The sequence below is a fragment of the Ctenopharyngodon idella genome, chromosome 14 (assembly GCF_019924925.1).
Source record: "Ctenopharyngodon idella isolate HZGC_01 chromosome 14, HZGC01, whole genome shotgun sequence".
Taxonomy (NCBI): domain Eukaryota; kingdom Metazoa; phylum Chordata; class Actinopteri; order Cypriniformes; family Xenocyprididae; genus Ctenopharyngodon; species Ctenopharyngodon idella.
In genome coordinates this window covers 1166957-1743672 of record NC_067233.1, presented here as the reverse complement: position 1 = coordinate 1743672, position 576716 = coordinate 1166957, and the positions used below count along the sequence as shown (strand labels likewise).

Sequence of the window (576716 nt, the reverse complement as noted above, 5' to 3'; positions counted from 1 at the left end):
ACAGTACACATTTTCAATGTCTCTCTAATCTGACAAACATTTCAGGTCTTGAAGCCTCTACTAAAAGTAGAGTTGAATCAGGTGTGTTTAATTAGAGAGACATTCAAAATGTGTACTGTTGGGGGTTCTCCAGGACCAGGATTAAAAACCACTAATTTAAGGGATAGAAGCACCCAAAACATATACGGTCAGCATTTAAGGCCCCGATATACAAACAGCGAAGTACGCTTTGGGGTAGAAAGAAGTTTAAAACACTTGAGCAGCAATATACTGTTAGCAAACATCCTGACGCCACCCAAGCTGCGAAGAACGGCGTTTCGATAACTAAATGCTCTTTCCTCTCAATAACAAAATAAACGCACAACAAAAATGACAGCGGTGAGAAAACAGCAGTTAAGAAAGCATCTGATCATAGTGATGTGGATGTTTGCACCAGCTCTGCAATTCAGCTCTCCAGTCATGTCATTTCACGTAACTTATATACCACTACAATAGATTGAATACAGCTTTACTTTATTAAACATGAAAAACAGTGAGACAAATATGCTAAATGAGCTATTAATGGCTAATCAGCCACAGGTCTCCAATATTTAAGGCAAAAATTGGACTAGGACTAGGACAACACCTGCACAAAGAGCCGTAAGGTGAAGGTCTTTCTGATAAGCGATACTTGTGTGACGGTATTGATTTTACATTGTATTTTTTTACACACTTGTTTTGTTGCTATGTTAAAGAGAAGCAGTGAATAAAGTGAACTTAGTAAGTATCACCTACAACACATTAGCAACTGTATTATATAGTAGTAACTCACAACGCCTTGACAATCACATAACGATGCCATTGCAACCTCCCATAACACCTTGGCATCAAGATGAGAATTTTCCACAGGAAAATACTGTTCACGTTTGCTACAGAAAATGAAAAAGATCTAAATTTGTTATGCTCTGATCATGCGGTGTCTGTGTCTTATGTTTGTGTTGAAGTTGGACAGACACTCAAAGATTTAAAGAAACAAAATGGGCCTAAATGGCTGATCTAGATTTGACTTTTCATGTATTGGGTGGGATACTAAACATTTCCCTTAACAGTTCAGGTGTAATTGCGAAGTCTAAGTCTTCTTCTACTGATGCTGCATTTATCTGACGGTGTGTGGATTTTTATCTAAGTGCTCTTAAAACAGTTGATCAATGAATCAATTCCGAACCTTTGCTCTTTTTATGAAAGCACTAAACCTGCTGGAGAATAGTGCCCTCTGGCAGATCTGCTCCTGCTATGTGAATATTCCACCAGCAGGCAGGATTCACTTTTGCACCGCACTCAATAATGCCGTTCTCACTAGCAGTCCACGGGGTTTTTACATGGGATATAGAAAAGTACTCATCCTACAACAGTAGCCTACTAAAGGAAAACTTTTTTTGCCTTTCTACTGCATAGGCAGCCGAGTTTTATTGAAAGCCAGCAGTGAAGTACCCCTTTAAGAATAGTCAATATATCTTTTGACAAGACAGAACTGAGTTTGAATCCGCCTTTTCCCAATCCCTGATCCAAACAGTATCTGACACAATTTATACTAAATACAACCCGAATTCCGGAAATGTTGGGATGTTTTTTGAATTTGAATAAAATGATAGCTAATAGACTTTCAAATCACATAAGCCAATATTTTATTCACAATAGAACATAGATAACATAACAAATGTTTAAACTGAGAAATTTTACAATTTTATGCTCAAAATGAGCTCATTTCAAATTTGATGCCTGCTACAGGTCTCAAAATAGTTGGGACGGGGGCATGTTTACCATGGTGTAGCATCTCCTCTTCTTTTCAAAACAGCGTGAAGACGTCTGGGCATCGAGGTTATGAGTTTCTGGAATTTTGGTGTTGGAATTTGGTCCCATTCTTCCCTGATATAGGTTTCCAGCTGCTGAAGAGTTTGTGGTCGTCTTTGATGTATTTTTCTCTATAGGTGAAAGATCTGGACTGCAGGCAGGCCAATTCAGCACCCGGACTCTTCTACGACGAAGCCATGCTGTTGTAATAGCTGCAGTATGTGGTTTTGCATTGTCCTGCTGAAATACACGAGGCCTTCCCTAAAATAGACGTCGTCTGGAGGGGAGCATATGTTGCTCTAAAACCTTTCAGCATTCATAGTGCCTTCCAAAACATGCAAGCTGCCCATACCGTATGCACTTATGCACCCCCATACCATCAGAGATGCTGGCTTTTGAACCGAACGCTGATAACGCTGGAAGGTCTCCCTCCTCTTTAGCCCGGAGGACACGGCGTCCGTGATTTCCAAAAAGAATGTCAAATTTGGACTCGTCTGACCATAGAACACTTTTCCACTTTGAAACAGTCCATTTAAATGAGCCTTGGCCCACAGGACCCGACGGCGCTTCTGGACCATGTTCACATATGGCTTCCTTTTTGCATGATAGAGCTTTAGTTGGCATCTGCAGATGGCACGGCGGATTGTGTTTACCGACAGTGATTTCTGGAAATATTCCTGGGCCCATTTAGTAATGCAGTGTCGTCTGAGGGCCCGAAGACCACGGGCATCCAATAAAGGTCTTCGGCCTTGTCCCTTACGCTTAGAAATTTCTCTGTTGATGATGTTATGCACTGTAGATGATGAGATCTGCAAAGCCTTTGCAATTTGACGTTGAGGAACATTGTTTTTAAAGTATTCCACAATCTTTTTACGCACTCTTTCACAGCTCTGTCCATCTTTACTTCTGAGAGTCTCTGCCTCTCTAAGACATCCCTTTTATAGCTAATCATTTTACAGACCTGATATCAATTAACTTAATTAGTTGCTAGATGTTCTCCCAGCTGAATCTTTTCAAAATGTCTTGCTTTTTCAGCCGTTTGTTGCCCCCATCCCAACTTTTTTGAGACCTGTAGCAGGCATCAAATTTGAAAAGAGCTCATTTAGTGGATAAAAGTGTAAAATTTCTCCATTTAAACATTTGTTATGTTATCTATGTTCTATTGTGAATAAAATATTGGCTCATGTGATTTGAAAGTGTTTTAGTTTTCATTTTATTCAAATTTAAAAAACGTTCCAACATTTCCGGAATTCAGGTTGTATAAATAACATCTAAGTAACACTATTTACACAGGAAATTTACATTAAATAGCATCTAATGTTATTTGCACAAAGTAGAAATTGCTTCTACCTAATTAATAATAAACTACATCTGCAATGTGGCTCACTGTCATGGCTTCATCTGCCATGACGAGTGCATGCGAACAGTGCTGTGGACAGTAGATTAATGGCAAACTTTCTTTACACTCTGGCTGAAGATCAGGAAGCGTCGAGCACTTACAGAAAGAGATAACATTAAAACCACACAGAGATATGGAACCTCAGCAGCTATGAGGGTCATGATTTCTGCTTCATAACTCCAGAATTATTTTGCTCAAAAGGACCAGGCTTCACAGATAATTAAAAAAAATTCACAGTGCAGATCCAATTTGAGATTATTCTACATGAAGAATATCAGTGCGAAGATGAAAAAATAGAAATTATCTATGTGTGTTTGTGCGTGTAAGAATGTGTATCTTTTTACACGCATACAACGTGAATTCATATGCGTGTATTAGCAAACTTACACTTGGTAATGATGGTACAGGCTGGTTGTTGTAGCTGATGAGAATCTAATGCACAGAGACTAAAGGTCTCTGCTAGTCACTTTCCTTCCATTGATTTCTATTCATACGTATGTGAACGTGGGAGACAGAAAATGCAAGTGAATTTCACTGCAGTTTTCGCCATTGCAGGAAAGTGGAGTATTTTGCAATGCATGCAAACATTTGCGTCTGCGTACTTGCCTAAAGCAAAACATGCTCTGATCATTGTACATCCCGTTTTGTTGATTTTTCCCCAGCCGGTGTCAGACACTGACAAAGCTTCAGCGCTCTCCTGTTGTGCTTATGGCTCAGTGCCACCTGCTCGTGGCACCTCCTCGATAATGCTGAGAAAAGCCTTGCCAAAGTAAGAGAAATGAGATTCCTTTTTTCCATTTATACAATGTTGATAGCGAGTAAAAAGAGAAAACATTCTCCACAGATAGAAGATACATGCGGAGGCCGATAAGGGAGCGCCGGGCCAGGACACGGTGGCGCTGTAACTATTTCATCTTCCATGGTAACTTAAACAGCAGACAAAAGCCTTCACACTCCAGGGCCCTCTGCCAGCATGCCAAGATTGACTGGGATTGTAATAATTCATAGACTTTGGGGCTTGACTCTCCAGAGGTGAGCGACTGCATTAAGTTCTGATGAAATGGCCACTTGGCCTCCATGTGTGCCGCATGTGGTCAGTTCAGCCACGCAGTGACCTGAGGCTGAACAGAAGATCTGGGTGATGTGAATGTCACCCGGCCGGCTCAATGGGAGAACTGAACGCATGAGCTCACATTGAGTTGTGTGACATCGGAAAAGCATGTAAAATTGCGCTAAAGATGCTCTCGTCCTTGACTTAAGCTGCTTGTGCCACAGAGAACACAAGCTGAAACAACTGCCACCTTTAAACCATTAACCGTTGGATATTTGTGGTTTAACAAATCATTAAAGAAAACATGTCTGCGTAACACTTCAACATAAATTAAAATAAAGCCTATTGACTTTTGTTTGCATTTTTTGGCATTATTTTAAATGACAATTAACCACATTTTAAATTCTCATTATTCTCAATAATGATTCTTATGAATGTTATACAAAGATGTATAGACCGCCTAAACCAAGAACAAGGCTGTGTTCGAAATCGCTCCCCATACCCTTATTCACTATTCCCTACATTAGTCCATTAATATAGTTCACCTGAAGGAATGAAGGAAAACGAGTAAGTGAATAGTTTGTGCTTTGCTGTTTAATAATCATTTGAAACTTAGCAAACTGACAGATCCAGTAGTAATGGAAAGATTTATCTTGAACTCTGTCAGGAAACTATGTATAAACCTTATTTAAACAATTTAAGAATCAATTAAAAAGGAATTTATACCTGTATGACATTATGCTGTACCCACATTGGACCAGCGGTTTGAAAAATTATTCAGCTGCATACACCATCTTTTCACAGTGCATTATGGGTAATCTCTAGCAGTAGAGCTTACATCAATTGTACACTCCTTATTGCGGTGCATACACTGTAAAAAATCAAAAGTTGAGAAAACTTAAAAGTTTATGGCAACCAGCTAGAGATTTTTGAGTTTTCTCAACTTGTTGTAAATTTACCTTGTTATACAACAACAAGTTGAGAAAACTCAAAAATCTCCCGAAGCTGGTTGCCGTAAACTTTCTCAACTTTTGATTTTTTACAGTGTTGTGGGATTGAATGAGTGCACTCAATAACATCCACCATGGTTTTGGACACCACTACAAATGTCCATCCACTCAAATAGTGGGTATATGGGGCGATTTAGGAGACAGCCTGAGTCAAGACCAAGACCAGTGTGTGTTGAGGCCAAGACCAGACCAGAATTCCTCAAATTCATCTAAAAGATCAGCATCTACTGCAGAAATGTCTTATATTTAATCAGAATAATCAAAGGCACCAAACAAATGAAATCACTAACAACAAAATTAATCTTCGCACAGAAGCTGCATCTGAATCAGTACAATTACAACTGCATAAATATTGATGAGATTAATGTTTTAAAAGTGAAATTTTGTTTATTGAACTTTTGTAAAAAATCAACATGACGTTCGTACTCATGCTCGTATTTGTGAAAACAGCTCTCTTGCTCTTGTGATATTGCTTAATTATTTCATATGTTCATATATCATATAAAAATCAAGATCTCATACAAGTACTATTTTGCAATCATATCTTGAATTTTGTGGGCATTTGCATTAATTTTGGTGACATTTTTTGACACAATCCCCCATTCATTTCTGACCTGGCACCACAGAAGTTGTGGTTTTTGACCGGTTTTGAGATAAAATCCCAAGTCTAAAACTGAGACCAAGACCTTCAAAAAATGGTCTCCAGACCGTTCTCGAGTACAAAGACGTATTAAAGACAGTAAAACAAATACTACCAAAACCAAATACTTTATTATTTTTTATTTAATGCATTGAAGTAATGAGAATTAGATATTTCCCCCCACAGTAATAAAAAATGGGAGTAAAATGTCAACACTATTCTTGAAACACTAAAATTGCAAATAAAGCAAGAAATGTTAATCGTCTGGAAAAAAAAAGGATTCATTTTCTTTAAGCACAATATAATTCCTTAAAGTCTTTTTAATTTTATAATAAAAAAATGAAAAGTTCCAAAAATAAAAGAAAGGTCAACAAAAACGACTTCAGACATAGTCATTATGTAAATTACAATATACCAGTGAAAAGTTTGGACAAGCTTGACTTAATTTACTTTTATTTAAAGGCTTGTGCTTAAATGTATAGTTTTGCAGATTATGTATGAATTTTCTTTGCTATCTAAACTAAAAATTTTATTATTTTTATTTTTATTATGGATGGGTTTGAGGTTTTACTAACGGCACACTTTTATTTCGGGACTTGCATCCGACACGCATCCATTGACCCTCCCTGTCCTTCAGCGTGCAAAAAGAGATTGAGTGTGCATAGTTATGCAAAAACACTACGGCAAATGTGCGTAATGAGGTAAAATGAGAAAACCTTTAACATGAAATTGTAAACCCAGGGACCATTGAAGACATAGCGTCTGCCTGCCCGCAAACCTTCCCACAATCCCCCACCTTATCATCATTAGCCACTGGATACAGATACAAAATAAGTAGCCCTTACAGTGGGCCATTAAAGTGTCATTTGGGCAACTGTGCATGAAGAGCCCCAGATAACACGCAGTGCTGATGCAGATCCAAGTTTTTGAATCATAGCCTCATATACAGCGCTTAAATCACACTGCACACTAAAGCAGTCAAGGGTTTCATTAAAGAGCGAGTCACTCAGCAAGACAAATACTTTCAGAACGGAAGGAGGAGACACGTCAACACAACCACAGACAAACTTACTGAGGGACGCACACGTGTCTGAGCTTTTGTTGTATTTGATAACAATCAACGTAAAACTGGTTTCTCTCAATTTTAAAAACACATGAAGGTGATGCAATTTGTATGTTAAATCATTTATTATTGTAACCCATCTCATTGTAATATGCAGAGACTTATAAATAGCCTATTTGTATTTTGACATCTTAAAAAGAGTGACACACATTCAAGAAGATGGATTGATTAGATGGAAACCAAAACTGGTCCAATCAGCTGTGAGCAAGGCATCTGATGCAATAAAGCCACACCCCCTTTATTTCTTGCTCCACATAAAAGCAGTTCACAGTAAATGCATTTTAGAAACAAAACTGTAATTATTTATTATATTTATTTTAGATTAATTATATCCTTAATGCATTACACATAAGCAATTATATTTTGACAATTAATCTTGACATTTACATTAAATATATTTAAATTCAATTTCATTTAAAGGGGATATATCATGAAAATCTGACTTTTTTCGTGTTTAAGTGCTATAATCGGTGCATCTTCACCCAGAAAACGTGAAAAAGGACAACAAAGTAACTTTGTTTTGGCAAGCCTTTCTCTGCAAGCATGTGAAAAAAATGAGCCGCTCAGATTTTGCATGTGTGATGTAAGAAGAAGATCTTATTATAATATTATAATCACTAAATCTCTCCATCAGTGTCGACTCCGGTTTGAACAATGTAAGGCTGAACACTTTCCTCATTTTGGCTGCGTGAGATTCTCCAGCTTTGTTGTTGTTGAGCGACCGAAGCGTGAGCTGTTAAAGCTCCGCCCTCTTCTGGAAAGGGGGCCGGGAGCAGCAGCTCATTTGCATTTAAAGGGACACACACAAAAACGGCGTGTTTTTGCTCACACCCAAATAGGGGCAAATTTGACAAGCTGTAATAAATGATCTGTGGAGTATTTTGAGCTGAAACTTCACAGACACATTCTGGAGACACCAGAGACTTATATTACACCTTGTGAAAAGGCACATTATAGGTCTCCTTTAAATTAAATATGTATCATTTAAATTGCATATAAAACTGCTAAACTTACATGAAACTATATAAATCAGTTGATATTTTCTTTCCGCTGCTTTCTCGAACCGTGTTTTTTTCCTGCCTTGTAAATGCATTTCAATTCAAGATATTTTTCATCTTTAGCTGAAAAGTGAATTATGTCACACTTTCAGGCTAACCCATAAACTCTGGATCAAACCCTGATTTAACAGAACATTTATAGCGAGTGTCATGAACCCACTGAATGTGATTTTTTTGGTTTCATCGACTCTAAACCTACTCTGAAACTCAGAGTTTGTTCAACTAGCTTCATGTAACAGGCCAAAGAGGAAGCGTTTGGAAAAACATGTTTGAAAACAATCATTATATTTAATCAGTTCCACCTGGAACCACTAGGGGCACAGAAATCATACACTGCAGCTTTAAGAGGTGTGATACATGAATGATTATAGTTTAGTTCTGACCCTTTACGGCATGAGAAATCACATCCTGATGCTTAAGTGCAGCCTATTTCACATGTAGGCCAGTGGCCGGACCACCACTTCCGATCGTTCTTTATCATTATCATTTTATAGGCCGAAAAATATGATATTCCTCCCCCAAAGCGTGTGAAGGAGAGATATAGATTATGAATAGTGTCGTCGGGCTTAATAAACAGCTTTGGCTGACACAATCTGCAGCATGTTGTGACCCGCTCTACATCTGTAAGAGCCATACATTCAGCGCAGGCTTGTCCACACGCCAATGCATTAAATACATCAGAGCGCACAGATAGCATCGCTTATAGTGCTCGTTCCTGATGTGTTGCCTGTCGGCATGGTAACATCTCCCTGAATAGCCTCCCACCGGCAAGTTTTTTAAACACACTAAATCAGTCCTTGAAAGAAGTATATATATTTGCTGATAACCCCTTCTCCAAAAAAGTATTCATTGAAATGATATAATAACTGACACGGACTGTGTAAAAAAGCCAATTTGATAAATAAAGTATTTGCAAGTTCCTTTTTTGACATGGGCTTTTATGACGGGAAGAATTTAAGCATCCCGAAAGGCCAAGTAAAATTGAATGCCAAAAAACTCTAAGCTCGTGTGTCTAAAAAGAAATTCAATTAAATGGGATTTTAGCGTTGTGAATGCATGAGAGTCTTTGCGCAGCTGATAAGGGCTTCACCGCGCTAAGACCACCTTTATGCCAGCAAACGATCTGTTCCCTCTAAACGTGTAATCCTTACTCGCAGCACAATATGGATAGCTGAAATATCAATGCGCCGGGGAACCAATTTAAACATATTGAATCAAGTGCGGGGACAGTTGAGGATGGACTTCCTGTGGCTTAGAGAACAGCCACACGAGCTTTAACGTCTCTCGCTGAATAGAGCTGAAGCCTTGATAATGGTCCGTGTCCCACTAGTGGCAAACAGCCTGTATTATTCGCCTCAATGGAGGGTTTTGTATTGTCCTTCATTCTCCAAGGCAAGTGCCAGTTAAGGAAAACTCGAAATTCCCTTTGAACGTCCCGGAGAATGTGTCTGAGGATCAATCGCTGTCAGCCAAACGCTCTTTCAGGGGTGAACACGAAATTTGGGTGGTTTTAAAATGATTTACAATAGTACGCATAACTTAAAGACACAAGAGGGTGTTGGTGTTTAATGTCATCAAGTCAGTGGGAAAATATATATCTTCCCCATTATTCTCTTAAACCTTTTTGTCCATAATAAAAGTCACTTGAACACACAACACATGACGGCAGAATATGTTACTTTTACCTCAAAGAATGGTTATAAAAACTTTTGTTACTTGAAATATATTTATTTTACGTTTAACTTGATGTACCAGAACTAAAATAAAAATCAATAATAGAAACTAATAAAATTACTAAAATTGTAACTATAAAAACTATTTCTAAATATTTATAAAACTATATCTCTTAATGATACTAAAAGGTAAAGTGTTGCATCTATTATGGTTTTGTTTCACGTTCATGTTTTCATGTCTTTTATTTTGTAGTTTCTCATTGTCATTGTCATTCCCTTGCCTCTCATGTGATCTTGTCATGTGCTTCCATTGTTTGATTTCTTGTTAGTGATTATGCTGCATTGCTGCCATGTGATAATTGATGTGACGTTCTACTCGGAGCTGCTCACGTCCTCCGACTGGGAATTATCAATATTTAAATGAATATTGATAAATGAATCTGCCTAAATTAATCTGCAGTGATCAGGTGGTACAAGTAGGATTTCCCAGCTTACAAGCTGTAATTTTACGAGGATGTAAACGCTTTTCACAAGTTGAAATCTCATAATTACGGTAATTACGACATGGCATGAATGCCCTTAAGTCCTTGTGTATTTACACCCTCATGTTTATTGCTTTTGTCAACCTGCTGTCAAAGTCAAGTCTTTGTTTATTTTTGTATGTTTATGGGATAATAATCTGCACTTGGGTTCAATCAACATTGTGTCATTTTTACACTACAAACATAACTGCAAAAATACAGACTTCTGAAACGGCTTTCTGAGGCAATCAAAAACTTAGAGTTTTGTAAGTATTTTAACACTGAAAAACAGTCATATGTCAGCTCTGAAGCAATATTTTGCATTCTTTACATATATACGGACAGCATTACATTGCCAGTTAACACCGGAAATAATTGTGGCATATTCTTTATACGTCTCAGTGAGTTTCTGCATTTTACTGATGGCAAAAAAGACATCATATTGTGAATTATATTAATCATATTACATATTATTCACAGCCATCTGGTATATTCTTCATGTATGCTTGTTTGAAGCTCCTTGAGAGCCTGAAAACTCAGTGAATCGAGATTAGTCTCATTCAGCAGACAGCAAAGCTTCTGCAATACAACCTAAGTAAGACCTCTGGGACTCAGAACTGACCAACAAATCTGACAAATTTTTAAATTTTTTTGCTTCATCGGAATGGGATGACATTTGGTGACTTTTGTCGCATTAGCTATGTGAACACACAAAAAAATCATAGACATGATTACGATATTAAAGGGTCGAAAAATGAAAACGATTCAAAAACGACCGACATACTGTAGGAAATGAATGGAACAATTTTTTTTTTTTTTTTTTTTGCTTCATCGGAATGGGATGACACTTGATGACTTTTGTCTCATTAGCTATGTGAACACACAAAAACATCATGGGCATGATTTGGATATGTTAAAGGCCTTCACTCTATTTTAATCTGAAATATTGCATTTATTGAAAAAACAAATATCTCATAAAAATTGACTAAATATTGCATAGTATCATAAAACCCCCTCAAAATTCTAAATAATGATCAAAAAATATTATTGAACAAAAATATATTACATTGATTTTCCTGGCTTTGGTCATTTTTGACCACAAAGGAACCAAGTGTGACCCAAAAATGAAGAGGCTCGGATGATTTTCGAAAAAACATTCTGTTTAAATAAACCCTGATGCTAGACTCATGGATTTGAATGACATCATATGACCAAATCACAAATTCAGGCCACTAAGACAATAAAAGAAGATCTAAAAGCCACGGTAATTGCTTCAGTAACAGTTTATGGACAGTGTCCACTCTTTAACTGTGTAATAAAACCTCAATTACCTTCAATGAACCTGTGTGACATCAGGAATCCTGAGCAGAGCAAACCCTAACATTCATGTCTAAAAGGCAAGAATTTCCAAAAGACATTGTCTAAAAATAGATTTAAACATTTATGTAAGGAGAAATCTCCAATTAAGAAGTACTTTGTACACCTCTAAATTCCCCATTGCACACGAGTAATTGAATGCCTAAGATTACGGTTAATTAATAAATTACAGGCGCACGCACAATGAGCAGTCATTAATGTTGCCAAGAGGCTCGATTCCATACATAAATGTTTTAACGGCTTACGCGATCATATTACGCCATCTCAAATTATTAATTAAAGAAAGCCGATTAAATTATTTGCTCCATTATGTATTTTCGGGATTCAGAGAGCATTGTGGAGCGTTTCTCCTCCACCTTTTTAGCAGGCAGGATTTAAGTGCCTATTTGAAATCAATTTCTCTAATAATGATCCTAATGAGCTCATCAATTAAGTCTGCCATAATGGGATGTTAGCTCTGCTTGTGGTTATCACTTTAAGTCTGCCACTAATTTCCATGCTTCATCTATCAAAGATGATTGGCTAATACGGTGTCGGCCTGTTAGGGGTGATATGGAGATCAGAGGAGGACGCCGAGTCCAAACCTTCGACACAATGACACCGATGATAGAGCCGTGCGTCTGTCCGGGACGTATATGTGCTCGGTTCTTCTCTTTAGGGTCGAGGGTGCGAGAAGGGGTCTGCGTTCGGGGGCGGGGACTGGTCCTGCACACCCCATTATGTAAATGAGCCTGATAATGGATTTCAACATCTCGGTCTTATTTACATAAGCAAGCTTTTCAATGGTCGTTCCACATCAGGGATCCCATTATTTGGCTCCTTTCAGGGCCGTTTATGAGCTCTGCCCTCTCCTCTGACCCTGCCGTTTCACACACTCCCCAAAGCACAGGCCTGTGATGACAGTGACAAGCGCACACATAATGTATGCTTTGCTTAACCGCCTGTTAGTTTTCTTAAAGCTCAGTGTACAGAGCAGTTGTTTAACCCCGGCCCTCCAGCAGCTCAAACAAACACTCAATCTAAGAGGTGCTGCTCTATACGGGCCAACATGGACGCCGGGTCATATTATAGCCTATTATCATCACATGAACTAAGAAATATGCGCAAATCGAGAGGAAAATCCAGTACGATGTTATTTGCAAAAGAGCATTTTCAAGCTATCAACTGTATATAACATAACATAATATTTGTTAATGATATTTGTGCCGTATGCACAATCTAAAAAATGCTGGGTTTAAAACAACCCAAGTTGGGTTGAAAATGGACAAACCCAGTGATTGGGTTGTTTTAACTCAGCGGTTGGGTTAAATGTTTGGGTTAGGTTTTATTTAACCCAACTATTGTTTAAAAATGACTATATGTCTGGCTTAAAATGAACCCAAGATAGGTTGGAAATGAAAAATCAGACACATAATTACTAGAGGCAACAATAATTTACTAAGCAGCAATTTAATAAATGTTTATTGTTTCATTATTATTTATTAAACATATTAATAAATGTTCATTTATTAAACATTTTGAGTTCATTTTAAGCGAGCAATACAGTAATTTTTAAACAATAGTTGAGTTAGATAAAACTACCCAGAAGGTTTGGCAAACATTTAACCCAATCGCTGGGTTTGTCCATTTTCAAACCCAGAATTTTTTTGTTTTTTTTAGGATTTGTACATACATATGAGTTTGTTTGAATGCCTCATACACATTTAGTGACTATACATTTTAAAAAGACTTTTTTTTTATAGGATGAATATAATGAAACTTGCTTTTTATATTAAAACATTGACTTCATTAGATTCATCAATTTTCACTTTAAGGTTTTAATTAATATTGTTTTCAGAGTTTAGAATCGAACAGCCGAAAATGTAGAAATATGCATATATGATTTATGCTGCAAAATTAACTGTGACACAACCAAATGATTAATTGATGCATGGCTTTGTTTGATTAATTGATTTATCACAAATTTTAAAGAACTCATTAATTATTTCATGGTAAACTAGGTAAGTAGTGCAAATACCAAGTGAGTAGATATTAAAACATACAGGCTTCAAACTGAGTTCTTTCTGATATTACAGAATTTTTGTGATCATAACAGTTAATCAACATATATTTAGCATTTTATTGTTCTGTCTAATCAAAAAATAAAACAGATCAGCAAACCGATACCAGATAACACCATATTCATCTTTGCATCACTGTCTGTTTTGATTCACAACCAACCCATCCAGTCCAAGTTAAAGAATAAATATATCTATCTGATCATAACAGTATTTTAAATATTCTGTCATGCACAATTTAATGATGCAGCTATCAAATTGTGTAAATGCCAAGGTAAGATTGAAGTAAAATACTGGGTAAACTGTATTTAGCGTGTGCGAGCAGGTTTGCACATAAGTGGGGCTGTACATAATGAAATGCAAAACCTGTGCAGCTAACAATTGGAGGCTTGTGTAGCAGCTTAGCCTGTTGGTCCAAGGCTATTCGTCATAATCAGCGGCACTTTTCTCATTAGTAAAAAGCCATTACTCGTGGACTTTATCAGCCACCCAGCGTTATCGGCGCGGCAGCAGCAATCCTTGCATGCAGTGCCGGGGATGAAAGGTGTCCCGCGCGCCTTAATAAGGCTAGTGTTTCAGAAGTCCTCGGTCAGGTGTCACCTCATGCTAAGAGTTAGCTGCGTTGAGTCAATTCTCTCCCGCTCTAGCAACAGGCTTACAAATTGAGGAGAAAGCGTTCACAGTAGGCCACTATCAAGCACAAAGCGATGCTGTGGATTCAGTATTTAGAGGCCCAAAGATGGAGTTGATTGTTCAGCTGTCAAGAAGACAAGTGAGGTCCCACCACGACACCACTGGGACGACGCCACTTAAACATTTTGGAATTTAATGCGTGACCGCGTCAGTTAAATCATCAACGCTGATAAAAATGATTCTGTGGTGAAGTAAATACTACAGAAAAAAAAAAAAAAAATGAATGTAATTTCTACCTGAACAAGTCAGTTCTATAGTAGTACTCAATTTAAGCTTGTAAATATCAATGTTATAAAATTAAGTAAACTTTCTGACACTGGTGTTCCCATCATGCACTGGGACATGAATAATTAATAAGGTTGCATGCTGTATTTACACTGTTTTATCATTGCTTTTGTTGTAAGGTTTAGTAACTTGTTGTTTTGTGACATCTGGAGTTCGTTTTCTACTCAAAATGACTCAGAAATGATCCAACGAATGTTACCGTTACACTGTAAAAAGTAATACGCTATATCTAGTCCATAAAATTTTGGCAACAGATTACAAGCAATATTATTAATTCAACAAACAGAATTGAGTTAGAATTTATCAAATGAATTCCTTAAATGTCAACCATTTAAAACGATTAAAATTTAAGTAAAATTTAAACAACAATATCTGAATAACAGACAGACGTCAAAGATGAATTAAGAACTCTTTATTTTTTATTGCCAACATCGAAGACACCTGATGATAACAAGCAGAATCACTGAAGGAAAGAGAAACACAAGAATTAACAGAGGTTTAGATGTTGATGTTGATTTTATTGAAAATGCTTGATCACCATTATGGAGATCAGTGTTTCATTTAGTTGCACAGTTTGACTCTTTGCTTTTTATGTCAGTTTGTGGTTTTTGTAATGGTGTTTGCTAATTTTACACAATACCTACACAGATATCACAATATCTACTGTATTATCTACTAAGATGTTCTAAGTAAAGAATACATTTTAAATGCATGGCTTAATACAGCATTATATTGTTTGAGTAAACGTACTTGAAACAAAGTATTGCAAAGTAAACTTCAACTAAGTAGAAATTACTTAATAAACTTTAAATGGGCCAAGTTAAAGTTACTTATTTTCTTTGTTAATTTTACTTAACTTAGTTAAGTAGATTTTACTTAATTCCATATGTGAAATTTACTTTAAAAATCTGTGCAAAAACTTGCAAAAGAAAAATTAAGTAAAAACATTTTTTTCAGTGCATTTGAATTTATACATATAGAATTAATAATCAAAAACAATACCAACTGATGTTCTGCATCAAAGTTTTTAGTCTTTATTTCTTCTCATTATTAATATTATTATATTTTTTCATGTTTATTATGTTTACTTTGCTAAATTTATGTTTAATTTCCTGTTTTCCTGTTCAAATAGGTGGTAATAAGTGAGTACTTTACTACAGGGGTCTTTAACAAAGAGGTACCACCAATTATTGTTTGATCCCAAATTATTTTTATAAAAACTAAAAATATATGTTAAATAAAAACAATATTACATTAAGCTAAATTGGCTGTTTATTAGTACTTCTAAACCACATATTAATGCCTTATTCTGCATGATCATATTCTACATCCCATAATCCCACCCAATACATAAACTTAACAACCTTACTAACTAGTAATAAGCACTAATTAGGAGTTTACTGAGGTAAAAGTCATAGTTAATAGCGAGATTTGGACCCTATCTAAAGTGTGACCAAACAAAGATTATTAGAGTATGTTTTACAAACTGCCAAATTTCACATTTAATTCAGTGTGTTACTTGCCATTTTATTGTAATTGTTTGTGAAATTTACTAGCAATTTCTGAGTGACTCTGTAAATCATTAATGGTTATTTTAATGTCTTTGCATCATAATAAAGTATGTAATGTACATGTTATTACAGGCCACATTCAAAATGCAACACTCAGTTCTATAAAATATGTATCGAAGGTCCCTAATCCATCTCTATAAAGGGCTGAAAACTGCTGTGTCTGTGTCCATGATCCTGACATGCAGTTTTGGCTCGTATAGTAAAATCCTTTGACGTTGGTGAATGTGGCTCAGCAGGTACATCTAACCGGCGCTCTGTGATTTCACACCTTGATTATAACACATGCACTCACGCGCTGACGTGCTCAGAGGTCATTACGGTGTGGCTGAGCAGTTTGTAGGCATGTAATTAATACTGTAGCGTTAACATTTCAGTGGCGGCGGCCATGGTGCTGAGTGAGTTAATCACCAGAGGAGCCAGTGCTATGAAATGACTCTCGCTGTTACGAATGGCTCCCCATCTCCCCTCTTAATCTGTATTTTACGAGTGAGAAACTTTGCATTATGCAAATCGGTGGATGGGAACAGGTGACATTTCAACGGAGAACACGAGCAACAGCCCAGTCTGGTCTGGGACGCTGATTTAGACATTAGTATCTGTCATCGCAGAGTGCCCAAGCCTTGATCTGCATAGCAGGGGGGAAAAAAATGTGTCTAATCTATCAGATTTAAGGTGGAAATGGCGTGAATGTGACTCTGGACAGATATTTGTATGATTGTGTGTGAGATTAAATAGTTGTCTGCTGTTAGTTTTCTTTTAAACCACTCCTGCTGTTCAAGGACCCGATAAAAAGCTTGACGAGCACATTTAATTTCCTGAACTGATGTATTTGTTATTGGAATTTGGCTAAATATGTAACAACCTTTAGTTCACGTCACAGCCGTGAATATTATATGAAACATGTTATTGCTAATACACATTAAAAACCCAATTAGTCTGTAGGACTAAGAAATCTGCAGAATAAATTCCACAGATTTTCTCCCAAAACCAAAACCCAAAATATTCTCCAACTGGGCCCGTCTAAAAGTCTTAAAATGAAAATTTGCTGTTAATTTACTCACCCTCAGGCCATCTAAGATGGGGGTGAGTTTTTTCTTCAGTAGAACAGTAAAGATTTTTTCAAGAAGATTGAAACTGTGGTCCTCTGTAGTTCATATAATGGAATGCCGTCACTTCGAGATTCAAAAAAACATGCAGACGAAACAAAATTAAAGGGGTCTGCATTGTTTTATTGTTTTATAATGTTTCCTGGGGTGCACTTATAATGTCAGTATGCTTTTTACATCAAAAATTGTCATAATTTAGAAATAAAAGGCATTTTTCCTACCCTGATTTTAGCTCTCTGATTCGAACGCTCTGCTTTAAGGGGCGTGTCTGCTGTGAGACTTCAGTGTAAATGCCCACTGCTGTGATTGGCTGACATCTTTGCATATGAAATAGCCAAGTTTTACTCTCTCGAAAACTTTTAGCACATTTTTACTATTACAGCTCTCAAGGTTAACTAATCGTGGCATGAAAGGTTGCAGTGATGAACATTGTAGTCGATCACAGACATGTTGTTGAGCTCATGAAAGCAGTGATCTCGTCATTGTAACTCAATTTCTGCACACTAACGAATGCTTTCATCATAACTAACAGAGTAAATGTGATGTAACTAAGAGATTCACTGAATAAAATGGGAGTTTTGTCGTGAGTCCAGAACTCAGTTACTGATAAAGTCGCGCTGTTTGATTGACAGCTCCAGTGATTGTAAAGGGAGCGTTCTTTATATAATTTAATCACCGTTTAAATAACAGATTATTTTCATCCTACTAAGAGAAACAACGTGAAGTTGAGCGTTTAGTCACTGGTTTGATTTACTGACACACAGACAAAGATCATCTGACTGTACATGAATCATTAATATCAGATCAGGCATTAGAATGAACACAGTTACTGACATGTTGTTGCATTACTGTCGAGTCCATATCGTAAAAGTCTGTTTGCACCGAAATGCGATTGATTTACCAAAGAATCCACAGTGAAATGAACCGAATACAAATAAATAAAGCTCAACTGAGACATTCACATTGTTGAAAATAAATAACCATATTCCTGCATTAGGATCCTTTGAAAGGTAATGTTATTTTAGTCCTGTATCGCTCTTCTCTCCTCCTCATCTCACTAACACACCAGTGGGTGGGGCTAACGTTGCAATGATGAAGTAGGCGTTGATTTCTTCTGCGGAGGCGTAAATAAAAGCTTTTATTGGACTAACAAGGAAGTTTTCAGTTCTGAAACTTACATGATATTCTTATAGTACAATGATCTCTTATATATCAAAAGCTCAAGGAAAAGTTGATTTCTGAATTCATGACCCTTTTAATACCCACAAGTAAGTATGAATTTGATGAACAATACAACACACACTGTTGTAAACAAACACAGCATCAGCTCACGCGTGAGTTTGCTCCCACATATCTGTCATCATGTGACAGGAAGCTTGCGCTGCAGACTGCTGTGAACACAGTCAGGACCGTTTCCCCAGGCCATTATATGAATCACAGAGGACCACAGTTTCAGCTTAAAATCTTCTTTACTGTTCTACTGAAAAAAAAAAACGTCACCTACATAGTTGGATGGCCTGAGGGTGAGCAAATTATAGCAAACTTTCATTTTTGGGTGAACTATCAATTTAAAGGAAGTTGATGGCTCACGCCAACTAAGTCAATTTATTCAAAAATCAGAGTAAAAGGTAATAAGCAAAAAATAAGAAAGAATTACATAAATCTCAACAAAACCAAATAAAATTCCCAAACAAAGGCGCTCAACCAAATGCTACTAAACGCTCCTGTTGGACAATATTTCCAACCACAAAGTTAAAAGTATGTGTTAAAATTCAGGGTCCCTCTTTACTATTTACTTACATAAAAACAATAATTATTACACTCTAAAAAATGCTGGGTTAAAAACAACCCAAGTTGGGTTGAAAATGGACAAACCCAGCAGTTGGGTTAAATTTTTGCCCAAACTGCTGGGTAGTTTTGTTTAACTCAACTATTGTTTAAAAATTACTGTATTTCTTGCTTAAAATGAACCCAAAATATGTTGGAAATTAACATTTATTAATATGTTTAATAAATTAACATTTATTAATTATTTTAATGAATAATAATGAAACAATACACATTTATTAAATTGTTAATTAATAAATGTTCACCTTTTGATTATTATTGTTGCCTCTAGTAATTATGTGTCTGATTTTTAATTTCTAACCTATTTTGGGTTCATTTTAAGCCAGACATATAGTCATTTTTAAACAATAGTTGAGTTAAATAAAATTGCCCAGCAGGTTAGGCAAACATTTAACCCAACCGCTGGGGTTTGTCCATTTTCAACCCAACTTGGGTTGTTTTTAACCCAGCATCTTTTAGAGTGTAGGTACAATGTACTTATTGTGTTGATGTTGTATTGCAAAACACTTGTGAGTATGACATATTATATTAATGATTATTACACATATTGCATATATTTCCAAATTCTCAATGTATTTTAAATCCAAGCAAACAAAAAGCATCTAAATTCAAATCAAACTGAGAAAATTCAGTCCTGAAACGAGGCGCTGTAATAAACCCGTTTTCAAGCTCAAAGTCAACGGTATGTGTCGGCAGAGATCTTTCTCCCTCATCACAGGCACGAAACACGTCGAGTCTCCGTTCCACCTTAAATGAGAGCATCAGCACAAGCTTGGCTGCCCCTGGCTAATGTTTGCATCCAATAAAGAACAAATCAGCACCCAACTTGGCTCATCTTATCACGCAGTCATAACTGATGATCAAAGAAGTCATAAAGATCCCATTTAATCTTTCGCCTATCTATCACACTGATGTCTTCATCGTCTTTGTGCAGCGGTAATATCAGCCCATTACCAAAGCAAAATAGATCTGGCGTGCATACAAGGCGAATGAAGTGCTCACTTTGACGTGACAGCGTGATCAGTGAGAGCGGTAATCTGCGGGAATAAAAAAGATCTCAATTATTCGCCCGGCGTAATGTGGGAGAGCAGCTTCACGCACGCACATCTGCTTTCATATATTGTGACACGCGCTGATAAAACATCCTTGCCAATTTACACTCTCTCTGCTTGACTAATCTCCAACAGCTCCCAGCACCTCTAATCACTCCATCAGCCGCCGGAGAGACGGCCCGAGTCCAGCCGAGGAAGAGAGAGCGCTCCATATAGAGGGCTGTTCAATTGCCACCCAAATGAGAGGGATATTGGAAGACTATCCTCAATTCAAATTACATTTGTAAATGAGGCAAGCTCTTTTAATACGGAGGCATTAGGGATTTTTATCTTGCGGCCCACAAATATAAAGGGACATTACGGGGCCGAGCGTGTTGGCTGTACTCAACGGCTCAGGTAAATCACAGCGGATCCGGCCGAGAGGAGCCGTTGCCTCGGACCGCTGGAGAACGCACCAGTGGAGACCATTAATGTAATAACTTATCTGCGCCGCGCGTCGAAATGCATGAAATAACTGATAGGAAAAACAACCAAAACACACATTTTTCATCTTAAAACACAGCCGTTTAGTCTGCAATACATTGAAAACCTTTCAAAATTTCAAACGGAGATACAGAATCACACTGGAAATGGTTCTATTTTGCATTTGTTTACACAAAAAATCATTATGAATTGCAGTAGTGAAAAGGAAAATTGACATCTTCACACTTTATTCAAATCTGTTAAAGACTTTGTAAGCGTCTTGCATAGTTGTGCTCGGAGTCAAAAGTTTAATCTTTGATAATAACGCAATGAAACGTGTGCCGACATGATTTTTGGCCAGGCTGTTGTACATAGAAATTATGAAAACATGCAAAATCAAGAGAGAACCAAACAAATATTATAGGCTTTTTACTGTAAAACCTATTGCTGTAGATGTAGTTTGCCTTTTATTGCCAAATAATTTTGTTAGATAATTACCTTAACCAAGTTTAGTGTTTTGTTTTGCACTCATTTTTAAAATATTTAAAAATATAAAATATTTTTCTCATATTTTGATGGTTTAATCAAACTTGTATCCCCTCTGGACATCACTATTACCACCATAACAATTATAATAAAAGGTTTTGTTAAAAAATCTACAAGATATATATATATATATATTTTTTTTTTAGAATTGACCATCTTTACAAAGGAGTTCAAATAATCAATGTCACTAAATTACTTTAATTAGCGACCTACACCTGTGCAAAATCTGGAATATTTTTTAATCATTTTATATCAAAACTTTGTTTTATTTTATTTTTTTTCAAAATCCTAAATCTTTCTGCTCATTTCCATGATAAAATGTAAAAAAAATAAAATAAAATAAAAATAAATAAAATTTCAGTGCGGTTTGGTAAGTAAGCTTGTTTCCGCCATTGAATAAAAAAAATAAAAAGAAGTTATTGCTTTTACTTTTTTTCTCACAATTCCGAGTTTATTTGTTGTAATTCTGGGTTTATTTCTAGAAAACAGTCAAAATTGTGAAATATAAACTTGGAATTTTGAAAATTAATATAAACTTGGAATTTATATCTCGCAATTCTGACTTTTTTTCCCTCAGAATTGCAAGATATAATTTCAATTTCAATTTGAATTTATTTATAAAGCACAATTAAACACAACTACAAGTTATAAAGTCTGAATTGTCTGATAAAAAGACACAATTTATTTTTTAATTGTCTTTTATTCCATGACAGAGACAAACCTCCACAGATTGGACCACACAGTGTGTCAAAAAGGGAAAACCCACAACAAAACAAGACGAAATCAAATATCATCAGAAGACTGAAGGAACTCAAGCGCTGTAATCCTCTGAGCAGTAATTAACGCCAGCGCACGAGACTCAGTCGTATTTTATAATTACTCCCGCAGGCTTGGGAACGGCCCCTCGCGCAACTATCATTACCCCAATTATCATAAATTTCCCTGTGCACCAATTAACAATATGGGAGGGCAGTGCTGCATGTATTTTAAGTGTTATAATTAAGCCAGGCTCTTTTGTTAATTAGCCTGTTCTGACTCTTTGCTTTTTATGCTGCTCGTCTACTCATTACCAGAGTCATTTAATTCAATTAGCACCTTAATTAGATGAACAGCCATGTTCTGATGTTGCAAGTCTTGTTGGAGGAGCACGGCATGATTAGCAAAGACAAACACGGCATGCAAATCGTGGATGCCGCTGCTGGAGGTGGACTGGAGCTGTGGAGACGAGCCAGATCACCCAAGCACACAGCCAGAGACAGTAATCAACACAAAATACAATAAAAATGGCTCACATCATCGACATCAAAATGGTTCAAATTTATATGAATGAAAATGGAATGCAACTGGTCAAAATTTCTTTTAAATTCCACCATTTTTATCAGTTTCTTGCAGTTCACTTAAATGAATAGTTCACCCCAAAATAGAAGCTCTGTCATTATTTATTCATTTAAAAAGGACCTATTTTGCCTAATAAGTCTTGATGTTGTTTTTGGGCTCTACTAGAACTTGGATGTTGATTATTTTCCTCATATTCTCCATTGTTCAGCTCCTCTCTTCCCAGTCTGTCAGTAACGCTCTGTTTAGTTCCTGTCTCTATGAAGCCCCTCCTTCTGAAAAGCACAATGTGCTCTGATTGATTCTGAATGATTCTCATCACAAGTGTACACTCTAAAAAATCTTGGGTTATTTTTTCTACCCAAATCCTGGCTTGAGTCTTTTGGGTCATTTTTTGGGTTATTTTTCCAGTGTTTGGGTAGTTTTTGTGTTACCCAGATCCTGGGTCAGATGTAACAACCCAGTGTTTGGGTAGTTTTTGTGTTACACAGATCCTGGGTCAGACGTAACAACCCAGTGTTTGGGTAGTTTTTGTGTTACACAGATCCTGGGTCAGACGTAACAACCCAGCGTTTGGGTAGTTTTTGTGTCACCCAGATCCTGGGTCAGACGTAACAACCCAGCGTTTGGGTAGTTTTTGTGTCAGTCAGATCCTGGGTCAGACGTAACAACCCAGTGTTTGGGTAGTTTTTGTGTCAGTCAGATCCTGGGTCGAACGTAACAACCCAGGGGTTGAGTTATTTATCGTAGGCTTTTTGCGCCCTCTTCAGGAGAGAGCAGTGCAGGTCCATCAAATTGGTGCATGTCTTCGGTAAAATACAGGTTTGTGTACGTTTTATTTTATCTAAATATTCGTTATTGTTCTGTATATCGTTTAATTTTATGCAAAGCAACATACAGGGGCGCGATGTGAGTCACCTAAACGAGTGTCGCGTCGGTCTTTTCGCGTGATGGAAACGCCTGATGCCTTGAATAACATTTTATGATTTCATTCAAAAAGATACAGAATATAAATATTTAGGATGTTAAGATATGTACCCAGAACTTTACACTGATTATTTATGGACAGGTTATAGAGTCAGTCACAGAATTTTTTGGCTACGAGTGAAACGCGGTCTGAAGTTATGAGTTCCCCCGCCGAACGCGAGTCATCTCCGGCACGAGATCCAACGTCGTTACGGTGGAAACAGGACAACAGAGACTGGTCGATTACACTTGAATTACTTCTAAATGTTTAATTTTTTACTTAAATGTAGGCAATATGTATTAAAAACGATAACATAGTGTGGCCCAGATCCGGCCCACATCTGGTACATGTGGATTACACACAGACCAGATGTGGGCCCAAAATTGGTTTGTTTTTAACCCAGTGTTTTTAAAGTGTAATGTTGTACCAGGTGAGCTACCGAGCAAGTTTACTATATCAGAAAAGCTGATTATGTGATGCAAACATGAAAATGTACAAGTTTACAACTCATACTCTGTGGTAAAAGTGTTTCGAGGACATAAAACAGTTATTATTAATTGACAATCTGCTCCTCCAATCACAATTTGTGTTAAAATGAATAAACATTGTTGCTTTGCTTATATTATCCAAAGTCACTTTGTACAAAAAGTTACTGATAAATTAATATATGTAAATAAAGGAATACAAAAATGCAGTTTCTATACACATATACAGCATGTCACACTGTAGGACATTTCATTCACCATTTGGCATGTCATGCCCAAAAACCCAGAGCCACGCATAAACAACGCATTATTACTTTTTCAGAATATTAAGTGGGAAGAGGGACGTTTATTGCAAAGCGCTGCGGTTGCGGCTCGCAGTAGTAGCCCAGCGCTGAGACTGACATGTGAGATTAAGAGTGTGGGATTGGAGCAGAGGTAGTCTACTCTCACATCCCTGTTGACTCCGATAAGAAAGCCCATTCGATGACATGGAGGGACAAACTCAATTAACTATAATGGAGAGAGGCCATTCCAGCCCTCTGTTGACGGATGGCTACAGAATTCAGTTTTCTTGCTCAGAGAGATCTTAAAACCCGCTGAAAGGACGGGAGACAACAGGGACAAGCTGAATCAAAGGCTATCAATGAGAAATATCCTAATCTGTGGATTAAATGCCTCGCGGCCACAGTTTAATTTGAAGTGGAATACAAACCATCTCGACGGAGTAACTCCAGCCGTATCGTTGAGCGAAAGGATAAAGAGAGCAGGTCGGATAAAGAAGGCAGGTCAAGCTGGAAGAACGCTGGGAAAACACTGATCAAGTGTGAAGCGGATCATCAGAGACAGACGTCATGTGATCAAAACCCGCTGATGTTTGAAAAACAATGTCTGTTGCGCTTCATTACAGTATGTTTTATTTAAAAGGTCAATGCTTCAAAGTGATTATTCTCAGGGAAATTGCTATATTATTGCATTTAACCTGTTGATAAACTGCCACGGTCCCCACTAATATCATACACGCAATATATATACGACATATGGTTTTCAACAATCTCTGTCGACTTGGAAATATTTTGTATTATTTGAGATACTACACATTTTTTAATGTGTGTAATGTCTCTTCTGCTCACCAAAGCTGTGTTTATTTGATCACAAATACAGTAAAAATACATTAAAAATTGTGAAATATTTTTATCATTTAAAATAACTGCTTTTTATGTGAACATATTGTAAACTGTAATTTATTCCTGTGATCAAAGCTGAATTTTCAGCATCATTACTCCAGTCTTCAGTGTCACACGATCCTTCAGAAATCATTCTAATATGATGATTTGATGCTCAAGAAACATTTATGATTATTATTATTACGTTGAAAACAGTTGTGCTGCTTCATATTTTTGTGGAAACAGTCATACATTTTTTTCAGGATTCTTTGATAAATAGAAATCTCTCTTTTTTTGTATTTTTGAGTGGCAGTGCATATTCGAGACTGCAGTACAGGCTATGTACTTCTGATATTTGATTTGAAAGACTATTTAAATATTTCCAAATATCAATTATGCAATAAAATCCCTACTTCAAACTACAGCAAATGGGTATTGTTTGTGGGTACACCAGTAAAATGTGACGAGATTACTATGATAATATCAAGATTTTACAATTTACGAAATTATAAATTTATCCCAGATGTATGACTTCTGCACGCAGTAATAAATGATCAGATAATCAAAGCTTTGAATTTTAGCAAAGCACACTTTTTACTATCAGACTACAGCATGGACACCTCATAATGCCAAACTGTGTGGAGTTTCAAGTTTGAAGTCCAAAAAAATGTGCTTAGAGAAGATGATTTCTCACTTCATGGGAAGTTACTCCCAATTGTCTTGCAGCCAACTACTTCACATAAAACTCTTGACACAATGAACCCTGCGAACCTCGTCAAATATGACAACAATCCTCAGAAGAGCTCAGTGTAACAGCCTCATAGCTTGTAAACACAAATTTGTTTCCTTGGACAGATAATAAAACAGGTGCAATCTGACTCCTCTCAAGCGTTGAGTCTTTATCAAAGCTTTGGCTGAAACCTGAAGCGACTCTAAATATTGCTCTTTTTTTCTTGTCACAAGGTCATTATTCTGCAGGTTCACTTTTTCCGTTAATGACTATGATTATTCATTCAATGAAATATTCAATCAGCTATTCATGACTCGACATTCAACTCCAGTTTTTCCAGCAGCTATAAAATGAATCACTGACTTGCTTTTAATAAATCTAGTGCTTTTAAAATCTTTTAAATCCCACAAATTCAGTCTCAAGTCAAAAGCTCTGTGCTTTTGTGACCTGCCTACATGACAACTCTGATTGTGAGATGAACATCAGGTCAATTTAGAGCATGGAATTGATTTATTACCCATAATCCCATTCACAAAGCAAAGCAGGTCAGATAGGTGGAGGAAAGCAGATTTATGTTCCAGTTTCTGTCAAAGCCGCTGGCACACAGCTTGATCATTTTAAATCCAGAAAGTGTCTTTAACCAGGTAACCAGGTGGAACAGACATGGACACTGGGCCTCCTTCATAAAATAAAGCAACAAAGAGGAATCCCAGCAACATTTGCGGTGAAGAGAACTAATTGCATGTCAAAAATATACCAACATGTTTCAGCTTGAGAGCCTTCCTCAGGGTATTCAACAAACACAATGCATGAACATTTAAAAACACCTCCATATTGAGTTAGGAGAAAAAGGAGATTAGCAACAGCTGACAAGCTCCACCCACAATGTCACATTCCATTATAGAGTACGTTTACATGACAACAATGTACTAAAACTGTTCTTTCATTTGCGTTTTTTGCGTACAGACGACAACGTTGTCAAAACGCTCCCTGTTCACACGGATCCGTGAAAACGACTAAAAACGATTCTGCTGTCAGGCCAGTAGACGGCGATGTCACTTTGTAAAGAAACACTACGCGCCTATAGACTGAACACGTAATACGCATGAGCATGATGTCACCGTATTCACAAATTCACATTTTTGTAGAGATGATAACGGTATCGCTTTCTAAGGGGTCGTTAATACGACACCGTTTTCAAATAAAAACAAAAAACTTCCGGCCGTTCATTTACAAGACAACACCGTATGGGGGCCTGAAAACGCAAACTTTTGAAATCGTGTTTTTGAAAAATATACAGTTATAGTCTCCATGTAAACTACAAAAATGTGAATTTGTGAAATGGTGACGTCATGTGCATGGGTCAATGATGTGACAGGTCATGTTTTTGTCCAAAGGTCTTAATAATAATAAAAAACAAAGATATGACATCCAAAGTATGTAAGGTAGTACAACTAGATCTCTTTTATTGAATCCAAAAGGTTTTAATTATAGTTTGCGACAGAAAGTTTTTTTAAAGATTTTGAAGTGTCAAAAGGTCATTCGGATTAACCGTCCAATACAGCCATGTATTTATATTTTTTATTCTGGCATGATTTTATAACATCATATATCAACATAGTGCAAAATGGTATTAAAATTATGTGTAGAAGTCGTTGCTTTGTTATAAGAAAGAATGTCCGGAAAAATGAATTTCATTGATGTCATTCGGAGTAACCAATATAAAGGGACCATTTTGGATCAAGTCATGCGGTCAGTATCATGTGACAGGATGTGACATCACATGGTCGTGAAGCAAAGTAACTAACTCTCTCTTAGCTATTTGACAAATTCATGTTTTCACTCGATCATACGCATGTCCCGAAACATCAGGTCATTCGGTACAACCGCTATAAAACATGGAAAATGTTGTAATATTTTAAAAACTTGTACTAAATATAAAATTTGTCCTTTTGCTAGCTAGCTAGATATCAGCCTGTTAGTACTGTTTGAAAATATCGTCATTTGGTATAACCAAAAGTGTAATTCGGTAAAACCGAAATTTTGGTTAAACCGAATGACTTTTTTGGTCCATCTTGTAAAAAATGACAAAAGCAGTGTTAATTGATTATAAAAACCACATAATCTCATTGATAACACTTAATAAAACTTTAAAATTAATTATATCTCCGTTATGATTTTTTACACTTTAAAACCTTATTCGTCAATGACCCACGTGTGTTTCTTTACAAAGTGACATCGCCATCTACTGGCCTGGCAGCAGAATACAGTGATTTTAGTTGTTTTCGCAGATCTGTGTGAACGGGGATCATTTTCACAATGTTGTCGTCTGTACACAAAAAACTCCAAGGAAAAAAACGTTGAAACCCATTTTCAAAAATTTGGCCCCCAAAATGTCGTTGTCATGTAAATGAACGGCCAAAACACAGAAAAAGTTTTCAGTTTATTGAAAACCGTGTCATGTAACGCCCCAAAAGTAATTAATTAGAAGTGTTAATAATCTAGATAAAACAATCAACCAATCAGAATACATCCTTATCAAATTAGCATGTCTTACACAATCCTACAACACACCAGAGCCATATAAGGACATATCAAACTCTATAAGCAAAAAGTCTTCATCATATCTTTTGAAAATAAACTATTCAACTATTCTTTTTCCTTATATAATCAGTGTTACCACCTCTTATATTTGGTTTTATCTGTTCAATACCAAGAAAGAAAAAAGATGACATTGTATGGTTAAATTCACAAAAATGTCTCAGAAGGACTCTTTCGATCCTTTCTATTTATTGCTCTTCTGTGTTCTGTTATCCTCTCTTTTAATGAGAGAGATGTTTCACACATAACTTACATTGCATGGACACTGAATCATACAAATCACATTTTTAGTCTTACATGTTGTCAAAAAAGGAAAATCTTCATTTGTAGGCTCTAGGAGTAATGTGTTTTGTTATTAGACGGCTGATGGTGGATTTGTTAATATTTGAAGACACTTAATCGAATACACTTAAATCTTGTCTAATTGTGATTAAGAGTCATGTCTGTCGAGCACCTGTGATGAGAAGCTACACATGTAAGAGTATTTTGTGTGTTTTAGGACAGGCTTTTACAGCTTTATTTTAATGTTTCTTGGCCATTCTGTAAATTGCATTCCTCTATAACTAACCCACAATACTTCAAGGACAAGTTGTTCCTCTATTCCAGCGTTGATTAGTTTTCTACCGCTACTTTAAAACGATTGTTCTCACTTAAGGTAAGCCATCTGACTGTTAACTGGTTGTGAAATTCCTCCCTCTAATTAATTAGTGTAATAATCAAGTTAATGGGGAGACATAAATGGTGGTCTGTGTGTCTAAGTGCTTAAATTACAGTGCTTTAGTGATCTTTAAACACAATTCAAGAAGTGATGTAGGAACAAATGAACCTTGAGATTGTTTGGCCTTAATTTGGAAGGGCTCCAGTAGTCATTTTAGGAAGTTCTTCTTAATTTTCTTTGTGGCGGACCAAAAGTCCATTGATATTTCTGCATGAATTGGAGTGAAATGAAAATATACATCTATTTTTGTGCCTTTTGTGCTTAGAAAACAAACAGGGCCAGAGATGTCCCATCCACTCCAGCCTTAAGAAACAAATCAGCCCCATTATTGACACCCCCAGTGGAATGATTACAAGAAAAAAGGGATCTTCACACCACCACCATCCCGACGAAAAAGGCTGACTGTCAAAACAGCTAAACAATAGAGTGGGCTTGTAAGTATCCTGCTTGTATCAACTGATAAATGGGCCGCTCTTTAAGGAACTTATCTCTTTAGGACTTGCAGCATGAGGAATGGCATCATTTGTACTGTTTGCCTGGCTGGACGAGTCAAGCTGGATCCATTTAAAAGATAGTGAGATACTGTCGACAGCAATAGACAGGGTAATTGCAGAGCCACTACTGTGGTATAAATTACATCACTCCAAATGGCAGAAGGGCCCGCAGAGAGCGGGAAAAAAATCTGACAATTCACTCCACCTGCCACCCTACCATCGCTTATCACTGCTTAACAGAGAAAAAAAGAGGCAGGTGAAAAAAATTAGGTATTGATCAAATTAACAGTTTTAGCAATCTGTTTAAGATGGGCGGGGGCAAAGGAGATGGAACAATTAAATTCCCCAGACGATATAAGGTCTCGGGATAACTCTCGACCTCCGGGCGAAATGACTCGAATATATAGCCCTGCAGAGCTGAAAAAGAACAACAGCCGATTTGAAGACGACACTAATAACGTGCGATACGAAAGCTACGACGAAAAGCATATTCAAAGTCACTGAAGAAAATGTGAGGGTGTTCTGGTTGCCCACGGTTAAGTCTTCATAATCATGTTCGAATATACAAAAAACTAGGGCTTTCGATGTAACACGTAAATTTAATTAATTCGTTACGGGAAAAAATTATGCGTAATAAAACACATTTAACCCACTTGCCCCACCCCAGACCTACAGAGGTCATCTGACATTTCATACAGTTGATGGTGACGAATATGAAGCAGAGCAGAGCGTGATGGAGCCTGTGCAGTTATATGCAGAGTTGCCAGGTTTTCACAACAAAACCTGCCCCCCGCATTTCGGGGGGTAAAATCTGGGTTTTTGGCAGGGTTCCCCTGGTAAAATTCACATTCAAGGGGCTAAATATCATGTTATTTGGGGTCGCTTCAACTCGTGGACATGAAAAACAACCCGCGGCAACAGTGTTAAAGTAGCCCAGTTTACCCTTCGCCGGGAGTTTGATTGACAAGCGATCTAACCAATCATAACGCCAAATCTGCCATTTTGTCCAACAAAGCAGTCAGGACTTAGAAGATTAACCTTGGTGGACTTGAACTTGAAAAATGGTGTGTACTGACATCTTTCCGCATTTGAAACAACATTCCTTCTCATGTTCATTCATGTTTATTTGATGCTATAAATTAACTAGTAGGAAAAGATGATCGGTTCACGAGCCGCTTGAGCTGAGGCGCTACAGCAATCTGTCACGACACATTAAAGAGCCATAAAATGGTTTTTATTGTTCGAATTTCTTAAAAAATTACACAATTTGAAAGCGGGGACTTTGTTTAATATCATAAGTAACCTGCTCTGTCTTGTCTGTCGACGTGTTGTCAGTGTCCTCTTTGCTCCGCAATGTATGTTTGACTCCGTGTGGCGTGACGGCGACATGGCTTGTCGGACAAAGCAACAGTAACTAAGGGGGGGGCGGTTCTTTGTGAAGGGTCAATTCCACGGGAATATCCCTTGGCAGACTTGGCAACACTGGTTATATGAGCCTAAAATTCAAGATATCAGGGCAAAAATGCCCCTGTATGAGTTTTGTCTCATATTTATATCATGATATATTTAAGCAATTTCACACAAGTAACGAGCGCAATATCAGACGAGTGCTGTTTTTGTCCCGAATAGCACGAGTGCAAATGTGATAATGATTTAATACAACAGTTCAATAAATAAGAAGTTAATATTGTGTTATATTTAAGACACAATATTGTCTGATTTTGTTACCTATAAAGACAAAGATTGTGCATCTCCGAGCAACACAGGGGTGTTTCTGAATGAATTTGTGTTTTGAATGAATCGGGTGAACCAGTGATTCAAGAGAGTCATTTACTTCATTCCTGAATGAATCAGCCGTTTGAACAAATCGAATCAATGACTAATGATTCGTCTGTTCACACCAAGAATGATAACTATAAAGATAACGATAAAGATGTAGTTCTAAAAATCTTTCTAAATATAAAAGAATAGCACTGTCCACACCACAGCTATACGATTGGGATCACTTTCAAAAAAATTTTTTTTCCAGCTGTTGAACAATAAAACACTGAGAGCCAATCAGAATCCATTAATTTAAGGGCTCGTGCATTAAAAATGGCGAACGACTTTGCGGAGAAGTTAATCGCCAAGCTTTAGAAAAAGCCACCACTGTTTGACAAGTCAAACCCCCTTTTCAAGGATGCTTTAAAGAAAATGGATATATGGAAAACAATCGGTCATACCCTCAGGATAAACGGTGAGAAGAATTAACGATATATACCAGGCTAGCAAACGGTGTAACATAAAATTACCTCAGGTATCCAGCGCTAGTTTCGACAACACTGTCTTTCTTTTTGAAGTTGCAGTAAAAAAAAGACTAGGTGTTGTTTTTATTCCACTTTATTGACTTTGTTCAGTTAGATTAGATCGATTACACTAGCTATTCACTCGAAACTTAGCATTCTGAGGACATCTGCTGGTTAAAGCGTGTAAATGCAACAAGAACAGCAAAAACATGTTGTACACACTTTGAAACCGCAGAATAAACAGACCGTTATCGTTCGTTGGTGTGGACGCAAATATATCATTATAGGTGTAAACGTGCCTTTACTCATTTAGACATTTACCGCCACCTACTGGCAGTTTTAGTTTCTTATTTAGAGTATTATTTATTTATTTATTTATTTATTTATTTTATAATTTCATATTCCATATTAATAAAAACCCATTAAAGGTATATTCAAAATGAAAATTCTGTCATCATTTACTCATCCTCATGGCCGTTGTACCCTAAAAGGTTATGTGTAATAAATTCTATGTTGAATCAAATTGCTACTTCTTGCAATGTATATTTGATGCTTTTCTCATTTAACACAATAATGACTTTAAATTATCTTTTTGAGGGAAATTTCTCAGCCAAACGTGATGTGCGATTAATTTGCGATTAATTAATCGCCACATCATGTAATTAATTAGATTAAAAATTTGAATCGCTGACAGCCCTACAAAAATAAACTTTGCACATCACCTCAGTCTTTTGGAGCAGGCCCACAATGCCGAGGCCAACTGTAGTCCTTTGACTGGTACACTTTCAGTGTTTACAAAAGTACTTTATGATATTCTGTTCTCTAAATATGGCTCAGGTCCCTCCTTCAAGTTAAACACGCAGAAGACAGAGTTTGTTTAGCTCCAACAGTAATAGAGACTTTATTTTTTGTTCTATCTTCATTCACAAAGCAGCTGCAACCAAGACTCACAACCCAGTTGTGTCTGACCTTAGTGGCAGACAGATAAAACGTATTAGGTTATTATTTTTCCGCCCCATAAAATAATAAGTAAAAGCCAGCAATTAGTGATGAGCCATAAATCTAAATATTCTGATGTGTGTTTTCAAACATGAATTGTTGCAGCCGTCTATATGCATCTCTGGACATCCTTCATTTGGATGAGCTATATAATACTTCCCATTTTAAAAATTTTCCTTGCCATTGTTCCGAAGAAAGGGCCGAGGGCTACGGGACGATTTGTGTTCTGCATGGTGGTTTTATGCATCACCTGCTTGATTTCAATTTACATGTATGTCCTGGGTTACGGCTATATTCATTTGGCTGAGGTAGTTAAATCAATGGAGTACAGTGTAACCTTCCCCGCCAAGACAAGCGACACATTATGACGCATTAAAATGGGCCTTTGTGGCACAGGGCAAAGGTAAATAAAAGGCTTGTTTTCCATTCGTGTCATTTGTTTTGACCTGAGCTCTTCAAAATCAGGGGACCAGCACAAGCTCCTGATGATAAATGATACGCTCGTTTTATCTGCTAAACCAAATTTTCCATTGCCAATCTTTTTTTATATTATAAGGGAGATTGTTTAGTTAGCATTTCACACATTGCTAAAAATAAAGGTCCTAAAAGGGGGTTTTCATGGCGATGCCATTGAAGAATCATTTCCGGTTCCCCAAAGAACCTTTCAGTGATTAGTTCTTAAAAGAATAATGTTTTAGAACCTTTTTCCAGAATAAAGAACCTTTTGTCAATGGAAAGATTCCATGGATGTTCTTCATGGAACCACTGATGCCATTAAAGAACCTATATTTGTAAGAGTGTAGGTCAAATTAAATAACTCACAAGAAATACATGCACATCTTTCAAAAAATAGCTTAAATCCATGGCAAATAAACAGAGATATATTTCAAATGATGATAGAAATCAAAAGTTTTCAAATCCCAGTCTGTTCTGTGGACATTCAGGCACATTTGTCACACTGGAAACAGCATTATCACATTGTTGTCTCTCCTAACCATTTCCGGGATGGCCATTTCTCAAAAAAAGATTTTTCTAAATGCAATAATATCTTTCCCGATAGGATGCCTTTCCTTCAATGCATAATGTCTTCAACAAAAAAATCCCAGATCTGTGTTGTAAAAGCTCTATCTCCCTGGCTGGCTGAACTGCTTTAATTCCCAGACACCTTATAGTGATGGCTTCAATTTCCAGGGCTTTTGATAAAATCGCGCAGTCTCTGGTGTATTGGGATTGAGTACCCCGCTATGGACGCCGTTTAATGAAGTGTCATAGTTTCAGCGCCTGATGTTTGACATAACCTCATTCAGTGCACTTGTGATAAATGTGAGCCTGGCAATCATAAAATATATAGCTATAATTGAGTTAATATGATTTAAAATACTAACCATTTGTACCATCGGATTGTGCTGTCATTTGCCTTCCACAGGTAAGCTGCAGACAATACGATATAAATGTTTCATTATTGCTCCCATCCTCAATCGACTCCTCATGTAACTGTCAACTAATTCATTAAAATAATTATTAAAGATAATATAGATAATAAAATGATTTTTATAAGATAATTTCATTGGGATCGCTAATGAATTTAAGCTAAAACCTTATATTTTTATATCTAATTTGCCTCTGTAGAGATGACATTATTTTAAACACTTGTTATCTTATGAGCGCCTTCCCTGATGAAATCTTACTTCAGAGTAACATTTTAATATTGATGTCATTTTCATTAAATAACTAGCACATTTTCTGAATTAAAACCCCATCGTTAAATGATCATTATTCCGGTTGTGAATCTTAACTTTCACCCCCCTTTTTGAGCATAGTCGTGAAAATACACTATCCAAATGTAAATGAATGCTTTGGAATACAGACCTAAGGAAGTGAAAGCTGTTCAAAAATAATTTTTACTCTAAAATTGCTATAAAATCAAGTTGTGTTTCTAAATTTGAAGTTGATATCACATTCCATTCATTTTTCTGATGCGTTCTCCTGTAACAAATAACAAAACAGTCGCCAAATATGGAACCTCGAGTCTCAGACCTTTCCGACGTTATGTTTTGTCAAGATTAGAAAAAATGTATTATAAAATAATCTAGAAATAGTTCAATTAAATAGTTAAAAGGAGCCTGCTTAAAGGTTTTAAGTACTGTTTCATGGTAAATCAATGTCCGATTTCAATACGGTTTTCACAGGATGAATTTTGAGTGTTTAAAGGGTTAGTTCACACAAAAAAATGAAATTTCTGTCATTAATTCCTCACCCTCATGTTGTTCCACACCCGTAAGACCTTCGTTCATCTTCAGAACACAAATTAAGATATTTTTGATGAAATCCGAGAGGTTTATGACTCCATAGACAGCAATATAATCAACACTTTCAAGGTCCAGAAAGGTACTAAAGACATCGTTAAAACAGTCATGTGACTGCAGTGGATCAACCTTAATGTTATGAAGAGACGAGAATACTTTTTGTGCGCAAAAACAAAACAAAAATAATGACTTTATTCAACAATCTCTTCTTCTGTGTCATTCTCATACGTTGTTTACGTCCAGCGCTTCCAGGTTCTACGTCAGAACGCCGACTCATTATTGGCCGGCTCCTGCGTCAGCATCACACGCATGAGTCACGTGATCAGCTTTGGCCAATACTGAGCCGGCATTCGGACGTGGAACCTGGAGATTTACCGGCTCCATGTCAGTCTTTCCATGTGAAACCATCCCGTCAGGTCTAAAATATAAACATAGTGAATAAGACAATCCCTTATTATTAAACTTTGTTCATTTTGAACAAACAAAAGTTACATAGTGTACGTTTAAAATAAGAAAAATAAGTTTTGTGGGGAATCCTGTATATGCAGAATAACCCTTTAAGAATATGTTAAAACATAAACCAACATAGCATAAAAATCGTGAATGCTGATTGGTCAATTCTACATTCCGGTCATGCAAAGACACAGAATTCAGTAAGAGCTGTGACAAAACACATCACCTACCTCTGATGTGTATCTCTGCTCATAGAGGCCTACTGTTGACCTCATGTCAGGAACTAGACTAAATCTTTTATCAAAAATTTGCGTAATAAAACCATGCTTTAATGTGTAATATTTAATGTTTTATAAAAGCATTACATCAACTGAGGCCATGCTATATTACTGCACTACACAACACCCATTTGTCATGACTCGTGACTATATTAACAATACAGCACTGCCTCTCTAATCTTATTGCTTCAATAATACATTATGCACAGCATTTCATATTACGCAGCTTTACCAGTATTTTCATGTTTACATAAATGGCACTGAAAGTACATTCGCTGAGTGTCTGGCCATCAGAGAAAAACACATGATTTCATCTGACAGTTCGAAAGAATCACTTTCCTGTCCTAAAACTCCCTTAACACGGGCTGATATCTGCTTGTTTATTTTGTAGCTGGTAGATGACCATTGTGCGAGCCCCTTTTGTGGTGGAGGTGCTAAAGGATATCTCGCAGGTCACATCATTCGAGGGAGGTTGATGACTCGGTTAGATCTCCATCACTCTCCACTCAAGCGGAGAATATGTCCCCAGCAGAAGTACACTGTTTAGATGGTGATGGGATAGGGAACAGGTGACAGGCCGCTGACAGCCGTTTCCTGGGGAGAAGCCTCTATTAGTCCCCCGTTACCTCTTAACTTGTGTTTGCATTGCTACAGTCAGCGGTAAGTAATGGTACTGTCAGCCTAACTATGCCAATGCATGTCATCAATGCAACATAACCAGAGCTGGTAAGATTCCCTTATACATGTGGTGTTTCAGAGACTCAATTTGGCCTTTATTTACACCGATCAGGCATAACATTATGAGCACTGACAGATAAAGTGAATAACACTGATCATCTCTTCATCACGGCTCCTGTTAGTGGGTGGATATATTAGGCAGCAAGTGAAAATTTTGTCCTCAAAGTTGTTGTGTTAGAAGCAGAAAAATGGGCAAGCGTAAGGATTTGAGCGAGTTGTGATGGCTTGACGACTGGGTCAGAGCATCTCCAAAACTGCAGCTCTTGTGGGGTGTTCCCGGTCTGCAGTGGTCAGTATCTATCAAAAGTGCTCCAAGGAAGGAACAGTGGTGAACCGGCGACAGGGTCATGGGCGGCCGAGGCTCAGCGAAGGCTGATCCGTGTGGTCTGATCCAACAGACGAGCTACTGTAGCTCAAATTGCTCAAGAAGTTAATGCTGGTTCTGATAGAAAGGTGTCAGAATACACACGTATGGGGCTGCATAGCTGCAGACCAGTCAGGGTGCCCATGCTGACCCCTGTCCACCGCCGAAAGCACCAACAGTGGACACGTGAGCATCAGAACTGGACCACGGAGCAATGGAAGAAGGTGGCCTGGTCTGATGAATCACGTTTTCTTACATCACGTGGATGGCCGGGTGCGTGTGCGTCTCTTACCTGGGGAACACATGGCACCAGGATGCACTATGGGAAGAAGGCAAGCCGGCGGAGGCAGTGTGATGCTTTGGGCAATGTTCTGCTGGGAAACCTTGGGTCCTGCATCCATGTGGATGTTACTTTGACACGTACCACCTACCTAAGCATTGTTGCAGACCATGTACACCCTTTCATGGACACGGTATTCCCTGGTGGATGTGGCCTCTTTCAGCAGGATAATGCGCCCTGCCACAAAGCAAAAATGGTTCAGGAATGGTTTGAGGAGCACAACAATGAGTTTGAGGTGTTGACTTGGCCTCCAAATTCCCCAGATCTCAATCCAGTGGAGAATCTGTGGGATGTGCTGAACAAACAAGTCCGATCCATGGAGGCCCCACCTCACAACTTACAGGACATCAAGGATCTGCTGCTAACATCTTGGTCCAGATACCACAGCACACCTTCAGGGGTCTAGAGGAGTCCATGCCTCGACGGGTCAGGACTGTTTTGGCAGCAAAAGTGGGACCAACACAATATTAGGAAGGTGGTCATAATGTTATGCCTGATGTTTGCATGCTACACACTTTGCCCACTACTTCTGTTTTGAAAGACGAGGCAGATGGAGATTCACATTTCAAGTCAACATGAAATGGCACTCACAAACCATAGTTCTGAAATGTCTTGCACATTATTCACTCATTATTTTTGTTAAATTCATGTGTCTCATAATGTTGAATTAGAATAACTTCCCCTCCCTCTCTCAGCGACATCTCTTCTCTGATGATGAGGGCGGGGCAACCTGTCACTCACATGAGATCCACCAATAGCAAACCACAAACATCCAATCAATTCCCCGCAGACAAAATCAAGCCCCGCCCTACATTTGTTCTTGTTCTAGAAGCCATTTCACTCGGATATGCAGCACAATGGAGAAAAAAAGACTAGCGCAACTTCCGTTTCATGCCGAGTTTAAGAGATGCCCGATGGCCACATTCATCTGAGCCGGGGCTGAATAATCCTGAGTTTATAAAGTGCTGAGGTGAAGAGGTTATTCACTTAGTGCACTGGTCGGCTGTAATTTAAAACAACTAGCCCCCAGATTTCTGCCCACTTTCCCCCCCAACCTTCATGGGTCTCCCTGAGCGAAAGTTTTCAGCAGGACATTACACACTAGAGCAGGCAGCAGATTGTGTGAGATTACGACAACATCCCGGAGCAGCGTCGGCTCTGTAATATCTCCATGTTTGCAGTCATGGCCTGTCACCCCAGCTGACCAGTGGGGACGCCCGGCAGGTCGCGCCCATGCCTCAATCAACTTCAAGTGTTATTAAATAGTGACCTCCATGAAGAAAAGTACAATGTAATGATGGCTTAAACAAACACAATTTATCATCCTCCTCACACTGACATTACTTTACCCTACCAAACCCAGCCAAGCAGGCACAGTGCAATTGCCAGACTCTGACCCCAAAAGAGGCTCCCACAATCCTCTGTCCACAGTTCAGCTACGCTCTGTCTATTCGCTCAAATGAAAACAAGCATTCAGACTTGAAATATAAGGATCAAATAATTTCCAGAACCTATCTATCTACTATATTGAAGGTTATCTAAAATGTGCAAATAACAGTAAATAGTGATAATGACAAGACAGAAGTGCTACTAAATTCTGCTTACTGTAGCAGTAAAATCCATTAAAAAAAAATTGTTCAAAGGTTTCTCTTTCACAGCTCCAGTTTTTCATTTAATTGTCAACATTGTCTCAGATGTGCATCCTAAAGTTGATGAGAAATGTTTGAGTCCATATTAACATTGAAACATTGCTGAGATGTCTTCTGAAACTTTTGAGGAGAAATGTGAGAATATTAAAGATATTTTAAAGGGATAATTTGTGATTGTTTTCCCTCTGAGGGATGTAACTATAGTTCATCGATATTCATTTTATAAATGTTTTCGTTTTATCAGTATGAGCTAAACCCATGACCAGTGAGGCTCAGTGTTGGGGGAACACATTACAAGTAACACAAGTTATGTAATCAGATTACTTTTTCAAGTAACTAGTAAAGTAACGCATAATTTTTAAATTCACAACATTTTTAAAAAAGTTTTCTTGATCCATTTCAACCATAATAATAAGCAAAAATGACTTTAGTTAAACATCACATTTGTTTTTAATTTTTTGTTTGTTTTTATTACTAAGTAAAGAGTGTTGAACTTTCTTCTTCTTCTGCGATCCAGAATGGCAGCAGAGCTGAATGTTTTGTTTGAGCTGCGCCCTCTGCTGTACAGAAGTGAATCTGCATTTCCTTCAGCCTGATGCTTATTTGTTTTTGTTTATTATTGTCATTAAAAACAAACAAGCAAGCACAGCCCGGATGAGAAAAAGTAATGTAACGCGTTACTTCCCATAAAAAGTAACTAAGTAACGCAACTAGTTACTTTTTAGGGAGTAACATAATATCGTTAAGGCCCGTTCAAACCAACAGCAATAACTATAAAGGTAACAATAAAGATACAGATATTATTTGACAGAGAAACAAGTGCACAGCCATCTTTACAATTTTGTGTTTGGGTCATTGATGAAAAAGTGTAAAAAGAACCATAATGGAGTTCATTTTGAAGTTTTATTAAGTGTTAACAATGAGATTATGTGGTTTTTATAATCAATTAACACTGCATTTGTCATTTTTTTACAAGATGGACAAAATTTGTCACCAAAAAAGTCATTCAGTTTAACCAAAATTTCGGTTTTACCGAATGACACTTTTGGTTATGCCGAATGACGATATTTTCAAACAATGCTAACAGGCTGATATCTAGCTAGCTAGCAAAAGAACAATCAAACATTTTATATTTAGTACAAGTTTTTAAAATATTACAACATTTTCCATGTTTTATAGCGGTTGTACCGAATGACCTGATGTTTCGGGACATGCGTATGATCAAGTGAAAACATGAATTTTTCAAATAGTTAAGAGAGAGTTAGTTACTTTGCTTCACGACCATGTGATCCTTTGCAGGTGTCTGAATGATGTCACATCCTGTCACATGATACTGACTTTATATTGGTTACTCCAAATGACATCAGTGAAATTCATTTTTCCGGACATTCTTTCTCATAACAAAGCAACGACTTCTACACATAATTTTAATACCATTTTGCACTATATTGATATATGATGTTATAAATCATGTTAGAATAAAAAAAAAGTAGACATTTATTACATTTTAAGATATTTTAATCACAAATGAAATGTCTGTATTGGCCTTTGGACGGTTAAACCGAATGACCTTTTGACACTTAAAAATCTTTAAAATACCTTTATATGTAGCAAAATATAATTAAAATATTTTAGATTCAATAAAAGAGATCATTACCTTACATACTTTGGATGTCATATCTTTGTTATTATTAAGGCCTTTGGACAATAAAAACGTCATTGACCCATTTGAACTTGCATTTTAGCGGTAACTCTGTATATTTCTATGGCATCGCTGTCGAAGAGTAATTAGCTGGTGAAGTGGATTCACTTATCGTAGAGTTAACGAAAGTAATCATGAGCATTGTAGTGTTTGAAGCACAACAAATATCATAACAAATATCAGATTTTAAAACGAACGGTTCATTCATAAATCCGTAAGATCTTACCTTCATGCTGTGGATAAACAAACAGGAAGACAGAACAGAGCTCAGCGCTGAAAATGGGTGGAGCTACAGAAGCTCTATAGTTTTAAAAATCTTTCTAAATATAAAAGAATAGTCCACAGCACAACTATAACGATAACAACACAGTAAAACGATATCGTTGGAATCATTTTCAAAATGATTTTCTCCAGCTTATCAACACTGACAGCCAATTAATTTGAATAATTCTGAATAATACAATTTTTTATAGTTTTAATAGTTTTAAGTAATCCTGCTGCACTCTTGGAGGTTTGCTGACGCTCCCTAAAGTGGGTCCCGGGCCCCAGATTAAGAACCGCTGACCTACATGCATACAGAAAACATTACTGCCCAAACATACCATCCTGCCTTCCCAATAAAAACCACAGGACTGCTCTTCTTATAACACATTATAACTTTTGCTACTTCCACTGAGTAGCCGAAGTTTTTATAACTTTACTACCATAATCATTACAGGTATAAAAAGTTTGCTTTATCAGTTAACCAATAAATGCAATGTATTGGTCAGACCCATCAAACAGGTCATTCGGGAAATGATGTGCCAAGTGGATTTTTATGAGTGTATTTTCCAATGTAGTATACGCTGCGGGTCAATGCTAAGCTGAAGTTGCTTGACACTTCATCTATGGTGCTATGATTTTTTATAAACACTATTGACTTGGCCTTTATTGATTGGCGTGAATGTATCACACAAATCATTTTGCACCAAATCAATAAAGAAATCTTGTGGAAAATTTATATTAAAAGACCTTTGTTTGCCTAAGTGAGTTTCAGACAGGCACACTGAATGCTTTGCTGATTAATTGAATTAGTTTAAATTTGGGCATGGCAAGCCCATTAAACAACGCATTCTTAAATCATGCACTGCCATGTATGATTGAAATGAGATTTTCAACACAATAAGAGAGCTGTTAAATAAATCACATATGCATTTTACACAGTCAAAGAAAAGGAGCATAACTCTTATGAACGTCTTTCAATCTTTAGGTTCAACACTTACTGATGGGTATTCGCCTGCGGTGGGGCCAAACGCTTCTCGCATAGAAGAACAATATCTGTATAGAGAGTACGGTTGGAGTGAAGTTGTTTTTAATTACTACAGGGAAAGTATTTAATTTTCAAGAAAATGCATGACAATTTGGGCATTCTGGTTTAATTTGCAGAGACTAAAAAGGACATATAATGCTGATTAACATCTTCATCTTTCTTTAGTTGCTGTTTGAGCATGAAAAAGCTCTAGAAAGTTCCAGTTGTTCTCTATATCAGTGTTTCTGAACTCCCTGAAACGCCTCCATCTTGAGTTTTCTTCACAATATTCCTCATTTAAATAATTAATGCGCAGAATAAAGGGGTGGGGCCTGGTTGAGTTAGTTAGTAGTGTGTTGAAACTGGCGGTTATGGTAAGGGGCGGGACATTTCCCAAACACCAATCACAACACACTGCTCCTGCTGACCAATCAGAGCACATTGTGCTTTTCAGAAGGAGGGGCTTCATAGAGACAGGAACTAAACAGAGCGTTACTGACAGACTGGGAAGAGAGGAGCTGAACAATGGAGAATATGAGGAAAATAATCAACATTCAATCTAGTAGAGCCCAAAAACAACATCAAGAGTATAATATGACCTCTTTAAACATAACCAACCCGACACAACAACACAGATTCAACCAATCGGGTGACTTTGAGGCCGGACTATATGTTTGACTAACCAATGGCAGACGAGGAGGGAGTGTTCAGGAAACCTGTTTGAAATTAGTCATTATTTTTTTGCAAAATCTGTTTAGTGCAGTGGTTCTCTAACATAATTGTAGGTTAGACATTTCCGCTACAATTATGACAAAAGTGATTGTTTTTAATTTTTTTTATAGTCAAAAACTGGAAAACTAACTAAAAAATAAATATAATTTCTTAGTTTTATGTACTTTTTAGCATTTTAATTACATTTTAAGTTTATTTTAAGCTCAAGTTATTTATTTTTTTTATCATTTTATCTTATGAATAACACTACACTTTAAAAAAGAATTGTTGGTTTAACTTAAAAAAGTAAGTTACCTGGTTGCCTTAAAATTTTGAGTTCATTGACATTAAAATTTTGAGTTTAATCAACAGAAACTCAAAAAAATTATGTTATATGAACCACATTAATTATCTAAGTTGATTTGACAAAATAAAAAATGTGATAAATCATGAAAATAGTTTTTTTTTTTTTTTACAGTGTATTAATATTAATTGTATTATTAATAATACATTAATTTGATGTCAACCTGCGAGGCTCCTGGTTGAGAAGCACTGGTGCTGCAGAACAGCAAATTGTGGCAAAAATTGAATTTTGGCAACAAAACGTTTCCTTTAACTCGCAGTGTTCCCACTATTTACACAATCTTAAAAGCACTTGGTCAAAAATCTAACTGAAAATGTGTAATTTTGTGTAAAATGTCTCAGTCGTGTCGAGGAGATGTCTCACTTTAGTGGCACTGAAGGACTGCTGAAGGAGGACGCTTTTATTTTTTTATAACTATCAGTTGATCATTGCTGTTTAATTATGTCGGGTGGATTCTGGAGTAGATAACATGCTGTTATCTCCCGGTGAGAAGGCTAGAAAGGATATCAAAAAGATAAGTCCCATTCCAGCACACGCTGTTCAAATATTGTAATGTTCTTTCGTCTTTCAACATATTTAATCTTCTGCCAAACTGATGCAGAAGAACAGTCAAAGAAAAATGTGTTGGAATGGTCTGTTTTTGCGTATCTATTAACCACAGGTTTAAACAGATAAAGCTGATGATGAAATGAGGGGTGGGGGAGAGGAGAGGCTCATGGCAATAATAATAGTCCAGAGGGATTAAAAGATCACATGAGTCAAGAGGTGTGTTAACCGCCATAAAATGCAGAAATGATTAGGCTAGATATGCCTCACGCAGCACTCGACGCGTAATTGAGGCCATGAGCTCCAGATACAATATGATATTCAGCACAGGGTCATTCCTGTTCTGCAGTGACTTTTGAACTCCATGAATTTAAACCGATATGCAATTTAAGGAAGTATTTGTATAAAAAAGGCACAAAAAAAGGTATTAAGGTAAATTAATTTTAGCCAATAGCTCACTCAGTAAATGATTGACAGCTTGCTGAAATTAATTTAGATTATTTTTTTTTTTTAATTAAACTTATCGTACTGATTTCTGTAATTTTCTCAAACAGGATGGAACGTTTTGACACAAACCATCACAGAATTCATCATACTGATGTTTGCATTGTTGTTTTCCCTCCAAAGTGATGTCACTTCCTGGAAGGTGATGTCATTTAGAAACGGGCTTGTGTTAGTTAAAGGGATTTTTCAAAAGTCAAACAGGAAGGACAGACATGTTAAGGACAAAAAAAAATATATATATATAAATTGCTTATCAAATAAAGTTTATTATTAGTCTATATGGCATTTTTGATATGCTTTAAGACAAACCATGTGCAAATTCATCAGTCAACACCATCGCTGAGTATTTTCTCTTTAAAATTGCAGTGACTTAAAACCCCGCCCCTGTTTCCTACATCACAAACATGTGACCAATCCCGTCACGTGTGGGCGGAGCTTTTCTCCACTGAGTTGTTCAAAGCATTTGTAAGGATGCTGATTTTTAGACGGCAGCTGTCTGACTCTGAGATGGTGAACGGGAATATGGTTTATGTAACATTATTAGCTGTTTGATAACATAGTCAAGCCAAAGGCTAATCATATCAATTACCGTTATGAGTCTGACGTTGTAGAGAGCGATATGGTACATGGACTTGTAGACGAGTCTGTATAATTCACTCTTCCTCTTCTGAATCAGTTTTTTGCTGAATTAAAGCAATATTTCCACTTGCCATTGTGCAGCGCTTATTACAGTTGAGCGAGTGGATCAGGTAATCCGAGCTGCTGCGAGTGAGTGGAGGCGGGGCTAATTTGCATATTCATGTTTCCATATATACTACATGAATCAAGGGTGTCGAGTTACATTCAAGCTATTTTAAGGCATGAAGATGTCTTTTTGATTATCAAAGATGAGTTTTAATAGAGCAGGGGGACTTTCAGACAATATTCACAAGAAAACATGTTTAAGTTAGAAAAAGAAAAAATATGGGGCCATATTCACAAAATGTATAAAACTGCTATTTTATTCTTATTTTCTATCTAAAGAATAAAGTTAAGAATATTTTTTGTTCCCAAAATGTTTCTAAAGATTGTTCTAATGTTAAAACATAAGAATTCCTGAACATATATATAATCATAGTAAATATCCTCTGAAAGTTATCCTCCATCTTGTCTTAAATCCTCAAAGGTAAGTTTAAATATTAAGCATTACATCATTATTATGATTATTATCAAAAACACTTTGAAATTGAGATGATCAGCAAGATAACACCAAAACCATTTCCTTCTTAAGAAAAAAAAAAGTTCTTAAGAAAATATTTTTACTTAGGAATTTCAGTTAATTATCTTAAGAAACATCCAAATGAAATTCATTTAACTGTGATTAAAGGGAACGAATGCAATGCTTATGATTTATGTTAATATATATTTAAAAAAAAATTATATTACACTTCATATTAGGGGTCCAATTCTCATTATTAACTAGTTGCTTATTAGCATGCACATTGGCTGTTTATTAGCACTTATAAAGCACATATTAATGCCTTATTCTGCATGATCATATTCTCCATCCCATAATCCTACCTTACTACCTTAATAACTATTAATAAGCAGTAATTATGAGTTTATTGAGGCAAAAGTCATAGTGAGAATTGAACCCTAATCTGTGACCAAAATACTATTTTTCTTAAAAAGTAAGTTTAATTTATTTTTATATGATTATATAGATATGATGACTAACTACAGATACACACGTTTATAGTGCAACTAAAATCACACCAATATTATTAAAACTGGAACAAATTTGTCTATAACTCACCTTCACCCTCACCTTTTACATTCACAGCCTGTCATTACGAATCTGTCGAAAATCTGCCCATTCTGAAAAGAAACAATGTTCGTTAGTGTCTCAAGTCTAATTGATCAAGAGCAAAGGCCTGAACAATGTAGATACAGTCAAAAATGAAAAACAAAAACATATCGAGACAAGATGTAAAGACTAAGTTTGCAGGTTTAAAGGAACATTTTCCCGACATCCTGCGAGAGCCAGAGAGAAGTACACATGAGCTATTGGAATGGGAAATCGGATGCTCCATTAGCAGCGGATTTATTCAATCAGCTGGCTCACCTCTTAATTAAAGGAACTAATTATGCTATCGAAGGACTTCTTGGCTGGTGGCTCCAAAAGTGGTTTGGCTGGCACGCCATCCCCCTCGTACCTCGCTGAAGGTGATGACCTTGTGATAACCCGTGTGTTCATCACTCAAATTACCGTCCCCAGTAATGGTAATGCCAAAGCACTGGAACACCGGGGCGGCTAATCTGTATTCAAATGACATGCCACCAAACAGTAAGGTGGGCCGCGCGGCCATAACTCAGCCGCCGTGCATGCTGGGGAGGGAGATCGACCACGGCCAATCAGACATTATCATACATTTCCCAGGTGTGAGACAGGCCTTCTGGGAGCCAATGATATTGGGAAAATTCATCATAAGTCTCCCTCGCAGTCGTAATGGTCAATTTAAATTAATTACTATAGTGAGGGGCAGCATGGGACTGAGGTACAGCCACCGTCCTTACAATATGAGCTCGATTGTGTTTAAGAGCTTGTGTTTGGGTTCAGAATAGCCTTTAATCATCAACATTTGAGAAGAATTGGCACTCATGAACATTCTTAAAAAATGTCATTATCTTATGAAACTAAAGTAGTGAAATGATTTACAATGTTCACCTAACTGTGAAAGTGTGAGTTCCATCTTCTTAAAAAAATTAAGTTAAAGTTTAATAAATATTAAATAAAAATGATAGAAATGATAAAAAGTTTAATGCATATTTGTTTATCCAGTGCTTAAATCATACGTTATTGAGCAGTTAACCTTAATATATTTACATGATGTTCATTATGACTTTTAATTAGTTACCATGCAAAACTATAATGAAGTGAGGTCACTTCTCATCGGTTTTATTTGCTATATTTATTCCCGGATCTGCATAAAGCTCAAGCAAACATCGGGAAAATAACATACTAGCCTAAATCAAATTAGCATCTGTGTTTGTATGTTGTGTGTTTGCTACAAACACTACATATAAATGTGTGAAATGAATGTGGTTTGTTCATTATTTGACATACTAACCCATTATATATTTAAAAAATATATACTTGAGTAAATTCGCAACTAGAAAATAATTAGCATAATAGTAAATTAGCATAATCCGTGTAAATTTACATCTGGTACAAATGTCGGTATTTCTGCTCCCATGTCTCGATAATTCATGTACTTTTTTCATAAATGAACACCAAATATAAACAAGCAAAAGTCAACACGAGGGAGTTTGTATTAAATTAAATACATTTAAGTTAAAAGATTATTTTAATGCTCAACACACGACGCTCTTAAAGCTGACGTGTTTCATGATGTTTTGTCGCCACCTTCCGGTCATACGAGATTTAACTGCCCTTCACTGAGCTCTAGGATAAAAGGCTGGCAGACTGAATCTGAAATTCATTAAAATTCTTTATATATGTTGTCAAACCACTGTGATATAGCAGACAATCACCAAACTCTGGTGTTTAACCTATTAACTGTCACAGATCTGATCTGAACTGAAAACCAAAGCCATATTTCTAAGTTCCAAATTGATGTCAAAAAATTGAGTCTGCTAAGAGGATTTAAAGTACCATTTCCATGGTAACACAATGTCCAATTTCAAAAGCTTTCACAGAATGAATTCTGAGTGTTCAAGCTATCTAATTAATGATAATTATTAAATTATGTGATAGGGAAAAGGCAATAAAAAAGCATGCCAAGTGACCGGCTCCAATTCCTCAAATAAATAATAAACAGCATTTTTACATTTCACAGCAAAATAACAGATCAAATGACCAAGTATTACAGCAAGGGCCTAAAATGAACACTGGCCAAGCGCCAAAGCCAATCGGTGTTGGCGTGTAGCTATATGAAACGCTGTTAATCGCAGTAACGTTTTTATTCTATAATAGTAATCTAATATAGTGAAAACATGGAGGTGAACGACGCTCGGGACAGTTGACGGGGCAGAGCTGCATCGTCTCGAAAGTTTAAGCCCTGCTAATTTAAATATTCAAGCTCAAAAAGATGCGAAAGGGAACTCAATTCGTTTCTCACTTGCTTTGTAGGAAGTTTTCTGTGTGTAAACATCCAAAACGCGCGCCCAGAAATCCATGTTAGCGTGCGAAGACTGAATTGAGCTCTCTTTCACGTCTTCTTACGCTTGAACAGACAATTTGGCAAGTATCTTGGGCACCCTGACCAGCATTAACTTCTGGAGCAGTTTGAGCTACAGTAGCTCGTCTGTTGGATCGGACCACACGGGTCAGCCTTCACTGAGTCTTGACCGCCCATGACCCTGTCGCCGGTTCACCACTGCTCCTTCCTTGGAGCACTTTTGATAGATACTGACCACTGCAGACCGGGAACACCCCACAAGAGCTGCAGTTTTGGAGATGCTCTGACCCAGTCGTCTAGCCGTCACAATTTGGCCCTCGTCAAACTCACTCAAATCCTTACGCTTGCCCATTTCTCCTGCTTCTAACACATCAACTTTGAGGACAAAATGTTCACTTGCTGCCTAATATATCCACCCACTAACAGGAGCCGTGATGAAGAGATCATCAGTGTTATTCACTTCATCTGTCAGTGCTCATAATGTTATGAATATATGTGAAATATGTTACTAATTTCAGAGTTTATTCAGAAAGGCATCAACAGTGACATTGTTTATGTGATGATGAACAGTTTTTCACAGAAAATACAAATGCTACACATGTGAATTCACTTTATTACTGTCTGGCAAGAAACCTGCACTGTTTGTTTGTTTGGCCATCCTCATCATATCTGAATGAAAGACAGAAGGTCTCTGGCTAAGGTTCAGATTTAGTGAAGCACTGCAGCACCGGGAGTTTCCAGCGTGAGCCGCTGTGTATCCGCAGGTCCAGCCACTCCTGCTGGGCCACGGCCAGGTAAGACTCGGGCGGGGTGGAGGAGAGCAGCTCCGGGGTCAGTGTGCTCTCGGCTCGCGTCAGGGCCTGCTGGCATGCCGCCTGAATGTCCATGCTCTCCAGATTATTGAGACTGCCTGCTGCCTGATCCATGACCTGAGCGCTGTTTGGACCTGAGGGAAAACGGCACACGGGGATTAACATGAAGCTGCTGCTGATCACATGACATAAAGCCTTGGAACCATCGACGGAAAAAAACATACAGGCCAATTTTTGTCGTAAATGAAAAAGATAATATGCGGGCTAATAACAGCAGAATAGGTGTGACTGATATTAATTTTGGCACTCTCTCATTCATGTTTTATTATGCATAGTGTATTTTTAAAGGATAGTCATCCTGCCATCATTTACTCACCCTCACATCGTTCCAACAACATCAAACTTTGGCTGCGTCTGAAATCACACACTCTCATGAGTAGGTACTTATTTTGTAATTATTTCACGATTGCTAAAAAAGAATGTTCTATATAGTATGAATGTAATCAGGACGTACTACAATCGCCATGTTGTCATTATCATGTGATCTGCATAGCTTCACTGTCATTCATAAACCCTCTCCAGTGGCCTCATGGGATAGTAAAGTGTCCATCATATGTGCGCTTCAGAATCTTGCCAGAAGAAGTAGGTCACCCGGGGACAGTATGCCTACTCTTTTATTAGTACTGTAAATTCGGACATACACATACTGTTTTTCGTCTACTATATAGTAGGGAAGTATGCGATTTCAGACACAGCCTTCGGTTCATCTTTGAAACACAAATTAAGACATTTTAATGAAACCTGAGAGGTGATAACGAATGAGGTTTGTTGTAGCACAAGCTTCTGCATTTACCATATGTGATGCACTTTATGTATGTGTGTTTAGATGTAAATAAAGCTTAAAGGGGGCACATCATGGAAATCGAACTTTTTCTGTGTTTAAGTGCTATAATCGTGTCCATCTACCAAGCAAGAAAACATGAAAAAGGATAACTTAGTAACTTTGTTTTGTAAGTGTTTCTCTGACAGCATGTGAAAAAACGACCCGCTCAGATTTCGCTCCCCTTGTGATGTAGGAAGGGGATCTTATTATAATATTACCGCCCCTTAATCTGCATGTTTCCACCCACTGCACCGCCATTTTGTTTTCACATACGACAACGGTGTACCAGTTCTAAAAAAGGAAAGTTTCTGTCCAAGCGATATTTTGGAAAAAATATTAGACCATTCGCAGCATTTGATAGCAATCATGTTAGCCTGGTGTGTATGTGTGTGGCTGCGTGAGATTCTCCAGCTTTGTTGTTGTTGAGCTGTTAAAGCTCCGCCCTCTTCTGGAAAGGGGGCCGGGAGCAGCAGTTCATTTGCATTTAAAGGGACACACACAAAAACGGCGTGTTTTTGCTCACACCCAAATAGGGGCAAATTTGACAAGCTATAATAAATGATCTGTGGAGTATTTTGAGCTGAAACTTCACAGACACATTCTGGGGACACCAGAGACTGATGTTACATCTTGTGAAAGGGGCATTTTAGGTCCCCTTTAAATTATAAATTTAGACTTGGATTAACTTGATTCCTATGGATTCATTTAACCTTCATTTCCTTTTGGTTACCTGGACTTTCAATGGAGAGACTGCTCAGGTTTCATTAAAAATATATTCATTTGGTTTGAAAGATAAGCCAAACTCACGTTTTGGAATGACACGAGGGTGAGTAAATGATGAATGTGAATTTTTGTGATTTGAGTGAACTCACAGCAGTGTCTGAAGGGCTCCCAGCCGCGAGAGGGCAGGTAAGGTTTGGCCATAGGTTGCTGAAGCAGGCACACGATGGCATTATCCACCTGATGAAAGACGCGCAGAGACAGCAGCTTCTGGTGCAGCTCCTCTGAGAGGCTGTATTCCTCTGAACGAATGAGGTCTCGAATCAAGTCGAAGTCCTGCTTCAGCTGCAGAGCTCCCTGAATGCTGGTGTGAATGAACTCAAGTAAATGAACACTGAAGCGCTACCGTAAATCCATTACTCCACCACATGTACACCAACCTAAACTTGATCTTCTGTTTGAGGATGTGCTCCATCCAGGCCTCCATGAAGGCCGTCATGGCCTCAGCGAGAGCAGGAACACGGGCGTCATCGGGCAGCGTCTGAACGCCCTCCAGCACCTGACCGATCACGCTCTGAGCCGCAGACGCTGCGTAATCACTCGGACTGCTGGGCAGCTCTGAAAATACGAACATCATGTTCAACGTACTGTTCAACACAAGCACACTGTACACTTGCATTCATTGTGTCCGTACCAGTTTTGTGACTGATCCTCCAGTGTTTTGCTGATGGCATGGTTTGCTCAAAGATCTCCACAGACATTTTCTTACAGTCCATAGAAAAGGTCCTCAGGACGAGATCAGAGAAAGCCTGCAATATGAGATGAACAGAGTAAGTCAAACCACACAGAAAACCTCTCATAAAGTGATTTTTGTAGATTTTTGCACCAGTATGGCTCAAAAGTTTGGGGTTGGGGCAATTTGAAAGAAGTCTCTTCTGCTCATCAAGGCTGCATTTATGTGATCAAAAATACAGTAAAAATTGTGAAATATTATTACAATGTGAAATAGCTGTTTTCTATGTGAATATCTTTTAAACTGTAATTTATTCCTGTGATCAAAGCTGAATTTTCAGCATCATTACTCCAGTCTTCAGTGTCACATGATCCTTCAGAAATCATTCTGATATGATGATTTGCTGCTCAAGAAACATTTATGATTATTATCAATGTTGAAAACAGTTTTTCAGAATTATTTAATAAATAGAAACAGCATTTACTTAGAATTAGTAATAGAATTTTTTACTTAGAATTAGAAATAGAATTTTTTTGTGACAATATAAATGCCTTTACTGTCGCTTTCGATCAAATTAATGCATCCTTGCTGAATAATAGTAAAATAATAATAATAATAATAATTTTACTGACCCCAATCTTTTGAATAGTAGTGTAATTTAAATGTTTCAGTTTCTCATCATACACAAAAATTTAATTTCTATCATCATGTACCCACCCTCACGTCTTTCCAAAACCGTATGACTTTCTTTCTTCCGTGAAACAGTTATTTTGAGAAATGTTGGTAACCAAACAATTTTGGTGATCTCACTGTATGGACAAGACATTTCTTTAAAATAGAGTTGTCAAAAGTACTAACTTTGATACCTAGTCGGTACTGAAATTTTAAAAATGTGACGCTTTGAGCGCTGTTGAGCGGATTCGTAAACACCTCTGATTGGCCATCGTGGCTACAATGATCAATGCTGTAAAAACGTTGTAAATAGCCATCAATGAAGCTCTTCACCAAGTGCTTACACACGGGAGCGTTTGAAAGCAGGCGTCTATCACGGACTGCTTTCAAAATCATTGTAGCCAATCACAGACATATCCGATGAGCACGTCAACAGAATCCGCTCAACAGCGCTTAAAGCGTCACACTGAAGTCAGTACTTTTGACAACTCTACTTCAAAATATCTTTTTTTATGTTTTAAAGAGCAATGATAGTTTGGAAAGACATTAGGGTGAGTACATGATGACAGAGCTGTCATTTTTGGGTATGCCATTAACAACGTTAGGCAGAAAATGTGTAATGATGCGATAATTCCTCACTTGTAGATGTGTGAGAGCCTGAGAGAGTGAGGCCGTCTGCTGAATGATCAGAGGCTGATCTGAATCTCTGCCGACGGCTCGAGTGAGGTGGACCAGGCTCTCCACTGACTCCTTGAGATCCTTACCACAAACATAAACAAATGTTAGAGATGTGAGACAATTTTAGATTGTGAACGATTAAAACGACTCCACAATCTGCCTTTAAAGAGAGATCGTAGTATTGTACCACAGCGCATTCAGCTGCAGTTCTGGCGCCGCCGTCCAAACATATTGTACAACGTCACATGTTTAGCAATGCAGCGGTAGGAGTTGCAGTTCTTTACCATCACAAATGTTTATTATTTACATGCGCTTTAAAGCCTTGCCAGTTGAACTTTTTATTCGCAAACTCTTCTGAAGCTTTCTGGGCGCGTACACCAGTCTAACAGCGTGTGAGTACTGAAATAAGTTCTCTTTCGCGTCTTCTTATTGTGCTTAAACTGACACAAGGTTTACATAAACACAGTCATTTTTTATCATAAGTGAATGTAAACAGTTCAGATGCGTGTCAGTATATTAGATCAGTGCATTCGGTCGTAAAGTGACAGCAGCCTAATAAAGCTACCTACTGTAGCTGAAAATATTAATGCATTATTTCATTTGTACCTTATATTGTATTTTTCCTATTAATTGTAATTTGCATCTTTGTTCTTATTTTTAATGACAAAGGTAAAAATAAACTGAAATAAGATTTCGGTCATATCGCCCACCTCTACTTATTATTTTATATTTTGTTACCTTGTGAGGAAACAGGTAAAACAGGGCAACTAGTTTGGCTGTATTGCTCAGTGAGTTGCAAAATAGTCTTAAAAACCAACATGAAAAACAATTGTGATAAGATTGTGGATCGTGATCCTGTCTGAAAAAAACTGTGATGTATTTTTGCCATATCAAGACGGATAAATGCATGAAGGTGAGTATTTAATTTACCTTGAGATCTCCTTGTGTGACCAGCAGGAACTTGCTAATGGACCAGGAGGCCAGAAACTGGTAGGCTTTACTCATAACCCAAACAGTCGAGGACTGGACCGTGACAACTGACCTACACAACAATCCCAGATGACTCTCCCTGAGGCTCTTGGATCCTCGGTCACCTAGTGAAAGACATCAGTGCCAACGGGATGAGCTCATGTGATCTTATGTACCTTGAACAGTGGCCAAACTAGGGATATAAAAAAGTACTGGTGCTATGTTGCTGAGGCAATGTTAAAATTATAATATATAAAAAAAAATTAAGAAGCAAATATTTTTCCGATACACAAATTTCGAACATTTTTTGCTGCTGATTTTATTTAATTTGTTTCTTTGGTAATTATTTTATTACAGATTGTTAAATAATTATCTGTAATGTTTAATAGAAAAATAATCAAAATATGTTTTAATGTAATTTGATAAAAATTTATATTGTTATTTACTTACTGTAAATAGCATTTTAGTTTTTGCTGTGTAAATATGTGAAATTATGATGTACACTACCGTTCAAAAGTTTGGCATCTGTAAGATTTTTTAAGAAATAATTTTTTTATTATGCAACAGTGCATTAAATTGATCAAAAGTGACAGTAAATACTTTTAAAATGTTACAAAAGGTTATATTTCAAATAAATGCTGTTCTTTTTCTATTCAAAGAATCCTGAAAAATAAAATATATCGCAGTTTCCACAAAAATATGAAGCAGCTCAATTGTTAATAATTATAAATGTTTCTTGAGCAGCAAATCATCATATTAGAATGATTTCTGAAGGATCATGTGACACTGAAGACTGGAGTAATGATGCTGAAAATTCAGCTTTGATCACAGGAATAAATTACACTTTACTATATATTCACATAGAAAACAGCTGATTTACATTGGAATAATATTTCACAATTTTTACTGTTTTTTCAATCAAATAAACAGCCTTGGTGAGCAGAAGAGACTTCTTTTAAAAACATTAAACATTTTTGAACGGTAGTGTAGCATCATGACAACCCTATTCTAGACACTGATCAGAAGTGTGAAGTTGAGTACCGGGCTCAATGTCTGGATGTTGCAGGAGCTGAAGAACAGTGTGGAGAGGCGGGAAGAGCTGCAGGATGAGGTCCATGGTGGCCGTCCTCACCGCACATCGCTCCTGTTTTACTGCAGGGACACACTTCTCTTTCAGCCCCGAGCCCAGCGACAAACACATCACTGCAAAACAACAAGACACAATCACACAACAATCATTTCACCTCTGAAGACACACATGAAGACTGACATCTGAATAGTCATATTATAATAAATACAACTCACTTTCATCCCACCGTGTGAAGGCAGCAGTAGATAAAACATAAGAGCAGAAATTGCTCAAACTTTCTTTACATTCTTCTGGAATGAGGTCTAGAAAGACAAAAAAGAATGGAAAATAATTGTAAAAAATCTTGAAAGTCAAAAAACTCAATGCAGTACAATATACAGTCACTATATTAGTATCAGTTAATACTTTCTGTGGCAGGTCTCAAAAATATTAAACAGTTGTGCATGTTTTCTACTGTACAGTCAAATGTTTTAATGTTCAATTTCAGTTGTGAAAACAGCTGTTATTTAAAATAACAGAGCCCATAAAAGTATAGACTTCATCATATCTGTTATTGGCCATAACAAAATAATCTGCCAAAATTGCTTTCAGTGGAAATATGACATGAAAACACATCGATGAAACATCAACCCTGTGCATCAAAACAAACAAACAAACAAAAAAAAAATACTATGAAATTTCAAATATATTTGAATATTATTTGAATTTTGAGTGAATCACATAAAAACTGTCAAATATCTCCATATTTCACACCAAAATGAATAAATATATTGCATAAAGAAAATTAAGTCAAGGAGAATGTAGATTTTTCATTAGACATAATTTTTATGAACATTACGCCTTTTGTCCCAAATGTCATTAATATAATGCAAACAAATTGACTATTTATATTCTAAGAATAAATTTTATACTATAAAATTAATTATATATATATATATATATATATATATATATATATATATATATATATATATATATATATATACACATACATACACATGTAGTCAAACCAAAAATTACTCAGACATTTTTGATATATTTTTACTAGTGGGTTCAGGACACTATAGCTCATTCATGTAAGTGAAGATAGCAAAATAAAGTAAACTGTGACATATTATACCCAAAAATCCTTCATACAGTGGACTACCAGTAAAATTGATAAAAATTTGGAAACAAAAATTATTCACACTTTGACCTGACCATGTTTTGCTTAAGTGTTATCTGACATAATTAAGATTTTTTTTTTTCTGACACAGTTTAACTGAGATCTTGTCATATTTTATTACCATTTTTTTAAACTATAATGAATAAACTGTATTAATGAATGAAATGTTCAAGGTGTCTGAATAAATTTTGGTTTGACTGTATATGTATGTATATATATACATATATATGCGTGTGTGTGTGTCTGTGTGTGTTTTTGTGACATATCAGGACACAAATTTGTATAATGACATGGGTATGACATAGGTATTACAAGGAGAGGGTGACTTATGAGGACATTAACCCATTACCTACATTTGTAAAGTTCAATTAAAAATATACACTACAATTCAAAAGTTTGGGGTCAGTATGATTTTTTTTAAAAAGAAATTAATACTTTTATTCACCAAAGATGCATTAAATTGATCAAAAGCGACAGTAAAGGGGTTTGAACGGTACATCATGACTGTATGTAGTTTATTTCTTTTCATTTTGAGGTGAAATATGACCCAGCCATTTCATTCTAAGATTCAACCATTAGCATCACTTATCTTCTCAAAACAAATAACACACATCTGACACTTCAACCCCATCCGTACATCAGTACCTTCAACATACGAGTGTCTGAGCCATGAGACCAAAACCAGCAGCATTTCATCGTTCCACTGGTTGATGCTTCCCAGAGTGCTGCTGTATGGCTGATAATAAAAGTGTCTCACGACCGCTTTCCCAAACTCTCTCCACAGCAGGACCTTATAATGACAGAAGAGCTTCACGCACGCATCCGACCGCCTGAGATCCATAGTGGCCACGTTGAGCGTCCTGCAGGTCATTCTGGGTCTGTTTAGATGCCTCTCCTCTCCTTCACTGGCCCGTCGACAAATCACCATGGAGTCCTCCAGATCGGCAGGTTTTTTGGGGATATGCGGAGCTAGGAGGTTTGTGGAGGTCACTAGGACTTGAAAGAGAGTATCGAGACACTCTCTGTCTCTCGAGATAAACGAAGAAAAGGGAAGATTGGAGGACCAGAGGCCGTGAAGGGGCGTTAGGGGAACATCAGCATCTTCAACAAGTTGTACTGTATGAATGTTTATTGTGGGTGATGATAAAAGTCTGAGGTTAGGGTGTGTAAAGTGACTCTTAGGTTTGTTCGCCATATGTAGGAGGTTACTCTGCTGGGAAGACCACGTGTAGAGATGCTCAGCTGCCTTCCGCGCTTGACTCTGAGCAAGAATCGTCATTAGCTGCTCAACGGGGAATGTTGTAGGACCAGCTCCGGTTTGAAGCACACTAGAAGCCAGCTGAGGCCCGAGGACGAGCTGTGAGCTCCTCTTGTCCTCTAAGATCTGGTTGTAAAGCTCGACGGCACACAGCAGGTCCACTAAGGCATCTCGCGGCACACGGTCCGGCTGGGCAGCGGCCAGAGCGGAAAGAGCGGTGTGGATGCAACGCTCCATCAACTGCAAGGCCTGGAAGCCCAGCAGTTGTAGAGTTCGGCGCATGGAAGCAAGAGTCTCCGCGCGGATGAAGAGCACACGGCGGAGAAGGCGGTCGGCTCGAGCTTTGCTCCAGAGGAGATCCCAGTGGCTGACGTGAACCTGCATTTCCCGGCATAAAGCTCCGAGGCTGAGGTTCCACGTGGAGTTGGGCTGCCCCCTGTCGGCTAAGAGGAGCCGAGTCCTCTCCAACACAGAGCCCAGCTGAGCCACAAAGCAGGTGGCCGCATGCGTGCGCCGGGCGTACTCGTGGAGGAAGAGCAGCTGGGCTCTCTGCTCCATCAGCTGCTGCAGCTGGCAGTAATGCTGGCTGAAGACTGCAGCCTGAGGGTGGTGGTAGAAATCCTCCTCCTCCTCAGAGGAAGAGAGGCCCTGTGACACAGCCAAACAGCCGACCTCCTAACGCGGGGTCACGGAGCGTGTGGCACTGAGAGCCGAGGCTCTGTAAAGCCTGTCCGAGACGTTGGACATTTCTGGAGGAACAGGAAGTAATGCTCTCGCTCTCAGAGTCCCAGCTGCCATCTTTGCTCTTCTGCCCCATGAGCCACTTCAGGCTGGGGTTAAAACGGTTACGAAACAGAGCCTCTGCCCTCTGGAGGGATTTGGTGAACGGTCCCTGGTACCAGGAAGCTGGGAGGAAACAGAAAAGCAAAATATTATGCATTATTGCAGCTTAAACAATAGAGCAATGCATGAATTGTATACCTTGAATGCAATATAAGTAGCTTTGGATAAAAGCATGTGAAAACGGATATAAAACAGGTTTTGTTTTTGTACTTTTTCAGAAACGCAGCTGTGTAACCATCAGATAATGCTGCTCATCCACCTTGAGAGGTCAAATTACATATTATATGTGACCCTGGACCACAAAACCAGTCATAAAGGTCAATTGTTTGTCCATTTAAATAAGCTTTCCATTGATGTATGGTTTGTTAAGACAATATTTGGCTGAGATACAACTATTTGAAAATCTGGAATTTGAAGGTGCAAAAAAAAATCTAAATATTGAGAAAATCACCTTTAAAGTTGTCCACATTCGCAATGCATATCCACTCTCAAAAATACATTTTTGATTTATTTATGGTAGGAAATTTACAAAATATCTTCATGGAACATGATCTTTACTTAATATCTTAATGATTTTTGGCATAAAAGAAAAATCGATAATTTTGACCCATACAATGTATTGTTGGCTATTGCTACAAATATACCCGTGCGACTGGTTTTGTGGTCCAGGGTCACATATGTGGCATTTTATTTTACATTTATTTTGTATGGGGTTCAAGGAAAACAATTCAAAATAAATGTTATTTACAAAGATAGATGTGTGATATAGTGCAAGAAAACGGATGTAATATAATAATGGATGTAAAATATGTAGCTTCCGCCAGACCGTCTCCCGAATTCAACTTACGAAGAAAGTGTAACTGTCATCGCTTGTTTTGTAAGTTGAATACGGAAGGCATAGGACGTAGCGTAAGCATTTTGAACTGTGGGAGGCATTACACTTTCTTCTTAAGTTGAATATGGCAGGCGGAAGCCAGATATTTTACTTTATAACTTGTTAAATATGGATATTTTTTTACACAAACGCATCGCTTCACTTCAGAAGGACTTTATTAACCCCCCAGAGCCGTGTGGAATACGTTTATGATGGATGGATGCAGTTTCTTCAGCTTCATACTCGCCATTATAAAGCTCGGATGCATCAGGATATTTATTAATATAACTCAGATTTTGTTCATTAGAAAGAAAAAAGTAAACTAGGATGGCTTGAGGGTGAGTAAAGCTTGGGATAATTTTCATTTTAAAAAATGAACTAATCCTCTAATTGAGCAATAATGAATCATGACCTCTGCGTTCAAATGATATCTAGTGTTCAATAAGGCCAAAAATTGTACCACCTTCTTACTTACCATCATATTTGTCATTTGATATATATTCCTCAGGAAGTATCTCTGACGGGTCACTTGGCCTTCTCTGTAAAAACACAAAAAACATGTCATAACATATGAGATGAGGAGGCCTTGGCATGTCACATGCTGTGACTTAAAGGGTTAGTTCACCCAAAAATGAGATTTCTGTCATTAATTCCTCACCCTCATGTTGTTCCACACCCGTAAGACCTTCGTTCATCTTCAGAACACAAATTAAGATATTTTTGATGAAATCCGAGAGGTTTTTGACTCGTCCATAGACAGCAATATAATCAACACTTTCAAGTTCCAGAAAGGCACTAAAGACATCGTTAAAACAGTCATGTGACTGCAGTGGTTCAACCTTAATGTTATGAAGAGACGAGAATACTTTTTGTGCACAAAAACAAAACAAAAATAACCACTTTATTCAACAATCTCTTCTCTTCCCTGTCATTATCCTTACGCAGGTGAGCACAGTGAAGGCTTCTGTGTTTACGTCCGAATGCCGGCTCAGTATTGGCCAAAGCTGATCACGTGACTCATGCGTGTGATAGAGCCGGCCAATAATGAGTCGGCATTCTGACGTAGAACCTGGAAGCGCTGGACGTAAACAACGTATGAGAATGACACAGAAGAGAAGAGATTGTTGAATAAAGTGGTTATCTTTGTTTTGTTTTTGCGCACAAAAAGTATTCTCGTCTCTTCATAACATTAAGGTTGAACCACTGCAGTCACATGACTGTTTTAACGATGTCTTTAGTACCTTTCTGGACCTTGAAAGTGTTGATTCCGAACACATCCGAAGATGAACGAAGGTCTTATGGGTGTGGAACGATGCGAGGGTGAGTAATTAATGACATTTTTGGGTGAACTAACTAACACTTTAAGTAATACAAAGGTGTGTTTGAAAGTATGAGGCGTTGTGTCTGACCTGTCCATTATCAGACCGCTGGTTTTCAGGACTGTCAGCAACAGAACTGTCCGTTTTGTCTGTTTGGGATCAGAAATGTCAGAATACAAGCAAATGTTGAAACTTCAATGGTACTGGCTTGATCATTTAATATAAACCGACATTAATGGTCAAAGGTTTCAACACAGAACTGGACTGAAGGATCTTCTGATCAGAATCTCCTAACATGAAAAGTGTCCTTCTCATTTTTTGGTCTCTACTTCCATTTGTGTTCTTTCATAATTTTTGTAGACTTATTCATAAATGTAGGCAATAGTAATAATGAAGAATAAGCATGTTGGGGTCAGTAAGATTTTTTTCTTGCTTACACAAAACTTCTAGGCCTCTAAATGATCAACATGATCCAAACTTTGCAGAAAAACAAAGTATAAATGTACAAATATTTATTTGTTCATTTCTCAGTCATCATTATATTGCATTGCATTATATGTTTTAAAATGACAGAGCTTTGATCATGAAACTAAGCATTTAAATATCATCTTACTAAGACATGTTATCGGCTGATATTGATATTTATATGTATTTTATGCAAGTATCTGCTATACTCATTGATTTGCATTAGAGGCATCAGAATTCCATCATTTTGTCCATATAAATATCAGCACCAAAATGCATGTTTTTGCTCAGTTTGGGTTTCAGTTTATGTATCAATCAAAAGTCAACATTTGCCAAAGACAATGTCCATTTTGGCAAGTAACAAGAAACCCTGAGAAGCCTGTTAACATAATATAAAGCTGGCATTAGTGTGCCAGTATCCTGTTTTAAAGACAATTAGACACATGACATAGAGATTAAAAGGTGAAGGTGGACCTGTTTGCGTGTTTGTGTCAGTCTGTCCCTCCTGAGAGCCTCCTGATGAGTGAGCCATCTCACCTGCACAAGTACAGCAACACAAACATCACAAACACCGCAGAAACAACATGTCTGCACAGTCACACAATCATAATGAGAGTTTACCTGTTCATCTCAAAGGAAAAACAGGCTGTAGAGCTTTCATCTCTAGTGTGAGTGAGTAAATAAAAGGACAAATTATTAATTTTTAGCAGAAGAATGTTTTAATACACAGCCTTGCCAAGTATAAATGACATTACACGTGACAACATAACACTCACCTGTCTCTGAAACCGTATGAAAGCTCCAGGTCGTGATTTATTCCAGTGTTTATCCTCCATCATATTACACTGATGCTAACAGGCTAACTGATGTTGACTCGCCAGTACATATCTTGTATCCCGCTAATAATAACATCTTCCTGACAGACACTAATCAGTGCACACGATGAACCTTCAGTTCAGTTCCTATTATTGGAAGACACCTATTTTGAGGGATATGCTGGTGGCAACAGGTTAGTAATCCTCAATTAAGCACATATACCGGACTTAGCGTAGCATGAGGAGAACAGCCAATGAGAGGAGAGAACGCTGACTCTGTCTCAATACCTAGTGAGCTGCCTACATAGACAGCAGCATTTATGATGCCCAAAATACACCAGTAACCTTGTTTTGTTCAGTTAAATCATAATCAGATGCTATGGTGGTGTGTAGCTTACCTAAAATATTACTTTTTTTCATTAAACTGGGATGACAATAGTATAAGTAAGAAAATAATCCTTAGGATTGAGACAGAATTGGATGTTGCTCACTTCATTAAAGGGATAGTTCACCCAAAAATGAAAATTCTGTCATCATTTACTCACCCTCAAGTTATTCCAAACTTGTATAAATGTATTTGTTCTGCTGAACACAAAAGAAGATATTTGGAAGAATGTCAGTAACCAAACAGATCTCGCCCCCCATTGACTACCATAGTATTTGAGGCTGTGGATGAAGAAGTGTCTGTGTTACCAGCAGAGGGCAACAGCATTACGCAAATGATGTCACGAACATTAAAGGGTTAGTTCACCCAAAAATGAAAATAATGTCATTTATTTCTCACCCTCAAGATCCATAAAGGTACTTAAACATATTTGAAACTATGCATGTGAGTTCGGTGGTTCTATCTTAATATTATAAAGCGACAAGAATACTTTTTGTGCGTCAAAAAAAAAAAAAAAAAAGACTTTTCAATAATATCAAACGACGTACTGCTGAAATCGTGTGACTTTGGCGCTCCGATCCACTGATTCGATTCGTAAAGCTCTGAAGCGGTGTTTTGAAATTGGCCATCACTAGATATTGTTGAAAAGTCTTTATTTTGTTGTTTTTTTGCAGCACAAAAAGTATTCTTGTCGCTTTATAATATTAAGATAGAACCACTGAACTCACTGTATTAAATATGTTTTTAGTACACTGTTAGCAATTTCTGTAAATTACACTGTATTTTACTGTAGAACAGTTATAGTTACTGTATTTTAAAGTTGCATTATGGGAAATATCCCATTGGCGCCAATAAAATACAGTATTTTTCATTTACTGTAAATCGAAATGCAGTAAAAACAAATGAGCGCGAAACCTGACCAATCACAGAGAGGCTCATATTTCCGCTTGGAGAAAGAAGAAAAGGAAGACACCGATGCAAGAACCTTGCAGCTGCAAAGGTGTGTACAAATATTCCTGCTTTTTCTTAACATAATTTGTATTTTTGGTTTAACTAAAAGAAAAAAGAAAAAATGCAGCCACTTAATGGCGCGAAGTCACGTCACACTTAACGGTGTAAAGAGAGAGCTTTGTGACACTCGTCTGGGAAACTCGTTTTAGTTTGAAGAAAACTTAACTTTCTGTGTAAAAATTTATATTTCTTTCTTTTCTTTCCTTTTTAAAGAACGTTTCACCAGCAAAGTATGAACATTAACTGGTTTCTGTCTTGGGTTTGACTACGTTGGGAGCAGGTGAGTGTTCATGTTAACTGTGACAAACTGAGCTTTTGTGGGTTTAATTTAAAGTCAGTCGTTTCGTTGTGATTTTTAATTGCTATATATTCGCTTGGCTTTAACTTATTGCCCCATATGAATGTACAGCATGCATTTATTGCTAGAGTAAAACCCGCAATGTTCGTATGTAAACACTGTGGCGTCTCGGTGGAGACATTACGACCAACGTTATATTCGCCAGTATTTGTGGACACCTAAAATGGCACATTCGTGAAATCACGTGACTTTGGCGCTCCGAACCGCTGATTCGACACGCTGATTCATAACGCTCCGAAGCTTCATGAAGCAGTGTTTTGAAATCATCCATCACTATATAAGTCATTATTTTGTTTTTTTGGCGCACCAAAAATATTCTCGACGCTTTATAATATTAATATTGAACCACTGTACTCACATGAACTGATTTAAATATGTTTTTAGTACATTAATGGATCTTGAGAAGGGAAATGTCATTGCTCCCTATGTAGGCCTCACTGAGCCATCGGATTTCAACAAAAATATCTTAATTTGTGTTCCGAAGATTAACGAAGGTCTTAAGGATGTGGAACGGCATGAGGGTGAGTAATAAATGACATTATTTTCATTTTTGGGTGAATTAACCCTTTAAACATTAAACTTCTGTTATTAACTCGCCCTCATGTTGTTCTAAACACATGACTTTTGTTCATCACAAATTAAGATATTTTTAATCTCTTATCGTTTTTGTCCAGCTACTTAAAGTCCACTCAACCAAAATATTCCAGTTCAAATAGTGCATAAAAACATATTAAAAGCAATTCATATGATATTAGACTTTTATTCACATACAAACATTGGTCATCCAAATACATAGCACATAAATACAGTGTACAGATTCTCAAATTTGAGAACCAATTATGTGTCTTAAACCTCTCAAATCATATGGATTACTTTTACAATGTCTTTATGCACTTGACACTAAAAACTTTGGTTGACTGGATAGACAAAAATGAAAAGAGAAGAATATTATTTAATTTGTGTTCTGTAAATGAATCAGAGTCTTGTGGGTTGAGGGTGAGTAGATGATGACAACATTTTCATTTTTGTTTTAATGTTTAAAATGTTTTTACACATCAACTGATTTAATGAATTCTTTCTTTTATGTAAAGGTTCATTGTGATGATTAACCCCGATAACAGCAAGTGCTCCTCAAAGTAAAAGAAGTGGGAAGATGGTGCAAAGGAAGAACTCTGGCCTGAACCCTCAGGTATCCTCCTTTATTAAAGGGTTAGTTCACCCAAAAATGAAAATGATCCCATAATTTACTCATCCTCAAGTCATCCTAGGTGCATATAACTTTCTTCTTTCAGCCAAACACAAACAGAGTTATATTAAAAAATATCTTGGCTCTTCAAAGCTTTATAATGGGTGTAAATGGTACCATGGTTTTTGAAGCCCAAAAAAGCACATCCATCCATCATAAAAGTAATCCACATGGCTCCAGTAGGTTAATAAGACCTTCTGAAGGGAAGTGATGGGTTTTTGTAAGAAAAATATCCATGTTTATAACTTTATAAACTTTAACAACTGGCTTCCAGTAATGTCCGTACGTGAGTAGTTTTGCTCTTTCCTCTGTGCTTCCGCGTTCACCAGTACGTCATGCATCGGGTCAGAGTTCACTCTTCCGCCGGAATCGACTTGTGTACGACTGTTACCCGAAGCCAATCCTAGTTTATAAAGTTATAAATATTTATATTGCTCTTACAAAAACGCATGGCTTTGCTTCAGAAGCAACCCCCTGGAGTCGTATGGATTTCTTTTATTATAGATGAATGCACTTTTTGGGCATCAAAAAACAAGGTACCAATTACTCCCATTATAAAGCTTATAGAGCCAGGATATTTTTTAATATAATTGGTTTGAAACAAAGTCATATACACCTAGGATGGCTTGATTATATTAAATTGAGTAAATTGTGGGATTATTTTCATTTTTGGGTGTACTAACCCTTTAAGTAGTTTCTGGTTTTCAGCTGGCAAAACAATTAAATGGTTAGTTCACCCAAAAATGAAATTTCTGTCATTAATTACTCACTCTCATGTCATTCCACACCCATAAGACCTTTGTTCATCTTCAGAACACAAATTAAGAAATTTAATGAAATCTACGAGGTTTCTCTCCCTCCAGTGACTGCTACTCAACTACCACATTCAAGGTCAAGAACAGCTAGAAAGACATCATTAAAGTAATTTATGTGACTCAGTGGTTTAACATCAGTTTTATGAAGCGACACAACTGCTTTGCACAAATAAACAAAAATTACCGCTTTATTTTCAAAATAAAATTATCCAAAGCACGTTCACGGAACTACATCAGCTCTCGAGTCAACACACATGCCACGTGGTGCTCTCCCTTCTGGTTTGCAGGTCAAAATTTTTGTAAATAAAGTGGTAAATTATGTTTGTTTTTGTTTTTTTGCAAATAAAGCACTCATGTCGCTTCTTAAAATTAAGCCTAAACCACTGGAGTCACATGGATTACTTTAATGATGTCTGTACTACCGTTCTGGACCTTGAATGTGCTAGTCACAATGTAGGAACAGAAAGCTCTCAGATTTAATCAAAATGATCTTAATTTGTGTTCTGAATGTGAACGAAGGTCACACGGGTTTGGAACAACATAAGGGGGAGTAACCCTTTAAGCTATAAGAGCAAACACATTCCACTGTGGAGAGTTATTTTAAATTTGTAAGCTTTTAAGATTGTTCTTAATATTAAACTTTTATGTATAAATGTTACTGCAGGCTTGGGAAAATTAGAGTTTGTGAAGAAAACTGAAAGTTTAATCTGCAAGAATATTAAAATGTTATTTCAAGTACTACAATTGAACAATTAAAAACAAAATTAAAAACGTTATACAGTTGTGATTGTCTTTTTATTGTTATTTACTGAGACCTGTTAAAATACAGTAATTTACAATTTGTACAGCTTTATAGTAAATAGAAACAGTGGACAACGAATTACAGGAAATTTTACAGTGTAAAGTTATATATTTTTGATTGTATTAAAATATATTACTGGAGAAAAGACCCTAAAATTATTGTATGTTTTACAGTAAAAAAAATACTATACTGTAAATAAGTTTACAGCAAGTTAAATGGTACTGTAAATATTAATACAGTATTTTTACTGTAAGTTCAATTTACAGTAAGTTACTGGCGAACTGCTGCCAGTAAGTTACTGTAATTTCTACAGGAAATTTTTTACAGTGTACCTTTATGGACCTTGAGAGTTTCAATGGCTTTGCTTTCAATGCAGGCCTCACTGAGTCATCGGATTTCATCAACAATATCTTAATTTGATCTAGTGCGCATCTGAAGTGTCTCAGCTGAAGGAAATAATCCATTATTTACTGGCTCAACAAAGTTACATATAAACAAAGTATTTTTGTTCTGAATTAAGATGCAGTCGTCCAGATCCACATCTGAAATGACTTCAGAGGGACAGATGTGTTTTAGTTCTGAGTTTACCTCTAGTTATAAATGCAACAAATCTCCAAACCCTTCAACTGTCATGATGGAAATCTTTCTTCACATGACGGCACATGCTAGTGGATGAGTTGAATCAACTCCACAGCAACTACATAAATTTATCCACTAACCATTCAGAAACGTCTAAAAGTTGTAACTTCTTCCTGAGTCTCTCCATCAGTGTCGACTCCGGTTTGAACAATGTAAGGCTGAACACCGTTACTGACAATCCTCATTTTGTCTGCGTGAGATTCTCCAGCTTTGTTGTTGTCGAGCGACCGAAGTGCGAGCTGTTAAAGCTCCGCCCTCTTCTGGAAAGGGGGCCGGGAGCAGCAGCTCATTTGCATTTAAAGGGACACACACAAAAATGGCATGTTTTTGCTCACACCCAAATAGGGGCAAATTTGACAAGCTGTAATAAATGATCTGTGGGGTATTTTGAGCTGAAACTTCACAGACACATTCTACAGTTTTAGAGATGCTCTGACCCAGTCATCTAGCCATCACAATTTGGCCCTTGTCAAACTCGCTCAAATCCTTACGCTTGCCCATTTTTCCTGCTTCTAACACAGTGGTGTCCAACCCTGCTCCTGGACAGCTACCGTCCTGCAGACTTCAGTTCCAGCCCTGCTCCAACACACCTGTCTGTAATTATCAAGCAAACTTGAACACCTTGATTAGCTGGTTCAGGTGTGTTTGATTGGGGTTGGAGCTGAAATCTGCAGGATGGCAGCTCTCCAGGAGCAGGGTTGGACACCACTATTCTAACACATCAACTTTGAGGACAAAATGTTCACTTGCTGCCTAGTATCTCCCACCCACTAACAGCTGCCGTGATGAAGAGATGATCAGTGGATCACTTCCCCTGTCAGTGCTCATAATGTTATGCCTGATTGGTGTATATTATCAAAAAGGGGCATTATAAGTCCCATTTAACAATTTTGTCAAGTCTTCAAATAAAAATATAATTATGAAAGTCAGACAAGATGCAAAAATCCTGTCCAAGTTCAAGGCTAACATTTATTTTCACATTTTCATGGCAATGTTATGAAGAAATCCCTCAGTAATGATTGTACAGGTATCAGTATTCTCATGTCCAACAGGACTACAAAAACGGTAAGCTTAAATGAACCCAAAATACAAACTGAGATTGATGATCAAATTTTAATTGTTTATACTTTCAGGCCCTATTTTGTATATTTTATTATTAGTGCACCATGCAAATGGTAGCAGATATTTATGCATCATATTTAAAAAAAAAAAAAAAAAAACATTAAATGAACAGCCTTGGATTAGACAAGACAGATAAATGTGTTTGATAATATGTGTAACGTATTTGTACTTTGTACAGAAGATTTTATTTGAAGAAGCGCTGAAGAAAACAGTTGAGCAGTTTTACGGGAACTGAATGATTTGGCAGAATCAGAGAGATTAAACTGAATATTTTACCCATGATGGACTTCATACAACTCAAGTGATTATTCATTTGTCATCACACACAACAATCAAAGCACTCTTCAAGTTAATTAGGTGCTGAGACCTATGTTTCAGTAGATAAAGATGTGAAAAAGGTCTGCAGTCTAAAAATAGTTTCATTAAGTTTAAACTGGAGATAAAAACAGTGCAAACATCAGTGTAACAATTCACTTGTTCTCAATGGTTATATACAAAATGCTATAAATCTTCAGGTGATCATAATCAAACAATCAATCAACATCACACACACCTAACAGCTAAATTAAAGAAATCTATCAAACTAAAAGTGCGTAGTAAACCTCCCTTTGTGTGTGTGTGTGTGTGTGTGTGTGATGAATCGGTGGGATGGACGGTCCACTCCCACATTAAGAGGTGGATACAGTACTGATATAAATAGGTGGATCATTTTATCACTGATCATATCGTCAGATTTAGCGAGTTCACTCTCAAGTCTGGAACAATGTTTGTACGTGGAGTCATCGTCCTTCTCTGTGTCCTAGGTGAGTAATATAATGATTTCATTCACAAAAACAACTGATATTAGAATATTGTTAATTTATCACATGAGAACCTGCAATATTCACTGATACTAACAGTCTTGCTTCATAATGAAGAGTTTATTGTTTCGATAAAGTCTGCACCTTCTTCAAAGTCTTAATTCACCTTTGCTAAAGTAGGACAAATGAAAATTGTAAGATTTAAGTCACGTTCAGACATTTTTAAGTGTGATTTAAGGGATGGTTCACTAAAAAAAAAAAAATGACTTAAGTATTGTTTTTGTCCAACAAAACATTAGACCCCATTGACTTTCATTGTATGGACAAAACAATTAGTTAACATGTATGTTATTTCCTCTTCCATATCATGATAAACTTTAATCCTTGTTTTTTCTTTTTGACACAAACAGTGACCGTATCTGATGGAGCGAGAGAGGTGAGTACATGTATACTGTAGAATTACTTCCCTCCATGTTCAAATAACTCAATGTTATTTTCTGTTTATGTCACCAGCCTAACTGCAAGCCTAACCCGTCTAACGTATGCCCAAGGATCTATAAACCTGTGTGTGGATCTGATGAAAAAACATACAGCAATGAATGCGAACTGTGTGTTGCCAACAAGTGAGTTTAAGTACTGTAGGTTTAAAAATGGATTACAGTCACTTTCAAACTTTAATCCTTAATCTCTCTCTTTTTTCTTTTTTTTTTTTTTCTTTAGGGCATCAAAGACTAAAATCTTAATCGAGAAGCAAGGCGAATGTGATCAACCTGTACAGGTGTGACACAGGAATGGCACCAAAATTCAGCTTGACAGACCTTTAGTCAGCATTATTGTACTCGTGTCTCATTCATTATAACCTGATTGTGTAACGGCTGTAGAATTACTTCCCTCCATGTTCAAATAACTCAATGTTATTTTCTGTTTATGTGACCAGCCTGAGCCTGACCCTATCATGTGCCCAATGTACTATTTACCCGTGTGTGGATCTGATGGAAAAACATACGGCAATGCATGCGAACTGTATGCTGCCAACCAGTGAGTTTAAACAAAGTACTGTAGGTTTAAAAACAGTTTAGAGTCACTTTCAAACTTTACTTTTCACTTTAATTTCTCTTTTTTTTTTTATTTTAAGGGCATCAAAGACCAAAGTCTTTATCGTGAAGCAAGGCGAATGTGATCAACCTGTACAGGTGTGACACAGGAATGGCACCAAAATTCAGCTTGACAGACCTTTAGTCAGCATTATTGTACTCGTGTCTCATTCATTATAACCTGAATGTGTAACGGCTGTAGAATTACTTCCCTCCATTTGCAAATAACTCAATGTTATTTTCTGTTTATGTGACCAGCCTGAGCCTGACCCTATCATGTGCCCAGCGGTCTATAAACCCGTGTGTGGATCTGATGGAAAAACATACGGCAATGAATGCGAACTGTATGCTGCCAACCAGTGAGTTTAAACAAAGTACTGTAGGTTTAAAAACAGTTTAGAGTCACTTTCAAACTTTACTTTTCACTTTAATTTCTCTTTTTTTTTATTTTTTATTTTTTTTTATTTTAAGGGCGTCAAAGACCAAAGTCTTTATCGTGAAGCAAGGCGAATGTGATCAACCTGTACAGGTGTGACACAGGAATGGCACCAAAATTTAGCTTGACAGAGCTTTAGTCAGCATTATTGTACTCGTGTCTCATTCATTATAACCTGAATGTGTAACGGCTGTAGAATTACTTCCCTCCATTTGCAAATAACTCAATGTTATTTTCTGTTTATGTGATCAGCCTAACTGCAAGCCTAACCCGTCTAACGTATGCCCAAAGATCTATAAACCTGTATGTGGATCTGATGGGAAAACATACAGCAATGAATGCATGCTGTGTGTTGCCAACAAGTGAGTTTAAAACAAAGTACTTTAAAAAACAGATTAGAGTCACTTCCAAACTTTAATCTTCACTTTAATCTCTCTCTTTTTTTAGGGCATCAAAGACTAAAATCTTAATCCAGAAGCAAGGTGAATGTGATCAACCTGTACAGGTGTGACACAGGAATGGCACCATAATTCAGCTTGACAGACCTTTAGTCAGCATTATTGTACTCGTGTCTCATTCATTATAATCTGAATGTGTAACGGCTGTAGAATTACTTCCCTCCATGTTCAAATAACTCAATGTTATTTTCTGTTTATGTGACCAGCCTGAGCCTGACCCTATCATGTGCCCAATGTACTATTTACCCGTGTGTGGATCTGATGGAAAAACATACGGCAATGCATGCATGCTGTATGCTGCCAACCAGTGAGTTTAAACAAAGTACTGTATGGTTAAAAACAGTTTAGAGTCACTTTCAAACTTTAATCTTCACTTTAATTTTTTTTTTTTTTTTAAGGGCGTCAAAGACCAAAGTCTTTATCGTGAAGCAAGGCGAATGTGATCCACCTGTACAGGTGTGACACAGGAATGGCACCAAAATTCAGCTTGACAGAGCTTTAGTCAGCATTATTGTACTCGTGTCTCATTCATTATAACCTGAATGTGTAACGGCTGTAGAATTACTTCCCTCCATTTGCAAATAACTCGGTGTTGTTGTTTTTTATGTGATCAGCCTAACTGCAAGCCTAACCCATCTAACATATGCCCACTGAACTATTCACCCGTGTGTGGATCTGATGGGAAAACATACAGCAATGAATGCATGCTGTGTGCTGCCATCAAGTGAGTTTAAACAAAGTACTTCACGTTTAAAAATGGATTACAGTCACTTTCAAACTTTAATCTTTAATCTCTCTCTTTATTTAGGGCATCAAAGACTAAAATCTTAATCCAGAAGCAAGGCGAATGTGATCAAACTCTAGGAGTGACACAGGAATGGCACCATAATTCAACTTGACAGACCTTTAGTCAGAATTATTGTACTCGTGTCTCATTCATTATAACCTGAATGTGTAACGGTTTAATCCTTAAATAAATGCAGCATATTGAAGCTGTTCTGTTTGGTTCTGTTTTCTCCCTCGAATCTTGGAAAGACGAGACAAAATTGAAGATTTACTTTGAAGGAGGCACACAAACCATAACTAGAGAGTAGAATATCACAAAGTGTGTGTAAGCTTTTGACACCCTGTTAAAATCATTTTCAGGTAGACTCAGTCATCAGTTGGAAACGGGCGCTGTGGGAGAATGATCGAGCAGATACAAAGACAGTGTAGTACCATAACATTCTCTAGTTTATTAAGGAAGAAGGGTCATATTTAAAGCAAACAATTAATCTCACACACACCTAACAGCCAAACTAAACAAGTCTGTCAAATGCAAGGTGCGTAGTAAACCTCCCTGTGTGTGTGTGTGTGTGTGTGTGATGAATCGGTGGGATGGACGGTCCACTCCCACATTAAGAGGTGGATACAGTATTGATATAAATAGGTGGATCATTTTATCACTGATCATATTGTCAGATTTAGCGAGTTCACTCTCAAGTCTGGAACAATGTTTGTACGTGGAGTCATCGTCCTTCTCTGTGTCCTAGGTGAGTAATATAATAATTATATTCACAAAAACAACTGATATTAGAATATTGCTAATTAAAGGTGCAATATGTAAGATTTTTGCAGTAAAATATTCAAAAACCACTAGGCCAGTGTTATATATTTTGTTCACTTGAGTACTTACAATATCCCAAATGTTTCCAACTATTTGTAAATCGTGAGAAAATGGCACCATAATTCAGCTTGACAGACCTTTAGTCAGCATTATTGTACTCGGGTCTCATTCATTATAATCTGAATGTGTAATGGCTGTAGAATTACTTCCCTCCATTTGCAAATAACTCAATGTTATTTAATCACACACACCTAACAGCCAAACTAAACAGGTCTGTCAAACGCAAGGTGCGTAATAAACCTCCCTTTGTGTGGGTGTGATGAATCGGTGGGATGGACGGTCCACTCCCACATTAAGAGGTGGATACAGTATTGATATAAATAGGCGAATCATTTTATCACTGATCATATTGTCAGTTTTAGCGAGTTCACTCTCAAGTCTGGAACAATGTTTGCACGTGGAGTCATCGTCCTTCTTTGTGTCCTAGGTGAGTAATATAATGATTTAATTCACAAAAACAACTGATATTAGAATATTGCTAATTAAAGGTGCAATATGTAAGATTTTTGCTCACTTGAGTACTTACAATATCCCAAATGTTTCCAACTATTTGTAAATCGTGAGAAAATTGCAATTTTAACCAAGGCTCCGGGACGTGTGAAGAGTCGCCTGTCAATTGTGTCATACCTGCGTTACCCTCGGTTTCCGGTTTATTTTGTAGAAACCTTGGAAACACCAAAGATGCTTTAATATATTACATGTTTTAATAGACAAGGGAACAACTGTTTTGATATATTTATAGACAGAAAACTAATTATTGTTATATAGCTCAACACGTTTAGTCTTATTGTTTAAATCTAATTTTCTTGATTTTTTGTGAGTACCATGCTTTACCACGCCTCGGAGAAAAACACTATTTTGTGAAGTAGCTAACATAGCATAATCAGATGCAGCTTTATTTTTAGTAACAGTAATACAGCATTTTCTCCATCATACAATACGTTTTAAAATGAATTGCATGCCATTTATCAACACAAGCCATCCAGTATTTAATATGATATTCTAAAATTGATCTATCTTACTGCAGTGTGTAACAGTGTCTCACAGCAGCCGCCGAGCGAACGCTCAGAGTAACGTTATAACGTCATTTTCAACACACTCAAATGTATCTAATATGATAAACAGAGCTGTGTTACCTCATACTCATGACCGGAAAAGCGGAAGCGGCGGCAGCGACTGTGGCATAATAAAAGTTCCGCTGCTCGTGAGGCGTGTGTTGCGCAATCGCTCCAGCGGCCTCGTTCAGCTCCCACAACACTCGGTCCTGCTCTGCTTCATACTACAATAACATTAATAATCGCATCTATGAATATGATTTTTTCCCGAGTCCTATCCCGATTCTTTTGCACCGTCCGTTCAGGTGAAGATTCCATGCTCAAACTTGGCATCATTAAGCTACGTTTTGAATAGGACTCTAGCGACCTCTAGCGGACAGAAATCCTACATATTGCACCTTTAAGGGATGGTTCACTTAAAAAATGACACAAAGTAGTTTTTGTCAAACAAAACAACATTAGACCCATTTGACTTTCATTGTATGGGCAAAACAAGAAGTTAGTGTGTATGTTAATTCTTCTTGCCATATCATGATAAACTTTAATCCTTGTTTTTTCCTTCTTAACACAAACAGTGGTCGTATCTGAGGGAGAGAGAGCGGTGAGTAAATAAAGACTGTAGAATTACTTCCCTCCATGTTCAAATAACTCAATGTTGTTTTCTTTATGTGACCAGCCTGAGCCTGATCCTGAGCCTGAGCCTGAGCCTAGCTTTTGCCCAATGATCTATTTCCCCGTGTGTGGATCTGATGGAATAACATACGGCAATGAATGCCTGCTGCGTGCTGCCAGCCAGTGAGTTTAAACAAAGTACTGTAAGTTTAAAACAGTTTAGAGTCACTTTCAAACTTTAATCTTCACTTTAATATCTCTGTTTTTAGGGGATCAAACACTAAAATCGTTATCCTGAAGCATGGCAGATGCGATGAAGATCTGCAGGAGTGACACAGGAATGGCACCACAATTCAGCTTGACAGACCTTTAGTCAGCATTATTGTACTCGTGTCTCATTCATTATAACCTCATTGTGTAACGGTTTAATCCCTAAATAAATGCTGTATATTGAAGCTGTTCTGTTTGGTTCTGTTTTCTCCCTCGAATCTTGGAAAGACGAGATAAAATAGGTGAAGATTTACTTTGAAGGAGGCACACAGACCATATCTAGAGAGTAGAATATCATAAAGGGTGTGTGAGCTTTTGACACCCTGTTAAAATCATTTTCAGGTAGACTCAGTCATCAGTTGGAAACGGGCGCTGCAGAGAATGATCGAGCAGATACAAAGACAGTGTAGTACCATAACATTCTCTAGTTTATTAAGAAAGAAGGGTCATATTTAAAGCAGAATCCTCCACGATGTCCAGACCGTCCAATCACAGTGCTCAAAGATCAACCCCTACCATATATGGCATATTAAGAAATATAATAAGCGAGGTCAGATGTTCAAATGTATGTGTGAGTGTATAAGTGTGTCCAAGGCCTAGTTCTTGTTTTGTCTAGGTGTGTCTAAAGAAGTTACACAAGGGAGTCTTACACAAGAATAGTCAAAAGTGGAGTCGAAGAAATAAGAAAATATTAACACAGAGAATGCACCACTAAAAACCTCAAGTGCGTTCCATTCGACCGGTTTAAAAATGTGCCCTGCAAAGTGGACAGCACAGGGAATAAGGGAACATGGATACATCACTTCACAGAAAGTGGAGAGGAAAACTTACCCACCAATCAGCAGTAGGGGGCGTGTCCACTCATGATGGGGGAGTACAGAGAGTAAGCCAATCAGCAGAAGTGGGCGTGTCCACTCATGATGGGGGAGGAGAGAGAGAGAGTGAAAGAGGGCGATTTGAAGAAAAACTGTAGAAAGAGAGATGTTCTTCCATTTTTTTGTTCTTTCTTGTTGTTCATTCATCATGAAGCATTAATTTGCTTCGATTCAGCTGTGATAACGAGACATCCACTCTTGCATTGCATGTTCATACGTTTTGGGGGTGGAGCAATAAAGGAAGGGGTGTGTTTGTTTGGGTTGATTTTTAAATATCAACAGTGTTTCTCAGAAATTGCTTACTGCACCTTTAAGGACTGGTCTGAGCTCTTCTAGTTCTGGTGTGACACGCTCACGTGAGGGGCTTGAGTTTCCCATTCATCACATTGACTGTCTTTTACATAGTCATTATATTAATATTACCACAAGAACTTTAGAACTGCATTACACATAATGCAAAATTGAAGGCACTTTTTGGTCTCTAACAAGAATGCCTGCATTTCTATTTTAAAGTTCAGATTATGATACCCTGTGCTATTCTTTCACTCGGTTTAGGATTATTACAAAAAACGTAAATTATGCAATTATAATTTATTATTTTTGGGCATGCTCAAACCACGACAGCTGCATAATAATACTCATCATTAGCATCAGCGCCACTTGCAGATTGAGCAGAAGTCGGCTGTTAGTCTGAGGGATCTGGCACAGGTGACGGCACAGAAGAGGAAGTGCTGCTTTATACCCGTCCAAGCTTTTTTAAGGCAATAACAGATCTTTTCCGTTCTTTAGGTTTTTCTAAAACAAAGAAGAGCAGATAACACAATTATTAGGAACATTTCTGACCTCAAATTAAATGATCTCCACAAGCTAGGCCTCCATACCTGAAGCCTCTGCTGGCTCAAAAAGCACTTCACCTGGCAGCACCGTGTCTGGGATGCTTTCCGAACCGGATAACATCCCATCGCTCAGCTCCTCAAGGTCTAGTGTTTGTGTAGAGTCGCCACACTGAGCTTCTGTAGAGTCTGTCGAGTCTGTTAGAGGCACCAAAGACTCCACCGCGTCCACGCCACTGCAGAGTAACGGCAGCTTCAGAGCCTCACGGGCTCTCCGGAAGAATGATCGGGTCTTCTTCCAACGTATGCGTTTGTCAGTCTTCTTTACATTGTCCTCAGTCCAGTGTAGTGACATTGGCTCCGGTCTTGTGTGGAATAGTCTCGACAGTCACTTCACCCGGCAACACAAAGTCCGAACATCTGCTCTGAACGCTAAGGCTCTCTGTTCGCTGCTCAGAGATGCACGTGACGTCCGAGCCAGGTGTAGTGTCTTCAGTCTGTGTTTCTGTGGACTCTAAACCTGCGTAATGTGGCTTAGAAGGTGGAGGCACAAAACACTCCTCTGAGTCCTGACAGCAGAAGCGGAGGAAGCCGTTCTCCACAGCCTTCTGTGCTCTGTGCAAGAATAAACGGATTCCTGCCTTGTGGGGACTTGTAAGTTTTTCTAAAATTAAAGAAAACACATATATTAGAAACATCTCTGACCACAGATTAAATTTAAATAACATTTTACCGTAATATTCATATGGTCACACTAGTCTTTGAGCGCCACTGACTTCCATTCATGCATGCAAGTGTGGAAAGAAATTTTGCATTCGCATACGAAAGTTCAAGTGTGGTGATACTCTAAAGATAACTATAATGATAGCTTTAACGTTCACAGCAATGCACAATAAGATTGTGGTTATGTCTGGCCCTGTCCCAAAAGGCCTGTTGGCTTGCGAGCGCAGCCAACAGTCAAAGTGGCGTTACGTCACAAAAGTGCGGACTCAGAGGAAGACCGTGAGGGTTTAGGGTGCCATTTGGGACCGGGCCATAGACTGTTGGGTAGAAGTCTGCTGTGGAGCTCACACCAGTGCTCGGCAAAAGTGTGCAATCGAAGGCGCATATTGACCGCAAAGGGGGCGCTCATGAGCACCCTTCTGAAACCTAAAATTGACAAATGGGACACCCTACGGTCTCGTGGACTTAACGGACAAGCGCACACAGCAGCCATTGTAAGTCCACAAGACTGAAAGTTCTATGAAGTGTGCCATTTGGGACGGGGCCTTCAAATGCACTTTCGGACTTGTGGACTTAAAATGGCACGTGTCCGTTAAGTCCGTTAATGTTCCTCGTAATCTTGAATTAAAATAACTTCCCCTCCCTCTCTCAGCGACGTCACTTCTCTTCTCTGATGACGAGGGCGGGGCAACCTGTCACTCACATGAGATCCACCAATAGCAAACCACAACCCACGGACAAAATCAAGCTCCGCCCTACATTTGTTCATGTTTGAGAAGCCGTTTCACTCGGATATACGGCACAATAGGGATGAAAAGACTATTGCGATTTCAATGCTGGAGCTCAAGAAAAAAAAAGCAAATGGAGAATAATTAGCATAGCTGCTGTTCATAACATTAAGCAAAGATAGTCATGTGCAATTGATCTGATATGAGATGCATTATGTGAATGCTTGGCTAAAGAGATGCGTCTTTAATCTAGATTTAAACTGGGTGAGCGAGTCTGAGCCCCGAACATTATCAGGAAGGCTATTCCAGAGTTTAGGAGCCAAATGTGAAAACGCTCTCCCTCCTTTATAGGACTTAGCTATCCTAGGTACAACCAGAAGTCCAGAGTTTTGTGATCTTAAAGAGCGCGAAGGATTGTAGGGCGATAAAAGATACCAACACTCGAAAAAATGCTGGGTTAAAAACAACCCAAGTTGGGTTGAAAATGGACAAACACAGCGATTGGGTTGTTTTATTTAACTCAACTATTGTTTAAAAATTACTGTATTGCTTGCCTAAAATGAGCCCAAAATATGTTGGAAATTAAAATGTATTAATATGTTTCAGAAATTTCCAATATATTTTGTGTTCATTTTAAGCCAGCCATATAGTAATTTTAAAACAATAGTTGGGTTAAATAAAACTACCCAATCGCTGTGTTTGTCCATTTTCAACCCAACTGGGGTTGTTTTTAACCCAGCATTTTTTTGAGTGTAGTAGCAGTGGAAACCATGTTTTAGTTTTCATTTATTGGCTATAGCCTATAATTAATGATATTATATGCATTCAGTCATTGCATAAAGTCGTTTAGTCAAAGTTCTTTAATCAAAATATCTTTACATATTTTATTAACCTCGGTATAAGTTTAGGAAAAGGCGACAGATGTTTAAGAGAAAATGAAGAGGCTGTGGATGAAGAAGTGTCTGTGTTACCAGCAGAGGGTGACAGCATTATGCAAATGATGTCACAAACATTAATTTCTATAATTCTATAACACTCTTAATTAAAGCTTCTTTATTGGCATCTATATGTTTCCATGAGGAACCTTCAACATTCCCACTGCACGTTTCTTTATAGTGGTTCTTTAGATTATTAAAATGTTCTTCGCATTAAGAAAAAAGTGGTTCTTTTAAGGACTGATCACTGAAATGTTCTTTGAGGAACTAAAAATGTTTTTTCAGTGGCACCACTGTGTAAACCCCCTTTTAGGATCTTTATTTTTAACAGTATGCTGTGCAAATCCAAATATAAAAAGCTATGAAGGCCATCAGAAATTTGACTTTTAATTAATTCAATCCTTGAATTAGAGATGCACCGATATATCGGCCAATAATCGGTATCGGCTGATAAAAGCAAATTTTCACACTATCAGCCGATAGTTTAAAAACAGCCGATAGTCAGGGGCGATATATCCTGTCAATCAAAAGAGGGCAGGAAAATGCACTGAATTTGTGCTTTGTGTAAAGAAAATGCTAAGAAACCAGTTTGATGTTCAATATTAATTACATGAATTAATAACATTCAGAAAGTTAATTTAATCTTCAGAGTTTAGTTGATGTGTGTTAATATTAATTTGAGTAATGTGTTTGTTTATAACTGATACCAGTTACTCTGAAACAAGTTGATGAAATGGAGAGAATAAAGTTTTGCCTGATTAATGATTAATTTGCCTTTCTTTCAAAATGTAATAATTAAAAATACGATTAATTACTAATTATAATGAAATTATCATTAATATAAAATAAGGTATAAAAGGCAGAACCCCCAAACTATCGTTATCGGTATCGGCAGATATCATCGGTATCGGTGGAGAAATTTAGAATCGGTGCATCTCTACCTTGATTCAGTCCTTGCTATTTTTAAGATTTATATGATTTTAACCGTGTCTATTAATAGGTAAAGCTACAGTAACATCTTCAGCTAGTCAGCTTGAGATCTTTCCATCTAAACTGGTTAAATCTCTTAAGCCTTGTAGTGAATGTTTTATGAGCAGTAGGATAATCTCTATTAGTTAGAAAGAACCATATTCATCCGCACAGAGCCGAAACACAACCACAACAATGTTATTCTGCAAATTGCAGTTTTGTTTTTTAACCGCTAGAGGGCCAAAAGTTACATAGCATACCTTTAGTAGGGATGCACTGATATGAAAATTTTGGCCGATACCGATAACCGATAATCGATAATTATTTATATTTGAAAGCCGATAACCAATATATTGGCCGATAATTCTAAATTCAAATTTTTATATAATTTTTGAGCCTGATTACAAAAACAAAAGTCTCTCCATTAAAGGTCTTGTCCCAAGCACACGATTATAATGTTCTCATTATAATTTTATGTATTTTATATGATGCACATGTTGTACATTAACTGTATTTTCCTTTTTGAAGTGATTTCAATCATATTTCAAGCAATTCAAAACCACCATGGTGAACAGTGCGCATCTGAAGTGTCTCAGCTGAAGGAAATAATCCATTATTTATTGGCTCAACAAAGTTACATATAAACAAAGTATTTCCTTTCTGAATTAAGATGCAGTCGTCCAGATCCACAACTGAAATGACTTCAGAGGGACAGATGTGTTTTAGTTCTGAGTTTACCTCTAGTTATAAATGTAACAAATCTCCAAACCTTTCAACTGTCATGATGCAAATCTTTCTTCACATGACGGCACATGCTAGTGGATGAGTTGAATCAACTCCACAGCATCTACATAAATTTATCCACTAACCATTCAGAAACGTCTAAACGTTGTAACTTCTTCCTGAGTCTCTCCATCAGTGTCGACTCCGATTTGAACAATGTAAGGCTGAACACCGTTACTGACAATCCTCATTTTGGCTGCGTGAGATTCTCCAGCTTTGTTGTTGTTGAGCGACCGAAATGCGGTCGCTCATTTCTGGAAAGGGGGCCGGGAGCAGCAGCTCATTTGCATTTAAAGGGACACACACAAAAACGGCGTGTTTTTGCTCACACCCAAAAAGGGCGGCAAATTTGACAAGCTATAATAAATGATCTGAGGGGGATTTTGAGCTGAAACTTCACAGACACATTCTGGGGACACCAGAGACTTATATTACATCTTGTGAAAAGAGGCATTAAAGGTCCCTTTAACAATTATGTCAAGTCTTTGAATAAAAATATAATTTATCAGTTCAGACAAGATGCAAAAATTCTGTCCAAGTTCAAGGCTAACATTTATTTTCACATTTTCATGACAATGTTATGAAGAAATCCCTCAGTAATGATTGTACGGGTATCAGTATTCTCACATCCAAAAACGGTAAGCTTAAATGAACCAAAAATACAGAATGAGGTTGATGATCAAAATTTTATTTTTTATACTTTCAGGCCCTATTTTGTATATTTTATTATTAGTGCCTCATGCAAATGGTAGCAGATATTTATGCATCATATTTTTTTTAAAAATCATTAAATGAACAGCCTTGGATTAAACAAGACAGATAAATGTGCAAAAAAATACTTGATAATATGTGTAATGTATTTGTACTTTGTACAAAACATTTTCTTTGAAGAAGCGCTGAAGAAAACAGTTGAGCAGTTTTACGGGAACTGAATGATTTGGCAGAATCAGAGAGATTAAACTGAATATTTTACCCATGATGGACTTCATACAACTCAAGTGATTATTCATTTGTCATCACACACAACAATCAAAGCACTCTTCAAGTTAATTAGGTGCTGAGACCTATGTTTCAGTAGATAAAGATGTGAAAAAGGTCTGCAGTCTAAAAATAGTTTAAACTGGAGATAAAAACAGTGCAAACATCAGTGTAACAATTCACTTGTTCTCAATGGTTATATACAAAATGCTATAAATCTTCAGGTGATCATAATCAAACAATCAATCAATCAACATCACACACACCTAACAGCTAAATTAAATAAATCTATCAAACTAAAAGTGCGTAGTAAACCTCCCTTTGTGTGTGTGTGATGAATTGGTGGGATGGACGGTCCACTCCCATTAAGAGGCGGATACAGTACTGATATAAATAGGCGGATCATTTTATCACTGATCATATTGTCAGATTTAGCGAGTTCACTCTCAAGTCTGGAACAATGTTTGTACGTGGAGTCATCGTCCTTCTCTGTGTCCTAGGTGAGTAATATAATAATTTCATTCACAAAAACAACTGATATTAGAATATTGTTAATTAAAGGATGGTTCAGTTAAACAAATGTCACAAGAAGTTAGTGTGTATGTTATTTCTTCTTGCCATATCATGATAAACTTTAATCCTTGTTTTTTCTTCTTGACACAAACAGTGGCCGTATCTGATGGATTGGTGAGTATATAAAGACTATAGAATTACTTCCCTCCATGTTCAAATAACTCAATGTTGTTTTCTTTATGTGACCAGCCTGAGCCTGGATATTGCCCAAAGATCTATTCACCCGTGTGTGGATCCAATGGAATAACATACGACAATGCATGCCTGCTGCATACTGCCAACTTGTGAGTTTAAACAAAGTACTGTAGGTTTAAAAACATTTTAGAGTCACTTTCAAACTTTAATCTTCACTTTAATCTCTCTCTGTTTTTAGTGGATCAGACACTAAAATCGTTGTCGTGAAGCAAGGCAGATGCGATGAAGATCTGCAGGAGTGACACAGGAACGGCACCACAATTCAGCTTGACAGACCTTTAGTCAGCATTATTGTACTCGTGTCTCATTCATTATAACCTGAATGTGTAACGGTTTAATCCTTAAATAAATGCAGCATATTGAAGTTGTTCTGTTTGGTTCTGTTTTTTCCCTCAAATCTTATCTAGAGAGTAGAATATCATAAAGGGTGTGTGAGCTTTTGACACCCTGTTAAAATCATTTTCAGGTAGACTCAGTCATCAGTTGGAAACGGGCGCTGTGGGAGAATGATCGAGCAGAACAAAGACAGTGTAGTACCATAACATTCTCTAGTTTATTAAGGAAGAAGGTTCATATTTAAAGCAGGTTAACATTTAGTTATTCATTAATGAAGAATCAGTATTCTACACAGGAACAAATAAGTAATGCATTATTAACACTCTAGTAACTACTATTAACTAACAAGAAACTCTGATTAATGAATTAGTAAGTAATAGTGATCAGTTGAAGGTAGTAGTTCACTATTAGCTAATCAGTAACTACTGTTTTTTCATTCCTCCCAGAGAACTACTGAGAACTACTATATACAGGTTCATAATTAACATGAATGATGCATAATGTATAATTAATTCTAAAGTAAAGATCATGGTAACACACTAGTAATGACTGAAGTATTATCAAATCCTTCAGAAAAAATGACTAATTACTTGGATCAGTATTATAAAGTGAAAAACATGATAACTCTCTCGTAACTACTGAAGTCATTGTAAACTTTTGAGGTTTTTGCACATTTTTGTACAGTAATTCCTTCTGATGTATTTGGTAACACTTAAGTAATTACTAGTGGGTTACCATGATCTTCACTTTAGAATACTGATCCAAATAATTAGTAGTTCCTTTAGAATTATGTTGTAACTCTTGAGTTATTACTATCCAATACTTTACAAAAACATCAAAAGTTTACAATGACTTCAGTAGTTACTAGAGAGTTATCATGTTTTTCACTTTATAATACTGATCCAAATAATTAGTAATTCCTTCTGAAGGATTTGGTAATACTTCAGTCATTACTAGTGTGTTACCATGATCTTCACTTTAGAATTAATTATACATTATGCATTATTTACATTAATTATGAACCTGTATATAGTAGTTCTCAGTAGTTCTCTGGGAGGAATGAAAGAAAAGGTAATTACTGATTAGCTAATAGTGAACTACTACCTTCAACTGATCACTATTACTTACTAATTCATTAATCAGAGTTTTTTGTTAGTTAATAGTAGTTACTAGAGTGTTAATAATGCATTACTTATTTGTTCCTGTGTAGTTATTCATTAATGAAGAATCAGTATTCTAAAGTGTTACCTAAAGCAGAATCATCCACGATGTCCAGACCGTCCAATCACAGTGCTCAAAGATCAACCCCTACCATATATGGCATATTAAGAAATATAATAAGCGAGGTCAGATGTTCAAATGTATGTGCGAATGTATAAGTGTGTCCAAGGTCTAGTTCTTGTTTTGTCTAGGTGTGTCTAAAGAAGTTACACAAGGGAGTCTTACACAAGAATAGTCAAAAGTGGAGTCGAAGAAATAAGAAAATATTACCACACAGAATGCACCACTAAAAACCTCAAGTGCGTTCCATTCGACCGTAAGTGCCCTGCGAAGTGGACAGCACAGGGAATAAGGGAACATGGATACATCACTTCACAGGAAGTGGAAAGGAAAGCTTACCCACCAATCATTGCACATCTCTCCAGTACTTTAATTAGTTTGAATCAAATAAAGGCGGTGAAAATGACTTGATGCTCCAGCGTTATTATTGATCTTTATTAATCCCACATGTGGTTTATATGTGGCTGTTTAAAGAGTAACACTTCATTTTACAGTGTGTTTGTTACATGTACAGTAGTTACTATAGTACTATAAATTTAGCATAATTGCATGCAACTGACACTAATCCTAAACTTAACCCTATTGTACGTATATGTATAGTTAAAGGGTTAGTTCACCCAAAAATGAAAATTCTCTCATTTATTACTCACCCTCATGTCGTTCCACACCTGTAAGACCTTCGTTCATCTTCAGAACACAAATTAAGATCTTTTTGATGAAATCCGATGGATCAGTGAGGCCTCCATTGCCAGCAAGATAATTTCCTTTTTCAATGCCCAGAAAGCTACTAAAGACATATTTAAAACAGTCATGTGACTACAGTGGTTCAACCTTAATGTCACGAAGCGACAAGAATACTTTTTGTGCCCCAAAAAACCCCCAAAATTACGACTTTATTCAACAATATCTAGTGATGGGCGATTTCAAAACACTGCTTCATGAAGCTTTACGAATCATGTGTTTCGAATCAGTGGTTCGGAGCGCCAAAATCACGTGATTTCAGTAAACGAGGCTTCGTTACGTCATAAGTGTTTTGAAATTTCAATAGCTCACGTGACTTTGGCAGTTTGATAGGCGATCCGAACCACTGATTCGAAACAAAAGATTCGTAAAGCTTCATGAAGCAGTGTTTTGAAATCGCCCATCACTAGATATTGTTGTTAGCCTAAACACTCCTAAATCTTGGAGGGAGGTGGAGCGGAGGCAGAACAGGGGGTGGGATGGAGGGCCAGGTCCATGGAAAGGAAGGCAGCCTGGAGTCTGAGGCAGGGCAGACAGCCAGGGCGAAGAAGTCTGGACAGACGGCCAGATCGACAGGCTTGAAGACCCCCATGGCGGAGCAGACGACCACCACTGCAGGTCAGATGGGCTTGAAGGCCCCCACGGTGGAGCAGACAGTCATGCGTTCATGTTGAGGCAGACAGGAAACTCAGAGACCACCTCCATGCTGGATGCCAGCCCTTGATGACTAATGGCGGGTTCCCCTGATAGAACAGCGGAGGGTTGCGGTACGCCAACTGCCCCAGGACGTGACGCAGGGATGGGAGACAAGACGTGGAGGGGTTCTAGAAGGTCTAATGAGACGAGATGAGGCGAGGCTCTGGAAGATCGGATGAGATGAAGCTCTGGAACATCTGATGAGACGAGACTCTAGAAGGTCTGATGAGACAAGATGAGACGAGGCTCTGGAAGATCTGATGAGACGAGACGAGGCTCTGGAAGATCTGATGAGACGAGGCTCTGGAAGATCTGATGAGGCGAGACGAGGCTCTGGAAGATCTGATGAGACGAGACGAGACTCTGGAAGATCTGATGAGACGAGATGAGGCGAGGCTCTGGAAGATCGGATGAGACGAGACGAAGCTCTGGAAGATCTGATGAGACGAGATGAGACGAGGCTCTGGAAGATCTGATGAGACGAGACGAGGCTCTGGAAGATCTGATGAGACGAGACGAGGCTCTGGAAGATCTGATGAGACGAGGCGAAGCTCTGGAAGATCTGATGAGACGAGACGAGGCTCTGGAAGATCTGACGAGACGAAGCTCTGGAAGATCTGATGAGACGAGACGAGGCTCTGGAAGATCTGACGAGACGAGGCTCTGGAAGATCTGACGAGACGAGGCTCTAGAAGGTCTGATGAGACGAGATGAGACTCTGGAAGTTCTGACGAGATGAGGCTCAGGAAGATCTGATGAGACGAGGCGAGGCTCTGGAAGATGTGATGAGGCGAGACTCTAGAAGATCTGACGAGGCAAGACGAGGGTCTGGAAGATCTGATGAGATGAGACGTGGTTCTGGAAGATCTGGCGAGACGAGACGTGGCTCTGGAAGATCTGCTGAGACAGGAGCTTATGAAAGCCCTCCAGGGCGCTGACTAGAACGTCCTTTTTGGTCATGTTAAGGCTGACAGGAAACTCTGGGATGCCCTCCGTGGTTGTGTCAAGACAGGCAGGAAACTCAGGGACGACCACGAGGCTGGATTCTAGGACTGAACCAAGCTTAGGAGTGGACTCATGGGCTGAAGCGGGCTCTGGAGCTGATTCATGTGCTGGAGCCGATGTGTGCGCAGCCCACACACACCAAATGGCTGTGGCCATAATGGTCAGCGCTGTAGTCTCTGAGGGCTTAGGCGTGGCTCTGGACGATTAGCGGAGATGTGACGTGACTCTGGACAATCAGCGGAGACGTGACATGACTCTAGACGACCAGCAGAGACGTGACGTGACTCTGGACGATCAACTGTGACTTGACTTGGCTCAGGAAGATCAACTGTGACTTGATTTGGTGTTGTGGTGGCCGCCATTTTGTGAGTGGGTTCTAGCGCAGCCACCATTAAAGGCACTGGAGTTATGTTGCATTCCTCCGTGACCCCCACAGTGAAAAGAGAGCCAGTTAGCATTAGAGCAAAATCCAAAAATTCAACAAGTGACCCTCGAGGACCATACATGATTAAATAATCTTGCAGTGGTGTATTTAATCCATGACAGAAGAAATCAATGAGAGCAAAGTCAGGCAAGTCAGATAAATGTGCAATGTCTAGAAGCTTTTGGATGCGGTCCTCGAGGGTACAATTACCTTGACGTAGGCGGACAAGACGTGTTGCTGGATCCATGTTGTGGCTGGAAACGCTCATAAAAGCCGCTGGATCTTGGGGGCTGAGTATTCTGTAACGGAAGGGAACGGGACAACGGAGTGGGAGATCCACGTGCAGGCTTTATTAAAATGAGCGTAGTCGTACAGGCAGAGGTCAAACACCAGCAAACAGATTCAAGAGGGCAAGGCAATAGAGTAATCCAAAACACAGGCTATGGTCAAGGCAGGCAGTAAACGATCATCAAACAAAGAAACAGTCCAGGGTCAAAAACACATGCAGAGGTCAAGGCAAGGCAAGGCAAGGCAAGGAACAAGGAACACGGAGGCAAGGTTGAACAAAGGCTAAACAATACTCAGCAATAAGTGTGTGTGTGAGTGCAGCTTATAAAGGGTCACTGATGGGAAACAGGTGTGAGTGCATGATTGGCTCCTAGGTGAGGGATTGTGAGAAATGTAGTCCAGAGTGAAGTGACTGTGTGTGTGCACTGAAAAAGTCTTAATGTAGAAACAGAGACCTCTGGTGGGGAGTGGAAGGAGACAGCAGTGGGCGGAAACGTGACACTCGCACCTTCTTAAGTTACTCATTCACGTGAGTTTGCTGTGCTGCGTGGTCACGAAAGCCTATCATTTGCATGCTTTTTTAAGCATTGCGGTTTAAAACAGGTGATTTTAAGCCTTAGATTTGCAGTCAGCAGCAAAAGACAACAAATTTGTCCGTATGCGCGAGAGACTGTCTGAGAGACACAGACACATCCGCTGCTCACAGAGCGCGTGAGTTTTGAACGGAGTTATATTTGCTGCTTTATTGGCCTTGAACGGTTAAATTATAAATACATACGTGTATGTGTCAAAATGCCCATCTTTGCAAGTATCCTCCTAAACACTCACTGCTCTTGACAGTTCCACTTCTGTAACTTTAATTAGAGTAAATATATATTTAATTTACACAATGAAGACTATGCAGTGTTTTTATACATTTGATTCATTTATACAATGCATAGCATTTATTATTCTGTAGTTTTTTGTCCTATTGCTTGTAATTAGCTTCTTATTCTTATTTCATCACTCACTGTTTACTTGTCTTCAGTTGGTTTGAGTTTTATTTATTTAGGCTAGTAGTTTTTTGTGATATTGACATTGGTGACAAAATTATGACATTTCTATGGTATCAAAAATGTTGATATAATGGCATCATTACATAGATGTTATGATAAACATTTAATATTTCAGTAATATGTCAAGCTTGGAACTGTTAATTAGCCTGACGTGACCGACTTTTTCATTTAAAATTGTTATTGTTATTTTCACCAAACTTAACACTTGCTAGCGTGATTATTATTCCAAACACAGCTTGTTTAACACTACTAATATACTATTTGGCCAACAAATGCAGCTTTACTATCATAACCACAAATTAATTAAAGGGATAGTTCATCCAAAAATGAAAATAATCCCATGATTTACTCACCCTCAAGCCATCCTAGGTGTATATCTTCTTTCAGACGAACACAATCTGGGATATATTTAAAAATATCCTTAGTCCTCCAAGGTTTATAACGGTTGTGAATGGTAGGCCAAATTCTGAAAACAGAAAAAAATGCATCCATTCATAAAAAAAATGAAACCATACGACTCCCGAGGGTTAATAAAGGCCTTTTGAAGTGAAGGGATGTGTTTTTGTAAGAAAAATATCCACAGTTAAAACTTTATATATTCAAACAACTAGCTTCCGGCTCTCAAGTCTGGAACAATGTTTGCACGAGGAGTGATCATCCTTCTCTGTGTCCTAGGTGAGTAATATAATGATTTCATTCACAAAAACAACTGATATTAGGATCATTTGTCACATGAGAACCTGCAATATACACTGATACTAACAGTCTTGCTTCATAATGAAGAGTTTCATTGTTTCGAAAAGTCTTAATTCACCTTTGCTAAAGTAGGACAAATAAAAAATGTGTAAGATTTAAATCATGTTCAGACATTTTTAAGTTCGATTTAAGGGATGGTTCACTAAAAAATGACTGAAATATTGTTTTTGTCCAACAAAACAATATTAGACTTTCATTGACTTTCATTGTATGGACAAAACAAGAAGTTAGTGTGTCTGTTAATTCTTCTTGCCATATCATGATAAACTTTAACGGTCCAACCAACGGTCTATAAACCCGTGTGTGGATCTGATGGAATAACATACGGCAATGAATGCGAACTGTATGCTGCCAACATGTGAGTTTAAACAAAGTACTGTAGGTTTAAAAACAGTTTAGAGTCACTTTCAAACTTCACTTTAATCTCTCTCTGTTTTTAGGGAATCAAACACTGAAATCTTTATGGTGAAGGAAGGCAGATGCGATGAAGATCTGCAGGAGTGACACAGGAATGGCACCATATTTCAGCTTGACAGACCTTTAGTCAGCATTATTGTACTCGTGTCTCATTCATTATAACCTGAATGTGTAACGGTTTAATAAATGCTGTATATTGAAGCTGTTCTGTTTGGTTCTGTTTTCTCCCTCGAATCTTGGAAAAACGAGATAAAATAGGTGAAGATTTACTTTGAAGGAGGCACACAGACCATATCTAGAGAGTAGAATATCATAAAGGGTGTGTGAGCTTTTGACACCCTGTTAAAATCATTTTCAGGTAGACTCAGTCATCAGTTGGAAACGGGCGCTGTGGGAGAATGATCGAGCAGAACAAAGACAGTGTAGTACCATAACATTCTCTAGTTTATTAAGGAAGAAGGGTCATATTTAAAGCAGGTTAACACTTTAGAATACTGATTCTTCATTAATGAATAACTACACAGGAACAAATGAGTAATGCATTATTAACACTCTAGTAACTACTATTAACTAACGAAACTCTGATTAATGAATTAGTAAGTAATAGTGATCAGTTGAAGGTAGTAGTTCACTATTAGCTAATCAGTAATTACCTTTTCTTTCATTCCTCCCAGAGAACTACTGAGAACTACTATATACAGGTTCATAATTAACATGAATGATGCATAATGTATAATTAATTCTAAAGTAAAGGTCATGGTAACACACTAGTAATGACTGAAGTATTATCAAATCCTTCAGAAAAAATGACTAATTACTTGGATCAGTATTATAAAGTGAAAAACATGATAACTCTCTCGTAACTACTGAAGTCATTGTAAACTTTTGAGGTTTTTGCACATTTTTGTACAGTAATTCCTTCTGATGTATTTGGTAACACTTAAGTAATTACTAGTGGGTTACCATGATCTTCACTTTAGAATACTGATCCAAATAATTAGTAATTCCTTCTGAAGGATTTGGTAATACTTCAGTCATTACTAGTGTGTTACCATGACCTTCACTTTAGAATTAATTATACATTATGCATTATTCACATTAATTATGAACCTGTATATAGTAGTTCTCAGTAGTTCTCTGGGAGGAATGAAAGAAAAGGTAATTACTGATTAGCTAATAGTGAACTACTACCTTCAACTGATCACTATTACTTACTAATTCATTAATCAGAGTTTCTTGTTAGTTAATAGTAGTTACTAGAGTGTTAATAATGCATTACTTATTTGTTCCTGTGTAGTTATTCATTAATGAAGAATCAGTATTCTAAAGTGTTTCCTAAAGCAGAATCATCCACGATGTCCAGACCGTCCAATCACAGTGCTCAAAGATCAACCCCTACCATATATGGCATATTAAGAAATATAATAAGCGAGGTCAGATGTTCAAATGTATGTGCGAATGTATAAGTGTGTCCAAGGTCTAGTTCTTGTTTTGTCTAGGTGTGTCTAAAGAAGTTACACAAGGGAGTCTTACACAAGAATAGTCAAAAGTGGAGTCGAAGAAATAAGAAAATATTAACACAGAGAATGCACCACTAAAAACCTCAAGTGCGTTCCAGTCGACCGGTTTAAAAATGTGCCCTGCAAAGTGGACAGCACAGGGAATAAGGGAACATGGATACATCACTTCACAGGAAGTGGAAAGGAAAGCTTACCCACCAATCATTGCACATCTCTCCAGTACTTTAATTAGTTTGAATCAAATAAAGGCGGTGAGAATGACTTGATGCTCCAGCGTTATTATTGATCTTTATTAATCCCACATGTGGTTTATATGTGGCTGTTTAAAGAGTAACACTTCATTTTACAGTGTGTTTGTTACATGTACAGTAGTTACTATAGTACTATAAATTTAGCATAATTGCATGCAACTGACACTAATCCTAAACCTAACCCTATTGTACGTACATGTATAGTTAAAGGGTTAGTTCACCCAAAAATGAAAATTCTCTCATTAATTACTCACCCTCATGTCGTTCCACACCCGTAAGACCTTCGTTCATCTTCAGAACACAAATTAAGATATTTTTGATGAAATCCGTTGGCTCAGTGAGGCCTCCATTGCCAAAAAAAAAAATCAATCCATACGACTCCCGAGGGTTAATAAAGGCTTTTTTAAGCGAAGGGATGAGTTTTTGTGAGAAAAATATCCATATTTAAAACTTTACATATTCAAACAACTAGCTTCCGGCTGACGACTGCATGCAGAATGCACAAGTCGACTTGCGTCAAATGAGTAATCCGCTTACACGATGTATGACGCAGGATGTTGGAGTATCGTAAGCTTAGACGCCTCTCGCATTTCAAACAAATACGGCTGGGCAACAAACTCAAGCTCCTCTTCTCTTATATCGAAATCCTCCAACAATTCTCTTTAAAATTTCTTATTTTAAACTTCTAATCCGTAACCGGTGATTTGTTTTGCTCTATCCTCTGCGCCTCCATTGTGTCTACGCGTCAGGTCAAAGGTTGCTCTTCTGCCTAAATCGACTTGCGCGTCCGCCAGAAGCTAGTTATTTGAAGTTTTAAATATGGATATTTTTCTTACAAAAACGCATCCCTTCTTTTCAAAAGGCCTTTATTAACCCTCAGGAGTCGTATGGATTCATTTTTTTTATGGATGGATGCATTTTTTTCTGTTTTCAGAATTTGGCCTACCATTCACAACCGTTATAAACCTTGGAGGACTAAGGATATTTTTAAATATATCTCCGATAGTGTTCGTCTGAAAGAAGATAGTCATATACACCTAGGATGGCTTGAGGGTGAGTAAATCATAGAATAATTTTCATTTTTGGGTGAACTATCCCTTTAAAACTTTTTTTTTCTCGTCGTGTCTTGTGTTTTTGTCACCTTTTTCATCCCTGATGAGTTTGCACCCGTTACTGGAGGTGCGGAATGTTTTGAATGATTCAGTCCGATTTGGTGAAAATGGTTCGACCGGTTCACTAAAAAAGAACCGGTGTTACGAGATTTTCAAGGCGGACCTTACATGAATATTCACGAGTTTCCCAGACATGCTCAATAGCACGTGCAACTGAGAATTTTAGTTCACAGTGTATCTCAGCACATTAGTGGATTATTCCATAAAGGTAGCCAAACTTTTTTTCTTAGATCACGACTGACTTATGCCTAAACTACAGTTGTTTACTTCTAGATAACAGTCTATAATGTTCTCATTAGTATGCATGTTTTGTGCAGTCATCTGTAACTGAATGACAGGCACTTCGTGTAACAGCAGAACAACCTTCAATGAGTTCAGCTCGTTGTTATTCTACTTTGTACCTTGCGATAAATGTGTATATATGTGTCTGTGGACATAATATTTTTGTAAGACTACTGGTGTGATGATACATGTTAGCTGACTAACATTCTCTGGTTTTCCGGTTGGTGACAAATGCTGAAAATATTGCTGAAACTATATGGTCTTTTCATGGGTTCTGTTTATATATATATTAATGAAAGATACACAGACAACACAAGGTTTAATTGTTCAGTTGCACAGTAAAACCAACCATCCCAGAACACCTGAATGAGTTGAAGATTATACTGATTTCCTATAACAGGATAAATAAATAAATAAAATATTGTTAAAAACATGCAGCTGCCATTTCAATGATATATTGGTATTTTCACCTTATGAAGATTTAAAACTGGGTCATCCCTCTGGAAATTAAATAAATAATGTCCAAAATCAGTGGCCTAATAAAGATTTTTGCAACCTTTTGCTATTCTCTGCCATCCGTTCTTCTGAACATGTGTCACTTGTATATCTGGATGATCACTGATATAAATGGACAATTTATTTTGATACACAACAAACGTTCATTATTTGGCGTGAATTTAGGTTGATTGGGAAACTTTCTGAACATATGATATTGTGTGAGACAGTAATGACATTTTGTTTTGGGGCAATAGCAGTCCCTTAATGTACACAAATATGACAAATACGAAAGCTATTCTCAGATCAAAAAATGACATTTTTAGTCCTAAAGATTTTGACAGTTTTACCACTTACCACTTTTTTTATTTATTTAAAACAATTTTTTTTTTTTACAACAACAAAACATTCGTTTTACATACAGTGGCCCCCAAATTATTTGCACAAATGGAATCACTGGAGTTATTTTTTTGAAAGAAATTAATTTCACAAGGATGAATTTTATTCAACAAGGATTAATTAAATTGTTTTTTGTTTTTGTTTTTTGTTTTTTTTTAAAGGCATCTGTAATGTTTCAAAAGATTTTACCGTTTTTTCAAACTTTCTGTTCTGTGATTTCTGAAAAAACACTATCATGTTTTCCACTTTCATTCATCAGCACTGATAGAAATGTTTCTTGAGCAGCAAATCAGCATATTAGAATGATTTCTGAAGGATCATGTGACTGAAGACTGGAGTAACAGGAATAAATAGCCATTTAAAATATATTAAAACAGAAAACAAAGCTGTTTTTGCCTATTTTTGATCAAATAAATGCAGGCTTGGTGGGCCTAAACAAAGAATTTTATTAATCCCATACTTTTGAATTAATTAACAAGAATTTAAGAACAATATCAGAATAGATATTAGTCCTCAGACACATTTATACAGGTTTATTTCAGTTGTTACAGGCAGTGATGTACTTAATGATCACAACTAATAAAAGACCGAGTTTTAAAACATCACAAGGTACAAATAAGGAAGATAACAACGAGCTGAACTCATTGAAGGTTGTTCTGCATTGCGCATGTCTGGGAAACTCATGAATATTCATGTAAGCTCCGCCTTCGGAAACCAAAAATCCCAGAAACCGGAAATCTCGTAACACCGGTCCGCTCCCACATTCCTCTCCACCCATTAAACAGGTTAAGCTACTTAACTACTTGCGTTCAGAGGTGGATACAGTATTGATATAAATAGGTGGATCATTTTATCACTGATCATATTGTCAGATTTAGCGAGTTCACTCTCAAGTCTGGAACAATGTTTGTACGAGGAGTGATCATCCTTCTCTGTGTCCTAGGTGAGTAATATAATAATTATATTCACAAAAACAACTGATATTAGGATCATTTGTCACATGAGAACCTGCAATATACACTGATACTAACAGTCTTGCTTCATAATGAAGAGTTTATTGTTTCGATAAAGTCTGCACCTTCTTCAAAGTCTTAATTCACCTTTGCTAAAGTAGGACAAATAAAAAATGTGTAAGATTTAAATCATGTTCAGACATTTTTAAGTTCGATTTAAGGGATGGTTCACTAAAAAATGACTGAAATATTGTTTTTGTCCAACAAAACAATATTAGACTTTCATTGACTTTCATTGTATGGACAAAACAAGAAGTTAGTGTGTATGTTAATTCTTCTTGCCATATCATGATAAACTTTAATCCTTGTTTTTTCCTTCTTAACACAAACAGTGGTCGTATCTAATGGAGTGAGAGAGGTGAGTAAATAAAGACTGTAGAATTACTTCCCTCCATGTTCAAATAACTCAATGTTATTTTCTGTTTATGTGACCAGCCTGAGCCTGACCCTATCATGTGCCCAACGGTCTATAAACCCGTGTGTGGATCTGATGGAATAACATACGGCAATGAATGCGAACTGTATGCTGCCAACATGTGAGTTTAAACAAAGTACTGTAGGTTTAAAAACAGTTTATAGTCACTTTCAAACTTCACTTTAATCTCTCTCTGTTTTTAGGGAATCAAACACTGAAATCTTTATGGTGAAGGAAGGCAGATGCGATGAAAATCTGCTGGAGTGACACAGGAATGGCACCATATTTCAGCTTGACAGACCTTTAGTCAGCATTATTGTACTCGTGTCTCATTCATTATAACCTGAATGTGTAACGGTTTAATAAATGCTGTATATTGAAGCTGTTCTGTTTGGTTCTGTTTTCTCCCTCGAATCTTGGAAAAACGAGATAAAATAGGTGAAGATTTACTTTGAAGGAGGCACACAGACCATATCTAGAGAGTAGAATATCATAAAGGGTGTGTGAGCTTTTAATAACTCAGTCATCAGTTGGAAACGGGCGCTGTGGGAGAATGATCGAGCAGAACAAAAACAGTGTAGTACCATAACATTCTCTAGTTTATTAAGGAAGAAGGGTCATATTTAAAGCAGGTTAACACTTTAGAATACTGATTCTTCATTAATGAATAACTACACAGGAACAAATAAGTAATGCATTATTAACACTCTAGTAACTACTATTAACTAACAAGAAACTCTGATTAATGAATTAGTAAGTAATAGTGATCAGTTGAAGGTGGTAGTTCACTATTAGCTAATCAGTAACTACTGTTTTTTCATTCCTCCCAGAGAACTACTGAGAACTACTATATACAGGTTCATAATTAACATGAATGATGCATAATGTATAATTAATTCTAAAGTGAAGATCATGGTAACCCACTAGTAATGACTGAAGTATTACCAAATCCTTCAGAAAAAATGACTAATTACTTGGATCAGTATTATAAAGTGAAAAACATGATAACTCTCTCGTAACTACTGAAGTCATTGTAAACTTTTGAGGTTTTTGCACATTTTTGTACAGTAATTCCTTCTGATGTATTTGGTAACACTTAAGTAATTACTAGTGGGTTACCATGATCTTCACTTTAGAATACTGATCCAAATAATTAGTAGTTCCTTTAGAATTATGTTGTAACTCTTGAGTTATTACTATCCAATACTTTACAAAAACCTCAAAAGTTTACAATGACTTCAGTAGTTACTAGAGAGTTATCATGTTTTTCACTTTATAATACTGATCCAAATAATTAGTAATTCCTTCTGAAGGATTTGGTAATACTTCAGTCATTACTAGTGTGTTACCATGATCTTCACTTTAGAATTAATTATACATTATGCATTATTCACATTAATTATGAACCTGTATATAGTAGTTCTCAGTAGTTCTCTGGGAGGAATGAAAGAAAAGGTAATTACTGATTAGCTAATAGTGAACTACTACCTTCAACTGATCACTATTACTTACTAATTCATTAATCAGAGTTTTTTGTTAGTTAATAGTAGTTACTAGAGTGTTAATAATGCATTACTTATTTGTTCCTGTGTAGTTATTCATTAATGAAGAATCAGTATTCTAAAGTGTTACCTAAAGCAGAATCATCCACGATGTCCAGACCGTCCAATCACAGTGCTCAAAGATCAACCCCTACCATATATGGCATATTAAGAAATATAATAAGCGAGGTCAGATGTTCAAATGTATGTGCGAATGTATAAGTGTGTCCAAGGTCTAGTTCTTGTTTTGTCTAGGTGTGTCTAAAGAAGTTACACAAGGGAGTCTTACACAAGAATAGTCAAAAGTGGAGTCGAAGAAATAAGAAAATATTACCACACAGAATGCACCACTAAAAACCTCAAGTGCGTTCCATTCGACCGTAAGTGCCCTGCGAAGTGGACAGCACAGGGAATAAGGGAACATGGATACATCACTTCACAGGAAGTGGAAAGGAAAGCTTACCCACCAATCATTGCACATCTCTCCAGTACTTTAATTAGTTTGAATCAAATAAAGGCGGTGAAAATGACTTGATGCTCCAGCGTTATTATTGATCTTTATTAATCCCACATGTGGTTTATATGTGGCTGTTTAAAGAGTAACACTTCATTTTACAGTGTGTTTGTTACATGTACAGTAGTTACTATAGTACTATAAATTTAGCATAATTGCATGCAACTGACACTAATCCTAAACCTAACCCTATTGTACGTACATGTATAGTTAAAGGGTTAGTTCACCCAAAAATGAAAATTCTCTCATTTATTACTCACCCTCATGTCGTTCCACACCTGTAAGACCTTCGTTCATCTTCAGAACACAAATTAAGATCTTTTTGATGAAATCCGATGGATCAGTGAGGCCTCCATTGCCAGCAAGATAATTTCCTTTTTCAATGCCCAGAAAGCTACTAAAGACATATTTAAAACAGTCATGTGACTACAGTGGTTCAACCTTAATGTCACGAAAAAGAAGCGACAAGAATACTTTTTGTGCCCCAAAAAACCCCCAAAATAACGACTTTATTCAACAATATCTAGTGATGGGCGATTTCAAAACACTGCTTTATGAAGCTTTACGAATCATGTTGTCGAATCAGTGGTTCGGAGCGCCAAAATCACATGATTTCAGTAAACGAGGCTTTGTTACGTCATAAGTGTTTCGAAATTTCAATAGCTCACGTGACTTTGGCAGTTTGATAGGCGATCCGAACCGCTGATTCGAAACAAAAGATTCGTAAAGCTTCATGAAGCAGTGTTTTGAAATCGCCCATCACTAGATATTGTTGTTAGCCTAAACACTCCTAAATCTTGGAGGGAGGTGGAGCGGAGGCAGAACAGGGGGTGGGATGGAGGGCCAGGTCCATGGAAAGGAAGGCAGCCTGGAGACTGAGGCAGGGCAGACAGCCAGGGCGAAGAAGGCTGGACAGACGGCCAGATCGACAGGCTTGAAGACCCCCATGGCGGAGCAGACGACCACCACTGCAGGTCAGATGGGCTTGAAGGCCCCCACGGTGGAGCAGACAGTCATGCGGTCATGTTGAGGCAGACAGGAAACTCAGAGACCACCTCCATGCTGGATGCCAGCCCTTGATGACTAATGGCGGGTTCCCCTGATAGAACAGAGGAGGGTTGCGGTACACCAACTGCCCCAGGACGTGACGCAGGGATGGGAGACAAGACGTGGAGGGGTTCTAGAAGGTCTAATGAGACGAGATGAGGCGAGGCTCTGGAAGATCGGATGAGACGAAGCTCTGGAACATCTGATGAGACGAGACTCTAGAAAGTCTGATGAGACAAGATGAGACGAGGCTCTGGAAGATCTGATGAGACGAGACGAGGCTCTGGAAGATCTGATGAGACGAGACGAGGCTCTGGAAGATCTGATGAGGCGAGACGAGGCTCTGGAAGATCTGATGAGACGAGACGAGACTCTGGAAGATCTGATGAGACGAGATGAGGCGAAGCTCTGGAAGATCGGATGAGACGAGACGAAGCTCTGGAAGATCTGATGAGACGAGACGAAGCTCTGGAAGATCTGATGAGACGAGACAAGGCTCTGGAAGATCTGACGAGACGAGGCTCTGGAAGATCTGATGAGACGAGACTCTAGAAGATCTGATGAGATGAGACGAGGCTCTGGAAGATCTGATGAGATGAGGCTCTAGAAGATCTGATGAGACAAGATGAGACTCTGGAAGGTCTGACGAGACGAGGCTCAGGAATATCTGATGAGACAAGGCGAGGCTCTGGAAGATCTGAAGAGGCGAGACGTGGTTCTGGAAGATCTGGCGAGACGAGACGTGGCTCTGGAAGATCTGACGAGGCGAGGCTCTGGAAGATCTAGTGAGAAGCCACCAAATGGCTGTGGCCATAATGGTCAGCGCTGTAGTCTCTGAGGGCTCAGGCGTGGCTCTGGACGATTAGCGGAGATGTGACATGACTCTGAACAATCAGCGGAGACGTGACGTGACTCTGGACGATCAACTGTGACTTGACTTGGCTCAGGAAGATCAACTGTGACTTGACTTGGCTCAGGAACATCAACTGTGACTTGACTTGGCTCAGGAAGATCCACTGTGACTTGACTTGGCTCAGGAAGATCAACTGTGACTTGACTTGGCTCAGGAACATCAACTGTGACTTGACTTGGCTCAGGAAGATCAACTGTGACTTGACTTGGCTCATGAAGATCAGCTGTGACTTGATTTGGTGTTGTGGTGGCCGCCATTTTGTGAGTGGGTTCTAGCGCAGCCACCATTAAAGGCACTGGAGTTATGTTGCATTCCTCCGTGACCCCCACAGTGAAAAGAGAGCCAGTTAGCATTAGAGCAAAATCCAAAAATTCAACAAGTGACCCTCAAGGACCATACATGATTAAATAATCTTGCAGTGGTGTATTTAATCCATGACAGAAGAAATCAATGAGAGCAAAGTCAGGCAAGTCAGATAAATGTGCAATGTCTAGAAGCTTTGGGTTGCGGTCCTCGAGGGTACAATTACCTTGACGTAGGCGGACAAGACGTGTTGCTGGATCCATGTTGTGGCTGGAAACGCTCATAAAAGCCGCTGGATCTTGGGGGCTGAGTATTCTGTAACGGAAGGGAACGGGACAACGGAGTGGGAGATCCACGTGCAGGCTTTATTAAAATGAGCGTAGTCGTACAGGCAGAGGTCAAACACCAGCAAACAGATTCAAGAGGGCAAGGCAATAGAGTAATCCAAAACACAGGCTATGGTCAAGGCAGGCAGCAAACGATCATCAAACAAAGAAATAGTCCAGGGTCAAAAACACATGCAGAGGTCAAGGCAAGGCAAGGCAAGGCAAGGCAAGGCAAGGCAAGGAACAAGGAACAAGGAACACGGAGACAAGGTCGAACAAAGGCTAAACAATACTCAGCAATGAGTGTGTGTGTGAGTGCAGCTTATAAAGGGTCACTGATGGGAAACAGGTGTGAGTGCATGATTGGTTCCTAGGTGGGGGATTGTGAGAAATGTAGTCCAGAGTGAAGTGACTGTGTGTGTGCACTGAAAAAGTCTTAATGTAGAAACAGAGACCTCTGGTGGGGAGTGGAAGGAGACAGCAGTGGGCGGAAACGTGACACTCGCACCTTCTTAAGTTACTCATTCACGTGAGTTTGCTGTGCTGCGTGGTCACGAAAGCCTATCATTTGCATGCTTTTTTAAGCATTGCAGTTTAAAACAGGTGATTTTCTGTGGGAGAATGATCGAGCAGATACAAAGACAGTGTAGTACCATAACATTCTCTAGTTTATTAAGGAAGAAGGGTCAAATTTAAAGCAGGTTAACACTTTAGAATACTGATTCTTCATTAATGAATAACTACACAGGAACAAATGAGTAATGCATTATTAACACTCTAGTAACTACTATTAACTAACAAGAAACTCTGATTAATGAATTAGTAAGTAATAGTGATCAGTTGAAGGTGGTAGTTCACTATTAGCTAATCAGTAACTACTGTTTTTTCATTCCTCCCAGAGAACTACTGAGAACTACTATATACAGGTTCATAATTAACATGAATGATGCATAATGTATAATTAATTCTAAAGTAAAGGTCACGGTAACCTACTAGTAATGACTGAAGTATTATCAAATCCTTCAGAAAAAAATACTAATTACTTGGATCAGTATTATAAAGTGAAAAACATGATAACTCTCTAGTAACTACTGAAGTCATTGTAAACTTTTGAGGTTTTTGCACATTTTTGTACAGTAATTCCTTCTGATGTATTTGGTAACACTTAAGTAATTACTAGTGGGTTACCATGATCTTCACTTTAGAATACTGATCCAAATAATTAGTAGTTCCTTTAGAATTATGTTGTAACTCTTGAGTTATTACTATCCAATACTTTACAAAAACCTCAAAAGTTTACAATGACTTCAGTAGTTACTAGAGAGTTATCATGTTTTTCACTTTATAATACTGATCCTGTTACATCCACCGTCTCGTCTTGCAGAAGTCCTGAAGTGGGGCGACACCTGCTTTCCATCCTGTTTCCCGGCACTTCCAGTTCCACGACCGCCAAGCTCCAATTGTCTCCCTGTTTGCACCACCTCCATTGAAAGTCCCATCGAGAAACGGTCTGTAGACATTCCCTCGTGTTACGCCATCTTCAGCGACGTATTCTGCCCCAAGAGAGCTTCCAAGCTGCCTCCACATCGGCCATGGGATTGCGCCATTCCGCGTGCGTCAGTGCCTAGGGGAAGGATATACCCCCTATCCATCCCGGAGGAGAAGGCCATGGTGGAGTACATCGAGGAGGCTCTGGCTCAAGGATACATCCGACCATCTACTTCCCCTACCGCTTCCAGCTTCTTCTTCATGGCCAAAAAGGACGGAGGCTTGCGGCCTTGTATTGACTACCGAGCTCTTAACTCCATTACTGTGAAGTTCCCATATCCCCTTCCTCTCGTCCCAGCGGGCCTGGAACATCTCCGCGGTGCCACTGTGTTCACCAAGTTGGACCTCCGCAGCGCGTATAACCTCATCCGGATACGTGAGGGGGACGAGTGGAAGACCGCCTTCGTCACGCCCACCGGCCACTATGAATACCTCGTGATGCCGTATGGCCTGGTCAACGCCCCCTCCGTATTCCAGGATTTCATCCACGAGGTGCTCCGGGAGTTCCTCCACAAGTTCGTTCTGGTATACATCGACGATATCCTGATATACTCCCGGAGCATGGCCAAACATCGCCACCACGTTGCGGAGGTCCTGAAACACCTGAGAGAATACCAGCTCTTCCTCAAAGCCGAGAAATGTTCCTTCCATCAGTCCTCAGTGCAGTTCCTTGGATATCACATTGACCACAGTGGCATCCGGATGGACGAGGGGAAGGTGGAAGCCATTAAGAACTGGCCCACTCCTACTACGGTAAAGGAACTCCAGCGATTTCTCGGATTCGCCAACTTTTACAGAAGATTCATTCAGATCTACAGCTCCATCACCAACCCTCTTACAAATCTCCTGCGTAACAAGCCCAAGTCTCTGTCCTGGACCCCAGCTGCCACGGAGGCCTTCGACGACTTCAAGGAAGCCTTCACCACCGCTCCTCTCCTGGTACACCCTGATCCCGACAGACCATTCGTGGTGGAGGTGGACGCCTCCATAACCGGAGTAGGAGCGGTCCTATCTCAGCAGCAGGGGAACCCGAGCCGCCTCCATCCATGCACCTTCTTCTCCCGCAAGCTCAACCCAGCGGAGAGGAACTATGACATCGGAAACCGTGAACTTCTTGCAGTCAAGATGGCCTTCGAGGAGTGGAGGCATTGGCTGGAGGGAGCTAAACATCCCTTCCTGGTCCTAACGGACCATAAGAACCTTGAGTATCTCAGATCCGCTAAAAGACTCAACCCCAGACAGGCCCGTTGGGCGCTGTTTTTCGCACGTTTTAACTTCACCATCTCATATAGACCTGGTTCCAGAAATGTCAAAGCGGACGCTTTATCAAGACTTCATGCTCCAGAAGAAAACACAGAGGAACCTGAACCCATTCTCCCAGAGCAGATTATTGTCAGCCCCATCACTTGGTCTGCAGAGACTCTGCCCTCCTCCAATGCCTCCACCAACACTCCACCGGGTTGTCCACCGGGCTTGCAGTATGTCATCCGCACACGGCGCACTCCACTGGTTCACTCAGCACATACTTCACTTGGCACTGGCCACCCGGGGGTCAATGAAACCCTCTCACTGCTAAAGGAGCGCTTCTGGTGGCCCAACATGGCTGCCGATGTCAGAAGGTACGTGCAGGGATGCAGGGACTGCGCCATCTCAAAAAGCCCACGCCATTTACCATCCGGCAAGCTTCTTCCTCTGCCTGTTCCAAACAGACCCTGGTCACACCTAGGAGTGGACTTTGTCACCAATCTCCCAGCATCGGATGGATATACCTGCATACTGGTCGTTGTTGACAGATTTTCAAAATCCTGTCGTCTCATCCCTCTGAAAGGTCTCCCTACTGCCATGGAAACGGCAGAGATCATGTTCAACAATGTGTTTCGATACTTTGGCATCCCTGAAGACATCGTGTCTGATAGAGGACCACAGTTCATCTCCTGGGTATGGAGAGCTTTCTTCTCGCTCCTAGGTGTGACCGTCAGCCTCTCACCTGGTTACCACCCTCAAACGAACGGGCAGACGGAACGGAAGATCCTGGAGATCGGCCGCTTCCTCCGTACCTTCTGTCATGGCCAGCAGGACTCTTGGAACCAGTACCTGGGTTGGGCCGAGTACGCACAGAACTCCCTACGCCAGCCATCCACCGGACTTACACCTTTCCAGTGCGTACTCGGCTACCAACCCCCACTGTTCCCCTGGACCGGGGAACCATCAGACGTACCATCTGTGGACTACTGGTTCCGAGAGAGTGAGAGGATCTGGGACTCAGCGCATCACCAACTTCAACGAGCTCTTCATAGGCGCAGAATATCAGCAGACCTTCACCGTTCCGAAGCTCCCTCCTACCAACCGGGACAGAAGGTCTGGCTGTCCACAAAGGACATCCGGCTGCGCCTACCTTGCCGTATGCTGAGTCCCAGATTCATTGGCCCATTCACCATCCTGGAGCAGATCAACCCTGTCACCTACAAACTCCAACTACTTCCTGAGTATCGCATTCACTCCACTTTCCATGTTTCTTTGCTCAAGCCTCACCACCCTTCTGTTCCTCTCTCCACAGAGCCTGGTGTGACCGAAGCCGAGCCCCCCCTTCCACTTCTACTAGACTGACGGAGCTGCATACGAGGTGCGTGAGATCTTGGACTCCCGGCGCCGTGGTGGTCAGCTCGAATACCTGGTGGACTAGGAAGGGTATGGCCCGGAGGAACGCTCATGGATTCCACGTAACGACATTCTTGACCCTAACCTGCTGGACACTTTCCACGCTGCTCATCCCAACAGACCTGCCCCTCGTGGAAGAGGTAGACCACCACGACGTCAGGGTCCTCGGCCCTCAGGAGCGGGCCGTGGAGGGGGGGGGTACTGTCACAGACATGCCAGGCTCCAACATCCACCAATCACAGCGCACAGCTTCCCCTGAGTACTGATCACTGCCACCTGCACCTCATCAGCCCACTCATCACCAGCACTATTTAAGACACTCACACACACAGTCACATTGTCCGGTCTCGTTCGCATCTAAGGACTTACCTGTATGCTTACCTCAAGGACTCTCCTCGCTACTTACCTGTTCCCTTGTCTCCGAGTTCCCTCCTTCGTCTCCAGTCTGTGTGTGAAGTGTTGTCTGCAGTCATCGTCTCCAGTCAGCAAGTATCATTCTCCATTGGCACTCTGCAACCACAAAGGACAGTATCATTCTCTATACCATTCACTGAACTTGCTTCTGCATACTCACCTGTTGTCACCATCTACTCTGCTTGTGTTCAATAAACAACCTGTTAACTAATCTCCTGTCTCCTGGCTGGTCCTACTGTAACATTATTATTGTTGCCTCTAGTAATTATTTGTCTGATTTTTAATTTCCAACATATTGGGGTTCATTTTAAGCCAGACATATAGTAATTTTTAAACAATAGTTGAGTTAAATAAAACTACCCAGCAGGTTAGACAAACATTTAACCCAATCGCTTGGTTTGTCCATTTTCAACCCAACTTGGGTTGTTTTTAACCCAGCATTTTTTTTTTTTTTTTTTTTGAGTAGTAGCAGTGGAAACCATTTTTTCACGTTTTAGTTTTCATTTATTGGCTATAGCCTATAATTAATGATAATATATGCATTCAGCTGTTGGATAAAGTCGTTTAGTCAAAGTTCTTTAATCAAAATATTTTTACATATTTTATCAACCTCAGTATAAGTTTAAGAAAAGGCGACAGATGTTTAAGGGAAAATGAAGTGTCTGTGTTACCAGCAGAGGGCGACAGCATTATGCAAATGATGTCACAAACATTTATTTCTATAATTCTATAACACTCTTAATTAAAGCTTCTTCACTGGCATCTATATGTTTCCATGAGGAACCTTCAACATTCCCACTGCACGTTTCTTTATAGTGGTTCTTTAGATTATTAAAATGTTCTTCGCATTAAGAAAAAAGTGGTTCTTTTAAGGACTGATCACTGAAACGTTCTTTGAGGAACTAAAAATGTTTTTTTCAGTGGCACCACTGTGTAAACCCCCTTTTAGGATCTTTATTTTTAACAGTATGCTGTGCAAATCCAAATACAAAAAGCTATGAAGGCCATCAGAAATTTGACTTTTAATTAATTCAATCCTTGAATTAGAGATGCACCGATATATCGGCCAATAATCGGTATCGGCTGATAAAAGCAAATTTTCACACTATCAGCCGATAGTTTAAAAACAGCCGATAGTCAGGGCCGATATATCCTGTCAATCAAAAGAGGGCAGGAAAATGCACTGAATTTGTGCTTTGTGTAAAGAAAATGCTAAGAAACCAGTTTGATGTTCAATATTAATAGTAATTACATGAATTAATAACATTCAGAAAGTTAATTTAATCTTCAGAGTTTAGTTGATGTGTGTTAATATTAATTTGAGTAATGTGTTTGTTTATAACTGATACCAGTTACTCTGAAACAAGTTGATGAAATGGAGAGAATAAAGTATTTATTTGCCTTTCTTTCAAAATGTAATAATTAAAAATACGATTAATTATTAATTATAATGAAATTATCATTAATTTAAAATAAGGTATAAAAGACAGAACCCCTAAATTATTGGTATCGGCAGATATCATCGGTATCGGTGGAGAAATTTAGAATCGGTGCATCTCTACCTTGATTCAGTCCTTGCTATTTTTAAGATTTATATGATTTTAACCGTGTCTATTAATAGGTAAAGCTACAGTAACATCTTCAGCTTGTCAGCTTGAGATCTTTCTGTAATGATGGGTCGACAGAATGTGGATCCATTTGCAGCTATTTTATTAAAAGGACTTACAGAATAGACAGGGCAAAGGCAGAGGCATAAACAGGGACAGGCAATGGTCGAGGCAGGCGGCAGACAAACAGAATCAGGGTACAGGCAAGGATCAGGGCAGGCAGCAAAACAATCACAGTCCAGGAAACAGGCAAAGATCAGGGTAGGCAGCAAAGGGTCGCAGGGAATAAACAGTCCAATCGATAACAGGTAAACAGTCCACAGAAAAACGCTCAGAAATGATCACCAAGGCAAATCAAGACTTCGCGATGTGTGAGTGTGTGTGTGTGTGTGTCTTAAATAGTGTGAGTGTGATGCGGTACAGGTGTGTGTGCAATCAGTCCCAGGAATGAGGGCCCATGGGAAACGTAGTCCGAATGAGAACTGATCAGTATTCCGGTGATGGCTCCCTCCGGTGGTCCGGAGGAAGGGCCGAGGGAGCCACATTCGTGACACTTTCCATCTAAACTGTTTAAATCTCTTAAGCCTTGTAGTGAATGTTTTATGAGCAGTAGGATAATCTCTATTAGTTAGAAAGAACCATATTCATCCGCACAGAGCCGAAGCTCAACCACAACAATGTTCTTCTGCAAACTGCAGTTTTGTTTTTTAACCGCTAGAGGGCCAAAAGTTACATAGTGTACCTTTAATAGGGATGCACTGATATGAAAATTTTGGCTGATACCGATAACCGATAATTCTTTATATTTGAAAGCTGATAACCGATATATTGGCCAATAAATCTAAATACAAATTTTTATATAATTTTTGAGAGCCTGATTACAAAAACAAAAGTCTCTCCATTAAAAGTCAAGTCCCAAGCACACAATTATAATGATCTCATTATAATTTTATGTTTCCCTTTCGAGGGAACTCGCGCTGCATCCGATAGGATCGCTTTGGGAAGGCCCTCAGCGTGATAGCGTCTGATGCACGTCTGTCAACTAGTCCAATGGCAAGAGTGAACGTCACGGGCGGGTGACGTCACGACTAGGAAAGGATAAATACACATCCGGCGAGACCGGCATCAGCTTTTGTGCCACAGCAAAGCACTCTATGTGAAACTGTCCTTGTCTATTTATTGTTGTCTGTCCCGTTATAGTACAGCTCAATATATATATAGTTATGGCGAACACACAGGCATTTAACCCGTGTACCCCTCCCTGCCCTCGTTTCCTTACGGGTGGGGAAACACACGATTTGTGCGTGATGTGTTTGGGAGCGAAGCATGCTCTTTCAGCCTTCGAGGGGGCTGAATGCGAGCATTGTGAAAAGCTTCCTTTAAGGACGCTCTGCTCCCGCCTCGCACTTTTCGAGGAAAGTGCGCAGGCAAGCGTACCCCACGGCTCTGGGCCCGCGTCTGCCGAGGCGGCGCGGAGAAAGATGTCGTGGGGCTCGCAGATGGATCTGTCAGCGGGGCTTGAGACGGGCATGAGTGCTCTTTCTCAGCCTTCACCTGGCAGATCCCTCGCCCCCTTGCTGGTGTCGGAAGCCCGCCCCGCGGCTTCTTCCGCCGAGGGAGAGGGCTCGTCGCATCAGCACTCTAGTTCTGAGGAATTGGATGTGCTGAGCGTCGATATGGGGGAAGATGACTCGCCATCACTTTCCCCTGAGTATGAGGAGCTGGTGGATGTGCTTTCTCGCGCTGTGTCTAAGTTAAGCATTGATTGGCCAGCCGAGAATCAGGGCGCTCGTCCGAAAAGCAAACTGGACGAGCGCTTTTTGTCATCAAATAAAGCACTTCCACCACGGGGTCTGCCATTCTTCCATGATCTTCATGATGAACTAGCGAGATCATGGAAGAAACCATATTCATCACGCTTGTTCACTATTCTTGCACACTATTCTAACATAAGAGGGCTGAGAGAATATGGTTATGGGACGATGCCCCGGGTTGAACAGACGCTTGCGAGCTATCTGTCCCCAGGTTCAGCGTCGTCCCTGAAGACCCCCACGCTTCCCACAAAACCACTTAAAGCTACATCAGGGTTAGTGGAAAAAGCGTATCCGTCAGCAGGTCAGGCTGGTGCATGCTTGCACACTATGGCTATTCTGCAAGCGTACCAAGCAGACCTGCTGAAGGATCTGGATGGCAGGGAGGGGATTGGCCCGGACGCAGTTCGAGAACTGCGTCGAGCCACAGATCTGTCTCTTAGGGCCACCAAGGAGACCGCCAGAGCTGTTGGGCAGTCTATGGCAGCCTTGGTGGCGACAGAGAGGCACCTGTGGCTCAATCTGTCTGAGTTAAAGGATAAAGACAGGGCCTTTCTCCTCGACGCCCCGCTTGTGCCTTCTGGCCTGTTCGGTGACGCAATTACATCAGTCATCGACAGGTTCCAGGAAGCTAAGAAGCAAGCGGAGGCGTTTAAGAAATATCTACCATGCCGCCATCCATCCTCTGGGGCTGCTGGGCGTGAGCAGCCCCAGCCGTATAGCTCCTCATACCGAGCGCAGCAGAAAGAGATTGTTGCCTCTCGTGCTCCACCTCAAAGACACGGTGGGCCGGGACGGCACTCTCAGCCCAAGCCTTCTAAGCCAAAGACAGACCTGAGGGTTTTGCTTCAGGCGAAGAAGGCTGGGCAGAAGAAGTCCTGACGGGGTGTCAGGCTTCTGAGGGCAGCCCCGCACGGGGTGGTGCGGTACACACCTCAGTATACGGTGCCCGTTCCACCTCGTGGCCCTCAGGAGGCCGTTCTGCCAACCCCGCCACCTCTGGTGATTCGGGGCGCAGCGGTTCCCACCGAATTAGTGACGCAGTGTTCAGAACAACACGACGCTGCGTCACATCCTCTCAGGAGGATAAATTTACATCAGAAATGTGCTGTGAACAAAACACCAGAGGCCAGCCTCGAGAGGCTGGTTCCCTTAGTAGATTTTCTGGTAGAGTGGAAATCTCTTCAAAATATCTCACGTTGGGTCCTGCAGATTATAGAGAAATGTTACAAAATCCAGTTTTGGTGCCGTCCACCTCTGTTCAAAGGAGTGCTGCAAACGTCAGTGCTTCCACAGCAGGCTCTGGTGTTGGAGCAAGAAATAAAAACGTTATTAGCAAAAGAGGCTATAGAGAGGGTTCCAGTTGCCGACAGGGAGTCGGGGTTTTACAGCCAGTATTTCTTGGTTCCAAAAAAGGATGGGGGGTTGCGCCCTATTTTGGATCTATGACATCTGAATCGAGCAGTACAAAAGCTAAAATTCAAGATGCTGACGATAAGTCAAATCGTGACTCAAATCAAATCCGAGGATTGGTTTGTCACAATAGATCTCAAGGACGCATACTTCCATATCTCCATCCTTCCACAACACAGGAAGTTCCTGAGGTTCGCTTTCGGGGGCGAAGCGTACCAATTTCGGGTTCTTCCGTTCGGCCTAGCTCTCTCATCCTGCACATTCACGAAATGCGTAGATGCAGCGCTGGCCCCGCTCAGGCTGCAGGGCATACGCATCCTGAATTATATCGACGACTGGTTGATTTTAGCACAGTCAGAGGAGATGGCGGCTCGGCATCGAGATGTCGTTCTCGCACATATTCAGAAATTGGGGTTGAGACTGAATGCCAAGAAAAGCGTGCTTACTCCACGACCGAGGACCACTTTTCTTGGTGTGGTTTGGGATTCAGTGACAATGCGAGCATGTCTCTTTCCAGTTTGCATCACTACCATTCTATCAGCCATGAAAGAATTGAAGCTAGGCCAGTCACGCACTGTAAAACAGTTTCAGAGACTGCTGGGTCTGATGGCAGCAGCGTCCAACGTGATACCTTTTGGCCTGCTGTACATGAGACCCTTACAGTGGTGGTTCAGGACCAAAGGGTTCTCCCCGAGGGGCAACCCACTTCGTATGATCAAGATCACGCGGCGCTGTCTCCACGCCTTGATCATATGGAAGAAAAATTGGTTCCTGTCCCAGGGCCCTGTGTTAAGAGCTCGATGTCGCCGTGTCACTCTGATGACGGACGCTTCTCTCACAGGCTGGGGAGCGGTAATGGAAGGCCACTCAGCTCAGGGTCTGTGGAAGAGTCATCAGCTCTCGTGGCACATAAATTGCCTGGAGATGATGGCGGTCTTCAATGCGTTGAAGTTCTTCCTTCCAGACCTGAGGGGCCATCATGTGCTAGTCAGGACGGACAACACATCGGTGGTCTCGTATATAAATCGACAGGGGGGTCTGCGGTCGCGCCCATTATACAAACTGGCGCAACAGATCCTCCTGTGGTCTCTGGGGAAGATGCTCTCCTTGAGAGCTTTCTACATTCCAGGGACTCAGAATATTGGAGCAGACATCCTGTCGAGGCAGGGGCTGAGGCCAGGGGAATGGAGACTTCACCCAGAGGTGGTGAAGCTCATATGGGAGATTTATGGCCAAGCGGAAGTGGATCTGTTCGCGTCTCAGGATACGACGCACTGTCCACTTTGGTTCACCCTCACACATTCAGCTCCTCTGGGACGGCAGTTGGATCCAGTGTACTGCCCGATAGGTTCAGTACTTGAGTTCCTACAGTGCCGCTTCTCATCTGGGTTAACCCCATCTACACTTAAAGTATATGTCTCAACTATATCTGCTTACCATGCCCATGTGGATGGTACTACTGTCGGGAAGAACCCGTTAGTTATTCGTTTCCTCCGTGGCACCCAGAGGCTGAGGCCTGCGATGCACACGAGGGTCCCTGCTTGGGATTTGGCCATTGTGTTAGAAGGCCTATCTACAGCTCCATTTGAGCCACTTGAGTCAGTCTCAGATAAGTTCCTGACACTTAAGACTGTCTTCCTTCTCGCTATATCGTCCCTTAAGAGAGTAGGAGACCTTCAGGCCCTTTCAGTGTCCCCAACCTGTCTTGAGTTTGCGCCGGGGATGGTCAAAGCCTTCCTCTACCCCAAACCTGGGTATATCCCTAAGGTTTTGACTAATGTTCCAAGGCCTATTGTGTTGCAAGCTTTTTGTCCTCCTCCATTTGTTACCCCAGACCAGGAGAAACTGAATCTACTGTGTCCAGTGCGAGCACTGGACACATATGTCCACAGAGCTGCCCTGTGGAGGAAAGCAGACCAGTTATTTGTGTGCTTTGGACCACATAACAGGGGTCGTCCTGCCTCTAAACACACTGTAAGCAAGTGGATAGTCGAGGCTATTTCGCTCGCCTACGAGGTCTCTGGCCAGCAGTGTCCTTTAGCTATCAGAGCACATTCAACTAGGAGTATGGCGACCTCCAAGGCCTTAATTTCGGGGGTTTCCCTCAAAGAGATCTGCGATGCGGCCGGTTGGTCCTCGCCTCTCACTTTTGTGAGATATTATGACCTTGACCTGGACGCAGCTCCAGGATCATTCGTGTTGCTGTTTTAAGTGTGCCACAGTTTCACACAGACAGGTATTTGTGATTATGGCGTTTTGGTATATCGTTCCCAAAGCGATCCTATCGGACGCAGCGCGAGTTCCCTCGAAAGGAAACGTCTCAGGTTACGTATGTAACCATAGTTCCCTGAGAAAGGGAACAAGACGCTGCGTCGCGTTGCCATACTCCCTGCATCCCTGTGATCGATTTGCTTCGCCAATTTGAGCTAAAACCGGTCTCGCCGGATGTGTATTTATCCTTTCCTGGTCATGACGTCACCCGCCCGTGACGTTCACTCTCGCCATTGGACTAGTTGACAGACGTGCATCAGACGCTATCACGCTGAGGGCGTTCCCAAAGCGATCCTATCGGACGCAGCATCTCGTTCCCTTTCTCAGGGAACTATGGTTACATACGTAACCTGAGACGATTTTATATGATGCACATGTTGTACATTAACTGTATTTTCCTTTTTGAAGTGATTTCAATCATATTTCAAGCAATTCAAAACCTGAGTCTCTCCATCAGTGTCAACTCCGGTTTGAACAATGTAAGGCTGAACACCGTTATTGACAATCCTCATTTTGGCTGCGTGAGATTCTCCAGCTTTGTTGTTGTTGAACGACCGAAGCGTGAGCTGTTAAAACTCCGCCCTCTTCTGGAAAGGGGGCCGGGAGCAGCAGCTCATTTGCATTTAAAGGGACACACACAAAAACGGCGTGTTTTTGCTCACACCCAAATAGGGGCAAATTTGACAAGCTATAATAAATGATCTGTGGGGTATTTTGAGCTGAAACTTCACAGATACATTCTGGGGACACCAGAGACTTATATTACATCTTGTGAAAAGAGGCATTAAAGGTCCCTTTAACAATTATGTCAAGTCTTCGAATAAAAATATAAATTATCAAGTCAGACAAGATGCAAAAATCCTGTCCAAGTTCAAGGCTAACATTTATTTTCACATTTTCATGACAATGTTATGAAGAAATCCCTCAGTAATGATTGTACGGGTATCAGTATTCTCACATACAAAAACGGTAAACTTAAATGAACCAAAAATACAAACTGAGGTTGATGATCAAAATTTAATTTTTTATACTTTCAGGCCCTATTTTGTATATTTTATTATTAGTGCCTCATGCAAATGGTAGCAGATATTTATGCATCATATTTTTTTAAAAAATCATTAAATGAACAGCCTTGGATTAAACAAGACAGATAAATGTGCAAAAAATACTTGATAATATGTGTAACGTATTTGTACTTTGTACAGAACATTTTCTTTGAAGAAGCGCTTAAGAAAACAGTTGAGCAGTTTTACGGGAACTGAATGATTTGGCAGAATCAGAGAGATTAAACTGAATATTTTACCCATGATGGACTTCATACAACTCAAGTGATTATTCATTTGTCATCACACACAACAATCAAAGCACTCTTCAAGTTAATTAGGTGCTGAGACCTATGTTTCAGTAGATAAAGATGTGAAAAAGGTCTGCAGTCTAAAAATATTTTTATTAAGTTTAAACTGGAGATAAAAACAGTGCAAACATCAGTGCAACAATTCACTTGTTCTCAATGGTTATATACAAAATGCTATAAATCTTCAGGTGATCATAATCAAACAATCAATCAACATCACACACACCTAACGGCTAAATTAAAGAAATCTATCAAACTAAAAGTGCGTAGTAAACCTCCCTTTGTGTGTGTGTGTGTGTGTGTGTGTGTGTGTGTGTGTGTGTGTGTGGTGAATCGGTGGGATGGACGGTCCACTCCCATTAAGAGGTGGATACAGTACTGATATAAATAGGCGGATCATTTTATCACTGATCATATTGTCAGATTTAGCGAGTTCACTCTCAAGTCTGGAACAATGTTTGTACGTGGAGTCATCGTCCTTCTCTGTGTCCTAGGTGAGTAATATAATAATTTAGTTCACAAAAACAACTGATATTAGAATATTGCTAATTAAGGGATGGTTCAGTTAAACAAATGTCACAAGAAGTTAGTGTGTATGTTATTTCTTCTTGCCATATCATGATGAACTTTAATTCTTGTTTTTTCTTCTTGACACAAACAGTGGCCGTTTCTGATGGATTGGTGAGTATATAAAGACTATAGAATTACTTCCCTCCATGTTCAAATAACTCAATGTTGTTTTCTTTATGTGACCAGCCTAACCCTAATCCTGGATATTGCCCAAGGGTCTTTTTGCCCGTGTGTGGATCTGATGGAATAACATACAGCAATGCATGCCTGCTGCATGCTGCCAACTTGTGAGTTTAAACAAAGTACTGTAGGTTTAAAAACAGTTTAGAGTCCCTTTCAAACTTTAATCTTCACTTTAATCTCTCTCTGTTTTTAGGAAATCAGATGCTAAAATCGTTATCGTGAAGCATGGCAGATGCATTCTGGGGGAGTGACACAGGAACGGCACCACAATTCAGCTTGACAGACCTTTAGTCAGCATTATTGTACTCGGGTCTCATTCATTATAACCTGAATGTGTAACGGTTTAATCCTTAAATAAATGCAGCATATTGAAGTTGTTCTGTTTGGTTCTGTTTTTTTCCTCAAATCTTGGAAAGACGAGATAAAATAGGTGAAGATTTACTTTAAAGGAGGCACATAGACCATATCTAGAGAGTAGAATATCATAAAGGGTGTGTGAGCTTTTGACACCCTGTTAAAATCATTTTCAGGTAGACTCAGTCATCAGTTGGAAACGGGCGCTGTGGGAGAATGATCGAGCAGAACAAAGACAGTGTAGTACCATAACATTCTCTAGTTTATTAAGGAAGAAGGGTCATATTTAAAGCAGGTTAACACTTTAGAATACTGATTCTTCATTAATGAATAACTACACAGGAACAAATGAGTAATGCAGTATTAACACTCTAGTAACTACTATTAACTAACAAGAAACTCTGATTAATGAATTAGTAAGTAATAGTGATCAGTTGAAGGTGGTAGTTCACTATTAGCTAATCAGTAACTACTGTTTTTTCATTCCTCCCAGAGAACTACTGAGAACTACTATATACAGGTTCATAATTAACATGAATGATGCATAATGTATAATTAATTCTAAAGTGAAGGTCACGGTAACCTACTAGTAATGACTGAAGTATTATCAAATCCTTCAGAAAAAATTACTAATTACTTGGATCAGTATTATAAAGTGAAAAACATGATAACTCTCTCGTAACTACTGAAGTCATTGTAAACTTTTGAGGTTTTTGCACATTTTTGTACAGTAATTCCTTCTGATGTATTTGGTAACACTTAAGTAATTACTAGTGGGTTACCATGATCTTCACTTTAGAATACTGATCCAAATAATTAGTAGTTCCTTTAGAATTATGTTGTAACTCTTGAGTTATTACTATCCAATACTTTACAAAAACCTCAAAAGTTTACAATGACTTCAGTAGTTACTAGAGAGTTATCATGTTTTTCACTTTATAATACTGATCCAAATAATTAGTAATTCCTTCTGAAGGATTTGATAATACTTCAGTCATTACTAGTGGGTTACCATGATCTTCACTTTAGAATTAATTATACATTATGCATCATTCATGTTAATTATGAACTTGTATATAGTAGTTTTCAGTAGTTCTCTGGGAGGAATGAAAGAAAAGATAATTACTGATTAGCTAATAGTGAACTACTACCTTCAACTGATCACTATTACTTACTAATTCATTAATCAGAGTTTCTTGTTAGTTAATAGTAGTTACTAGAGTGTTAATAATGCATTACTTATTTGTTCCTGTGTAGTTATTCATTAATGAAGAATCAGTATTCTAAAGTGTTACCTAAAGCAGAATCATCCACAATGTCCAGACCGTCCAATCACAGTGCTCAAAGATCAACCCCTACCATATATGGCATATTAAGAAATATAATAAGCGAGGTCAGATGTTCAAATGTATGTGTGAATGTATAAGTGTGTCCAAGGCCTAGTTCTTGTTTTGTCTAGGTGTGTCTAAAGAAGTTACACAAGGGAGTCTTACACAAGAATAGTCAAAAGTGGAGTCGAAGAAATAAGAAAATATTATCTCAGAGAATGCACCACTAAAAACCTCAAGTGCGTTCCAGTCGACCGTAAGTGCCCTGCGAAGTGGACAGCACAGGGAATAAGGGAACATGGATACATCACTTCACAGGAAGTGGAAAGGAAAGCTTACCCACCAATCATTGCACATCTCTCCAGTACTTTAATTAGTTTGAATCAAATAAAGGCGGTGAGAATGACTTGATGCTCCAGCGTTATTATTGATCTTTATTAATCCCACATGTGGTTTATATGTGGCTGTTTAAAGAGTAACACTTCATTTTACAGTGTGCTTGTTACATGTACAGTAGTTACTATAGTAATTACTATAAATTTTGCATAATTGCATGCAACTGACACTAATCCTAAACCTAACCCTATTGTAAGTACATGTATAGACCTTATGTAGCTCCGCCTCTTTTCAGCGCTGCGCTCGTTGTCTTTTGACTTTCGGTTTGTATTTCCACAGCGATCTTACGTATTTATGAATGAACTGCTCGTTTTAAAATCTTCTCAGGTCTACTGACATTTGTTAAGACATCTGCTTTAAACATTACAATGCTCATGATATTTTTCATTAACTCATACAACAGGTAAATCCACTTCACCAGCTAATTATTCTTTGACAGCGATGCCATAGAAATGTACAGAGCTACCGCAAAAACGGAAGTTCAAAGACAATTTTATAAAGATGGCGGCGCGCTTATTTCTCTGGTGCATAAGGTCTATAGTTAAAGGGTTAGTTCACCCAAAAATGAAAATTCTCTCATTAATTACTCACCCTCATGTCGTTCCACACCTGTAAGACCTTCGTTCATCTTCAGAACACAAATTAAGATATTTTTGATGAAATCTGATGGATCAGTGAGGCCTCCATTGCCAACAAGATAATTTCCTTTTTCAATGCCCAGAAAGCTACTAAAGACATACAAACCCGATTCCAAAAAAGTTGGGACACTGTACAAATTGTGAATAAAAAAGGAATGCAATAATTTACAAATCTCATAAACTTATATTTTATTCACAGTAGAATATAGATAACATATCAAATGTTGAAAGTGAGACATTTTGAAATGTCATGCCAAATATTGGCTCATTTTGGATTTCATGAGAGCTACACATTCCAGAAAAGTTGGGACAGGTAGCAATAAGAGGCCGGAAAAGTTAAATGAACATATAAGGAACAGCTGGAGGACCAATTTGCAACTTATTAGGTCAATTGGCAACATGATTGGGTATAAAAAGAGCCTCTCAGAGTGGCAGTGTCTCTCAGAAGTCAAGATGGGCAGAGGATCACCAATTCCCCCAATGCTGCGGTGAAAAATAGTGGAGCAATATCAGAAAGGAGTTTCTCAGAGAAAACTTGCAAAGAGTTTGAAGTTATCATCATCTACAGTGCATAATATCATCCAAAGATTCAGAAAATCTGGAACAATCTCTGTGCGTAAGGGTCAAGGCCGGAAAACCATACTGGATGCCCGTGATCTTCGGGCCCTTAGACGGCACTGCATCACATACAGGAATGCTACTGTAATGGAAATCACAACATGGGCTCAGGAATACTTCCAGAAAACATTGTCGGTGAGCACAATCCACCGTGCCATTCACCGTTGCCGGCTAAAACTCTATAGGTCAAAAAAGAAGCCATATCTAAACATGATCCAGAAGTGCAGGCGTTTTCTCTGGGCCAAGGCTCATTTAAAATGGACTGTGGCAAAGTGGAAAACTGCTCTGTGGTCAGACGAATCAAAATTTGAAGTTCTTTTTGGAAAACTGGGACGCCATGTCATCCGGACTAAAGAGGACAAGGACAACCCAAGTTGTTGTCAGCGCTCAGTTCAGAAGCCTGCATCTCTGATGGTATGGGGTTGCATGAGTGCGTGTGGCATGGGCAGCTTACACATCTGGAAAGGCACCATCAATGCTGAAAGGTATATCCAAGTTCTAGAACAACATATGCTCCCATCCAGACGTCGTCTCTTCCAGGGAAGACCTTGCATTTTCCAACATGACAATGCCAGACCACATACTGCATCAATCACAACATCATGGCTGCGTAGAAGAAGGATCCGGGTACTGAAATGGCCAGCCTGCAGTCCAGATCTTTCACCCGTAGAAAACATTTGGCGCATCATAAAGAGGAAGATGCGACAAAGAAGATCTAAGACAGTTGAGCAACTAGAAGCCTGTATTAGACAAGAATGGGACAACATTCCTATTCCTAAACTTGAGCAACTTGTCTCCAGAGTCCCCAGACGTTTGCAGACTGTTATAAAAAGAAGAGGGGATGCCACACAGTGGTAAACATGGCCTTGTCCCAACTTTTTTGAGATGTGTTGATGCCATGAAATTTAAAGTCAACTTATTTTTCCCTTAAAATTATACATTTTCTCAGTTTAAACATTTGATATGTCATCTATGTTGTATTCTGAATAAAATATTGAAATTTGAAACTTCCACATCATTGCATTCCTTTTTTATTCACAATTTGTACAGTGTCCCAACTTTTTTGGAATCGGGTTTGTATTTAAAACAGTCATGTGACTACAGTGGTTCAACCTTAATGTCACGAAGCGACAAGAATACTTTTTGTGCACCAAAAAAACCCCAAAATAACGACTTTATTCAACAATATCTAGTGATGGGCGATTTCAAAACACTGCTTCATGAAGCTTTACGAATCATGTGTTTCGAATCAGTGGTTCGGAGCGCCAAGATCATGTGATTTCAGTAAACGAGTCTTCGTTACGTCATAAGTGTTTCCAAATTTCAATAGCTCACGTGACTTTGGCAGTTTGATAGGCGATCCGAACCACTGATTCGAAACAAAAGATTCGTAAAGCTTCATGAAGCAGTGTTTTGAAATCGGCCCGTCACTAGATATTGTTGTTATTTTGATTTGTTTTTTTGGCACACAAAAATGATTCTCCTTATGATGTTAAGGTGCTATGAAGTGTGCCATTTGGGACAGGGCCTTCATATGCACTTTTGGTCTTGTGGACTTACAATCAGGGGTGTAAACTTGTCACCTTGTCGCCGTTTTCGATCCAAAATAGGTCATTATTGTGATACGTCTAGATCCGATGAGTTTTTGAAAGTGAATGACATCAGGCTTGTTCGAGATGCATCGGCGCTGCGCAGTCATATTGTCCTATGACATCAAAGTACCGCGAGAGTGTTTTGGAGAGCATACGACTCCTTATGCTTTTGAATCGCTCTCGCGGTACTTTGATGTCATACGCCGATCTCGAACAAGCCTATCAACAGACTCGTGCCTTCTTAAGTTACTCATTCACGTGAGTTTGCTGTGCTGCGTGGTCACGAAAGCCTATCATTTGCATGCTTTTTTAAGCATTGCAGTTTAAAATAGGTGATTTTAAGCCTTTGAATTGCAGTCAGCAGCAAAAGAAAAGTAATTTCTCAGAGATACTGTCTGAGAGACGCAGACACATCCGCTGCTCACAGAGCGTGTGAGTTTTGAACGGAGTTATATTTGCCGCTTTATTGGCCTTGAACGGTTAAATTATAAATACATACGTGTATGTGTCAAAATGCCCATCTTTGCAAGTATCCTCCTAAACAGTCATTTAAACGCACGTGTTACAGTAATGGACCCGGGCAGCTCTTTATGAAGGTATATTTGGTGCAAAACTGAGCACCTGTGTGGCTATTCTCTACAACTACAAACTCACTGTCACAGGTGCTCAGTTGTTTTGCACCAAATATACCTAGAGCGACAGCTGTCTAATTTTCCTGCTGTCTGTCATTCATATTAATCAAACAACAAAAGAGAAAAAAAGTCTCTCACTGCTCTTGACAATTCCACTTCTGTAACTTTAATTAGAGTAAATATATATTTAATTTACACAATGAAGACTATGCAGTGTTTTTATACATTTGATTCATTTATACAATGCATAGCATTTATTATTCTGTAGTTTTTTGTCCTATTGCTTGTAATTAGCTTCTTATTCTTATTTCATCACTCACTGTTTACTTGTCTTCAGTGAGTTTGAGTTTTATTTATTTAGGCTAGTAGTTTTTTGTGATATTGACATTGGTGACAAGAATTATGACATTTCTATGGTATCAAAAATGTTGATATAATGGCATCATTAAATAGATGTTATGATAAACATTTAATATTTCAGTAATATGTCAAGCTTGGAACTGTTAATTAGCCTGACGTGACCGACTTTTTCATTTAAAGTTGTTATTGTTATTTTCAGCAAACTTAACACTTGCTAGCGTGATTATTATTCCAAACACAGCTTGTTTAACACTACTAATATACTATTTGGCCAACGAATGCAGCTTTACTATCATAACCACAAATTAATTAAAGGGATAGTTCATCCAAAAATGAAAATAATCCCATGATTTACTCACCCTCAAGCCATCCTAGGTGTATATGACTATCTTCTTTCAGACGAACACAATCCGAGATATATTTAAAAATATCCTTAGTCCTCCAAGGTTTATAACGGTTGTGAATGGTAGGCCAAATTCTGAAAAATGCATCCATCCATAAAAAAAATGAAACCATACGACTCCCGAGGGTTAATAAAGGCCTTTTGAAGTGAAGGGATGCGTTTTTGTAAGAAAAATATCCATATTTAAAACTTTAAACAACTAGCTTCCGGCTCTCAAGTCTGGAACAATGTTTGCACGAGGAGTCATCGTCCTTCTCTGTGTCCTAGGTGAGTAATATAATGATTTCATTCACAAAAACAACTGATATTAGGATCATTTGTCACATGAGAACCTGCAATATACACTGATACTAACAGTCTTGCTTCATAATGAATAATGAAGAGTTTCATCGTTTCGAAAAGTCTTAATTCACCTTTGCTAAAGTAGGACAAATAAAAAATGTGTAAGATTTAAATCATGTTCAGACATTTTTAAGTGTGATTTAAGGGATGGTTCACTAAAAAATGACTGAAATATTGTTTTTGTCCAACAAAACAACATTAGACTTTCATTGACTTTCATTGTATGGACAAAACAAGAAGTTAGTGTGTCTGTTAATTCTTCTTGCCATATCATGATAAACTTTAATCCTTGTTTTTTCCTTCTTGACACAAACAGTGGTCGTATCTGATGGAGCGAGAGAGGTGAGTACATAAAGGCTGTAGAATTACTTCCCTCCATGTTCAAATAACTCAATGTTATTTTCTGTTTATGTGACCAGCCTAACTCGCCTATCATGTGCCCAGCGGTCTATAAACCCGTGTGTGGATCTGATGGAATAACATACGGCAATGAATGCGAACTGTATGCTGCCAACATGTGAGTTTAAACAAAGTACTGTAGGTTTAAAAACAGTTTATAGTCACTTTTAAACTTCACTTTAATCTCTCTCTATTTTTAGGGAATAAAACACTCAAATCTTTATGGTGAAGGAAGGCAGATGCGACGAAGATCTGCAGGAGTGACACAGGAATGGCACCACAATTCAGCTTGACAGACCTTTAGTCAGCATTATTGTACTCGTGTCTCATTCATTATAACCTGAATGTGTAACGGTTTAATAAATGCTGCATATTGAAGCTGTTTCGTTTTCTCCCTCGAATCTTGAAAAGACTAGATAAAATAGGTGAAGATTTACTTTGAAGGAGGCACAAGGATCATTTCTAGAGAGTAGAATATCATAAAGGGTGTGTGAGCTTTTGACACCCTGTTAAAATCATTTTCAGGTAGACTCAGTCATCAGTTGGAAACGGGCGCTGCGGGAGAATGATCGAGCAGAACAAATGTAGTACCATAACATTCTCTAGTTTATTAAGGAAGAAGGGTCATATTTAAAGCAGAATCATCCACGATGTCCAGACCGTCCAATCACAGTGCTCAAAGATCAACCCCTACCATATATGGCATATTAAGAAATATAATAAGCGAGGTCAGATGTTCAAATGTATGTGCAAATGTATAAGTGTGTCCAAGGTCTAGTTCTTGTTTTGTCTAGGTGTGTCTAAAGAAGTTACACAAGGGAGTCTTACACAAGAATAGTCAAAAGTGGAAATAAGAAAATATTAACACACAGAATGCACCACTAAAAACCAGTTCATTATAGATATTTTAGAACTGCATTACACATAATGGAAAATTGAAGGCACTTTTTGGTCTCTAACAAGAATGCCTGCAATTCTGTTTTAAAGTTCAGATTATGATACCCTGTGCTATTCTTTCACTCGGTTTAGGATTATTACAAAAAACGTAAATTATGCAATTATAATTTATTATTTTTGGGCATGCTCAAACCACGACAGCTGCATAATAATACTCATCATTAGCATCAGCGCCACTTGCAGATTGAGCAGAAGTCGGCTGTTAGTCTGAGGGATCTGGCACAGGTGACGGCACAGAAGAGGAAGTGCTGCTTTATACCCGTCCAAGCTTTTTTAAGGCAATAACAGATCTTTTCCTTCATAGTCCGTTCTTTAGGTTTTTCTAAAACAAAGAAGAGCAGATAACACAATTATTAGGAACATTTCTGACCTCAAATTAAATGATCTTCACAAGCTAGGCCTCCATACCTGAAGCCTCTGCCGGCTCAAAAAGCACTTCACCTGGCAGCACCGTGTCTGGGATGCTTTCCGAACCGGATAACATCCCATCGCTCAGCTCCTCAAGGTCTAGTGTTTGTGTAGAGTCGCCACACTGAGCTTCTGTAGAGTCTGTCGAGTCTGTTAGAGGCACCAAAGACTCCACCGCGTCCACGCCACTGCAGAGTAACGGCAGCTTCAGAGCCTCACGGGCTCTCCGGAAGAATGATCGGGTCTTCTTCCAACTTATGCGTTTGTCAATCTTCTTTACATTGTCCTCAGCGATGGACGTGATGTCCAGTGTAGTGACATTGGCTCCGGTCTCGTGTGGAATAGTCTCAACAGGCACTTCACCCGGCAACACAAAGTCCGAACATCTGCTCTGAACGCTAAGGCTCTCTGTTCGCTGCTCAGAGATGCACGTGACGTCCGAGCCAGGTGTAGTGTCTTCAGTCTGTGTTTCTGTGGACTCTAAACCTGCGTAATGTGGCTTAGAAGGTGGAGGCACAAAACACTCCTCTGAGTCCTGACAGCAGAAGCGGAGGAAGCCGTTCTCCACAGCCTTCTGTGCTCTGTGCAAGAATAAACGGATTCCTGCTTTGTGGGGACTTGTAAGTTTTTCTAAAATAAAGGAAAACACAAATATTAGAAACATCTCTGACCACAGATTAAATTTAAATAACATTTTACCGTAATATTCATATGATCACACTAGTCTTTGAGCGCCGCTGACATTTAAGTGCAGGAAGACATTTTGCATTCGCATACGAAAGTTCAAGTGTGGTGATACTATAAAGATAACTATAATGATAGCTTTAGCGTTCACAGCAACGCACAACAAGATTGTGGTTATGTCTGGCCCTGTCCCAAATAGCACACTTTGGCCCTGTCCCAAATGGCACCCTAAACACTTGTGGTCTTCCTACGAGTCCGCACTTTCATGACGTAACGGCACTTTCGCCGCATCCCAAATGGCACACTTCTATGCACTTTCGGTCTTGTGGACTTACAATGGCTGCCGCGTGCGCTTGTCCATTAAGTCCATGAGAACGCAGAGTGTCCCATTTGTCAATTTTATGGTTTCAAAAGGATGCTTGCGAGCGCAGCCGACAGTCAAAGTGGCGTTACGTCACAAAAGTGCAGACTCAGAGGAAGACCGTGAGGGTTTAGGGTGCCATTTGGGACGGGGCCTTCAAATGCACTTTTGGTCTTGAGGACTTAAAATGGCACGTGTCCGTTAAGTCCGTTAATGTTCCTCATAATCTTGAATTAAAATAACTTCCCCTCCCTCTCTCAGCGACGTCACTTCTCTTCTCTGATGACGAGGGCGGGGCAACCTGTCACTCACATGAGATCCACCAATAGCAAACCACAACCATCCAATCAATTCCCACGGACAAAATCAAGCCCCGCCCTACATTTGTTCTTGTTCGAGAAGCCGTTTCACTCGGATATACGGCACAATAGGGATGAAAAGACTATTGCGATCTCAATGCTGGAGCTCAAGAAACATGATCTGTATAGATATGTCTCAGTTTCAAAAGTAATTTCGATCTCACCTGTTGAGCTGTTCTCTACAGGATCCTCCTGGCTCATGTCTACACCGTCTTTACAGGTGGAACACAAAGTCACGGACATGATGTCCAATGTAGATTTGTCAAATCGGGACACGGTGCGTATAAACTCTCTATGGTCTGTAAACTGTGATTCTTTTTATGTGTGAAGACACAATCGTTTTTTCTCTTTAAACTGGCGCGAGTTTTCTCTGAAGACTCGAGACTCTCACAGGTGTTTCTACTCGCCTATAAACCCTCGTCTGAGATTCTGTATTCATGATCCTGCCTCCAGGTGCTGCTGCCGCTAATTAAGACGATCGCAAGTGGCATGTCGTCACTGATGCGTTCTAAAATGGAACAATAGGCAAGAGCATCGAAACGCATTTTTTAAAAGTCGAACTAAACATACGGAGCCCGGGAAAAAAACGCAACGCTCGCGTCACGAGGGGATTTGAAGGGCCAAATGTGACTGATCTATGAAAATACGAATATATTTATCTCTTAAGTGTCTCTTTGTGTAAGTAATAAAGAGAGAGAGTTGTTTTTCATTTACTAGGTATCATTTACTACCAACACTCGAAAAAATGCTGGGTTAAAAACAACCCAAGTTGGGTTGAAAATGGACAAACACAGCGATTGGGTTGTTTTATTTAACTCAACTATTGTTTAAAAATTACTGTATTGTTTGCCTAAAATGTGCCCAAAATATGTTGGAAATTAACATTTATTAATAAGATTAATGAATTTATTAAATTGCTTAATAAATGTTCACCTTTTGATTATTATTGTTGCTTCTAGTAATTATGTGTCTGATTTTTAATTTCCAACCTATTTTGTGTTCATTTTAAGCCAGACATATTGTAATTTTAAAATAATAGTTGGGTTAAATAAAACTATCCAGCAGGTTGGACAAACATTTAACCCAATCGCTGGGTTTGTCCATTTTCAACCCAACTGGGGTTGTTTTTAACCCAGCATTTTTTTTGTGTAGTAGCAGTGGAAACCATGTTTTAGTTTTCATTTATTGGCTATAGCCTATAATTAATGATATTATATGCATTCAGTCATTGCATAAAGTCATTTAGTCAAAGTTCCTTAATCAAAATATCTTTACATATTTTATCAACCTCAGTATAAGTTTAAGAAAAGGCGAAGAGAAAATGGATGAAGAAGTGTCTGTGTTACCAGCAGAGGGCGACAGCATTACACATATGATGTCACGAACATTAATTTCTGTAATTTCTCCCTCCCACCTCAGAACGCAGTTAATCAAGATACACTCTTAATTAAAGCTTCTTTATTTACATCTATATGTTCAACATTCCCACTGCACGTTTCTTTATAGTGGTTCTATAGATTATTAAGAAAAAAATGGTTCTTTTATCACTGAAAGGTTCTTTGAGGAACTAAAAATGGTTCTTCAATGGCACCACTGTGAAAATCCCTTTTTAGGACCTCAGTCCTTGCTATGTTTAAGATTTATTCTTTATTCTACATTCTATTTTTTCTACAGTAACGTCTTCAGCTAGTCAGCCTGAGATCTTTCCATCTAAACTGTTTAAATATCTTAAGACTAGTAGTGAATGTTTTATGAGCAGTAGGATAATCTCTATTAGTTATGAGAAAGAACCATATTCATCCGCACGGAGCCGAAACACAACCACAACAATGTTCTTCTGCAAAATGCAGTTTTTTTTTTAACCGCTAGAGGGCCAAAAGTTACATAGTGTACCTTTAATTAATCGGGTCATTGACGAATAAGGTTTTTAAAAGTGTAAAATAACATAATGGAGATATAATTAATTTTGAAGTTTTATTAAGTGTTAACAATGAGATTATGTGGTTTTTATAATCAATTAACACTGCTTTTGTCATTTTTTACTAGATGGACAAAATTTGTCACCAAAAAAGTCATTCGTTTTAACCAAAATTTTATTCATTGATCTTTAATATTTCTAATCAACTAAAGGGTTCTGTAGAAGATTTTTTTCCCTATATATTTTATTTTTGTGCATTAATTCAGTTTCTCATTGCAAGGAAAGCACAAGGAAATCTCCATTATTTGTATTAAAAAAAATAACCTTCAGAACTGTGGCCAGTTTTATTGACAATATGAAACTCAAATTCAACCATATATTTTATCACTGAACACTTGTGTCATCACTGGCAGATTTTCCTTGTTACATTTGGTAGAAAACGTACAGTGATGATTAATAGATGGTAGTATATGGTCCATTACATGAGTACTTGTATTTATGTAAATAGTTTTACATAATTTCTCCCATCATCACCACCATTTATTTCAATATTATTATTAAGCATAATGTCCCCTGATGAATGTGTGATATCCACTGGATTGATCAATAATAGCATTGATTGCAATTTCTACAATAATTTCGCAGCAGTATTTTAGCTTTTCTAGCCTGTTTTGTTTACAGTCCAGAAACAGACAAAAATGATTACTGTAAAGAATAAACCTGTTGTTTGTTATACTGCTCACTGGACAAAATGTCAAGGTAAGAAGAAAATGACAGATTTTGACAAAATCTGACATTAAATACAATACAATACCACATCACTCTATAATATAAACAAAGTATTTTTGTTCTGAATTAAGATGCAGTCGTCCAGATCCACATCTGAAATGACTTCAGAGGGGCCGATGTGTTTTAGTGCTGAGTTTACCTCTAGTTATAAGTGCAACAAATCTCCAAACCCTTCAACTGTCATGATGCAAATCTTTCTTCACTTTAACACAGCAATCAGAATATCAAACTTTAAAACAGCATATAAAATCATATTTGTAGCCCTGTGTATTAATCGCTTGCACATTAAAACATTCTTTCCTTTTTATCTTGAGGTCCCTCTGAATTACTTCTTAATTCATACTCAGATATGATTGTCTAATCCATTAGGTGCTGCTTTAGGAACAACGTTAAAGGCACTAGAAGTATCTGATCAGAATCGAGATTAACCTTTGTTAATCCTCATCAACCATAAATCAATTACATTTGGCTTCAGATGATCTGCGTTTAAAATATCAGGTGGGAGAAATACGGACAAGAGCTTAATGCTACACAAATCAAAGCTACATACACAGGCTCAAATACAAGTTTAGTCCAGATATTCAACCACAGCTACCGAGTTTTGAATCATTTGATAGAAAATGTTCTAGTCCTTCATGGTCTGTAGGTTTTTATGACGTCCTTTATGGGTCTCCGACAGATCGGACAGCACGCATTGATCTGTCTCTTGAGCCTCAGTCCGCAGTCGTTACACAAACACATGTGTCCACACGTGTAGATGACGGTGTCCACCTCCTGATCGAAGCACACGGTGCACTCGCTGCTCTTGCTGCCCAGAGGCGCGTCTGACGAGGAGAGAGTCGGTGAGACCGGAGGACTGAGAGGAGAACTGGGAGCTGTCACTGAAAAACAACACATTGAACAACACTGTAAACCCGCTGCGGTGGAAAAAAGCCTCTGGATGTTAAAACAACAAGTAATTTAAACAATATAGCTGCAAGCAGCAGTTAAGGGGCCAAACACCACAGAGGCAGAATGAGGAACCGTAACCCTAACCGCAAAAATGAGTACATTTGGAGACGATTTTAAGAAAAATGGTTGGAAGGCCATTAATACAATTGCTTGTTATGTGCCATAATTGCTTATTACTTTTGACCAAAAGGTGTCGCTAACACCAAATTGATCTGGTGTGGTCAGTGTTGGGTAACAATTACACACATAAAGTTTGGTGTCAATATGTCAGATCTTTCCTGAGATAAAGCCTCAGCTGCAGTTTGGCATTATGCCGTCAAATCTGTTGATATGGTATATAAAAACGGTTTCGTCTATCGACACGGAATCCATAACTTTTTGCTGGCATGGTCTGAAGATGATCTGACTCAAATTTGGTGAAAATCGGACAAACGGTCTAGGAGTATTTTGAAAAAGTAGGTTTTTAAAGAAAATCAAAATGGCAGACAGGACGTTTGGCTAACTGTAGCAAATTTAGTATCTATGTTCTTGGCATGACCCAAGGAATCTATTAAGACAAGTTTCATTACAATAGGCAAAATTAATCAAAAGCTATTAGCATTTATTTTTTAAATTTCATTATTTTTGACCACAAGGTGGTGCTGTCTCTAAACTTTTTGAGTACTTTCAAGGAATGGTGCCGCTGACACTTACCAAGTTTCGTAATCATAAAATATAGCATTTTACTGCAAAATTCAAAATGGCCGACATGGGGAAAACTGGATATCGATTGACTCGGTATGCTGCACCGAATCTAAAGAGACCAGTTTTGGCCAAACTTTTCAGAAGTTCTAAGCATAAACAGACATTTTTCATATATCTGACCACTAGGTGGCACTGTGCCAAAACCATGTAGGTATCCCTAGGTCAAACCAAGTTTGACCCAAATACGCTAAAGCATTGCGGAGATATAGCTTTACATTCGTTTTGGCATGTTTTTTGTCAAATTTGTTTGCGCGGTATTCAAGAACTGCGTGACTAATCAACTTGAATTCCTTAACTTTTTGTCAGCTTGGTCTGAAGATGATATGGTTAAATTTTTGTGCAAATTGGAGCAACAGTCTAGGAGGAATTTGAAAAAGTAAGTTTTTCTGAACATTTCGGAAGAGTTATTCGCGTAAATGCGAGTTCAAATTTGTACAGTTGGTGGCACTAGAGGGATTGAGTTAGAGACTCCATATTTGCTGTGATTTATGTTCTGTGTGCCAAATTTCACAACTTTTGACCATACGGTTCTATGGGCTGCCATAGACTTCAAGAGCAGAAAAAGAAGAACACTAACGATTATAATAGGTGCTTACGCACATTCAGTGCTTGGCCCCTAATTAAGTTCGAACTCTCTTTAATTCTCTGGAGTTCTAAGCCATGAACCAAAACCAACCAGCTCTGAGATTCAAGAATAATAACATTAAAAGTAAAAAAGGATTTAACTGTGAACTTAAGATCTTTTATGAGGCAATAAACAACAAATGAAGTCAACTAATTAAAAAAAACACAACGCAATATTAAAACATTGATTTATAGACAATTAGAAGCAGAAAAACAATTAAAAAAAGCATTATATTTAAATTTATTGCAAAAAAAGTGTTTTGCAAAACTTTTTATACAAGCAACTAATTTAAGACTGTAAGGTGACTGATTCAATCACATCATTCGCAATGCTTCATGGGAGTGGGAGTTGAGCTCCTCTGGCACAAGCATTGCAGTCTGATTGTTAGGGTGTTCTGCACGGTTGCTAGGGTATTGCTGTGGTTGCTAGGGTGTTTTCGGTTGTTCCCAGGTGATAGTTGTTTAAGTGACACCACCATAGCCCTGGATGAGCAATAGTAAAAGTGATGCTTGGCTCAGCAAACACTACTAGTAACTAATAACGATGTCTGAAGTTTTTAAAGCTTGTAAAACATTTTATAAAACCTAAAGTGTTAGCAAGGGATGTTGGTGGTTAAAAACAAACCTACAGCTCTGATAAAGTCACAATGAAACGGAATCCAGCTGTGACATTTTCAGTTAAACATTAAAAATGAAAAAATGCACGGATGAATTATTCACAAAAAGATCAGAAACATGCATTTAGAAGCAGGGTGAATTTTCATGTCATGCCGACTCTAATCAGTCATTTCATCATATTAGCATTCTGTCTCCTCCAGCAGTTCAGAGCTGAATGTGAGCTGATGAATGAGCTTGTTGAGACTCACCCAGAGACGACTCAGATGCTGATGAGGATCTGTTGACACTGAAAGCCAGATCAGAGTCACTGTCATCAGGCGTTGATCCTTGAGACACTGACGGGGAGGTGGGTGGGCTGGCCTGAACAGTTCCTTGTGGACAATAAGAGCACTGTTTACCACTTTGACCTTTATTACAACAACCACCAACAAACCTCCTTCAGATGACCTCAACAAAATATTAAAGAATGCATAGATAAACTATAGGCTGTATTTTATTACAGTTTGGGTCCTGCTGGCTATTATTCTACAAAGAAATCTAGATTCTAAATCTGGACATTTAGAATCTAGATCTAGAAATTCTAGAAAGAAAAACAGAATGATTAGATGTTTCAAACTTCTGACTGGTAGTGCAAAGAACATATCGGCCTGGTTTCACAGACAGGGCTTAGATTAAGCCAGGATTAGACCTTAGTTCAATTAGGACAGTTTATAAACATACATTACTGGTGGGCATCTTGAGACATATTTTAAGATATGCATGTGCAAGCTCAAACATACATTTTAGTCCTGACTATGCTTAAGACTTTCTGTGAAACCGGGGGATAATGTGATAACAATTTGTTCAGTTCACACAAGTTTTTTGATTAAATCCTACCTAATATCCTGAGTCGGTTCACGGCCCCATGGAGTGTGAAGAAGGCCCACAGAACCTGAGAAGAGTCGACACACAGGAGACGCCCACGCGCCCCTCCGTTGACCCCGTGATGGACCTCCCCATTAGGCAGAAAGGTAAAGCTGAGCACGTCGCCCGCCGCTGGCACAGGAAAACCCCTGTACACCACCCAGTACTCCTTACGGTCCAGAAGCACCTCTGGGTCCGCTGGCAGATCCCCAGCACTGAGGGTGCCAGGATCACAAGAGGTCATACCAAAGAGAAGAGCCCCAAAGTAAGGCAAGCCCAGATGGCCCACCTCCACGTACAGAGTTTCGCCCACCCGGACGGGCCTGTCGCTGAACATCAGAGTCCTGCTGCTGTCCAGAAAGTGGGTACACGCGACGGTGCGATCATTGGAGAGAACCACGTCAGGGCCTCGCACTGGGTGAAAGTGCAGGTCGGTGTCGAGGGGCGAGGAGAGGCCGCGGACGGCCCTGTGGATGGAGGAAGAGGGCGTGGAGGAGGTGGAGCAGCAGGGGATGAGCTGGTTGTAGCTGCCTAGCTGTAGCGTGGCAATCTTTGCCGCCGCGGCCTGGTTGGTCTCTAGCTGGTTGTTGCTGTAGTTGGCCGAGTCGTGGTTGCTCTGGGGCAGATAGGCGCTGAGTCGAGCAGCGCTCAGACAGCTGGCGCCCACGCTCTCAGCAAACGTGCTCTCTGAGAGAGGAGAGGGAGACCAGTGAGTCGTTACAAACCATAACAAGTGAAAGCACTTTAAATTCTTCTGCTCTAATAACAGCAGTGAAGCTGAAGCGCATTTTCACTGTCATCCACTTCTAGGTACGAATGTCGCAATTTGCCCTCTAGAAGTAGCTGTAGTCGTGATGTCAAAACCCAGGAGACTAATTCACCACTGGTTCCCTCAAGATTTTCCTATGGGGTTTTATAATGGGGGTTTTCAATAAGTAAAATAAGGTCTATGGTAAGCATAATTTGAGGATACTTGTTCTACAACGTGCCAGTTTTTATTTTTTTAAGATTTTGGTGATTTTTGCCTTTATTGTGATAGCGAGGAGGGGGACGGGATCGGGAAAGGTCTATATGTTGGTGCTGCCCAAGAGGCTATCGGCGCCAACAACAACAACGTGCAGTTTATGTTGTTGAACAAAATGCCCAAATATTGTCATTATGTTTACCACAGACCTTATTTTACTCTTAAATTGAAAAACCCTATTATAAAATCTCGAGGGAACCAGCGGCAAATTAGTCTTCCAGGATTTGACGTCACGACTGCAGAACTCTGTGAACTCTCAACTTATTTGTCAAGCTGCCATGTGTCTGTTGGCATCTCTAGTAACAGATCTCAAACTTTTTGACTTCAAAGCCACAAAAATATTTGAAGGCCCCCTCCCCCACAATTTCTACCCAATAAAATAATTTAGAGCTTTGAATAACTAGAAAGATGTATGTGTGTTATAAAAATAACCAAATCCTAAGAAATATCTTCATATTGCATCTTTTCACAAGATGTAATATAAGTCTCTGGTGTCTCCAGAATGTGTCTGTGAAGTTTCAGCTCAAAATACCCCACAGATCATTTATTATAGCTTGTCAAATTTGCCCCTATTTGGGTGTGAGCAAAAACACACAGTTTTTGTGTGTGTCCCTTTAAATGCAAATGAGCTGCTGCTCCCGCCACCTTTCCAGAAGAGGGCGGAGCTTTAACAGCTCGCGCTTCGGTTGCTCAACAACAACAAAGCTGGAGAATCTCACGCAGACAAAATGACGAAAGTGTTCAGCCTTACATTGTTCAAACCGGAGTCGACACTGATGGAGAGACTCAGGAAGAAGTTACAACTTTTAGAAGTTTCTGAATGGTTGGTGGATAAATTTATGTAGTTGCTGTGGAGTTGATTCAACTCGTCGACTAGCATGTGCCGTCATGTTAATCTTTTGTGCAAAACCCGTATGGACGCCCACTAAATATAGCATACCTGAAACTCAGAAACTCTCCTTTTTTATCAATCAAGCTTGCCAGGGTCAACTTAAGCTAACGAGACTCTACAACAAAATGGTGGCACCGTGGGTGGAAACATGCAGATTAAGGGGCGGAAATATTATAATAAGATCCCCTTCCTATGTCACAAGGGGAGCGAAATTTGAGCGGCTCGTTTTTTCACATGATTACAGAGAAAGGCTTGTCAAAACAAAGTTACTGGGTTGTTCTTTTTCATGTTTTCTGGGTTGGCAGATGCACCGAGGACCCGATTATAGCACTTAAACATGAAAAAAGACATGATATGTCCCCTTTAAAGCTTGGATAAACGATGGGCTGCGCAAGGCTAGTATTACACAATGTAACTAAATATATAACCAGTGTTTAGGATAACATTAGAAACAAGTTTGTAAAATAATACTGTTATTTCTTACTATATGGATGCCCCAATCCAATATCAATATCGGTCTGACACAGGTGTTTTTGTCAGATCGGGTATCGGTCAGACCAATCCAAATCTGACATTTTGCATTATATGGTTGATACAGGTAAAAAAAAAAAGGTCAAAAAAAGTATTATAAAAGCATGCATTTTTTACGTCAATGTAACCTGACATTCATCGTAATTGGGCACTCAATTTACCCATGGCCTGAATCATAGAATAATTTCATTGCATTGCATAAAAATATAAAAATTAACATTAAGGTTCATTAACTAAACATAGCACGTTAATCTTTAAAGAAATAATCAAAATTATGGACTGGGTGTTTTAAGATAGACAGCATAGACATATATCATTTATATTATTTATTATTTTATCATTTTTATATACTTATAAAAGATTTTAGATAAATAGATTTTGTTAAGGAGGTCCGTCACTTTTAAAAGATTGAGAACCTCTGGTTCAGATGGTGTAATATGGTTCATGGTCAAACTGCAATGTGTATTAAATAACTCATTCCCATCACAGATCAATAAATCTCTCGGTCTATAAATCTATCTTCATGAGCCAACAAAGCGACTGAAAACCCAGGCAAAACAAACATCTCTATAGGTCTGTGTTCGGCTGGGACCCTTTCTCCAGAAATACATGGCAGTCCTGACCAAACATGGTCAATAATCCCGTCAGACTGAAGGTAAACAACGTCCTTCAGCGCTGCAGAGAAGGAGCGAGAAAGAAAGAGCCTGTAACTATGAGGGAAGAAATCTACATTTAGCTTCATTTGAAGTACAGCTTTAAGTGTGACAGCCAGAGTGACACATCCCAGATGACCCTTCTCTGACCTACTTACAGCTGCACAAGTTTATGAAATCCAGCGGCATACGGCAAACCCGCGGGGCCTCCTGCCGAACATGAGCAGTGACGCTCGATGCATGAGCGTTTGTAGCGGGTGAAGAGTGCTGCTGGTGGACACAGTGTTATCTAGAGCAGTCTAACTCTCGTTTATAGTTTTATTTTGCATGCTAGATGTTTTCTCTGTCTATAATTCTGAAATCTTGTGATCTACAAAGTTTGCCAGGGTGAATTAGTTTGTCTTTTTTCAGATGGCACGAGAATCAACATTCAGCTTTCAAGCATGTGATATATTGATCTGTACAACTTGCATTTTTGTGGTATACATGGTACATGTATGTATGTATATGTATTAGAGATTTTATTAAATTTTTATGCTGATAGCTGATTATTCAGAATGATATCTGCCGATACCGACAGTTTGATTTTCTTAAGGGAAAAAAAAAATCTCTCCCAACTAAAGCTGTACACTATACCGGGATCCTCTCATTTGGTACATTACTATAATATTAGAGGTTAAAATTATTTTTTCCACCCAAAAATGAAATTTCTGTCATTAATTACTCACCCGTAAGACCTTCGTTCATCTTCAGAACACAAATTAAGATATTTTTGATGAAATACAAGAGGTATCTATAGACAGCAATATAATCAACACTTTCAAGGTCCAGAAAGGTACTAAAGCCATTGTTAAAACAGTCATGTGACTGCAGTGGTTCAACCTTAATGTTATGAAGAGACGAGAATACTTTTTGTGAATGAGTCGGCGTTCTGACATAGAACCTGGAAGCGCTGGACGTAAACAACATATGAGAATGACACAGAAGAGAAGAGATTGTTGAATAAAGTGGTTATTTTTGTTTTGTTTTTGCGCACAAAAAGTATTCTCGTCTCTTCATAACATTATTGGATGGGAGGCACTACAAATTATGTTGGGTGTAGGGAAAAAACGCAGACCTGGCAACCCTGATAGATATATATATATATATACACACACACACACACACACACACTTAAAGGCCAATAATCTTTTTTTTTTTTTTTTTTTGTACATTCTGAACAATTCAAACTGTATAAATTAAAATTAGATAATGTATTGTGAACAAAAGATCAATTAAAAACCAAACAGGTGAATCCAAAACCCTACGACGGTTTATTTCCAGTTATAACGAGCACTGGATGTGTTTGATAATAAGAAGATATTTTGTGTTTTTTTGTCCATTTGATGAAAGTCAAGAGGATTCAATGTTTGGACCCCAATATTGTTCAAAATATCCTCTTTTGTGTAGCCAAAAAAAAAGAAATGGTAAATGATGACATAATTTTAATTTTTGGGTGAACTATCTTAATTTTGCAGATTGATACATTTCAATATTTTATTTCATAAACATTTTTTGGTACTATCTTGGATCGTCACTCGATGCTGAATCTTTATCCTGAAGACAAACCTCTGCCGTGTTAACAGAGACAGCTATAATTCTCCCAGATCATTAATAAACATCATTAATATTCAGGAGTAAAGTGGATTATCTGAAGACTCACCCAGCAATGTAACTTCCTGTGTGATTCCATAGATGTCTATGATGGCCCAGAGCGGACAGGCAACACTCAGACCGCAGTGGAAGAGGATGGGCTCGCCGTCATTGATGCTGTAGAAGACCCGTCCGTGTCGGTCAGCCCAGAAGGCCAGAACATTGTCCCGCATGGCCAGCCGTTCAGGCAGAGCCTTGGCCCAGAATCCTGGCCGTGTCACCAGGTCTGGACAAGCATATTTGGGGATGTCAGCTAAGCCAAGCTCGCCAGGGTCTAAGCTTGTGAAACCGAAGCGGAGAGCCCCGCTCCAGCCTGTGTGGACTCCTGAGAGGTGCAAGCGCACCTTCTCATACAGACGCACAGGACGCTGGCTGAAGGTGATGCCGTTGCAGAAACTGTTCTTCCGGATGGCCCGGCGCAGCTGTGTGTCCAGCCGGATGTTTTTGCCCTTGGCGTGAGGGTGAAAACGGGGAGAGTCGATGCTGATTGGAGGGGCAGATGTGCGGCGCTCTGCTCCACTGTTGGAAACTGTGCAGTACTGCCGACTGGCCACCGGGCGATGCTGTAGGCTGGCATCTGTTTGAGTCAAAACATTAGAGTGCATTAGAAACCTCTGAGAAGCCACAGGATACTGATGTAATACACACAAATGCCAAATATGATTCATATATCAACTTATTTTATCATTATTAAAGACCTACAATGACATAAAAAGCTGTTTTATAATTAAAAATAATACTAATTTCTCCTACTATAGATACATCCCTATTAAATAAATACAGGAGGAATCCATTGTATAAGATTATACTGAAAATATCATTTTTTTTTCAGTTTAACAATAAAAGTTAAAAGTTCACACAGAAACTCTACAACTTTTCACTCAAATTTCTTATGTAACCATAAATAAAAGCATTTTTACTAGTGGTTTAAAACTTTTGGATTCCATTATATAACCTCAGAATGTAGTGAACAGCATAAGTGCACTTTTTCAGGGCACTAAAAAGGCATTATTCCAGGAAACAATGGTGTATAATCAGCAGCACTAAAGAGTGTGATGATGACGGTGTTGACAGAGCTCCCATAATTCACTGCGCTGTATCAAAGTAGAGCAAATCAACAGCAGTAAATCTTCCGTGGCGTGATTTCTCAGTTCCAGGAACGAGCACTGGATGTGTCTTAAATAGATCTTCACGAGTGCAAACATACTTTAACCTCATCTGTCACAGAAATATGACATTAGGTGAATCTCACGAAGAAATGTCTGGGCTATATTTCACATCAAAATCAAAAGAATAGGAAGTTATGTAAAGAAAATTATTTTACGACCATAAAGATATTTTTGCTCCGACAGCTGTGCACACTTTCCTCAGTTAAACTTTATTTTACAGTGTCCTTACTACATGTTACATGTATGTAATAAAGCAGTACATGTAAATTATTAAATTTCATTATGATAATGAGAAAAAATATCTCATTAAATAATTTCTCACAGTTTTTTATTTCTTTCAAATACACTCCCAACAATTGACCCTTTAGGTTTAAATATGCTTAACTGTCACAATGCATAACAATGTTAATGATCCTAAAATAAGCATAATTTTCTTCAAAATGGACCTATAATGCCCCTTTTCACAACGTCTCTGGTGTCCCCAGAATGTGTCTGTGAAGTTTCAGCTCAAAATCCCCCACAGATCATTTATTATAGCTTGTCAAATTTGCCCCTATTTAGGTGTGAGCAAAAACACGCCGTGTCCCTTTAAATGCAAATGAGCTGCTGCTCCCCGCCCCCTTTCCAGAAGAGGGCGGAGCTTTAACAGCTCGCGCTTCGGTCGCTCAACAACAACAAAGCTGGAGAATCTCACGCAGACAAAATGACGATGCTGTTCAGCCTTACATTGTTCAAACCGGAGTCGACACTGATTTTTTTTCTTGGGAGATTTATTAAATAAAAAGGGAAAATAACAGTATTATAAGACAAGTACTTCTTAGTTGCACAGTAGTGTTTAATTTTACATTTTACTCATGGTACTATCTTGCCTAAACTACTGTCTATGTACCGATTTGCTCTAATCTGTGTACAGACAATCAGTGATGCCACATTTCCCAAGTTAAGCATTATATCTAATTGCATTTAAGGCATAAAACTGCCATTAAACACAGCAGAGAAACATGCAGCATCTGTTGTTTTATTCTGTCAGGGTGTGTCACAGTTATTGGAATTCTTCATGAGGATGTACGCAGCACACTGTTATTATGATTAGCATTTTCATTGTCTCTAGGTGATATATAAGTGTTGCATTTAAAAAACACATTGCAAACAAGCAACGTGACGTGCTTCGTGTTCCTTGACAGAAAAGACATTGTAAGTGTAACAGAGGCATGGAATGCATTTGATAAGTACTTTCCATTCATTCATGCTCGAGTCTGTGGACGGGTCAGAACGGCAGGCCTGGAGTGTCTTTCATCAACAGATCGAAGGCAGAAGTCATAAAATACAGTCACCTCCTCACAGACTGTGATTAAAAGAGCTCTCCACTGATTTGTGTATAGGCTTAGGAGAGGTGAGAGCCATAAACGACACTTGTGAAGCAGAGCGTGTTTTTTCGTGGCTTCCAAATATAGGCTTATGCTATCCAATCGGAGCTGTGGATAATGACAATGCCACTGTCCAGTTCCTAGACTCTTATCACAAGAGTCTATACAGCTCTGTTGTTCACATACAAACAGTATATCACAGGCCTCATACAGCTGAACAGGGAAAGGGCAACACATGTAAAGACCAAAAAATTTAAAATAGTAAAAATACTTTTAAAAAAATAGTAAAAAAAAAAAGGCTTTCAGTGAGTTTTGAATGGATATTTATAAAAAGTATTTATACGCAAAAAATGCTGGGTTAAAAACAACCCCAGTTGGGTTGAAAATGGACAAACCCAGCGATTGGGTTAAATGTTTGTCCAACCTGCTGGGTAGTTTTATTTAACCCAACTATTGTTAAAAAAAATTACTGTATTGTTTGCTAAAAATGAACCCAAAATATGTTGGAAATTAGCATTTATTAATATGTTTAATAATTGAACATTTATTAATAAGTTTAATGAATAATAATTAAACAAAAACATTATTATTGTTGCCTCTAGTAATTATGTGTCTGATTTTTAATTTCCAACCTATTTTGGGTTCATTTTAATCCAGACATATAGTCATTTTTAAACAATAGTTGGGTTAAATAAAACTGCTCAGCAAGCTGGACAAATATTTAACCCAATCACTGGGTTTGTCCATTTTCAACCCAATTTGGGTTGTGTTTAACCCAGCAACTTTGACTTTAATGCACACCAGTGTGATTATCCCTCTTATACCATGATTACTTGCCAGCATAGACAAGTTGACGTTGGCAGCGCAAAATTAACAAAAAAATAACACTACTTTTTATCAGTTATTTTATCCACAGGTTGTTAGATTTAGAATTCTGAAGTTAAATAACGTAGCTGTAGCAAGAAGAGGAGAGGTGGATCCAAACTGCAGCTCTTAATTTCCTAACAATACTGAACAAAGACAACTGAAAAGAAAACACAGAACTAAATCAGACACAGGTGAAACAAATTAGTAACCATGGAAACTAACTAAGTGGAAACAGAAAGAACAAAGGAAATAAAACAGGGATCCAATCAATACAAACTAAAAGTCCATGACTGAAACAACTGTGTCACCTGGACCGAGAAATTCACGTTTATTTGTCAGCAAAACTCCACCGGATGACGCAAAATGCTCCAGGCCTTTCGTAAAAACTACAGATTGTTCAGCATTTTTGTATCCCTGCCGGATCGACAGTCGGTTATTAACAGAACTGTTATTGTAAGAATAGGTTTATCACTGATAATTGTCTACTCTTTAAACAGCATTATGGTATGGATCACTATGGTAACAACTTTATTACCTGTACACGATGACGTTTTGCTTCAGGCGGAGCTGATGGAACGGCAGTTTCTTTGTTTTTTCCCCTCCATTTGGCCTAAAACACTGTGTTCATTGTCATCCAGTTTGAAATATTGACTACAAACATGGAGGTTATTCAGATTTTCTGTCGCGGCATTCTCTCCGTATTTACGCTTCTTTGCAGTCTTTAGCCTTTGCCTACAACACTCTGGATCCTTCACTGAAACCAAAACTAACTAAAAGTTTACTCTTTGAATTCTTGAATTGTTCCACCATTTTACACCATTATGACTAAAAGTTTGCTAAGAAGTATTTCCTACTAAAGCAAGGCAGTATTTGACTCTGGTCAAGCATATCCATTGCAGACTGGTGGGAGTGGCCTTGGATGGCAACATGCCCAGGGCATTATGGGTGTTGAAGTTTTCCTATATATTTGGTAAAAGCAAAAACAACAGCATTTCAGTATGACAGAACTGCATATTGCCACAAAGCTTATTGACCATATCTGTGTCCTGATTCTTGATTCTCGCCTGTTGTCTAGATGCATATAGCTTTTAAGCCAAATTGCACCATTTTTCATTAACTCGATTACAACTACCCCAAAGTCATCACATATATATTATGCGAGATAAGAAAACTGAAATTATTTGGTCATGCAATAGTCATTTTAGTTGTTTTATGTGCTAACTCATATAGTCAGGCCTCAGATCTGAACCCTGCTTTGTAAAATGTCTGAAGAATAAATCTTGAATTTACGGCCTTTCTTTGACTAAGATGTTTACCAATATTCATGTGATCCAGTTGGGCAAAAACATCTAATTGATTGACTAAGATGTTTACCAACATTCATGTGATCCAGTGTACATCTATTAAATCGCCAAAATGAAAAGAGTGATGAAAACACCAAGATGAAAACATTCATGTGTTTCCAGACTGTTCCAAAAAACGTACAGTGACCTGATCCAGCACTGTGTCCCACACACCCAATCATGGTGGGTTTCTGAGTTGAGCTGATTTACAGCTTTGCACTGTATGCCAAGCCATGCATTCAAGCACATTAAACCAGACTGAAGACACAAGTTCACCATTGCCTAAAAATAAATCATTCATCATACCTTTCAATAGATGCAGCCATGTTAGTTATGTATGCATTCAGTACATTGTGCTGTTAAAGCAACCGCTCTAGGCAGAACTGATTACTAGGGTGGGGAATGAGCACACAATGAGAAATAATGGATACCAGATAGAGCTTTATTTGTGAATATGAAAACAAAGAATATTCTGTTGGGTTCAATGAGCAGCAGAACTCCAGCACCGCCACTCAATCACATCATGACTCGTTCCTAACCTTTCCATATGCATGCACATGGTGCTTGATCAACTTTATTTATAATGTAGAATCTACCAATTAAATATCTCATTAAACCTACTTTCTTCATAAAAGCTCAAAGCTGAGACCACTTATGAAAATTCTTTTGCATTCTTTTCTTATCGGATACACTGCTTTGTTTACAAATTATATTTTCCGCACAACAAGTTGAGTGAAAAATTAACATTAACTTCTAAATGTCTTAATATTTGGTTTGATGATCATCATCTTGTGCTTCAATGGAGCAAGAACATACAAACACTGAAAAATCTTGGGTTATGTCTTCTACCCAAGTCCTGGGTTGAGCCTTTTGGGTCATTTTTGGGGGTTATTTTTCCAGCGTTTGGTAGTTTTTGTATTACCCAGATCCTGGGTCAGACGTAACAACCCAGCGTTTGGGTAGTTTTTGTGTTACCAGATCCTGGGTCAGACGTAACAACCCAGCATTTGGGTAGTTTTTGTGTTACCCAGATCCTGGGTCAGACGTAACAACCCAGCATTTGGGTAGTTTTTGTGTTACCAGATCCTGGGTCAGACGTAACAACCCAGAGTTTGGGTAGTTTTTGTGTTACCAGATCCTGGGTCAGACGTAACAACCCAGTGTTTGGGTAGTTTTTGTGTTACCAGATCCTGGGTCAGACGTAACAACCCAGAGTTTGGGTAGTTTTTGTGTTACTCAGATCCTGGGTCAGACGTAACAACCCAGAGTTTGGGTAGTTTTTGTGTTACCAGATCCTGGGTCAGACGTAACAACCCAGTGTTTGGGTAGTTTTTGTGTTACCCAGATCCTGGGTCAAACATAACAACCCAGCGTTTGGGTAGTTTTTGTGTTACCCAGATCCTGGGTCAGACGTAACAACCCAGCGTTTGGGTAGTTTTTGTGTTACCCAGATCCTGGGTCAGACGTAACAACCCAGCGTTTGGGTAGTTTTTGTGTTACCAGATCCTGGGTCAGACGTAACAACCCAGAGTTTGGGTAGTTTTTGTGTTACCAGATCCTGGGTCAGACGTAACAACCCAGAGTTTGGGTAGTTTTTGTGTTACCAGATCCTGGGTCAGACGTAACAACCCAGCGTTTGGGTAGTTTTTGTGTTACTCAGATCCTGGGTCAGACGTAACAACCCAGTGTTTGGGTAGTTTTTGTGTTACCAGATCCTGGGTCAGACATAACAACCCAGAGTTTGGGTAGTTTTTGTGTTACCAGATCCTGGGTCAGACATAACAACCCAGTGTTTGGGTAGTTTTTGTGTTACCAGATCCTGGGTCAGACGTAACAACCCAGAGTTTGGGTAGTTTTTGTGTTACTCAGATCCTGGGTCAGACGTAACAACCCAGAGTTTGGGTAGTTTTTGTGTTACCAGATCCTGGGTCAGACGTAACAACCCAGAGTTTGGGTAGTTTTTGTGTTACCAGATCCTGGGTCAGACGTAACAACCCAGAGTTTGGGTAGTTTTTGTGTTACTCAGATCCTGGGTCAGACGTAACAACCCAGTGTTTGGGTAGTTTTTGTGTTACTCAGATCCTGGGTCAAACGTAACAACCCAGCGTTTGGGTAGTTTTTGTGTTACCCAGATCCTGGGTCAGACGTAACAACCCAGCGTTTGGGTAGTTTTTGTGTTACTCAGATCCTGGGTCAGACGTAACAACCCAGCGTTTGGGTAGTTTTTGTGTTACTCAGATCCTGGGTCAGACGTAACAACCCAGAGTTTGGGTAGTTTTTGTGTTACCCAGATCCTGGGTCAAACGTAACAACCCAGCGTTTGGGTAGTTTTTGTGTTACTCAGATCCTGGGTCAGACGTAACAACCCAGCGTTTGGGTAGTTTTTGTGTTACCCAGATCCTGGGTCAGACGTAACAACCCAGTGTTTGGGTAGTTTTTGTGTTACCCAGATCCTGGGTCAGATGTAACAACCCAGTGTTTGGGTAGTTTTTGTGTTACTCAGATCCTGGGTCAAACGTAACAACCCAGCGTTTGGGTAGTTTTTGTGTTACCCAGATCCTGGGTCAGACGTAACAACCCAGTGTTTGGGTAGTTTTTGTGTTACTCAGATCCTGGGTCAAACGTAACAACCCAGCGTTTGGGTAGTTTTTGTGTTACCCAGATCCTGGGTCAGACGTAACAACCCAGCGTTTGGGTAGTTTTTGTGTTACTCAGATCCTGGGTCAGACGTAACAACCCAGCGTTTGGGTAGTTTTTGTGTTACTCAGATCCTGGGTCAGACGTAACAACCCAGAGTTTGGGTAGTTTTTGTGTTACCCAGATCCTGGGTCAAACGTAACAACCCAGCGTTTGGGTAGTTTTTGTGTTACTCAGATCCTGGGTCAGACGTAACAACCCAGCGTTTGGGTAGTTTTTGTGTCAGTCAGATCCTGGGTCAGACGTAACAACCCAGCGTTTGGGTAGTTTTTGTGTTACTCAGATCCTGGGTCAGACGTAACAACCCAGCGTTTGGGTAGTTTTTGTGTCAGTCAGATCCTGGGTCAGACATAACAACCCAGCGTTTGGGTAGTTTTTGTGTTACCCAGATCCTGGGTCAGACGTAACAACCCAGTGTTTGGGTAGTTTTTGTGTTACCCAGATCCTGGGTCAGACGTAACAACCCAGCGTTTGGGTAGTTTTTGTGTTACCCAGATCCTGGGTCAGACGTAACAACCCAGCGTTTGGGTAGTTTTTGTGTTACTCAGATCCTGGGTCAGACGTAACAACCCAGCGTTTGGGTAGTTTTTGTGTTACCCAGATCCTGGGTCAAACGTAACAACCCAGAGTTTGGGTAGTTTTTGTGTTACTCAGATCCTGGGTCAAACGTAACAACCCAGCGTTTGGGTAGTTTTTGTGTTACTCAGATCCTGGGTCAGACGTAACAACCCAGCGTTTGGGTAGTTTTTGTGTCAGTCAGATCCTGGGTCAGACATAACAACCCAGCGTTTGGGTAGTTTTTGTGTTACCCAGATCCTGGGTCAGACGTAACAACCCAGGGGTTGAGTTATTTATTGCGGGCTTTTTGCGCCCTCTTCAGGAGAGAGCGGTGCAGCTCTGTCAAATTGGTGCATGTCTTCGGTAAAATACAGGTTTGTGTACATTTTATTTTATCTAAAATTTGTTATTGTTCTGTATATCGTTTAATTTTATGCAAAGCAACATACAGGGGAGCGATGTGAGTCACCTAAACGAGTGTCGCGTCGGTCTTTTCGCGTGATGGAAACGCCTGATGCCTTGAATAACATTTTATGATGTTTTAATTCAAAAAGATACAGAATATAAATATTTAGGATGTTAAAATATGTCCTCAGAATTGTACACTGATTATTTATGGACAGGTTATGGAGTCAGTCACAGCATTTTTCGGCTACGAGTGAAACGCAGGCGGCGGTCTGAAGTCATCAGTTCCCCCGCCGAACGCGAGTCATCTCCGGCACGAGATCCAGCGCCGTTACATTGGAAACAGGACAACAGAGACTGGTCAATTACACTTGAATTACTTCTAAATGTTTAATTTTTTGCTTCTAATATTTGTTAAATATTAGAAGCATTAAAAAATGAGTTTAAATGTAGGCGATATGTATTATAAATATGCTATACTATAAAATATGATCGAAAAATAAAGGAATTATCATGCAAACTAGTGGTTGTGTGGAGTATTTTAAAAAAGTGGAGAGGATTTAAGTTAATCCGTAAACATTAATTCATGTATGAAGTAAGAAAAAAAAAGCTAGAAATGAATCAACGCAATTCGCTGCGTAAAATGTTCTGTCCTATATTTATCCAGCCCAAATTGTGTTTTTTTTTGTGTGTGTTTTTCAACATCACAAATTTTCTTATGTGATTAGTAACCTACATTCTCGATTATTTCTTTATTCAATTTTCATTGGAAATTATCTTTGTTTTAACATATTTTCCGAAACGGTCAATGTGTCCTCAAGACTTTTGAACCCGTCTGTATACTAAGCATATATTTTAACTGCAGGAAGATGAAGTTCACTTCAGGTAACGAAATCCCATAGAATGGAATTATTTAAACTTACACTGACCTAGAAGAGTAAATCTATGCTTTAAATGGAAGCTGTGTGTCCATATGGTGTGCTTGAGGCACACTCTGTGAACATTCAATCTAGGAGATCGAGGAGTGTATAGAACAAACATAGAATTCAACCCAGAGAAATGGGGAAATTCTGCACAACTGCAGTTTATCATCAGCATGAGCTCTTCTACTCCCTTTAATGAGGGATAATAAGTAGCCCATCTGTCATTAGAGATATAATCATCTTCTCTATTGAACGCATATATAGTCAAATAAGCAAACAACAACAAAAAAAGAATATAAAAACATGAATGAATTAGATTGAATCACATTTGCAGGGTCTCTGGATAACTTGAACATCACCCGTCATCTTCTCACTCCTACGCAGCGCACACTGTCATCCCAATTTAGCTCAGAAGCTTGTATACATGAGTGATATTTGCACAAGAAATCAAGATATTAAACATATCTATCCACATTAAATCAGACAAACATGCTTCTGATTTCTGTTGCATGACATGTCAACCAATGGACAACCAAGCCATCTCTTACCTATCAGTGGTTTGGGTGTTGTATTCCCCATTATTTCCAATAATTGCTCTCCCTCGGTGACAAGTGGACCGCGAATGCTTCTGCTCCTGGTCCGTCCATTTATTATCAGATATACGGAATATTTTCGCAATCACAGCTGTGTGAAATCTCTACGCGTCTGAGAGTCTCAGCGTCTTCATACTATCATGCGCACAGAAGCGGCTTTTCAAGCCATTGGCGTCTATTGGCGCATTGGCCAGCCGAACCCTCCCCACGCCTCATCATCCTACAACCCATGTACACTGGACGCGACGCGACCATCTACAACGCTCCTGATATAATCAACAAAACGGGCGACATTGCTAGTGCGCGACGTCGATTCGTAAAGCGTGGGGGATCTCAAGAAGCATTTTTTAAAAGCTAAACTATTTTTAACTTGACGCGCGTCTTAAAACGCAACGCTATTGGCGCGAGACGCTGATAGAAACAGCGGGACGCAACGCAACGGCGCATGTGTGCATATCCTATGTATCTTGTACGACCCCCTACACGTGACGCGGTTTGGAGTTCAAAACAGCTGTGAATGCGGGTCTTTTGCAAGTTGAACTATTTATAACTTGATACGCGGCAACGCTCATGGCGCGAGACGCGACGCAAGGACCAAAGACGTCCTGACTGGCGCGTTTGTGCATAGATCAAAAATTACACCATTATGCAACAAACTAGAATTTTCAGCTTTAAATAATAATAATAATAATTTGACATTTCCTTACGTAGGGGAAATCACACAAAATATGTTATATATCTTGGTACTTATTCACATTGTACTCCAAGGAACATCAAAGAATAACATGGTATCACTATTATGCATGTCCAAAAATCATGGTAGGCTAGGCTATTGTCATGATATTTTTTGTAAACAGGGTTGCCAAGTCTGCTTTTTTCCCACAGAATTGAGCTACTTATAAACTGTCGCCACCATGGGTTGATTTTTCCCCCCAGCAGGTTAAAGTTTTGACCTACTGCATGACTATATTTGATTGAAATGCTTGTACTCAATGATAAAACTGTGCTAGTTGTTAAGTTTTGTGAAGTAGAGCCACTGGTAGAGAACCTTTGTGTTTGGGTCAATGACGTGACGGGTCATTTTTTTGTCCAAAGGCCTTAATAATAATAAAAAAAAAACAAAGATATGAAATCGAAAGTATGTAAAGTAGTACAGCTAGATCTCTTTTACTGAACTCAAAAGGTTATAATTATAATTTGCTACATATAAAGGTATTTTAAAGTGTCAAAAGGTCATTCGGTTTAACCGTCCAAATGCCAATTTCATTTGTGATTAAAATATCTTAAAATGTAATAAATGTATATATTTTTTATTCTGGCATGATTTTATAACATCATATATCAACATAGTATTAAAATTATGTGTAGAAGTCGTTGCTTTGTTATGAGAAATAATGTCCGGGAAAATGAACTTCATTGACGTCATTCGGAGTAACCAAAATAAAGGGACCGTTTTGGATCATGTGTCAGTATCATGTGACAGGATGTGACATCATTCAGACACCTGCAAAGGACCACATGGTCGTGAATCAAAGTAACTAACTCTCTCTTAAGCTATTTGAAAAATTCAAACTTGCTCATACGCATGAAACATCAGGTCATTCGGTACAACCGCTATAAAACATGGAAAATGTTGTAATATTTTAAAAACTTGTACTAAATATAAAATGTTTGATTGTCCTTTTGTTAGCTAGCTAGATATCAGCCTGTTAGCATTGTTTGAAAATATCGTCATTCAGCATTTAAATTTTGGTTAAACAGAATGACTTTTTTGGTGACAAATTTTGTCCATATTGTAAAATATGGTTAATTGATTATAAAAACCATAAAATCTCATTGTTAACACTTAATAAATCTTCAAAATTAATTATATCTCCATTATGGTTTTTTTTTTACACTTTTAAAAACCTTATTCGTCAATGACCCGATTATAATCACTATGACAGTGGTTTTCATTTTATATAACATTCACCATAATGCATTTTAGGGTATGGCATATTTTGATTTTTGATATTTGGGATGTAGTCATTGGGCTAATTTTGTAACGCAGACCTGGCAACCCTGATTGTAAGTGACTAAATAAATATCTATAGATGTGGGTCAAGCTTATTTGATTCAAATAATTAAATATACTATATACAAAAGCTCTGAGAAGGTTAACAGAAGATTACTTGTTTGATGTAAATCACCTGGTTCTTAAGAACTAAACTTTTTGTTTGCACGTCCTGCATTTACATCATTTCCCTTTTCTCCAGAAATTGTTATTCAAATGTAATGTAAACTTTGTATGTTTCATTCCAGCGATAGCAATCAGGCAGACCAGCGAATTTCAAAGCACTTCAAATACAAAATACAGGATGAAAAACAGATTACTAAATATTTCATGGCTACAGAATAATTGTGGGTATTTTTTGAAAATGACAAGCCCTTATGAGGAAATCCCCTCTCTACCCCAACCCCCATTCTATCTCCTCACAACCTTGACCGCTGGGATCCATGCAAGCTGCTTCCTGTCTTGTGAGCTGTAGCTGTCTCTGAGGAGTCTTGTCCAAACAGACCTAGCCCATGATTGCCGGCCACAAGCCAAACGCTATTAAATCTGCCCCAGATCTTCTCAGGAGAGGTTATGCTCACATTATGCACAGTACGTCACCTAGAGTGACTGTTCTGTTCAGACAGTAACAAGGCCCACGGTCATTCCATATTCATGCATGTGAAATAATTTCAAAACGGCAATGCCTACAAAGTTTTAGCTACGGTTGATGTGGTAAGACTCTTATGATCTAGCAAATTTAGGACAAAAAGTACAGTTGTAGATGTCAAAGAAATGCTGTGGGATTATTAAGGCATGTCTGGCTTTGGAATGTCAGCTATTTCTAAGAAAATCATGGTTTCACATAATGCAATCTACATCGAAATGTACTTCAATATTAAAGCTATTACATTGTAATATAAATGTTGCAGGTTTTGGTTGAAATGCAGTTTATTATATTTAAAGTTTAACATATTTCTTGTGAAATCAAATTTGCCTTGATCTTTTGACATATAAAAGGTCTTTGTACCATTAAAACATCCTGCAAGTTTCAGAGTTTAAAACATCCTCCTCATTATAAACAAAGCATTTAGCTCCAAAAACAGCTTGTTTGGATACTGTGGGATTTGTGATGTCACTTGGTCAAAAATATTTGCATAGGCCCACCTCCAGAGCAAGACACTGACAAATAGTTATACAACATTACACCACAGACCCCACCCACTGTTACCATAGGGCATTCAGACGCTTAACGGCTGACAATTGCCTACACCGGATGTGAGCGTCGTGTCAAAAGGAAATAGAAGCCATTATAATCACTGACGCTGTCTACGCTGATACAGTATACAGATGTGCGTTCAGTTTCTGAAGTCATTATAATCACTGACGCTGTCTACGCTGATACAGTATACAGATGTGCGTTCAGTTTCTGAAGTCATTATAATCACTGACGCTGTCTACGCTGATACAGTATACAGATGTGCGTTCAGTTTCTGAAGTCATTATAATCACTGACGCTGTCTACGCTGATACAGCGTACAGATGTGCGTTCGGTTTCTGAAGCCATTATAATCACTGACGCTGTCTACGCTGATACGGAGCATTTGACTGCAGATTTTGTAATCATGGCTCAGTGTAATGGAGAGAAAATTTGGTTGACACATGAGTGGGCGTTGATACTGTTTCCTATGCAAGGACGTTAGCCAATCATAACAGTGGCCGTTTACTGACAAGTTTTAAAGGGGCAGTGCCCTAAAGACAGAGGGTCAGAATGAAGGTGTGTGTGGAAATGTGTGTGTGTGCAAAAAACTTTAACATTATAAGTGAACCTGAAGGAATATATTAAATAAATCCACGTCATGACCCTTTAACAGTATATGAATATATTCCTCTGTAACAGATTGCTGACCCTCCACAGCATATGTAAACTAAGGCAGGGACAATGCACAATGAAATTCTCATGAAACATTTGTCATGGATCTAGAAGGAAATGCAGCAATAACTGTGATTACACAGGAAGAATGTTTGAGGCGGAGACTGTAAACAAAACATCACATGAATAAAAGCATAAAAGCTCTTTGTTTGGGATAGAATGATGTCTTGCAATGCATACATTCAGCTCCTGTTGCAAATACTAAAAATAAAAATACATAAAAATATGCTTCATTTACTTTGAGCAAAATATAATTTAATTCTTTTGATTTTGGGGATGAATGACTTTTATTGAGATTCGCCTTCAGTCATGTTCATGCCTTCATTTATTAATTAATTTCACTAAGTTTAAAATTGGCATGCAAAGAAAAACAACATGATCGCATCAGTCTTGACAGCACCTCAGTCTACAAACCTTTTTCTGGACATTATTGTCAGAGTCCCCTCTCCTCTAGGAACAGCTAACACAAATCTGTCAGTCTGATTTCATGTGTCGCTGGCAGCCGTCGGCATGGTCAGGGATGACAATCAGGCCAATGTGACTCGACAAAAAGAATATGCATGAAATAACATCTCGACCAGACAGTTCTGGAAAGGCAGGACGTTATTTGGCAGGAGAATATATTTGTACAAGAAAAAATGATATGATCAATAAGTCACTGCAACATACAGTATGTTTTTGCATTACTTTAACTCATCAAATGTATTTGCTCGTGTGACATCACAGATCCTGCAATATCAAAACAAGCTGTTTTTTGGAGCTTGATTAAATAAATGCTTTGTTTATAATGAGGAGGATGTTTTAAAGGATTAGTCCATTTTCAAATTCAAATTTCCTGATAATTTACTCACCCCCATGTCATCCAAGATGTCCATGTCCTTCTTTCTTCAGTCAAAAAGAAATTAGGATTATTCTCCTTTTAGTGGACTTCAATTGACCCCAAACGGTTGAAGGTCAAAATTACAGTTTCAGTGCAGCTTCAAAGGGCTTTAAATGATACCAGACGAGGAATGTATGTCCTATGCTTTATCTATTCTACTTACGGAAAAAACGGAACTGGCGCCGCGTTCGTTCCGTAAGTTGAATAGGGAAGGTGTAGGACATACAGCGTAAGCTTTTTGAAGAATACGGAAGTGTGGTCTGGCGGAAGCAATTGCGAGGCGATCATTTGTGTTTATAAACCTTTTTTTTTTTTTTTTTTTAATTCCAGTCCTGGAATGTTTTCATCAAAAACCTTAATTTCTTTTTGACTGAAGAAAGAAGGACATGGACATCTTGGATGACATGGGGGGTGAGTAAATTATCAGGAAATTTTAATTTGAAAGTGGACTGATCCTTTAAGTTCTGAAACTTGCAGGATGTTTTAATGGTACAAAGACCTCTTATATGTCAAAAGATCAAGGCATTTTGATTTTGCATATTCATGACCACTTTAAATGTGCAGGAAAATGGCGCATAATATCAAAGTTACCCCCAGAACAGAGCTCTTTTGCCAGAGTAGAAGCATTATGTTCTTGTCACACTGTGAGGTAAGACTTGGACAATGGCATCAGAATTGCTGCCATGCGGTGGAGTGACTAGTCCTTGGACTGCGAAGTGTTACATTAGCAGTACTCTAATTCCCGTCAAGTTTCAAAACACTGAAGAAATGCTAAGCAGATGGCCAACTGGGAGAACTGCATGTGGTTGTCTGAGCAGCATGGGAATCTTGTCCAAAGCCAAACTCACAGATCTAATGGCAAAATGAGTCATAACCACTGTCTAAGTGGGCCGAACGGTTTTATTAAACGCATGTGCAAAATACAACAGTCATGATTTATAATATAATAATATATAATAAAAATTTCCTCAGCTCTGCTATTATGCCCCACAGGATTAATAGAGTCGTGACGTCAGAACTCGGAAGACTAATTCGCCACTGGATCCATCAAGATTTTCTTATGGGTTTTTATAATAGAGTTTTTTTTGTTTGTTTTTCAATTTAAGAGTAAAATAAAGTTTGTAATACAACATAACTTGATGATACTTGGTCGCTTTGTTCTACAACGTAAATTGTACACACCCATATCGAAAATGGTAATTTTGAAACTCATGCTTATTTAAAAAATGTATGTAATAAGTAACTAGATGAGAGCGTTTGGGTTGTGAGTGTGTGTAGTTTACTTTGTAGAACAAAATGTTCAAGTATCATCAACTTATGTTTACCACAGACCTTATTTTACTAAAACTATTACTAAAAACAAACACATGATAAAAACCCATAGGAAAATTCTGAGGGACACGGTGGCGAATTAGTCGGATTTTGACGTCATGACTGCAGCACTCAATAATACTGTTTTAAACAGCTTGTTTTTAGTCTTTTATTTTATTGTTATTCCTTAAGTTTTATTATAGACCCAGTGAAAAGGCTTGGCAAGTCCAGTTTCTTTCCTATGTTTTAAATTTCAAATTTAAACTGAAAATTCGGACGGGAAATGGGCTCATCTGCTTCTTAAATAGCTAAAAGCCATTCGTTTCACAGCAATGAACTTTTTTACTTGCTATTTGCTACTGCTAGAGGCAGGTTGTATTAGAGAGATGGAACTTCTCAAAGTGCCTTTTATTGGATACGGCCTCGAGTGCAAGATGAGTCATCAATATTTTGGATTCATTCTCCAGAAAGGAAAAGATTTTACATTTTGAATAAGTATAATCATTATGGATGTACTATATTATACTTCATTTTGTCAATGAAAGCAGTCAGACCAACAACAGACCAACTGACATCAATGGTTATGCTGCTAAAGCTATGATGACATGACCTGGAAGCCATTTGTGGACTAGATATTAAAGTAACTATCTATTCTTATTTTGATCTACTGAAACTACAAGTCTATTCAAAAAGCAGATGTGCAGATATGCCATCATTTAACTATAATCTAAAACAGTATTGTGGTGGGGTTGGTTTAGTGGTAAACATCAAACAAGTTTTTCTTTTAAAGTTTATTTTAGCCACATCACATCATTAACATTTACAGCCTAATTTGGGGGAAATGCTGTTCTAGACTCTCAAAATATGCCCTTTAAATGAATCACAAGACGTCAATTCTCCAGATCCTGTTACGGTTGAGGTTAAGACAGGGCCACTATAGTTTCTAACCACACTATCATTTTTATTCCCCTCCATATAGATCACTTGTATCTTACCTCACCCTATTTTCACTATACTACAACTACCAGAGGGACTGAATAGCATTATCCTTATAGCAACTGTCATCATTCTTGTACTTGGGCATTCAAGGTCAACATAAGATATGGCGAATGGATGCCAATTACAAAATTTGTCCTACTGTAGAGAAGTACAGTTTTAATGCCTTGATTACAAAGAAATTAAAAGTTCAGATTAGCCACGAGTTTTAAAAACCAATGCAAGATTAGAAATACAATGTTGAATATTTGAGATGTAAACTGAAGTACAGGAAAGTAAGTGCTAGTACACAATCACACTGAGAAAGATGATGAAGCAACCGACCTTTTTAACTCAGAGTACCATGATGTAACAGATTGTACATCCAATGGATATCCGCTGGTAAACCGCTTTACATATCCAGACTGGCAAAACTGGCATTTACCCAAATATGCCCAAAATTCAGTCCTTGAGGTCTTAAATTTCAAGTTACGTGTTTGTAGAGTATCAGAGGTTCATTTGGCAAACGGTGGGAGGTTTCTGAGTGTCATGTTCTCTAAAGTGCCGCAACACATAAACAGACAGAAGATAGTGTGAACCTTGACAACAGAGGTCGACCTGCCTGACAAACCCCTGAGGTCAACAAGGGTCAAATACCAAAGGAATATTTAATGACCCTCCCAAAGTAGTCTTTTTCCAAGAGAGGTCTTTTTCCATGTAGAGGAACACATAACTGACCCGAATCTGGTAGAACAGTCTAAGTGTGGCAGACCACCTAGTGATGGTGAAGATATTACATAACCAATGAACACTGGTTACTATGGGACAATTTAAATTGAACACACTCTGAAATCTGATTGGATGGGCTGCATTTAAAGCTAGTGCTAAATAGCCAATATACACACAAATTAGAGATGAACGATTCTGGATAAATTGAGAATCACTATTTTTTGTTTAAAATAGGGATCAATTCTCTCACGATTCTGAATAGACAATTGAACAAAATCAGCGTTTTTGAATGAATCGCTTGAATAAATGATTCAATGACTCACTTATAAATACTTCACTTTTTTCATTCCTGGATGAATCAGCGCTTTTGAACAAATCTCTTGAATGATTCAATGACTCACTCATTAAGACTTCACTTGTTTTATTACTGGATGAATCAGCGCTTTTGAACAAATCTCCTGAATGAATGATTCAATGAGTCAATCATAAAGATGTCACTTGTTTCATTAATCGATAAATCAGCATTTTTGAACAAATCTCTTAAATGAATGATTCAATGACTCACTCATAAAGACTTCATTTGTTTCATTACTGGATGAATAAGCGTTTTTGAATGAATCTCTGGAATGAATGATTCAATGACTCACTCATAAATACTTCACTTGTTTCATAGGGTATATGTCGAATGTCACATGACCAAACCGGAAAACTTGTCTTATTGCATCCGCTTGTCAGAGAAAGTGCTAACAGCAGTATGAACTGATGGCATATCTATGGACTTTTAAGGTTAACAGCGAAACTACCTAGTTCACATTGTTATAAGTGTTTTATTCTATTAAATATCTAAACGTTAGGGTGACGAAGAAGAATGAAAAAAGCTTTTAAACATCAATCTGCATATGTGGGGGACTCTTCTTTGCTCACTACTTTTAAGTTATCTTGAATAAAACAGCTAATTTTTTCATGAAGCACATACAAAAGACCTAAACCGGAAGCGATCTGATCTGTTTTACAGAATACAGAAGTTAGATTGCGCATAACCCCTATTACTGGATAAATCAGCGCTTTTGAACAAATCTCTTGAATGAATGATTCAATAACTCACTCATAAAGACTTCACTTGTTTCATTAATAGATGAATCAGCATTTTTTGAACGAATCTCTTGAATGAATGATTCAATGACAAATACATTTTTTAACAGTCACTTGTCGCCACCTACTGGTGTAACAATGTAATTGATACAATCGTTATTTGAAGCATCATGTTACTTTCAAAAGGTAATTTACTCTATTTTGATCGCTACCATAGACATCAGTGTTTATATCCGAACTATAAACTTTTATCCAGTACTTCTGTGATAATCTGAATTATTGTAAGGCAGAAATAATGATACTGTGTGGTTGAAAAGCTGTTTCATATCTGAATCTTCGCTGTGATCGTACTTGTCAAAAGTTTAACAGACAGAGCCGAATCATTGACATTTAAGATCACGTGGGTGTCTGAATTGAGATTGCGATCTTTTAATTAACGATTAATCGTGCAGCTCTAATGCGTACACGTGTGATGACACATCAATTCAATTCTGTATTTGGTAATTCATTCATATCTGTATTACTTTAATGTGGTGCTACATGAGAGAGCTGTCAGTGATTTCTAAATGTAGTGAGTACAAGCGATCAGTTGGTATGCGCATATGGATCCCAGACACAAATGCTTCATTGCAGTGACTTTTTTTTTTTTTTTTTTTTTTTTTTTACAGATAATTAAAAAAAACTCAGTGGATCAAATTCCTACAAAGCAAAAACATTGGATTCATTGTTGATGTGGAGAAAGCATGCATGTCTATGTCCTTGGATGTTTTCATCTGAGTTGCTTTTTCAGTGAGACATAGACACCAACAACAACAAGCATAAACCACAGCATCTGATATCTTGAGGTCAAAGGGTGGTTAACGTGGGAACCAGCATAAATAACAAATGACATCCTTGGTGGAAAACAGATCACATGTCTTTAATTTACTAATTTCTCTAAGGAAAAGCTGTACTACATCAGTTTTGCATATGTAAAGAGGTACAAGCAAATCCCGTCCTTCTTGATGACAAAGGACTGATGGTAATTCCCCTCCTACTAATATAACACAATGCTGTATTCCAGAGAATACCGCTTTTGAAAGCCAATGGAATGTAGCCATGTGTTCTAAATAGGGCTTACACATCATAAGTTTTAATGGGAGCCATGTGAATTTGAGATTAATGAAAGGTGAGTCTGATATTTTAGTTATACTGCAGGTTTAAACGTCGGTCCTGGAGAGCCGCTGTCCTGCTATCCCTGGTTTAATCCCTTTGTTTCAACGTACGTGTCAATAGGCTGTTTTTTATTAACTTATAACAATAGAACAATTAGCTTATGAATGTTTAATGTTGTATAAACTAAAGCATCCACAGCACAGTGATGTCATTAGTTACAGATGTACAGTATTTATCTCGGAAGCCCTAGATAACACAGCTGTTCTGTCCTTTGAATGCTATTTTAATACCCTTTAAAGCAACTCCAAACTGGCCCGCGGGGCCTCATGTCACCTCTCCTGCACAAGGTTAACAACACCCCGAGAGCTGTCACCAGAGCACTGGGGCCCATTGGGGAGGTGGGCCATACCACTCTCCATGGGAAAGAGACATTGCAGGATATTTTTGGGCTAAAGCACCCATTTGAATGTTGTTTGTTGACCTTGGGTTTCAGGCATGAAGGATGTATAACTGCTGGTCTTGTTCCTAAGTGTGTGAGAGATCTCATTCTACTAATGGCTGAATCAGTTCATATAACATTCACTGATATTAGAGAGTTTTAACTGCCAGTAACTGGTGCCGTAACTGCCAGTAAATGGCACTGTGAGATACGGCCCCATTTACTGGCAGTTACGGCACCAGTTACTGGCAGTTAAAACAGTCTCGTGTCAGTTTTTATTGGCATTTAATTTTCTCTCAATTAAGGTGATATGTGTCATGACTTGTACTTTCTTGGTTTGTTGTACTAGGAGCCAGCCTTGCAGGCTTCATTTCCTGAAGAGTGTACATACTGGGACTCTAATGAACCTGTTTGTCCAAACAATAACAAGTAGGGGTTGGACAATGAAACTGAAACACTGGCCAAAATAGTGTTGGAGGTTTCACTCCTATACATGCGCAGCCTGGTGGCCAATCTTCACTGATTTTACATTCCATCAGTAAGAGCCGAGTGTGAAGATTGAATTCGCAGGGCAATAGCACAGCAGTACATAAAATATTGCTATCCACCAACATAATGGGAGGCATATCAGAGTTCAAAAGAGGACAAATTGTTTGTGTGTGTCTTGCTGGCTCATCTGTGACCAGGACAGCAAGTCTTTGTGGTGTATTGAGAGCTATGGTGTCCAGGGTAATGTCGGCACATAGGACGACAAACTACATCCAACAGGAGTAACTGTCGATGCAAGAGGAAGCTGTCTAAAAGGGATGTCCAGGTACTAACCCAGATTGCACCCAAAAAACCACAGCTGCCAAAACTCACAGATGAATTAAATGCACACATCGACTCTCCTGTTTCCACCAAAACTTTGTTGGGAATCAATATTCATGGTCGGGCTGCTATAGCCAAACCTATGGTCACTCGTGCCAATGCCAAGCATTCATTTCAATGGTACCAAAAGAGGAAATCTTGGGCTGTGGACAATGTGACACATGTATTGTTCTCTGGTGAGTCCACTTTCACTGTCTTTCCCACATCCGTGGGAGTTACAGTGTGGAGAAGCCCCAAAGAGGCTGAACAACCAGACTGTTGCTGCCCAGAGTGAAGCAGGGGGTGGATCAGTGATGGTTTGGCTTGCAATATCATGACGTTCCCTACTGTGCTTGCCAAGGACTAACGAACCATTCTGGAGGACCATGTGGTTCAAACATTATACCCTGAAGGAGGTGCCATGTATCAGCATAATAATGCACCAATACACACAGCAAGACTTGTGACAGAGTGGTTTGATGAACATGAAAGTAAAGTTGAACATCTCCCATGGCCCACAGTCTAAATGATCTAAATATTTTTGAGCCACTTTGGGGTGTTTTGTATGAGCAAGTCAGAAAACTTTTTCCTCCACCAGCATCACATAGTGACCTGGCCACTTTTCTGGAAGAGGAATGGCTCAAAAATCCCTTTGGCCACTGTGAAGGACTTTTATCTGTCATTCCCAAGATGAATTAATGCTGTATTTGGCTGCGAAAGGAAGTCCTAAACCATACTAATAAATTATTGTGGTCTAAAATTAGGCTTTTCAGTTTCATTGTCCAAACCCTGTAGAAAAACAATTCACATTGCTAACACCCTAACAAAGGCTCTACTTTGCAAAAGTATAGTGATTTTTGTGATTTTGCACTCGTTCATCTTAAATGAGGACAACAGTGAAATGCAACTCAGGCTCACTGTAAAAAGATGCCGCTACCTACATTTTGGCAAAACTTCAAAAACACCCCTATACATACAATTCACTGCAGTTTCCAGCTGAAATGAACACTAGAGGCAGTAAAACACCAACAACTTTTATTCCTTTTCAAACAAATTATGATTACAGGGGCAGATTATCAATTAATAAAGACTTATCGGTTCTTTACACAATATGTTATGACCTCAAAACCCTTTTACCATAGTACATGATTTGTAAACAAATACATTTTGACTTTGCATCCCGTAACCAGCTCCATATGTGGCCTATCTAATGTAGTAAACTTACTCAGCAGCTCACCTGGTACAGCATTGCATTGAGTCCTGTGAAACACAATTCACAATAAAAGAGCTCAAGGAAGCAGCTAAAATGGCATAGTTGCATCTCATGTTTGTTTTTGTTAACACTATCGGTTAGTTTTAAGGTCGGATTTAGTGTAGGTTGTATGCTTTTTTAAAACGCGATAGAGTTTAACCTTTTAGGAATACTCACTGGACGTACCATAAATCACATTCAACTGTTTTGGATAACACTGAACACGCTTTTAGTGCAACTCACTGACTATTTGTAAGTAAACATGCAAGAAGCAACGTAATTTAATTCTGCAGATATGTTGCCATATTCTGTTTTTTTCCAATGAGCCTGGGTTGATACAATGAGACAAAAACTGAAACTCATCTTTGGCATTGACTATACTTTTTTACCTTATCTTTCTTACACAGATTGATTTTTAGAGAGCATTTACAGTACTACTTGATTCAAAACAGACAACTAGCATATGGCTTTGTAACCAATACTTGTAAAACCTATTCGTAGAACGAGCCTCCTGGAGAGGGGAACACAATGGCTGTAGTGGCCAACAATAGGATCGTGCATGTCAGCGTTAATGTTTTGCCGGTTTCCAAGGCACATCACTGTCGCATGACTCGCTGAAACAGCTGCGGCATGTGCAGCAGTGGAAGTCTGAAGATAGCTTGCTTGTTTTCTTGCGATTAAATCTGCTTATTTTGGCACCATCTTGAAGTGTTCCTCCCTAACACAAAAGTATTGTGAAGGGGACTTTTTCAAACACAAAAAAGGCAGAGGAAGGATCTATTTAGATACAGCGCTCTGTTTTCCCCATTTCAGAACCTTGCTTCCAAGTCATGCTAGTCACGTAGATATTGGACTATTCAGAGGAACATTTCAACACCAACTTTTGTATTAGGATGGGTGAAATAACCAAAATCATATATATATTCATAACACAGTGACAGTATATACTGTATATATCGCAATATCCATCCATCCCATCCATTCTCCAAACCGCTTGTCCTTTGTAGAGTCACAGGTATGCTGGAGCCTATCCCAGTGTCTCAGGCAGGGAAAACAGCTCAGACAGATGGCCAGGCCATCACAGATACTGTTTTTTATATACCATTATACCATGGGTCAGAGCATTTCCAAAACTGCAGCTCTTGTGGGGAGTTCCCGGTCTGCAGTGGTCAGTATCTATCAAAAGGAAGGAAAAGTGGTGAACCAGCAACAGGGTCATGTGCGGCCAAGGCTCATTGATGCATGTGGGGAGCGAAGGCTGGCCCGTGTGGTCTAATCCAACAGACGAGCTACTGTAGATCAAATTGCTCAAGAAGTTAATGCTGGTTCTGATAGAAAGGTGTCAGAATACACAGTGCATCGTACATCACAGACCAGTCAGGGTGCCCATGCTGACCCCTGTCCACCGCTGAAAGCGCCAACAGTGGGCACATCAGAACTGGACCACAAAGCAATGGAAGAAGGTGGTCCTGCCATCCATGTGAATGTTACTTTGACACGTACCACCTACCTAAGCATTGTTGCAGACCATGTACACCCTTTCATGGAAACGGTATTCTCTGGTGGCTGTGGCCTCTTTCAGAAGGATAATGCTCCTGCCACAAAGCAAAAATGGTTTGAGGAGCACGAGTTTGAGGTGTTGACTTGGCCTCCAAATTCCCCAGGGAATCTGTGGGATGTGCTGAACAAACAAGTCCGATCCATGGAGGCTCCACCTCACAACTTATAGGACTTAAAGGATCTGCTGCTAACATCTACAGACACCACAGCACACCTTCAGGGGTCTAGTGGAGTCCATGCCTCGACGGGTCAGGGCTGTTTTGGCAGCAAAAGGGGACCAACACAATATTAGGAAGGTGGTCATAATGTTATGCCTGGTTGGTGTAAATCAGTCCTGCTGCGGTTAAATGGTACAGCAGCATTTCTATCAGATGACACATTTCTGCTATCATACTGCCAAGCCATAATATTACAGTACATGTATGTGAAATATGGAGAATTAAATAACACACAGAGTGTTTTGTTGAGGAAAGATCCACCATACAGGGAGACTACCATACAGGGAGACTACATCAACAGGTATAAATGTAGCGAGTCCACCCACTGAGAAAAAAAACACAATTTTCCCATCAAAACTGCAAAGATGAAAGGCTGACAGGGTGTTAATAGCAGGGTAATGGTTTCTTTTGCATTACGTAATGGTTTCCCCAGCAGACTGGTTAAATGATGAGGGGAAATGAGCCTTTGGTTTCTCAGAGTTTCTGGCCACCTTTTGCTCCTCTGCCCGGGCCCAACATCCGTGCATACATGCCCCTCTTCCCTTCAGTTTTTCGCTGCTCACCATGACATCAGTTTCAGCCATGTGTGGGAAAACTCTGGGCCCCTCGCTTCAGAGCGGGACACTGATACATGCCAAGTGCTGTGCGCAGGGGCTATTTTAAGAAGCTGTAAATATGGGAACTTCCTCTGTTTAAGGGTATCTCATATCTCAAAGGATCGTTTTACATTATTAACAACAAGCTTCAAGCACAGTAAGCCACGCTGCCATATGCTTGACTTTATACTCACTAACTGGGACAAACCAGCTGCCCTGAATGATATTCAACTGAACGTGTGCTATGACTGTGTCCTCACTCTGTTTTAGTTAAGGAACGCAAGGACAGCTGAAGAACAAATGCATTTTGACAAGAGTGAAGTCTAAGATACAGTGCATCCGGAAAGTATTCACAGCACTTCACTTTTTCCACATTTTGTTATGTTACAGCCTTATTCCAAAAGGGATTAAATTCATTACTTTCCTCAAAATTCTACAAACAATACCCCATAATGACAACGCGAGAGAAGTTTGTTTGAAATCTTTGCAAATTTATTAAAAATAAAAAACGAAAAAAAATCACATGTACATAAGTATTCACAGCCTTTGTCATGACACTTAAAATTGAGCTCAGGTGCATCCTGTTTCCACTGATCATCCTTGAGATGTTTCTACAAATTGATTGGAGTCCACCTGTGGTAAATTCAGTTGATTGGACATGATTTGGAAAGGCACACACCTGTCTATATAAGGTCCCACAGTTAACAGTGCATGTCAGAGCACAAACCAAGCCATGAAGTCCAAGGAATTGTCTGTAGACTTCTGAGACAGGATTACAGATCTGGGGAAGGGTACAGAAAAATTTCTGCAGCATTGAAGGTCCCAATGAGCACAGTGGCCTCCATCATCCGTAAATGGAAGAAGTTTGGAACTACAAGGACTCTTCCTAGAGCGGGCCTCCCGGCCAAACTGAGTGATCGGGGGAGAAGGGCCTTAGTCAGCAAGGTGACCAAGAACCCGATGGTCACTCTGACAGAGCTCCAGCGTTTCTCTGTGGAGAGAGGAGAACCTTCCAGAAGAACAACCATCTCTGCAGCACTCCACCAATCAGGCCTGTATGGTAGAGTGGCCAGACGGAAGCCACTCCTCACCCTGGAGTTTGCCAAAAGGCACCCGGAGGACTCTCAGACCATGAGAAACAAAATTCTCTGGTCTGATGAAACAAAGATTGAATTCTTTGGCCTGAATGACAAATGTCATGTCTGGAGGAAACCAAGCACCGCTCATCACCTGGCCAATGCCATCCCTACAGTGAAGCATGGTGGCGGCAGCATCATGCTGTGGGGATGTTCTTCAGCGGCAGGAACTGGGAGGCTAGTCAGGATCGAGGGAAAGATGAATGCAGCAATGTACAGAGACATCCTTGATGAAAACCTGCTCCAGAGCGCTCTGGACATCAGACTGGGGCGACGGTTCATCTTCCAACAGGACAAAGACCCTAAGCACACAGCCAAGATAACAAAGGAGTGGCTACGGGACAACTCTGTGAATGTCCTTGAGGTGTGCCAAACTTGTAGCATCATACTCAAAAAGACTTGAGGCTGTAATTGGTGCCAAAGGTGCTTCAACAAAGTACTGAGCAAAGGCTGTGAATACTTATGTACATGTGTTTTTATATATATATATAAAATTTGCAAATATTTCAAACAAGCTTCTTTCACATCATGTCATTATGAGGTATTATTTGTAGAATTTTGAGGAAAATAATGAATTTAATCCCTTTTGGAATAAGGCTGTAACATAACAAAATGAGGAAAAAATGAAGCGCTGCCAAGTCAAAGTCAACATGGCCTAATTAACAGAAAGTGACTGCAAACTGTTGTTGTTATTATTGAGGTTTGACCCATTTGTTGACCCACTATTATCTAAAGTAATGCAAGAGAATGGCTGGCATCATAGCGAAACAGATCTCGGCCCCCATTAACTACCATAGTAGGAAAAATAAATACTATGGGGGGCGAGATCTGTTTGGTCAGTGACATTCTTCCAAATATCATATTTGGTGTTCAGCAGAACAAAGAAATTGATACAGGTTTGGAACTACTTGAGGATGAGCAAATGTTGAGTAAGTGCTGAACATTTTTGGGTGAACTATCTCTTTATCAAAGGCTATGTATGCTGTTTTATGTTGACTTTTAAAAAAAGTCTTGTTTAGATGTGATTATCTACATTAAGATTTGATCCTTTTTGTACCACGACCATTGAAAAAAAGTGTTCTATAATATAAGTGCTTTCCTTATTATCAGCTATTATTTACTGAGGTTTCTAAATTAGAAGCCAGGTTTTTGAATGAAGCAATCTTTAAATTCTTAAAATGTATCTGCACTGCAAGGTTGCCAGGTTTTCACAACAAAACCTGCCCAATTGCTAATCAAAACTAGCCCAATCGTGTTTCAGGGGGTCCCCCGGTAAAAATCGCGTTCCGGTGGGTAAAATCCACATTTTTGGCGGGGTTCCCCTGGTAAAATTCTCATTCAGTATCATGTTATTTGGGGTCGCTTCAACCCGCGGACATGAAAAACAACCCGCGGCAACAGTGTTAAAGTAGCCCAATTCCACAGGAAAGTTGCATCCCTGTGCATTTGCATGAATTCGACAACACTTCTATTTGCTTTGCCCCTTGCAAATCTCTGTCATTGTGAATGTCGCTTTTCACAAAAGCTTTACTGTTTGGAACTGAAAAGAAAATTGCAGAGTCTTGAACATGATTTTTTTTTTTCTGAATGGGTGGAGTCAAATCTTTGTTAGGTCAGTAGTGCATGTGCATCGATGGATCCATGAAGAACTTATAACATCCAAAAAACCTTTCAGTTGCACAAAAGGTTCTTTAGATGTTTATAATGTTCTTCATACGAAGAAAAAATGGTTCTTCTATGGCATCACTGCAAAAAAACCCTTTTGGAACCTTTATTTTTAGGATCGTAGGGAGGCTCTTCCATGCATTGTTTGCACATTTGTGCTGTCTACAATGATGTCTGTTCTTTAACACTCACTGTATGACACTTTCATGACCCCTGATCTAGGATGTGTTAATCCTCACTAAACTATGTGACTGTTTGCTTGGCGATCATACAATAGCTGCTACAAACCAGACCACTACAAAACAGGACCGTTAAAGGATAGCTGGCCAAGGTCTTGGATGATTTATTTGTTTGAGGAATTCAAATATATATATATCCTCCCTTAAGCTACATAATCCGTTGGTTACTCTTAAAACAGTTTATTTTTCAACACACTTTTTTGGTTTTCTTTTTGTTTTGTTTTTTATCGCCGTTGGCTGGCAGCCCTGTGACTCATGGATGATGGAATGCAGACAAACTACTCATCTGACTTGGAGCCAAGCGCCTTAAACAATGTTCAAAGTCATTACTCAGTTTAAAAAAAAAATAAAAAATAGAAACGTACGTAAAGAATGCATGTTCGACCACTGCACCTGTGGCTGTCAACAGGAAATGTTTCACTTCAAATGATGTCTAGCTGGAGATAAAGTAAACAGGATAGGATTTTATAATGTGTGTAAGCAAAAGGCTACAATAATGCTGCATTAGTTGTCAACCATTCAAAGTGAAGGACGCTAAAAAGATTTCAAAAAAAAAAAGACCCAAAATACACCATTAGTCTAGTTTTGTTTTAAACAGTTTGTGGTAATTGTTGCTATTAGCTAAAGAAATACAATATTTTGTAATTACTGTTCTCATTACATAAAATAAACAGTTTATTATAGTCACTTAGCTGAGATCTCAGCTGCCATCTGCTGGTAAGATTGTGTCATCAAGTGCAAACTATAGTACGCTAAAAGATAAAGCAGGACTGCCAGGCACCATCAAGACATGACAGCACTACTGTTCGAAAGTTCTTAATACTAAATTTCTGATAATCTTTCATTTTTGAAAGACTATCACATTTTATGTAATCTTATATAATGTTAAATGAAAGCGATCAAATGTTTCTCAGATTACTCATTTCCCTCTCTTCTGTTCTCATCAAGGTCCTGGGAAAGCCACAACCTTGCCAACTCTGCATATCTCAGAAGCCAGTGGCCACCCCTCTCTCATCGTGGGAGTGACATTTCCTGTTCGACTCTGAAAACTTCTGGAACAGTGTCCTCTCTCATGGTGTTCCCAAAAATATAATAAATAAATACTAACCAAAACAAGCTTTTCTGGCAGTATTAAAAAGACACAACAGACACCATGTCGGGTTTTGTGGGATCAGTGTGTTTTCCCTGTTGCCGTTGGTCGACGCAATCTGCATTTGTCGGGTCGTGGAATATCTGAGAAGTGACGTACTGTAATCTGGTGATTGTCCGCGTTGGTTGACGTCTGTTGGTGCAGAGTGAATTAGCCTAAAACCGTATTCTTTCAATTAAAGGAGTTTGGATAAAATAGATTAATAGTAGTGTCACATAGCAATTCTGAGGGATAAAATTTTTTTTAACACCACTTTTGCAGTCCTTGATTTTGTAGATACTTTGCAACCATAAAAAAGTATGTTCTATAGGTCTATAGTATGAATGTGTGTAGTATGAATGTAATCCGGTGTAGTGACAAATTGGGTCCCCCGTCCAAAATCGGGTCTCCATTAGGACCCCAAGCGAACCCGTTGGTTCAAATTGCTTTTAATAGGTACTCTTTTTAGCGCCTGATTACAATTCCTACAAAATCATGTTATGATAAATGCTTTTTTACTTATTTATGTCTGTGTAAAATATGCTATGCATATTTTAAATAAATATAATTCGTATATACTTGGAGACCAGTTTTCGAGGGAGGACCAGGGCTGCGTTCAGCCCCAATAAAACGTTGCAAAACGTTTTTTAAACGGTGGGTGCGTTGAACACCCTGTTCTGATCACGCAAGAGTTGCAACTATGGCAGCTGAGAAGGCCATTCTTTGTGTTGTTTTTGAAGAATTGATATGCTATATTTTTACTATAAAACTCTTACGACAAACATGTCTTCTAATATCAATTGTTGCGTATGCTGAGCTGCAGCGGACACATTTGTAAACGACTTCACTCGGACCCATTGTGCGAGCTGTCTCTTTAATGCCGCGTGGTTTATATACATGTTGCTGCTGATTGGGCTGACGTTTTTGACACACCCACCAAACAAGAGAAAACGTATCTCAAACCCCGTCACACACCGTTTCAACCCGGCAAACCCGGAAACCGCAGCAAAATGTTGCGCACCGGTTTGAGCTTGATTTGTCACGACACCGGACATACTACATCCGCCATATTTTCACTGTCACGTGACCTACCAGTGTCAGTGGAGTCGCTTCACTGTCATTATTCACAAATTCTCTTCAGAAGTACGCATATTCGGATGCAGATTAATTAAATTAATTTGTGACATTTTGTGGTTGTGATCCATTAGTGGAACACGTTCAGTGGTTGTGTGATTAATTACACCTGTGTTTACTCTGCTAGGTCACCTGTGTAAACTTGAGGGGAACTGACGTCATACATCCACTAAAACTTACCTTAGCGTCTGCAAAAATAAATAAATAAATAAAAAAGTTATTTCTGAGAAAAGCTAAACATTTGCTGGAGATGAGATGCCACTTTAATTTGATATTTTTTATCTAATTTTATCTTTTTATCTTTATCTTCATTCAGACATTTGAACTGCTCAAATACATCATAATTATCTATATAGTCCATATACTAGTATAGTCACGGATAAGCGAGACACTCACCTTGCATACTGCTGCTTTGCCATTCAACTCTTGTCTTGACTGTCGCTTTAATTGAATACACGGAGTTAGATCCGTTATTCCCCATCAAAACAACTATTGAAATTCAAAAGTTTGTGAATCTAATGCAACTAACTCGTTCCAGAAAGTCGTCACAGTTCTGTCCCAAGACGGGCTGCGGTGGAGTCTGATACTGTCTGTGAAGGAAAAATGAAAAACCCGCCTAAATTCAGTTTGAAAGCTAAAAACACCTTACACGTGTTTGTGTGTATCTCTCGCGCGCTGTCCAATCGCTGTGCACGTGAACGCCCCAACGGTCCTCCTGGCTGGCAGCGCGTGCGCGCGTCATCGCTTCAGTCAGTGGGGGAATGTGATGTAGAGTCCGAATGTCAGGCAATTTCTATCCTAATCATGCGAAAATCAATATTAATGGTGCTTAAATCAGACATAAAGTCGGTTTAAATCTACCATAGACAACAATCGTGAAGGTATTTAAAAGATTTGTTGTTCTCCTCGTTTAAGTCTTGGAATAAAAGCGTATACTTTAAATGCAGGGATTCCTGGTTCTGTTAAGTTTTTATCTCAATTTTAACCAAATACATAAGCTGACCAAATTTAACAAATAAGAATTACAGCGGAATTTATTAAATAAATGTTTTAAGTCTCTGTACATCAAACACTTCAGAGACAATCAGGGTTGCCAGGTCTGCGTAACAAAACTGGCCAATCAAAAAAAAAAAAAAAAAAGGCCAAATGACCACATCCCAAAATCAAAATATGCCATTCCCATACCTAAAATACATACTGTAAATGTTAAAATGAAAACTACTAACGTAGTGATCATAAAAACAACTCAAAGGCTCTACCCTGCTTCACATAACTTATAACGTCTAGCACAGTTTTATCATTGGTAGAATATAAAATATTTAAATGCTTAAGCATTTCAGTCGAATATTAATAATAATACTAAATGTCAAACCTTTAATCCGCGGGGAATAACACGCGGAAACAGTTTACAAGTAGCTCAATTCTGCGTGGAAACGGCGGATTTGGCAACCAGTTCCTCAAACGTTATCGAGGGAATTTCTGCCTCATCGTTCAGTCTCCTGAATGACCTGGGCTGGTATGAAATAAAGGGGTTTGACATTTTCTTCTTTTGTTGACGCTCTTTTGATCATGGAGCAGATCGACCACAAATGTCTCTGAAATGGAAATAAGACCTTTTCATTCATCAACAGTCTCTCCTCTGAGAGCTCGTTTGATCTGGCCATGATTTCACCTTGATTTCGTTTTTTGTTGTTTGTATAGCTTAAGTCAATGCCCTATGTTGTAATGCTTTTAATTCCACTTTTAGGAATTTATTGCAATATTAAATCACTTTGTTGATTTCTGTTGAGTATTAGAATTAAATTTATAGGCCTATAATTAATATTTTGGAGTTATATATTAGATTTCCTTATAAGCACTGATGAAATAGGCTAAATAATTGTGATCGATATGCGTAGCATGTGAATAAAATCAAACATATCCGTAGCCTACCGATAGCTGAAAATTGTGAAGTAGGCTAGTTTATTGTGAAGCTACACTTTTCACATTGGTAAAATTCCATGTTACACATGACATCAGCAAAATCACACTCTAGTTAAATATTAATTTTGGTTTGAAACTTTGTCCATCTGTTGTCATTAAATCATACTGTGTTATTTAACGACAAGATATGGACGTCTAAACAAAATTATGTGACATTAAAATAAAAAAAGAGAAAGATAAAAATAAAAATAAAGAAAGATCAAGTTTACCGATTATCGCCAGAGGGCGCTCTTTAATCGTTTTTGAACATCTTTGGTTTGCCGTTATACACATTTGTTTTATTTTAATGTACCATCATTAACAAACATGCCCTGATAATAAAGATAATTGTCCATTTTTATATTTTACAGCAATATGTTTCTAAATGTATGAAACTATACAACTTAAGAGCCCTATTCTGTAGACGTAGAGAATATACACAATAAATATGAGAATATTTCATGGACTGTGTAAAATGGCGTCTGTGTCTTACAAACACAGAAGCAACATTTAATCCAACAAGCATTTCAAAGGTGTCTGACTTTTTGTTGGGTAATAAATGTTATTATTATTATGATATATGTCCATGTAAATATTGTTTTCAAGCTTTTAAAGTCTTTTAAGATTATGCTCATTCGTTTCAGACTGTCTTATACTTGTGTTATATGAAAATGAATCCCTGTGACATCAGAGCAGCACCTCAAGCTGCTTTATTATGACACACAGAGACAGATTAACAGCAGCATTAGACAGAGCTGGATAAAGATCACCTACAAACACAACCAAAACAACACGTCATTTACCATCTGTAATTTATACTCACCCTTTAAGGAACAGACGCAAAACATTTTGCGATAAGTGACCTTAGAGTGTTATGACACCCACTGTGAAGGCCTGTTCACACCAAGAACGATCACTATATATTACTGTAAACCCCAGATGACGATATCGTTCCGTTTATTATAAGCGCAGCAGTTTTGTCGTCTGTCCCTTTAAATGCTCGAGCTCGTTAAAGCGGGATGGATTCTGATTGGCTGTCAATGTTTTTATCGTTCATCAGCTGGGGGAAAAAAAATAATTCTAAAGGCTCGTACACACCAAGAACGATGACTATAAATTATATATAACAATAAAGATATTTCTAAAAATCGTTCTCAATATTAAAGAATAGCAGAGTTCACACCACATGCGCGTGACGTCAATGTCGGCCGTTATGACTGCGGTTTCGCCCACTGAGTGGCAAAAAGGTGGCAGCACTGTTTTCAGCGTAAATGACGCGAAAACCACACAAAACACATCCAAAACGGGAAAGAGCTTTCTAATTGACTGTACAAATAGATTTGACGCAACATCTGAGGTAATTTTTTTACAGACTGCTGAAAGCTACAGAAAAAAGAAGCAAATGGATAGTAAGATCGCTGCAATTCACAGAAACAACGACTCAGGCAAAGAAACATGGATTTGCAGTTATCATTTTGTGTCAAAATGTTGGATTTTGGGGTAAAATCATACATATTGTATTGTTATATATAATGTTGACAACTCAGCAATTAAATATTTACTATCTTATATTCTGCATAATTAAGTGTTTTTAAATAAACACTGACAAAAACTATACAAGTTTTAGGGATGAACGATATGACGATATATATAACATTGATATTAGTGATCACCCCGGATTTAGACCTACCTATATTGTAGTTAAAGTGTTCACAGGCAGATTTGCTTTACCCCTGCGTCGAAATCAGGCACATATAAATGTCAGGAATGATTTATTGATGATTAGGTTTCTTTGACACGTCGTAAGGAACACTTTCGAGCCCAACCTTTAGTGTAATCGTTTGTTTTACTCGCGTTTTTGCAGTTTTCCCTATTAAATCCAGTCACGCAGCAGCTCTTTTGCCACTCAGTCCAGCTGAGGGAGCGCGTTCCGGCGGGAAAGTGACGTCAATGCATAACCTCGAGAAACGATATAATTGGAATCACTTTCAGAACAATTTTTTTTTTTTCTAGCTGATGAACGTACAGCCAATCAGAATCCATCCTGCTGTAACGAGCTCGAGCATTTAAAGTGACAAAACTGCAGACTAATAAACAGAAAGATTTTGTCCACAGGTGTGGATGCTAATCGTTATCATTCTTGGTGTGATTGGACCTTAAAAGTGATTCCAACGATACTGATCTAATTTTTAAAATTTTATATTTATTGTTATGTTAAGGCCCGTTCACACCAGGAATGTAAACTATAAAGATAACAATAAAGATAACTATATTAGCATCCGGCGCGCTGCAGTTTTGTCTTCTGTTGCTTTAAATGTTCGAGCTCTTTAAAGTAGTATGGATTCTGATTGGCTGTCAATGTTTTTATCGTTCATCAGCTGAAAAAATAAAACACTCTGAAAGTGATTCCAATTATATTGTTTCTCTTATTATCGTTTTAGTTGTGGTGTAGACACATATTCTTTTATATTTAGAACTATTTTTAGAACTATATCTTTATTGTTATCGTTATCATGCGGAGGATTAGAGGATTGTTCATATCACTAAACATATGTGCAGCAGTAATTAGCAAACAAAGTGCTGTTTGTGTGTTTGTTTGTGCTGAAGAGGGGAGATTTATTTCGAGCTCTTGTCAAAGGTGGGAGGTTACAGGGGGCTTCTCCACCCCTTCCCCCAAACACTAATGGACAACAAGCAGGCCTCCCTTTCTTCACAGCCACAAAAGATCGGTCTGGGCAGTGAGGAGAGCATATGTCACTGAAATCAGCAGGATTTCTCTGGTAAACAACATTTCACAGCGGTCCCCTATATGACTATATCATAATAACTCAAATGGTTTTTCACCTTCTTTATGTTGGATATGCTTTTATGCCAACATTTCAAAAAATGACTTTTGGTCTCCTGAAAGATAAACGTATTATGTTTTGTTTAATATTATAGCATTTATATATTTAAGTCAGAACACATATGATGTAAAATATAGTTTTGTAGGGAAATTATAGTTTGTTTTGTTGTTTTTTAATAGGCCGTTTACAAGTCAAGTAAGCAGTGTACAGCAGCGCAGGCTTATTATCATTTACTAAAACAAAGCATAAAAACATTTTCATTGCAACTCAATAAACATGAAATAAATTAATATATATAAAAAATGTAAACTTATTTTATTTCAGCTACTTGCTAATGCAACATTAAGTTAAAGTACAAAATAAAAAAATGAAAGAAAAAAAAACTACAGGCATATTAAAATAATAATAATAAATTACTAAAACTTTAAAATTGAAAAGAAACGGACAGACAGACGGAGACAGATAGACAGATGGATGGATGGATGGATGGATGACAGATAGATAGACACAGATAGATAGATAGATAGACAAATAGAAGGATGAATGGATGGATGGACAACAGAGAGATAGATAGATAGTCAAATAGAAGGATGGATGGACGGGCGATAGATAGACAAATAGAGGATGGATGGATGGACGGACAACAGACAGATAGATAGATAGATAGATAGATAGATAGATAGATAGTCAAATAGAAGGATGGATGGACGAATGGACGGGCGATAGATAGATAGACAAATAGAAGGATGGATGGATGGACGGATGGATGGACGATAGATAGATAGATAGACAAATAGAAGGATGGATGGATGGACGGACGGATGGACAATAGATAGATAGATAGACAAATAGAAGGATGGATGGATGGACGGACGACAGACAGATAGATAGATGGATGGATGGATAGATAGAAGGATGGATAGACGGACGATAGATAGATAGACAAATAGAAGTATGGATGGATGGACGGACGACAGATAGGTAGATAGATAGATAGACAGACAGACAGAAGGATGGACGGACGGACGGACGGTCGGTCGGACGGATGGACGATAGATAGACAGACAGACAGATAGATAGATAGACAGATAGATGGACGGGCGATAGATAGACAAATAGAAGGATGGATGGATGGACGGACGGATGGACGATAGATAGATAGACAAATAGAAGGATGGATGGATGGACGGACGGATGGACAATAGATAGATAGATAGATAGATAGATAGATAGATAGACAAATAGAAGGATGGATGGATGGATGGACGGACGACAGACAGATAGATGGATGGATGGATAGATAGAAGGATGGATAGACGGACGATAGATAGACAAATAGAAGTATGGATGGATGGACGGACGACAGATAGATAGATAGATAGATAGATAGACAGACAGACAGAAGGATGGACGGACAGACGGACGGACGATAGATAGATAGATAGATAGATTTTAATTTTAAAAAGTTCATGTCCATGTTTTTTGTCAACTTCCCAGATTCACTGGATCATTATAATCTGAACTGCCTCTTATTCATATCTCAGCCAGTGTTGTGCTAATTACAGCCACCGTGATTGAGGCTTGTGAAAACACCATCTTACACGACACAAAGGCTGAGGCACAGAACTCCGTGTGCTTGGCCGAACGCTGAGTGCGTTATAGTCGTCACACTTTTCCCAAACGCCTTGCAGCTGCTCCTATTGTGGTCTCTGAAGGGCTTCGGCAGAGCCCATGCTCCTCTGACCACCCCGCCTGCTGTCTGACGGCCCTTAAATGAGCTCATTCAGACGCCTGTGCCGGAACAATTGACAACACTGATTCTGTGCGGCGAGATTCCCAGTGTAGGATTCCAATGCACACGCGAACACGGGTCAGGATGACCTGACGTGTCAGGGTCAGGGTGAAAAGGGGACTGTTCAGATATTTTCCCAGCGATATTTGAAACGTTCACACGGGCCTGAATTCCAGTTCAAACAATGAAGTCAGCTGCATTTGTTTGTCTAGTGACGCCTCTTTAAGCACAGAAGGCGCTCATCTGTCAAGCTACTGAAACATACAGCGACCCCGGAGAGTATTTGGACACTTTAGTGACTTTGTGGCAAGATGTTTGAATGTCATTGCATTGGATCACAAATTTTTGTAGTTTCTTCTTAATCAGATTTCAACGCTGGATTTGCACAAAAGATTAACATGACGGCACATGCTAGTGGATGAGTTGAATCAACTCCACAGAAACTACATAAATTTATCCACTAACCATTCAGAAACGTCTAAAAGTTGTAACTTCTTCCTGAGTCTCTCCATCAGTGTCGACTCCGGTTGACAATGTAAGGCTGAACACTTTCGTCATTTTGGCTGCGTGAGATTCTTCAGCTTTGTTGTTGTTGAGCGACCGAAGCGCGAGCTGTTAAAGCTCCGCCCTCTTCTGGAAAGGGGGCCGGGAGCAGCAGCTCATTTGCATTTAAAGGGACACACACAAAAACGGCGTGTTTTTGCTCACACCCAAATAGGGGCAAATTTGACAAGCTGTAATAAATGATCTGTGGGGTATTTTGAGCTGAAACTTCACAGACACATTCTGGAGACACCAGAGACTTATATTACATCTTGTGAAAGAGTCCCCTATTCTCTGCTATTGAGAATAGTGAAATTTCATTGATATTGCTATCAAATGCTGGAATGTTGTGACAGTCCTATTTGGATCCAGTGTTTAGAATAGGTTGCAAATGATAAACTAATCACTGTATACCATATCACGTGTGTTTATGAATGCATAGTTATCTGATGTTACATAATAAGTGTATAATTCATCATACTTAACCCAAAAATGAAATTTCTGTCGTTCCACACCTGTAATACCTTCATCTTCAGAACACAAATTAAGATATTTTTGATGAAATTCGAGAGGCATCTATAGACAGCAATATAATCAACACTTTCAAGGTCCAGAAAGGCACTAAAGACATCATTAAAACAGTCATGTGACTGCAGTGGTTCAACCTTAATGTTATGAAGAGACGAGAATACTTTTTGTGCGCAAAAACAAAACAAAGATAACCACTTTATTCAACAATCTCTTCTCTTCCCTGTCCCATGCACGTGATGCTGACGCAGGAGCCGGCCAATAACGAGTCGGCGTTCTGACGTAGAACCTGGAAGCGCTGGACGTAAACAACGTATGAGAATGACACAGAAGAGAAGAGATTGAATAAAGTTGTTATTTTTGTTTTGTTTTTGCGCACAAAAAGTATTCTCGTCTCTTCATAACATTAAGGTTGAACCACTGCAGTCACATGACTGTTTTAACGATGTCTTTAGTACCTTTCTGGACCTTGAAAGTGTTTTCATCAAAAACACAATTCTTGAGACATAAAGACCTTTTTGCTTCAGTTTTATATTCCTTAATCACTGTATTGTGAAGCATGCATGGCTTTTGAATAGTGTTGTATAAATAACTATTACTATAATAACTGTATTTAAAAGGTCACATTGCAACTCCACTATGTATTTTCTGTCCCAGAATTAATACACTGCACATAAGATTGTATGTATGAAAAAAGTTTATTTGTCAGCAACATTTATCACAAATATATGAAAAAATATAGCATAAGAAATATATTAATTTAGTCAATAAATAGTCACACATATCAAAACAGCCTGTAAGAGTCATTCCTATTAGTAGTGCTTATGGGAGGACTCTCACCGGACTGACAACAGTACAGACACATGAGGTATTTCTATTTGTTTACAGACAAACAAACGTCTTGATGAATCCGTTTGCGTTCTGAAAAGGCATGAGAGGCTCAAGAATAATCCACCGAGCCCACACAGACGCGTTAACTACATTCACTGTTCAAAAAGAAACAAGTACTTGTTAAGATTAGCACCTTCAAGTCTAGTGACTTCTTCCCATCTCAGACTACTCTCGAAATAAACAAAAAAATAATAACGACATAAACATGAAAACAATCCCTGAGCGAATCTGTAAGACATGGGGCTTCTTTCGATGCTAGCAAATAACCTGATTATCATGACCAAAGATGAAGATACGCCAGCAATTAAATTGGAGGACTTCAACTTGATTTGTGTCACATTAAAATTTAAAAGGTTTTAAGTCAAGTATGGACCACCGCGTTAAAATACTAAAACAATCTAGGCATTGTCTTTGACACACAATCGTGGAATATCGGTAGCAACACAGGAACTAAAAGTTCCCGAGCCTTAATACTGGAAAGATCACCTCAGGGATCATACAGTCTTCATATAAATAAAACTGAGAACACAAGTCCGTCCGTCCGTCTCAGCAGGAGGGCGAGGTAGTGATGGGACTCTGCAGGAAGGAAAGAGGGCTGGCCGCCGTGTGGACGGGGAAATTGAACACAGTGCTGCTCTTGCTGATGGCGGGGCTTCCTGCCGCCGAGGAACACGTCGAGGAGGCGAGAACTTGGGACTCGAACTGCAAGAGCTGCCCCATGAAGCTGAAGTTGGGCGAGATGATGCTGCGCCGCTGTTTGACGAACTCAAAGGCCTCTTCGAGTTTGACGCGGTTGGTGCGCATCAGATAAGCCAAACAGATGGTGGCAGAACGAGAGATCCCCGCTTGGCAGTGAACGAAGACGCGTCCACCTTTATTCCGTACAGAGTCTGTGGGAAAGGAAAAGAAGCAGGTTGTCGGTTAAAAGTTGCCCCTCAACACAGAAGTAGTCTTCCACTATTGACACATTCAATTGCAAATTATCCTCTGCTAATGGAGGAAGCCGTCCCATTAAGGAAACTGGAAAAGTTAAACCAGGCAGGGGTTCGAGTAAGAGGGGAAACACCCCCCTTGACAGGCCTGAATACACAATGGGGGGTTGCGGCACCCCTGCTAAGCGCAGTGATCTGATAGGAGGGACACTACCTTTTGTTCGGGCTAAACAAAGGATGCAAAGCTTTCAGACGGAGCCAGTTGCCCCATGAAAAGATCAGATCACGGCCTGGTGTTATTTGAAAAGGGGGCACCTCTTTAAACAGGATGAGAGGATGATGTAAGCTTTACAGCTGGTCAATTTGGAGGGAACTTTTGAAAAACTCAATTCAGAATGGGGGTTGTGTCCGCCTGCCTGCCAAAGCTTGTCATACGGTGACATCTGTTCCCTATTTCGAGGCAAAAAATGATACTCACCAATAAATTCAATGGCCTCGTTGAACCAGGAACTGATGTTGGCTTTGTGGTTGTCCTCAACAGGAATACTCTTGTACTGATAGTGGTCTTCAAAGTGGTTGGGGCAGTTGGAGGAGACGTTAATGAGGGCCGTGATTCCCAACATGTCCAGCATGTCTTTTCTGGAGGCGTGATAAGCGCTGCCTAAATATAGGAACGGCAAGATTTCTACGGGGCCACCCTGAAGAAATGAAACGGAGAAAATTAGCGGACAAGTTCACGCATGAGGAGTCTTATTTACAGCACAGGTGCTCATTTAAAAAGACTGTTTACCTGGTCGTATAAAGGGGTTGTACAGGAGGGATCGGCGGTGTTGGGACGGCAGCTGGAGCTCAGAGGTAAACTCAAGCCTTGAGGGGGAACAGGCTTCGTACACATTTCAGGAAACTCAGAGGAAAACGTGTCAAATCCACCTGAAAATGGTTAAACAGAAGTTGTTATTTTAGTACAACAGCTATCAAGTTGACAACAGCTGAAGAAAACATGTGGTCGCACTTTTAAATAAACATGTAGCTCAACTAATGGTTAAACACTCTTAAAAATAAAGGTTCACTTCTTCTATGATTCCATGAAGAACTTTTAACAATATTTTCAAATCCACAAAAGGCTCTTTAGATTATTAAAAAGTTATTCCTAAAAGGGATAGTTCGCCAAAAAGTTTTTCTTTGAACACAAATGAAGATATTTTGAAGAATATGGGTAACCAAACAGTTGACTTCCACAGTATGGAAAAGTCAACGGGGACCATCAACTGTTTGATGACAAACATTCTTCAAAATATCTTATTTTGCGTTAAGCAGAACAAAGACATTTATACAAGTTTGGAACAACTTGAGGGTGAGTAAAACTGAATTTTAATTTTTGGGTGAACTATCCCTTTAAGAACTGTTCACCGATGTGAACACCCCCTATTTTAAAAGAATATCTCGTACCTTTAAGAAGGAACACACTTGCTCCACATGGATTGCGACACAGAGCGTTCACAGCGAGCATTAAAGTCCCGTCTTTCTTCACTTCTCCCATCTCCAGACTGCGGTCATCCAGGAACACGACACTCTGGTATTCCCCGGACAGAAGCCTGTTCCTGGTGTCCTCGTTGGGCACGATGTGCTCGAGCCCCAGCCCCCCTCTGGCCCTCCGGCGCACGATAGTACTGAAGCGCACATTACTGGAGCCCGATATATGAGACGAGCTGAAGGAGAAGAACGAGCGGCAGTCCAGAACCAGACAGTCCGGATCATCTCCCTCCAACAGATCCCGAAGCGAGGTCGAGTCGATGGTGGACACTTCCATGATGACCATAGTAGAGAATGATAACTCGAAATACATACAGTGAGATAAACTTAAAAGTCCTTTGTTCGTGAGTTTGATCCAATAATAGTCCGTTGAGCGAGGCTGAAATTAAAATTATTTTTAAAATCTGAGTTCTCAAAAGAAAACTCGCTACTGTTCCTTCTTGTTCTGAACTGAAGGGCGCCGAGCGGCGGTTATATACCGACCTCGAGTCGCTCGCGAGGGTATGGCGTTAGATGCTCCGCCTCTTTTGGCGCGTTGCCCGCGTGAATTCGCACGTACGTCAGGACAACATTATCTGATACTGTCAAAGTCAGTCGATCTCTAACAAACCGAGAGAATGGTAATCTACCCTAGTTTCCGAGTTGTGTCACTGAGTATGAGTGTTAGTAATGATTGTTGTTTGTTGTTGTTTCGAAGTCGTTTTGAGCGTTAAAATAGTTTCGCTCAGAAGTTGATCTTCGACCCATTTATCAGCCATTTTGAGATTATCAGCATTGGCCAATAATGTTGCTGTCTCGGCAGATTTGGTAGTTCCAAAGTGGGACACTTTTTGATCTTTTATCAATGTTTTTGTATTAAATTGTGTTGTTGTTGGCTTTACCTTTCACACAATGCCATTTTAAATAGTTAAACTACACGTATACAGGTTGAAAAGGAAGGAGTTTTAAATATAAACAAAACAGGATAAATTTAAAGTGATAGTTCACTCAATTTTAATTTTGTCATTATTTACTCACCCTCAAGTTGTTCAAAACCTGTATAAAAAATGTTTTCCTGCTGTACACAAAGAAGGATATTTGGATAAATGTTTGTAACCAAGTAGTATTTTTTCTATTCTAGTCAATGGGGGGCGAGATTTGTATCTGGAAGAAATATCTTCATTTGTGTTCAGCAGAACAAAGAAATTTATACAGATTTGGAACAACTTGAGAGTGAGTAAATGCATTCTAAAAAAAAAAAAAAATGTTGGGTTAAAAACAACCAAAGTTGGGTTGAAAACGAACAAACCCAGTTGTTTTAACCCAGGGTTAAATGTTTACACAACGTGCTGGGTAGTTTTATTTAACTCAACTATTGTTTAAAAATTACTATATGTCTGGCTTAAAATGAACCCAAAATAGGTTGGAAATTAAAAATAAGACACATAATTGCTAGAGGCAACAATAATAATCAAAAGGTGAACATTTATAAGCAATTTAGCAAATGTTTGTTTAATTATTATTCTTGTGTGAATAAACGTTCATTTATGAAACATATTAATTATGTTAATTTCCAACATACTTTGGGCTCATTTTAAGCAAGGAATATAGTATTTTTAAACAATAGTTGGGTTAAATAAAACTACCCAGCAGGTTAGGCAAACATTTAACCCAACCGCTGGGTTTGTCTATTTTCAACCCAACTTGGGTTGTTTTTAACCCAGCTTTTTTTAGAGTGTAAATGTAGTTATGTAGTTCACTCTTAAAAATAAAGGTTCCAAAATGACGGATATAATAATCTTTTAGTAAACAATTCTGAAAAGAACCATTATTTTCTTGTGTGAAGAACATTTTAAACCCAACTTGGGTTGTTTTTAACCCAGCATTTTTTAGAGTGTGATGACAAAATTGTAATTTTTGAGTGAACTATGCCTTTAATGCTGTTTATTTTTTGAATATGCACACAATACAGAATATAAGCTATGCTGGTATTCACATAATACCGATATCAATGATGATATGAAAATGTTTGAGATCATATTGAGATCTCAGATTACATGTTTCTCTGGTGAAAACATGACAAAGAATTGTAATCTAACTCATTTTATCTCGTACTTTTTCTTTAGGCATATACTATATGCAGGCTAGTAACTCACCATGTACATTTATCCAACAACAGTTGCCAAAAATGAAGGAATGTTTAGCAATAATTTTTCCATGACATTATTGTTATAATTTAAAGTATTATTAAAACTTTCCTCTTCAAATAAATAACAAGATAATTAGTGAACCTGCCATTGTACTCATAAAAGTTTATACTTTGTTTTTATTGTACAGGAGTACATAGTGTGCAATGCCGCGAGAGCAAAGGGAAACCATAAAAGTTAATCACTGTATAGAAACTTGAGGTCTGGTAAATTTCCATTGAAAAACAAACCAGGCTTGGGTATATGGTGTGCATGAGAGATCTATATTATTCCACATGTTTTGACCTAAAAGTCAAAGTACTTGATAATGTTTTTTTCCAGTGCTTATATACTTCCATTGCCACAGACTCACAAATAAATGTTTTTCTGGTTTACCTGCGACTACATTCCTCACAACAGTGGAACAGAAAGTGAAAATGTGTTATATGGGATTGTAGTGCAGTGTTTGTTTACTGGAACCAATTTTGACTGTTTCCATGCAGATCAGATACTTGTATATCACTGTCCTTTAAATGCAGGTTTTATTAAAAAAATTACAAATTCATTATTCATTACAGCTATGTTATTTAATATGAAAACAAACATTATTCGCGTAGTTTACATACGTTTTTTCTTTTTTTCCAGCTGGGAGAAGTGCCCACAGATGTTTTGTGATCCTTCTAGAAATTTAATTTGATAATATTTTATTTTATTATGACAGTCTCGCTAATTTACAAGAAGCAAAATGACATATGTAGGTCATGACGTCAGAAATGCATTTCTGAAACTTGACTCAGGACTCATGGAGGATTGCTCTCCAAATCATTTCTGGGGTTGTCGCACAGAAAAAAATAGTAAGTAACAATTTTACTGTAAAAAAACACAGATGAGTCAGTCAACAGAAAAATGCAAGCCACATGTTGAGACAGAAGAACACTGTGTACTGCATGTACAGGAATCATCCTAACATGTTCTGTGCATTAAACAATTAAAATTACATGCAAGACTGAAAATTATAAAAGTACATTCCAAAAATCTTACTTTGACATTTAAGATTGGCCACAAAAAGACAAATAAACAAGAATGATACTGAATTGATCAAAAATAAACAAATCTTGTGCAACAAATCATTGAACACATGCAGTTCAGTGATTACTCACACTTGCATGTTCTGTTTGTTCAAAAGGGAAGTGAAAGAGTGTGATGAACGAGGTATTTCCTTGGTGTAGCAAATATATATAATGTCATCACATTTACGGACAGAGCTCTGTGTCTGGGCACCATGGGAAAATACTCTGCAAGTCCATTTGCCTCTTTTCCATGAATCGTTTATAGTCATTTTTGCAAAATCTGTATGGCTGGGAGCTGAAATTTTTTGAATGCGCCCAGATATGACATAGTGAAACACACTGCATGATGCACACATAACACTAGGTTATACTGTTTAAAAATATAAGAATGTTGTAATATCATTACTGGACAAAGATATTAAAAAAAACAAGCTCATTGATGGAGTGATGAATATGAATTTAAGGTTTAGAAAAAAATCATGGAAATATGGTCTAATATAGACACATATATTAGTTCTGTCAAATCGATTAATCACATCTAACATTAAAGTATGTAAATATATAATGTATGTACATATATGTTTATATACACACACAAAAACGTTTACGTTAAATGTGATTAATTGATTTGACAGCACTAATATATTTATATATACACAAAGTTTTATGTTAAATGTATACATTAGTTCTGTCAAATAGATTAATTGCATCTAACAAAAGTTTGTAAATATATGTATATATACATGTACATACACAAACTTATGTTAGATGCAATTAATCACAATCAGTCGATTTGACAGAACTATAAAATACAAACGTTTTATATTAAATGTGATTAATCACATCTAACAAAAGTTTTTTGTGTGTGTGTATATATATATATATATATATACACATACAAAAATTTTTATGTTAGATGTGATTAATCGTGATTAATTGATTTGACAGCACTAAATATATTTATATATACACAAACTTTTATGTTAAATGTATGTAGTAGTTCTGTCAAATTGATTAATCTCATCTAACTTAAAAGTTTGTAAATATATGTGTATATATATATATATATATATATATATATAAAAACACACAAACACTTTTGTTGGATGTGAATAATTGTGATTAATCGATTTGACAGCACTATATATATATACACACCCTCAAACTTTTATGTTAAATGTGATTAATTAATTTGACAGAATATATATATACATAAAAGTTTGTGTATATATAAATGTATTAGTGCTGTCAAATCAATTAATTGTGATAAATAACATCTAACAAAAGTTTGTGCGTGTATATGTATATATATATATATATATATATTTAGTACTGTCAAATCGATTAATCATAATCACAGCTAACAAAGGTTTTTGTATAATATATATATATATATATATATATACACACACACATATATACACATATATTTACAAACTTTTAAGTTAGATGCGATTAATCAATTTGACAGAACTAATACATACATTTAACATAAAAGTTTGTGTATATATGAATATATTTAGTGCTGTCAAATCGATTAATCACGATTAATCACATCTAACATAAAGTTTTTGTATGTATATATATATATATATATATATATATACATACACATATATTTACAAACTTTTAAGTTAGATGCGATTAATCAATTTGACAACTAAAATATACATTTAGCAAAAAAGTTTGTGTATATATAAATATATTAGTACTGTCAAATCAATTAATTGCGATTAATCACATTTAACGTAAAGGTTTGTATATATATATATATATATATATATATATATATACATATATTTACAAACTTTTGTTAGATGTTAATCACAATTAATTGATTTGACAGCACTAATATATTTATATATACACAAACTTTTATGTATATATTATATTAAATGTATATATTAGTTCTGTCAAATTGATTAATTGCATCTAACATAAAAGCTTGTAAATATATGTATATATATATATATATATATATACACATATATATATTCTATTTCTATATCTTGTGTTTTAAACATACATAGGTATATATATATATATGTGTGTGTGTGTATATATATATATATATATATATATATACACACACATATACATATGTATATTTCCAATATTTCCACTTTCATGTGTAATGTTGGGATAACCCTGACCCTACATTACTCAGTCGTCTGTTCCCATTCTGAAATATACGATTTCTTCTATTTGAGCCACTGCTGTTGATTCACTCGTCTACAATCAGACATATTGTGTCACAACTTACACACAGTCTGTTGTAAAAATCATGAAAATCCTGCGAATTCATATATTTTCTGACCTCATTTGTTAAATCACTTGTTTTGTATACACACGGCAATATAAAATTATGAGATGCAGAAAAGCTTTTAGTCAAGTTAAGCAGAATTCCAGAACATTCCAAAAGGTTCCAGCTTTATTGACAGATACAGGAAGAACCCAGAGACAGATCTACGTTTTTGTTTCTGTTGTTGTTGTAGAAACAGTTTTGACTGTTGGACCACATAAGCGGAAGCAAAAGCAGTAAAATGAATTCTGGTTCTGTGTATCCAGGGGTAACGCGTCAAAGTTTGCGCACCACAACTTATTTCTTAACCGGAAACAGAATCATGCCGCTCGCAGCATTCCGACCAATAGGATTGTGCAAAGCGTCCTAAGCGCATGTCACATCCGGTCTGAACAGCCGGCAGGATTGAAGGAAGAATCTGGAGTAGGCAGTAGTGTCGTTTATTTTAAAACACTTTAAGAGTGTGTAATACATCATTATAATATAACACACTTGATTTTGCAGTCACAATGACTTTCGATGTGCGGAGGTGAGTAGAGGTTTGCTGGCTTGTGTTTTTCCTCTAATGCATGAATCAAACACGTCCACCGTAGACACAATGGTAGTGTTTCAAAACCTAACGAGCTGCCTACTTAGTGTTCTTCTAAACGAGCGTTCGAAACGCGTCTGTGATGCACTGAGTGCTGTCTAGATAGGCAGCGCACTAGGTTTTTAAGACACAGCCAGTAGTTCCATAAACTACAGAAGACTGCTCTGTTTGTATAGTGAAAACACTTATGAAAAACTGTCTTTTTGTCATTTATCACTTGATTCAGGTGCAGTTGAAAAGTTGTAGAAGTATATGTCTCCTTAGTTATCACTATCCTAAACACATCAAAGTTTATTTCTAAGCTATAACATTTATAAACCATTGATGGTACATAGTCATCCATCCTGTTCATACTGGTCACACTGTATGATTATGCAAATATAAAACAGGACTCACAACATCTGAAAATGACTTTCATACCATCATGCCATGAGTTCTGCTGCCTTATCCAAACCACAGAACGGACTATGAAAGATTCACAGTGAATCAGTAATGTACACGCTGAATGGTTTTATACACACAGAATTAAGAGAAAGCATTTCTGTAGATCAGGGTGCGTGCAACTAACCTTTACTATGTCTTTTTTAGTAGTTTAAATGTAAATGTTGTTATCACGACGTGTTTTTGTGCTGGAGTTATAGAGGACAAATCAACACACACATACACAAAAATACGATTAATAGTTTTGATTTCCAGAAATATTATACCGTACAAAAGGTTTTTATTATTTTGGCTCGCCAAGGCTGCATTTATTTGACCAAAAACTATACTATAAAAATTTAATATAGCTGTTTTCTATGTGAATATATTTTAAACTGTAATTTATTCCTGTGATCAAAGCTGAATTTTCAGCATCATTACTCCAGTCTTCAGCGTCACATGATCATGATTTGCTACTTAATATTATGATTTTTTTTTTCCGGATTTACTGTAAATTTTGATCAATTTCATGCATCTTTGCGGAATAAAAGTATAAAAATAGTGCTGTCAAATCGATTAATTGCATCTAACATTAAAGTTTGTAAATATATATGTGTATGTTACATGCGATTAATCGATTTGACAGCGTTAAAAAAAAAATCTTACTAAGCTCAAATTTTATAAAAGTCGTCCAAGTTAAATTTATCTGTAATTGTTAGGGATGCACGATATATCGGCCACCATATCGGTATCGACCGATATATGTTCATTTTTAATGTTATCTTTATCGGCCCGATAAGAAAACTTGGCTGATATATTAAAGGCGATAAATAATGGATTATTTCCTTCAGCTGAGACACTTCAGATGTGCACTGTTCACCATGATGGTGTTGAATTGCTTGAAATATTTTTGAAATCACTTCAAAAAGGAAAATACAGTTCAGTACAACATGTGCATCATATAAAATACATAAAATTATAATGAGAACATTATAATCATGTGTTTGGGACATGGATTTAATGGTGAAACTTTTGTTTTTGTAATCAGGCTCTCAAAAATTATATAAAAATTTAGATTTATCGGCCAATATATCGGTTATCGGCTTTCAATTATAAAGAATTATCGGCCAAAATGTTCATATCGGTACATCCCTACTAATTGTTATACGTCACATATTTAAACTTTACTTAAAGTCAAGATATGAGGAAAAATCTGAATTAAATCGGTTTTATTCTACCACTAATTTAATACAGCCTTTTTGTCAGAAGCTGTAATATAATCCAAATGGTTTTCATTTTGCTTTATCAATCTTTCTTTCTTTCTTTATTTATAAAGCACTTTCACACAACTACTGGTTGATCCAAAATGCTGTACAATACAGGTAGAATAAAATAAATAAGAGACAACAAAACATCGAAACAAAACAATTTACATGGCTAGATAAAAGCTATTGACATAAAATGATTTTTAAGCCGGCATTTAAATATGGGCAAAGAAGGCGCAGCTGTAATAGAAGCTGGTAAATTGTTCCATAGACTAGGACCAGCAACAGCGAAGGCTCGATCACCTCTGAAATGAAACCGTGGAGCAGTGAGGAGACCAAGATTACTGGATCTTAGGGACCTATTTGGTTTATAAATAGAGATTGGTGGGGCTTGATTGTGCAAGGATTTGTAAACAAAAATTAAAATTTTAAAAATAATTCTAAATTTAACTGGTAACCAGTTTAGTGAAATAAGAATGGGCGAGATGTGGTCGAACTTTCGTCTGCCTGAAATCAATCTTGCAGCAGCATTTTGGACCATCTGTAAGCGCACTGTAGAAGACTGACTCATACCATAGTAAAGTGAATTACAGTAATCTAGACGAGATAGAACAAACAAGTGAATAACTGTTGATTTTTGATAAACGCCGTAAGTGGAAAAAACATGATTTGACCACTGCGCTAATTTGTTTCTCAAAACCCAGGTTGCAATCAAAAAGAACACCATGATTTTTGGCACGAGGTGTAAGGTAGGAAGACAGATGACCAAAATGAAGGGCACAGTCTTTGCACCAAACAGAATGATTTCGGTTTTGTTCTCGTTTAACACTAAGAGATTCTGCTTTAACCATTTTTGTAATTCGTTTAGACAATTCAACAGAGGTCCTAAAAAATCTTTACTTTTATGCTGCAAGGGAAAATACATCTGAGTATCGTCCGCATAAAGGTGGAATGACACTCCAAATTTCTCAAAGATAGCACCCATTGGCAGCATGAATATAGAAAATAAAATTGGAGCAAGAATTGAGCCCTGTGGCACCCCACAAGCAAGTGGGTGTGAGGATGAACTATGTTGGCCAATAGAAACATTAAAGCTTCTGTTAGTTAAAAAAAAGATTGAAACCAATTCAATACCTTTCCCTGTAGTCCAACACAGCTCTCCAACCTGGAAATCAAAATGTTGCGGTCAACTATATCAAATACAGAGCTTAAAACCCGACTGAAATTTTTCAGGAATATTATTTGACGTCAAATGGGACTGCAGCTGGGTCAAAACAATTTTCTCAAGAATCTTAGAGAGAAATGACAAGTTTGATATAGGCCTAAAGTTATTAAAGTTCGAAGAATCAAGATTGGGCCTCTTTAATAATGGAGTTACTGTAGCTGTTTTTAGGCAGTCAGGAACAACCCCAGACTAGTGTTAAAGATAGTGTTTAGTGTCTGTTTTAGAAATCTAGATGGAATGATATCTAGAGAAAATGAAGTTGATCTTAGACTTTCAACAATGGCTTTACAGGATTCAAAGGAAACAGGCTGAAAATCAGGCTGAAAATTAATGTGTAATAAAAAAAGTCTATCCTCATAATGATCTAGTTTCTCTTGAGACTGTAATCTGACTGTAGACAGATTCTGATTGAATGGAGTGTTTCCTGTCTTTGTTTGCTCTGGACGTTCTGAGGCTGGTAAAGTTTCAACCTATTTTTTCAGCTATTTAGGCAGTTGTAATTTGAAACTTGTAACATCCAGTGTTTTTGTCTTTGGCTGGCTTTCAACAGAGTCACACAGAGCATGTGCAGATGTAGGACTGCGGGTGTTGTAATATTGCATCATGTTTTTTAAAAGTGTAAAAAAAAAAAACATAATGGAGATATAATTAATTTTTAAGTTTTATTAAGTGTTAACAATGAGATTATGTGGTTTTTATAATCAGTTAACACTGCTTTTATCATTTTTTACAAGATTTGTCACCAAAGAAGTCATTCGGTTTAACCAAAATTTCGGTTTTACCGAATGACACTTTTGGTTATACCGAATGACGATATTTTCAAACAATGCTAACAGGCTGATATCTAGCTAGCTAACAAAAGGACAATCATACATTTTATATTTAGTACAAGTTTTAAAAATATTACAACATTTTCCATGTTTTATAGCGGTTGTACCGAATGACCTGATGTTTCGGGACATGCGTATGATCAAGTGAAAACATGAATTTGTCAAATAGTTAAGAGAGAGTTAGTTACTTTGCTTCACGACCATATGGTCCTTTGCAGGTGTCTGAATGATGTCACGTCCTGTCACATGATATTGACCGCATGACTTGATCCAAAATGGTCCCTTTATATTGGTTACTCCGAATGACATCAATGAAATTCATTTTTCCGGACATTCTTTCTCATAACAAAGCAACGACTTCTACACATAATTTTAATACTATGTTGATATATGATGTTATAAAATCATGCCAGATTAAATAATATATACATTTATTACAGTTTTAAGATATTTTAATCACAAATGAACAGTTGGACGGTTAAACCGAATGACCTTTTGACACTTTAAAATACCTTTTATATGTATCAAAATATAATTAAAACCTTTTAAAGTCAATAAAACAGGTCTAGTTGTACCACCTTACATATTTTGGATGTCATATCTTTGTTTTTAATTATTATTAAGGCCTTTGGACAAAAACATGACCCGTCACGTCATTGACCCAAATATTGGTTGCTCAGGCGACAACACAGCCTTGTTTCCTTGTTTACAATCACGCTTCCTTTTAGGTCATCTGTTGACTTATCTGATACACCAATGAAAGTGACAAACAAGCCTGAAATAAAACATCACTTCCTCTTCAGAAAGACGCAGAGAATGGTGGCGTTTGCCTGAGAATAGACTCGTAAACCTCCTGCGGTGTGACACACAATATACCACAGGCCATTACAGCCAGCTGACCTCACAGCTGGCTTTCCAAGCGAATCAATAAAATCTGTAAAATAATCGATAAGCGAATTTGATAATGGATTAATCGTAAAACAAATGTAGTCAACATCGAATCCAAACATTGCACACTGTACATTCAGACTCTTCTTAAGAAACACTTGTGCAGTGTTGTATGATAAACACATGGCTGTGTTGCTGTGGGACAGTCTTGTGCCTGTTTTGGACTCTGACGTATTGCCTCGCAGAGCAGCTGTGGGTGTTTGTTGCTGTTGTAACGCAGGAAATATGAAATATCTGGCAGATATATCCGAGCAGTGAACTCCTCCACAGCCTGAGGGAACGTGTAAATGTTACGGCTGTTATGCAATGCGCTGAAAAGCGTGCGTTTGGCCTAATCCACACTTGTGTGTGTGTGCTGAACGCCTTTGAACTGTACTGAGAACCAGAGGTAATCCAGCTGAGGAAATCCAAGACGCAAAACATGCTTTTGTGCATGTTTTCCTTGCACATATAAGTAGAGAGATAAATAATACGGTACTGTATGTAGACTGAAAGGGTTTTCAGATAAAGACATTCATATAACCTTTCAATCGTTCAAAAGTTCTTTGGGGAAGAAAAATGGTTCTTCTGAGGCATCGCCACAAAACCCCCCATTTGAAACCTTTAAGATTTTTGTTCTTGAAGTTATCTAAAAATTGAATTTAGACTCTGTTTACAGTTATGGTAATATGAGTTCTGAGACAATCCAACCTGATCTCATGAGAAAATGAGGTGGCGATTTCGTTTGATGTGTCATAAAATGTGATTCATACAGAAACGTGCAATTTTTAGAAAGAAAAAAAAGGATAAACATTTGTACTGGGCCTTAAGCAGTGTGAGTGTCCAAATACTTTGGGGCCACTCTGTACTCTTTAGTACTACTTCAGGTCTTACACAGTACTGTAAGTGAAGACGTCAGTGCGGTTTAAGAACAGCGTGTCCTTCTGGGTTTCACACAATAGCTTTACCTTCTACATCCTGTGAGCGCTTCTTTCAGAACATGGTGAACTGTATGGTTGGTGTGAAGCAGAGAAACAGCAGGGCGTCTGCTTCGACAGGAAGTCAGCCCCTCTCCCCCCTCCAGCATTGCGTCAACTCGGGTCATTTCACTGCTAGAAATGTTCACAGATGTGTTTTTGAGGGCAGAGGGTTGGACCTGAGCGGTGATGTAGCCGTGAAGGTTTCAGAGCCGAAAAAGGGCACAAGACTCTGGGCTGGATAGTTTGACTTTGTTTGGGAGCTCCTTAAAAAGTCAGGGATTGGACGCATTCCTGAAGGGGCTTATATTACACACGGACCTTCGCTTCTTTCTTGGTGTCGTCTCAAACAAACCGAGGATTGTTTCTTTTCTGTTAATAAAAAGCATGACTTTGACAGTTTACTGTGCATTAACTCTGTTGCTTTATTTAATAGAATTACAAATATCATGTATTGATTTATTGTTTTCTGTACTGTGTTTTATCGAAGTAACAACACAGCCATTGAACTGTAAGGAATTATAAGAGCACAGTCTGATGGCAAACACAGATGCAGTACAGAGAAATGCATGTCACCTAAATAGTTATTTTGCTCAACTCAAATAGCTAAACTGCTAAAAGTTTCTGGGCGAATCACAAGTCATATTTCATATTAGTCATATTTCACTAAAATTTTCAGTGTATTTATACTAAAACGGTATAGAATGGTGCATAAGTACATGAAATGGGATGCATAGAACATGCTAACACTGGAAAATCATGTTAGCAACATGCTAAAATATTAGCAATGTGCTAATTCATGTTAAATCACGCTAGAAACGTGCTAGCAATGTGTAATATGTTAGCATCATGTTAAAACATGTTAGCAAATTGTTAACTCATGTTAGAAACATGCTAGGTACACTTACAGTACTGTGATTTACCACATGAATGTGGTAAATCATGTTAACAACATGTTAGTAACATGTTAAAACATACAAGCAATGTGCTAATTCATGTTAAATCATGTTAGAAACATGCTAGCAACATGTTAAAACATGTTATCAAAGTGTTAACTCATGTTAGAAACATGCAAGCAATGTGGTAAATCATGTTAACAATGTTAAATCATCAATCATGTTAGCAATATGTTAAAACATGCTAAAACCAGGCGGCTAGAAATGTATTAAATCATGCTAACAACATGTTAAAACACAAGCACTGTTAATTCATGTTAAATCACGTTAGAAACATGTTAGAAATGTGTAATACAATGTTAGCAAACTGTTAATTGATGTTACAATATGCTAAAACATTTTAGCATTGTGTTAATGTTAGAATCATGCTAGCAACATGTTAAAACATGTTAACAATGTGGTAAATCATGTTAACGATGTTAAATTATCAATCATGTTAACAACATGTTAATGCTAAAAACAGGCAGCTAACGTTAAAACATACGAGCAATGTGTTATTTCATGCTAGCAATGTGTTAATTCATGTTAAATCACATTAGAAACATGTAAGCAATGTATAATCTCATGTTAGAAACATGGTAGCAATGTGGTAAATCATGTTAACAATGTTAAATTATCAATCATATTCGCAACATAAAAACGTGCTAAAAACAGGCAGCTAGCAATGTGTTAATTCATGCTAGCAATGTGCTAATTTACGTTAAATCATGTTAGAAACATGCTAGCAATGTGTAATATAACATGCTAGCAATCTGTGAACTGATGTTAAAATATGCCAAAACATGTTAGCATTGCGTTAACGTTAGAATCATGCTAGCAACATTTTAAAACATGTTAACATAGTGTTAACTGTTAGAAATGTTAGAAACATGTTATCAGTGTGGTAAATCAAGTTAGCAATATGTTAAAACATGCTAGCAATGTGCTAATTCATGCTAGAAACAGGCTAGCAACATGTTAAAACATGTTAGCAATTTGTTAATTCATCCCTTGTTTTTCTGATTGACTTTGCCGTAAAAATTAAGCTTTAAAACTATTTTAAACTTCAAATTACTTCACACTGACAAACCTTTTTTATAGTTATTATTGCTGTTATATTCATGAAGATAAAAATGTCATTCTCATTACTGCAATTTAAAAAAAAAAAAGGCCACTGTCGCCTTCGGCTTGCTCAGTTGGGTTTTAAAAGACAAATAATATTCGGAAATATTATCACTTTTACTGCACTGACTATCGTTAAATCAATGATGTTAGCAACATGTTAATGCTAAAAACAGGCAGCTAACAATGTGATAATTCATGTTAAATCACGTTAGAAACATGTTAGGAGTGTGTAATATAATGTTAGCAACATGATAGCAATCTGTTAATTGATTTTAAAATACAATAAAACGTTTTAGCATTGTGTTAATGTTAGAAACATGTTAAAATATGCTAGCAAAGTGTTCATCCATGTTGGAAACATGCTAGCAATGTGCTAATTCATGCTAGAAACAGGCTAGCAATGTGTTAAATCGTGCAGGCAACAGGTTAAAACATGTTAGCAATGAGTTCATTCATAGCATGCTAGCGTCATGTTAAAACATGTTAGCAATGAGTTCATTCATAGCATGCTAGCGTCATGTTAAAACATGTTAGCGATTTATTAATGCATCGCTTGTTTTTCTGATAGACTTTGCCTTAAATTTTAAGCTTTAAAACTACTTTAAACCTCAAACAGAAAACCTTTTAATACTTCTTCAGACTTTCTGGTCAGGCTTTCTCAAGCCAACATCAAGGTTTGTTGTTTATCTAGGCCAGTAGTCTGAAGGGTCCTTTTCAAGCTCATAGTTTTTAAGTGTGTGGTTGTGAAATGCTCATTGTTTGCTTTTTGGTCTCGGTGATTGATGTGTGTTCAGTCGATGTTGACAGCCTGCCGTATTGAGAGATGTGGGTCGTGATTGTAAGGTGTGACTCCAGAAGCGGGGGTCGCTCCAGACTGTTGCATCTGGGACCGCGGCCCATACTTCAAATTCCTGAACTGCTCCGTAATGCTCTGGGAACACAATGTGCTTTCACACACACAATGTTTACCTTTCTTTTCTTCCCCTATTCCTCTCTTTCTCTTCCTTCCAGGTTCGATATCTACAGGAAAGTGCCCAAGGATCTCACCCAGCCCACATATACCGGAGCTTTCAGTGAGTGCTGATGTTTATATAATGCCTATTTCCCATCATCCACTCCAATCAACCAATAATTCGCTTCATCTGGCACTGGCTTTTACAGCCTGTTGCTCATGTGCCGCTTCCACCAACATTCCTCCTTTTGATGATTGTGTTTTCCCAAACCATTTTGCTGACTCAGTTGTAGTTTCCTAATGTTGTCCTGCATAAATGGCTCATCATTCCCTCGTGATTCAAAAGGATGGATGTTTGTAATGCTAAGGTGTTGCCGTTTGACTCATCATGACATGATATGCTCATTATTGTGCTTCTGTCCTTTGTTGTTTTGGCCTCGAGTCAATTACTTAACGTTTAGTCATGTTTGCTGAGACCAGCCCTGAACACAACCTAAATATTTAGCTGCTAAACCGGTTCTGTGAATAAGGGTAAATATGAGAGATTTGAAAGATAAACGCTCATGGCTTTTTAGATAGATAATGACATCTGTTCAATTTGATGGACTTATAGTTAACAAAACAGAAACAGGAAAGAAAAAAAATCAATAGTGTCTCTTCGATTTAATCAACTGTGTATAATAAAACAGGAAGGGAAGCTAAAATCAATGAATAATCTGTGTGATTTAATCAACCTTGTTTTTAACGTCATCTGTTTGGTTTAATCCACTGTTTTTAAAGCTTTTTAGTTAACATAACTACAGTAAACTAAAAGGAAAAATCAATAATTTACATGTAATTGTAGTAACACCAAAGTGTTAATAAATCTTTCCCAGTATTATCTTCATTAAAGTGGAACAAGTGATATAACCCATGTTGAAGCTATGTGTCATAGCGACACGCCTTATTGTTTGTGTTATAGCTAAACATTAGCTTGTGTAAACTGGAACAAACCAGACTCAGAGTGACGTGTCAACCACAGAGTCACATGACCACAGAGTCACTGGAGACTGTCTCCATGTAAATATGTACTAGCTTCTGTGGCCAGCCTCTCGCTTTGACTCATCTGATCACACGTTGAACTTGGTAACGATTACGTTAACCAGAGCAATAAAGCCACGCACGTTTAATCGCCTTATGCAACGGCCCTCATATACACTTCACAAGATGAAATCATTTTGCATAGTCAGACATAATTTAAAGAAATGACATCACTGCTAATGGGTTGAGAATGTTAATTTGGGGTGAAAAAAGAGTGATGTTTCTCTGAAAACTAACAAATGTTTTCTTGACCTTTTCTTATCCCTTCAGTTTCAATATGCTGCTGCGTCTTCATGTTGTTCCTCTTTCTCTCAGAACTGACAGGATTCATCGCTACAGAAATGTATGTATGAAAGCTGTGGGGTTTATAATCAAAAATGCCTGTCCTAAGATTATAATGAAGGAAAAAAAGGTCTGGTTTAAAATCTGAAAATGGTATCATAAATTTTTCTACTTTTACACACACACACACACACACACACACACAAAGATGTGTCCCACTTTATATCAAGTGTCTTTAACTACTATGTACTAACATTTAAATTGTTGATACAGTGCACTTATTGTACACATACACCGATCAGGCATAACATTATGAGCACTGACAGATGAAGTGAATAACACTGATCATCTCTTCATCACGGCTCCTGTTAGTGGGTGGATATATTAGGCAGCAAGTGAACATTTTGTCCTCCAAGTTGATGTGTTAGAAGCAGGAAAAATGGGCAAGCGTAAGGATTTGAGCGAGTTTGACAAGGACCAAATTGCGATGGGTCAGAGCATCTCCAAAACTGCAGCTCTTGTGGGGTGTTCCCGGTCTGCAGTGGTCAGTATCTATCAAAAGTGCTCCAAGGAAGGAACAGTGGTGAACCGGCGACAGGGTCATGGGCGGCCGAGGCTCAGCGAAGGCTGGCCCGTGTGGTCTGATCCAACAGATGAGCTACTGTAGCTCAAATTGCTCAAGAAGTTAATGTTGGTTCTGATAGAAAGGTGTCAGAATACACACGTATGGGGCTGCATAGCTGCAGACCAGTCAGGGTGCCCATACTGACCCCTGTCCACCGCCAAAAGAGCCAACAGTGGACACGTGAGCATCAGAACTGAGCAAAAATGGTTCAGGAATGGTTTGAGGAGCACAATGACGAGTTTGAGGTGTTGACTTGGCCTCCAAATTCCCCAGATCTCAATCCAATCGAGCATCTGTGGGATGTGCTGAACAAACAAGTCCAATTCATGGAGGATCCACCTCACAACTTACAGGACTTTAAAGGGTTAGTTCACCCAAAAATGAAAATAATGTCATTTATTACTCACGCTCATGTCGTTCCACACCCGTAAGACCTTCGTTCATCTTCAGAACACAAATTAAGATATTTTAGTTGAAATCCGATGGCTCAGTGAGTCCTCCATAGCCAGCAATGACATTTCCTCTCTCAAGATCCATTAATGTACTAAAAACATATTTAAATCAGTTCATGTGAGTACAGTGGTTCAATATTAATATTATAAAGCGACGAGAATATTTTTGGTGAACAAAATAACGACTTACATAGTGATGGCCGATTTCAAAACACTGCTTCATGAAGCTTCGGAGCGTTATGAATCAGCGTGTCGAATCATGATTCGGATCGCGTGTCAAACTGCTGAAATCACGTGACTTTGGCGCTCCGAACCGCTGATTCGACACGCTGATTCATAACGCTCCGAAGCTTCATGAAGCAGTGTTTTGAAATCGGCCATCACTATAAGTCGTTATTTTGTTTTTTTGGCGCACCAAAAATATTCTCGTGGCTTTATAATATTAATATTGAACCACTGTACTCACATGAACTGATTTAAATATGTTTTTAGTACATTAATGGATCTTGAGAGAGGAAATGTCATTGCTCCCTATGCAGGCCTCACAGAGCCATCGGATTTAAACAAAAATATCTCAATTTGCGTCCCGAAGATTAGTGAAGGTCTTACAGGTGTGGAACGACATGAGGGTGAGTAATAAATGACATTATTTTCATTTTTGGGTGAACTAACCCTTTAAGGATCTGCTGCTAACATCTACAGATACCACAGCACATCTTCAGGGGTCTAGAGGAGTCCATGCCTCGATGGGTCAGGGCTGTTTTGACAGAAAAAGTGGGACCAACACAATATTAGGAAGGTGGTCATAATGTTATGCCTAATCGGTGTATGTTTTTACGCTGTACTTGTATATTAAAAACCCCTCCATCTATAATTACACTGTTGACCTTTACCCACCCTTAAACCTACCCATACCACCAAACCAGTGTCTAAACTTACCCGTATCCACCTCAATAACAGCACATGTGCAAGACTTTAGATTCATTGGCCGCTATAGGGGAATAATAAAGTGCAGTAAAATAATATGATAACAAATACCAGTGTGCAATATCAAGCAGCATGACGGACGGTTTTTGTTCAGCAAAAATAAATGGAAGCGAATGAGACTAAATGTTTTGTTATTATTGTTTAAAATAAGCAGTTCTGTTTAAAAATGTTAATATTTGAAAACGTTTCCCCATCCTAAATCAATGTCAGTGTGGTGCCACCAACGTGTAGCTATTTTGATGAAGTGATAAGAAAGTTATAAAATAGGGAAATGATGTCACAGAGATCACTCTTGAAAATATCCTATGTTTTGAGCTTTTTATGAAATGGAAAAAGTGGCTTGTTTCTTCAAATGGTTCAACCTCAAGAACAGGTTAGGATTTTTTTAGGGTTTTTTTTTTAACTAGAAAATATGTTTGTTAACTTACAGTAGTTTTTTTTTTATTGCTGGCTAGACCACTTGATATTTTTAGTTAGTAAAATGTTTAATTTTCAAATGTATCTTGAGATGTTTTTGACTGCAATCACACTATTGTAACCTCAGTTTGACACAGGACATAGACTTTGGTGTCAACTTCTTTCACGTCTTCACCGGGGGAAGTGAGGAAACGAAAATTGCAATTTTGGCATTTTACTGCCAAGCTTGAATATTTAATTTTAGCAGATGACCTTTACAGATGGCTAATGCTTGCCAGAACTAAATTTAATGCATGTGTTTATTTTCATGTGTGTTTTACAGAGTAAATGAACTGTATGTGGATGACCCCGATAAGGACAGTGGGGGGAAGATAGATGTGAGTTTAAACATCAGTTTGCCAAACTTACACTGTGATTGTGAGTATATACATAAAATACATAAATACTCTTCTGAATGATGTTTTTCCACCCACATGTTTGTCACATCATCATCTTTTATTGACATGTTATGAGTGTTGTTGTTTTTTTGAGCATTCGAGCAGTGAGTTTACTGTTGGTATGTGGTCTTAATTCGTTGACGTAGATTATGATGGGAAACGATGCACAATGGCCTCCCACACATGAAAGTCTCAGTTTGAGACATATATTGTGTGTGTGTTTTCTCACAGAGGGATTAGGATGGACCTTTCCCTCAATCAGACACGCTGTTTTGAAACTCAACGGGAAATCATACGTGAGCAAGCGTATGAGGAAATGTCGTTTTATATTTGGTAATACATCTGCATAAAGATTTGCCAAATAATGCCTGATATGTCATGTTTGCGTAAATGACTCAGTCACATGACTTTTTTTTCCTGTTGTGACTTAATAGATAGTCACTAGTTATTTGGGTTAGGGCTAGGCGATCAAATGACTGCTGGTGAAATAAAATGAATATCACAATGATTTTTTTTTAATTAGGTCGGCTACACGGTTATGCCGAGCATACTAAAATGGTTAAATATTCTTCCTTGTGTTCATTTAGTGAAAAGAGTGGTAATTTATTGTATTTAACCAGCTTTTAGATGCATTAAATTTGTAAATACTTAATAAATATTTTGAATGTGGCTGTTTTTTTGTTTTAAAACTAGCTTATCACACAAGATCTCAGCAATAACACAAATATTAAGAGATGACAAATGCCTGAAAAATATTGAGACTTTAAGCTGTATTACCAAGCCCTAATTAGGATCATAGAACAATGGATCCAATGATGAGTTTTACTAAGAATTTACATTTAATCGTTTAAATGTGGAGAACAATAGAAGCGGTTAAATGGAAACAGCAGTTAAACTGATAGAAGCAGTTAAGCCAACAAAGAAGCTTGGAAAGGAAGCATGATTTGCATAAACAAATAAAGTGGAGAAAGTAGGAGGATCTTAGAAGAAACAAACTTGGCTCTGCCTGGGAGAGTAATGCATGCTATAACTGGATCCAAGAGTAAAAGTAATGCCCCCATAAAACTGGTTGGTTATTAATCCGATATACAGTTGGCACAAGAATTGAATACTTTTTATACTAGATTTGATGTGGAGGATTTTACTAGTGAAATGATTGTGCTTAGGAATGAGACTGTGTGTAATATGGAGTGTACATTTTTCAATCGACAGGATGTTATAAACACTTTTAAAAAGTGCAAGGTGGGAAAATCCTCTGGACCAGATAAGATTGGGGGACGTTTATTAAAGACATGTGCGGATCAGTTTTTTATAATATATTCCAAAAGTCGCTTTAAGTTGTGGAAAGAAGACATCGTTGTCCCTGTAGGGAAGACAAGTTATCCTAAGACTAACTTAGATTTTAGACCTGTTGCTCTGACATCATTGGTGATGAAATGTTTTGAGAAATTTGTCAGGGATGAACTTTTACTGAAAACTCAAAGTCTTTTAGATCCATTGCAGTTTGATTAACAGGCCAGAAGGGGAGTTGAGGATGCCTCATCCACCCTGTTAAACATGATTATGAAACATCTGGAGGGAAGTAAAACCCATGTTAGATTGCTTTTTGTATATTTTTCATCAGCTTTTAATACTGTTCAGCCCCATGTTTTAATAAAGAGATTAATTTCAGAGTTTAAATTAGAATTTAAGATAGTGGGGTGGTTATTAGATTTTTTAAGTGATATGCAGAGAGTGAGAGTAAACAGCACCTTACTCTTTGACTTAACTTGATGTTTTCATATTGGAATAACATGTTTCAATCAAGTAAACCCAACCAGAATTTTCACTTCCCATCATGCTTTGCAAAGGGGCTGAACTAGGAGTGTAAATGTTGAAATAAAGTGTTATTTTAAGCAGTTTTTAGGAAGATGAGAAAATGGAAAGACTTTTTAATGTTTACTGTTCTATTATGTTGGTATTTAAAAGTTTCTGTTAATTAATAGTTTTAGGGTTACCATTGTGGTGAATTGTTGCACTTGTGCTTGGGTTGAAGACCTGATAACAAACAAATTACTTTAATAAGAAAGTAATCACTGTGGTAGTGCTCTGGGTTGCATTTCCCAAAAGCATTGTAAGCCTATGTTGATTGTAAAACCATTGCCACCAGTGGACTTATGATCAATTTAGGCTTTACAATGTTTTTGGTTAAGGCAATTTAGGATGCATCCAGTATCACAACTAGATTTCTAACACAGAACATCACAAAATTAAACAAGAAGAATTAATTGTAAAAATCAATGTATATGAAAACAATTTATTTTTATTGATTTATTTATTGCTTTTTATTTATTTTATTTTATTTTAAATGAACACAATTGATTCTAGTTAATTTAACATGGTTGAATCTATTGGATTTTACTTGTCTCAATCATGTGGAACCACTGTCCATGATTGAATTGAGTAAGTTGGACATAACTATAGATTCTTCCTTAGTCAGTTGTTTTGTCACAACTCAAGGATTTTGCATAGAGTAAAAATAAACCTTTAATGTTAATAAAAACTAAGTTGGTTGTGTTGACCCAACGTAAGTACATTAAATTTGAATAACAGAATTGCATAATGGTGAAATAAAGCAACTTTATCATGTGGAAATCCTTTCCATGATTTTTTTATGTTCGTTCGAAGAGTTATTTTTTTGAGTGTATGATGTCAGAATGTTGTGTTTGCTGTTTTGTTTGTGTGTTTTGTATGATATGTTTACAAATCTTATGCTGCACCAAAAATCGCCCTCTGGGCTTATAATAAACTTTGAACCTTGAACATAGAAGCAGTTAAACCAACATAGAAGCAGATAAACCAACGTGGAAGCAGCAGTTAAGCCAACGAAGAAGCAGTTAAACCAACGTAGAAGCAGATAAACCAACATAGAAGCATATAAACCAACATAGAAGCAGATAAACTAACGTAGAAGCAGATAAACCAACGTAGAAGCAGCAGTTAAGCCAACGAAGAAGCAGCAGTTAAGCCAACGAAGAAGCAGATAAACCAACATAGAAGCATATAAACCAACATAGAAGCAGATAAACTAACGTAGAAGCATATAAACCAACATAGAAGCAGATAAACTAACGTAGAAGCAGATAAACCAACGTAGAAGCAGTTAAACCAATGTAGAAGCAGCAGTTAAACCAACGTAGAAGCAGTTAAACCAATGTAGAAGCAGATAAACCAATGTAGAAGCAGCAGTTAAACCAATGTAGAAGCAGATAAACCAACGTAGAAGCAGTGTAGAAGCAGTTAAACCAACGTAGAAGCAGCAGTTAAGCCAACGTAGAAGCAGTTAAACCAATGTAGAAGCAGATAAACCAATGTAGAAGCAGCAGTTAAACCAACGTAGAAGCAGTTAAGCCAACGTAGAAGCAGTTAAACCAACGTAGAAGCAGATAAACCAACGTAGAAGCAGATAAACCAACGTAGAAGCAGATAAACCAATGTAGAAGCAGCAGTTAAACCAACGTAGAAGCAGATAAACCAATGTAGAAGCAGCAGATAAACCAATGTAGAAGCAGCAGTTAAGCCAACGTAGAAGCAGTTAAATCAACGTAGAAGCAGATAAACCAATGTAGAAGCAGCAGTTAAACCAACGTAGAAGCAGATAAACCAATGTAGAAGCAGCAGATAAACCAACGTAGAAGCAGTAAAACCAACGTAGAAGCAGCAGTTAAGCCAACGTAGAAGCAGTTAAACCAACGTAGAAGCAGTTAAACCAACGTAGAAGCAGTAAAACCAACGTAGAAGCAGCAGTTAAGCCAACGTAGAAGCAGTTAAACCAACGTAGAAGCAGTTAAACCAACGTAGAAGCAGCAGTTAAACCAACGTAGAAGCAGCAGTTAAGCCAACGTAGAAGCAGTTAAGCCAACGTAGAAGCAGTTAAGCCAACGTAGAAGCAGTTAAACCAACGTAGAAGCAGATAAACTAACGTAGAAGCAGCAGTTAAACCAACGTAGAAGCAGCAGTTAAACCAACGTAGAAGCAGATAAACTAACGTAGAAGCAGCAGTTAAACCAACGTAGAAGCAGTTAAACCAACGTAGAAGCAGATAAACTAACGTAGAAGCAGCAGTTAAACCAACGTAGAAGCAGATAAACTAACGTAGAAGCAGCAGTTAAACCAACGTAGAAGCAGATAAACTAACGTAGAAGCAGCAGTTAAACCAACGTAGAAGCAGCAGTTAAACCAACGTAGAAGCAGATAAACTAACGTAGAAGCAGCAGTTAAACCAACGTAGAAGCAGATAAACTAACGTAGAAGCAGCAGTTAAACCAACGTAGAAGCAGCAGTTAAACCAACGTAGAAGCAGTTAAACCAACATATGCCTTGCTGCTTTTTTGTCCAAAAAAATTTAAAATTTGTTTGGAATGAGACTTAAGGATTGTGTTTCTGAATGTCAGTGAATTGTGGTCACCTCTGATGTCACTTTTGGGCAGATCTTCAAATGTTTCGAAAGACATTTGCAACCGGCTGTTTCTCACACATTACACAAAGGCCAAACTATGTTCAGAACAACATCTTGAGCTGGTCTCATGGGTGAGAAATAGGGGTTTTGCCTATTATGGAAGACGTTTTTCTTTTAAATGGAGCATATGTGACTGAAACCCAAGTTTTTCTGCCCTTGTTATGAGTCATGAAGACAAGCCTCACTGTGATCTGAATAATGACCTCATTTGCTGTTTTCAAAAAGGCCTTCAGAAGCACAAGTAGATGTCGAGTTTTACCTTTTCTGAAGAACGTGTGAACGGGTATTTCCCATGAAAATGGTGTTTAGGGTGGTTGCTAGGGCATTGAAATGTACTTTTGAGCGGTTGCTAAGGTGGTGTGGTTGGTTGCCTGGTGGTTATTTACTGGCCTTTTTGCTCACTTTGTCTTCCAGATGAAAAGTCTGATTATAAGTGGAATAATAGCGCATTGTATGAATTAATCAGTAGTCATAATAAGACATTCAAATTTGTTCCGTAGTAACTGATAATTGATGATACATGTCATATGATATCATGTCATCCTCGGATGTTTTCCATAAAACTACGTGTGTTTTTTAAAATTGGTTTACACATTGTTCCCTCCTTTACAACGTCACTTTTCAACACTCGTGTGTTTTGTGGAAAATGTGGATGCTTTTTCCTTTCTGCGCTTGCTGAGAAAACCATGCAAGACCTTTAGTATTCTGGTCACGCAAAATTGGGGTTAAAAAGGCAATTAATTGTTTCCATTCGCACATTTACTCCTTAATGTGTGGTTGTAGTTTACTGGATTGAGTCTAAGCAGTAGATGTTCGGTTCGGTATGCATCGGTAATGAGTGACCCAAGCAACGTCAGTGGTTCAGTTCACTGGAAATTGTAAAACGTTCTGGAAAACTTTCAATGGAATCATTCTTCCCTTCAGTTTCTGGCTGACCTTTATTTTTTTGCACTTTTGAGATCATGAATCGTAATCATGCCTGTCGTCATAAAAGTAAAGAGCCAGTGTTGCTTTCTCACCCATTTAGGAAGTCAGTCTTAAAATAGCATTGGGCAACAGGACAAGATTCTCTTAGCATAAACTTAGAACCACAGCGTCAGAAGATCTGCTACTTCACACTGTCTGGGTTTTTAATTTCTCAGCTGTTAAAGGTCAAATAAACAGTTGTGCAAATGATTTTTATTACATCAAGAACTTGTTTTGGGATAGTTCACCTAAAAATAACTTGGCCAATTACTGTCAAGATCCAAAAAACACTACAGACCCTGTTTACACCTAAATGCGGTTTGGTCGATCGGATCACAAGTAGGCGAGAAAGAAATTCTGCTTTGAAAGCCTCAAGGCCGGCCGAACGCTGTGAGTGTGAGTCTGTGAGAACATTGTGCTTGGTACGTTTTTCATCTTCAAACCAGACTTGGTGCTTCAGCCGACAAAGTTTAAATCCCATCTGGCTAGACCGCTTCCCATATTGTTTACGCATTAGGTCAGTAGACGGAGAGTAGGTGGTTTTTCGACCACATGAGCGTCTACACTACGAAAGCAATCCGGTCAAATGTGTTTTCAACTACCTCTGGAAAAAGTGGACAAGCTCAAAACATTTTACACCCCGTTTACATCTGTATTTAGCATCGTCTACTTGTGATCCAATCAACCAAAACGCATCTAAACACCAGGTGAAAACAGGGTCGTAAAGATGTCATAGAAGTAAAGCCATACGGACTCAAATTCAATCACTGAAAATCTGCCATAACTCTCAAATGTCATTCAAACCTGCCTTAATCACCAGTCTATTTTCATCTTGTATGGTGTTGAGTTCACTGTTTTTCCAGCTTCATGCAGATGAAAAAGTTTTCACATCTACCAGGAATTGTTTTAGATGCACTTTTCCTTTTGATTAACATCCTGAAAGTATTTGGACACTTAAGTCAAACTTAAAAATGCCTGAATGTTATTACAAGAGATAGTAAAATCTAAAAAAAAATAAGTGTTATTTTCAGGTAATTTCAAGATAAATCTCAGTGCATCAAGTTAATACTGTAATTACGGTATGGTAATATTTGGTCAAATGCAATAAAATGTATGCTTTTTAATGTCTTAAGTGTCCCTGTACTTTTTAGGACCACTGTTCATCTTCATCACCGGTAATGTTGTTGAAAAAGTGTCCTATTGTACAATGTAAATGAAATCGTTCCTCGCCAATTATCTGTATCTCTTTTCTCTGTTCTGCCTCTATCTTTGCATGTATGCAGTGGTGGGTTTGGACATCCAGGATGAGATGGGGCGGCATGAAGTGGGCCACATAGAGAATTCAATGAAGGTGCCTCTTAACAACGGCCACGGATGCCGCTTCGAAGGGGAGTTCAGTATTAATAAAGTAAGAGATGCTTGACGTCACTTGAACTCTTTTCTTCTTGTTGGGTGTTGAATGTTTCCTGTGGAACAGCTCATTGTAAGACTAGAAGCCATATAAAGTGTCATTCATGTCCTTGAGGATTGCATCTGATGTGTTTGCCTGTTTGATAACTTGTTTCTGCAGGTTCCAGGAAACTTTCATGTGTCGACACACAGTGCGACCGCTCAGCCCACGAGCCCTGATATGACCCACGTCATCCACAAACTGGCGTTTGGGGAGAAACTTCAGGTTGGGCAGTCCGTCCATCATGCAATCAATAATAAATAGAGGACAATGTAAAATCAGTCATTGTCATATCGCTCAATTGCAGGTACAGCATGTCCACGGGGCGTTTAATGCGTTAGGTGGAGCCAACAGACTTCAGTCCAATGGTACGTCTTTTTGTGAGCTTTCTTTTCTGCTTTAGCCTTGGACTCTAAAGACATACTGTATAGATGTAAGCAAAAGAAACATTTAGCCTAATGTGAGTCAATGACATGACGCAATTATTTTTAGGGGTTCAAGCACGTAGTGCTAAAACACTATTGTAATTGCAAGGATTTTATTATTTTTCTTCTGCCGTAAAACTGATCATGCAGACCAAACCGTAAGGTCTACAGACTTGAAACTTGGCCAGATGATAAGTCTCAATTTGGGGAGAGACTCCAAGGTATGACCCCGATTGGCCAATAGGTGGTGCTACAGCAATCAAAAACATGAAACTGCTCATAACTCCTAGACCATTTGTCATAGTGTCATTGGAATCCTTTGCTCAAGACAAAGAAAAAGTATATCCCGTAAAATATCCGCCATTTCGAATTTTGTCCGAAACCTACTTTTGCAAACTAGTCCTAGGTTTTTCACCCGATTGGAACCAAACCAGTGCAGAAGGATTATCTGGAGTCTGAATATCAAAAGGTATCAAATAAAGTTGAAATTTCAATTCACGGTCGCTAAGGGGCGCCAAAACGTTCAAAGTGGGCGGAGCCAATTTAACTAAAATGGCTATAACTCTTGAACGGAATGAGATATTTTCACTAAACTTGGTACACATACGTATTGGCTCAGTCTTTGGTCACAGTAAAAGAATTGTGGCAGTTGGACACTTGGTGGTGCTATGACATGAAAAAAACTTGAAAACAGCTATAACTACGCAACCGTTAGTCCGATTGACTTGAAAATTGGCATGCAGTGTCTTGGTCCAAGGTGCCATGACTGTCTATGAGGACATTGTTGTATCTCAAAAAACAAGGCTGTCATCGGCCAATGAATTTTGAGCACCTATTAGACAAGGTTAACGGAGGCCGATCGGAACGAAACTTGATGTTTTACACCTCTGTAATCACGTGGTGTTTCACACATACACACAATATTCATATCATTTGATAGATCTTCTCATGCTGAACAACTTTGCCTCAAGAACCACTGCTGTCAATCAAATCGTTCATTAAATATTCACGATTATGTAAAAAAACTACTTTTGCGAACTAGTCCTAGGTTTTTTGCCCGATTGGAACCAAACCAGTGCATATAACAGGGTCATTTACAAAATGGGCATGGCAAAATACACTCAAAAGCCTATAAATCCTAAACAAAAACTTTATGAAAATAGGTGAGCACATGCGACATATGATGCTAAACAAGCATAGGTGGCGCTATAACTGTTAAAAAGCTTTGAAAAACATGTTTTTCCTATTTTAAATTGCCTGTATTGGCTGTAAATGGTCTTTTCCATCTATGATCTAAGTGGTTACATGCTTTCTGACTCATTTTGCCAGCATGGGTCACAATTATTAAAACATTATAGTAATAGTTCTGCTGTGAACGGGCATTAACACAGTTGTACCAAATATTTTACCAAACATTATGCCCTAAGACTCCTCATAGCCATACGATATGAGGCGTCATTCATGTCCAAATGTTGTAGGGCAAGTAACATGCCAAAATGCAATACTTTGAGTTTGGAATTTGTTCAAACCCTTAAGTATGAGCACAGATGATCGTTAATGCTAGATTACTGCTGCACGCACTTCATGCGCTCGTCCGTTTGTAGACTCTAAGAGCCGTCGAGGTGCAGTGCTTACAAGCGTCCCACCGAACACAAGTCACACTGATCGTATTACAAAACAGCACATAAATAGACTGTAGAAACAGGAGAGAAGAACTACGTCACTCGAATGAACTAGCACATTAAACTGACAGGTCTGCAAGAAAACACTGTATTAATGTAAGCCATGCATTTGTCTTTCTTCAGCTTTAGCGTCTCACGATTACATTCTGAAGATCGTCCCTACAGTTTACGAGGATCTGGGAGGGAAGCAGAGGTTTTCCTACCAGTACACCGTGGCAAACAAGGTAATCTGAGAAGCTTGTGTGAAGTCTAAATATATGAGCGCTGGTTACCCTAGATGCTGGATGAATTATGTCTGTCTTTTATTAAGCACCATCAAGAATTTATCACCTCTATAGACACGTAGGGCACGGATGACAGCTGGCGGTGTTGTGTGTGTGTGTGTGTGTGTGTGTGTGTTCATGACCGCCTGTTCATATGAAGTCAGGTTGTTCTTATTCAGAGGGTGTAAACCTACTGAGAAATTGTACTCCGAGTATGAGTGTAGTGTCAAAGGTTTGACCAGACTCTAAGAGACACCGCATGTGAAACCAAAAGCGCTCAGCAGCAGCTGTATGATTATAGATGTTTATAGAGTGATCTTCAGCCATTAAACTTATCGCTTTAGGTCAAAGGTGTTGTGGTGAGTAATGAGGCCATAATTGTGGCCAATTATATGAGTCCAAATACATCTGAAGATGAGAAGTCCTCTGTTTTGATGTTTTCTAGGAGTATGTGGCGTACAGCCATACGGGCCGCATCATCCCGGCCATCTGGTTTCGCTATGACCTGAGTCCAATCACAGTCAAATACACCGAGAGGAGACAGCCTTTCTACCGCTTCGTCACCACTGTGAGTCGCTGTCCATATGTACCTCTCTCTCTCTCTCTCTCTCTTGAATTATTTATATATCGACTCTGTCTGTCGTCAGATTTGCGCTATCATCGGCGGGACGTTCACAGTGGCCGGCATCATCGACTCCTGCATATTCACAGCCTCTGAAGCCTGGAAGAAAATCCAGATCGGGAAAATGTCATGAGCTGTGCTCACATCCATCAATCACGTCTTTTATTTAAGCCAGCCAAACTTCTGCTCACACTAGCCACAACTGGAAGACTCTTATCTTCATTTCTCATTCAGATTCAGACTGCTTTTCATCTCCAAACGATACAGTCAACGACAGTGATTTCATTTTGGGTTTGTAGGTGTTTTCCTTGTTTCACTGCCATATTGAATTCACTAACTCAGCCGTGTGTTGATGAAGCTGTGCGGAAAGAACCTGTGTTTCGCCAGGGTTTCCTCATTCGCAGACGTGAGTGTGTAGTGTTATATAAGAGGTATAGTGTCACTTTGATCTGTTCTAGTGATTAAACAGAACACTAAAAGAATTGAGCTGATCGTAGGGACTGCTTGACGTGATCAGGCCATTAAAATTTACATTTAAATATACATAAATGGCCAAAAACTTATAAAACATTGGTGCATTGTGTGATGTATTTTCATGACAATTAAAGCCATTTTCCCCGGTTCTTATTACATCATACAGTTAGTCATATGTTATTTATGTTTTGTTTACACTTCATGGTAGTGTTTATTGCCTTTAATATGTGCAGATTTAAATAATCGTACTGCATTACTCTAATAAGAATCATAATGAAGAATGATGGGAATAACTATCCAGATGAATTTGGGGTTATATATATTTTATTATCATGAAAATGCATTGAAAATGATTTTAATGTTCTTGAAATTGGATTGTTTATCTTTATTCGGGAGCTTGACGTATTTCATTAGATGAACCTGTACATGTTTAAAGCAGTTTTGATTTGGTGTGTGATCTCAGATCGTCTTTGGTGATCTTGAACTCTTGATTGTAGGCCTGTATTTGAGTTTCTTAAAGTGTTTGTTTGAAGGGAAATTATGAATGTTTTTACTAAAGACTCTTGAAGGAATGTTTTTTTAAGTTTATGTCGGTCTGTAAAGGACTCTGTGGCTTAATGATACTTTTATTTCCTCAGTATATAAGGTTTAATGTTTAACCTTTTATTGTTTTGGAGATTACGCTGGAAACGTGTTGTTTACGTCTTGTCAAGCGTTCCCTGCTTTAAAGAGCGTGAAAGGTTTCCTGTCACTGTTATTCTGGTTGAACCGGTTACACTGGCCGCTCAAAACAAAAGTAAGTGTGGTTTCAGATATGTGATGCGCTGTTGACAAGTCAACCAACAGAAGTGTATTTTCAGTTCCCTCAGTGAGAACAAAAACCACAAACAGCTTCTTTTTTAAAACCTGTTTTAATCAAACAAGCCCTGTTGAGTTGCCATGTTAGCAGATATTTAGCCCAACTTGATCATCTTCTGGGCCACTCCACTGTTTACCATGATGGTTAGATTAAACCACAGCAACAGCCAGTTTCTTTGTTGTTTGTGTTTGTATGTCTTTTCAAAATTTGGGTTAGTGTTTTTTTTTCTTCATGATTTTAATAAAGGTTTACCATAATGTTGAAAAAGAATCAAAATAAACATTATGGGGCCATGTAACAAGACTTTTGTTTTCTTAATTGGGTTATTAAAGGATTAGTTTACTTTGAAATGAAAATTACCCCATGATTTACTCACCCTCAAGCCATCCTAGGTGTATATGACTATCTTCTTTCTGATGAACACTATCAGAGTTATATTAATAATCACACTGATGCTCCTAAGCTTTATAATGGGAGTGAACCCAAACCACCTGTTTGAAATTCAAAAAAGTGCACGGGCCAATGACGTGACGGGTCATTTTTTTTTTTGTCCAAAGGCCTTAATAATAATAATAATAAAAAACAAAGATATGACATCCTAAGTATGTAAGGTAGTACAACTAGATCTCTTTTATCGAATCCAAAAGGTTTTAATTATATTTTGCTACATATAAAGGTATTTTAAAGATTTTGAAGTGTCAAAAGGTCATTCGGTTTAACCATCCAAAGGCCAATACAGCCATTTCATTTGTGATTAAAATATCTTAAAATGTAATAAATGTATATATTATTTAATCTGGCATGATTTTATAACATCATATATCAACATAGTATTAAAATTATGTGTAGAAGTCGTTGCTTTGTTATGAGAAAGAATGTCCGGAAAAATGATGTCATTCGGAGTAACCAATATAAAGGGACCATTTTGGATCAAGTCATGTGGTCAGTATCATGTGACAGGATGTGACATCATTCAGACACCTGCAAAGAATCACATGGTCGTGAAGCAAAGGAACTAACTCTCTCTTAACTATTTGAAAAATTCATGTTTTCACTTGATCATACGCATGTCCCGAAACATCAGGTCATTCGGTACAACCGCTATAAAACATGGAAAATGTTTTAATATTTTAAAAACTTGTACTAAATATAAAATATTTGATTGTTCTTTTGCTAGCTAGCTAGATATCGGCCTGTTAGCATTGTTTGAAAATATCGTCATTCGGTTAAACTGAAATTTTTGGTGACAAATTTTGTCCATCTTGTAATAAATGACAAAAGCAGTGTTAATTGATTTTAAAAACCACAATCTCATTGTTAACATTTAATAAAACTTCAAAATTAATTATATCTCCATTATGTTTTTTTACACTGTTAAAAACCTTATTCGTCAATGACCTGCATTCATCCATCATAAACATACTCCACACGGCTCCGGGGGGTTAATAAAGGCCTTCTGAAGCGAAGCGATGCATTCATGTAAGAAAAATATCCATATTTAACACGTTATAAAGTAAAATAACTAGCTTCCGCCAGACCGCTTTAGCGGGAAGTTCATTTTACAGACTCGGATCTTTGAATCTCGTTCAGCAAAATGAACAAATCTTTTTTTCCAAGTCATTTCGTTAATTTCAGTAGAATATAATTAAAATGTTACATGTTAAATTCCCTAACACATACTACTTACGCAAATAAAGAATAAAAAATAAACAATAGGCTAATGCAGCCATGAAGGCCAAATTATGAGTCAGATATGATTCATTAAAGGTGGGGTAAGTCATGTAAGGTAAGATAGTCATATACACGTAGGATGGCTTGAGGGTGAGTAGGCTAAATCATGGGATAACTTTCATTTTTTTGGGTGAACTATAATTGGTGCTTTTTTCCACACATGAAAAATGACATTACAGATAGTTAATGTTTAAAAACAGGCTCAGAATGAATAAACGATTGAAACATTTACAAAAAGGCCTAAAACTATTGAGTAGGGATGGAGAAATGAAGCTTTTCTCTAAACATTTTAAAGCATCAAGAGTGTTGAAAACAGTGCCATCTTGTGGCAGATAAGATTTACAGCAGCCAGGCTTATATATTTAAAATTAACTTCCATATACCCGTTCCGACACGCAACGCATTCACGTGACTGGAAAGAAAGTGAGGCTTAGTTTTTTCTTTAATCACGTTTCTCTGTAAACAATACGCACATTTCAGGACAAAGCCGCTCAGAGATAACATAAAATAAACAACAACAACAACAAAAAAATAGTCACGAAGCATCTATCTACACAAGCACATCAGAGTGCTCAGGTACGTGCATCAGATTTACAGGAAAGAGACAGTCGATCAGTCGATTTGTACAGCATTAGATCCCAACAGCACAGCAGCTCCAGACACAAACCCAGTGTTACTCACGTGTGAAGCGGAATCAAATCAGCCTCCGCATCTGTTTTCAGGCCTGTTCTCTTAGCTCTCTCCAGAGCTGGAAAGCTTTTCTAATATTAACGTGGGTCCTAAAGCGCTTGCCCAGTCATAAACCTTCATTCCAGTGATATTCTTTATTGTGTCTCATCTCTCTCTCTGCAGTCTTTCTTCAAATCTCCCTCTTGCTCTTTCTCTCTCTCACCGACCGTCATTCGCCCCCTAATGCTGATTGGCTGCACGTTTGTTGTTGGTGTCGCCAGACTAACTTCCAAACAGTGTTTTTGAAAAATAACTTACCCCACCTTTAATTGCTTTGCAGGGTCTTCAGGCTATGCATCTTTTAGTTCACCTCACCTCCCGATCCGAGTCGTTCACATTTATCACGTCTGTACCCAGAAAGATTAGATACCTCTCGTGTCTTCAAGTTCGAGTCGTTAGTCCCGTCGTCAGTGTCAGCCACATATGCGATGAAGTACCGGAAACAGTTCGTGGTCTGAGTCCTTCATTCTTTTGTCACGTGACCGCTTCCCGGCTTAATGTCTCGCAACAAATACAACATTAAATTCGTATTACTACTACTGACTGTATGTTGCATTATCATAATTATCAAAATATATGTGCAATAAACATTTATGTTATGCCATTATGGCCCTTCTGATCAATCTTTTTATACAAATATGTCCAGTCTTCATAGGAAAATCAATTATTATACTAGCTAAAAAACTAAACTAAACTTTAAAAAAAAACTAACTACGCACTTGCTTGTAAGGAACGTTGTGAATTAACTAATTTATGTATCCAATACGGCTGTCACGTGATAAATGAACGAAGGACTCGAGAGATAATTTCTGTTTCCTGTACAGAACCAATGGGATGCTGCGCATGCGCGGTCAACACAAAATGAACGAATCACTCTCTGAGACAACTCGTTGTTCCCGAGTCATATTAAAGATTCAAAAATCAACAAATCGTTCATGAACGGCACATCACATCAACTTAAGAAGAAAGTGTAACGCCTCTCGCAATTTCATAAACTTATGAAACAACGTAACTGACGCGACGTCAGCTTTCTTCTTAAAGGGATAGTTCACCCAAAAATGTCATTTACTCACCCTCATTTTTTTACAAACCTGTATAAATTTTCTTCTGCTGCACACAAAGGAAGATATTTGGAAGAATGTTTGTTACCAAGCCGATCTCTTAAGTTGAATACGGAAGGCGGTCTGGCAGAAGCTAGTTATTTTACTTTATAATGTGTTAAATATGGATATTTTTCTTACACAAACACATCGCTTCACTTCAGAAGGCCTTTATTAACCTCCCAGAGCTGTGTGGAGTACATTTATGATGGATGAATGCACTTTTTTGAATTTTAAACAGGTGGTTTCCGTTCACTGCCATTATAAAGCTTAGGAGCATCAGGGTGATTATTAATATATCTCCAATTGTGTTCATCAGAAAGAAGAAAGTCATATTCACCTAGGATGGCTTGAGGGTGAGTAAATCATGGGGTAATTTTTTTAAAGTGAACTAATCCTTTAAATGTGTTTCATTTTCCTTAATAATAACATTTTTTTCATAAATGAGAACTATAACAATATAATTAATTGAATATTATGCTAAAATTGAAATAATCTTAAAAATCATTCAACATCAAATATGAAGAAATCAGTCAACAGAAGATATATTCCTTTATTTTTTTTTCTCCATTCTGGCTCTTTTGTCTTTTTTTTTGTACAAATAAAAAGAAGTTTACTCTTTATATAAAGATATATGTAACTAAGGTGATAAAATACTTTTTTTGTTTTGAGTTTGATGTAATGGTGCCACCCAGTGGCTGCTGAGAGAACTTTACAAAGCTAGACATCAGTTCAGTTAGTGGTGAGGGGGCGGGGCCTGGATATGACTGGCCAATCAGTGCTGTTACAGGTTGGAGGTTGCCAGGCAGGCTTGATCCGAGGAGGAGAAGAAGTCGCTGACGCCCTCTTCAGACAGCTGGCCGTACTCGTTGTTGTAGAAGGTTTGGCCTGAGAGTTGGCTGAAGAAGGGTGGGCGTGATGTGCTGATGCTGCTGACGGACGGAGAACTGATGAGCCGCTCTGTGCTGCGGCCCGCTGACGCACTGAAGAGCACCATGAGAAAATGTCACTCCAGAGGATGAAAACTAACCAGTCACATATGATAAACGATTCACCTACTTTTTCAACATGGCCCCTCTGTGCTTGTGCTCAAACCTCTCCAGCTCATCTGACGCCAGAACCATCCCACTGTCTGTCTGGCTGTCCTGTAGACACACAAAAACCATACAGATGTTGACATCCTTCAGCCAATAAACTCTGTGTATATTTGAGGTCTTAGTCATACATGATGTGTCTTGTGTGATGTCATTTCCAGAGGAAGTTCCTCGAAGGTCTTCACTCTTGAGTGACATGTGCTGGAGGCTCCGACCATGATACACCCGGAGAAAGGCACGCAGTTGTAATATCTGGACACAGAGAAGCATGTACATTCATAATTATTTTTGTTCTTGAGATGTTCCCATGATATCTGCCAATGTAAATACGTCAGATGTTTTACTGGTTTCATTGTCAACCCGGTAAAAATCACAGGTCTCTAGCACACCTCTCTTCAATAAGACACATGATTTATCATTCAAAGATCTCCACCAAATTGCATATGTTTGCTCAGTTTGAGCCTCTAAATAAAAGTGAGCTGTTTTTCTTCCATATTCTCACATATGAGCCATAAACACCTGGTGTGTCAAATATGAAACTTGACAAAAAAAACACATAGCATGAGTTGAATGCGAGTGTACCGTGTGGACAGTGTGTTGCAGGCGAGTCTGATCTCCTCCTGTGATGCTGGTCTGGAGGAAGCTTGCGAGAAGCCGTCATCCTCTGAACTCTGAGACACATTGAATGGGATTTCCTAAAAAAAACAAACAAACAGACAATGCATTTCACTTAATCACTAAAATAAATATACACAGATGAGCCAAAACATTATGACCACCTGCCTAATATACTGTTGGCTTAATATGCTGTTTTGACAGCGCCGACCTGCCGAGGCCTAGACTACGAGATCCCTGAAGGTGTCCTGTGGTCTCTGACACCAAGACGTTAGCAGAAGATCCTGTAGGTTGTGAGGTGGAGCCGCTGTGAATCGATCTTGTTGGTTTAGAAGATGCTCAGTTGGGTTGAGATCCAGGGCAACACCTTGAACTCTTCATAATGTTCCTCGAACCATTCCTGATCAATGTGTGGAAGGTGCATTCTCCTGCTGAAAGAGACACTTCCACCGGGGAACACCACTGTCATGAAGGGGTGGACCTGGCCTGGCACGTGTCAAATTGAAGTCCACATGAATGGTTGGACACAGGGTTTCCCAGCAGAACATCGCCACGGTCCAGTTCTGATGCTCTCGTGCCCATTGTAGAGGCTTTCGATGGTGGACAGGGGTCAACATATAGGCAGGTGTGTCACATTCGTCCTATAACCATCACATTTTGTGTGACTTGTGTCACAGTAGACCTTCTGTTGGATCAGACCAGACGGGACAGCTGAGTCGCCATGTCGCCAGTTTGTGTTTGTCCCTCCTCAGGATCACTTGGTAAATTCTCACCATTGCTGACCGGGAGCGACACACAAGCAGAGATACTCTAACCCACTCGCCTTGCCATAACGATTTACCCCTTGTCAAATTCTCTCAGATCTTTATCCCTGCCCATTTCTCCTGCAACTGATTGTTTGCTGACCATCAACTCAGACCTTAATATGTGGCCTTGTTAGATGATTAACAACATTCGCTTCACATGCTCATAATGTTTTGGCTCAGCATTAGCTGCCTTGTAAATATGAAGAAGGTAAAGCGCAATACTCAGATATTATCACTGGATGTGCAGAATCTCACCGGTAGACTGTTTTCCTGGAGCAGATCTCCCAGAATCTCCACCAGAGCTGGAAACGTGGGTCTCTCCCTGGGCTCGCCCTGCCAGCAGGCCAACATGATGCCGTATCTGCCAAAACACGCATCACACGTCAGAGTCTAATCACTGTATGACATCATTAGTCTGATTAGCTACACACACAATCATCAGCCCAATGCTCACATTTCAGGGGACGCGTTGTCTGGTGCCCTCATCCTGGTACCGTCTTTAAGTCGCTTGCAGAAGTCTTCATCAATCTGGATGCCCGGGTATGGAGACGCTCCTGATGGGACATGGTACAATCAAGACTCCATAAAAGTTATATATATATATATATATATATACCACTGCTGAAGACTCTCACCCAGAGAGAAAATCTCCCAGAGCAGCACTCCAAACGACCAGACGTCACTCTGACTTGTGTAAACCTTATCGAAGATGCTCTCCGGAGCCATCCACTTCAGAGGCAGTCTGGCCTGCCGAGACAGATAACATTACACCAATAATAGAGCCTGTGAGAGAACACTCTCTTACCATGATCCTTGAGCTGATGTGATTTGCAGTAGGTCAAGCATTCATCAATGCCTCTCACTGACATAACCCCGCTGCTTCATTATGAGTATGTCATGCACTAATACTACTGCTATTTTCTGTATTCTGTATCTGAATTATTTTTATTTACTATGTACTGAATGTTGCTGTGGCCTTTACTGAATCCCATGTGGGCTCACATTTCACATGTAAGACCTTTCAGATTTTGTAGATGTTATCTTCATGACAATTAAACACTTTTCCCGCCTTAATGATCATTATAGACTGACCCTTGTGCACTGGAGATCTTTCTGGATCATGCTAATAGTTGAAGGGTTTCTCTTACGTTGCCTTTCCGCACGTAGTCAGGGTCTTTGTAGATGTCGCGCGCTAAACCAAAGTCACAGATCTTCACCACGTTGCTCTCGGACAGGAGGATGTTGCGGGCCGCCAGGTCTCGATGAATACACTGCCACAATCAGAGCCAAACAAGATCAGTGACCGCATCCATAACTTACTTCACAATAGGTCAGCAAATCTAAACTAGAGAGTAAAGTTTGTCGGGGACAAACTTTTATGTTGGCTTGACAAAGCCTTGTCTGAAAGTTTGAAAGTTTTATAAGCTTCCCAGTATGTTTTATCATGTTGCTTGCAAATTTTATAATGTGGTTAGCATGTCTTAGCATTTGTCTATCATGTTTTAACTCATTGTTAACATTCTATATTTTGTTGCTAGTATTATTACCATTTGGCTAGCATGTCTTAGCACATTGCTAGCTTGTTTTAGCACGTTGCTGGCATGAATTAGCATTATGCTAGCATGTTGCTAGCATGAATTAGCATTTTGTTAGCACGAATTAGCATGCTAACAGCATTCTAAATCATGTTAGCAATGTTTTACCATGTTGCTAACCTGTTTAATCACTTTAACACAAATTACCATGTTAACACATTGCTACCATGATTTAGAATTTTGCTAGCATGATTTAACATGTTGCTAACATAAATTAGCATGTTCTTAGCATGATTTAACATGCTATTAGCCTTGTTTTAGCATTTTGCTAACACGAATTAGCATGCTGCTAGCATGTTATCACTTTGCTAACATGATTTAGCATGTTGGCTAACATAATTAAGTATTTTGCTAGCATGATTTAACATGTTGTTAACATGAATAAGCATGTTGCTTGCATAACTTAGCATGCTGCTAGAATTTTTAGTATTTTGCTAACATGAATTAGCATGTTTGCTAGTATGTTTTAACCATAGACTGTAAAAAAAGATGGACAGCACGTCTCCGTTTCCTTCCACTGTAATGAAACCAAAATATCCCAGTAAGGATCGTTGTCGATTACAGCTTGGGCTTGAAATACTTGGGCTTCACTTTTCATTTGGTTTTAACACATTGCTAGCATGAATTAGCACGTTAATAGCATGTTTTAACACATTGCTAGCATGAATTAGCACGTTAATAGCATGTTTTAACAGATTGCTAGCATGTTTTAGCATGTTGCTAGCATGAATTAACACTCTGCTAACATTTTAACACATTGCTTGTATGAATTAACATGTTACTAGTATGTTTTAGCACATTGCTAACATGATTTAGCATGGAGCTAGAATGTTTTAACATGTTGCTAGCATGTCCTAAGCTAGTTGCTAGGCTTTGCTAGTGATAGATACCTGGTGGATGAAGTTTAATAGTACTTTATCAGAGATCTAAAGTTCACTGATCCATAATCTATAAACCGTTAAACACGAGTTTGAGTGGGAAGAAGTAATGCACAACATTAATGTACCTTACGAGATGCCAGAAATTCCATCCCTCGTGCGACCTGAAAGCTGTAGCATATCAGATCCTCTATCGTGAGCGGCGTCTTCCACAGATCATCCACTGCAACCGCAGAAAGAACACAAGAAAACATGATGATCCACTGATATATTTTTTTCTTCAGAAATATCATATTTTATCCATTAAGAGAATGCATACTATAATCTCACACAAATATTTTATGCACCGTTTTTCAGTTTGCTTGAAATCGCCTTTATGGCGATTAAATTATAGTTTTTGCAATGTCTTTTTGAAGCTAGTTCAAAATAATGAATAAAAAATGTTAAAGTCATTATATAAATTTATTTCTACAATCTAAATACCTTAGAAAAATAGAAATTTAATTTTCTTTCAAATAAGAAAATATTTACTCATGTCCGCAAAAATTCTATGTTACTAAACGAACACCCCCCTGAAAACTAAAAAATGGTTTATCCCAAAACCACATTATGGTAAATGTCTTTTTAATTTTTGTTCTGTATTTTATCTCCGATTACCTATTGTCAAGGAGTATATTAACTTTCTGTCAATTATGTACAGTATATATGTTTATATCTCTTTATATATTGTGCTGTGCTCACCACGAGACTGCACCGGAGGGTTGATGTTGGAGGAGGTGGACGGTTGATGTTCACGCTGACCCACCTGACCTGCTTCTATCATTCGTCGCACCTGACTCTGGGTTTTAGGGGAACGATCCTGCAAACACAAGCTCATGTTACACCAGATCACATTTGAGTTATTACTGATAGTAGTGCTGTTGTAAGAAGAACTATATATGTATTCATCATATTATATAACCCAGACAACAACATAGTGTGGCCCAGATCCGGTCCACATCTGATACATGTGGATTACATGCGGACCAGATGTGGGCCGACACTATATTGCTGTCAGGGAAGTGAGCATTTCCATCTCTCTCACCCTGTATGGTAAGAAAAACTCCCTCTTGGCGCGCAGAAAGTTGGAGAGATTTCCATATTTACAGTATTCCACTATAACCATGAGAGGACCTGATAATCAGATTAAGCACAGAGGGTTAGAAAGAAGTATGGAGGATTAAGCTAGCTAGTGATTTAATATTTCTATATCTGGATCACCAAATAATGGTGCATCCATACCGCTGGGTTTGGTACACGCTCCAAGAAGGTTGACCACATTGAGATGGTTTCCAATATGAATGAGGATCTTCAGTTCTGACATCAGCGCTTTGTGTTCGCTGGCCGTGGCTCCCTCTGTCATGTACAACACTTCAGTAAATGTGAAAGTCAATGGACAATTCTGTATTCACTACAGTTTATGGGAAAGACCGAACCTTTCAGCATCTTGACAGCCACTGTGTTTGAAGAGGATTTCTTATCGTGTCCAAAGATAGAAGCTTCGATCACCTTCCCGAAAGCTCCATGCCCGAGCACCTTCCCTGCAAACATGGAGTAAGTATTTTGAAACGTACAAAACTGAAACACAGAGCACAACAGACTATATGCTTCTTTAAATCGCTGCCTTTGATTTGATGAGATATATTGCTATTTCAGTTTCATTTAGAATAACTGTGCAGCCTGTTTTTTTAATGTTACATTCGATTAGCTTTTCATCAACTCACAAACGTCCTGCAGTTCCCTCAAAAATCCCCATTTGGGAAACACGTTATTAGGAAATTGAGAGTCACATTCCCATATGATTCCTAAACTCAGGTCAAGCCTAATGTTGAATTAAGGCTCCCCTGAAAATATCTAGAAATCACTTTACTTCTGGGATAGAAGCCATGAATGTTCTTTATTTGGACACGAGCTGAATCCTATTATCAGAGTTGTTGAAATGAAGGATCTGCGAGAGTACCAAGATGCAGTCGGTCTCTGGATATCTCCCACTGGCTCGAGTCGTAAGGCAGGTATTCACACTGCTCCTCAAGCGGCACTTCCCCAGGGTCCATGATGATGGACAGATATCCTGTCTTGATATCGGCTGGGTTCATCTGCGGGACAACATCATAACAATTACTGCCGGATGATACCGCAGCCTATAAGAGCACAGAAACGGTGAGCCCGAGGCTTGCAGAATTGCTGACTCCGCTACTCATATTTTGCAATGAAGGCAATGCATTGTTGATGTAATTGCACTTTGTTTCTGAAAAGCCTTGCAGACATCAAATATGCTATTTGAATTGCTACATTCCTGAATAAAGCAGTATGTATTGAGCTGTTGTGAAGTGAAATATGCTGAACCGACCCGCTTCACGTTGCAGAAGATGACGAGGAGAAGGACCCAGAAGAAGATGGCGATGACTCCCGTCCCGATCAGAATCACTATTTCTACATTGGTCTTGTCATCAGAGCCTGGCAAACAAAACAAGCTTATAACTAAATATGAAAGCTCATATCTTCTGAATAGATCTAAAAATGATTTTTCTAAGTACAAGCTAAAGTTTGTTTTGCAAAATCAAAATCTCATGATATAGTGTGACAAATATGATTTTCTTGCCAATTTGTTGCTTGTTTTTCCTCAAAGAAATGCTATAAAATTATGTTTCATTTACTAATATTACATAAAGGGGATTTAAATATTGTCTGTTAAAGTTATCTAAAACATACCCAATGTACTGCTTTTACAATATTATTGTGTATTTCATGATTTTAATATTAAAATATATTAATACACGAATATTTAAATGGTGAAGAAGAGATGCATGAAGGTTATAAAAGACTAAATGCGTTTTAATTGCAAATTAAAAATTCAAAAGTTGTAGTTTTAGAGTACGTTTAAACGAAAATGATGAACTAAAAATGAAAACGTTTTTCCTTTGCGTTTTTCGCGTACAGACGACAATGTTGTCAAAATGACCCTTATTCACATGGATCTATGAAAACAACTAAAAACACTATATTCTGCTGCCAGGCCAGTAGATGGCGATGTCACTTTGTAAATAAACAATACGTGCCTATAGACTGTTATTATTAACAATTAATAGCACGTAAAACACATGCACGTGATATCACCGTTTTCACAAATTCATGTTTGTGTAGTTTACACGGAGACCATAATTGTTTAATTTTCAAAAACTTGCAACGATGAACTAAAAACTTACAGACGACAAAATGATCCCCGTTCACATGGATCCGTGAAAATGACTAAAAACACTGTATTCTGCTGTCATACCAGTATATGGCGATGTCACTTTGTAAAGAAATGCATGACGTCACCGTTTTCACAAATTTTTGTGGTTTACACGTGGACGATAACGGCATCGTTTTCAAAAGTTTGAGTTTTTAGGCCTGTTGTCGTAAAAAAGTTTTCCACTTTTAGTTGAAAACGGTGTCATGTAAACAAACCATTAGTTAGGGTAGAGTTAGGGTGTAGTAGTTTAAAATTAGCTTAGGAATATTTAAGAATAGAAGTCAATGGGTGAAGCCCATAATATAAAACAAAAGTGTGTGTGTTAGTCTGTGTATGAGCTTGTACCTACTGTTTATGTTCTACTAAATAAATTCCACTGAAGGGCAAGGCAGAATTCTGAACTGTACACTACAGCGCCACCTAACGCCCAAGAGAGAGGTTCTCACCGATGACGGACACCACGGCGGAGGAGTTAACGCAGCCCCTCTGGTTGCAGGCGGTACAGGTGTACAGACCGGCGTCCTCCTCTCGCACTCGCTGAATGCTGAGAGTCCGATTGGAGTCCTGAAGGAGGATCCCTGGACACATCCACAAAACGGTCAAACACACAATCTGCCAGCCAGCTGCGGCTTTTCTTACAGCTTTCTTCTGTTTTCTGAACTGTAAGTTCTGCAAGAATTTGTTATAGAGCCTGTGATATTCATCAACACCTTCAGAAAATAACAAAGAATGGTAAACGTTGATCACTAAATGATCACTAACGTTGTGTTTTGCGCCATTGCTTAGGCAAAGCAATCTGTCAATCGAACAGAAAACATGCCACAAAGACCAATTTTTGGTTCCCCAAAGAACCTTTCAGTGATTAAAAGTTCTTAAAAGACCCATTATTTTCTTGTCAAGAAAAGTTTAAAAATCTAAAGAAACTTTTCCCACTATAAATAAGCTTTTGTGCGATTGAAAGGTTTTGCAGATGTTAAAGGTTCTTCATGGAACCATCAAAGCCAGTAAAGAACCTTTGTTTTAAAAAATATGCGCTTGGAACGTTTGTGATCAACACTTTTCTGTCCTCTGTTCTTTGTCAAATGACTCAAATTCAAATCCAAGATGTCCTGCCACAGCACAGTTTAAGTCAGCCACAGCTAATTAATACCATTTTACCATTTAAAACAGAACATAAATATTATCATATTATTTATATCACAATATAATCCTCATTATAATGGACCTCATTTAAGCTGCCATTTTAATGTCACCTATTCTAAATGATAATAATAGTCAAATAATTGAGTTATGAGTATATAATAAGATACTAGCCACTGTGCTGGAGTGTTGATCAGAATATGGTTTGATTGACTTCACTGGATTTCACAATCTCTAAAAACGTCTGTGGTTTTGCTATGGATAGATTCAGATACTTTAACACACTCCAGTCACTCACTCCTGCTAACAGCTAACTCTTGAACTCAGTTTGCTCCCGGTATAATATCCTCCCCATAACACCTTTCCACAAACGGTACATGCACTGCATGTGAATTCACTTACAGGCCACATACATTCCCAGAGCTGTATATATACGCTATTGTAGCGCAGTCCGACAGCCCACCCAGACCTCCGGCACATTAGCGTGAATGTGCTTTTTCTTCAGTATTGGAGTTCAATTTAGTGTGTGAGAAAGAGAGTGTTAGTATATGTGCTCATGAATAAGTGTGTTCCTATTCAAATGTGCTAAACTAGAGGGGATTGCTGTGGTGCGTATAATGTAATCTGTAATGGGATCGTTTTGGAATAGTACATTTATGTTAATTTGAAGGAGGGCTGAACAACATGCAAAGAAATGGAGAGGGAATCAAATTGAAGAAAATAGTGTACATTTAAAACAGTTTCTATCCCTATTGATTACTTCACATTCACATATCCTGACAAATGTTCTTTGCCTTCCTTAGCAAACACCCCAGTCTCCTTTATATTAGGTGTCTTTACTAGTGTGTACTGCAAAACTCTTGTGCTGCTATTGAGGTGGATATGGGTAAGGTTTGGTGGTATGGGAAGGTTTAAGGGTGCTCTGATCGTTATCGGCTGATAATCGGTTTATATAGATTTAAGGGTCGGTTAAGGGGCAGCAGCGTCATTACAGAACTTAAAAATTACACGCAAGTATTTTTTTTCATGCAGGTATTTTTTTAATTCCAAGTACAATGTAAAAATATTTATGTATGTACACAATAAGTGCATCAATGATTAATATAAACATTAGTAGTTAAAGACACCTAGTATCTAGCACTGCTATTATGAAGGACTAACCTGATATCTGATGGAGGGGTTGGTTATCTTTAAACCAGGACAGCTGGGGAGATGGCGTGCCCTCGACATCACACTCCATCTGCAGCGACTCGCTCACATTCACCGTCTGATTGGTGGGGTCGTGACGGTATCGAGGAGCTTCCAGTGCTGAGAGAGAGACAGAGAGAAGGCCTGCAGATATTGTACTGTGTGCAAATGACATTGCCCATCTACATTTGACCTCTGAATGAGCTTCACCTTTGACTGGGATGTACTTGCGGTGGCAGTGTTTCTCCCCACTGCGCCGGTTCTGCACCTCACACACGTAGTTTCCCTCGTCCTGCAGCTGGATGCTGGGAATGGTGAGCTCCAGGACCCAGTTGTTGCTGGCAGTCTGGAAGGACAGTTTCCCGCCCAGAGACTCGGTGTACTGGTGCAGACTCTTGCAGTCCAGCTCCGGAGGAACGGCCTGCGGGTCCAGACGGTACCAGCGCAGGTTCTCATAGGTGTAGTTATCTGCGTTGCACTTCAGCCGTACCAGGTCCTGCTCCAGAGGATCCTCGGAGGGCTCCATCTCTATCCCGAAGCCTTCTGGGATAGCTAAATAGACAAGGAATGTAAAGGAATGACAGAAATAATTACAAACTTTATTTTTCATAGCTTTTGTGATGTTATTGAAGATCCAAACAGCTTTGTTTGGTCACAAATGTGTTGGTGAAACTCACTGGTTACGTAGAAATAAATCAATCGTTCATCTCTTCCCACTTTGTTCTCTGCCGAGCACTTGTACATGGCCGACACATTGGCGATCTGAATAACCACACGGCCGACAGTCTGTGGAAACAACACAAACCATTTCAAATAACGATTGACTTTAATTTGGAGCACAGCAAAAAGAACAGTTTGTCATCATGTTGTTGAACACGAAAGAAGATATTGTGAAAAATCGTTGGGGTTTAATCTTCTTGCATTCAATGGAATAAAGGGGTTTAGAATGAAATACGAGTGATGACAAAATGTCCACTTTAAGCTGTTTTACTCTCACCACTTCCAGGGTCACACACAGGAAATGACCTCACAGGTGTGACAGAAAACAGGAAGTGAGTGCTGTGTTAATGTGTGTTTATTCCCTCTCCATCCAGGAAGCAAGAACTGGACGATAAGTTTAAATATTTCGAAAGTGGAAATTGTAACGCATTCGCCCTCCACCTCCCTCACCCTGGATGTCAAGTTTCGGATGTCTGGTGGCACATAAAAACGCTCAGGGTTCAGGCTGCGGGCACATAAATTTGGTTCAGTCATTTATGGGAAATCTTCAGGAAATAAGAATAATTCAAACAGGAAGTGAAACCTTTTCTTTCCCATCCACAATCTCAGTCAAAGTCTCAATGCTCTCAATCGGATTGACAGCCTCTTCGGGATCCAGATCTATCCAGTTCTGACAGATGGGAATCTTGTCTCGCTGGCCCCTTCGACCCCTGTGAAAATGTAAACACAACTGTGATTAACATAGTAGGAGGTCAGATTTACAACGATATCATTTCTCTTTGTTGATATTGTTATATAGCTGTGGTGTGGACTCTGATATTCTCTTAGAATTAGAACGATTATTAAAGAGGTGGTTGATTATGATTTCACTTTTTTAGTTAGTGTGTAATGTTGCTGTTTGAGCATAAACAACATCTGCAAAGTTATGACGCTCAAAGTTCAATGCAAAGGGAGATATTTTCTTTTACAGAATTCTCTGTTTAAGGACTACAACAAACGGCTGGTAGGGACTACAACGAGCTTCTTCCCGGGGTGGTGACATCACTAACCCTAAAATTTACATAAACCCCGCCCCCGAGAACACACAACAAAGGGGGTGTGGCCATGTTGGGCTGCTTTAGAGAAGAGGAAGAGTTGTTGTAGTAGAGTGTTGTTGACATGCCGTCATTTTACGCCGGACTGCTTCACAAACGAGGGTCAATTCAACACAAAAGATTAACATGACGGCACATGCTAGTGGATGAGTTGAATCAACTCCACAGCAACTACATAAATTTATCCACTAACCATTCAGAAACGTCTAAAAGTTGCAACTTCTTCCTGAGTCTCTCCATCAGTGTCGACTCCGGTTTGAACAATGTAAGGCTGAACACTTTCGTCATTTTGGCTGCGTGAGATTCGCCAGCTTTGTTGTTGTTGAGCTTCTGGAAAGGGGGCGGGGAGCAGCAGCTCATTTGCATTTAAAGGGACACACACAAAAACGGTGTGTTTTTGCTCACACACAAATAGGGAAATTTGACAAGCTATAATAAATGATCTGTGGGGTATTTTGAGCTGAAACTTCACAGACACATTCTGAGAGACTTGTCTGAATGATTCAGCTGACACCCAAACCGGACTCTAGAAGCAGCTCAAACCGCACAGCAGATCCGAGCCTGTCCTCTTTCAGGGCCAGAGGATGCTTAAATGCCGCCTGTCTCCGTGTTTCCTGTTGTTTAGACGACAGGCCTCTGTCCTTCACACTGTGCTCTCTCCGAACAGAACACTATAAATAACCCGAATGCCCTTCTAACCTCTCCACCTTCCCCAGCTGCCTTATCTCCAGTCAACACAGAAGAAAAGCTGCCACCGCGCCGGCCGCTCTGCCTCTACTGCCGAGAAAATAAACAACGCTTCTGAAAACATGGGAAAAAGCGTCTCCAACCGGTAAGAGAGTGCGGGCACGTCGCCAAAAGGGACAAAGACTATCCACTCTGAACTCAGCGTGAACCGCTCGCGTTTGACATTCAATGGTGATTTCGACTGCTTCACCAGATCAGCTAATACTCCCATTGATCTAGTTCTGACACTCGGAGCAGCAATATCCTGAGACCTGAGATGTTTGGAGAGCCTCTTAACTTCTTTACAAAATGCATACATGCATATGTTCAGCCCTATGACAGGCAGATGTTTGCAGGTGTCTTACGGGGCTCTGCGGCTGCTGTTGAGACTGCAGGGGCTCCAGGGCCTCCACTGCCAGCTGATGGAGGCTGGAGGGCTGCCGGTGGCGGTGCAGGTGAGGATCTGTCGGCTGCCCTTCTTGTAAGGGTTTGTGGGAGCTGCAGCTTCCTTCTCATGGATCTGAGGAGGAACTGCACATGCAGACCAAATGTAAGGCAAATTACAGTTTAGAATTAGTAAATACATTAGTTAACATTAGCTATGTTTCCATCCAAAGTTGAGAATTTAACTGGAATATGGTATAAAACATTTGTGAATAAAGCAGCATTTCCATCCCATGTGTTCAAGAGAAAAAAATCATCTCTTCCTGGAAAACCTGTGCAAAATATCAGTAATAAAAATGTAAGTTGCTGCAATCAGGCTCTTTTCTCCTCCATCATAAATGAGTTGGTCTCAGAGCATCAGACGAAACACAATAAATGCTGTCATGTGATCTTGCATTCGGATGCTGGTGTTTGGGAACACAATCATGTGAGACGCTTCTGGAGGAATTAAACCAAATCATTCTGATGACAGACTTTGACTCAGACGTTTCAGAACCACCAAACCAACATTTGAGATGCTGCGATGCGATTGGTCCACTGGTTAGACCAGTTATCCAATCACAGCCTCTGATGAGGAGAAGTGAGGTTTTTGTTGGATTTATTCCATCGTAGTTTATGCACGACTCAAATGAGCACAAGCTTTTTATGTGCATTTTTAGAATGTATGTGCATCTCTGCGTTTTTGAAATTTGCATTTCAGAAGTAGACATGTTCTACTTGATGAATCAGCCCTTCTAGTGTCTAGTAGTTTCTAGCTCAGGTTTTTAACCACTAAGCTACTCCAACCCTGATTACTATATAATAATGGATCAACCTGATATAAAACTGCAAATATCTCATAGAAACCTCTATCACACATTGAGGGAGTTACCGTTGACGATGAGAGTGAAGTTGAGTCTTTTCTCCAGGGCTGCAGGCGTGTTTTTCAGGACCAGCATGTATTCTCCAGCGTCCTGCTTACACACGTCTCTGATCTCCAGAGCCTGCTGCTGAACCTTAAACCTGCTGAACTCTGGCCGTCTGCTGACCAGTCTGCCGTTCTTATACCTGCAAACACACACACACACAGATCGCTTACCAAATAACACTCTCTAGAGGAATGCATGCATAATCATGACTATTTTTAAAGAAAACATGAAACTGTCAGTCATGTTCTGTTTAGTTTCATTGTCATGAGTTTCCCTGTCACTGCTTTGCCTGATTAGTGCACACCTGTTCCTTGTTTGGTTAATGATCATTCCCTGTGTATTTAAGCCCTCAATGCATTGTTAATGGTTAAAGCTTGTAGTGTTTCACGCATCTTGTCTTTGGATTATTACGACACGCACCCATGTTTTTCAAAACTTTTAATCAATTGAACCAGTTGCTTTGCAAAATGATTCACAGTTTTGAATCACTCGAAACGCCACACGCTGTCAGAACAGTGTAAATGCATCGAAAACAGCCCAAACATGCATAAAAACACCTTTTACAAACCAGTTACAAATGTTTTATTGAAGGTGTAATCTATTAAACCCAATTAACAAATCATCTAATACCATTAAATATTAAGTGTCTGTATAATATGTGTGACATTGAAAGAAAACTTAAACATGATAACATCTAAATTAACTGGTTCTATTCAAGTGAGCTTCGTTAATCAGGCCAATAAGAGACTATTAACTAAAACTCTTCCTTTTTATTACACAAATGTGTCATTGAATATGTATACAAATTTATAAGCCTCTAAAAATCATATAGACACTGGTTAATGGATTCACAGAGATCATCGTCATCAAACCATTGACATTTCAAAATCTTTCGAAACACTTAAGACGTAACGAAGCCTCGTTTACCGAAGTCACGTAACTTTGACAGTTTGATCCGTGCTCCGAATCACTGATTCGAATCAAATGATTTGCAAAGGTTTCGAAGCCTTGCGAAGCAGTGTTTTCCCTGTGTGACATTTTGTTTGTATAATTTGACTTTCCTTTCTGAGAAAACAGGATATTCAACAATAAAATAAAATTTATGTGACTTGATTTTATCCATTAACAATTTAATGGATGGTGAAAATTGAGGGCTTGTTGACGTCAGCCGAAAAGCAAAGCTGTTATGAAACATGCATTCTGAATATAGTATATAAAACAGGGTTCACTTACCATTGAGTTTCAGGTAAGGGGTATGCCGACACCTTCACGGGCAGCCGGACAGATTTCTGTCCCTCCTTCACCTCGATAACCGATCCATTCCTGTAGTCCAAGATGATGAACGGCTTCTCTGTGTTGAATTATGGAAGAAGAGCTGTTACATCAGCACATGATAACATCTAAATTAACTGTTTCTATTCAAGTCAAAAATAATATTTAATTTAGTTGAATCAACCGAAATGCATTCATTTATACCAACAAAATAAAAAATCAAGTAAAAAAAACTCTTTAAGGTAACAACATTGTATTTAACTACATATGACATTTGACATTATTTAAGTTTATAGCAGTACCAGCATAGATTGCATTATCTTTGACCTACCGTGAACTATGACTACAGTAGTAAGCTGTCGTTTCTTCTCCACAGTGCTGGCGGAGCAGGTGTAGTATCCGCTATCGTCCACACGGACGCTCTGGATCGTGAGGATACTAGAGGCCTCCATGGCGTCGTCCAGGGTGTTACGCATAGGTTGAAAACTGGCCAGCCTGTTCTCCTGTGCCAAAATATCTCTGATTAATGGTGTCTAACTAACATTAACTAACAATGAGCAATATATTTATTACAGGATTTATTCATCTTTGTTGAAGTTACAAGGTAACACTTTGTAATGAGTATACAGTAATAAAGTGCTTACAAATCATTTATAAACTGTTATAGTTTATTAATAGTTTATATATTGTAGTTAATATATTAATATAGGCAATATACAAATAATGAGTCTTCATTTATTGTCACTGTCATTTACGAAATTATGATGTACAGTATTTTAAATCAGTAGTAAAGGAGTTGATAGGTAGTTAATAGTCCTCCCTTTAGATTAGATCACTGAAAATTGGAAAATGGCATTTATTGGACATTAATTGCATTGCTTCCTTCAAATGTATATATGTAAATGGCAACCCAGTCTCATTAGAAAAACGTACCTGTGGGAATGTTTTCGCGAGTCGCAAAATACGTACCGATACATACATATCGCTGCAGTTTCGATGTGAAATGTCCACTGAGTGGCGCTAAAAGCGTGTTAATTTTTTTTTTTTAAAAAAAGCATCCGTAATCGTGCCGTTTTAGCTTGTTTAGATCTCTCCTTGAGTTCTCTTACTGTGACTCGCCTTTCACGGGATTCGTACCCAGGGCTTCCTCGTCTTAATTACAACTCCGTGTCAGCTGAGCTACCGAGCAAACTTGTTATGTTAGAAAAGCGAAACATATGGAGCTGGTTAAGCGATGCAAAGTCCAAAATATATTCATTTATAAAGCGTTTTGAAGTCATAACATAATATTGTGCAAGGAGACGTGAAAACAAGTCTTTATTAATCCATAATCTGACCCCGTAATCGTAACTGTGTATGAAAACGATTAAAAGCGCTTGCCGTTTTACTGCCTCTAGCATTCATTTCTGTTGGAAACTGCAGTGATATGTACGCATTGGTACGTATTTTGGCGACTCGCGAAAACGTTCGTCTTTCCTATGAGACCGGGTTGGTAAATGTATATGTATAGAGACCATATATAAACTATGAATTAACTAATAGTTTGCAAAAGGTTTGTAAGTACTTTATTACTGTATACTTATTATAAAGTGTTCGCAATTACAAATGTTCATTGTTGTAAGATTCTGTTATGTTGACTTTTATTTTGAAATTCTGTTCAGTTTCCTTTTGTTCCTGTTTCCCTGTTCTGTTTAGTTTCAGTTTATGATTATGTCCTTGTTTGTTTCTTTGATTACTTAAGATTATCACCCGAGTCTCTTTATGTTTGCCATGTATATATATAAAAACAACCCAAGTTGGGTTGAAAATGGACAAACCCAGCGATTGGGTTGTTTTAACCCAGCAATTGGGTTAAATGTTTGCTCAACCTGCTGGGTAGTTTAGTTTAACTCAACTATTGTTTAAAAATTACTGTATTGCTCGCTTAATGAACCCAAAATATGTTGTAAATTAACATTTATCAATATGTTCAATAAATGAACATTTTTTAATAAGTTTAATTAATAATAATTAAATAAAAAAAATATTAAATTGCTTATTAATAAATGTTTACCTTTTGATTATTATTGTTGCCTCTAATTATGTGTCTGATTTTTAACCTTTTTGGGTTCATTTTAAGCCAGACATATAGTCATTTTTAAGCAATAGTTGAGTTAAATAAAACTACCCAGCAGGTTGGACAAACATTTAACCCAATCAGCTGGGTTTGTCCATTTTCAACCCAACTTGGGTTGTTTTTAACCCAGCATTTTTTAGATTGTATAGTCCATGTTCAGTTCAAACCCTTCTCGGTTCTCGTCTATGTTGATTTGGTTGTTTATCTATGATTATTACTCCTGCGATCTCCTGTTTGACGCTAGTCGCTCACTAGCCAATCGTGACACATAGTCTTTATTTTCTTTATGAAAAATATACTTCTTAGGCAACATGTGACCTTAACATGAATTGCAAACACAGGAGATGCAGGAAATGAACTAAAGCTGATGTAGAAATGAAATACTGGACAATTGAGAGAGATTTATGAGTGGTCAAGCACAGGAGTGTGGGAGAATAATGAATATGACGGTTTTTTTATGTTAGCAGAGATTTATTACTACAGAACGTAATCACACCAAAGCCACTGCGCTTTTGTTCACAGGCCAACACCTTCTTTTATTCAACACTAATTAATTAGATAAAGGTCATTTGTAGTGAATTGGACAGGTCATGTTCTCTCTTGCAGTTGGGAGTTGATTAAGTGTAATATGCTGTGTGATTACCTTTTGGCCTGGATAGTCCCACAGGAATTCCACGCCAGTGTTGAACTCGACCGTTGCGGTGCAGTTGAGCACCAGAACGCTCCCCTGCATGAGCTCCACGGGCGAGTCTTCAGGAAACAGCTTGAGCTCGTAAAACCTCAGTCCTGTTGGGTGTTGCGAACATGGACGTGTCAGCACTTTTCACGCTCGTGGAGCCATGGACGAGGTGCCATTTTTCAATTATGGCACCTTTTTAAACTAAAGTGATGTTTATTCATGCAAAAGTCTCTATTATGATGGTTGCTAGATGGGTTTCTATGCAGGTGCGAGAGTGTTCCTCCTTCAATATAAGTTTGCATACTGAATAGGTACAACATTTCAATTTGAACTTACTTTGTGACCGCTAAAAAAGTACATTCTATATAGTATGAATAAGTGTACTGAAAACGCCAGTCGGATTACTTCTAAAAAGATTTGATCCACATTATTTGAGGCATGTAGAACAAACAGTGTGGAACGACATTTGTGTTAAAGGATTAGTTCACTTCAGAATTAAAATTTCCTGATAATTTACTCACCCTCATGTAATCCAAGATGTTTCTCTTTCTTCAGTCGAAAAGAAATGAAGGTTTTTGAGGAAAACATTCCAGGATTTTTCTCCATATAGTGGACTTCACTGGGGTTCAACGGGTTGAAGGTCCAAATGTCAGTTTCAGTGCAGCTTCAAAGAGCTCTACATGATCCCAGACGAGGAATAAGAGTCTTATCTAGAGAAACCATCGGTCATTTTCTAAAAAAAAAATAAACATTTATATACTTTTTAACCACAAATGCTCATCTTGCACTGCTCTGTGACGTTCCACGCATTACGTAATCACGTTGGAAAGGTCACGCGTGACGTAGGCGGAAGTACCGCGGTAGGGTGAAAAACTACATCTCATTTTCTCCTCCAACTTCAAAATCGTCCGACATCGTTGTTTTACCTTTTATTTTTTTACCTCTTTTCTTTGTATGTTCGCTTTGTAAACACTGGATCAGTACTACGTCACGCGTGACCTTTCCAACATGATTACATAATGTGTGGAGCATCACAGAGCAGTGCAAGACGAGCATTTGTGGTTAAAAAGTACATAAATATTTATTTTCTTTTAGAAAATGTCCGATGGTTTCTCTAGATAAGACTCTTATTCCTCGTCTGGGATCGTGTAGAGCTCTTTGAAGCTGCACTGAAACTGACATTTGGACCTTCAACCCGTTGAACCCCAGTGAAGTCCACTATATGGAGAAAAATCCTGGAATGTTTTCCTTCATTTCTTTTCGACTAAAGAAAGAAAGACATGAACATCTTGGATGACATGGAGATGAGTCCCAATCCCAAGTTCACAAGTTATGTTTAACGCTTTGGGTTCTCATTGATTTACATTACAAGCATCAGAATTTCATCTTACTCTTTGGCTTCACCAAATTGCATATTTTTGTTCAGTTTGAGCCTCTGAATAAAACAGCTGTTTTGTCCTTCTCGAGTCTGAGCTCCATATTCTCTCGAGGTCTTCTTTACTGTGGTCCCTTCTATGTGTGTGTTTAGTAACAACCTCATTAATCTTAATAAACCCAACTGTGACTTTGTGTGTTGTTGGTAATTTGTAAGTTTGAACAGGCCCAAACAGAGCAAGTGAAGCAAACAAGGCCATTAGGTGAAGTTATTAGACATGCTAATGCAGTGTTTATTCAGGAGGTCAGCTGGTGCAGAAGTAACGCTCCGCCGACTCTACAGCATCATGTACGTGAAGCACAGATTTCATTTTCCCCTCTTGATTAAAGAGGCTATTGGTCTTGGCGAATGTTCTGTATGAGCCACACTTTAGATCAACACAGAACGAAGAATGACCTCATTTAACAGTGTAATGATAAAGTTTTTCTGAGACGTCCCTCAGCAGGATGGGAGAAGATCACGGCCAGATCCAGAACCGGCGTACAGAAGAAAACCTGCATCGACATCGACAAATTCTGATCGAGTGAGTAAAAATACACTCTTGTTTTCAATATGATAGTCAAAGATGATTCCACCTAATCACTTCAATCAATTCAACAACCTATATGACGCACATCCCAGGAAAACATATTCCCAGATCAACAAACTTTGTTAGTTCTGGAACACATTTCTATTATCCAATCACAGTCTACGACCGCTCAACCCTAAGCTTAAAATCCAAAGAATGGGATTGGAATCGTTCACATGACTGATGTTTGATGTTCATGTCATTTTGGACACGAGTATCTGCCAAATGGTTTACATGTAAAATATAAATGATCTTTCTTGGCAATATCACTAACGAAACTGCATTTGTAACGCATTTCAATCCATGTATTTCCAAGTAAAACAGAGTATCCACAGCATCTTGACATATCCCAGTGGTTATGCTTTTTTCCTAATCTGTTATCATTTGATATTATTGCTATAACTATTATTAAATTACCATTAAATTAGCATGTTAACTACTAGCAGGATTTTAGATTGCATTACCTGCAACAGTAGATTAACCACGTGAAGCTGACATAAAAAAAGTTTGCATATGTGTTTTATTTTGTTGTTGAGTATCATATTTGACACATCAGGTGTTTATGGCTCATATAGTCTGATATAATGAGAATATGGAGGAAAAAATAGCTCTGTTTTATCTTTATAACAGTAGCAGATATAAAATGCATATACTATAAATATCAGTTGTCTCCCAATATTGTCTTTGTAAGATGATATTTAAATGCTTAGATTTATGATCAAATCGCAGCCGTTCAAATGAATATTGAACAGGTCTCACCTGTGGGATGCACAAAGTATACAGCGGATTTGTGCTCGGTGTTGTGGACTGAGGTGGAGCAGAAGAAGCCGAAGAACATAGGCGCCTGATCATAGATGCGTCTGGGAACCGACCAGCCTCTTTTACTATTCCAGGTGATCTCACTGCTTTCTAGAAGCAACGGAGGCAGCTGTAACTGTACGGACAACAAACACTCACATCAAACATCATCTGAAAGATTGAGAATAAAAGCAATCATTCAGAGCAATCTAATGTATGATGCCAGACAGATGACTGTGACTCAATTTAAGCAGATTTTAAACATCCAAAAAGAATTATTTGTATCTTTGAAAATTAAGTTGCATGATCGTTTTAAAAAATGCATTACAACTTGAGCAAACTCTGAGAGGGGAACTGTTTTTCTCACACAAAACTTCCAATCGCACAGATGCTTATTGAAATTTCGCCTTTCATCGAGAAGCAGTAAATGTGACCCTAACTTCATTCTGAGGCAGAAACCACCGTCTACAGACAGGTCGAGTCCATCCGAGTCTCATTTGCTTTAAATCGAAAATTCTCTCATCATCTTTCCACCACCCTCATGTCACTCAAAATTCCCCATGGAACAAAATGTCAAAGCTGCTGCTTTCCATAAAATAAAAATTCATAGTTGTCAAGTTCTGCTGCAATTTTGATTAAAAAATATCATGTCAAAATTTGAACCAAGGTCCCTTTCATGCTGAACACATACTGTACCGCTAGACTATCCCACCCTACACTCTTATAACTAACTACTAAGTGTTTGGTCAAGTCTTATGCCACCTCCTTATAAAAATGGTAGCACAAAGTTACAGCACATTTAAAGATGCGTAAATAATAGGGATGGGTTAAAAATGTCGATTTCAAAAAATCACCTCTTTACTACTAGTTACAGCATGAAATAAAGATGAATGAACATCAGAAGGAATGTTGAAAGATACAGGACAACTTACTGAAATGAATCATGTCTCATGTAAGCGATCAATCAGTGTTTCAACCGCGTCAATAAAACAGCTTGAGAACAGTCATATAATGTCATATTTACCTCAGAAAAGCCATTCAATGATCATAAACTCATGAGTCAGCTAGAAAAATAACCCTACAAAGGGGGATTTTGCTAAATATGTGCACTATATTGCATATTCGTTGTATTTTTATTTAACCTGTTCTTCACTATTTAATGTATGTTTGAATAAATCTGTCATTTTTTATGACAGCCACCATTTAAATGTTTATATTTAAAAACAATGAGTAGAAACATAATTATATAATTAAAAATTTATTATTATATACATTACATCTCAATGTATAAGTACCCTACGAATCAGAAATTTTTAATATTACAGTGATTTACCAACTGAGGTTCCCTGTGGAAATTGTTTCCGCCACTAAATAAAAAAATTTAAAAAGGTAATTGTGACTTTTTATCTCACAATTTAGTTTTTTTCTCGCAACTGCGTTATATATAATATCGCAATTGTGAGTTATAAAGTTTTTTTTTTATCTTCTCAGAATTGGACTTTATAACTCACAATTGCGAGTTTATATCTCACAATTCTTAGAAAAGAACTCAGAATTTCGGGATATAAACTTTAAAGTCAGAATTGTGAGATGAAAAGTCGCAATTATCTTCTACATTTTTTTATTCTGTGGCAGAAACAAGCTTCCATAGTTCCCTGTACAGTTTACAGTATTTGTTGAGAGATTTTCCTTGAGGAAATTTGCCATGTACTGTAACTGATAGGCCCCAGTTAATTAATATCGAATCACAAGCTTGTGAATCAGAATCGAATCATGAAATTTGTGTCGATGCCCAGCCCTAGTCAATAAGTTTATTTTAACAAAGTATAAACCGACCTGGATATTTCTGCCTCATTTCGACCTGGAGAACAACTATGTTGCTGAAAAATATGGAAAAGTTGTTTATTTAAGTTACTGTTGTCATTTCCCTTGGCTTAGAAAGCTCTATGTCACTTGAGTTAGCTAAGAGCTGAAAGTTACTCGTATGCAGTGACTGTAACAATCCTGGGATCAATCTCTAAAAAACACAAAAACAAATCAGTCCAAATCATCCATTCTACAGAAACTGAGCTGCTGTTGGACCTACCAAGTAGAGAGAGACTTTCAGGTCAGGATCTGAAACCAGACATGGCACCTGAATGTGTGTATCAGAGTTCGTTATGTAGAGGGTCTCTATTTCACTCCCGTTTCTCTTGATGAATGGATTTTGTGGGTCTGTTTGTTTGGGGGAAAAAAAGGTACATTAGTTCAGTTGTCTATAATTTTTCTTAAGTGTTACCTTGAATCAAGCCCCACAACATTACAGGACTTCAGAACCTTATGATGATAAAATAATATAAAGGCATAACAGAAAATACATATAACAAATTTACCAACATGTAATTTAATGAATTCCTTAGAAAAAAAAAGGTTGATATTTGAGCAGTAATGTTGGTGGTCATGCGTTACTGACATAATTCCAGTGGGCAAGGGTTGACCACATGCTAACACATGTCATTTTTAAACTCAGAAACATACATACACAAAGCAAATGCAAGCACATATGGTGCATTCCATTTGTACTTGGAAATTCCGAGTTCCAAGTAGGAACTTTTTAATGGCATGGCCTCTCAAGTCAGAGTTCCAACTTGGAGGAACCGCAGCAACCCCGACTCAAAGTCGTCATCTGATTGGTTGAGTTTTAACGGTCCACCTGGAAACAAAGCCGTCGCGACGCCAAAGAAGAAAGACGTCATGATTATCTAAACACTGGATTTTCAAAAGTATGTGAAGTTCACAGCATAAGTCCACACCGGTCTGTTATTGTAGGGACATCGCCTTTATGTTTTAACACTCCTAAACATGACATGGAACAAAACGAACTGTGATTGGTTGCTTTACACGTCAGTCAGAAGTCCTCTGGGCAGTCCTTGGTCAATGAAAGCTGCGATAGAGTCCTTCTGCCGTCAGTCTGAAGATCTGGCTATGTGAGACTAGTGTCTCAATGAACACTATCCAACCTCTATCTGTGCAAAATAGCATCCATTTTGTTTTTCTGACTTGTGTAACTCGGTCAACTCGGATGTGACGTCATTCCCAGGTCCGACTTCCGAGGTAAACGGAACGCACCAATAGTCTCAAGCTGCGTCCGAAATCGCGTACTGTCTGAGTAGGTACTACATTTGAATTTAAATTTACTTCATGACTGTTAGAAAAGTACATTCTATATAGTATGAATGCGTGTAGTATGAATGAATTATGACGTACATCCACCATGTTGTTACTGTCACATGACCTACCAGCGTCAGTTCCACCCCTTCAACTCCATTCACAAATCCTCCCATGACCTCATAGGATAGTAAAGTGTCCATCGTATGCACACTTCAGAATCTCACCAGAAGATATCCGGGTACTTTTTGGCTACTGTTTTTCGAATACTATGAATTTAGACATACTACTCTGTTCGCATACTGTTTTTCACGTACTATATAGTAGAGAAGTATCCGATTTTGGGACGCAGCTTCAGTGAACACTATTGTGGTGATAAACGTTCATACTCAAGGGGGCGATAGAGATTCCTTCAAATGTTTGTGCCATTACAGTAAACAAGATGTGTTATTATTCAGGGTAACACTTCAGTTTAGCGTCCAATTCTCATTATTTTTTTAATTAGTTGATTATTAGCATGTATATTACTAGGATATTGGCAGTTTATTAGTACTTATAAAGCACATATTAATGTCTTATTCTGCATGACCATATTCTACATCCCAATACCTAAATACTACCTTACTAACTACTAATAAGTAGTCATTAGGAGTTTATTAACCCCTTAAGCCCTGAGGGTATTTTCAGAGTTTTTTTTTTCTGAGTGACACACAAAAAAGTAAACACTCGTAACTCCAAAACCATAGCAAGGAGAGTCAAAAGGTTGGTATTGTTTGAAAGGAAACTTTTTAAATAATAATAAAAAAATAATAATAAATTTGGACATTTGCAAACTGCTGATAATGACAAAAAAATACAAGTTTGCTCAAGGGAAATTTGACATATATTTCATATTTGACATGCAATAACTCGAAGAGGAAATAAGGTAGGAGGACAATTGGTGATGTTCCTCTATATGTGAGCTGTATCTGGATCAAATTTTGTGGTGATTGCATAAAGAAATCAAAAGTTACAGCATTTGGAACCAAGGTAGCCTTTTTTGTTTATCCATTGCCTGCATTTTTAAAATCGTTCTTTCACGTAGAGTAACTCGTGATTGGCGCATGGGATTATGATGATCTTGGACTCTTTTCAATCGGGAGCATCCACTGTAAGTAAGCCATTTTCTACAATCTATGCACGTTTCATGAAGTTATAAGCTAAAATGCCACATGAAAGCTACATTTTAGTTTTAGTTAGCATCTTTGCACCTGTGGGGTTTTATGTGTCATAATTGCGTGATCAATATCTCGTGAACGGCTTATTATCTCATTTTACCGCCGGCGGGACACTTTGTGTTTAAGGTGTTAAGGCAAAAGTCGTAGTTAATAGTGAGAATTGGACCCTAAACTAAAGTGTGACCTTATTCAGATAGCTAGCTATAGATATTTTGACTTTAAATAACTTTCTAAGCAAGACCAAGTCTTCAATTTGTTGCTCCGCCATTATAGTATTTGACCTGAACAGAAAAACTATAGACCAAAAGTTGCTATGGAGCGACTGCTGTGGAGAATACTGCATGAATTGTGGTCTAAATGTGTTTGCATCCACAGGCTTGTGTAGAGTAGATGATAATACTTTAAATTGAACTAAATCTTGGTTATACTGTCAAAACATTGTGCATATTTAAGCATTTCTTTGTGGCACTTTACACTAGAAGCACTGATGAATGAATCAACATTGAACTGAATAATGACACTATTGTCTTCAGTAGAGCAGAATTGAATTCTGTTTGCATCAGTGATCATTGTTTTTTCCGATTTTCACTGCTTTGAAAGAGTCTGTATTGTATAAAGTGCTATAGAAATAAGGGTGACTTGACTGTACACACATTTTTCAAAATGATTTTCTGTGCTAATCAACAGTGTTGATAAAGCTTAAGTCTTTAACCCAGAATATTCCCTTAAAGTCAAGACTTAACATTCCACCTCAAGTTCTTTGCCTGAATATACACATGCTTCAGCCAGATCTAGTGAGTGGATCATCCTGAATATCTAAGATTTCTATCAACAGTCTCCAGCACCGTTCCTTAAACCACTTAATAAGAGGCTTTTGTCTTGGTCAGAATCCATATGTGTGGGGCCGCTAACACAGCTTTCACCTTCAGCGGGAGCTCACAGGCTTTATTTGAGCGTCACCTGCTGATGCCGCCATTATTCTACCAAGTCTGATTTCTCCTCATGTAGCTCAAAGCAATCACTCCAAGCTGTCGGAGTCCAAACAAAGGTCCGTATCTTGAGGTTTATGTTTCTGCCCCGCGGTGGTCTGCATACACAGGCATAATAGGAAAAATACACAAATCCTCACAGTTATGGTGCTTCACAATAAATCATCCTCAGGAGGTGAATTGCTTTTTTCTGAAGATATTGGGAGGCGCTGGAGGGCACGGCATGTATCCATAATGCCGACAGCTCCGGGAGGCAGCGGGACCTACGAGCGCTTAAATGAAGCCACATGCTGCCAAGTGCCATTCTGCTCTACGCTCACTGCTAATTTATAGCTGTGATTTCAGCTGGCTCTGATCAGCCCCCTGGTAAGATCTGTGGAAACGGTTTCAGCATGTTGTCAGGAGAAATCACCCGGCATTTCACACGAGTGAGCGAGTCAGCGGGGTGTCTGTACCTGACTCTCCCCGGGCCCGTTTCATCCAAAACGCTGTCAAGGAATGAGAGTAACACAAGGAAAGCTGTTCGATGTCGCAGACTCTTTGATCAACTGGTGGAAAACCAATTTGTTACAAATACAGAGCTGGACTGTGTTGAGAAGATAAACAATCCCCCAAGGAATGGTTAAAGTCTCTCATTACTCACTCACACATGTCATTCCAAACCTGGACCAGTTGCATAAACTTAGTCACTATGTTAAGACTGTGTCTTTGACCAACTTGCAGTAAAATAAGAGGTAAGTCTGATTCAAAACGTTAGGACCAGCCTTGAAGAAAAAAATTAGATAACTAACTTTTAAGACTAGTCTAAGCAGTTCACCCCAAAATGAAATTTGTCATTAATTAGTCTCATGTCATTCCACACCCCTAAGACCTTCGTTCATCTTCAGAACACAAATTAAGATATTTTTGATGAAATCCGAGAGTTTTTTTTTTATCTCCCATTGAAAGCAACGAAATTTCAAGGTGCAGAAAGGTACTAAAGACATCGTTAAAACAGTCATGTGACTGCAGTGGTTCAACCTTAATGTTATGAAGAGACGAGAATACTTTTTGTGAGCAAAAACAAAACAAAAATAACCACTTTATTCAACGAATTCTTATTTTTTGTGTCATTATCATACGTTGAAGACACATTGCAGAGCTTCCATGTTGTACGTCAGAATGCCGTCTCTTCATCAATATTTTTGATTTCATCAAAAATATCAAAATTTTTTCTAAGAAGTGTGGTTATTTTTACCGCCATTATACAAATAATGAACTCACATGTAGTAGGCGTGTTTCTGACCACTGTTTTAACCCACTTATGTCAAATGCAAAACACAATTCTATGGATGTATTGGATGTTATTATAGTGTTGAAAATACTAATGCCGCTGTAACTGGGTTGTGTTAAGACAGAGTGATTCGGAGTGGATTAAAAACTTCAAAATAATGTCACGGAGTTCATTTATGAAGTTGTGTGAACAACACGTCAGCCGTGTACGTTTGATCAGAGCGGTTAAGGTGTTTACATGCCTGTTTATTACAATTAAAATTTGGTGTACGCCACACAGTTTGATGCGATATGATTACTGTGAGCATTAGTTTGATTGACGTATTGTGTTTACATGAAGTAAAGTTTAATCGCAATATTGCCAAAATCCCATTATAATTGCACTATAATACATGCTCAATGTCTGTCAAACTCCAAAAAGGAGTAAAAAAGCACCAAAAAGGCTTGTTACAATGCTATATTACAAGTCTTTTGATAGCAAACGCTAGTTTTGTGTGACAAACAGTCCAAAATCACTGAAGAATTAATGCTGTTCTGGTGTCAGTGATGTCCAACTAATCCAAAACAAAGTAATAATGCTCGTCCAGCTAGTCCAGGTCCATCGACAGACTGATTTGGAATGTGAACATGGGATAAATGTGAACTTCGCTGGATTACTTTTATGTAATTTTTTTGTCTTTTTGGTCACTATAACTTAGCGTTGTATGGGAAAAACTGCCCTAAGATTAATCAAAAACGACTTGAAACAGATTGAAATGACACTTGAAATGGCAGAATTTCCATTTTTATATGGTATTTAAATTAAAAACATGTTCTGTAAAGTTGGACTGGAATAGTAGGCCTGGATTCAAAAGCCTTTTCCCACATAAACGTACAAGTGACATGACTGAATGAGTGTCGGATAAAAGAGTTTTGCTGAAAAGACCCATTTATATATGAATCCAGGCTTGACGTCCAAATACAATGTTAATCAGTAAATAAACTATAGTTAAACTCCCCTCCACATGAGGTGATAATGCGCTCAAACCATCAAACTCAACATAAATATTCTTCCTCATATATGATAAGGAGGACACTGACAGGGTACGTCGTCTGTAATGGTGATATCAGCAGATTTGGCATCATGTAGAGTCTCTTTATTAACTTTCTTATCTTTAGCTTATTCAGTATACTGTAAAAGCTCTTTCCTAATCGTGGGCCGTCTCACGGCTAAACCAAACATGTTCTTAGCATGTTCATCTATAATCTTTTGTGATCTTCTGAAGAGGGGTGATGTTTTCAGTGAGATGTTTATGATGTCTTTGTCTATTCCCCAAAGAAAATAGAAACTTTAGACAAAGACAGCCCGGCCAAGCATTCTTTGAAGGGAGTCAAATAAAAATGGGATTTGTGATTTGGTTTGCCTCAGGAAAATGCCACAGATTGCAAAAGGGACGAGACACTGATATTCAACTAACTCTATAAGGATAAAATTATGAGAGAAATGTTTTTCCTTCAGAAATAACATCTATTCTTTCAAAGGTTAAGTATGTATTTACACAAATGGGCTAAAGAACGAGAAAGAATTGCAGTCCATTTGTCCAGAACTTCAACATTAAATACAGGCTCATTGTCAGAAAATGATAACATTTACACACCATCTGAGCCCTCATAATTCATTTCTTTACAGCCTGAAAACATTATAACCAATCAGACATGATTCTGTTGAGCTTATAAATGCAACGGCCAATCAGAGTTGTTTAGATTAGTCACCGCTGAAAACACCAGGGTTTTGTCTGTGTAGCAAGAATATGACGTGCCGTTTCTCCACAAAAATATTCTATGTATTCTACTAATCGACATTAATAATCATTATAACAATATCAAGAGCAAAAACACAGCGAAAACACAGCTCTCACCTCGCACAAAGACAAAAACGCTGGCTGCCGTGGTCCCATCGATGACCGCTTTGATGTCCTGGTAGAAGCAGCGGTAATATCCTGAGTCATTGGCCTGGGTGTCAGTCAGTATTAAGGACTTACAGTAGGGTTTTCCAGTCTCCCCTTGACACTCCTTCACCCTGACCGCTCTGTGGCCCGGCGTGTCACCGGGTGACTGCTGATGCTGCCGATCAGTAATCTCGATTTTACTCAAAGATTCTTCAGGCCAGCTCCAGTCCAGAATCCGCTGTCCCCTGGAGGAACAGGGTCAGGTAACCACATTAAAATCAGTGCTATTCTAAATGTTTCGCTACAACATGGCACACAACCCACATCATTTACTCACCCTCATGTTGTTCTAAACCTGCTTAAAGTTCCTTCTTCTGTTGAACACAAAAGAAGATTTTGAAGAATGTCTGTAACCAAACGGTTTCTGCTCCTCATTGAATTCCATAGTATTTTTTTCCCATTCTATGGATGTCAATGGGGCCCATCAACTGTTCTTCAAAATATCTTCTTTTGTGTTCAGCAGAAGAAAGAAATTCATACAGGTTTGGAACAACTTGAGGGTGAGTAAATGATGACAGAATTTTCATTTTTGGGTGAAACTATCACTTTAATGAGATAAAATCTGAGTGAAAAATTGATTTATCCCCCAACTCATACAGTTCAACTTCTGAATAAAACTGAATCTTGCTGATTAGATAAAGTTTGATTAAGGCTCCTCTTCTAGGCCCTTCCTTCAAGGTAAACAAGTGTTGGGGAAAGTTACTTTTATGGAAAGTAATTCGTTACAATATTGCGTTACTCCTTAAAAAAGTATCTAATTGCATTACTTAGTTAATTTTTTTGGAAAGTAATGTGTTACAATATTACGTTACTCCTGAAAAAAGTAACTAATTGCGTTACTTAGTTACTTTTTATGGAAAGTAATGCATTACAATTTTGCGTTACTTCTGAAAAAAGTAACTAATTGCGTTATTTGTTTACTTTTTATGGAAAGCAATGCATACAATATTGCGTTACTCCTGAAAAAAGTAACTATTTGTGTTACTTAGTTACGGTTTATGGAAAGTTACAATGCGTTACAATATTGCGTTACTCCCTAAAAAGTATCTAATTGCGTTACTTAGTTTTTATGGAAAGTAATGCATTGCAATATTGCGTTACTCCCGAAAATGTAACTAATTGCGTTACTTAGTTACTTTTTATGGAAAGTAATGCATACAATATTGCGTTACTCCTGAAAAAAGTAACTAATTGCGTTACTTAGTTACTTTTTATGGAAAGTAATGTTACAATATTGCGTTACTCCCTAATAAAGTATCTAATTGCATTACTTAGTTACTTTTTATGGAAAGTAATGCGTTACAATATTGTGTTACTCCCTAAAAAACTAACTAATTTTTTTTTGAATGAATGAATGAATGAAAATGTTTATTTCGGTTGCATAACATATGAATGTATGATTTACTTACATAAAAATATAAACAGAATCAACCGAAAAGGTGTAGGCTGAAGCCATGGCTTATTATACTGTTACTTAGTTACTTTTTATGGAAAGTAATGCATTACATTACTTTTGAGTTACTTTTTGTCACTTGAGCTTTTTTAACAAAAACATATAAAATAAAAAATAAAAAAATATATATTTTTGGTCAAACTAAAGGCCCTTTCACAGCACTTGCGTTACTCGTAATACGTTACCACTAACACTGGTCTAAACATTTAGAAAAGTAATAGCAGTCTTCTCTCAATATGAAGTATACAGAGGAGGGGGGTTGTTTAAATCCTTAATCCTAAGTATGAGAAATAATAATAGTAATCCTTGCCTTAATTGCTTGCAAAAATTATTGTTTTGTTTTTTTACTTGAAAAGCATACTGTGCATGTCTTGAAAACAGTGCTTGAGTCCCTTGGAAGAACAGACAGGTTTGTAGATGGCAAAGGAAAGGGCAATGACATTTAAACTGATGTGTTCCTCAATCAGATTATGAAATACAGTGATTTCTGAACTCCCGCCATGAGTTTGCTTAATACTGCTCATCAATCACACTGAGAGGTGGCCCAAAAGGTATATGTTTGTAACTGCTGAAAAACAATTTATTCTGGGAATTCTTGGCAAGAAATGTCAGCAAATTTTGAAGGGATTAGAGGTAAATATGTTGGATCGCCTTCCTGTATGTTCATACCACATTTATTTCTAAACTTAACCATCCAATCAATTCCAAATGTAACATTCTCCTTGTTTTTGTAATGGCTCACAGGCTAATCCAATTATTCAATCAAAAACGACCAAATCCAGGCCTTGACTGTTTATTTAACTAGACATTTTATCCCATTCAGCACCAAAAGGTAATTTAACCTAGATGTATTAGGGTTATTGATGTCTAATATGTCCATGGACTTTTTTTTTATCAACATTAAGATTTTCGGAAAGAATGTATGTAAATGTGAGGGGAAAATGTACATTTAAGGTCCTGTGAGCATTCAAAATTTCTTAAAAATGTTATCTTGAAGGTATGATACTATCATGTCTATTATGAACGTGTTGCATCACAATGCCCTGTTTGCTTTGACATGTTCCTGGCCTGTTAGCCACGCCCCAAAACTTTTGCCTGCTACAGTAGCCACACCCCAAACTCTCTGCCTGCTACAGTAGCCACGCTCCAAACTCTCTGCCTGCTACAGTAGCCACGCCCCAAACTCTCACCTGTTACAGTAGCCACGCCCCAAACTCTCACCTGCTACAGTAGCCACGCCCCAAACTCTCTGCCTGCTACAGTAGCCACGCCCCAAACTCTCTGCCTGCTACAGTAGCCACATCCCAAACTCTCTGCCTGCTACAGTAGCCACACCCCAAACTCTTACCTGTTACAGTAGCCACGCCCCAAACTCTCTGCCTGCTACAGTAGCCACGCTCCAAACTCTCTGCCTGCTACAGTAGCCACGCCCCAAACTCTCTGCCTGCTACAGTAGCCACGCTCCAAACTCTCTGCCTGCTACAGTAGCCACGCCCCAAACTCTCACCTGCTACAGTAGCCACGCCCCAAACTCTCACCTGCTACAGTAGCCACGCTCCAAACTCTCTGCCTGCTACAGTAGCCACGCCCCAAACTCTCTGCCTGCTACAGTAGCCACACCCCAAACTCTCACCTGCTACAGTAGCCACGCCCCAAACTCTCTGCCTGCTACAGTAGCCACGCCCCAAACTCTCTGCCTGCTACAGTAGCCACACCCCAAACTCTCACCTGTTACAGTAGCCACGCCCCAAACTCTCCACATTTTTTTGCATAACAATTATTAAAAAAATATAGCAAAATGATGATTAAAATACTTTTAGACAGAGTTTAGTATAGATAATTTGATTGTACCTGCATGTAATGGTCAATGTGTCGTTAGCGTTAATCACGAGCTGGTCTTTGGTGTTGTCAAGGGTGGGTGGACTCATAGAAAACCCAGTCACCAGACCTAGAAGAAGAGAAAAGTATCATCATCATTAAAAGTGAATTCACCCTCAGTAAGTTCACAGCAGAATCTAAGAACAGTCAAATTCCCTTTATGTTCCAGACTCTAATAATCATTCCTGACAGATCCTTGGATGCAGTTTCACTGTGTGGCGCACCTCTGAAATAAAGAGGCAAAGTCCCGTCTCTTGTTTGGCTTTTCAGTCCAATATAAATGACATTGCAGTTCCACTTGATGTTTACAATATTTCTGTGTTACACGCAAATGGAATTCATGCCACGCTTCAGGAGCTCAATGAGAACTCAATGCCCTGTTTACACCTAAATGCGTTTTGGTCGACCGGATCACAAGTAGACAAGAGACACATTCCCATTTACACCTGGTGTTTCATCTGTCTCTTTTGTCCACTTTCAACCACTTCTGTCATGATTTCTTCGAGGGGAGGTTCTATGGGTGGGTAAATGTATGGGCTTTTTCAGATCTTTCTATCTAATACATGAAATAGGCTGATGCATTTACAATTTTTTAGTTAGTGTGTAATGTTGCTGTTTGAGCATAAACATCTGCAAAGTTACGACGCTCAAAGTTCAATGCAAAGGGAGATCTTTTCTTTTACAGAATTTGACTACAACAAACGGCTGGTAGGGACCACAACGAACTTCTTCCCAGGTTAGTGACATCACAAACCCTAACATTTACATAAACCCCACCCCCAAGAACACACAACAAAGGAGGTGTGGCCATGTTGGGCTGCTTTAGAGAAGAGGAAGAGTTGTTGTAGTAGAGTGTTGTTGACATGCCGTCATTTTACACCGGACTGCTTCACAAACGAGGGTCAATTCAACGAAAAATGATTAACATGACGGCACATGCTAGTGGATGAGTTGAATCAACTCCACAGCAACTACATAAATTTATCCACTAACCATTCAGAAACGTCTAAAAGTTGTAACTTCTTCCTGAGTCTCTCCATCAGTGTCGACTCCGGTTTGAACAATGTAAGGCTGAACACTTTCGTCATTTTGGCTGCGTGAGATTCTCCAGCTTTGTTGTTGTTGAGCAACCGAAGCATGAGCTGTTAAAGCTCCGCCCTCTTCTGGAAAGGGGGCGGGAGCAGCAGCTCATTTGCATTTAAAGGGACACACAAAAACAGTGTGTTTTTGCTCACACCCAAATAGGGGCAAATTTGACAAGCTATAATAAACGATCTGTGGGGTATTTTGAGCTGAAACTTCACAGACACATTCTGGAGACACCAGAGACTTATATTACATCTTGTAAAAGGGGTCCCCTTTAAGGTGCGGTCACACTAAAGAATTTTCAATAAAATTTGTGGACAAAATGGTCCATTGTCTATTGTCATCAGTGTAGACTCACAGAAGTGAAGCTTGGAGAAATCTTTCTGATCATGTGGATTCCTATTGAAATGCCTGGATGTCACTCAATCTACAGGCTACACCTCCAGGCACATATTTTGTTTTGTTTTTGTACTGTATGTCAATGATATTCTCATTAGAATGTTTTTCAGACAAAATGCACACCAGTTCCACTGGTATTATCCATTATCTGGGATTGACATTCAGATGGTTAGATATTCAATTGGATTCACATCAACAGAAGTCCTTTACAGGACTCAATGATTACTGATGCACTAAAAGTCCCTTGAACACATTAAAAGGCCGTTAATCTGGTTTGTGTTTAGCTGACAGTGGGGCAGAGAGGTCAATAGGTCATCGTAAAAAACGTTAATTGGTCTTTGCGTGCTGATGGTATAAATGTCTCTCAGAGGACACGGGAGTATGAACATGTCACGAGGAGTTATGAGGCGCACCTGGATCTCATTAACGCCAAACGACGACAAGGAGACACTGACACTCAAAACAAAAGCCTCCGAATCACATCAACAAGTGTTACTTTAATATGACAAGTTTATAGAGGGAAAACACAGCGGAAATGAGCACACAGCATCTCATCAGAGAGGTGTTTGGTACCAAAGAGTCTTTATTTATTTATTTTTTTAATGTGATGTATTTCTGAATAAAACAGTGCTGCGTTTCTCAAAAGCGTAGAGACCATTGGCGGCAATTGTTTTATGATCTACTTAGGCTTACGATGCTCTTGGGAGATTTCAGAAAGGCGACAGTAGCCTAAAACAATATCTTATTGTATAGTAATTCATTTCTTTATTTGGTTTTGTGAGCATTGGTTAACATTAATCAATTTCAAGTGTGGTCTTGTTAGTAAAAGAGTCAATTTTGAGTTTAATAAACCAAATAAATCAAACTTTTGGCCTGAAAATAACCCAAAGCATCCCACGAGAAGCTTTATTAATCACAACCTCCTTATCTACAGACAAACCTCTGAGGAATTCAGACAACGCTGCCTCTGACATTTCTGTAGAGTACCTGCTTTTGAATTCACTGAAGTTGTAAGCAAGAGACTTTATACATATTAGAATATATAACAAGGCTGTATATAATATGATGAATGAATTTTGGTTTGTCACAGCTATGGCAGAGATTCACATATACGGTAAGAGATACAGTTGAAGCTGTTTCTCTTCAGACTAGCAGAGCAAAATGATTTCAATGCCTGTCCCTGTGACTCCATAAAAGAACACATGTCAATCAGAAGGAATATTTCTGGATCAGTGCATTTCATGTGCACAATCCATGTGTTTCAGACGCATCCGGCCTCACAAGCCCACAATAGAATTTGGTAAATATTTGATGGCTGTTTACAGTTCGACATGAACATCCTGGTGGCTTTTCTGCAGCAGTATTTCAGCTCTGAGGATTGATGGTTGGATTTCACCAGTGTATGTTGGATAAATGTGAAATATTTCAACAAAAACCATCTGAAAACCTGTGCATTACATCTGATTTGGTCTTAACTACCAGTTTGAGCTCATGATTCCCAGCCCAACAGCCGAAGGAAAACAACAACTGTGTCATAAACTTTAACGAGGTGATTTTTGTCCTGCAGAATTTGAGCCATAGATTCAGGGTTGAAATTCAAATAAATCACATCCGATAGCAGGTACAGCATGATAGAAACTCACAGAAACCTAAAAAGATTTCTTCATTTTCTTACATTTCAACAACTGCTCTTAACTGTTATAATAACATCTCGAGACGGACTTCAAACAGAGAGATTTACATTACAAACATGGCTGATGGAAATTAAGAAGCGATAAAAACAAATCATGTCTGTGATATCTGCATGATATCTTTATGACATGACAGGGAGAAAATATCACTGCTGTTGCTGTCAGAACGAAGTCTTGATTCCTCACAGAAAACCCAAAACATTTGAAGGCATTTTTGTTACCATGCATATGGACTAAACCTCGCTGATGCAAAATGATGCAGAAACATTCGTCATTTTGCTAAACACATCTCGTGGTTTAAATGTGATCTGTCTTCAAATGCTTTGCTCCCTTTGAAAACGAAAGATTGAGTTGCATACACGCTGACTTGAAAAGATTTATGACAAACATTAAGCGGCTCACAGTGCGAGCGGTCACTTCTCATCCGCAGCGCTTCTCATTCACTCTCCCCAGATGTGATGATGACACGGACTCGCAGCGCTGTGCTCAATGGGCCCGGCTTTAACTCTCCACTGCACACCAAAACATTTGTGAGGATGTTTGACTTGTGCAAGCGCACTTTCTGCCAGAACACAGCCCACAGACACAGTTGGACGGCACCGAGGAATGAGAACCAGAGACATTTGGAAGGTATCTGATAGCAGACTTAGAGATATTAGGGCGGCGTTCTGAAATCATCCAGTGTAAACCACAGATTCAATGCTAAATTGGCATGATCTGTGTGCCAGATCCTTTCCATATGGATATACGTTTCTTTCACAAGGATGCTGTGTGTAGCAGTCGTCTGGGGCGCTGACTGTTAACCTGTCAGTGTGATATATGACTAGAGTAATACATAAGCAGTTAGCAGGGGTTAACCCCTAGGCAGAGACAGATGAGGGCTCATACTGTATCGCTTGTTTGTAATTCAAAGCACACTGCAGTAGATACTGGATGTGTGCAGCGCTTTGAGGCCCTCTTACAACTGGAGGAAAAATAAATTCTTGTATTAAAATGGCACCAGATTCTTCACAGTGACCTGGTCATGTTAACCTAGATACAATTTTGGATCATGGAGGTCAGAATGTGATAGTTGTGTGGTCAGTTATGATATTCCATTGGGAATGATTGGGATGGACAGGGTGGTCGACTAAACAGCCTATAAGGACAAGCTGGTTAGGACGGCCATTTTAACTAAAACATTTTTAAAGAGGATCTGCTTTAAAACAACCCAAATGCTGGGTTAAAACAGCACAACCGCTGGGTTAAAACAGCCCAACCGCTGGGTCAAAACAACCCAATCGCTGGGTTGAAACAGCCCAACCACTGGGTTAAAACAACTCAATTGCTGGGTTAAAACAGCACAACCACTGGGTTAAAACAACCCAATCGCTGGGTTAAAACAGCCCAATCGCTGGGTTAAAACAGCACAACCGCTGGGTTAAAACAGCACAACCGCTGGGTCAAAACATCCCAATCACTGGGTTAAAACAGCACAATCACTGGGTTAAAACAGCCCAATCGCTGGGTTAAAACAGCACAACCGCTGGGTTAAAACAACCCAATCGCTGGGTAAAAACAGCACAACTGCTGGGTCAAAACAGCCCAACCGCTGGGTCAAAACAACCCAATCACTGGGTTGAAACAGCCCAATCGCTGGGTTAAAACAACCCAACCACTGGGTTAAAACAGCACAACCGCTGGGTTAAAACAGCACAACCGCTGGGTCAAAACATCCCAATCACTGGGTTAAAACAGCACAATCACTGGGTTAAAACAGCCCAATCGCTGGGTTAAAACAGCACAACCGCTGGGTTAAAACATCCCAATCACTGGGTTAAAACAGCACAATCACTGGGTTAAAACAGCACAACCACTGGGTTAAAACAACCCAATCGCTGGGTTAAAACAGCCCAATCGCTGGGTTAAAACAGCCCAATCGCTGGGTTAAAACAGCACAACCGCTGAGTTAAAACAACCCAATCGCTGGGTTAAAACAGCACAACCGCTGAGTTAAAACAGCCCAACCGCTGGGTCAAAACAACCCAATCGCTGGGTTAAAACAACTCAATCGCTGGGTTAAAACAACCTAATCGCTGGGTTAAACACCCCAATCGCTGGGTTAAAACAGCCCAACCGCTGGGTTAAAACATCCCAATCGCAGGGTTAAAACAGCACAATCACTGGGTTAAAACAGCACAACCGCTGGGTTAAAACAACCCAATCTCTGGGTTAAAACAGCCCAACCGCTGGGTTAAAACATCCCAATCGCAGGGTTAAAACAGCACAATCACTGGGTTAAAACAGCACAACCGCTGGGTTAAAACAACCCAATCTCTGGGTTAAAACAGCTCAACCGCTGGGTTAAAACAGCCCAATCGCAGGGTTAAAACAGCACAACCGCTGGGTTAAAACAACACAATCGCAGGGTTAAAACAACACAATCACTGGGTTAAAACAACCCAAACGTTGGGTTAAAACAGCACAACCGCTGGGTTAAAACAACCCAATCGCTGGGTTAAAAAAAAGTAAGACCTTTAGTGACAGTTAAGCATCTCTGAATGTGAGCTGCGGGGTATTTTGGGAAGTCGTACGCCTGTGGAAAACAGATAAATGGAGCAGAGAGCAGTCATTCTTGCACTTTGAAGCATTCATGGATTGTTATTCGCTGTGGTATATATAACAGTGAGAAATAAGGCCTTCAAAGGTAGTCTTTTCCCTTTTGCTCTGAGGACGGAAACATGGAACCTTTGATAGGCAAATGCATTTTTTGTCCTATCCAGTAAATTTCCTGTTTTCCTGCTTGGCTTTTCACTTCACAATTTCCTTTAGTGGGAGATAACAGAGAAATGTTCATTTTCCTATTATTCTTTCTGATCTATTTATCTATCTATGTATCTATCTATCTATGTATGTATCTATGTATGTATCTATCTATGTATCTATCTATCTATCTATCTATCTATCTATCACTCTGTCTATTATCAGCAGGGTCGGGTCAGTCAGACAGTAGGGCACAGGGCCTGAAATAGCCGTGTGTCCGGCCTACAACTGGAGGGCAACTAGGCCACAGAACAGACCTCCTCCCTGGACTGAGGAGTCAGCATCCCGCCGCTCGGCGTGGAGGACATCGGTCAGGCCTCAGGAGGGGATGTGCACATTAAAACACGAGTGAGAGAGACAGAGCTGGATGCAGTTCCTCTGTCCTCTAGAGCCAAGGCCAGGGACACGCTTTGATTCCGCTGTCACCCGTGGGGAGAGGATGAGATCCAAAAGTGCGACTGTATGTCCTTTTATGCACGTCTATCTGCCTACTTGTGGCCTTCCTATTTCCTGGCTGGGATTTGGGGTGAGGTCAGGATGTTGTGGGAGGGGAGACATCTGTGTGGGTTTCCTACATGTTGCTTTCTCATCCCTTACTAGTATTTCCTGTACCTGTGGAGGCTGCCAACAGGACGCTGTCTTCTTTCCACGGTATAATCTCATTTTCTGTCATCACTGTCGTTCGGAAATTATCTCCCCCACTAAGATCTAATGATACTGGAACAGTAGGAATCCAAGTCCTTAATATGAATCAAAGCTCAGCTGAAAGTACAATCAAATTAGCCGAATCTTTAGGGGTGTCACAGACTCCATGTGGGCCAGTTCATTAGATAATGGTAGCTGTTATAAATCTGCTGATGCACAAAGATGAATATCAGATTAATATATGGATTTGGTCAGTGGAGGCAAAGGACATGCTTGCGGTCCTCTTTCCCACGAACCCTCTCTGACCTCCAATGCCATATCACTGACCAAAGAAATCTAACACTTGTTACGCCTCACGGCGCAGCATGAAATATTGCCACAGGCCACGGAGCTCATTCCAATTATGGCGACTCTGTGCTTAAACCAATAAGCTTCACATTTTCCTCCACCGAGACCCTCAAGAAGGATCTCAATTTAAAGTGAAAACACAGTATATAACCTGATGACAAGCCCTTTAAACACAAACCTAGAAACAGACTGAAAGTCTATTAGAGAATTCTGCTTGTATAGTAAGTGATATAACAGAAGTGATTGCGTGAGAAAATATATCTGTAGCTCCTAAATACTTCTGAGTGTTTACCAGTATTTATTTGAACATTTACTGTATGTTATGAATAGAAAGGGTTATTTGAGGGAGTGCGCTGTATGTTCCATCCTCGTGATGTAATTAAATAAGTGTTTCAACAGACAAAGAGACTAAAAGTAGATTTTGATACTTTCTGAAGAAATGTAACCCTCCCGTTGAGGTCAAACTGACCCCCCATTGGGTTCCATGCAACTTGCCAAAAATCAACATGATGAAAAACACTTAGAATCTTGTAAAAACAGAAAACCATTATTGTAGCTCGCCAGAGATTTAAAAAATCTAAAATATGTGAGAAATTTCATAATTTCAAACTATTTGTATTGTGTTAGGGGTCAGTTTGAACCACATATTTTTGTTCAAAATGATCTGAACAGACACAAAATAAAAAAATTGATGTTTCTTGTCATACTTTTAGTGACTATTTGCACACTGAGATGAAAATAACTACAACTAAATAGTATCTAACATTATTGACGAATAAGGTTTTTAAAAGTGTAAAAAAACATAATGGAGATATAATAATTTTGAAGTCTTATTAAGTGTTAACAATGAGATTATGTGGTTTTTATAATCAATTAACACTGCTTTTGTCATTTTTTACAAGATGGACAAAATTTGTCAGCAAAAAAGTCATTCGGTTTAACCAAAATTTCGGTTTTACCGAATGACACTTTTGGTTACACCGAATGATGATATTTTCAAACAATGCTAACAGGCTGATATCTAGCTAGCTAACAAAAGAACAATCAAATATTTTATATTTAGTACAAGTTTTTAAAATATTACAACATTTTCCATGTTTTATAGCGGTTGTACCGAATGACCTGATGTTTCAGGACATGTGTATGAACAAGTGAAAACATGAATTTTTCAAATAGCTAAAAGAGAGTTAGTTACTTTGCTTCATGACCATGTGGTCCTTTGCAGGTGTCTGAATGATGTCACATCCTGTCACATGATATTGACCGCATGACTTGATCCAAAATGGTCCTTTATATTGGTTACTCCGAATGACATCAATGAAATTCATTTTTCTGGACGTTCTTTCTCATAACAAAGCAACGACTTCTACACATAATTTTAATACCATTTTGCACTATGTTGATATATGATGTTATAAAATCATGCCAGAATAAAAAACTTATACATTTATTACATTTTAAGATATTTTAATCACAAATGAAATGGCTGTATTGGCCTTTGGACGGTTAAACCGAATGAACTTTTGACACTTCAAAATCTTTAAAATACCTTTATATGTAGCAAAATATAATTAAAAAGTTTGGGATTCAATAAAAGAGATCTAGTTGTACTACCTTACATACTTTGGATGTCATATCTTTGTTTTTTATTATTATTATTAAGGCCAAAAAAATGACCCGTCACGTCATTGACCCGTTTATACTTAGAGTAAGTGGTATTTATTGCTATTTGTATTTAGTGTAAACATCCTCTGATGTATGGAGCAAATTTACATAAACTTCAAGTCTTAAATATCATAAGCTCTCATGTATTTCATATTTTAGTTTTTGACAAGCTACAATAATGTTTTTTTCACTCGACTCTCCCAATTTTTTGGAAAACTGCATGAAAACCAATGGTGGCCTCAAAACAACAATGATGATTAATTTTTATCATCTGCCAGGCAAAACCCACAAGTCAGGTGGTTTAGAAAATGAATAGATTTATCATTCATGTCTGTAAAGCACCAAACAGTTTAGTTTTCAGTTTAGAACTGAAAGTTTGGGGATTGTTCATAGCAAAAATCCTAAATATGAGCAATCAATAGTAATAACGATACATTATTAATTGTATTGCTCCCAGGAAGATCAGAATATCAATAAAACACCGAGACGTCAAACCCCAACCTGCACAATTAGCACATCTAATGTGAAACACATGGCTGAAAGTGAGATCTTGACATCAAAATTTGAAATATGGTTTTACAATTACACCTTTATAGAGTTCAGCTCCAGTCATATTTCATATTACAAACATTCTGAAGAGCTGATGATGAGATATTTGTTCTGCCAACACAGCAATGGAGTTTAATCACAGGAATCTCCAGAGAGTAATTACTTTCCATTATACGAGACACTACAGACACTGCCTTGAAGTCGGTGTTGCGGCCAACAACTTTACATAATAAACCTGCATCCTAATGCAAACGTCAAATCTTCAAATGCAGTTGATTGATAACAGCTCTGCTCTTGAAATCAACCTTTAAAAAGCATCCTGCTTAAAAAAGCTTTTTGGACTTTAGCAGAGGCACGGCACTTGTTATGACAGGGTCACCAAGCTGCCATGTGGTTTTCATTTTAATGCAGACATCTATAGGTGGAGTTCTGTAGATTCCACGCATCCTTCTGCCAGAGTCTTCTCTGTTTGATATGCAACCTGGCAACGCTCGGGAGGAGTGAGTTTTCCAAACTTTCCGATCTCTCTCTATGACACCTGCGCTGACCGAAGCTCTCGAGTATGTCTTTATCTGGTAACTTCTCTCTGCACCACTACCATGAAACAGGGATTTTTGAGACTCAAACAGCTCAGTATTATGATTGGCTGATACCGTACCCCCTGACCGAGGCTCTGGTTTCAGAGGTGTTCTGCTGGAATAAAACTGTGTACATAAGAAATACCACAGCAAAAAAATATGCAAGATATCGATAACAGAAAACACCAGCAAATGCCATGAAGATTAAAGTCAATATAAAAACATGATTTTGCATCTGTAGGAAGGCACAAAGGAAAGAAAGCATTGCTCAAAAAATAATGTGCATTAAGATATCTTGTACAACTTAATTACTTTCTCATCAATAAGACCAATGACCAGGCAAGAATAAAGACAAGGCTCCCTCTAGTGATTTATCTCATACAATCCATCAAAACTAGACATTGATTGCATTGTTAAACTGCGTTAAAATGGTAAATAATTATGCAAAGCCAAACTGAAGAGCAGTCATGCTCAATTCAGAAACAAATGATGAAGTAAATTACATATAACACACAAATCCATTTCAATAAATCCCCAACTAGCCTGATTTAGATGATGTCGTCAATGCATTATTTCTGTAAATTATTGTGCAAATTTTGCTAATTTGCTTATGATTAGCGTTAATACCCAGTAAAGAGTTAATACACATACAAAAACTTTTGCATGAGTAATACAGAACTGAACCAACATTTTACAACGTTAACAAGAAGCGCCTCGACAAACTTTGCATGCAAACTTTCACAGTTTTCTAGAACGCGACCAGATTCAAACATCACGAACTTTCGCGCGCGCTCGCAGTTTTGACAGCTTCGTTGTTCATAATGTTTTTCTGCATTTTAGCGTCCTTCTAGGCTGGTTTATCGAACATGCGTTAATCTCACCTGAGAAGAAGGGAATCCCAATCCAAATCCGACAGAAAAGCGTACAATCTCTCTTCATTTCCAGGTTTCCAGTCCTCCGGGGTTTTAGATATTCTAGCAAACCTGCGCGTCTTCCGATGTCATTTAATAAAGCGAGCAGAAGCACCTCAGATTCAGGTGAAACCCAAAGAAGCGTCTCTGAAAGAGGATGTGCCACAGGACGACGGGAATAAAACGCTCTTTTTCCTGTTGAAAAGAGAATCCTGAAGTTCTGAATGGATTTACAATCATTTCCTTTTCCTCTGACTCACTCATCTGCCTCCTTTGCTTCATGAACGCCCGTGATAATGCTGTTCCTCCCCAGTCTGAAGTGTCACATAAAGTGTCTGGACCTGTTTAAACTGATGAAGCATTTGACCACAGTGCATATATCCTTCTGAGGACCAGCAGTTCATTTGTGTCCAGTGTAGTGGACATGTGTTTTGTGTTAATATCACGGAGAGCGTAAATGCCACTGTTTAAAGCCCTGAAATCCTGGATTTTTTTCTGACAGCAGTTGATTGAGGGTGTCTAAATATAAATGGTTGGATTAAGGAGTATATTTGCAGTGATCTGAATAAGCTGCATCTCAAATTGCCCCTATAAGTCCAGGTGTTATATTAAGTCCTTTGTCAGACTATCCAGACCATAACTAGATGATCATAACGCTATCAAGACCATGATAAATGGGACACTCTCCAGCAGAACTTCACATCCCATCTGACCATTTAAACTTAATCAGATCATTCCCACACTTGAAAAAAATGCTGGGTTAAAAACAATAAACCCAGCAAATGTGCTGTTTTAACCCAGCGATTGTGCTGCTTTAACCCAGCAGTTGGAATGTTTTAACCCAGCGAATGAGTTGTTTTAACCCAGTGATTGGGTTGTTTTAACCCAGCGATTGGGTTCTTTTAACCCAGCGATTGGGTTGTTTTAACCCAGTAAATGGGTTGTTTTAACCCAGCGATTGGGTTGTTTTAACCCAGCGATTGCGTTGTTTTAACCCAGTGATTGGGTTGTTTTAACCCAGTAAATGGGTTGTTTTAACCCAGCGATTGGGATGTTTTAACCCAGCGATTGTGCTGATTTAACCCAGCGACTGGGTTGTTTTAACCCAGCGATCGGGTTGTTTTAACCCAGCGATTGGGTTGTTTTAACCCAGCGATTGTGCTGCTTTAACCCAGCAGTTGGAATGTTTTAACCCAGCGAATGAGTTGTTCGGGTTGTTTTAACCCAGCGATTTATGTGCTGCTTTAACCCAGCAGTTGGAATGTTTTAACCCAGCGAATGAGTTGTTTTAACCCAGCGATTAGGTTGCTTTAACCCAGTGATTGGGTTGTTTTAACCCAGTGATTGGGTTGTTTTAACCCAGCTATTGGGTTCTTTTAACCCAGCGATTGGGTTGTTTTAACCCAGCGATTGGAATGTTTTAACCCAGTAAATGGGTTGTTTTAACCCAGCGATTGGGATGTTTTAACCCAGCGATTGTGCTGATTTAACCCAGCGACTGGGTTGTTTTAACCCAGCGATCGGGTCGTTTTAACCCAGTAAATGGGTTGTTTTAACCCAGTGATCGGGTTGTTTTAACCCAGCGAACAAGTTGTTTTAACTCAGCGATTGTGCTGATTTAACCCAGCGATTGGGTTGTTTTAACCCAGCGATCGGGTTGTTTTAACCCAGCGATTGTGCTGATTTAACCCAGCGACTGGGTTGTTTTAACCCAGCGATCGGGTTGTTTTAACCCAGTAAATGGGTTGTTTTAACCCAGCGATCGGGTTGTTTTAACCCAGCGAACAAGTTGTTTTAACTCAGCGATTGTGCTGATTTAACCCAGCGATTGGGTTGTTTTAACCCAGCGAACAAGTTGTTTTAACTCAGCGATTGTGCTGATTTAACCCAGCGATTGGGTTGTTTTAACCCAGCGATCGGGTTGTTTTAACCCAGTGATTGGGATGTTTTAACCCAGCGAATGAGTTGTTTTAACCCAGCAATTGGATTGTTTGACCCAACCTGCTGGGTAGTTTTATTTAACTCAGCTATTGTACAAAAAATTACTGTATTTCTTGCATAAAATGAACTCAAAATATGTTGGAAATGAATATGTTTAATAAACCATTTATTAATACGTTTAATGAATAATAACTAAACAATAACATTATATTGCTTATTAATAAATGTTCACCTTTTAAATATTATTATTGCCTCTAGTAATTACGTGTCTGATTTTTAAACAATAGTTGAGTCAAATAAAACTACCCAGCATGTTGATCAAACATTTAACCCAACCACTGAGTTTGTCCATTTTCAACCCAACTTGAGTTGTTTTTAACCCAGCACTTTTTAGAGTGCAGGAACGGGCAGCAAGTGTGTGTGTGTGTGTGTGATTGTGTGTGAGTGTGTGTGTGTGTGTTTTCACAGGCATGCTTTATGTTTGATTTGGCTCTTGAAGCGTTCATTAGTGTGAATGTATGAAGGGTCAGGGGATTCTTCAGTCATAATGTTACTTGGCACGTGTACAAACACTACGCCACTGGCTAATGAATCTTTAACAGCCATATTCATGACTGGCAGATGGGTGTTTGCTTAATCGATCAAGTTTAATGGCAATAATTCTATCTATATGAACAAATTTACATTATAAAAATTCTATTCCGCTGTCGTTAGTCCCTTCAGCAGAACATTTAACCCTGCATCACTCCAGAGGGATTGTTCCTTTATAGTTTAAGTGTTTTAAAAAGCTTTGGATGGAAAAATATGGTAAACAGCAAATAAATAAGCCTTGATTTCTCTTTGAATGCAGATTGTGTACCGGAACAGGTTGCAATTAGTAGTTATGACTCACTGCTTTTAACAGCGGTTCTTAGCTGGCGGGTTGCAATCCAAAAATAGATGGCAGGTTTGTTCTGATAGACTCATTGACAGCAGGGAAGAAGTGAGATAGCAAAATCAGTATGCATATTAACTTTTAGTTACTGACATTAAAGTTTGCATATGCAATCAAACTCTACAGGACTTAAATATGAACCATCTGTCACTTGGGAGATGCTATAAACACATTATAGATAAGTGTCAATGTGTTGCTTTAAACCCATGAACAAAACTGTGTGAAGTAAAATAATGATCCAGGCTTACAGGTTGTATTGTGCTGGGTCGTCACTAAACTACCAAACAGAGCTATCAAAAGTACTGACAATTATTATTATTATTATTATTGACCTTTTCCGGTATCCACATGAAAAGTGCAGCATTTCCTCTTGCCGTGTTCTCTATAGTCCAGCTCAAGGACTAGACCTTGAAGTGCCACGGTTTCTTCTTCCACATCCTGGGGTCAGGAAACACATTACTCCGCTCTCCCGCTCATCAGAAGGAAATGAGAGCATGTCACTCACCACCAGGAACTAACAACACTGCCAAGAACAAGATACAACCCAATGAATGGCCTGCATACATTTACAGACATCGCAGCAGTTATGAGCTCTGTGGTCAGGTGAACTGTGGAGCTTCAGTTTAATGGCAAATGCTTTCTTTGCACTTTTCCAATTTAGTGTGACACCATTTGTGGACTAATGAAAATTAGACTTTCAGTAACCCATGATAGTGTTGAGAGGCTGTATTTATACCTGCAAATTCAATGTTAAATCTTGAAAAGAATGTCTTTATTATACACTCATGTTCAGCATGTGGATAAAAACATTATAGTACAAACATGGGTAACACTTTATTTTGATGCTCCCCAACACACATTCACAAAAGTTAGTTGCAAAGTTACTTGTAGTTGCAATGTAGTCACAAACTTACTTGTAGTTGCAATGTAGTTGCAAAGTGACTTGTATCAAAGTCTCTTTCAAGGAAAGTCTGTTCACTCGGCGACCATATTTGAAACGCCTCCGGGCAGCTATTTTGGACATCCAAGACCAAGTTCTATTTGAATGGGGGAATCCTGAAATCTCAAAAACTGCTTGGCGAACTCACAATTAAATAACATTTCAAATAAGCAACCAAATCTGACATGAACTGTCCCATAAATGTTGTTTATGCTCAAATAGCGTTAAAAAAAGCGTATTTTTCAGGTTAGACCAGCCAATGCGCATGTGCAGTCCTAAGCTTGAGTCTTAGGTTTCTATGGGAACCCGAACTTCTAATGACAGCTGCAGTGACGCAACGACTTTACCAATCAGCATATGGCTCTTTTACTTAGAAGGCGGGATGTATTCCGCCATATTGTGCTTTGCAGTTTCTCCCATTCATAACTAACAGGAGTGAACCATCTTTCTATATCTATAGTCTTTGCTTGTAGTTGCAATGTAGCTGTAAAGTGACTTGTAGTTGCAATGTAGTTGCAAAGTGACTTGTAGTTGCAATGTAGTTGTAAAGTGACTTGTAGTTGCAATGTAGTTGTAAAGTGTCTTGTAGTTGCAATGTAGTTTTAAAGTGACTTGTAGTTGCAATGTAGTTGTAAAGTGACTTGTAGTTGCAATGTAGTTGCAAAGTGACTTGTAGTTGCAATGTAGTTGTAAAGTGTCTTGTAGTTGCAATGTAGCTGCAAAGTGACTTGTAGTTGCAATGTAGTTGCAAAGTGACTTGTAGTTGCAATGTAGTTGCAAAGTGACTTGTAGTTGCAATGTAGTTGTAAAGTGTCTTGTAGTTGCAATGTAGTTGCAAAGTGACTTGTAGTTGCAATGTAGTTGCAAAGTGACTTGTAGTTGCAATGTAGTTGTAAAGTGACTTGTAGTTGCACACTGCGAAAAATGCTTTTCTTATTTAGTATTTTTGTCTTGTTTCCAGTCTAAATATCTAAAAATTCTTAAATCCAGATTCTTTTACTAGATAAGTAAAATGACATAAGATATTTTTTCTTGTTTTCTGGAAAAAAAAAATCAAAATAAAGTGAGTTTTTGCTTAAAACAAGCTAAATTATCTTCCAATGGGGTAAGAAAAATAATCTTGTTTCTGTTTGAAATCTTTTTCTTGTTTCTGTTTGGGACAGAAACAAGAGAAAGATTTCAAACAGAAACAAGATCATTTTTGGGACAGAAACAAGAAAAAGATTTCAAACATAAACAAGATTATTTTTCTTACCTCACTGGAAGATTATTTTGCTTGTTTTAAGCAAAATCTCACTTCTTTTTGATTTTTTTTCCCCCCCAAAAAAATTAAATAATAAATATATATACATATATATATATATATATATATATATATATATATATATATATATATATGTATATGTGTGTGTGTGTGTGTGTGTGTGTGATTTATGTCATTTTACGTATCTAGTAAAACATCTGGATTTTAAATTTTTTTAGATATTTGGACTGGAAACAAGACAAAAATACTAAGTAAGAAAAGCATTTTTTGCAGACTTGCAAAGTTACTTGTAGTTATTAGAGTGTCTAAAATCCATTGAAATGTGTCCAACTTTATTTCACTATTTCACTTCACTAAATAAACATGTCCAACTTTAGAAACGAAATCAACGGCCGCTTCAGTCAGAGGGCTGGAATGTTAATAGGCTGTTTAAATCATGGCTGTTCAGTGTTTAAAAGCAACCTGACCCTGTGGAGGAGGGCTGAGCACTGACTTTTATTTCCAGCAGCCGAAACACCCCCAAAGCCCAGTCCCAAGGCGGCAATAATGTAGTTTGAGGGCAGCCGGACTCTTATTCTGTTTGTGTGACCCCTTGCAGGAGGCAGGAGGAAAGAGGATGTTGATGCACTTTGCCTGCTCCGACAGATAATGGCAGCCCCATCCTTGCTGTTTTCTGCATCCGGGATGCCACCCCCCCCATCACACACACTTTATGAACTAACTGCATTTGTTTACCCTTCTAATTTAAATATGAGATGTAATTGCAGGAGAATGTTGCGTGGTGGCATACGTTTTATATGCTGCGCAACTGATATGCATTCATATCCAGGTGCCTGTATAACAGAACATGGTGCTTGTTTTGCATTACAGAGGAAGGAAGAGCGAGACATTCATCAGAACTAAACATTCCTGCCCTGTCACTGAGTCTTGACACAATGATGGACAGAACCAACTACACAGACTACAGAGAAAACCAACGACGACTACTGATGTAGCAGGAATCAGAGGCGTGCGCAATTTATCAATGATGAAATAGAAAACGACAGGACAACCCACTGGAAAGAACAAAGTATTTTAATTAGTTTCCGTGTAATATCTATAATTACCTTCTGTACATATCTATAAAAGGCAAGGATGAAAAGAATATTGAGCAATATGCATGTCACAGAATGCTGTGGTGATATTTTTGCAGAATCAGATAAAAGGCTGGACTGATTTACATCGTACAGTATTTATTTACCATTTCTTCAGCATTTCTAATTCCCAAAAAAAGAGGAAGGAAAACAATTTAGGTGGAAAAAAATACAAAACAAATAAAATAAATGATAAAATAAAATAAAAATAAAGCACTTCCTTAACAGATAGGCTAAAGAATTTTGTCTAAATAAAATAAAATAAAATTCAGATGATGCTTCTTTTATTAATCAATATGTAAAGTCATGCAAAATCAGGTCTCCAGGATCAACATCTGGCACAAAAACCAGTTCAGAATCGTCCGTGGTCCTTTTGATTAGCGTCATGAGAGCTGCATGGCCCCAAAGCATGTAAAGTGATGAAAAGTGTTTATGGAAAACCTGTAAAAATCAGAGGCTCATTATAGCCTGCAGGCTCTTGAACGTGTTACTAGAGAGTCTACAGGTTTTGTTTTACATCTCCCACTCAAAAGGGAAGTGCAGGATGCGGATGGCCTGGGCTTTCTGATCGCGTTCACTGAGGCACGTGCTGAAAAAGGGGAATGCTTTTCCTCTCGGCCCACTGGAGAAGGAATATAACAGTGCCATGTTATCCGCGTTATAAAAAGACACTTTTTTTTCCTCACAATCCAGGAAAACCCCAATCCTGCTGGGTGAGGTGGTCACGGTCAGCGGCGTCCAGGGCTGCGTGCCGGCCGAGTACCGACTGCCATTCCGCAGCCGCAGGGTCCAGTACCCGTTCTCAGGACACAGCTTGACTCGGACCTTACGGTTCACTGACTCCAGAGCAACGCCCAGGTCCCATTTGGGGTTGTTACTCACATTCACTTCCCAGTAATGGCTGCCTGACTGGAAGCCCTCTGACGCAAGAATGTTGACACACTGGAGGAAGCGCTTGGCGTCACACGTGTAACTGATCATTTTGTCACTCTCGATCACTTGGGTTTTGTTCCTGGAAAGCTGTAGACTGGGATGAGCCGTGTCCTCATCAAATATCAGTGGTGCTGGGCCTGGGAAGAAAAGACACTGTCATAAACGCCATTGATTTTGACACATTTAAGGTAGGGAATTAAATTCTTATTCAGAACGGTTTGATGGAAGGGATTTTCATTCAGATCCGTCAATGGTTCTTGATTGCCTACATTCTTCTGCTCGTGTGAGTGAGCTCAACTTGTCCTCGCTGGTTAAACGCAACACAAAACACACAGCATGAATGGTGTCGTCCAAATGAATCTTACACCGAGCCCTAACCAGGTGTCTTTTCCATGTTAATCAGCGTCTTTGTCCAAACGGCTCACTGATAATCTCAGGCACTTATGTGTTTTTTACTATATTAAAATGGTTTGAATAGCATTAAAAGCCATAATGAACAATTGATAATTTATCTCAGATCTTGAAAATGACTTAAAGACCAATCAAGTTTTTAATGTTGTTTATATGTCTATATGGTATTTTTAATATGATTTAAGACAAACCATGTGCAAATTCATCAGTCGACACCATCGCCGAGTATTTTCTCCTTAAAACTGCAGTGAACCAAAGACAGTCTCAAAAACACCCGTTTCCTGATGTCACAAACATGTGACTAATCCCGTCATGTGTGGGCGGGGCTTTTCTCCAGTGACATTCTATAATGTTCAAGCGTTTATAAGGATGCTGATTTTTAGAAGGCAGAGATGGCGAATGGGAATGATTCATTCATGAATATTTTCATTAAATACTTACTTTTACAACTCTTAAAGGGGACCTATAACGCCCCTTTTCACAAGATGTAATATAAGTCTCTGGTGTCTCCAGAATGTGTCTGAAGTTTCAGCTCAAAATACCCCACAGATCATTTATTATAGCTTGTCAAATTTGCCCCTATTTGGGTGTGAGCAAAAACACGCCGTTTTTGTGTGTGTCCCTTTAAATGCAAATGAGCTGCTGCTCCCGGCCCCCTTTCCAGAAGAGGGCGGAGCTTTAACAGCTCGCGCTTCGGTCGCTCAACAACAACAAAGCTGGAGAATCTCACGCAGACAAAATGACGAAAGTGTTCAGCCTTACATTGTCGGACACTGATGGAGAGACTCAGGAAGAAGTTACAACTTTTAGACGTTTCTGAATGGTTAGTGGATAAATTTATGTAGTTGCTGTGGAGTTGATTCAACTCATCCACTAGCATGTGCCGTCATGTTAATCTTTTTTCGTTGAATTGACCCTCGTTTGTGAAGCAGTAAAATGACGGCATGTCAACAACACTCTACTACAACAACTCTTCCTCTTCTCTAAAGCAGCCCAACATGGCCACACCCCCTTTGTTGTGTGTTCTCAGGGGTGGGGTTTATGTAAATTTTAGGGGTAGTGATGTCACTAATCCAGAATAAAGGTCGTTGTAGTCTCTACCAGCCATTTAAAAAGCGATTTTTGTAAAAGAAAATATCCCCCATTTGCATTGAACTTTGAGTGTCGTAACTTTGCAGATGTTGTTTATGCTCAAACAGCAACATTACACACTAACTAAAGTTAAAAAAGTGAAATCATAATCAAGGACCCCTTTAAGAGTACACTAACAAATAATTTGCCTCACAGATATTGACTAAAATCCTCAAAACCAAAATTTTGATTTCCTTCAATAAAATGAACCATAATCAAAGTGTAATCTGTATACAGAAATGTGCTCTAAAAGTATGAAATATACCAGTAACTACAATTGTTTTATACTGAACTGTTTATTTTAAAACTCTGACAGACGGAAACACACTGAAATCAGTGGAACAGTCAGTCAGACGACTGCAGTTTTTCATAATTTCCTGATAAGGGTGTAACCCTACATTTTTATGTAAACGAAAAAGCTGTGAAGGCTGCTTCAACAAATCACTGAATCCTGCGGTGTTCATACAGTCGCTGTACTGTCACTATAACACCATCTGTTACAGCGGATAATAACCACCTCCAGCTATTCCTCCAATTCTGTGCCTTCTATACTGAGTTGATAAATATTAAAGGTCATGTAGTCACTGCTGATTAAGTATATGGTGGATAATTACCTGGATTCAAATGTTGAAACATTTTTCTCCACATAGTGTATTGAAGAGGAGCAATGCGCTTGCTTCTGAAAGCATTCAGGTTGACCTTCAGCTCTTGCAGAGGCGATCTGGAGTCATCGAGACATCAGGGTTTTAATAATAATAAACACAGTTTTGTAGAGAAAAGTAAAAATCTTAAAAAACACAGAGACTCCTCCATAAGACATGCTCCATAAATCACATGTTCTCAAGTCAGTTCAGTACCCTATTTGTGTACAGTTTTGTGAAGCGTTGAGCATTGTAACCAATCTGTTGGGAGCGTGAACACTGTGACCAATCAGAGGTGTTTGAGTTAGACAGAATACGCTCAATAGAGCGCAACAGTCGAGTTCCGGAAGTAAAAACTCCACTTATTTTCTCGATAAGGAAATAGATTTTGAATGATAACTTATAAACAGAGATACTGGGTTGTTAATCAATGATATTTGCTTCTGTTGAAGCCCTATTTTTAAAATAATCATATTTAACAGTGGAATTTGTGGTGGGAAACTACATTTCCGCTATCGAGTCTATGGCAGCCCATAGAACCGTATGGTAAAAAGTTGTGAAATTTGGCACACAGATAGAGGACAGTCACAAAATTAACCACACCGATTTTGGAGTCTCTAACTCAATGCCTCTAGTGCCACCAACTGTCCAAATTTCACTAACATTTATGCTAATAACTTTTGAAGCATAAATATTTTTCTTCTGATTCCTTGGCTCAAGACGATTCGATGGCACCCTACGACGTCATTTTCCATCAAGAGAATTTTTCCGCCGTTTAGAATTTTCTGAAAAACCTGCTTTTTCGAAATCCTCCTAGGCCGTTGCTCCGATTTTCACGGAAATTGAACCAGATCATTTTCATACCATGCCGACAAAAAGTCGAATAACTCACAAATGAATTTTACCTAGCGCTTGCGAAAATAGATGTAAGGCTGTATCTTGGTACATGTCATCACAAGCGTGATTTTTTTTCCCAAACGGTTCAGCGGAAATCCGCGCCCTGCAACCAATTTCATTGGCTGAGGTTACAGTGACGGGTAGGTTTAGGGATCAGGGTTGGGTGTAGGCAATCGTTATTGTGATTGACATGGCCTATGAAATGTTTAGAATCTGCTCCAGGGCGGGATTTCCGCTAAACTGGTCTGGGGAAAAAAATCACGCTCATCACAAGCATGACCTGAGGTTACAAGCTGCGTTTTGGTGCAGCGCCACCTACTGGTCTGGAGATACATAAATGGCTATTTTTGCTTATAACTTATGAACAATTTGTCCAAAAATCATAAAAGTGTCATTAGATTCGGGGCAGCATGCAGAGTCAAATGATATCCAATTTTCCAATATCGGCCATTTTGGGCATCGGCCATTTTGAATTTTGAAGTGAAATGCTGTATTTTAAGAACACATGAACGTATCATTACGAAACTCAGTATAGGTCATCGGCACGGTGTCCTGAAGGTGTCTGAGAAGTTTTAAGACCAGCGCCACCTAGTGGTAAAAAAATTATTTACATGCTTATAACTTTGGATGTGGCTGACTTATTCTCACGGGATCTCCATGGATTCCTCAATCCTTGCTGAGTCCAACATTACCAAACATGCTAGATTTCACCTTATGGTTTGTGCAACATTGTGATTTAGCATTAAAACAACTTTCGCCAATATCTTCGAAACCGTAGTCCGATCGAGACGAAACCACTGTAGGAAATTCGGAAGCATAAGTCGTTGGATATACACTTATTGGCCAAATTTCGAAATTTTGATAGTAAGGGGCAAAAAAATTTACTCAAAGTCAGTTATGGGTATTTTTTTAAGTGTTCATTCATATAAATGTATATAACTCCTAAACGAAATGAGATATTTTCACTAAATTGGACATTCTGAGGGCACGATAATTGAACAAAACATGAAATTGGCTCTAACTACAGTACCGTTGGTCTGACTGACTTCAAAATTGACATGCAGTGTCTTTGTCTCAGTTGCTATCATAATCCATTATGACATTGTTGGTCTGCTGCTAGCTTTCTTGTTTGCTTATGTTGTGCTTGGCCCCTTAATTGCTGCTTGCAGCTATATTTTAATATTTGTTAAAAAATATCTTAAATAGTTAAAAAAAGTTGAAATAGTTTTTGCAATAAAATTGGTACCGAAAACAGTGAAATCCTACTAGTATTACTGGCAGCAACTACTTGAATTACTCGAATCAACTTGAATTAGAGATTTTACAAGGAACATTATATAAACAATGGTAAAAATAAAAAGTTTTTAATTGCTACTCACCTGGAATTCAATTCTGGGAGCTGCGGAGGAAGGAAACAGAATAGAACAGGTTATTTCGCTGACTTGACTACAGAAGCCAGCAAGAGTACAGCCAAAGCAAACCATCTGTCTGATAATTAACAGCACATGCTCAAATCACTGTAGAATCGATTTTTCTCCTGTTGTGTGAAATATATATGAGGCTGTAGCCACACTTCACTAATAACTCATTCTGACAACCAGCACTCTGGTTTCTAGTGTAAATATGACATTAATATTACAAATATTAGTTCTTTGACAAATGGATATGCGGCAGCAGCATTACAAATGGAAAGCATCATTATAATCACCTCCACAAGTACAGATTGGTCTGCGCAGCTGGCCGTCTGTCGTAGCGTGTTGATGTTCTGCTCCACGTCTCTGACGGCCACCTGTAGGGCCTCCAGATGTCGCTCCAGCCCCTGCAGCAGTTCCTCCTGCTCCCTCTTCAGCTCCTCCATCATGGCTTCCTCCTCCACCTGCAGGAAGTGATGCAGGGCCTGGAAGTCGCCGTGCACTCGCCCCTGCAGCTCAGCTCCCATTTTCTGAGGGGAGGAAAGAGAGAGAGTTGAGTGATTCCAGTTTGCCGGAAGGGTCACATTGTGATCTTTCTCTTTTAAAGATAGACCTACTCTTATTTTCTCCATCTGGTCTTTGTCTTCACGGATCATAGAGACGTAGGCCTCTTTCATGGAGCACTGCGATTCTAGATGGTCCTTTAATTGCTTCTAGAAAAGAGCAATTGATAAACACAGACATAGTATTAGAGAAAATCAAAACAGATTTTCACAGGCATTCACTGAAAAATGGCAAGCCCTTTCCAAAATTGCATTTTCTGATCTAACTGTGGGTCAGTATCATCAGTCAACAACAGAGCACAACAGTCGGGTTCGGGAAGTAAAAACTCATTCATTTTCTCCATAGGGAAATTGATTTTTAACAATAACTAATACACCTTTAATACAGGACTACTGTGAGCTATGAGGTTGTTAATTGATTTTATTTGCTTCTGTTGAAGCCATCAGTCTGCAATTACTTCAACTTATTTTTTAAAATAATAGTGTTTAACAGCAAAATTCTTGGTGGAAAAACTACATTACAGAACTACTGCTGTACAGAAAATTGCAGCAATCGAAGAATCGAAACAAACAAAACGCTCCAAAAGAGCTCTTTAGCTCCGCCCACTCCCATGAAGAACCGCGAATGACGTAATTGAGCCGATCTCCCTCTCAAAATACTTAAATATTTGTGTGTGTGTGTATATATACATACATATATATATACATATACATATATATATATATATACACACAATAGAGTACAATGACGCCATTTTTGTGTCCCTTTAAATGCAAATGAGCTGCTGCTCCCGGCCCCCTTTCCAGAAGAGGGCGGAGCTTTAACAGCTCGTGCTTCGCTCGCTCAACAACAACAAAGCTGGAGAATCTCACGCAGCCAAAATGACGAAAGTGTTCAGCCTTACATTGTTCAAACCGGAGTCGACACTGATGGAGAGACTCAGGAAGAAGTTACAACTTTTAGACGTTTCTGAATGGTTAGTGGATAAATTTATGTAGTTGCTGTGGAGTTGATTCAACTCATCCACTAGCATGTGTCGTCATGTTAATCTTTTGTGTTGAATTGACCCTCGTTTGTGAAGCAGTCCGGCGTAAAATGACGGCATGACAACAACACTCTACTACAACAACTCTTCCTCTTCTCTAAAGCAGCCTAACATGGCCCCGCCCCCTCTGTTGCGTGTTCTCGGGGTGGGGTTTATGTAAATTTTACAGTTAGTGATGTCACTAACGTCACTTGCACAATAATTTGGAACACTGTGTATATATATTTTAGCGAACACAGACGTGATTAATATTCATTATGCCAATAACATGTCAGACCTTATCGTTTTATATTATTATTAGCAGGCTTAGTATTAGTATTATATTTAATTAGTATTATTGAATGAATGACCAATAATGTCTCAAGCATCACTATCAGCTCATAATTCTCTAAGTTCTCTTTAATATGGCAAATATACATTCATAAATCTTCATTCATACATGGTTGCCCCATATTTTAGCTGTGATTACTAAAGTTCTGACATAAAAAATGCTTGACTGACTGATGTTTCTTAAAAGTTATACTTTCAAATGCTATCACATGACTGTATTTTCATAAAAATCTGTGTCATATTGTGAAGAAAATCTTATTTGATTTAAAATTAACATTTATTTCTGTATGTCTAAAGTAAACTAAAAAAAAATTGCCATTGTGCTTTTTTATGAAATGAAAATAATCCAAAAAGAAATATCAGATGATATTTCCATTTATGGTGTGTTGGAAATTCACAACTCACATGACATGATTATTTTAAGTCTTGTGATTTTTTAAACAAACAAACCAAAAAAAAAAAAAAAGAGGTTTTCCAGACCTTTATATTTCAAAAATGAGGAAGGGCATTTTCAAGAAATGTTTATGGAAAAACAGAACTTGTCATTTAATGCTGACACCGCTGATACGCTCTCTTTGTTTCTTTACTTCTCCTGATGTGGGAACGTAAAGTTGAAAGTAAAAAACGGTCATGAGACTTGCCTTTACCTGACTGTGAAGAGAAACTCACCTCCAGATACTTGAGGGATCCAGGCGTGGAGCTGGCCCTGACCTTCTCCACCAGACCGGCTACTAAGTAGTTGGTCTGAAAGCTTTTGTTGGGAAACTCTTGTCTGCACTGCGGGCAGGACACAGGACTCCTGACAGTCTTCCAGTACGACACGATGCATCTCCTGCAGAAGTGATGCATGCAGCCCAGCATCACGGGCTCTTTGAAGAGCTCAAAGCAGATGGCACATGTCAGATCTTCTCTGAGACTCGTCTTACTCCTGTTGGTCGCCATATGGAGCAGATCTCTTGCTGTTTGTTTCACTTTCACTTCTGGCAAAGTTCTTGTAACAACGAAAATGAAGAGTGATCACCAGGGGGCAGATGCATAAACAACATGTGCCATTTCACCAGATTTGTAACGTAAATCATGTATAAACCTACGCCAACACAGGAGGATACATCAATATGTGTCTAAATATGCAAACTGTTCATCATGATTTCAAAAGAAAAGTTTAATCCTTCACTCTAAGTTTGCATGTTTGATGTCCACATGTTCTTGTTTAAGAAATTACAGTGGATGTAGCATTTCTATCGTAGCGAAGTGGCCAAATTTTTAAAGATTAAGTGGACATTTGAGTTAAATATTGTTGTTATATATCAACATAGTGCAAAATGGTATCAAAATTATGTGTAGAAGTCGTTGCTTTGTTATGAGAAAGAATGTCCGGAAAAATGAATTTCATTGATGTCATTCGGAGTAACCAATATAAAGGACCATTTTGGATCAAGTCTTGCGGTCAGTATCATGTGACAGGATGTGACATCATTCAGACACCTGCAAAGGATCACATGGTCGTAAAGCAAAGTAAATAACTCTCTCTTAACTATTTGAAAAATTCATGTTTTCGCTTGTTCATATGCATGTCCCGAAACATCAGGTCATTCGGTACAACCGCTATAAAACATGGAAAATGTTGTAATATTTTAAAAACTTGTACTAAATATAAAATGTTTGATTGTTCTTTTGCCAGCTAGCTAGATATCATCCTGTTAGCATCGTTTGAAAATATCGTCATTCGGTATAACCAAAAGTGTCATTTGGTAAAACCGAAATTTTGGTTAAACCAAATGACTTTTTTGGTGACAAAATCTTGTAAAAAATGACAAAAGCAGTGTTAATTGATTATAAAAACCACATCATCTCATTGTTAACACTTAATAAAACTTGTTTTTTTTTTACACTTTTAAAAACCTTATTTGTCAATGACCCTATTATATGTATTTTAAGTAAATTTAAAGGCTATTGTTCAAGTTTAGGTCTAATTTTATTACCACAAAAATTATCCGATAACTCATCGAAATAATCGACCGTTTACTGATTACAAAAATAATCATTAGTGACAGTCCTAGATTAGTTAAAACATTTCAAAATGTACCTGCATTGTTTTGCATTTTGTGACTTGCAATTGAATAAAAGACTATTTTTCCAGTCATATATTTCGTCATTGAAGATTTCTTAAAAATAGTGTTGTGGTCTTGTCTTGTGAGGTAAGTGTATCGTCACACCCCTAGAAAACAGTATTACTTTTCGTGTTCATAAGCCTGTCTATGGGTAAATGATTTAAAATAGGTAAAATTAGGTGACTAACCTAGGCAGTTTGTTTTCATTTTTACTACTCAGTACTATTATCTTAGATGCCCTGAAAGTGAAACCAGCTTGCATACAAAGATAAAAAGAAACTGAAATGCTGATGCCTCTTACAAAATTGTACAATTGTTGGTCAAAATACCATAGTCCATTTCTTATTACTGGGTCATTGACAAATAAGATTTTTAAAAGTGTAAAAAAAAAAAACATAATGGAGATATAATTAATTTTTAAGTTTTATTAAGTGTTAACAATGAGATTATGTGGTTTTTATAATCAATTACCACTGCTTTTGACAATCTTTTATATGTAGCAAAATATAATTAAAACCTTTTGGATTTAATAAAAGTGATCTAGATGTACTACCTTACATACTTTGAATGCCATATCTTTGTTTTTTATTATTATTAAAGCAAAAAAATGACCCGTCACATCATTGACCCTACTAGAGTAAAAACATAATAAATGATTATGGGATCTGCATCATGTGCAGTAATGGCTCAGATTCTAAACAACAGCATGTGAATTCTGATATAAAGGAATATATATTAATAACATGATGATTTATGATTATATCACATTCATGACACACGTCTGAAAACATGCTATCGACACGGTGCGTCCAATAACCCATGGTTAATGTTTGACGACAGTCGTAGCAAATACTTAACAAGTTACCACAGGTTTACTGTAGTAACTAAGGTATTTAGACAGAAACTATAATGTTATTATTGTGAATTTATTTATGCGGTACCAGCTCAGTTCTTCCGAAACTAATACATTTATCGACTAACTGCATATTAGTCGCCTTTCACAACTGCTATGAACTTTAAACTTAAACTTTTTCAATATATAATATCATAGTATATTTTATTAAAGCAAATCCGCAAACTATCGTGCTGTTAAAGCACCGAAGCTGCAGTTACGCTCGCTCGGTGTGGATGTAAACATTAGCCTGCTGTGAGTTAGCTACACGGCTAAAAACAACTACACTAATTACACGAAAATATAGATGCACGTATTAAAAATATGTGCTATTACTGAATAAATAAACAGAAAAACGTACCCTCTCTGCTTTGGTTTAGTTATCCGTGAAGCCCCAGAAAGACTGGGAAATCTCTGTATTGCAGTCAGCTCAGACTAAAAGTTCAGTCGTGTGTGTGAAATTGCTTTCAGTTCACTTTCATTATGACTGTGTGATTGAGGACAGTGAGTTCCTGCTAAACACATGATGGAACAGAAACACCGGAATATTATAGAGAGAAGGAAATTAAAACTTTGAAATGTATATCATCAGTTTTGTGAATTCACAAGTTAGTTTATACTGTTAAGCTTTAGCTTAAATTTCATTGTAACATCCCTCATGACTTGATAGCCAAGTGCTAGTCTCTTACACACAATTTAGAGTATATAATAATAATAATATATCACATTATTATCATCAAACTATAGAATTTTAGATGGACTGAAGTCACATGGAGAAGTCACAAGATGTGTATTTCAATAATTAGCCAACTCTTTAGTCAAAAGTCCAAGTTGGCCAATATCAGCAGTTGTTTTTTGGTTTTAAATAGGTCTATTTATTTTCTAATTTATTTTCTAGAATTTAGAGTGTTTCTGAATTCTGTCCTCCAAATTAAAACTGTCATATTTTTGTACTGTTGGACAAGTGAGCACAATAAAATCACACTGACAGAATGAATAAGAATTAAATTGAAAAGTTGAACTTTGTTCTCAGGACAAAAATACCCAGGAGCATTTTCACCTTGAAAAAAAGTGCACGCACCTTAGATTAGAAGAATTCAGTGATGTCATTGGCTAAAGCTTACATGCAATTAAAGGGTTAGTTCACACAAAAATGAAAGTTCAGTCATTAATTACTCATTACTCACCCTCATGTTGTTCCACACCCGTAAGACCTTTGTTCATCTTCCGAACACAAATTAGGATATTTTTGATGAAATCTGAGAGCTTTCTGTCGCTCCATTGACAGTCTACCACTTTCAAAGCCCCAGAAAGGCAGTAAAGACATCATTAAAGTACTCCATGTCACTCCGGTGGTTTAACCTCAATGTTATGAAGCGACACGAGCGCTTTGTTTGCGCAAACAAACATAATTCACCACTTTATTTACAAAATATTAATCTCACAAAAAACGTAAGCTCTCGCGTCAGAACAACACACATGCATCATGCTGCTCTCATGAACGTGCGTTGGAGATTAATATTTTGTAAATAAAGTGGTAAATAGTGTGTTTTTGTGCTAACAAAGCACTCGTGTTGCTTCATAACGCTGAGATTAAACCACTGGAGTCACATGGATTACTTTAATGATGTCTTTACTACCTATAGGGCTTGAAAGTGGTAGTTGCGTAGACTGTCAATGGAGGGACAGAAAGCTCTCAGATTTCATCAAAAATATCTTCGTTTGTGTTCAGAAGATGAACAAAAGTCGAACAACGAGAGTAATTAATGATAACATTTTCATTTTAAGGTGAACTGTCCCTTTAAGAAAGCAAATACAGTTTTGAAAAGAGATAAATGAGCATTCTCCTAGTGATGATACTGAAACCTCACAGTCATTTCAGATGCACATCTCTGCAACAGCTGTAACACATCTGTGTGTGTGTTTGTTTCGCAGTGTCTCAGGTGTGAGGAGATCTCTGTATCGGGTCAGAACCTGACTCGCCCACGCACCACAAACATACTTAGGGGCCATTATGAAACAGTGCATTTGCATATGAAAGAAACAAGACTGATATTACTGATATTCCAAATCACAACCATCACTTACTGCTATATATGACAGGTTCAGTTATTCACAGTGTCAGAATGATATGAGGACCTTATAATTAGAAGCTTATGGATGGCTGATGGCATGCATTACTGAAATGGAGCTATGCATGCCATCCCGATTCAGCTGCCAAACCATGTACCTCAAATGCATTGACAATCATATCTGATTTGATTTGACTGTATTGAAAAGCGTCACATTGCACGGACAGACTCCTCCACTAGAGCAGATCCTCCCACAGCCGCGCGCATGCAGAAGCACTCCTGCACCTAAAGTTCACTTGCCTACATCTGCTCTCGCTGCTGCTTTGCTTTGAAAAATAAAAGTGCATTTCTTTTTCCCCCCGTTTCCCACGGATATGCATTCATTACGCTATGCATCGGTGTTGTTTCCGAGGATGAAGCTGATACTGAAGGTACAATAGCGTGTCGCGCGCAGAGGGGATGCGCGAACTTTACAGCAATCATCCCGTCTATTATTATAGGGCTGATATCTCACAAACAAGGTGAGTGGATTGTTTTATAATATTCAATACGAAATGTGGATTTCAGATTAATATGGCACGCGGCAGGTGTCTGTATCAGGAGGATCGTGCACAATTCAGAATATTAATTCTAAAATAGAATTAAAATGGCAAAGAAATTGCTTTAACTGTGTAGTTTTTAACAAAACACTCATTTTTTTCAATGCGAATTATCATCAACATATGATATATTATGATACTAATAAGGTGTGAAATGCATCCTACATAAAACATACTTAGTTTATATATTTTATTTTGTGTAATATATTAACATTCATTTAAAGGTATTCATTTCACAGATCATCAGTATAGGCTATATGTATAATTCACATATTGATAGTCTATTGTTACATATTTAAAGAAATATTAATATTTTTATGTAAATAATATGTCATTATTTACATTTTTGTGATGCATTAACTGTCTTGACAACATTCAACTTAGTTTAGAGAAATACAGTATGTTTAATTAGCTGATAAACGGCATAATTTGTCAAAATGAATGAAGTGATTACGTATGTTTTGTCCATAGACTGTAAAAAAATATGGACGACGCACCTCCACTCTCTTCCAATGTAGAAAAGTGAAGCCGGTTGAGTGACAAATTGGGACCCCAAGCGATCCCATTGGTTCAAATTTCTTTTATAGGTACTCTCTTTAGCACCTGATTACAGTTCCTAAAATTATGTTATGATAAACACATTATAATGACTATTTATGTCTGTATTAGTTAGCTTATGTACTAGCATAGCATACAGATAAGCGATTAGCCTGATAGCTTAGTTTATACACACATTTGCACTTACCCTACATATTCTCAATCATCTTTAATGTAATTATGTGTTAAATTAAGTGTTAAATGTCCATATATTTAAGTTATAAATAAAACGTAAAATGAATGATGTTGAATTATTCACTTAATATGCTAGACTATTTATTAATTAACAGTTCTAATAATTTATCTATTTATTAATTAACTAGTCGAAGAAATGATGTTCATTTGGTTTTATTATGCACTAATGTGTCTTCGTACGCATTATATAGTAAGCTATGCGTATTTTAAATTAATATCATTAAGATATAAGGCCCCGCCCACACTTCCGCAGAATAGTTTAGTACAATTTACTGCAGAACATCTCATTATATCGGTGTGAAACATTTAAAGTTAAAGCTCCAATCTCCTCCCGAAAATCCAGAAAAAAGTCCGTTGGTGCCTCAGTGACTACATCACTCAGAGAAGCTGTCAATCACAGCTGTCAATCATGACGTCACACCCCCATTTTTATAGCATTACATAACTAATTAAAAACGAACTTATTTTAAACATACGTACACTTGAACATACAACAGCATGATAAAAACTACATAAAATGACAGAAACCATATTTGGAAAAAATTTATTTGAAGTGTAATTTAATTGTTTAGTTTGTCTCACGTCCCATTACATTACATGGAGAGGGCGGGGTTTATGACCTATACTGGGACCAACCACCTGGGGGCGATCGAGACGCTTGTGCGGCACGCTTGGTTTTGTCCCAAAGCTTCAATGAAATTCCTGTGGGGTGTGTGTGATTATTGAATTTCTTTGCATTCCACTTCAGTAAATTCCTCTTCCTGTCATTCCAATTCAGCATCCTGTGGGATACGGCCAATTCAATTCAAACTCCAACTCATGAACTGAATTCCTAAATTCTGCTCAGCCTTGGTTTGTTGATTGTTGAGTTTATCGGTTTTGTGTTTACCAAACCCAGAGTATATCATTATTAACATTTAAATGAGATAATTACATTAAATAATGTTCTTGTTTACATTATATACAGATCCTGTAATGTTGCTTTTATAGTTACAGAGACTCAATAATAGAACATTCGATTGCATCAGCTGGACGAGCGTCTGGCACATAAAGAGCTTCTTCACAGTGAGTTAATGGGGCTTCAAGAGCTCTTGATGTGGAGGAGGAGCAGCATCCTCAGCAGAACATCATAATGCCAGTCAAGCTGATTCACGAGGGACCGCGAGGACACAATCAACAAACCCTGTAGAGCAGAGAAGAAAAAAGCAGTGGCTATTCTGAAGTGTTTTCCCTTGGTTTTCATCTCAGAATGCTTGATATTCATTAATGTGGCACTTTGGATGATTTGATAGACACAATGCCTCTAGAAGGAGTCAGTAGAGAGAAAGCCTAATAAGATTCCTCTTTCTACTCTTGATCCTTTAGAAACAAGTGATTGGACTGTCATAGTTTGAATGAACATCGAAAGGAAAGGTCATGCGTCTTAAGGGATATGACCTTTTGATGAGTAGTGTCTCGCATTCATGCATGTGTCTCGGGAGGACAAATTTAAAAAATCTGCAGGACGTGAACAGAAATGCTAAAGCACATCCTACTGTAAATGTCCTTTAGACAAGTCAACATGAAATCAGAAATTGACCTTGTTTACTTTCATAATCCACATTAGCAATTCATGTTTCGCAATATTAAAGGTACACTATGCAACTTTTTTTTGTTTAAATAATTCACAAAATTTAAATAATGAGTCAATACATCATCAATCCTTCATGTTTTTGTCTTACCCTGATTCAAAATAAGCCTTTTATAAGTGTTTATATTTAAGACCTGGCGGGATGGTTTTTGTGTGGAAAAGTTGCTCCGGTGTCATGACAAATCGGGTCCTCCCTTGAAATCGGGTCTCCTCAAACTGTCAGTGAATGATTATCCTAAGTATATACTAATTATTTTAATTTAAAATATGGCTGCAAGCAGCAATTACGGGGGTCACGTAAGGGCAGAAAAGGAAATATTTGTGGACATCTGTGATCATGAGGTTATAACGCTGTTTAAATTACATCAGTTAAAACATAATAACATGGTTTATAACTTCTGAGCAGTAGGTGGCGCTATGACGAAACTCTGCATGCACCCTCAAGTCATACCTGTGATGACATGTACCAAGTTTCGTGTCAATACACAAAACTTTTGCAAAGATACAAACGCATATCCATTTTGGCGTGCTCGCAGTCAGATTTGTTGACGCAGTAAAAAACAACGATCGGAAATCTTTTAATAACTTTTTGTCATGAGTGTCTGTAGATGCTACATACCAAATTTCATACAAATCGGACAAATTTTGTAGGAGGAGTTCGTATTTGGTATCATAGGACTCGGCATAAGCCAACAAATCTAATGATGTAAGTTAAATGACAATATGTTGAATTTTTCATATGTTATAAGCATCTTTTGACCACTAGGTCACCTAAAACTTTACAGGTCCTTTCAGAACATGGCCTTGATGAATCATATTGAGTTTCGTAACGATATGTTAATGCGTTCATAAAACACAGCATTTTATGACAAAATTCAAAATGGCCGACCAAAGACAATTGGATATCGTTCAACTCGGCATGCCTCAAGGAATCTAAGGAGACCATCCTCATGATTTTAGGACAAGGCATTCAAAAGTTATAAGCAAAAATAGCCATTTTTCCTATCTTGGCACCAGTAGGTGGCGCTGTGACGATACTGTGCATGTACCTCCAACTCATGCCTATAATGACATATACCAAGTTTGGTGTCAATACACCAAATCATACGAAGATACAGCATCAAATCAATTTTTGCGTGCTCGCCGTCAAATTCGTTGGCGCGCTATACGAGAACGGATTGGCCAATCAAAAATATTTTAATAATTTATTGCCTGGAGTTTGAGTAGCTGCTACATGCCAAATTTCGTGCAAATTGGACAAACGCTCTAAGAGGAATTCGAAAAAGAAAGTTTATCGGAAAAATTAAAATGGCGTCAAAAGTTATGAGCATAAACATGAGTGAATCTTTGAACTGTTGGTGGCGCTAGAGGGTTTGAGATAGAGGCTCCAAATTTGCTATGGTAACATTTCAGACTGTCCTCTATCTGTGTGCCAAATTTCATAACTTTTTACCATACGGTTCTATAGGCTGCCATAGACTCAAGAGCGAGAATAATAATAATAAGGAAACTACTGATTTCAATAAATACCCATTATAGTTACTATACAACCAAAACAATGTTCTTCTGCTAAATGCATGCAGTTTTGTTTTTAACTGCTAGAGAGACAAATGTTACATAGTGTACATTTAACCAACAGTTAAACTGTTTAGACTATATTTTAGCAGTTGTTTCAGTTCAGGTATGGAACGTCAACTTTTCCGATTGATATTTCGGGAAATACATATTGGTGGAAGAAAAGTAGAATGTGAATGCCTTTCCATGTTGACTTTATAAGGTTAAACCTGATACCAAAATGGTTATAAATATATTATAAAACAAAGCAGGGTAAATACATTTATGTTTATGGCCAAAAACCTTTTGTTCACACCTTCACAGCTCTTAGCTGCTATAGCTCAGTAACAAATGGAGGCAATACTTTTTTGTAAAAAACAATAGAAAAATACCCATCAGCTAAAAACAATGTTCCAACCTATTTTCCCTTTTTTTTTTAACTCAATGCACCCTGAAAGATGGAGTGTCCTGCAAGAACTGTGTCATCTCTTGTGTAGGGAAGACCACATTAGGGCAGTGTTTTTGCTTTCAGTCTCTAAATGACCTAAGATGTCAAGGTCTTTATTGGCAATTTTCATTTTCCTTTGAGCAAAAAGCTGTCCATACAGTTTGTGTCATATAATCAGCTTAAATGACAATATAGGCACTTCTAAATGTGCTCATGAGCTCAAATCGTTCTTGGAAAAAGCTCTGCATCGTCTTGCTTTGAGCTGCCTGTAAATTGGATTTTAATGAAGCTCTATCCATCTCTTATGAGCAGGAAAGGGCCTCGTTAACCTTTTTCTAATTAAATATGGTTCAATATTCTGGTAGCAAAAGCAAGATAGTCATTTTTCAATAATAGCTTTAATTGAACATGATAAAAAAAATAACAAAGATGGCTGTGTTTGTGTAAACTGTGAATATCTCAGCTGAAAAGATGAATGCTGTTCCATTTTTTGGTCTAATGATGTCATTATCTAACCCTCAGTCATATGCCTCGCGGTATTGTAATGATATATTACGGCTTACCTTCCACGCTACATATTTCATCAGGTGTGCATGTCTCATCCGGAGCATTGCTCACTTCTACTCCGACTGCACACATTAAAAAAAAGAAGACATCATTCAGATGTCATCTAAAAAAGCCTCCATGCTGAGAACGAGATCTCTGATGTTCATTTATAATTGAACATGTGCAATGAAATGTGAACCTTTTCCCTCCCATTTCATATGTTCTTAAAACAAAGTCCACATACTGTGGCTCCAAAAGACTATTTTTTTAATTTAAATTTAATGATGGTCATTACCTTGCACTAATATCAGAGTACCATTTAGAGCAAGCTTGCTACCCAAACGTGGCATAAAAAGAACTTCTGGGTTTTAAATGTTTAAAAAACAGATATACTGTTAATATACTGACTAACCTTCAAGCAGGTTTGTTTGTTGGCAAAGGCTATTTAGACTAACTCTGTCCACCATTATCTGGTTCAGCCACAAAATTACAAATGAAACCCATCTGATAACAGGAGCAGTGGTGTGTGGAGGGTAAGGGGCAGGGTTGCCAGGTTTTCACAACAAAATCCACCCAATTGCTACTCAAAACTAGCCCCAAACTAGCCCAATTGCGTTTCAGTCAGGGTCCCCTGGTAAAAATTGCGTTCCGGGGTGTAAAATCCGCTTTTTGGCTGGGTTCCCCTAGTAAAATTTGCATTCCAGGGGATAAATATCATGTTATTTGGGGTCGCTTCAACCCGCGGAAAAGAAAAACAACCCGCGGCAACAATTCCACGGGAAGACTTGCTTGAAGACAACTTGGTAAGGGGCTGTTCACACAGAACGTGTTTTTCTATTCCAATGCGCTACTTTTCCATTGTTTTTCTATGTAAACGCGCTAGAAGGACGTGTATGACCGTTACGCTCGTGTCTCGCGTGTTTTTAGCAGCGCCTAGCACATGAGCGCTGCATTTTTATGACGCCATGTCAAGTTAAAAGAATTTCAACTTTTACACGCAGCGCCGTTCATCAATATTAGTTCCAAAACAGCGGACCAATCAGAAGAACTCGGAGGCGGGGCGAGCTTCTGTTTACAGCAAGTTGGCATGGCAACTGTTTTATTTGTTCGTTATTGCCGTTAGTGCATGTATCAAAAGCGCGTTTCGAGACCCTCGCGTTCTGCGCTGCACTTTTTAAAAACCATTCCTGAGCGCTGTGTCTAGCGTTTTTAGACGTAACAATGTATTCTGTGTGAACAAGCCCTAAGCCGTTCACACAGAATGCGTTTTTCTATTCCAATGCGCTACTTTTCCATTGTTTTTCTATGTAAACACCACTAGATGGACGTGTTTGACCATTGCGCTCACGTCTTTTACAGCGTCCCGCACGTGAGCACCGCGTTTTTAAGATGCCGTGTCAAGTTACAAGAATTTCAACTTTTACACGCAGTGCCGCTCATCAATGTCAGTTCTAAAACAGCGGACCAATCAGAAGAACTCGGAGGTGGGGCAAGCGTTGCGATCTTCTGTTTACAGTAGCAAGTTGGCGTGGCAATTGTTTTATTTGTTCGTTATTGCCATTATTGCATCATGTCTCAAAAGCACGTCTCGAGACCCTCGCGTTATGCCCTGCGCTTTTATAAAAACTATTCCTGAGATCTCGTGTTTTTAGACGCAAAGACGCGTTCTGTATGAACGAGCCCTAGGATCATAGATTTAACTTTTGACACAACACAATTACTGTTTTCTGATCCCATACTTCCCAATCACAAACAGAAAACACGTAAAAATAACGTGCCTGACAATTCTTAAAGTCATGAAACGGAATTGCGCTACACTTTTCCTCCCTTTTGTGTCGTATTTCAGAGTGAAACAGCTTCGCAAACAAGAACAAATGTAGGGCGGGGCTTGATTTTGTCCATGTGGAATTGATTGGCTGGTTGGATGGTTGTGATTTGCTATTGGTGGATAGTTCTTGTTCTTCAAAGAAGAGGTATATTGGATGTTTGAGATGCATGTGATGTGATTGACCTCCACGTGTTCTTTTGGACCACTGTTAGGAAATGGAATTGAACATTTTCTCTTCTTCTTGACAGGTTCATGTTGTATGTCCTTGGTTAAAATGGGCCAATCAGATCTAGCCAATGCAACGGAGGACACGCTCCATGATGGAGATCAAGAGACCGGCCTGGGAAATGACAGCAGCAACACCTACAAACCAGCTTTTGTGGATGACATCACCAAGCACCTGAGCGTTCAAATTTCTCTCATCTTTGCATATTCACTCATAATCCTGCTAGGACTCGTGGGTAACACCCTCGTCATTTACATGATCTTTCTGTACCGAAACATGCGCACTGTCACCAACTACTTCATTGCGAACCTGGCCTTGGCCGACCTGATGGTGGACACCGTGTGTTTGCCGTTCACGCTGGTTTACACGTTGCTGGACGAATGGAAATTCGGAGCAGTGATGTGTCACATGGTGCCTTACAGCCAGGCTCTCAGCATCCACGTGTCCATTCTCACCCTGACGGTCATCGCTGTAGAGCGCTACAGGTGTATCGTCTTCCACCTCGGCCAGCGCCTCAACCGCTGCACTAGCTTCATCATCATCGGCCTGACCTGGACGTTCGCTGCCATACTGGCCGGTCCGCAGGCTATTTTCCGAGAGTATCGCTATGAGGAAATCCCTTACATTGACTTGCATATCGCGGTTTGCTCCGAGAAATGGCCCAACGGCACCAATCGGGACGCCATCATCTACAGCCTATCAATGCTTCTCCTGCAGTATGTGGTTCCTCTGGCCATCATCAGCTATGCTTACGTGTGCATCTGGATCAAACTGAAGAACCACGTCAGCCCTTCCAACCGCAACGACAGCATCGTCCGCCGGAAGAAGACCACTAAGATGCTGGCGCTCGTGGTCGTGGTCTTCGCCGTTTGCTGGCTTCCCTTCCACATCTTTCAGCTGGCTAGCGATCTCGACTTGATTCTCAAGTTCAAGGAATACAAACTCATTTATACCTTGTTTCACATTGTGGCGATGTGTTCGACTTTTGTCAATCCGTTGCTCTACGGCTGGATGAACCAGAATTACAGGAATGGCTTTCTCATGTTCTTCCGCTGTGAACACAAACCAGACTCCATTTACCCGGATGGGTCCTTCAGGACTCGATCGCTGAGAGGAATGATTGTGAACGGGTTTAATGATGGTCAGCCTGCGGCTGCTGTCTGATCATGAAGACAGAGTACTTCTCAGTCTGGAGAAGACTGCTTACTGCACAGTATATGGTACGCTAGGGTACGGCAGGGATAAAGGCACATTTGAGTTTATTCTCCTTTAAACCACTGCAGCACAAAGACTCACCGCAGCACTTTCCTAAACACCCACGCTTCAGTTTGCATGTAGAAATTTGGGTGTCCTTACAAAAATTAAGTATACTTCAAGTTCATCCTATTATGTAAGGTTCAAGTATATTTTAAGCATACTTTATGTAGTAAGTATACTAATGTTTACTTGTAAGTGTACTCTTTCAATAGTACTTGGAACTAAAGTGTCCCACTTTTTTGGTGTATAAAAGTATAATTTTAAGTGCAACAGTAGTAAACTTTGATTACACAACTAGTTTACAACTATGTTTTTCATCTGTACTTCAACTATACCTCAAGTGAATTTATAGGTGTACTGATAGTTTACTATAGTTCAATAGCACACTTTTTTTTAGTTTATGAAAGTACACTTACACAAGTATGCTCTCAGTAAACTACTAGTTTAGTAGCGTTATACTGCAAGCATACTTGTAAGTGAACTTAACATCATCATTATTATAGTTTACTATTTTTTATATTATTTTTACACTGTAAGTATACTGCTATGTTTCTATTTAGGTATTCATTTTTATACTTGAAACCTTTAACTGTACTTTAAGTATATCTGAAGTAAACTGCAACTAGTGGACGACACAAAAATACACAGAATTAGGAGCATATCTGTTTTCTTTATAAATCAATATTTTCAAACAATGTAAGTTTATAAGACAACTATGAGAAAAAGTATTTAATAGGCTACTCAATCTACAGAATAAACACAACTACAAGACACTTAAGTATATCTTGTTTAAAAGATTGAGTACAAGTATAGGTCAAATATATTTAGAGTTTCTGTCAGTATAAGTGAAGTATACTTAAGTGTACATAAAGAGAAGTACTTAGAAGTTCTTATTTTTAGTTTAAAAGAATTATAGAACACTTGAATAGTCTTCTTTTTTGTAAGTGTGATCCACAAATGCAAAATTGATCCTGCGCTAATTTGTTATACATACATGTAGCAAATGAGAATCTATAAAATTACTGGATATATTTTGAGACAAAGATCTTGTTCTTGTTCAGTTTTTCAATAACTGAAGAATATGCACTCTAAGTTGGGTTGAAACTGGACAAACCCAGTGATTGGGTTGTTTTGACCAACCTGCTGGGTAATTTTATTTAACTCAACTATTGTTTAAAAATTACTGTATTGCTTGCTTAAAGTAAACCCAAAGTATGTTGGAAATTAACATTTATTAATGTTAATTTATGTTTAATAAATGAATATGTCTTAATAAGTTTAATGAATAATAATTAAACAATAAACATTTACTAAATTGTTTATTAATAAATGTTCACCTTTTGATTATTATTGTTGCCTCTAGTAATTATGGGTCTGATTTTTAATTTCCAACATATTTTGGGTTCATTTTAAGCCAGACATATAGTCATTTTTAAACAATAGTTGAGTTAAATAAAACTACCCAGCAGGTTGGACAAACATTTAACCCAACCACTGGATTTGTCCATTTTTAACCCAACTTGGGTTGTTTTTAACCCAGAGTGTGTAAAATTGTGGTATTTGGGGTAAAAAATAGCTGGCTAAATGTTCCATTTGACAAGACATGGTTATTCATATGGTCGTTTATTAATATATAATATCATTTATTAAGTTTGGTATCCAAATACCTTTGAAATAGTCACCATATTTATAAACAAACCATGATATTTAAAAATTTGATATAGTCATATCATATAATAAAATACCATTGTTACTATCATAAAGCCATCAAGCAGTGTAAAAATCTTTCAGAATCTTTGCTTTTTTAAATAAAGTAAATGATTTTATTTATCAAAATAAACAGAAAATAGTACAAACTTTGAGGTGATTGTTTTGAAGATATTATGCGAAAGCTCACTTTCCTCATGGTGTGCCTTTAGTCTGGTTGTACCCTAAACTACCCAGTCATTTTGCTTTACTCAACGATGAACATGTCAAACATTAGTAAACTACATTATTGTCTCATGACCTCATCTTGTGCAGGTTTAATTCCTCATGTGAAGTCCATTCATCATCATCCAAGCTCGTTCAGGACTCTTCAGCTCGGATGCTGCTGATAGGCTTTCACTTCTAGAAACGTTTTAGAGCCAATCGCCCACGCTCTAAATGTCATGTGACTGATCAGGATCACTACCACCGGAAGTGTCATTTGAATTCTGCCATCTTTGCTCATGGTGCCACAGAAAAGTCTCATGTGACTAATCACCCCAAACCCTTCACTACTGACTATTTTGAGCTGTTACGAAATCCATTTCACGCTTCAAGAGCTCTTCAAAAGAGTAAAATATATGGATTTTATGTTGTCAGAACACACAGCTAATACTGAATTGCTTTGTAGAAAGCTGGTGCCAAAGCTAAGCAGCCCAATCTTGATCCTATGGTTAAAAATATGCTCATACATTGCATTGTGGGATACAGTCTAATGCACATTTTGCAGTTGTAGCTCTGGGTGTTACTCTACATGCATACGTGACATTTGCATACTATGCATAATATATACGGCAGAAATAACATTTCGATTACAAGCTTTGACATGCAACCAATGAGTGGTCCATCTGAGCATTAAACTAATGAATGTCTTCGTTATTCTCTTATATTAACAGTTTGGTGATGAGTTTAAATATTCAAGGAAATTGTTTGACATGGATGACATTGATTTTGTATTGCATGTGTTGTTGTGTGTCAATTTGCATAAGGCCGATACTTCATGTAAATAAATTGCTTTATGCTACTGATTGTATAAGGTGTGACGGTTATGATGTACTTTGTATGCAAATCTTTAATGTAATATATGTTCTTGTTTCACTGGCATATGTAATATCTATACTGTGGTGGCAGTGAGATGACATGAGAAAAAAATCTTTTAAGTATTGCTTATTTAATCTGATCTGTGAGAAAACTAAAAGCACTGGAGGCAGACAGAAAAATAAAACTATGGCAACATCTGCATATTGTTTTTATCTGTTCGGTGCCTTATCAAATCTGCTAATCTATTTTAGCCATGGCAACACAAGATACAACAAAAAAGATATGCTTTACATCAGCATTTGGCTGAAGCGAATTTGAAAACAAAACAATATTATCCACACTGCAGCTGCTGCATTATTCATCTCCGGCACACAAGTGTTTTTCATGCTGTTTTATTCTTTGTTGTTGTTGCACACGGGAAAGAAACCTCAGAGAATTCAATAAGCATAAGATGTTCACACAGAAATCACACTCACTTCTGTCCATGTCTGGAGCTTTTAACATGATTGGGTGGTTATTTTGAAATATGGCAATTTAAGAAAACTACTTCATCAGGAGAGTGAATTGTATGTTCTGAATAAATGTATTCTTAAAACAGAAATGAGCAAATCCTGTGTGCAAATGGAGGGTTGTACATTAGTTTGTACCTATAATCTCCAGAATTATCTTATTTTTCTAAGTAAAGGAGGAATAAGGACTTATGATTAGATTTTCTGTCAGGCCTGGAACAAATCTGATCAGTTTCTGCCCTCTGTTGGAGAGGAGCGGAACAAATCTAATCAAACAGAATACAATATAAATTTTAATTCTTCAGCTACACTTCTCTAACAGCATGATCTGTACTAAATTAAGCAACGAATTAAATTCTTTTGTGATTAAAGTACGCACTTTTTTGAAAACAAGGGATTAAGCTAATTGAAGTAATGAAACTCTGCTAATGAATCAAGCTGACAGAGAATGGAACAGAAACTACTGGATAAACAGGGATGGATGAAAACACTGGTTGTCAAGTTTTCACAACAAAACCCGCCACTCATTGCTACTCAAAACTAGCCGAATAGGCTATATGCACGTTTACTTCCGGGTTGTCGTTAAGCTAGCCCTGGCATTTCCGGTGAACTGTTCATTCTGTACTCGCTGTACATCGACACAAAACCATCAATGGTTGACTTTTTAATATTGTATTCATATTTTAATGCAGTTATCACATTTACCTAATTTGCCAATAAACCAGTTTGATTGATTGTAATAAAGACGAAGCTATTGGGACGTTTAAAAACGCCGTGTCTGTAATTAGACACGTACATGCATTTTTTTCCCCATGTTATTTTTAATGTGATGACCACAAACATTACTTGCTCATCCTTCTGAGATTGTCCCCATTGTAAAACCGAACGTTTAAAAATGTATGAAATTCAACATTTCATAGAAAACACTTATTTAAAAATAAAAAAGACAATATACACTTTAACCAGCAGGTGGCGGCAAAGTAGCATTTATTTGCGCATATATCAGCCATTTCTTCTAATCGTTTTTCACTTCGTTTTTTAATAAATATTAAACATTATAAAATAACTAGGTTTAAAAATACATTTTGTCAATGTGAAGTATGAAATACAAAATCTCATGAAAAACAATAACTTTTCTTGTGAATGAAAGACAGAAAGCGAGCACCGCGCTCTCCCTTTAATCACAGCAGCTGTCAGTCAGTGCAGCGCAAGATCTATGATTTCAGCACACTTGTAAAAACACACATTTTATTCAATTAATCTAACTAAAGTGCACAATAAATATTCAATTTTTGACTTTTTTTTTCACATTTAAGTGTGAAAACCGATGGTCGAATTGAATTTAGCCGAGGAGGAACACAGAGGTACGTCTTTATTTATTTATTTATTTTGCTGTCTTACGTTTGAATAACTAAATTAATGCTATGCCTGGCTATTTAAGCGACTATATTCTGATTCCGTGCATAAAGCCCATTGCGTTCGAGGGAATAAAATACACGTTTTTGGCAGGGTTTCCCTGGTAAAATTTGCGTTCCAGGGGCTAAATATCATGTTATTTGGGGTCGCTTCAACCCGCGGACATGAAAAACAACCTGCATCAAAGTAGCCCAATTCCGCGGGAAAACCGCAGACTTGGCAACACTGTACAGGTCTGAATACAAAAGCGACTGAAAGATGCTACTTTATAGTTTTACAAATAAATTATATTTTCCACTCGAAAGTAAATATGCATATAATGCTGGTATTTTAATTGTTATTTTGTGAATAAATTAATAAATCCAGTCAAACTCAGGCTACTAACGTCTCCCCCCAATCTCATTTGCGCAAGTTGTCACGTGATGAATCTGCATTTTTGCAATAACAGCCCAACATATATCTGAAGTAAAGCAGAGGATGAGTAATTTTTCACTCCTTTACTTGCCATACTTTAAAATATCTACAAAATATCTTAAAATATCTTTAAAATCTTTAATAAAATATCTTTAAAATAACTATATGTTTATAGAGCATTTTCAACATTTTTATTGCTTAGCGCGGCAAGACTCAGCCATGACAACGTCACGCGCTTGCTGCTCTCTGTGGTTATTAGACTGTATAAAACGTTACATAGACTGTAAAAATGATGGACGACACACCTTCACTCTCTTCCAGTGTAATAACTGTGTGCCAATATGGCGCTGACATCTTGAGTCTAGAGTCTTGTGAACTTGGAGCCCGAGTCTGCGCAGTAATGAGCGCGAAGCGGAGCCGCGACATCAAGGTCCCGCCCACACTCACAACAACTCATTATGTCGGTGTGAAATAAATAGTTCTGGAAATGTAGAAATTAAAGTTAAAGCTCCAATTTCCTCTCGAAGTTCCAGAAAAAAGCCCGTTGGTGCTTCAGTGACTAAGCTGTCAATCATGATGTCAAAACCCGCGTTTTTATCAACTAAAAACAAACTTATTTAAAGAACGAACACTTTAACTAACATCAGCGTGATAAAAAAAACTGCCTAAAATGATAGAAAACTGTCTTTGAAAATAAAAAATTGACGTGTAATTTGACTGTTTAGTTTGTCTCACGTCCCATTACATTAGATGGAGAGGGCGGGGTTTACGACTATACTGCATCCAGCCACATGGGGGCGATCGAGACGCTTTAACTTCACTTTTCAGGAATCGTGTGGCAGTAAAATCATTCAGTATAGGCAATAAAGTTACATGGAGTGTGAATATGTAGTTTTATACATTTATAACTGCTAGGTGAGATTTTGCCAATACCTCCCTTCATATGTTCATGTATACCGTACACAATTATTCCAGAAAAATTACTGTAACTCACCAAAAGGTTTTTTTTTTTTTTTTTTTTTTAAAATCCAGTCTGTCTGGAATGCAGCATTTAATGTTTGTTTTGTGCAGTGCTCGTGACTATCTGCATGAAACGCGCTGATGACGTATGATGTCTGCAGGTATGGACATCCTATTATTTCTTTCGGACCGAATATAAAGATTGGATGAACATTTTATAGTCCTACGCCTTCCACAGACAATATAAATACATTTAAAAATACAACTTAACTTAGTGATTGCTATCGGGAAGACTAACATAACATAAAAAATGTTTTTGAAGCAAATCACGGACTTGCGCACGCAGCAGCCATTTTAAGTCAACAAGATCGTATGTTCATAAGAAATGTCGCATTTGCGACATTTTCTAATCAAATCCACGATTTTGTTTTGTTCATATAGCAAGTGCCACAAAGTCACCAAGTTTCGTACCATTTCGATAAAGTAGCCTAAAACATTTTTAAAAAAAATTCAAAACGTAATATTTTTCGTTCTAACAACCGCTAACGTGGTTGATATATTATTTTCCTTGATATTTAAAGGTCCAAACCCCATTATTTTAGCGCATACAATCTTTTCTGATTTTATACATGAAACGAACTTGTATTTTGATTATAACCCACGTTAACTTTATGTAATATTAATAGTATTAGGGTTAAGGTGGGCTCCACGTAACTCGGCTGTACAGTGCAATAATGAGGATGGTCTTCCGGAAGTGTCGTCACTGACCATGACCTTCCTCTCTTCTGTCACGTACAGTCAGTCAGTCAGTCAGTCATGTAGACCAGAGGATCACGAATGATCGCGAAATGTAGGAGTAGAGAAATCACCTCATACAGCGACACAGTCTGTTTACTTTGGTAAGTGTTCGTTCACATTCACGTTAATGGTTGTTGTCGCGCGAGCAGATAGCATTAGCTGATTCATTCAGAAAGAGAGCAAACATGTGTTAGCCGCGAGCTAGCAGCGACAGCTTCAGCTTATAATGAACTGTGACATTAATACTTCCGAGCACTACTACTACTCCTAATAATATAAATGATCTATTAATTTCTTTCGTAGCCGTCCATGTGTGCATTAAAGCGTGTAATTCTGTGGCTGTGTAGGTTTTTAGGCACATCTCTCTAAAATCAGTAACGTTATGCTGTCTATCAGCGTTTTTGGGTATCATAGAGTCGAAAACTAGTCAGCTGCCTACCATTTTGTCCATCAAAGTCTCAGCACATTTTGTCTAGATGGCTTATTTGATTATAGTTACAGTGAAATTCTTATCTAGATCTTCTTAAATCCGACTGAGCTGGTTTCTGCACAGCCTTTGTGGAGATTAAGATAGTATTTTTCTGAGCTCCAGCAGTCATGTGGAGGTATGCAGCTAATGAGGGCTCATGCCATAGATTAAGTTATGCACATGCTCTCTTATTTACCAACCATAATTAAGAGTTGCCTGTCTTTAAGATGTCGTTTAGTTTAACTAGTACTCTTTAGTTATAAATTAGTGTCTGTTTTTGCCCTTTGTTACAGTTTTTAGCACAAGCAGGTTGAGAGGGAACAATGGTGAAGTATTTCAGCTGTGCGGGCTTTCTGAAGAGCTCATGGGACCAAGTGTTTTTGGCATTCTGGCAGAGATACCCCAATCCTTACAGGTACTGTTTCAAAACATATTTATAATGCTATTTTTTATTTTTATTATACCCCAACCCCTACAGGTACTAATAAAACACACATACACATATGGGCCATTCTAAAGAATTGGTGTGAACTGCTGTCCCACAACCAAAAAGCATTTAAGTATTCAAATTTTAGATGTTTACTAAGATCCTTCTATTATCTATTGAATCACACAATAATTTTTAAAATATCAGTAAGATTAATATATAAAATCATCATTTATTGGGTACTTTCAATTGGGAGGTGTCTGTCCCGAACCCATAAATTACAACTTGTGAAAATGATATTGAAATAATTTTTGCTATTTTTTCCATTGCTGTTTTTAAAAATATATTTTTAATTTTTTTAAAAAGTGAAGTTAAAAAACATATTTATTTTTTTTTATTTATAAATCATGAAACTTTATGTAAAAAAAAATGTCGCGCATTTTCATGTCACTACCGAAACAGTGTGTGTTCGAGTCCATTGTCTGAGACTGATTTTAACACACTTCTACATTTCTGATCAGGAAATATTCCTGTGTTCCTCTCTTTCACAGTAGATAGGTCCATCATTTTGAGTTAAATGTGTTCAAAAGTCTGAAAATCTGTGTGGAACTTTAAGGAACGTCACTAACAAACACCATTTTTCTGCAATTCTGCGTTTGTGTATGTACAACTGTTCAGAACTGTGCTAGCTAACCATGTGATTATCGTTGAGCGGCTCAAAAGTATCTAAAATTGTTACAACCGAAACTTACCATGTTATGGTCGTGACTGTTTCGGTAGTGACATCATTGTTTTGGTAGTGACAAAAGGGAACACATAATTTGTTTATTTGGGGGAAATAAACTAAATTTTAGTAGAGTTATGCAAATCATTAGTGTTTTAGTATGTGAGTTAAATCCTGTAATGTGATGTCGTCACTACCAACACATCACTGTCACTACCGAAACTGTGCAGTCACGACCGAAACATGGGATGTTTTGTCAAAAATAAAGTATATTGAATTATCAGCAAAGATGTTATTATAGTATTTGGTTCAATGTTTATTCAAACTAATGAATCCTTCACTTTGAAATCAGTATAATAATAATTTATTACATTAACAAAGAAAGATTTGATTCAAAATACAACAGATCTCATAAATTGCACTTGAAATATTGTTAAAATTGTAATTGTTATTGATTAACCTGTGAACATAAAAATAGCAAAAACTATATTTACAAGGTAGATGTAAACAAAATCTCAATAGGTCAATGTGACCCTTCTTATTAAATTATTTATTATTGTGTTTCGGTAGTGACACATTTGGGGAGAGGAAAAATATTCCAAAACTTTCTGAAAATACAATATGAGAATTAACTGTACAATTACTAGAAATGTGTACCTTGGATATTATACAATTTGCATACATACAAAATTTGTGGAAAAAGACGATTTTTTCAACTCTGACTTTGAACCACTGTAGAATGGCATATATATATATTATTGTTTTATAACCATTGTACATTTAATTTCGTATAATTTTTCTGTTTGTATTCCTCAGTAATCATGTTTTAACGGAAGACATCATATTTCGGGAAGTCACTCCAGACAACTGTCTGATTTCCAGACGTCTCTTGACCAAAACCAGCAGAGCTCCTCGCTGGGCGGAGAAGTTTCTGCCTGCTCACATGGCCCAGAAGGCCTACATCATCGAGGACTCAGTTGTGGATCCTCAGGGCAGGACCATGACCACCCTCACCTGGAACATCAGCCACGCACGTGTGATGGTGCGCCTCCGTCCCGCTCTCATGTCTGATATCACACCCCAAAACCACAAGAAAACAAGCATTTATATTTTTCACAAACAAAATAACGCCTATTTTTAAAACCAGTTTTGATGCCATTGTTCAGCTCCTCTCTTCCCAGTCTGTCAGTAACGCTCTGTTTAGTTCCTGTCTCTATGAAGCTCCTCCTTCTGAAAAGCACAATGTGCTCTGATTGGTCGGCTGGAGCAGTGTGTTGTGATTGGTGCTTGGGAAATGTCCCGCCCCTTACCATAACCGCCAGTTTCAACACACTACTAACTCACTCAACCAGGCCCTGCCCCTTTATTCTGCATATGAATTATTTAAATGAGGAATATTGTGAAGAAAACTCAGGGAGTTCAGAAACACTGATATAGAGAAGAACTGGGACTTTGCAGAGATTTTTCATGTTCATTATTAACTGGCCTGACTAAACATGAACTACAAGAGTTTAACTGTGTGTGTTTTCTGTCTGTAGAGTATTGAAGAGCGTTGTGTGTACAAAGTGAACCCGGACAACAACAGCTGGACCGAGATAAAGAGAGAGGCCTGGATTTCCTCCAACCTATACGGCCTCTCTAGAGCTATTCAGGTCAGCGGGTGACAGGAAGTGTGTGCACCATGTGCTCATGTTGATTTCGAAGAACGCAGTGTTCTGTTTAAAGGATTAGTTCACTTCAGAATGAAAATTCCCTGATAATTTACTCACCCTCATGTCATCCAAGATGTTCATGTCTTTCTTTCTTCAGTTGAAAAGAAATGAAGGAAAACATTCCAGGATTTTTCTCCATATAGTGGACTTCACTGGGGTTCAACGGGTTGAAGGTCCAAATGTCAGTTTCAGTGCAGCTTCAAAGAGCTCTACATGATCCCAGACGAGGAATAAGAGTCTTATCTAGAGAAACCATCGGACATTTTCTAAAAAAAAAAAAAAAAACATTTCTATTCTTTTTAACCACAAATACTCGTCTTGCACTGCTCTGTGATGCTCCACGCGTTACGTAATCACGTTGGAAAGGTCATGTGTGACGTAGGTGGAAGTACCGCGGTATGGCGAAAAACTCACATTCTCATCAAAATCTCATTTTCTCCTCCAACTTCAAAATCGTCCGACATTGTTGTTTTACCTTTTTTGTAAAGGCTGTTTGACTTAGTCTTTGACGTTCGCTTTGTAAACACTGGATCGGTACTTCCGCCTATGTCACACGTCACACTTTCCAACGTGATTACGTAATGCGTGGAGCATCTCAGAGCAGTGCAAGACGAGCATTTGTGATTAAAAAGTATATAAATGTTTATTTTTTTTAGAAAATGTCCGATGGTTTCTCTAGATAAGACTCTTATTCCTCGTCTGGGATCATGTAGAGCTCTTTGAAGCTGCACATTTGGACCTTCAACCCGTTGAACCCCAGTGAAGTCCACTATATGGAGAAAAATCCTGGAATGTTTTCCTTAATTTCTTTTCGACTGAAGAAAGAAAGACATGAACATCTTGGATGACATGGAGGTGAGTAAATCATCAGGAAATTTTCATTCTGAAGTGAACTAATCCTTAAAAATACATTTGAGTAACAGTATGGATGGATGCAGAAGATGTGCGTCATGTGTGTTTATATCTAGCAGCTGTTTAGTCTGCAGTTCAGTTACCTCACTGGATCTTCCACAGCGTTTGGCAGCAGAAGTGTTTTCAATGTGCTTTATCCCATTTTCAGGAATTCGGTCTTGCCCGGTTTAAGAGCAACGTTACGAAGACCATGAAAGGCTTTGAGTACGTCCTGGCCAGGATGCAAGGTAAGATGCCAGCTAGAGTTCCAGCATGCAGTAGCTGATTAATGGTTTAACCAGATTTGTTGTAAAGCCGGATCTCATTCCCGTGCAGGTGAAACTCCCACACGAACGCTGGCAGAGACCGCGACCGTGAAGGCTCGCGAAACTGCGCTCGCTGCTAAAGTGAAGGCGAAGGATTTGGCGTCTCAAGCTCAGAAGAAGCAGTATGTATGATGAGCACAGCAGGCATCCTGCACGGACTCTCCCAGCACTTCCGTGTCGCGCCATTCCATCACATGACACATCTGGACATGAGGCATTCTCAGTATGCATTTAGTGAAACCATTGTGCTCTTTGACTGAAATTTTCCTGTAAACTCGATTTAATGCAGCAACATCCTCCTGCTTCATCAAGTCTGAATTTACATGGGATGTTTGCATTTTTTTTGATTGCTAAATTAATTTCTTGATTTCTTGTTGATGTACTTCCATCATTGTCTCTCTGAATCTTCATATTCACTCTTGCTGAGGTCTGTAATCTGCCTTGTTTAGCAATGTGATTCGCTGCTTCAAATTGAAGTTCCATCATTGACGGTCCACGATTCCAGCAGTCATAGAGTTCCTCAGAAGGGCCTGATCTTCGGCACGTGAGAGCAAATGCCAGAAAGGATTGCAGTGGATAGACGGCAATGTCCAATTACAAGTATTAAAGTTGTCTCAGAATGTCAGATGTCGAGTGTTTGAAACAGGAAATGAATTAAGTGAAACGGTGAGATAGCTTCTATGTTTTATAGCTCTTAATTGTTTATCAACAGTTACCACCAATAAATATTTTCTATCTGACATATTGTGCGATTTCATTTGCACTGGGACCACTATTTTTATGAATCAGTGCCATTGTTTTTAAATGGATCAAGTAGATTTCTGATGAGGCATTACAAGTGCTCTTTCATTTGTAACACTAACCCTGGATTCAGTTTTAAGTCTAGTCTCAGACTAAAAGGCATGTTTGAGTTGTTTTAACTGAATGCAAATTGCACTGACATATCTTAAAATATGCCATTGTTTTGTCTCAAGATTCACACCAGTAATGTTTTTAGTGCATGTTTTTAAAAGCTACTTAAATGAACTAAGCCCTGTCTGTGAAACTGGGCCTAAACATAGTGCTTAAAGTGAGGAAACGTAATTCGCAATAGTCTTTTCTTCCTATTGTGCTGTTGCTGAGTGAAACTGCTTTGCAAACAAGAACAAATGTAGGGCGGGGCTTGTTTTTGTCCGTGTGGAATTGATTGGATGGTTGTGGTTTGCTATTGGTGGAACTTTAATGTAAGTAACAGGTTGCCCCGCCCTCGTCATCAGAGAAGAGATGTCAGGAACATGAATTTAAACGTATTTACTGATAAATCATTTATAATAAACACTGCAATTGCAATTTTCAAATTTTGATTTCACGATGACTTTAAACTGCATTATTCGACAGTTAACCACCACCCACAACTTTGGCATCAGCACACACCACATTGTCTTCAGAAATTAAACTAAAAGTTTTATCAAAGAGACCAAAAAGAGAGTTGAGGTCTGATATTGAGGTGTAGAGCTGCAAGATTAATCGTTTAAAAAACCCCGCGATCTCCATTCAAACACCCACGTGATCTAAGGGGCTGTTTACATGAAACCGTTTTCAGCTAAAAACTGAAAACTTTTTATGCGTTTTGGCCGTTCATTTACACGACAACAGCGTTTTGGTGGTCTGAAAACGCAATTTTGAAAACGGGTTTCAAAGTGGAAGTTTTTGAAAATGCTACCGTGTAAACTGCAAAAATCGCGAATCTGTGAAAACGGTGACGACATGCACATGCGTATTACGTGTTTAGTCTATCAACGTGGCCTTTTTCAGACTGTGATGACGCATTTTTGTAAATTGTAAATCCTGCAGTTTTTTTATAGTTTCATTTTTTTTTTTAAATTATGTATATATATAACATTATACTTTGCATTATATTAGCTTTGCATCAAATTACAAAAAACTACTTAACGCTGCTTTGAGGGTTTCTTTTTTTTTTTTGAAAGTTGTGAAAACACTATTGTGGAGATTTTCCTTTTGCTATTTGAACAAATGGGAACACAAAAAATATATTTAATGTAGTCTCTTACAACACTTATGTTTAGATGTCGGAGGAAGTAAATTTACCCTGCGATCCCGATCGCCGGAAACACGAAACCCGGAAGTGTGAAAAAGGCTAATTAAGGTATTTCTGTGAATATGTGAGACTTCTGATTTATTAGCCGCTATAGGGAAATAATGAGAAGAATATCAAAGTGCAGTAAACTATAAAAATAAGGTAGATGTGCGTTTATAGCGCGGGTATTCAGTATAAGAATGCGTATGCAGTCTTTTGCGTAATCTTTCTTTATAAAGTGACGTCGCTAACTACTTGTCTGGCATGCGTAATACAGTGTTTTGGTCATTTTCGCAGATCCGTGTGAACGGGAATAGTTTTGATAACGTTGTAATCTGTACAAAGAAAAAATCTTTCCGTTTTTAGTACATCGTTGTCGTGTAAACATACCCTTAAACGTCAACAATTAGGCTATTAATCCGATCCCAGCGAACTTTCAGATCTGCGTTTTGATCGTTCTGCCTTAAAATAATTCGGATTATCCCAAATCATAGATAATAGATTATAGTTCAGATATAAAAACTGATGTTTACACTCTAAAAAAATAACTAAAATTTACGCAGTAAAATACCATTTTCCATTGAAATGGTAATATACCATAAAAACAATGCATTCTGGGTAATGTGTCATTTTACGAAAAGAGGCTTATAGGCTACTTTCTCGAAAACGACAAATAATATTACCCAGAATGCATTGTAATATACAGAATGTACTGTAAAAACAATGCATTCTGGGTAATATTTCTAATATTATTTGTCATTTTCAAGAAAGTAACCTATAGGATACTTTCTCAAAAATGACAATTACCCAGAATGCATTGTTTTTACGGTATATTACCGTTTCAGTGGAAAACGGTGTTTAACTTTTTTAATTTGTTTCGTTTTTTTTTTTTAGTAGTGATCAAAATAAAGTAAATCACCTTTAAAAGTGAGTTGATGCTTCAAATAAAGATTGTATCAATTACATCGTTACACCAGTAGGTGGCAACAAGCGACTTAAATGAATCAGAACCTCTAGTAAATTACGTTATTCTGTTTCGTGATCTCCATCTTAAACAGAAAGTTCAAGATTCTCAATTTATCGCGCAACTCTACTGTACACTAATGCGTTACAATCACGTTTACAAACATCATAGTGACAAATCATATTAAATACATAAAATATTTATTTGTACAAAATGCTTATGTCTGTAAAAAAGAATAAAATGCTACATATGAGTACAAGGAGAGACATAAATACAAAGGTGTTCCTGGTCCAATGACATACGAATAGTTCATAAGGCTTTTGGTGTTCAGAACTGTATATACAATGTACATCCCGTTGTGTACATCAAAACAATTACTGTACAAACATCTAAAAACAAAGGCATGTTCATAATAGTTTGCATAAATGACTGATATGAGCATATACTGAACAGTTCGCAAATACAGCCCATGTATTTTGTCAATACTACCAACATAATGAATTGCAGTTTAAAGGTGTGAACTAAAAACATGAGCAGACTAACACATCTGAGGGGGATTAAACTGCTGAAAATCCACTGTACAAATTAAAAAAAACACTTCACTGTTTTCTGTTTTTTAGGCTTCAACATAATAGCTTGTTGTTGGGTGTTCGAATAGCACCAACTTCAATTCAGCGGAGTGAACCGAAGCACAGGACTAAAGCAAAAAACATGAACTAAAAGTGAATCGTCAAGATGATACAGATACCAGATCATTTTAAACTCAACTGTACCTTCACCCAATAACAAACTCAAAAACCCCAAATGCAAAGGAAAGCATTCTTTCCTTCTGAATTGCAGCATAACCTTTAAATTAGCCTCCCCATTTAAAAATACCTGTATCAAATGTTTGATAAAAATGCATTGACATAATCTGCAATTTCACACATTATCAAACCTGAAAAGAACAACACACATCTAAAGAGACATCGCAAGTGCTCATGCGTATGCTTTGTGCAACGTATCAAAACTCAGAATTAAATAAGCCGGGTATTAAAAGATTTAAGTGCAAGCCAATGTGTACTGCAGGCCGACCCTAAAGTGAACACAACTAGCATCTACAATATGATCATAACTAGTCCGGAAAAAAGTAAAAATAAATCATTCTGTGGAAATAAAGCATCACCAAACTCGTTGCACTTGAATCTCGTGAGTGTATAGCATACTAGAGCACCATAATGCCACGAGTGTAAAGAGTACACTACACAAAATCAATTCCAGTCATGCTTAGATGAAGTTTGATGGTTCAGAATGTCAGAAACATAAGGCTGTTCCGTGGTGGTGATGGTGAAGTCCATCGAACATGTTGGTTTGGAGTCCCTCGTCCTCTGAACACCAGCTGAGGGCCGGTCATAACCAGGTGTGGTCAGAGGTCGAGTAGCTGTGGTCCATGCCAGCGTGAGACGAGCCCAGACCGTCGGACTCCAGCGTCCACACCATACTCTCCACGTCAATCTCAACGTCCTCTGGAATGATCGAGAAAACATGATCAGGAACTCAAGAGGCGAGTTACTTACTCAACCACACACTACAATAACACAAACTATACAACACCAAAACTGTAAGAACAGAGATCATATGTTGGTCTTCAACATGAATCTCTCTGTCAGTTTACAGGAGTGTTTGCTCCCCCTTGTGGCTGTTCTTAAATCCACAGACAGCCTTGTTTAGTACATTATGCATCACTACCAATCACTATCAATTAGGGCTGGGCATTGATGCAAATTTCGTGATTAAATTTCGATTCAAAAGCTTGTGATTCAATTCAGTTCAGTTCGAAATACAGTACATGGCATTAATTAATCTCTCAACTAATGCTGTAAATTATACAGGGAACAAGGTTAAAATGAACTGATTTGTAGTCTACTTAACTGAGGTTTTTTTTTTTTTTTTTAATAATCATAATGTTATAATACATTTTTAATGGTATAATTATGTTTCATCCCCTTTTTAGCATTTAAATGGTGGGTGACAAAAACATGAGATTTATTCAAACTTACATTAAATATTAAAGAACAGGTTAAGTAAAAATACAATGAATATGCAATATAGTGCACATGGTAGTTTATGGCCATTGAACGACTTTTCTGAGGTAAATGTGATGTTAAGTGTTCTCATGTTAGTTAATAATAAAAGAATTAGGGTTTTCAAGCGATTCAATTTTTTAATCTAATTAATTACTTGATGTGCTTAAATCGCAAATTTATGACACATGAGAAATTACCCCTAAAAGATCATTGTTACATGAGAAAAGCATTGAATAGACATTATAAAAAGTAGCTTTGCAAGGAAATATTTTGCTTCAAAATAGAATTTATTACACAAACTTTTAAGGCTACGATATGGCAATAACCTTTTTGTTTTTCAGAAGCTGAAGTGGCATTTATGCATATTTACACAGACTGTTTAATGCAGCTCAGAGGATATGGCATGAATATGAAAGAAAAAATGAAATGATACTTTAAATATGAAACTAAAACCACCAATAGGTGGCGGCAAGTCACTGTCTTAATGAGTGAGTCATTGAATCATTCATTCAACCAATTCATTTAAACTAGGGATTGACCGATACGAAAATTTTGTCCGATACCGATAATTTTTTATATTTGAAAGCCGATAACCGATATATTGGCCGATAAATCTTACTCAGAATTTTTATATAATTTTTGAGATCCTGATTACAAAAACTAAAGTCTCACCATTAAAATCCACGTCCCAAACACACGATTATATAATTTTATGTAGCTTATAAGACAGACTTGTGCTGTACATGTTGTACTGTATTTTTCTTTTTGAAGTGATTTCAATCATATTTCAAGCAATTCAAAACCATCATGGTGAACAGTGCGCTTCTGAAGTGTCTCAGCTGATCCGACTTGTCTCAATTATTTATCGCTTTAATATATCAGACAAATTTTCTTATCGGGCCGATAATGATTACATTAAAAATGAACATATAATCGGCCGATACCGATATGGTGGCCGATATATCGTGCATCCATAATTTAAATGTCTGATTCTTTCAGGAATGAAGCAACTGTCAGAAGTCACTGAATCATTGACTCACTCGACTCGTTAAGAGCTGTGGATTCATTCAGCAGTGGATTCGCTGTGGAACTATTTCATTGGCGAAACTGAGCAAAAACAGGAATATTGTGCTTAAAATGTAACGCAACATTAACTTCTTCTTTACTGAACTTGTATAAAATCAGTATCACATTTGCAATTGTGCCAATATTCGGGAAAATACAGCACTCTTGCATATGTGATATTACTAAACTATATCATATGATATAAATATAGGCCTGGGCGATAAAACGGTATCGATATTTATCAACGGTACGTCTTAATCGATAACGATAGAAAAAATGTTCGATACAACTCTCGATATAGTTCGGCAATTTTATCAATCCTGTAAGATCATTATTTTATCACTCTGTGCGACATGGATCTACTAAACTTGGGTACCACATGCATGTAGACTGTACAATGATGACACCTATTGACCTGTAGGCTACGATGCAAGTTTCTAAAGAAGAATAAAACGTCATCAACATGCGCTAGTGGTAAACAAAACACCATGTTGAATCACACTTTGGCAGTTGTAGTTGTTATGTGTGCTGAAAATAAAAAGGAAGCAGTGAAAGAAGAAGGGAAAAGAGCTTGAGGTGAGCAGTTTTAAGTTTTAGCGCCATTTCGCGTTGATTTCATGTCGCATTTTTATTGGCTGGTCAGCAGACGTGGGTCGTAGCAGCAAAAATGACACTGTCAGAAAACGATCGTAGGCTATCTTTGGTCGCAAGACCGGGAGAACCAGGAGAACGGCCGTCTTTGAACCTCTCTCATAGGACCACTGATTAAGAGCCACGATCACAGAAATCACCACGATTGTTTCACGATGGCAATCTTTCATCTGGGACAGCCAAAAATCGCACAGTGTATCCCGGGCTTTATAGTTGATCTACGTCAAAGTTTGTCTTGAGAGAGCAGTTGTTATATCGGTATTAACAGCTGCACAAACAGTGTTTTCAACAACACAGCATCTTTATTTCTGTGCTACAAATAATCAGGTTATCACAGAAGTGCTGAGATAAAAGTTTATAGTTCAGATAAAACACTAAAGTCTATGTTATTAAAATAGAGCAAATCAGCTTTTAAAAGAAACTTTAACGTGCTGAAAACGACGCATTTATCGATTACATTGTTTCACCACCAGGTGGCGACAAGTGACTGTTAAAAAATGTATTTGACATTGAATCTTCATTCAACAGATTCTTTCAAACACACTGATTCATCCAGTAATGAAACAAGAGTATTTATGATTGAATCATTGATTCATACATCCAAACAGATTTTTAAAAAATAATTAATTAAAATATATTAAAAATTTTAAAATAGACTGAATTGTGCAGCTCTAAGTTTAATCTTCATATAAAATATAAGAAAGATTTGTTTACATTTTATTTTGCTTTGTTTTAAAAATTATTTGTTGGTTGCCTTAATTAAAAATTGGTTAAATTGAAACATTTTTTTCTACTAAATTTTTTTCAATAATTATCGATACCGATCAATATGAAACATTATATTGTGATTATTTTTTTAGCTGTATCGCCCAGCCCTAGTTCGAACTAAACCGCATACGATGTAAGATGACGTACAAGTCTGCCTTAATAATTTTAACGTGTTATTTTTTCCATAATTAAATCACACCAAATTAACAGCCCTACATAGAATATAGACTCTGAAAGCTCACGGACACACTAATGAAGACCATCTCTCACCTCTCTCTGAATCGGATCTCTCGGAGGACACGGCTGAGCCGAGGCTGTCGTTACGCATCCTCTCCGAACCGCCCTGCAGTTTCTCCAGCCGTGTGCGCAGCTGCTCCTGCTCCCAGCGCAGACGATCCTTCAGCAGCTCCGCGCGCTCGTCCTGTTCCTGCAGCTTCTGCCGTCGCACAGAGACACACGGTCAAACCTTCTGCGTCTCATTCAACCTCTTCTGTCACCCCATAAACCACATGCGTCACATGATCTCTCTGATCGATTAATCAGAACAGCTGCTTAGTTTTCTGGCAGACTCGAAACCATTTATAGTAAATGCTCTGTTGTTTATTAGAACTACAGTTTTGTAATATCGAATCCACCAGTCGTCTCATGGGAGCTTCAGGATTTCCACACAAACACACTCAAATCCATCAAAGTCCCAAAGATGAAACGTAATTTACATTAATGAAATAAAACAGCCTTGAGCGCATGTCGTGAATAAAACCGTTTTAAAGCGATAGTTCACCCAAAAATATCATTTACTCACAATCAAGTTGTTCTAAACCTGCTTGAAGTTCCTTCTTCTGTTGAACATAAAGCAAGATATTTTGAAGAACCGGTTCACATTAATGTTTTTCTGTACGAGATACTGTAAATATCCTACTGGTGTAAATAGACTCAGTCTGTTGCCCACGTTCATTAGTTGATGCTCCAGCGTGCTCATTTATTATTTATGTCACTATTAATGATCATTTATGTGCTTAAAGCTATGTGGAAATACCTCTGCGATACCAGAGTATAACGTTTGCGTAAAAGCCTAGAAATTCATGGGGCAGAATAACACATTATTTGCTGTAGACTCTCTGTCAGCAGGTGTTTCATAACCTGTTCTAGACAACAACAAATGGACTCTAATGTATAATATATTCACTGTTTAGTTTGATACTTTCCTGACAATGTACTTTTATTCCATTTACTCTTTTGCCCAATAAACAGCTAAACCTTCCTTTCAAATTGTGGTTTAAAACAACTGATTATGTTTATGCAAAACTGATAAACTCCCTTGTCATTTGTTCATGTTCTCCATTTTAAATTATATTACACTGTCAATTTATTTTGCATATTATTGCTGCTGCTTCTGCTTTAAAACATATGTTTTTGACATTAAGATGAAAAACAGAAGTAAAACTTTAGATAAATATTGGTTCTCTGACATACAAATAGTCGTTGTTTATGAACGATCTATAAGGGTTGATCTGTTGATCGTGATTGTGAATTAGTTGTTAATCCGGCTCACCTTGATGTGCATCTGTGCTTGTCTGAGCAGGTTGAGGGTTGTGTTCCTCGATGAATCAGACGACAGAGGAACCTGCTGCTTCAGCTGATCCAAACAGTGTCTCAACTGAGCTCTCCTACACACAAACACACACGCGTGTTAACACAACATACACAATATTACAGCGATATTGCTTCATTGAACAGAATGAGAATAAAACTTAGTTACCTGTGTTTCTCCAACTCATTGTGAACAGACCTGAAACAGAAACAAAGAACTGGTTCAGAGTTGGAAACATCTTGAAACAAATGCGTCTTTTTCCACAAATTTTGTATGTATGCAAACTGTATAATATCCAGTAATTGTACAGTTAATTCTCATATTGTATTTTTAGAAAGTTTTGGAATATTTTTCCTCTCCACAAATGTGTCACTACCGAAACACAATAATAAATAATTTAATAAGAAGGGTCACATTGACCTATTGAGATTTTGTTTACATCCACCTTGTAAATATAGTTTTTGCTATTTTTAAAAAAAGTTTTCACAGTTAAATCGATAACAATTACAATTTTAGCAATATTTCAAGTGTAATTTATGAGATTTGTTGTATTTTGAATCCAATCTTTCTTTGTAAAAGTCATAAAGTTTATCATACTGATTTCAAAATGAAGGATTCATTAGTTTGAATAAACATTACCGGTCAAAAGTTTGGGAATCGGTGAGATTTTTAATGTTTTTAAAAGAAGTTTCTTCTGCTCACCAAGGCTGCATTTATTTAATTAAAAATACAGTAAAAACAGTAATATTGTGAAATATTATTGCAATTTAAAATTACTGTTTTCTGTTTGAATATATTTTATAAAGTAATTTATTTCTGTGATCAAAGCTGAATTTTCAGCATCATTACTCCAGTCTTCAGTGTCACATGATCCTTCAGAAATCATTCTGATATGATGATTTGATGCTCAAGAAACATTTATTGTGTACAATATTTATTGTTCAGGATTCTTTGATGAATAGAAAGTTTAAAAAAAAACAGCATTTATTTGAAATATAATCTTTTGTAACATTATAAATGTCTTTAGTGTCACTTTTGATGAATTTAATGCATCCTTGCTGAATAAAAGTATTAATTTTCTTTTCAAAAAAATAAAAATAAAAATTCTTACTGACCCCAAACTTTTGAACGGTAGTGTATAATGTTAGAAAAGCTTTGTATTTCAGTTAAATATTGTTCTTTTGAACTTTCTACTCATCAAGGAATCCTGAAAAAAAAAGTACACAACTGTTTTCAACACTGATAATAATCATAAATGTTTCTTGAGCATCAAATCATCATATTAGAATGATTTCTGAAGGATCATGTGACACTGAAGACTGGAGTAATGATGCTGAAAATTCAGCTTTGATCACAGAAATTACTTTATAAAATATATTCAAACAGAAAACAGTTATTTTAAATTGTAATAATATTTCACAATATTACTGTTTTTTTAATTAAATAAATGCAGCCTTGTTGAGCAGACGAAACTACTTTTAAAAACATTTTCAAACACTTTTGACCGGTATTGTACATTGAACCAAACACTATAATAACATCTTAGTTGATAATTCAATATACTTTTAAATATTTCCGGTAGTGACAGTAATGTGTTGGTAGTGACCAGTGACATTTTAACTCACATACTAAAACATATTAAAATACTAATGATGAAATTTAGTTTATTTCCCCTAAATAAACGGTTATGTTTCCTTTTGTCACTACCAAAACAATGATGTCACTACCAAAACAGTCTCAACCGAAACGTGGTGAAGTTTCGGTAGTGACAATTTTAGGTACTTTTGAGCCGCTCAAAGATGCACATGGTTAGCTAGCACAGTTCTGAACAGTTGTACACACATAAAAACTACATTTTATTGAATAACACCCAAAAAATGTGCTTAATTGCAGATAAAAGGTGTTTGTTAGTGACGTTCCTTAAAGTTCCACACAGATTTTCAGACTTTTGAACACATTTAACTCAGAATGATGGACTCTATCTACTGTGAAAGAGAGGCGATGAGAGGGAGGGACACAGGAATATTTCCTGATCAGAAATGTAGAAGTGTGTTAAAATCAGTCTCAGACAATGGACTCAAACACACAGTTTCGGTAGTGACATGAACATGTGTGACATTTTTTTTTTTTTACATAAAGTTTCATGATATAAAAATAGAAATACAATTTTTTTTTTTTTTTTTTACTTCACTTTAAAAAAATAAATAAATAAATATTGCAAAAAAAAAAAAAAAAAAAAAAAATTATTTCAATATCATTTTCACGAGTTTAGTGGTTAGTGTTCGGGACAGACACCTCCCAACTGAAAGTACCCAATAAATGATGATTTTATATATATTAATCTTACTGGTATTTAAAATATTATTGTGGGATTCAATATATAATAGAAGGATCTTAGTAAACATCTAATATTTGAATACTGAAATGCTTTTTAAATGTGTTTTTTGGTCGTGGCACAGCAGATTGCACCAATTCTGTCTATTATTAGACATTACTGTTGACCTTTGTTAAAATAATAGTTCACCCAAAAATGAAAATTTGGAACAAGGTGAGGGTGAATAAATCGAGTGCGTCTTTATTTGCATACTTGTGCACTACTCTTTGTTTTGTAAATAGAGTGAAAATTCTAAAAATGAAGTTGACTTCAAATATGCACTTAATTAACTGAAAAACGAAGTGTGCACACTTCATGCACTCACAGCTTTATGTATCAGACTCACACTAGACAGTATATACTACACTAAGTGCACAATGCTTCATTTGGGACACAGCGAGTCATTTTTGGGTGCACTATTCCTTTAAACTCATTCATTCGCATAAAAACAGCAAAAGTGAAGAATCAGTGTACAATAGGGATTAGATATTTTCTAAACATCTAGAATCTTGTTGTACAATAACAAAATAATAGTCAAAAGAGCAGTGCGTCTGTGCACCTGACACTCACCTGCTGTTCCCGGGTGAAGGACTCTTTGATTTCTGCTTTTTTCTCTTATCTGAAACCCCTTTACTGTAGAACGGAAGAACTGAGGCATAACCGTGCTCAGCCTCTGAAAATATATGATACATAACGTGAGTGATCGATAGCCCAGCATGCTTCCTTTTATTTAAGATCCTTTAAAATAAGCTATTTTACAGACATCGGAGATTTGACGGGTTATAAATCTAAAAACACCGTCTAAGATGCTGGAAGATATGTCAGCATCTCATCAAATCAGCTGTATGCGCGAGCGCTTTCTGATTTTGGCGCCATCGAACTACTTGACATAATTTTGAAATCAGCGCGTTCCATTCTAACTATATATCCTAACCGTTATATACGTGACGTCTGTGTTGATACATTGTAACTCGCTTTAGAATAACGGGCAGCGCTGCTGCATTTTCAAATCGATGACGATTTCGCGCCTTTGTGTACAATACAGAACTGAAATGTAGGTCACAGAGCCAAACACAATAATATCAACAATAAACGCTCTTTTCGCCACTCTACAAACACACAAATAAACCTATGCAACAAGGAAAACACACCCAGCACCTGCATGAAAAAATAATTAGTGTAAATATTAATAAATGTGTACAAAACACACGCAAACAGCAGACTGTCCGAAACGGCTTCGGTTTCAATGCAAACAATATGAGAAGGAAATAACGCGTCTAATACCTCTTTCCCTCCGCTCCAGATATTCAGCTGCCTGCAGAAGCACTTGGATGTTGCAGGTGTTTACCTCCATTTCTGACAAACAATGTTATTTTGGAAGCGCCGAGAGCGAAACGGATCTATTGAAATGTAGACGAGAGTTCGGCTGATACTGCTGGCCACGTCATACGCGTCAGACGCGTCACGCCCTCCTCCACGCTCACGCGACCGCTCCCTCATCTGACACAAAAACAAGTCGCGTTACACTAGTGTTCGGGCTTTACTATTGATGACCGCTTCAAATGAAGCCGAGGACAACTTAAGCTAGAGGTGAGGGGCAAATGTTATTGTCCCCGAACCCGTAAAGCGAAATGAAACTACTGAAACTGAGTGATCACTGGACAAAAATGCGAACTTTTATTTTGACACTGTGTTTTGATACTCAAGAACCAAACAAAAACAGGCATAAAATGGTATATGACTGCAAACATATTTTATATTTACTATTTAATGACAAAATGCGGACTTTTATTTTGACACTGTATGTTTTGATGCTCAAGAACCAAACAAAAACAGGCATAAAATGGTATATGACTGCAAACATATTTTACATTTACTATTTAATGACAAAATGCGGACTTTTATTTTGACACTGTATGTTTTGATGCTCAAGAACCAAACAAAAACAGGCATAAAATGGCATATGACTGCAAACATATTTTATATTTACAATTTAATGACAAAATGCGTACTTTTATTTTGACAGTGTGTTTCGATGCTCAAGAACCAAACAAAAACAGGCATAAAATGGTATATGACTGCAAACATATTTTATATTTACAATTTAATGACAAAATGCGGACTTTTATTTTGACACTGTATGTTTTGATGCTCAAGAACCAAACAAAAACAGGCATAAAATGGTATATGACTGCAAACATATTTTATATTTACTATTTAATGACAAAATGCGTACTTTTATTTTGACACGTGTGTTTCGATGCTCAAGAACCAAACAAAAACAGGCATAAAATGGTATATGACTGCAAACATATTTTATATTTACTATTTAATGACAAAATGCGGACTTTTATTTTGACACTGTATGTTTTCGATGCTCAAGAACCAAACAAAAACAGGCATAAAATGGTATATGACTGCAAACATATTTTATATTTACTATTTAATGACAAAATGCGTACTTTTATTTTGACACTGTGTGTTTCGATGCTCAAGAACCAAACAAAAACAGGCATAAAATGGTATATGACTGCAAACATATTTTATATTTACAATTTAATGACAAAATGCGTACTTTTATTTTGACAGTGTGTTTCGATGCTCAAGAACCAAACAAAAACAGGCATAAAATGGTATATGACTGCAAACATATTTTATATTTACTATTTAATGACAAAATGCGGACTTTTATTTTGACACTGTATGTTTTGATGCTCAAGAACCAAACAAAAACAGGCATAAAATGGTATATGACTGCAAACATATTTTATATTTACTATTTAATGACAAAATGCGGACTTTTATTTTGACACTGTATGTTTTGATGCTCAAGAACCAAACAAAAACAGGCATAAAATGGTATATGACTGCAAACATATTTTATATTTACAATTTAATGACAAAATGCGTACTTTTATTTTGACAGTGTGTTTCGATGCTCAAGAACCAAACAAAAACAGGCATAAAATGGTATATGACTGCAAACATATTTTATATTTACTATTTAATGACAAAATGCGGACTTTTATTTTGACACTGTATGTTTTGATGCTCAAGAACCAAACAAAAACAGGCATAAAATGGTATATGACTGCAAACATATTTTATATTTACAATTTAATGACAAAATGCGTACTTTTATTTTGACAGTGTGTTTCGATGCTCAAGAACCAAACAAAAACAGGCATAAAATGGTATATGACTGCAAACATATTTTATATTTACTATTTAATGACAAAATGCGGACTTTTATTTTGACACTGTATGTTTTGATGCTCAAGAACCAAACAAAAACAGGCATAAAATGGTATATGACTGCAAACATATTTTATATTTACAATTTAATGACAAAATGCGTACTTTTATTTTGACAGTGTGTTTCGATGCTCAAGAACCAAACAAAAACAGGCATAAAATGGTATATGACTGCAAACATATTTTATATTTACAATTTAATGACAAAATGCGTACTTTTATTTTGACAGTATGTTTTGATGCTCAAGAACCAAACAAAAACAGGCATAAAATGGTATATGACTGCAAACATATTTTATATTTACTATTTAATGACAAAATGCGTACTTTTATTTTGACAGTGTGTTTCGATGCTCAAGAACCAAACAAAAACAGGCATAAAATGGTATATGACTGCAAACATATTTTATATTTACAATTTAATGACAAAATGCGTACTTTTATTTTGACAGTGTGTTTCGATGCTCAAGAACCAAACAAAAACAGGCATAAAATGGTATATGACTGCAAACATATTTTATATTTACTATTTAATGACAAAATGCGGACTTTTATTTTGACACTGTATGTTTTGATGCTCAAGAACCAAACAAAAACAGGCATAAAATGGTATATGACTGCAAACATATTTTATATTTACTATTTAATGACAAAATGCGGACTTTTATTTTGACACTGTATGTTTTGATGCTCAAGAACCAAACAAAAAACAGGCATAAAATGGTATATGACTGCAAACATATTTTATATTTACAATTTAATGACAAAATGCGGACTTTTATTTTGACACTGTATGTTTTGATGCTCAAGAACCAAACAAAAACAGGCATAAAATGGTATATGACTGCAAACATATTTTATATTTACTATTTACAATCGGTCTTTTTCTAAAAGAAATTAAAATTATATACTTTTTAACCACAAATGCTCGTCTTGCACTGCTCTGTGATGCTCCACGCATTACGTAATCACGTTGGAAAGGTCACACGTGACGTAGGCGGAAGTACCGATCCAGTGTTTACAAAGCGAACGTCAAAGACTAAGTCAAACGCCCTTTACAAAAAAAGATAAAACAACGATGTCGGACGATTTTGAAGTTGGAGGAGAAAATTAGATTGTCGCCCTACCGCGGTACTTCCGCCTACGTCACGCGTGACCTTTCCAACGTGATTACGTGATGCATGGCACATGCTCAAGAACCAAACAAAAAACAGGCATAAAATAGTATATAACTGCAAACATGTTTTTAAACAATTATATTAAATGACATTTAATGACAAAATGCGAACTTTTATTTTGACACTGTGTTTCGATGCTCAATAAGCAAACAAAAACAGGCATAGTATGGTATATGACTGCAAACATATTTTTAAACAATTACATTTACAACTTAAAGACATTTAATGAGAAAATGCGAACTTTTATTTTGACACGGTGTCGATGCTCAAGAACCTCACAAAAACGTAAATCGTATATAAAACTGCAATATTTTTAAACAATTGCATTTACAATTTAATGAACTAGAAATAGTAGAAATATTTAAAAATTAAAGGAATTAAAATGAATTATTCTGTTAAAATACATATTTATTAACATATTTAAAATTATACAAAATAAATAATAAATCGACCCATTGTAAACAGATATGTGCACTTGAGCTTAGAATAAAGGTGCAGATGTAAACAGATAAAGTGATTAATTTAATACAAACTATTGCATTTGACACGTGAGAACAAAAACAGAGGGACTTTTATTTTGTGACACTTTTTTTATTGGCGCTACTTAAAGTTAAAAAAAAATACACAATTAAAAATGTGAAACATTTTAAAAGCAACAGCTATGTCTAAAAAATAAAAAAGTAAGACAATAGTAAAATATATGAATTAAATAAAAATAAGCGAAAAAAAAATATTAATTTATTAACTCACATGCAATAGTTTACAGAAGGTCTACATCCCATTTTCATAACTCATTTTTTAATATATATAGATGAAAATATTATACACCATTTTCATAACTCGTTTCTGCACCGGAAATGTGAGTGTGACGTCAGTTTGTTGTGCGCACCAGCTGATCATCAGCCAGAGCCTACAGACAACACTACTCACACGCACAGAAATATTATCAGACTCTCGATTAAAACATCGGCGTCGTAGTATGTGGAGTAAATCATGTGGCGACAGTAGATGTTTATAGATGAAGACAGCGGCGGTTGGTCAGTCAGTCAGTCAGTCAGTCGCGCGCAGCAACACTGGCCTGCTGAAGGTGTTCGTGTGCTGCTGTTTTGCCTCCATATAATTATATAATACGATGGAAACGATTCTTAGCTGCTTCGGAAGTAGTTTGTTGGACGGTTTCGGTTTATAAAGAAACGTCAGTGCCTCATAATATTGTACTGCTAACGTCTGAGAGAAAATGTGGTGGAAACTCTTCTTTTTGCTCCTGTATTTCTTCATGTTGTTCATCCTGGCTCGGTTTTTTGAAGCCATCGTCTGGTATGAGACCGGGATTTTCGCCACCCAGCTGGTGGATCCGGTGACACTGAGTTTCAAGAAACTCAAAACCATCCTGGAGTGCCGTGGACTGGGATACTCCGGCCTGGCGGAGAAGAGGGACGTGAGGGAACTGGTGGAAAACTCGGGTAATTGTCTGCAGCCAACCTGTTGTCCTTCAGTGACACGCATATAACTCATTTTCATCATGATAATCATCAATGTTTGCTTTGAAGGCGAGCTGATGCAGGGCGAGCTGTACTCCGCTCTCAAGAACGAGAAGGAGCAGACCGGATCTGACTCCAGCACCACCTTCAATGGAGAAATGCACTTTTATGAATTAGTGGAAGACACTAAAGATGGTATCTGGTTAGTTCAGGTTAGTATTAATCCTGTTTCTAACCGTGTGAAACTTATCATTTAAAGGATTAGTTCACTTCAGAATGAAAATTTCCTGATTTACTCACCCTCCATGTCATCCAAGATGTTCATGTCTTTCTTTCTTCAGTTGAAAAGAAATGAAGGAAAACATTCCAGGATTTTTCTCCATATAGTGGACTTCACTGGGGTTCAACGGGTTGAAGGTCCAAATGTCAGTTTAAAAGAGCTCTACATGATCCCAGACGAGGAATAAGAGTCTTATCTAGAGAAACCATCGGACATTTTCTACAAAAAATAAACATTATATACTTTTTAACCACAAATGCTCGTCTTGCACTGCTCTGTGATGCGCCACGCATGACGTAATCATGTTGGAAAGGTCACACGTGACGTAGGTGGAAGTATCGATCCAGTGTTTACAAAGCGAACGTCAAAAAATTAAGTCAAACGGCTTTTACAAAAAAAGGTAAAACAACGATGTTGGACGATTTTGAAGTTGGAGGAGAAAATGAGATGTTTTTCGCCCTACCGCGGTATTTCCGTGTGACCTTTCCAACATGATTACGTAATGCGTGGAGCATCACAGAGCAGTGCAAGACGAGCATTTGTGGTTAAAAAGTATATAAATGTTTATTTTTTTTAGAAAATGTCCGATGGTTTCTCTAGATAAGACTCTTATTCCTCGTCTGGGATCATGTAGAGCTCTTTGAAGCTGCACTGAACCCCAGTGAAGTCCACTATATGGAGAAAAATCCTGGAATGTTTTCCTTAATTTCTTTTCCACTGAAGAAAGAAAGACATGAACATCTTGGATGACATGGAGGTGAGTAAATCATCAGGAAATTTTAATTCTGAAGTGAACTAATTATTTCAAGTTACTTTTAAAAGTAATGCATGACAATATTGCGTTACGTTTGCGTTGTTTTTTCTCACCTGGGCTGAGCTCGCTTGTTTGTTTTTTAACTCTTTCCCTGTCACTGTTTCCATCCAAAGTTGCGAATTTAACTTGTGCGCAAAATTTGGAATATCACATAAAGCAACAAAATCGCCACCTCCTTATAAACTGCTGCTAAATATCACTAAGAAAAGCAGGAGAAGCCACCGTATATAATAATTTTCATATATAATAAATTACTTGCGTCTCATAGTGCGCAGACGAAACTCAGTAATCGTGTTTCTTGCTTTCGGAGGCGGATGCTGCTGTTTGGGAACGCATTTGTGTAACTATACCGAACCACTTTGACGACAGACTTTGCAGAATGACCAAAACAGTATTTCAGATGCTGCGCAAAAAGATCGGTCCACTGTTTGGTCCAGTAATGCCGTCCCATCACGCAAAGTCGCGTTTTTTCAATGTGCATTGATGAATTTGGTAAATGTGTTTCCATCGTAGTTTGTGCATGTTTTCTTATTAGATAAAAAAATTATTAAACTCAAACGACCGCATTTTTAGAATTTATGCGCATCTTCGCGTTTCCATTTAGCAGGGGGCGCTATTACGCATCTTCTGAAAGAGTACAGAATCTCCGGATCAAAACACAGGCGAAGAAGAAGCAGAAACAAGCGACTGAAGCATTGCTGACGCACATAAATAACACAACTATCAAACATTAAACAGCATATAAATCAAAACTGTCTAATGTTACTGAATGAGATGTTGAACCATGAAGAGGAAACGACTGTGAAGCTTTGATGGACTCGATCTACTCCATCTGTGTTTTGATCATCCCATCCGGATGAAGTCTTTGACAAAAACACAATGTTCACGTAATAAGGAAATTTTCATGTTTATCTGAACTATTTTAAGGCGGAACAGAAACTGAAACCACAGCCTATTCATCCTACTCATTTCACTGAAATATAACGTCTCTGTCCTGTTCTCATGTTCATATGCGAGAGTCAAAACCAGCAAGATTTAGAATCAGTTTCTGCTGCAAATGATCTGTTAATCCTCAATGTTTCATTGTGGACATGAATGATACTTTTGGAGATGTGTATTTTAGTTTATATAAACTATAAAATAGAAAGTGAATATATAAGATCATTTTCTGTTTCTTAGGTAATAGCCCAAGACAGAAATCCTCTGTTGAGCACTGCCAACTGGGGCAAAATGGTGCAGAAAGTTTCCCAGTTTGGCATTCGAACCGGCACTTTCAACTGCTCCAGTGACTCGAGGTAAGAAATGAATCAACATTGTTCGCCGTATTCTTCTAGTAACTGAAAGAAGGCTGTTTTTCACATTCCTGTAAGCGGATCAACCAAGTATGGTATGTTTGAAATGCAGTGTATGGTTAACATCTGACCCAAACATCATTATATAGTTCTTAGAAATAATAGAAATTGTATTTGTATTCATGTCCATTTTTAAAAAAGACAAAATCAACTACTTTAGATAACGTTATAGTCATCATTATTTTCACAGAAGCCTGTATTTTTCTTTATACATTTTTCAAAAGTATTTTCACAAACAGCATGACTATACAATTTGACAACCTGAACAGATTGTGATAAACTGGTCAAATGATCATATATCTTAGTCCTGTGTCAAATAATGTATAATAGGCTATTTATCATATAAATTAACACACTCTCTACATTATGAAAACTGGTAAAACAAGAAACTTCTCTCAAAAGTTAAAACGGCGACATTCTGAATAATAATTCCAAAAATTCCAAAAATTGATGTTTTTCTGTTAAAACATTCATCAGCCACAGTTGCAAACAATATATGCGAGATCATGTTTGGATTTATTACAGTTCATCACAGAAGGTTTGGTCGCAGATTTACTCGCAACAAACGGCACAAGCGGCTCGTGAAGAAACACAGACCGACTGAACGACACTTTCATTTAAGCAGAATATCTCAATCTCCATCTTACTTGTTTGTCTGTGTTTTCAGATCATCAGCGATTCTTCCACAGTGTAGATAGCGTGTTAGCATGGTTGCCAGATTGCAAAGATTAAAGCCCTGGGTATACTTTTTTTTACGCGAATGCTAGTGTCACAGCCTTGGGAAGTATACTTCATTTGACTCGTACGCATACACAGGTGTTCGACGCATGCGCAGTTTTGATCGATCTCTCGCCACGAGTTACAACCCATGCAAACATCTTTGTATTCTTTCATGCTAGAGTTGTACAATTGAGGGTACTTTCTAACCTCTTCGCACAATCTCTCGTCTGTGTAGGCCTCTATTGTCGCTGTAGCTCGCATGAGTTCCGGTCTGTTCTGTTTATGCAGTTTTTCTTTGACTACCTTGTGAATCGACGCCCCCAGGGCACGGCTGCCACCTTGTGGATAAACTAATTACTGCAAAAAAAAATTAAATGCACATGTGTGACCTGTGTGTACAAGTACGCGCGGTTACAAAAATACAGCGGTGCACGTACTCTTCTGATAACGAAATTCACGTCACACGCACTGTACGCTGACCCTCGCATACGCTTACAAAAATTGAACTATACTTTGGGCTTCAGTAAAACACTGGGTAGAAAATGAACAGAAAAGCTGTGATTGAGGGATTTTAAACTCTTGATATCTGGCAACCACAAACATGAACACTTGTAGAGGCTTGTACAGCTGTAATATTTTGTCGTCTATATATTTTTTTGACACAAACAAAGAGCGATTTTGATAAAGTTTTTATTTTTTAAATGACATTTTAATCTCGTCTTTTTCCGTCAACGCTGTTACCGTTTAATGACATTGGTGTCATCATCGTTTTGTCTTACTCATGGGAATTAAAGGGTTAGTTCACCCAAAAATGTAATTTCTGTCATTAATTCCTCACCGTCATGTCGTTCCACACCCGTAAGACCTTCGTTCATCTTCAGAACACAAATTAGGATATTTTGATGAAATCTGAGAGATTTATGACTCGTCCATAGACAGCAATATAATCAACACTTTCAAGGTCCAGAAAGGTACTAAAGACATCGTTAAAACAGTCATGTGACTGCAGTGGTTCAACCTTAATGTTATGAAGAGACGAGAATACTTTTTGTGCGCAAAAACAAAACAAAAATAACTTTATTCAACAATCTCTTCTCTTCTGTGTCATTCTCATACGTTGTTTACGTCCAGCGCTTATATTGACTATTTTAACAATGTTTTTACTACTTTTCTGGACCTTGAATGATGGTAATTACGTTGCTTTCTATGGGAGATGAGATAAAACTCTCGGATTTCATCAAAAATATCTTAATTTGTGTTCTAACGATGAACGAAGGTCTTACAGGTGTGGAACGACATGAGGGTGAGTAATTAATGAGAGAATTTTCATTTTTGGGTGAACTAACCCTTTAAGCTCTTTCTTAAAAAGAATTTTTCATCATTTTAAATCAGACTTTCTTCCTTCATTCCCATCTTAGGACATATACACAAGAAATATATAAATTATTTAAATTAAAAAAATTCAAAATCATAGAAGAGCTGTCATTGTCAGAAAAAAAAAGCATTTGAATGTTTTTTCGTCATTCCCTCTTCTCAGGTACTGCCATAAGCGGGGCTGGATGAAGTCCACCCTCATCATGTCCGTCCCGCAGACCTATGCCTCCAAAGGGAAGGTCATGTTGAAGGAATACAACGGCAGACGCATTGAAACGGAGCACATCTTCAAATGGATGACCGCGCACGTCGCCTCTCGCATCAAAACCATCCGCCTCTCCAAGCAGTTGATGGATGACTGGTATCAGATGGACAAGCAACCGGTAAAGATGTTCTTGTTTGCCAGACTCCTTCAGCCCCCGGCGTTCTTCTCAGCGCTCAGCATCAAATTCACAGGACGCATCGATTTCATCTTCGTAGATGTGCGCAACTGGGACAACACCACCTGTCTGGAGGAGATCGGCGTGCAGCAAACACCCTCATACATCCTCAAAACACCAGAAGGCATCTACCGATACGGCAATAGCACTGGGGAATTCATCTCCCTGCACGCCATGGACGCGTTCCTTCGCTCTGTGCAGCCAGAAGTCAACGACCTGTTCATTTTGAGCTTAGTGATGGTCAATCTAATGGCTTGGATGGACCTTTTCATCACGCAAGGAGCCACCATAAAGCGCTTTGTGGTTTTAATCAGCACTCTAGGAACTTATAATTCCCTACTCATCATTTCCTGGCTGCCCATTCTTGGTTTTCTGCAGCTTCCGTACTTGGATAACTTTTACGAGTACAGTTTGAAACTTCTGCGTTACGCAGACACCACTACCATCGCCTCATGGGTCCGGGCCGACTGGACCTTCTATTCTTCTCATCCAGCTCTCTTCCTCAGCACTTATCTAGCCCACGGCCTTCTCATCGACTACTTCGAGAAGAAGAGAAGATGCAGCAATGAAGACCAAAACGCCAACAACCTGGAGTGGTTGTCGAGTCTTTGGGATTGGTACACTAGCTACTTAGTGCATCCAATCGCCTCGTTCCAGAACTTTGAGTCAGACTGGGATGACGATCCCAACTTCCTTTTGGAAAGGTTGGCATTCCCAGATCTCTGGCTTCACCCTCTTGTTCCAACAGACTACATCAAGAACCTGCCCACCTGGAAGTTCAGACTCGCACAACCCGAGGGACCCAACCGACAAACAGCCACGACCAACCCAAACGGCGACTCCAGCGGGGAGCAGGAAGCGCATCACTGCAGTTCAGAGGTTCTTGATGACGGGTGTCCGGCTGCAGCGCAGTCAGAAGAGTCAGGTGGTGAGGAAGCGGACACTGATTGGTCTCAGTGGCCTTGTGGGATGCTCCACTGCACCGAGTGTGTCGTGTGTCTGGAGAACTTTGAGACTGATTGCCTCGTCATGGGTCTACCATGTGGCCATGTTTTCCACCAGCAGTGCATCGTGGTCTGGCTGGCCGGTGGGCGGCACTGTTGCCCTGTGTGCCGGTGGCCGTCGTACAAGAAAAGACCCGCAAGACCACGTGCGACTCAACCACTGGAACCGGAATAGCCCTCATGTGATTTGTTTACGTCTTGCTTCTGGCACTTATTTAAAAAAACAAAACAAAAGAAAAACGACTTGATGTGTTCATCTTTAGTCTTTAGATTCATAACATTGGCTCCTGGGGTTTCTGTTGGTGGTTTTAACTTGCACAGTGTTTAATTAAAATGCATACTTCCCAATATTTTTTTTTTTTTTTTTTTTTTTAAAGGGAAAAAACTTGATTTGGGTCAAATGCCTTGTACTTAGATATAAAAAAGTAATAGATTTTAAGAGCTAAAATGATAAAACATTGAATGGTAAAGTTTCTGTTGTAGCACTCATCATAAATCCCAGTGAGACAAGAAGAAAAATCCATACGTTCCTGTACCTGAGAATTTCATTTTGTGTTCAGTGTGTCTCCAAATGTGAATAATCTGTCTAAGATTGAGTCATTGGGGAATTGAAGACTTGAGGAGTCTTTATATAAAGGATTAACACTCTGGGCATGTGCATATGATATTATTTTTTGGAAAAGAAGTTATAGCTTTACATAACTTGAATAAAATGCCCTGTGCAGAATTGAAAATGGCTTTGGCATTGACATGCAATTCATCGTGGCTCCATCTGCAATTTAAGTCATTGTCTTGTTGGAGCATGTTAGTTTTTATTATTTTTGAACAGAATTTCGCCATTAACACTAATACAGACTTTACCCCTTTGACTTCTAAAAGTGATTTGGGAACTTATACCTGTAATGACGTTCAATTCAATAAAGTCCAACTTTCTCAGCTGTGTTACATTGTGGATCCACTCAGTTTTGTCCATTCACTACCATTTTAGTGCCTGATGCAATGCCACACTGCAAATACCTAAACTAATATAGCTGCAAGCAACAATTACGGGGTCACGTAAGGGCAGAAAAGGAAATATCTGTGATCATGAGGTTAGGATAAAGCTGTTTAAATTACATCAGTTAAAGCACTTATAACATAATAACATGGTTTATAACTTCTGAGCAGTAGGTGGCGCTATAACGGAACTCTGCATGCACCCTGAAGTCATGCCTGTGATGACGTACCAAGTTTCGTGTCAATACACAAAACTTTTGCGAAGATACAGCCGCATATACATTTTGCCGTTCTCGCAGTCAAATTTGTTGATGCAGTATAAAACAAAAATCTTTTAATAACTTTTTGTCTTGAGTGTCTGTAGATGCTACATACCAAATTTCGTACAAATCGGACAAATTTTGTAGGAGGAGTTCAAAAAAGTAGGTTTTGAATAAAATTCAATATGGCGGACAGTAAGTATGGTAGAATATGGCAAATTTGGTATCGTAGGAGAACAAATCTAACGATGTAAGTTAAATTAAAATATGTTGAATTTTTCATATGTTATGAGCATTTTCATAAATTTCATTATATCTCTTGACCACTAGGGGGTGCTGACCTAAAACTTTACAGGTCCTCTCAGAACATGGCCTCGATGAATCATACCAAGTTTCATAATGATACATTTATGTGTTCGTAAAACACAGGATTTTATGACAAAATTCAAAATGGCCGACCAAAGAAAATTGGATATCGTTCAACTCGGCATGCCTCAAGGAATCTAAGAAGACCATCCTCATGATTTTGGGACAAGACATTCAAAAGTTATAAGCAAACATATAAATTTTTCCTATCTCAGCACCAGTGGGTGGCGCTGTGACGATACTGTGCATGCACCCACAACTCATGCATGTAATGACATATACCAAACTTGGTGTCAATACACCAAATCATTGCGAACATACAGCATCAAATCCATTTTTGCGTGCTCGCCGTCAAATTTGTTGACGCGCTATACGAGAACAGATTGGCTGATCAACAATATTTTAATAACTTTTTGCCTTGAGTGTGAGTAGATGCTACATAGCAAATTTCGTGCAAATTGGACAAACGCTCTACGAGGAGTTCGAAAAAGTAGGTTTTTCAGAAAATTCAAAATGGCAGAACAATTTTCATGACGGAAATGACGTCATAGATTCGAATCAACATGAGCCATGGGATCAGAGGTATTTTGTTTCTAGGACTTACGAGTCAAAAGATATGAGCATAAACATAAGTGAATCTTTGAACTGTTGGTGGCGCTAGAGGGTTTGAGATAGAGACTCCAAATTTGCTATAGTAACATTTCAGACTGTCCTCTATCTGTGTGCCAAATTTCACAACTTTTTACGGTTCTATAGGCTGCCATAGACTCGAGCGGAAGAATAGTAATAAGAAAACTAATTTAATAGTTAGTTTTGGGGCTCGACCCCTAAAAATAAACGTTTTCCCTGTCTTTATGCAAAATATATATATATTTTTAGATTTTTTGAGGGTAAAATTTGATCTCAAGTGAGATTTGCCTAAAATCCACCACTGTCTTCAAAATAAATAAAGTTGAAAAATTAAATAAAATGAGAGAAAGATCACTTTGTTTTACATTGTTACACACGTTACTGTAGTAATAACTATAAATTATGCATAATTACACTCTCAACCAAACCATAACACTATAGTGAGTACATATAATACTAATATATAGTACTTAAATGTAAAATTACACTATACCACGAACAATAAAGTGTTTCCTCTCTACCTCAGCAGTCTCGACGAAAGCTCCATGCGTTCTATAATCGTGTATTTAATGGAAAAATGAGTATAATTGCATAAGAAGCAAATCAATGATTTTGAATATTTCTTTTCTGTGAACTCGTGACGTATGTTCGCGTTGGGTGTGCCTACTGCGCATGCGTTGCTCTGTCACTACGCGCAGCAGTGCTGGAGCTAATCTACAGTGTGCTGAGGCGAAGTTGCTGTCGAGGTTGATCACATTTATAATGTTTTGCTGAAGCCGGTGGCATATTTCTGCTCTTCAGTCCAAGCCTCAGAATCATGCTGCGCGTGTGTTGGAAAGGGGCGCGTGCAGCAGCGCGGGTGAGTTTATACTCGAGCGGTCATTCAGTGACCCACAGCGAGGCCCGATGTCTCTTACGCGTGTCCTTAAATTACGGATAATAGCGACCCTTAGAGCATTTATTTAATTAACCTGTGAATATATTAAACTACCCTTCTCAATGAGCTGATGATTGTATTAGTTGAGGTTTGTTATTTGCAGTTTAGCTAGCGCACCGGTATAGAATGCTGTTGTACGTCAACGACGTAACGTGAGGTCGAAAAGGCGTTTACAGTATGATAGGCAGATCCGCGGAACCAATGAAAGCGCACAGTTCAGTGAGTGACGCCGCACTCCACCAATAAAAACCCAGAATGTACACAGGCGTAAATAAGGGCGGGATTTGTATGATTCATATTTTCTGTCACACGGATAGCTAACAGATGTCTGAAAATCTTTAGTTTTACAACATGTATTCACCTTTATTTACATTTAAGAGTATTTTACTAGCATCATATTCATTTAAAGCGTTTTAATCGTAGATTTATACTCGGTACAGACCTTGAACTGGTTTTGTCCAATAGAAGGACGTGACCTTGTCAGTGAAAACTTCAGAAAGTTTCCCACACAAACGCTGTCGTCATGTTCACATGGCGCTTTTATGTAAATGAGCCTAATTAATAATCGATGCTATTGAAAGAGGCTGATAAACTTTTAATCGTCTTACTATAGACATTCACTGAAGAAATAGAAACTAATGTTTAGTGTTGGCTGTTCATTCATTCATTGTTGTTTATTGCGTTTTACTGAATGTCTGATAATAAATATATATATATATATATATATATAAACAAAAATGAATGGAAACCTTTAACTGAACAGCATTTAAATCTGAAATGAGTGGCTATTTGTTATTAATGAATGTAAAACAGTGGTTGTGCTCAGTGTAGAAGGAAGCTATTACTTAAATATTTAATATTGTAGTTTATTATGTAATGATGATTTGTTTGTCTGTTTCTCCACAGCAGTGTGTGTGTGGTAAAGCGTCGGCCCATCCATTACAGCACTGCCGCAGATACACCACAGCTGGAGACTCTGGGTACGACAACAAACCTTAAACACACACGCTTGCAACGATATTACTGACTTATTTATTTTAAAACATTGGGTTATTTTAACATATAGTGCTTTAGACATCTTTGAAATTAATGTTAGGCTGTGTTCACACTTGGTTTGATTAAAACGAACTCTGATGCGGATTGACTGAAATATGAACGCAACACGGACCTAAAACAGGATGTGATGTCACAAGATGCGACCCTAAAAAGCACAGAATGCTCAGGATGACTTTTATTCTGTATCTTTAGGTTTGGTGTTAAAATGACAGTGTGAGTGCTAAGCGAATCAGGACTGAATGTGTCATTTTCTTTATTGGTATAAGAACCTACAAGTTTTACCTTGGTCTGCATCTCAAATCAGACTTTTTGTACCACAGATCTTCTGCTGGGAAAATAGTGGCTGCTAGTCTTTTGACGGTCGGCGGCGGTGTTGGCGGTACGATCCTTTATGCCAAGTGGGATCCGAAGTTTCGAGCAAATGTAGAGAAGAGCGTTCCTTACTCTGATCAGGTGTTTGAGATGGTGCTTGGGCCGCCGCCTCCTCCACCCGTCCCTTTACAGAAGAAACCGGTGAGAGTCACTTTCACTTTCACTTTGCCTGTTCTGAGACCAGAGACAGTCTGTGCTTCTGTCGTATGGATGTAAACCATCAGTGATCAACTGAGATTTTTCTCTTAACAGGGAAAGATCGAACCCCTGCAGATCTCCTCATTGCCAGAAACAACGAAGGAGTCCAAGCAGCCCAAAGCTAAAGCCAAGAAGTCTGATCCAGCACCTGTGGAAGCTCCGCCGGCTGTAGAGGAAGCGCCAGCACAGACACTCCAGGGTGAGCGAGACTCACACACTTACACACATTCAAACACTAGCAGATCTCAGATGTGTAACAGCTTCAAGGGTTAGTTCATCCAAAAATGTAATTTCTGTCATTAATTCCTCACCCTCATGTCGTTCCACACCTGTAAGACCTTCGTTCATCTTCAGAACACAAATTAAAATATTTTTGATGAAATCCAAGAGGTATCTATGGACAGCAATATAACCAACACTTGTCCAGAAAGCTACTAAAGACAAAACAGTCATGTGACTGCAGTGGTTCAACCTTAATGTTATGAAGAGACGAGAATACTTTTTGTGCGCAAAAACAAAACAAAAATAACTTTATTCAACAATCTCTTCTCTTCCCTGTCATTATCCTTACGCAGGTGAGCACAGTGAAGGCTTCTGTGTTTACGTCCGAATGCCGGCTCAGTATTGGCTGATCACGTGACTCATGTGTGTGATGCTGACGCAGGAGCCGGCCAATAATGAGTCGGCGTTCTGACGTAGAACCTGGAAGCGCTGCACGTAAACAGCATATGCGAATGACACAGAAGAGAAGATATTGTTGAATAAAGTTGTTATTTTTGTTTTGGCGCACAAAAAGTATTCTCGTCTCTTCATAACATTAAGGTTGAACCACTGCAGTCACATGACTGTTTTAACGATGTCTTTAGTGCCTTTCTGGATCATATACCTCTCGGATTTTATCAAAAATATCTTAATTTGTGTTCTGAAGATGAACGAAGGTCTTACGGGTGTGGAACGACATGAGGGTGAGTAATAAATGACAGAATTTTCATTTTTGGGTGAACTAACCCTTTAAGGCTCACAGATCTGTGTATGATACATGAGGTTATTTTAATGATCATCATGGCATGACATTCCTAAAAGTTTAGTAGGTGAAAGGTTAGTCTGACAGTGTGTGCTTGACTTTACCACAAAGACAGAGCAGGTTAATTAAGAATGGTCTCTTATCAGCCTTATCAGGACGCCATTATATGAGAAATTAATGTTTTAGTTGTTGGTCTTTATTGAGGCAATGTGGCCATTTTACATAATTCAGATTTCACTTGATTGTGTGACAGTGTGATATAGAATTATAATGAATTGTGGTATAGTTCAGCTGTTTCTAGATCTGTATAGTATAAATAGATATCGAACACTTTCTCATATTGTTAGCAGATGATTTTCATATCGCTTGATTTTGTTCCTTTTGTTTGTTGTTATTATTTTGGATTTACATGTTTATGTTGATGCATTGACAGCTTTCTGCTTGTTTCTGGACATAAAACCTCATGTCTTATTGGTCATAGTTTTTTTTTATTTTTCCTCCAGATGAGGAGGGAGAGAATGACTTTAGATAAAACCTTTTTCCTGGTGTCCGTCATAATACATTGTTTTGATTTTGAAGTGTTGTTGTGTGGTCCGCCGATACGGGTTTTCCATATAATACCAATGTGTACATATTAATACATTCGTTTCATAAGTAACTGCAAATGAGATGAAAATAAGCATTATTTCACACTGTTTATTTCAGAACAAACACACAACAGGATGTGGTTCTCAGCCACTGCCGATGATTTAAAATCTGATCTGTCATTAGTCTTGATTGCTTAAATATTTGCTTTTGTTGTGAATAGATCTTTGTCATAATATTGCAATCAATGAAGCCAAACAAACACTGGAGCTGCGTCCTAAATCACATACTGTAGGTACAAATGACACTTTAGGTCACATTACATTGACAACATCTGGATTATTCATACTATATAGAACATACTTTTTAACGGTCATAAAGTTTGTTCCTCTTTAAATGTAGTACCTACAGTATGTGATTTAGGACGCAGCTCCGGGTTCTGTTTGATTTCAGTAGCTATGCTTCCATCCACCTGTTTTCATGTTCATTTTGGGAAAAACACTGGATGGAAACGCCAAGATGTGCATAAATTCTGAAAATGTGCATAAAAACATATGCGCTCAATTGAGACGGATACATTTTTTACATGCACATAAACTACGATGGAAACTGAAAAAATCCCTCATAAACTCATGTGACTTTGCCTCAGCAGAGGCTGTGATTGGATAACTGCACTAACCAGCGGACCAATCGCACAATAAAAAGAGTCTGATTGAAGCAACTTACAGTTTTATTACTGATATTTTGCACCAGGAAGTGACGATTTTGTCCTCATGAACACGTGATGGAAACGCCGCTTTATTCACAAATATTTTATGCCATATTCCAATTTTGTGCACAAGTTAAATTCACAGCTAATGACTGTAATATTAGGACAAAGATCTATTCACACCAAAATAAAATACAAACCTGATTCCAAAAAAGTTGGGACACTGTACAAATTGTGAATAAAAAAGGAATGCAATAATTTACAAATCTCATAAACTTATATTTTATTCACAATAGAATATAGATAACATATCAAATGTTGAAAGTGAGACATTTTGAAATGTCATGCCAAATATTGGCTCATTTTGGATTTCATGAGAGCTACACAATCCAAAAAAGTTGGGACAGGTAGCAATAAGAGGCTGGAAAAGTTAAATGAACATATAAAGAACAGCTGGAGGACCAATTTGCAACTTATCAGGTCAATTGACAACATGATTGGGTATAAAAAGAGCCTCTCAGAGTGGCAGTGTCTCTCAGAAGTCAAGATGGGCAGAGGATCACCAATTCCCCCAATGCTGCGGCGAAAAATAGTGGAGCAATATCAGAAAGGAGTTTCTCAGAGAAAAATTGCAAAGAGTTTGAAGTTATCATCATCTACAGTGCATAATATCATCCAAAGATTCAGAGAATCTGGAACAATCTCTGTGCGTAAGGGTCAAGGCCGGAAAACCATACTGGATGCCCGTGATCTTCGGGCCCTTAGACGGCACTGCATCACATACAGGAATGCTACTGTAATGGAAATCACAACATGGGCTCAGGAATACTTCCAGAAAACATTGTCGGTGAACACAATCCACCGTGCCATTCGCCGTTGCCGGCTAAAACTCTATAGGTCAAAAAAGAAGCCATATCTAAACATGATCCAGAAGCGCAGGCGTTTTCTCTGGGCCAAGGCTCATTTAAAATGGAAAACTGTTCTGTGGTCAGACAAATCAAAATTTCTTTTTGGAAAACTGGGACGCCATGTCATCCGGACTAAAGAGGACAAGGACAACCCAAGTTGTTATCAGCGCTCAGTTCAGAAGCCTGCATCTCTGATGGTATGGGCTTGCATGAGTGCGTGTGGCATGGGCAGCTTACACATCTGGAAAGGCACCATCAATGCTGAAAGGTATATCCAAGTTCTAGAACAACATATGCTCCCATCCAGACGTCGTCTCTTTCAGGGAAGACCTTGCATTTTCCAACATGACAATGCAGGACCACATACTGCATCAATTACAACATCATGGCTGCGTAGAAGAAGGATCTGGGTACTGAAATGGCCAGCCTGCAGTCCAGATCTTTCACCCATAGAAAACATTTGGCGCATCATAAAGAGGAAGATGCGACAAAGAAGATCTAAGACAGTTGAGCAACTAGAAGCCTGTATTAGACAAGAATGGGACAACATTCCTATTCCTAAACTTGAGCAACTTGTCTCCTCAGTCCCCAGACGTTTGCAGACTGTTATAAAAAGAAGAGGGGATGCCACACAGTGGTAAACATGGCCTTGTCCCAACTTTTTTGAGATGTGTTGATGCCATGAAATTTAAAATCAACTTATTTTTCCCTTAAAATGATACATTTTCTCAGTTTAAACATTTGATATGTCATCTATGTTGTATTCTGAATAAAATACTGAAATTTGAAACTTGCATTTCTTTTTTTATTCACAATTTGTACAGTGTCCCAACTTTTTTGGAATCGGGTTTGTATTTAAGACTAATGACTATCATCCAGGTACTTTTCATCTACTGTTTTATGAATACAATCACATACTAATCAATTCACGTACTGTTTTTCACCTACTATATAGTAGGGCAGTATGCATATTGGGATGCAGGGGGAGTCATTTGAGTGTTGAAGCACATACACACGTCAGCTGAACGTCTAATCATATCCAGAGCCTACAAAGGATCGCAGGCAGTCGTTTACCGTTGCTGAACTGTGATCTCTCTTTCTCATGGAGTCCTACTGTTGTTGCAGAAGCCTCAGCAGAGGCAGCTCACATTATTTCGGCTATCAGCGATGTGCCCTCTGTGCCCGCGCCGGGTACGAGTGACGAAAGCCCAGCGGGCCACGCGGCGGCAGGTCAGCACCGGATCACTCACACAGCCTTCTGCTTCCAACAACTGATCCACGACCTGTTTGTCTTCATCTGATCAGTTGCTGGGCAGATCAGTGTCTCTGCATGTTCTCATCATCTCTCTGTTCAAACGTCACACCTTCTGGATCCCTTTCCATCCATTCATGCTAACATCTTCTGTTCATTGTGTTTTTCTTCAGTTCTTTACTAACATATTGTGCTAACAGAGTTCTTTCCCAATAACTAACAAATGTGTGTCCTCTTTTTTTGTGTGTCAAATGTGCTTGAATGTCTGATGAGAACTGAGCATCTGAACGGAGTAATTTGTTCACAGAGCAGATGTGTGTGTGTGTGTGTGTGTGTGTGTGTGTGTGTGCGTGCATGCAGCCATTGATGACAGCACACTACAAAGATGTATTTATTGTCTTTCATTATTTCACATCACCCACTTTTTTTGTTGTTGTTGTCGTCGTATTTTCGGTTCATACTGCAGACTGCAAATATGATTTTCTTCCCCCCGGCGCTGTAATGTCTCAGTGTGTTTTGTGTTTGTGTGTGTAGCTGAAGAGCGTCATCATGAGCCGGCGCTGACGGAGAGGCCCGCGGAGGAAGTGAGCGCCCGACTGGCGCAGCAGGATAAGGCAGAGCAGGATGCGCTGGCAGGTGAGTCTGACACACATCAACCAGTTTTTTTCATGTTTTTGAAAGACATATCTTATGCTCAACAAGTCTGCATTTATTTAGATAAAAAATACAGTAATATTGTGAAATATTATTCCAAATTAAGCTCTGACTGCTGGACTGGAGGAGACTCTGGGCAGCTCCGCTAAGATCACCCTGCAGGCCATCGGAGCCCAGGAGGTTGCACTGACCGCCATCACTGCACACACTGACAAACTCAAAGAAGCCATGGACTCACAGGTACACACACACACACACACACACACACAGTCGTAACAGACTGAGCCATCTGACCGAGCACAGCAGAGCAGGCTGTTTTCTGCTGTTTATAACACGCTCCTGTGTGTGTGTTTGTGTTCAGACTCCTCCGGATGAGAAGTCGGCTCAATGGAAAGCTCTGAACGAGGCTCTGAGCGAGAGGACCAGAGCCGTGGACGAGGCTGGAGACGCCCTGCTGAAAGCCAAGTGAGGCCTGCTTCTGACCGATTCATTACACAGAGAGATGAATGAAGCCTTGCTTCACACTATAAGAGCTTTTATGTCATGTTAATGTCACATGGTATACATTACAGTCTAGTTATTATTGCTGGAAATTCAATGAAAATATGTTAAATGGAATATACGCTCAGCCAGGGTTGGGCAAAAATACATCCAAATGTATTTTTAAAATAAAATAACAAATACCTTAATTTTAAGTGTATTAAAATAAACTACAAAATACAGCAGCCACACCATGTATCAAAATAAACTACTGTAGTTTTGTATTTTAAAAATACTTTTACAAGGGAGCATGAAATTTATTCGCAAACCTTCCATCAATTGGCCTATTTGATCCTTTCACCATTACACTGATTAAATAAACAATGTTTGATAGCAACAGCTTTTCTCTGCCCAAATCGTGCAATAAATCTGACATATGCAACCAGTTAAAGTTATAATATGTACAGTAGGATTTTTGGATTAAAATATCCAAAACCACTAGAACAGTGTTATATATTTTGTTGACTTGTGTACTTACATTATCCCAAATGTTTCCAAGAATGTATAAATCCAGAGAAATATGCAATTTTAACAGGACACGGGCTGTGTCCGTGCGTCGCCTATCAATGACATCATACCCGCGTTATACTTGATTTCCGGTTTTATTTTATAGAAACTATGGAAAGACGCATTATATTCCTCATCTGTCTAAAAAAACAGATTATATGCTTTATTAGACAGATGAGGAACTGTTTGGATTCATTCATCGACTGAAAACTAATCATGTTATATAGCTTCTTGTTTAAATCACGTTTTCTTGATTTACCGCGAGTACCATGTTTTACCATGACTAACATCGATCTAGCTTACTGAAGTGTGTAACAAGTGTCTCATAGCAGCCGCCAAGCGAACGCACAGAGTAGCACTATTACAACTTTCAACACTCAAATGTATCTAATATGATAAACAGCACCGCTTTACCCCACATACGCTAGACCAAAAAAAGCGGAAGTGGCGACCGTGGCATAATAAAAGTTCCGCTGCTCTGGAGACGTGTGTCGCGCTCGTCTCTCATTAGCAATCACTCCATCAGTCTCGTTCAGCTCCAACATCACTCGCCCTGCTCTGCTTCATACTACAGTGACGTTAATAATCTCATCCATGAACATGATTTCTGCCCGATTCTTTTCCACTGGCTGTAGACGTGAAAACAACACATCCCATGATTCCACAAAATCGAGGATAAGCGACTGAATAAGCGACCTCTAGTGGCGAAAATTTACATATTGTGTCTTTAACAGATCAAATATTCACATATCCCTGTGATCTCCCAGATGAAGGTTAGTTTTAAAGTAACCAACAGTTTAATGTTTGCGAATGACTCATAATTGTATCCTAATTTAGTTACTTGGTGTTTGGTAATGAAGGGCCTACTTTGCCTCAGCAACACTGACTCAATGACAAACAAGTCATTCATAAGAAGACAACTGATGGCACCTGTGTTCATAGCTACTAGTTTCTAACTAATGAATCATTTGATTGTTAATCATAAATATAGGGGGGCTGTTGCTCGGTATAATAGTTTTCAAGAACATTATGTATATTGGTAAACTATTTAGCTTAGGCTACTAAAACAAACACCTGTTCTAATCTCAACAAGTCTGGGCAAACCACTGAGTAAGCACCAATCAGAGGCTGCATTTTTATGACGTCATCATGTAGACTTCTTACAGAGTATTTTACAGTATTTTAAAACTACAAAACACTAAAGGATTTTGATACAAAATACAAAGCCATTTTCATCAACCCTATCAAATACAAATTGCAAAATACTATTTTGTATTTGAAATACATGTATCATAAATACTGTCCATCCCTGCGCTCAGCCTTGCACAGAAAGGGTTAATCGTACTCTTTTTGTTGATTTTTGTTTTGTGTATATTCAGAGGAGAGCTTGAAAAGCTTCGTGAAGTGATCAACAGAGCAAAACAAGCCAAGATTGACGCGGCGAGACCCCAGATCCTGGCCGCTGAGGAGAACTTGCACAGCATGATTGTGGATCTGGACAAAGTAGTGACCAAGGTAAGCATCTTAATCTGACCATGCTAATGTGCTTTGGAGAAACTCTGTACATATAAATGAGAATTGAGCCTGTAATCCATTTATCTTCATGCAGGTGCAGACGGCGCAGTCAGAGGCGAAGGTCGTGTCTCAGTACAGTGAGCTGGTGAATGAAGCCAAAGCTCAGTTCCAGCAGGAACTTGCCAACATCACACCTGAAATACAGGCCAACTGGAAGGGACTGTGTAAGATCTCACACACACCTATGACCCTGTTTACACCTGGTGTTTAGGTGCATTCTGGTTGACTGGTCACAAGTAGACAACACTAAATAGAGGTGTAAACGGGGTGTAAAACGTTTTGTGTTTGTCCACTTTTGACCACTTCCAGAGGTAGTTGAAAACGCACTACTTTTGTAGTGTAGACGCTCATGTGGTCGAATGTGTTCAAAAGACACCTACTCTCCGTCTACTGACCTAATGCGTAAACATTATCGGAAGCGCTCTAGCCAGACGGGATTTAAACTTTGTCGGCTGAAGACCCAAGTCTGATTTGAAGATGAAAAACGTACCAAGCACAATGTTCTCACAGACTCACACTCACAGCGTTCGGCCGGTCTTGAGGCTGTCAGAGCAGAAATGAAAGCCGATGCTCTCCGTGTTTTTCCGTCGTCTCCTGGCACGTTCATATGTAAATTGCGTGAGCTTATTTCATCCATTAGATCGAAAGATCTGAAAAAACCCATACATTTACCCACGCACAGAAGAAATCAGGATTTAAAGTGGACAAAAGAGACAGTAAACAGTATGTCTCACTCGTATATTTGTGATCAGATTGACCAAAACACATCTTAACACCAGGCGTGAACAGGGTCATTGACTACTAATGTTAACAAATGAGGCCTTATTGTAAAGTATTATAGCATTATTCATGAAATAAATTAAATCCAGTTGGGACGGTTATGAAAAGTCTTTGTAAGGTGAAATTGAATTCTATTCAAAGCTTATTAGTGAAATGACAGCATTCATAAAAACCTTCCAATGATAATCACACCCAATAATTGGGTTTTCTTTCCTTAAATAGGACCCGAACATGGTAATTACCAATAAAAAAGTATAAAAATTAATTGTGAAGAGTATTTTAATGATGTCCCTAATTTAAGGCCATCAATTCAGATGTGTTTTTGAGCCTTGTTTGCCTTTAGATTTGCATTCCTTATGGCTTTTGTTGAACCACACATTTTACTATAGCAATTTAATTATTTAAATCATTCTGGACTAACACTTCTACAGTCATTGACCTCAAAGAAGTATTCAGCTAATTAACTCAAAACACCTGCAAAGGCCTTTAAATGGTCTCTCAGTCTAGTTCTGTAGGCTACACAATCATGGGGAAGACCGCTGACTTGACAGTTGTCCAAAAGACGACCATTGACACCTTGCACAAGGAGGGCAAGACACAAAAGGTCATTGCAAAAGAGGCTGGCTGTTCACAGAGCTCTGTGTCCAAGCACATTAATAGAGAGGCGAAGGGAAGGAAAAGATGCGGTAGAAAAAAGTGTACAAGCAATAGGGATAACCGCACCCTGGAAAGGATTGTGAAACAAAACTCATTCAAAAATGTGGGGGAGATTCACAAAGAGTGGACTGCAGCTGGAGTCAGTGCTTCAAGAACCACTACGCACAGACGTATGCAAGACATGGGTTTCAGCTGTCGCATTCCTTGTGTCAAGCCACTCTTGAACAACAGACAGCGTCAGAAGCGTCTCGCCTGGGCTAAAGACAAAAAGGACTGGACTGCTGCTGAGTGGTCCAAAGTTATGTTCTCCAATGAAAGTAAATTTTGCATTTCCTTAGGAAATCAGGGTCCCAGAGTCTGGAGGAAGAGAGGAGAGGCACACAATCCACGTTGCTTGAGGTCCAGTGTAAAGTTTCCACAGTCAGTGATGGTTTGGGTTGCCATGTCATCTGCTGGTGTTGGTCCACTGTGTTTTCTGAGGTCCAAGGTCAACGCAGCCATATACCAGGAAGTTTTGGAGCACTTCATGCTTCCTGCTGCTGACCAACTTTATGGACATGCAGATTTCATTTTCCAACAGGACTTGGCACCTGCACACAGTGCCAAAGCTACCAGTACCTGGTTTAAGGACCATGGTATCTCTGTTCTTAATTGGCCAGTAAACTCGCCTGACCTTAACCCCATAGAAAATCTATGGGGTATTGTGAAGAGGAAGATGCGATATGCCAGACCCAACAATGCAGAAGAGCTGAAGGCCACTATCAGAGCAACCTGGGCTCTTATAACACCTGAGCAGAGAGTATTTTAATGATGTCCCTAATTTAAGGCCATCAATTCAGATGTGTTTTTGAGCCTTGTTTGCCTTTAGATTTGCATTCCTTATGGCTTTTGTTGAACCACACATTTTACTATAGCAATTTAATTATTTAAATCATTCTGGACTAACACTTCTACAGTCATTGACCTCAAAGAAGTATTTGGACACTTTACAGTCATAAAACAAGACATGCTTAATGTCATTAAAACACTGAAGCAAGTGACATTTATTTTAATGAAAGATAGCATAAACACACTTCAAACAAAAGATTTCACACAAAGATGTCATCAGTTTTGAGTGTAGCTTATGTCAAGTTAAAGTTCATCTCAAGATCCCTGTACGCTCCTTTGTGTTGCGTCTGTTTTTGAATGCAAAAACACCATAGAAGAAAGTCCGATCGACTCTAATTACAGCAATGCTCTGTTGTGTTTCTCAGCGGGAAAGCTGAGCGTAGATGATCTGAACTCTCTGATCGCTCACGCGCACCGGCGCATTGACCAGCTGAACCGCGAGCTGGCGGAGCAGCGGGTGAGGGAGCAGATCCACATCGAGACGGCTCTGGAGCAGCAGAAGCTGGAGGATCGGAAAGCGCTGGAGAAAGCCGTGGTTTCTGCCCTGGAGCACAGCCGCGAGGACATGAGACTCGAGCAGGAGAAGAAGGTCTGTGCTTCATCAACCTCACCAGCCCTAAAGTTGCTTATTATTTGACCATGAATATTTAGGAATTTCAACTTTGTGATAGTCTTTGTAGAAGTTTGAAGGTTTGTGTGTGTGTCAGGTTCAGGAGATGCGTGAGGTGATGGAGGCTGAGATGAGGACACAGCTGCGCCGTCAGGCTGCTGCTCACACAGATCACCTGCGGGACGTGCTGAAGGTTCAGGAACAGGAGCTGCGCGAGGAGGCACAGGAGGTACCAACACTGCCTGTCCATGTGGACTCACATCTACATGTCATTCATGAAAGAATTTAATGATTAAAGGAGTTCTTAAGGAGATGGGGCTACCTGTTTGACTGACCAGTGGCAGATGGGGAGTGCTGGGGACTGATTTTTGAAACATTTACCGTTCCATTTGGTGCTGCTAGTAGTGCAGAAGCTACACACGGCAGCGTTAAAAGTGGTGATGCAGCCAATACAGTTTTGGAGCTACAACGACTAAACATGTCAGCTGTGTGAACACTAGGGTTGATTTCTCGATTTTAATCGATTCTCATTTCATCAACCGATATCGATTCTTAAATCCCAAGAATCATTCTTTTAGTCTGTGCTGTTTTCAGTTGATGTGTGAACAAGATAAGACATTTGTCAGACGCTTTAGGCTTTGTTGCGCATGAATCCTCCGCCATGGTCTTGTCAGTCATCTCGCCTTACTCTCAGTGTGATGTCCATTATTGCCACGTATTTCCACAGCAGTGGGTTCAAATTCTTTTGTTTTTGTAGTGACGTTTGGTGTATTTTTTTGTGGCAAAATACATGAACTCTTAAGATTTTTATCCATGTGTTATTTTCTTTGCACCTGTAATGTTGTGAAAAGGAAGTGAGCGACATTACCAGTGAAAATCTGGGTACATCTGTGCTGTTTTCAGTTGATGCGTGAACAAAACTTAACTAAACATTATTTATTGCACCTCCCATCCAGTAATCGCAGTAAGCTTTGTTACTTTTGTCTCAGTTTTCAGATTTTGTGTTTTATTGCGAAATGTAAACAAATACCATTTCGGCGCTCTTAAATGTGGCGTGACAGATCTTTGTTGTTGTCGTGAACTGATCATCTCTTCCTCTTTACTACTATTTACAGCATGAAATAAACATGAATGAACATCAGAAGGAATGTTGAAAGATTCAAACCAACTTACTGAAATGAATCATGTCTCATGTAATCGATCAATCAGTGTTTCAACTGCAGAAAGGCGTCAATAAAACAGCTTGAGAACAGTCTATATTAGTATCTAAATAAGTGTCTTTGTTTGTAGATCCTGACCAGTAAGATGATGGAGCAGGAAACTCATTACCGCAGACTGACTCAAGAACAGCTGGACACCTTCACTCTGGACATGAACGCCGCTTACGCCCGCCTGAAGGGCATCGAAGAGGCCATCGACAGTGAGTCTTCAACCACATTCGGCTGAGGCATATTTTAATCTTCTGTTTGACCTTCGATTGATGTTTCACTTATAAAATATGGCTCTGTCTCCAAGGTCATGTGACTGCTGAGGAAGAGGCCCGTAAGGCTCACCAGTTGTGGCTTTCTGTAGAGGCTCTGAACTACACGCTCAACTCAGCAGGTGCCGATTCCCCCACCGAGCCTCTAGAGGGCGCTGTGCGTGCCATTAAAGAGAGCTGTGCGGAGAACGAGTTCGCGCAGGCATTGGCCACCGCCATTCCCGAAGAGTCTCTCAGCCGAGGGATCTACAGCGAAGCTTCCCTTCGCGCACGTTTCTACGACATCCGCCGGCTCGCGCGACGCGTGGCACTCATCGACGAGACCCGCAACAGCCTTTACCAGTACTTCCTGTCCTACCTACAGTCCGTCCTTTTGTTTGAGAGGGAGCAAGAAGCGCCACCTGCTAAACTAGCACCTGAAGATCTCGACACGTTCAAGCTGCTCGCCTACGCGACTTACAGCATCGAGCGCGGCGACCTGGAACTAGCCGCGAAGCTAATCAACCAGCTTCGCGGCGAGTCGCAGCGTGTGGCGCAGGACTGGCTTAAAGAAGCCCGGCTAACCTTAGAAACCAAGCAGGTGATTAGCCTGCTATCGGCGTATGCTAACGCCGTAGGGTTGGGCACCACACAGGCCCCTTAGCCACGCCCACTCTGTGGAGATTATGTAAATTACGAGGAGTGTCATTTGCCCGCTGTTAACTGAACCTTCCGCTCAGCTGATTTAATTTATAAATAGATTGTGTGCTAGCCAAAAATTTGTTTTCTTATCTGTCCGAAGCACTTTCGCAGGAAGTTTCTGCCCTTAAAACAATTCTTAAGTGGCCTACCATCCAGTAAGTGTACCTCGTATGCGGAAAAACACATCTCAAGGGTTTTGTTGATCTTGGCAGTGGCACTCCTCAGTGTATATGCTGCACATCTCACTGTTCAGGATCAGGTTGAAGGGCCTCCGGGTCAAAACCTCTGATGGCAGCAGGACGCTAACCTGTTCACCGTTTCACAATGCACATGTAACGCTTCAGTTTCAAAGTTGTCTATTAACCCAGACTGTTAAGAATAATCAGCCCTGCTCTCATTCACTATTGGAGATCAATAAATCATGGTTGTTGACAAGAATGGCATTTCAGTTATTTGCATGTCTGAGTTTTACTTTAACTGTCAGATCTGGTTTAGGGGTTCATTTTGATTTTCTTCTTTTTTAAACAAGGAGCCAGATTCATAACAGTTTGAGCGGCACAGATTGTGTTGTGAATCTGTTTCTGAAGACTTGATGAAATGAGGCTGTTATTGAAGGATGGAGATGCACACGCCATATTGGAACTGACAGCAAACAATTCACAAATACACTGTATCCAAAGAAATCTTAAAGGCACGGCAGCAAAAAGTGTCTGGTTTATTTTTTTTTTGCCTTTTCCTTTCACATACAGTTAGGTCTGTATATATTTTAGGGGTGTAACGGTACTTGTATTCGTCCCATACGGTACAGACATCACGGTTCGGTGCATACAGTCAGTCAAGGGCGATCCACACTCCAGTCCAGAAGGGGGCGTGTGCGGTAATGCAACGCTGTTTGTTAACTGCCACAAGAACAGACACTCTATGCATAGATAAGTTTACGTGTCTCTCAACCAGTATTTCAACCGCAGAAAGACATCACGTAGCATTACATTTACCTCAGGCAAGTCATTTAGTGTCCACAGCATGTTAGTTCACTAGAGAAATGAAGCCTTTCACTAAATATGCACTATATTAGCTTATATATTCATTATATTTACTTTACCTGTTAGTAATGTCTTATTTAATGTTTAAATGTCATGAAAACAAGTTATGACAGCATTTGTGTAAATGATTGTATTTCAAAAATGAATTGTAGTAATATCTAGAACGCCCTTTCGTATTCAATGCAAGAAGAAAATGTAACGCCCCTCAAAGTTCAAAACACTTACGCTACGTCCTACGCCTTCCATTCAACTTATGAAACAAGCGTAACTGATGTGACGTTGAATACAGAAGGCGGTCTGGCGGAAGCTAGTTATTTTACTTTATAACTTGTTAAATATGGATATTTTTCTTACACAAATGCAACGCTTCGCTTTAAAAGGCCTTTATTATACAATATCATCATTCAGTGAACTGTAATCTTGTGTTTGATCAGTACCATTGAAGATTAGTTTGGAAAAAAAAAAAAAAGCTCATGTGATCAAAGCCCATCAACATGAATCCAGACTCAAAACACCAGTGAGTAAAATGATTTTTATTGAGTTGAGTTATCTGAATGAAGAGTAATAATTACACATGTACCAAACACGCTGAAGTATACAGAAAATGCAGAGATGTACATTTCAACAGATATTCAGCTGCTATGATCATCCACACTGCAGAGCGCCTCTCAGCCCCAAGATTTAATCGCTGTTGAAGGTCCGAATCTCCAGATCAGACAAGATGCTCCTGCAAGAGGACCAGATTACAATTTGATTCTTGAATCTTCTAATTCAACTAAATCGTCCACAAAGGCGAGACGTACTTGTGCTGCTCTGAGAGCTCAAACTCCTGCTGGATCCTCTGGATGAGATTGGGCGTCTCGGGCAGACAGAAGCCAGCGGAGATCTGAACCAGCTCCACGGCCTGATCCGCATCACCGCTCTCCTTCACACACGTCAAGAACTGGTTCAGCAGCTCCGCACTGACACAGCAACACAACACATGTTAGCTCTGAACATATCAAGACAAGGAATAAAATATTTCTGTTATAGTGCATGGGGCAAAAATTGACTGAAACTTTTACATTAACTACTACAAGTGAATATGCATTTCTCGAGTGATCTGCACTGGCTTTGGCTCATGGGAAAAATGCACTCCCTTGATCTTACCTGGGAACTCTATTGTGTGTTTTGAAGAGTTTCAGCGTGTCCCTGAATGAAGAGAAGTGAAAGGAACAGATCTGAGGGCGTTTTTAACTCGATTTGATCTTGATCACATTACAGAATCCCGTAAAAGACGTTACCAGGCGTCCTGTCTCCTCTGAGCTGCGAGCAGAACGGAGATGACGTCGCTGAGAGAACTGGCCGTCCAGCTCATCATAACCTTGCCGCGGTCACCTGTGTTGTACAGTCTCTTTATGTCCAGCGCACAGTCAGCAAATGATTCCTGCACCTGTCCAGAACATACACATGAACAATTACTACAGACCGACACTGAGATGCACACTAATTACACTACTCAATTAACTAACTAAAAAGTTTTTTAACAGCAGCTGACAGAAGACTTCTAGAAATCATGGGTATCAACCAATCAGATCATCCGTCACTAATGCGGTTCTACCTCCTGACTGTGCTTCTCTCTGGCCATCAGTGCCAGCAGCTCCTCCACCAGCTTCTGCCTGTTGGCATGACCCAACTGTTTGATATCTGTGGAACAAGACAACATACTTTGAGTCGGTCATCTGAATAAATGTTCCATCAACTTTGCTGATGCGTTAAATGATAATGATTTTGTCTATCGACATAAAATCCATAACTTTTTGCCAGCATGATCTGAAGATGATCTGACTTGAATTTGAAAATCAAAATGGCGGACAGGAAGTTCGGCCGACTAATTTGGTTTCCATGTTCCCACCATGACCCAAGGAATCTATCAAGTTTCATTACAATAGGCAAAATTAATCAAAAGCTATTGGCATTTTTTAAAATTTCACTATAAGTTTTGACCACAAGGTGGCACTTTCTCAACTTTTTGAGTATCTTTAGGGCATGGAGCCGATTACACGTACCAAATTTCGTAATAATATGCCAATGCGTTTGTAAAATATAGCATTTTACAACAAAATTCAAAATGGCTGATATGGGAATTGCTCGACTCGGCATGCTGCACTGAATCCAAAGAGACAAATCTTCAGTGCTTGGCCCCTAATAAATAAATCATACAATCACCTTTCCATATCTGCGGGATGAGGTCTAATTGGTTGTCTCTATCAAGCGACTTGAATTTGAAAATCAAAATGGCGGACAGGAAGTTTGGCTGACTAATTTGGTATACATCAAGGAATCTATCAAGTTTCATTACAATTCTCAAAATTAATCAAAATCTATTGGCATTTTTTATAATTTCAATATAATTTGACCACAAGGTGGCACTTTCTCAACTTTTTGCGTAACTTCAGGGCATGGAGCCGATTACACATACCAAATTTGTAAAATATAGCATTTTACAACAAAATTCAAAATAGTCGACACACCCAAAATGGCCAATATGGGAATTGCTCGACTCGGCATGCTGCACTGAATCTAAAGAGACCAGTTTTGTGATTTTTGGCCAAACTGTTCAGAAGTTAAAAGCAAAAACAGCCATTTTTTAAAAATCTCTCCTGACCACTAGGTGGCACTGTGCCGAAACTGTGCAGGTATCCTCAGGTTATGGTTGTCATAACACGCACCAATTTTAGTCAGAATACGCTAAAGCGTTGAGGAGATATAGCCTCATGTTCATTTTGACGTGCCCTCCATCTCCATGCTCTCCGTTTGTACGTTATCTGAGAATCTGGTTATTCGTCATGCGAGGTTTGACGAATCAACTTAAATTCCCTAACTTTTTGTCGGCGTGGTCTGAAGATGATTTAAAAATTAGGTATTTTGGAAAATCCAAAATAGTAGGAAAATTTTAAATGATGGAAAATGAAGTTCAAAAGTTACTACCTTAAACGTGAGTGCAACTTTGGACAGTTGGTGGCGCTAGAGGGATTGAGTTAGAGACTCAAAGTTTGGTATAGTTAATGTTTAGTCTGTCCTCTATCAGTGTGCCAAATTTCACAACTTTCCGCAAGCGGTTCTATGAGCTGCCATAGACTCACCAGCGGATGCAGCAGCATTACAATACGTGTCTACACACCTTCAGTGTTTGGACCTCAATAAATAAATCAATCAATCACCTTTCCATATCTGCGGGATGAGGTCTAATCGGCTGTCAGTATCAAGTGCTCGGAGCAGATCTGTCATGATGTTAGAAGTGGGGTAGTACACCTGCAATCCAAATCACATCAACACACATCAGTGCATGTCAATCATCCTGTAAGCGTTCACGTGAAGCAGTGCATGATTGTGTGTTACTCACCGAGGGAATCAGATCTCTGTACCACTTCAGAACCACATCAACGTTCTCCATCAGACAGAGCAGACTGAAGAACCGCGTACTGAAACAGACAGAAGCATCCTGATATAGACCCGAGTCAGGATAAGATGCAAGGAGAATTGACGAGTTTGCAGGATTGTACTCACTAGTAGATGTTCTGTTTTAAATCATTTCCCATAAGTCTCCAGTTCTCTCCTACTCGCAGCAGCTCATGGACCCTGTACGCCTGCTCAATGTCCTTGGTGTCCAGACACTGTAGATGGAGATGCCAAACAGGGTCACACATTATACTAAAAAGGCATTTACCATAAAGTAGTGTTGCTGACAGGTCGTGTTTAAGTACACTTACGATTCTCATAGCAGTGATGAAGAACTGTGCTGAAAAACAAAACATATAAAATATAACAAAAATATAGTGTATATAGTGTAACAGACAAGTGGTTGAGTGTGTGTATTAGGACAGGCCCTATCTAGCAATAATAATAAGCAGATACCATCATCAGGGTCCTGAGGAGTAAAGCTCTTTCCTGACACCTCGTACATCACTTCCTGTAGAATGTCTTTTTGGCCCTGAACTGGGGCACCTGCAGAGCAAAGCATGATGGGAAATGCATGAAGTTTCCATGTACATGCATGCACATTTAACTAGTTCATTTATTTAAGAATTGAGAGAATTATCATCAAATAAGCCTTATGACCTGTTTTATAAAATATGCTGAGCACGTGATTGTAAGAGGCCAGACTGGGGTCTGAAATCAAGGAAAAGAATCGATTACACACCAAAATAAATAAGCATACACCACTTAATTCCTGTAGAAGCAGTAACAATCAGTCAACAGACCGATGGAGAGAGCCTTCATCTCGCTGATCACAGGAAAGGCCTGAGATTTGCCCAAAGCGCCACAGCGTCTCAAAGCCTTCAGGACGGCGTTAAACGTCAGGAGGTTAGGCTTGACCTTCTGCTCTGCCATCTGCTTCAAAAGATCCTACAAAACACACACAGACTGATGCAGAAGCTACTTAAGAACACGGCTTAATGACAAAACCGCAGTCACGTACCACTATCAGCTCCCATTTCTCATTGTACTTCTCTTGTACTTCTGGGGCAGCTGCGATCAGGGCGTTGAAGGTGTTCACATCCGCTACAGCAGCAAAACATTCAAGGTATTCAGCTCTGGAACTGCTCATTTAGAAAACTCTTCAAAAAAAGTCGTATTAAGCGTAAAGAACGCACTCACCTGTCAGTCGGTTGTTCAGCAGGTCAGTGTAAGTGCTGAACGCTTTGGAATAAGCGCCGTACTGTCAAATCAAGCACACATACAGTCATCTGAAATCAAACTAGTGAAGAAACGCATGAGCAGAAGTTCCCGCACGAGTTACCTTCACCATGCCTCGGATCAGAGCGCTGTATGAACGTGTGTTCGGCTCCGACAGCAGCGCAAAGATTCTCTCAGCGTTATTATTCTCTCTGTGGGAAAACGAGACAAAGTTTCCTCTCATGACATGCATTTTCTTAACTTTGTGTTGTTACACAGATACAGCACCAGTCATTGTTTTGGAATAACTTAGACTTTTCTTTTGTTTTTTAAGAAGATTGCATTTATACTTTCCTCTAATATACTTATATAATTTTAAAGAGGTGGTTGATTAAAATGTAACTTTTTTAACTTTAGCTAGTGTGTAATGTTGCTGTTTGAGCATAAACAACATCTGCAAAGTTACGACGCTCAAAGTTCAATGCAAAGAAATGAAAGAATTCTCTGTTTAAGGACTACAACAAGCAGCTGGTAGGGACTACAACGAGCTTCTTCCCTGGTTAGTGACATCACTAACTCTAAAATTTACATAAACCCCGCCCCCGAGAACACGCATCAAAGGGGGCGGGGCCATGTTGGGCTGCTTTAGAGAAGAGGAAGAGTTGTTGTTGTAGAGTGTTGTTGACATGCCGTCATTTTACGCCAAACGAGGGTCAATTCAACACTGAATTTGCACAAAAGATTAACATGACGGCACATGCTAGTGGATGAGTTGAATCAACTCCACAGCAACTACATAAATTTATCCACTAACCATTCAGAAACGTCTAAAAGTTGTAACTTCTTCCTGAGTCTCTCCATTAGTGTCGACTCCGGTTTGAACAATGTAAGGCTGAACACTTTCGTCATTTTGTCTGCGTGAGATTCTCCATCTTTGTTGTTGTTGAGCGACCGAAGCGCGAGCTGTTAAAGCTCCGCCCTCTTCTGGAAAGGGGGCCGGGAGCAACAGCTCATTTGCATTTAAAGGGACACACACAAAAACGGTGTGTTTTTGCTCACACCCAAATAGGGGCAAATTTGACAAGCTATAATAAATGATCTGTGGGGTATTTTGAGCTGAAACTTCACAGACACATTCTGGAGACACCAGAGACTTATATTACATACTGTGAAAGGGGCATTATAGGTCCATTTCAATATCCTTATAATATAATTTTTAATACATATATAATTCTGAGCTGAAAATTCAGCTTTGATCACAGGAATAAATTACACTTTACTATATATTCACATAGAAAACAGCTGTTTTAAACTGTAATAATATTTCACTGTTCTTACTGTATTTCTGATCAAATAAATGCAGCCTTAGTGAACAGAAGAGACTTTCAAAAACATTAAAAAGTCTATAATTAATCCAAACCTTTGACCAGTAGTGTATACAACAGGTTTCATTAGAAACACTCACTTCCAGGTGGCCTTCAGCAAGTCCGAGGCTTTGGGTGCTCTTCCTTTTCTAGGCTGTGGTTCCTCCTGGACGTCCTCCTGGGGTTTAACCACGGGTAAATTAGGCATAAGATGGAGAAAAATCATCATTTCACATGGTCTCAGAAGACTTGTTGGTTTTGTAAAATTCAGTAGTATCATTGGTTCAACAGTCACATTTATTATTGATTATTTGCATTATGCAAACAGATTTTAAAGCTGGGCCATATTATGCTCTTTTTCAAAGACTTGTTTTTGGGCTCTACTAGATTGAATGTTGATTATTTTCCTCATATTCTCCATTGTTCAGCTCCTCTCTTCCCAGTCTGTCAGTAACGCTCTGTTTAGTTCCTGTCTCTATGAAGCCCCTCCTTCTGAAAAGCACAATGTGCTCTGATTGGTCGGCTGGAGCAGTGTGTTGTGATTGGTGTTTGGGAAATGTCCCGCCCCTTACCATAACTGCCAGTTTCAACACACTACTAACTAACTCACCCAGGCCCCGCCCCTTTATTCTGCATATAAATGAGGAATATTGTGAAGAAAACTCACAATATAGAATAGTGCTGCTAGAGAAACATCGTTTTACAGGTGTGAGCGGCCCTACCGTCTCTTCACTCCTCTGTTCCGGAACATTCTCTTGTGCGGGATCACGGTCTCCATAGAAACAAATCAGGTCTAACAGATCATTGGTCACATCCAAAGACACTGATGTACCTGCACAGAACACACTCATCAGTCGAACTCCCGTCTCAATACTACCCACAATGCCTCGTCTCGCTGGCTCTCACCGGCCTGCAGCAGCTGGTCGTACAGATCCACAGCAGCTCTGACCTTCCTCAGCTGAATCCTCTCTGTGAGCGCAGCTTCAGACAGATCCTCTATCTGAGCCTCCAGAGTCTCTGGCATCAAACACTTCAACACAAGACAACAGGTGCTTCACAAACACTCATGAGCAAAGCAAACCAGACACAAGCACTGGACACTCACGGGAATATGAGGTTGTGCGTAGTCCTTCTGGAAGTAATTCGGGTATTTATTGATGAAATATTTGGCAGTGTTTCTGCCCGACTCCTGGGACAAGGAAAATAATTTCTGTGTGGGAGAAATAAAGAGGTTAATGTGAGTTAAAAATCAGGAATGGTGAGAGAACATTGTGATTGGTACTCGTTTTTTATCTTCAAACCAAACTTGGGTCTTCATCCGACAAAGTTTAAATCACATCTGGGTAGCACACTTCCCATAATGTTTACGCGTTAGGTCAGTAGACGGTCTTTTTTGGCTGTTTGATCACATGAGTTTTTACACTACGAAAGCAATCCAGTCTAAACGCATCTTTATGAATTACTCACAAAGTCTAATGATGTCTTTGGAGTGAGATATGGATCATCCTGGAATCTGTAATCTGATGCTGTAGGATCCTAGAACACACACATAGTAACTTTGCTTACATGATATTAGATGACAATGTGTTTTTAACATGGATGTTAAAGTTGTCTGAGTAACATACCCTGTTCACAGTGGACGCCAGTGCCTGCAAGACAGCTTCTTTACTCCTGATAATAATAACAACAACAATAACTTTATTCTCCATAGCACCTTTAAAGAGCTTCTCGAAGTGCTTTACAAGGTAAAAATACAAGCAAAATACAAAATAAATCAACAATAGTACACTGTTGTATTAAAAAAAGAATATAAATCTGTGTGTCATTGACATAAAAGTGATATTTAATACCTAGAGTTGGTTAAACGGGATGCGGGAATCAATAAAGACTAAAAAGTAAAGGTCCTAAAATAGAGCCCTGGGGGACGCCAGAAGAAACTGGTCCAATATCAGACCTGTATTCTGCATCCGGGCAAATAATGTCTAATCCAGTTGAAAACAGTGCCAGAAGTACCAAAAAAGTATGATAAATTAAATTAATTGACAGTGTGAATTAAGGGTGCAATATGTAAGATTTTTGCAGTAAAATATCCAAAAACCACTAGGCCAGTGTTATATATTTTGTTCACTTGAGTACTTACAATATCCCAAATGTTTCCAACTATTTGTAAATTGTGAGAAAATTGCAATTTTAACCAAGGCTCCGGGACGTGTGAGGAGTCGCCTGTCAATTGCGTCATAACCGCGTTACCCTCGGTTTCCGGTTTTATTTTGTAGAAACCATGGAAACACCAAAGATGCTTTAATATTTAATTGTTTTAATAGACAAGGGAACAACTGTTTTGATATATTTATAGACAGAAAATGAATTATTGTTATATAGCTCAACACGTTTAGTCTTATTGTTTAAATCTAATTTTCTTGATTTTTTGCGAGTACCATGCTTTACCACGCCTCAGAGAAAAACACTATTTTGTCAAGTAGCTAACATAGCATAATCAGATGCAGCTTTATTTTTAGTAACAGTAGAATTTTCTCCATCATACAATACGTTTTAAAATTAATTGCATGCCATTTATCAACACAAGCCATCCAGCATTTAATATGATGTTCTAAAATTGATCTATCTTACTGCAGTGTGTAACAGTGTCTCACAGCAGCCGCCGAGCGAACGCTCAGAGTAACGTTATAACATCATTTTCAACACTCTCAAATGTATCTAATATGATAAACAGAGCTGTGTTACCTCATACTCATGACCGGAAGAGCGGAAGCGGCGGCAGCGACTGTGGCATAATAAAAGTCCCGCTGCTCGTGAGGCGTGTGTTGCGCAATCGCTCCAGCGGCCTCGTTCAGCTCCCACAACACTCGCTCCTGCTCTGCTTCATACTACAGTAACGTTAATAATCGCATCCATGAACATGATTTCTTCCCAAGTCTTATCCCGATTGTTTCCACCGGCTGTGATGCGAAGACCACATGTCCCAAGATTCCGTGCTCAAACTTGCCGTCATTAAGCTACGCCTTTGTTTTGAATAGCGACCTCAGGCGGACAGAAAATCTTACATATTGCACCTTTAATGAGCATAACAAAAACCATGAGTGATCTTTTATGTGTTGATCAGTACAGTACATACCATGTTTTCTTCTTTGGAATGACTATTTCTTCTAAAAAAGATATTAAAAAAAAGATTTAAGCAGCTTAATTTAATAAAGCACATGAATTTTCATATTAAAAAGACAGAAATGAGTTGTCAAACCTAGTGAAGAAACGGCATGTTGATTATCTGCAGCAGAATTCAGAGCAAAACCCCTGTAATCAAAACATTTTCATTCTGATAAAACATTTTATAACTTGACAAATTATTAATCATGAGCTGACAGACACACACAGCCCCTTGAAATGACCTAGAGACAACCAGTCATTTCTTTAAATGCTTTTGAATAGCAAAAATGCCATTTAATAAAAAGGCGCAAATAAGCTTGATCTTGTACATTCATCTTACCTATTAGGCCACGACTTCTGCAGATGTATCCGCAATATTCTGCTACTCTTACAAGCATGATGCCTCAGAGCTTGTGAACAGGAGGACGCCATGACACCAGAGTGCGCGATCGAAAGCCATCCGGTGGCGCTTTAACGCTTCAGTGAAAACAACAGGGGGCGCTTGATGGCTCATAATCTCCGGCTGTCATTGGTCCATCCTAATCAGCGCTGAGAAAAGTAACAGATATCATGTGACCAAACCGTCTACGTTCTACTTCAGTCGCGATCTGGAAAATAATTTACGTCTGGATAATGACGCTGAGAAAGTTTAATAACTATTGAATTAAAATAAACGCTGAAGTGTTAAACAAAAAAAGTATTTTTTTTTTACCTAATTTCCATTCTACCTTCCATTCGTTTTCAAATGTCGGGATATACCATCTGAACAAATAATTTAAAAACATCTTCTTCATACGGTCCCGTAGAATATTATCATTCAGGTGTTTTACTAGCAAATAATTAATATCTACCACTGTTCCTTAGGTTAGCGTCTCTACTTCTGTCGATTTTGTACATATTTTAGTCAAATTATTCCGGTCAGTATTATTTGGTATCGTCCAGTCATCCGGCACACGTTCCCACGTGTTACAGCTCTACATGACGCACATGGGAAATACAGAGAGTTTTCTGTTGTAATATATATGTTTTTATTAAGAAAATGCAATTTTCTAAAGAAACACCATGGAGGCGATTAGAGGGCATGTCGTTTGGCATGTACTCCGCGGAGGAATTAAGGTAATAATAATAATACACTTGCACAATTACACAACTGAAGAACTAGCCGAGATCAGTTGCGCGTTACTGTAAACCAATGATTACACACAGTTAATTTAACACATGTTGAGCTTTGTGACAACATGCCCCATATGCTGTCACGCTAAATGTGGTATATTGTCACCTGTTTTAAAAACATTCTGCAAATGTAAGAGGTAAAACAAACTAGAAGCTAATAATTGACTAACTTTACACAGTTTTTGAACTGAACTGATAACAATATAATAAGGGCTCGTTTGGTAATATTAGTAAACTACATTAAGTAACACTTCTAAAGCATTTATTAATCTTAGTTAATGTTTATTTGTACATTTACTCATTATTTTCCTGTGTAGCTGCTTTGAAGCCATCTGTACTGTATAAAGTGCAGTAGAAATAAAGGTGGCTTGACCTTCTTCATCTGTATCTGTGTGTGTAACAGGAAGCTGAGTGTGAAGACTATCACTAACTCACTGCTGCTGGATAATGTGGGCAGTGCCGCTCCGAACGGGCTGTATGACCTGGCGCTGGGTCCTGCTGATAACAAAGAGATCTGCTCCACCTGCATGCAGGACTTCGACGGCTGTCCGGGACACTTCGGCATCATAGAGCTGCCGCTGCCCGTCTACAACCCTCTGTTCTTTGATGTAAGCTGCCATTGTGACCTGGCATGAACTGCCGGCAGTTTATCTGGAGTTAAAGGGTTACTTCACCCAAAAATAAATTCTCACCCTCATGTTGTTCCACACCTGTAAGACCTTCGTTCATCTTCAGAACACAAATTAAGATATTTTTGATCAAATCCGAGAGGTATATGACTCGTCCATATAATCAACACTTTCAAGGTCCAGAAAGGTACTAAAGACATTGTTAAAACAGTCATGTGACTGCAGTGGTTCAACCTTAATGTTATGAAGAGACGAGAATACTTTTTGTGCACAAAAACAAAACAAAAATAACGTCTCTTCTGTGTCATTCTCATATGTTGTTTACGTCCAGCGCTTCCAGGTTCTACGTCAGAACGCCGACTCATTATTGGCCGGCTCCTGCGTCAGCATCACACGCGTGAGTCACGTGATCAGCTTTGGCCACTGAGCCGGCATTCGGACGTAAACACAGAAGCCTTCACTGTGCTCTGCTGCGTAAGGATAATGACACAGAAGAGAAGAGATTGTTGAATAAAGTGGTTATTTTTGTTTTGTTTTTGCGCACAAAAAGTATTCTCGTCTCTTCATAACATTAAGGTTGAACCACTGCAGTCACATGACTGCTTTAACGATGTCTTTAGTACCTTTCTGGACCTTGAAAGTGTTGATTATATTGCTGTCTATAGATACCTCTCGGATTTCATCAAAAATATCTTAATTTGTGTTCTGAAGATGAATGAAGGTCTTACGGGTGTGGAACGACATGAGGGCGAGTAATTAATGACAGAAATTCCATTTTTGGGTGAACTAATACTTTAATGAGTCATGGGTGTGTTTTGGGCGTGACGTGCAATAAACCAATCAGAGTCTCATCACCCATTCCCTTTAAAAGCTAGATGCGCTTGCACCATGGCGGATTCGCTATTTACATGGCGGAATATAGACACCCTCAACCTGACGAGTCAGTTTAAATACATGTGTGTATTGCCATAATTGGTCAAATAATTAGCCAATTTCATTCGTCATTACTGAAGCAATTCTGATACATGCAATGACTATCCATTATGTCATGTATCTTTATGTACATAATAATAATCTTTTACATTGTAATCCTTTTATTTTTAATATTTGGCATGTTTGTGTGTGTAACAAGCAGAGTGTACGCATGTTGTGGACCCGCTTATAGGCGCATATTACTAACACGCACTTTAAATAACAAAACAAATTATTAACTTTAGGCCAAGTTTCAGTTGGTCAATGGCGCAGTCGTTTTCAGTTTCCTCAAAATAGCAACATGCCAACAATGTACCTGAACATACCTCATTTTCAGACCAGCACACCTATGGGCGAACAGATGGGCATGAGTGCATTTGCTATTTAAACAACGTGGCGCTGGACGTGAAAATGATAACTGTGTTAGGCTGAAACTAGGAAAAAACTCTTGCGCTGCGCCTGGCGTCGCATTGCGCCAGGTGTATGATAGGGCCCTATTTTTCTAAAGTCTACTTCAGGCATTCTACCAGCTACATGTCAACTAGCAGTCATTAGAGTAATTGTAGTCTGTCTGCTTAATATCTGCTAACACTTTATTTTGATGCTTATAAACAGATATTCTAATAACTACAAGTAACATGTTAACTACATGTCAACTAGCAGTCATTAGAGTATTAGTAGACTGTCTGCTTAATATCTGCTAGCACTTTATTTTGATGCTTATCAACAGATATTCTACTAACTACAAGTAACATGTCAACTACATGTCAACTACATGTCAACTAGCAGTCATAAGAGTATTAGTAGTCTGTCTGCTTAATATCTGCTAACACTATTTTGATGCTTCTCAACAGACATTCTACTAACTACAAGTAACTTGTCAACTACAAGTCAACTAGCAGTGGATAGAGTAATTGTAGTCTGTCTGCTTAATATCTGCTAACACTTTATTTTGATGCTTATCAACAGACATTCTACTAACTACAAGTAACATGTTAACTACATGTCAACTAGCAGTGAATAGAGTAATTGTAGTCTGTCTGCTTAATATCTGCTAACATTTTATTTTGATGCTTATCAACAGATATTCTACTAACTACAAGTAACATGTTAACTACATGTCAACTAGCAGTGAATAGAGTAATTGTAGTCTGTCTGCTTAATATTTGCTAACATTTTATTTTGATGCTTCTCAACAGACATTCTACTAACTACAAGTAACTTATCAACTACATGTCAACCAGCAGTCATTAGAGTATTAGTAGTCTGTCTGCTTAATATCTGCTAACACTTTATTTTGATGCTTATCAACAGATATTCTACTAACTACAAGTAACATGTTAACTACATGTCAACTAGCAGTGAATAGAGTAATTGTAGTCTGTCTGCTTAATATCTGCTAACATTTTATTTTGATGCTTCTCAACAGATATTCTACTAACTACAAGTAACATGTTAACTACATGTCAACTAGCAGTGAATAGAGTAATTGTAGTCTGTCTGCTTAATATTTGCTAACATTTTATTTTGATGCTTCTCAACAGACATTCTACTAACTACAAGTAACTTGTCAACTACATGTCAACTAGCAGTGAATAGAGTAATTGTAGTCTGTCTGCTTAATATCTGCTAACACTTTATTTTGATGCTTATCAACAGATTTTCTACTAACTACAAGTAACTACAACTACATGTCAACTTATTCTACTAACCCGAACCATTACCTAACCATCTACTAATACTCTAATGACTGCTAGTTGACATGTAGTTACAAAGTTACTTATAGTTAGCAGAATGTCTAAAGTGGACCAATGAAATAAAGTGTAATCTATTTTTGTCATATCACCCAATCAATCTCTTTGCAGAAATTATTTTTGCTCATCCGGGGCTCATGCCTGACGTGTCACATGCTGAAGTGTCCTAGAGTGGCTATCCATTTGCTGCTGGGCCAGCTGAAGCTCCTGGACGTGGGTGCGTTGCAGGAGGTGTACGAGCTGGAGAATGTGCTCAGTCAGGTCAGAAAGGGTCAAAGCTCTCTCGTCATTGAGGTCATTCATGGGACCTAAGTGCTTATATGTTGTGTTTTTGTCACTCTCTCTAAGTTCCTGAATGTCAACGCTCAGCCGACCACATTAGAATTGCGAGAATTTCTGGATCGGTTTGTTAATCCCATACTCGAAGCCAATGAAGACAAGAAGCACATGGCTCCTGTGAGTCTGAAACTCACTCTCTTGCATCTTCAACACTAGTTATTGTATTGTCTCTGTACACTTTCTGTTTGCATCTTATATATTTGTTTTGGCTTCAGGTCAAACACATCTGTGAGAAAAGGTCCAGTCTCATTAACAATTTCTGGAAAATCCACATGGGCTTACGGAAATGTATGAACTGCAAGTGAGGAGCTCAACTTTTTCCTCCTTTCTCGTATTTTTAAGTCATATTCACCATTCTTTGTGTGGAGCCTCGTTCTGCTGTGAGAAAGTGTGTGTGTGTGTGTCTTTCAGAACCGGGAGAGATATCGTTCGCAAAGAACACAACAGCAAAATCATTGTCTTTAAATCGATGATAAAAGGCTCAGAGCAGACCGGTGAGTTTAGATCGTATTCTTATGCACTCTTTTTGAAATCGTCCATCAAAACATTAGCGATCCCACGCAGTAAGGATTTGATGTTAGTCATTTCCAGATCTGGATAAGTACGGAAGAAAGAAAACGAAGTATGGGAATGTATTTGTTTTTCCAGACTGGAGCGTTTGGAGCAGGCAGCCAGTGCAAAAGTTCTGGGATCATTTAGTGACTGAATTCAAGGCACGCGTTTTCATTATGCAGAACTGTGTGTCTTGATCATAAATGAATGAGCGTGCGATCATTTAAATCTGGTTTGGTGATCGTACAACTTCAAACCACCATATCAAAACAATGAATACATGGGTCAATGACATGACGGGTAGTTTTTTTTAGTCTAAAGGCCTTAATAATAATAAAAACAAAGATATGACATCCAAAGTATGTAAGGTAGTACAACTAGATCTCTTTTATTGAATCTGAAAGGTTTTAATTATATTTTGCTACATATAAAAGTTTTTAATGATTTTAAAGTGTCAAAAGGTCATTCGTTTTTAACCGTCCAAAGGCCAATACAGCCATTTCATTTGTGATTAAAATCTCTTAAAATGAAATAAATGTATATATTATTTATTCTGGCATGATTTTATATTATCATATATCACCATAGTGCAAAATGGTATTAAAATTATGTGAAGTCGTCGTTGCTGAATGTCCAGAAAAATGAATTTCATTGATGTCATTTGGAGTAACCAATATTAAGGGACCATTTTGGATCAAGTCATGCGGTCAATATCATGTGACAGGATGTGACATCATTCAGACACCTGCAAAGGATCACATGGTCGTGAAGCAAAGTAACTAACGCTCTCTTAACTATTTGAAAATTCATGTTTTCACTTGATCATACGCATGTCCCGAAACATCAGGTCATTCGGTACAACCGCTATAAAACATGGAAAATGTTGTAATATTTTAAAAACTTGTACTAAATATAAAATGTTTGATAGTCCTTTTGCTAGCTAGCTAGATATCAGCCTGTTAGCATTGTTTGAAAATATTGTCATTCGGTATAACCGAAATTTTGGTTAAACCGAATGACTTTTTTGGTGACAAATTTTTTCCATCTTGTAAGAAATGACAAAAGCAGTGTTAATTGATTATAAAAACCACATAATATCATTGTTAACACTTAATAAAACTATCTCCATGTTTTTTACACTTTTAAAAACTTTATTCGTCAAATGTAGGTTTTAAAGCATTTTAAGTGTCTTCTCATCATGTAAGCATGTTATCACTTCAAGAAAACCAGTTCATGTAGTGAACATGGATCTGAAAAGTAATATTTACAGATAACTGTACTATATAGTTTGCTGAATATAATGTAAAACAATGCTATGTGGCTGAGGACTTGGATGGAGTTGATAATGCCAGATAATAAATGATTTAATTAGTAAATTTGTAGTAGAGTAAACATTATTATACTGGATTGCATATCCTGGAATTATTTTCACAATAATATTTTCTAAACAAATGAAAACAGTCACTAAAATGAATTTAAAACGTACAAACGTAATCCTGTGGTTTAGCATTTCTGTTTTAATAAAATGCTGCACATTGAACTTGTCTGGGTTTGGTATTCATTGATTTGTTTCTAGTCAGAATGTAACATACTTGTTAAACAGTTGGATTTTAAAGATATTTATCAGATGTAAAATATGGTCTGAAATGTCTAGATAGAAGTTTGGAAAAGTATGGAATTTTGAGATTGGAAATATAACATAAATAGGATTAGAATAAAGGATTAGTTCACTTCAGAATTAAAATATTTACTCACCCTCATGTCATCCAAGATGTTCATGTCTTTCTTTCTTCAGTTGAAAAGAAATTAAGGAAAACATTCCAGGATTTTTCTCCATATAGTGGACTTCACTGGGGTTCAACGGGTTGAAGGTCCAAATGTCAGTTTCAAAGAGCTCTACATGATCCCAGACGAGGAATAAGAGTCTTATCTAGAGAAACCATTGGACATTTTATAAAAAAAAAAAAAAATTATATACTTTTTAACCACAAATGCTCCTCTTGCACTGCTCTGTGATGCTCCACGCATTACGTAATCATGTTGGAAAGGTCATGTGTGACGTAGGCGAAAGTACCGAGCAAGTGTCTACAAAGTGAACATGCTAAACATCGATCTGTTTGCGTTCCAGATGATACAAAGCTGACCGAGCGTGGATTCTTGACTCCAAGTTTGGCGCGAGAGCATATCCTCAGACTCTGGGAGATAGAAGGTAAGGCTGCTTGAGTTTACTTCACTGAGGTGTTTTCTTTCTTGGATTCGTAATGCAAATATAATGGATCTTTTTTGTCTTCTCTAGGTTTCTTCCTGAATCATCTGTTAAGTTCGGAGAAAGGCTTCAATCCTGAACTGTTCTTCTTGGATTTGCTGGTGGTTCCTCCATGCAAGTCAGTTTATGTCCTGTATAAGATGATCATATAGTTTCTTCTTCTTTAAGAGAGATATATTGCTGGATGATTTGTGTTTGTGTGGCATTTTACAGGTACAGGCCTATTAATCGTTTGGGAGACCAGATGTTCACCAACGGACAGACTGTGAACATGCAGTCCGTGTTAAAGGATAATTTCTCCATTCAGAAATTGCTTGCATTAATCGCTGCTGAGAAGATCAACAATACTGAAGACACACAGACAAAGATGGATGAGGTGAGAAGAATTTATGTTAACAAATGGTTAAGGATTAAAGGAATAGTTCACGCAAAAATGAAAATTATGCCATGATTTACTCACCCTCAAGCCATCCTAGGTGTATATGACTATCTTCTTTCAGACGAACACTATCGGAGATATATTGAAAGATATACTGACTCTTCCAAGCTTTATAATGGGAGTGAATGGGGGGGTGAGATTTTGAAGCCCAAAAAAGTGCATCCTTCCATCATAAAAGTAATCCATACGACTCCAGGGGGTTAATAAAGACCTTCTAAAGCGAAGCGATGCTTTTTTGTAAGAAAAATATCCATATTTATAATGTCATAAACTAGAATCACTGGCTTTCGTATGCAAATCGATTCCGACAGAATTAATAACATCATGTGAATTTTTAAGAAATGCTTCATAAGTCATTTTAAATTATTTATTATTTATGAGAAGTGCCATGTGTGTTTATATAATCTGTCATTTTTCTCAGTCTAGCGAAGCCGTCGAGAGCAGTGCGATGGATCAATCCTTCATAATGGGCATCCCGGGACTGACTCTCACAGACAAGCTGTACAACATCTGGATCCGCCTGCAGAGTCACGTCAACATCGTGTTTGACAGCGACATGGACAAACTGATAACTGAGAAGTTTCCAGGCGTTCGTCAGGTCAGTGTGTGACCAATCGTAATGCTTATCTGTGACATACAGCCCAGAATCCATCATTAATATGTTTAATAATGTTTCAAAGTGATTGTTTATTTTTAATGTGTCTTTTAGCTCTTGGAGAAGAAAGACGGCTTGTTCAGGAAACACATGATGGGAAAGCGTGTGGATTATGCCGCACGCTCTGTCATTTGTCCTGATATGTACATCGGAACTAATGAGATTGGAATACCAATGGTGAGACTTCAGATTTTACCTTTTGATAGTGTTTTGTATATGTAAGGGATAATGTGTGGTCAGCTGGTCATTATTGCAAAATAAAAATAAAAACGATTTTAAGCATAATGGTTGAAAACCCACAAATACAATCACTTTCAGTGTGACAATTGCTTTAATTTATTTGGTGTGGTCAGTGTTGGGTGACACTCAATCTATCAAGACCACTCTCATGACAATAGGCAAAACTAAAGCTGTTAATGTTTTTAGCACTTTTTATGACATAATTCAAAATGCAGACATAGGAAAATTGGGTATCGTTTGACTCAGCATACATCTCACTAAAGAGATTTGTAATTTTTGGCCAAACATTTCAGAAATTCTAGACAGAAATAGCAAATTTTTCATATCTCCAGACCACTAGGTGGCACTGTGCCGAAACTGTGCAGGTATCCTCAGGTCATGGTTGTCATAACACGCACCAAGTTTAGTCAGAATACGGTTTGGAGATGTAGCCTCACGTCCATTTTGGCATGCCCTTTGTAGAACTCGTTATTCGAGAACGGTTTGACTAATCAACTTCAATTCATCGGCATGGTCTGAAGATGATCTGGTTCGATTTCCATGAAAATTGGACAAATGGTCTAGGAGGCGTTCGAAAAAGTAGGGCAAAAAAATTCAAAATGTCTCAGTCAGTTATTATATCAGTTAGTATTGATGTTAGCATGATCCAAGGGATTGGCAAAACTAAAGCTGTTTTTTGAAATTTCACTATAATTTTTGAAGTTGGTGCTGCCCCAAAACTTTTTGAGTACCTTCAGGGCATTCTGTCGAAGACACGTACTGAGATTCCTAACGGTACACCAATGTATTCGTAAAATATAGCTCTTTTTACGACAAAATTCAAAATGCAGACTTAGAAAAATTGGGTATCGTTTGACTCGGCATGCATATGACTAGATGTATCATTTTTGGCCAAACCGTTCAGAAGTTCTAGACAGAAATAGCAAATTTTTCATATCTCCAGACCACTAGGTGGCACTGTGCTGAAACTGTGCAGGTATCCTCAGGTCATGGTTGTCATAACACGCACCAAGTTTAGTCAGAATACGGTTGAACGTTTTGGAGATGTAGCCTCACGTCCATTTTGGCGTGCCCTTCGTAGAACTCGTTATTCGAGAACGGTTTGACTAATCAACTTCAATTCATCGCCATGGTCTGAAGATGATCTAGGAGACGTTCGAAAAAGTAGGGCAAAAAAATTATGATGGAAAATAGGGTGCAATTGCCGAAAAGAATTTTGTTTTTAGCCCTTACAGTTCAAAAGTTAGTGCAACTTTGGACAGTTGGTGGCGCTAAAGGGATTGAGTTAGATACTCCAAAATTTGTGTGGTTAATGTTCAAACTGTCCTCTATCTGTGTGCCAAATTTCACAACTTTTTACCATCCTTTTCACAACTTTTTGGCCCCTAATAGCGTCCGCTGTGAAATATCCAGTTTAGCGGCTATATAGCATATTTGATTGTCATTTGAGGTTTTTGAGAGTAGTTTGATATGCTTCCTCTAGGTTTTTGCTACCAAGTTGACGTACCCGCAGCCGGTGACACCCTGGAACGTGAAGGAACTCAGGCAGGCGGTGCTGAACGGACCCCTCGTCCACCCTGGAGCCTCTATGGTCATTAATGAAGATGGGACTCGCACCATTCTCAGCAAAAACCTGACCCAGAGAGAAGCTGTGGCCAAACAGCTGCTGACCCCCACCACCGGCCAGCACAAGATACCCATGAAGATTGTGAGCTTGTTACCTTAAGTCAAATCATCTTGCGTCATGCTGTTCACGTGATTAGCTTTGGCCAATACTGAGCTGGCGTTCTGACGTAAACACATGTGAAGTTGACATCAACGTTTCATGTTATTTGAGGATCTAATGCATCTCTCTTGTAGGTGAATCGGCACATCAAGAATGGGGATGTGCTGCTGTTAAACCGTCAGCCCACTCTGCACAGACCATCGATTCAGGCCCACTGCGCTCGGATCCTGCCCGGAGAGAAAGTGCTCCGCTTACATTACGCTAACTGTAAGGCCTACAACGCTGACTTTGATGGAGACGAGATGAACGCTCACTTCCCTCAGAGTGAGCTGGGCCGAGCCGAGGCCTACACGCTAGTGAGCACAGACCAGCAGTACCTAGTGCCCAAAGTGAGTCTGCGTCCGAATCAAACCAAATGAACTGTCTGTCATTTTGGAAACCCCTTAATTGGTCTCTGCCCCTTCTGTAGGATGGGAAGCCGCTGGCCGGCCTGATTCAGGACCACATGGTGTCTGGCACCAGCATGACCATCCGCAGGCTGTTTTTTCACGTGGGATCAGTACACTGCGCTCATCTACAGAGGCCTGACAGACAAGATGGGCAGAGTGAAGCTCCTCCGTCCCGCGCTCCTTAAACCGGTGCCGCTCTGGACAGGAAAGCAGGTAATCTTCATACGCATGCTGTTTATATCGTAATGCACATTAAACATATTTAATAAGAGCTTTTCATTGTTTTGTTCAAGGTGGTGTCAACCCTTTTGCTGAATGTCATCCCAGAAAACTGTATCCCTTTAAACTTGACGGGAAGAGCGAAGATTCCTAGTAAAGCATGGGTGAAGGAGCCTCCCAGATCTGCTCCAGGATACAAGCCGGAGACCATGTGTGAATCTCAGGTAATTAAGGAATACAGTCTGTAACAGTGCTGTTAGTGCTTCAGAGTTTGAAAAGGGTTCAGTCAGAGCTCTGGTGCAGTGTAACACATGTAGTCAAAATCAAGCCCCGCCCTACATTTGTTCTTGTTCTTGAAGCATTTCACTCGGATATACGGCACAATAGGGAGGAAAAGACTAGTGCAACTTCTGCTTCATGTTGACTTTAAGAGGATATTTCCTAATTTATCCCGGTCATATTTTGACAATGCTTGATTGTGAGAATGTGATATTGCTTATTGCGATCATCAAATCGCAATGGATGTGATGTAATCATATAAATATATAATCTGACACGCTGCTTGTTTCAGATTAAAGCACAGCATTGTGTTCTTTTTCCGTTTCGATTCACAGTAAATACTACTCTGCAAAGGCTTTGTGTTTGAGTCATTTATAATCTACATTTGGGAACGCAACACACGCCAAATTCATCATGAGAATCATTTATAAATCTAAAGGGGTCCTATAATGTCCCTTTTCACAAGATGTAAATAAGTCTCTGGTGTCTCCAGAATGTGTCTGTGAAGTTTCAGCTCAAAATACCCCACAGATCATTTATTATAGCTTGTCAAATTTGCCCCTATTTGGGTGTGAGCAAAAACACGCCGTTTTTGTGTGTGTCCCTTTAAATGCAAATGAGCTGCTGCTCCCGGCCCCCTTTCCAGAAGAGGGTGGAGCTTTAACAGCTCGCTCTTCGGTTGCTCAACAACAACAAAGCTGAAGAATCTCACGCAGACAAAATGATACTGGGAAAAATGGACTTCATGAGAATTTTATTGGCTCATTAATGTATGATCTGACACATAATTCCTTTAATATAACTTGTATAGATGCATAGGTGGCCAAATGTTTGTTCTATCAATTTCTGTTATTTTGACTGTTCCTGGGTGGTGATGTGATGTGCTCTGTGTTTCAGGTGGTCATTCGTCAGGGAGAGCTTCTGGTGGGCGTTCTGGATAAAGCTCACTATGGCAGCTCAGCGTACGGTCTGGTGCACTGCTGCTACGAGCTCTACGGAGGAGAGACCAGCGGAAAACTGCTCAGCTGTCTGGCTCGACTCTTCACTGCCTACCTGCAGCTTTACCGTGGCTTCACCTTGGGTAAAATCACACGTCAACGCCAACTTATCTTGCTGAACGCTCAAGGCAGAATGAAATTAAACTGTCATTTGTTTCTGACAGGTGTGGAGGACATTCTTGTACAAGATGGAGCCAACAAACAAAGAAGGAAAATTATCCAAAAGTCAGTCACATGTGGCTCCAAGGTACATCATTCAGATCAATTCCTGACCCGCAGTACCTTCTGAACTGTGTAACTTCATTGAAAATCAATATTCTGGTGCTAGAGCTGCGTGATTAACTGTTAAAAGATCACAATCTCGATTCAAACACCCACGTTATCTTATTCCTAAATGACAAGTACGATCACACGTCTTTTCAACCACACAGTATCATTATTTCTGCTTCACGATAATTCAGAGAAGTACTGGGATAAAAGATTATATTTCAGATATAAGCACTGATGTCTATGGTAGTGATCAAAATAGAGTAAATTACCTTTTGAGAGTAACTTGACGCTTCAAATAAAGATTGTATCAATTACATCATTACACCAGTAGGTGGCGACAAGTGACTGTTAAAAATGTACTTGTCATTGAATCATTCATTCAAGAGATTTGTTCAAAAATGCTGAATCATCTAGTAATTAAACAAGTGAAGTCTTTATGAGTGAGTCATTGAATCATTCATTCAAGAGATTTGTTCAAAAGTCCTGATTCATCCAGTAATGAAACAAGTGAAGTCTTTAAGTGAGTCATTGAATCATTCATCCAAGAGATTTGTTCAAAAACGCTGAATCATCTAGTAATTAAACAAGTGAAGTCTTTATGAGCGAGTCATTGAATCATTCATTCAACTACCTCTGGAAGTGGTTGAATGCGGACAAACTCAAAACGTTTACACCTCGTTTACACCTGTATTTAGCTCTGTCCACTTGTGATCCGACCGACCAAAACGCATCTTAATTCCAGGTGTAAACAGGAGTATTCTTAAGAAAACGTCTACATTTTTTGGTTAGAGTAAGAAGAATTGATGAAACACTTCTAAATAAATTGTCAGTATGTGTAAAACATGGCAAAGATCCACAGGCAACATCCACTTTCCTCTAACTAAACAAATATGATCCCCTGTTTAAAGATATCCAGTATATTACAACGAGAGACTCGAAAATGTTGAGTTTTTAATATTGTCAGTTCACAGAGGTTCATATTCATTAACGTTCATGTTTTAATACAGGCTCTTCAGGCTGCGTTTAACCTGCCCGCGTCCGCTGGAGATGCTGAAGCCAGAGAACGCTGGCAGGACGCACATCTGAATTCAGACCAGAGAGATTTCAACATGGTGGACCTGAAGTTCAAAGAGGAGGTCAATCAAGTGAACAACAACATCAACAAGGTGCATATTAAAAGCATCATAATGTCCTTTATATTCTTTCTCGCTGCGGAAAAAGACGATCACTCTGTCTTCATGGGTTTCCTCTCATGTGATGTCATGTTGTCAGGTTTGCATGCCACTTGGTCTCCATCGCTCCTTCCCAGAAAACAACCTACAGCTGATGGTGCAGTCCGGAGCCAAGGGATCTACTGTTAACACTATGCAGGTGATGTTTCTTACAGCTCATGTCTGAATACAGAAGCTTTCTATTACTTTTACAGGGTTCCTGCGCATCCTTAAAAGTTTTAAATTCAGTTTGATCAAATGTAAGATCATAAAAAGTGGTATAACAAAAGTCTTATTTATTTCTACAAGCCTTACATTTAGGGACAGAAAAACAGGAATTTGAATGTTAAACTTCAAAACAGTGATATTTAGGATATTTTAAGAACATTGTTTTGGTTGTGCTTTGGCTCCGTGTGACTGTGTGGATGAATATGCAAGTCTAAAAAAGTTTGATTCCTAATTGGCATTCTCCAACAGAGGTCAGGTTAAGGCAGATGTTATTCATGTGATCTTCTTCTAAACCATGTTCCTGTGTATGTGCAGATCTCCTGTTTATTGGGTCAGATTGAGCTGGAGGGCCGCCGACCACCGCTGATGCCTTCTGGGAAGTCCCTGCCCTGCTTTCAGCCCTACGAACCACAGCCGCGCTCCGGAGGATTCGTGACTGGCAGATTCTTGACAGGGATCAAACCTCCTGTATGTTCAATCTGGATTTTGAATGCACAGTTTTGTTAATAGTCACTGTTGCTCAAAGGGGTTTGTTCAACATCCTCAACCCTAATTAGGGGCCAAACACCGAAGGTGCTGTAGCCTCTACTGTAATGATTATTATTCCGCCCCACTGGGAGTCTATGGCAGCCTTATGAACGGTTCATAGAAAAATAATGAAAATTGGTACATTTCTAGTGGTTGTATTAACTTGTAATCTGACTAAATTTGGGGTCTCTAGGACCGACTCTATAGCGCCACCGTCAGTTCAGAAATCCACTATTCAAATGGTTATAACTTTTCACCCTTCATGCTGATCACATTTCATATCTTAATAATGAACTGTTTTTTTGCTACAAATTTTGCCCATTTCTTACCAAAATTGTCTCAGATGATCACTGGATCGAGCCACAAAGAAATGACTCAACATATTTTTGATATACCTTTTTGTTTAAAAGTTATTGAGATGTGAAGTTAATGATGTTGACCCAAAATTAGATTAGTTGCTGTACCTCGACCAAACTTTGAGTTTGATTTATTAATACACTTTATCAGCACCATCATCTGAGGGTACATGTGAAATTTTGGAATCTACGCCATCACGAGATCTGAAAAATGGCTATTTTTGCTCATAACTTTTGAAATGTTTGTCAGAAACATGACATTGGCTCATGAAGAATCTGTGGATACCAATTTTGCCAGGATCAGATAAATCACCTGTCCGCCATTTTGAAATTTGTCATAAATTGATATATCTTTTAAACGATTTGACATAACTGCACAAAATTTGGTAGGGATCATGGACAGCATATCCTGGAGGCACCTGAGAATTTTGAACACAGTGCCACCTAGTGTTCCAGAGATATAAAGTTTTTTGCAAATACGCTTATAACTTTTGAAAACATTGTCAAAAAATTGTTTTAGTTTATGCCGATTCTGACGATATCTCGTTTGTCATTTTCCATCAGTTTGCTGACAGTTTTTTTGCAACTCCTCTTACAAGTTTTGTCCAATTTTGTCCAAAATCGGCTCAGATGATCTTTGGACCCACCCGTACAGTAATGACTAAGGCTGTAATCTAAGTTAGCTAACCAATTAACATGTTAACTGACATATTCGTGTACTCATTCTTACCTTGAAACCTCTCTTCAGTAACATGGCAAACATGTGTCCACAGTGGCGCACTGTGATAAGCACCGAGCCTTTCAGGTTTGACCCCATATTGTTGCTTGCAGCTATATTTTTTAAACTTTGCTGTGTAACTCTTCCTGCATAGTCTGGGCTACAAACATGAATGATACTTGAAATCTTCTGGCATGTTGAAGAGAACACATTAGCAACCCCATAATAATAAATCCACAACATCCTAGCATTACGGTGACCATGTTTGTACAGTCAAGTACACTTATATTTTCTTCTGAATATCTCAAAATCTTGTTTTTAGAGTAATAGTCACTGTATGTAGAAAACTAAATGTAACTGGAGTCTCTCTTTATATTTTCAGGAGTTCTTTTTCCATTGCATGGCTGGTCGTGAAGGTCTTGTGGACACTGCTGTCAAAACCAGTCGATCTGGTTATCTGCAGAGGTAGATCTGAGCTGCTTCTATTGCACAGTGACATACACTGTTCTGTCAGGGAATCTGAAGTCGTGGTGTGTTTCAGGTGTGTGATCAAGCATCTAGAAGGTCTTGTGGTCCAGTATGATCTGACTGTGCGGGACAGTGATGGAAGTGTGGTCCAGTTTCTTTACGGAGAAGATGGGTTAGACATCCCCAAGACCCAGTTCCTACAGCTGCGGCAGTTCCCTTTCATCAAAGATAACTACGAGGTGGCTACATAGACATGTTTCTGCACCGCTACGTTGATGGAAGACAACATTTAACAGTTTATATGATTCATTATTTTCTAGGTTATCAGAAAGTCTAAGTGCTTGGATGAAGTCCTGGCTAAAATGGACTCACAGGCTGCGTTTAATCACTTTAAAGCCATTAGGAGATGGAAAGCCAAGCATGAGCGTGTTTCACCCAGAGACGGTGCCTTCCTGCTCTACTCGCAGAAGAAACTGAGCCACTCGAAGTCTCAAGTAGGGTACCAGGAGCTGGCCAATGGGAGAAAGGCAGCCACTCTACAGGTACTGAAGCATTTGTTCTCGAATCATTTAGTTTATGAATGTTCTACGATGGCATCCTGTGAAGTAGTTTGTTAGAAAGATGATTCAGTTCCTCAGACCTTTCCAGAATAACACAGTATGATTTCAAATCATTTCTTTCCTGTTGTGCCGTATATCTGAGTGAAACGGCTTTGCAAACAAGAACAAATGTAGGTCGGGGCTTGATTTCGTCTGTGGGGAATTGATTGGATGGTTGTGGTTTGCTATTGGTGGATCTCATATGAGTGACAGGTTGTCCCGCCCTAGACGAGATGTTGCTGCAAGAGGGAGGGGAAGTTATTGTGATTTAAGGAACATGAATTTAAAACAATAATGATGTGCACCGATAAATCATTTGGAACAAACACTGCAAATACTTCATAAATAAGAATTGTCGATTTTGATTTCATGGTGACTTTAATGTACAGTAAGATTTTTTTTGTATTTAGTTGTTGGAGAGGTGGAGAGCTCTGGATGAGTCTGGCCGTATGAAGTATTTGAAGAAGACGTCTCGTTGTCCGGACCCGTGTCTGGCTCTTTACCGGCCGGACATCTGCTTCGGGTCAGTGTCTGAGACGTTCGACTCCATTGTTGAGTCCTACCTGGATCAGGTCAAAGTCAAGCAGGAATTTCAGACATCTGAAGTCCTTGACTCAGATAGGTAAGAATCTGTGTAGACTGTTCAACATTAAACATTATTATATCTGGATTAAACGGCCATTTCTAGACTTCTAGGTTTTGAATTTAGAAAATTGTTGTCCATTGATGTAGGCAATATTTGATGTAGGCGAATAGGTCTCCTATAGTACATCTGCTCTGATGGGTTTTCTTTTTTTAATTTACAGTCCATAGATTAAAATAAGTAAGTAAAATAAATGGGTCATTGACGAATAAGGTTTTTAAAAGTGTAAAAAAACATAATGGATATATAATTAATTTGGAAGTTTTATTAAGTGTTAACAATAAGATTATGTGGTTTTAATAATCAATTAACACTGATTTTGTCTTTTTTTTTTTTTTTTACAAGATGGACAAAATTTGTCACCAAAAAAGTAATTCGGTTTAACCAAAATTTCGGTTTTACCGAATGACGATATTTTCAAACAATGCTAACAGGCTGATATCTAGCTAGCTAGCAAAAGGACAATCAAACATTTTATGTTTAGTACAAGTTTTTAAAATATTACAACATTTTCCATGTTTTATAGCGGTTGTACCGAATGACCTGATGTTTTCAAATAGTTAAGAGAGAGTTAGTTACTTTGCTTCACGACCATGTGGTCCTTTGCAGGTGTCTGAATGATGTCACATCCTGTCACATGATATTGACCGCATGACTTGATCCAAAATGGTCCCTTTATATTGGTTACTCCGAATGACATCAATTAAATTAATTTTTCCGGACATTCTTTCTCATAACAAAGCAACGATTTCTACACATAATTTTAATATCATTTTGCACTATGTTGATATATGATGTTATAAAATCATGCCAGAATAAAAAATATATACATTTATTACATTTTAAGATATTTTAATCACAAATGAAATGGCTGTATTGGCCTTTGGACGGTTAAACCGAATGACCTTTTGACACTTCAAAATCTTAAAAGTAAATTTATATGTGGCAAAATATAATTAAAATCTTTTGGATTCAATAAAAGAGATCTAGATGTACTACCGTACATACTCTGTATGTCATATATTTGTTTTTTATTATTATTAAAGCCTTTGGACAAAAAAATGACCCGTCACGTCATTGACCCAAATATAATTAAAATAAGTTTCAGAATTCTAGTCATTTTAAGCACAGAATGTTCTTCCATTTCTTTTTAAAGGTGCACTGTGCAGGATTTTCCCCAAAAAAAGAAAAAAAAAATAGAGTTGCCTCTCAATCGTTATTTATGGTCCACTAGAAGTGTGTGTGTCTACAGAGACACTGCCCTCTGTCAGCAGGTGTGTCGCTCCAGCCAATCACGACACGCGGCGCAGATGAGGGCGGGACTTTATCATCTGTGTCTGAAGCTCGGAATGTTCCGCGAACAGTTCGACAGATTACTAGGAACTGCAGCTATGTTTTTATGATGACATGTAATTATTGTTTATCAAGCTAGACTGGAGACGGCTAAACTTGCTCGCAAATTACAGTCATCTAGCTATTAGCGCAACTGTTCATTCATATACACAAAAGTGCTATTTATGCATGATAAACACAATATTTGTGAAAAAATAAAAAAGTAAAATAGCTTCCCGCTGGTATTGAGGTATGGTTCCGCTTGTGCAACTGATGTCACATCAGGGCAGGGGGCGTGGCTTATGGCTGTGCTCCGCCCATTTTCAAGTCAGAAATTTGTGTTTACAAACAATAACTGAACATTTCTGCACTGTGCACCAAAAAAAGGAATATCTTGATTTTTTTTGTTTTTTTTTGTTTTAGCTAATTTTAATGCTTATTTTAAGTCATTTTGAGTCCCCCTTGGAGGTTTGCTGTGGGCCCTGCACCCGGCGTGAGAACCACCGCAGTGAAGACGTTGCATGTTGCATGTAATTTAAGGATTAATTGCGTACTATAATCACTGTGTGTTGACAGATTGAGGCAACTCCTGCAGCTGAAATGGCAGCGAGCTCTGTGTGACCCCGGAGAGGCCGTGGGTCTGCTGGCGGCTCAGAGCATCGGAGAGCCCTCCACCCAAATGACCCTTAACACCTTCCACTTCGCTGGCAGAGGAGAGATGAACGTCACCCTGGGAATTCCTAGGTCAGATTTCACTTTGCAATCCATACCAATGGCAGTGAAATTTCACGATTCTCCATAACAAAATTCCAAATACCAAAAGAGCGAATGTTAAATGTTAATGCAGCCCTCAAGAGTTATTGTGATCCACCTAAACAATCTCTCCATGTAAAATCATCTTCCTCAGATTAAGAGAAATACTCATGATTGCGAGTTCGAACATCAAAACCCCCATGATGAGCATTCCAGTTCTGATGACCAAGAAAGCCTTGAAGCACGTCAAGATACTGCGGAAGAAGATAACACGCGTGTGTTTATCAGAGGTGGGCAGTGTTTACTTGTTAGTATGTTGTGTTATTCAGTAAGTAGTTTTTCCCCTTCGCTATTGATCTCAAATCTCAATCATGGTCATGTATGTTCATATCATGTACTTCATCATTTATCATTCCAAAAGACTTTCAGTCATCTTCGTAACACAAATGAGTGTTTATCACAGAAAGGTTTGTCATCAAACCTTTTTCGTCATAGTATTTGTTAACAAAATCACTTCAGAATTACAATTTCCTGATTGGATGACATGGGGGTGAGTAAATTATTAGGAAATTTTAATTCTGAAGTGAACTTATCCTTTAACACTACCACTTATTTTTGTTTTTTGTCGTTTGTGGAGCTTGACGGCCCCGTTCACATTCCTCACATGATGAACGATCGATTAAACAATTGTTAAAACTCGCGTGTGCTCTTGCTCTTTACAGGTGCTTCACAAGGTGGATGTGATAGAAACGTTCCGCAACGTAGAAAAAAACCGAAAACAAAGCGAGAAATCACGAGTCTACAAAATCACGTTCCACTTCCTGCCTCCTGAGCGATACCAGCAAGACAAGCTACTCACCCCCAGCAAGATCCTTCATTTCATGGAGCAGAAGTATGCTTAAAAACCTCCAGTTTCGGCTATTTCACTGCAGATGATTTCCCAGACATCTCATAGGCTTATTTGTGCGTTACAGATTCTTTCGCATGCTGTTGGAGGTCATTAAGAAGATGCACACTAAACTGGCAGCTATGGGAATAGTGGACACGCGCAGAGCCGCGGCGAGCGACACTGATCGAGAGGACGGTGGTGTCGAGGGGTCGGCAGAGGTACACAGTCACAACAGACCACATGGTTGCTGCTGCCGTGTCATAATGGGGTAATGACAGTAGCATGTCTGACTTCTCCACAGGTTGATGGCAATGAGGATGCAGGAAACGACAATATTGTGGATGACGAGGCGAATGAAGGCGATGCTGATGCTACAGATTCCAGTAGAAAAAAAAAACAAGAAGAGGAGGTATTATATAGGAGTCCTATTCTGCTTTTCTCCATCTTCATCTGTTTTCAGTGTGTAATGTTGGTGTTTGAGCACAAAAAAGGTGGGAGTTGTTCTCTATATCAGTGTCAGTGTTTCTGAACTCCCTGAACTTGAGTTTTCTTCACAATATTCCTCATTTAAATAATTAATGTGCAGAGTAAAGGGGCGGGGCCTGGTTGAGTTAGTTAGTAGTGTGTTGAAACTGGTAAGGGGCGGGACATTTCCCAAACACCAATCACAACACACTGCTCCAGCCGACCAATCAGAGCACATTGTGCTTTTCAGAAGGAGGGGCTTCATAGAGACAGGAACTAAACAGAGCGTTACTGACAGACTGGGAAGAGAGGAGCTGAACAATGGAGAATATGAGGAAAATAATCAACATCCAAGTTCTAGTAGAGCCCAAAAACAACATCAAGACTTTGAAAAAGAGCATAATTACTTAATTAGTTAAACCAAATTATTTGTGGTGGGTTTGAGTTTCTGTGTGGATATGATATGATGATAATTTTCTGAAGAAGTTCATGTCCTCGTACATAATATTATATAATATTTAATAGGGATGCACTGATGTATCGGCCGCCGATATTTATCGGCCAATTTTTGCTCAATTTACAACCGTCGGCATATCGGCTGTAGCAGGAAAAAGGCTGATATAACAAACCGATGGTTTATTAATTAACTGCATGAAGGCACTGAGCTGTATAATGACTGTTGCTAATCCTAGCGCTGCTGTCTGCGCTTTAATGTTAATCAAATAACAAAAGATCGCACACTATTCTTGACTAAATAACTTTCGTAACTTTCATAAGTGTAGCGGACCCCGTCCGAATGATGACCAAAACTTTACTGATGTTTTATTAAGTTTATTGCGTCCGTTTTCACTCCAAACAAATCACCACAAAAGCTAAACAATACAGAGCACAAGAAGTGCGCATTAAACTCTCTCTCTCTCTCCATTTCATTATCATCAACATACAGCGAATTACACAAAACACTTATTACAACTAACAGTTAACAAATACATACAGATCTTATGCCTTTTCGGGGGATGCTTAATAAACGGACAAACTTTAAATCTGCAAAATAACTCTAAAGAACTGTGTGCACTCCTTGTCAGTCCGTAGACTAGAACACTTGTCAAAATAAGAGTCCCCATTAAAAAAGCAATAAACCTGCTAGTATATTTTAATGTAGGTGTTTTGCTTATTTAAAACATGATCAAAATACTATCTATTTTGATGACAAAATTTCAAACAAGAGAGGAAGTGACAAATATCGATATCGGTATCAGCCAATAATTGTTTGTTAAAATCGGTATCGGCCCCAAAAAATCATATCGGTGCATCCCTAATATTTAATATTATTTGTCGTTTTCGAGAAAGTAGCCTATAGGCCTCTTTTCTTAAAACGACAATTATTGAGAATTTGTTGTTTTAAGAAATGCAAGAATGCATTGTAATATACAGAATATACTGTAAAAACAATGCATTCTAGGTAATACTTGTTTTTTTTTTTTCGAGAAAGTAGCCTATCGACAAATAATATTACCCAGAATGCATTGTTTTTATGGTGTATATTAATGTTTCAATGGAAAACGGTATTTTACTGTGCAAATTTGTTTTGTTTTTTTACAGTTATTTTTTAGCGTATAGTGAGTCGGCATGAAACAGGTTGCGATAGTCTTTTCTTCTCTATTGTGACGTATATCCGAGTGAATTTGGCCAAATTCCATGACATTCCGTGCTATACTGTAAAGCTGAGATCACCTTTCTATGGACACGTCACACTCTGCGGCGTCTTTTTTATAAACATAAATTCAACATATAACACACAATAATGAATCCATAAATCAAAAATATACAATCTGCTCTCCACTCTACTGCCAAAATGTGTTCTTTTAATTTAGCCATGGATTATTGCTCTTCTGTTGGTCACGTCTTCATCAGGTCAGAGTTCACCAAACTTGAACTTTTGCATGAGCTCACGTTTCCGGTCTCCAGCATTCGTATGCGTACGAATGGAAGTCAATAGAACCAAAAGTGTAGTGTGCCTGTCCCTTTAAATTCCATTTTTATGACTGGATGCTGTGATTCTGTTCACATCACAGAAGTTATAGGCCCCTATATGTTTATTGCACAAGAGTAAGTAAAATCTGGTTGTGTGTGATGTGACCCCTCAGGTGGACTACGAGGGCGAGGAGGGTGAGGAGGGCAGCGATCAGGAACAGGAGGACGTGGCCGAGAATGAACAGAAAGATGCAGGAGATGCTCAGGAGACGGCTGAAGAAGAGTCTGGTGAGAGTCCCAACAGCACTGAACAGCCGCAGGAAACTTCACAGGAATCAATGAGGATCAACACTGTGCTTCAGTTAAGCACCGCTATGGAGGAGTACAAATATGACACCGTAAATGGGCTGTGGTGTGAGGTGTGTACGAATGATTTTGTTGGTTTATCACGGTCATCATTTACACATTTCATGCTCTTTAGAGATGCACTGACACCAGTACTTGTAAAAAATGCTTCTGTTTCACAGCTGACCCTGGCCCTGCCCATCACTAAAGTGCACTTTGACCTCACGTCAGTGGTGGTGAAGCAGGCTCAGAACTCCGTCGTCATGGAGACCAAAGGAATCACACGCTGCTTGTTAAACGAAGTCACCACAAAGGAGGGTACAAAAGAGATGGTGCTCAACACAGAGGGCATCAACATGCACGAGATGTTCAAACATGCTGATGTGAGTCTAATACAATCCATTACAATGAATACATCTGGGATTGTTTATTTTCTGTGAAGGCTTTGACATTTATTGTACATGTATACAGGGTTCTTACAAGGTGCTTGAAGTGTTAAATCCACAGAAACTACATAAATTTATCCACTAAGCATTCAGAAACGTCTAAAAGTTGTAACTTCTTCCTGAGTCTCTCCATCAGTGTCGACTCCGGTTTGAACAATGTAAGGCTGAACACTTTCCTCATTTTGGCTGCGTGAGATTCTCCAGCTTTGTTGTTGTTGAGCAACCGAAGCGTGAGCTGTTAAAGCTCCGCCCTCTTCTGGAAAGGGGGCGGGAGCAGCAGCTCATTTGCATTTAAAGGGACACACACAAAAACGGCGTGTTTTTGCTCACACCCAAATAGGGGCAAATTTGACAAGCTATAATAAATGATCTGTGGGGGATTTTGAGCTGAAACTTCACAGACACATTCTGGAGACACCAGAGACTTATATTACATCTTGTGAAAAGTGGCCTCTTTAACATACAGACCATTCCTCAATACTAAGCACGCCAACATTATAATAGTAAATATTATTGACCGAACAATAATAGCCATTATAAACTTTGTATTTAATATATTAAATAAATAAGTTGTATTTTGGCTACCATATATCTGTAATTTGAGTAAAAAATAAAAAAAAATCCTTAAATATTAAACAATATTTTGTGCAAACAAGTCATTAGATTGCAATATAATTACTTAGTAATTAGTTACAATGAAATGCTTTACATTTTACAAATGAAGTCCTTTGATTTCTTCTGTTATTATTACTAGGGATGCACGATATATCGGCCACCATATCAATATCGGCCGATATATGTTCATTTTTAATGTTATCGTTATCGGCCCGATAAGAAAATTTGGCCGATATATTGAAGCTGATAAATAATGGATTATTTCAGAAGCGCACTGTTCACAATTATGGATTTGAATTAGCTTGAAATATGATTGAAATCACTTCAAAAAGGAAAATACATGTCAGTACAACATGTGCAGCACAAGTCTACATAATATTATAATGAGAACATTATAATCGTGTGTTTGGGACATGGATTTAATGGTGAGACTTTTGTTTTTGTAATCAGGCTCTAAAAATTATATAAAAATTTGGATTTAGATTTATCGACCAATATATCGGTTATCGGCTTTCAAATATAAATGATTATCGGTTATCAGTATCGGCTGAAATTCTCATATCGGTGCATCCCTAGTATGCTTTACATTTAACAAATGAAGTCCTTTGTTATTACTAGGGATGCATGATATATCGGCCACCATATCGGTATCGACATGTTCATTTTTAATGTTATCGGCCCGATTAGAAAATTTGGCCGATATATTAAAGCTGATAAATAATGGTTTATCAGGCTCTCAAAAATTATATAAAGTTTGAATTTTGATTCATCGGCTAATATATCGTTTACTGGCTTTCAAATATAAAGAATTATCGGTTATTGGCCAAATTATTCATATCGGTGCATCCCTACTGTATATACATGTCACTCTAATGTACTTTCTGTGAATACTTTGTTCTAGTACCAAATCTGGCATGTAATACAATCCGTTCTGTTTTTCCAGATCCTGGACTTGAACCGGTTATACTCCAACGAGGTTCATGCTATGGCCAACACGTACGGTATTGAGGTGGCCCTGCGAGTCATTGAGAAGGAGATTAAAGATGTGTTTGCCGTCTATGGTAATGAAGCGTACTTTGACCCGTCCTGTGGTGGTGTGCGCTTGACTGCAGATCTGACCGCTGCCTCTCTTCACAGGGATCGAGGTGGACCCACGCCATCTCTCTCTCGTGGCCGACTACATGTGCTTTGAGGGGGTGTACAAGCCTCTGAACCGAATTGCCTTTCAATCCAACAGCTCCCCGCTGCAACAGATGACCTTTGAGACCAGTTTCAAGTTTCTGAAGCAAGCCACGATGCTGGGTAATGTAGTCGTTACTCTTAATGCGTATTGATAGTGTTTCAGTAGTTGTTCAGTAGTGTAATTATTGCTTGTTGTTTTTTTCGTAGGTTCTTATGATAAACTCTGTTCGCCCTCGGCTTGCTTGGTTGTAGGAAAGGTTGTGAAAGGAGGAACCGGCATCTTCGAACTGAAACAGCCGTTACAGTGATAAACCGGGATTGATTCATTCAGTTTCTCGCTGCTATGGAGTTAATAGATGGATATCAGTGTTTTTTTTTTTTTAATTGTCTCATCAATAAATCTTTTTTCTGACTCCGTCATTTTATTACTTTATTTTTTTTGTTTTGTTATTATCATCATCATTTATTTTGCCGTCACAACAAATAACTCCACATTATAAAAAATGTTGGGTTGAAAATGGACAAACCCAGCAATTGAGTTGTTTTGACCCAGCAGTTGGGTTAAATGTTTGTCCAACCTGCTGAGTAGTTTTATTTAACTCAACTATTGTTTAAAAATGACTGTATTTCTTGCTTAAAAAGAACCCAAAGTATGTTGGAAATTAACATTTATTAATGTGTTTAATAAAAGTTTTGAAAAATTACTGTAAGCAGTGTATTTTTTTTTTTTCTCATTTTGTCTGATTTTTGTAAAGTCATAATTTTGTTATAATACTTTATCTGTTGGCGAAGGTTACTATTTTTCATAGTGTGATTTTTGATGAATTGTATTAAAACCAGTTAGGACCAGTTTAGACAAAGTTAGTTTAAACACCATAATTATTAATTATAATAAAAGTATATGGAACCCACAATTAAAAAAACAAAAGCTTAACAAATGTATCGTCCCCGTTTTTTAATTCAAAGATAATAAGTGAGATTTCAAAGACATTTTGACCACTAAACTAGAAAATGTCCTGTTTACATTTCAGAAATATGGTCCATCGGTTTATTCTTGAAATCCTAAACGTGTTTAAAGCTGATACTGTTAAAACGTAATGATATGTTAAAGAAAATTAAGAATAAAAGACATACTGTTTAGAATCCCTGATTCGTGACTAAATGAATCTTTGAAATCGTTCGGACAGTTCACTGAATCATTCGGACAGTTCACTCGCACTGATTCATATTGAGATGTGGGTGAAATTGAGTATTTACTTAAAATCTATTGAAACACAACCTGCAAATATAGGCACAGTTTTATACTTGGTGAGTTTATGCTCCAGTATAGAAACGTCCCTGTTGTTTTACAATAAAGCAAAGAATCCGTTATGTCACGTGGTGCCTGTTACATTTCTCAGCGCGTTGTCAACACAAGCCAATCAAGTCGTTTGTGATTGTCGAGAAGACTTTACGTTTTCATCCACATTACCAATTCTCGAGATTAATATCTTTATAAATATCATACTTTTTTGCGTACAAATATCTAAGCGGAGGATGCTATTTTATTAGTCGCCGTGCGCTTCCTGACGAAAGACCATCGGTTTCATCTTCCGCTCTGGAGGAGTAGTATCCCGTCATGCACCGGTGTTTGAGCGGCACGGCGTCTCAACGTGTTCTGACTCAGGACATGCAGCACCTTCATTGATTAAAATATATCTAACTCTGTGTGGGTTTTAAATCAGTGGATGAAGTGATCTCACTCCGGCTTTATTTGAGAAGCGGAATCGCGTCTGTTCGAGCGAGATGTCTTTGGTTTGTGCGAGTAAGTGAGATTGTTTCTGTTAGCATGAGTGATTAGCAGTGTCGTGTTAGCCATTGTTGTGCGATATTAGCAGAAACTTTGTGTTTTGAGAAACTACGCTTTAATGACGATTGCATTGCTGCATTTCATTAACCTAGAAAAGCATTGATGCAAAATATTAAGTGCGTCTTAAATCTCTCTGGGAAACTTTATAGTTTGGCATACAAGACATACCGATAATATAAGGGAAAATAAGTTTTGTGAAGTTATTGATCTTAAACATTGGATAATAACGTATGATACACAAACAGTTGACGAATAATGTTGGAATTATAATGAGGTATTTTGTACTGTAGAGTAAGGAAGTTTCATGTTTGTTTATTTGAAGTAAATATACATTTTAATGCTGATTGATTCATATTAATTAACATGTACTTTTAGGAATAGGGTTTGGTTTAGGGTTCCATATTATGATGTATAATGCATTATTACCACAGTATCACCTAACAAGGACACTGTAAAATAAAGTGTTACCGATTGAAATGATGAATGTAAATCTCATTCCAGTTTCAAACGAGGTGCCGGAGCATCCCTGTGTCTCTCCTGTGTCCAATCAAGTGTTCGAGAGGCGTCTGATCGAGAAATACATAGCGGAGAATGGAGCCGACCCCATCAACGGCCAGCCGCTGTCTGAGGAGCAGCTCATCGATATCAAGGGTACAGAGACACAGATGAATCCATAAGAAGCTCACGCTCTCTAAGGCTGTGATTTCAACATGCATTATTTCTGTACTTTCAGTGTCTCACCCCATCCGACCGAAGGCTCCCTCCGCCACGAGCATTCCTGCCATCCTCAAATCTCTGCAGGACGAGTGGGTGAGTCCTCCGACCCGACTGACCGCGTAAGGAATAAGTGCGCGACGTCTTTCTCACCGCTGTGTTTGTGTCTCTTCCAGGATGCGGTGATGCTGCACAGTTTTACTCTGAGGCAGCAGCTGCAGACCACTCGACAGGAGCTGTCTCACGCTCTCTACCAGCACGACGCCGCCTGCAGAGTCATCGCTCGCCTCACCAAAGAGGTCACGGCTGCCAGAGAGGGTAAGAGTGTGTTTGTGCTGTCTGGATGAGATCCTCACTGCAGTCGTGCGTCACTGACGTGTCCATTTTTCTTCTTGCAGCTTTGGCGACGCTCAAACCTCAGGCTGGACTGGTCGCTCCACAGGCCGCTCCTGCTTCCCAGCCTGCAGCTGTGGTCAGTAATTCAAATCATTTCATATATGAATCCTGACTTTATCTTTTAAAGGTGCAATATGTAAGATTTTTGCAGTAAAATATCCAAAAACCACTAGGTTATATATTTTGTTCACTTGAGTACTTACAATATCCCAAATGTTTGCAACTATTTGTAAATCGTGAGAAAATTGCAATTTTAACCAAGGCTCCGGGACGTGTGAGGAGTCGCCTGTTAATTGCGTCATACCCGCGTTATCCTCGGTTTCCAGTTTTATTTTGTAGAAACTATGGAAACACCAAAGACGCTTTAATATTTACGTTTTAATAGGACAACTGTTTTGATATATTTATAGACAGAAAACTATTTATTGTTATATAGCTCAACACGTTTAGTCTTATTGTTTAAATCTAATTTTCTTGATTTTTTTTTTTTTTTTTTTTTTTGCGAGTACCGTACTTTACCACGCCTCAGAGAAAAACACACTATTTTGTAGTGTAGCTAACATAGCATAATCAGATGCAGCTTTATTTTTAGTAACAGTAATACAGCATTTTCTCCATCATACAATACGTTTTAAAATGAATTGCATGCCATTTATCAACACAAGCCATCCAACATTTAATATGATATTCTAAAATCGATCTATCTTACTGCAGTGTGTAACAGTGTCTCACAGCAGCCGCCGAGCGAACGCTCAGAGTAACGTTATAACATCATTTTCAACACACTCAAATGTATCTCATATGATAAACAGAGCTGTGTTACCTCATACTCATGACTGGAAAAGCGGAAGTGGCGCCGGCGACTGTGGCATAATAAAAGTTCCGCTGCTCGTGAGGCGTGTGTTGCGCAATCGCTCCAGCGGCCTCGTTCAGCTCCCACAACACTCGTTCTTGATCTGCTTCATACTACAATAACGTTAATAATCGCATCCATGAACATGATTTGTTCCCGAGTCCTATCCCAATTGTTTCCACCGGCTGTGATGTGAAGATCACATGTCCCAAGATTCCGCGCTCAAACTTGGCGTCATCAAGCTACGCCTTTGTTTTGAATAGGCCTCTAGCAGACAGAAACTCTTACATATTGCACCTTTAACCATTTGAGGAGATTTGCAAAATGTCATGTCAGAATGAAAAGGTTTATAGAGTATACGCCTCACGCTGTGGGTGTCATAAAACTCACCTTGAGAGTGCACACTGTCACTGTGTGATGTAGTCTGTTAGAATGACAACTAAAATAGCTCTAAACCGGCACCCGCTGATAGCCGGCTGCTTTCAGATGCTCACATGAGTGTTTGTGTAAGCGCTCTGTGAAGAGCGTCAAAGTTTTTTATTTACAATGTGTTTTTGCAGCATTGAGCTTCGTAGCCAATCACAGACACATCTGATGAGCTGTGTATAGGGTTGCAAAAATCTGGGAATTTTCAAGGCTGGAAACTTTCCATGGGGAATATATGGGAATAAACAGGGAATTTGCAAAATTGCAGGTTGGCCTATAACAGGGAACTTAAACACACCCCCTGCATGCACTGTGCGTTCCTCCATAACATGAACATTTGATCAAAAATACAGAAATAACAATAATTTTGTAAAATATTACAATTTAAAATATTGGTTTTCTATTTTAATAAAGTGTAATTTATTCTGTGATCAAAGCTGAATTTTCAGCATCATTACTCCAGTCTTCAGTGTCACATGATCCTTCAGAAATCATTCTAATATGATGATTTATGATCAATGTTGAAACAGTTGTGCTGATTGATATTTTTTTTATATATAACATGTGATACTTTTTTCAGGATTCTTTGATGAATAAAAAGTTTAAAAGAACTTTTTATTTAAAATAGAAATCTTTTGTAACAATATACACTATTCTTAAATTTTGGGGTCAGTAATTTTTCTTTTTTTGAAAAAAATTAATACTCATGAGTTAAATTAATAGTGATATTACAGACTTATGTTGTTAGAAAAGATTTCTATTTTGAATAAATGCTGTTCTTCTTAACTTTTTATTTATCAATGAATCCTGAAAAAAGTATCACAGGTTATAAAAAATATTAAGCAACACAACTGTTTCCAACATTAATAATAAATCATCATATCAGAATGTTTTCTGAAGGATCATGTGACACTGAAATAACACATGCATAACAATTGCTGCAATCAAAATATATTTATTTTACATATTTACTAAATTAGAATTAATTGGATGTAAAAAAGAAATAACTGCTATTTCATGTTATTATAACCAAACAAAATGTTTATTTGTTTGTATGTGATATATTTTATATAAATTTATATGGAAATGTATATAAATTTTCAATTTATTCCCGTAAATTCCTGTTAAGTTTCCAAATTAGAATATTTCCAAAATTCCTAGGTTAAGTTTCCGTGGAAAGTTTCCAGAAATTTACCGGAAAATTTCCACCCTTTTGCAACCCTACATGTGAACGCAGTGGCCAATCAGATGTGCTTTTGTAGTCAGAGTCAAAGTATAAACACAATGTCGATAAGAGATTCATTGCACAGCTTCATTAATTATAATGGGAATTTTCGCAAGAGAGCAGCTTTGTGTACCTCACGTTATGATTGACAGATTCAGTGATTTATAATGGCAGCAATCTTTCTTCACTTTCTGTATATAATATATATTTTTCATGCAGCTAACTACACATTGCAAAGTTTCTGGATTGACAGCCATATTTAAATGTGTAATTTAGTAATTTTCTATTTCATGAATAAATAGGATAAGTAAATATTAAATTTATTTTTTTGTTAATATCTTTCTCCTGTTTCGGTCTCTTAGGGTGCCGGCGGAGAGGCCATGGAGGTCAGTGAACAGGTTGGAATGACTCCGGAGATCATACAGAAGGTGCGTCAAAACAAGCATTCAGCAGTGATTCAATTGTGTGCATGATCACATGTTCAGAGGTAATCAAACTGTTCTTCTCTCTTTACAGCTCCAAGACAAGGCCACCGTCCTGACCACAGAGAGAAAGAAGGTGAGCGGTTTGAGTTGCAGCGCTTGTTTGTGCTTTTGTATCACTGTGGTTATTTTATGTACTTTAATACGTGTTCTTAACTTTTTATTTGGGTTTGTTATTCAGAGAGGAAAGACCGTGCCAGAGGAACTGGTCAGAGCAGAAGATCTCAGCAAGTATCGCCAGGTGGCGTCCCATGCTGTGAGTACTCAGAGAAGTGTCCGTACCGAGTTGTGTTCCCAAAACAAATCTGTGTATTCTGCGCTGAATTTGAATGCTGCTCACTTGATCTTGTAGTGATGTTATTAATACTGTGGCGAATTCAAACGCTTTCTCACTGGATCTCCCAGCGCTGTGTAGGAACAGGTAAACAAGTGTGTTGGACTTGAAGCATGGCTGCACAGAGCGATCGGTGTATGACATCAGAGTACCACGAGAGCATACGGCTCCATAAGGTTTCGAAACGCTCTCGCAGGACTTGGATGACATATACCCAACCGTCTGTGCAGCGTCGCTTCAAGTCAAACACAGCTAATCTGTTCTGAGTGCTGCGTTGTCTATTATTGGTCTGAGCTGATAAATGTCCACACTGCTCGACTCAAACAAGTAGCGCGGTTTAGTTCCACTTTTGTTTTGTTTGCCGCGGGCAACATTGTGGTGGCACCAGTGCAACTTCTAACGAATTTAGTTGCCCTGGGAAGAAAAAAGATTGCAAAATGTGATCATTTGGTTCATGTGTTTTTATGCTTTTACAATATTGTGTAACATGCTAACATCAAGCTTTGTTTCGAGTTAGTTGCCTATGACCTTTAATTTAATTTCATATTGCTTATCACTAGTGTTTGGTACAGAGCTCATATCACAAATGAAGCATTTTCTTTTTCCGCTTCATAGGGTCTTCACAGTGCCAGTGTACCAGGAATCCTCTCTCTGGATCTCTGCCCAACAGACACCAACAAAGTCCTCACCGGTACGATTACAACACCGTCACACCAGGGTCCCCGTGGGTCCTTAAGTTCGGTTGTATCAAATTTAAGGCCATAAAAAGTCTTAAATATCTTAAATGGTTTTGGATTAGTTCACCCAAAAATGATATAAAAAATATATGAAAATATAAATCTCTAATGCACGTTGAAGTTTCATTTTTGGATGAACTAACCCTTTAATCTTCATTTGGGGAGAGAAAAACAGGAATCGTGATATGGCTTGATGTGATTATTAAACATGGTTTAATTGAGCACTGCATGTTTAGAAGTAAAATCGCTGTGCAGCTTCTACAGAGCAGTTCACAATCAATGAAAACCACATTTATGCCAAGCGGTTGCTTATGATGTACTGTTGATGAATTATGACAATGTTTAGCTTATGGTGTTTATATCATACCTGCAAACTCGCGACATTTCTAAAAAGTGCAGCTGTGTTATATACAGGGTTTACCAGGGTAACCGCTATATTTCTGCTGTTCCATGAGCACAAAACTGTTTTTACATTCACCCGGAGGATCGGAAAGAAGCTAATGTGCTTTCTAAACTATTAGGATAAGACATGTGTATATATTCATTTATAATTGACTCATCCCTTTTCTTGAGAATGGTTTAAAGGCTGAAATGTGTGGTTTATAGTTGTGTAACTTTTGTTTTTTCTTTCAAAACCTGCATTTGAACTGTAAAGTTGTTGAAATCATGCTTTTTAGTCATTTTAAGCTTTGGATGGTAATTTTATTTGTGCATATCTTAATTTTAAAACCCCTACACATGAATACGATATGATCACGAGTGTTCTCGGGTGAGAACGTGTGTGTCCTGTAGCACATGTGGTCAGATATAAAGGACTTAATGTCAGTAGTGTTACTGCATGTTGATGGCTCTGTGTTGCTCTCAAAGACAGTCGCATACATATTGCCACAAACCATTTTTACGCACTCTCTCCAGGTGGTGCGGATAAGAACGTGGTGGTGTTCGACCGTCGGGAGGAGCAGATAGTTGCCACCCTCAAAGGACACACCAAAAAGGTCTCGTCTGTCATCTACCACCCTGCTCAGGTAGGCCATCGCTCTTGCTCTTTATATACATGCACTCATTCGCGGTTTGTCTCCAGATCTCACATCTCTCTTCACATGTTCTGTCAGTCGGTGGTGTTCTCGGCGTCTCCAGACAGCACTATCCGCGTGTGGTCGGTTACTGGGGGCAACTGCGTGCAGGTGATCAGGGCCCACGAGGCGGGTGTTACCGGCCTCTCTCTGCACGCCACCGGAGACTATCTACTGAGCTCATCTGAGGACCAGGTAAGACCCAAACACACAGGCTGATGGCTGAGGAACAGTTCACAAGCAACACATGCACTGAATAGAGAGCCCCTTCAAGTTGTTTGGCAGTTCAGTTTCACTTCCCTTGTGAAAAGAACAAAAGCTTTGTTTCTGTGTCTGTCAGAGTGTAATGCATCTCAAATGCGTGTGTGTTGTAGTATTGGGCCTTCTCTGATATCCAGACTGGACGTGTCCTGACTAAAGTCACTGATGAGACCGCTGGATGTGGTATGTATTCTCTCTGTCAGTTAGGGCTGGGCAGTGTTTCAGATATATATCCAATGTTGTGTTGGTAATATAAATATTCACCACATTATTTATAAGCTTGGGAACTGAAAACTCATTCAGAACTAGTTTGATTTAAATGGAGTGATTTAACTTGTAGTTTCATTGAATTTTGTTTTGGAAAATGGGAAAATTACCCTCTTAAGTGACTCTTATAATCACCTATTATAATCGTTGGCGTTCTGATTATTCCGTTTCTTCTTCCGCTCTGGAAGTCTTTGGCAGCTTATAGAACCGCTTGCGGGAAAGTTAAGAAATTTGGCACACAGATAGAGGACAGTCAGAACTGTCAGCATAGCAAATTTGGAGTCTCTAAACCGATCCCTCTAGCGCCACCAACTGTCCAAATTTGCACTTATGTTTATGCTAATAACTTTTGAACCGTAAAGGATAGAAACAAAATTTTCCGGGGGAAAAAAAACCTACTTTTTCTAACTACTTCTAAGCTGTTGCTCCGATTTTCACAAATTTAACCAGATCAAGTCAATTCGTTAAACCATTCTTGAATAATGCGCAAACGAATTCAACGAAGTGCCCGCCAAACATGAGGATACCTGCACAGTTTTGGCACAGTGCCACCTAGTGGTCTGGAGATATGAAAAATGGCTATTTTTGCTTATAACTTCTGAACCATTTGACCAAAAATCATAAAACTGGTCTCTTTAGATTCGGTGCATGCAGTCTCAAATGATACCCAATTTTCCCATATTGGCCATTTTGAATTTTGTCATAAAATGCTATATTTCACAAATATCGTTACAAAACTCTATCTTCGGATCCATTCCCTGACAGTACTCAAAACGCTTCGGGGCAGCGCCACCTTGTAGTCAATAGTTATAATGAAATTTCTAAAAATGCTAATAACCTTTGATTTAGGGTACATTTACATGAAAACGATATGCTTAAAACAGAAGTCTTTCCTTTTAAGATTTCAGCGTACAGACGACGCCATTGTCAAAACGATCCCCATTCACACGAATCTGTGAAAACGACTAAAAAAAACTATTTTGCTGCCATTAGATGATGAAACACTACAGACTGCACATGTGCATGACATAATTTTCACAGATTCACGTTTTTTGTTGTTTACACGGAGACTGTTTTCAAAACCTTGCACTTTGAAACCCGTTTTCAAAATTTTGCATTTTCAGGCACCCAAAACGCCATCGTCATGTAAATGAACGACCAAAACGCATGTTTTGTTGAAAACAGTGTCATGTAAACAGTCTCTAAATAGGCTAATTTTAACTATTAAATACTGAGTTGACAATTTTTTTTCTGTTTTATGTTTTGTATTAGATATTTTGAATCTTCTTGGCAGCAATGGCTTCCGGTTGAAATGAGCAAATGAATATGTACAACATGCATATAAAACATTGAATGCATTTCCGGCTCTTTCCTTTCAGCTCTGACCTGTGCTCAGTTCCATCCTGACGGTCTGATCTTCGGCACTGGCACGGCGGATTCTCAGATTAAGATCTGGGATCTGAAGGAACGGACCAATGTAGCCAACTTCCCCGGCCATTCAGGTCCCGTGACGGCCATCGCCTTCTCTGAGAACGGATACTATCTGGCCACTGGTAGGTCACATGACCCTGACTGGGGCAGGAGAGGGAATGATGGACCATCTTTGTCCTCCTACCTGATTTCACAAGTCACATTTATTTCTGCAGCGCTTCATTCAATACGCATAAATGTACATGCTCAATTGAGGCAGATACGTTTTCTCATCTGACAAGAAGACGTGCGCATACATTTACCGAATAAATTGCTCAATGCGCAACAAAACTCGTGACTTTGCCTCAACAGAGGCTGTGATTGGATAACTGTCTAACCAGCGGACCAATCACATCGCAGCATCTCAAATGTTGGTTTGGTGGTTCTGAAACGTCTGAGTCAAAGTCTGTCATCAGAATGATTTGGTTTAATTCCCTCCAGAAGCGTCTCTCACGATTGTGTTCCCAAACACCAGCATCCGAACACAAGATCACCTGACAGCGTTGGTAACACTTTAGTATAGGGAACACATATAAACTATTAACTATGACTTTTCCCTCAATAAACTCCAAATTTACTGCTTATTAATAGTTGGTAAGGTAGTTAAGTTTAGGTATTGGGTAGGATTAGGAATGTAGAATAAGGTCATGCAGAATAAGGCATTAATATTTGCTTAATAAGTACTAATAAATAGCCAATATTCCAGTAATATGCATGCCAATAAGCAACTAGTTAAAAGGCCTTAAAATAAAGTGTTACCAAAGCGTGCGTTTCGTCTGACGCTCTGAGACCAACTCATCTATGGAAAAGTTGCAGCAACTTACATTTTTAGTGTTCGAGCAGTCAAATTGATAATTTTATTAAATGTAAATTGTTTCTACCTGTTTGACCTGTAGGTGCTCAGGACAGTTCACTGAAGCTGTGGGATTTGAGGAAACTGAAGAACTTCAAGACAATTACTTTGGACAACAATTATGAGGTCTTGTATAACCCTCAGATGTCACTGCCATGACAGTTTGACACTGTTTACCATGTTTACTGAAAGCCTGGCTGATATTCCCTTCTTTCTCCTGTAGGTGAAGTCTCTGGTTTTCGACCAGAGTGGAACATATCTGGCTGTCGGTGGATCAGACATCAGAGTTTACATCTGCAAGCAGTGGTCTGAAGTGCTCAACTTCTCTGGTAAGTCGAGTTTTGTTCAGTAATGACGCGTTAAGTGAAATGCCGTGAGTGTTTCTTAGTAAGAATGTTCTGAGCCGATTTTTTTTGTTTGTTTCTTTGCCATGTCTCTTGTAGATCACTCTGGTCTGGTGACCGGCGTGGCTTTCGGTGAACATGCTCAGTTCCTGGCTTCCACTGGCATGGACAGAAGTCTCAAATTCTACAGCCTGTAATAGAAATCCAGACAGTTCAGGAGACATGTGATCATTTTCCCACAGCGAATACGCCTGTCAGTAATAGTGCATGTGTATACATAGATATACATCCACTGTCATATCCATCATTGTAGTGATGAATTCCTCTGATACCTACAGTACACCCTGACTTTGACTTCAGTAACTTCTTCTCTTTTCTCAATTATTGCTTTAAGACTGATTTGAGGGTTTTTTTCCTGTCTACGTTTTAAGCTTTGATTGTAGGCTGGTTGGTGAACCATGATTTTTTTTTTTTTTTATCCTTTTGTGCACAATAACAAAAAATGTGACATAGATTCCAATAAAGTTTAAATTGTTTTTATCTGTTGTTTTGGTATGATTTTCATGTTCATTGAAGGTACTTATAAGAACTGCATCAGAGATTCAGAAATGATAAGGAGCCAAGGAAGAGCTTCATTTTACGTCAGACTGGGTCAATTCAACGCTGGATTTGCACAAAAGATTAACATGACGGCACATGCTAGTGGATGAGTTGAATCAACTTCACAGCAACTACATAAATTTATCCACTAACCATTCAGAAACGTCTAAAAGTTGTAACTTCTTCCTGAGTCTCTCCATCAGTGTCGACTCCGGTTTGAACAATGTAAGGCTGAACACTGTCGTCATTTTGTCTGCGTGAGATTCTCCAGCTTTGTTGTTGTTGAGCGACCGAAGCGTCAGCTGTTACAGCTCCGCCCTCTTCTGGCAGCAGCTCATTTGCATTTAAAGGGACACACACAAAAATGGTGTGTTTTTGCTCACACCCAAATAGAGGCAAATTTGACAAGCTATAATAAGCGCTATACAAATAAATGTGAATAAATGATCTGTGGGGTATTTTGAGCTGAAACTTCACACACACATTCTGGAGACACCAGAGACTTATATTACATCTTGTGGTGCCGTAGAATGGAAAACTATGTACCTTGGCCTAATTAAATTAAAAGAGTTCTGTATATGGAAATGACATACCTTGAGCCTCAAACACCATTTGTTTCTTCCTCCTTATGTAAATCTCAAAAAACAGGCGAATCCCAACATAACAGTCGGGATCATTAATATGTACGCCCCCAATATTTGCATATACCAGCCCATGTTCTAGGCCAGGCGGAACTGCACAGCCGAATCATCGGAAGTTCTGCAGGTATTGTGAAGTGGGTATGTGGTTAGATCAAAAAGGGACATGGAAAATACATACAGAAAGGGTGGAATCAAAATGTAAAAAAGTTATAAACTTAATGAGAGCATTAGCTGGGAAAGATTGGGGAGCAGATAAACAATCACTGATGTACATTTATAGGGCTTCAATGAGGTCAACGATAGATTACGGATGCTTTGTGTACGGAGCAGCAGCTAAAACACATTTAATGAAAATGGATACAGTTATTAATAAAGCTTTGAGGATTTGTTCTGGTGCTATGAGATCAACACCAACTAAAGCAGTTCAAGTAGAATTAGGAGAAGTGCCCTTAGAACTGAGAAGAGATAAACTTATGCTTACATACTGGTGTCGATTACACGGATGTGGAAATGAAAACCCTACAAATAGTGTTATTCATGAATGTTGGGAGTGTAACTCTTTTAAAGGTAATGGCTTTGGATGGAATCAGAGGAATATAGATTAAACAATATCTTTTTTAACACTCCTACACCTTTTAGTAATATTCCTGTTTGGCTGTTTCCAAAAACTGAGGTAGATTTGAATATAATGGTACTAAAGGATAAATGGGAAGAGAGTGAGAAAGGACATATGGCAAGTCAATACATAAAAAGCAAATTTTACAGTTATTTAGATATTTATACAGATGGATCCAAAGATGAAGAAAACAGGGTAGGCATAGGAATATAGATACCAACATTGAATGTAAGTATTGGGAAAATATTACCTGACCAGCTGTCAGTTTATACGACAGAGATGATGGCAATTATTATACACAGTAAAATCCCCAGAGTTAAATCAACTCTGCTCAGAGTACATATGGTCCCTTTCTAAATAGTGATAAAGTAACACTGAACCAGAGTTAAAGTTAATGAGATAATTAAGCAATTAATATGGCTGTGACTGAAGTCAGTTGTAGTTCTTGTGATTCTCTTTTCTTCAGTGATTTTGCTTGTTAACAGCAGGTGTTCATCACTAATGCACAATCATTACTTAATTATCTCATTAACTTTAACTCTGCTTCAGGGTTATTTTAACACTATTTAGAGAGGGACCATATGTACTCTGAGCAGAGTTGATTTAACTCTAGAGATTTTGCTGTGTAGGGTTACAGTGGGTGGAAGAAGTAAAACCAGATAGAACGGTATGTTGTGTTGACTCTGTAGCAGCCCTTTACAGTATTCGAAATATGAGATCTAATAGAGAAGATTTAATGCTAGAAATCCACCAAAGTTTATTTAGATTGCGGAGGCTTCAGATAGATGTGAGATTCTGCTGGGTACCTGCTCATGTAAATATAAAAGGGAATGAGAAAGCAGACAAAATAGAAAAGAAATCGACCAGGATAAACGATATTATAAATATTCCATTTGGCAAAGGAGAAGCTAAAGCAAAAGAAGGAAAAGAAGGGAGGAGTCTGTTTTAACCAGACTGAGGTTTGACCATACAGGGTTAAATAAAGCATTGTTTTTGTTAGGTAAATGTAAATCAGATGAATGTATAGAATGTAAAATCACAGAAAGTGCAGAACATATACTGTTACATTGTAGGAAATATAGGGAAGAGAGGAATAGATTAAAGCAAAAGATAATTCAGATTGGAAGGAAATGGAACCTTGAAGGTGTTTTGGGAACAACAGGAGAAGGGGTTAAAAAACGCAGGATGCTGTCGTGGAATATTTGAAGGATACAGGGATGTATTATAGGATTTAGATAATTTTTTTTTTTTTTTTTTTGTAAAAGTAGATTGATATCTATGCTACATACTCCGATACAGTAGGTGGCGGTATGCACCTGATAAGCCATGGTTGCAATCTGTCATAAAACTAAGAAGAAGAAGGTATTGTGAAGAAACAAGCGAGGATAAATGGCAGATCATGGATATAAATGTTTTGTTCCAGGCTGTGCAGGGGATGTGAGCACTTTACATACTCTTCCCGCAGAACAAAACTGTCAACAGGCATGGTTGATGTTTATCTATAACTGGATACCGCAACAATTTAATTCAAAGTTGCTAGTTTGCTCTGCCCATTTCACCACGGACAGTTTTTCTAATCTGGGACAATATCAAGCAGGCTTCGCTCAGCGTTTGATTCTGAAGAAGGGGGCAATTCCATCTATATTGCCGCATGCAGTAAGTAGTGATTTTTATCCACTTCGCGAAGGTTAATATTATTTTATTGCCTGTGTTGTCATATAAATCTACAAAATGCAACTGTAGATATTTGTGTCAATCCCTTTTGTCGAATAAAATTATAATTTAGCCTATATTTCATCAACAACACATAACTCAGGAGCTAACTAGTTGATTACAGATAGCTCACTCGTATGGCAAGCCGTTTTAACATTTATTCATTCTCAGGTTATGAATTCTTGATATCAACAATTCAATTCTTGATATCAGGAATTACATTGCCACTAGTAAAAATATAATTCTTGATATCTGTAATTGTATTTTCACTAGTGAAATGTCTCCATAGGCTGCCATTCAAATTCAATTGTTGATATCAAGAATTGATTTCTTACTAGTTGAAATTCCAATTTCACATCAGAAATACAGTTGTTACTAGTAAAAATCATAATTTTTGATATCAATACATTGTTACTAGTAAAAATGTGAATTTTTGATATCAAGAATTAATTTGGCACTAATTGAAATGTCAGTTCTTGATAAAACAATTGAATTGCTACTAGTAAAAATGTTCATTTTTGATATCTGAAAATGTATTTGTGATATCAGCATAATTTCAGATATCTAAAATGGCTTTCTTACTAGTAACAATTACATTCATGATATCAGAAACTAACATTGTCACTAGTGACAATCAAATTATTGATATCAAAATGTAACATTGTTACTAGTAGCAATTCAATTGTTGATATCAAGAATAGATATTTGCACTAGTAACAAAGTAATTAATGACATCAAATTATGATTTTTACTAGAAAAAATTGTATTTCTAATATGTGAAATTGGAATTTTAACTAGTAAGAAATCAATTCTTGATATCAACAATTGAATCTGAATGGCAGCCTATGGTGACATTTCACTAGTGAAAATACAATTACAGATATCAAGAATTGAATTGTTACTAGTGGAAATGTAATTCCTGATATCAAGAATTGAATTGTTGATATCAAGAATTCATATCCTGAGAATGAATAAAAGTCAAAACGGCTTGCCATACACTCGCTCCTTTTAGCTAACGTGACCTTCTCCACCACTTAAGTTGAAACGATCTAGTCAATTTGTTTTTTTTGAGAACTGAAGTATGATTATTTTGCACGCTTGTATTTCAGAATACATCACAGCCCCTGCGTACAAATGATGTAGGCTGCCAAACAGATGGTCCTGTCGTCTTATCTCAGGGAACACAACTGTCTTTGAACACAATGAGGTCCCACCTTCAAAACAAAGGTAATGTTACTGATCATGTGCTGCATTATAAGGACAGATTAATTGTGTACTATTATTAAATGTAAGCTTGTTTAGCTCAGTAAGTCAGCTGCTATTTGCAGTTCTATTCATAATCATCAGGATCCCCCAGGTGAAAAAAAAAAAAGTATACTTGAGTGCATTAAAAAAATACTTAAATACAAGCAAGTACATTTGTAGTACATTCTTTATTTTGGTGCTAAATGAAAGCGTAAAAGTTATACACTATAAATACATTAATTCAAAGTACTTCAGTAGTACTTCACTACACTTGGAAAAGTATACTAAATACCAGTATTACTTAAATAGATTTTTTAGTAGTTTTAATAGTACTACTATTTCTTAGTAGATTTTTATGTAGTAATCCTAAGTTTAAATGAAATTCATTTTATTACAAATATATTACTAATGTACTACACAGCAAAATCTCCAGAGTTAAATCAACTCTGCTCAGAGTACATATGGTCCCTCTCTAAATAATGTTAAAATGACCCTGAAGCAGAGTTAAAGTTAATGAGATAATTAAGTAATGTTTGTGCATTAGTGATGAACACCTGCTGTTAACAAGCAGAATCACTGAAGAAAAGAATCACAAGAACTACAACTGACTTCAGTCACAGCCATATTAATTGCTTAATTATCTCATTAACTTTAACTCTGGTTCAGTGTTACTTTAACACTATTTAGAGAGGGACCATATGTACTCTGAGCAGAGTTGATTTAACTCTGGGGATTTTACTGTGCAGTTATAAGTACAATTTCCCAACTGTGGTACTTAAGTACACTTGAAATAAATGCACTAATTAGCCCTAACACTTCAAATGATTTTAAGTGTAGTCAGATATATACAGTGTTTTATAAGTGCATTACTTAAAAGTGCGTTATGAATGCTTTACATAACATTTTACTGGATTTATATATATATATATATATATATATATATATATATATAATTATGGATTTTCATGAAAAATACAATACAAATGAATTAATTACAAGTAAACCCTATATATTCACTGTGCTTAAGCTACTGTAAATGCACCAGCAGCACACGATTGGATTAATCATTCATATAAAAAAGTACACTACCCCAAAATACATAAGCATGTCACATAAAAGTGTGCTTTGATTTTGCAGTTCAACAGGACAATCTTCAATTATATATTTGTCCACATTTATTGTCTTTAAAAAACAGATATTTCAAAGATTCACTCATTTGACAGGAATCAAAAATAAATCACTAAACACTGCACAGTCTGTGTCAGTTAATATTTAGGACAGGTATGACAACAATATCTTTTATAAATTCTGTGCTTTCCCAGGTGAAAAAAAGTGCAGTAAAATACACTTATTGTTATATTTCCATATTTCCATAATGTACTTAAAGTGCTCTATTTTTGTGCACTTATTTTCTACTTAATATACTAAAAGTACTTATTAAGATAATCTTAAGAACATCTAAGTGTACTCAACTGTGCTATTTTGAGACACCATGAATATGAACTAAAATGATTTTAACATACTATTAAAAAAAATGTATTTAGTTACCACTTGTAGTACACTTGAACCCATCTTTTAAATATACTCATCAGACATAGACAATAGACTTATGATGAAATAGACTTGTACATACATTTTGTATATATTTATTATATATTAACCTTATATTTGAAATACATCATACGTTTTTCTTTTGATGAGTATATTTAAAGATGGGTTCAAGTGTACTACAAGTAGTAACTAAATACATTTGTTTTAACAGAGATAGTATGTTAAAATCATTTTAGTTCATATTCATGGTGTCTCATAATAGCACAGTTGAGTACACTTAGATGTTCTTAAGAATAATTTTTAGTATATTAAGTACAAAATAAGTACATGAAAATAGAGCACTTTAAGTACATTATGGAAGTGTACTAAAATAAAGTGTATTTTACTGAACTTTTTTTCACCTGGGCCGTCTGCGCTGATGTACAGAGATGTGCCCAGTTATTGAAATCTTGTTTGGGTTACCATTATTCCCCTTACTAATTCTATTTTTTTTTAACTGGTAGGCGTACAGGTGACAGTGTCGTCTCAAAGTGTGGCGGTAGGCACCACAACTACTGAAATGTCATGGGCCACAAAACATCCATTTACATCGACACCAGTGAAGGCTTCAAGGCTAGCCAAAAGACCTCGTGTTGAATTGGAGGAGGATCAGGAAATGGGGAATGTTTCCTCTGCAGGCACTGATCCACAAGATTCCACATATGATCCTGCACGGTCTGAGACAGAATCATCACAAAAGTTATATTTCACAATTTTTCACACAAACTGTGACGTTGTATTCAGGTTTTCACTAACAGGCACAATGTTGTTTCTTTCAGTGCCACATCAACGCCAGTCCATAAGGATGCAAAGTTCATAGTTTTTGAAAAATGCCTCCTTAGCCTGTTCGAGAGTTGTCCTGTTTGCACCAGGGCTTGTAATGTTCGCCCACGCAGAAGAGGGACCTTCATAGCCGTTGACCAGCTGTGCCCTCACTGTGAGTTCTTCAGGCAGTGGAGGAGTCAGCCTGTCGTCGGCAGCACCCCTGTGGGCAACCTTCAGTTGTCTGCTGCCATCTATTTCAGTGGAGCTTCCTTTCTGAAGATGCAAAAGGTATCGTATCCTTTGTACACTCCAAATAAGCCAAAGCTAGACAGGACTAATTATTTTACAATTGTTTTTAAAGGTGTTCAGGGCGATGTACTTGAAAACGCATACATATGATGCTTTTAGAAGGCATGCCAGGACATACCTTGAACCTGCTATCATCCACAAGTGGAAGGAGGAGCAAAATTTGCAGCTGCACTACCTGAGCCAGAACAAGAATGTCATTCTTGGTGGTGACATGCGAGCAGACTCTTCAGGTGCACATTTTTATTTCAGTTTGTCTTTCTATTTAACCCTTTAAGCCCTGAGTGACACACAAAAAAGTAAAGACTCGTAACTCCAAAACTACAGCAAGGAGAGTCAAAAGGATGGTATCATTTTGAAAGGAAACTTTAAAAAAAAAAATTCAATTTGGAAATTCTCATGCTGAGAAACTGCAAATAAACAGCAAAAAAATAAATGTGGAAAAAAGGGAAAATTTACATATCCTTCTAATTTAAAATGGAATATCTCATGAAGAAAATAAGGTAGCGAGATCATTTTTTTGCTGATGTTCCTCTATAGGTGAGCTGTATCTGGATCAAATTTTGTGGTGATTGCATAAAGAAATCAAAAGTTACAGCATTTGGAACAAAGGTAGGCATTTTTAATTTTTTTTTTTGTTTTCTGAGTGACATGCACAAAAATAATGACTCATAACTCCAGATCTCTAGCAAGGAGAGTCAAAAGGTTGGTATTTGAAAGAGAACTTTTTACATTTTTAAATAAAATAAAAAAATAAATTTAATTAAAAAGTTTGCTCAAGGGAAATTTTTACATATTTCATATTTGACATGCAATAACTCAAAGAAATAAGGTAGGAGGACAATTCTTTTTTTGGTGATGTTCCTCTATATGTGAGCTGTATCTGGATCAAATTTTGTGCTGATCCCTTAAAGAAATAAAGAGTTACAGCATTTGGAACCAAGTTAGCCTTTTTGTTTATCCATTGGCGCCCCCTGATGGGCATTTTTTAAATTATTTCACATGGATTAACTCGTGACCGACACGTGGGATTATGTTGATATTGGACTCATTTCAATCGGGAGAATCCACTGTAAGTAATAATGTGCCATTTTCTACAATCTCTGCATGTTTCATGAAGTTATAAGCTAAAATGCCAAGTGAAAGCTACATTTTAGTTTTAGTTAGCATCTGTGCGCCTGTGGGGTTTTATGTGTCGTAATTGCGTGAGCGGCTTATTGGATTATGCTGATTTTGGACTCATTTTAATCTGCTGTAAATAACGATGTCCAATTTTCCACAATCTAAGCATGTTTTATGAAGTTACGAGCCAAAATGTGACATAAATGCAATATCGGTTTATTTTTTACATATAGGTCTTGCAGGGCTTCATGTCCAAAAACTCCCTCAAGTTTAGTCAAAGCCCAAAACAATTATGCTTGTTGTATTCTACTCCGTAAGACCTTTTAAATGACATATAACGCATGATTATCTGAGCTGTATGATGCTTTTGACACATTGGAGTGTCAAAAATTTTGTTTTATTGTTTTTCAGCAGTACTTAGGAGTTAATCAAATTTATTTATTATAAAGTTCAGACTCTAAGCTAATTAGCAAATGACACTTATTCTGTGATGATCTAGGCAGGAGTTTTTAAAAATATGATTATTAATTTTTTTTATAGCTAGGTGGCGCCTGTGGGCGGGACACTTCATTTTAGAGTGATAAGTCAGCACTTGAACAAAAACGTTGGATGCATTAAAAAGATGAGTTTCTAAGCTATAAAATTTTACTATTTTGTGTTATTCCTGTTTTTTCGCGGGGGGTGGTATCCTGCCGGCAGGACACTTCGGGCTTAAGGGATTAAACAACTGTGATTGCACAAGGCCTTGTTAATATGCAGATGATGTGTTTCTGTCTTATAAATAACTGCTGTATTTCAAAATGATTAGTAACTTTCTTTTTAATTGCAGGATATTCTGCAAAATATGGAAGCTACACCATGATGAACTTGCAGACCAACAACATTATAGACATACAGCTGGTGCAGGTATTTGAAAATCTGTGGACTTCATGGATAACATACTCTTGTTATGTACAACTACGTAAAAATTGCAAGTATACTACTTTTTTTAAATGTCATGTCGGCAGTTGAGCCCTTTGTCTGTAGTATCAGTTTGTAACAAATCTGTGCACATTTCAGAGAGAAAATACAGCATACATAACATAGAGCGGAAGAGACTTCTATTTTTCATAATAAATATGTAATTTATGGAGATATTACACATACATTTTATGTTTGTGTGTTTCTACACAGAGCAACGAGGTAGGAGGAAGCTACCACATGGAGAAGGAGGGCCTTAGAAGAAGCTTGGATCTCCTGGAGGAAAGCGGTGTAAAGTCGGACTGCATTGTCACTGACCGTCACCCCCAGATACAAAAGTTCCTAAAGGATCGTAAAATCAACCACTATTATGACGTCTGGCACACGGTGAAAGGTAATGCTTGCGTCTTTGTTGTCAGAAAATACATTTCAAATATCCATACTTGTGAAGAAGCTTGCTGCATTAAAATCTGTGATTATGTTTTGCCTGTAAATTTTACTTCATCAGGATTGTCAAAGAAGGTGGAGAAAATTTCCAGAGAGAAGGACTGTAGTTTGGTGAAGAAGTGGCGTAAGAGCATCACCAACCACCTGTACTGGTCTGCCACCAGCTCGGATTCAGGACCAGAGAAGGTAGCCAAATGGACCTCTATCATCAACCACATTCAAGACATTCACACACATTCTGACCCAGTGTTCCCTAGGTGTCAGCATGAACAAAGGGTGTCTAAGGACCGTAGCAAGTGGTTTCAACCAGGTGTGCCAAAAAAACACTCATTATCAGCATGTTACGTAAATCCTACAATATTCATGTGTTGTATCAATAACATTGCACTGATTTCCCCCAAGGTTCGACAGCACTGAATAGGCTACGTAAGGTCCTGATAAACAAGAGAGTCCTTTCAGATGTGGAGAAGCTGAGCCCATATGACCAGACATCAACTGTGGAGTCATTTCACAAAGTCGTGTTGCACTTTGCACCCAAAAATGTTGTCTTCCCCTTCACCGGAATGCTATGCAGGTACGTCTTGAACACAACACATAAACAGGTATGGCACACTAATGTTTTCTGTCTATGCCTTTCAGTTTACATAATGGTATAGCTTTAAAATAGTATTTTGAATATTTTCATAATTTTAGTGTTAAAAACATTGACTATATAGCACACAATAGCAATATGAACGATTTTGGTGTTTGTTTGTCTTGTCCTTTAGGTTGTACCTCGCAGCGATGCACTTCAATGAGAATGCCGTCCAGCCACATGTGACATCTAAAGGGAAACTTGTGCACAAGCTTCACTTTCCAAAGGCCAAAAAGGGAGGACATACCGTCAAACCAGTAAAAACAGAGCCAACATTTTGTAAGCTTTTCCAAAAAAATGAAAATGGCTATGTCATCAACTTGATGAATACTGTTTTTGAAGAGGTTGTCCGTGATCCCCTTCCATATCTGGATGCCATACAGCGGATTCCTGTGCCTCCGGACTCGTCTGCTCAACATGAGACTAATCACACGACAGCAGCGGAGTAGTAAACATGACACTGACTATACTGACATGGAAAAGTGGCTTCTGTACTTAACTTTGGTTGGCTAAATAAATCTGCTTTGAAATCAGTAGGCAACTCAATTCATTACAAACAACACATTTCAAATCAGTGGTTCGGAGCACCAAAATCACGTGATTTCAGGCTTCGTTACATCATAAGTGTTTTGAAACTTCAATAGTTCACGTGACTTTGGCAGTTTGATACACGCTCCGAACCACTGATTCGAAACAAAAGATTCATAAAGCTTCATGAAGCAGTGTTTTGAAATCACCCATCACTAGATATTGTTGAATAAAGTCGTTATTTTGTTTTTTTGGTACACAAAAAGTATTCTCATCACTTCATAACATTAAGGTTGAACCACTGTAGTCACATGACTGTTTTAAATATGTTTTTAGTAGCTTTCTGGGCATTGAAAAAGGGAGCGTTTATTGCTGGCGATGCAGGCCTCACTGAGCCATCGGATTTTATCAAAAATATCTTAATTTGTGTTCTGAAGATGAACGAAGGTCTTACGGGTGTGGAACGACATGAGGGGGAGTAATTAATGACAGAAATTTCATTTTTGGGTGAACTATCCCTTTAAGCAGGGTTTCTGCAGGTCTTAAAAAGTTTTAATTCACAAATTAAGGCCTTAAAAAGGTCATAAATCAGAACAGAAAGTCTTAAATTAATAAAGTCATGGCATTAAATGTATGCATTTTAAAAAATTATGTTCTTCCTCTGTATATTTGTCCTGTATTCCAATACAAACATCTAAACATCTTTAAATCAAAATGCATTTACTTGAGATGCAAATGTACAATGGAGTCTTGGAAAAACTGAACAAAATGGAGTTTATGTGTAGAACAGAAACAAATACACTATATTGGCAAAAGTATTGGGACACCACTCTAAATCACTAAATTCAGGTTTTCCAATCACTTCCATGGCCACAGGTGTATAAAATCAAGCACTAGGCATGCAGACTGCTTCTACAAACATTTGTGAAAGAATGGGTCGCTCTCAGGAGCTCAGTGAATTCAAGCGTGGTACCGTGATAGGTTGCCACCTGTGCAATAAGTCCATTCATGAAATTTCCTCACTTCTAAATATTCCACGGTCAACTGTTAGTGGTAAAATAAAGTGGAAGCAATTGGGAACAACAGCAACTGTAAAATCACAGAGCGGGGTCAGCGCATGCTGAGGCTCACAGTGCGCAGAAGTCGCCAACTTTCTGCAGAGTCAATAGCTACAGACCTCCAAACTTCATGTGGCCTTCAGATTAGCTCAAGAACAGTGTGTAGAGAGCTTCATGGAATGGGTTTCCATGGCCGAGCAGCTGCATCCAAGCCTTACATCACCAAGTGCAATGCAAAGCGTCGGATGCAGTGGTGTAAAGCACGCCGCCACTGGACTCTAGAGCAGTGGAGACGTGTTCTGTGGAGTGACGAATCATGCTTCTCTGTCTGGCAATCTGATGGACGAGTCTGGGTTTGGCGGTGGCCAGGAGAACGGTACTTGCCTGACTGCATTGTACCAAGTGTAAAGTTTGGTGGAGGGGGGATTATGGTGTGGGGTTGTTTTTCAGGGGTTGGGCTTGGACCCTTAGTTCCAGTGAAAGGAACTCTTAATGCTTCAGCATACCAAGACATTTTGGACAATTTCATGCTCCCAACTTTGTGGAAACAGTTTGGGGATGGCCCCTTCCCGTTCCAACATGACTGTGCACCAGTGTACAAAGCAAGGTCCATAAAGACATGGATGAGTGAGTTTGGTGTGGAGGAACTTGACTGGCCTGCACAGAGTCCTGACCTCAACCACCTTTGGGATGAATTAGAGCGGAGACTGTGAGCCAGGCCTTCTCGCCAACATCACTGCCTGACCTCACAAATGCGCTTCTAGAAGAATGGTTAAAAATTCCCATAAACACACTCCTAAACCTTGTGGAAAGCCTTCCCAGAAGAGTTGAGGCCTGCAAAGGGTGTGCCAACTCCATATTAAACCCTACGGATTAAGAATGGGATGTCATTAAAGTTCATGTGCATGTAAAGGCAGGCGTCCCAAAACTTTTGTCAATGATTTGAAATAAGTTGTTTTTTCTGAGCACACCGATAAACATAAACTCACTTAATTTTGATCAGTTTTACAGAATATGAAACTTTATATTTTGTCGTTATGTATCTAATAAATGCAGCTTGATTTATTTATTTATTAATTTTTTTGGTAAAATGAATTAAAAAGAGCTGCACGATTCTGGATAAATTGAGAATGTGTGCGCGTTCTTCAATATTTTGGTCTTCCTTTGCGTAAGAAATTAATGAATGTTAGTTTGTCAACTTTAAGGAGTACTTTTTTTTTTTCAGTTTTGAATTTGTGTGACTTTTTTATTCGTTGAATAAAAATAGACATTCACATAGTTTATTAAAAAATGGTTTATTTCGCTTATATGGTTTACAAACAGAAAAAGTGCTGAAATTATGAATAAAAAAAGCACTACACATATACAAAATGATATTGCAAAAAAAAATTATACATCTTTGTTTTGATGTCAATAACTTATGGCATTCAAAGAAAAAGAGGAAAAACATTCAGATCATAACAGTTCTGTCATCAGTGCTTACAATGAGCGTCTTGTATTTACAGTGTTCGGCTTATTTCTACATTTCTGACTATTATAGTAGTCAAAGAAGGGTATGTAACAGTATGTCATGTTAAAAATGAATATTCACAACAGAGAAGTGACATAAAAAATAAGCAAACTAGCCAGCAGTGGGCGCTGATCAGTTTGTTGTCAGAGAAAAGAGTTGTTTCAGGGGAATATAAACACCGACTTCCTAAAGAGGAGACTCATTTCTCCTGATATACACTGCATGAACAGTTCAGTGTTTACAAATAAACCTTTTTGCAAAAGAATTTTTGAAAGGACCAGGAAAAAAATCTGATTATTTTGAGTCTTATTTCATGCACTGAAAGGTTTATTCTCATAAAAATATTAAAAGTTCTTGTCATGGCCTGTTCCAGACAGACGTGTTTGAAAAAAGGATTTCAGAGGTCAGGCTAGTGTTCCTGAGGCTTGCATGCATCCCAAAAATGATATGGCACCAGAAATCAGAGATGTTCTTTGCTGTTATGGCATAGGGTTGGCATACTGCGTTATGGGAGTTTGCCCTTGTTGGCGTGTGGTGGCAGGAGCATCTAAGCCGAGCGAGCGTCTGTACGCGGCTGAGAGTCTGTACAGCACATCAGCTGGAGGACACGACTGGGCATCGGCCTTCTGTGTCAACAACATCTCAAACAGAGAGCTCACTTCTGACATCAGAGCGCTGCCGCCCAGCCCGCTCTTCTCTGGGGTTTTACCAAACGTGGAGAAGGAAGTGGAATCATCAGGACAGGCCACTGGACAATGGGCATCAGGGGACGGCGGTCCATCCGGGACAAACAGGTTTTCATGGTAGTCGGTTGTCAGAGGAAGAGAAAGACGAGCCATCCATGCTGGATCAGGAAAGTCTGAGAACACGTCATCTACACAAACAGAGGAAAGAAATATGACAGAGACTATTAAATATACACTATATAACTTTTTGCCTGTTACAAGTGTTTATATTTTAGATAAATGCAGCTTAAATATAATATTTACAAAAACATTTGACAAAAGAAAACATTTTTGAAGGCTGCAGAACCTGTCTGAATCTTCACTTGTTTACTTGTTTGAGTTTGTGCAGATGAAAAACAGGATGACAGGAAATACCAAGACGAGGTGAGCGTTTATCTTTAATACTGTAAACAGGCATTTCCTTCTCCTGACGCGTCACGTCTTCATCAGCGCTGCTGTTTAACACACACGAGTACTGGCAGGACAACACTTAGCCACAGTGTTTTAGGACAAAGGAGGTGATACAGTACATCAGTAAACAAGGAAATTACCTTCATCAAGCCAGAAACATTCCACAAATACTTGGTTAAGTGAATAAGGTTAAATTTGGTTATAACTTGACTCTAATTCACAGGTTTTCTGTGTTTGTGTTGTGAGTGAAGCAGCTTCTTCAACACGAAGGCGTCTGTATTTCCATGAAGAACCTTTAACATCCATGGAACTTTTACATTGCACTAAATGTTCTTTAAATGATTAAAATGTTCTTCACACTAAGAAAAAAATGGTTCTTTTAAGAACTTTTCACTGAAAGGTTCTTCTATAGCACAAAAACAGCGATGCCTTAGAAGAACCATTTTGGTTCCCCAAAGAACCTTTCAGTGATCAGTTTTTAAAAGAACCACTTTTTCTTGGTATGAAGAGCATTTTAAAAATCTAAACAACCTTTTTCCACTATAAAGAACATTTGTGAAATGGAAACGTTCTATAGATGTTTAAAGGATTAGTTCACTTCAGAAGTAAAATCGCCTGATAATTTACTCACCCCCATGTCATTCAAGATGTTCATGTCTTTATTCAGTTGTAAAAGAAATGAAGGTTTTTGAGGAAAACATTCCAGGATTTTTCTCCATATAGTGGACTTCACTGGGGTTCAACGGGTTGAAGGTCCAAATGTCAGTTTCAAAGAGCTCTACATGATCCCAGACGAGGAATAAGAGTCTTATCTAGAGAAACCATCGGCCATTTTCTAAAAAAATTAAAATTATATACTTTTTAACCACAAATGCTCGTCTTGCACTGCTCTGTGATGCTCCACGCATTACGTAATCATGTTGGAAAGGTCACGCGTGACGTAGGTGGAAGTACTGATCCAGTGTTTACAAAGCGAACGTCAAAGACTAAGTCAAACGGCCTTTACAAAAAAAGGTAAAACAACGATGTCGGACATTTTTGAGTTTTTTGCGGCCTACGTCACGCGTGACCTTTCCAACGTGATTATGTAATGCGTGGAGCATCACAGAGCAGTGCAAGACGAGCATTTGTGGTTAAAAAGTATATAAATGTTTATTTTTTTTAAGAAAATGGCCGATGGTTTCTCTAGATAAGACTCTTATTCCTCGTCTGGGATCATGTAGAGCTCTTTGAAGCTGACATTTGGACCTTCAACCCGTTGAACCCCAGTGAAGTTCACTATATGGTGAAAAATCCTGGAATGTTCTCCTCAAAAACCTTTATATCTTTCTTTCTTCAGTCGTAAAGAAGTTAACATCTTGGATGACATGGGGGTGAGTAAATGATTAGGAAATTTTAATTCTGAAGTGAACTAATCCTTTAAAGGTTCCTCGTGGAAACATCAATGCCAGTAAAGAACCTTTATTTTTAAGACTGGAGCTCTGAAACACACGACCACCATAATTCTGACAGTTTTACAGCCGTTCTTGAGCGTTTTTTCCTTGTCTGTGGGTTAGAGATTTCAGGGTCTTAATTAAAGATGGGGAGAAACAACAGCTTTGTGTGAGTAAAGATCTGAACTCCAGTGAACGCTGATCAAACGAACCCACACGACCACATCAGAGAGACGAACGACCAAACCTCCGTTTCACGACTTCCTCTCTCTCTCTCTCCACAGCCCTTTCAAATCCTGCACACCTCTGAATTCACATTATTATTCACTAATAATTATATGTGCCATCGTACATTTCTTTTCTTTTATTTCACAAATCTCCCTCTTCTTACAGAGCCTCATAAATAGTTATGGAGGGAAATTGTGGCATCGTTAATTCGTCTAAAACGGTTAAACCCATGATTAAAATCCCCAAAAGAATGCAACCACATCCAAACAACCAACAGCAGACTTTACAGCGACATGTGTGTGACATTCACTGTTTACTGGTTAGAATTAGAATGATGATTAAATCTTATATAAATCTATATAACTATAAGTTATATAGTTATCCTTGCTGTGAGCGAGTTTTAATCAGATGGCCTTCAAAGGAAGAGGGTAGAGACAGAAAAATGTTTTATAACACAACACACACACTCTCACTTTCTCTGTCCTTAGGGTATGTATAATACACACATCGCCTGCATTGTGTTAAAGGGTTAAGACATGACATGAAGAGCCCAAGGACATGTGAATTATCGTGTGAGCAGGTGTGAGTGTGTGTATCACCCTTGAAGTCAATCTGCTAAAGGGGTTACAATCATTCAGAGAGTGTGAGTCAGTGGTTAAATCTGAGATGACTCCATAAGAAGAGAGGGAATTAGTATCTGCATGCTTCAGAAAGAAAGCCCCTTGACAGTAAACACAGAACTGCCTGTCTGTGTTCTCCAGCATGACTAACACCACGACCAGATGAAGTTCTCAGGCAATACTGACTCAACCGAACTGCAAAACCACACACTCGGTTCATAAACCTAGTGAACTGCCTTGTTGACTTATAAGGTTACTAATTGTCGTAGAACCTTATAAGTGGAACACTCTACATAGTCAGCAGATCCGCACACTACACAGAGAGATCTGCACATGAAGTACACACACTTTTAACTGATACCAAAACAGTTTGATGTTGCCATATTCAATATAAAGAACACACAAATATTACACTAAAAAGTAAACCATTTTTTAATGATGATTCACCACTGGAATAAATGTATTAATAGACAAAATTCTCTCAACTCTGACCACCATCTTTAATTTAAAATGAGTTTATCGCAATGCATTCTTGGATTGTCTTCATGGAGAAAGATCATGCAGTTCTGCCATTTGACCAAAACTATAGTTTTTAAAGTTACCAATTATTATACTATAAAGGTTCCTAATGTCTCCTACAACATGTTTACATGCATCCAAGGTCAGAAAACAATAAAATTTTCTCGTAATATCCACTGCAGCATCAGCTCTTTTCTCTCAGTGTCTGAAACAGTTCGATAAAGGATTCAGTCTCTCTAAACCATGCCTAGGGCTGTATTTTACTGATCTAAGCACATGGTCTGAAGCGTATGGCGCAGGTGCACTTAGGGCGTGTCCGAATCCACTTTTGCTAGTTTAACGACTGGAAAAATGGTTGGCGCTCTCGGGCGCATGGTCCAAAAGGGTTGTCCCTAGTCTCTTAATGAGTCATAGGTGTGTTTTGGGCATAATGTGCAATAAACCAATCAGAGTCTCATCTCCACTATTTACCATTTGCTATTTACATTGCGGAATTTGCAAGCGAAAAAACTGAGCGCTTCTCTAGCGAGGAAACGGATCTGCTTGTGCATGAGGTTAAAGAACATCTACGGGACAAGCCAGATTCCACCAAAGCATTTTTATCATTATGCACACAATAATAATCTTTTATTTTTAATTTGGCATGTTTGTGTTCTGCTGCACGTCCCTGTCCCTTTAAATAACAAAAAAAATACTGCATCAATGACTTTAGAGCAGGATTTTGTTGGTCAATGGCGCAGTCATTTTCAGTTGCCTCAAAATAGCAACACGCCAACAATGCACCTGAACACACCTCGTTTTCAGACCAGCCCGCCCATGGGCGAACAGATGGGCACGAGTGCATTTGCTATTTAAACAATGCAGACCTCTTACATTCACAAACAGCTACATTACACACTAGATCAGCACTGAGATAAAGATTTGAAGTAAATCTGCTCAGACATCAGAGAGATAAATCAGAAAAAAACAAACTAGACCTTTGATTCAGGAGAACAAAAAAGGTCCCCATTAATTTAGAGCGAGCTAATCCTCAGAACAATAGATGGAAGGAACTGCACACAAACATTTACTCTATACATAGACAAAGGAAACACAGCAGCAGAAATCTCACTATATTACATCCAGGTCGACAGACTTTACGCATGGATCTTATTTGTTGTCTTACTAGACTGTATATAGAAACAAATGTGGTAAACAGGATGAATGTGAGATATCTGGAAATCACCTAAATTTTAGTTGTGTGGACTTTCAATTAATAGACAAAAACAATGAACGAATATTAAAAATATCTTCATTAGCGTTTCGAAGAAAGTCTTATGGGTTGGGAATAACATGAGGTTGAGTAAACGATGACAGAACTATCCCTTTAATTAAACATAACAGTGGGCTCAATAATTCTTTTAAAAGTATGAACATTTACCAGATGTCAGCAGATTATTGAGGCCTTCTTCATATAAGGGGTCAACAGGCGAGTCTCTGCCGGTTTCCCAGTCCATATCACCCATTTCACTCTCGCCATGACCGCTGTCTTTAGTGCTCAGCCAATCAGCATCCCGATCCCCAGACCTACAGTACACAATGAGAATGTAAAGCGGTGAGAGTGTTTCAGAACATGTTTCAACGTCATAGTAAGTGAAAGAGCTCGGAATGACAAAGTAAGATGATTAAATAGGCAATAGTGTTGTCAAAAGTACCGACTTCGGTACCAAGTCGGTACTGAAATTCTAAAAATGTGACGCTTTGAGCGCTGTTGAGTAGATTCGTAAACGCCTCTGATTGGCCATTGTGTTCACGCACTCATCAGATATGTCTGTGATTGGCTACAATGATCAATGCTTCAAAAACATGACTAGTAGGCTGATAGACGCCTGCCGCCTTCCGTGTGTTGATCATTGTAGCCAATCACAGACATATCCGATGAGTGCAAGGGCCAATCAGAGGTGTTTACGAATCCACTCAACGGTGCTCAAAGCTTCATATTTTTAGAATTCCAGTACCGAAGTTGGTACTTTTGACAACTCTAATAGGCAAGCAAACTGAAGCATGTGAAATGTTGGAGGACTGGCAAAATAATTGTACATAGAGCAAATCTGCATTATGTATAGTATAGAAATGTATTATGGTCATTTTAACATGGCACCAGGATACTATTTAGACACATCCATGATGGAATGCTATGGTATTCATTGTAGGAGCATTTATATACCATGGTATTTTAATATGGATATCATTCAGTACCATGGTATATTGAATGGTATACACCGTCACTGTACCATGGTGCCGGAAGAACACATTTTTGTAAGGGAATCTCAGGTGAAGCAGTGAGATTATCTCTAATATCAGTTAAGTAATGTTCTCAAAGCTGGGATTTTACTTTGAGCTAAAATGATCTTAACGCTGAAACTCAAACAATACAGCACACAGCAGAAGGAAGTGTGACTGCACTGCCTTTGTTTTAAGCAAGCACAGTCCTGCACAGATGAGTCACAGTCTACGCTTTCTCTTCTTGATTCTGAATGAACATGAACAAGTGAAATTCATAGAAACAGTACTGGATTCTGCCAGATACCAATCTGTGTGTAAAGTAAGACCAACAGGGGCTGATCGGATACATCATACTCACTGACCGACGGTTACTTCCCTTTTTACCAGAAATCTACCTGATAAAATCTCAGCTTCTAAGATGACTATTGTGATAGTGTGGTTATTGTGGGATTGCTTTGTGTTGGGTGTTTTAGTTTAGGGATGAGTACTACATTTATTGTCTGTTTGGTCAAGAGCTTGTAAAAATAGTCAAAAGGAAGGTTTACCGGCCAGTTCTGTGAGAATACTTGTTTCCGCGGAAATTTGGTCGAGGCTGAAGTTGTCCCTGATGCAAAAGAGACAGGAGCTGAGACACCTGCTGTAGAATTAAAAAGACACAAAATTGATGAATTATTATATAGGGGAATTTGACACTATTTGACACAATTCACAGTTAATCGTTTAACAAAATGTACAACAAATGTTCTACAAGATTTCACATATTCAACGCCTAACAAGTTTAAAGGCCATTTGGATTTGCTAGAATGTCATAATTCATGATATTATTTTGCAGATTAAGCTTCAACATAGTAGACGGCCAGCCTACATTAAGCATTCTGGGATGGGAAAATGGGTTTAGAGAGATTGTTAAGTGAAGTGGTGTGGGGAGACAGGAAGCTGTTTCTACACAGGGTCTATTCTTCTAGAGGCTATTTCCTTCCAGGATACACATAAGAAACCCAGCCTTGGCTGCGAGGACAGGCACCGGTGACATTTCGGCCCCTTTCCTCTGCAGCCACCATAGGACTAATTTGCCAACTGGGCCAAGTAAGTAAGGGAGGGTGGATTAGAGAGGAGGAAAAGAGAAGGGGTGGGGGAGGTCAGGATCCACACTCTTCCTGACTGTTCACGTGAGGACTCAAACCCGTGCCAGGACCTTTTGTTCTGCTAAATGCTTTGGTAGAGGTAAGCATCTGGGTGGATACAGACCCAAAGGATACACCGTTTGACTAGCACAGCACTTTTGGTATTTTGAAATATAAGCTGGTGAAAAGTAGTTCTTTGTTTTCATTTAATGAGAATCAGATCAGTACAAGCAATTTGTTGCTGACTCCCTCCAGCCCATACATGTCTGAGAAGTATAATCTTACTGTGCAGAAGTATCTAAGTAGCTTCTCCCCCAAAGGACAACTGTGGAATGAATCTGTATTTTCTTCTCACATTCAGTATGACTCTGTAATATGATAATGTTGAGGATTGGCAGGGTTTTCTCCTGAGGCATATTAAAGGTTTAAGTTACTGTGTGACACTGAACTGTTTCTGAATACACTTCATCATCTGTCAGCTGTCCCCTTAGGCTGCTATAGATATGAACCAGTACAACTGGGAAAACTATCATCTACTTGAGCTTATATGAACTGGAGTGCCTTGAAATCCAACCCAATAACCTTCAGAGTAGTTTTGTCTAATGAATTTTCATATCTGAAATGTTAAAATAGTTTTTTAAAAAGACAAATTCTCTTACTTGCACCTCGGGTGAGGCAGAGGACAGTTCAATAGAACCGTTCTCTGCAAAGGCTGCCATAGAGAGCCGAACGAGGTTCCTCAGGATCTGCCTGTGGTCTGACTCTTCCATCCTTCCTTTTCTTTCTGTGGTCTTTGGTCTCCGTAATGTGGCCTGATTACTGGGAACTAAAGCTATAGTTTGTGAGGGGTCCATGGTAGTGGGCTTGACATCTTCATTTTTGTTTCTTCTGAGGGTGCTGGTCTGTGAGTTTGCGAAAGAAGAGGAGGAAGGATGCCTGGTCTTTTGCAGGGTTCGATATGGTGTTCCTGGGTTATAAGGAAGTGTTCCATTCCACTCTATGCTTCCAGGCTTTCTGAGTATCTTGCTTTGAGTGAGTGGTGGGTTCCCATCCATTTCCATATGAGCTTGATTCTGAGTCATGCGAGCAAGGGTTGGTGTAAGGGTAAACTGGCCCTGTGGATGTGGTTTTTCCACTAAGGGTAATGTAGATGCCAATGCCGCAGCTTCATCTTCTTGTGGAGTTTCTTTACGACCCCGAAGCGCTGGTACCAACTGGATGTCAGTCTTGCGAATGTGCTTTTGAGGCCGTCTTGGGTGGCGGGTGTAGGTTGACTCAGCTTGTCTACAATTGTAAGCACGGTTGTCCCGTTTGTCAGGATGACAGAATGTCTTGGCCAAAGCAATGGCTAGAAATAATACCAAGCAGGTTGATCCAAGGCAGATTGCCAAAAGCATTGTAAAACTGGCCTGGTTATCATGAGACAAGTTCTTCAGGTGGTCACGCAAGTTGATAAATGTTACTTCCAAAGTGGTTCTTGTGGTTAGCATAGGTGTTCCCATATCAGACACTGCTATGCCCAGCTTAAAAGTTCTGCCAATCAATTCTGTGGCATTAGATGTGTTCACATAGAGCTGCCCAGAGGTTTTGTCCAGAAAAAATATGTTAGAAGGGTTGCCTTCTGTTATTCCAAAACTGAGTTTTCCATTGAGACCAGAATCTGGATCACTAGCCCGAATGGTAGTGGCCAGAAAACCTTCGGGTTTGTTGAGGGAAGAGTAATTTCTTGGTTTGTGGAAGTTATCCTCCAGAGATTTATCTCCAAGTTCAGTCACAATCTCCCCTTTGTCCACATTCACTGGGACACTTAGCAGTGCAACTCCCTTCTTGGGTGGTGGCTCATGGATTATGGGGTAATTGTCATTAACGTCCTGTATCTCAACCAGCACTGTTGCACTACTGGTCATTGGTGGGAATCCTTGATCTACAGCCTCCACAATAAATGAGTAGGAATGGGATTCCTCATAGTCTAATGTTTGCTGGACAGTAACAGCCCCACTTCTGGGGTGGACAGAGAAAAATGCTGTTGGTGTCCCCAGTTCATTTGACTCTTTAATGGAGAATGATACCCTTCCGCTGTGGTCCAGGTCAACATCATGCGCCTCCACAGTCAAGAAATGGAAGCCAGGTGTGTTGTTCTCTTTGAGGACACTCTGGTAGTGACTTTTGGTGAACTTTGGTGCGTTATCATTTTCATCCGAAACACGGACAGTCATGTGCTTAATGCAGGACAGGGAAGGATCACCTCTGTCTTGAGCTAGAAGTGTAAGGTTGTATTCCATTTGTCTCTCACGGTCCAGAGTATCATTGGTTACGACCATATAATTGTCTCCATGGATTTGTTTGAGTCTGAAGGGGCCAGATCCACTCTGAATGTGCACTCGTACCTGCCCATTTGCCCCAGAGTCAGCATCAGATACAATCACAAGAGCAAGGAAAGTTTCATTTGGTGCTCCCTCTGAGACCGTTGCGAAAGGGGAATCTGGTGGAGTCCATGTTATGTGTATCCGGGGAGCATTATCGTTGACATCTAGCAATTTGACCTGCAACTTGTGGTGGGACGGGATAGCATTGGGCCCCAGATCTCGAGCTTGGATGTCTACCTCATACACCTTCTTTTCTTCAAAATCTAAATGGCCTTGTAAAGTCAAAGCACCTGTTTTGGGATGGATGCTGAATAGTCGTTGCACTTCCAGTGGGACATGTTTACTAAGGGAGTACTCAACCTCCCCGTTAGCACCTTGATCAGGGTCTGTAGCACGGAGATTAATGACAATGGTCCCAAGAACTGTGTTCTCTGCAAGCTCAATAACTGGTGGGGCCTTCTCAAATACAGGGCTATTGTCATTGGAGTCGAGAATTGTGACTATAACTTTAGTGCTGCCTGATTTTGGTGGGTTTCCTTTGTCCCATGCTGTCAGAACAAGTTCTAAAGATGACTGCAACTCCCTGTCCAATTCTTTGATGACCACTAATTCAGCCTGCTTGGTCCCTCCAGAGGTACGGACATCCAAAGCAAAGTGCTGGTTGGAAGACAGAGAGTAAGTCTGCAGGCCGTTATGTCCCGCATCTGGATCTACAGCATGGTCCAGAGGGATGCGCATTCTTAGCGAGGCTGTCTCTGAGATCTCCACCTCCTGCACTAGACTGGGGAAGACTGGGCTGTGGTCATTTAGGTCCATCACCTCCACATTAACTGAGAGTAAATGCATAGCACCATTCTTTCTGTAGAGAACATTGAAGTCCAGTTCACAACGTTCTGTTCCCGAGCAAAGCTCCTCGCGGTCCAGCCTGCCTAGTGTTGACACAGTACCATCCCTTGAAGCAACTGTGACTGGTGGGGCATGCACATGCTGGACGACCTGGAAGTTGTCCAGTGACCCTGTCACCCCACGCTCACGTAGGTCATCCAGGAGGCGACCCACCCTTGTCCCTGAGGGCTGTTCTTCCCAGACACGATATTGGATAATGAGGGGACCAGAGCCCATTTTGTGGGCGTAACAGGGTGGACACTCAATAAGAGCAGCCAGAAGGAGCAAAACCTGGAGCATGACTGTGTGTGAGGTTTCCTATTTCCTTTTAGTCAGAGTCAGATGTGCTAAGCACCTAGATAGTCATTCTAATGCATCATAAGTCATCAACAATTCACAAAAGATATTCAAAACCTAAACCTAAAAAGTAGAAAAATGCTTTTGTAGAGTCAAAAATAACTTATTATGAAAAAGTACCACCACAACCAGGTACTCTATAAATTACCATTTACAGTAAATATAAAAGTCACATAAATGAGAAACATGAAAAACTTTAGTTACAACTTCATTGAAGTGTGTTACCCTTAAAACTGAGTTTTACTGATATCAACGGACACATAATATTAATATTAAACAATATACAATCATGGTAAAATATTGATCACTATTCACAGAACAAAAATGCTTTTAAAAAAGATTATTTCTTCTGATTTGTAAATACAGCTATCCCCTTCAGCCAAATCAATGTTATTCTAAAGCACTACTCACACACAGCTGCTGCTTCCCGGCTCAGGACTCCACATAAAGTGAGGAACTGTGGAACTTAGTGGGCTGGGATGGCACATTCAAGGGGGAACGGCCTACGAGCCAGTGATAAACATTGAGGGAGGAGTGTACAGTGCTGCTCAACTCCACCCGTCTGTAGCAATGAGAAATCAACGGTGTGCTTTTAACGAAACATGATCCCACTTCTTTCATTCCCTGCCTCCAGCTCTTCACACATCATTTTCCAAACTGCCTAAATAAACACAATAAGAGTCGTGGTCTCTGGCTTCTGTCATCAGTGTTGAAGTAAACCTAAGGTGAGACCCTCAGGGGCCCTGAAAACAAAAACAAGGCCTGGATCTGAACTCTAAGAGTGCTGATGTAAAGTCCAGAACCATTTTAAAATCCCAAACCAAAATAACTGATTTGTGCTTCGATTCATGGGCTGGGAGTAGTCAAAATGTATTATTTGTCTTGGTATCAGTTTGCAAAGTCTGTCTTTATTACAAACCAGGGACAGACAAAACAAATACTAAAATTTAAGTTCATTTATTTACGTCAGAATTACAAGCTTTTTTACAAGTGGTAATGCCCATTTTTTATTATATAATTCTATATATGCTATATAATGCATTTAACTAATAAATTACCATTATTCTACATTAATGAATGTAAAAAAAAATGTTCATTGTTAGTTTACGATATCATTGTCAATGAATGAAACGTGTTACCATTCACATACATGCATATATCATTTCAAACATCTCTCAATAGTTTTGGTTGTGCAAGCAAGAGAATAATATGTTATTGAAGGCTTGTGGCCAATGAAAAGAGGATGGTGAAAGGGGAAAAGAGCAGACCCCCACTTCCTCTCTACATGGGGGTCTCCTAACATAAACTATCCCATTACCTGCGAGCCAATAAAAGCTTTTCCCAGAGTGATAACACGGAGCTGCAGAGAGAGATGACGCGATAACCTTCCCCTGTTCCTGCACGCGTGTTCAAAGAGATCAGAGACCAGCACACTGGATTGTATGTTTATGTGTGATCTGATGCTCATGAATTGGGCAGTAGGGAGTTATTCTTTCTCTAAGAACTAGTGTGCATGTGTTTCTCAGGGGTCAGAGGTCACTCCATGTGATTGGGGTCTATCGCTTAAATAAACAGGGCTCTGCTTTCACACTTAATCCTCTCTCCATTTTCTAATTAACTCCAAGTATAAACCAAGGGTTTGACTACTCATGTTCTCCTTTCCATTTCTCCCCACTATTTCCTGCACTCTGTGTCCCAGTTGTTCGCTTTCAGCTTTCTCCCCTTCACTCTCTTTCTGTAGGTCACAAAGGATGTATATTAAAGCAGTGAGCGCTGTGAAGCCGTGGTTTACTGTGAATTTAGAGCAGTTGTCTGTTCCACACACAAAACTATAGTGTGGCGTGAGTATATTGTACACTCTAAAAAATGCTGGGTTAAAAACAACCCATGTTGGGTTGAAAATGGACAAACCCAGCAGTTGAGTTATTTAACTCAACTATTGTTTAAAAATAAATAAATGTCTGGCTTAAAATGAACCCAAAATATGTTGGAAATTAAAAATCAGACACATAATTACTAGAGGCAACAATAATAATCAAAAGGTGAACATTTATTAATAAGCAATTTAAGTTTATTGTTTAATTATTATTCATTAAACTTGTTAATAAAGATTAATTTATGAAACATATTAATAAATGTCAATTTCCAACATATTTTGGGTTCATTTTAAGCAAGAAATACAGTAATTTTTAAACAATAGTTGAGTTAAACAAAACTACCCAGCAGGTTTGGCAAACATTTAACCCAACCGCTGGGTTAAAAAAAAAAACAATCATCGCTAGTTTAAAACAACCCAATTGCTGGGTTAAAAAAAAAAAAAACAATCGCTGGGTTAAAAAAACAACAATCGCTGGTTTAAAACAACCCAACTCCTGGGTTAAAAAAAAAAAAATCGCTGGTATAAAACAACCCAATCGCTGGGTTAAAAAAAACAAACAATCGCTGGGTTAAAAAAACAACAATCGCTGGTTTAAAACAACCCAACTCCTGGGTTAAAAAAAAAAAAAATCGCTGGTATAAAACAACCCAATCGCTGGGTTAAAAAAAAACAACAACAATCGCTGGTTTAAAACATCCCAGTTGCTGTTTGTCCATCTTCAACCCAACTTGTGATGTTTTTAACCCAGCATTTTTTAGAGTGTAGAGTCATTTTAACTCTATTTATTTATTTATTTATTTATTTATTTTTGCTTTGTGTTCCATGAAAAAAAAGGCATACAGGTTTTCATTTAAACTATTCTTGAAGTGGTCCTAAAATAGTCCTAAAATATTCTTAATATTAAATATGTATATATTTTTCTGTTGATTTTGTGGTGAAATATGACCTGGACATGTGAATGGTGAGAAAAGCTAAACATAGAGAAGCACATTTCACTCACTTTCTCTTTCTAAACACCACACATGCATGTGTACAAAAACATAATGCAATTATTTGTGAGTTTTCCCCATATGAAACGCATAAAAACAGAAGTCCCAGGATATCCAGTATCTGGCTGCCACATTGCGACGCTGAGGTTTTCTTCAAAATGGCATCTGTGAATTAAATCAGACCACAGTCCCGACACATTCTGTGTGTGTGTGTGTGTGTGTGTGTGTGTGTGTGTGTGTGTGTGTGTGTGTGTGTGTGTGTGTGTGTGTGTGTGTTTCATGACCTCCCCCGCTTCCCTGCCTCCACCTCCCCTGATCACTAGGATGAGGGATCTAAACATCATTGTATGGCTTAAACAATAGACGGTGACACAGTAAACCAGCCGGCCGAGGTGAAGTGCTACTTGTTGCTGATGTTTTCGACAGACGGAGAGGAAACAGTGAAGACGCACATAAACACAAGTTTCAGTGGCTTGAGGTCAGTTGGTCTCATCTGAGGGCTGGAAGGAATGCCGACCAATCTCACAACACATTCCTGACAGACGACAGCCTCTTATCTCCAGATGGATATTCAGACCGACTTTGTCCATCTGACAAACAAGCTGCACTGTCCAGCACTCAACAAAGATGAAAAGACTTAAAAACAGTTGATATCACAAAGTTAGAAATGACAACGAAGTGAATACAGCGTTTAAAATAGTGACGCATTCTGTTGAACTGTATCACAAAGACTCATCTCTGAAAGAGTCCAGCAGGACTGAGCTGGAGATGAAGAAAAGAAGATTAAAAAACCTCATTAAATTAAAGCAGGTTTCAAACATCTGTCTGAATGTATGAGGAAATATGTGCACATTAGACTCTCCTGAACAGTTGAGAACTAATTTGACTAAAGGTATAACAGTTTCAGAGCTGTTCTGTGTCAAACATCTCTGATGTGCATAAATACACAGATAATGGAGTGGATGGCAGTGTCATTATCAACACTTCTCTCTCATTCACTCTTACCAGAGAAAGAGGCTCACTAGAATGAGTCTTCAGTCGTTCATGAAAACCTCATGGAGAGAAATGAGAGTGAGAGTCACAGTTCTCTCCATGACCAATACTGTTGATCTGATTCAACCTAAATTGCCTTAATAACTGCCACCTGTTCACAAGTCGTGATAAGAGAGGAAGAAGGACTTTCACAACAAAAGTTTGGAAGGAGTTTATTCATCTAATCCTGTCAGTTGAGTCGATTTCTGAGCTCAGACCCTCTTGGACGTCATGCTCTACCCTCATTAATCATATAAGCAGCTGAACTCTTTAAGTAATAAAGGTAAGGTTTTCTGCTGACCTTTGCGTCCCCTCTGAGGGCGAAGAGAGACTGAGGGCCTTCGTGTGTTCAGGAACCTGTCAGGACAAGAGCGCATCCTCTTAAACACTCCACAGGTGACATGATTCAGACCTTACCTCATCCTGAGGACAGAGCCTTGAGACAAATCTGATCCAGAAGCAGAGATATGAGAATGACATGTGTCTGTAGGTGGAGTGAGGGCAGGACGCAACACTGACCTTAATGTTCATTTTAAGACTGAAAGGCAGGAAGACAGGATATGTGATCAGCAGAGAGAGAAAGGGCGGCACGGTGAAGAAGGTCGCCGGTTCGAGTCCCGGCTGAGATTATATGTGTTGGGGAAAGACCTGGTGACCTACCCTGGAAAAATCATCGCCAAGAATATTCCCGTGCATGGCAAGAGATGGCCACAGAATCACCAAGAGTCAGATACGACTAAAATGTTTAATGATCGAATGAAAGAGAAAACACGCTTGAAAGACGTTTCATCCCGAGCAAATGTCATCAACTATACAGAACACAGGCTGCGTTTACACTGCAAGCCTTAAAGCACAGATCGGATCTCTTGACCTAATCCGATTTTTTGTCCCAGCTGTTTACCTTCACTTTAGACACGGCTGGTGTCCGATATCTGTGTTTACATTAATCCCCGCCCAAAATGATTCTGTTGGTGATCGCTTTACTATGCGACATGGTTGACCCGCGGGCAGTGTTGCCAAGTCTGCGGTTTTCCCGTGGAGTTGGGCTACTTTAACACTGTTGCTGTGGGTTGATTTTCATGTCCACGGGTTGAAGCGACTCCAAATAACATGATATTTAGCCATCGCTATCTCACGACCAATTCGTACGTATTTTTTTACGAGGTGGCTAATTCGTACAAATTCTTACAACCTCACTCGTACGATTTCATACGATTTGTCTAAACCCCAGTGATGGATAGGTTTAGGGGCGGGGTTAGGGGTAGGTCATTTGTACGATTTCATACGAATTTTGCAACTCGTAAAATACGTGTGATTTAGCAAAAAACATATGAAATACGTACGAATTGCCGTGAGATCGAGTTGCATTAAGCCCCTGGAATGCGAATTTTACAAGGGTTACCCTGTCAAAAACATGGATTTTACCCTCTGGAATGCGATTTTTACCGGGCGACCAACCGAAACGCGATTGGGCTAGTTTTGAGTGGCAATTGGGTGGGTTTTGTTGTGAAAACCTGGCAACCCTGCCCTCAGGTTTTGAATGGCTGTACTAAACTTATTTAATTCACGTCGGGTGGCCATGATTATTTGCCAGCATGGACAATTTAAAAGCTGTCATGAATGTTTGCGGTGCAAAATCTAACTGAACGGATATAGACCGGAAAATAACAATATTTTAGTTTGTTATTTTAGTAGCGTGATAAGATTTCATTTATTTCAATGAATTCTAATGAATTAATGAGAGAGAGAGACTGTATGTAATAGTGAAGCTTGTTTACAAAAAAGTTTTTTTTTTTATTAATAAAATTCATGGGGCGGAGGTTGAAAACAAGTTTTTTATGCTCCTGAATGATTGTGTTTGTGCGCAACTTCTTAACTTCCTCAGTAAATAAAGGTGTGAGTTTTAGTGTGAACACATACAGGCACATCTTCTTCATAACACGACATTAAAAAAGCTTTCTTTCTTTCAAACGTGATTGGATATCTGATTTAAAACCACATTTGGAAGCTCAGAACGGATGTAAAAAAAAAGGATCTTGTGCAACTTTTTGGGTTTACACGTGCAACAAATTCTGATCCGTGTCAGATGATCCAATTTTTTAGTGTCATCGAGTTCAAATCAGTTCACAATGCACATGAATAAACTCTAACAAACCATTTCCGATGGGATCATTTTATCTTCTCATGATCTTTCTATCTGACACTTCAGAAAGATGCAAAGCAAGAGCAATGGTTTGTGCCTGTAAAGTCAGTTCAGTAGTTACAGTAGTATTAATAATCAAATAATAATCTTTTTTTTCCCATTTGACAAGCAGACTAGGTAGAAAAGTGGGATTCTTTATAGTTTTGTATTTTATAATATATTGAAAACAAGCAAATTTTGGATTATTACTAAATATTTCACAAACTGCATTGCCTAACTCTTGATATTGATATTCTGTGATGTGGTAAATTCCCCAAAGCACTTTGGAAGGATCTGTTTTAGGGATTTTAGCACATGATTGTCATTATCAGCTATTGGGAAATGCCTAAAATGAAACATTGAAACAGACGGACAGACAGTAACAGTTCAGCGGACATTGGCCTTGGCATTTATGGCACAGGGTGCTTACATGACTTGTGCAAGCAAAAGTCCACAATTAAAACAAAGATGTTTTAATTATGCACAATGACACAGTTTTCATCAGAAGCTTCAATGTAAATGTGCAAGTGTTGAATAGAAAAATAAAAGAGGAAGACAATGCAACAGCTAGATGAAAAATAAAAAGAAATATTCACTGTAAAAAATAGAAACTTGCAATTGTTACCTTATGATTCAACACATACTAACTAGTTTTGTTGGTATAAATGAATGTATTTAGGTTAATTAAGTGATGTTAAATAATATTTTTGACTTGTATAAAACCAATTAATTTAGATTTGACCATTTATTTCAGTATTTAATTAATAAGAACATCACCTCACATTTTCTCAGCCTATCAGAATCTAATTCAACGAATGATAACAATCAACTGCATTCATCACTTTCACTTTCCCATAATTTGTTGTGATGAAAGCACGTGCCAAGAACATAAATATGGATGTAATGTTCCATAACAAACTGATAAGTTGCAGAAAAAGCAAACAGCCTATGATGATGTATTGGAGTTTCAGTAATGGGCATTTCCCAGATTTCTAATCCAGCCCTGGCTTCACTGCATGTTTAATGATTGAACCAGTGTTACACAATAAGGCAGTTTTACTCCAGATATCAGCTGGGATGGGAGATAAAAGCTGCTGGACAGAAGAGAGCGTCCCAACAGAACTTCATCAGACGAGAACTAAGAGCTCAAACTCAATATGCTGCGCTGCGTTTTCTTGCTGATGTGCCTTTTGCACTTAAAGCACACAAGTAAGTGGACTGTGAATATTGAAATGTGGAACTACATTGAACTCATTTGACTGTGAACACAGATTAGTTTGTAGATGTCGCAGGCATATCTCTGTCTTGTTGTCTGCAGTATTGGGAGCCGTCACTCCAAAGCCAATCCTTATCAATGGCACCTACATCAACCCAGAGCTGGGCAAATATCACGCTAGACTGAGGAGTCTCGCCCGCAGCTGCCTGGAAATCAAAGAGAACCACGGCGGCACACAGGGTAAGGACTGTGGAAGATACAGTATCTGTGTTATAGTTTAGTCAAAGTTTAATTTTTAAAACCATTCTGAAAAACTCAAATACGCTACCAGTCAAAAGTTTAGACAGACTTGACTGGATTTTATTTATTATCTTTTAATAAATAACATCTTTTGATCTAAAAGCTTCTTATTAAATACTTGAAATGAGTTTTGTAGACAAGTACAAATACACTACCGGTCAAAAGTTTGGAATAATTACGATTTTGGTAACACTTTATTTCTATGGTCCACTTTAGACATTCTACTAACTACATGTCAACCAGCAGTCATTAGAGTATTAGTAGTCTGTCTGCTTAATATCTGCTAACACTTTATTTTGATGCTTCTCAACAGATATTCTACTAACTACAAGTAACTTGTTAACTACATGTCAACTACATGTCAACTAGCAGTCATTAGAGTATTAGTAGTCTGTCTGCTTAATATCTGCTAACACTTTATTTTGATGCTTCTCAACAGACATTCTACTAACTACAAGTAACTTGTTAACTACATGTCAACTACATGTCAACTAGCAGTCATTAGAGTATTAGTAGACTGTCTGCTTAATATCTGCTAACACTTTATTTTGATGCTTATCAACATTCTACTAACTACAAGTAACTTGTCAACTACATGTCAACTACATGTCAACTAGCAGTGATTAGAGTATTAGTAGTCTGTCTGCTTAATATCTGCTAACACTTTATTTTGATGCTTCTCAACAGACATTCTACTAACTACAAGTAACTTGTTAACTACATGTCAACTACATGTCAACTAGCAGTCATTAGAGTATTAGTAGTCTGTCTGCTTAATATCTGCTAACACTTTATTTTGATGCTTATCAACATTCTACTAACTACAAGTAACTTGTCAACTACATGTCAACTACATGTCAACTAGCAGTCATTAGAGTATTAGTAGACTGTCTGCTTAATATCTGCTAACACTTTATTTTGATGCTTATCAACATTCTACTAACTACAAGTAACTTGTCAACTACATGTCAACTAGCAGTCATTAGAGTATTAGTAGTCTGTCTGCTTAATATCTGCTAACACTTTATTTTGATGCTTCTCAACAGACATTCTACTAACTACAAGTAACTTGTCAACTACATGTCAACTAGCAGTCATTAGAGTATTAGTAGACTGTCTGCTTAATATCTGCTAACACTTTATTTTGATGCTTATCAACATTCTACTAACTACAAGTAACTTGTCAACTACATGTCAACTAGCAGTCATTAGAGTATTAGTAGTCTGTCTGCTTAATATCTGCTAACACTTTATTTTGATGCTTATCAACAGACATTCTGCTAACTACAAGTAACTTGTCAACTACATGTCAACTAGCAGTCATTAGAGTATTAGTAGACTGTCTGCTTAATATCTGCTAACACTTTATTTTGATGCTTATCAACAGACATTCTGCTAACTACAAGTAACTTGTCAACTACATGTCAACTAGCAGTCATTAGAGTATTAGTAGACTGTGCTTAATATCTGCTAACACTTTATTTTGATGCTTATCAACAGACATTCTGCTAACTACAAGTAACTTGTCAACTACATGTCAACTAGCAGTCATTAGAGTATTAGTAGTCTGTCTGCTTAATATCTGCTAACACTTTATTTTGATGCTTATCAACAGACATTCTACTAACTACAAGTAACTTGTCAACTACATGTCAACTAGCAGTCATTAGAGTATTAGTAGACTGTCTGCTTAATATCTGCTAACACTTTATTTTGATGCTTATCAACAGACATTCTGCTAACTACAAGTAACTTGTCAACTACATGTCAACTAGCAGTCATTAGAGTATTAGTAGTCTGTCTGCTTAATATCTGCTAACACTTTATTTTGATGCTTCTCAACAGACATTCTACTAACTACAAGTAACTTGTCAACTACATGTCAACTAGCAGTCATTAGAGTATTAGTAGACTGTCTGCTTAATATCTGCTAACACTTTATTTTGATGCTTATCAACAGACATTCTGCTAACTACAAGTAACTTGTCAACTACATGTCAACTAGCAGTCATTAGAGTATTATTATTACTCCAGTCTTCAGTGTCACATGATTCTTCAGAAATCATTCTAATAATCTGATTTGCTGCGCAAGAAACATTTCTGATTATTATCAATGTTGAAAACGTTTTTTAACAATATATTCGTTTCAAAAAAAGTATTTTTAATGGATGATCATGAGAAGATACAGAAGGAATAGTACTGAACTCCTTCAATACTGAATAAAAGCATCACTCATGAAGTCCAGAATGAACAAAGACAAAGAGGAAGCTCAAACACAAGAGTGTTTTGATTAGTTTGACATTTTTGGTCACTAAATAATACCAATACTTCAATTTGTTTTATATGATTTATTATTATTATTATTATTATTATTATTATATGTCCAAATGTAAGGACATTTGCAAGCTTTCAGTTGAGTTCTTTTTTAAAGCAGAATCTGGGCTCTTTGTTTCTCCTCAGACGGCATATACATCCTGACCACAGAGAGTGGCACATATTACCAGGCCTTCTGTGACATGAGCACAGCCGGAGGCGGATGGACTCTTGTGGCCAGCGTCCATGAAAACAACATCAAAGGGAAGTGCTCTGTTGGTGACCGCTGGTCGAGCCAGCAGGGAAACGACCAGAACCTGCCTGAAGGAGACGGAGCATGGGCGAACACCGCCACGTTCGGCAGCGCAGAGAGCTCGACTAGTGACGACTACAAGGTACATCATCACACCAAACTCCAGCTAACCACTGACAGGATGTTACTGCCCATTTGACGGCCCTTATATCCCGCAGAATCCTGGCTACTACGACATTACCGCACAAGATGTGTCAGTGTGGCACATTCCCAATGATGAGCAGCTGAGAAACTGGACGTCTTCTGCCATCCTGCGCTACCATACAGAGAGCCAGTTCCTGAGACAGCACGGGGGAAACCTGTACCACTTATTCAAGGTCAAACACACAGTTCTGTCTGCAGACTATATAAAAATCCAACATGCACAGCTGTACTGCTGCTTTAAAGAGTGTGTGCATCAGTACTGACACTTATAGGCCGCATTTACACTACACAGTTTTTTTAATTTGACCATTAAAGCATTACAATAATTCTGGGGGAAAAAATCTAAATGTTTTAAAGCATTTTTATGGAAGAAATGTAAAAATGTAACAACAGAAAATGAAATGTTTTGTGTTGTGTTTGTAACAGAAGTACCCGGTGAGGTTCAGGGCCGGACAGTGTAAGAGCGATACAGGAGCCGTCAGTCCGGTGGTGTATGATACTGGAGACAAAGATTCAACTACAAAATTATATGGACCGTCTGCTGGAAGTACTGAACTCTACTTTACATCAAAGTGCCTGTTTACACCTGCTCACTTCTGATCTGATTTGTTAAAACGGTTCCATTTACACTTATCCAGTTTCGTCTGGAATGAGTCTCAAAACACCTCCTGAGGTGGTTTGAGTGATCAGATTTAAATTCGTTTCGGAGCATTTCCACCTGGTCTTTTCACAATCAGATAGCCGTCCCAACAGAGAAAACACATGAAGTGAACAGGTGTAAACAGGCCCAAAGAAATCCACATCACACCGAAACTGAAGTGCAGGAACGCTGGGTACTGACTGTGTGTGTTGTGTTTTTCTCAGAGGAGTTTGAGTCTGGCTTCATCACCTTCAGAGTGTTTAACAGCGATCAAGCAGCCATGGCCATGTGCTCTGGGATCAAACCCACTGAATGCAATCCTCAGCATGTAAGTCACTTCTCAGCTTTCGTCAAATCTGAATATTGCAAAGGAATCAGGCTGATGTGAGTGTGTTTTTCAGTATTGCATTGGAGGAGGATATTTCCCGCAGCGTCAGCAGTGTGGAGACTTCACCGGTCTGGACCTGAGAGAAGCTGCATCCAAACAACTCACTGAATCATCTGTGCTGCTCTTCTATCGTTAAGAGGCTCATTAACAGACGTGAAACATCAAACATTCACTGCTGTTTACATTAAATCAAACGCTGAGCTGAGCTGTACATGTATTAAGTTGTTAAAACTTCTATTTTTTCTGTTTGATGTATGAATGTTGATATCAATAAACATCTGAAATAGATTTCCAGCTGTGTTAATTTACAAATTTAGCACTAAAAACATGCAAGAGATTTTCAAATTAAACTGTATTTCATGCAGCTGTCCAAAATGTTGTTAGAGTTTGATTTAACTCAACTGTGTTGAATTAAATCAATGTAGTCCACTTTCAAATAAAAATTTCCTGATAATTTACTCACCCCCATGTCATCCAAGCTGTTCATGTCTTTCTTTCTTCAGTCGAAAAGAAATTAAGGTTTTTGATGAAAACATTCCAGGATTATTCTCCTTATTATTAGAATTCCAGCCGTGTAGACGCTGCTAAGTGTATTACTGCCCTCCACAGGTCAAAGTTTGAACTAAATTGTCATGAACAATTTAGTTCAAACTTTGACCTGTGGAGGGCAGTAATACACTTAGCAGTGTCTACACTGCCGGAATTTTAATAGAGAAGAAGAAGAGAGCTAGTTCAAGACAAGCGTCTATGGTGAAAACGTATATAATTTTTTATTTTTTTTTGGAAAATGGCCGATGTGTTTCTCTAGATAAGACTCTTATTCCTCGTCTGGTATCGTTTAAAGCCCTTTGAAGCTGCACTGAAACTGACATTTTGATCTTTGACTGTTTGGGGTCAATTGAAGTCCACTATAAGGAGAAAAATCCTGGAATGTTTTTTATTCTTAATTTCTTTTCGACTGAAGAAAGAAGAATTAAATATATATTTTTGTTGGATATTTACAGCTGTTTGGGGATTGCTAAATATGTAGCCTAATGTCTACTTCTAATTTATTACTTTAACAGTTAAACTAATCAAGAGCAACATAAAAAAATATGTGTATGTATATTACTTGATAAAAATGTTGTATTTTTTGACCAGTTTTAAAGTTTACTACATTTTTGTTCCTGAAATCCACACTTCTGATGGGATCAGTATAATCCATATTTTTTTGGATCAAAGGTATCCCAATCTTACTAAAAAGTTTTGAACAACACAAACTGATGATTTTATCCAGATCAAAACCAAGATTGGATTTTGTGATCTGATCTGATTTCACAATCCATTTTCAAGATTTCATCCAATCCGATAGCCGAAATCAGTTCAGATTACTTTTGAACAACTGGCCCCTGGTTACCAGAGCAATCGTGCTGTCATTATTTTCACCAGCAGAGGGCGCTGAGAGCCACACTGATTGCTTGATCGCGCACACTGCTTTAGCCATGAAAACTCAAACTCACCATGAAATATTATTTGAAACTGCTTCGCAAACAAGAACAAATGTAGGGCGGGGCTTGATTTTGAATTGATTGGATGGTTGTGGTTTGCTATTGGTGGATCACATGTGAATGACAGGTTGCCCCGCCCTCATCATCAGAGACGAGATGTCAGTGCCAGAGGAAGTTATTCTGATTCAAGATTACGAGGAACATGAATTTAAAACAGTAATGATGATGTGCAATGATACATTTATAATAAATATTGCAAGATTCCATAAAAAAAAAAGATTTGTCAAATATTGATTTCATTGTGACTTTAATGTAAAGTGTTCCCGATACATGAATATGCTAACAAATCATGCATAAACATGTTTACAGACAATTTAAGGGTCAACAGCCCTGTAGAGAAACTATTAGTGTTAAACTCTTTGCTCTGTCCTTGTTGTGATACAGATGTGTATTCACTTTCATTGACACACACACACACACACACACACACACCCTCCCCTTCTGCATCCTTGAACGTGTTTCCTGCAACAGGAAGCAGCAAAAATCCCATATGATTTTTTTTTCCTGTTCGCCAAAAACACAACTTCCTATCCACACGGTCAGGTCAGCTGAAATCAGTGTGAATCTGGAGAACGTGCACCTGTGTGTTCAAGCCAAAGAAAGAGAGAGAGAGAGAGAGAGAGAGAGAGAGAGAGAGAGAGAGAGAGGCAGACAATGATATTTGAATGGCCCCTTCGGGGGTCTTGAAATAATCACCCCATTGGTTCTCACGTAGTAATGTAAAAACCTCGCATTTGTGTGTAAAATAAAAACACAAAACCTCACAATACACCACAGCAACAATGGTTTGTGTCAGATTATATTATTTCACTAATAAAACAGAACACTCAGGTATTAAGGTGTCACACAATCGTTCAGGAAACAGTGAAACGCTATTGGATGTCAGAGTTTGCTCAGTCAGGTCACATGGGCCGGAGCAGCTAAAGGAAATGAGAGCTTTCAGCGTCACGTGACACCTTTAACAAGATCTCTCTGCATCCTGCTGCTGATAACACCAATCCAAGACAAACACTCATTACACTGAAGCACATCAACACTGTGTTCGCTTCTCTCAAACTCTCACTGCCTACTTATTTCAAGGTGCTCGGGTTTCCACCTTCAACAGAGACTTCCATCTACATGCAAATTATATTGTAAGATCTAGAAAAACATTTTCTGAATTCATGCAAAAAATTTGAGTTATTCTGGTGCATCTACTGTATCTCTGAGATAAACACTGTTGTTTTTCAGATCACACTCACATCTAAATGACTCTAAAAACACACATTACTGTGTCTCTGATCTAAATATTTCTTGATAATGTTCTGCTAAAAATACCTTAAACCAGTTGACCTCGACAGACTCGGAGAGAAAGTCATGCGTTTACATTCATTTACTGAAGAAGTAACAGATCAGTCAGTGAGATTGCGCATGAATAATCCAATTTTTGAACCAGTTTTCTTATTACAGCTAATTATTTGCAGAATGAGAGAGACGACAACTTTCTTTCATCTATAATTGGAAATCCCAGATTTGGGATCCTGAGGATCTTTATATGTCACAAGAATCTCCTCACCTAAACATGCTTCATCTGACGTCTGGAGAGAGACATCTAAACAGAGAAATCTCTCTTCTCACCGCTGAGACTTACACATCTCAGATTTGAAGAAGCCTCGGGACCTGAAGGGGCTGTACAGTATGTAAGAATTTTCATGTGTTTGTCGCATTTTATTGGCAATTGTGAACGGCTTGTAACGAAACAAAAAAAAAACGAGACCTTCCCCGACTTCCTATGAAAGCCTGTGGATGATTTTCATGCGAAGGACTTGGGACATTTTTGCCAGGAATAAAGGATGTGACGTTTTCGCTCCCGAGAGCCTCTCTTCTGTTCAACGACACATGAAACGAATGAATGCTTATACAATGTTCAGGATAAAGCTGAAAGAGTTTTTCAGTACTGTAATGTCAATGTGTCACGCAAAGAAAAGGGATTCATTCAAACTATAGTCTCACAGTCAGATCTATATAGTCTCAAATACACTTTATAATCAAACTGTGTAATTTTAATGAGCTCATCTGTTGACATGATGCCGGTGAATCTCAGAGCTGCTGTAATCACTGTGATCAGATGCTGCTGTTTTCTCATGTTTGTTGTGTTTATTTTGTTAGTATATCGGGATCTTGAATCACATTCAGTCTCTTGTGTGTTACGTGTGCACGAGTGTGAGCAATAAGCTGCTGCTGCAGTTCACTTAACATCCACCGGTGTCGCTAATAACACGGGTTTCTGAATTCTACATATAGCTCCTTTAAAGGGTTAGTTCACCCAAAAATGAAGATTCTGTCATTAATTACTCACCCTCATGTCGTTCCACACCCGTAAGACCTTCGTTCATCTTCAGAACACAAATTAAGATATTTTTGATGAAATCCGAGAGGTATCTATAGACAGCAATATAATCAACACTTTCAAGGTCCAGAAAGGTACTAAAGACATCGTTAAAACAGTCATGTGACTGCAGTGGTTCAACCTTAATGTTATGAAGAGACGAGAATACTTTTTGTGCACAAAAACAAAACAAAAATAACTTGCATGCGTCGTGTTGATCATGTGATCAGTGTCAGCCAATACTGAGCCAGCATTCAGACGTTAACACGGAAGCTCAGCAAACGTAAATAGCGTAGCAGAATGACGGGACAGACGAATGTTGAATAAAGTCATTATTTTTGTTTTGTTTTTGCGCACAAAAAGTATTCTCGTCTCTTCATAACATTAAGGTTGAACCACTGCAGTCACAGGACTGTTTTAACGATGTCTTTAGTACCTTTCTGGACCTTGAAAGTGTTGATTATATTGCTGTCTATAGATACCTCTCGGATTTCATCAAAAATATCTTAATTTGTGTTCTGAAGATGAACGAAGGTCTTACAGGTGTGGAACGACATAAGGGTGAGGAATTAATGACAGAACTTTCATTTTTGGCTGAACTAACCCTTTAATTAAAATATTTCTGTATTTTAGCTTAATATTCGTCAGTGGCAAAGTCCCACAGATGTGCACTGCTCTCTCTTTAATGTCACATAAAAGCCTCTATTATTTCCTCCAGTTGCTCTTAAAAACAGACACATGTTCACCATTACCTCCATCTCCAGCTTCACTGAACACATGTCAACATCCGTCTGGGATGAAGCTCTTGAATGCAGGTCTAATTTTAGCAGCACATGCAGTTGCTGAGGTTTTTTTCCCTCTTTTCCACTAGTTTCAGTTGTGAAACTACTGTGGATCCATTTGCAGGTATTTATTAAATCTTTCCCCTCCATTGATGTAATTTCCCCGCAATCCATGTAGGTAGGGGGCGCTATTACAGATCTTCAGTATTGCCATGTCCACAGTTTTCCCGCAGAATTGGGCTACTTCAACTCTGTTGCCACTGTTTTTTCATGTCTGCAGGTTGAAGTGACCCCAAATAACATGAAAGTTAATTTTACCAGGGGAACCCCGCCAAAAATGAAAATTTTACCCTTCGGAATGTGATTTTTACTGGGGAACCCAGTAAAGTGGGAAAGCAGAAAGATTCACTCAGATTTTTGCTCAAAATGTTGCTTTTTTAAATGAAACTTACCCACATTCAAGTGTTGATCTAAGGAATGAATGGAGCTAGAATAACATGTTTAAAAGCAGAGGCTCTGTACTGTCTTTCGATATACTGTACGTGCAAATATTTATACAACATATTTATACAACATGATCACAAATTCTGACGTGGAAAGAGCTAACAGTAGTTTAGAAGGATGACAAAACCAAAGACATTCAAGAGCCAGGAGACAGTCAGAAATCCACCCATGCTGTTTCCTCAACATATTTATTGTTTCATGAAATCAAGACAATATCTAATAAATGTTTTACCCGAAAAACACAACAATGACAGCACCTACTTTCATGGATAGTTGATCATTTCAATGTCATTTCCGGTCCAATACTACAATTTATGAAATTATTTATTCATTAGTAATTAGCATTTAAAGGAAGATCATCAGATTTTGAAATTACAAAGCTTATTTAAATGACATTTGGTCCTATAAAATTTGGTCCACCACTTTCAGAGGCAGTTTTTGTGATTCTTTGGTGCGGTTGTACAAAAGCAATGCCTCATTCAAGAGTTTCTATCATATTGATTGACATCACATCATTATATCTCAGCCTCCAGTGTTTCTGCTCTACAGTATCGCTAAAATCTCCTGGAAAATGTCAGTATTTCATCAGCATTTTCATCAAATAAGATGAGCATAAATACAAAGAATTCACACTGATCTATCTACTCAGACACTGATCTACTAAGTTGTAGCGCCTCCTAGTGGTCAAACATACAAAACTGTATACAGAACGAGTCAAACAATTCAGTCTATCTATCAAAATTGCTTGAGAATTGTAAACATGCAAATATTTTTCGTGTTTTGGTCTGTTTTATGCGTGTATTGATTAGGGTGTGTAGGGTGTAAATGTGGTCAGCAGTTCTGTAATTTGGTGTTCGTTAAGGAAGTTTATAATTCTATTGTTTAAATCACTTCCTCAGATCACTGCTCACACAATCGCCTCTGAAATTATTAGGGTCCCATTGTTTGTAAGTTCTTCATGTGTAATCAGGAAGTCAAGTAGATTTTGATTCTTTTTAACCGTGTTTTCATAAGTTTGTAGAATTTGTTTGATCAGATTATAATTGTCGTTGAGTTGTGTTGGTGGGATTTCCTTATATAAGTTTTCAAAATGTTTTGTCCAAATCTTGTATTGGCAGGTCTTGTGGTTTTTCCCAGATCTGATTATGGTTTATTGAATATTATATTTCCTGTAAATTATTGGTCATAAGGTGTTGATTTTTCACTCCAACTGTCTTTATATTGTTTTAATTTTGAACAGTATTCAGTTCTGATGTCTGTTCTTTGGTTCTTCATGTTTCAGATTTGATAATTTTCGAAGTTGTTTCCTTAATGTTTTGAAGTCTGAGTCAAACCATTTTTCATCTTTTGGTGGTTTTTTTTTTTTTTTTTTGGTCTTTCTTTTTCAATTCACTTCTCTGTGCTGCTTTTTAAAATATGTAATTGATTTAATTTGTAGCCAAATTAACACCATATCTAGTCAAATTTCTTATTAATAAATGTATTTATTAGATTTTTCAGTTGAGGGCTTGAATACATTTGTCTGTCTGAACAATCTATCTAATTTCCACCAAACTGAATTAATTTCTAAAGTTAATGTGCTTGTTTACCTTGTTAGATATGAGGTGTGATGTATGAAGAAAACATACTACTATTACTAAATATCACTTGGAATCAGAATATTTTTATTGTGCGTCATTTCTGTTCAGACTGTAATTTTTGTAAAATTATACAAAAAAAAAAAAAAAAAAAAAGTTAAATTATATTTAGGATACAAAAAGAATGTCCTCTAATTAACATCCTATATTTGATACATAAATGTAATGATGTATAAACTAATTCTGACGGTGTGGAAGTCCTGAAGGAAACTGATCTCCTGCTTGTTTCTCATGTGTGTTCGGTCAGGCCCAGCACATGAGTGAAGGAGTACAGCAGGTCCAGTCCCAGATAGGCCTGTGTGATGGTGCAGACGACGCCCAGCCCGGACAGAGCGATCAGAGCCCACAGCATCTTAGCACTGAAGTACAGCGGCTCCAGCCTGCCGGAGCACAGTTACAGCTGAGGACACGACCGGACACACATCAACACAACTGATCACACACAGCGCTTTACCTGCCCTGAGCGGACTCCGCATAGCCGTGGAAGTACAGATACCGGCCGTAAAGATACAGGATCCCGAAGAACACTGCCAATGCTGGAGAGAAAATCATCAGGTTTCATATGCTGGGTTTGTTCGTATCACATAGAAGAACCATTTCTGGTTCCTCAAAGAACCCTTCAGTGAACAATTCTTAAAAGAACCATTATTTTCTTGGTGTGAAAAACATTTTAATAATCTAAAGCACCTTTTTATGGAAGCTTGTTTCCGCCACTGAATAAAAAAAAAAAAAAAAAGATAATTGTTACTTATCTCACAATTCTGACTTTTTCTCTTGCAACTGCGAATTTGCATCTCAGAATTCCGACTATTTTTTTATTAGAATTGCGAGATTTAAACTTGCAATTCCAACTTGACCTCACGCAATTCCGACTTGACCTCACGCAATTCCGACTTGACCTCACGCAATTCCGACTTGACCTCTCGCAATTCCGACTTGACCTCACGCAATTCCGACTTTGACCTCACGCAATTCCGACTTTGACCTCACGCAATTCCGACTTTGATCTCACGCAATTCCGACTTGATATCTCGCAATTCCGACTTGATATCTCGCAATTCCGACTTGATATCTCGCAATTCCGACTTGACCTCACGCAATTCCGACTTTGATCTCACGCAATTCCGACTTTGATCTCACGCAATTCCGACTTGATATCTCGCAATTCCGACTTTGATATCACGCAATTCCGACTTTGATATCACGCAATTCCGACTTGATATCACGCAATTCCGACTTGATTTCACAAAATTCCGACTTGATATCAAGCAATTCCGATTTGATAATTTGCAATTCCGACTTTGATCTCACGCAATTCCGACTTGATATCTCGCAATTCCGACTTTGATCTCACGCAATTCCGACTTTGATATCTCGCAATTCCGACTTTGATATCTCGCAATTCCGACTTTGATATCTCGCAATTCCGACTTGATATCACGCAATTCCGACTTGATATCACGCAATTCCGACTTTGATATCACGCAATTCCGACTTGATTTCACAAAATTCCGACTTGATATCAAGCAATTCCGATTTGATTTCTCGCAATTCCGACTTGATTTCACAAAATTCCGACTTGATATCAAGCAATTCCGATTTGATAATTTGCAATTCCGACTTTGATCTCACGCAATTGCGACTTGATATCTCGCAACTGGACTTGATCTCACAAAATTCCAACTTTGATATCACACAATTCCGAAAAAAAGTCAGAATTGTGACAGAAGTCGCAATGACCTTTTTTATTTTTTATTTCATGGTGAAAAGAAACAAGCTTCCATACCTTTTCCCCACTATTACAGCAATGGAAAGATTCCATGGATGTTAAACGTTCTTCATTGGATCATATGCCAATCAAAAACCTTTATTTTTAACAGTGTATAATAGTAATTAACCTAGCACCACCTTAAATTTAGGCCTGTTTAATTATTTTAGATCTGAACTGAGGTGTTTTTGAAGAGCACAACACAGCAACAGGACTGCACTGTTTTGCATAAAAGTTTTTGTTTACATGCAAAACTGTGGTGTGTGATGTCAGATTATAGCAATAAGCCAATGTCAGATGTGAGAACTGTTTAATCTAGATAGACCTTGTTGGTTTATTAAACTATAGTTAACTAAAGCAACAAGCCAGAGGTATTATTTGTACACTTCTCACAATGGAAAGTTCCCTTTTGTAGACATTTCTAAGGTGGTTTGCTAGACTTACCATCCGTCAAGTGCCCCAAACCCCTCTAAAACCATCAAAACAGACCAAATATCCAAACATCTTAGCATTTTCATTCATTCAAATGAAAAATTAGATGCTCTCCGTTACTGTAAACAAATCAAAACATTTTCAGTACAGTGTTTCTCTGTGGAATTCTGGAAAATGTTGTGCTAAATGCAATGATAAACCACCAAAACATGCCAGCCTAACTAGCTTGGCCAGGCTAACTATCTTAGGTTGCTCTTCAGAAGCTCAGAATGTGATATTTGCAAGCTACTTGAGCTAGTTTTATTAATAACATAAAATATTACAGCTGCATTTTTATCACGATTAATTAATATGTTGTTCTTTCAGATCAAAGTAGGCGTTAGTCTACCCTGATGATAATGCTTGTTCAGTTCAGAGAAACTCACCTTGACTGAAGAAAACTCCAGCCACCCAAAGTGAGAAGATGAAAATGGGGAAATACTCTGAACAGTTCGCTCTGGCAAAGCAAGAATATGACAGACAAATGAGACAAAAGAGGGAAGTCATCTATGTATTCATGTCATGGATGTAAACGTGATCCATTCCGTCGAACTTACTGGGCTCGAAAGATCCGGTCGAACTCCGGCGGTCCAGTAATGGCGGGCGGCGAAACCGAGTACTTCCTCCGCGCGTAGATCACCTTCAGAGAGAAGTACGCTGGCGGGAAGAGAAACACGATTACCAAATCTCCATTAACGCGTTTTTTTAAACGGATTTTTGAGGTAAATACATTTCTGACATACATTGCTTAATATCCCGTTCTCAATACGTTTATTTGGCATTTAAAAATGTCATCCTTAAAACAAAACATTCCACCTGAGAAGCAAAAAGAGTTTATAGAGAATGGATCTGACAAATAATCTTTCCTGAGTGATTTTTGTTCTGACAAAGCTTAAAGGGATAGTCCACAGTTCTATAATAGGAACATAATATACGATATTTTAAAGAAATGTCTCAGTATTTTTTGTCAACGATCACCAAAACAGTTTGGTCCCAAAATATCATATTGTGTGTCAAATGTTTGGAACGACAGAATTTTCATTTTAGGTGAACTATCAATTTAAGAAGGCCTACACAAAAAAATAAAAATAATAAAAAATAAATAAATAAAATGAGTTTCTCCAACTAATTCCAACATGTCTTATTTTGAATCGTGTAACCACTGAGTATTGTTTTTGAAGATCTTACAGAGTATATTCATAGTATTCCATTCGTTTACTCGTTTCAAGCCTAATCCTCACTTTGAATCATGTATTATTTTACCAGCCAGTTTGCAAGGCGTACGTGCCAACATGACTTATACTCTTTATCACTCACTAGTTTAAAGTTCAACTATCACATTCAACAACTATTGTCCATTCTTACACGTCCTACTTGAAATAATGTTGCTCAAGCATGTTTCATCATATTGTATAAACTGTTTTTTGGGCATATGACAGTACAAACTGACAAACATTGATTTGACTTTACCATCTCTAGATATTACCTTGTTCCAGCAATCCCAGCACTGTGACCGCTGCTAACAACACCACCTGATCCAGCATCATTCCAGTGGACAGTGAGAACAGACGCTTTTCTCTCTCTCTCTGTGTGTGTGTCCAAACTACACACACAGGCTCTTCCTTAATCACTTATATCAGCTTGAACGAATTGGGCAGGTCAGATATTACATCACTAATAGTAAAATTTGTGAGCAGGTACAGGGAAAACCTAGAGGGGTTTTTCCCTTGATAAATTAAAATGACCAAAACTCGATAACTCAATGTTCTTTAGCAGTATCTAGGTTAAAATGCACAAATCATTCAAGAGATGCATAAAACGCTGAATAAACACACCAAACAAGCCCATTTCTAGAGAACTATATTTACATAATACTCTTGTTTTACAGAGAACAATAATAAAAAGTATAAAATACTTACAAAAATTTGCAACAATGTACATATAAAAATAAGATCTATCTTCTCCTGAACAATAGAAACTGCATACATACAAAAACAAAAAAAACAAAACAAATATATAAATATACATGAAATCCTGTCACAGAATCTGGGATGAAGCAAGAGTCCAGGTAACGCGGTTGGGATCCCCGCCCCTTAATGTAACATCAGAGGGAGAAAACAGGAATATTAACCCTCTTACCAAATCCATTCAAATTCAATTCCAGAAAAGAAATATTAAAGTGTAGTGTAACATATGAAAGTGTAAGTCCACGTTCACTGGAGAATTGTGGAGTTTGTCAGATCAAACGTTCTTCCTCTTCACTATTACGTCTCATCTACACTCCTTCAAGCTGTCACGACTTGATCAAACACATCTAGTTCCTAAATTTAGTCAATGCAAAACTATCCATGTGGAACATAAGAGCCATGTACGCAACGCGGACAGTTCACCCAAATTAAAGTTTATTCCCTAATGTCTTTCCAAACTCTTCATATGACTTGTGACGAATGATCAGTGCGTAGTGTTTCTGTACAAAGTGACATCGCCATCTACTGGCCTGGCAGCAGAATATAACGTTTCCCGCGTACAGACGACAATGTTGTCAAAATGATCTCCGTTCAAACGGATTCGTTTTTTGATCGCCTGAATGCAAAAACGCTGTATTCTGCTGCCAGGCCAGTAGATGGCGATGTCACTTTGTAGAGAAACCAATAAACTACGTAACACATGTGCGTGACGTCACCGTTTTCACAAATTCGCCTTTTTGTAGTTTACACAGAGACGGGAGCGGTATTGTTCAAAAACTTTCAAAAGTTTGCATTTTCAGGCCCCCAAATGTAAATGAACGGCCAAAACGCAAAATTTGCCGTTTTTTTGTCCCCTCATGAAGGAAAAGCAGTCATATATGGCTTTGGACCGATATTGAGGGTGAGTAAATGACATTTTTGGGTGAACTAATGTTTTAGACTCTTTTACTCTAAATCACATATTGTGCATCTTCAAGAGTGCAAATTTAAGGCCTGTGGAACCGTGTCAAGACATTCCTGACATTGAAGAGACCCTCCTCTTGCCTACACATAGGCAACACAACCGTATGAATGGCTGAACGTGTGCCTGAGCACGCACTCATTCAAATTCAGTGGTTTTACTGAGCCACAGGTTCAGTAGTAGAGCGCTTCCCTCTTTGAAACTTCCAGTCCAGAGAATACTTCAGTGACGCAGGCTCTGTGCTCTACTCGACTTCTATTATATACACCATATACATATTCAATAGAGAACACAGCAGATCTGACCGTGATACGAGCAGGAACATCCAAAACCGGACGTTCACGTTTTCTACTGAAGGCACCAGCATTGGCTTCGTTATCACTCATTGGTGACTGGCCAACAGCTCGTCTATATCGTCCATCCACTCTTGAGTCGATTGATTCTTCAACAGAGAGTCCACCAGGTCGGTCTCAGCAGGAAACCCGGACAAGCTGCTTCCCGATTGGGTGTTGTAGCTAAACTGGAGCTGCTGATTGGCTGTCCTGCTGAGCTGATAAGTCTGATTGCACTGAAGTCCTGCGGTGCGATTGGGTCCAGCCTGTGGCTGGCTGAAGCCCCCCAAATCGGGCAGAACCTGTTGGGTTTGAGGCGGCACTTGCGGTTGCCCCTGCTGGGCCGTCTGCTGGCCGGGAGCGGGCAGTTGTTGGGGCATATTTGTCCGTTGTTGGTTCATGTTAGGCATCATTTGTCCAGGGTTCATGCCTGCCAAGGTTCGACCTGCCGCACTATTTCCCATGCCACCCTGAGAAAACGGGGTGTTGTTGGGAAGTTTGGACAATCTTGACTGCATGTGGAAGGCGGAGTTGGGGAAACCTGCTGGCATGCCTCCGTTAGCAGAGCCAGGCTGGAGACCTGGATGCTGCTGGGGCGGCGGCTGCTGCCAGGACTGGGCTTGTGTGGGCAAGGCACCCTGGATACTGGTTGGCATAGCAGACCCCATGCTATTAGCCATGGCGTTGGGTATGCTGTTGGGCAGACGGGCCAGCTGCTGCTGCTTCATCATGGCAGCATTGGGCTGGTTTTTCAAGTGTGCTTGTTGCTGGGCCGCTAGAACGTTCTGTCGGTAAGCGGCAGACATGGCCGACATTTGTGGTCTCTGCTGGTTGGGATGGGAGGGATGCATGGGCATGTTGGCGTAGAGGACTTGCTGCACGTCGAGACCGCCTGCACAGGATGGAAGGCTCATGTCTGCTTGACTGGCAGCCGGAGAGGGACCAGTGGTTGGGCCAGCATTCTGGCCCACCCCCATTCCCATCATGCCTGGTGTCTGAGGGAACATCCGCTGCGTTCCGGGGGCGGCGCCACTGAGAGAGTTGACATTTCCTATTGGTTGAGATGCACCTAAAACAGTAGACCACAATCACAGTTAGAAGAAGAAAGCAAGATGGCAAGATTTAATCTGTTTAATTTTCAAAGTTAAAGGTTAGTTCACCTAAAAATGAAATTTCTGTCATTAATTACTCATCCTCATGTCGTTCCAAACCTGTAAGACTTTCATTCGTCTTCGGAACACAAATGAAGTCTTTTTTGCGTAGGCCAGTGGTTCCCAACCACAGTCCTGGAGCCTCCCCAACACTGCATGTTTTCCATGTCTCCTTAATCAAACACATCTCATTCAGATCAGGGTGTGTCAGATAAAGGAGAGATGCAAAATGTGCAGTGTTGTGGGGCCTCCAGGAACGTGGTTGGGAACCACTGCCGTAGGCTGTCTATAGAGCAGGGGTGTCCAAACTCAGTCCTGGAGGGCCACTATCCTGCAGAGTTTAGCTCCAACTTACCACATCACACCTGCCTGGAAGTTTCCTGTATGCCTAAAAACCTTGATTAGCTGGTTCAGGTGTGTTTAATTGGGGTTGGAGCTGAACTCTGCAGGACAGTGGCCCTCCAGGAGCAGGATTGGACACCCCTGCTATAGAGGGTGTCAGATTTCATAAAGAATATCTTAATTTGTGTTCCGAAGACAAACTAAAGTCTTACGGGTTTGACAAAGATAATATGTATGATGAGTCTTGTGTCAGTTGTTGATTGGATGTTGAGATGTGGGTGTGGCTCTCAAGTGTAGGCAGATGAAGTGGGTTTAAGTGGAATAATTAGGGGTGTGACGAGACAGCTCACGAGACGAGATTTACAGTATTTTTAAGAAATCCTCAATGACGAAATACACGACTAGAAAAGGTGAATTTAAAATGTTTTAACTAATCATCTGGTAATGAATGTAATTTCAGTTCAGTTGTACTCTGAGTATGAATTATATGCAGTAAGAGACAACACTCAAGCACTGTAAAAGGTTTTGACAAAAATGTTTTATGATTTCATATGAGTCTCTTCAGACCTTAGAACTGTACATGATTTATGAGCTTTTACAACTTTTGACCTCCTAACTGAACTCCTTTCTACAAATTGATCATAGAAATAAAAACAGTATAATGTCTTAGTCTTAAGTGCATGCAATAAGTGCAACCATAATCAAATTACTCTCTCAATATACAAAGTGCACATGGAGACCAATTTTTTCTTCAAGCATGATAAAGAGCATAAGATAGCTTTCATATTGGGAGATATTTGCATTCAACAGGGAGCTGCTTCCAAAATGTGGGGTATTGAAATTGCGTTTGAATGTGCACTCGCGTTTTACTTTCGCTTTCGATTTTGTGATCACACGTACTCTGTGAATAGGGAGCGGCTGAGTGTGAATTCTACAAGATCAGACATCTGTCAGATGATTAGGCTTTGTTGTGTAACAAATCCTCCACCATGGTCTTGTCAGTCATCTCGTTACGTGATCACTAAACTCTGATTCGTGGCACGAGATCTCGTCACACCCCTAGGAATAATAGATTGCAGAAGACCTGCATAACGTTACCAGAGAGAAGTCTGACACTTCACCTGAAGATCCAGTTATAATATGTTTAACCCTCTACAGAACAGCATTGCCCTCAGGCAACAGATAGTTTTCTTAAGTCCTATGTTTAGTATATTTTTCTTTAAATGATTACAACCAATTTGAAAAAGTTGAAAAAGTACCAAAGAACACTCCAGTAAGGTGTTGGAGTCACTATCAAGCACCATTTAAAGGTGGGACATCCTGTTCCTGTTCATCAATTTCATAACCAACAACCTTCTACACTCAACCCTTCTGATGAGGCAAGTCTCTTATTGTAGACTTGGCTACTTTCCAAACTCATTCACCACATCTATTTTACAAGCTTACTTTGCAGGAAAAAGACCGCCCGTAATCAAACACAGACTCGCAGATAAATGAAAAATTCAGTGTAACGGCAGCACCACCTCACCACACACTAACCATACTGTGTTTCTGCCATTCAAATGAGTCTATCAATAAACACACTTGCAAATCAGGTGGGCTTGTTTGTTGACTACTAACAAAAGGCTGCTTGTATTGACCTACAGAGACAGGAAGCTCATGTCGTACTGAACTTTTCATGTGAGTAAAAAAACTGGAGGTCTGGTTTGAGGTCTAGTTTCTAACTTGTGCAATCTGGTCTGGGTCCAAACCACTCGATTGCTCAAACTATATTTGGAGGTGGTAATGAACGGATGTCTAGTTTGTGTGTCCCAATGCATTCTGGACAATAAAATGGCAGTTGATCTAACAGGTGATGTAAATGGGGCTAGTTGATGATCAGGAAGAGAAAGGGGAATACCGAGATGGTGTGTTCGGGGAAGCCTGAGGGGTGCTGCTGGGCCAGGCAGGGTGGCACACCGGCGAACTGCGGCACCTGCTGCTGCTGGAATGGGTTCTGCTGGGCCTGTGGGTTCTGTTGGTCCTGGTACTGAGGCGGTGGACGGGTCAGATGCCTCTGCAGCTGCTGTTCCTGTTGCTGCCGCTGCTTCTCCTGAGACAAACACACTTCAGTTACTTCAACAATGTGATGAACTGGAGTCTTTCAGACACCCACAGACTTCTAGCCAAAGTATTCCTGTGAGGCTGCTGCCCCCTAGAGGCGGATCTGTGAATGAGACACTTTGGAAGCAGTTGTAGAATTAATTATGATTATTACTACACAACAACGGTTTCTTTAATCTATTGCTGGCACTGTATCAAAGATAGCAACGGCACCTGCTCGGCCATCATCTGTCTCTGGAGGAACTGCATCTGCTGCTGCTTTATGTAGGCTGTGTTACTATGGTTAGCCGGGATGCTGTTGCTGCTGGGCTGCGGCGTCATGGTGTTTCCTGGGCCAGGAACATGAGCGGTGGAGGGGTATGACCCCGAATCCTGCAGAGAGAGAGCAAGAGACGACTCTTATTCAACACTACAAACTACAGAAGCTTCGATCTGTGGAGAATGAGATAATTTATTTGTATTCCCACTGTACACCAATTGTGTCTCTACTTCCATTTATATGGATATATTTGTCTTACTAAAGGTCTTAAGCTCCCTGGTAGTGGATAAGGAGTTTCCATCAGACACCAGACAGGAAGCTCAAGTCATACCTCTGAAAAACAGATGTCTAGTTCACGCCTGTTAAACATCCGACTCGTATGATCTGAACTCAAGTGGACACAGATAAATACAGATTGGGTCCAAACCACATGATCACTCAAACTATATTTGGAGGTGGGCAGGGACGGATGTGACCACATCCCATTTCTAGAGTAAATTAGGTGTTAGGCCGATATGTAGCGTGTTGTTGCGCTCTGGGCGACCCGAGTTCGAGTCCCAGCTCGGGCACCTTTTTTGATCTTGTCCCTCTCTCACACATACTTTGCTTCCTGTCAGTTCTCTATAATCCAGTCTTCAGTGTCACATGATCCTTCAGAATTTTTACTGTAGTTTTGATCAAATGCAGCTTTGGTGAGATTTTTCAAAAACATTAAAAGTGTTTACTTCCTTTCTATTCATATTTTTTCAAACAATTTCTTAATTTGTGAAAAATACTGTAATACGATTACAGAATCAAGAAGTTACCGTCTACAAAGTGTTTAATTTAGAGATTTTTGCTAAATTCATTTTCAATAATTTATTTCTAATTAAATGTTAAAATAAATAAATATTTAAATAATAAAATATTAAAATAAATATTAAAACAAATACAAATATTTAAATAAATACATAATAAAATTAAGATAAATTTAAATAAATATTAAAATACATACAAATATTTAAATAAACATTTAAATAAATATTAAAGCAAATACAAATATTAAAATAAATAATTATATATTAAAATAAATGATTTCTGAAGGATCATGTGACACCTAAGACTGGAGTAATGATGCTGAAAATTCAGCTTTTGATCACAGGAATAAATTACACTTTACTATATATTCACATAGAAAACAGCTGATTTAAATTATAATAATATTTCACTATTTTTCCTGTAGTTTTGATCAAATAAATGCAGCCTTGGTGAGCAGAAGAGACTCTTCAAAAATATTAAAAAACAAAAAACAAAAAAAAAAAAAAACTTAGTTTCCAAACTTTTGACTGCATAGACTGTAGACTGTTAAAGAAGACAAAAACTTTGATTTTACAGGAAAAACCATTTTTCTTTTTACAATGCATAGAGGAGGAGAGGATCATGGCCACTAGAGGGCACAATAAAAAAAGTAAAAAAAAAAAAAAAAGTAAAAAAAAAAAAAAAAATTGACTATTCAAATTTCCAAAAACATACATTATGTAAGGATTTTTTTCTTCTTTTCTTTTGTAAAGCTGTCCTTGTAATTGTGATATATATATATATATATAAAAAAACTATATTTTATACACACAATCAAAGAACATTTTACATTTGTTTTTTTTAGGTTTTAGTTTTTGAAAAGGATCTAATATATCATTATTGATGACATTGCACTACAGAAATAAGAGAATTTGTGTGTAAAATATTAAAAGCCCTAAACACCTAAAACTAGGCTGTAAGTACAATGTCTTATTTCTTCCTCCTGATTTTGTGCTGAAGTGTAACTAGGACACATTCTTGGCAGGTTTTGTGAGATTCTCCCTCCTACAGTATAATTAATGCAATCCACACCAGCTGAATGTTTCAGATCTCACTGCTTTGAATTTCACATTTAAATTCAGGCATCAAAGCAGCTGAACAGCAGATCTCCGCTCCGCTCCAACCTGATTGAGAGGCGCAGAGCCTCCTCAGCGCTGGACTACAGACAGTGGCAAAGATGGTTTAAAAATAAATGAGAGACGCCAGCGCTGGCAGACGCCCTTTCACAACAAACACTCACAGCAGAGGTATTTCGAGGTCAGTGACGATATCAAACCGTGTTATCTGAAAAGTGAGATGCGGACAGAGATTTTACAGAAGAGAGTTAACAATAACAAGTCGCCGAACCGTGGAAATAAAAGTTGATATCTCGAAAGAAAGTGAAAGCCAAACGGGTTAAACGGCTATATTTAAACAGAAGAAACGCTGATCTGAAAATACTCTGCAGGACGACGGCCAGGGGCGGGTGGGCAGCACGCATGAAAGACGGCTTTGTCGTCCCCTCCTCTCTCTGGCTCTGTCTGTCCTTTTCTCTGTTGACTCGTCTCAGCCCCCACCGCAGAGAGAGTGTGTGTGTGTGTGTGAGTGTGTGTGTGTGTGTGAATGGCTGTCTGCTCCTTAGCAACCAGCTGCCTGACCCAGACAAACTGATCAACCCCGGGGCGCATGAGGCCCACTGCAGACACACACAGAAAACACTAGAGCTGGACAATATAGTCAGCATGTATTTTTATTATGCATTGTGTTGTCTTGCTGAGGTGTGTGAATATTGCTGTGATTCAGTTTCTCCATGACTCATGAATGCTAAAGTCACCATCAAAAATCACATCGTTTTAAATTTATGCGCCTCATAATTAGTGGTGACCGATATATACTGCACTATATTCAGTTGCCCACTGTCATAGTTGTCATTTTCACCACGTACTGCACGTAAAATTAGTGTTATCTTGTCTTTATTTGATTCCCAGTGTGCACAAATTTACTGAGTGCTCTGTTGGTTACAGTATTTACTTCCTTTTTAATTTATATTTTTTCAAACAATTTCTTAATTTGTGAAAAATACTGTAATACGATTACAGAATAAAGAAGTTGAAATCTACAAGTGTTTAATTTAGAGATTTATTTTTAAATTAATTTTCAAATGATTTATTTATAATTTAAATATTAAAATAAATTAAATATTAAAATAAATAAATCAATAAAATAAATATTAAAAATAAATATTTAAATAAATTTAAATATTAAAATATTTAAATGATAAACAAATATTGAAATTATTAAAATAAATATTTAAATGATAAATATAGAAAAATAAATATTAAAATAAATTATAAATAAAATATTAAAATAAATATTTAAATGATGAATATTAAAATAAAAAATAAATAAATATTTAAATGATAAATATTGAAAAATAAATATTAAAATAAATAAATATTTAAATAAATACATATTTTAAAAACAAAATCAATAAATATAAATATTAAAATAATTAAATTTAAATATTAAAAAGGTAAAATAAAAAAATAATAAAATCAATAAATATTAAAATAAATCAATTTAAATTAATGAATATTTAAATACTAAAAATAAATTTAAATAAATAAAATATTTAAATAAATAAATATTTAAATGATAAATATTTAAATTATAAATACATATTTAAAAAAAATTAAAATAAATATAAATATTAAAAGAATTAAATTTAAATTAAAATAAGTATTTAACAAACAAACAAATATAATATCGGCCACCCTGCTTTCTTAGGTATCGGCCTATGCCATCAAAAAAACAATATTGGTTGACAAGAACTTGTAATCTTGAATCAGAATATCTCCTCCCTCTTGCAGCATCTCTTCTCTTCTCTGATGATGAGGGCGGGGCAACCTGTCACTCACTTGAGATCCACCAATAGCAAACCACAACCATCCAATCAATTCCCCAAAGACAAAATCAAGCCCCGCCCTACATTTGTTCTTGTTTGAGAAGCCGTTTCACTCGGATATACGACACTATAGTCTATAATAGAGAAGATGAGCACTTTTCATGATAAAGACAAATTTCCTTTTCATGACAACATTAAGACGGATGTTTAAATTATGTTTCTGATTAAACGTAGTGTGTTCCATCTCTAACGTCATTCAGTAAGCTTGCGTTATCATTCACGGATGTCTCGCCACATAATTTTACAAGATTTGTGAGTGTGTACAGTGTGCTCCACTTAGGTTACATAAAGCATATCCAGATTTTTTTTGCATCTTTAATTCATTTTAACATCTGCTGTGTTTCCTTTTTCTCTCTTTAACTCACTCTACAGCGATTACATTTCTACTTTCACTTATATGGATGTGTCTTACTAAATGTCTTATTGTAGTTATAATGTGCCGAGGATAGTTATATTTACTTCCTCTGACATTTGAGCAGAGAAACACTCCCTGCTGCCAATATTATCTTCGAGTTTAGCAGACGAGGAGTTACCAGCAGATATTCAGTTCATAAAAGGGCTTTTTGCGTGTTTTTCAAGGTCTCTGACTGCACTTGAAGTGGATGCTAGATTTATTCTCTTACTATAAAGAAGCGCTGATCACACTCCGCTTGGAAATGTCACAAATTAAAAGATAAGTTGTTTTTCCCCAACACAAGATCGGCTGGGTGTGTCAAGGACATCACTATCTTGTTTTTTACGTGTCCAGATGTTTTGAGGCCGCTGTAGTCTGGAAGCTAAAATACCAAAACCAGCCATTTTGAATATATTCACAATCATCTACAACACATCTATAACACAAGGACACTTGACCTACTCTGCTTGATCATGTGAGTATTAGTAACCACTCATTATTACTAATCATTATGAAGCATCTCTACCACAGTGACATTCAGCAAAAGCAGATGAAAGACAGAAACAAGTTCTGACATGATGTCACATGTGACCGAGCTCTTACAAACAAAAGGGCCCTTTCTGTGAATGACTGTAGTTCAGACATGAAATTCATGCCACGCGCACTATAGCATCCGTGCTGATGTATACTTGAGCACTTAACTCTTTCCCTGCCACTGATGAGTTTTTCTGGGAATCCTTGTTTTGACTGTTATGTGGTAGGGGGCGTTACTGCACATCTTCTGAAAGAGTACAGAATCTCCAGATCAAAACACAGGAGAAGAAGCAGAAACGAGTGATAGAAACATTGCTGACACATAAATAACACAATCAAACATTAAACTAACTGCCTAACGTTACTGAATGAAATGTTGAACTCATGAAGAGGAAACGACTGAAGCTTTGAGGTGTTGATGGACTCGATCTACTCCATCTGTGTTTTGATCATCGCTCTGAATCCCATCCGGACGAAGTCTTTGACAAAAACGTGTTTTTTTTTCCTTCAAAATGTTGCTTTTTTGTACAAAACTTACCCAAATTCAAGTGTTGATAAAAGAATGAATGAAGATAGAATAAAATGTTTAAAAGCAGACGCACTTTCTTTTGATATGTTGCAAAAAAATATTCTGAGGGCCATGAAAGTTGTGTGAAAATGATCTTAAATTGTTTTTTTAAAAACACTGGTGGGAAGTTAACTAATCTCTTACTGTCTCAAGAACCTCGAGACAACATAAAAGAACTGAAAAACAAAAACACATTCATTGAAACATTACTCAAAGTATTACTTCACCCAAAAATTCTGTCATCATTTACTTTCCCTGATGACATACTTCGAAATGAACGCATGAAGATACTTTTAATGAAATTTTTCTATTGAAAGTCCAGGTAACCAAACTTTGAAGATCCAAAAAGGTTTTAAAGTCATCATCAAAAAAAATAAAAAATAAAATAAAATAAAATAAAATATGAAAAGATTCTATGTCAATCAAGGTTTAAAGGGTTAGTTCACCCAAAAGTGAAATTTCTGTCATTAATTCCTCACCATCATGTCGTCCCACACCCGTAAGACCTTCATTCATCTTCAGAACACAAATTAAGATATTTTTGATGAAATCCGAGAGGTATATGACTCGTCCATAGACAGCAATATAATCAACACTTTCAAGGTCCAGAAAGGTACTAAAGACATCGTTAAAACAGTCATGTGACTGCAGTGGTTCAACCTTAATGTTATGAAGAGACGAGAATACTTTTTGTGTGCAAAAACAAAAACAAAAATAACGACTTTATTCAACAATCTCTTCTCTTCCCTGTCATTATCCTTACGCAGGTGAGCACAGTGAAGGCTTCCGTGTTTACGTCCGAACGCCGGCTCAGTATTGGCCAAAGCTGATCACGTGACTCATGCGTGTGATGCTGACGCAGGAGTCGGCGTTCTGACGATGAACCTGGAAGCGCTGGATGTAAACAACATATGAGAATGACACACAAGAGAAGAGATTGTTGAATAAAGTCATTATTTTTGTTTTGTTTTTGCGCACAAAAAGTATTCGTCTCTTCATAACATTAAGGTTGAACCACTGCAGTCACATGACTGTTTTAACGATGTCTTTAGTACCTTTCTGGACCTTGAAAGTGTTGATTATATTGCGGTCTATAGATACCTCTCGGATTTCATCAAAAAATATCTTAATTTGTGTTCTGAAGATGAACGAAGGTCTTACTGGTGTGGAATGACATGAGGTCGAGAATTTAATGAAATCTGTTGATCGCATCGCTTCAAAAGACTTTGATTGAACTGCTCGATTCACATGGATTCATCCTTATGACCTTTTTAATCTTCTAAGTTTTGGTTAGCGGGACTTAAAGGGGCGGAAATCTCTCAGGTTTCATTAAAAACCTGTGTTTCAAAGCAAGTAAATGACAGAATCTCACATTTGGGTGAACTAACCCTTTAAAACCCCTAGTTAGCAACAGACGTGAGGTCTTCAGTAGTCTTACCTGAGCATGCTGGAGGTGCGTTGGTCTGAAGTTCATGCTGGGCGGCCTCTGCTTCTGCAGCGGTTGCTGTTGCTGTCGCATCAGGCTCAGGATGACCTGGCTCGGTTTGTTCTGGCTCTGTGTGGTCGGAGGGCCTCTGGGTGCGCCTGCTGCTCCGGCCTCATAATGGGACAGGGGTTTAGTGTTATTGTAGTCCAACATGGCCGCCTGGGATGCTGGGTTGGGCGGGTGGCTGAGAGGCCCCGTGGGCGCTGCTGGGTGGCTCAACATGTTGGCGTGGCCGCCGGGCTGCATGTACCCGGCCGGAGTGCCTGCTTTTGGAGAACCCTTGTTCGGCATGAGCAGGGTCTTGGGGTTGGGGAAGTCTTGTGGGTACAAAGAAGGGCTGGTGGGCTTCTCAAGACCAAATGTCCCACCCATTTGAGTTTGGCTGGGAGCGTTTTGGGGCCAAGATGTAGAGTGGTTGGGCTGCTGGTGGAATTTCGCCGCTTGCGGTTGCTGAGGTTTTTGTTGAGGCGGCTTCTGAACCACATGTTGCTGCTGCTGGCTTTGTAATATCGCTCTCTGCTGTTCACGTGCCGCTAACTGCTGCAGCTGCTGCGCGGGGGACAGGTCTTTGGGTGGGACGGGCATCATGTGATTTGGGAGTGGTCTGTTGGGCTGTTGTGAATGCTGCGGCAGGGCCGGCGACGTGGCCGGAGCCGTTACAGGGGAGTTGGTGTGAAGCGGCGGCCCGGATGAAGTAGGTCTCACCTGAGGTGAACCGTTACAAGAGTCCTGATCGAAGGCAGAGGAAGCCGTAGCGGGGGAAAATTCAGTCTTCACACTCGCCAGATCTGGCGGGATCAAGCTCTGAGCCGCAGTGGACGTGAGCTCCGGGTCTTTGCGATCACCAAAGCTGTCACTGAAGAGCTCCTGGATGTCCTCGTAGGGTACGGAGCGGTTGAACTCCTCCATGATCTCACTCCAGTCCTGATCGTCGAGGTTGAGGTCAGGGAAGAGGCTGTTGTTTCCAGTCACACCTCCTGTGGGCAGTATGCAGGGCAAGATATCGTCCACCGGCTCCTGCTTCATTTCTTTCAGGCGGAAATCGGACTCTGAGCCACGTGACGCACCGCTATCGGTTATTCCTGCTCCGTTGTGTTCTGCACCGACTGCTCTGTGGTTCCCATTGGCCATCATGCCGTCAGTACTCACATTATGTTTAGTGTCCATGGGCGAAAGAGGAGGCACAGTGCCATTTGAGACCCCGTTACGACCGGCTAGCGCATCCTCAACACAGGCCTTTTTATTGGGCGGGTAACCATCGGTGAAACCGTTGACTTGGTCACGGCCAAGAGGTGAACCAGCATTCTCCAACTTCCTTTTCACAGTCTCCTGTAACTGCACAGAGAAGACAAGTCAAATTAGGCATTATATTATGCAATATTTCACAGCATCAATGTTTATTTATGGGCCTATTTTATATAATTATATTATATATGATTCAAAGTTAAAAAAAAAAAAAAAAAAAAAAACGTATTAGCCCCAAGCAAAGAAACGTCTTGTTTTTAAATGATTTGCAGTATTTGTTACTAAAAGGGCAAACGTCATGAGGACCAAGAATGCAGTTGTTCTACGTATATTAATGGTAATTAGGAACTCGTTTTACAACAATTCACTTGCACAAGCACACTGTTAGGAATGAATCATGCTCTTAAAACTGAAGAGCCACTGCTCTCCGATCTGAAACACAGCCTACCGTGTGCTGTATAAGTCAGGGGTTTGTAATTACACCACACAATATAAAAATATCATGTAAACCACAAACAATTTATGGGTACACAAATGCTAGATCACTGGAACAGAAGCTCCTCTTCTGGTCACAGGAGTTTTGGATAGGGCTGGGAATCGAAAATCGAGTCCAATTCTGGAATCAGATACTTAAAGGGTTAGTTCACCCAAAAATGAAGATTCTGTCATTAATTCCTCACCCTCATGTCGTTCCACAACCTTAAGACCTTCGCTCATCTTCAGAACACAAATTAAGATATTTTTGATGAAATCCGAGAGGTATCTATAGACAGCAATATAATCAACACTTTCAAGGTCCAGAAAGGCACTAAAGACATCGTTAAAACAGTCATGTGACTGCAGTGGTTCAACCTTAATGTTATGAAGAGACGAGAATACTTTTTGTGAGCGAAAACAAAACAAAAATAACAACTTTATTCAACTTCTCTTCTGTGTCATTATCCTTACGCAGGTGAGCACAGTGAAGGCTTCCGTGTTTATGTCCGAACGCGACGGCTCATGATTGGCCAAAGCTGATCACGTGACTCATGCGTGTGATAGAGCCGGCCAATAATGAGTCGGCGTTCTGACGATGAACCTGGAAGCGCTGGATGTAAACAACATATGAGAATGACACAGAAGAGAAGAGATTGTTGAATAAAGTGGTTATTTTTGTTTTGTTTTTGGTACACAAAAAGTATTCTCGTCTCTTCATAACATTAAGGTTGAACCACTGCAGTCACATGACTGTTTTAACGATGTCTTTAGTACATTTCTGGAACTTGAAAGTGTTGATTATATTGCTGTCTATGGACGAGTCATATACCTCTCAGATTTCATCAAAATATCCTAATTTGTGTTCTGAAGATGAACGAAGGTCTTAAGGGTGTGGAACGACATGAGGGTGAGGAATTAATGACAGAAATTTCATTTTTGGGTGAACTAACCCTTTAAGGTCAGGAATCGGATATTTGTTATAAAATTAAAATTCCTCTTATCGATTCCTTTCTGTGCATTTTAATATGACTTTAAACCATTCAAGTGCAAGAAGACGCCGTTTTCTGTGCTGCGCACTCATCCAAAACATGCGCACAGAAAGCCGCCTCTCATACGGAGTTCTCTTCTGCGTCTTTTTGCACTTAAACTGACAAACACACACAAAAATATCCTCGTAAACAGTCGGTTATGTCTCAAGTGAACGTAAACAGTTGACAAAGAAAACTTAAAGTGACAGCAGCTTAATAATCCTGCTGCCGTCTCCATAATAACGTTAATCAAACAACAAAAGACGAAGATATTTGTATATATTTGTAAATGTATATTTTATTTATAAAGTGCAGTGTTATTTTTCATTAGATTACAGTGTCTCTACCTGAAAATCTTTTTCAGTTGTATTTATTTGAGTGATTGCCAATTTCTTTATTTGTTCTTTTTTTAATTACTGAGTGTTTACTTGTGTTTAATAATGCTTATTAGTTGTTTTTGCTATGATATTTTTAAACTAAAGGCAAAAGTTCCTTGTATAATTGTTCTTTACCCTGTTGATTTTTATATATGGTATTCAGCTACAATGTTTCTTTTTTACCTTATTGGAATCGATAAGAATCTGAATCATTATACCCGGCCCTAGATTTGGAAGGCTGCTGCATGATGTGAAGCAACAATATAATAAAGGAGAATTTATTTCAAAGTGTGCACTGTTCAACAGGAACAGAATGAGGTCTGGAAACATTTTGTAACTCGTCCAAACAGACGTGCGCAGCGCTGTGATGATCTGTGCACCGGCTGAAGGCGTGCGGCCCGTCTGATGTCAACTCCCCCTCACACCTGCAGAGTCTCTGAACCTGAAAAACTGGTCTCTCTGTATCGGCTACAGTCACTTTTCTGAGACGACCTCGCTGGGCGGCACACCCACGAAAACGTCCTTTCAAACATGCTAAAACTCTTCCCAAAGCAATTTTCTGCCGACGTGCGTCTCTTAATCTCTTGCGCTCTTACTTTCCCTCCATCTTCGTTCCTCCCCCGCGAGCTCGAGCCACATGAGTCTAATTACCATGTGTATGAATGTGTATCCCACAACAAAAGAGTCAGCGCTCGGCCCGCGGAGGGGTGCGGGAGTGTGCCGAATTCCTGCCCATGCATGGCTCGAGCTCGGCTCGTCTTTGATGTCCTGCCTGCTACAATGGACATCCCCCGACCGCACGGGAGGGGAGCGGCGGTTTTGGCCCAAGGGCAGAGAGCGCTGTTTGAGCGCAGCGATCGATATTAGAGCAAAGACTCGGGTCACTACACTCACCGCTTTGCAGTTACAGCTACTTTACAAACGAGGGGCAAACTCCAACAAGAGTTTAACGCCCTTTAGAAAAGGTAGTAATTAGTCCTTTAATGGTTGAGAGCAGCCAAAAATCTGCAAGTGCAATTCAAACCAGCTGTTCATTTATTAGTGCGCTTTGCCAAGACGAAGCAGTACTAACTTCAGTTAAGCTTTCTTAGCTTCATGACACTGGTAAACAGAAATCTGACAGCTACAGTAGGGGTGTGCGATATACGATAGTATCGTGACAATGTGCAGTCTGACATTATTGATGTCACTCACTTTGCAAAAAGCAAAACAAACAGACAGTGCACGCTCTCACTGCGTGATTTACTCTAATAAAATGCCGTAAAAATGCCCTTGTATGAGTATTTCATTTATTTATATCATATGGTATTGTTAAGCAATCACACATTTTTTCCAAACATCAGCACAATTGCAAATGTGCTAGTGGTTTTATATAACAGTTTAATAAACAATTAAGTGACTTACATTTTACACACAATATTGCCTGTTTTTCTCTATTTTGCCAATATAGTTCCAAGCAAAGCCACGGCAGAACTGGAGTGCTTTGTTACTGAATGAATCAGTCCAGCTGAATGAATCGGTTGAATAAATGACTCAATGATTTGCTCATTAACAGTAGCCAGGTTTCCATCCAAGGATTTTTTCGCGGAAAATTTTTTTTTCGCTTTAAAATGTTTAGCGATATAGCTGATGGAAATGCCATTTGTCGATAAAATGTATCAAATGTTGACAATCTTTTTACGTTTAATTTTAGCGCATAAAATCTATTATCAATAATTCAAATGTTGCAAAAATGAGTTTGAAAACACTGTCGAGAAAAGGGGCTTTAACGCAAATAAATGTGTCGTCACATGACAGAATTGGCCTATACGTGCAGCGTCCGCGCGTTCGTTTGTGAAAGCAGCGTTTCTCTGTGGATCGTAGTTCAAAAGTGCGTCAAAAGGATGAGGAAAATATGGTCTTGAAAATCTATGCATCTCGACAAAAATAAGCTAGGTGTCTGTTAAATTAAGGAAGACTGAGTTTTTAACGCTGACAAAAAGAAAGGTAAAATAAAATACAGAACTTCTGTATCTGAATAAATAAAAGTAATGTCAAAATCGTGAGTGTTTCGATTTAATGATCAGAAATGGTTCTAGGCTACATGACAAATGAAAATCACAAACATGACACTTGAAAATAAAATAAGTGCAATTTATTAATATAGAATTTTATCTCAAATAAATTAGGAAAATAAAGTAGTTGACTCCAAAAGGCTCTAATAAAATTTTAGAAATGTCATGTGAGAATAAGCCTAATGCAGACCACTTAAAAAAAAAAAAAAAAAAAAAAAAAAAAGGTTAAATACACAATTAAAATGTTTTAGTACACAGTGATTTGATATTTTTGATGTTGTTGAACTATGAAACCAGAACAAATAACTTTTTTAGATGCAAAATTATGTATGAAAATGGCTCAAGAGCAGATTTTAACAAAACTTGTGCAACAATTCATTTTTTTTTTTTTTTTTTTAGGGATGACGTCATTACGCACACCATTTTATCCGTAAAAGGCCAACTAAATGGAAATATCCTGGAGACAGCAAATTTCACAATTTTTTTTTTTTGCGCATATTTGCTTTGTCGATAACAAAACAGCACAAAAACTGGATGGAAACTTGACTAGTGACTTGCTGCCACCTGCTGGCAGTTTTAGTTTCATCTTTAAAGAATCTTTTCAATTTTAACATATTTCATATATTAATGTTTTATTTTTAAAACATCAAAACATTTATGCATTTGTAACTGCAGGTTAAATTCATTTATGTCCCTCTGAGCTACATTAAACAGTCTAATCGAAATACATCTAAATGCAGCTTCTGTGTTTCCTCTGGATTGCAAAGATGGATTTTCTTGATACTAATTTAATTTGATTGGTAATTCTTCAATTATTCTAAATGGATTAAGTGTAATAATTTGACAATAAATGATGCACAGGCTACATTTAATTAGGTAAGAAAAAATTCTGAATTAAATTCAAAAATGCAGATTAAGAGATAAAAATCAATTTAATCTTATTGGAAAATGTAATTTCTGTCACTGCTGCAAACTAACCACTGCACAAAATAGGAATAACAACAAAACCTTTAGGAGTCCACGGCAGTCCTAAATCTGACAAGATACCAGCACAAAAACACACTCGTCTGATCGTGGTTATCGACAAAATCTCAAAAAATATTTTCGGTGGCATTTCTGCCCTGATCTCTGCTTAACCCTGGTCAGAAGCTGTGAAAGGCCAGTTGCAGGACAAGTGCTGAGCAGGGAAGAGTGAGTTATGTTGAGTCATACTGTGGGGAAGGGAAACATCTAGATGCACTACAGTTCGCCACAAGCATTATGTTCCAGATTCACTCTATTAACACTTGTTAACTAAAAACAACAGCCCATCTGTAAGAAGCTACATCAACATCAAGACATCTGCAGTTGGGGTAGATGACCAAAAAACACTTGACCCCTCACAGTGTTACAAACTCATGTGCTTTTCTTTCTTACACGTTAATTCGTGCAATTTACGTTTTACTCATTGTATGGAATGCGTGGAATGCACAAGTCACATGTTTTGTAACAACATGAGGTTGAATGACAGAGTTTTCAATTTTGGGTGATCTAAACACCTCATGACCAGGTTTGAGGGTCCAGTGTGCTATAGATGCAGAAAAGTGTGAAAGCATACAGACACATGCAGCTGTCCAGAGCAGAGGCCACTGGGAACAATAGTGAGTCAGCGGTGTGGGCGAGCAGGGGGAAGGGTGCATGTGAGCAGACCTGAGTCATCCTAAACGCCGCACATCATCGCGTCAGCATGACCGTCCCAACACTCCTGTGGCACTGTCCCACAGCCACTCTCTGACACGCTTACTGTAGAACTGCAGCCTTCATGCCAAACGAGCTCGAAACGAGTTTGACTGCTCCAGACTCAAAACATAACCTACTTACCAAGACAGAGTAACACAGATCTACCTCACCTGAACTAACCTAACTGTCCTACTGGAGCATAAAAGGCTACGGTTGCAACATGATTTTTATAGTTATTACATATTACAGTATTAAAGTTGGCGATCATTATTTTCATGAAATATCAGTTCCTAAAAATTCCAATCCTTACCTCTGGTCTCTACTTCAATTTAAGGGGTTGTTTACGTGACACCATTTTCAACTAAAAACTTTATGCGTTTTGGGCGTTCATTTACACGACAGCGGCATTTTGGGGGCCTGAAAACACTTTTGAAAACGTGTTTCAAAGTGCAATTTTTTAAAAACAATACTGTTATCGACTACAAATATGCGAACTTGTAAAAATAGTGACGTCATGCGCATACGTATTCAGTCTATAGGCACGTAGTTTCTTTACATCGCCATCTACTGGCCTGACTGACAAAAATAGCTGTATTCTGCTTTTTCGCAGATCCGTGTGATGAACAGGGATTGTTTTGACAATGTTGTCTGTACACAAAAAACACAATGAAAAAACTTTGTTTTTAGTACATCATTGTCGTGTAAACGTAATGGACAAACCCAACTGTTGGGTCTAAAAATTAAAACCAGTGGATGGGTTTGTCCAAATTGGACCCAAATCAAATCAACCCAGCATTTTCACTTCCACTCAAAACTTGAGCCTTGACACACCGGATGAGAAACACTGTTTTAGAAGTGATGTAGTTTGTTGCACTGCTGGCATTAACCCTAGCAGTTCACGTCAACAGCCTTAAAAGTATGGTTTCAACCAAAAATGAAAATACTGCCATCATTTACTCTTCGTCATTAGGGTTGGGACAATAAATTAATGCATCGTGAATCAAGAAATGATTCTGGATCGATTCTGATATTTTCTGAATGCATCGCAATTCTCTCGTGAATTGATTCTGAGCTTAGTTTTTACCAGCAGATGGCACTGCGTGCTTTAGAAACAGCCGTACTCTGCTTCCTTCCAGTTCCTTACACACACACACCACTAAAACCTAAAATAATCATTCATAAAGTTTGAAAAGGTTGAAGCGAAGTACAAAAGTGTTTGCAGTCGCGTCATAAAAGCATTCTGAGGTGCAAATACATTCTCAGACTCAGCCGAACGCACGAGCGCTCTTCTTCATGAGCATTCGAGTGCGAGATTAGAAATAAGCTCAGAATCGATTCATGCTTTCAGAAAACATCAGAATCGATCCACGAATCGTGACGCATCTATATATTTTTGTCCCAGCCCTATCCCTCACGTCGTTCCAAACCCATAAGACTTTAGTTCTTCTTTAAAACACAAATAAAGATATTTTTAAATGAATCCTGAGAGATTTCTGTCCCTCCATTAAAAGTTAATTCATCCAAAATCCTATAAGAGAAATTATCAATGATTAAAAGCTGATCTATAAGAATTACGCTTGATTCCCTAGAAAATATAGTTAAAAGAAAAACAAGTTTCACTCTTGAGAGTCACAGAATAGTTCCTGTTTGGCAAGATAGGTGAGGTTTGGCAAGATAGCCACAGCCTCGAAATGACTAAATCTAAGATAATATGAGCATGTAGCAACATTCCCACAATGTAAACTACAAAGAGTGAATGAATGATTGGCGGACAGATCAAATCTAGATGGATTGTTGAAGTGTGGCAGGACCGGTCAGTCACTAAAACGTCACTGCTTGTGATTAAATGAGGTCAAATGTTTATGGAGCTTTTCCACTGAGAGGTAGGACTCGGCACGGTTCGGCTCGCTTTTCCACTGCAGTTTAGTACCGCTTCAAAGTGGGTGGGATTATTGACTGATCGTTATAGTTACGCTGCCTCTACTGCCGTGACATCATCGTAAACGCAACACAAACAAACGCACAACACAGGAGCAACGATGGAACACTGCTCTGTGATGCTCCACGCATTACGTAATCACGTTGGAAAGGTCACGCGTGACGTAGACGGAAGTACCGCGGTAGGGCGAAAAACTCCATCTCATTTTCTCCTCCAACTTCAAAATCATCCGACATCGTTGTTTTACCTTTTTTTTGACTTAAGGCCTTTGCACACTGAGTCCGAAATTCGCATGCGAAATTTTCGCACGTTAAAAAATAAATTCGACCTCACGTTATGTCAATCACATTTGCACACTGCCTCCGAAACTTTCGTCCGTCATAAAAAAAAAAATTCGGATCAGGTTCGATTTTCTGCGTTTTTCGCAGAAGAGATTTTAAGAGATGTTTTGACAATTCAGAGCCACCGTACGCGAACGCCAAAATGACATCCTGAAGTAAACTTTGAAACGCTCGGGATAATCACGCAGCTCCTTGATGAGGTGAACTCTCTTTTCTCTCTATGCAATCTTGGGATTGGATGGACCCAATATTTCCTCTTTCTTTTTCTCTTTTTAAGAAGAGAGAGGACAACTAAATCACGCTCACTGCTTGAAGACTTCATTTTGTATTATTTTGCAATTTTTTTCGCAACGGATTCATTAATACGCATCAGACTCAGTGTGCAAGGTCTCTGTGCGTGACGAATTTTTAGGATCACAAATGCGAAATGCGAAAATTTCGGACTCAGTGTGCAAAGGCCTTTAATCTTTGCACGTTCGCTTTGTAAACACTGGATCGGTACTTCCGCCTATGTCACGCATGACCTTTCCAACATGATTACGTAATGCGTGGAGCATCACAGAGCAGTGCAAGACGAGCATTTGTGGTTAAAAAGTATATAAATTTTTTGCATTAAAAAAAATATCAAAGCAAGCGTCATGTGCTCATTTCACAATCACTAAGTGTCGATACACAATTTTCGAACCTAAAAGTCTTTTTTGTGAAATGTTGTGCTTGTGCTCTATTTCTTGGTCATATATTTTATCTAACGCAAAGACATAAATGCCGTAAAACTGAATTTGCACAAAAGTCTTCAGAAGTATTAGGTATGTACCGATATGAAAATTTCGGCCGATAACCGATAATTCTTTATATTTGAAAGCGATATATTGGCCAATCAATCAAAACTTCGTTTTTGAGAGCCTGATTACAAAAACAAAAGTTTCACCATTAAAAGTCATGTCCCAAACACGATTATAATGTTCTCATTATAATATTATGTAGACTTGCACTTAACTATTTTCCTTTTTGAAGTGATTTCAATCATATTTCAAGCAATTTAAAACCATCATGGTGAACAGTGCGCATCTGAAGTGTCTCAGCTGAAGGAAAATATCCATTATTTATCAGCTTTAATATATCAGCCAAATTTTCTTATCGGGCCGATAACGATAACATTAAAAATGAACATATATCGGTCGATACCGATATATCGTGCATCCCTAAGAAGTATACTAGAAACAGGGATTCTTCGAAAGTGTATTTCTCAGGGTTTGGAAAGTGTAGCCATGCAATGCACAGTCCAAAAAACAATCACAGCCATGAGGTGATCACTCATTGATCTCCCCTCTCAAAACATCTGTGGCACACCACAGAGCTCATGTGACATGTGCTGGGCGCGTGCTCGTGTCACGGTCACATGATCATCTCAGCGCTGCTGATGCTGCCTGCCATGCGACTTCAGCACACCTGCACTCAAGAACCCCAGTGCATTTTCGTGTTTCTAGAGCAGTAGTTTGATTGACACTTCACTACTTTACATCTAGGACATGCAAAGTAACATGCAACACAGGTTTGGAGTTAGCTCGATGTTTCTAAATCAACATGTGTGATGTTTGAACCTACAATCTTTCAGCCAACTGACCTGCAGGAACATCGCAACCCTTTTCCCATAGACTCACCGCGATCAGCGTGTTGTTTCTGCTCTGCTCCCCGGGCGTCCCGCTCCCTCCGTCCGCCAGCTCAGCGCCGCCGCCGGTCCCTCTCTGCCCCGCCGGGTCCGCGCTCGCCGCCGCGGGCTGCCTGTGCTTGTTCGAGCGCTTGGCCTTGGTCTGCAGGCAGCGCTGGTGCAGTGCATAGGTCTGCTGTCGACCCATCTCATGCCGCTCCCCGGCCGTGCTTTCATAGCGGTTCTCACAGCCGGTGTGATGCCGCCGGAAGAGCTCGATCCGCCGCCGCAGCCGCTCCATCACCGCGTTGTGCCGCGGCACCACGAAATCCGCCATCATCCGCGTTTATAAAGTCTCTGGATACTAGCAGCACAACTCACAGACTGATCGTGCCGTTTGAGTGTGTTTGCGAGCCTGTCCTTACAAAACACACTCCATTTTTATCACTATCTGCCTCCTTATACAACAAAAGAAATGGCACATAGTTCAGATGTGAGCGCTTGTATTCAGAAAAAAAGTTTCCTTTTAACAAACGAACGCACAAAAATCACTGAACAATCCTTCTTATCTAACTATACTCAAGCCCGGAGTCCTGACACAAGCCAGAATGAAGTTAAAACGGCCATTTTATGAATGAAAGAGTTCGCGAACACTAATAAATTATTCATCTTAGAAGTTAGACACGAAAATAATTTAGAGGAAAGTTTGAAAAGTTTTACTCTATTTGAAAACGTCAAACCCTTTAAATAATATTTACCTCACGTTTAGGCCTATATATTCACAACACGTCGTTAAATCGATTTCTCTGTCTTGTCGCGAAAATTTCAGCAACAACTTCAAAATAAACGTGTAGTTTTATCGCCTCACAGCTGAAGTTTGACAAAAGACGTACTTGAAATAAAAACCCTTCGACGAAAGGTTAGAAAGTGTTGTGTAAAACCGTCTACATTACATCCATTCAGCTTTAAAACACCAAATTAGAGAGTTACGAGTGAGTTTTAGTAGTAAAAGTAACTTTTAAACTAGCAGTGCGGCTAACAGCTGATCCTCCTCACAGTTACATTAGCTACGGATGTAGCTTAGCCTGAATGCTAACTAACCCTCAAACAAAGCATTATAAACTCACTTTCTTCCAAATGCGCTTTAAAAGTCTCGAAGTACACACAACCGACTCCTGTCCCCCGGGTTAACTCGACGCGAAAACGAGAAAGCAAACGGTAAAGAAATAAACTCTGCCCTACTGCGCTGTCTCTATTGTTTTCCAGTGTTCAGGCAGTTGTTGGTCGCCATCTTGTAACTATTTTTTTTTCTTTTTTCCTCTGTTTTATCCACGCGCTGTGAGTGACAGATCACTCGGGCAATCATGAACTCTCTCTGGAAACTCACAACACTAAAACATTCCTCAGCAGATGTGATGCCGTATTGTTCTCGGGAAAACACATTTACAGCACTTTGTTTTCATGTTTTTTACATTGTGGAAATGAATGTACTTTTTTATAAATCGAAGGTAGATAGATAGATAGATAGATAGATAGATATGTTACTTTTAAAATGTATTTCACTACAGATTAAAATAGATATGCTTTAAAAAGTAATTTGTAACGTATTTCGTTAGATTACCCAAGTTTTGTAACTTAATTTAAATACTTTAGAATACTTTGGAATACTAATTAATATGTATGTAACACAAAAACAAGGTAATTTATCTCACAATTCTGACTTTTTCTCAGAATTGTGTGATATAGAGTTGCAATTGTGAATTGTAAAGTAGGAATTGTGAGATATAGCTAAACTCGCAATTTTCTAGGAAAAAAGTCAGAATCGTGAGATATAAACTCGCAATTTTCCAGGAAAAAGTCAAAATTGCAATTAAAAAGACAGAATTGTGATTTAAACTCGCAATTTTCCAGAAAAAAAGTCCGAATCGTGAGATATAAACTCGCAATTTTCCAGGAAAAAGTCAAAATTGCGATAAAAAGTCAGAATTGTGATTTAAACTCGCAATTTTCCAGGAAAAAAGTCAGAATCGTGAGATATAAACTCGCAATTTTCCAGGAAAAAGTCAAAATTGCAATTAAAAAGACAGAATTGTGATTTAAACTTGCAATTTTCCAGGAAAAAAGTCAGAATCGTGAGATATAAACTATCAGTTTTCCAGGAAAAAGTCAAAATTGCAATTAAAAAGACAGAATTGTGATTTAAACACGCAATTTTCCAGAAAAAAAGTCAGAATCGTGAGATATAAACTCGCAATTTTCCAGGAAAAAGTCAAAATTGCGATAAAAAGTCAGAATTGTGATTTAAACTCGCAATTTTCCAGGGAAAAAGTCAGAATTGTGAGATATAAACTCGCAATTTTCCAGGAAAAAGTCAAAATTGCGATAAAAAGTCAGAATTGTGATTTAAACTCGCAATTTTCCAGAAAAAAAAGTCAGAATTGTGAGATATAAACTTGCAATTTTCCAAAAAAGTCAAAATTGCGATTAAAAAGACAGAATTGTGATTTAAACTTGCAATTTTCCAGAAAAACTCAGAATCATGAGAAATAAACTCTCAATTTTCCAGAAAGTCAGAATTGTGATATAAACTTTCAGTTTTCCAGAAAAAAAGTCAAAATTGTGAGAAAATAAGTCAGAATTGTGAAATAAAAACTTGTAATCGTGAGAAAAAGTCAAAATTTCACATTTTTATTCTGAGAATTGTGATATAAACTCGCAATTTTCCAGAAAAAGTCAGAATTGCAAGGAAAAAAAGTCAGAATTGTGAGATAAATGTGCAATTTCCAGAATAAAAGTCAGAACTGCAAGAAAATAACTCAGAATTGTGAGATATAAACTCACGATTTTCCAGATAAAGTCAGAATTTTACATTTATATCACGCAATTCTGACTTTATTACTTTACAATTGTAAGTTTAAATCTTGCAATTCTGAGAAAAAAAGTCAGAATTGTGAGATAAAAAGTCGCAATTACCTTTTTTTTTTTATACAATTACATGGACTCACAAACAACTATCGCAAAACATGAAAACAGTCGTGATGGCTGATCCAGGTGATGACAGGACAGTTCAGATTCAAGGGAATGTACATTTTTGAACGGGCAGTTTTTATAAATTCAGTAATTTTATCTTGTGGAGTATATAAACATCTGTTATGTGAAATAGGTTATTCCGGACAGTACTAAAAAAAAATAACATGTACATTTTATGATCCCTCTTACGCCTGTATTCCAGTATTTGGCACCTCTCTATCGCTGACCACACGTCTCACAGGTGGAGAAGGGTTTATTCTGACCTGAGGTATAAACGGTTTATATGTTTTCCAGACTGCAGCCTCTCTTCATGTGATTGTCAGACTGAGGTATTCCCCTCTCATAAAGCATGTTGGGTTTGTTTGGGAGATGAAAACATGATGATTTGAGAGAAACAGGAAGCTTCTCGACACCGGCTCGACTACAGCCCGCTTCAGTCTCCACCACAAGACCCAGCGCTGCTCTGATTGTGTAAAACTGAATTATGCAACTCACTCCGCTATCACTCCCAAAAATAGCTCTTCCTTACAATCTCTTAACTGCTGAGATCAACGTTTTGCATCTCGAAGAGCTATTTTTAAAAGAACGCAGTACATGTTTGGATACGATACTCCAGTGAGCAGCAGTTTCCACAGATAACGCTCAGAGAGATAGTGTTTGACCTGATTTAGGAGATTTCCATTGTCCTTTAATAAACTATTGAGTGGCCTACAAAACTATAAACCTCATTGTATTACATTTACAAAATATCTGCAATCAAATGTGTTTTTTTTCTTCTTCTCAGAACTAACTTCACATTTCATTTCTGAATAGTGTATGCATGGCATCAGTTCCCCTCAGGTTCACACAGGTGTCTTCATTTCCAGCAACCCTAAACCAAACCCTCACCCTACAGTAAGTGCACTACTTATATAGTGTTATATTTGTTTTTAATGACACTACAAATTTGATTAATCCATCAAAATATGAGGAAAATATTTTTTTTAAAATATGAGGGAAGAACAAAACACCAAACCTGGTTAAGGTATTTATCTGACAAAATGGCAAACTACAGCTACAGGTTTCATTTCACTGTGCAAAAAATGCTGACAGGAAAAAAGCTACAAAATAATCATTTATTAATATTTGGTTGGTTCTGTTGGTTTGAATTTATTGTATAATATTAGTATTGTCACATTTAATGATGGTTAAGCACATCCACCTCCAAACATTTGACAAAATTTCGGCTTTACCGAATGATGATATTTTCAAACAATGCTAAGTTTTTAAAATATTACAACATTTTCCATGTTTTATAGCGGTTGTACCGAATGACCTGATGTTTCGGGACATTCGTATGATCAAGTGAAAACATGAATTTTTCAAATAGCTAAGAGAGAGTTAGTTACTTTGCTTCACGACCATGTGGTCCTTTGCAGGTGTCTGAATGATGTCACATCCTGTCACATGATATTGACCACATGACTTAATATTGGTTACTCCAAATGACATCAATGAAATTAATTTTTCCGGACATTCTTTCTCATAACAAAGCAACGACTTCTACACATAATTTTAATATCATTTTGCACTATGTTGATATATGATGTTATAAAATCATGCCAGAATAAAAAAATATACACATTTATTACATTTTAAGATATTTTAATCACAAATGAAATGTCTGTATTGGCCTTTGGACGGTTAAACCGAATGACCTTTTGACACTTTAAAATCATTAAAAACTTTTATATGTAGCAAAATATAATTAAAACCTTTTGGATTTAATAAGAGATCTAGTTGTTTTTTTTGTTTTTTTGAGTGACGTTCTTTAATGAGATTCAACCACAAATGCTAAAGAAAGCAATCTCTAAATCTGACAGAATCACACAGTAACCCACACATCTCTCGTTCTTCAAATCAGTTTATTTTAGTTTGTGAGTAACATGATGGATTTTCCCCAAACCATCCCAGCAAGACCAGAATCATCATCCAGACTCGTGATCTCAATTTCACAACTTCAATGATGCCAGTAAATCACACAATCCATTGGTTCTCCATCCTTCTATCCATCCACACTATCAATCACCTACATTTGTGAAACAATAGTAATCCAAAAGACAAAGAAAAACAGAAAAGAAAGAAGAAACAGCCCAAATCACAGGTGTACACAGACAGGACATTTATAGTTGGAGATGATGCCCATCAGAGAAAGATATTAATACAGCAGAGCAGCAGATATTGGCTCGTATGTCATGTGATTTTCTTTTTTTTTTTTTTTTGTTCTCAGTTACCTTTGAAAGTGCCAACTCTTCATTAGTCTCGGGGTAGAGCTCACGTTATGGCATCTCACATGACCGTTTCGATGGGATAGGAACAGTTCGCCATACTGAGAGTATTAACAAGTAACTTTAAGAATACTAGCGATACAATACGCGCTAGCTGACTTCAGATCAGGGTCAGCCCCTAATAGTGCCTTTTTCGTATCTTTGGGGTCAAGTTTTTAGGGGCGGAGTCAATGTGAAATGGTTGAGGGAATAATTCAACGGTTTGCTTTACACCCAGGACATTTCTTCATGTTTTCTTTGAGTGACACTAACTAGAAAACAGAGAATCAAGGGTGAATCTCACTTAATTTACACACTCATGCCATACTTTATTGGAAAAGCAAAATAAAATACATTTTGCATGAAAAAATGAAGCATATTTAAGTGGATTCACCCTCAAACATTTGAATTGGAAACAAGATTAAACGGTCACTTAGTCCTCATGTGGTGTGAATGTGATTGGTTCAATGAAAGAGGAAGCCGCTACTGCTGCTGGACAGGATATGACATCACAGTGAGAAGATAAACACCTGTTATTGGGCTGGACAGGTTAGAACAGTTCAAGACCAGAGAAAACATCTGTACAGCAATCCATGATTTAGTAAAAAGTCCATTTGAATAGCAAAAACAATAACAAACAAACAAATGTATTAGACAAAACTCACAGTACATTCACAGAAAAAAATATTAGCAAATCTTGTGTCCTACAAGTAAGGCAGTACACTAGAAGCTACGAATCTATCTGGCGTTCTCCCTGGATACCTCACTGAGCGCGTGCGGCTCGTCCGGCCGGTTCGGCCTTCTACTGACGCCATGATGAAATGGAATAGAAAACATCTCATTTATATTTGTTAAAACCTAGGTGTGAATCTAAGCTGTCAAGCGGCCATTTTAAAGTTTATATCATTATAATGAATGTATCTGATCAATCAGCTGACCTTCTATGGCTTCTCGAGTAATTCTAGAACAAAGGAATAAAGCTGTTGGCCTGTAAACCTTACAATACCAAGTGTGCCATAGTGTTGTCATATGTTAGGGTTCAGGAACACTGTCTGGAAGTGTGTGTGTGTGTGTGTGTGTGTGTGTGTGTGTGAGACAGCCGAGAGGGGGAACGGGATCTTTACACGAGCGTCGGATGATCAGTTCAGGAATGATAACAAAGATTGCGTTTCCTTTTTAGTTACGGAGAAAGTTTCTATGCTATTCAATGGTCATCGTGACAACCATCAGCATCCTCAAGAGCGCTCGAGGAGGCGTCTGATTCGCTGTTGGTCATGTGGCGGACCGTCCGACCATCGCCGGGGAAGGAGTGAGGGGAGGAGGAAAGACGGAGCAGGAGAGGGATGTTGGCATACGCTTGAGGACTTTTGCACTTGAAACAGATTCAGGAAGTCCATCAGTCCTTTCTCGCTTTCCTGTTTCTGGGAGACCTTCTCAGGATGTCGTCCTCTGATTTCTACACAACACACAATGATGAGATTTAAAAACGTGTTCTAGATGGAAACCACAGAAATATGAGCATGAAATCACTTACTGGACCAAAAGCTACTCAGGTTTGATTGATTTATTATCTAAACTTCATTTTATAGGATCAAATAGGCTTTTGAGGAAGAGTTATTTGTTCATCTGTCAATCATCTTTGACTATGTTTACAGGCACCCTCATTATAATGAGATTTAGGTAGTAATGCAACTAAATTTTGCCTCATATAAACAATACTTTGATCAAATGTATGTGTTTAAGCTCATAATCGTAGTAAAATGCTTTTCTTATTCAGTATTTTGTCTTGTTTCCAGTCTAAATATCTAAAAATTCTTAAATCCAGATGCTTTTATTAGATTTTTTTTTATTTCTGGGGAAAAAAAAAAAAAACAATCAAAAGGAAGTTTATCTGACAATGGGGTGAGAAAAATAATCTTGTTTCTGTTTGAAATCTCAATCCTGTTCCAAAGAGAAACAAGATTATTTTTCGTACCCCACTGGCAGATCATTTTGCTTGTTTTAAGCAAAAACTCACTTCCTTTTGATTGTTTTTTTTTTTCAGAAAACAAAAAAAAATCTAGTAAAATCATCTGGATTTAAGAATTTTTAGATATTTAGACTGGAAACGAGACAAAAATACTGAGTAAGAAAAGCTTTTTTGCAGCGTAATCACAGTAAACAGGCATGTAAAGACTTTAATGGCATCTGTTCCTCTGACCAGAGCGCATGTGTGACGTTTTCACGCGCAGATTTGTAAATCTAGCGCAAATGAGACTCGTTTTTGGGGTGCTGAACATGTGCGACATGAATATAATGCAGTATTGATGGTCAAAAACACTGAAATGAAGACATTTAGACAGCAGGAGACGCTCTACCTCATTAGATGTGCTGTCGTCTTTGTGGTCGCTCTCGGCGGCCTCCTCTCCTTCTCCTTCTCCTTCTCCTTCTTCTGCTTCTCCTGTCGAGTCCTCTTCTTCACTCTTCTTTGCATCTGAGGAAACAAAGACACAGAATTCAAATAAAACAAACAGCTCCACCTCCATAAGGTCCAAGCCCCCGCATGTTTATCTGTCAGACCTGGCTCGTCCTCCTTGGGTTCCTCTTCCTCAGCTTGATCCTTCACGTCTGGCTGCGGTTCGTCCGTCTTCTTGTATTCAGCAGCAGCTGTGGGCGCTGAGCTCTTCTGTAAGACACAGGAAGACCGTTGCTGTACAGATCCACCCTTGGCCATATGCTAAGGTCACAGTGCTTTAAATGGCACATCATGCTGAGGGGAAATTGATCTGACACACACACACACACACACACACACACACACACACACACACGTACCTTTCCAGTGCAGCAGAAGACGATGATGAGCACCACAGGAAGAGCCACGGTCAGGACGTAGACGATCCAGAGCCACGGTCTCTCTTCAGCAGCTGTTATCATCTGATTCATCAGACCAGGCTGTGAACACACACACACACACACACACACACACACACTTCATTAATCAATGCCATTTTCACCAGCATTTATTAAAGTAGAAATCAGGAAATCACGTGACCCAATTCAAACCTCAATGTGTCAGAGTAAAACAGCTGGATCAAGACAACGGACAAAAAAGACTGGGGTCATATTCCACAATCCACCAGCAATTAATTATTAATCAAAACTGCATTTTTGGTTATGTTTGTAGCAGTATGGGCTTTTCATGCCAATATAACATGCATGCTTTTTATTTATTTACATTTTATAAAATATTTACAAAATAAAATTAGATATACAGTACTGGTCATAAGTTTGGAAACAATTTTTTTTTAAAGAGTTTCTTCTGTTCACCAGGACTGCATTTATTTGATCAAAAATACAGTAAAAATTGTGAAATATTATTACAGTGTAAATCAGCTGTTTTCTATGTGAATATACATTAAAATATAATTTATTTCTGTGATCAAAGCTGAATTTTCAGCATCATTACTCCAGTCTTCAGTGTCACATGATCCTTCAGAAATCATTCTAATATGATGATTAATATTAACAATGTTATAGTTATAGTAAAATTACATTCACATAGAAAACAACTACATTAAACTAATAATATTTCACAATATTACTGTTTTTTTACTGTATTTTTGAATGAAATAAATAAATGCAGGCTTGATGAGCAGAAGACACTTCTTTCAAAAACATTAAAAATAGTAAAGTTTCCAAACGTTTGACTGGAACTGTAAGTGATTTGAAACTTAATATGAAAAAAATCTGTTAAATGCACAGATTTATACTCAAGTTTTTGATTCGGTACTGTAACCAACAGTGCACTCTGTGTTCACTGGGAATCAGAGTTTCTCAAATAAATACCAGGTAAATTAAGACATATAGTACACTATGAATATGAAATTAATATGACAGCGGGATACAGTGCAAATCCTTGAAATCAGTTTAAAATCAAAGGTTTTCTGAAGATATAAGATTGTTTTATATGAAAAATTTAATTTAGGCTTTTACTCACGTATAAACACTGATCAGCACACACACACACACACACACACACACACACACAGCGCACATCAAATATAGTAAACCTCATCGGTTCTTGTGTGTCAGATTCACACGTTTGAGCGTCTGCTGACCATATGACATGTGCATTGATACATTTTTACATGGAAATAAAAGCCTTTGTGATAAACGAAAGTCGTACTGGTTACTGAATTAGTATTTTTGGGTGAAAATCCAAACCAAGCGCACATCCTTTGGACATCATGTGATAAATAACACTGAGGAACAGGTCTCTGTCGATTCTGTCTTTGACGTTGGTGTGATAAAGCCATCATGGCTGATAAAACAAAACATGAGCCACAGGCTTCTGTTAGGTCCTTTAGCCAGGGACAGAGCTCGCCCTCCAGTTTAACATGCGAGGCGTGCCTGGAATCCACCTTTGGTGGAAAAGGCATTTGCACAGTAGGAATTCTCATGAAAGCCGGCTAAAATCCAGCTAATCCCAGAATGCACGGCGCTCAGCGGTGCCTCGCAGCACAGACAGAGCCAGAGACATTCCCCTGATCCACAGCGGCTCGGAGAGACCCACACGGACCAGACTCCTGAAACAGACCCTGCGCCGCTCACGTCTCTGTTGAAGAAAAGGATTCGGCTCGTCTCGAGCAGTGTTCTCCGTTCTCAAACAGATGTACAGTGGCGTCTAACTGTGACCTCCGCCACTATACACAATACACCATGTAGGTCTGATTTCCACAATGCGGAAAACGAGGACGGAATCGCAGAATCCAGTCATAAAAATGGAATTTACAGTGTATTTGTACTATAGTACATCAATGACTCATCTGCGTCTCATAATTATTCATGAGACTGCATGTCCTCATCCTATGAGAAAACACCTGGCTTAATTATTCATGACAGCATGTGTTGATTTCCTCTGACAGACGCTTCAAACAGTGAGATCTCATACAGTACGTGAGAGATGCAGTAATGGATCAAAAATGAGTGTGTTTTTGCTTTGAAAGAGTTTCTGCATTACATAAGTTCTCTTCGACATAAACGTGATTCATGCACACGGCCCAATAACTGATCGAACGCCACAAAATAAGCCTCAAAAGTCATTAAAGATGCAGCGCATTCATATATACAGTACCCAAATGACCTACTACTTCCAGCGAGATTCTGATGGACACTTTGCTACCCCATGAGGGAAAGAGCAGAAGAGCGAGATAAAGGGATGTTTCATACCTCCGCGGCTCCCTCAGCGGCTTTCTTCAGACCCCAGCTATCAGCCGCCCATCGCTCGGCCACAGTACGATCAGAGGTGATGAAGAAGTTGTCGAAGAAGATGTCGGAAGACATGGACCAGAGCTCCAGACCGACGGCGCTGAATGAAGTCATGCGGAACGGGTGCAGGTCCTCAAAGAAGTCTGGGTTCGGGATCTTCCTGGGCTTCCACACTCCCTGACAAACCAACAAACAATTAGACGCTGAAGAACAAAAACGGGCGAGGAGGAGTTAAAATCTTACTTTTAATATTCAGAGTTACGGACAACTACTGATAAACCATACTGCGATTTTGATTTTATTTTAATTCATCGTGAAACCCTTCCAGAAAGATCCTTGAGCATAAAATAAGACGCTAGTTACCTGATAATTAGGGTTGTCAATCATCGGTGGCTTCCACTTGCCCTTGTAGTTGGGGTTGTCGATCATCGGCCTCTCCCACGGCCCACAGCCGGGTGCCGTCTCACACACGGGATTGGGGATCTGAGGAGCTTCCCACTCGCCATCCATATCCTCATCCCTGAGAGACGAGCACAGATGTAGTGCAGGAAGACCACAGGAGAGCAAGACAAACTCACACAACCTCATATCCCTATTTCAGCTCTGCTCTCTATAATTATAACAATTAAATCTAGATCACCATCCCAGGAGTCCTAATTTCCTCATTAAAGTCAGCTGACTCCACCACTGTCCACGAGCGCTCAACAGCGTGATCACGTCTGCTGCTTTCACATGTCTGAAACTAAACTTCACACCTGCACCGCTGTGGAAAGATTTCTACTGAAACCAAGTCACATTATATATAGCGCTTTTCACGGTTTCAAAGCAGCTTTACATGTTTATAATATCTTCATGCCTTATAGTCACATTTATCAGCTGTATGATAATACAGTTACATTTTGTGATGATACAAACAATCAAGCAAGTGAGATTTGCTATGTAGTATATTATATATCACTGTATGTATGTGGATCAACTTGGACATGCTTGTATATCCAGCTTTATATATTATTTTGCAACAACAAAAAAAAGTTATAATAATTTGCTTAATAGTATATATTGTTTCACATGAGTGTACTGGTAAACTAGGATGCACTGCATGTCCAACTTTAATAAAATGCATTTAATATTTTAATATATTTCACAACACTCAACTTTTTTTAAATTAATAATAATATTTAATTTTTTTATACTTTATAATATTCCCCCACCCTCACGGCTTTTAGGAGTTTTTTTTTTTCCCCCAGAGGTGGAAAAAGTTAGATTTTGATAAGATTTAAACAAATATTAATTTTGTGTGAATTTTTAGTAATCGTGTTTAAGACAAAAGTATTTCCCCGCCAAACACAGAATTTTCCGTTATTTATGAGAAAACGGGTTTCCATGTTTTCACTGTTATACACTCGGGGGCGCTATTACGCATCTTCTGAAGGAGTACAGAATCTTCCAAACGAAAACACAGACGAGGGACACGCAGAAACGAGCGATCTCATATGTAAGCAGATGCATGTGAAAAATAATGCGATCAACAATAATGAAAACTGCATTATGTTACTGAGTGAAATGTCGATCAAGGAAGTGGAATAGGACTGTGAAGCTTTGGTGGCGTTGATGGAGGTGATCTACTGCATCTATGCTTTGATCATCGTACTGAACATGAAACTCAGTTTTTTGCTCAAAATGTTGCTTTTTAATGAAACTTAGATGTGAAAAGAATGCTTGAAGCTAGAATAAAACATTTTTTTGTTTACAAGTAGACGCTCGGTTCTTTATTTTGATATATTGCATATATCAAATATTCTGAAGGGCATGAAAATTCAGTGAAAATTATCAAAAATGCTGGCGGGCAACTTTTTTCAAAAACGTTGGCGGGAAAAGAGTTAATATTAAGAACAGGGTTTTCTTGTAATGTAATGGAGAACGCATTACCAGTCCTCTGGCTTGAGGGCATCGGGGTCGCTGATGTACTCCGGCTCATCGTCCAACCAGCCGTCAGGTTTCACAGCGTCTTCATCAGCGATCTTAGCGGGAGCATCTTCATCCCTGAATCACAAACACACCAAACAATGAGGAAGTGGACAACAAGTGATGACTTCAATCCACAGTACAACACACACTCAGACACACACACACACACACACACTCTCTCTGTGTCTCACCAGTCCTCGGGTTTGACGGCGTCTGGGTCCTGGATCTTGGGTCTCTCGTCCCAGTCCTCTGGTTTGTGGTCATCGGGGTCCTCAATCTCGGCCGGGGGGTTGACGGGGGGAGTCATGTCATTCAAGAGATTGCCGCTGTTCACCACCGTCTGGTCGATCAGGATCTCGAAACTGTTATCAGGGTTCAACACTGCAGGAGAACACATCGACACGCATGAAATGGCCAACGTCACTTCACTTTCGCTTAGCAAAACAGTCTTTTCATGAGCATCACCAAGTCCTGGTTTTATGTCACAGTCTTTCAGAACAAAAGCATAAATCTTATAGGTTGGCCAGTTCTCTTCGCAGTGCGACGGAAGAGATTAGAACACCTCTCAATGTTTATGTCTGTCTCAGACGCTATTCATTCAAATAAAATGCTTCATTTTCACACAGAACATTTTTCTGATACACAGGTGCAGTATAATGAGAGTGTGTGTGTTACCCAGTGTGTAGAGGTGAGTCTTCTTGTCGGTGTAGTACGTGCGGAGGTCTGCGTCAGGCTTCTTAGCGTGCTTCTCCTCAAACTCGCCGGTTTTTGGGTTCTTGTGTCTAAAGATGAAGTGCAGTTTGTAATCCTCACCACACTTATCGGGTCCAAACATGATGGTGTATGGAGTTTTATCCACAAACTCCGCCTGTGAGGACAGAGAGGAGGCAGTGAGGTGAGGATACGCAGAACTGCATTACAAGTGGTCATGAAACAAGAGGGGAGCGTCTCGACACAATTCAAACCCAGGAGACACATTAGAAACGCATGTTAATGACAGGTGCAAACAGAAATGCATCTCGGCTGATCCACTAGTGATTGGATCACCAAAGATGCATCTAATACCTCGCAGAAACAGGGCCTGTATGTTTTCAGAGAGCAGGCTATCCTTCAGGGTTTTTAAAATCAAATTTAAGGCTTTTTAAGACCTTTTTTATGACCTGCACAAATAAAATTAATATCATATGGATGGGGTACAGCAAGATCTATGACAACAACCAAACCATAAAATGACTGTAAACACCATAATTTCAGTACAACTTTACAGTTCAAATATACAGGTTTTGACAAAAAGTGTTATAAAATGGTAAACATTTCAGCCTTTAAACATTTTTTAAGGAAAGGGATGAGTCAATCATATCAATTACATAAATCACAAACTGGTCCGGCTGAATGTAAACGCAGTTTTGCGCTTATGGAACAGCAGAAATATAGCGGTTACCCTGGTAAACCCTGTATATAACGCAGCTGCGCTTGTATATAACGCAGAAACGCCACATGTTTGCAGGTATGATATAAACACCATAAGCTAAACATTGTTATAATTCATCAACAGTAGATCATAAGCAATCGCTTGGCATAAATGTATGTTTTTCATTGATTGTGAACTGCTCTGTAGAAGCAGCAGCAGCACAGCGTTTTTACTTTAAAACATACAGCGCTCAATTAAACCATTGCCTGTTGAAGTTTAATAATCACATTAAGCCATATCACAATTCCTGTTCTGTCCCCAAATGAAGATACCATTTAAGATATTTAAGACTTTTTATGGCCTTAAATTTGATACAACAGACGTTTTAAGGACCTGCAGGGACTTGTGAGAGTCTAGTTTATTTTCCAAGAACTACTGTGATTTATATCATCATCAGCACAATGAAGATGTAGAGAATCTCACCAGGTCCAGATCAGGGGTCTGAGACAGCAGTTTAACATAAGCGCCGCCGCAGTCAATGCCGGTCTGGAAGTTCACCTCATACCTGAGGAAACATGACACATCTTTACTATCATCATTTCACATCTCATTGTTTGAGTACATGGTTTCATTTGGGTCACGACAAAGTTGAGCATTATTAAGCAAAATTATTCTCAGGCAATGTCAATGTCCTTTAATACTGGACACAAGAAAACACAATGACTTTGATTTGGGGTTGCTGCCAATTTCCAACTCCCTTTACGCTTACTCCATCTGGACAGTCCAAGGTAAAACTCATACGGAGAGCAGACATGAATACTCACTGGACGATGAGTGGTTTGGTGTCAAAGGTGAAAGGTCGCAGCAGGAGACCAGAGATGGCATGATGCTTGGCTTTGGATTTCAACACTAGACCTTTATCTCCGGGGAGTTTAGTGTTCTGCATCTCCTCAACCTCCCATTTACCTACACACAAAAAACACGCCACATCCTCAGCATCATCTCACGTTCAACTCCTGCATCGCCCGAAAACCACTTTACAGCAAATGTCCTGAAGTTTTGAATTTTCATACAGAGTTTCAGAAAAATGCCTAAAACTGTTCCTTTTATTATTCAAAAGTTTAGTGTTTTTAGTTGTTTGTATGCTGAACTAATCATTTAAGGTATGCCTACTTTTAACCATTACAAAAATTTGAATATTTTATCATTTAGACGAACAGATGAAAATTAAATAGCATACTGAACGTACCATCATACTTTGCAATTTCCTCATCAATGCCGTCCTTCTTGGCCTGAGATAAAACCCACCTAGAAGAAAAAACAAACCTTCAACAATCAAAGGCAAAATTCAAGGCTCTTTTTTGCTTGTATGTATGACAAAATATTTCAAATGATATACACTACCGTTCAAAAGTTGGAGTTTTTATTCTCAAAGAAATTAATACTTTTATTCATCAAGGACGCATTAAATTGATCAAAAGTGACGGTAAAGACATTTATAATGTTACAAAAGATTCTATTTCAAATAAATGCTGTTCTTCTGAACTTTCTATTCATCAAAAAATCCTGAAAAAATGCATTAATAATCAGATTTATCTGATTTTATGTTGATCATCAAATCATCATATTAGAATGATTTCTGAAGGATCATGTGACACTGAAGACTGGAGTAATGATGCTGAAAATTCAGCTTTGATCACAGGAATAAATTACACTTTACTATATATATTCACATAGAAAACAGCTGTTTTAAAATATTACAGTTTGAGCGGTTGTGTATTTATAACAAATACACTTTATATATGTTGTGAGGATGACAGACATCTTACCCCTGAAGTGTTCCTTTATCAAATGACTCAGCGAAGTAGTGCTCTCCCATCGGCTCCGGAGCTTTATACGTCACCTTCAATAAAGACGTTCAGGAAGATGTTAACCTAGTTTCTCCTGTATAACACTGGTTTATATTTAACAACACTTAAGAAAGAGTTATGTTCCAGGAAGGAAATAAAGTCACATGGGTTTGCAATGACGTCACATTTTTATGTGCACTGGCCCTTTAAGTGACTTGATCAATGATTGGCAGGTAACTTAACCAATCACAGACGAGAGCTTGAACTGATTGTTGGTCTTACCGTGGGTACAGGTGGTGGAGAGGGGGCTTTTTGTTCCTCTTCCTCTACATCATCCTCCTGCATGTCATCGATGGAATCCTCCACGTCCATCTCCACCTCATCGGCCTCCTCCTGCGCCCTCACATGACCCATGAGGAGCAGACACAGACTCAGAGAGAGCAGCGCCACACATAACCGCATCTTCAGCTCCATAGTCTACAGAAACAAGAGTCGTGAGTCAAGAGTTAGTGAATTAAATCGTGTCAATCTGAGCACTAAAATGGGAGAGCAGAACTCCTTCCGCAGACCATTTCTAGTCACATGGTACACATGATGTAAACACCGGCCTGTAGTTGCAGACTGAGGTGTGTGTGTGTGTGCGCAGTGGACATGTTGCCATCCCAGGGTCCCCATGACTCCAGTCGCCACAGCGATGGCAGAGAGGAGGAGTTCTGCAGCATCAGCCCCTTTTCTTTAATAAGATTTACCCCAATGAGATTAAACACACACACACACACACACACTCCTGTAACTAACACTTTACCAGAAAATGTGATTTCTGATGGATAAAAGCCTTCTACATTCACTATAAGCATCATTTCAACTGAAGCATCATTTGATGTGAGTGAACAGAAGCTGATTTAAATACTCTAATGACCAATATTACCTCAATTTCACTCCATTAGAAGACCCACAAACCCTTGCTCTCTGTCTCTCCAGCGGGAGTGTGCGATTACTGTCATTGTCATTGGTTTCCTCCGGGGTCTCAATAACCCTCGCGAAGAACCTTAAACAGGCAGCGGGTGTTGTTTGAACACACACAGACGCTGTACCCCACAGACTGCAGTGTTAATGAGCTTAACACACTCAGGATTAGTGCGACTGAACCAGTGGTGCCAACAGCGTCCGGTAGCAACACATCACCATGGCAGCCAAAACAAAACAAAAACGACTTTCACCGAGGTACAGAGAAACCTGAAGACCAGCCTTACAAACAAACCACTTCAACCGGGGCTGCAAGATTTAATTGCGATTTTTCGAATAAATTTGCAATTGTGATGTAAAATAAAAAAATAATAAAAAAACTCAACTCAAGGTTTGCTGTGCTTGTTTGTAGGGTTGCACAATTTTCCCAAGAAGTTTGTCATTATATATGAACATTAGAGATGCACCGATATATCGGCCAATAATCGGTATTGGGCGATTAAAGCAAATTTTCACACTATTGGCTATCGGACGGTAGTTTAAAGGATTAGTTCACTTTCAAATTAAAATTTCCGGATAATTTACTCACCTCCATGTCATCCAAGATGTTCATGTCTTTCTTTCTTCAGTTGAAAAGAAATTAAGGAAAACATTCCAGGATTTTTCTCCATATAGTGGACTTCACTGGGGTTCAACGGGTTGAAGGTCCAAATGTCAGTTTCAGCTTCAAAGAGCTCTACATGATCCCAGACGAGGAATAAGGGTCTTATCTAGAGAAACCATCTGCCATTTTATAAAAAAAAAAAAAAATTATATACTTTTTAACCACAAATGCTCGTCTTGCACTGCTCTGTGATGCTCCACGCATTACGTAATCATGTTGGAAAGGTCACGCGTGACGTAGGTGGAAGTACCGCGGCAAGCCGAAAAACTCCATCTCATTTTCTCCTCCAACTTTAAAATCCTCAGACATTGTCGTTTGACTTAGTCTTTATACATTCGCTTTGTAAACACTGGATCGGTACTTCCGCCTACGTCACGCGTGACCTTTCCAACGTGATTACGTAATGCGTGGAGCATCACAGAGCAGTGCAAGACGAGCATTTGTGGTTAAAAAGTATATAAATGTTTATTTTTTTTTTTAGAAAATGTCAGATGGTTTCTCTAGATAAGACTCTTATTCCTCGTCTGGGATCGTGTAGAGCTCTTTGAAGCTGCACTGAAACTGACATTTGGACCTTCAACCCGTTGAACCCCAGTGAAGTCCACTATATGGAGAAAAATCCTGGAATGTTTTCCTCAAAAACCTTCATTTCTTTTCCACTGAAGAAAGAAAGACATGAACATCTTGGATGACATGAGGGTGAGTAAATTATCAGGAAATGTTAATTCTGAAGTGAACTAATCCTTTAAAAATAATAAGCTTGGTGGGGAAAGAGTTAAACCTTACTGAACTGAACAGTGTTATTTGCTTGAGGCTGATGTTTGAGAGCAGGACACTGGAGTTGAGGATCCCTGGGGCTACACAGAGAGGAGTGTGTGTCAGAGGGAGTATTGTAGTGGGGTTGGGGGTCACAGGATCCAGTCCTGACCCATCTGTTGCTCAGTGCACCAGTGATCATCTGTGGGGGTAGAGCGATTACACAACTCCAGCCCTCCACCATCAGCACTATAAAGCTAATCTGAAGTGAACACGAGCATCTGAACCAACACAAGACGTCAGCAAAACTACTAGTAGAGACTCACAGACTCAAGCATCCAAACACTTGCTGAATGAAGACCGGTTTGATTTTTTAAAATCTAAATCAGGGAAGCACAAGGATTATTTGTGATAATGGGTGTAAGTCAATGCCTAGACTGACACAAGTGGCGACTATAACACTTCCGTTAATCGTCTAATATCAGCCGATTAATTAGACGGAAACAGCAGGCCGGCCATCTGATTATGCGAGCAGTTCCTCCAGATGCTCTGGACTGACTCCATCCTGACCCTACAAAACTGGGACTGAATGAGGAAGACATTCAACATGGCAGTGCTAACTGACAGTGAGCTCCTTCAAATCCAGTTTGGGCAGAGATCTGCTCCGCTGATTAAACATTAGAGCCGCCAGAGCCGACTGATCGGCCATATCAACAGCTCTGATCGGCCAGTCTTCTCTGGTCACTGCAAATAGGTTTGCATAATGACTGATATACCATATAAACTCTCTCCTATAGAGCTGTGCTGGACTCATATGATAGTAGGGGAAGCCAATACGGCAAAAATATAATTTCACAATTTTATTCAGAAAGGATCATAATCTTATCACATAATAATCTTATTTTGCAACTCATTGAGCAATACAGACAAACTAATTTCCCTATTTTAAAATTTTAGCCTTACAAGGTAACAAAATAAGAATGACAGACCATTTAGACCAAAGTATAGGTGGGCGATATGACCAAAATTATTATTTTATCTTTGTTATTAATAATAAGAATAATAGAACAAATACAATATAAGATACAAATGAAATAAACAGTGCATTATTATTTTCAGCTACACCAGGTGTATTTACTGTAAAAGTAGCATTCAAGTAAAAAATTTGATAAAGGAACGTAAAAATAATAGACTTCACTGTATTAATTAAACACTGATTCTTATTAAAGCTACTGAAGTTATTCAGTCAAGAGCAGCGAGTAATTTTCTGTCTTTTCTTGTTTGATTAACATTAATGGCACTGACGGCAGCAGGTTTATTATGCTGCTGTCACTTTAAGACCGAATGCACAGATTCAATTATTAGGCAGCTGTCGCTTTAAGACCGTATGCACGGATTCAATTATTATGCTGCTGTCACTTTAAGACCGAATGCACGGATTCAATTATTATGCTGCTGTCACTTTAAGACAGAATACACAGATTCAATTATTATGCTGCTGTCACTTTAAGACCGAATGCACGGATTCAATTATTATGCTGCTGTCACTTTAAGACAGAATACACAGATTCAATTATTATGCTGCTGTCACTTTAAGACCGAATGCACGGATTCAATTATTATGCAGCTGTCACTTTAAGACTGAATGCACGGATTCAATTATTATGCTGCTGTCACTTTAAGACCGAATGCACGGATTCAATTATTATGCTGCTGTCACTTTAAGACAGAATACACAGATTCAATTATTATGCTGCTGTCGCTTTAAGACCGAATGCACAGATTCAATTATTATGCTGCTGTCACTTTAAGACCGAATGCACGGATTCAATTATTATGCTGCTGTCACTTTAAGACCGAATGCACGGCTCTAATATACTAACACGCATCTGAAATCATTTCTTCTTCTACTTAAGATATAACCGACTGTGTTTATGTAAACCTTGTGTGTATTTGACAATTTAAGCGCAATAAGAAGACGCAAAAGAGCACTTATTTCAGTACTCACATGCTGCGCGACAGGATTCTAGTGTGTTTTAGTGTGTTTCGGGTGTAAGCTAATGTCAAAACATCATAAAAGGTTTAACTGGCAAGGCTTTAAAACACATGCTAATTCAAGGCTTGATCACCATACTGACATTTATTCTGCGATAATAACAGACTGATTGTACATTATATTGGCTGTTAAAACAAAGCAAAGTGCTTGTTAAATGATTGCCCGGAGCAATGTGTGGGTCCAAACGGGGGTTTGTTCACCTCAGCACCCAACAGTGAACACACACAAACACACACTTCCGACACTTGGTTAAGCCTCTTTACACTCGAATGCACACACAGATCTGGGCTTGAGACGATGGGGGAAGGTACCACAGACCTCTACACACAACCTTCCCAGAGTGCACCAGTGAAGTGACTCAATGCCTCAGAGCAGGATACGGGCCATAAAAGAGAATAGATAAAGCCGTGTAGATAATTTGCATGACCTCGTTCAGTGTTAAACTTCTAGAAGAGTTGCCACTGAGAATGATAAATATAAAAGGTCAAAGTTGAGCTCTATCTTCACTGTGCCAGAATCTGAAAACATGTAGTTACATGTTAACAGCCCTGAAGGGGTCACACAAGAGTCATTTTCTTCCTGGGATGAACACAAGGAAATAAAAGTGACCTCGACCTTTTCTCTTAAAGGGCGGAAATGACGTTTCAACTGACATGTGCCGCTCTAGTTCAGCCGGTTTGACTTTTCCGCGTTTTATCCCTCACACAGCCCACGCTATTCCAGAAACATCCATTTATAAACTCAAACTGAAAGCAAAAGATGGTGTTGAGTGATATTTGATACGAGTCAAACATCAGGGTTGATGTGAACTGGCTGCACATTTAATATCAGAAACACCATACATCTATAAATACACGTTTATATACACCAGAGAATCATGGAGAGATGAATTAACCCTCAGATGTGTGTAAACATCGATTTAAAGTGTATAGATCTGACCAACGTTTGTTTGACTAACTTCATTGACTCGTAATCTCCCTCAGCAGCTCTGCCCGCCCCCAACACCAGATAAAACCACCCGAACCGCTCTTTAAGCCTTCATCTAACTCCTCTGATAATACAATCACACGATCAATAACATGAAGCGGGTTTCAGAGATGAGTTCTGAACATACGGCGGCTTTTATTGACATGACACCTGTATCAGTTAGCTTAGCTGAAGCGGCTAGCCTTGAGCTCTACGCACTTACTCTCATGTTTACACTCTATATATCCCCGCTTTTCTTGCAATAACAAATCAGCAAAACATGCTACACATGAAGTGAAAGGCACACAGATCAAGTAAAGCTAATATTTGCAGGTGTAGTGTACTCACCCGTGCTCACTGATGCTGCACTCCGCCTGCGACTACAGCGCGTCACGTGTGGCTATGGACGATGATTCTGGATTCAAAGGCTCCGCCTCCCGCGCGGTCCGATTGGCTACTGTATTGCGCGTGGGTACGCCTCTTAGGCATTGCGCGATGATGATTGCACAGATTGAATGTCTGTCACAGACTGTGGTCTCCGCCCCCGACCTGCACCTCGTGGACACCGCTGATTGGCCGTGGCGTACACGGAAACAGACGCTTATTGGATACATCACAGCAGAGGTGAAAGATGACGGATTTTATTTTCAGAATCAAAATTAAAATGTTTATTCGTTCGTTTTTTTCCCACTTATGATATGCCTTATCATATGAAATATTAATCAATCTGCTGCTACTATCATCTAAATTTAGTATATAAATGAGGGTTTTTCGTTAAAAAGCATTTTATATTTCTTATTTTTCAAGTTTGAAAAATATGAAAACTGTAAAATGTGTTAGTATTTGTAAACATCTTGATGCTTTTATTTAACTTTAATTATATCCTTTGTTTGTTTTGCTTATAATGTACCCTTTTGGCTGTATTTGTAAATCTTTAAAAACCAACACAAACGTGAAAAGAAAAAGATGATTAACAATCAAAATACCTACAGCTTGCCTACATCCCAAAATATATTTTTTATAGCAGTCAAAAAAATTTGACAAACATGTGACGAAATTTGTTTCAAATTAGATTTGTAGACAAATATAATATTTTTTCTTTTCTTTTTTGAGGATGATGATGATGGTGTCTAATACCGAGCGACCTGTTTTAGTACACAAAACTATATATATAAATATATATATTCAGACACCTTGAACATTTCATTCATTAATACAGTTTATTCAGTATAGTTTTTAAAAAAGGGTAATAAAATATGACAAGACTGTGTCAGAAAAATTAATCTTAATTATGTTAGATAACATTTAAGCAAAACATGGTCAGGTCAAATTTCAAAGTGTCTGAATAATTTTTGGTCCCAAATTTTTATCAATTGTACTGGTAGTCCACTGTATGAAGAATTTTTGGGTATAATACGTTTACTTTATCTTGCTATCCTCACTTACATAAATGAACTATTGTATCCTGCACCCACTAGTAAAAATATATCAAAAATATATAAAAAATGTCTGAAATTTTTGGTTTGACTGTATGTATATACAGTCTTAATGCATCATGTTTCCTTCTGGAGCATCAGTGAATGTTTGAACCTTTTTTAATAGTTGTGTTTGAGTCCCTCAGTTGTCCTCAGTGTGAAAAGATGGATCTCAGAATCATTCAGTCACTGCTGAAAGGGTTCAAATATGCAAAAAATGCTTGAAATCTGAAGAATCTGCAGGACCTGGAGGATTTTTCTGAAGAACAGAGCTCAGTTTAACTGCTCAGGACAAACAAGGGACTCATGAACAACCATCACACAACAAACAAACAGTCGTAGATCATCCAGGTAACCACACACAGTATTAAGAATCAATGGTTCACATACTTATGAATGGGGTTATTTTAATAAATTCAGCTATTTTTTTGTCTTGTGAATTATATGTAAACATCTTTTATGTAAAATATCTTAATCAGGACAGTACTAAATAAAAAATAACATGCATTTTGTATGATCTCTCTTATTTTGTTAAAATTTTTCATATTTTCAAAGATTCTGCAAGTGGTTCACAAACTTTCCAGTGGCACTGTACATACATATATGTATCAATTATTATGCTGCTGTCACTTTAAGAGCGAATGCACGGATTCAATTATTATGCTGCTGTCACTTTAAGACTGAATGCACGGATTCAGTTATTATGCTGCTGTCACTTTAAGACCGAATGCACGGATTCAATTATTATGCAGCTGTCACTTTAAGACCGAATGCACGGATTCAATTATTATGCAGCTGTCACTTTAAGACCGAATGCACAGATTCAATTATTATGCAGCTGTCACTTTAAGACCGAATACACAGATTCAATTATTATGCAGCTGTCACTTTAAGACCAAATACACAGATTCAATTATTATGCAGCTGTCACTTTAAGACCGAATGCACAGATTCAATTATTATGCTGCTGTCACTTTAAGAGCGAATGCACGGATTCAATTATTATGCTGCTGTCACTTTAAGACTGAATGCACGGATTCAATTATTATGCAGCTGTCACTTTAAGACCGAATACACAGATTCAATTATTATGCAGCTGTCACTTTAAGACCAAATACACAGATTCAATTATTATGCAGCTGTCACTTTAAGACCGAATGCACAGATTCAATTATTATGCTGCTGTCACTTTAAGAGCGAATGCACGGATTCAATTATTATGCTGCTGTCACTTTAAGACTGAATGCACGGATTCAATTATTATGCAGCTGTCACTTTAAGACCGAATGCACGGATTCAATTATTATGCTGCTGTCACTTTAAGACTGAATGCACGGATTCAGTTATTATGCTGCTGTCACTTTAAGACCGAATGCACGGATTCAATTATTATGCAGCTGTCACTTTAAGACCGAATGCACAGATTCAATTATTATGCAGCTGTCACTTTAAGACCAAATACACAGATTCAATTATTATGCAGCTGTCACTTTAAGACCGAATGCACAGATTCAATTATTATGCAGCTGTCACTTTAAGACCGAATACACAGATTCAATTATTATGCAGCTGTCACTTTAAGACCAAATACACAGATTCAATTATTATGCAGCTGTCACTTTAAGACCGAATGCACAGATTCAATTATTATGCTGCTGTCACTTTAAGAGCGAATGCACGGATTCAATTATTATGCTGCTGTCACTTTAAGACTGAATGCACGGATTCAATTATTATGCAGCTGTCACTTTAAGACCGAATGCACGGATTCAATTATTATGCTGCTGTCACTTTAAGACCGAATGCACGGATTCAATTATTATGCTGCTGTCACTTTAAGACCGAATACACAGATTCAATTATTATGCTGCTGTCACTTTAAGACCGAATGCACGGATTCAATTATTAGGCTGCTGTCACTTTAAGACCGAATGCACAGATTAAATTATTATGCAGCTGTCAGTTTAAGACCGAATGCACAGATTCAATTATTATGCTGCTGTCACTTTAAGACCGAATGCACGGATTCAATTATTAGGCTGCTGTCACTTTAAGACCGAATGCACAGATTAAATTATTATGCAGCTGTCAGTTTAAGACCGAATGCACAGATTCAATTATTATGCTGCTGTCACTTTAAGACCAAATGCATGAATTCAATTATTATGCTGCTGTCACTGTAAGACCGAATACACAGATTCAATTATTATGCTGCTGTCACTTTAAGACCGAATGCACGGATTCAATTATTATGCAGCTGTCACTTTAAGACCGAATGCATGGATCACGCATCTGAAATGTTTACTTTCACTTAAGATATAAACAACTGTGTGTATTTGACAGTTTAAGCTCAATAAGACGACGTGAAAAAGAACTTATCTCAGTACTCACACGCTGTGCGACAGGATTCTAGTGTGTTTTAGTGTGTTTCGGGTGTCTGCGCTCAGAAAAACTCATGTCAGAACATCATCTGTGTAAAAAGTTGAACTGGCAAGGCTTTAAAACGCATAATTCAAGACTTGATCACCATACTGACATTTATTCTGCGATAATAACTGGTGATATGTGACCCTGGACCACAAAAGTCAATTTTTTGAAATTGAGATGTATACATACACAAATAAATAATCTTTCCATTGATGTACGGTTTGTTTGGATCGGACAATATTTGTTCGGGATACAACTATTTGAAAATCTGGAATCTGAAGGTGCAAAAAAAGTTAAAATATTGAGAAAATCGCCTTTAAAGTTGTCCAAATGAAGTCCTTAGCAAAGCATATCCACTCACAAAAATGCATTTTTGAAATATTTACAGTAGGAAATTTACAAAAAATCTTCATGGAACATGATCTTTACTTAATATCCTAATGATTTTTGGCATAAAAGAAAAATCGATAATTCTATGTTCCATAGAAGTAAGTAAATCACACAGTAAATGATGTTGGAAACACTCCTATATCAGCAGATGTAATGTCAGTTTCACAGCCTTCAGTGTGTGAATTAGTGACTCGATCTTTATTGTCATGCGAGTGAAACTGACCTCCAGTGTTTAGCACACACCCTTGGTCATCATCTCATTTCCATCAGCAGTGAGAGCGGTGGAGCCGCCGGTCGAGTGAGACGAGTTCAACCGTTTACTCTAAACACGCCTCATGTTGGGGGTTAATCTTGAAGAAGATGGGTGGGAAGAGTCAAAGACACATTCAGAGCCACTTCCATATATATTCTCAGAAATATAAGAGAGGATCTCTCGATTTATACATCTGAAGAGCTCGTCTAGCTCAAACAGTACTTTGCATAGCAACATATAAACACTGAGATCAAGTTTGGACTTTGACTTTATTCAAATCAGCTGAGCATTACATTTTCAGATGGGCTAATCAAGAGAAACCAATGAAGGGACAGTGAAAGCTGAGGGGCTGCTGGGACGCGAGTCACGTGACCCTCCTGCCGATCGTCATTGGTTCATCAGATGGTGTTGTCTTACTGCACAAACATTCTCTGAAGACTGTGATCGAGCTTACGCCGATCGTCCAGTTCACCTCTATCCAACAGTGGTGTCCTCTTGTTTTGTTAAACTAAACAGCGAATCATTGTAAGGCATGATAAATATCAGAACCCTTGACAAATTTGTGTAGCATCTGTTAAATATTAATTATTCATATTTTCCGAGAGCAAACTGAGCGTCTAAATACCAGTGCATTGATTCACACTGAGCTGAACAGATGTTTCTGGCAGGAAACGTTCTGAGAACGCTTGGCTAACGTTTCCATAACGTTACGGAAACGTTCTCTGAACATTCTTGGTTATGTGAACGTTAAGGGAACATTCAGTCTTATCATTCTGCATGGCAACGTTATTTTTGAATGTTCTCAGAACGTTCTGTAACAAGGAGTAGCCAAACATTTAAAAAATGTTAGATGAACGTCCAAATAAATTGTTCCACCAATTCTAACGATCTATAAATAATGTTGTTGTACTAATGTTTTTAACTTTGAACGAACATTCTATTAACGTTACTGGAAGAATGTTTGCTCATAACTTTGAGAGAACGTTCTGAGAACCTTTGGCTAACATTCCCATTATGTTACGGAAACGTTCTCTGAACATTCTTGGTCATGTGAACGTTAAGGGAACATTCTATTTTATCATTCTGCGTGGCAATGTACTTTTGAATGTTCTCTAAATGTTCTCAGAACGTTCTGTAACAAGGAGTAGCCAAACATTTAAAAAACGTTAGATGAACGTCCAAATAAAACGTTTTCAGAAAAAAAAAAAGATCTATAAATAATGCTTTTGTACTAACATTTTGAGACCTTTTAGCGAACATTCTATTAACGTTACTGGAAGAACGTTTGCTCATAACTTTGAGAGAACGTTCTGAGAACATTCCCTGTCCGATGTTGGTGTGTTATAGATCTGTTTCCGCTCACATCAGCACTCGACTGCGTCACATTAAGGCAGGAAGAGGGAAAAAACATATTGCAATATGTCTGGAAAGTAAAAAATGATAATAATAATAAAAAATACATGTATAAATAAAATGTTCCGAAGGCTTCCCTCTTGTTTTTTGTGACTGATTTCCTTTTAATTATAAGAAGAAGAGTTCTGCAGCATACTCTAGTTACAATAACGTCACTCGTTCATCATCAGGGATCTTTTAGGCTGATCTGGAGGAACTAACACGTATCTATCACGTGTGTGTACTCTTTATGTATCCTCATAAATACAATAAATACACACCATTTGGAGTAGCCTAAACAGAAGCATTTGTCAACTAATTAACAACACAAATTGAACTTTGAAAATCAAATCTCGAGTAGGAAATCAAGAAGAGTCTTCCATTCCAAAGCAGCATTAGTTGAATGTCAAAGTTTCTCCGTCCAGGAAGCCCTTGACAACATACCAGTGTAATTACATCAACTCAACCATGGGCATATATACATATAAATACAGTTTACAAAAGACAGTCGTCATCAGCAGGAGCGGCGCGTCTGACGGCACGAGCTGTGTGTCTGTCTGTGTGTGTCCGTCATCAGCCACCGTCTGGCATTCTCTGCCCTGCTGTAACAGCTTGTCGCCAGCGGTTGGCGCTGTTGGACCAAGCTAAAGAAACTGGTGTGAAGAGCTCCTGTGGAGGTGCTGAGCAGACGCCATCCTGCACCAGAGAGCTGCTGAACACGTGAGGTATTGCTGAACATCATCACTCGGCTTTCTTGATGAAAATCTGCCGAGAGAGTGAAGGTGGAAAACTAATGATCTGTTTACAAATGACAAAAATACTAGGCTATATATAATTAAAATACAAATTATAACACATATAATATACAAATAATATAAAATAGTATTTTTTTGCACTAAATTGATCAAAAGTGACAGTAAAGACATTTATAATGTTACAAAAGATTCTATTTCAAATAAATGCTGTTCTTTCAAACTTTCTATTCATCAAAGAATCCTGAAAAATAAAATGTATTATGGTTTCCACAGAAACATGAAACTGTTTTCAACATTGATAATAATCATAAATGTTTCTTGAGCATCAAATCATCATATCAGAATGATTTCTGAAGGATCATGTGACACTGAAGACTGGAGTAATGATGCTGAAAATTCAGCTTTGATCACAGGAATAAATTACACTTTACTATATATTCACATAGAAAACAGCTGATTTACATTGGAATAATATTTCACAATTTTTACTGTATTTTTGATCAAATAAATGCAGCTTTGGTGAGCAGAAGAGACTCTTTCTAAAATGAATGAAAGTGTATAATTATGCATTACATATAAATTATATTAAATTATAACCAAAATTAATATAAACTAAAAGGCAAAAAGTTGATTTGTAATCTGTTATATTTTATACGGTTTTAATTTTGATGGCCTTTTGATATATTGTACAGCACCTCGGTCAACAATCGTGTTTTTAATGGTGCTATTTACATAAAGATGACACTGACATTTTTACCTTATATTTTTATGTTAAAAATGTAAACAAATACATATATACAGTACCAGTCAAAAAGTTTGGAATAATTATGATTTTTTTTTAATGTTCACTAAGGCTGCATTTATTTGATGAAAAATACAGTAAAAATAGTGAAATATTTTTACAATGTAAAATAACTGTTTTCTATGTGAATATATAGTAAAGTGTAATTTATTCCTGTGATCAAAGCTGAATTTTCAGCATCATTACTCCAGTCTTCAGTGTCACATGATCCTTCAGAAATCATTCTGATATGATGATTTGCTGCTTAAGAAACATTTATGATTATTATCGATATTTTTGTGCAAACCGTGATACATTTTTTGATGACTAGAACAACATTTATTTTCAGAAATTTGTTTAATGCGCCTTTATACTGAATTAAAGTATTCATTTCTTTCTTTTCAACATTGATCATAATAATAAATGATATCAGAATGATTTCTGAAGGATCATGTGACACTGAAGACTGGAGTAATGATGCTGAAAATTCAGCTTTGATCACAGGATATAAATTACACTTTACTATATATTCACATAGAAAACAGCTGATTTACATTGGAATAATATTTCACTGTTTTTACTGTATTTTTCATCAAATAAATTCAGCCTTTGTGAGCAGAAGAAACATAATGTTTCCAAGCATTTGACCGGTACTGTATATAAATATTCCCCGTTAGATGAATAGTATGTTGGTTGTAGGTGTAAGTCGGTGGTTGTGAGTGCACTGTAAAAAGAATTGCTGGTTTAACTTAAAGTAAGTTACCTGGTTGCCTTAAAACTTTAAGTTCATTTGAGTTCATTAATACAATGAAGGCGGTTGATTTAATCAACAGAAACTCAAAATATTATGTCATCTGAACCACATTAATTACCTAAGTTGATTTGACAGAAGAAAAAATGTTGTTATAACAAATCCTGAAAATAATGTTTCACAGTGGAGCAGCAGATGGTGATCTGTACCTCGCTGAGAATGACCCACACAGGAGAGTCGGTCAGCACCGAGAGCCGCAGAGCCTCCAGCGGGCCGAAGGAAGCGTCCACCTCGCCCTCCGCGATCCCGTTCTCAAACTTCCCTGAGGGACGAATCAACACAAGCTCTTCAACACATTTGCATAACAAGTCTTCTGAGATGTGGCGAATGAGAGGCTGAGGCAGATCGTGCCAAACTTTAATTGATTCGCAGAAAAACAAACCATTAATAGAATATTGTGAGCAAGACTGTAATTAATGATTTTCGTGTGAAATGTCTCATCGAACTACACACAAAACACATCAAACAAACCAACATACAGGCGAGCAAGATGAAATGTCATTTGGATTTTTTGGATGATAAATATTTTGAATGATTAACATGCATTTTCTGCTCATGTTCCCGCAGTGCTCCGAAGCGTCTGTCTGGATTATATTCAGCGCATTAATGACTAAAGGGGAAATCTAACGCTCCGTCACGAGGGACGGGCCTCAATAAACCCTGAGGCACAGCAATCAGACACACATCCATACATAATCATGAGAAAGAGTGAGAGAGGCAAACAGATCAAAAACAGTTCAGACGTTTCAAAATAAAGATTTGCTAGGATTTTCTCCATGGATTTGGAGTGTCGAGCAAGAGAAAGACAGAAAGCAAGGCCTGAGGAGTGAACGATTCACACTAGGGCTGGTTACGGACTCAAATTTCACGATTCGATTTGATATTGATTCATTTGGATATACATCAGGTATGCTGCTCTCTAGGGTTATTTTTCTAGCTGACTGACGAGTTTATGGACATTTAACGGCTTTTCTGAGGTAAATGTGGCGTTACGTGATATTATTGACGTCTTTCTGTGGTTGAAACACTGATTGATCGATTACATGAGACGTGATTCATTTCAGTAAGTTGTACTGTATCTTTCAACATTCCTTCTGATGTTCATTCATGTTTATTTGGTGCTGTAACTAGTAGTAAAGTGGAAGAGATGATCGGTTCACACGCACTTAAACTGTCATGACACATTAAAGAGACACAAAATGGTATTTATTGTTTACATTTCGTAATAAAACTTATAGAATTTGAAAGCGGAGACTTTGTTTCATATCAGAAGTCACAAAGCTTATTGTGATTTATTGAATAGGAGGCGCTACAAATAATGTTTAGTGAAGTTTTGTTCTTGGGATTTAAGAATCAATTTTGGTCCATCAAAATGAGAATTGATTGCAATCGATAAATCAGTACGTTCAACCCAGTCCCAATTCACACAAACATCTTTTTCACGAGTCAAATTCTCCTTGTGTAAGCGCTTCAGAAGTGGGCGGCACTGGCGTTCTCTCAGGAGAATGTCACTGTGGAGGCCGTTTTATAGCGCCATATGATATTGCATCAATTCTGCATCATTTATATGAGGTTCAAGATGGTGAAACAAGACTAAAGCATCAGAAAAGATATCTTATTTAAAGCAAACCAACACAACAACAAGGTGACATCAGTCATTCATAACCACAATCTGTTTCTTTCAGCATTTTCAGCATTTTACGAGCACGAATGTTCTTTATGTGCTGAATCATGCTGCTATATTTAGTGTGCTCTTCACAGCAGGTGCGGCTCACCTATTCTGATGAAGCCGTCTTCTGTGCGCTGGTACTTCGGTGTTTTCTCTCTCCCCTCCTTCAGTGCTTCTTTCTCCGACTGAATATTCTGAAGAGGGACAAAAGTGTTGGAGTGTTTCAGCATGTAAACCCTCTCCACTCACTCACATCTGTTCTTCACACAGACAAATACACAAGCTCTTCTCTGTTTTTCAAGCAAACTGAACTGCAAATGATCAGATTGTTTTTATTTATCATTAAAGCTGCAGTCTGTAAGTTTTGCCTCTTTGTCGCCATCTCTGTTTGAAACCTGCAATTGCAGTTGTTTGCGGAATTATCATTTTTACGTGGGTTTACAGCTCCTCAGCGTGAATGAATCTAATGTTTGCTGTCAGTCACCACATTGGTGTGGATACTGTACTCCGGAATCTCAGATTGTAGTCTTGGAAGTATGACCAAAATAAGGCATGATCGAATTTCCCAAGGAAACCCACCAGTACCATTCGAATTATAAGGAGATAGTTTTGAACGCTGGCTGGTTATGTACTTGCTCAAAAATTGATTTTTCACAATAAATAAGTAATAAAATTACTAGTTAAACAATTGAGAATCCGAGGTATACTTCTTGATACAATGTCAAAGTATTTATACTTATTAACACAATTACACAATTACATTATTTGCAGAAATTAACATTTTTTTTTCCATCCTAATTAGAAACATTCCCATATTCCTATATTGGAGGAACCCCAGCCATATCTAGAGAGCAGATTATCAGAGAGACTTCAGTTTTAACAAACCACCTAGCAACCACCCAGAACATCCTAGCAACAACCCACAGCACTGGTGATGAGTTTTGCCCAGACAAATGGAACTCTTTTCTTCATAAAATGTAAAAATCTAGTTTTGGCATCACTGTGTGAAAACATGTGGCCTTTATTATGTTGCATGCAATAATCTCTATATGAATGAACGGTTTATGAAAGCGAGTGCAACTGTACGTTTTGCCAGATCTGAGGTGATATTCCTTTATTAGAAATGTCAGTTTTGCCAGAGATTCTTCTGAAAGTGATATATTGAACCAATCTGTGTTTCTGCTTTTCTGTCAAAATAAAGTAAGAATGACAGCAAAAGCAATTAAAGCGTGAAAGAAGCATTAAAGAGAAGTGACGCAGGAGCCCTGAGATGACATTTAGAGGGAGGAAGCTCAGCGCAGGCATTCACTGCAGTCACAGCAGTTGTTCCTGTTGACAATGGGCATCTCAGGAGCCACACTCCAGTGGTTCAAGTCTTACCTCTCAGGTAGGTCCTTCAAAGTATCTTGGAGGTGTCTAAGTCACAACATCTAGCTACTGGAGTGCCTCAGGGCTCGGTACTGGGACCACTTCTCTTCTGCATCTACACGTCATCACTACGATCCGTCATTCAGAAACATGGCTTTTCCTATCACTGATGATTCCAGCCAGAATATCCGACGGTAGCTGCTCATATCTCGGCCTGTCTGACACATCTGTCACCGCCTGGATGAAGGACCAGCACCTTCAACTCAACCTTGCGAAGACAGAACTGCTTGTGGTCTCAGCCAACCCAACACTTCATCACAACTTCTCCATTCAGCTAGGTTTGTCAACTATAACTCCATCCAGGACAGTTAGGAACCTTGGAGTTGTGATTGATGATCAGTTAAATTTCACAGGCCATGTCAGTGCCGATAGCCTAGTGGTTAGTGCACTGACATATGGTGCAAATGCGTTAACGGCGACCCGAGTTTAATTCCCGTTTCGAGGTCCTTTGCCGATCCTGCCCCCCTCTCTCCGCCAAATGCTTCCTGTCTGCTCTCTACTATCCTCTCTGAATAAAGGCACAAAAAGACCATAAATAACTGTGAAAGTAAACAACAACAGATACTGGGTTTATTACATATTGTGTCTGCATTCCTGGCAACTGTAACTTCTGAAACGAGGCTTCTTCTTGGACCGAAACTCTGTGATGTGACCCAAGAGAAGACAAATATGTTCAAAACCCCCAGCAGAGCGACGCTCTAATTTCCTAAACTGCATTAACAGCATAAACAGACCACAAATACTCTTTTCTCCAGGGCATTGCCTTATAATTTCCTATATCCGGCTGAATTCCATAAATGTCCCTAAAGGGAGCTTTACAAAGAGGGAAATGAGGAGAAAAGAGAGATATAACAACCCGGCAGGGAGGAGAAGCAAAAACCAGTGAGAGGATGAGAGATATTAAAGGGCGACAGGCTCTCGCTCTTAGAAAATCCCACGATTAATCTTGTGGTGAAGGTCCGTTTCCGGCTGTAATCTTAAATCACAGTGCCGCCCCTCGTCTGCTCTCCCTCGGGGGAAAATATTTCCTCCGCGACGACCGCACACACAGCAGGTCACATTTTATTACCGTGTGTCAGTACAGTTCCATTAGCTCATAAAACAGAACTATATCTTTATCTCCACTGCTTTGCTCGAACTCTGGCTGTCTGACGCAATATATCCATTGTGTTCGTCACAACAAGTATCGGGTTCACATCTGTCAGCTGTCATTCTGACTGTCATTAGACAAATGGTGAAGAAAGTATACGGATACTTTTTAGGAATTTCTAGGTGTTGTACACCGATCAGGCTTAACATTATGAGCACTGACAGGTGAAGTGAATAACACTGATCATCTCTTCATTACGGCTTCTGTTAGTGGGTGGATATATTAGGAACATTTTGTCCTCAAAGTTGATGTGTTAGAAGCAGGAAAAATGGGCAAGTGTAAGGATTTGAGCGAGTTTGACAAGGGCCAAACTGTGATGGCTAGAAGACTGGGTCAGAGCATCTCCAAAACTGCAGCTCTTGTGGGGTGTTCCCGGTCTGCAGTGGTCAGTATCTATCAAAAGTGGTCCAAGAACAGTGGTGAACCGGCGACAGGGTCATGGGCGGCCGAGGCTCAGCGAAGGCTGGCCCGTGTGGTCCGATTCAACAGACGAGCTACTGTAGCTCAAACTGCTCAAGAAGTTAATGCTGGTTCTGATAGAAAGGTGTCAGAATACATGTATAGCCGCAGACCAGTCAGGGTGCCCATGCTGACCCCTGTCCACCGCCGAAAGCGCCAACAGTGGGCACACCTTCAGGGGTCTAGTGGAGTCCATGCCACGACGGGTCAGGGCTGTTTTGGCAGTAAAAGGGGGACCAACACAATATTAGGAAGGTGGTCATAATGTTATGCCTGATCGGTGTACTTCATGTTGTGTGTTTATTAATGTTGATCTTTTGATCTCGATGGTTGCAAGGATGTCGTCCACCCACAAGCAAGCGTGTCTGTAGTTACATGGTACATTTAACACTTCAGGTTAGAGATTTAAGTCCATAACCCTAAGTATGGGCAATAATAATAATATAAACAGGTTCTAAGCCAACTATGATAAATTCAGCTCTTGACATCTGCTCAAACAGGAACCATGCCAAAGAGTTCTTGCGACTGCATTATATTTTCAACCCTGACTGAAGTATTGAGCTGGCTGAGACAGTGTTTCAGCACAGATCTGTGAGGTGTTTATAGCAGTCTCCTCCTGCCCAGAGGGAACACACAATCAGACAAACACACTCTTAGTGTTCGTCTGCACACAATGACAGGGACTCACGTCGAAAGGAAGAACCTCCACTGTAGTGTTGAAGAGCTTGTCTCCAGGGTGCTCGATGTTTCCACTGCGGAAGAAATACCTGCACACACAAATATCACCCAAACCATCAATCTTATAATTCCATAAGGAGTACAATGCTAAAGAACGGTGCTGCAGATGTTTCTTTATATATAATCTTATCATGCATTTATTTATAGACGCTGCAGCACACAGTGGCCCCAAAAAGTAGACGTTTACTCTACTGTTTAAAAGAGTGGGGTTGGTAAGTTTTTTGTAATGTTTTTGAAAGAAGTCTCTCAGGTTCACCTGGGCTGTATTTAATTGATAAAAAATACATTTAAAAATATAGCTGCAAGCAGCAATTACGGGGTCAAGCCAAATAAGAGCAGAAAAGTAAATATTTGTGGACATCTGTGATCATGAGGTTAGGATAAAGCTGTTTAAATTATATCAGTTAAAGCACTTATAACATAATATCATGGTTTATAACTTCTGAGCAGTAGGTGGCGCTATGATGAAACTCTGCATGCACCCTGAAGTCATGCCTGTGATGACATGTACCAAGTTTCGTGTCAATACACAAAACTTTTGCAAAGATACAGCCGCATATCCATTTTGGCGTTCTCGCAGTCAGATTTGTTGACGCAGTATAAAACAACGATTGAGTCGATCAGAAATCTTTTAATATCTTTTTGGCAAATTTGGTGCCAACAAATATAATGATATAAGTTAAATGACAATATGTTGAATTTTTCATATGTTATGAGCATTTTCATAAATTTCATTTTATCTCTTGACCACTAGGGTCAAGAGATAAAATGGGTCCTCTCAGAACATGGCCTCAATGAATCATACCGAGATTCATAACATTACGTTCATGCGTTCGTAAAACATTTTTTCGTACAGCATTTTATGACAAAATTCAAAATGGCTGACGCCCAAAATGGCTGACCAAAGAAAAAAATATCATGGAATCAGCATGGAATCAGAGGAAAAAAGAATTTTGTTTCTAAGACAAAATTCAAAATTCAAAATTCAAAATGGCCGACTAGGACTTGAGCGTAAAAAGTTATGAGCATAAACATGAGTGAATCTTTGAACTGTTGGTGGCGCTAGAGGGTTTGAGGTAGAGACTCCAAATTTGCTATGGTAATATTTCAGACAGTCCTCTATCTGTGCGCCAAATTTCACAACTTTTTACCATACGGTTCTATAGGCTGCCATAGACTCAAGAGCGGAAGAAGAATAAGAAAACTAATGATTTCGCCCTTTTGGGGCTTGACCCCTAATTGTGAAATATTATTATATATTATAATAACTTAATATAACTTCTACGTGAATATATAGTAAAGTGTAATTTATTCCTGTGATCAAAGCTGAATTTTCAGCATCATTACTCCAGTCTTCAGTGTCACATGATCCTTCAGAAATCATTCTAATATGATGATTTGCTGCTCAAGAATTTCTGATTATCGATATTTTTGTGCAAACCATGATGTATTTTTTCCAGGATTCCTTGATGAATTGAAAGCATTCATGTGAAATGGAAACACTGTAACAATGTAAATGTCAATTCTGATAAATTTAATGCATCACGTCTCTTACTGAGCCCAAACTACTGAAGGCGAGTTTTAGTCACACAAAAAATGATGTCTTAAACCAAGTGATTAAACTACAAGCTGATTAAACGCATCTACAAACACGGCTCAGAAAAATGAGTTTTGATGACACTTTATAACATGCTGTATAATGACATTCAAACATATTGTAAGTGTCCAAAAACAAAGGTCCGATCTTCTTTCTCCTCTGGGGGAACACGAGCAGTCACAGATAGAGGCAGATTTCTCTCTATAATTACACATGTAGAGCCGCTGTGGAGGCTAAACGGACACCTGCGCTTGTTAAACTGTGTCTTCTGTAGCATGAAGGAGGCCAGTGAGTGATCGTCAATCGCTCTCATTCAGACTGAGCACTATTAGCTCTCAATTAAGCCTGAAATATGCATGAACTTTCCATTAGGGTTAAAAATGTATGGACGACTGTGGCTCACGATGATTGATGCATTATCCAGCTTGTCTGAGTCAGCGTGATGGGAACGACTGCGAGACGAGCTCTATTACAGAACGGACAACACGCTTTCTGCTTCATTCACAGGCAGCAGCCTTTCAAGGAAAGGAAATGAAAGCTCATAACTGACGGAGAGTCAGTGCGCTACAGAAACAGTCCTCAGACTCACAACTGACACTCGCATTTTGTACATAAGCATAAAAACACACAGCAGTCCTTTAGGGAGCGACGAGCTTAAACAAGATTTGTGCGTCAGAAGATGGTAGCTGATTTTGTCAGCTGAACCTTATTTGATGTAAAATATTTACTTGAAGGCTCCTTTGAGATTTTAAGTTAATATTTTAATAATTTAACTCCACTTTAGCATGTTTACGGTTCTCTGATGTTGGTTAACGGTCACATGAAAGTCAAGTAAATTGATTTAATCTTTACTTTTCAGTAAGTGTTTTAGTTTGATTTTGTAGCTGGATTTTAAAATGGACTCAAACCTCTTTTTTGGTTGTGATAGTGTCTCAGACCACATTATTGTTAAAAATCAATTTCCCTATGGAGAAAAAGAATGTTTACTTCTTGCGCTCTATATGGAGACAAATACTGGGTAAGATTTTCTGATTAAATTGAACTATTGTTGATGTTTTTGATAAGATGATACATATTGAATGAACTAAATTGGATAAATCTTTCCAGTAAGATCGTCGCAAGGCATTCTTGGATTGCCTTCTCTGAAAAGACATTTGTAATGCTGTGTTTTGTTTGTCAGCACAGTGACGTTTGGAGCAACCTGAGAGAGTGTGTGACAGTACCTCTCCACACGGACAGGCGTGAAGAAGCGGATGCGTATGAAGTCTCCCGCCACAGGTGTGAACGCCCAGAAGAAATCCTCGCCCAGATAGGCCTTCTCCAGCGTGAAGTGCTGGTACGTCTTCAGACTGGTGGTGACCTCAGCTAGCGGGTTAGCGTGACCTTTATGCAACGTCTGCTTCCCGAAGTCCTTATCCTGAACAAAACAGACGGAAGGACAGTGTTTGGGTGTTTCTTCAAATACAGACACTTCATGTCCTTTATGATTTTTATTGTTGTAACATTAAAGTTACATTTAAAGTGTCTCTTTTATGCCTTCATTTATTTTCACTACCATTCAAATGCCTTTTATGGTTATATTTTATCGTTTCATCCTTGACCCAGACTCTCAGGCGACGTTCACATTAAACTAGCGGCTGCTCATCCACACTGAAACATCTGAATGTGCTAAAATCACCTTATATGTGTAAAATATCATAAAAGCTCACTGAGACATTCTCACATGATCATTTTATTAGTAAAATAACCCACCCAAAACATTTCACTGGTTCATCCAGGTTGTCTAAAATGCAATTACTGCCAGGGAATTTTCTGTGATATTTGCAGGAATGTAATATGAAGATTGCACAAAGTAACATTTATCTTTTTTACTTTGCAGCTTGTGCCTGCTAATGTTTAAAAAATGAGACCTTATTGTAAAGTGTTGCCGACCTCTTTTTAACCCTCTGGTGCTCCTCGTGTGTCGGTCAAAAATGACCACAATTTTTAATTTTATTTCAATGAAATGAACGTACTATATTTTAGTTCGATAATGTTTATTTAATATTTTGTTTTTTTAGGATGTTATGGTACTAAACTATATTTCTGCAGTAGTTATAATCCATTTATTCACTTTCTGAGCATACAGAAAATTAAATTTTGAAAAATTCATGAAATTCAGAATACCTGAAAATGAAATTTCCAGCTTAAACTGTCATAAATCTGGAACGCTTTGAAGCACAGACTGAGGTTGGTATGTTTTTAAAGAAGACACTTGGCAGATTATTGCTGAAGCAAAAAAAATTAAAAGAAGAAAAAGCAAAAACAGTAAACTTAAAAAATATTAATAGAAGTTTAAATTTATTCTTATGAAAAGTGAAAAAAAAATTTTTTTTATATGAAATATATCTTTTCCAAAACATGTTTACTCTAAAACTGTGAGAAAATCAAAGGTATTAATCTAGACAAGTTTGAGGTTGATATCTCAAAAAATGAGCTTTCAGTAAGAATTAGTTTGGGTGCAGTACCAAACACTTCCACTAGATGAGCTTCGCCTCACATTCATTTCCACTGCAGCCCCATTGGAAACTCAGGACCATTTAACTTTTTTCAAATCATGTCCATGATTAGTTTTTTTCCACATAGCAAGTGCCAAGACCTTTACCAAGTTTCGTACCATTTCGATGAAGGAAAAAATTCTAAAAAGAAGTAAAAAATTTTCGGTGAAAAATGACCAAAAAGCAAATTTTAGTCTTAAGATTTTTGCTAAATATGGCCCCTGAAATCTAACGTCAAACACACATGGGTTTACACCAAAAACTGTAATGTGAAAACATGTCAAAAGTTGATATGAAAAACAAATAAAAGAAGTCGTCTAGAAGAATAACAGCAGTGATTGAGGCAGTATTATGATAAATGTAGAGGAAGAATACAGCGAGCAGGAAATGGAGCGTCAGATTCATTCAGCAGCTCGTCAGACGAGGAGAAAAATCAATACGACAGAGAACGGGCGGGTCAGACGAGCACTCATCGCCATGGTGATTCCTACTGCTCTTTATTTGGAGGGAATAAAGACAGAGTAGGGACACATGCTGATTTATGAGGATATGAGCAGTTATCAGATGCCTTCTGGGATTCTGATTTGTAATTTGGACAATCTATGAGGAGAAATGAACATAGTCCTGAGGCAGAGTACTGTGCCTAATGTGTAAAATGATTACACACACACACACCTTGAGTTTCTGGATCTTTCCAGCGAGGGAAGAGTGTGTTCCAACATGCTGGAAGAGAGACGGTTTAAAGCGGATGCGTAGGTTTGCTTTCTGCCTGTCACAATGTTTCTGTGGGACACAAAGAACATTTACTTACATTATATAACAACTATATACACTTTAAACCAAAGTGTCAGACTAGAAACAAATTATTCAATGGACATTTCAGCCCAAATCCATTCTTTCAAGGTTCAAAAAGTTCATAAAGTCATAAAATTTCACGTATGAGCTTCTGTTGACCATATTTGATGTGCTCTATGCATGTGCGCTTATCAAAGTTTATATGCGAGTGAAAGCCTAAATTAAATCTGTTCATCATATAGCGATCGAGTCTCTCAAAATAATGATTCATATACTGAATGAGCAAAACCTGGTTAGACAGAAATAATATCAAGAACAGAAAATATCAAGAAGAAAACAGAGATGTAGAATTCTTACCGCGTCTTTTTCTGGGTTGCACACCTTCACCCACATGATGTGGTCCAACAGCCAATCAATGGGCTTGTCTTTGTAGAACATTAGCATAAACTCCACGATCAGCGGCAAGTCTAATGACTTGAACATTTTCCCTGAAAAAAGCAAAACAGATTGATGAAAAATCATATAACATCAGCGGAGACACACTCACGGGTTTATGGGCGATATGGACCGGAGTGAAAAATCAAAACTCGGATTTACACTTTCAACAAGGATTTAAACGAGGAACTCAAGAGAGGAAAGATGAAGAGCAAGAAAACATTAACTGAAATCAAAAGGAAAGGGCGCTCTGAGAGTAATTACATTTTCATATTAACGACTAAAGTGGCGCAGCAAATAACTTAAATGTTCTACATAAATGATAACATTTTTCTTAAAACACGAGATTAAGTCATTAAATGACATTAGATCAGTTTCAGGAGGAAGGATGTTCTCCATAGCAGCGTTTTTATTGGCCTCTAATTAAGTTTTTCAACTGTTTAGGTCATTTCTGCTGGCTTAGGACCAACATTCAGCCAGTAAAGCAGCTGGTTTTTAGTGATCTATAATAGAAGAGACATCCGTTTTTATGCATTATGAATTACAGTCCGACATCAACCACTGAAACATCCTGCCTCTCCAGATCAAAACACAGATCACTTTTCATGGGGCATGAAGCTCTGGTTCTGTTCCAAACAGCATACTACAGTACTACTCTGAGTCTAATATGTACACCAATCAGGCATAACATTATGACCACCTTCCTAATATTGTGTTGGTCCCCCTTTTGCTGACCCATCAAGGCATGGAGTTGTCCAGTTCTGATGCTCACTGTGTCCACTGTTGGCTCTTTCGGCGGTGGACAGGGGTCAGCATGGGCACCCTGACTGGTCTGCAGCTATGCAGCTCCATACGTGTGTATTCTGACACCTTTCTATCAGAACCAGCATTGACTTCTTGAGCAATCTGAGCTACAGTAGCTCGTCTGTTGACTTGACCTGCCAAAAGTTCAAATACGTTCTCAAAATCCAGTCTAACATGCAGAGACAACTATAAGTGCCCTGAAAACATTACTTGTTTAAGCATCCCGACGAGCCTGACACAGCAACATTGACTCAACCAATGGCGTGAGACTAGGGCGGGGCTATCTGTTTTTCTGGCCAATGGAACACAGGGAGAGAGTTCAGGGAAACCTGTATGAATACAGTTCAGAAATTACTTCAGCTTTAATGAAAAACGGACAGACCTTTGACAGGTTAAAATGCTTATTTAGAAGATCTGTCTATTTAAAAGTGCAATACACAGCTGATTGATAATTAATAAGTGTGTTAATTAACCTGTGTGTGTGTGTTGAGGTGACAGGGAAGGTATACAGAGGGTTGATATGGCTTAGTGAGCAGTTTATAGTTTAGTATCATCAGTAGGATCACTGATCAGAGCATGACCCGCCCACAGGATAACACTGACCATTAGTGCTGAAGAATTGATCCACACACACACACACACACACACACACACACATACACACACACTAAGTGAACACTGTAGACACAAAGTCAAACAGAATGCTATCCAGACACAATTATTTAAGATCAATAATTAATTACAATAAATATTTCAACATGAATAAATGTATAAAACAAAGAGCAATAAAGTCTATAGATCTTTCAGGGCACAGAGAGATTAATCAGCACTACAAGAGCTTTTGCTTTTAGACGTTATAATATCTTCAGCGCTGCATTTGTGAAAAACTTTGGCAGAGATTCAAGGCTGTGTGTGTGTAATAAATGCTGTCTGAATCGAGAGCATGTGCTGCTTCACCTTCACATCGTCCCTGAGACACACACACACACACACACACACACTCTAAAAGGCGCAAATCTACAGGGGGGTGGCCTTATCTGAAATAGTCAAATCAGTATTCACATCCACATTTATAGCCTCAGTCTATTTGTGTTTCTTTCTTTCTGAAATGCATTAGTGCATTATTACATGTGAGGTAGAGTTAACTCTATATTCACATCACAATATTCCTCATTTAAATAATTCATGCGCAGAATAAAGGGGCGGGGCCTGGTTGAGTTAATTAGTAGTGTGTTGAAACTGGCGGTTATGGTAAGGGGCGGGACATTTCCCAAACACCAATCACAACACACTGCTCCAGCCGACCAATCAGAGCACATTGTGCTTTTCAGAAGGAGGGGCTTCATAGAGACAGGAACTAAACAGAGCGTTACTGACAGACTGGGAAGAGAGGAGCTGAACAATGGAGAATATGAGGAAAATAATCTTAGAAACCTTAGAAAGTATATTTTATAAGAAGAGTAACTGTAATGGAATCTTAATAAACAGTCATTTACAGAAAAAATAACGAGAGTAACATGTCATCAGATCATCTTAAGACCTGGTAACACTTCATTTGATTTGATTTTTCTTTAACACCTCTTTAATTTATTTATTTTAAATAAAATGAAGTCTTGCTTGCTTTGTTTTACTATTATCATCATTTCTTTGATAAATTGGCCTGTAGGAAATATGATTTGCTGGTACCCCACATGTAATATTAGGTAGGTAGCATGCAATTGAGTATAGAAAAGTTTCTAAAAAGTGTATCTCACAGAACATTAACCTTTAGTATTAAGTATGAAGATGAATTGTCGCATTCTCAAAACCTTAAATAGGGGCGTGTGATTGATTCCGTCCATGTCATCAAAATTTCACTCCAGTAAGTGACTTTCCTTCATGGCCGAAGTCACAAATCCCACTTAATTCACTTATATTCCATATTCTGAAAGTAAAATGTGATGTGAAAAGCATTTCACAGTCTTCAGAAGAGATGTAATGGTAAATGGAGTGCAGGTTGAGCTGGTCTGTGGTCCGGTGAGCCCCTGCTGGCAGATACCTGAACTACATCTTATGACGACAAAAAACATTTCCATTGAACTGCTCCTAATGGCTTACAGTTGACTTTCTCATATCTCAGTTCAAAGTATTTAAATATCCAAACAGCTGCACTCTTCAGTGTTAACTCTGTGGTTAAAGCTCTGAGCTTACCCGAGGAACACATACTCAAACAAATACAAATGACCAGGAAACTCTACAACACATTTTTGCATCAGAAATGACTCTCTCCATCTGGGATATAACAGACACGTTTCCTGTATATAGAAACACACACACACAGAAAGTAACTTTCCACACTGTATATATAGTGTACACTCATTATAAACACAAGACGGTTGTATATGCCCAGCTTGGATGTATTCTGAGCTCCTGTAACTGCCACTTTCTCGCCACTCAGGCAATGTGCACTTCCTTTAAGTCGCACTGGCAGAAAAGTATCTGCGAGGAACATGAATGTAACACCAATGTAACGAGCGGATGTGTGTGTTTACACTGGTGCTGTACATATGTGAACAGCTCGGTCATGGCTGTCTTCCCACTACCGCTCCAATTAGCAGCTGGTGCGGAGCGGCGGCGTGAGGCGTGATCCTGTCTGCTGCAGGAGCGAGAGGATCTGTTAGTGACAGCGCTCCGCTAGCCACAACACTGACTGACAGCAGGAGAAGAGAGATTCTTCCAGACGGATCCGTCATGCCTGCAATCCCTGAGTTAAAACAGGCCGGAAAGATCTTAGTGTTCACATTGTGAAAGCAGGGGGAAGATCATTAAAATCTGAATTTTGAGACATGACACTGACAAAAACACATCTGATGTGTGTGTTTATATATTTATTGGTGTTTGCTAAGGCAAGCAACACTATTACTATTGCTCATCCTAATGCTTTGATCAAACTACTAAAGCTAAGTATTAAAGGGGTCATAACTGCGTTTTTTATTGTTTTATGATGTTTCCTGGGGTGCACTTATAATGTCAGTATGATTTTTACATCCAAAATTTAGAAATAAAAGGCATTTTTCCTACCCTGATTTGAACGCTCTGTTTTAAGGGGCGTGTCTCTGTGATACTTCAGTGTAAACGCCCACTGCTGTGATTGGCTGACATCTTTGCATATGAAATAGCTAAGTATTACTCTCGTGAAAACTTTTAGCACATTTTTACTATTACAGCTCTCAAGGCTAACTAATTGTGGAAAGTGTTTATTATATTTAGATCTATAGCATTATATTGAGATCGTGGCATGAAAGGTTGCAGTGATGAACATTGTAGTCGATCACAGACATGTTGTTGAGCTCATGAAAGCAGTGATCTTGTCATTGTAACTCAATTTCTGCACACTAACGAATGCTTTCATCATCACTAACAGTGCAAACTCGATGTAACTAAGAGATTTGTTGAATAAAACGGGAGTTTTGGCGCGAGTCCAGAACTCAGTCACTGATAAACTCACTCTGTTTGATTGACAGCTCCAGTGATTGCAAAGGGAGCGTTCTTTGATCACTTTCTATATATATATATAATTCACCGTTTAAACAATGTGAAGTTGAGTGTTTAGTCACTGGTTTGATTTATTGACACACAGACAAAGATCATCTGACTGTACATGAATCATTAATATCAGATCAGACATCAGAATTAACACAGTTACTGACATGTTGTTGCATTACTGTCGAGTCCATATCGTAAAAGTCTGTTTGCACCGAAATGCGATTGATTTACCAAAGAATCCACAGTGAAATGTACCGAATACAAATAAATAAAGCTCAACTGAGACATTCACATTGTTGAAAATAAATAAGCATATTCCTGCATTAGGATCCTTTGAAAGGTAATGTTATTTTAGTCCTGTATCGCTCTTCTCTCCTCCTCCTCTCACTAACACACCAGTGGGCGGGGCTAACTCTGCAACGATGAAGTAGGCGTTGATTTCTTCTGCGGAGGCGGAGTTTCACCTATCTATGACAGGATCAGTCATTCTCTGGGTCTGGTGTCAATAAAAGCTTTTATTGGACTAACAAGAAAGTGTTCAGTTCTGAAATTTAAAGGATATTCTTATAGTACGATGATCTCTTATATATCAAAAGCTCAAGGAAAAGCTGATTTCTCAATTCCTGACCCCTTTAAAATTGGCATCTTTTGTGATGTATATCTGAGTGAAACGCTTCTCAAACAAGAACAAATGTAGGGCGGGGCTTGATTTTGTCTGTGGGGAATTGATTGGATGGTTGTGGTTTGCTATTGGTGGATCTCATGTGAGTGACAGGTTGCCCCGCCCTCATCATCAGAGAAGAGAAGAGATGCTGCAAGAGGGAGGAGAAGATATTTAAAAATGTAGTTGTATGTGTGATTGTGTGCGTGGGAGGCTGAAATGACAAAGTGCACTGAAAGTGTGTGTGTGTGTGTGTGTGAGTGTGTGTGAGTGATACGGACAGAGAGCAGCATCAATCACAGCTTCAGTGCTGCTTTGGGACCTATTAAAGTAAAAGAGCAGAGAAAGACCCTAGAGAAATATACGTGTGTGTAAAAGACAGAAATGAGCTGACTTGAGAAAGGTGTTAATACCCAGAACTGACTGGGTCATGTGCTCTGGTGTTCAGTGTAACAGTGTGAAATGCATCATGGGGATTTATCTTTGCTTTGGCATGTCAGCTCGTTTCTATTCTGCTATTAACCCATATTACTCTTTACCTCATCTGGCTTGGCAGCCTTCTTACTCATTATTGCAAAAATAATCAGAACTCTTGGTCACGGCGGGCAGGCCTGAGGCTGCAAACAACCGTTCGTACTAGATTAAACTTTCCATGAAATTGACAATTCTTATTTTTTAATGGAATATTTTAGTGTTTATAATAAATGATTTATCGGTGTACAAATACAAATTCATGTTCCTGGTAATCTTGAATCAGAATATCTTCTCCTCCCTCTTGCAGCATCTCTTCTCTTCTCTGATGATGAGGGCGGGGCAACCTGTCACTCACATGAGATCCACCAATAGCAAACCACAACCATCCAATCAATTCCCCACAGACAAAATCAAGCCCCGCCCGAAGCGTTTCACTCGTATATACGACACAATAGAGAAGAAAAGACCGGTGTAACTGTGTCATACCGACTGCCATTGACAGAATTTTCCAGCTTTCCGTGTTCCCTGTTGTACGGTAGGGGGCGCTATTACACATCTTCTGAAAGAGTAGAGAATCTCCGGAACAAAACACAGGCCAAAAAAAGCAGAAACAAGCGATAAAAGCATTGCTTATGCACGTTGTAATCTTTAAAAAAAAATTATTTTCTCAGCTTTTTGTTCAAAATGTTGCTTTTTTATGAAACTTACCCACATTTTAGTGTTGATTAAAAAATGCATGAAGCTAGAATAAAACTTTTTTTAAAAAAAAAAAACACTGGCGGGGAAGGAGTTAACATGGTTAAACTGTTTTCTTACTGATTCAAGATGCTCTACCAGTTCTTACCAGCTTGACCACCATCTACAAGTAAGAAACCAGCTCCACTAGCAGATAGTCCAAAAGATCAACCATCTAGACCAGCTTGGACCAACTAGAAGCCAGCTACCATCTTAAACTGGATTCTCCAGAAGAGCAGTTTATTTCAGCTCATTTGCTGCTCATCACACGAGCTGATCATGAGGAGGAACATGACCATAGTCCATGAGATCAAACCATATCAAAGCAAATAGAAGCCAACTGTAGGCAGTCTCAGCAGAACCAACACAAACAGACTTGCGTTTGTCTAAAGCGAGGCTGATGTCAGAACAGTTTATTTAAATTTAGTCTGCTAACAATGAACAGTTTGTTTTCCGTCAGCCCTTGTGATGAGTAAAAATATCCATTTAAAATGGATTGAGTACTTGTGCCGCCAACACAACATCAGTCAGCACTGACAGCACACATTAAGGTGCTTCAAGTATCATTTATTAAAGTTACTACCTAAATATACTATTATTCATAGTTCATGACATATTAGTTAAAGCTAACATACACAGAAAAAAATGGGAAAACAGATCATATTATTTCCACAAAAAATATGAAGCAACTTCAATTCCCAAGGGAAGCATGAACTGATAAAATGTAAATGCAATGTACGCCACTTTGGATCAAAGCGTCTGCCAAATTCATAAAATGTAAATGCTGGTGAAGATCGGATATTAAGTGCTGCTGTAGGCCTTTTTCAACCCTTGAGGTCACGTCATCCTTGCATAGCCTGATTGAAACGGTCACTTCCTGTCTCATCCAGGTGTTGTTCTGATATAATTGAGTTCACGCAATCTTCATTTTCTCTGCTAACTTGCCGACTCATCTGCCCAGCGGTGAGTTTCCACTTCTCTGAGCCGAGAGCTCTCAAAATCAATCCTTTTCCCATCCCATCCCCTGAGGCCCTCAGCCAGCGCTGATCACCATCATCAACATAATTAGCCTTCATTTCAAACACAGATCATAAGAGAGCAATTACTTTGGCTGCCATTTCAAAATGAGTTTCACAGGTTTGATTTGGAGAGGGGAGAGTTTCATTCCTCTAATTGAACCCCAACTGATTAAACTCAGAGTTTAGATGCAGTTAGACAAGTTAAACTTGTGGATGAATGAATAAAGCACTGAAGTACCAAAACAATTGGGTAAATAATGAAAGTTCATTATCCACTCCTGTTGTGCCAAACAGCATGACTTTCTTTCGTCAAATGAGACATTCTGAGGACTAAACTGGTCCATCTTCATGTGAATGAATCATTCTGTAATGACCTTTCCCTTTAATTTGTTTTGCTTGATGTCACCACTAGAGGGCGCAATAAACGTAAAGGATATAAGAAAAAGGGAAAATATAAAAAAAAGAAGTTCACGTTTGTTACATGAGATAAAAAGTAGGCTGCGTTTAACTCCACTTTTAGACACACAACTGGGAACTCTGGGAATCCCCACCGCCATTTTGAAATGTGTTCAACTTCGTCAAGTGGGTGAGGGAAGTTTATTTATACAGACCCTTGACCGCTCAACTTTGACAGAGGAAGTTAGTCTGCTCAATATGTACACTTCAGGCAGCTCCATAGACCACAGTGTGATTGTGATGTCACTGCAAATCATGCTTAATTTACCCCCACCCCACACAATCTAGTGTATTCTAGTGGACCAATTTTTGGAGGGTTTAAAAGCAGAAATGTGAAAATAATCATAATTTATACAAACACTTACATTCATTACTATGTTAAAAATACACCTATATTATTTGAGCTGCAGACGCAACTCTCTGCTGCCATTCTAGATCGCAGGGTTAGGGTTAGAAGGCCAGCAGCAAAGACATTAGTTAAAGGGACCTATAATGCCCCTTTCACAGTATGTAATACAAGTCTCTGGTGTCTCCAGAATGTGTCTGTGAAGTTTCAGCTCAAAATACCCCACAGATCATTTATTATAGCTTGGCAAATTTGCCCCTATTCAGGTGTGAGCAAGAACACACCGTTTTTGTGTGTGTCCCTTTAAATGCAAATGAGCTGCTGCTCCCGCCCCCTTTCCAGAAGAGGGCGGAGCTTTAACAGCTCGCACTTCGGTCGCTCAACAACAACAAAGCTGGAGAATCTCACGCAGACAAAATGAGGAAAGTGTTCAGCCTTACATTGTTCAAACCGGAGTCGACACTGATAGAGAGACTCAGGAAGAAGTTACAACTTTTAGACGTTTCTGAATGGTTAGTGGATAAATTTATGTAGTTGTTGTGGAGTTGATTCAACTCATCCACTAGCATGTGCCGTCATGTTAATCTTTTGTGTTGAATTGACCCTCGTTTGTGAAGCAGTCCGGCGTAAAATGACGGCATGATAACAACACTCTACTACAACAACTCTTCCTCTTCTCTAAAGCAGCCCAACATGGCCCCGCCCCCTTTGTTGTGTGTTCTCAGGGGCGGGGTTTATGTAAATTTTAGGGTTAGTGATGTCACCAACCTGGAAAGAAGCTCATTGTAGTCCCTACCAGCCATTTGTTGTAGTCCTTAAACAGTGAATTCTTTAAAAGAAACTATTGAACTTTGAGCGTCGTAACTTTGCAGATGTTGTTTATGATCAAACAGCAACATCACGCACTAACTAACCCTAACCTAACAGTCTACTAATACTCTAATGAGAGTTAGTAGAATGTCAAAAGTAGACTATCAAATTAAAACGTAACCCTCAATTCACGTAAGGTTTTGCTTTTGGAAAAATTTGAATTTTGGAAATACATTCTGGATATATTGGAAATAAAGTGAAAACTTAATTGTGCAATAAATTCAGTATTTTCTCTGATCTCTTTGTCTGACAGGTTTGGGTCTCGCTCTTATTGTGTCACTCCATGAAATTTCTCAGGTGGAGACTAATGTGAACCTTATGAGAGGAGAAGACAATTCCATTTCAAAGAGACCAAATCACTTTCTCATCCCATGTGAAGATGTGAAGCTCTGAAAACATTTCTTTCATTAGCGACCTCTACAGTTCATCCACCCCTGGAGACACAACCAGCTTTATAAGGTTTGACATCTACTCTCGTGACAGTGAGAAGGATCTTTCCGTTTGGAAGAAATACAGTGTGAGTGTGAGTGTGTGTGTAAGGGGAGGTTAACACACAGAGACAGTGTAAGACAGCGACTCACCAATGAAGCCCAGCTGGGAGAATTCTAGAATCATCCACTCCTCTGACGGCTGCTGCAGGGCGAAATTCTTCATTGTGGTGAAGTAATTTGGCCGTGCAACAATGTCATCCTCTAGCTGTGAGAAAGAGAGAGAGAGAGAGAAAGAGAATGCTGAAGGATGAAGAAGAAGCTGCTGTAAAGTGGATCCGAGTTATTTGCATATAATCGTGACAAGTTTCTAAAGGCTAAATGATTTAAAAGGTGAAGTGTGTCATTTTTCTGGAACTTAATATACTTTCTGTTATCCCAGCTTAAAGCAGAGGCAACTTCAAGTAAAATGATAATTTGGTCCAATTTTCACATGCAATTTATCAGTGTGAAGGGAGAAGAAAGGAAATCAAATGGTTTGAAATGACAAGGTGATGTAGCTGTTGTGGAAAATACTCGTTCTCCAATCGTTCTCCCCTCCAATCGTTTCGAGTTTATGGCCAATGATCTCCGAGCTTCCCAGTGGTAAATACGACTTGAGAGGGCATTCATGTCTAATTTCCGACTAGGTAACTCATGTTTACTATTATTCCAACAGCATGTGAAGGCAGCATTAGAGCACTGCCATGTGTGTGTATTCTGGGATATGAAGTCCGAGGCGGCCATATTTGAATACTTGAATAGTGATATATTTCTGCTATAATTTCTTCAAGCTAAACCGAACTTTTATTTTGATGGGCTGTCTTTGAGTTTCCGTGTGTATATGATATATGACAAGAGTTTTTTTCAAATGAAATGGTGAAATGCTCATGACGTGAAGATGAAGTTCATACAGTGAGACTGCAGACGCTGAAACACCGCGAGCATCACGCGTGCTTCAGTATGCGTGTAGTAGACCAAACTGAGCCGCTCATTCACAAACATTCAGACTTCAGATTCAATCATTTTTTGAGCTTTACTATTCACAGACACTAGTCCATATTGCAATTTGTTACATTCTACAGCCCTACTTTTGATTTATCCATCCAAAAAATAGCCAAATTCCATGATATTCCACTTTATAAAGTAAGTTCCATTTGCGACTGAATTCCGTGATTCACTCAACGCTGGCAGAGTGCATTTTCTTTTCTTTAAACGCCCATGTTGGGTGAGCTTAATGCATGTGATGGGAGTGCTACACAAAAAACAAACTCAAAGTGGATGCTGCATGTTGCTCTTTTCTAAGAAAAGCAGCGTCACACACTTCAGTGTCAAAGAACACACTCTAAAGCGAACGACTCATTGGGGTATCATAAAAGAACATGCTACAAAAGAAGTGCTAAAGTAGCCTTACTCAAAGATCAGCAATCTTTATAAGAGCTTTCTATTTTCTCTGGAAGCCATTTCCCCCAGTTTTCATAAAAGAAATACAAGACCCTAACCGGTCAGGGTTTATTTGGACCGACTGCAGTACATTAGCACTTATTTACTGCCTCAATACATGTACAAAAATCATTCTGGAACCAGCTCAGTTCATACAGACCCATGTTCTCATGTTCTCTCCAAATATGAGTGTCTTTGAATAAGTGATTTGGACATAATCTTGAATTAATCTTACCTGTACATAATAGGTTCCTTTAGTCTGTGCGTACATCATCAGGAAGCAGTAATCCAGGTTCTGCTTCGTTCTCCACCTGCAAAAACAATCAGCAAACAAGAATAAAACACAGCCACACATACACAAACACACAGACTGAAGATAATAAATAGTAACAGAAACCACAGTTTACAAATGAGAGGACAGTGAGTGATGGATTATTTGTGGCAGCTGCTGTTTGTCCAGTGTTTAGTGTACACAGATGTGCTTTTAAAGTACGAAGCTCAAAAATGACTACAAAAGTCTATATTACAAGTCTTCTCAGGCCCTTGGATAGTTTTGTGTGAAGAACAGATCATAAATCATAATTTATTTGCTGAAAATCCTCCCCTTCAGTTCAAATAATGCACATCGAGACATTTCACAGTCTGTTTTTATTGTTTGTTTTTGTTCAGTTTCTGAGCATCACAGTGGTATTTTGAATAATAAATGTGAATACCTAAATGTGAATTAATCAGGTGAGTCGTTAATTCAATGATCCATTCATAAAGACAGTCAATTGCTTCTTCCTGAATGAATCGGGCGTTTTGATCAAATTGGTTGAGTGAATGATACAATGACTCACTTGCCGCCACAGTTTTAGTTTCATAAGTAAAACTATCATTGCATTTTTTCAATCATTTAAATTTTTTTATATTTAAAATTACAGCATGTTGTCACACCTGTGTATACACTTTTGTAGTTTAATTATATATACACCGAAATGCCAACTTAATGAATAAAATATATATATTTCTATTAATGCCAACAGATAGCGTGAAAACGATAAATGCACAAGCCTCTCTTTAGGTGCGTCTTTCTATTTTACATAAACAAACACACACATACAAACTGAGTTGTGAGATAAGTGCTGGAGGAAGTTAATTATCTGACAGAGACATAATATGTGTACATTTGCATATTTTTACATCAGAGTTTCTCTGTTCACACACACACACACACACACACACACACACACACACACACGTTCCTGGCAGAAAACTCTTTCTTTGCATCTGCGCTTCTCCAGAATGGAAGTATGATGAAGAAAGTAATGACTCCAGCTTTCATGCAAACTCATCAGAGGGGCGAAAGATGACAAAGATTGGACATGTTCTCCAGGAAGGACATTTTTAAAATGTGGATATACAATTTTAACATGATGATATCGGGAAAAACTCACCCTTAGCCGTTAAAACCTGTAAACTTAAAACTGTTAATTACTGTTTTAAGTTCTGTTCTAGCTTTCTCAAGCCAACTTCAAAGTTTGTTTATGAACTTTGCTCATCTAGTTATTATTAAAATGTTTTTATTTTTATTGCTGTTATTATTATTTAATTGAGTCACTCGCACACACTCTAGTGCAGTCACGCTATATCAGATTAAAAACACACTAAACTCATTTTGGTTGTTTACAGATCGGTCTTTAAGCACTAAACGACAGGATCTCATTTAGCGTGATGGAAATGAAATGAGTTTCATTAAATGTGTGTGAAATAGTGAATTACACTCACAGCACCAAACACTGAACCCAGTGTTGAGGCATTTGAATAAAGCTGTCCACATGTGGAACGACTGAATAATTCATCTTCTAAAGTATAAACACCACCTGTTAGGCCAACAGTACATTTTAAAACTCAAAAACCATGAATATTTTAACTACAACACCAAAAAATGACACAAAAACACACGCTGAAACGCTTGAACACATCACTGGAGAGAAATGGATCCGGTCTAAAATGGATCTGTATTTGTCTTGGCTGACGGGTTATTGATCTGAGTGTGGGCTTGATCGGTGATGGATTCACCTGCCTGTCTGATCCAGCATTGATCCGGTCATCAGGCTCGACTGCTTGACCTGACGTGATCTGACAGGCTTTGAGCACAAACTGACATTAATGAACATATTTACTTGCATCAGTCTTCACTGTCCCGACTGTTTATTTTAGGAGAATGTGAAAAGAATGTGTCTGTCCAGAAAGGAGCACTGCTGTTTCACTTTGGAGAGAGACGTGATTGCGAAATGAGGTTGGGAAAATCCGGCCCCCAATTGTTTTTAGTTTGGTAACTGGAATTTAACGTGGACTCAAACCTCTTCTCAGTCCACATTATTATTATTATTATTAGTTGTGCGTTTGTGCTAATTAAACTGAACTGACAGAACAGAGACGCTGGATTTGTATGTGTGTGTATGTGTGTGGGTGTGTGTGTGTGTGTGTGTGTACTCATGAATAAGGCATAAAGAATCCTGACCCTGGGGGAACACACACGCACACACACACACACACACACACCCACCCCCACACCCACACACAAACACACAAATAAAGTTCATTTAATAAGACTTTAGACTCTAGTACGTGAACAGATGCCTTCAGCTCACTGGATTTCACACATTCAGTGTTGCAAAATGTGTTTTTACATGATTCATAATGTAAGTTACTCACAGAATCGAATGCAGTGAAAGTAAACTGCATTTCTGTACATGTGATCACTGTGCGTGCAAAAAATATGTGATATGTATTTGAATAATATAATTTGCACGATGCAGAAATCCAGTCGGATTCCATGGAATTTGGTAAATTTTAAATGAATAAATCAAAGGTAGGGCTGTACAATGAGTCAAAGCCACAGTTTCATCTACTGAACATACTAGAAAAGAGCCACTAATGGCTGAGTGTGTTCACACTGCTGATTCATGGGTAATTACAACACGACACACAGACTGATGGGATGAGAAGGGCAGTCATCTTACCTGACCCGCTCTTTAGGGTCACCAAACGACTCTTTGAGGTGAGAGAAGTCTGGATAGAAGTGGACGGAGGGAGAAATGATCTCCAACAGCCCAGACTGAATCTCCCCGGGAAACCTGAAACACATCGAGTGAGAGGAACACAACTCTGTCATCGTGTTCTCAGTCACGTCACCCAAGCTGCTCTTTTCCATATAATTAAAATGAAAAAAATAAATAAATAAAAAAACTAGTACAACTAGATCTCTTTTATTGAATCCAAAAGGTTTTAATTATATTTTGCTACATATAAAGGTATTTTAAAGATTTTGTCAAAATGTCATTAGGTTTAACCGTCCAAAGGCCAATACAGACATTTCATTTGTGATTAAAATATCTTAAAATGTAATAAATGTATATATTATTTATTCTGGCATGATTTTATAACATCATATATCACCATAGTGCAAAACAGTATTAAAATTAGAAGTCGTTGCTTTGTTATGAGAAAGAATGTCCGAAAAAATTAATTTCATTGATGTCATTCGGAGAAACCAATATAAAGGGACCATTTTGGATCAAGTCATGTGATCAATATCATGTGACATCATTCAGACACCTGCAAAGGACCACATGGTCGTGAAGCAAAGTAACTAACTCTCTCTTAACTATTTGACAAATTCATGTTTTCACTTGATCATACGCATGAAACATCAGGTCATTCGGTACAACCGCTATAAAACATGTAAAATGTTGTAATATTTTAAAAACTTGTACTAAATATTAAATGTTTGTTTGTCCTTTTGCTAGCTAGCTAGATATCAGCCTGTTAGCATTGTTTGAAAATATCATTTGGTATAACCAAAAGTGTCATTCGGTAAAACCGAAATTTTGGTTAAACCAAATGACTTTTTTGGTGACAAATCTTGTAAAAATGTAAAAAATGACAAAAGCAGTGTTAATCGATTATAAAAACTTAATTATATCTCCATTATGTTTTTTTACATGTTTAAAAACCTTATTTGTCAATGACCCATATATATATATATATATATATATATATATATATATATATATATATATATATATATATATATATATATATGTATTTTTTTTGTTTTAATTATATTATATTGTGTTAGTTGAAAAACTTAAAACGAAAATTAGAAATGTTGCCTTAGCAATCAAACTAAACTAAAATTAAAAATAAATTAAATCTAACAACCTAGCAAACCTAGCAACATTTAAAAAAATATTAATAATAAAATGACAAAGCACATAACAGAATTACTAAAAATTAAAATAAAACTAACATGAAAAACAAAAATATAAAAATAATAATAATAATAATAATTCAAAATATTAATAAAACTATAATAAAACTAAATAAAAAAAAAGTCATATATCATTAGTCACATGAATATTAATCTGAGCATTCAAATGCATTAATGTCAAATTTATAGTAGCAAATCTCCTGTAAAACATTCCTGTCACACATTTCTGTAAAATGTCATAAAATCAGTGCATAAAACTGCAACAGTTATTTTATCAGAGATACTAATATAGTTTTTATTAATATTTTTTATCTTTTTTTTTTCCTGTTTTCCGCTTTAATTTTAAGTTTTATTTTTAGTAGTTAAAAAAAAAAAAAAAAAAGTCTAAATATTTTTATTAATTTTTATTTCAGTATTTAGAAATTGTCTGGCCAACTATCTGAAATTAAAAAAAAAGTTAAAAGTTTTTGATATTTTATTTAATTATTTTATTTCGGTTAATAATTTTATTGAAATTAATTAAAATGATTTTTTTCAAAAGCAAAGATGTAATTAAAGCACACACACACACACACATGCACACACACACACACACACACACACACACGTTCCAGTATTGTAAGTATTAGCAGAAATCCGTGTAAACAACAGATCATGACTAATGTGGGACTGAAGCACAGGAACTTTAACACCCAGAGGATCAATTTTCCTTTCTGTTTCTTCTGCTATTGTCCTCAAAAAGCATGTGGGGGAAAGCCAGCAATCACATAGTCTCTCTCTCACACACATGTATCAATGAAACTCAAGCAGATTGTGTTCATAACAGTAATGAAAAACTAGAGTACTCACAGGCGCTTAAGGTTTTCAGCAACACTATTTGCATATTGTTGATCCGTCTGTAAAACAAAACAAGAACCAATGGATTATGTTCACAAATCGCAAAATAAATTTCCCAGTAAATAAATGTCAACCTTTGAGCCAGACGAGTGTTTGGAGCAGGTTTTTGGATGGATGTTTTAAGTACAATGTCAGTTCTTATTTCCTGACGTTTCCTGTTAAAGTGATTATAGTCTCTGTTGTGAAGAAACAAATTTTAACTGTCAAATATAACACAAGATGGATTTCACTGTTTGTATTCAATTACACCGTTCGTTCAAAACGCAACTCAAGTATGACATGTTGTCATCTTGTAATTATGATTATTAGGACATGGTGTCAATGCAGCATATATTCAAATGGTAAGAAAGCGCTGTTTGTATCGCCACAGTCCAATGCTGAATTCAGAACCGCTTACTATTATTACTATTTCTGCCATAGAAACATGTTAATGATAGGAAGAGTAGAATGCGGTTCTGAATTCAGTGTCCGTTTCCTGCCACCTGCTGGTGTGGAGAGTGATTTCCTCTGACAGAGGAGCAGAATGCATGTGTTAGTTGGCAGTAATCTTTGAGGTGTTCAAACACACTTTTTAGGTCCAGACGGAGGTGACGTGATGCGATATCACAGTCGGCTTTCATCACCGCTCGCTCTTTGATGTTGTTTTGGTGTCGCGGCCTTTAATCAAAAACATGAACTTTCCCTCCACCTCTTCTCTGATGGTGTGAGTGACGGAACAAACTCCTCCAGCCACCTGTCACTCAAACTGCAACCATCCAATCAATTCCCCACAGACAAAATCAAGCCCCGCCCTACATTTGTTCTTGTTCTAGAAGCTGTTTCACTCGGATATACGTCACAATAGAGAAGAAACAATGATTGCAATTTAAGTTTCATGAATACTCTAGAGCTGTTTTGAGGTACTTTTAAAGCACCGATGGAGCCAGAGTAACAGTAAAACTCAAGGACGCTGTCTGAGGGTATAATGTGAGGATACAGACACTGCGTCAGCGTCCATGACCTGCCGGACACATCCTCATTATTTCCCACAAATCTCTCATGACCAAGTCATTGTTTTTTGAATTATCCGAGAGACTCTTGAGACATGGGGAAGAGACGGAGTGATAGATGATGAGGAAACACCTGCAGAAACTTTAGTTTCCAGAGAAATGGGAATTGCTGCTTTTTCAGACAAAAAGGAAGTTTGGGCATTGTGATGAGATGAAAAATTTTCACAGAATGAAATCACAGAATGAAAAACACAACATTCCAAAAGCCTTTGTCACATAAATCAAATCCTTTTACACTCTCTTTTCAAAAAAGGGCTGAAAAGTGTGTCCATGAGACGGAAAGTACAAGCTGATCGACAAGATTTCCTGATGAAAATGTGACTGGCACTTTTAGAGGAACTGGTGCTGCTTTGAGTGGCTTTCAGCTTGTTGCTATTCAGCTGCTAAAGTGTTACGAGTGGATTTTTAGTGTTGCCATTTGGTTGCTAGAGTGTTCCTGGATGGTTTTTATCATGCCAAAGTGTACTTTTTGCATGCTCCTATTTGGTTGCTAGAGTGTTTGGGATTGTTTTTAGCACTATAAAGATGCAACACAATGTTTTAGGTGGTTGTTTACCAGCTCAAGTCAAAAGAGGCTATATCCACAATGCAACAAACCCTTTAGTGACAATACTTTTAAAACTGATAGTTCACCCAAAAATGAAAATTTTCCCATGATTTACTCACCCTCAAGCCATCCTAGATGTATTTGACTATCTTCTTTCAGATGAACACAATCGGAGATATATTTAAAAATATACTGACTCTTCCAAGCTTTATAATGGGAGTGAATGGGGGGCGAGATTTTGAAGACCAAAAAAGTGCATCCATCCATCATAAAAGTAATCCATACGACTCCAGGGGTTAATAAAGGCCCTTTAAGGCGATGGTGATGGGTTTTTGTAAGAAAAATATCCATATTTAAAACTTTACAAACTAAAATAACTAGCTTCCGGCAGGCGACCGTACGCATACTGCACAAGTCGATAGAGTAACCTGTGACGCAATGTGTGACGTATGACGTAGGAATAGCATAAGCTTAGGTGAGAGTAGACGCCTCTCGCAGTTCAAAACAAATAGGGCTGTGCAACGAAATCCTTAGACATTTCTCTTTAAAATTTCTCGTTTTAGACTTCTAATTCGTGACCGGTGTTTTGTTTTGCTCTATCCTCTGCACTTCTGCGTTCATCATTGCGTCATGCATCGGGTCTGAGGTCACTCTTCTGCTGCAAATCAATGTGTACGGCTGTCTAGTTAATTATGTATATTTTTCTTACAAAAATGCATCACTTCACTTCAGAAGGCCTTTATTAACCCCTGGAGTCGTATGGATTACTTTTATGATGGATGAATGCGCTTTTTTGGGCTTCAAAATCTCGCCCCCCATTCACTCCCATTATAAAGCTTGGAAGAGTCAGGATATATTTAAATATATCTCCGATTGAGTTCGTCTGAAAGAAGATAGTCATATACACCTAGGATGGCTTGAAGGTGAGTAAATCATGGGAAAATTTTCATTTTTGGGTGAACTGTCCCTTTAAGGCCCTGATATACTCATGGTGAATATTTTATCCATGCACATCATTACTTTTTTTTAAATTAATGTGTCCTCATAATCTTTTAGGGCCATGACACACGTTCTTTCTTACTCTCTGTTCTTTTGTTCTTCGCTTAAGGGTAAAAAGAAGTTTGCAATAACTTTGCAGTGAACATCACAACTCTGCTGAGAGTGACGTTTATATGAATATGACAATATGTGCTGCACTTTCCTCTCAATAACACAAATACACAAAATGACAGCAGTGAGAAAACAGCAGTTGATCTTATCACAGTGATGTGGATGTTTTCAGCAGCTCTGCTGTCGTGTTTATTTATAGACTAATTTATACAATGTATTGCTTTAAAGCAGCAGTTTTACAGTATTAAGCATGAAAAAACAGTGACAGAGTCACTTTACAGCTTCAGTTTGTACTATAAAGCAGCTCTCCAGTGTGTTCATGTTTTTACCTCGACAGACTGAATAGAGGAAATGAAGACTTACACAGCAAAGAAGGCGAAGCCTCAGAGCCACACCCACCTATTAGATCATCGCCATGGACCAATAGAAGTTTGATGGTGTTTACCAGCCGGAGTGAACTCTTGTGGAAAGTTTGCTTTGGCGAACAAACTTCTTCCTTCTTTGGAATCTGACTTGGATTCCCTACATATGCATCTAGTGAAAGCCGTATCATGCCGTATATCAATAAAAACTGACTGCCATGCATCTAAATATGCAAACTACATGCAAATGAGCCTGCTTAAACCTGAACCAGTCGCAGGTGTGTGGAAACGACAAACACTGAGTGGAAAACACTGTTCATATAACACACTTACAGAATGTACTTTATTAACGGGCAAGATGTAAGCTCTTCATCAAAAGCAACAGTGGAATCATTTGTAATATACATTTTTTATTAATATTTCACCCAAAAATGAACATTCTGTCATCATTTACTCGCCCTAATGTCATTCAAAACCCAAATGACTTTCTTTCTTCAGAGGAACTCAAAAGGATAAAATTTGAAGATTGTGCTGGTCGCTCTTTTCCAAGCAATTACAATGAATGAGAAATATTAATTTTTAAGTGAATAAATTTCAATTCTTTTCAGGAATATCAGTCAGTTCTGGTCCTCACACAAAACTATTGGAATATAGTGGAATATAGCTGCAAGAAAGAAAAGGAGTCCAGTGATGCACATTACATACCCTTACAAAGATTATATTATAATAAAAATGAGATATGGCATGTACTTAAATTATCCCCAAAGTAAAAGGTGTGTGAATAAACAACCCAGACAGAGCACACACACACACACACACACACACACTGCCGCCAGTTACTCATGAACTCCAGTCAGCGTTAATTAACGTGAACCGGCTCAAACACACTCAACGGTGTAAAGGGCACGACGTCCTCGTGATACAGTGTGGAGAAACACAAAATGACGCTTTACTGCATTAATCATAATACATCTCTGTAATATACTGTCATCCAGAAGAAATCAATTTCACTGCTCTCTCATAAAAACAAATAAAACACAACTGAGAATGGAAAATCTTACACCATTCAGGATCAGGTCCATTCACCACAAAAGTCAGACAATATATTCTGAATATAATTTGTCCACTAGTCTGAATGTAACAAGCCGCGTGATATGAGGTATCGTTCACACTGTCTCTGTACACAAACAAGCGGCTGGTGTCATATTATCATATTATTATACTGTAATTGTTAGTAAACCGCACTGACAGAGGTGCAGCGTTGTGATTATGCTACATCTGAATTACATACACGTATTGCAGTCAAGACTGTTTGTGTCACAATTTGCATACTTGTGCACTAGTCCATGCTGTTTTTAGTATATTTTTTAGTCTATGCTGCTTTTATGGGATTGCGGTACACCGTAGTTTGCTCTGTTTAGTAAATCTGGCCCTAAGCTTGGACACCTTCTGCACTCAACTGTTGCTGTTTTCCTTATGCAGCGTCTATCAGACACCAATGCTGTATGATGAAATAACCTTACAAACCTCATAGACTAGATGGTAATGAACAAAGCAAAGTGTATAGTGTGTCATTTGAGACACAACTTGTGTTAATTGGGCTGTGTGCAGATGCTAATGTCTGAACAGAAGGGCAGTGATGAGTTATTTCAGGTCAGTGCTGCTCGCAGAAGGCGGCCACAGTTTATAATCAATGGGGAAATGGACTTGCACATGGTACAGTAGCTTCTAAAAGTTACAAGCTACTCATAATGTAAAGTAGATGAACTACAGTAAAGCTACCAGTTTACTTGTTAGCTATTAAACAACCTAGTAACAAAGAGTACCTAATTACACTAAAGCTATTTAAGGGACATATATAATAGATGATCACAGATTATATAATGTTGCTATTTAAGAAATGCCAAATAATGCTCAAATATCAGCACAGTAATCACTGATATTTGGAAAATCAAGTGTGATATTGCTTTTATACAACAATTCAATAAATAAGAAGTTCATATTGAGTAACTTGCATTTTAGACACAATATTAGACCTATATTTTTTCATTTGTTTTAAAATCTTTGGCTGAGCAAAACCAGGTAAAGTCAAAGAATTTACCGCTGAGCGTCTCAGAACAACACACAGCAGTGGTGTTTACATGCTGAATGAATCAACATTTTAAATGAATCGATTGTTGAATGATTCAATGACTCACTCATACAGAGACTTGTTTATATACGGAATGAATCAGCACGTTAAAATGAATCGGTTTTGGTGAATAATTCAATGACTCATAAAAAAAACTTGTCTATATACTGAAATAATCAGTGTTTTGAACAAATTGGTCAGTAAATGATTCAATGACTCACTCATACAGAGACGTGTTTATATACTGAATGAATCTGCATTTTGAATGAATCTGTCTTTGAATGATTCAATGGCTGAATCCTAAATGGCACCCTAAACCCTCACGGTCTTGCTCTGAGTCAGCACTTTTGTGACGTAATGCCGCTTTGACTGCCGGGTAAAGTCCTCTGTGTAGCTCGCAAACTTGCGGGCTCAGCTGAAGTGCGCATCCAGGGCGCATAGCGGCTGCAAAGAGGGCGCTTGCAAACACCCTTCTGAAACCTAAAATGATGAATGGGACACACTACGGTCTCGTGGACTTAACAGACAAACGCATGCAGCCACAAGATCGAAAGTGCATAGAAGTGTGCCATTTGGGATTCAGCCAATGACTCACTCATACAGAGACATGTTTATATACTGAATGAATCAGCATTTTGAGCAAATCGGTTGATGAATGATTCAATGACTCATAAAGAGACTTGTCTATATACCGAAATAATCAGTGTTTTGAACAAATTGGTCAGTAAATGATTCAATGACTTACTCATAAAGAGCCTCGTCTATAACTGTGTCTCATTTCGAAGGCTGCATCCTCCGGAGGTCGCATTTGTTGGCCGCATATGTCATAAAGCATGTCTTATTTCATAACAGTAACCATTATAAAATTGACCGTTATTCCTAGTGAAGCATAAATTGTTGTAATTTCTTAATGACTTTGGAATGTAGCGGTCAGTTTACTGATATGAAACTGATATGAATGACTTATGCAGGCGACAAACGCAACCTCCGGAGGACGCAGCCTTCAAAATGAGACAGCTTATATACTGAATGAATCAGGACTTTGAATGAATCGGTCGGTGAATGATTCAATGACTTGCTCATTCAGAGACTCGTCTACACACTGAATGAATTAGCGATTTGAACGAATTGCTCAGTGAATAATTCAATGACTCACTCATAAAGAGACTTGTTTATATACTGAATAAATCAGCAGTTTGAACGAATTGGCATGATTCAGTGACTCACTAATAAAGTAATCTACCTTCACTTTGTATATACCACTTTAAACCAAGAAGCTGAACACTGATGTTACTAATCAAAATTATGATAAATGATTACACAACACCAGGTCACATTTCTTGATCTCATAAGGAAAATGCTACACCTTCATTAAATTAATCCATGTCCTTTAAGATCCATGAATGTTTTGATCTTACCTCTGCGATGAAGACGACAATCACACAGTCCTCCTTCTCGGCCGGACTCAGCTCTGACATCAGCGAGGTCAGCGTGTCCGTCAGGTAGGTGTGCACCTCTCTCTTCACACTGGGCACCCCCATCACTATCGACACTGAGAGAGAGAGAGATGCACTAATCAGCCCCGTGTGCATTAACTCTTGACAGATAACATTCACACACACACACACACACACACAGACCAGCCTGTAGAGCGGCAGTGACTGTATTTGCATTTCTAGCGCTCAATCCTAATTAAAGCTGTATGAAGAGCAGCTCCCGCTGAGCCTGCAGGATAACAGAGCATCTCCTCCCCACTGGGCCGAGGCTGTGTTGGACAGAACCCCAGAGAACCGTCCACTCAGACAGGCCAGACACCGCTGGGCCGAGAGCCAGGACAGGAGACGGAGAGCAATATGAGAGAGGCCACTACATCTCTTCATGAGTGAGACAGAGACGATACGCTTTAGGAGTGATGATATAAAAAGAGTTTGGCGGATATGGGGTAAGAGGATCGCAAAGACCCAGACAATGAAATTTACGTTTTTGCTACTCAGTCATAATCATACAGACCCCTGACTGAGTCTGGTTTCTTTCTGGGGGGTTTTCTCCATTCCGTCACCTGTTGGACTTTAGGGTTCTTCTTTTGCTTCCTTAGTCGGGGACACTTAATATTCAATAATATTATTGATCTGCCTGCATTGACACCATCATATGAGAACTGAACTGAGCTGGACGATGACATCACTTACAGCTCTCAAGGTTAACTAATCATGAAAAGAGATGATTTTAACATTACATTTAGATCTATGACATTATATTTAGATCATGGCATGAAAAGTTGTAGTGATGAAGATTGTAGCCGATCACAGACATGTTGTTGAGCGCATGAGAGTAGTGATCGCATCATTCTGCGCAATAACGAATGCCTTCATCATAACTAACAGTACAAACTCGATGTAACTAAAAGATTCGTTGAATAAAACGGGTTTTGGTGCGAGACTAGAACTCAGTCACTGATAAACTTGCGCTGTTTGATTGACAGCTCCAGCGATTGTAAAGGGAGCGTTCTTTGATCACTTTCTATATATAATTTAATCACCGTTTAAACAATGTGAAGTTGAGCGTTTAGTCACTGGTTTGATTTACATTTAGATTACATTTAGATCTATGACATTATATTTAGATCGTGGCATGAAAGGTTGCAGTGATGAACATTGTAGTCGATCACAGACATGTTGTTGAGCGCATGAAAGCAGTGATCTCGTCATTACAACTCAATTTCTGCACACTAACGAATGCTTTCATCATAACTAACAGTGCAAACTCGATGTAACTAAGAGATTCGTTGAATAAAACAGGAGTTTTAGCGTGAGTGATAAACTGATAAACTCGCGCTGTTTGATTGACAGCTCCAGCGATTGCAAAGGGAGCGTTCTTTGATCACTTTCTATATATATTTTAATCACCGTTTAAACAAGGTGAAGTTGAGCATTTTGTTACTGGTTTGATTTACTGACACACAGACAAAGACTGTACATGAATCATTAATATCAGATCAGACATCAGAATGAACACAGTTACTGACATGTTGTTGCATTACTGTCGAGTCCATATCGTAAAAGTCTGTTTGCGCCGAAATGCGATTGATTTACCAAAGAATCCACAGTGAAATGTACCGAATACAAATAAATAAAGCTCAACTGAGACATTCACATTGTTGAAAATAAATAAGCATATTCCTAGCATTAGGATCCTTTGAAAGGTAATGTTATTTTAGTCCTGTATCGCTCTTCTCTCCTCCTCCTCTCACTAACACACCAGTGGGCGGGGCTAACGTTGTAATGATGAAGTAGGCGTTGATTTCTTCTGCGGAGGCGAAGTTTCACCTATCTATGACAGGATCAATCGTTCTCTGGGTCTGGTGTCAATAAAAGATTTCATTGGACTAACAAGGAAGTTTTCAGTTCTTTCGCTTTGTTGTTTGTTTATCTTGTGATTAAAGTTACTTTTACTGTTCACCGGTTCCCACCTCCTCCTTCTCTGAAATTCAACAGTATCGCATGAACTCTGGTGACAGCTGCAGATCACTGGAGGAACTAAAGCCATATTTCATGTGGAATCCATATAACTACACAGGCCTGGAGGAGAAGGTAACACAACAGCGAGAAGCTCATGACAGGGTTGTTTTCACACACTAACCTCCGGTGCGGCCCTGGCCGATGTGCACGGCCGGCTGGAGGCTGGTCTCCTTGGCCAGCAGGTGTGGCAGATGGTGGAAGATGCTGGGCAGCTGAAGAACATTCTTACTGCTGGTCACGTTCCACAACTTCAGCTTGGTCTCATCTGAAAGAGACGACATTGTCACACATAAATGTGTGTCTGTCGCAGTCGACTGATTTAGACTATTAGCACATGATCCTGGATCAACAGACTTTGCGGCTACTGGAGTAACACACATATTAACCCTATAAAGACACTGTACAGAGTGTGTTTTTGCTTTCCTCTGCGCTGCTTTTCCATTATTTTCTATGTAAACTCACTAGACTGACCTTTTTTCTCCGATTTGGGACCATTCGCACATGTGTCTTTGTGTCTAAAAACGTGAGACGTGGGCAGTGGAAAATTCAAGTTAAACTTCTTGAGCGCTGCGTTTTTAGAACGCTGTTTCTTGCGCGAGACGCGAGCGCAACGGTCAAACGCATCCGTCTAGCACGTTTACATGGAAAAGCAATGGAAAAGTTCACTGATACAGCCAACAACGGGACATTTACATTGTCGCTGAGACGTTCTTGTGTTTCCACTCGTTGAGATAAACATGGCGGACTGTGTACAGCTCACTCAGGGGCGGAGCTAAGCTAATAGGGCAGAGAGAGTCGTAGGCAGGGGCCTGTTACACTGTATAGAAAACACGAACAACTCCTTTTATGACACTGTTTATTATTTATGGGGAATATAAAACAAGGAGTGGGTGAATTTTCACCATTATAGGGTGGTTGTGTACTGCAGACACATTTACATCCAAACCCTTTAACTCCACCACTAAAATCAGAGGGCAATGATTGGTTGATACAGAGACTGTTGTATGTCACCTGACAGGCTGCTCCAGGTGCGGTTGATGTCCCGCAGCGCTTGTTTCTCAGCGATGGCTCGCTTGATCTCGTCCAGCACCAGGTTGAGCTCTTTGGAGCGTTTGAGGTTCTCCTGCTCCGCGGAGTGCAGACGGTCTCTCAGCGCCAGAAATTCACGCTGGTAGATGTCTACGACATTACCTACAATCACAAGAGAGAGAACAACACTAATTGGTGGTTTTAAGCCTCACACTCGTAAAGAAAAGCTGCAGATTTAGACACTTCATCAACGTCTCGCTTTATAATTTATCATAACAGCATTCAATTATCCAGTCAAAAGAACCTTTATGTTATGCTCCAATAAACAAAAGCCAATAATTCAACAGAAAATATGAGCATGTTTCTCACAGGCCTACATTTATAGCGGTTGTTTTTCAGATGGTAATAAGGATGACAAGAGTAAAAAATGAGGGGATATTTCAAGCCTCTCCCTCTCTTGTTCTCTGTGCCCTTTAAAGGGCTGAAACTGCACTCGTTTACATTTAAACACTGTTTTTCTTTCGACGCGGAGAGAGTGGAACTGGTGTCGTGTAACCAGCCAGTCATTCATGACATTTAAACAAGTGTTTTAGTGAGGCTGCCCATTTTCTCCATGTCTCGGGTCATAACCTTTCCCAACGGCCGATCGATGCTCCGACCCCAGAGGTCAACACATGGTCAGTGACACAACTCTGCTCTTTCGAGCCTCAAACACAGATCAGATGTCAACACATGAAGAGAACTATGCAAGTTTTTCCACATGAAAAATACCCTTAAATAGCACTGATCTATTTAAAAGTCATAAGCATTCGCCTTCAGATGATTTCTCTATAACAATGTTTAATGCTCAGTGTTTTTAATATGACGCTGCTAGTAAAAGAACTTCTTAGTATGATCAAACTGTCTCAAATAATTTTGGCTAATAGTTAAATAAAAATACTACTACTAATAAGTTAAATACAAATACTACTACTACTACTACTACTTATAATAATAATTATTATATTTTAATTATTATTTAATAATTCATTTATCAAAATATTTAAAATAAATAATTTATCAGAATATTTAAAATAAAATATTTTATTTATTAAGATATTTATAATAAATAGTTTGTTTATTTTAAATATATTTAAAATGCATTATTTATTAAAACATTTAAAACAAATAATTTATTTGTCTGTATACTTAAAATAAATAAATAATTTATGTGTTAACGTATTTAAAATAAATAGTAAATAATTTACTTATCAACATATTTAAAATAAATAATTTATTATCAAAATATTTAAAAAAAAATAAATTATTGATCAACAAATTTAAATTAAATAAATAATTTATTTATCAACATTTATAATAAATAGGCTATTGTTTATTTTAAATATGTTGATAAATTAATTTTAAATATGTTGATAATGTTTTTATTTATCAAAATATTTAAAATAAATAAATGATTTATTTATAAGAATATTTATTTTTTATAAATTATTTATTATAAATTATTTGCTAATATAAATTATTATATATATATATATATATATATATATATATATATAACATATTTAAAATAAATAAATAATTTATTTATCAACATATTTAAAATAAATGTAAAGTAATTTACATATCAAAAAATTTACAAACATTAATTTAACATTAACATTAATTTAACAAAAATTTAACATTAAAAATAATTAATTTTTCTGTATACTTAAAATAAATAAATAACTTGTGTTAACATATATAAAATTAATAGTAAATAATTTATCAACAAATTTTAAATAATTATTAAATAATTTACTTATCCACATATTTAAAATAATTTATTATCAAATATTTAAAAAAAATAAATTATTGATCAATAAATTTAAAATAAATAAATAATTTATTTATCAAAATATTTAAAATAAACACATAAATTATTTTTATTGTTATAAAAAATAATTTATCAAAATATTAAAAAATAAATAAATACACACACAGATACATATTTGGTGGCTGACTGACTTAAGTAAGTGTGGTCAGTAAGGTATTCTTTGTGACATTGACACATTGTAAATGAATTTTCAGTCAGAAAACCACAAAATCTGTCAGTGAACGAACAGTTAAAGGTGAAGTGTGTAACACCACCATCACCAGAGAACACACAAATAATTACTATTGGCCAGTAAAACAAACATTCACGGCTCCAAACTCATGTTATTGGCTGTGTTGGGCTGGCCGGGATGTTTCTAAAGCTCCGCACAGTCTCAGTGTTTATTCAGACTATGAATATCTGACTTACAGTTGTCTCTGGGCATTGAGCCGGGATAGAGGAAAGTATCTTAACATTAAAAAATGACAAACATCACCTTTAAGTCTAGACACTACTGCTGGTATATAAGACTTCTCATTTTCCCAGCTGACTGAGCTCGTTTCTTTTCTTTCTTTACTCTCAACACTCACTAGAAAAGAAAGAATCGTAAGGATTTATGCTTTGCGGGATAATCCTGAGCAGGCAGGCTTTTTCTGGGAGAGATGCCCACTCTCAGCGCACACACACACACACACACACACACACCGTAATGCCATCAGAGTCCAAAGCCCTTCTGTAATCTGAAATTACACCGCTCCACACAAGTGCAATCCAATCCACACTTCAGATCGAGGAGGAGAGGTACATATAATACCCTGTAGAGTGAGATAATCTACTGCTGTACTGACGACTTCTTCACTGTGATCCCTACACTCCATGACTGCTGAGACCGAGTGTGTGCTTCATACACTACTACACATGTACTACAACACGACACGCGTCTATCATCACAGACGGATTACAACACCAGAACACTGGGTCACCGTCACGTCAGCCATTTTAATGACAATAAAAGAACACTTACCCCAAATTCTGACAACAAAGCAAAACAAAAAAGAAGAAAATGCAAAACAAAACAATAAACAAAGAAAAACAAAAAAAAATATATGAAATCACCGGACGCAGAATCGGTCGACACAGATCATGGGATCTATTTGAAGCCTTCATTTTATCATTTAGCATTATTTATAGTGATGTTCCGATCAGGATTTATTCAGACATTAATTTACAGCCTGAATTTCGATTTGTAAAATGGGGGAATTGATCCCTTAAGTGACTCTTTTGGGGGGATTTTTTAAATTTTAGGGGTGAGCTAGAGTGCATTTTTAAACACATTTTCACAAAAAAAAAAAAATACAATTATCTCACATAAATGTTTGATCACGCAATACAAATTTTGTTTTTGCAATGGGGCAATCACATGATCTCATGCTTTCAAAGCTAGCTTGCTATTGCTAGCCTCTCCGAAATTGCCTACCCTACCTTTAACATTAATGACAGACGGCAGCAGGTTTATTAGGCTGCTGTCACTTTAAGAGCTGATGCACAGATCTAATGCACTGCTCACAGTCGGTTATGTGTAAACGTAAACAGTTGAGAATGAAAACGCATGTGTTTTATGCGAATACTCGCCAAGACTGTAACATTTGTGTGTATTTGACCATTTAAGCACAATTAGCCATGAAAAGAACTCAGTTTGGTACTGCTTTATGTGTGTACTTTGAATGCTTGAATGTTTAAATTGACGAGACTTAAAAAGACGTCTTTTTGTGTCGTCAGCATTAGATCCGTTTCTGAGATCGGCAAATCAACAGATCGCCAATCGAGTCTTTAGAAGCAATTATCGGTCGATAGAGATCTATAACCGATCAAATCGCAGCATCCCTAAACAAAACAAAGCAAAGCAATTTTACAATTTTATGCACAAAATGAGCTCATTTCAAATTTGATGCCTGCTACAGGTCTCAAAATAGTTGGGACGGGGGCATGTTTACCATGGTGGAGCATCTCTTCTTTTCAAAACAGTTTGAAGACGTCTGGGCATCGAGGTTATGAGTTTCTGGAGTTTTGGTGTTGGAATTTGGTCCCATTCTTGCCTGATATAGGTGTCCAGCTGCTGAAGAGTTTGTGGTCGTCTTTGACATATTTTTCTCTATAGGTGAAAGATCAGGACAGCAGGCAGGCCAATTCAGCACCTGGACTCTTCTACGACGAAGCCATGCTGTTGTTATAGCTGCAGTATGTGGTTTTGCATTGTCCTGCTGAAATACACAAGGCCTTCCCTGAAACAGACGTTGTCTGGAAACCTTTATATATCTTTCAGCATTCATAGGGCCTTCCAAAACATGCAAGCTGCTCATACCGTATGCACTTATGCACCCCCATACCGTCAGAGATGCTGGATTTTGAACTGAACGCTGATAACACGCTGGAAGGTCTTCCTCTTCTTTAGCCCGGAGAATACGGCGTCCATGATTTCCAACAAGAATGTCAAATTTGGACTCGTCTGACCATAGAACACTTTTCCACTTTGAAACAGTCCCACAGGACCCGACGGCGCTTCTGGACCATGTTCACATATGGCTTCCTTTTTGCATGATAGAGCTTTAGTTGGCATCTGCAGATGGCACGGCGGATTGTGTTTACCGACAGTGGTTTCTGGAAGTATTTCTGGACCCATTTAGTGATGCAGTGTCGTCTGAGGGCCCGAAGACCACGGGCATCCAATAAAGGTCTTCGGCCTTGTCCCTTACGCACAGAGATTTCTCCAGTTTCTCTGAATCTTTTAATGATGTTATGCACTGTAGATGATGAGATCTGCAAAGCCTTTGCAATTTGACGTTGAGGAACATTGTTTTTAAAGTATTCCACAATCATTTTATGCACTCTTTCACAGCTCTGTCCATCTTTACTTCTGAGAGACTCTGCCTCTCTAAGACATCCCTTTATAGCTAATCATGTGACAGACCTGATATCAATTAACTTAATTAGTTGCTAGATGTTCTCCCAGCTGAATCTTTTCAAAATGTCTTGCTTTTTCAGCCATTTGTTGCCCCCGTGCCAACTATTTTGAGACCTGTAGCAGGCATCAAATTTGAAATGAGCTCATTTAGTGGATAAAAGTGTAAAATTTCTCAGTTAAACATTAGTTATGTTATCTATGTCCTATTGTGAATAAAATATTGGTAAAATATGTCCTGAACACGTTTTTGACAGATTTCATAAGATTCACCCTCCATATTCAAGCTGTACTTTTCCGGAAACAGCTGCATTAGCGTGTTATGAAGATGGCCGAGTGTCCTGACGTGCTTAAAAAGGTCTTTGATGGAGCTCAGCATGACTCGGTGTAAATTGGACACACAACAGTGTGTGTTTGTCCCTGCTGCAGCGCATGTGTCTGCGTTCATCTTATTAAAAGAGAAGACAGCCGTGACATCTCGCCAAACTCTGCTGTCACAGCGAACAAACTCAGACGAGAGATGTGGAAATGTGAGGGTGCTTAGCCTGGTTTAGTCGTCAAAATGAGTTAACAGCATAATCACGGCCATTATGACATTGTGAGAACACCTGCTCTTTTAGACCGTGTGTGTGTGTGTGTGTGTGTGTGTGTGTGTGTGTGACCAGACAAACAGAGGTCAAAACTCACACTCCCATCAGCCTCCAGCTTGATTCGGCTCTAACATCTCTTCCTTCTCTCATAGAAATGTGCTGGTTTAAATCAGAGGAGAGGAAAAATAAAGGGCTTGACATGAAAGCATGAAAGAAAGTGTTTCCTGTTATTTATTAAAGCTCACAAAGTGTCGTAATGAAACACTTCCCAGATTTCAACACTCTCTTCTGCCTCTATCTTTAGCAGGTCAAAATTAATCCATCCTGAAATTCATTACAGAAAAAATGATGCCAGAATGCATGAAAAGCTTCACAAAAATAATTCCTCTGCTGTGAAATGTCTTCTAATTAAAACAGCATTCATTGGGCGTTCTCCAAGATTAATCTCCCACGTGCTTAATTATCTCATTTAGATCATTATAATTATCGTAATATCTTCAGCTCATTTCATTGTGTTGGATAGCTTGAACATTTCTGAAATGATCTGAGACAAATCTAAAAGAAAATCATACTTTACCATACAAAGATTTTTACATTTTCTGGAGAAAATGAGTGATGCTTGCACATGAAAAAGCTGTTCTAGTCCTCACATACATTAAATAAATTACTGCTTTTATTCAGTAAGGATGCGTTAAATGAATCAAAACAGACAGTAAAGACATTTATAATGTTACAAATGGGGAAAAAATGTTTCATGTTTTCCTCACAAATCTGAAGCAATCTGTTTTCAACATTGATAATAATCATAAATGTTTCTTGAGCGGCAAATCAGCATATTAGAATGATTTCTGAAGGATCGTGTGTGTGTGTGTGTGTGAGCGAGTGTGTGTGTGTGTGAATGTCTAGACAGTATCATGTAATATCTCTGAAGCTGTCAGAAATCCCCTTGACTCTTTCAATTTCCATCTTATTGAGTATATTTTTGTCTTTCATTTGGCCTGTTCTCTTTGCTTTCATTTTGTAAAGTGGCTTGGATTCCTGCCTGACTTTTTCATAATGGGCAAAATCCATACAGATCCTGAAATCGGATGATTCCGTCAGTTTGAGAGGAACAATGACGTATTAAACACGATCCTCTTGCACTGGCACTCTAGTCCTATAAATGATCTATCTTTACACAGAGAATACGGAAACTCTGAGTCTGTATGTGGATGACCAGCGTCTTTAACAGGCCAATAAAGAGAATGAAGGAGTAAATGTTGAAAACAGAAAGTCCTGACTGCTGCAGCGGTGTATTCTGTGTGTCAGTGGAGGTCACACACAGAAATCATTTGAAAGGCCAGGTACAACGGGTCAGCTCAGATCCAGCGCACAGAAACGGACCGGCTGACATTTTCACAGGGCAGAGCAGCAGTGCGCAGGTCTCAGAGGGAGAGTCAGCCACAAATAATCAAACCATTTCATTTCAGGTTCACCCAAAAGAAAGGCAAGGGTTGCAGAAAAACTGTGTTCAAGCACTCATACGTGAAATTCTGCTTTCCTTTCGAAGTGGAACTTCGACGCTGCATCTTGGTGTAGACGCTATGGGGAACGTCCTCGGAGTGACTGGTGTCTGAACATATCAATCTATGGCAGACGGCACACAGAGTGCATGTGAAAAGGACGCCGGAGTTACACGCCATCAGCTTTTTTGTCTTCAGGAGCCGTTTGTTGTAGCACACGGAGCAATGGAGTTTTAGGAAGAGTGTTTCTCCGTCTCCTCACTTTATGACACCAGAGGACAAACACAAGCTCAGTGTTATCTGCCTTGGAGCGGAGCGTGTGCGTTCAGTTCTCGAGAGAGCTCACTGTGCTCACTGTGAAGTGTTCCGCTCACGCTTATCCATTAGGGCTCATTCACACAGAACACGTCTTTGTGTCTAAAAACACGGGACGTGGCGCTCAGGGATGCACAGTGCAGAACACGAGTGTCTAGAGACGTGCTTTTGATACGTGATGCAATAACGACAATAACAAACAAAAAAACAGTTGCCATGCCAACTTGCTACTGTAAACAGAAGCTCACTTGCCTCCGAGTTCTTCTGATTGGTCCACTGTTTTGGAACTGACATTGATGAGTGGTCAAACACGTCCGTCTAGTGCGTTCACATAGTAAAACAATGGAAAAGTAGCAATAGAAAAACGTGTTGTGTGAAAGGCCCCTTAGTCGACATTAATACTCTGCCATGATGCTTTAAGCTTGACGTCGACTAGTCGCTGATCATGGCCTATAGAGGACGCAAAAGGATAAGAAATCCTTTATAAGAAGTCCACTTTTACTCTCAGTTTCCATCAGTTAAAATGACTAAATTATTAATATTGAGCATCCAGATGGTATAATCAAACATCTCTTGTGGAGCGCTCTCGGATTATGCATTTATTTGTCATTACTGGGTTAGTTCACCCAAAAATTAATTACTCGCCCTCATGTTGTTCCACACCCGTAAGACCTTCGTTCATCTTCAGAACACAAATTAAGATATTTTTGATGAAATCCGATGGCTCAGTGAGGCCTCCATTGACAGCAATAACACTCCCTTTTTCAATGCCCAGAAAGCTACTCAAGACATATTTAAAACAGTCATGTGACTACAGTATTTCAACCTTGCGACGAGAATACTGTTTGTGCGCCAAAAAAACTAAATATTTAACAATATCTAGTGATGGGCGATTTCAAAACACTGCTTCATGAAACTTCGAAGCTTTACGAATCTTTTGTTTCGAATCAGTGGTTCGGAGTGTGTATCAAACTGCCAAAGTCACGTGAACTATTGAAGTTTCAAAACACTTATGATGTAACGAATCATGTGACTCTCACTCTCCGAACCACTGATTCGAAACAAAAGGTTCGTAAAGCTTCAAAGTTTCATGAAGCAGTGTTTTGAAATCGCCCATCACTAGATATTGTCGTTATTTTGTTTTTTTTGGCGCACAAAAAGTATTCTCGTCTCTTCATAACATTAAGGTTGAACCACTGCAGTCACATGACTGTTTTAAATATGTCTTTAGTAGCTTTCTGGGCATCTGAAAGTGTTAAATGTTGATGCAGGCCTCTCTGAGCCATCGGATTTCATCAAAAATATCTTAATTTGTGTTCTGAAGATGAACGAAGGTCTTATGGGTGTGGAACGACATGAGGGTGAGTAATAAATGACAGAAATTTCACAGAATTTTTTTTAGTTCACCCATTTTTGGGTGAACCCTTTAACTGTAGAATATGGAGTGTAAAGTTGGACTTTTTATCCTGTTGCGCCCTCTATAGGTCATGATCAGGGACTAGTCGATGTCAAGCTTAAAGCGTCATGGCAGAACGATAAAATCGACTAGTCGATTAGTTGGTGAAACCCCTTCACTTTACAGTAGTGAATATATTTCTATGGACAAAACACAAATAGAAAACAGCAGAGACACAGAAAGAGCTGATGTGGGTAAAGTGAATGACCCAAAACATTATATCATGTGCTTCAAACAAACTCATAAGCTTATAGTTTAAGCGACTTGCCCTGTCAGGCATGTGTTGTTTCATGTGTTTGAGACGCGTTTTTCCTTATGCAAAACTTTCACAGTTATATCCTTATCTGTAAATGTTAGAAACTCATGTGAGCATTTCCATTTTGCATAAAGGTTTGTCCTGTAAGCTCAAACAGAGGGACTGTTGTAACGGGGTATACATGTAATAGAATTACTTTACACATTTAATTCAGCTTTCTTACCCGATTAATCAAAGAAACAAATCAACTCGATTATCAAAATAATCATTAGTTGCAGCCCTACATTTGACAAATCAATATACATAAAAGTGCTTTTGTATTCATGATTCTCATTATGTGTAATACAGTGTGTGTGTGTGTGTGTGTGTGTGTGATAACTCAACATTAATTAAAAAACCTTTAATACACAATGAGAATTGTGGTGGAAATGTGTTTAATTGTCATGAAAATGTCATGATTGAAAAGGACTCTTAATGGTCCTAAAGAAAAGCTTCATTTACTTATTTTAATTTCTTGTTTTGTCTTTTGATTAAGTGAGGAAACATTGCTTCGTTTACGCCACATTGGTTACCGTAATCACAAGACGACAGATTCTGCTCTGAGGAGCTCAGTTCACGTCCAAGAACTCAGAAACTCAGAAATAATTTGTTTCCATGGCAATGCCGAAGGCTCAGTGTGTGGATGATGGAGCAGAAGATGCAGAAACAACCATCACTCTTTCACTGACAGGCAGTAAAAAGTTGCCATACTGTATATTTTGGCAAAGTACTCAGGTGCCATCAGCCCATCAGTGCTGTCACTACATTATTTCCCATGATTAGTCACATGGCACTTACTCAGGTGATTGTCTTTCTCCATGTATTATCTTGGGAATCCCTCCATGATCATGGAGTGTGTTGATAATGACAGAGAAATACATTAATCCACGTCTAAAAATACTCTTGATAAATGTTTCAGAACAACTACGCAAGGTAAACATGGCAACAACACAATATGGCATGCTGAAGATGCTCCTGCCAAAAGAGTTTTTATCATATAAAAATAGAAACTATAGTTTGGTCTTCATCATGCATGTCTTCACTGAGTGCTTTATGAAACGAGACTCTACATGACATGACAGAGAGAGAGAGAGAGAGCTCTGACTAATCCTATGAATCAGATATGTATGAAAAACTGAATAAAATATGATTTCTTCATGCTTGTGTTGGTGCTGTATGAGTTTATGAGGTCAGTGAGGGTTAAGTGCAGGAGTCAGATAAACGAGTACAGAACCTGCTCACATTTACACGAGTGAACGAGATGAGAGTGGGTTTAAGTAGTGAATCTGATCACAAACACACTAGTGTGCATGGTGGACTACTTTTGACCATCTCTAAGTTGTCAAACCTGTCTCAAAATAGGAAATAAATCCAAATGGTCAGGCCTAAAATACAATATGACACCGGCAGCAGTGCTGATATTCAGTACGATATTCAGTAGCGGTGGGTGTTCTCTCAGGATACATTACACAGACAACAGATCGATCTAACAGCATGAAACACATCATGTGACGTTGTTATGTCATGATGAGACAGCGATGAGCGATCACAGCTGTATAAATCAGCGTGTTTAAAGCCTGCAACCCTCTTTAACCGTAGTAAAATCAGTGTAATGCACAGACTCTCGTGGCTCGTTGCTTTTAATTACGTTGCATAAAAGGGCCTGCTAATTGATTAAATGTGTAAGACTTTAAAATGAGGAAAATGCAAGCAGTTTACCATACAGGCATCACAGCAACATGATAAACACATCAGTGTTCAACAAATAATACAATTTAGTAATAATGATCACAAAAATACATCCACTAAATAATATGTAGTTCATTATTCAATTGGTGCGACCTAACCTTCACATGATTAGCTGCATTTTGCTACAGATCAAGCTTTAAAGGGTTAGTTCAACCAAAAATGATATTTCTGTCATTAATTCATGTCGTTCCACACCTGTAAGACCTTCATTCATCTTCAGAACACAAATTAAGATATTTTTGATGAAATCCGAGAGGTATCTATAGACAGCAATATAATCAACACTTTCAAGGTCCAGAAATGTACTAAAGACATCGTTAAAACAGTCATGTGACTGCAGTGGTTCAACCTTAATGTTACGAAGAGACGAGAATACTTTTTGTGCGCAAAACAAAACAAAAATAACTTTATTCAACAATCTCTTCTGTGTCATTATCCTTACGCAGCAAGCACAGTGAAGGCTTCTGTGTTTACGTCCGAATGCCGGCTCAGTATTGGCCAAAGCTGATCACGTGACTCATGCGTGTGATAGAGCCGGCCAATAATGAGTCGGCGTTCTGACGTAGAACCTGGAAGCGCTGGATGTAAACAACGTATGAGAATGACACAGAAGAGAAGAGATTGTTGAATAAAGTGGTTATTTTTGTTTTGTTTTCGCACACAAAAAGTATTCTCGTCTCTTCATAACATTTAAGGTTGAACCACTGCAGTCACATGACTGTTTTAACGATGTCTTTAGTGCCTTTCTGGACCTTGAAAGTGTTGATTATATTGCTGTCTATAGATACCTCTCGGATTTCATCAAAAATATCTTAATTTGTGTTCTGAAGATGAGCGAAGGTCTTAAGGGTGTGGAACGACATGAGGGGGAGGAATTAATGACAGAAATGTCATTTTTGGGTGAACTAACCCTTTAATTTTGTGGTAATACTGTAAGACTTATTAGGAAATGATTAATAATAAATTTGGTCTGAAATATGGAAGAACGAATCATCACTGGCACACAGAACAGCCAATAACAGTGATCTAACACATCTAACAGAGTAACATATTACACTCAGCAGAATAATCATCTCCACATTATCATCCTCCAAATGAAAATAACCTTCCTAATGCACCAAACACACTCACTTACACATCATTACACACACACACACACACACACACACACACACACACAGTTAAGTATAAAAGCCATCAGCTCTAATCCAGCTTAGTAAACAACTAAAAGAGCCGCTATCAAATCACTCTCAAATCCAGTCTAAACTGCTCTTCAAACACACATACACACACACTTTTAACGAGCCGTGTTCATTGTTTCATCTCGTGAGGCTGATTATGAGGCTGTAAACTCTGTTATGAAGCAATAGGAACAGGAGTGTGTGTGAGTGAATCTGAAGCACCTGTTCTCAAAAGTTGTCATAGAGAACTGCTATAAATTGGATATGAATAATATCAATGTGTAAAATTAAGTTTTTACATGCACTTCAGGGGTTTCATTTAATTTCTGTTTGCCTGCAAATGCACACAACCACATCCTCACACACACACACACACACACACACACACACACACACACACACACTTCAGCAGCAGGTCTTGAGTGTGTGTCCTGTAGTTTGCAGTGCCGGGAAGCTCTTGAACGATGACGTGTTCACCACACAGATGACGTGATTACGGTCAACATTAGACAGGCAGTGCCCATGAGAAGAGACCGGAGATCAGTTTTACCACAAACCCAATCCATCACACTCCTTCAACAGCATCAGCTTCATCCAATAACTGCCCTAATACAAGTAAATACACACACACACACACACACACACACACACACACACATACATATGTATGCGTTTGAGTAAAATTAACTTTTTTTTAATTCTATAAACTACTGACAAAATTTCTTTGAAATTTCAAGTAAAAACATTTAGAGCATTTATTTGCAGAAAATTAATTAGTATAATTGTACAAACATCCTCCTTCAGCTTGTACTTCACGTGTCCTTCTGCTGATTTTTATCAAGTGAACATAAGAATAACTTTGATATTGTTAGTAATATTTCAACTGGATTGAGGCAGGTTTACTTGATTATCCAGACATCATTTATTATAAAAATCATGAGTCTCAAATAAGATCAGCAGGCTTTTGAGGAAGGGTTATTTGTTCATCTCTCAATCATCATTGTATTGCATTATATGTTTTAAAGGGGTCATGAATTGAGAAATCAACTTTTCCTTGAGCTTTTGATATATAAGAGATCATCGTACTATAAGAATATCATGTAAATTTCAGAACTGAAAACTTCCTTGTTAGTCCAATAAAAGCTTTTATTGACACCAGACCCAGAGTATGACTGATCCTGTCATAGATTTGTCTGTGTGTCAGTAAATCAAACCAGTGACTAAACGCTCAACTTCACATTGTTTAAACAGTGATTAAATTATATATAGAAAGTGATCAAAGAACGCTCCCTTTGCAATCACTGGAGCTGTCAATCAAACAGCGCAAGTTTATCAGTGACTGAGTTTTGGACTCGAACCAAAACTCCCGTTTTATTCAACAAATCTCTTAGTTACATCGAGTTTGCACTGTTAGTGATGATGAAAGCATTCGTTAGTGTGCAGAAATTGATTTGCAATGATCGACTACAATGTTCATCACTGCAACCTTTCATGCTGCGATCTAAATATAATGCCATAGATCTAAATGTAATGTTATAATCAACACTTTTCACGATTAGCTATCCTTGAGAGCTGTAATAGTAAAAATGTGCTAAAAGTTTTCGAGAAAGTAATACTTAGCTATTTCATATGCAAAGATGTCAGCCAATCACAGCAGTGGGCGTTTACACTGAAGTCTCATAGAGACACGCCCCTTAAAACAGAGCGTTCAAATCAGGGTAGGAAAAAATACCTTTTATTTCTAAATTATGACAATTTTTGATGTAAAAAGCATACTAACATTATAAGCACCCCAGGAAACGTTATAAAACAATAAAACAACACAGTTCATGACCCCTTTAAAACTACAGAGCTTTGATCATACAACTAAGCATTTAAATATCATATTACTAAGACATTATTGGCAGATATTTATATTTATATGCATTTTATGTCAGTATCTGCTATACTGTTATAAAGATCTCATTGATCAATTTCATATTAATATCAGCATCTGCACCAAACTGCATATTGTTGCTCAGTTTGAGCCTCTGAATGACACTGAGCTGTTTTTCCTCCATATTCTCATAAAATCAGACTATATGAGCCATAAACTCCTGATGTCTCAAATATGAAACTCCTACACATCTGTCCATCTTTTGTACTGTATATTATTTATGCCTGATTTCACTTGTCAGCTTGTCAAACTCTAGATTGGAACTTTAAGTAAACTGATATTAATATCAACAACACATTATACCACAGAAATATCAGTCAATGCATCAAAAAAAAAAAAAAAAATTACAGTATCAGTCAAATTGATTTCATCTGAAGCATGTCAAATTCTAGATATCTTAAAATATATTATAAGATCTATAATATCAGCAATCACTTCAGCTAATGGCCATAACATACAGAAACTATCAGTTACTGATATCTGCCAGATTTCTATATCCTGAACAGAAGGTCAAGGGCCACACAGATGATCTGAATGAAGATGGAGCAGTATAATGCGGTGTAATGGAGACTGTTAACACATCTGCAGATTCACAGAGCGATACATTCACTGGAGAGAAGAAATCAGATTAGTAAAGAACGATCAGAGCTTTGATAATGGGTTACGTCAGGTCAGATACTTCCACATTTACAGCTTTGAACACTCAAACAGAGCAAATCACTCCTGACTCAGCTGCTGATACAAGGGATTTATACTGTGTGTGTGTGTGTGTGTGTGGGGGGGGAACACAACTGAGAACAAAATCAAGTAATGTACAAAAGAAGCCGTTCTGACAGCAGGACATGGCTTTGCTTTACCAAGAGAGCAGACTGGAGCAGCGAGACGGTGTTTGAAAGGGAGACGGAGAGATGAAAGTGTGGAAGAGGAAGGTTTTATTCTCTTATATCACAGGATGAAAGAGACAAACACTGAGGCCGTGCTTGAGATGATCGACACGTCGTACACTGGGTTTGGTGTGTGTGTAAATAAACCCTGGATAATGGAGGAAATGACAACAGATTGTTTGAACAGATTTGGCTACTGCTGAAGAAAAACTGTATTTCTTCCAGTATGTTAAAAGTTTCCTAGAACTTTGTCTTTTGTCTATTCTGCTGAAACCAGTGATCTGCACTCACTCATATGTAAATGCATTTATTTTTTATGCAATAAAATCAATGAGCTTTGCACAGCTATGATAACACACACTTACCCTGCGACACGAGATAATACAGATAACACACTATCACTGCTAATGGATATAACGCCTGTGAAATGAGGATATGAGTATAGATTTACTAATGCTCTCTGATTGAGTTATTGCTGCTGTCATGTGTTAATCAACACAAATCTAATGAAGATGCACTCACTTCTGCACTAATAAGGAAATAGACTGGGGTCACGATGTCATGTGACACTGTGTGTATGTGTATGTGTGTGTGTGTGTGTGTGTGTGTGTGTGTGCGCGTGTTAGTAAAGACAAGGGTCAGCCACAAAACTACTGTATGTGCACTTTCAGCCCTAAAGAATCATTGTTTCTATGGAAACAGGGATGGAAGACAACAAAAGACAATTCACCAAGATTCAACCAGACATAAAACACAAAACATGCATCCCACACAGCAAACAAAAGACAAAAATAGGCAAGTCCAAATTAAATGATATTTTCTATAGTTTAAAACTATATGGTCTGAGTGCCGGGATGTTGCTTTGCTGTTGTTGGGGTGCTTTCGGTGGTCTCTAGGGTGTTGCTATGCAGTTGCTAGGGTGTGCTGGGTGTGTGGATGCTACTATGTTGTTGGTGGGGTGCTTTTGGTGGTTGCTAGGGTGTTGCTGTGCAGTTGCTAGGGTGTTCTGGGTGCCAGGATATTGCTATGATGTTGGTGGGGTGCTAGTAGTGGTCGTTAGGATGTTGCTATGCAGTTGCTAGGCTGTTCTGGGTGCCAGGATATTGACATGCTGTTGGTGGGGTGCTTTTGGTGGTCTCTAGGGTGTTGCTATGCAGTTGCTAGGGTGTGCTGGGTGTGTGGATGCTACTATGTTGTTGGTGGGGTGCTTTTGGTGGTTGCTAGGGTGTTGCTGTGCAGTTGCTAGGGTGTTCTGGGTGCCAGGATATTGCTATGATGTTGGTGGGGTGCTAGTAGTGGTCGTTAGGATGTTGCTATGCAGTTGCTAGGCTGTTCTGGGTGCCAGGATATTGACATGCTGTTGGTGGGGTGCTTTTGGTGGTTGCTAGGGTGTTGCTATGCAGTTGCTAGGGTGTTACTATGTTGTTGGTGGAGTGTTTTTTGTGGTTGCTAGGGTGTTGCTATGCAGTTGCTAGGGTGTTCTGGGTACCAGGATATTGCTATGCTGTTGGTGGGGTGCTTTTGGTGGTTGCTAGGGTGTTGCTATGCAGTTGCCAGGGTGTTGCTATGTTGTTGGTGGGGTGCTTTTTGTGGTTGCTAGGGTGTTGCTATGCAGTTCCTAGGGTGTTCTGGGTGCCAGGATATTGCTATACTGTTGGTGGGGTGCTAGTGGTGGTCACTAGGGTGTTGCTATGCAGTTACTAGGGTGTTATATGTGCCGGGATGCTGCGGTGCTGTTGGTGGGGTGCTTTTAGTGGTCGCTAGGGTGTTGCTATGCAGTTGCTAGGGTGTTCTGGGTGCCAGGATATTGCTATGCTGTTGGTGGGGTGCTAGTGGTGGTTGCTAGGGTGTTGCTATGCAGTTACTAGGGTGTTATATGTGCTGGGATGCTGCGGTGCTGTTGGTGGGGTGCTTTTAGTGGTCGCTAGGGTGTTGCTATGCAGTTGCTAGGATGTTCTGGGTTGCCAGGATGTTGCTATGCTGTTGGTGGGGTGCTAGTGGTGGTCGCTAGGGTGTTGCTATGCATTTACTAGGGTGTTATATGTGCCGGGATGCTGCGGTGCTGTTGGTGGGGTACTTTTAGTGGTCTCTAGGGTGTTGCTATGCAGTTGCTAGAATGTTCTGGGTGACAGGATATTTTGCTATGCTGTTGGTGGGGTGCTTTTGGTGGTCGCTAGGGTGTTCTGGGTACCAGGATGTTGCTATGTTGTTGGTGGGATGCTTTTGGTGGTTGCTAAGGTGTTGCAATGCAGTTGCTAGGGTGTTCTGGGTGCCAGGATATTGCTATGCTGTTGGTGGGGTGCTAGAAACCATATTTTCAATATCTCTATTTCTCAGCTGGTGGGTGGGGATCCCAAATGAGTCACACGGGAGAAGTGATGCTAAATGCAAATTATATAAAGAAAAATAAACATACCAACCAATAAACAAAAATGAACAGGGAACAGGGAAACAGGCTCCTTATCGTTTGTTATCAATTTTAAAGATCATGCATCAGTCCGTCACCTGGTAGTCAAATTAGAATGACATTTGACAATATACGCAAACCATAATCAAAACTACACAAGAATAAAGAAAATATAGTTTCACTTCAACTGAGGATAAACATGGTTTTGTGTCGACTGCAGTGAAATAATGCCACGAAACCATCAAAATACAAGACATTTAGAAAGCAAAACTGTTTGTGGTGTTAATAGTTCTGCATTTTTGTTTACTTTTGCATCATTAACAATTCTGCGTTCACTCGCCACTTGATGTCCAACGTAAATGTGGGTCCTGAAGCGAAACCAGTTTTAGAAGCACTGCTCTATATTACAGCGCTGGGACGCAGAGCTCCTCCTGGGAGGTAAATTGAAGTTGGCATTACGATCTGGAAACCGTTGAGTGCCTATCAGTCAAACATTCAATCTCATATCTGCCAAATGCCTCCGGCTGCCACATACTGAGTGGAAAAACTGACTTCAGATCAGTCAAATCACGCTGTATTGTTGCACACTCATCTGAGAGAGAGAGAGAGAAAGGCTATTATTAAATAATGGAGAGGGATGCGAGTGAAGGAGTATAGTGTGAGAGAAAGAGCCTGGAAACCCAAGGATTTCTCCACATCCCTCTAATCTGAAGAACACATGGCCCTCACACTGGAAAAACAGCATCTCAGGAATAAAGAGGGATTGTTGGGCAGCAGACGGAGACCCGAAAATGGGGACTGACCATTGGCTAGTTCTGAGGTAAAACTTCTTCCCGATTCCACAGCGCTGGCTCACATTAAGGGAATGTGTTTGGAGATCTGCTCTTCAGAGGTCAATGCTTTGAAAAGGGCTTTGTGAAGTCCCGCGTATGTGTGTGTTTATACCTGATCCACTTTCACACTGTCCAGATGTGACTTTAGCAGCTGAAAACATTCACAGAGCAGGAAAAAAAGAGTTTGTGGAAAGACTATTATTGGAATGGTTCACCAAGAAACGAAAATTCTGTCATCGCCCACTCCCTCCAAACCTGTGTGACTTTCTTCTGTGGAACGCTAAAGATGATGTCTGTGTTTTTTTGAAGTCAGAGAGGTCTAATGTTGTTTTATTGGACAAAAACAGTCATCAAAATATCTTCTTTTGCGTTCCACTACATGTGACGACGTGAGGGCCGAATGATCAGCTGTATCTCCTCCTCCACTCGTCCTACACCACCTTGCACTGAAACGACTCCGTCTGCTTCCAAACACACACTGTACTGAACACAAGGTGCATGTCAGGCGGAGTCTGGCAGATATTTTTGCTGCACTCAATACAGTGAGTGAATTCAATTAAACTGAACTCCAAGTCACGGAACACAAACTCTAAATGCGTTTAGCCGAGGTCCCAATTCTACAGAGTGCAGCCCTTTTACATTAAGAAAATACAACCAAACTGCAGTAAATCAGGTTGGAGGGCGCTGGGAGAGTCAGCATGGTGTAAAATCTGATTGTCTGCGCAGGGCAAAGCTACTAGTTTGTGCAGATTGGAGAATTTAACAAGTCAAATGAAGAAGAAGCCATAAAGAGAAATATCCAAAACACATGCAAATATAAACATGTACACATACTCCATAAAAATAATACACTAAAAATGTTACGATTTGAAAGAAATCCCTATCCCACAAGTATTAAACTCTGGCCGGTGCAACCCCGTTTACACCAGGAATGATATCTATAATGATAACTATAAAGTTTTAATAATCGTTCTAATTCTATAGGACAGTTAAGTGCACAGTACAAATATAACGATAACGAGATGTCGTTGGAAATGATTTTTTCCAGCTGATAAACAGCCAATCAGAATCCAATCAGACTTTACAGAGCTCGAGGATTTAAAGTGGCGGGCGACAAATTTCTCTTCAAGTGCCCCACAAAGTAAAAAACTGAAGAAAAAAAAAAAAATCGGTCATCATTTAAACATCCTTGTGTCATTCCAAACCGGTTTATTTTCTTTCCTTCGTCGAACACAAATTGTACACTATGTTTAAAAGTCTTCATAGGACATAATGCATGAATTGTCTGAGAAACAGGCAAAATTTAAAGGGGTCATGAATTGAGAAATCAACTTTTCCTTGAGTTTTTGATATATAAGAGGTCATCGTACTATAAGAATATCCTGTAAGATTCAGAACTGAAAACTTCCTTGTTTGTCCAATAAAAGCCTACTTCATCATTGCAGCGTTAGCCCCGCCCACTGGTGTGTTAGTGAGATGAGGAGGAGAGAAGAGCGATACAGGACTAAAATAACATTACCTTTCAAAGGATCCTAATGCAGGAATATGGTTATTTATTTTCAACAATGTGAATGTCTCAGTTGAGCTTTATTTATTTGTATTCGGTACATTTCACTGTGGATTCTTTGGTAAATCAATCGCATTTCGGTGCAAACAGACTTTTACGATATGGACTCAACAGTAATGCAACAACATGTCAGTAACTGTGTTAATTCTGATGCCTGATCTGATATTAATGATTCATGTACAGTCAGATGATCTTTGTCTGTGTGTCAATAAATCAAACCAGTGACTAAACGCTCAACTTCACATTGTTTCTCTTAGTAGGATGAAAATAATCTGTTATTTAAACATTGATTAAATTATATAAAGAACGCTCCCTTTACAATCGCTGGAGCTGTCAATCAAACAGCGCGACTTTATCAGTGACTGAGTTCTGGACTCGCGCCAAAACTCCCGTTTTATTCATCGAATCTCTTAGTTACATCATGTGTGCACTGTTAGTTATGATGAAAGCATTCGTTAGTGTGCAGAAATTGAGTTTCAATGACGAGATCACTGCTTTCATGAGCTCAACAACATGTCTGTGATCGACTACAATGTTCATCACTGCAACCTTTCATGCCACGATCTCAATATAATGCTATAGATCTAAATATAATAAACACTTTTCACGATTAGTTAGCCTTGAGAGCTGTAATAGAAAAAATGTGTTAAAAGTCTGAGAGAAAGTAATACTTAGCTATTTCATATGCAAAGATGTCAGCCAATCACAGCAGTGGGCGTTTACACTTAAATCTCACAGCAGACACGCCCCTTAAAACAGAGCGTTCAAATCAGGGTAGGAAAAATGCCTTTTATTTCTAGATTATGACAGTTTTTGATGTAAAAAGCATACTAACATTATAAGTGCACCCCAGGAAACATTATAAAACACTAAAACAACACAGTTCATGACCCCTTTTTATACTGACAGTCAATGATGGAATTCAGTTTTAAAAAGACTCTGTGGACCAATAGTGAAATACACTTTCCACTGAGAACACCGTTGGTGAATTAAATGATAAAACTGTCAACTCTCTGTGCTAAACACCAGTGAATCACATCACATCGACAGAATAAACAAATAAATTGACAAACAAACAGGATTCAGCTTCGTTTCAATAAAACCAAATGATTCAAAGCATACAAAAGCTTTCTCATGGACCTCTGACACGCTTTCCTTCATTCACCCTTAAAATAACACATCTGCTATACTACAGAAAGATCTGAACAGAGTCATAGTGCTGCATTTCACTGGGTAAATAGAAACGGCCACTGTGTGTGTGTGTGTGTGTGTGTGTGTGTGTGTGAGAGAGAGAGAGAGAGACTGACTGACTGACTGACTGTCATTAGCTAATGCTCTCTTGTGGTTTTGTGGTCATTTTAAAGAGCAAATAGCAGCACAGTATAAAGCTTTTATTGAAGAGCTAGAGCGCGTTAAAAAGCCTGGCTGCTTTTTGATTCGCCATTAATCACGGTGATCACAAAAACACACACACACACACACACACACACACACACACACACACACACACTGTAGCATATCACAATTGACCCAGACAAAACTCCAATGTGACCTCATGTTTTTATTTCAAGCAGAGGGTTTATTTCAGCGTCACAGACGTATTGGTTGTGACAAGTACATATTGAGGGTTAGTGAGATGTAAAAACATCCAACCTCTGCCAAAACAGATCAGTGTGACAAAGACAGACAGAGATCAGTAAAGCAATCTCATAATAGATCAAAAAAGGTGACAGGCACAAATTTCAGCAAAATCTCCCATTATAATCAATGAAGCGGTCTACACTGCACAAGAAATCTCTTCTTTACATCATATCAACACTGTTATAGTGACTTCATTGTGAGAAATGATTCTGACTCAAACACCTCTGATTGGCCAGTGTGTTTACACGGTCATGTCTGTGATTGGCTGCACTGCTCAACGCTGCAAAAACACGTTGTAAACAGAAACATCTGCTTTTGTAAATAGAAACCAGACGACACACAAATACGTACAGGAGCGTTTGAAAGCTGTCACTAACAACTTTCACAGTGTGTTTTGTCTTTGTGTACTGTATATTTTTTTAAAACATGCAGAAGTGTGTTTTCAGAGCACTTTGAGTTAAATGACCTATATTAATCTACCGGAAATACCGACCACTGCAACCATTACAGCTAAACTGCTTCAGACCGATCCGCTCTGCCAGACTAGAGACAGACAGAATGTGACGGGGGTCCTGAGAGACTCTGGGCGGTTCTGAAGCTCTTTCCTCTGGAGTCGGGTACAGACAGGAAAACCACAGACGGGTCGACTCACAGCTGCATCAACAGACCCTCTTTAGGTGCTCTAGAGGGATCCGCCATGCCCCTTTATCCTTTCTTCTGTGTTCAGTTTCTCTTTCACAGCTCTCCATTTCTCTGACCTGCACCTCCTCAACAATGTGCTTCTATCACTGCCTCTCTCTCTCTCAGCTTCACTGGACTGCAGACGTCTCATTTATCCGACTCATTTCCTGCAGTTTACTCCGCTATACTGTCGGGAAAAGACTATCCCGTGAAGTTTAAACATCCTCAAAGGTAAATAAAAGTTAGGAGTTAGAGTGTTTATTTAAAAATAAAACAATAATCATCAATTTTATTGTTTTAGATGAAATTCTCCATCTAAATAATCAGATAAAATAATAATAAATTATGAACTCATTTTGCACTTGGGTTAAAAACCCAAATTGAGTTGAAAGTGGACAAACCCAGCGATTGGGTTAAATCTTTGCCTAATGTGCTGGGCAGTTTTATTTAACTCAACTATTGTTTAAAAATGACTATATGGCTGGCTTAAAATGAACCCAAAATATGTTGGAAATTAAAAATCAGACACATAATTACTAGAGGCAACAATAATAATCAAAAGGTAAACATTTATTAATAAGCAATTTAATAAATGTTTATTGTTTAATTATTATTCATTAAATGTATTAATCATTAATCATTTCCAACATACTTTGGGTTCATTTTAAGCAAGCGCTACAGTAATTTTTAAACAATAGTTGAGTTAAATAAAACTGCCCAGCACATTAGGCAAACATTTTACCCAATCGCTTGTTAAAACAACCCAACCGCTGGTTAAAACAACCCAACCACTGGATTAAAACAACCCAATCACTGGGTTAAAACAACCCAAAACAATCACTGGATTAAAACAACCCAATCACTGGGTTAAAACAACCCAAAACAATCACTGGGTTAAAACAACCCAACCGCTGGTTAAAACGGCCCAATCACTGGGTTAAAACAACCCAACCGCTGGTTAAAACAACCCAAAACAATTACTGGGTTAAAACAACCCAATCACTGGGTTAAAACAACCCAACCGCTGGTTAAAACGGCCCAATCACTGGGTTAAAACAACCCAACCGCTGGTTAAAACAACCCAAAACAATTACTGGGTTAAAACAACCCAATCACTGGGTTAAAACAACCCAACCGCTGGTTAAAACGGCCCAATTACTGGGTTAAAACAACCCAACCGCTGGTTAAAACAACCCAAAACAATCACTGGGTTAAAACAACCCAATCACTGGGTTAAAACAACCCAACCGCTGGTTAAAACAACCCAAAACAATTACTGGGTTAAAACAACCCAATCACTGGGTTAAAACAACCCAACCGCTGGTTAAAACGGCCCAATCACTGGGTTAAAACAACCCAACCGCTGGTTAAAACAACCCAAAACAATTACTGGGTTAAAACAACCCAATCACTGGGTTAAAACAACCCAACCGCTGGTTAAAACGGCCCAATTACTGGGTTAAAACAACCCAACCGCTGGTTAAAACAACCCAAAACAATCACTGGGTTAAAACAACCCAACCGCTGGTTAAAACGGCCCAATTACTGGGTTAAAACAACCCAATCACTGGGTTAAAACAACCCAACCGCTGGTTAAAACAACCCAAAACAATCACTGGGTTAAAACAACCCAATCACTGGGTTAAAACAACCCAATCACTGGGTTAAAACAACCCAACCGCTGGTTAAAACAACCCAATCACTGGGTTAAAACAACCCAACCGCTGGTTAAAACAACCCAAAACAATTACTGGGTTAAAACAACCCAATCACTGGGTTAAAAAAAACCCAACCGCTGGGTTAAAAAAAAACCCAACTGCTGGTTAAAACAACCCAATCGCTGGGTTTGTCCATTTTCAACCCAGCATTTGAGTGTGGAATTATTTTGCCCCTAGCCTAGATTATGAATTTGTGACATTTTTAGACTCATTTTCCTCCAGGTGTTCTTCGCATGGTATACATGCTGCATACTACTTTCTTCCAAAAACTAAAGCCTGTTTTTTTAGCTTCTCTCTGTATTAAGTGCTTTTGCAGCACAGTCTGTATCAGTATTGACTTCATATTGACTAACGGACAGAGATCCGTTTCACTGCTCAACCTGAAACCCTCCAGCCCGGAGCAGAGAGAGATCGGCCTGTGCTTCCCCAGGAGGGGTATCCAGTGCTGGGACACATTAGCAGGTCGTTCCCCTGGGCGGGCCTGGAGCTCAGATGTGGCGGTTTGTTTGCCCTGCTGCACGTTTCCCCTCTTCATCTGTGTCTCACTCTCTCGTGGAGTGAAACAGGAGATGAGGGCTTACACACACACACACACACACACACACACACACAGACCAGCGGACAGAGTGATGTCACACGAACAACAGGCTTCAAAGATAACTCTGACAGTCACCGTGTGTTCAGCTGTCCACAGGCATGTACAACTGCAAAAATATGATAGTTACAGTGGCTTTCCTGACAAACACACACACACACACACACACACACACACACACACACACACAAAAAACAGCATTCCCAGCTGACACGATCTCTCGAGCTGCTCTTGATCTCACTGTGTTCTCATTGAGCTCCTGAAGCACTGGCTGATAATATGTCTATCCTGATTCAAACCTCTACGCTCTAATAATCATGAATAGGAAAAAACATGTGAAAACAGATGGATTAATTAAAAAGTAAATGACTCACAAACGCACTTGGACATCATTACATTCCATCACATCTGAATGAAATGAACTGAACTGAGTTGAGCACACAGATCGACACTTGCACTGATGATTTACTGATTAATGGTTTAAAAAAAAGTGTAAAATATAGTTTAATATTTATGGTTTAAAATGTAAACTATTATCATCATCATTATCATTATAGCCATCATAATAATAATAGCCAAATAACAGTTAGTAGTAACAAACAAACGCTACATTTAATTATTTTCACTGTAGTTATATTATTTTTAAAAGCATTGGCTTTTGTCCCTTTTGATGATGTGGTTAAATATGAGCTGGGCATGTTGTTGACAGGTCTGGTGAGGTTCAGTATCATATCTGAATGATGAAGCCATCCGAGCTGCCATGTGTGAGTAATTCTCTCTCTCTCGAGCTCATTGTTTGAGCGTGTTTCTCCGCGCGCGGGTCATTAGCTGGAGTCAATTGTCTTGCTCTCACAGAAGCGTCACTGTGCTCGAGCACGGAGAGAAATCTCCACTCTAATAAACCCGTTTAACAGCTTCAGACCAGGAGAAACTGAATATGCCTCATTCACGAAGCTCAGCTCCAACACACACAAGCAGACACGTATTCCTAAACTTGTGCCAAGCTGCAGATGGATGAATGAGCGGTCAGGAAGAGGAAATGACACGGAAAGTTTGATTCAAGAACGTTTTGAAAGCCTCGATCGACTATACATACCTGAACCCCTTTTATAGTGCTTTTAAAGTGCTTTGCTTCTGAGTCATTTTGAAGATTAAGAGCCACTCTTCATTCACTGTGAAAAAAATGAGGCTTGGAATGACATGAGAGAGAGAAAAAGACTCTTCAACGTTTGAAAAAAGATGCTTATCAAGTGCGAAGTGAAAGCTGGCTTGGGAAACAAGTCATTGGAGAGAGACCTGCTCATATGACCTGCTCAAATAATCCTCAGAAGATATGAAACACATCCACTGTAAGTTTAATCACATGTTTAATCCAGCTCCACACTGTAACAGCAGCAGGACACACATTACAGGAGCTCTTACAACCTTTTTAGAGGGACTGACACATCTGGAGTGAAGCTTAATCTCGGGATAAGTAACTTTAATGGAGATAATCTACCAAACGTACCTTATCCAGGTCTAAGGTCCTGTTTACACCTCTCTTCATGCGTGTTCTCTGATGGGATAGCTATATGTTTGTGAAAAGACCAGGTGTAAATGATTAGATTCATCACTAATAATTCAAGCCAATTTAATCCATCTGCTGGCCATCCATCACTGTTACAGCATTTTATTAAGATTTTAGGATTGTTCTCCTGGATAGTGTGTTTCCTAACTTAAAGGGGAACTATAACAGCCCCTTTCACAAGATGTAATATAAGTCTCTGGTGTCTCCAGAATGTCTCTGTGAAGTTTCAGCTCAAAATACCCCACAGATCATTTTTGTGTGTGTCCCTTTAAATGCAAATGAGCTGCTGCTCCCGCCCCCTTTCCAGAAGAGGGCGGAGCTTTAACAGCTCGCGCTTCAGTTGCTCAACAACAACAACAAAGCTGGAGAATCTCACGCAGCCAAAATGACGAAAGTGTTCAGCCTTACATTGTTCAAACCGGAGTCGACACTGATGGAGAGACTCAGGAAGAAGTTACAACTTTTAGACATTTCTGAATGGTTAGTGGATAAATTTATGTAGTTGCTGTGGAGTTGATTCAACTCATCCACTAGCATGTGCCGTCATGTTAATCTTTTGTGTTGAATTGACCCTCGTTTGTGAAGCAGTCCGGTGTAAAATGACGGCATGACAACAACACTCTACTACAACAACTCTTCCTCTACTCTAAAGCAGCCCAACATGGCCACACCCCCTTTGTTGTGTGTTCGCGGGGGCGGGGTTTATGTAAATTTTAGGGTTAGTGATGTCACTAACCCAGAAAGAAGCTTGTTGTAGTCCCTACCAGCCGTTTGTTGTTTCATTTAATTCAGTCTGACTTGTACAAATAATGACACAAAGAGATGAACACAAGTGTGAGCTGAGATCGGTTTCACGCTGAAGACCCACTAGACAATGTTCTCTCTCTTAAAAAGTAAACGAGTGCAAATGTCAACAACATCATGTATGTTTAAAGAACTGAAGTCTGTCAGGTAAAACATGAGCTCAGTGATGTAATTCAATCAGTCTGCCATTTAATTCCAGCCTCTAACACCGGTCAAGACTTCCATAAATATTTAGTTCATTCATAGAGTTACATTTCAAATAAGTTTTATGGTACAACTCTCAAATATTTAGTGGGGTGTAAATTTTAAAACTTAGTGCCCATTTAAGGTCAAAACTACACAGCTGGTGCAACCGGTGCCAGAAACATCTACTATTATACAAATGAGAGTTTCAACTCCAAGAGGAAGCTGTGGATGTGATGATTGACATGTGGTACAGGTCCAGGATATCATATGCTAGTAAATCGGGTTACTATTTTTCAGTACAAATTATCTGCGTAACAATTTGAGTCAAAGGCTGATAAATAAAATACAGCTGTATGGAGCCTATCCTAGAAAAATGCAACAAATTTAGGACAAAATATATTTCACTCTGTTGGGCTTTAAGTGTGTGTGTGTGTGTGTGTGTGTGTGTGTGTGTGTGTGTGTGTGTCAATTCACTTCTGTCATGTGGATTTGTGTTTGTCTGTCAATCTAGATTGCAGAGAGGAAGACAGACGGGCGAAATAAAAGGAGGAAAGCGTTTCCGTGCCGTGACACGCTTCATAACTGCTGTAAAGTGTTGCTTGAGAGCCGTCGGGGCATGTGTCAAACACTCAACAGGACGTGTCAGACTGCAGCGCGCGCGCGCGTGTGTGTGTGTGTGTGTGTGTGTGTGTGTTGTTCTTTCACGTGTGAATTTCATGGACTGACAGAGTCACACAATCAAATCTTATGCTTCAATGTTTTGGGAAGAGTATTCTGCACTTAATAATTTCACATCAGTATCTCTTTCCTGTCATAATTAATCCTCTGAGAGTCACAGAGGTTTTAAAAAACACTATGTACTTTTCCACTCATTCACAAACACACACACACACACACACACACACACACACACACACACACACACCTGAGGCTGCCTCTCTAAACCTACCTAGACAGCACTGTAGACATTTTTAGCTCAGATGACTTATATCATGTCTAAGAAGTCAAGAACTGTTGTCTAGGTGGGCAGCTCACTGCAGGAAGTAAAGCTCATTTCTTTCCATATTTCGGTGGGTAATCCTGCTGTAGATCATCCTAGAGTTTCATTAATAAAGTTCATTAAATCGGTTCACATCATTATTGTTTTAAATTCATGTTTCTGGTAATCTTGAATCAGAATATCTCCTCCCTCTTGCAGCATCTCTTCTCTTCTCTGATGATGAGGGCGGGGCAACCTGTCACTCACATGAGATCCACCAATAGCAAACCACAACCATCCAATCAATTCCCCACAGACAAAATCAAGCCCCGCCCTACATTTGTTCTTGTTTGCGAAGCATTTCGCTCGGATATACGACACAATAGAGAAGAAAATACTGTAATAAACTTCCCTTTCATGCTGAATTTAACTTGTTTTTGTGAACATCTGATGAATTCTGTTCTCTTAACATCATCTTATATCAACAACCTAAAAAAACAAACTAAAAAAACCAATCAAACGACAGTCTGAGAAGCTCAATAATGGAAGAGTGTCACTGCTCTGGACACATCTGACCTCAAGGACAGTTATTTCTGTTCTCACACACACAGAGATGCAACACCAGAGGAGGATGCTGGGAAACGGAGTTTGTAAAGAAAAGAAAACCATATGCAGAAAAATAATTGATAACAACGAAGCAGGGAGAAATGTTTCAAGCAGAGAGTGCAAATGAAAATAGCAGGATCTCAATTTAAGTATCTAAAAAAGTGCTCCTTTTTTCTTCGGGTTTTCCTCAGTTACCATCACTGATTTTTCACTCAGCTTGCTCAGCAATGCATTCTGGGATCTCAGAAGGCAGCATAATTGTGCTGTCTAACTTTTGGAGCAACCTGCGCATCTAATGATGCCTTAAAATGCTGTCTAGGCAGGGTTTCAGAAAAGATTTATCATTCCAAAGTTAAAACTAAACAAGACGCGAGCAATCCGGGCAAGATCTGCATTTAGCTGTTGGACACTAATTTATATGCGTGTAGAAATCCTCTTTAGATTTCTCCTGGTTTCGTTCTCTGTCAGCAGTTTCCAAACAGTCTTTATTTATCATGTCCTATGATTTTTAGCTTATCGTTTTGCTTCATCAGCAGAGGAAGGAGGAGTGTGACTTCCCTTCATTTTTATTGCTTATGTTTGTATATTCCTCGGGGGTAAATTACCCTTACATTACAAAGATAAACACTAAAATGACGAATGACCAAACATCCTGAAGCTGCAGATAAAGAAAAAAATAATACAAATTCCATAATTGTACATAATATCTGTATATAGAGCACGCAGGCTCTGGGGAGTGTGTGTATAAAAGTGCTTTTGATCATAAAGGGAAAAACAAGAACAACTGCTGAAGTGACCTCAAAACCTTTCGGGTCGTGATGGTTCATTTGGTCTATCGGAATCTCAAAGTAGTGAGAGAAGACTCCCACAATGCACTCTGACTAGAACAGCTGTCTCTCTCCATCACACACACACACACACACACTGTAAAACCAAACAGTGAACAGGATTCCCACTCTAAGCCAATGTCAAATTCCCTGACTTTTCCCTGACATTCACTGACTAAAAAGCTGAATTTCCATGACCAATAATGAACGGAAAAACAGGTCGACAACAGACAAAAATCAGCTAAGTTAAACACTCATACACACTATTTTTTTTTTTTGCTCTTTTACCCGTTAAATGCACTTTGATATTTTTCTGTAATATTTCTACAGTAATTAATTTATAGTTTTTATACTTTCACTGGGTTTTATGTTTGTCATCAAGTTCATATTCAGTCTTTTTATTTCTTCACATTTAGTTTTTGCGGACCGTTTTAGACTGTTTGACACTAGGCTATTTCTGTAAAATGGTTACATGATTATGTAAGTCTGAAATAATTATTTAATAATTATTAATTATTTAAGTCCTTCAGAAGCAATGTTGATAGTTTATCCAATGTGTATATATTAATTTATTCATATTTATTCATTCTACCATGGTGAATAAACGACGGTAACGGATACGCACAACCAAATTAAAAATTCTGTGCGACTGCCACTAGGGGGCGAAATGCGACAGTCGTATCCTAATGTTGTGTGCAGTGAAAAGGCAGCTTACTCAAAATACATACTCAGTGACTGACAATCTTTGTCATGAAATACACTTGTTTGAGCTTTGCATAATATTAAAATGGTTTGAGCTTGAATATCATTTTGCATGACTCTAATAGCCACTATGAGAGCAACAATGGATAATTTAAATTAAAGGAAATAAGAACGTTCAAACTATAAGCAATAAACACTTTTCGTTGTGCATTTATGTCCTTGTATGAACTGAAATATTAGCTGCAAAATACCAGAAATATAGAAACCTTTAAAAAATAGAATCCTTTGTCGTGTCGTGGCTGGTTAGGACAGTCTTTGAAGTGTCATTTTGTAGCCAAAGCTCAAAATTTTCCTGGCATGTTTGCCTTAGTTAACAGGTACAGGTGACTGCATTTGACTTAAGTGATTGCCAGTTGATGAGTGGGAAGGGATTAAAATGCAGCTGAAAAATAGCCTAACTATAACAATACGCAAATGCGTGAAACAACGCGATAAAAAAAAAAATACGAGAAATTAAAATCGACTAAAATTTAAAGCGACAAACAAAAATCCCTGATATTCAATAAACTTGGACAAAATATATATATATATATATATATAAAATTCCCTGACTTTCAATGTCTGGAATAGACCTTTTAAAAATCCATGATATTCCAGAAACCCGTGGGAACCCTGAGTGAAATTAATTCAATGAAATGAGTTTGTTTCACTCAAATAATAATGAAAGTTCACTGTACAAAAAAATTGTAAGTACACTGAACTTAATATGATTGAGTTGAGTTGCAGCAGATTTCTAATTCCCAGCGTGCTTCGTGTCAGACTGTATAAATAAATGTTGAAATTGTTATTTTGTGTGAAAACGAGTTAGTGTTTAATGTTGTGTTACTTTGGGATTTACAGGGGTTTCTTTGTAGGGCTGGGACAATAAATCGTTGAATCGCGAATTGAGAAATGATTCTGGATCAATTCTGAGATTTTCAGAATCCATCGCGATTCTCTCTTGAATCGATTCTAAGCGTAATTTTAACAGCAGATGGCACTGTGTGCTTTAGAGACAGCCGTACTCTGCTCTCTTCCAATTCCTTACACACACCACCTGAACTTAAAATAATCATTCATAAAGTTCGAAAAGGTTGAATCACATGTTTGCAGTGGGCCGTTTACATTAATCTTGCATCATAAAAGCATTCTGAGGTGCAAATACATTGTCAGACTCAGCCGAACGCACGAGCGCTCTTCTTCATGAGCATTTGAGCATGCGGTTAAAAACTAGCCTAGAACGGCATCTGCTGTCAAAAACAAAGCTCTGAATCGATTCAAGAGAGAATCGCGATGCATTCAGAAAATCTCATAATCGATCTACGAATCGAGATGAATCGATTTATTCTCCCAGCTCTAGTTTTTTGGCCTAACTAGCTGCGATGGACACACGATGATGGCTGGAACAACAACACCAAGTATGATAATGATAATCTCAGCTACTGTTTATGTGCTTTATTTAATGTTAAAAGCATCTAATGTGAGTTTGATTTTAATGTAAATTTGATTATGTACTTATACATTTCGTTGCAAGTGCCGAGAGAGCCCGCCCTCGCGCTCTTCTGATTGGATGTGATTTTTGATTGACTTTATCTCATAGTCTCATAGTCACGCCGCGTCGTAAACTGTTGCTGGAATCTTATCGCATCTCATCTGGTCTGGACATGGTGTAAGTTTTGCATGAAATAAAACTGTATTTCTATGGTTTTAGTTTTAGTTACCTGGTCCATGTCACTTTTCCCTTGTCAGGCTCATGGATCATTCAGACGTTTTTCCTGACGTCACCTGTTGCGCTGTACATCTGTAATCCGCTGCGCTACAGGCTCTTTCATTAGAATCACAGATTAATACAGAACCTGTTAACGTGAGTGTGGAGGATCTGTAGCTCCACTTCCCCAGCGTAACGGCTTGACTTCAGCCTAATGGACTGACATTAGCGACGGCAAAACAACACTATATGCAGATGCAAGTGATCCAATAATTCCTGTTTACGGCAGCTAATCTCTTTAGGTTTCAGGGTCAGGATGAGGGTTGTTAGCGGTACACCAGGACCCATTAGAAGCACTCTTTCACGTTTTCTCCTCTTCCGCCTCCCCCTCCAGAGGACTTCCTATGGTTTTGGATGGTCTTTGAGAAATGAAATGGCTAGTTTATCCATGTTTTGCTCATTCTGCACCGACTCGAGCGGAGCATTAGGACACAGATGGACAGGATTCGGAGAAACGGCAGTGTAAAGGAGACAATTTATGAGGGATTACAAAAACACACAATATCACTACTACACAAACACACACTATTATATCTGTGAGGACAGCACAGACGTCATGACAGTACAAAATTATGCAATTTTTTATACAGTTACACTGGCTATAAAACACAAGATTTTAAATACAGATTTGAGGACTACCTTGATAAATCCTTGTATTATAATATATCTTATTTCTGTTGCTTAATCTAATTGTACTAAGCCCAGTCAGGCTTCAAATATCTCATGTACATTTCTTTTCTTCTTTTTATTGTATGCACTAATTAAATAGGCTAATTAAGTCTCTGATGCCGCAGGAGAAACTTTAAAAGAGTCAATTGCTGTTTGCAGCAACACATTTTACTATTGTAATGTGACATTTTACAGTGAAACAAGATATTCAACAAGAAAAAATGTAAGGTGAGATTTGGTGTGTGTGTGTGTGTGTGTGTGTGTGTGTGTTGCTGGTCTCTGATTACAACAGGAGCATTAATAAGTGATACAGGCTCATCCAACACATGCCTACACAAATTAACTGTAATTACTAACACACACACACTCAGAAACAGTCACATTTTGCAAATAAACCTTATTTTCCACACACTAATGAGTCTAAACTTTTGCAGTATGCCATTAGTTCATTTCTCAGAGTCATGTTCTGTTACTCTGCACACAATAAGTCAGTTCTAGTGCACATAATCTCAGTAAGTGAGCGCACAAACACACGGAGCATGTGGGCGGTAATGGGTTGGGCAGACAGATGGGAAGGTCTGTGCTTTTCAATGAGCCTCTATTCTGCTCTTAAACTTTAACAGGTCTTCAGTGTGTTTCATCGTGAGCGCAGATCTCAGAGCCACACACGGTTTACAGTATGTCAATATACCCACTAGAACACACACTTGGGCCTGTATGGAATCCATTTCAACACGTAATTCATGCCAAACTCTAAATAATAACAGCATGAGTCTCATGCTCTCTGATGTTTCTCAAAATCTGTTAAAGATCTACTGAAAACACATGTGGCAAGTTCAAATAAATGTATTCTTTGTATTTTATGTGGGTGTTAAAGGGTTAGTTCACCCAAAAATAAAAATAATGAGCCGTCGGATTTCATCAAAAATATCTTAATTTGTGTTCTGAAGATGAACGAAGGTCTTACGGGTGTGGAACGACATGAGGGGGAGTAATAAATGACAGAAACTTCATTTTTGGGTGAACTAATCCTTTAAGACAAGTTTCAATTTAATGACTCTAAAAACATTGTACTATTTTCTTTACACCTTGAACATACTGTACACAATTATTTTTGGGAAAAAAAAAAAAAATGCTATATATTTTTCATGGTAAAATGCATTTTACAAACATAAATAATTCATAAATATTAGGGCAGCACGATATATTGAAATTATCAAAATATCGCAATTGTAAATATCACAAGATGCATATTGCAATGGCTTGTGATCACTGAATGCTTTTAATACTTCACAATGTTACGGAAAAATACATTATTATGCCGCCGCAGACAGCAGAGAATAGACTGGACACATGACTGTTACATACTTGTGACATGTTTAATGTTAAAAAGAGTTATTAAACACAATAATCTGCGGAAAAGAGCTCAATGTGGCGCTCACGCGCACAGAAAGCGCCTATCACACAGCGTGTGATCCTGAATTCAGTTCTCTTAACCAGCTTATATGGCCGAATACACACAAAATTGTCAAAATGCCCATCTTGGTGAATATCCTTGTAAACACGGTTGGTTATGTGTTAATACTGCCTTCACATGCTATTGATCCTACTTCCCACTTCTGAAGTCGTGATTATGAGGCAGGATTTATTGGGAATATCTTATTAAAGCCTAAATGATATTTAGCAGCCCATTCGTTGACGATCATATAAATCTTCACCGTGATAGAGATATTCAGCTTGCTGATGATTCTGGAATTACAGTCAAATACAGGCTATTTTTGCTGTGCATAAAACATACAATATGCTTCAAATGATTATTCATATTTGTAAATATGCACTACTTTAACAAAAAGACAAGGCATGCAATGTGCTGCACATGTGACCAGAGCCGGCCAATACAGAGCCGGCGTTCTGACGTAGAACATGGAAGCGCTGCAACGAAAATAGCGTAGGATAATGACAGGGAAGAGAAGAGATTGTTGAATAAAGTCGTTATTTTTGTTTTGTTTTTGCGCACAAAAAGTATTCTCGTCTCTTCATAACATTAAGGTTGAACCACTGCAGTCACATGACTGTTTTAACGATGTCTTTAGTACCTTTCTGGACCTTGAAAGTGTTGATTATATTGCTGTCTATAGATACCTCTCGGATTTCATCAAAAATATCTTAATTTGTGTTCTGAAGATGAACGAAGGTCTTACGGGTGTGGAACGACATGAATTAATGACAGAATCTTCATTTTTGGGTGAACTAACCCTTTAACAAACAATGAAGAATTGTATTTTTATTAACTACCATTGACAATTATTAAACATTATAATAAACGTATTGCTCACTGTTCAATAAGGTCTCATTTGTTAACATCAGTTAGTGTCACCAATTCTTCCATTTTCATTCAACTTGTAAGTTTCATTTGAGCCATATTTTGAAAGTTGCTCTCAGATGCTCTCTGAATTGTAGAGACATTTTCATCAAAAGTGTGAATGTGATGTAACCGAAACATCATGGAGCGTCAACAGAGGCGGTGTGAGATTTCACCATCAGCAGTGGAACAAAAGAGTGTGTCCTTCATTTTCCACGTTCCACTCCTTTCAGAGTATACTCCTTTGGCCGTAAGCGCGGAAAGATGCTTTCTGATCTATTAGACATTGTTTCAAGCACTCAAGACACTCACACATGCGGTGTTGTACGTGCATCATCCGCTTGGACATATAAACTGGACTGCACGCAGACACATCACGATATATCCGTCGCCATTCAATATCAAAACTGGATCATGTCTGAAACGGCGCCACATGCGTGTCCACGAGTGAACCTGCAGGATCGGTTTCAATCTCACTTCACTTTTGTGGAGTACAGCTGTTCACAGAAGTGGCTCAGACGAGTCTGCGTCTATTAGATGACCTATATAAACCCCTCCACCGTAAAAAAACAAAGACTGAGTCAATAATACTTCAGGCTACAGCAGCACGATACGGAGGAAAAAATGTGATAAGCTTGTTGGATAATGTGATAAACCCAAGATTAATGTGTCAAATCAATTTCATTATTTTTTAAGCCAGATAATAATGACACATACTCCTGTTCTTCCTGAGAAAAACATCACTGAAACTGCTCAAAGAGAAGGGAAATCATGGAGGGTGTCCCGTTTCTTAACAGTTTGTCTGTATAAACATGCACTAGACGGATGTCTTGACGTGTCTTGCCAGTAAAACCACTGGAAATGTTTCTCTTTGTGTCTTATTCTGTTGTTTGATGCAATGTTACGATGCCTTATTTTATTTAAATCATCTAAAATTCTCTAAAAAATCATCATATTAGAATGATTTCTGAAGGATCATGTGACACTGAAGACTGGAGTAATGATGCTGAAAATTCAGCTGTGATCACAGAATATAAATGACACTTTACTATATATTCACATAGAAAACAGCTGATTTACATTGTAAAAATATTTCATAATTTTTACTGTATTTTTGATCAAATAAAAGCAGCTTTGGAGAGCAGAAGAGACTCTTTCAAAAACATTAAAAATCGTAATTATTCCAAACTTGTGACCGATAGTGTATCTCCGTGCAAAAACTGTTATTATAGATGAGTTTAAGGTTTAGTTTATGTGTTTGGTTTACATTATTCATAAACTACAAATCCCCCACTTCAGTGACACATAAACCTGTCCATTTAAACCCACAACAAATGACGGGCAGTCAGCAAACCCCTCGGGGACCAATCCAAACACTCGTCTGAAGCAGAGGGACCAATCAAAGCTCAGCGCTCACGGACAGAGGTCAGCTCAACCGATTGAATCTGTCTGGATGAGTGATGGAGAATCGCCAGCTTAATTCAGTCAAGCTACTCACAGGAAACAGGAAGTGGTCACTACTGTGTGTAATGTTTGTTGGCTCAATCAATGACGTGAGTTTGGGGGCGGGACTATCTGTTGGTTTGACCAATAGAAAATAGGGGGAGTGTTTGGGAAACATGTCAGAAAAGCGATTTGCAATTCTGTTTAGTTTCAGAGACATTACAAACTTCAGCTTTAAACACATTTATGTGGCCTAGATTATAAATCTCTGCGACTTAAAAGCTTTGAATGCAGAATCCACACACACACACACACACACACACACACACACACACACGACTCAAGAGTTTATTCTGGAATGCAGACAAAAGGAACAGCAGTGTGTTGATCTGTGTGTGAAATATTGATGAAGGTGTTAAGTGGGAAAGAGGAAGGTAAACGATGAAAGTTGACAGAGACGGAGAGAAACAACGGATGGATGGATGGGAGAGTGAAGAGGCTTGAACCAGACAAGGTCAAAGTTTAACGGATTGGCAGATCTGAGGAAACTTGACCCACAGCGTGACCTAAAGCATAGTAGCTCAATAAAGTTCTGCGGCTACAAAGATGGATGAGTCCAAATCCAACACCTTCCCAGTGTGTGTTCATCCCTGTAATGGAACAAAGCCAAGGCATTTTCATTCTGAATCACACCAGATCACATGATGGTACATGTTCTGAATCAGGGTGTCACACAAATAACAAGCCTGAGTTCACTATGAAAGTGTGAGATTCAAAATCCAATTAAGTTCACATAAAAGTAATGATATAAAAAGAAGAAAAGGGATCTTTAGGAACATGAGCTCAGTTCTGTATGGCAGCTTTGCATTAAAGTCTCTCTGTAGTCAATTTGATCTCTTAAAACTCTTCTTTGATCACCAGAATGAGTTTTTTCCTTTGAGAAAAAATGTCTTTATGCCTTAAAATAGCTTGAATGTAATTTGACACCCTTGCCTCATTTAGTATACTCAGATCTATGGATATGCTAATTAGCCCCGCCTCCACTCACTCGCGCGAGATCCACTCAGTCCAGATTCACTGAATGCATGTTGTTTGGCACAAATCACTGCACATCTCAGTTTGAAAGAGTCATGAAATGCGCAAAAAGCAAAGTAATATCATTTTTCAGAAATGCTGCCACACCATATGAGCTGCATGCTTCTGAAACTCTCATAAATTCCTCTGCTGTAAATGTTAACCTCACAGGATCAGCTGAAGTAGCTGGAGTGAATTTATGCTGTTCAAACAGAGTCAAAATAAACAATCCAAAAAAAAACTTCTGACATGCAGAGAAATAACACAAGCAAACTAGAGCCTAAAACCACCTGAGGGGAAATGTAATGTTGACATTAAACTGCTCAAGTATTACATTCATTCAAGACAAACTTGTAATTCAGTCATTTTTTTTTTTATTGTGAAGCTAACTGAATGATTCAATAGTGTAGTAAGACTTTCTTGCTCTTTAAGAATAAACAGCGATTTCACAATAAGAAGTGTGGAAAGGGGTTATCTCTGTCACGACAGAACTCAATATTGTCCCGAGGTTTAGCGGTTATCGAGTGAGAGGTGAGCATCACAATCTGTGAGATTAATGTTGTTTGATATCATATTCCTGCCTCGTGGCATTCTCTGAATTGCAGGATGAGACAGGATAAACATTTGCTCTCTAAAGCAGCCATGAGCAGATGTATATGACAGAACATTAAACAGACCGAATTAAATGATCTGGTGTAGATTGCTGAGGAGAGTGTGTGCAGCCTCCATTCATCATCCTGATAGTGTGTGTGTGTGTGTGTGTGTGTGTGTGTGTGTGTGTGTGCGCTTGTTTTTGTGATTTATGAGGACACAAATTTGTATAATGACACAGGTATTACACTGGTATTCAACGTAAACATGAAATATGAGGACATTTCATGAGTCCTCATATTTAAAATAGCTTTGAAAACATACTAAACAATGTTTTATTAAAAATGCAGACAGTTTTCTGTGATGGGTAGAGTTAGGGGTAGTGTAGGGGGGAGAATGTACAGTTTGTACAGCATAAAAACCATTACACCTATGGAGAGTCCTCACTAAGATAGCAAAACAAACCTCTCTGTGTGTGTGTGTGTGTGTGTGTGTGTGTGTGTGTGTGTGTGTTTAGGTGAGCTCAGAGTTGATGCTGATTCTGTTTCCTGTCCTCCATCTGGCAGCATCTTGCCAATTAATCTCACCAACGACCCGCTTCATTCAAACAATTAAACAAATCTCAACATCCAGATGCTTGTAAATCATGGACAGTTAAAATGAAGTAAACAGAAACACAAAATGATAGACAGAGAGAACAAAAGTGTGTGTGAAAGAAGAGAAACTATTAATTTTCTGGGGAAAAATCCCTGAAGTATAACTTGAAAATCCACATACAGTGACCCAATAATATTACTACTACTACTAATAATAAAAGTAGTTCTGCTTCTGTTATAATTATTGTTTTTTTGTTGTTGTTATTGTGTTTTTTTGCAATATTCTTTAATCGGTTGGATTTTTTTAAAAAGACACCATGAAATCAAAATAGGCCATTCTTATTCTTTTTATGGAATATTGCAGTATTTATCGGTGCACATCATTATTATTGTGTTAAATTCATGTTCCTGGTAATCTTGAATCAGAATATCTTCTCCTCCCTCTTGCAGCATCTCTTCTCTTCTCTGATGATGAGGGCGGGGCAACCTGTCATTTTTACACCCCTCTAATTTGGCTCCAAATCTCAGGTGAAAACTGTCATTTTGATCCTCCTCTACAAAACAGTGGATTACGCAGTAAATATACATCTGTGACATTTAATATTTTGGCTTTCATCACTATTTATTTTTGTCTTTCTACAGAAAAAATATTAACAAAATCAAAAATTTGAGCCAGGGGAGGTTTCTGATTCTGATTTGGATGATTTGACACGGAATGACCCTGCTTTATCCAAAAATCTGCATTAAAATAAGTGGATGGAAACACCGCTAGTGTCGAGTCCTGCTGTGTATAGGCCTGTTGACACCAAGGATGATAAATAATGATATAACGATAAAGATAAAGTAGTCTAAATATAAAAGAGTCCACACCACAACTACTCACATGAGATCCACCAATAGCAAACCACAACCATCCAATCAATTCCCCACAGACAAAAATCAAGCCCGGCCCTACATTTGTTCTTGTTTGCGAAGCGTTTCGCTCAGATATATACGACACAATAGAGAAGAAAAGACTAGTGTAACTTCCATTTCATGCCTAAAATTTAAACCTAAAAATGTAGCTTGAAAAGTCTATTTGTGCTTTCAAATAACATACATGTGCATAAAATATTTGATCTGGAGGTTGCATTAATGCTCTTTCATTTTTTAGTACTTTTTTCCTTTTAATAATAATTTTCTATGTAATAAAACATGAATTATATGTGTGCTGTTAAAAGGCATTTGTGTAACTGTAATGTGACTGTCCAGACGCAGTGAGGGTCAGTGTGTGTTCAGAGAGGGTCTGTTCAGGGGAAAGTAAACATTTAATCCAAGCTGAACTTCACTCAACGAACTGTAAACCATCAGCCCATCTACAGCACGGATATTCATCTGCAGTAACGTGCAACCATGAATGAATACAGTGTTCTTCAACAGCGCTCTGCATGCAGACCATATTTTTTTTTTTGCCAAATATTAAATTCTGTGACACAGTGGGCTGAAAACCAAAACTAAATACTGAAAATGATTTTTTTTAAAAACTTTTTCTTCCTTCATCTGCCACTTCTATAAATCGCATCTAAACTCCAACAACTTTTAAAATATTGTGTACGCAATTTCCCTTGAAAACCATCCCATCAGGTCTAAAATATAAACACCTATAACAGGCTTACCATAGTGAATCAGGGTAAGACAAAAACATATTATGGAAGAATTAATGATGTATTGAAACAAAGTTTATATAGTGTACCTTTAAACCTTAAAACAATTATCCTTCGCATTTTCCAATAGCAATGATGTGAGCAGATTGTGACGGTTATCACCCAATGCCAATAACCTCAAAATAAATACTGGCAAATTATCCTGATGTATTCATCACTGAAATAGTCTGTGCACTGAGACAGGGAGTTATTGTGTGCACTTTTCTAAGCTGAACCTCCATAAAGGGAAAGTAAACTGAGCCGAACGCTGGTGAAAGTGAACTGAGGTTCCTTGACTGGTCAACAGAGCGCTTTCAAGGACAGACTGAGACAGGGACGTCTTTGTGTCCACGATGATACGATACACCTACAGGACAGTGAATCATTCTGAAGGACGCAGAGATGCTTATCAACAAGCAACCAATCAGATCTCACATGTGGAATATCACCAAATTAAGCCAATGAGAAAGAGATGCTAATCTGCATGAAGAAGGAGAATTCTCTCAAAAAGGCTCTCGCTGTGTCCATCCTACATGCAAGACTAGAATTTGGATCCAGCTTTCCCTCGTCTCTGAGTTCACCTAGAATTACAGTCAGGTTGAACAGTAAAATTACAGCTGAACAATAACACGGCACAGTAATGAGACTATTTTGCTTACAAGGACAAAAAGCATTATACCGCATCGCTAAATCCAGCAATATAACTGTCAGTTAAGAACAGCAAAGAGCGATGAAAGCAGCGTCCTTCACATGACACGACACCATTAACCTCCGTATTCCTCCAACACACGCTGCTGCATAATGAGATGCTTCCATCTCCACAGACGTCCCAGCGTTTGAGCTGCAGGTCAAGGAGATGTAAAACCACCCTGAGCTTTTCCTTAATCATTCTTAATGGTTCCCTGTCCCCGTTCTCAGGTCTGGACAGGAAACCCCAGCGCTTCCATTAAGAGACGGGTCTGACAGGAAGAAAGAGTGCTATGAGGGCACAAAGAACCCAAAAACCATCACAATCACAATCACAATCAATCGGTGTCTTGAGCAGGGAAATGAGGGAAGAGCTGAGTCTGGTGGAGCTGGACGAGAGGGAGATGAATGAAGAGTGTAATGGAGAGCGAGAGAACAGGAGGGCAGTTAAAGCAGGTATTCCTGCAGATTGATTCCTCCGCTGCTTGTGAAGCTAGTTTATTGTGATAAATGAAAGCGAAAATGCAGAGAAAGGTAATGGCTTGATCAGCTCGAAAAGACTAAAAACGGCGCTTTCACAGTGGCTTCAATTGAATAAACACACTGGGACCAACAATCAATGCGATTTTTACTGTATTTCTGGTTCCAATCTGGCTCAGATCTCATTAAAAGGACAATTTACACCTTTCTACTCTTTTCCAAGAGAAAGAGCACCACAAATGATCATCACAGCAGTCTATATGAGGTTTTGCTTCATTCTAAGAGACATATATGACAAATTTTGGTTTGTTCCTTACACAAAAAACAGTTTCACCAAGTCCCTTGACTACATCCATTTATTACCGTACCACATTTGGGTTTTGACCACTGAAAATGTGTACAATTTACCAATTTACTCATGGAACCACATTAAGATCTCCATATCTCTGGAACTGAACCATTGAGGGCCTTTAAAATGAAGATACCAAGAGGAAAGTTTGTTAAGAACCAGAATTTAAAAGGACATTAAGATATCTTTAATACTTCTTGAGTTACAGGCATGCAAACTTGAGGCAAGAAGTGCTTTTTCTCCATTTTTGAACTGTCACTGTTGGCATATAATGAAACAAAGATTGATAAAGTCAACAGATTTTATTAATAGATCTACCAATCTCTGTGTGAAAATAAAATAATGATGCTGCCATCTTTCTAAAGTCATTTTTACACCCCTCTAATTTGGCTCCAAATCTCAGGTGAAAACTGTCATTTTGATCCTCCTCTACAAAACAGTGGATTACGCAGTAAATATACATCTGTGACATTTAATATTTTGGCTTTCATCACTATTTATTTTTGTCTTTCTACAGAAAAAATATTAACAAAATCAAAAATTTGAGCCAGGGGAGGTTTCTGATTCTGATTTGGATGATTTGACACGGAATGACCCTGCTTTATCCAAAAATCTGCATTAAAATAAGTGGATGGAAACACCGCTAGTGTCGAGTCCTGCTGTGACTCTAAAGAACATGAAGTAAAAAGCTAAACATAGAGCGCTGCAGGGATTTTATAGGCCAGAATCACCCTTGTTCAATCAACAGAAACCAATAGGATTTTCCCATCGACTTTTGGATTACTGCAGAAAATAAACTCTGTGACCAACAAAAGTTCATGACTCTGATGTGTTTTGTTCATCATGAAGTTCTGCACAAATGAACGAAGCCACGTTTGCATGACTTTAACATCACCACCACCATTCCCACATCTCTATTATTCAATATAGTTCAAATCTTTATTTAATACCTTCAAGTTGGAAAGTTTTACTTAGAATAGTTTGCAAGAGTGTGCAGAGCAGATGAGTTCAGCATCAGGGTTGATGACGTTTAACGTCCCTGACAACCTCTGTAGTCCCATTTATCCACCATGTTTTTCAAGACACATAAAAACACACTGGGGTTTTACAGATTTATGTGATGTAGGCCTATTTCATGTCATAAAATATAGGCCTGTTGACACCAAGGATGATAAATAACGATATAACGATAAAGATAAAGTAGTCTAAATATAAAAGAGTCCACACCACAACTATAACGACAACGACACAGAGGAACGATATCATTGGAATCATTTTCAGGACGACTTTTTTGCTGCTAATGAATGATAAAAACATTGACAGCCAATCAGAATCCATCCTGCTGTAAAGAGTTTGAGTATTTAAAGAGACAGACGACAAAACTGCAGCACTTGGTGAACGATGGTGTGAACACTAATATATAGTTATCGGTATAGATATCTTTACAGTTATCACTCTTGGTGTTGACTGGCCTGAAAACATGAAAATATCTTGAGCTTGTGTTCACCACAGACTGATCTCAGGCATTAAACTGAAACCCAACTGATTTCAGGACATTGGAAACGGAAGTGCTTAAATACGAACTTATTCGCAGGTTTTAGGGCACATTCTTGGAAAACACGTTGGCTGACATAACAGTCAGCGTTAGCAGGAAGTAGTCTATCTGAGCTGACAGCAGTATATCATCTTCCGTCACACACTGTGAAACCACAGAAACATCCCTCTGACCGCCTGAGACGCCTCTTTTATCAAGAGCTGCAAATTTATGTTTCCGTTTGGCTGTGTATTTGGTACAGAGTGGAAACAGAACACACCGATGTTGTGTACCTTTGTGCTCATGTTTGTTATGTGGCATACTTAGCGTGTGGGCGAGAAGCCCAGAATTCATTTAAAACACATTTGAGTTCACATCAGTGAATCCGGCCGGTCCTTCCCTCGCCTGCTGAACTGTCGGCACGGGACGTGCTGCGGCGGCAGATGGCTGACGAGAGTGAATGTGTACAACGGCCAACGGTCAGCTGAGATGTGTACAAGAGAACATCATCGAGATGTGCAGGACAGTCTGACTGACCCGCCCTCAAACAGAGCAAACACACCGGTGATGATGGCCAGAAATTCAACGTAAAGACATCACATTATTTTGATGGTTTAATCAAACTTGTAGGGTTATTAAAAACAAATATCATCACTTCTGGCCACTACTGTATATATTTTACAGTTCAAAATGGAATGAATATCATAAAATGATGTGTTGTTGAAGTATGACACCCTCATGTCATTCCAATCCAGTAAAATGACATGTACAGTATCTGTCTTGTGAAATCTAACAGTTCTTCCACAGTATATGGCAGTGTAACCAATTAACAGGTTTGAACTAGTTATATTAAAGGTACTGACATATTGTACAGTGTGTGTAGGTGTGAATCTGACACAAACCCTGAAGGAACAGATGGCTGACACAGCAGGAATCAAACCATCTATACATCTTCAGTCTACATACACGCATCCCTAAAGGGCGTCTCCTGCTTTTTAAAGGGGTCCTTGATTATGATTTCACTTTTTTAACTTTAGTTAGTGTGTAATGTTGCTGTCTGAGCATAAACAACATCTGCAAAGTTATGACGCTCAAAGTTCAATGCAAAGGGAGATATTTTTTTTTACAGAAATCACTTTTTAAGGACTACAACAAACGGCTGGTAGGGACTACAACGAGCTTCTTCCTGGGTTAGTGATGTCACCAACCCTAAAATTTACATAAACCCCGCCCCCGAGAACACACAACAAAGTGGGCGAGGCCATGTTTGGCTGCTTTAGAGAAGAGGAAGAGTTGTTGTAGTAGAGTGTTGTTGACATGTCGTCATTTTACGCCGGACTGCTTCACAAACGAGGCTCAATTCAACGCTGGATTTGCACAAAAGATTAACATGATGACACATGCTAGTCAATGAGTTAAATCAACTCCACAACTACATATATTTATCCACTAACCATTCAGAAACGTCTAAAAGTTGTAACTTCTTCCTGAGTCTCTCCATCAGTGTCGACTCCGAACAATGTAATGGTGCGTTCACACCAGACGAGAATGAAGCGTTAAGCGCGAGTGATTTACATGTTAAGTCAATGCAAAGACGCGAATAGACATTCTGTGGCACGATTTGCACGAATTGAGCGTTTCAGGCATTTGACGCGTGTAACGTGTGATTCGCGCGAATCGCTCAAGTTGAAAAATCTGTACTTTGGCGAATATTTGCGCCGCGTTAACCAATCAGGAGCTTCCTCTAGTAGTGACGTGATTATGATGTAGCGAGCGGAGGCAGAAATCCGAAACAACAATGGAGGACAAAATCATCGCCGCTGTACGATACATCTTCGCACTTTTATAGAAACAGGAGTAAAAAGGATCTTGCTTGGAAGAAAGTGAGTGAGGAGGTCGGACAATCTGGTAAGTTGTCAAATATTTTACAGCTACTTTCCCGCTGACGAGTTGATGTGTTTATTCAGAGGAAGTGTGCAGAAAGAAGTGGAAGAGTCTGACGGAGACATATTTAAAGGAGAGGGAGAGCCCCTCTCATGACGCGAATTAGCGCCTGTTGTGAAGTGAATTTCACGCGCGAATGAAGCGAGTAAACTCAAAATGTTCAAGTGGCCAACTATGCATGAATAGCGTGATTTATTCGCCCCATAAGGCTGAACACCGTTACTGACAATCCTCAATTCTCCAGCTTTGTTGTTGTTGAGCGACCGAAGCACGAGCTGTTAAAGCTCCGCCCTCTTCTGGAAAGGGGGCGGGAGCAGCAGCTCATTTGCATTTAAAGGGACACACACAAAAACGGCGTGTTTTTGCTCACACCCAAAAAGGGGCAAATTTGACAAGCTATAATAAATGATCTGTGGGGTATTTTGAGCTGAAACTTCACAGACACATTCTGGAGACACCAGAGACTTATATTACATACTGTGAAAGGGGCATTATAAGTCCCCTTTATTTCAAGTAACAAATGTTTTTTATGGTTTTAGTTTAGTTAGTTGAGTTAATAACCCTGCTCACAGAGGTCACACATTGAAATCAGTGAACTGTGGCGAATGTTAATCAGCTCTATTGATCCGGATGTGCGGTTATGAAACGACCAATAAAATCTATGAGAGCACATGAGGACAAATATTGGTCATGTATGCTTAAACAAAAGTCATACAACATAATTATTTGAACACTGTGAATGTCTGAAGGCACTTTTAGGATAAAATATTAATGGGTCAATGACAAAAAAATAAGAGTGTCCATGATTAAAATGTTAAAATGCACTTAGAAATGTGCTCTATGGTTTTCATACGGTTTTGAAAAACTTAGGGAGTGTTCACACTTGTCGATCAGTTCTCTTTTGATCCGTTCGCACAGCCTTGACAGAAAACGTGGTTTAACAGTCAAGTACAAACATATTTTTGCTTACAGCTTTAATATATGCAAGTGTACACACCTTAATCTTTATTTTCAGAATCTGTACATATAATTTTGTAAGTAAAATGTTTTACGAACAATAAAAACATCAACAGCCAATCAGAATCCATCCTGCTTTAAAGAGCTCGAGCATTTACAGAGACCACAAAACTGCAGCGCTTATAATAAACAGAATGATATCAGCCTCTGTGGTTTACTGTAATATTTATAGTTATCTTTCTTGAAATGACGGGCATTAAGAGTGAGTTTCAACACTGTTCAACAGCCTTGAAGAGTTTGTGTGTGAGCAGGGATCAGTAAGAGCAGTTTGAGCGAGGGTTGTGTGGGTGTCAGCGCCAGAATCAAAGGTCCGGGGCTCTAATGGTGTATGACAGAGAAATTGAGAGTGAACTCTGAGAGGGTCGCGGGAGCAATGCCTTACGGGAAAATCTGTCCTTACTGGCCTTAGTGCACTCTGGGTAAACATGACCTCTCCTGACAGACCTCAGGCACAAAAAGCATGCAAACAAATGAGACAGAAGGATGATGGAGAGGAATGAAAGAAAACTCACAGGCAAAAGCACGATGGCCTCCACGAGAGGTTAAACTCTAGGCTGAATCAAACCGTCACAACCACACAAACAGACTCTGAACAAACCGGCAGCATCACACCTCCAGAGAACACGAGTCTCTAAAGACACCAGTACAAACAACATCTCTTGATGAAACAGAGAGAGAGCATTCAAGTTTAATGTTTTAGAAAGAGTCTCTTCTGCTCACCAAGACTGCATTTATTTGATCAAAAACACATAAAAAATTGTGAAATATTTTTACAATGTAAATCAGCTGTTTTCTATGTGAATATATAGTAAAGTGTAATTTATTCCTGTGATCAAAGCTGAATTTTCAGCATCATTACTCCAGTCTTCAGTGTCACATGATCCTTCAGAAATCATTCTGATATGATGATTCGCTGCTCAAGAAACATTTATGATTATTCGAAATAGAATCTTTACTGCCACTTTTGATCAGTTTATTGCATCCTTGATGAATAAAAGTATTTTCCTTTAAGAAATAAAATCTTACTGACCCCAAACTTCTGAATGGCACTATATTTTTTAATAAATTAATCAATAAAAAAAAAACATGAGTGCCACATCATTAACTTGACAAAGTAGTAGGGCTGGGACAATACATCGATGCATCACGACTCGAGAAATGATTCTGGATCGATTCTGAGATTTTCCAAATGCATCGCAATTCTCTCTCGAATCGATTCTGAGCTTAGGTTTTTACCAGCAGATGGCACTGCGTGCTTTAGAAACAGCCGTACTCTGCTTTCTTCCAGTTCCTTACACACACACACACCACTAAAACTTCAATAAAATAATCATTCATAAAGTTTGAAAAGGTTGAAGCGAAGTACAAGTGTTTGCAGTGGGCCGTTTACATTAATCTCGTGTCATTCTGAGGTGTAAGTACATTCTCAGACTCAGCCGAACGCACAAGCGCTCTTCTTCATGAGCATTTGAGTGTGCGGTTAAAAACTAGCCTAGAGCGCCATCTGCTGTTAAAAACTAAGCTCCAAATTGATTTGAGATTATTTGGAAAATATCAGAAATGATCCACAAATCGCAATGCATCGATAGTATTGTCCCAGCCCTACAAAGTAGGTCTAATGTTTAATGTAACCAATCAGAAAGAGAGAGAGAGAGAGCATAAAGTCACAATCACATTCTCCACGGAAACACAAGTCTTCTGCTGTATATCAAGGTTCACTTTGGTGAAATATGACCTTCAAATTTGCAAAGTGCAAAAGCATTTGACTAATAGAGTATCTAAACATCACAGATCGACAACTTGGTCAATTTAAAGAACAAACAATGGTTTACAGAGCTGTGGGTCTGAACTAACTTCACATGCTCAAAGTCCAGTGTGACGCGACTTAACGCTGCGTCTGAAAGAGAGAGAGATGTCACATGCACTGCCCACATGGTCTCTTCAAGTCACATGCTTTCCTGCTGACACCCACACCCACACACATTCACACACACACACACACACACATTTGTCCGTAGACTTCTAATTATTATTATTTAGACTCCTTCATCTATTTTATATTTTTTATATTCCGGGACATCCCCAAAGTGAGGTTCTATTATATTTAGCTAACTTCAGGGGAGTTTTTGACACAGTTTGTCTGTGCGATGATGATGAATTATCCAGCTCTTCTGCGTCAGTACATTAGTGACGGTCTGTCACGTCCCGTCTACATTCTCTCCATCACGGCCCTCGGCAGGGTGCGTCGCGTGTTTCAGTGTGAACGCGAGATGGTGATTCTTCACATGCGAACTACACATATTGCCATCTACTTCTGACCTGTAACCAGAAACATTCATCTGTGAGCCTGAATGACCAAAAACCACTTCCTTCCTCCATTGTACCAGGATTAGTTCAACAGAAAATGAATGCTCTATTATACTGACCCTCATATCATATTGTAGTGGAAAGCAAAAGGAGAATTTGATGACATTTAAAACTACAGAACTGCATACAGTGATTACACCTGTTAACGTGATCGTTGACACCAAAAATGAAAATTGCCACTATTTACTTATAAATCCATATGAATCCAGCAGTTTAATCCAAGTGTGACCACTTCATATGATGAATCGATTTAATTTAGGCTTTTATTTACATCAAATATGTTCAACAGCAGCTCAAACGCACTTGTTGACACGTGAGATCAAACCTCATTGGTTCTGGTTCATTTGGGCTTCAGTTTACCATATTTGATGTGCTCTATGTATGTGCGCTGATTAATGTTTATATGAGAATAAAAGCCTAAATTAAACCTGTTGATTATTAAAAAAGATGATTTCGACTTGATTTCAGTGATGGAACCCCTTTAATTCGAGTCTATCAATGATCCTATCACTGTTCCTCACACAAGCTGTCACATGTCTGTAGAAGACTTGAACTTGTACAGTCACACTTTTATACTGCTTTTTGTGAGTTTTTACATTTTAGGATATAACCATATGGCTACAAAAATTATATTTACAATTATTGATAATCTATATTGCATCTATACTGCTGTCACATCTGTTCTAGGGTTTATGTTCATCTTTTCATGTCTTTTATTTTGAAGTTTCTCATAGCCAAGTTTCCTGTTATTGTGTCATTCCCTATGATCTGGTCACGTGATTCCTTTGGTTCATGTGTTGCGTTTTCATTGGTTTGTCTTGTCAGATGATTCTCAGTTCTGTCTTGTCATTGGTTTATAGTCTTGAATACTCACAGGTATACCCAGTTAATCATTAGTCTTTGTTTATTTATAGCCCTCATGTTTCCTTTGTCACTTGTCTAGCTGTGTTTGTTTGTTTGTTTGTAACACAATAGACCGCACATGGGATCTAAACTCTACATACTATCAGTGGAAAAACTGCAAACATGTCGAAGATAACAAAACTAAGAGTCTTAACTCTTAATTCTCATAGTTTTAACTACTATATACTAACATTTAAGTTAATCATTTGATGTAATGCACTTATTGTGTACATCCATGTTTTTGCATTATACTTATATATAATAAATACCCAAGTGTAATTACAGCTTGATTCACTTCTTTAATTAGGGATCAAGCGCTGAAGGTGCATAGATAGACACCAACTGTATCCATTGGCGGTGTATTTCTTCTTCTGCTCTTGAGTCTATGGATGCCCATAGAACCACTTGCGTGAAAGTTGTGAAATTTGGTACACAGATAGAGGACAGACTAAACATTAACCACAGCAATTTTGGAATCTCTATATCAATCCCTCTAGCGCCACCAACTGTCCAAAGCTAGAAACAAAATTCTTTTTTCCTCTGATTCCTTGGCTCAAGTTGATTTGATTGCACCTTCATTTTCCATCATGAAAATTTTTCCGCCATTTTAAATTTTCCAAAAAAAACCTACTTTTTCAAACTCCTCCTAGGACGTTGTTCTAATTTTCATGAAAATTAAACCAGATCAACTTCAGACCATGCCAACAAAAAGTTATGGAATTTGTCAAAAGTTTGCATATTCTGACCAAACTTGGTGTGTGTTATGACAACCATGAGCTGAGGATACCTGAACAGTTTCAGTGCAGTGCCACCTAGTGGTCAGGAGATATGAAAAATGGCTCTTTTTGCCCACAACTTCTAAAGGGTTTGGCCAAAAATCAATGGTCTCTTTAGATTCGGTGCAGTATGCAGAGTCGAAAAATACCCAATTTTTGGTGTCAGCCATTTTGAATTTTGTAGTAAAATCTTATATTTAACGAATGCATTGGTGTATCGTTACGAAACTCGGTATGTGTCTTCGGCACCATGCCCTGAAGATGCTCAAAAAGTTGCGGCAGTGCCACCTTGTGGTAAAAAATTATGACACTTCAAAAATTGCTAATAGCTTTTGATTAGTTTTGCTTTTTGTAATGAAGCCATTGTTATGGGTCATGCTGAGAATATAGATACCAATTTTGCCATAGTTGGCCAAGATTTATTTTTTCTTTTTCCCGAACTCCTCCTCCTAGACCATTGCTCAGATTTTCACCAAAATCGAACCGTATAATCTTCAGACTATGCCAGCAAAAATGTATGCATTTCGTGTCGATAGATTTCCGTTTTCATATACCCATCAAAGTTGATGTATGCAATGCTTTGGCATATTAACACCAAACTTTGCATGCGTCATTGACACCTTACTCTGACCACACCACATCAATTTGGTCACAGCGCCACCTATTGGTCAAATGTGATAAACAAATCATATTACTAGAGTGTATTTATGATTTTTCAGCCATTTTGCCTGAAATCATTTTAATATGTCTTTAATTGCTCATTTATGCAGTTGTTCTGACGCTCCCAGCCATGCTGGCATGACTTATCATGCCTTCATTGTGCTTAACCAAGATAATTGCTGCTTGCAGCTATATTTTTACATCTATAATTACACTGTTGACTCGTAACCCACCCATACCGCCAAACCTGTCCTAACCTTTCCCATAAGGTTAAGTGTTTTGCAATACAACATCAAGTGCACAGCAGTTAAAGACACCTAACATAAAGCGTGACCCAAACCTGTGACAGTGCAGTCAGCTCCATCTATAGTAACAGGAGACTTTCTAGATTTGCCTCGTTACTCCTCTTCAATGTTGGTGGATGTCTTGTAAACATGCACAAGACAGATTTGCTCCGCAGTGAAATAGAAGTAAACGTTGAATGCACATGGGGTGAACACACCTGCGCTTCTCCATATGGAAATCACAGGTAAAACATCAGTCGCATCAATTATAAATGATGCCACCTGCTAACCTGCCCTCTCATCAGTTACTGTGTGTGTGTTTGCAAGTGGGTGCTGTCAGGAGGGAGAGCGGCTTGCATAATCCAGCCTTTGGCAGAGAGCCACATCATATAATGAGAGAAAGAAAAGGGCTACATGAGCTGTAACACTGGGGCTAAATTAAGAGAGACAAGACTGTTCCTGCCTACAGGCACATCCACTGATTCACACACACACACACACACACACACACACACACACACACACACACTGCGCATGTGCAGCACAGGCCGTCAGCACCTCACAGAACACAGACTGTGTGATATAAACACCTTTTCCACTGAAACTGTTACATGGAGCCGTTTCATTGATAAAAAAAATAGTTTGTGTCATTCAGTGGCACTACAATACCTACCGTACAGTCATAGTTTTATAAGGAACACCCACCTGTAGGACAATGATATAACGAGACCAAACTCAGTGAACATCTGATTGATGATGCAGGTGGGCGTTTTTTCCATCAGTCAATACTAGTAGTACATACACAAAGATGATATTTGCCTGTTTTACTCCAGACTCTGAGTTGCCTGTCTGAAGTCAGGTAGAACTAAATGCGAAGTCTAAACCCTCATTAGCATTCGCAGCGAACTGATCAGTGCTTTAGCAGAATTTGTGGCCTTGGATGAATGAAATATTTAGACGTGCTTCAGTCGGCCGGATTGAGCGCTGGCTCTCTTTCAGACGGGCCTCTATTGAGGGAGGGTTTCAAGTGGTCTAGAGTCGTGAATAATTCAAGTCTTTCCAAAGGTGCAAGACTCACACATACATTCACACATTCACACACACAATCTGGATTGAACACAAGCAACACACACCAGAACAATGAGACTAGCACTCCAGTTAACATGAACAACAAAACTCCTACAAGAAAACACCTTCCCTGCTAAAATCAAGCGAATCTTTTCTTTATCGGTCACTGATTTTGTTAATCTGTTACTCTAAAAGTGTACTAAGTAACTGCTTCAAACATCAAGGAGGACAGAGCTTTACTTGAAGTGCTCTTGCAGACGGTCACACGGCTCTTTCGTCAGTTACACTTGCTCTGGAAACAGCCGAGTGTCACGAGCCCTTGGGGCCGCGACCGAGACAAAAGTCTCCAAGCAACAGTAAACCAAGACAGAATTTTAAACCAGGAGGGACTAACATGGCGATCAATGAAATTAAACACCTGATGTATTACATCTTAGGAAAAAATTATATAATGTATATTTTAACAAAGCTGCTGCACTACATATTAATGTTTGAAAACTTGACCAACATGCAAAAACAAATAAGGTGCAGATAGTTCGACCTTTACTTTTCGCATGCTGAAAAAAAACAAATCTAAATACTCACTACTCAACCTCACTAATGGGCCAGTTGACCATGAGTCCACATGACCCACCCCTATGATAATGAAGCACGACTCGAATGTAGTGGATGTGCTGAAACAACCACAATGATAAATGGCAGAACACATTATTGCATACATTAGCTGGAGTGAAATCTCACGGCAGCACAGTCATGCTGAGACATGCTTCAATATGCACTCGAGACAAAGGGACAGAGTTACTGCCTCAACATCAGAGGAAGTGCCTCTTTGAATGGCGTGTGTTCATGCGTTGATATCGTGAGACGGCAGACGCTGAAAACACCGCGAGCGTCAGTATGTGCAGCAGACCGAACTGAGACATGCAGAACATGTAGACTTCAGATTCAATAGATTTTTTTGAGCTTTAATATTCACAGACACTAGTCCATAAATTGCAATTTATTCAGTGTACAGCCCTACTTTTCATTTATTAATCCATACTAGGGGTCGACCGATTATCGGCCTAGCCGATATTAAGCATTTTTCTGGTTATCGGTATCGAAAAACTGCAGTGACCCATCGAGGCATGGACTCCTCTAGACCCCTGAAGGTGTGCTGTGGTATCTGTAGATGTTAGCAGCAGATCCTTTAAGTCCTGTAAGTTGTGAGGTGAAGCCTCCATGGATCGGACTTGTTTGTTCAGCACATCCCACAGATGCTCGATTGGATTGAGATCTGGGGAATTTGGAGGCCGAGTCAACACCTCAAACTCGTTGTTGTGCTCCTCAAACCATTCCTGAACCATTTTTGCTTTGTGGCAGGAGCATTATCCTGCTGAAAGAGGCCACATCCACCAGGGAATACCGTTTCCATGAAAGGGTGTACATGGTCTGCAACAATGCTTAGGTAGGTGGTACGTGTCAAAGTAACATCCACATGGATGGCAGGACCCAAGGTTTCCCAGCAGAACATTGCCCAAAGCATCACACCGCCTCCGCCGGCTTGCCTTCTTCCCATAGTTCATCCTAGTGTCATGTGTTCCCCAGGTAAGCGACGCACACGCACCCGGCCATCCATGTGATGTAAGAAAACGTGATTCATCAGACCAGACCACCTTCTTCCATTGCTCCGTGGTCCAGTTCTGATGCTCGCGTGTCCACTGTTGGTGCTTTCGGCGGTGGACAGGGGTCAGCATGGGCACCCTGACTGGTCTGCAGCTATGCAGCCCCATACGTGTGTATTCTGACACCTTTCTATCAGAACCAGCATTAACTTCTGGAGCAGTTTGAGCTACAGTAGCTCGTCTGTTGGATCAGACCACACGGGTCAGCCTTCGCTGAGCCTTGTCCGCCCATGACCCTGTCTGCGGTTCACCGCTGTTCCTTCCTTGGAGCACTTTTGATAGATACTGCCCACTGCAGACCGGGAACACCCCACAAGAGCTGCAGTTTTGGAGATGCTCTGACCCAGTCTTCTAGCCATCACAATTTGGTCCTCGTCAAACTCGCTCAAATCCTTACACTTGCCCATTTTTCCTGCTTCTAACACATCAACTTGGAGGGCAAAATGTTCACTTGCTGCCTAATATATCCACCCACTAACAGGAGCCGTGATGAAGAGATCATCAGTGTTATTCACTTCAGCTGTCAGTGCTCATAATGTTATGCCTGATCGGTGTATATATCGTTCAAAATATCGGTTATCAGTCTACTTGATATGTAATAATCAGTATCGGCCCTGAAAAACACATATCCACCCCTAATCCAAACTTCAATGAAATTCTGCTTTATACAGTACGTTTCATTTGTGACTAGTCTTCATTTTTCAGCGTCATGGAAATCAAAGGCTCCTACAGAAATACTGTAGGTGGGATGAGATGTGATGTTTTACCAAAGTAGACTTGCTGCTTCAGGGAAGCAGTTCTTGTTTCTCCAAAAAGAAATGTGTGACTTCAGGCCAGCAAAGTATTGTACACAAGAGCGCAAATGTAGACGAAAATATTTGGCTCACACACTGCAGTACATACTGTGACAATGACAAACCGCAGTACTAAACCGGGATATTTATAGTGATCTATAGATATCCACTGAACCAGACGTGTTGTTGTTATAGCAGGTCAACACTCGTTTGCTATCAGGCTTACAAAACTACTTCTCCACCATGACAGAAGTTGACCTGAAAGATGAAACTGATGATAGATTAACACAAAACTCAGCTTCACTTGTCATTTTATCATGCCACAGATGTTTAGGCCATGAAGTTATCAGAAATCAGAGGATGTTTAGAAACAAATTTTTCCCTTGTTGGGTCTACACAGTCCGTGGCAATATTTACACATTTCATGTTTGATTTTGAGGGAATTTTGTGAGAACCTCTGCTATAAAAGTATATGAAGAGTCAAAAACAAAAAACAGACTTACATCAATAAAATGAGTGAGTTTGAAATATAATCTGTATTTGTCTAGTGAAACTAGAATTTCAGTAGCAGCTCCAGCCTTAGAAAAAACAAATAAATTACACTAATTCTTGCAAGAAGAAGCCCAACAATCTCTCTGGTTACTCGACCCGTTTTTTTCCCCTCAAAAGACTAAATCAATACAAGGTTGCTCAGATTCCTCGCCTCATCTCTGCTGGGAGGATTCTGGGTAACTGGGGAGTATCACTGAGGAATCACATCAGCTCGAGCCGGAATGAAAGGATACGTGACACCGGCTGAGCTTCGCTCCTCTAGTGAGCCACCGAGAGAAAGAAAAGAGACTTAAGAAGAAGTAAATGCAAAGCACCAAGAGGTCAAGCCAGATCTTGATCTCTTTCAGGATGCAGATAATGAGAGCTTTCTCTCCGTCTCTCTGGCGAAGCTTTCACCTGGAGAAGACGGATCTCATACTGTGTCTCACTGCTGATTGACTCAACCTCTTCCCAAACACTGCCGGCTTAAAGTGACAGTTCACTGAAAAATGACAATTCTTTCATCACTCACTTCTCAAACCTGTATGACTTTCTTTCCTCAATTAAACAAAGAAAAAAAAATCTGATTTTAGCAAAACAGTGCTCTTTTATAAAATAAAAAAAAGATGTTTTTTCAGCTATCCTCTGTAGTAAAGCTAGCCAAAAGACTACTTGAGAGATTCCAGTGTGAGCTCACAAAACTTCTACTAAAGGCATGTGATTATAAAGTGGTGTTAGTCCAGGTGACCTGGTCCATCTCCAGCTCTGTGGACCTGACGGGTGGAGATGTGTTTAGGGTCCAGCATCAGTGAGTAGCCTGAATGATGTGTGCTTTGATCTGTGTTGTACAGGCGTGTCTGAACAGGCACAAGATGTTTGTGTTTTAATTCTTCTAGATCCAGCGATGTATCACCAGATTCACCACACAACGCTGTGTGATAACAAGCTCAAAACTATTTCCAAAATACATACAACATGTGCTCTTACTGTAAGTGCACATTTGTAAAATTATTTAAAATGATTTAATTTATATACGTCCTGCCAAGCAGTAACAGGCTGAATCTGATGATAAAACGTCTGGTTTATATAGTGCAGAAAGAAAGAAAAAAAATATTTTACAAAGAAAATAAAGCGTATTTTACTACCACACTAATATTAATATTAGGGATGCACGATATATCGGCCACCATATTGGTATCGACTGATATATGTTCATTTGTAATGTTATCGTTAGAAGAAAATTTGGCCAATATTAAAGCCTGAGACACTTCAGATTCACACTGTTCACCATGATGGTTTTGAATTGCTTGAAATATGATTGAAAATCACTTCAAAAAGGAAAATACAGTTCAGTACAACACGTGCAGCACAAGTCTACATAATATTATAATGAGAACATTACAATCGTGTGTTTGGGACATGACTTTTAATGGTGAAACTTTTGTTTTTGTAATCAGGCTCTAAAAATTATATAAGAAAATTGAGATTAAGATTAATCAGCCAATATATCGGTTTTCGGCTTTCAAATATAAAGAATTATCGGTTATCCGTATCGGCCAAAATTTTCATATCGGTGCATTTCATTTCTAAAACTCTTCCTGTGAGGGAACAGGCCTGTTTTGTTGTTATATAAAATATTAATAAAATGCAGTAGACATAAGGCCTTTTCACACCAAGAACGATAACTATAAAGAAACTATAATAATAACTATATTAGCATCCATACCAGCGGACGATATCGCTCTGTTTAGGGCTGGGAAAATAAATCGATGCATCGTGAATCGAGAAATGATTCTGGATCGATTCTGAGATTTTCCAAATGCATCGCAATTCTCTCTCGAATTGATTCTGAGCTTAGTTTTTACCAGCAGATGGCACCGCGTGCTTTAGAAACAGCCGTACTCTGCTTCCTTCCAGTTCCTTACACACACACACACACCACTAAAACCTAAAATAATCATTCATAAAGTCTGAAAAGGTTGAAGCGAAGTACAAGAGTGTTTGCAGTGGGCCGTTTACATTAATCTCATGTCATAAAAGCATTCTGAGGTTCAAGTACATTGTCAGTCTCAGCCGAACGCACGAGCGCTCTTCTTCATGAGCATTTGAGCATGCAGTTAAAAACTAGCCTAGAGCACCATCTGAGGTTAAAAACTAAGCTCCGAATCAATTTGCGATGCATTCAGAAAATATCAGAAACGTTTCACGAATCATCCCAGCCCTATTTATTATAAGCACTGCAGTTTTGTCGCCTGTTCATTTAAAAACTCAAGCTCATTAAAGCAGGATGGATTCTGACTGGCTGTCAGTGTTTTCAACTGGAAAAAAATCATTTTGAAAGTAATTCCAACAATATCGTTTCTCTTTGCCGTTATCGTTATAGTTGTGCTGTGGACTACACTATTCTTTTATATTTAGAAAGATTCTTTTAGAACTATCTTTATCGTTATAGTTATCGTCCTTGATGTGAACAGGCCTTTAGTCTGCTTAAATTATTATATGCAAAACATTTTTAAAATAATACTTTTCTTTTTTCTTTTAAAAATAATGAGGCGGAATATGACAGCCATTTCTTGACAGCTGTTGTGAGATTCGCCCAATGAATGTCAGTGAAGCTCACGTGTCTATTGTAACTGAAAACCTTAGAGGTCACCGTTTGTGATGAGTCCATTCAGAGACGAAAACGCCTGAGGAGTTGAATGGTTCAGTACAGAAATAAGGCCAACATGATATGGACTACATAATACACAGCACTCACACACGCACTGAAGGTTCTTTTAGCAAGACAAATAAAAAATCCAAATCATTCTAACTGGAAAAGAGGAGTGAACAAACTTACAAACCCAGCTCAACCCGTCCACTGGTACAATAAAACCATTTACTGTGTAAGTTTATTTTCATATACATGACATCATATGTGTCAAGCTTTGTGTGGGTTTCCACAGGAGCAATTCTGTCCAAAACAGTCCAAAATAACAGGAAAGAACTAAAAAGCACTGGAATAATGTTTGGGAAGAGGATACGAGGTTTGGTGCTGACGGATGAGAGGAGCAGAAGCAGATGTTCATCATGACAGGAGCACAGGAAGTTACACACAAACACCTTCGAGCGCTGGAGCGAAAATACAACAGATCAGGAGGTTCAGATACAGTACAGTCATCAATCGATTCAGAGTGAGACGAACACTAATGAAAGACTCGTGTCACGAACCACCTGTAGAACTTTTCACTGTTTTGCACTTGATAAAGCAAAAGCAATTAAGCGATTGGTTTGGAGACCAGCTCAACTACTCCTAAAGAAACTCATCTTCACCTGTCAGAAAATGCTCTCATGCATTAGAAAACACTTCCGTGCACACAGGTGTAACCGTAAAGATTAATTAATGAATACAGACCGAGAGTAAATTCAGACTTAAAACTGGAAGCAAGTGGAAAAAGGCCAACGGAGCTTTTTTGGAAGCCTTGATGATCACAAACTTGAGCCTTCTGCTCAATAAGGAATGATCCATCACATCCAAGCAAGAAAGCACATGTCAAGATTCAAACGCATCTTCACCATCAGAGGTTTGTTACAAACATGCTCGGACTCAGAGGAACCTTCATGCACATCATTGCATTTCAAAACATGTTGAAAACAACCCCAGATGAGGCTTTTACGTTCCTTGTTTGGAAAGTGCAGACCCTCAAACCCCGACAGAAAGATGCATCTCAGCAGAAAACGGTTCTGGATATGCCTCTAAATTGAATAAGGAATACACATTTAGAGAAACATCAGCAGGCCTGTGATAGTTTGAGGAGCAGTTGAAGACAGAAGCTCAGGATTCTGCAGCTCCAGCGCTTCAATGCCGCATTTGAATGCAATGCATGACAGAACGCGAGAGAAGCGTTGCGTTTCACACAGTAAACACGAGTCTTACCTTTGGAATTGCTGAATGCGGTGTACCAGGATAACGATATAAACCCACATAACCCGAATACTATGACTGTTAGGAAGGTGCCATTTCTGAGCCTCATCTCCGGGTCCGCGCCGGTATCATGTCCGAACCGAACCGTGTGCTCGAGCGCGTCTGGTGTGCGCTGCCGCGGTGCGTGCGTTAATGACAGCGCGCGCACATGAGAGATGAGAGGGAGGGTAAGAATGCGAGAGTCTGTGTACAGGCAGATGCCGTTTATACAGGAGGGTGTGTGTGTGTGTGTGTGTAAGCGGTAGAGAGAAAGAGTGTGTGTATGTTCGGAGCGCGGTGGCGTGCAGGACGGGCTCGTGCACGCGGTGCAGCTGCTCCTCCGTGCGGTCAAGGAAGAAACACACACGCACTGTTTATTTGAAGCAGCGATTCGTGTTGTGCGCTTATTATTACTGTACTTCTTCTTAAGACTTTTCTGTGTTAAGTTACAGCTGAATGTCAGTAACATTGACCATCTCAAATAAAATAATTAATAACAGAATTAATGTAAGTGATTTTATAAGATTATAAGCTTCACATTTTTGCATTTAAACACCTCAAACATTGATCCCCGTTCACTTCCATTGTAAGTGCCTCACCATAAGAACACAATGTTTTTGTTGTAATCAGCAGTATTCTGGCACAAATGTTGTCGATTGAGCTTAACTTGCACTGAACCCAGAATATTTCTGTATATAAATGGGCAAAAATATATTGCTTTGATAGGTTTACTTTATTATCCTCATCGCTTCTCAATATTTAATTTTAAATATATAAAATATATATTTTGTGTTTGAGACAGATGGATGAACAGATGGATGGATGAATGGATGATAGATGTATGGATGGATGGATGAATGGATGGATAGATGGATGGATGATAGATGAATGGAGGGATGGACAGATGGATGGATGATAGATGAATGGATGGATGGATGATAGATGGATGGATGGAAGGATGAATGGATGGATGGAAGGATGAATGGATGAATGGATGGATGGATGGATAGATGGATGGATTGACATATGGATGGA

At 38.5% G+C, this 576716-nt stretch overlaps 24 protein-coding genes and 3 long non-coding RNA genes across 52 annotated transcripts; 12 read left to right on the top strand and 15 right to left on the bottom strand.

The window, feature by feature from the left end:
- Positions 1-49041: 49041 nt before the first annotated feature.
- ccdc142 (coiled-coil domain containing 142) lies at positions 49042-62065 on the bottom strand. The gene is made up of 14 exons (XM_051860604.1): positions 61761-62065; positions 61606-61647; positions 61459-61521; positions 60610-60668; positions 59676-59739; positions 56871-58389; positions 55276-55362; positions 55012-55173; positions 53932-54095; positions 52963-53082; positions 51613-51727; positions 51359-51536; positions 51071-51282; positions 49042-49449 (listed from the first exon to the last, which is right to left on the bottom strand). The coding sequence occupies exons 6-14, from the start codon at positions 58039-58041 to the stop codon at positions 49199-49201; spliced, it is 2460 nt and encodes an 819-aa protein (XP_051716564.1). The 5' UTR covers positions 58042-58389; positions 59676-59739; positions 60610-60668; positions 61459-61521; positions 61606-61647; positions 61761-62065; the 3' UTR covers positions 49042-49198.
- Positions 62066-68024: 5959 nt separating this feature from the next.
- Positions 68025-82524, top strand: LOC127494661 (ovomucoid-like). Of its 13 annotated transcripts, XM_051860708.1 has the most exons (17): positions 68563-68980; positions 69388-69413; positions 69491-69600; positions 69698-69755; positions 69915-70015; positions 70113-70170; positions 70330-70430; positions 70543-70600; positions 70760-70869; positions 70955-71012; positions 71172-71272; positions 71364-71421; positions 71580-71689; positions 71774-72497; positions 82060-82079; positions 82155-82249; positions 82339-82524. In XM_051860708.1, exons 1-14 carry the CDS (start codon positions 68941-68943, stop codon positions 71862-71864), a joined length of 1080 nt encoding a protein of 359 aa, XP_051716668.1. In that variant the 5' UTR covers positions 68563-68940; the 3' UTR covers positions 71865-72497; positions 82060-82079; positions 82155-82249; positions 82339-82524. The 13 variants fall into 13 exon arrangements, 11 of the variants coding, with proteins under 11 accessions (XP_051716673.1, XP_051716671.1, XP_051716677.1 ...); XM_051860711.1 differs by lacking the exons at positions 69915-70015; positions 70113-70170 and having other exon boundaries at positions 68026-68980; XM_051860712.1 differs by lacking the exons at positions 70760-70869; positions 70955-71012 and having other exon boundaries at positions 68561-68980.
- LOC127494664 (PI-actitoxin-Avd5a-like) lies at positions 72998-74753 on the top strand. Its single transcript, XM_051860721.1, has 4 exons — positions 72998-73058; positions 74262-74287; positions 74363-74481; positions 74568-74753. The coding sequence occupies exons 1-4, from the start codon at positions 73019-73021 to the stop codon at positions 74629-74631; spliced, it is 249 nt and encodes an 82-aa protein (XP_051716681.1). The 5' UTR covers positions 72998-73018; the 3' UTR covers positions 74632-74753.
- Positions 82525-112815: 30291 nt separating the features above from the next.
- On the top strand, positions 112816-120895 carry LOC127494665 (uncharacterized). Its single transcript, XR_007924938.1, has 5 exons — positions 112816-112920; positions 113088-113107; positions 113183-113283; positions 113373-113828; positions 120881-120895. It is a non-coding gene; the product is annotated as an uncharacterized LOC127494665 (long non-coding RNA).
- Positions 120896-121024: 129 nt separating this feature from the next.
- On the bottom strand, positions 121025-123583 carry LOC127494663 (uncharacterized). The gene is made up of 3 exons (XM_051860720.1): positions 123175-123583; positions 121607-122236; positions 121025-121520 (listed from the first exon to the last, which is right to left on the bottom strand). Exons 1-3 carry the CDS (start codon positions 123251-123253, stop codon positions 121366-121368), a joined length of 864 nt encoding a protein of 287 aa, XP_051716680.1. The 5' UTR covers positions 123254-123583; the 3' UTR covers positions 121025-121365.
- Positions 123584-125257: 1674 nt separating this feature from the next.
- neurl1b (neuralized E3 ubiquitin protein ligase 1B) lies at positions 125258-165224 on the bottom strand. 2 transcript variants are annotated; one of them, XM_051860586.1, is made up of 5 exons: positions 164992-165224; positions 134360-134926; positions 129531-130244; positions 128903-129025; positions 125258-126598 (listed from the first exon to the last, which is right to left on the bottom strand). In XM_051860586.1, the coding sequence occupies exons 1-5, from the start codon at positions 165074-165076 to the stop codon at positions 126351-126353; spliced, it is 1737 nt and encodes a 578-aa protein (XP_051716546.1). In that variant the 5' UTR covers positions 165077-165224; the 3' UTR covers positions 125258-126350. The 2 variants fall into 2 exon arrangements, with proteins under 2 accessions (XP_051716546.1, XP_051716547.1); XM_051860587.1 differs by lacking the exon at positions 164992-165224 and adding an exon at positions 144227-144729.
- LOC127494590 (uncharacterized) lies at positions 140463-142926 on the bottom strand. Its single transcript, XR_007924916.1, has 2 exons — positions 141489-142926; positions 140463-141169 (listed from the first exon to the last, which is right to left on the bottom strand). It is a non-coding gene; the product is annotated as an uncharacterized LOC127494590 (long non-coding RNA).
- Positions 165225-172945: 7721 nt separating the features above from the next.
- On the bottom strand, positions 172946-176101 carry dusp1 (dual specificity phosphatase 1). The gene is made up of 4 exons (XM_051860592.1): positions 175539-176101; positions 174880-175019; positions 174568-174787; positions 172946-174047 (listed from the first exon to the last, which is right to left on the bottom strand). The coding sequence occupies exons 1-4, from the start codon at positions 175933-175935 to the stop codon at positions 173704-173706; spliced, it is 1101 nt and encodes a 366-aa protein (XP_051716552.1). The 5' UTR covers positions 175936-176101; the 3' UTR covers positions 172946-173703.
- A 5417-nt stretch (positions 176102-181518) lies between these two features.
- On the top strand, positions 181519-206226 carry ergic1 (endoplasmic reticulum-golgi intermediate compartment 1). The gene is made up of 10 exons (XM_051860593.1): positions 181519-181688; positions 190464-190525; positions 191755-191827; positions 194570-194664; positions 201432-201556; positions 201719-201823; positions 201906-201966; positions 203829-203929; positions 204414-204536; positions 204616-206226. The coding sequence occupies exons 1-10, from the start codon at positions 181669-181671 to the stop codon at positions 204721-204723; spliced, it is 873 nt and encodes a 290-aa protein (XP_051716553.1). The 5' UTR covers positions 181519-181668; the 3' UTR covers positions 204724-206226.
- LOC127494592 (uncharacterized) lies at positions 182221-190528 on the bottom strand. Its single transcript, XR_007924917.1, has 2 exons — positions 190422-190528; positions 182221-187764 (listed from the first exon to the last, which is right to left on the bottom strand). It is a non-coding gene; the product is annotated as an uncharacterized LOC127494592 (long non-coding RNA).
- Positions 206227-210022: 3796 nt separating the features above from the next.
- On the bottom strand, positions 210023-253811 carry flt4 (fms related receptor tyrosine kinase 4). Of its 2 annotated transcripts, XM_051860584.1 has the most exons (30): positions 253422-253810; positions 242751-242847; positions 239357-239631; positions 232920-233047; positions 230795-230969; positions 227997-228139; positions 225569-225740; positions 225199-225316; positions 223929-224104; positions 222979-223144; positions 221377-221503; positions 220751-220859; positions 220284-220625; positions 220047-220193; positions 218192-218323; positions 216861-216967; positions 216471-216606; positions 215947-216051; positions 215753-215866; positions 215556-215644; positions 215213-215330; positions 214600-214694; positions 213147-213269; positions 212634-212745; positions 212453-212552; positions 212254-212359; positions 211160-211272; positions 210709-210829; positions 210543-210628; positions 210023-210466 (listed from the first exon to the last, which is right to left on the bottom strand). In XM_051860584.1, exons 1-30 carry the CDS (start codon positions 253477-253479, stop codon positions 210268-210270), a joined length of 4089 nt encoding a protein of 1362 aa, XP_051716544.1. In that variant the 5' UTR covers positions 253480-253810; the 3' UTR covers positions 210023-210267. The 2 variants fall into 2 exon arrangements, with proteins under 2 accessions (XP_051716544.1, XP_051716545.1); XM_051860585.1 differs by lacking the exon at positions 218192-218323 and having other exon boundaries at positions 253422-253811.
- A 5775-nt stretch (positions 253812-259586) lies between these two features.
- Positions 259587-270570, bottom strand: trim105 (tripartite motif containing 105). The gene is made up of 7 exons (XM_051860589.1): positions 270392-270570; positions 267697-268018; positions 265706-265801; positions 265385-265618; positions 265056-265075; positions 262753-262859; positions 259587-260733 (listed from the first exon to the last, which is right to left on the bottom strand). The coding sequence occupies exons 2-7, from the start codon at positions 267967-267969 to the stop codon at positions 260177-260179; spliced, it is 1287 nt and encodes a 428-aa protein (XP_051716549.1). The 5' UTR covers positions 267970-268018; positions 270392-270570; the 3' UTR covers positions 259587-260176.
- npy7r (neuropeptide Y receptor Y7) lies at positions 260676-283966 on the top strand. Of its 2 annotated transcripts, none has more exons than XM_051860591.1 (2): positions 260676-260784; positions 279748-283966. In XM_051860591.1, exon 2 carries the CDS (start codon positions 279759-279761, stop codon positions 280887-280889), a length of 1131 nt encoding a protein of 376 aa, XP_051716551.1. In that variant the 5' UTR covers positions 260676-260784; positions 279748-279758; the 3' UTR covers positions 280890-283966. The 2 variants fall into 2 exon arrangements, with proteins under 2 accessions (XP_051716551.1, XP_051716550.1); XM_051860590.1 differs by lacking the exon at positions 260676-260784 and adding an exon at positions 272273-272623.
- A 3831-nt stretch (positions 283967-287797) lies between these two features.
- prelid1a (PRELI domain containing 1a) lies at positions 287798-293155 on the top strand. Of its 2 annotated transcripts, XR_007924915.1 has the most exons (7): positions 287798-287967; positions 288629-288750; positions 290303-290528; positions 291025-291138; positions 292259-292337; positions 292426-292638; positions 292865-293155. XR_007924915.1 is itself a non-coding variant. In XM_051860594.1 (6 exons), the coding sequence occupies exons 2-6, from the start codon at positions 288659-288661 to the stop codon at positions 292545-292547; spliced, it is 633 nt and encodes a 210-aa protein (XP_051716554.1). In that variant the 5' UTR covers positions 287798-287967; positions 288629-288658; the 3' UTR covers positions 292548-293155. The 2 variants fall into 2 exon arrangements, 1 of the variants encoding a protein (XP_051716554.1); XM_051860594.1 differs by having other exon boundaries at positions 292426-293155.
- Positions 293156-295639: 2484 nt separating this feature from the next.
- mxd3 (MAX dimerization protein 3) lies at positions 295640-305479 on the bottom strand. The gene is made up of 6 exons (XM_051860611.1): positions 305256-305479; positions 304542-304644; positions 301766-301795; positions 301559-301673; positions 300277-300442; positions 295640-296961 (listed from the first exon to the last, which is right to left on the bottom strand). The coding sequence occupies exons 1-6, from the start codon at positions 305323-305325 to the stop codon at positions 296846-296848; spliced, it is 600 nt and encodes a 199-aa protein (XP_051716571.1). The 5' UTR covers positions 305326-305479; the 3' UTR covers positions 295640-296845.
- Positions 305480-309260: 3781 nt separating this feature from the next.
- On the top strand, positions 309261-316814 carry rnf103 (ring finger protein 103). The gene is made up of 4 exons (XM_051860902.1): positions 309261-309867; positions 309955-310097; positions 312159-312274; positions 314589-316814. The coding sequence occupies exons 1-4, from the start codon at positions 309642-309644 to the stop codon at positions 316042-316044; spliced, it is 1941 nt and encodes a 646-aa protein (XP_051716862.1). The 5' UTR covers positions 309261-309641; the 3' UTR covers positions 316045-316814.
- Positions 316815-318757: 1943 nt separating this feature from the next.
- immt (inner membrane protein, mitochondrial (mitofilin)) lies at positions 318758-333972 on the top strand. 3 transcript variants are annotated; one of them, XM_051860899.1, is made up of 14 exons: positions 318758-318980; positions 319965-320038; positions 320435-320627; positions 320739-320883; positions 325036-325140; positions 325703-325798; positions 325923-326056; positions 326178-326281; positions 328243-328378; positions 328473-328602; positions 331129-331352; positions 331471-331602; positions 332664-332793; positions 332889-333972. In XM_051860899.1, the coding sequence occupies exons 1-14, from the start codon at positions 318939-318941 to the stop codon at positions 333494-333496; spliced, it is 2253 nt and encodes a 750-aa protein (XP_051716859.1). In that variant the 5' UTR covers positions 318758-318938; the 3' UTR covers positions 333497-333972. The 3 variants fall into 3 exon arrangements, with proteins under 3 accessions (XP_051716859.1, XP_051716858.1, XP_051716860.1); XM_051860898.1 differs by having other exon boundaries at positions 325697-325798; XM_051860900.1 differs by lacking the exon at positions 325036-325140 and having other exon boundaries at positions 325697-325798.
- Positions 333973-335095: 1123 nt separating this feature from the next.
- Positions 335096-344259, bottom strand: ptcd3 (pentatricopeptide repeat domain 3). Its single transcript, XM_051860901.1, has 24 exons — positions 344106-344259; positions 343860-343912; positions 343737-343767; positions 342226-342271; positions 342068-342136; positions 341706-341810; positions 341507-341630; positions 341323-341432; positions 340702-340778; positions 339361-339448; positions 339219-339279; positions 339040-339122; positions 338822-338966; positions 338679-338729; positions 338475-338564; positions 338330-338358; positions 338127-338233; positions 337963-338041; positions 337781-337871; positions 336178-336263; positions 335861-336009; positions 335727-335768; positions 335381-335539; positions 335096-335304 (listed from the first exon to the last, which is right to left on the bottom strand). The coding sequence occupies exons 1-24, from the start codon at positions 344195-344197 to the stop codon at positions 335259-335261; spliced, it is 2013 nt and encodes a 670-aa protein (XP_051716861.1). The 5' UTR covers positions 344198-344259; the 3' UTR covers positions 335096-335258.
- Positions 344260-344698: 439 nt separating this feature from the next.
- Positions 344699-370181, top strand: polr1a (RNA polymerase I subunit A). Its single transcript, XM_051860896.1, is given in 35 exon segments — positions 344699-344881; positions 345342-345546; positions 348405-348554; positions 348642-348749; positions 348848-348933; positions 349044-349126; positions 351313-351393; positions 351481-351568; positions 351664-351826; positions 352311-352487; positions 352599-352721; positions 354268-354492; positions 354645-354899; positions 354980-355045; positions 355047-355172; positions 355253-355402; positions 356355-356538; positions 356620-356702; positions 357733-357891; positions 357998-358096; positions 358480-358632; positions 360149-360231; positions 360308-360473; positions 360555-360776; positions 361244-361455; positions 363385-363552; positions 363716-363851; positions 364284-364453; positions 364536-364668; positions 364752-364859; positions 367063-367308; positions 367417-367617; positions 369239-369356; positions 369433-369597; positions 369685-370181. Coding segments are annotated over 35 exon segments (5070 nt in total). The 5' UTR covers positions 344699-344804; the 3' UTR covers positions 369786-370181.
- Positions 370182-371048: 867 nt separating this feature from the next.
- On the top strand, positions 371049-381301 carry prpf19 (pre-mRNA processing factor 19). The gene is made up of 16 exons (XM_051860903.1): positions 371049-371281; positions 371828-371977; positions 372060-372136; positions 372217-372358; positions 372439-372512; positions 375303-375368; positions 375457-375498; positions 375604-375678; positions 376372-376447; positions 377409-377518; positions 377606-377761; positions 377941-378010; positions 379474-379647; positions 380461-380543; positions 380641-380746; positions 380861-381301. Exons 1-16 carry the CDS (start codon positions 371263-371265, stop codon positions 380956-380958), a joined length of 1518 nt encoding a protein of 505 aa, XP_051716863.1. The 5' UTR covers positions 371049-371262; the 3' UTR covers positions 380959-381301.
- Positions 381302-383686: 2385 nt separating this feature from the next.
- On the top strand, positions 383687-391933 carry LOC127494593 (uncharacterized). 7 transcript variants are annotated; one of them, XR_007924919.1, is made up of 11 exons: positions 383687-384274; positions 385441-385558; positions 387631-387841; positions 387946-388219; positions 388293-388470; positions 388778-388849; positions 390189-390265; positions 390533-390713; positions 390828-391076; positions 391169-391340; positions 391534-391933. XR_007924919.1 is itself a non-coding variant. In XM_051860595.1 (10 exons), the coding sequence occupies exons 1-10, from the start codon at positions 384008-384010 to the stop codon at positions 391847-391849; spliced, it is 2043 nt and encodes a 680-aa protein (XP_051716555.1). In that variant the 5' UTR covers positions 383947-384007; the 3' UTR covers positions 391850-391933. The 7 variants fall into 7 exon arrangements, 5 of the variants coding, with proteins under 5 accessions (XP_051716555.1, XP_051716558.1, XP_051716556.1 ...); XR_007924918.1 differs by lacking the exon at positions 388778-388849 and having other exon boundaries at positions 383812-384274; positions 390828-390952; positions 391024-391076; XM_051860595.1 differs by lacking the exon at positions 388778-388849 and having other exon boundaries at positions 383947-384274.
- A 2332-nt stretch (positions 391934-394265) lies between these two features.
- pcdh12 (protocadherin 12) lies at positions 394266-405891 on the bottom strand. The gene is made up of 4 exons (XM_051860440.1): positions 402481-405891; positions 401243-401334; positions 399853-399998; positions 394266-395370 (listed from the first exon to the last, which is right to left on the bottom strand). The coding sequence occupies exons 1-4, from the start codon at positions 405370-405372 to the stop codon at positions 394976-394978; spliced, it is 3525 nt and encodes a 1174-aa protein (XP_051716400.1). The 5' UTR covers positions 405373-405891; the 3' UTR covers positions 394266-394975.
- Positions 405892-412535: 6644 nt separating this feature from the next.
- Positions 412536-417298, top strand: itln3 (intelectin 3). Its single transcript, XM_051860610.1, has 7 exons — positions 412536-412720; positions 412830-412967; positions 415488-415735; positions 415812-415970; positions 416224-416344; positions 416662-416765; positions 416839-417298. Exons 1-7 carry the CDS (start codon positions 412669-412671, stop codon positions 416959-416961), a joined length of 945 nt encoding a protein of 314 aa, XP_051716570.1. The 5' UTR covers positions 412536-412668; the 3' UTR covers positions 416962-417298.
- Positions 417299-423669: 6371 nt separating this feature from the next.
- ltc4s (leukotriene C4 synthase) lies at positions 423670-427601 on the bottom strand. Of its 2 annotated transcripts, none has more exons than XM_051859925.1 (5): positions 427389-427601; positions 426460-426559; positions 426289-426359; positions 424118-424199; positions 423670-424043 (listed from the first exon to the last, which is right to left on the bottom strand). In XM_051859925.1, the coding sequence occupies exons 1-5, from the start codon at positions 427447-427449 to the stop codon at positions 423893-423895; spliced, it is 465 nt and encodes a 154-aa protein (XP_051715885.1). In that variant the 5' UTR covers positions 427450-427601; the 3' UTR covers positions 423670-423892. The 2 variants fall into 2 exon arrangements, with proteins under 2 accessions (XP_051715885.1, XP_051715886.1); XM_051859926.1 differs by lacking the exon at positions 427389-427601 and adding an exon at positions 427091-427379.
- Positions 427602-427745: 144 nt separating this feature from the next.
- maml1 (mastermind-like transcriptional coactivator 1) lies at positions 427746-451934 on the bottom strand. Its single transcript, XM_051859927.1, has 6 exons — positions 450622-451934; positions 439733-441115; positions 432972-433130; positions 432556-432747; position 432023; positions 427746-430231 (listed from the first exon to the last, which is right to left on the bottom strand). Exons 1-6 carry the CDS (start codon positions 450946-450948, stop codon positions 429213-429215), a joined length of 3081 nt encoding a protein of 1026 aa, XP_051715887.1. The 5' UTR covers positions 450949-451934; the 3' UTR covers positions 427746-429212.
- Positions 451935-455525: 3591 nt separating this feature from the next.
- On the bottom strand, positions 455526-472317 carry canx (calnexin). Its single transcript, XM_051859918.1, has 15 exons — positions 472180-472317; positions 466706-466900; positions 466403-466476; positions 465823-465881; positions 465398-465539; positions 465057-465138; positions 463838-464030; positions 463354-463543; positions 463124-463237; positions 461558-461714; positions 461156-461371; positions 458759-458878; positions 458504-458609; positions 458302-458417; positions 455526-457400 (listed from the first exon to the last, which is right to left on the bottom strand). Exons 2-15 carry the CDS (start codon positions 466895-466897, stop codon positions 457341-457343), a joined length of 1821 nt encoding a protein of 606 aa, XP_051715878.1. The 5' UTR covers positions 466898-466900; positions 472180-472317; the 3' UTR covers positions 455526-457340.
- Positions 472318-476626: 4309 nt separating this feature from the next.
- On the bottom strand, positions 476627-575995 carry mgat4b (alpha-1,3-mannosyl-glycoprotein 4-beta-N-acetylglucosaminyltransferase B). Its single transcript, XM_051859919.1, has 15 exons — positions 575655-575995; positions 516607-516786; positions 515717-515860; positions 513496-513629; positions 506831-506877; positions 504732-504845; positions 501959-502034; positions 500395-500509; positions 490846-490976; positions 490369-490476; positions 488380-488573; positions 485510-485588; positions 481891-481978; positions 480265-480377; positions 476627-478533 (listed from the first exon to the last, which is right to left on the bottom strand). The coding sequence occupies exons 1-15, from the start codon at positions 575749-575751 to the stop codon at positions 478510-478512; spliced, it is 1644 nt and encodes a 547-aa protein (XP_051715879.1). The 5' UTR covers positions 575752-575995; the 3' UTR covers positions 476627-478509.
- Positions 575996-576716: the final 721 nt, after the last annotated feature.

Bases quoted from the DNA above. Each gene is read 5' to 3' on its own strand.
- neurl1b (XM_051860586.1), bottom strand. From the start codon at position 165,076: ATGGGGAATAACGGATCTAACTCCGTGTATTCAATTAAAGCGACAGTC. The intron at 134,927-164,991 runs GTGAGTGTCTCG...TGACTCAAACAG, and splicing joins GCAAAGCAGCAGTATGCAAG to ATGCCAGCCTACAGCATCGC. The intron at 130,245-134,359 runs GTGAGTCTTCAG...CTCCTCTCTCAG, and splicing joins ACAGGAAGTTACATTGCTGG to AGAGCACGTTTGCTGAGAGC.
- itln3 (XM_051860610.1), top strand. From the start codon at position 412,669: ATGCTGCGCTGCGTTTTCTTGCTGATGTGCCTTTTGCACTTAAAGCAC. The intron at 415,971-416,223 runs GTCAAACACACA...TGTTTGTAACAG, and splicing joins ACCTGTACCACTTATTCAAG to AAGTACCCGGTGAGGTTCAG. The intron at 416,345-416,661 runs GTACTGAACTCT...TGTTTTTCTCAG, and splicing joins ATATGGACCGTCTGCTGGAA to AGGAGTTTGAGTCTGGCTTC.
- maml1 (XM_051859927.1), bottom strand. From the start codon at position 450,948: ATGATGGCGGATTTCGTGGTGCCGCGGCACAACGCGGTGATGGAGCGG. The intron at 441,116-450,621 runs GTGAGTCTATGG...TTCTCTGTGCAG, and splicing joins GAAACAACACGCTGATCGCG to TTACAGGAGACTGTGAAAAG. The intron at 433,131-439,732 runs GTAAGACTACTG...CTCTCTCTGCAG, and splicing joins CGCACCTCCAGCATGCTCAG to GATTCGGGGTCATACCCCTC.
- dusp1 (XM_051860592.1), bottom strand. From the start codon at position 175,935: ATGTATTTCGAGTTATCATTCTCTACTATGGTCATCATGGAAGTGTCC. The intron at 174,788-174,879 runs GTAAACAGTCTT...TCATTTCTTCAG, and splicing joins CAACCCCTTTATACGACCAG to GGTGGCCCCGTAGAAATCTT. The intron at 174,048-174,567 runs GTGAGTATCATT...CCTTTCCCACAG, and splicing joins CGAGGCCATTGAATTTATTG to ACTCTGTACGGAATAAAGGT.
- LOC127494664 (XM_051860721.1), top strand. From the start codon at position 73,019: ATGTTTGCACGTGGAGTCATCGTCCTTCTTTGTGTCCTAG. The intron at 74,288-74,362 runs GTGAGTAAATAA...TTATGTGACCAG, and splicing joins TATCTGAGGGAGAGAGAGCG to CCTGAGCCTGATCCTGAGCC. The intron at 74,482-74,567 runs GTGAGTTTAAAC...CTCTGTTTTTAG, and splicing joins CTGCTGCGTGCTGCCAGCCA to GGGATCAAACACTAAAATCG.
- rnf103 (XM_051860902.1), top strand. From the start codon at position 309,642: ATGTGGTGGAAACTCTTCTTTTTGCTCCTGTATTTCTTCATGTTGTTC. The intron at 309,868-309,954 runs GTAATTGTCTGC...TTTGCTTTGAAG, and splicing joins GGAACTGGTGGAAAACTCGG to GCGAGCTGATGCAGGGCGAG. The intron at 312,275-314,588 runs GTAAGAAATGAA...CCCTCTTCTCAG, and splicing joins AACTGCTCCAGTGACTCGAG to GTACTGCCATAAGCGGGGCT.
- trim105 (XM_051860589.1), bottom strand. From the start codon at position 267,969: ATGGCGACCAACAGGAGTAAGACGAGTCTCAGAGAAGATCTGACATGT. The intron at 265,619-265,705 runs GTAGGTCTATCT...TCCTCCCCTCAG, and splicing joins ACCAGATGGAGAAAATAAGA to AAAATGGGAGCTGAGCTGCA. The intron at 265,076-265,384 runs GTGATTATAATG...CTTCCTCCGCAG, and splicing joins ACCAATCTGTACTTGTGGAG to CTCCCAGAATTGAATTCCAG.
- pcdh12 (XM_051860440.1), bottom strand. From the start codon at position 405,372: ATGCTCCAGGTTTTGCTCCTTCTGGCTGCTCTTATTGAGTGTCCACCC. The intron at 401,335-402,480 runs GTAAGAGAATTT...TTAATTCTACAG, and splicing joins CTGCCTCACCCGAGGTGCAA to CAGGTGTCTCAGCTCCTGTC. The intron at 395,371-399,852 runs GTAAATGTTCAT...CTGTTTGTGTAG, and splicing joins CAATAATCTGCTGACATCTG to ATGACGTGTTCTCAGACTTT.
- prpf19 (XM_051860903.1), top strand. The intron at 377,762-377,940 runs GTAAGACCCAAA...TGTGTGTTGTAG, and splicing joins TGAGCTCATCTGAGGACCAG to TATTGGGCCTTCTCTGATAT. The intron at 378,011-379,473 runs GTATGTATTCTC...CTTTCCTTTCAG, and splicing joins TGATGAGACCGCTGGATGTG to CTCTGACCTGTGCTCAGTTC.
- LOC127494663 (XM_051860720.1), bottom strand. From the start codon at position 123,253: ATGTCCGTGACTTTGTGTTCCACCTGTAAAGACGGTGTAGACATGAGC. The intron at 122,237-123,174 runs GTGAGATCGAAA...CCTTTATTTTAG, and splicing joins TGTAGAGAACAGCTCAACAG to AAAAACTTACAAGTCCCCAC. The intron at 121,521-121,606 runs GTATGGAGGCCT...TCTTTGTTTTAG, and splicing joins TGAGCCGGCAGAGGCTTCAG to AAAAACCTAAAGAACGGACT.
- prelid1a (XM_051860594.1), top strand. From the start codon at position 288,659: ATGGTGAAGTATTTCAGCTGTGCGGGCTTTCTGAAGAGCTCATGGGAC. The intron at 288,751-290,302 runs GTACTGTTTCAA...TGTATTCCTCAG, and splicing joins AGATACCCCAATCCTTACAG to TAATCATGTTTTAACGGAAG. The intron at 292,338-292,425 runs GTAAGATGCCAG...ATTCCCGTGCAG, and splicing joins CGTCCTGGCCAGGATGCAAG to GTGAAACTCCCACACGAACG.
- npy7r (XM_051860591.1), top strand. From the start codon at position 279,759: ATGTCCTTGGTTAAAATGGGCCAATCAGATCTAGCCAATGCAACGGAG.
- ltc4s (XM_051859925.1), bottom strand. From the start codon at position 427,449: ATGATGCTGGATCAGGTGGTGTTGTTAGCAGCGGTCACAGTGCTGGGA. The intron at 426,560-427,388 runs GTAATATCTAGA...TCTTCCCGCCAG, and splicing joins GCTGGGATTGCTGGAACAAG to CGTACTTCTCTCTGAAGGTG. The intron at 426,360-426,459 runs GTAAGTTCGACG...TTGCTTTGCCAG, and splicing joins GACCGGATCTTTCGAGCCCA to AGCGAACTGTTCAGAGTATT.
- mxd3 (XM_051860611.1), bottom strand. From the start codon at position 305,325: ATGGAGGTAAACACCTGCAACATCCAAGTGCTTCTGCAGGCAGCTGAA. The intron at 301,796-304,541 runs GTGAGTGTCAGG...TTTCTGTTTCAG, and splicing joins CCTTCACCCGGGAACAGCAG to GTCTGTTCACAATGAGTTGG. The intron at 301,674-301,765 runs GTAACTAAGTTT...GTTTGTGTGTAG, and splicing joins AATGAGTTGGAGAAACACAG to GAGAGCTCAGTTGAGACACT.
- LOC127494661 (XM_051860708.1), top strand. From the start codon at position 68,941: ATGTTTGTACGTGGAGTCATCGTCCTTCTCTGTGTCCTAG. The intron at 68,981-69,387 runs GTGAGTAATATA...TGACACAAACAG, and splicing joins CGTCCTTCTCTGTGTCCTAG to TGACCGTATCTGATGGAGCG. The intron at 71,690-71,773 runs GTGAGTTTAAAC...CTCTTTATTTAG, and splicing joins ATGCTGTGTGCTGCCATCAA to GGCATCAAAGACTAAAATCT.
- canx (XM_051859918.1), bottom strand. From the start codon at position 466,897: ATGGAGCTGAAGATGCGGTTATGTGTGGCGCTGCTCTCTCTGAGTCTG. The intron at 465,882-466,402 runs GTAAGATGTCTG...TTTTTCTTCTAG, and splicing joins GATAAAGGAACACTTCAGGG to GTGGGTTTTATCTCAGGCCA. The intron at 458,610-458,758 runs GTACGTGTGTGT...TGTGTCTTACAG, and splicing joins TCTTCTGCTGCACTGGAAAG to AAGAGCTCAGCGCCCACAGC.
- ccdc142 (XM_051860604.1), bottom strand. From the start codon at position 58,041: ATGGAGCAGAGAGCCCAGCTGCTCTTCCTCCACGAGTACGCCCGGCGC. The intron at 55,363-56,870 runs GTACTGATGTAC...TTGTCTTTCTAG, and splicing joins CAGACACTCGTATGTTGAAG to ACCTCATTCCAGAAGAATGT. The intron at 51,537-51,612 runs GTACGGACACAA...TCGTATTTTCAG, and splicing joins GAGGATCAGTCACAAAACTG to AGCTGCCCAGCAGTCCGAGT.
- ergic1 (XM_051860593.1), top strand. From the start codon at position 181,669: ATGACTTTCGATGTGCGGAG. The intron at 201,557-201,718 runs GTAAGAGATGCT...TTGTTTCTGCAG, and splicing joins GGGAGTTCAGTATTAATAAA to GTTCCAGGAAACTTTCATGT. The intron at 201,967-203,828 runs GTACGTCTTTTT...GTCTTTCTTCAG, and splicing joins CAACAGACTTCAGTCCAATG to CTTTAGCGTCTCACGATTAC.
- ptcd3 (XM_051860901.1), bottom strand. From the start codon at position 344,197: ATGGCGTCCTCCTGTTCACAAGCTCTGAGGCATCATGCTTGTAAGAGT. The intron at 341,631-341,705 runs GTGAGTGTCCAG...CTTGTGTTGAAG, and splicing joins ACGCACAACCTCATATTCCC to TGTTTGATGCCAGAGACTCT. The intron at 336,010-336,177 runs GTAGAACCGCAT...TGTTCTGGACAG, and splicing joins GAGAGAAGCACAGTCAGGAG to GTGCAGGAATCATTTGCTGA.
- mgat4b (XM_051859919.1), bottom strand. From the start codon at position 575,751: ATGAGGCTCAGAAATGGCACCTTCCTAACAGTCATAGTATTCGGGTTA. The intron at 516,787-575,654 runs GTAAGACTCGTG...TTGTGATTGTAG, and splicing joins CGCATTCAGCAATTCCAAAG to GTAATGTCGTAGACATCTAC. The intron at 506,878-513,495 runs GTAAGATCAAAA...TTTGTTTTACAG, and splicing joins TTGTCGTCTTCATCGCAGAG to ACGGATCAACAATATGCAAA.
- flt4 (XM_051860584.1), bottom strand. From the start codon at position 253,479: ATGAAGAGAGATTGTACGCTTTTCTGTCGGATTTGGATTGGGATTCCC. The intron at 216,052-216,470 runs GTACTCTCGCAG...CCATGTTTGCAG, and splicing joins CAGAGACCGACTGCATCTTG to GGAAGGTGCTCGGGCATGGA. The intron at 215,645-215,752 runs GTATGGATGCAC...TCTGATTATCAG, and splicing joins AGCGTGTACCAAACCCAGCG to GTCCTCTCATGGTTATAGTG.
- immt (XM_051860898.1), top strand. From the start codon at position 318,939: ATGCTGCGCGTGTGTTGGAAAGGGGCGCGTGCAGCAGCGCGG. The intron at 320,039-320,434 runs GTACGACAACAA...TTTGTACCACAG, and splicing joins ACCACAGCTGGAGACTCTGG to ATCTTCTGCTGGGAAAATAG. The intron at 320,628-320,738 runs GTGAGAGTCACT...TTCTCTTAACAG, and splicing joins TCCCTTTACAGAAGAAACCG to GGAAAGATCGAACCCCTGCA.
- LOC127494593 (XM_051860595.1), top strand. From the start codon at position 384,008: ATGGCAGATCATGGATATAAATGTTTTGTTCCAGGCTGTGCAGGGGAT. The intron at 388,471-390,188 runs GTGCACATTTTT...TTTTAATTGCAG, and splicing joins CATGCGAGCAGACTCTTCAG to GATATTCTGCAAAATATGGA. The intron at 391,341-391,533 runs GTACGTCTTGAA...CTTGTCCTTTAG, and splicing joins TTCACCGGAATGCTATGCAG to GTTGTACCTCGCAGCGATGC.